Source organism: Labrus mixtus, chromosome 1 (assembly GCF_963584025.1).
Source record: "Labrus mixtus chromosome 1, fLabMix1.1, whole genome shotgun sequence".
Classification (NCBI taxonomy): Eukaryota; Metazoa; Chordata; class Actinopteri; order Labriformes; family Labridae; genus Labrus; species Labrus mixtus.
This window is the reverse complement of record NC_083612.1, coordinates 13,035,878-13,604,646: the sequence shown is the minus strand read 5'-3', so window position 1 is coordinate 13,604,646 and position 568,769 is coordinate 13,035,878. Positions and strand designations below refer to the sequence as shown.

At 39.6% G+C, this 568,769-nt stretch overlaps 15 protein-coding genes across 21 annotated transcripts; 8 read left to right on the top strand and 7 right to left on the bottom strand.

The window, feature by feature from the left end:
* Positions 1–26,657: 26,657 nt before the first annotated feature.
* LOC132959519 (mothers against decapentaplegic homolog 3) lies at positions 26,658–56,063 on the bottom strand. Its single transcript, XM_061032644.1, has 8 exons — positions 55,622–56,063; positions 35,100–35,293; positions 34,724–34,858; positions 33,801–33,926; positions 32,465–32,677; positions 32,173–32,310; positions 31,108–31,252; positions 26,658–29,281 (listed from the first exon to the last, which is right to left on the bottom strand). The coding sequence occupies exons 1-8, from the start codon at positions 55,822–55,824 to the stop codon at positions 29,158–29,160; spliced, it is 1,278 nt and encodes a 425-aa protein (XP_060888627.1). The 5' UTR covers positions 55,825–56,063; the 3' UTR covers positions 26,658–29,157.
* A 22,717-nt stretch (positions 56,064–78,780) lies between these two features.
* On the bottom strand, positions 78,781–99,570 carry LOC132959412 (mothers against decapentaplegic homolog 6-like). Of its 2 annotated transcripts, XM_061032433.1 has the most exons (4): positions 98,127–99,569; positions 96,157–96,210; positions 95,657–95,734; positions 78,781–79,772 (listed from the first exon to the last, which is right to left on the bottom strand). In XM_061032433.1, the coding sequence occupies exons 1-4, from the start codon at positions 98,866–98,868 to the stop codon at positions 79,126–79,128; spliced, it is 1,521 nt and encodes a 506-aa protein (XP_060888416.1). In that variant the 5' UTR covers positions 98,869–99,569; the 3' UTR covers positions 78,781–79,125. The 2 variants fall into 2 exon arrangements, with proteins under 2 accessions (XP_060888416.1, XP_060888495.1); XM_061032512.1 differs by lacking the exon at positions 96,157–96,210 and having other exon boundaries at positions 98,127–99,570.
* Positions 99,571–110,546: 10,976 nt separating this feature from the next.
* On the bottom strand, positions 110,547–114,770 carry tmem208 (transmembrane protein 208). The gene is made up of 6 exons (XM_061033265.1): positions 114,568–114,770; positions 113,138–113,233; positions 112,355–112,414; positions 112,115–112,251; positions 111,346–111,430; positions 110,547–111,253 (listed from the first exon to the last, which is right to left on the bottom strand). Exons 1-6 carry the CDS (start codon positions 114,571–114,573, stop codon positions 111,116–111,118), a joined length of 522 nt encoding a protein of 173 aa, XP_060889248.1. The 5' UTR covers positions 114,574–114,770; the 3' UTR covers positions 110,547–111,115.
* Positions 114,771–115,699: 929 nt separating this feature from the next.
* On the top strand, positions 115,700–120,346 carry slc39a1 (solute carrier family 39 member 1). The gene is made up of 4 exons (XM_061033252.1): positions 115,700–115,919; positions 116,997–117,127; positions 117,584–117,898; positions 119,916–120,346. The coding sequence occupies exons 1-4, from the start codon at positions 115,805–115,807 to the stop codon at positions 120,267–120,269; spliced, it is 915 nt and encodes a 304-aa protein (XP_060889235.1). The 5' UTR covers positions 115,700–115,804; the 3' UTR covers positions 120,270–120,346.
* Positions 120,347–128,362: 8,016 nt separating this feature from the next.
* rlbp1a (retinaldehyde binding protein 1a) lies at positions 128,363–134,275 on the top strand. Its single transcript, XM_061032314.1, has 8 exons — positions 128,363–128,467; positions 129,697–129,737; positions 130,275–130,403; positions 130,527–130,731; positions 131,758–131,936; positions 132,021–132,179; positions 132,278–132,388; positions 133,505–134,275. The coding sequence occupies exons 2-8, from the start codon at positions 129,729–129,731 to the stop codon at positions 133,649–133,651; spliced, it is 939 nt and encodes a 312-aa protein (XP_060888297.1). The 5' UTR covers positions 128,363–128,467; positions 129,697–129,728; the 3' UTR covers positions 133,652–134,275.
* Positions 134,276–144,497: 10,222 nt separating this feature from the next.
* On the top strand, positions 144,498–151,038 carry anp32a (acidic (leucine-rich) nuclear phosphoprotein 32 family, member A). Of its 2 annotated transcripts, none has more exons than XM_061032193.1 (7): positions 144,498–144,674; positions 146,940–147,089; positions 147,676–147,798; positions 147,886–148,084; positions 148,211–148,314; positions 148,410–148,464; positions 149,748–151,038. In XM_061032193.1, the coding sequence occupies exons 1-7, from the start codon at positions 144,621–144,623 to the stop codon at positions 149,810–149,812; spliced, it is 750 nt and encodes a 249-aa protein (XP_060888176.1). In that variant the 5' UTR covers positions 144,498–144,620; the 3' UTR covers positions 149,813–151,038. The 2 variants fall into 2 exon arrangements, with proteins under 2 accessions (XP_060888176.1, XP_060888114.1); XM_061032131.1 differs by having other exon boundaries at positions 144,499–144,674; positions 149,745–151,038.
* Positions 150,843–199,729, bottom strand: coro2ba (coronin, actin binding protein, 2Ba). Of its 2 annotated transcripts, none has more exons than XM_061032082.1 (12): positions 199,452–199,729; positions 169,387–169,587; positions 161,178–161,294; positions 160,189–160,338; positions 159,292–159,456; positions 157,763–157,879; positions 157,555–157,659; positions 156,414–156,510; positions 156,010–156,122; positions 155,761–155,851; positions 153,807–153,946; positions 150,843–153,330 (listed from the first exon to the last, which is right to left on the bottom strand). In XM_061032082.1, exons 1-12 carry the CDS (start codon positions 199,464–199,466, stop codon positions 153,196–153,198), a joined length of 1,446 nt encoding a protein of 481 aa, XP_060888065.1. In that variant the 5' UTR covers positions 199,467–199,729; the 3' UTR covers positions 150,843–153,195. The 2 variants fall into 2 exon arrangements, with proteins under 2 accessions (XP_060888065.1, XP_060888104.1); XM_061032121.1 differs by lacking the exon at positions 199,452–199,729 and adding an exon at positions 172,894–173,184.
* Positions 199,730–219,315: 19,586 nt separating this feature from the next.
* Positions 219,316–270,893, top strand: itga11a (integrin, alpha 11a). Its single transcript, XM_061031979.1, has 30 exons — positions 219,316–219,522; positions 228,005–228,119; positions 239,216–239,328; positions 239,828–239,919; positions 240,175–240,289; positions 240,413–240,540; positions 240,798–240,946; positions 241,043–241,187; positions 241,706–241,871; positions 242,527–242,597; positions 246,717–246,861; positions 247,780–247,928; positions 249,351–249,494; positions 254,089–254,292; positions 255,328–255,458; positions 255,659–255,825; positions 257,549–257,688; positions 258,189–258,299; positions 258,426–258,511; positions 259,209–259,419; positions 259,562–259,660; positions 265,391–265,467; positions 265,644–265,727; positions 265,994–266,084; positions 266,171–266,284; positions 267,288–267,371; positions 267,472–267,582; positions 267,779–267,874; positions 269,044–269,157; positions 270,422–270,893. Exons 1-30 carry the CDS (start codon positions 219,450–219,452, stop codon positions 270,497–270,499), a joined length of 3,603 nt encoding a protein of 1,200 aa, XP_060887962.1. The 5' UTR covers positions 219,316–219,449; the 3' UTR covers positions 270,500–270,893.
* Positions 270,894–275,288: 4,395 nt separating this feature from the next.
* On the bottom strand, positions 275,289–278,709 carry LOC132958788 (relaxin-3 receptor 1-like). The gene has a single exon (XM_061031867.1). It carries the CDS (start codon positions 277,936–277,938, stop codon positions 276,796–276,798), a length of 1,143 nt encoding a protein of 380 aa, XP_060887850.1. The 5' UTR covers positions 277,939–278,709; the 3' UTR covers positions 275,289–276,795.
* Positions 278,710–279,005: 296 nt separating this feature from the next.
* On the top strand, positions 279,006–350,072 carry LOC132958709 (A disintegrin and metalloproteinase with thrombospondin motifs 7). Its single transcript, XM_061031759.1, has 24 exons — positions 279,006–279,687; positions 283,225–283,592; positions 291,987–292,170; positions 294,239–294,441; positions 298,073–298,156; positions 298,522–298,646; positions 299,564–299,713; positions 304,326–304,469; positions 311,594–311,738; positions 315,934–316,026; positions 316,569–316,714; positions 316,981–317,150; positions 317,274–317,407; positions 319,254–319,374; positions 320,039–320,283; positions 321,366–321,507; positions 325,224–325,350; positions 327,330–327,543; positions 330,039–331,856; positions 332,179–332,331; positions 334,042–334,215; positions 334,912–335,058; positions 336,914–337,076; positions 348,046–350,072. Exons 1-24 carry the CDS (start codon positions 279,573–279,575, stop codon positions 348,189–348,191), a joined length of 5,511 nt encoding a protein of 1,836 aa, XP_060887742.1. The 5' UTR covers positions 279,006–279,572; the 3' UTR covers positions 348,192–350,072.
* A 2,211-nt stretch (positions 350,073–352,283) lies between these two features.
* LOC132958636 (calmodulin-like protein 4) lies at positions 352,284–356,464 on the bottom strand. The gene is made up of 5 exons (XM_061031630.1): positions 356,358–356,464; positions 356,215–356,245; positions 355,782–355,922; positions 354,579–354,767; positions 352,284–353,196 (listed from the first exon to the last, which is right to left on the bottom strand). Exons 1-5 carry the CDS (start codon positions 356,358–356,360, stop codon positions 353,099–353,101), a joined length of 462 nt encoding a protein of 153 aa, XP_060887613.1. The 5' UTR covers positions 356,361–356,464; the 3' UTR covers positions 352,284–353,098.
* Positions 356,465–357,938: 1,474 nt separating this feature from the next.
* Positions 357,939–366,651, bottom strand: LOC132958552 (ceroid-lipofuscinosis neuronal protein 6 homolog). The gene is made up of 8 exons (XM_061031511.1): positions 366,462–366,651; positions 364,567–364,687; positions 364,363–364,461; positions 363,149–363,337; positions 362,083–362,138; positions 360,132–360,254; positions 358,914–359,199; positions 357,939–358,632 (listed from the first exon to the last, which is right to left on the bottom strand). The coding sequence occupies exons 1-7, from the start codon at positions 366,509–366,511 to the stop codon at positions 358,929–358,931; spliced, it is 909 nt and encodes a 302-aa protein (XP_060887494.1). The 5' UTR covers positions 366,512–366,651; the 3' UTR covers positions 357,939–358,632; positions 358,914–358,928.
* A 2,359-nt stretch (positions 366,652–369,010) lies between these two features.
* Positions 369,011–390,658, top strand: LOC132958485 (neuronal acetylcholine receptor subunit alpha-7-like). The gene is made up of 10 exons (XM_061031388.1): positions 369,011–369,169; positions 373,350–373,489; positions 373,884–373,928; positions 377,559–377,668; positions 380,204–380,283; positions 382,911–383,078; positions 384,519–384,713; positions 388,806–388,892; positions 389,170–389,279; positions 390,116–390,658. Exons 1-10 carry the CDS (start codon positions 369,115–369,117, stop codon positions 390,656–390,658), a joined length of 1,533 nt encoding a protein of 510 aa, XP_060887371.1. The 5' UTR covers positions 369,011–369,114.
* Positions 390,659–392,246: 1,588 nt separating this feature from the next.
* trip4 (thyroid hormone receptor interactor 4) lies at positions 392,247–466,006 on the top strand. The gene is made up of 13 exons (XM_061031274.1): positions 392,247–392,407; positions 393,850–394,031; positions 394,297–394,427; positions 394,625–394,843; positions 394,959–395,037; positions 395,128–395,233; positions 395,318–395,533; positions 395,646–395,775; positions 396,388–396,581; positions 396,730–396,854; positions 396,988–397,079; positions 422,124–422,226; positions 465,778–466,006. Exons 1-13 carry the CDS (start codon positions 392,328–392,330, stop codon positions 465,840–465,842), a joined length of 1,722 nt encoding a protein of 573 aa, XP_060887257.1. The 5' UTR covers positions 392,247–392,327; the 3' UTR covers positions 465,843–466,006.
* A 16,740-nt stretch (positions 466,007–482,746) lies between these two features.
* LOC132955964 (zinc finger protein 609-like) lies at positions 482,747–566,236 on the top strand. Of its 4 annotated transcripts, none has more exons than XM_061029266.1 (9): positions 482,747–483,170; positions 508,982–509,868; positions 540,262–540,487; positions 555,280–555,367; positions 557,219–559,580; positions 559,700–560,066; positions 560,846–561,226; positions 561,827–561,905; positions 563,003–566,236. In XM_061029266.1, exons 2-8 carry the CDS (start codon positions 509,110–509,112, stop codon positions 561,898–561,900), a joined length of 4,257 nt encoding a protein of 1,418 aa, XP_060885249.1. In that variant the 5' UTR covers positions 482,747–483,170; positions 508,982–509,109; the 3' UTR covers positions 561,901–561,905; positions 563,003–566,236. The 4 variants fall into 4 exon arrangements, with proteins under 4 accessions (XP_060885249.1, XP_060885098.1, XP_060885338.1 ...); XM_061029115.1 differs by having other exon boundaries at positions 559,697–560,066; XM_061029198.1 differs by lacking the exon at positions 482,747–483,170 and adding an exon at positions 494,655–495,814 and having other exon boundaries at positions 559,697–560,066.
* Positions 566,237–568,769: the final 2,533 nt, after the last annotated feature.

Sequence of the window (568,769 nt, the reverse complement as noted above, 5' to 3'; positions counted from 1 at the left end):
AAATTTAAAACATCATTAACAAAATCACAGAGAACATTCAATATGAATATGTGTTTCAAAATAAATAAAGAAAATCCAAAAGAAATACAGAAAATGACATCAAGTGAATTTAAGACATTCAAATACAAAATATGTACATCAGTTTGTTATCAAGAATTGTGTTGGGTCTGTCATTAACAGTGAACGATTACAATAAGTAATCAACTCGGACTCACAAGAATCTGGAGCTCTGAAGTCGCTGACCACAGAGTCTTACACATTCACCAGCTGGTCTTGCCAAATGGAATTGAATTCTGTTTAAAAATCCACCTCTGAACGTCTTCCTGATCATTTAGGCTCAGAGTTTGTTCTGTCTGTGTAGAGTCACAGCTCGCAAACTGGCTCCAGATACCCCCTCCCCCAGAATGCCTAAAATGTGTTATATTGATTCATATAAATTAAAATTAATAGAAATAAAATAAGAACAAAATGAAATTAAATCAGAAACCAAAATAAAATAGTTATATGAAAAAACAAGTATAAAAATGTACGGTTCATAGTTTATCAGAAGGTCACTAATGTTTTTTGGCCCTAAACCATTCAGTGCTTTATAAACCAGCAGCAGTATTTCTAAGTAGATTCTCTGACAGACTGGGAGCCAGTGTAAAGACCTCAGAACTGGACTGATGTGATTCACTTTCTTGGTCTTGGTGAGGACTCTAGCAGCAGCATTCCGAAACAGCTGCATTTGTCGGGCTGATGTTTTAGGCAGACCTGAAAGACATTGTTACAACAATCAAGTCGACTGAAGATAGAAGTCCTCTAATGATATTCATACTGTATTGTGAAAAGTCCCAGTGATATTGTTCTCATTCATCGTCACTCATGGGATGCCTCTGGTCAGAAATAGATATTGCAGCACATAAACAACTTCATAGGACCTAATTTATAGAGGCTGACATGTCAATTTCTGCTGTCAGCATTGAGCAGCCTGATAACAGAAGGACTAAGAGAGAAAGAGCTTGAATATCTGTTTGTGTTTCTAACTCTACAGAAAAAAAGTTTTAATGTGCAGTCAATTCAGACTGTTGCCACACAAGAACTGTATTCAAATCTAACGATAAAAAATCCCATTGGCATTTAGCAAGGATTTCTATCAAAACTAAACTTCCAAGGTACAGTACTTTGTGTTGCATGACATTGACAAACAACCTATAAGCCCAAAAATGTAATAACCAACTTGATTTCAGAACTTTCAAAAGTCAGCTAAATGTGAATATATCAGAATATTGCATTGTGAACAATCTGATGTAACCCAGATGTCATTCTAGTTTTGAATGTGCTTTGAATAAGAGTCTGACTGAAAAGCTTTGTAAAGCGTATTGCATGAAGGCAACACTGGGTGACACAATTACAGTGAGTGTATAACTGAGTCTTTTATAATGAATTGGAATAATTGAATTCAACATCAAAAGATATTGTTGCCATTGTTGCCTCAGACTGCTTGGCATGGCATTGATGTGAAATCAAGTTTTATAGGAGAGTACACTTTTGAGCACACAATGGTTTTTTGGAGGATAAATATGTGGGAATCTTAGGGGTGCATTTTTGTTTCCTAGAATTGACCTTAAACCATTATTATTAATTTTCTATCTATATTTTCATTTTGTGTGACTGGTCTTCATGTTCACATAAACTCACACCAAGTAAAAAAAAAAAAAACCAAGGCTCTATATTCATATTTACAATTGTGACAATTTTTGCAATTCCACTCAGACAATGAGTCTGAGACACTTTTCACTCCCTTTGTGCGTTCAAACTCTTTACTGTGGTCAAGGCAGCTTCTCTCAGCAACATCAGCTATTTTGCAATATCAATTTCTAACAGTCAAAAGTTAGCTAAACTTCTTTTTTATCATGAACTCAAGCTCAGACCCATCCTGAAACATCCTGAAAAGATTAGCTAACTTCTATAGAAACACTGCAACTTTGTTCTTTCTGTTCAGTGTGTCATACTGTATGTTCATGCAGTAAGTCTCCTCTCAGTGTAAAGCCCCAGTGATACCCCAGATACCTTTCTTACACATGTACAGTACAGTACAAAATCAGCAAAGAGATCAGAGGTACCACTTTGTCCACAGGGGGCGCCACATTTGACACAGACTAAAAAGCTTCAGGGACATTCAACATAATAGAAATTAAGCATTTTATGCCATTTAAATGTAAATGTACTTACAACATTCTCACATAATTATACCTGTAATATATCTATTTTTCCTCAAATAATCCACTTACTCTTTTCTTGTTTTAAAAAAGGTGTAAAGAGGAGCCCCAAGACCTTTTTTCATGTTTTCAAAGAGTTTTTGCTTCCTCACTCCATAATTACACAGCATTAGTATTTAAAGTGTTTCACTCGGCATGAGTCATTAGCAAATAATTGAATGTAAAACAAAGGGGCACTTAAAGCTGTTGTTGATTACGGCCTTATGATCGAGGAGCCGCATCAGCCTCTCTGATTGCAGTTCCAAGAACAAGACATTGATCTCTGGGCAAAATGAAGTCTCCTGCTCTGTTAATTTACAGCACTCTGCTCACACAGCTGATCCCCAAGTCTGTTGACAGGAGTTCAGTGTAATGACAAGAACTAGTTAGAGCTCGCTCTGTCTGGACATGTGCTACTTGAAAACAATATCAATGAGACTTGCGCTGTGCCAGCCCCTGCCGTAGGTTGGGTTTCACTGGCTGCAAAAACAAAGTCTCTACTTCTGGTGGCCTGGGGCTGAACTTCTTTATCAGTTGTTACCATCTTGTTCGAGAGGTTAGGGAATCATTTTGAGGGAACGCTTGTATCTCTGCAGCCGGAAGTAGTGTAGCTACAGTCTGTTCATTTATTACATATCATATTGTTACACCACATTTTGATGTAACCTGTAAAGTTACAAAAAGGGCAATTTAAAAATTTGGAGTAAAACGAAACACTTCCCTCCCCATCGGAGTTGCGATGTAAAAAAGGTATTTAAGCTCACCTATAACTCCCCAACCTTCCCTCTTTATTTATTACAAAAGGTTTAAAGGTAAGAGGAGAAAACAAATAATACACTATGAATACAAATAAGGATATAAGTGCAGTATTAATATATTTTACATCAAAGACTTTATATTAAGGTAGAAAGAGTTTTTTTTTAGTACCAGTAGCCAATTCAAGAGTATACTTCACAGTAGTATTTCATATATTAATGGTTTCCACATATTTTCATACAAATTCAATTTCCAGTGTGTCCAGAGTGTGGAAGGAAGGTTTCCCATAGACACACACTGAGCCATATAAACCACGCCTTCGTATTCTTTTTTTCTGTATTCTTCCAGTCTTCAATAAACATTTTGCATCAAATCCATCCACCCATCCATCTCAATTTTCCACTGTCTAACCCACTCACACATCCTGTAAAACACATGGAGGTTACAAGTTCATTGTATTGACCTGCATCTACATGAATCCAATCTCTTACACCTGTACAAACAGCTGGGTTAAAGACCCATTGATTTCCATGTAATGCCTGAAATTATGACTCTGTCTAATTGTTACAAGAGGGTAAAGAAGAAAACAAAGCGGGGCTATCAGGCGCTCTGATTAATGCCTCCACCAGCACTGCCCTCTGATGAAAAGCAGAGGATCTATATGGCACTTTGTCAAACTTACTCTCCTAGGATTTGACGTTAGGTCCTTCTGCTAGAGGGGCAACTAGGATGAAGCCCAGTCAGCAATCCTCATTATCAGAAATCAAAGTCCTGACTTGGCTGGGAGGAGAAAGTGGAAAAGGAAGGCCAGCATTCACTGTCTGGTAATTAAAAGCCATTTTATCAGACAGCCTCTCTTACCTTGTACCTCCTCTCTCGCTATTGACAAGCTGCTTAGCGCCAAGTGAGCTCAGTTTGACTCTAAATATATGAGGCACACTTATTTAACTTTCTCAGCAAAGAGGGAAAAGCAAGTAAACAAGACAGCAACAAAATTGTCCAGCAAGATTGCATACTTCTTCTTTGTCGTGGTTTTATTTTCATTTTGACTGCTGTTTTGTGTGTGCAATTAAGTGTCTGAATGCAGCGTGTGTTTTCTTTTTTTTCCCAGTCCTCCTCATCATCCTCTGATGATTATTATTTCATTAGTCTCTGTCAAATGTATTGGTTGGCTTGTTGTGTTTATTGATTAATGAACCTGACACTGTCTTCCTTCACTGTAATGCTGATATAGAAGATCTTGAAATACTATTTGTCTTGTGGTTAAGCATTGATCGTCCTCTCAGATATTGACTGTTACTTGGTAGCTTTCCATTTACAATGCCCTTTAACATTAATGGTAATTATTCAAAGTTAAAATGTGTGAGCCTGTGCTTTAAGGCCTTATTTATCTGGAAAGAAGCAACAGTAGGGATGTTATCACTGACTTTGGTCTTACAGAGGATCTGAACCTGCTGTTAGTTCAGCAAGAAAACATGTCCCACCATCTGTCCAGGGCCACGTCCCAACTCGGGTATCCAGATGCGAAACCCTCCGGCTGAAATAGAGATGCGTCTCCTCAGCCTTGAAGCCCGTTGTTTATTGATGCTGCCAGCGTCCCCTGCTCAGATCGATACCATCTCCCTCAGATGGGCCTTCAACACACAGACTCCAAATTGAGGTCAGGATATGTAGAGGGTTATGGCACTTCAGTGGATATGAATTGCTGGAGAGGCTGAGATCATTTGTTACATCTTCCTTTAAAGTTCATCTCCAAGTTGACCTGTGATGAAGCATGTTGAATTTCAGAGTCACTGCACTGAGAGTTATGAGGAAAATGCACGACTACATGGACGAGCAGGTAGGTCAGGAAATGGATTGTGTGACTACCTCTCAGGTCTCGGGGCAGCATGCTTTTCCTGCTGTTCCCTGTGTTTCCGATTCCCCTCCGAGGTCCCCTTTATGGCTGCATGTTGTTTCTGTTGTTTCTAATAAAGAGGAAATATTGGTGCCTTCCTGACCTGCTCATAGGGGCCATAGAAAAATTTATGAGGTGTGTCTCTTTCATAGAGGCTGCTTTTGAACTGAACCTGACATAAATAACACATCACCAGTTCACGAGGGCTCTATTGGCTCCTCTTTTGTGCTGTGGTCAAGTGGCTTTATAGAGTGCAAAATGTAACTATAAGATGGGGGTTTTCACACGATAACAGTGAAAACTAAATTCTTAGAGCCATTGGATATTTCACTTAGTGTACTTTTCTTTACCATAATCAGAACACAAATGCAGAACACAAAGCGTTTCAGCCCTGAAATCTGTGAAAATAGTATCGATTCATTCCACAATGTATGCTTTTTTTTTTTTCAAGCAGGCTTTCTACGTCAATACTTCCACAGGCTGAGATGTTCCACTGTACCCAGCTTCTTTTCTGACATGTTCGTTTGGCAGCTGAAGTAGCTAAAAAGGCTGGAAGTATTTGATTAAAATTGGCTTTTGCTTCATGCAATGACTATTTTGTTCTGGACAGACAGATCCATTATTGGATATTTAAAATACATGAAAGTTTTTTGTGTAGGAAATGCAAACGCAGAATGATGAATGATGAAGATCATAAATCGGGCTAGCTGGGACTAAAGAACTTGTAAAGCAACGTTCATGTTGGTCGACACATAAAGTCAAAGATAAAGTCAATGTTTAAAAAACTGTAATTAAAACATTTAGAACAACTACAACACTGTAACTTTATATACATGTGCATGCATATGTGCATACCTGTGACCAAGATGAGCGACCTCTCCCTAACCACACTTTGCTTTGGTGCAGAGTGTCAGGTGGCCTGTTTGTCACCTGAAATATTCATCAAACAGATCAACGGAAAGTCTGGCCGGCTTTTCAACTGACAACTACATGTCAATAATTGATCAGGTATGAGCTGAATGACTTACTGAGTGTTTGGGGGGGTCCTTCTCTTTCTGTAAGCGATGCCTCCGACCTTTGGTGTGTGAAAGAACTCATCATGGTCAGTGCTTGCAGGTCATATAGCCCGACACAATGACGGGAACAGTGAAAGTCATAAAGAAAGGAAAACCGAATACCGAAAGATCTTTTCCTTTTTGTGCTTTCATTTATTTTCCTCAGTGTGTTTAAACGGTGCTTTCCATTGAACATTTTTTAATTCAAAGAGATATATTTAAATAAATTGTATATTCTTACAGAGTAAAATATGACGGCAGGATGCTCTATATTACTGTACCATTTAAAACATTTAAATATATTTAAAAGATAGGTTTCTAATATACATATTCATAATAAAACATGCTTAATTATAATAAAATAATCCTTGTCTTACCGAGAACTTCTTGTTTCTGGTTCACACAACATTTCATATAAGTATGTTATTCTGATGTGTCATGGATAACAAATGATGTTAATGTTGTGGTTAATCAGGTAGGCCTTTAACACCTCTGTATGTTTGCTAATTAATGGCAGACATGTACCTGATACTGGGCTGAGTCAGTGGAAAGTTGTAGTGGAGTTGGTGTGTAGGTCGTTTCTGCCAACATTTAAATCTTTCTCCGTCTGTCTGCTGTCTGACCTTCTGTCTGACAAAACAGAATGTTTCTAGGGTTAGGGTTAGGGCTACACTATCAGCAGAAAAGATGGACTTTTCTACACAGACTTGAAAAAACAGATCCTTATGTAAAATTTACGTGTTATCAAAGGATCAAACGTGTAAACAGCGGATTACATCTACAGATTATAGCCAACAAGCAACAGGTATCTGTTACTTAATATGATACAGTGCATCTGATAATACAGTTATAAGCGAATCATTTTCAGCAGACTAAATATAAATAATAAAATATATTACAAAACATATGATCAAAAGATCAGATGGGGACACTGGGTGCTGGTTAAGCTTCATTGTTTGAGCAGAAGCCTCATGCACAGAGGCTAAAGTCCTTGTCTCACTGGTCGAAGCAGCGTGTTTAAAGTAAAATTTCAAGGACATCTGCTTGATTCTGCTGATAATTTACAAAAAGTTAAATTCCCTACCAGCCGCCTCTCACATCTCCAGATCTTTTATCCCTCTCTTAACAATTACAGCATTGCAGACTTAAAAGTTTAAAAAGCCATTTCCGAGCAGATTTTAGATGACCATGTTACACCCTTGTGTCCAACCTTATACTCGAACAAATGTCACAGTAAATTGCAGAAAACAAATATTGAATTTGGGTTTATTTTAAACTGAACACTCTACATTAATTCTACATTTTAGAAATAACACCCAGAGACTTTTGTTTGAATCTAATGTGAGTCAACTCTGGTACCACCATGTAATTCTATGAAAGAGCAACGTTTGAAGGCAGCTGACATAAAACAAGTTACAAATTGATAAAAAAAATAATTTGGCAGAAAATGTTGAAGAATCTGACCTGAAAGTAATACAACTAAGCAAGTCTGGCCGTTAAAGATGATATTCAAAATTTAAAAATGTTGTGGAATTTGCTCGGATTTCATAATCCTTCTTCATACACTTAATGGGTTTCTTGAGACATATGATAACTAACGGTTGTCCCAGATTCTCTTAAATTATCAAAGATCATGCAACACTTTCCTCTGTGTATAATGAGCCACTTCTGTAGCTATCAGCGTCTGGTAAAACCTCTCTCTGTGCGTGGACACTGGTGTATGCATGAGGGTGTGTGTGTGTGTGTGTGTGTGTGTGTGTGTGTGTCTGTGTGTCTGTTTGTGTGTGTGTGTGCGTCCGCACCGCCTCATTGTGGAACATAACAAAGCCCTGGAAATACAACCTCCAGGGGTCTTACCTGGACGTGGCTGCCCCCACTTTTTCATTAAAAACTGCAATCCTGCAGCTGAGGCTCTGTTACACCACAATGTGACAATGCTACACAAGGGCAAATATATGCGACCCAGACCCAACCTTCAAATGCGCCCCATAGATAGATCTTTTGCTCCTCTCTATTTTATAACAAGTTTGAATGCAAATTGATGCAGACCATTTCAAAGAATAAGAGTCAGGCATTGTTGCTGGCCTTGCTGTGCTGTTTCCTCAAGCTTTCTTTATTTAAGTATTAAAATGTTTGCATATTAATATGTTTGTGAACATTGACGAGCCTGTCTGTGGGGATGCCTGATGTTTTGGGTGTTATTTTCCATTTTTGTATTCAAGTATTCAAATCACTTGTTATAGTGATAACTCGTTTCTTGGTGCCATGTTGTATTCTCTTGGTGATTTATTTGCAATGTTAGCTGTGACCCATGTAGTAAAATTTCAGCAAATCCATTCCCTGGACCATCATAATGATTTTGTTGGGCATGTGAGAGCAACAGAGGGACTGGAAGGCTGTAATTGAAGTGTGTAAGACCAACCTGGTCCGGTGAGATGTGAGAGCAAAGTAATAATGTAATTACAGGTCATAAGTTGACCACCTCAGAACCACAGCAGGTGCAGGGAGAGTTGGAGCTTGTCAAACGATCTGACATGCACATTCACATTCACACACGCGCACACACAGACACACACTCACACGCACGCACATAAACACACAAACAAACACACACACAAATGTTTTCCCCCAAACAGCCCCATAATAATAACATTTGACCTTATCTTACCATCTCGTTGATAACCATGTTCATTTGTTTACTATAATATTACCCCCTTGTGGTTACATAAGAAATTGCAAAGACTGGGAATGTAATAACACTAAATAAAGAAGGAGCTGCTGTTTGCTAACATGTTAGTATAGAGAAGTAAAAATACGAACAAAATCCCCAGAAAAGTTTGCATTTTATGAGTGAATCTATGTTGTAGTGAAACTTGGGTACTGGTACAAAGGTAAACAATCGGGTCTGAAAGTGTGGGATATTTTGTAATTGATTTGGACATGTCCTTTACCTGGTGAAGTGGTGTAGCTGCTTCAGCGTGAGTCCAGCGTGGCTCCCTCCCCCCCTCGGCTGACTCATTTGTTATCACCTCCTGGCTGCTCCAATGCTCTCTGCAATTGGCCGAGCTCCTGCGGGGTGAAGGGTCAAGCCTTTAAAAGGGAATTACTTCATTGACACAATAAGAGATGACAGTTTATTTGACGTCTTACCACCACCTCACTCCCCTCCTACATCTAGCCCTGCCCTGCATCCTAACTGCTCCCCAGGGAGAACTAGATTTGTGTGTGTGTGTGTGTGTGTGTGTGTTGGTGTGGGTGCATCCATGTACTTATCTGTGTGTGTGTGTGTGTGTGTGTGTGTATGCTTGCTTTTTGTGTTATCATGGTTGTATAAAAGTGAATTGAAGTGGAGTAGAAGTGTAATTGGGTTTTAATGTTAAAGTATCCTTTGGTTCAAATGTTGCCTGTATTATAACTGCAGCTTTGTCAGGTGTATTTAAGATTTATAGACTGCAGAGACTGAAGGGCCTCCATTTTAATGTGTGTGTGTGTGTGTGTGTGTGTGTGTGTGTGTGTGTGTGTGTGTGTGTGTGTGTGTGTGTGTGTGTGCAAAAAAGAGGCACTGAGTGAGTGAGTGAATGAGTGACATCAGACATGTGTGTCACACTTCAGATGTACTGGGAGAGGCCATGCATGGCAGGTCATTATCAGTGTGTCACATGAATGCATGACGGCTACTTCCTCTGAGACAAAACACAACCAACAGAAACGCACATGTACCCCCCCCCCCCCCCCCCCCCCCCCCCAAACACATACACAACAACTCTTCCCTGAGTCATTGAGGAATGCCTATCCAAGCCAATCAATTGGGCGATCAATTGGAGACCAACTGGCAATCCCCTGCAATCAATACAGCCCTTGTTGCATGGCTCCAGAAGAGCCACAATGGCTGTGGCACTTAATTAAGTTGTTAATTGCTGCGTTAAGCTTTCTCAGGTACCCTCCCTAGACGGTAATTGAGAGTGGCTGGACAATTCGGCTATCGGCAGCACTTTGCTAAATTTAATCACAAATCCAAGTAATGGCAAAGGCTGTAGTACAACGAGCCAAACAACAGCTACAGTGTCAGTTTAGGGAAGGAGAGACTGATGACTGTTGTAGTCTGACTTCTGACTTATCTTTTAAATGTCCCTTATGTGACCCACACAAGCACCAGGTGAGAGCTTTTTGTTTGTATGCTCCTAAACTGGGGAGCTCATTGCCCCTGGACATGGACGTAGAGAGCTCTATGGGTGTTTAAAAAATAGTTATCTGAAGACCCATCGTTTTAATCTGGCTTTAATTAGGAGTAACCTTACAGTGTTTGTTTCTAAGCATTGTGTTTACATTTGTTATATTTGTTTTGGTCTTGGACACATTAATATTCATTTTATATTGCCTTTTTACATGTTTAATTTTAATGATTAATAAAAAAAATGTTTTAATCTTAAAAAATATATATTTTATTACCTTCCTCCTTTTTTAATCTCTTTCTTGTTTTAATGTCTCGGTAATTTTAGTATTGCTATCATTTTCTCTTCTTTCCTGTCTGTTCTTTTTTAAGCACTTTAGGCCGCATTTTTTAATTTATGAAAGGTGCTATATAAATAAAGCTGATCTGAGCAGAATTGAGAGTAGCTGTAATGCAGAATATTGTTTCTGTTTATGGCATCATGGTTATGTTTACATCTGGATGACATCATGCAGCTGTGCCAGCCATTCACAGAGTAAAAGTAACTTCAAACAGCATTTTTAAGAGATGATGGGGTTTGAATTGAGCACAATTTCTAATCGTTATTTTTACCTGTGAAGTTTATTGAGCTTCAAAACACGAGCAGTGCACAGGGAGGAAGATATGGGTTCTTGTGACAGTTCTAGTGATGGTTCTTGTTATCTGTTCTTGTGATGGTTCTTGTGATGGATCTTGTGAAGGTTCTTGTGATGGCTCTTGTGATGGTTCTTGTGATGGTTCTTGTGATGGTCCTTGTTATCTGTTCTTGTGATGGCTCTTGTGATGGTTCTTGTGATGGTTCTTGTGATGGTTCTTGTTATCTGTTCTTGTGATGGATCTTGTGATGGTTCTTGTTATCTGTTATTGTGATGGTTCTTGTGAAGGTTCTTGTTATCTGTTCTTGTGATGGATCTTGTGATGGTTCTTGTGATTGTTCCTGTGATGGTTCTTGTGATGGTTCTTGTTATCTGTTCCTGTGATGGTTCTAGTGATGGTCCTTGTGGTGGTTCTTGTGATGGCTTTTGTGATGGATCTTGTGGTGGATCTTGTGCTGGTTCTTGTTATCTGTTCTTGTGATGGAACTTCTGATGGTTCTTGTTATCTGTTCTTGTGATAGATCTTGTGATGGATCTTGTGATGGATCTTGTGATGGTTCTTGTTATCTGTTCTTGTGATGGTTCTTGTGATGGTTCTTGTGATGGATCTTGTGATGGTTCTTGTTATCTGTTCTTGTGATGGATCTTGTGATGGTTCTTGTTATCTGTTCTTGTGATGGTTCTTGTTATCTGTTCTTGTGATGGTTCTTGTGAAGGTTCTTGTTATCTGTTCTTGTGATGGATCTTGTGATGGTTCTTGTGATTGTTCCTGTGATGGTTCTTGTGATGGTTCTTGTTATCTGTTCCTGTGATGGTTCTAGTGATGGTCCTTGTGGTGGTTCTTGTGATGGCTTTTGTGATGGATCTTGTTATCTGTTCTTGAGATGGTTCTTGTGATGGTTCTTGTAATCTGTTGTTGTGATGGATCTTGTGATGGTTCTTGTGATGGTTCTTGTGATGGTTCTTGTTATCTGTTCTTGTGATGGATCTTGTGATGGTTCTTGTTATCTGTTCTTGTGATGGTTCTTGTGAAGGTTCTTGTTATCTGTTCTTGTGATGGATCTTGTGATGGTTCTTGTGATTGTTCCTGTGATGGTTCTTGTGATGGTTCTTGTTATCTGTTCCTGTGATGGTTCTAGTGATGGTCCTTGTGGTGGTTCTTGTGATGGCTTTTGTGATGGATCTTGTGGTGGATCTTGTGCTGGTTCTTGTTATCTGTTCTTGTGATGGAACTTCTGATGGTTCTTGTTATCTGTTCTTGTGATGGAACTTCTGATGGTTCTTGTTATCTGTTCTTGTGATAGATCTTGTGATGGATCTTGTGATGGATCTTGTGATGGTTCTTGTTATCTGTTCTTGTGATGGTTCTTGTGATGGTTCTTGTGATGGATCTTGTGATGGTTCTTGTTATCTGTTCTTGTGATGGATCTTGTGATGGTTCTTGTTATCTGTTCTTGTGATGGTTCTTGTTATCTGTTCTTGTGATGGTTCTTGTGAAGGTTCTTGTTATCTGTTCTTGTGATGGATCTTGTGATGGTTCTTGTGATTGTTCCTGTGATGGTTCTTGTGATGGTTCTTGTTATCTGTTCCTGTGATGGTTCTAGTGATGGTCCTTGTGGTGGTTCTTGTGATGGCTTTTGTGATGGATCTTGTTATCTGTTCTTGAGATGGTTCTTGTGATGGTTCTTGTAATCTGTTGTTGTGATGGATCTTGTGATAGTTTTTGTGATGGGTCTTGTGATGGTTCTTGTGATGGTTCTTGTTATCTGTTCTTGTGATGGTTCTTGTAATGGTTCTTGTTCTTGAGATGGATCTTGTAATGGTTATTGTGATGGATCTTGTAATGGTTCTTGTGATGGTCCTTGTGATGGGTCTTGTGATGGATCTTGTAATGGTTCTTGTAATCTGTTCTTGTGATGGATCTTGTGATGGTTCTTGTGATGGGTCTTGTGATGGATCTTGTAATGGTTCTTATGATGGTTCTTGTGATGGTTCTTGTGATGGTTGAGTGTTCAGTTAAGTGTTCAGTATTTTGCTGTATGGGTATAGTTCAGGTCAAAGCCTTTTGTAAAAGGTGCTATACAAATGAAGTTATTATCAGTAGTACTATTAGACACTGTTACAATGTGTCATTGTTTATCTTATGACAGTTGTTACTGACCTGAAACGTTTGTGTAATCCACATTAAGACACGTGTTCTTCTGTGATAAACTCTTTCTGTTTTTGTGATGACATCCCTTCAGTTTCTTAACTTTAATCACTATAAGGTCTCGGGGCTGTGTCATATTTTGTGTCTGGAAAAAAAAAGAAAAGTGTAGTAAAGGACTAATTAAAATGAACAGTGCAATGCCAACAGCTTGGAGGTTTTCCATGTTCTCAATAAACAGAAACATCGTCGTCTGTATGATGCACCCAGACTCATGAGTACACACTCTCTCAGCATGTCTCAGTAAAATCACTGAGGAGTTTTATTTTTCTGGATATTTGTATTCTGCGACCTTACACAGTATATTCTGATTTATAGGGTTGCACTAAATCATAACAAGCAACATGATTCAGTATTTTAATGGATTTGCGCTTAAAGTCTCATTATGTACTATCAGTTGAATGTACTATAGCGCCTCACGGTCTCATTGCTGTTCGTTTCTGCATGTCGGAGATGTTGCCTATGCCATGGAATTAAAACAGCAGGTCAGCCATTAAAAACAGGTAGCTTCACCCGTTCTTAACAAAATGGGTCTAATTTAATGAAATATTGATGTTTCTGTAAGAGTTCTTTGATAAAATCAAACACTCAACCTCCCACAAAGCCAAGGCCTCCTCAACACGGTACTTGTTCTGAGGGGGGTGATTACCACAACTGCCTCAAACCAGGGTGGGGTTACAAGGGAGTTCGACCCCAGCTGGCTGGCACTTTTATGGTGTTATTAGCACACATCTATGCTTCTCGGTGTTAACATGCTTTTTGTCGCCTAATCGCATTATTTTCAACACTGGAAATGGAATTCAGATGTAATGGTGTCCCCCATTTTAAGAAACGACTCCAAACTCAGCAGGAGGCTACGTTCTTATTCCCGCTTTGCAGGGAAATTAGAAGAGCGCAGGCAGGAGCCAAAAGCGTATCAAATCATCATTACAAAACAGGAGCTGTTACCTCGCACAAAGCACACACACAGTCACACACACAAACGTTTTCATCACAGCACTTGTACTTCTCCGGCTCCTAGAGAAGCCTAAAAGTGCTGCACAGCTCTTCAGAGATTTGGTAAGAGGTGTTGGGGTGTAGTGGAGCAGGAAAAGTGGAAGTAGCAGTGAGACAATGAGAAACAACCACTGCTGCTCTAGGCTCTGTGAACAGGCTTGCCATTGATTAAAACAGCAAGGTGTGCAATAAAGCGCAAGGCAAAGTGTTGCCTTCCATATGGACCCCCGAACCCTAAGGCTCTGGCCACCAATTGGGCTTTTCAGTCTGCCGCTGTTCCCCCTTTCCCCTCTGTGTGTCCCCTTCTCACTCCCCCGGTCCCCAGATGGTAAAAACAATTTTCCAGCCCTCTGTCTCTCCCAGCCGCTGCCCGCCACTCTGCAGCCACAGAAGGGCCCTGGCCGTGATTCAACCGTTTACTCCAGTAATTAACAGCACCCATACCACAACAATTACAGTTAGGCTACTACTCTCCAAAATATACACCCAGACACACACACTCAAACAAACACACACACACACACACACACACACACACACACACATTGCGTTAGCAGTGTCACAGTGTGAATTAGAAAAGAAGGTAATAGCCAGAAGCTGTAAAATAAAACAATAATAGTATTAACAAAAAGGTGAAAACAACATGTAGGCACTCTAGCAATGATTACCTCATAATTAGACGAGACAAAGCTCTCTCCCTATCTAGTGGCAAAACACTGTAATTACTGCCGTGACAGAAAATCAAAGGCTACTTTGTAAGCAGCAGGAAAAATTAACATTTCAGGCCCTGAAGCTGTATGTCCTGATTAGAAACGTATTAAATCAATGCATTGCTAACTGCTGGGCATAAATACGTCCCCTCCTGAAGGGGCCTATAATTGCAAGCACAGAAAAAAAGGGGTTTCAATTTCACAAGGAAGTGGCATTAGTCGTAATGGCAGTATTATGTGGCAAACGAACACTCCTTTTGTTATAAGATGATGCTCTTAAAGCAGCACTTTTTAAAAAATGTGTTTTTGCTTGGAGTGGAGATCAAAGTGTAATTTACATAAATTGTTATAAATGTGCCTCTAAGAACGTAGCAATGCACCAAAGCAACAGCATTTTGTATAAACTCCATTAAAACAGGACCTTAAGCATTATACGCATTTCTTGTAAAGGACGGAAAAGGGGGGGGGGGGGGGGGGGGGGCATGCATTTAATGAGCTATTTGATATTAAAGTACAGAGAGAAGCAGAAGGCACAGTCAATACACAAGTTAGTTTTTCAGATTTTTTCTGCTTTGCTACCTTTTATCATGCTTTTTTTTTCTCCTTTTCAACAGTTCCACTAATTAAGATTCAATTTGGAGGACGTCATTGTAAATACGAATTTGCACGTTGGTTGGAGCAGGGTTAAATGAAAAGCAAATTAATAACGACAGACATCCCCTGCAAAAAAACAAATCCAGAAATACAAAAAGATGCTGTTGAACCATCAAAGAGTCATGGCTAAGTATAATATAAAACCATGGTGGCAACCAGAGGTGCATGAACTTTACAAATAGTTATTTAATTTAACACAAATTAGTCAGTGTCTCTGAAAGAAGAAGCCAGTTTATTGTTGATCACAAAAGTCTGCCTCTAATTAAATTTTCAAGCACTGCAGACATTTCACCTTGTCTAATTTTCAGGCCTGTATGTTTAACAACATGACTCATGAAAAGCCACATGGGTTATGACCTACCTAGTTTCTGTTTCTGTTTAAATTGATAAAAGCTGCTAGTGGGAGAGCCAGCTGATCCCTGGCATCTTTAACATGCCCAAAATAGGCTCCTTGGGAATACGACTAATTACTTCACATCTGTATTTATTTGATCCGCGTGGAATTCTCCCTTCTGTCACCAGTGCAGAGCTATGCCAGCTTGGACTAACAGTGATTTATCTAAGTGACACTTCTGGCACCGATTCACATCCAAGCAGCGCCAAAATCAATAGGGGAAACATGGGGAAGATGGGGCGGAGGAACTTTTTTTTCCCCTCAGCAAAACTGTCATGCATAAAACCCACCAGCATAAATAAAGCACGCCTGTGCTCGCAGGTTTGCTGAATCAGAAAGGGTGGAAATAAGATACAAGCTGTTTGTTAATAATAGCTCAAAGAAAGACTTTCACAGCTACAGCGGTTTTGTGGGAACTTCAGTCCACAGCACTCAGTACAGAGCAGCTCTGATGGAGACGATGTGCCAACTTCATGCTAGAGCAGCTTCTAGTGACCTCTGTTGTACACTGAGTAAACTGCAAACAGATCGCCTGGACTGATGGGGCCTTGTAAGGCCTTTCAAGACAACCAAGAACATTAAATACCTGAAGGAAATATTCTCACAAAACCCTGCTCGTGTCACCCCCTGATCAGAAATACTAATAAAGGTTGAAGTTTATAAAATGATCTTGGCAGCCTGTATTTAATTGGTTTGCTAATTCTTCTCATTATCAGCTTGAGCACTTAAGCAATATTTACTGCTAGCCCCTTGGACCTAGGGATGCACTTATCTGACTTTTTTAGTCCAGATACTGGTACTTATACTTGGCAGTGGGACCAGGTAACAGTCTGATACATGTTTTGTATAACTATAAATGAGTGGAGGAGACTGGGATTATCCTTTTATGTGTGAGGCAATTTTGGGTTAGAACAAAAAATTGGTTACCGAACAGTGTATTTAAAAATATATATATGTGCATAGGTGCTTTTTTACTGAATGGATCATTCAATATCCAAATAATGATCTTAAAATGACAGGAATGTTATATTTTGTAGCATCACCGACGCGCCCCCCCCACCCCGTAAAACTTGGTGTAGTAAGATTGAAATAGTTCAAAACAGCTGACACCTCAGCTCCTGTCAAGTGGACATGGTGGATCCTTCCTTCTTCTTCAGGTTAAATGGTCATCTGGTGACACATGGATGTGGAACAGAATTGATTAGATCGACCCCGTTTGTCACAATACCTAATCAAACTTTTTGAGTCCATTATCAGACTGACCTATTCTCTGTACCCGTTTGGTTCATCCATACTTGGAGCTGATAGTAGACCTGAGGATGGCAAAGGACTGGAAAGCAATTTAATATTAGATAAAACTCTTGAATGTGGCTGGTAAATTTCATGTTATCCTATTTATATGATTTTGCAGGACGTTGTCCGAGTGTGAGCCAGAAAAGTTATCATCATTGAAAGTTTTATACTGGGGCACAAATACAGAAGGTAACCTTCTTTAAATGATGAAAACAAGTAAATGTATTGTTTTTAAAAGTTATGTATATACCTTTTGAATTTTCCGACATCTTTTGACCCCTCACATTTGTCTTGAGACCCCTTTGGGAGTCTCAACTAACCCAAATTTGGAAATGACTACTTGCACAACATGTTTCTTCTCACCTTTTAAGGAACAAAAGAAACGGTATCCATGGTATAGTGTGTACCAGGGGAAATGTGGTACTAATGCAGATAGCATTGTTCGACTCACATGACGAGTTACAGTCTCTCCAATGAGCCCTCGGGTATTGTGAAACATCTCAGCATGAGGCACTGCAGACTTAACACGCTGCTTCCCTCCAGAGAAGAAACAAACGGAAGTCTCAATAAATAAATTAAAAAGTATCTGCCTCCTCACAACCTCAAGGCTCGAAGGTGATGGCTGCCCCTGGCAAAGCATTCCTATAACTATATAGCTAATTTAAAACAAATTTACATCATAGTGTTGATTATTTAAACACAAGTTGGAAAAAAAACAGGACTTTAACTTCTTAATTATTCTTGTTCACACTGCATTTCCCATGCACACAGTCGCCTTAAGTGCAAATAAAGCCTCCCATCTGTTTGTAATTACTACTACATAATTTCCGTCATTGTGGCTAATCATTTTGACTGCACATTCGATTAAAACTAGTGCAGCAATGGTGCAGTTCTGAATTTGTGTGTTGAACCTTTTGTGTTGCATAGTGATGATAGCAGAAAATATAACTGTTCTGTTTAAGGTCTCTCCGCAAAAGTATAAAAGCTTGTGTCGGCCAAATGGCTTAATACCACATTTCCAAAGTCAATTTTCTATGATCACTTGAAATTATACGACTTCAGAAAGGTTTTCCTGCGAGCTTCTGTAATGTTTTTTATTTGCCTAATCCCCAAATTAAATGATGTTTGACGTAGGAAATTCTCGTATCATCAAGCCTCTGCTCCTATCATGTTTATTTCCCTGTGGTGCCCATAGAATAGGGCAGACATGCTGCATGGCAGGCTACTCCAATAAAAGGAGTTGAGAAACGTCATGTAACAACACTTTACTGCGTCTCTATGTAGGCTAACGACAATATGAACCCCGGGGCAATGGTGAAAGCTAATGACGGGAGGATGATGGCAACGCAATGTTGCCATAGAAGCCAATTTCCAGTGGCTTGCCAGATGTTAAACTTCTAACTGTGCATTGATCAGTGACTGGATAGCCCATAGAGATTTCTTCATTTGCCCTCCAAAAAAACAAGATTGACTATATGTCCCTCTTCAATTTACACAAACTGAGTGAAGCTTAGATAAAATTATTTGAATTAATTACATATGTTTCAATTAAATAAGTTACTCTGCAACATGAGTTCACTGGAGAGGGGTTAAAGTAGTATTTAACAGAAAATTCATCACAACATGACACACACGCACACACAGTGTAAATGCAAGTGACTATCATATCCTACCTAGCTAGTTTAGCCTACTGGTATTTTGCCTAATATTTGAAATAGATATACATATGAATATGAACACATAGTGAATCTATTTTAAAACAACAACACATACATAATATTGCTTAAAGCTATTTCTAGGTAGAACAACCTTTAAATCTATAATTTAAGACATTTCCTGATCCTAGTTAGCTAAGTTAGGTGTTGGGGGTCAGCCCTATGTTCCCACAGCCCTATGTTCCCACATTTCTAGGACATTTTCAAAATTAGATCTTGTGTTCCTATATTTCCATTCAATTTAAGCCGTATCCTCCCACAAGATTTTTTGGAAGCACTTTATAGTAAATGAATGAATGAATGATTAATTTTATTTCGATCAGCGGCAGCAGAAAAAAATCTTTTTTTTTCAAATATGTTATTTGTAAAAAAGAAAAAAAAAATTTAAAACACTTTTACTCTCTTTAATATCCAGATTTAGCTAAAAGCTACATTCCATCTGTAGTCCATTGCTACTAGATAATAGGTTGGGTGTAATTGGCTGATACAAATTTATGAAAAAGGAAATGTGGGAACATAGAACTGGTGGAACATAGAACTGGTGGAACATTGTGCTGTGGGAACATAGGGCTGTGGGAACATAGGGCTGTGCTGTGGGAACATAGGGCTGTGGGAACATAGGGCTGTGCTGTGGGAACATTGTGCTGTGGGAACATAGGGCTGTGCTGTGGGAACATAGGGCTGTGGGAACATTGTGCTGTGGGAACATAGGGCTGTGCTGTGGGAACATAGGGCTGTGGGAACATAGGGCTGTGCTGTGGGAACATAGGGCTGTGCTGTGGGAACATAGGGCTGTGCTGTGGGAACATAGGGCTGTGGGAACATAGGGCTGTGCTGTGGGAACATAGGGCTGTGCTGTGGGAACATAGGGCTGTGCTGTGGGAACATAGGGCTGTGCTGTGGGAACATAGGGCTGTGGGAACATAGGGCTGTGCTGTGGGAACATAGGGCTGTGGGAACATAGGCACGCTCCGGCAATACTATTATATATTTTCTGATAATGTGTAACTAGCTAACGTTAGCTGTTGTAAGAGCTTGGAAACTTAAAGTTAGCATAACTGACATTGGAAGAGGTGGAGGGGGGGAGACAAACCCTTAAAAGGGTCATTTTATACTGGTCACTTACCACAGATCGAAAGACTCGGTCAATATTCTTCTTACATCATTTTGGTAAGTTTGCCATCAGGTTTACTCAAAGCTTTCAATTTCACAAGAGACAGTTAGTTGTTAGCATGTTACAGATCCCTGCACAGATGTTTTCAATTATGCTGATTTAACATCCTCTCAGGTTGAAGATTGAGTTTTTTTCATTATGTGAGCTCATCAAACTAGTTTAAACAAAAACACAGGTGATACAAGGGAGCTAGATCAAGTGACCATATTCACTGATTCGCTCACTGTTAGCAGGATTAGCAGGATCTGCAGGATTTGAGTGTAAAGCAGTAGTAGGCTATTACCCAAGTTGCCTGCTGTTTTATTATTACTTTGTTCATTTTTATCTCTGCTTTGTAAAGTGACCTTGAGTGTTTTTAAGGTGCCTTTAAATAAGATGTATTATTATTAGGCTACTGTAGGTTGCTTGAGTGTAAATTTAGGGTTGTCTTTTTTTACTAGACAATTTCCAAAAGCTAATTATACACTTACATAGACTACTTATTATAATTATAGCCTACATATAATTACAATCCAAGTTTAGTAGCCTACCCTTACTCCATAGCATACATTTTAAGGATGTAGCCTAGTCAGCATTTACTTTGCAGATTTTAATTATTTATTTAAAATATTTAAAAATCATATCATATATTAATTATCATATACTGTATGTAAAAAGATTAAACTACCAGGCTGCATACAAAGTAATTAGACCCACTTTTACCAGCTGTAACATTAAAGTGCTGCAGCAGTTCATCGATGGTTAAAGTAGCCTTTTATTAGTTCACATTCACCTTTTGTCCCTTTTTTGATGCAGGGCCTTCACTTCTTATAGCATTATTCCAAACTGTGGTATCAGTACTTTCACTTGCTTAAAGGTGTATTTTTCAACACTGGTGTTCAGTTAGTTTACATCAAAAATGTAAATACTGTCTTATGCAATTCATGCAATTTAATAAAATACAGACTTGTTCCAGGATAGGCTTTATTTTAAATGTTATTTGAGTCTACCTGTGTGTAAACAGACATAGACACGACACTTTGTGACTAATCTAGCATTCTTCATCATCATTTGACATGTAGCTGAGTTTAACCAAGGCCTGCTGTACATCTGTAGCTCTGATTCAGCAGAACTGATTCATAGCACCAGTTGCGCTGATGAGGAGATATTGCTGAATCCTCAAACTGTGTGAAGTTGGCTGGTTCAGCAGCTTGTGATCAGTGCTGAGTCACACACATAATGCTGCATCCTCTAACATCTTGTGTTAATCTGGTTTGGTGGAGGGTTAACTGTGCCAGCTGACATCTTGCTTGGAGGACAAATTACGACACGCTTTCATGTCAACTATTCTACCGTCAAACGTTACAGCTATTTAGAACGACAGCTCCTCTGATTTTTGATAATTATCAATAACATCATGTTTATTTACTCCCAACTGACTGCAGACCAACAAAGACTCAGATAACAGCAGCTCTAGTTACTGTCAAACTAATTTTCTCAGCTACACAATGGATGACAAACAAGTGACAAGGCCTCGCCAATAAACACGAAACAAGCAATTAACCCAACTATCACCCTATAATCATGAATCAACTGTGGAGCTAGCTGGTTCCTGCCATGCTAGCCACCGTCCCCATGTTGGCAGCAAAGCGTTTTGGAGAGAAAAGATGGAACATCTGGTGGAAGCAGACAGGGGCTGGCACTACACGATGGGAGAACAAGTTGCCTGAAAGCTTCATTATGTCCCAGCTGTTGGGCTTGCTGTTGCCCTCAGCAAAAACAACCTTGACAGGATGATGTTCCTGGCAAAAACGCAGCGGATTACTTGACGCTAGGCCGTTTTTTTTGTGGGTTTCTGCTGGGGAAACGTGAGCAGGGGCTATTGGCGATTATGTTGTTGTTGTTTTTTTTGTTGTTTTGTAGTTTGAATTGAGCCGTGTGCATGAATGGACTGAGTTTACGAGGCAAACCAACATGTAGCTTTACATGATCTCACTTATTGATTTCTTTCATCCCAAGTTTTTGTTTCTATCAGGTTTTCTCAAAAAGTTTGAAATAGGTAGGCCTTCGTTACCAATGGTGTGGCCACATATTACCCATTGGGACATTTTATCATATCATATATTATTTTCAAATTAAGAATATGATTTGCAAACTTCTGAACTGACAGGGTAACCTGGTTGATTCATAAGTGTCTGAACCAAACTGCTCAGTACTTAAACAAACTAATACAGGTATATTATGAAATGACAGTGAGGACAAAACGTCATTTTAAACACAGTGCGGCTTCAGGCCAAAGTTTGAAGGTTGTAATGTGTAAACCTTACCATCTTTTTTTCATTTCTAACTTTCTGATTTCTTCTCTTCTCCAGCTGTACCGGCAGCAGCATGTGAACACTCTCTCAGGTTGGACAGCTTGTTCAAGTCGAATGCTATTAGTTCTAGGTCAGCGCCTGGGCTTTCTCTACACCCCAACAACACCTTTTCACCAGGCAGGGAATCCAACCTCCATTAATCAGAGCGGTGACAGCCCATGGATGTCAGTAAATATGTTTCCCTCACTGCCTCTTTTCCCAACACTTTCCTTACCCACTCTCTCTTTTGGTCCTGTTACTGTTGTTTCCTCCTTCTCTGTGGGTTTAATGTTGACCTGTTCTCTGTTTAGTCTTTATTATTAATATCAGGACAGTGGAAGCCTTCCGCCACGCAGTTAAGTTTGAGGCGTAATGCTTTGGTTTGGTAGAACGAGAAACAGAGAACATATTGACAGAAAAGAATGCATCAAGGAGAAGAAAATTGCTTCAAGCTGCAAAGTGAAACTCTCTTGCTTGTTCCTTGCCACACAAAACATTCCTTTACAACCAGCTTGGACTAGAATATTTGATACGCACATTTTTCATACTGAACAGAAGTGTTGGCCAGGTGTTTATGAATGTTGTTGGAACAAAGAAGGAGACAGTGTGACAGTTCCCTCCCCTGCACGGATGGTAAAGTTGACAAGGGAGGATGAGTGTTGGCTGGTGAAGTGGCTCTTGTTTGTGTGTACGTGTTTGTGCACGTGTGACTGCGTGTGAGAGGGTGACACATAGGCAGAGGGCCAACAGCGGACAGTTGGAGAAGTGGGTGCACATCTCTGCTGGCATTCTGTGCCGCGTACCTGCTGCTGTCCAGAGACAGCTGTACCATAGCCACCCGTGGACATGCAATCAGGTTTGCGGCAACTGAACGCATGACAATGCTTCAGTTTGTGCTTTTCTACCAACTACCAACCAACGACAGGCACCCCTGTGGAAAATAACTAAACTTAGAGCAAGAAAGAGCGGGAAGAAAGTGTAGATGTGACAGCGAGATTAGGAGTGACAAACAGATAAGGAGAACGTAAAGAGAAGCACAGTGTGAGGACTTTGAAACAAATGGTGACCTTTGCAAAGATGGATTTGTGTACCAACAAATGTCCTCGCTGTCACACCTGCTGCAGCGTGACCTTCACGTGGAGACCAAACTGACAGTTCTCATCTGTTCATCTCTGAGCCAACTCGTCAGCACAAAGTCATTTCACTGAACAGATGAGACGCGTTTCTGTCTCTGTCAATGCAAGGAGTCCTTTATTCCACAGCATACAGTCATGTTCATTTAATCACTGTTATCTTTAATCCTATGGGACGACACAGCACATTGACAGGCACAAGTCATAATGGTCTCTGTTGTAATGAACCCATTCTGTTTGATAATATTTGTGTCATTAAATATGTTTGTATAGGTGATGGCAGCAGCAATTAGTTAAAATAAGTGTAAAAGTTTGGGCACATGGGATTCAGCTCATATCCCATGTGTACTAAAAAAAACTAAAACACTAATATGTCTTGATGGCCCAGTTGCTGACCAGCAGTAACATCATCTTTGGTCAGAGTCAGAAACCTTTGTTTGCTGATATCCCCCTTAAATGGTAAAAGGCCTTGAGCTTGTTTTGCGCTTTTCCAGTCTTCTGACTACTTGCTAAGATGCTTTTTACACGGCATGCCACATTCCAATGATTCACACACTGATGTCACAGCCTGCTATGTAAAGTGTCCATCAGTATTAACTTGTCATTCATACACCATCATTCATACACCTCCCAATTTGTGGTCCAGTGTCTTGCCCGAAGACACATCGACATGTGACTGCAGGAGCTGGGGATCGAACCATCAACCTGAATTCACCACTGAGCCTCAGGTGCCCCTTTTCTCTCCCTCTGTTTCCTGTCACCTCTGTAGTGCCAAACATTACCATAGGAGAGAATATGTCAAAAACACGTAAAAGGCTCACTTAGATAAAGGTTTGTAACAAACGCAACATTTAACTGTTGACTGTATGTTTAAAGAATGAATATTTTACATAAAAACTATTTTGCTTTTGGCTACAGTGTCTTTTTACATGCAACCTATCCATATACACACCTATCTTTATGTATAGACGCTTCATGTATGTTTATGTACAGATGTGTTATCTTTGTTTTACTGTACACCCTCTCTTGTCTTCCTCTGTTAGCAATAAATTAACTGGGAGCAATTTAAATCACTGAATTGACTGAATCTTTGTACGGGGACCATCATTACTCCCTGCAACCAGCAGGTGTCAGTGTTGAGCTAAAAGAGGATTGACATCAGTTTCTTTCAAAAGCCTTCTGTGTGACTTCATTGTTAAGACTGAAAGTAGAGGACTCATCAGTCGTAAAAAAACGTTTTATACATTATTAGATGATGAATCAATAAATGTCGGTATCATCAGGTTGGGGCATTTATATTTATTCAGACTAAGAAGAGAGGTTTAATGTAAGGATGAACTAATACAAGCAGGTTTCTCTACACTGGTATGGTTCTATTTTATAGGATGATTAAGAAGTTAAAGGGATGACATTTATAGTTCAGACATACAATAAAATTATTAAATAGCATCACATACTGAACCTGACCATGTACCCCACTCCTCTGCTCTTGACCCATTTTAAAAGGTTTCTGTCTGGAGCTTGTCTGTGTGGAGTAAATCATACAAGACCATGATGATTTATAAATGATTTTCAGCGCAGGGCACTCAGGCAGGACCGTTCCCCAGTTTCTCCAAAACCATCTGATATAACCTCCGGACCACGCTCAAGATCCATCCAAATCTTTATGTAGTTTAGAGCATTAACATAAACTCTTTTAAATATACTTTATCTATTCTTCTGAGAAGCACGACTATAAAATACACAACACTATACCACAGGATAGCGTTTACAGTTTTCATCAAACAAAAAAAATGTTCTGTGTGATTTTTTTAGAGTGTATATTTTCTACAGTCTTAATTCAAAGGAGATGGTCTCTGTCGATTTCAAACCAACCTAAAGTCATTCTGATTAAAGTAATACTTGTAACAGTTTACAAATGGTCAATATCTCTAATTTGCTGGCAAGAAAACACTTACCTTAAAAAGTTACCTCGGGTTATAAAAACAAATCTGTGTTCTAACATTTTTAACATTTCTCACAAGATGACTCCACAGTTAATGCATGAGCATGCAAACGCAGTTGAAACCAATTCAGGGATAATCAATGATTCATATTTGACTCTCCTGAAAACCACAAAGTTAATTATTAAATGTATGTGTTGTCTGGAGTGAAGCTCAGACAGAAGAGACTGCAGACTGCAGAGATGTAATGTAGAGCTGGCAGTGGATGAGCCTCTGCTTCAGGCTTTGATGCCATCACACAAAAGAGGCACACACATCTGCTAACTCACTCACACTGTACAAAAATGTAAAACATTTTTTAAAAGGAACAATAAAACTACAATGTTAAATGTGTTTTAATGAACCCTGATTCCAGATAGTTCAAAGAGAGATCCATCAAAATGAAACACTTTCTTGCTTCAGTCCTGCCCCCCTCTTCACTTTTTTTTTTCTTCTCATAGTGCCACATTTTTTTGTCACTACAATGAAGTGGTGTTGAAAGCCCAGCAGGTTGTCTAGCATCTCTTTCCCTTGAGGGCATCAGAACAAAAGCATGCATTCATTTTTTGTGTGATCTGTGACAGCACAAATGGTTTTGGTTTGCATTAGCTTGTAACGTAGCATTAAGTGGAGAAACAGGAGTGTCTGCTGGGCCTGTAATTAAAGGTTTCTGTCTGCTTCTGAGGACAGCAGCAAATTATCCAGCACAGACAAGGAAACCCCCAAACAGGAGACTAAAACCTGAAATGTCTCATGAGAGAGCCAAAAACTTCCTTCAAGGTCCTGTGTGTTACTTTTTTTTTTAGCTGTGTTCTTGACACCCTGTAGACAAAGCTAAGAGCCTTGTCTTAAACGTGGAAGTAGTTTTCTTGCAACGACAAAAGAATCCCATCCTGCTGTAGTTTTGGACATTTCAGTGTATCACTCACTGTAAATATTTGCTGTGGACAAATTGAATAAAGGCTGTTTCTATAGCATGCAGTTATACACTTTTCCTGACCTACCCCATGGCAGCTGTTTAAGCCATTTCAAATAACTTTATAGAAATGACCAATGTTGGTGCTCATGGTCCTGTTTTCTTTTGTCAAAAAGAGGCATTTAAGTTTGTTTCATGAACTGATCAAAACAACTCACAGGAGCTTTTAAGTACAGTACACGCTGAGAAAACTTTTTAAACTAAAGCGTTAAGCGATTTATTTTGTGATTGAATTGTTTGTGAATCAGACTGAACATAACAAAAGCCTTTTCACTGAACACCAGATTGGGTTTTGAAATGTATGTTTTGCGCTATTTTCCTCCAAGTACCCAACGTGTCACCACAAGATAGATTTCTTTTATTAATAGATCAACAATAATAAACAAAAATATAAAGCATCACATCAACTTTTTTATAGGCAGAGAAAAATAAAGAGTATACTTTTATACAAGACATCTAAAATGACCAATACAGAGCACGAAAACATAACCATATATCACAACTAATAACGGTTACAGTGAGCAAATTTAATAAAGATAAGGGGGGGAAAAGCACAAGCACTAAAAGTTGAAGAGTGTATAAAAATGACAAATCTGCTTGCAAAATATTCCCTACTGGGTAATTACATCGGCCATGGGTTTTAAAGAGCCCATTAGGAGCAGGACTGCTGCATTCAAGAACACTAGAAGCTCTTCAAAGGGCTCACGTGTCTCAGATTAGTAGATGCTACCGTTTCTGAAACAATCTCACACTATTGTTTGAAGGTTTAAAAGTTTGACATTTTAAAGAGATCAAAATCTACCAGCTTCAAGAGTCAAATCTTATGGCTTTGTATCGCTCTTGAGTCTCTAAAATGTTACAGATTAGCACCACTGGGCTGGCATTAACATCAAAAGCTGGTTATTGTAAGCAAGTTCTGAAAAGAAAAAAAAAAAAGAGTCCAACGGTTGTCCATGTCCACCCACTGTGTCTTTGTGTAGTGTTGTAAAGGAAATCCGTCGACTTCCAGCACAGTGGGTGGGTTGAAGAAAAAGTGACCAAAGCTAAGACTAAACGTTTCTATTCCAGCATTGGCTTCCCCAAAAGTGACTCAACTTTTTTGTTCTTTTTGAGCCTTTTTTTTTTTGTTCTCATATTTAAAAAATATCCATCAACATTATAAAGGCTGATGGTCGTACTATATCACATGTATTTTATGTACTACATGTACATAGACCAAAAAACAGGGACATTAGATGAAGCAACTGGTATTTAGAAGCCTCTATTCATCCAAACACTTCCCTTTGTAAAATGCTGTGCTTTATTCTGACGCTGCCTTGTCTTCACAGCACAGGCAGAAAAATACAAGGTTCATAACCTACGCCTGCCCGCAGCATCTCCTGTCATGTCATGCAAAAACACTGAGAGCAGACAAAGTCGACAACACATCATCACCTTTTTGTACTACAAAAACAATTGGTATCAAAATAAACTGAAGTCTTGAGAGTCATGCATCCGTTGTTTTCACTGATTTCTGTACAGAATTCATCTGTTTGTGTTGACGGTCCTGAGTGTGCAAAAAGTCAATATCACTGATGGCTAAAAGTAAGAGCAATGTTACGGACTGCTGAGAGAGAAAATTAAAAAAAGCAAAGGCATCTTCCTGCTCTCTTTACACAGCTTTCTGCAGCGTTCTCCTATCACACACAAGTACTATATCTACATGTTGTGTGTTCAGCATTCTTACTAAATGTTAGCAAAATGTAACGTAATGTTGTCCAGTTCTGTGTACGGGTCTGTTAAACACAATACCTACATCATAATACGCTGCTGCAAAAATGGTATTGCATATTGGCAAAGCTTCCTGAAATGAACGTAGAGTATATTTCACATTACACTCTGACAAGAACTACATACAGAAGTACTGTACATCCCTTGAGTGTACTTTGCCAACGCCACTTTACAGGAATAAGAACATTTTGAAAAAGTGCATCATCATCGTCATGACCTTTGATGAATGCAAATATCTTCATGTCATCACAAAGGGGGCTGAAAAAGTTGTATCTACTATCTGCTTTACTGGGTCCTGAAGCATCTGACTGCTTATCAATCTGGTACATAATTTAAACTAGTAAGTGTGGTTTCAGCTATGATAGGTGGGAAAGGTTTGATCAATAGCTTGACTTGTAGTTAAACATCATGTTATTAGCCCTGTCAGAGTAACAAAGGCTGCATGAAACGACATTATAAGAGCATTGACAAATACTCATGTAGACTTGCTGTATTTCCTTCAAGCAGTGTTTACAATCGGTGGCTGAATTGTCCTGGTTACTCATTTTCAATCTGTCTTCATAAACGATCAAATGCCCAAATACAGAAACAAAGTCATTTGAAATGCATGTAACACTAAAGTATGGTTTATATGCTTAAAAAAATGCAATTCTTTTTTGAAATCCACTGTTCACCTTAACATCTGTACAAAAGTTATTATAATAATGAAAAATAATATAAAGAATCTCTTAATTGGAAAAATCTCCTCTCTTCATTACGGCCTTTCTTGCACTTTGAAGCCAATGATTAAAACGTTTCCATCAAACTGCCAATTAACCAATCAACATCATCATGGTGCTGCTTTACTGCACTCGTCCCCTTTTACCACAAACAACATGAATATAAAAAGTGCTACTGACAGCCAGTGGGGAGGAGGGAGTAGAAGATACAGATTGAGGATTGGCTGAAGGAGGGAGGGGCTGGGTGTTACCATCTTTCTGAACATTTGAAGCTGTTTTTGTCTGCATGCAGTCTTGTGTTGTTTTAAGTCACTGACAGGAATTGGGTAGATGGAGAGTTTTTTTCCCCTAAGAGACACTGGAGCAGCGGATGCTAGGGGAGCCCATTTGTGTGAGCACCTTGTCGAGCCACTGCAGGGGGCCGTTCAGGTGCAGCTCGATCCAGCAGGGGGTGCTGGTCACCGTCTGTCGCCTTGGAGACACACAGAGAGCAGACAGAAGTGTTAATAAACAAAGAAAACTGTCAAGAGCTTTGTGAGCAAACTTACTGAGTCGAGTTTCACTAAAGTCAAACATGTCTACTTTGATTACAGGCCCCATTTAAGGCTGAGGCAAGAGGCTGACTTTAGAAAACGAAACAACAAAGAACAAGAAAGTGGTTAAATGTAGGTTTGAGTTTCACTTGAACACATTTAACTGCATGTTAAGAACAATTGAACCTTTCTTTTCTATTCTTGCTGTCAAATTTTGACTTCGGCTTAGACCCTACAATCTTATTTCATGTCTCAAATGTTTTGTCTTTATTGGTCTAAGTAAGTAAGTATTTTAACAAAGCCTCTCTTTACACAATACAAATGTTTAGCTGACTTTAAATAAATGGGATGAATTAAGCCAAAGCCTGCTGGCCTCTGTGTCTTCCTAAAGTTCAAACAATGCTTCAGAGAAGACCTTTCAAAAGTTTCACACTGACTATTAAAGAAGGAAGTTGTTTCATAAACATGTGAAACTGTTGGAGAATATGCATTTGAAACAACTTGGGGGTGATTTAGCTTCTGAAATTCTTCAGAAGACAAAATATGGAGAAATGTTTCAGACATTCAACCCCTTGATCTCCATACCCTGTGGCTCCTTTTCTAAATCCCCTGACTGCTTCACAGAAAGAGGAGAGCAGAGGAGAGGCCGGAAAGAAGAAAAACACAGACACAGGATACAATATTGAGTTTGTATGCTTTAAGAAAGAGGGGGTAGATTTCCAAAAAGATTCTGGCTCCAGTGTGCTGTGCTTTACCCTGATAACCCTGGGTGATAACCCCACCATTTCCCACAGTTTTTTTCCCCCTGACAAATCATGTTTGAAACCAGAGAGTTGTGTGGACACATCAATAAGTACAAGAGGAAATTAAGTCTGTTTTTAGAGAACTGATCATTTGGTTAAAAAGAAAACGTTCTATTCATCTTTCTTTAAGTGTATGTCGTCATACATGTCATTGGCATAGCTGCAGGATTTCCTGGTATAGCTGATCTGTTTCATGACTACTAAAAGGAGACTGGCTGAATCATTAACAATCAGTTTTAGTTAAGTTCATAAATAAATAAAAAAATAACAGGTGAAGGGGGGAAAGGGTTAAAACTACAAACGGCTGGGAAAAGACTGGGGACTAAGGTGTGGGTGGAGGTAGACACGGAGGAGGGCCTGGCTGGTCCAGTAACCTGAATCCTGTTTTTAAGTGTCTCCACATGTCAGAGTTTGGTCTGGGCAGGACTGTGAAGCACTCGCTCTCGGCACAAAGGTTTCCCCCCTTGGGGAAGCCTCCTATGCTGAGCAAACTTTTAAGCCAATCATCTACTCCCCTTTTCCTTGGTCTCCTCCTCCCTCACTATCAGTGAGTCAGACTGAGTGGAAAACAGGGAGGCGATGGAAGAGGGAAAGTCTGACATCTCTTTTTTTTGACAAAACACATGTGTCTTTTTAAAAATAGTCTGGGGCCTGTTTGTGTTGATGAGGCCTCAGTGATGTCATACAGAGGATCCACCAGAGTGTGAGCAGATGCCTGGCTGCGGGGGCGGCTGGATTGCGGGATGTGATTCACACACTTCTTTGTTTCTATTGTCTGCGTTTACATAAAGGCCTGCCGAGGACTTTATCTTTGCACAAAGACTCTTATCATGTCACGGAGAAGATAGGTGTAGGTTGTATTATTTTTTAGGCAGTGAAGCTCTCTTGAAGTTGGCGTTAGACATTTAGGACACAACTTTGTGGTATTCAATAACCCAAAGCTGCCTGTGACCACAGCCTACCTGTACTCTGCTCCCCAGCCCTTTACAAAGCTCATTCTGATGGTGCACATCCTAGTGAGCTGGTAAACAGCTTCAAACCCCTGGTTGACCGACTGTGCCAGCAGGGCAGCAAACTCCTGGTTGTTGAAGATCTTCAGGTTACATCCTGTAGGAGACAACATAGACACACGTCAGGCCACAACTTTCATATGAGAGTGACTCAAAGAGCTTATTCAGAAATGACTCCAATACATGAAACTGTCATCTCAGTGACACTGAGGGAAGAGTGTGAGAAAAGGGGGCTGATGAAAAAGATAGGACAATACTCCTTGTGTAAAATACATCTTTCTGACAACAAACCTCCAGAGACTTAAGATCTAGGTTTTGGTTTGGCTTTTACAAATCATGTGGACAAACTACTGTGGAGAGGACAAATGTGTATATTTAGCCAGACAGTGAAAGAGCATGTCCACATGGCCACACGGACCTTTCCAGCAGACGCTCTTCTACAGTGCGTCTGCTCGAAATGTCTGTGTGGCAATTAAAATAAAATTTTGGAGCGCTGTCCTAATTGTTTTTCTTGTTTGAACATTCAGCACCCAGTTGTTTTATGCTGAAAGGTAATTGAGCGTGTTTTTTCTATCGTTATCTCTGCTGTTAAAAGTCTAGGTGATGCAGCCAAAATAAATTTAATCTGAGTCACTATTTAAAATAATTAACTTAAATTAGATTAGATAACTAACAGGCAGGGCCTTCCAGTTGTGGTCGGCTTTGCCACAGACTACGCCCTCAAACTGTGGAGTTCTGGCAGCAGACAGTCATAGGTTACACTCAGTTACTTTAAATTTCAATCCCTGCCCAAAAGCCTGCAGTCCAAAGTGAAAGTTAGGGACAAAATCATTTGATACTGGACTTCTTTTAAGACAAAATAAACATATAAAGGGGCCTTAGAAAAATGACTTTTTTGGGTTCAGAGGCTTACTTGAGGAGAGTTTGACATGTGGACAAACTGAGTCGGGGTTTAAATTGCCAACCCTGTGAAAAGTTTGATCTTCAGTTTTACCCATCCATTTTTCTGACACACACCTGGAGGGATCTTGCAGACGGTGGCAGGGTGCCAGCCGTAGCGCTGGTTACAGTTGGGGCTCTGAACAAAGATGGCGCTATCGCTGAGACACTCTGCGAACACTTCTCCTCCGATGTAATAAAGCCGCACACCACGTCCTTGAAGAAAAACACAGAGAGAACAACAAACTCCTCAGGTCAGGCAGTGAATGTATGAAGTCATGAAGTATCTATCTATCGAAATGTAGAGTAATGTCTGAGTTGGAACTGGAAGAGACATTAACTGAAATATCTTATCCAAATTAAATCTCACCAATATGTCTGCGCGTCAACTCCACAGCTGCGTTGCGGTTGACATTGGACAACAGGCCCAGGCAGAAACGCTCTGAGTTGGAGGGGTCCGTGAAGCCGTCCACTGTCAGCGAGGGCTGTGAGGCGTGGAAGGTCTCTCCTACTCGCTGGTTTAACTCGTAGTAGGAAATCGAGCACCAGAAGGCCGGCTCGCAGTATGTCACAGGTTGAAGGTCTGACACAGAGAGAAGGAAGACGATACAGTTTTCTTTTATGGAAATCAGAATGCAGATTTGGTCAAGAGAAAAGAGAATTAACTGAAGCTTTCAGGGTGGCTGTGAATAGACTGAATTGTGCTGATCTGTTTATCATTTAGTGTTTGAAATAAAATAAAAGCAAAGAAACAAATTAAGAGACATGCATCAAGATTATCAGGCTAAGAGTGGGAGCTAATCAAAGAAATATTTTAACATATCGATGGAAATGAAGAAAGAAGTAATTGATGAAAAAAACAAAAAGGGGCAAAATGGGGTACTGAAGAGGCCTTGGGGGACGCAGGGGGAAAACTCACCACCAAAGAAAACACTCGACTGAGCTTGCGTCACCAAATGTCAAACCCATACGCTATTTCCCAGAAGTTTTCAGCAGACAAATGTGGAAACTCAACCCTCACTGGTGGGACGCTTGAGCCAAAACGGTCAAATTACATGCTTATCCTTGATAATTTTCTGAAACTTCAACTGGTTCTGGTAATTTGCTCTTTTCCCTTGTCCTTGGCTTTGAAGTCCGGAGGAAGCTGCCAAATGAAACTGGTGTGATTTTTGTTATTCACCAGTAACTCTCTGTCCAAGCCCCCCAGCGTTTTTCCATCCTCATAGAATAAACTTAAGATATTGTCATTGATGTTAGTGTGGGCTGAATGCTGGGCTGGCCTGTTAGGCAGCTCACATGCAGCAGAGAAGACAAAGACGTCTTTCATCACCTGGTTTCCTCTTACAGAACTGGAGTGAAATCAAACAGAGAATTCCCACTGGGGAGATACACTATACAAACATTTGTCTGTAAGTGAAGGAAGACAGACTGATAAGCACACACACACACACACACACACACACACACACACACACACACACACACACACACACACACACACACACACACACACACACACACACACACACACACACACACACACACACACACACACACACACACACACACACACACACACACACACACACACACACACACACACACACACACACACACACACACACACACACACACACACACACACACACACACACACACACACACACACACACACACACACACACACACACACACACACACCTTACCTAAGTTGCTGTGTGTGGGTGAAACAGGGTTCGGTGACAGGTTTGGGGAGCTTGTGTCCATGCTGTGGGTCATCTGGTGATCGCTGGTCTCTCCATCCTCACTGAGGTAGCCTGGTGGAGGCGTTTCTAAGACGGAGACGCACACCAAGAAAACAACTCAATATGTTTGTTGCCAAGTATGCTATGATAAATATGCATGTGTGTTGAAACTGTGAATATCTACAAAGAATAACATTACAAACACGTTAACATCAATAACAGAAAAACTCTCGATTACTTGACATTTGTAGATGATTCTGACAATAAATGGAAATCTGATTCTTTATAGAAACATGTTTCAACAAAAAAACACCTGATCAGCGTTTTACCCTGGTTGGTTAGAAGAATAATTAAGCCATGTGAGATAACAATTTATCTGCTTAAATATCTCAATATCTATACTCAATTTATCATTATAGGACAGTAAAGAAACTCAAATAACTTTAATTACAGAATTTGATTTTGTCTTAAAAAAATGTATCATCCAAAATCAAAAAAAGCTAGAAACAAATGTTTCAGTTGACAAACGATTGTTGAAGTCCTAGAAAGGTGTACAAGAACCTAACGATGATTTGGGAAGTGAATCATTTTCTAACAATGCACAGAAAGTCGTTATTTGAAGTCACTCAGAATCTCAATTTTTTGGGGATAATGTCAAAATCAAGAAGCACAAAAAGAGGCTCGCCAGTGTTCAATTAGCAACTAGCTTGATGTTGGTCAAGACTCCGAAAAATATGAACATCTCCTGGTCCACAAGATGCTTTTTTTTTTTTTTAGAAAAGAAGATTCAGTGACGTATAATGTTGATGGATACCATTTCGATATCGCTGATAATCAGATTTGGTGTATCTGAGTGTGAGTGGTGTTCGGGAGAATACTGGTACCTGGTATGTAGTTAATCTGGGGCTCGATGCCAGCAGGGAAGTTTGTGTTTTCGGGGATTGAATGGCTGTAGTCATCCAGAGGAGGGAACTCACTGGGGATTTCTGTGTGTCTGGGCACCAGCACAGGTGGGAGTACTGCATGATGGATGGAAAATTACACACATACCACAAGAAGCTCTTTAGAACATTGATGTCAGGTCAGGAAAATATAAATAATTATGTTATACAACACTATTTAAAAACAGAACGATGCGATACAATCAAACAGAGTTAAGTGCAGTGAATCAAAGATTAACAGGTTAATCCCTTGAGATCAAACTGTCAAACTTTTTCCCATCATCCAACAAAAGAGTAAACACACTTCAAGCTGCCGTACCTGGGGTTTCCACTCTCTGGTAGTGGTACGGGTTGACACACACTTCATCCTTCTTGGTGTGGAAGGCGTACTCACACAGCTCCACCGCACGCAGCTCATGGTGGGACTGCAGGTCGGGCCAGCGCCACAGACGGCAGTAAATGACATGTGGGAGACCTTTCCTGTGGGAAACCTGCAGACGGCCATCAAGAGACCTGCAGACAAGTGGAGAGGAGGAACAGCAGAGAGGCTTGTTGAGAAGTGTGAACCACAAATGTGTGCGTTTTTAAGAATATGGCTACTTAACTCGATTTTATGCAAATAATTCAACAATCACTTCATTCTTCACGACAGGTTATTCAATTCTTTGATCCTCTCTTCATATATAGATGTGTGTGTTTTTTATAATGAGCGTTATAATGATACCAGTTTGGACTGAAGTCTTTGCTTATGTCTGAACTCTCTTCTAGCCACTTTCTGAACTTAAATCAATCATTTTTAAGCATTGCCATCTTGAAATTTATAGACATGAAAATATATTTGAGGACTATCACATATAATTCTTTTTTCAAGGTTATTGATCATGAGATTATTTCCCAAGGTGTTTAATACTTGGCAGCCCTTACTGATCAGTTGTGACAGCCTGTCGCTTTAGTATGAACCCGTTGTTTTATGTTGTAAACTGAACCACGAACCAAGTCCATGATCGGAAAGTTTCTTTTCAACCTAGCGCTGTCGCTGACATTGTCCAGGATTCAAATTTTTTAAGTATGACTTCTTATTTAAAGAAACTCAGTCCTGCACACCATATCAGCTTTTAGGTGCCGTGTTTAAATCTGGGCTTTGACACTTCCTCCTGCTGACGAGGGTCCCAGCTGTGTGTGGACCGGCTATGAGCTGATGTTTAATAATAAACAACCCAGAATGAGATTACAATATGTACAGCAGGGATTTCATTGTGTTGTATAACATCTGCACTCATCTGGTAAACAACACTGCTGGCAGGATGATGACACAGGCTGCCGGATAGAAATGAGCGCTAGTTTTATGCTGCAGATCATCATAACGGGGACGTACCCTGTAATCTCTGAGCACAATGACCCATGAAAGAGGGGGAAAAAAAAAAAACCACTAATCATCTTATGCAAGAGGAAACATCCCCATATGCCCCTTCTATCTCAACACTGGCTCACCCTCAAACACAAACACAGAGTCAGGGTCAAAGTCATGAGCTAAAGCCCCCTTAACAGGACAAATGTCTGTCCACAAATAAAAGCAGGGCTCTGTGCAGTCTTACTACTGAGAGCCTCATCTGGGTCAACTATTGTACACCCAGCAAGCTGAGAGGTGCTTTAATTTTTTATGGCAAAAGCTTTCATTTACTGGCTTTAAAAAAGGGGCTGGAATGGGTGTGTGTTGGAGGGGGGGGGGTTCTTGAATTTGAGAATGTCTGAGTACTTTATGTTCACACAAGCATACAGTAGAAGACAGTTTAAGGAAGAAAATGGGGTAAACTGGAGAAGCTTCAGATCTAAAAAAAAACATCCTAAAAGTCTGCGAGTAAAAGCAGGCATGCTAATGTCAAGTTAATTCACACCATGTATCTGAATGCGAAAGTGCAATTATAAGGAACCAAATGCAATAAGAAGTCTTTTACAGGGTTTTGGGGACTTGTATCTTGGTGGACCGGTAGCCACCATGAAGGTGTGTTCAGACCGTAGACTATAGGGACAGTGTCCCCTTCCTGATGAACAAGATGAAGCCAGAATATCCCTGAGATGGGTGCTGCTGACATATTGCTAATTTGCAACCAGAGTCTGAGCAGTAGGGAAGAAGCATGGTATTGAGCTCATGCTGCTTCGGCTAACAAAAACACACATCTAACGTAAAAAATCCCCAAGGTGTGTACAGTCCTCAGCGGATCAGATTCCTGTGTTGGTTTCAAGCAGACGCTCACGGTAATAGAAATTCAGTGACTCACTTGCACACAACTCTGAGGGGGCCACAGGAGCCACACAGAGCTGTCAATCACGGCATTTTATAAAAATGTATAGCATCAACTAACCAATTCAAAAGAAACTTCTGATGTGAACATAAATAAATAATAAATAAAAAAATAATAAATAAACAATAACTATCACGACAATATAATCTGTTAATATAGAGGAGGCGGGGTTTATGACCTTCACTGCAGCCAGTCAGCAGGGGGAGCACTTTGGTTGGGCTGTATCCAAATTTTGATATAGTTAAATCTCCCCATACATTTTTCCGGTGTATATACCCTGACTAACTCAATTTATTTTCTTTTGTGGTAATGAAACAGATACCTTGGCTTTATAAAAAATACCATGGGATACCTTATTACCGTTTTACCGCCCAAACCTAGGGAGCACTAAATCTTTTGGCTTCACTCCCAGACAGATGTTGCTAAGTCCACCTTAGTATACACTCTATGGTTCAGACCATAAGCAGGGGCATGTTGCATCTTCAGATACTTGTTTGAGTTTGAAAATAGGGTAATTTATGTTTATCTGTTTGTTAAGCATGACATGAATATTCATATATGTTGGTAAACAAAACCCTGTTGTGTCTGGGTTCACTACATCAACCTTAGGAGCTTGGTTATTTTTTTTACAACCTCCTATAAGAACAGTCTGATTTAACTTTAATGCTGCTTCCAGCTACTTGAGGCAAGACAGACCGCAGTTTTTTATCTCGTTAGGTTGGTTGGGCTTGGCTCAGCTGGACTTCTCAGAAGCAATTAAACTACCAGCATAATGTTTTAGTCACAAATTGTGGACCAATCTGTTGAGGGTGAATGCAGCTGGTGTGACTTGGTGTACATATCTCTGCAGTAGGCTATTGCAAAAAAAGAGATGGGCAAAATATCTACATCATGATGCAGATTTTAAGAGGGTACAACTTCATGCTATGAGGGTTTGTCAGCAGCAGGACTAGCAAACACATTTTGTACTTTTTTATCCAGTGTACAATCAGTATGAGCATCAGCAACATCAAGCAGTGTATTATCCCTAGTACTGACACACCAAAAAGGAAGTAAGATTATACACAAATAAAAACCTTTTGGATCTTGTGTAAACGGTAATATTGTGAGGGATTCCACATGAAACACAGCAACAAAAGCTGGATCAAAGAACTCCCGGACTAAATGCCTTTAAATCAAACAGAAACAACAGCTCTACTCGGCTTCTCATCTTCGCTTTGGGAGAAAACATTCAGCAAAACTGAAAGATTTGGATCATTCAACACAGTAAACAAAGGAACAGGGACACCTTGTGCTGTTATGCAATCAAGTGGAGAGGATTTTAAGGCTCATTTAGGCTCATCTTTAATGTTTCTGTGTAAGGGTTCATGAAAGATTGAGTACTTGTGACCGCAGTTCCTCTTTTCTATTGCAGGTTTCCGGAGCTTGAAATATATTCTTCTGATTTATTGGGGCTGTTTCCTTTTATTACATTGAGCAATTTTGCACAGTTTGACAGGAGCTAGAGAAGCTCAGGCATTTCAGTGAGTCTCTCAGATGCCTAGATTGTCACTTCTAACTAATAAAATGACTGGCTTTTCACTGTTGGACTCACTTTAAAACTTTGTTTTATAACTGATGGACAAATAAAAAATATAAAGACATAGTAGCTTTGAAGTTTCTCAAAAGAAATCACAACGGGAGCTACACACGAGTGATAGGAAATGGAGATGAAGACACGAGGGACACACATCAAAATTGCATTTGCAAAGAGGAACCGCAATCACATGTAGACACTGAAAAAATTAGAAAAGATATTTACAACATCATAAACAACCTCAATGCTGGAAATACCTTCAAAGTATCCACTAAAGTGCATTCTCATCCTGGAACAGATAGTATTCACTACTGGGTTAATGTGGTTATACTTTAAGGGGTTCCCTCACCTTTTTTTTTTTTTACACAAGAAGTAAAAATGAGGATGTGTCCGACAGAGGTGATCTGATGTCAGAGGAATGTGTGTTAGGTCCTGCAGCTGAGTGGGTGTTCTGTGGGGTGAGACTCTGCGTGGGCAGAGACAGACATGCACAAACGGCAGTGGCATTACTGTCCTGTATAATGTCCCTCTTTTCATAAGGCCCTTTCCTGTCAGTGATTTTTTTCCCCCTCATTTTTAAACGTTTACAGTAAAAGTTCAGCATGAGTCACACTACTAAGCTGAACTACACACTGTATGAGCGGAACATCACAAAAGAGGATCTTCACTCTACCGGGAACAACCAATATGACTTTTTATACCATTATATTATTATTATAATCCACAGCCAATCAGTCATGTTGGAACACAGAATGGGATGTAATGCTTTATATCATCCACTTGATTTACTTGAAGTGGAAAAATGAAACCGTTCAAAACAAGCCTGACTTCCCCAAGAAAATATGGAAAAAGAAAAGACAAGTTTAAATGCAGACATTAATATAAATGTAGCATTGTTCGGAGCAACAAAGGTCAAATCCAGAGGGGCAATCAGCAGAAGATGCATGATATTATAAGATTATGTATTGAATGTTACTAAATTTGAAGTTTGAATGAATAGCCACATGTAACCAATACCAGTTAAATGTAAATAAATGGCTCCAGAATGGCCGGACATACAGGATCAGTATCAGCACAAGCGGGTCTTTGCACTGACATGTTACTGTTTTTTGATCAGCACAAGATAAAATGGCAGCGTTTCACCAGAACTCACTCCTTTGTTTGAGTTTCCAAACCAACTGTTAACACGGCAAGCTGCACCATTGGCTGCTAACTCGGATTCATCATTGGCTACCAACTAAAACTACTGTTTCATAGCATAGAAGAAGAGCTGAATGCAGGACATGTATTAACTGATGATGTGAAACAAACAGTGTGATGATCGCTGAGAGAAAATGCAAATTACAGCAATTTAAAGATATTTTGAAAAATACTACAATGAAAGAAAGATGAGTAAGCAAGGCCTCAGTTTTCAGTTTGAATGGAGTAATACAATTGTTGCAAGACTAGTGTAGGTCATCAGCAGTGTTTTTTTAATTATTATTAATGTTTTATGACCCTGGAATCAGACTGAAACTATTAATATAGAGAAAGGAAACTGGTGATAGAAAATCTCTACAAGAGGGATAAGCAAACTTGAAGATTTTGCAGACTTCTTCTTCAATCCTTGTCAAATTATCTTTTTTAAAGCTTTATTTTTGGGCTTTGTATGCGCCTATTATTCATAATGTGAAAGATACGATACGATATGAGCCGCTTTATTGTCCCGTTGGGGACTGCTGCCAAACACTCAGCTGCTTCCACTCGAATCAATAAATAACAACAACAGAAAAACCACATCCACCCATTAACAAACAGGCACATACCAATACAGAGCAACACAACATTACCCATATTGCACAAGATCTGCAAAAACACAGCATGATAGAACTCACACAGCCTTACGAAACATTATTCAAAAATTCAGAAATTTTATTGACGTGGGAACAAAAGAGTTTTTAAAGCGGTTAAATTTACATCAGGAGACTCTGTATTATCTGCCAGAAGGTAGAAGCTCGTACCAGAGTGGAGGATTTGAAACGGGACAGACAACACTCTCTGTGCCTGTATGAGAACAGACTGCTCGTATATTGGAGAGAGAGGGAGAGAGAGAGAGAGAGAGAGAGTGAGAGTGGGGAAAGACATATGGGACAGGAGCCACAGGTGGGATTCAAACCCAGGCCGCCCGCCTTGAGGACCTCAGCTTTCACACATGGGGTACGGACACCAACCACTCAGAATTACGGATTACTCTAGGAAATTTGGAATGATATTCTGTAACTTAAAACAAAAATATTTTGCATGTTACCCAACATCTGTTCAAACAGAAGAAAAGAAAAACAAACAGCAACAGTCAAAACACAGAACATATCACACACATAGACAGGTCAGGACACACACACACTACATCCTACTGAATCTGAATCACTCGTTTTATGAAAGAGATCTATGCCGGCACGATGAGGAGACTTTAATGAGGATCAACCCCCTGACAGTAAAAACCACTCCTGCAGCAGCATCAAGCCTCAGCCTGCTGTTCAGGGGAAGAGTCAGAGGCTCCGTCTAAACGAACTTCTGTTCCTTCAAAACACTTTGAAATGATTCCGAGATCAGAGTACTTCAGCTCTGTGGTAGGTGAAAGGCAAACGGGGTGAGACATATGACCCCAAATTCCCTGCTGGGCTACTGTGATTGTGTGTTTTTGTGTGTGTCTGTGTGTTTCCAGACTGAAGATATGGGAGGGATATGAAGGCTTCCAAGAATTTAGGCCATCAGTTTTCAACTTTCAGCTCCTCTTCAAGGCCCAAGAGATGAGACTGAGTTTTTGTTTACCAAGTCACAAGTCACACTGGAAAATAAAATGGATTACATGAACTAATACTCTCGTTCCAGCACATCATACAAAAGCGTACAAACTTTACTTTAAATGTTCGCTGTGTTTTAAACTACTATGTGGTCGGTTCAAAATGTTCAAAAATTCTTAAAGTGGAAATTAATGTTTAATGTTTCTTTTATTTTTTTTAATTTTAGCAGTTACTGGTACATCGAGCTATAGGAGGCCATAGTCCTCATCCCAGCGGTCATGGGTTCAAGTCCAAACTTGGCACTTTACTGCATTTCACCCCGCACTCAAGCGATACAAACAACGCTTTGCAACGTAACATCCTGTTTTGTCTTTCTGTCCTGTATCATTTGTATTCCCGGGTTGGTCTTCACAGAAAACAAGCAGTTAGAACATGATGCTCTTGATCTTTAGCTGGTCCGGATTCCTTTTCAAAACTGGCAACAACAGTCGAAAAAAGTGACGATTTCAGTCCAAGAGACGGTCGGATTAAAACTGGTGTCTGAAAATGAAAGGGACAAACTGGTATAGATTTTTAGGTCAGGATTATTGTGCTTCATGACCTGGAGCGAAGTCTAAACCTCACCTTTACGCCTAACCACATCTGTTTTTATGAATGGAAAGGAGTGCACACACACACACACACACACACACACACACAGGTATGAATCTGTGTGAATGAATTGGAAAACAAGGATGAAATGTGGCTATATCGTGATTGTGAAGAAGTGATTGTGAAGAGGAGTCGATGGACGAATCTTTGGTGTTTGAGTTGCTGTGTGTGGGTGTGTGTGTTTGGCTGACTCATAAAACAGACACAGACAGAGCAGATTGAGCTTCACTGAGCTGGGGAGGAGGGGAGGGAGCAAAACAAACACTCTGTGGCATGGCCAGTTACGCTTAGAAAGACACAAACATATACACTGTGTGTTTTCAGACTGGATATGGTCTGTGCAGTGGTGAACACACACAAACACACACACAGACTAAAACACATACTCTTCCCTGTGGGCTCAGGACTTGATACAACTCTGCCAAGACTCAATCTCAAAAGAATCCGAGTCTAAGCTTAAAATGATGCCAGCAAACACTAAATGTCTTTTTATTTGTCCCCCAGTTTTGTTCAATAAGTTGAAATACACAAGTAGCCAAACTTTTACTTAAATTAAACCATTGATACAAATGGTTCCAAGTATTTTAAGTGTCTGCAATTGCATGTAAACATCAGGACCTCCTGTCGCAATCTGTCCTACAAGAGAACAGAGGGGGGAGGACAAAGCGGGTGATGGATAAAGAAAGGAGGGTGCTGCTGGACAATAGGGCTGCCAGACTGTCTCAACAGCTCAGGGCAGCTCAGAGTGTCTGTGACCGTGCCCCTGAACCCCCCCCCCCCCCCTCTCTCCTCCGTCTGTCCCACTGCCCTGACCACCCTGCCTCCATCCCAGAAGTGAGAGAGGGGTGAGGGCGATGGGGGTGGGAGTGAAATGGCCTTTGTGCCTTCCATAAAGTCTGCGGCCAGTCTGTGGAGACACGACCAACAGGGCTGCAGTCCAGTGACGGCTCCTGTCCTCCAACAACAACATGTAAAGAGACTAATCATTCACTAGATCTGGAGAAAGAGCTGCTGTGAGGTAGTTTTGGATTAGAAACCTTACACCTGTCATCTTTACCTCTCTGTAAAGGTTATTTTGAACTCATGTGTTCTACTTGATGGTGGATTTGTTTTCTGTGAAACTGTATCTGCTTTTACAGCTGAAAACATGACACCTGCGTCACATAATAACAGAGCATTTTCAGCCCACACTAGTTCTGTTCCTGTACGACTGCTGTCACATGTTAATCCCTTGTTGTGCCACTGTCCAAAGAATCTGCAACCGTAGAATTAGAAAGAATAACTGATTTTAACACACCATAATACGAATTGTTAGTTCATAACATTCGGTCAAACGTTCAAAAGACTAAACAATAAAATAATTTTACTCTTGTGAATACATTTAATTCCTACAAAAATGTACTCTATTTAAAAAAAAAAAAAATACTATCAAGACATTTTTGTTTATAAAATGATTATATCCCAGTGGGCCAACGGTGATCCATTTTATCAAAGAAACAATAAGGCTGAAAAGTTCAAATCTCAGCTGGAAAGTAGATTCCAGCAGTGGATCAACTCACACATCAGCAGCATATATTCCACACACACACACCTCCTACTCTCTCTGGAAAAGCCATCAGACTTCTCCTTTTCTTTCAAAAGAAGTGTGTACGCGGGGGGGGGGGGGGGGGGGGGGGGGAGGGGGGGGTGAAGGAAGAGAACCAAGAATAGAGTGTGAGAGAGAAAAAAGTCTCCTTCATAACTTCAGCCTGCAGGTGATATCATAGGACTGGAGTGTACTGGGACCAGTGGATGTGAAATAAGAAACCAGCAGACAGGGGACCGGCAAGACTAGACGACAAATAACATAGTCTGCACTCAGAGAACTGGGGGATGATAGAGGACTGGGAACCATTAGTTTTTACTGCAAACAGTCAATGAGTTGAGCAGCCTGCATGTCTCTTTCTGAATCAAAATGATGAATGACTGAAAATATTCCAGATGGAAGTCATCAATATTTTTTTTCCTTCCCACAAACTAGTTCCATTTTCTTTCTCACATTAGGGCACAGTGTTCGCAGGTGTACTAGTGGCTACAATAAACTGAGCTTCCTTAATTTCACTGATTGAAAGTTTTGGTGGAAAAAAAAAAAAAAGACTTTTGTCAAAGAAAGTGTCGGGAGTGTTTGCTTGAATGTCTAGACAAGCTCAAAAGATTTTCTCATTTTGTCCTTGACATAAAATACTTTCAGTAAATGTTCAGTATGTGCATTATAAAGGGCCTATCCGATCAGACAGTAAGGGCGCCGATGAGCACCGCTGTCAAGCCCATTCCTTGTCTATGTGATGCTCCACACGAGAGCGTATCCGCGCCCTGACGAGTCTCGCTTGCCGTTCTTGGGAGCTGCGCTGACCTTAAAAAACCTCCACCCGTCCAGTAGAAGGGAAGATCAGATCACAACAAACAGTCTCCCACTTTCCCTGAGCTCTTTGGTTTACAGACCTACCAGGACATCAGAGAGAAAGCTCTATTTCGATAGGCGTACCATGTGTGTTTAAAACAGCGGCATACATTTGTGTCGTGCTTGTGAAGCAGTCGTTATAGAACTGCAGCTCCCCGACGAGCCTAAACTCTCCCAAATCCTGTCATGCCCTGAAGATTTAATGAACACACACTCCTCCTCCTCAGTAGTAGAAAGGTCAGGGCTTTTTACTGAACATCAGACAGATACAAACAAACTGTGCATCCAAAAAGTAGCTATTTTCCTGAATATTGTTTTGGTCACCTAGCAATTTGTGCCGCTGCTTTTTGCTCGTGTGCGCTCCACTTCTGCTCTGCACTCCACTCCGTGGCGAGCGCAGCGTACACTGAGTCCTCTCTAAAAGACCCTTAAAGCAGTTAAGCTGTCTTAAGAAAGGGCTTTGATAAGAAAAGCTTCATGAGGCTACAGAGGTTTTCGGGGATATTAAACAACATCAGAGCAACCATTGGACAAGTCAGGTGGTGGTAAAGTCATATTACTGTGGTGAAGTTCTAATTTGGCTAATGTAAGTTTTTCACTTCTGGCAATAGTACCACTATGCTATAGTGCTATCAGAGATTTGAGTTTGTTTGTTTGTGGTGAAGATCAGTACCATTACCTTTTGTGGAACAAAATTCTTTTTTTTTTTTCATTTTCAACCAAATCAAAAGGTAAAGACTGATTCATTAAAGTCAGACAGTAAAACACTCGATCCTTGCAACACTTGATCACGCTATGTTTGAGTGTGGTCTGATTCACAGCTCGTATCAGTGGTTGGTTTCTGTTGATATCTGATATCTGAAACATATAGGCCAAGTTAAAGTTAACCTCACATCATCAATTGTGGCAAGAGTTACAGTTGCTCTGTACTTAATGTGTTAAACCAAAAGTGAATAAAAAGAAAATGTCCTCACATCGAGGATACTGAGTGAAATTGTTGTTGCTTTGATGAAATACCTTTTTTAATTCATTTAAGAATGATAGATGTCTTCAATGTAAAGATGTCAATACATTGGCAGCACCTGTCTAAAAACACTTTGGGTATGAATCAGACACTGTGTACCAAACCCAGCTTCCGACAGCTCCACAGGGTCCATGAGAGGGTTAACACATTTGTACAAACACGCTCCCTCTCATGTTTACATCATACAAACAATGCTGCTTCTCAAATCCACCTGACCTGCATGTTTTTGCACTTGGGAAGGAAACCAGAGCACCCTATGGTTCCCATGAGTCCAGGCTGAGTGAGCCATAGCTAAATCTCACTATTTCTTCACACATTATTCAGGTTTAATATTTTGATCACAGGGGACATTACAACACTGAAATGCTACGCTAAATCAATACAAACTCAAAAGAGGTTGCTGAGGTCATTATGTGTTGTCTCTTGTGTTGCTATATTGGGCGGCCCTGAGGGTAAACTGTCTGAGAGTTATCAGCTAGACTCAAGCTTCTGGTTCTTCTACTTGAGCAAAAGTTATGCTCAAATCTCTCATCTCCCGGGTTTATTTTTGTCCTGTAAGACATTGTCGGCTCATCTTCATCATCATCCACTTTCTTTCTTTTACCCTCCTCCTCAGCCATATATCGCTCTCTTATTGTATTTTGTACATGTGTCTTTGAAGTCACCTTTTAAGCCTCTCCTCTTTATGTCAGCTTCTTTTCCCACACACATCTACCAGCAGCAGCAGCAGCAGCAGCAGCAGCGGTGGTTGTCGTAGTGTCCGGTGGAGCACAAAGGCAGGCTTGTTGTCTGGTTAACGTGTCAGTGTGCGTAAGTCTGTCCGTCTGTCTGTAAGTGTGTGTGTGTGTGTGTGTGTGTGTGTGTGTGTGTGTGTGTGTGTGTGTGTGTGTGTGTGTGTGTGTGTGTGTGTGTGTCTAACCCTGCATGGTGCACGCTCACTCCCCCGCAGATAGTGAGAAGGCCAGGGCAGAGAGCTGTCTCTTTAACCCGCTCCACAACTAACAAGAGCAGAAAACCAAACAGCAGCCCACGCCCTCCTCAAGGCCCGGCAGGCAAAGAGAGCATTCCTCTGAGCTGACTAACCACACATACACACTAGCACACGCACATAATGAATCAAAATCATTTGATATTAGAACCACTATTCCTCTGTTAAGCAGCAGCCAGAATAAGGTAGTCACACTTAATCTATAGTACATCAACTTTATTCATTAAAACATGTTACTGTACCTTGATTGAATTATGCTACTTCCAGTGTGTCCTGTCAATCAACCCATGCTTTTCATTGCAACAGAACAATAATGGTCTTTATTTAAGCAAATACTAATTTACACGTCAGATTTCACTTTCTACTCAGAGATGATGATGAGAAGACAACCTCAGGATGCGGCCTCACTTCAAATACTGTATACTAACATATTTCACTACTCTAAACACTACATTGCAACGAACAACACAATATGAAAAGCTCTAAGGTGTATCACTACTTCCACTTTGATAAGGTTATTCCTGTTGGTGGAATACAACCTCAGTTACTTTGAAGAAGGCAAAAGCACAGGCTTAAAGTCTGAAATCACCTGACCAAGGTATAGTAAACATCAGGAGTTAAATTGGCTTGGTGCTTATGAGTTTTGCAGGAGAAGGGAGACTTGTAAAAATGTAATGTGAAAAAAATGGACAGGGTCTTGACTCACAGCAGTAACGTCGTCCTGTCAAGCAAATCAAACAATGACAGGAATCCTAAACTGAACTGCTGACGGCAACTTAGAGTAGCAAACCACACGCAGACAGACAGCACACATAAACTCTCTGTGACCTGTCTAACATCTCGTCCCCGTCGAACAATGCTGTCTCGGATGACTCAGGTGTGATACTTGACATGAAAGCTACCAAAGAGAGTGAGAGAGAGTGTGTTTACAAGCATAAAGGAGGTGGTGGACTTTTGAAGCAACTAATGATTTTGTTTTGGTGGTGCAGATGTGCATTTCCAAATCACTAAACCTTGACTCCATCGCGTCAAATAAAAACTACATATATAACTCGTATCTCTATCATTGGGAGACAGAGGAGAAGAGAAATACCTTATCACGTTGATCAGCAGACAGCAGCAAAGATAGATTGTGGTTAGCGCTGATTTACATTATAGTCACTACAGAATCGAGTAGCTGGTAAATGACTGTCTATAACGGAAGGAGAGAGATTGAATGCTTGATCAGATCTACTGAACATTTAACTAAGCACCAAAAAAAAGAGCCCCTGTTTTGAAAATGTTGTTTTTTAACAGTGTGGGGAAATATTACTCAAGACATTTATTTGAGGAAAAAAGTGGTAATATCAGCATCCAAATACGACAAGCTATTTGTCACCATCACTTGATGCTGCTTCTAAATGGAGAGCTAATCTAACTACTATACTGCTGGGGAATCAAGGCGTATTAGTTCAATATGTTTTATAACCATAATCCTACACTGCAAAGCTGCTAACCAAAGCCATTTAATCCATTCACAAAGAAGTACAATCCGTGGTAATGTAGTCGATCAAGTGTCAAGAAATATACACCCTTTTTATAAAACCAGAATAAAAATAAACCTTGTCGTGTTATACTTTATAGTTAAAACAATAATGTTGTGACTTAAAGCACCAGAATTGTAATAATGTTTGGCCAGACCCCGTAGTTATAGAAGACTCTGAAGAGTGCTTCTTTTGAGTAAATCATGAGACTGTGGTGTGTATAGTAAGTGTTTAGTATGATGCTGAATAGGAAAAAATGGGAAATGAATAGTGGAAGTTTTGTATTTTGACCAGCCAAATCTGAGGGGACTGATGGATTTCTGAGTCAGGTTAAGCCCTAATCTGAAGGAAGGTTGCATGTACTTTATGTACAGTACATATGTGGTGGGGTATAAGGCAGTGTGGGTAAGGTGACACAGTAGCAGCACTGTGTGTGTCTGCGGGTATTTAATCCAGACAGACACACGTTTTTGATGCTGAACTGCTGTCTGGCTGGAAACAAACCAGCTCTATCTCAGTGATTACCTTGTTTTTTTTTTCCCTCCATGCAAACCACAGTCTCCTTCTGATAAACTTGAGATAAACACTCTGCCTCTTGCCAAATATGCAGCCTCGGTCTCTTCCTCAAGCTAAACCCTTTTGGCTTTCTGGTTTACCTGTCTCTTCCACATTCTAATCCATTCAAATTGCAAGCGCTTTTCTCACCTCTGCTGCTTTCACTCTTTTTTTTCTGCATTCCTCTGTCTATCATGTTTTTGTCATTCTCGCTTATTAAAGTCTACTCTCCCACTAAGATGACACCCCCCCCCCCTTCTAGCACTAGACACAACACTGAGAATCCCCAACTCTGGGGGTCTCCTTCTGTTTTCACTCTTTATCTTAGGGCGCACTCACCCGATTGTCCCCCTCCCCAGTCCCTGTTGGGCATGAGCTACCTATATGTTATGACGTCGTAAGTTTCGGATTTTCCAAAAGACCTCCGATGTCTTGAGGGTTTTATCCAGCTGACTCAGAATATTCACGTCTGCCCAAAATTTAGGTAAACATTTGACCTCTGCATCAAATCAAAGTGAACTCTTTGCCACTTTTGTTACAGGCATTGCCTCGACGTATAAAACAAGTTACAGAGGGTCTCCCCTGTAATTTTACATTTTAAATGGTGTTTCTACCAAATAAATAAAATGTTTTTCCTTTTTTAAAGCTTGTAAAGTGCATTTGACTTTCAGTCATTAAACAAAGGAAACATTTTGTTCGTTTGAACAGGGTTGTGACGTACTTTTTTGTATGAGCTCTTTGAAACAAGAAAAATCAACTTATCTTTAAATAGTCTGAAACCTCATTTGTGAATCTCAAAAACACATGTGGTATGAAAACACAGGTGTGGATTCAGGTTTAGTCCTGTGAATGACAATGATTGTTACTCTCAGAATCCTACTCTGCTTCCTTCCTTCCTTTTTATCTTTCTTTTCCATGTCTGTTTTTTTATCCCGTCTTTTATTGCTCCTTCCATCCCTTCCACCTGCCCTGACATGCAGCAGTGTGAATCAGACTGTAGTCTTTCTGCCAGCAGGGATGTGTGCTGACAAGACAAATGCACTCCCCAGCTCTGGCTCAAACTCAGGGAAAGTTGAGGTAGGTAGGTAGGAGTGAGGAATCCACTGCCCCAGGCTCTCTGAAAACACACAACACACTCACACACCTTGGAATTTCAATAATCTGATTTTTTTCCTGAACTAAACTGTTAAAGTTATCTGATGTAATTTTAGAGCTTGACAAGCTCTGAAGCAACCCTATTAATACTGTAGACCAGAAACCTTTAACATTAATAATTGTAGTTCCTGTTACACATAATTTGACTTCAAACACACTGTACACACGCACACACTGTCTCTGTTCAGAAATGACAAAACCACCATAAGTAGCTAAACAATATGAGGGACATAGTTAAAACAAGAATTACCACTTCCTAGTTGCATGTGATGAGTTTGCAAAATATAAATGCCGAAACTATCTAAAAGTTTATTGCAAAGACTTGGAGATCTTGGAGATCTGTTTGGTTCTTTTTGGTGTGCTTCACACAGAAGTCAGAGTGTGTCACTAGCCCTTTTCAGACCGCAGTTTAAAGGCGAGATATTTACGTCCCCTGTGACATATCGCCTTCAATCTAAATATTGCAGAGGCATAATGAGTGGACACAGTGATGCCCCCTCTGTATCTTCTTCAGAGGTACTAACAGAGGCGTTACAGAGGCGAGACGAGAGAACAGCTGAGTCAGTGGGGGAGCGCAGTGCTATGTCTGTGTGTGTGCATTTCTGACTGTGTGTGTGTGTGTATGTGAAGCTTCCGCTGTACTCTTCTTCCGCAACGCCGAAATGTAATGTGAATCCACAGACTAGGACCCCAATATTACGCCGTCACAAAATCAATATGAATGTACAACTAAGTAATGATGGCTGAGCTTTGTTACGGCACTTTTGCAAAAACCCGGGCTATTAACTGTGCCTCTTGTGACTTTTCCTTGAATCTGTTTCCACTGTCCACTTCATAATGCTGAAAATGCGTCAGTCACCACTGTGACTCATCATTTAGTGATCTGCTTTCTTGTTGTCATTGTAAATAGAAAGTCATTGTGTTAAGACTAAGGATGCACGATCCAACTTTTTAAGAAACAATACTGACCTTATACCTGGGCTTTGGGTATCTATCAAGACCAAGTACTGATCTAATACTGATATTAAATACTAAAAACCTGTATCCCTCACAATATTACATATTACTATACATTATAAAACTAAATGTAGTAAACAAATAGATACTGTATAAACTCTAAATTATGATCAGAATCTGCCCACTATCTGTCTATCACTTGTAATAGTGTCACTCACGCTCTGCTGTGACAGTGAATGCTTGTTGAACTGCGTTGTATGTGCAAAGCAGCCTAAGCTGTGCACTCCCTTATTGTCAGGGCTTTTTCATGTAGTTATCATTGTCTCTCAAAATACCATGCACTCTAGGCTGATGACAAACTGCACAGTGGTTTCTAAGTATTTTGTCTTTCAAAACATCCCTAGAATGTTTTTCTCTGCAATGCAGCCGACAAAGTTAACGGTTTGGTTTCGTTTGCCTTCTTCAGTCGAACTCGTCGTCGACGACCACGTTCGCATTAACTTTGCAGACGTTGCAAGTAGCTGTAGAAGTTGTTGGTGTAACAAGCTTGAAATACATCCAAACTGCTCAGGCTTTGTTTTTAGCTCCCTCCATACCTACCAGAGCACTGATGAGACATCCAGATCCAGCTATTTGAGTCTGTACCTGACCAAAGCTGATGCCAGGATGAGAATATCTCAATTTAGGACTATTGGTGGAACACAAATTTGTCAGCTAATTACAACAAAAATAAATCTTAAAGGGCGTCAGAGTTAATATATGAATAAACCACACTTAATCAAATAGGTATTAATCGTGTTTACTAAGACAGTTCTCGACTTGTTTTTAGTAAGAAATAGACATAAATTGTGTTTTTCTTTAACCCGACAGTCTGATCACAAGGACTTAAAATAAAAGCACTGCTTTAGTTTGGGTGTGGGCAGGTTTAGGCACACAAACCACTTGTAAAGGCTTCGTGAAAGGTCATGTCTTGTGTTTAAATAACTCACTGGTAACTGTTAGGGAAACACTGTGGTTTGGTTAAAACAACTTCCTTATGGTTAGAGAATCGTCACTAAAAGAAACAAACACTGACTCTTGGTAAGAAATGTCTGATGTTTTGTCAACCCATCCAAACAACCTGACATCTTTCCTTCTCTGACTTAGTGGATATTTCCTACAATTTTAGCTCAATTTTAGTTATTGGGCAGCTGCCTTATAACAACCTGAAGTATTTACCCAACCACAGGCATGACGGAAACAGAGTCTGCATCTGTTTACAAATGCAAGAAGTTCCTCAAACAACAAATGTAAAGTCATCCTTTCACGTCAAATGGTGCAAGCTACCACACTTCACATCCACCCTTCAACCATCAGAAACTGGTACGCTTTCATGGCATGACGCAATTTACACACCAATGTTTGTGACTAAACCAAGTTTAAAGCCGAGAAGAGATGAACAGAAATAACAGGGACGGAAGAAGGAGGGTTTGTAGGTCAACACCACAATGCCACAATCACTCTTTCAATGACTAATGCTTAAACGTAAAACTTCAATTTTGTTTATTGCTCCTCAAAAAAGCAAAAACAAAACCACAGTTACCTACAAGGCTAGTAAAGCCTTATCCGTGCCCAAGTTATAGGCAACCAAAATTACTAAGAGCCCTGCGTTTCTGACTTGAAATGGAAATCTTAGTGACTAATTTCTTTTTTGGGGAGATTTATCTCAAGTGTATATGAGGACATGGACACACTCACTTAACAAACCACACAAAATCCAAAACTTTGACTTTTTAACTTTGACATAACCAAACCAATTGTGATGACATGGCCTCTAACCAGTGAGTGTGACATTGTTCTAAATGTCACCTAGAAGAAAACACCCTATTTTAATCAGACTGCTGGCTACAAAACTGAAGCTTCTCGTGGCTCCTTTGAATACTGTTAATGTACAGCTGTTTGCTGCTGATGCTGAACTCCTGTAAATAACGGAATATCGAGTGGAACTTTTCAAAACAGGAGACATACTCCTGGTGTTTGTGTCTGTGCGCGTGCGTGGATAACATGAGCAGATTAAATTTGTTGCAAAAACCACAAAAAATTCCTCTTTCCCCCATGAGGCTAGTAACTGGGCCTGCACATACTGAGAAAAATATGTGATGTGCAATAAATATGTTCAATATTGAAAGAACAATATAGTGTGACAACAAAAGTTAGAGAAACCAACATATCCCTCCAGAATAAAAAAAATAACTAAAAAAACTTGTTTCTTTCTTTCTTTCTTTCACTACTAAACTGCCACTAATTATTCTAAGGGTAACTGATAGAGCTTCATCTGAAGTCATCAAAATGATCTGAGAGCATGGCCATGGTGGCCAGGCCTTCATTCATTGGGTCATACACATGCTAAGTGAGGAAGCATTGATTGTATACATACTTTTATCATTTATTGCAACATATGTATACATATCTATGCTTATATCGCAAAAGCTTATATCACGATAATGATGAAATCACGATAAATTGTGCAATTTCACAAATAACTTGAAAGCCATAGACACAAAAATCCCATCCAAGTGAATTAATTCACTGCAACAGACCCAGGCTTCAAATGAATAGCCATATTGCAAGAGATAGTGACATGTCTCAAATTAATTTAAACTGTCCTAACAGACATCGGACCTGCTATAACACAACTCAAAGCAACTTTTAATGAAATCAATGCACACCTCCAGCTTCCTTTAGCACTCAGTATTATGGCAGACTGTCATGACGATGGGCTGCGAGGAGCCCTGTCAGGGAGTTCATGTGTCAGAGAGATAGGAGTGGACCTCCCCATGGACAGGCCTGAACATGCAGGCAGCTGCTGTCAGCGAGCCAGAACATTGAGGGAATTAATAGAAACAGCAGCTCTCCAGGGACACTGTTAGCCCACTCTGACAGCCAACTCTGATCCGGGGTCATCTTAATGCACCCTGCCTCTTCCCTTCTGCATTAGTGGTAGGAAACACGAAACCTGGATCATGGCAAACATCATTCAACTTTCCGGGTAGGCTTAACTGTGAACACTGGTCCGGGCCTGTGCAAGCTGTGATATGCACACTTGTGGCAATCAAGAATGTGGGAGCGCCCTACGCCGGGTTAAATTTTCACCTGACACAGAGGATGCTTTGCAACAAAAATTGCCCAAAAATACAACACAGATTTCATGGACAAAGACAAACGTTTTATTTATTGGTTATGGCGGTGTTGTAAGCTTATTCATTACAGCTGACGGAAACCGATGTAGTCTTATATGACAACTCAGCCACTAGTCCTCACTATTTTAAAGTTATCATCAGTTCTTATTGTAACTGTTAAAGGGAGGTGATGAGTCAAAACTATACTCATTCAAGGAATTACACTGTTGGCCAGTTGAGCTCATTTGCAATATCATGAGTGGTATTTTTAGATATTAAGATGTCCTTCCTTTGGGACTGCAAGTACTGTTTGTTTTAAATAAAAATGAATTTCAATTGACAAATTGATATTACAAGATACGATGTATTCAAAATAGGGATATATGATGTGTTTTCCCCAGCACAATAAGAATAATTACATGCTTGTTCTGGTCAATACTAATAAGACAAGGATTTCATATTCCTGTGCTCTAAAATGTATGCACACCTGTGGAAATGAGGCTTAGATGAAGAGAGCCCAGATAGATGATTTTAAATTGAATGACTCTCTCCAACATTGCAGAACTTGTGTTGCAATTTGAAACATGTTGTCTCCCCCTGCATCTGTTAAAAATGTCCTCACTGGCTACAACAAGTTGTCTCAGCCACAATTACCAAATAATTCAGAGCATGCTCTGCAGGGAAGTTATCTAATCGCTTCATTTTTATTTACTCCTGCTTTTTTTTTTTCTTCAACACCAGGGTGCATAAAAAACAAATGACACAGTGTGTGTACAGGACAACATGAGCGACGATACAAGTATGTACTTTAACAATGATATATGTTCATTTCTATGTGTAATTGATATTGTTCTATCTACAAATGAGATCCATTTATGATGGTTTAAAAACCTTTCATTTTGTCATTTTGAAGGCACTGTGATAACTCAGACATGGTTTGTTTACCAACATCCCCTCACAAGCTTTTACCTCTTACAACCTTTAATCCGGGGGGAAGAGAGGGGGGGGGGGGGCTACTGATTATAATGCATGAGACCTAACACTACCAGCAGTAATTTCATGTGGTATTCAAGTGCAATTATGTGGTTTTAGATCAAGTATTGACGGACAAATGGCTATGTGAAGGCATTGAACAGAGAGGCAGCTGCACAGACTCGCCTACGCACTAACACACAGCGCTAGAAAGCGTCCCAGATTAAGGCCAAGTTACATAACTTGGGCTGAATTTGTGCTTTTGCATTGCAATGTGCGCCGACGGCTAGTCAATACACACGCTGTTATGCCACCGCTTCAGCGAAACACCTTCACGTTAATGGTCGGATGTGATCACAAGGGGACTGCTGGAACAGATGGTTTCGCTTCACTTGGAAGTAAAGTACACCTTTTGATGGCATTGGCAGCCAGCAGACGAGATGTTTGACCGAGGGTTTTGCTAGCTTCTCTTAAAACCAGTGGTAGCTTGTTATGCATTTACATGAACCACCGAGTTACACTTGTGTATAGAAAACACAAGAGGAGGCAGTGTGAAATATTTACGATGTGCAGGAAGTGGAAATGTCAACTTCTCTGTTAAGTAGGGGATGTCATAATAAACGTAAGGTGTCACATTTAGCAAACGCCGACATGTGTTTATTTGTTATATAAAAAATGTGATAAATAAAAGTCATCACACCGTGGCTAGCTATCTGGTGATGCTGCCTTCACGGTCACCGTCAAAGCAGTGCTTACCTCGGTATAGTAATGCATTTTGTGTTGATATTCTGGGTGGTGATGGCTTTCTCCAGTTCGTCCAGCTGCCCCGTCTTCTTCAGCTTCTTCACCAGACTTTTCACTGCCTTTTCAGACCACTTCTCCTCCTGTCCGTTCTGCTCTCCCTTCTTCCAGCCCAAAAGTCTTTTGACAATGGGGGGAGTGAAAGGCAAAATTGACATCTTGAGTTCAGTAAAGTCCGTCCAGTGTCAAAAGAAGTCCGTCGGTTAGGACAAAAAAACACGAGGACAACTTGCTCTTTATGCGGTCCAAACAGCGGAGATGAACGCGTTATTCAACATCAGATTAAAAAAAAAAAAAAAGTTGTTTAGTGTAAATCGCCACACACAGACGCATCACAGAGTTAAACCCTCCGGTTCTAGCTCATTCGCTCTGTCTAGCTCTAGCTCCGCGGTAAACTGTGCACCGGTAGTCTGTTGCGCTGTGGAGTTAGTGCTACTCCGCCACGCAAGCTAGTTCCGTCTGCACTTCTTCAAGCAGGCGCTCTTTTTAAACATACTTTACCGAAGTCACAACCAAAATACATTTCACACGCGTTAGCATCAGGCACCAATATCAGATAACTTTGTTAGTGGGTTTTTTTTTAAATTGGATTTTCGAACCTTCCTTAAGCAAAGTTTTGTGGAGTTCATAGTCATCCGCGCTGCTACCGCCTGCTGAAGTCTGCAAGAAGTCTGCATCAAATGCAAATGTAGGAGCTGCTGCTGAGAGTTTCTATTCAGACCTCAGACTGCACAGCAGACCTGTGAAAGGCCAGTCCGAGCAGCTGGACAAATGTGCTTTGCTGATATTGCGCAACCCTCTGCCTTTTCCCTGCTGTTGTTTTGCTGATAAAACTGCATGTGGTGGACACACTTATGCAAATACATTACTGCCACTTAAGTGTTAACTGTTACTTTTTTTGAAAAACTTGGCAAAACAGTTGATTATAAGTGAGCGCATGACATAGGGATGCTAATGTATGCGTGCCTAAATTAGGAAAAACTGCATTAGTACAGGCAAAGATGTGTTATTTATTCCTTTGGATTTGTCTTATAAAATTGCTTCAATGGAACCCATCTGTTTCAGTTAATCAACGTAACATAATTATAGAGGTCCACGAGGTTCTTGCCTCCTTATTTTCCTCCACATGGTAAAAAAGTTAAGGGTTTCAATTTTAAAAGGAAAGAATTCAAATTTTTGCTTTTCTGTTTTATTTTTGGAAACACACACTTTCTTAAACATACAATAGAGAGTGGTGTTATAGTCCTATTTCTGCTGTTGTTTACTACACAGAGACGTATCGCGGGTTTGACATTAAGCCTATTCAATATATAACTTTCTCCTAATTGCTACAGGGGTTGTTTGTTTCCACACAGGGGTAAATAACTCAGGAGCCATACTGTAAGATGGAGGGTGATAAAGTCATGCACACACGTACAGGATGAGCCACAAACTTGCCTCAGCTTGTTAGTGGTGCGAACACTCATGGATGCCTACTCAACAAGGCGGTAGTTTGGTTTACAGCGTGGCCCAGTCTCTGAAACCACAACTTATGCACACACACATATGCATACATACATACCCCTCCCTCTCAGCCAACACACTCCATGGTCCACACACACCCACGCTGTGTCAGGGAGTCAAAGTGCCAGATGTACAATAGAGTGTATAAGCACAGCTGAGCTCACCACAGAGAGAGAGTGATAGTTTAGGGTGTGAGGCAGTCTTTGTTCTTTAGGCTTCAAAAGGAAAAAAGACTTTATTGCGCTCAAAAGCCGTTTAGAGAACTTGAGAGTCTAATTTGCAAACGCTTGAAAGACTTGTAAAAGTCATGAATGTTCTGCACAAAGAGGCTATAGTGTACAATTATTAAAGTAGCTTGATACACAAAAATGTATCAGCTGGCATGACAAAAAAAAAAAAAACTGCAAACTTTGGGCTAAAAGGCAGTTGCATTGTTTTAAAGTCCTTTTTTAGAGAAATGGTCTAACCAGAAACCTAAAAAGCTACCGTCTGTCTCCCATGCAAACCTTTAATCAGTGCCTGCACTGACAGTTCACACTCATGCACAAATAGTGGCATCAACCTGTGGTTACCATTTTGGTATGTGTGTACAGCCGCGTTGACCTGCGTCCAGCAGTCCCCCTCTCTGAACACAGTGTGTAGTTTTTGCTAAAAATATCGCTGGCTTTGGCCTCAGCAGGACAGAGCCCTGTCTTTGATCTATTTTGGTGACAGAGCGATGTATATTTTCATATCTGCTAAAGGAATGTCAAGGTTCTTCCTTCATGCCTACATCAAAACGATGTTTAGTCAGAAGATTCATATGGTATTAGGAAGAACAAGAAAGAGTTTAAACGACAACTTTATTATACTACAGAGACATTATTTTGTTTTCAAAAGGGAATGGCTCCAGAAAGCATTTTTGGCAAAAGTTGGAGAAATTCCTTCTTGTGCTTCAATGTGCTTCAATAATTATTTAATCCAACAGAAAAAGAGTTTTACCACCTTTCACCTACCACTAACATAACTGTGTGAAGGTCTTGCAGCCTCTATTAGTACCAAATTACATAAACGTTAGAGAAACAGTGAAAAGTTCTATATGCAGTGAGTTGTTTGTGTGTTATTATCCATCAGCAGCTCTTCATCTGTGGTAACAATTAAGTGTCCAGCTGTAAAACACACCACTCTGCCTCCCCTCTGTGTGTTGGCAGGTCTGAGGAGAGGTCTGGAGGAGCGTGCTGCCATGAGTCACATGCTGAGGCCCTGCGGCTCGCTCTCTCGGCACCTGTTTACGCCCCCGGGGACACGACCGGCCAAGACAGCTGGTTTGTTTTGGAGAAGTGCGGGGTGAGACGGGGGGCGGATATGGGGGTTCAGAGTGGGGGATGGGATTACAGATGGGCCGCAGAGAAGGGGTGATAGAACAGGGTGTACGTGGGGGGAGACTGAGGAGGAGGGGGTGTCTTCTGTGAGAAGAATTACTGAGCACAAAAGGCACTCCAGCCGGACAGAATGGGCAGTGACCACGTGCAATCCGATGGATGATAATGACATTGTGTTGGCTGCAACCTCAGGGGACTTGGGCCAGAGTGTGTGTGTGTGCGTGTGCGTGTGTGTGAGTGTGTGATGTCAGCTGGTGTCCCAGTGGAGCTTAAGGGTAAATCAAATAAATCAAAGATCTACTATATTAATTTAGTATTTGACCTAGTTACTTTCAATAAAATATCCAGTGTCCAAAGTTTCTGCAACACCACATTTTACTAGTATCTGAATGCATCTTGTGAATGTAAACACTGTAGAATCATATCTCACTCTTGATGTCTCTCGTGGGATATCATATCTCCTTTATAAACATCAACACAAAGTCTTGATTTTATGTGCATTATTTTACACGCATTTACAAGTAAACATATTTTTGGTCACTACTATTTGGAATCCTTGGATAGTTCATATAATCCAAACATCATTTAATGATTTAAGAAGAGTTAAGATCCTTTACTCAGGGAAAAGTAGACGGACCACCACAATCAAAATACTTAATCAATGGTTAAAGTTAAAGCCCCTGCTTCAAAAATGTACAAAAAAAACTAGGTTGTGGGTGTCAGAGAGCCTAGTGGTTACAGGCTATTGTTCTTGTTGCAGCGGCCATTGCAGTGGGTTCGAAACCAACCTTGGTCCATTGCTGCACGTCATCCCCTTCTATCGCCTCCCAATATTTTTTTCAGACTCTCTTCAGCTGTCCTATCCAATAAGACAAAAAGACCCCAAAAAATAACTGTGTGAAGTGAAAGAACTCGTTATACAGCAGAACTCACACTGGATTATCATAACTAATGCAGCAATATCTACAAAGGGATTTATTGTTTTGTAGCTTCTGAAGGAGGAGTTCAAATGTTTGATACTGATATAAATATCTATATTTTAAAACCCTGTATCATGTTTTATATGAGCATTTGTTCTGCTTTGGAAAAAATATCCAAATCAACAAGGAAAGAGACAATAAAATCATCAAATCAACTAGTTCTTCATATCATTTAAAATTGAACTAAAAAGTATATATTACGGATCTTAACTACGATCTTAACTACAATACTTACAGACTTTCCACCATTATTTCCTGAAGAAAATCAAAAACAATGTATAAACCACTGTTTATTATAAGATCCTTTCATAAAGTATGTAAGGCATGTAACTAAAGATCAATTCATGTGGCTGTTGGAGAGCCACAACGTCCTGTCCTGTATCTGTGCAACAGATTTAAAAACCTCACCTTAATAAAACTGAAACTAGTTTGGCTGTAATTGTCTGCATGTGTCTATTTGTGCATGTTTGCCCTGTACCGGTGAAATACAAGTGAGAACGTTTCTGAGTGAACTGTAGAGAGTGTAAAGTGTCTTTAACTGATCTTCTTGGCAATAACACGACAATTTGTTTTCTCTCTGAGAGAACCATCAATCACTCAACAGCTCCCGACAGCTCCTCCGACTGCTGCAGCACATGGTGTACCAGAGACATGCATCATAACCCTCCTGCACACACACACAAAGACACACACACACTGAACAGAAAAAACACACAAAACACACCCTTCACATGCATCAGGCCCTTCTTTTATCACTTCACTTCTCTACAGATGACACTTTGTCTATTCTTCTCTCTTCCACATCTTCACAAACACCTCTTTTTGCTCATCAATGTGCACATTCTTTTCTGCAAATGTGTGTTTACGTGTGTCACCATAGTTAAAGTCAGTTGATTCCACTTCATCAGAGGAAACATTTCTCAGTTCATAAGTGCTAAGTGACAATTCTTTTGAAACTTCGGGCGGTTGCACAACTCACACTCCTGTGAACAACAGGAAGAAAGATAGTTTTCCTTTCAGTTGTAAATGCCTATCAGTCAGTACAGTCCTCAGCCTGTGTGAATGCAAAACATGAATAAAGGTTTTCTATATAAAAATAAAAAAATATATATATGCTGTTGTCTCTGTCCTTGCTTCAGAGCCACATGTATAATGATGTGCTCAGGACTGCAGCGTTTCTATACACCAATATTCGCCACAACTGTAAGATGTTGTTTTTGCTGCATAACCAACAAAAAGACACAGATAAGCGTCTTGTGTTACAATATCTTACTAAGTAATGGAAAATTAACACCTTTGTCAAGAGATCTTTACTGAAATATAGGGCTGATTTCTTGATATGCACCAACAATGCTGAAACAAACAGTTTTTTTAACAGCATCAAAAAACTGTTATAGGTTGGATAAGGTTTTAGACCTTATGCCAAAGGTACAAATATAGAAGATATCATTTTTTAATCCTGTGAGGGGAAATGACATTTTAGACTCTGTTGCTGAACATGCACATGAAATACAAACACATGCACAAACAGGATCCTATGGATGTCAGAATGACGGGGCTGCCCATAGCAAGCACTCCTGAGCTGGTTGGGGGGGGGGGGGGGGGGGGGGGGGGGGGGGGGGTTGCCTTGCTCACAGGCACCTCGTCAGCGCTCAAGAACTGGCACCTCTCCAGCTACCAGACCAATTTCCAGATTTGGTCCACACCGGCACCTGATACAGCAACCCTCTGATTTTTGAGCTACCATCGCCCCCATAGAACGTTTCAATACAGGAAAAGTTATAAAAATGACAAGGCCTATGTAAGAGATGTTTAGGGATTTGTGTCTTCAAATTAAGGTTCTATTAAGGTTACAATACTTTTCATTTGCCTGATTTATGAAGAAACATTGTGTTTCCTGGGTTTTTAAATGCAAATTTTCTGTTTGTTTATATAGTCACTTAAATGTTGCTGAATGATTTGTTTTTATCTTTTATCATTTTCATTGGCCTAGAAGTAATTTTTTCTTCTTTTTTAAATTTTAAATACTTTATTAATCCCTGAAGGAAATTTTAGTTTTCCGCTCAGTTATTGAGAGACATCCTTCTCACACACATTCACAAACAGGACCCGTGGAGATGTGTTAGTGGAGAGATTGAGTTGGGGGTTCAGTGCCTTGCTCAAAAGCACCTCAGCAGTACTCAGGAAGTGGCGTCTCCAGCTACTAGAACAATTTTCTTAATTTGGTCTGCACCGGGACTTGAACCCGCAGCCCTTCGGTTACCAACCCGAGTCACTACAGACTGAGCTTCTGCCTCCCTAATCATAATTAAATACTATTGTAGATTTTCTGTATCATAGACTCTAAATGACAGAATGCTTTTACTTCAGTATTCTTGGTTGGAGCTACATTGCCGACTCTTCCACAGTAGCAAGATTATATTTCCATTTAGTTTTACAAGAGGGGTTAAGAAAACAACCTCCTGTGAGAGCTGTGCGAGTGTCCTTCAGTAACAGCCTGGTACAGCAGAAGAGTCATAAGTGTGTTGCTCATCAGCACTGTGTGACTCCGCTGATGTGACTTCTCCCTGATACAACAAGAACACACATGAGCGATCAAACACAAACACTGACTCACAGCATAGGTAGGTCTATTCTCGTCCCTTATATAGCCATGAAGACCATAATCTTAGTCCCTGCAGTGAAAACTGAACCAACAGTTTATCTCACGTCGAGCCCTGACTCATAGAGTAAAATGACAATCCCACAGATAACCCGGTGCTCTCTGTGACTGATTATAACTACAAGCTTGTCTTACAGTGCGGTCTGCTGTCATGACTTACCTCTGAGTCATGAGTCTCTATAAACGGCTGTTGGTCAATCCCTGTGAGAGCAAATTTCCTGTTGTTAGCGTGCCTGCATAATCTCATTGATAGCAGACAGGATATTGAGTTGAGGTCATTCAGTTTGAGCTGGTGTGCAGAAAGAACACGGTGCCACATATCAAGACTGTCATTTGGTATCATTTAACAACACATGCTCTCGATGGGAGCACTTGGACTGAATCACACAGGGGATGTTGATTCAGCTGAAGTTATAAAAGTGATGAGGCAGGAGAGCAACAGAACAAATAAGAATCAGCTGCTGAAACAACTGCCGACAAAATCCTCCAAAAAAAAAAAAAATGACTCAACAGCATGTTCACTGATCAGTCTGAATCCATGAGCACAGATTTCATTATGCTGAGACAGTCAATGAAAGCTTCCTCTCAGTAATTTCATCATCTCAACAGGAGGAGTGCACTCAAGCCTCTCTAAGAGCAGAGTAACTAAAGTACACTGTTGGTGCTTGGTATGTAACTTGATACATTTACTCAAGGACCCTATATATTCATTTGAGATACTTTTATGATCTTTATTTACATGCCAATTCATACTTTCCTAATTATTAGTAAATTAATTGTTTTCTTATTTCAAATTTTGCAGGTCTAGGTAAGGTACTGGCCTGGGACTTTATAATGATCATAAAGGTTTCACTAGCTCTACCATTGGAATTAACAACATTTCTCCAAAATATATTCTCTTTTTTTTTCATACCGTTCTCTCTTTCGATATTGGAGAGCACAGTCATAATAATCCAAAATTTAAATAACTGATATACTCATCAAACCATACAGTGACCCCCTGTCCCCTATAGATAGATAGGGCATTGCTTTTCTGGATGAACATCATTCATTGAAGGGTACAGGTGGTCTCTAAAAAACACTTCTTTTTTAAGATTTATTTTTGGGCTTTTTGCCTTTTTTTAAATAGGACAGTGGATAGAGTGGGAAACCGGGGAGAGTGAGCGGGGAATGACATGTGGGAAAGGAGCCACAGGCTGGATTTGAACCTTGGATGCCCGCTATGAGGATTATAGGCCCTGTTCATGGAGCGCCACCCAGTAGGCCATCTGTGCCCCTAATGCCAACTCTGTTTTGATTTAGGGTGGCCTCTACCTCTGAGGGGACGACAAATTCACCCAAACCCTGCAGAAAAAAATTGCATAATTCGCTTTGATTTTTACACAATTGAACTGTCAAATGTGTCTTTGTAAAACGGGGTTCATATATTTACAGTAGTGCAAAACTGAGACCTTGCATTAATATTTCTTTGTAGGTTACGGTTGACAGTTTGTCTTGCTGACACAGACAGATCACATCCTGCAGTTACATTATCAGTCACCTTCGAAAGATTTCTTGTCCTGTTTTTCTCAAACATCGCACTTTGCTAAAGCATTGCAGTCTCATGTGCGCGCTGTTGACCACAATTTCCTCCATATATATATACTTGAGATTTTTCTCAATACTTCTCAACGCAGATGTCAATCTCAGAACTTTTTTTTCTCTTGCAACCTTGATACATTTCTTGATCAGCTGAGCCTGTTTGGCATTTTTTTTTTTTAAACATGCTACAGAGTTCCTCTAGTGAGGAAGAACCTCAAATCGTTATATTTGTAATGCCATTTTTTAAGGTTTATCATTTCATCTGTAGCTGTCTCTTCCTAGTCTGCTGACAAGTGAACATGTGAAATGTTTTGCTATTTAAAAACACTGTTAAATTGCGCCCTCTAGTGTTGAAATCGTTCTATCACAAGTGTTTGCAGCTGTAAAATGTTCATTTCCCCTAACCATGGACTGAACAGCAGTGTGATTGTACTGAACAGATTTAAATCAATCTTTTCATTTATATTAACTTCCAAATAATAAGATTTAATCAATTATGACAATCAGAATATTTAATTTTCCATCTTTTTCTGAGGGAAACACTTTGATGAACTGGCTGTTACTGATTACATGCCACGTGAAATGAATGATATCTTAAATCTCGCCTATGTGAGGGATTTATGTATGATTCTGTCCACTGAACAGCATACTTAACAGAACACTAAAGTGGATTAGATTTGGTGAAAATCAGATTTGAACCATAATTGCACATTATTTCCCTGCACACCAGTCTTCCATTTGCATTTATATGACAACAAAAGCCCTCAATCTCAGATAACATATGCATAGAAGATCGAGCATTTGGTCACAGACCATTGCTTTTCTTTGTGCCTGATATAATTTCTCATTCTCCTAAGCCCTATTCACACACCCCTTGACAATATGCAAATAATGTCCCTGGGCTACCATTGTATTGCTGCACTTGAACAGTACGAGAGAGATGAACACTTTTGTTGCTGCAGTTGTTTTCGAATTCCATGAGCCTTTAAAAATGGCTGCTGATCACATTGTAGGAGCATAAACAAAGAAATCTATGTGATCTGCTAATGTTGTTTGGAAATGAAAGCCTGTGTTGTGAAACGAATGGAAATGAGGTATTCACATTTATACAGCTCAACTTAAAATATGCCACCTTTAAACTCCATTCTGTATTCTGTGCATTTGGACATTTTAAGATGACATTTAACATGATCACTAGTGAAAACTGAAGTCATAAAGACAACAAGGATATAACATTTTAAGAATATTTTACACTTACTACAAACTTCAAAGTTATTTCATAGTGCTACCTTCTTTCACTACAAAACGACTGCCGCTCATTTTGTTTCAGGATGCAGTACCAGAGATTTTCTTCTTTTCTTTTTGTCTCGTGACTCCTTTAAGGTCTACAGAGTGATGGCTTTGTAGTTTATAGTTTAATCAGTCAGATTTCTACCTCTCAGATTGTTTATTATTTTATCTATATCTAGTAAGTATGCAGTTTTATTTTACATAAATCACTAAAACGTCATTGCTATCATTTTGCGACCAATAAGAATGACCTTTGAACCCCTGGTGCTCCTGACCCTCGAGTTGGCTGAAACGAGGACTTCCTACGTTCCTGTTAAGGCTGTGTGAATCTAATTAAACATTTTCCACTGTGTGTTTCTGCTCGTGCCATTGAGGAGTCTCAGGTAGTCACGAGACATAAGGCCTGCCTGTCGGCAGCGGTGTGGACGAGGAGCCGGCTCGAGCCGGGGCGGACTGGTAGTGTCGGTGCTCTCACTGTTTGCCTATGGACACAGACATAGTGTCTGTTTTCTGCCAGGAATTTCCAAGATCAATTCTGGAAGAAATCTCGGAATCACTTGAGGAAATGGCCTTATGTGTTGAAGTAAATATGTCTGTAAATGTTTTTATTACTATATTTCTACTGCTATACTGTTTATTTTGGAGAAACTGTAACGATCGAATTTCCCTCTGGGATTAATAAAGTATTTCTGATTCTGAACTAGAGGACCTTAGTGGGAGTGGCCTGCGGTGCTGTGCATTCTGGGATTTGGTGTCTTTCATCAACATGAGCCTACATATATTTCTACTACATATATGACCCAATGTCAATACAGATTCATGTTTCAATGGGTGAAGTATCCCTTTAATTGTTTAATTAGTACAATCATACATATATAAATATATTTGTGGTCTCAGAGGCATTGACACATCTAAATGCAGTAAAAAGCTTTTTAAATTTCGGCACCAGAGATCATATACTTGATTTATTTATAGTATAGTTTGTTTTTTAAGGAAGTAAGGAAAATACTTATCTCAGCATGTGCTGCTTTCATTCCTTCTCCAGTGAACCTGGAAAAAAATAAACATTACATGACTTGTTTCTACTTTTCCAGAAGATGGCAGCAAAGTCCCGCAGTGTTCACAGTGATGTGTTTAAAACCCCACAGCGCTCTGAGAGGATGATTGTGTTCCTGAAGAGAAAGTAAGGACATGGATCAAAGTCTGACTGTGTGAGTGTGTTGAGTCATCCTTTGGAGCCAGTCAGTCTAACTGCCTGTCTGCCTGTCCATCTATCTGCTCATCTGAGTCTCTATCTGCCTCTCTGTGTGGCCAACAGTGCATTATATCTGCGTCACAGCTGGAAGAGTCAGAGGCTTTATCTCCTCCACAGTGTCATTTCCCATGTCAGGCATGTTGTTGTTGTTGTTTAGTTCTAATTGAACAGGTTTACATTTCAGCGACCCAATGATTCTGTTCACATATACTGTAAACAAAATCAAATCATCTAAATGTTCTGCAAGAGGCTAAAAATCAGAAGAGAAGAGACTTGTTAATAGAAGTACATTTTGGATTATTTACTACAGTTTTAAACCAACTAAATGATAAGTCCTTTGGCAGAGGAAGTACTCGGATCCTTCAGATTAAGTACGCAGAAATAAAACAATGTACAATTGCGGCGCTACTGGCCTAGCGGTTGGTTTGTGTGCCCCTTGTGCGCTGGAGGCTATGATCCTCGGGGTGCGACCTGTGGCTCCTTTTCCATGTCCATCCCAACTCTCTCTCTCCCCACGATTTCAGAGCCTGTATTCTGTCCTATCTCTAAAATAAAGGAATAAAAAGCTTTTTTTAAAATACCTTCACTCGACTCGAATTCAGGTAAAAGTCCTGCATTCAAAATGTGTCTTTTGTGGAGTCACCTGTGCGTTATTTCTGTGATGTTACATTTAATCAGAAACATAACAGATCTATTTCTACGCAATAACTGGCTCCGTGTTGTTGGAATCACCACAGCCGAAGAAGCCGCCCACTGATCTGTTTCCATGTTACCTGTTTCAGTTGCTCCTCCTGCAAATGATGTACAAAAGACTTGCATCAGTTATGTACCACTGTTGTGTTTTAGATGTCTTTCTTTCCCCTGATCAACATATTCAAAATGGGATTCTTTATTATAATGAACTAAGGGGAAATAATGGCTGCCACAAAAGTGTGATAAAGTGTTCACTTATTGTTCTTAAAACACATGGTCAGTTTTGTCGGAGGCAAGAGCAATGTTGTCTCTATGGGATATTGTGATGAACATACATCATTTCTCAGCGTGTGTGAATAAATCTTCTGTTCATGCTTTAATCTGAAATGAGTCAGGTATTATTTGGAGATTGTATCATAAGGTGCAACACCGGTGCAATATTTTATAACATTTCTGTGGTTCTTATTTCTGCAAGAACATTGTTTTTCTTTATGTTTCCAGGAAGTCTTGATTTTCATGATTTCTAAATCTTCAGAACTACACAGAAATAAACAGAATAATCTGATTTCAAAGCGGCAGCAAAGGCAAACAGTATCACTGCAGGGCATGTGTTGACAACTCCTCCAACAATCTTCAGAACATCAGTAGTCGTCTTGGCAATGTTGCCTTCAGGGCCCAGGCTAGTATCTGCAACACTAGAGAGCTGACAGGCTGACATAGCTTTCGCACCTCCACCTCCGTTTGATTGACAGCTTCATTCAAAAACCTGAGAGAATCCCCATTAATACACTTCAACAGAGCAGAGCTGAACACTTTGACTTAATGAGAAGCTTCACTCGCTGTGTCTCTTGTCCTACGCCCAAACTCTCCTTTTGAAAGAGTATCCTGTTACTGCTGCAGGAAAAGGGGCAGTTTTATCTTCTCTTGTCAATATGATGAGCTGAAAGTGAGTTCCCCTGAAAGTGAGACCTCTCAGTTCCACCCTTTTATTTCTGTTTTTAACACCTAGTTTGAGACAAAAGGTGAGGGATGAAAAATGGCTGTATACCTATGACTGCTTCAAGAGGAGGTCACACAATAAGGCTTTGTGGCCTTTGCGAGCCGCCACGGTTCAATCAAACGCTTTGATATGAGGAATAATGTCTGTGTGTGCCGAAGAGAGAAAGAGAAGAAGAAAGGAGAAGAGATGAAAGAGTCATGTTTTATGTCTACAACAGTTTGGGGTTGACTCTAAAGGTAGGCCTGTACTTTTATTATGTTAGAGTACAGTGAAGTTCAGGTCTGAAATAATGCTGATACCACAGTTTGAAGATGGCATGCATTCAGATGGTAGGAGTAGTAATTATAGTTACAAAGATGAAAGGCTTCAGAGCTGGCCCATTACGTTTCTGATGTATAATTAATGATTTCAATGGTTTTATGAATAGCTAGGTCTATTACAGTGAAGAAGATTTAAAGGTACAGATACCAAATGTAATTACTCAGAATAGACTTTAATTTTGTTCTATTAGAAATTTAACAGACAACTGTGATAAGCTGTGTTGTTTGATGAAGCTCTGGAACAACGGAAAACATTTATATTAAGAAATTAAGTATTTTCCACAAGTGGAAAGGCAAACACAAATGTTTCATGATCATATATTTTTACATCCATTGCTTTTTAACGAAGTCAAATATTTATTTTGATGTCTCTGCAGCTCTGCTTGGGTTATAAGTAGACGACTTAAATATTGCTGATGTTTAGTGACAATTAGCAAATGTCAGCATTCTAACATGCTAAACAAGGATGGTAACCATGTTTAAGTTATCCATGCTAAACATCAGCTGGTTAGCCTTGACACTGTGTGCATGTTAGCATGCTGATGTTTGCACTCAGCTCAAAGAGCCGCTGTGTTGAAGCTAAAGAATCACAGAGCTACTTATGTTGCCTTGGACTCACCAGGCCTGTTGAAAAATAAACTCCACTGTTGTCAGTAGATATAAAACTATCTGAAGCATAGACAGTTTGTCTTGACTGACAGGTCGCCATGGTAATGACTTGTCAATCAGAAGGTACCAATAACCTAAGAGTCCAGTTTGAGGGAACAGAGATATTAGCTGTTTCATTGTGAAATGAGATGAGTTTAAAACCGTTTGTTATCTGATTCATGCGTGTAGCCAAAGGCTCATTCTTTACAATCATTCCTGTCAGTTTTAAATGTTGTTAATAAGATTTCCAATAAGGACTCTGACAGGCCCATCCACAGGCTGTGGAGCAGGCTGAAAAAAACTGTATCTAAACAATTTCATTTTTAGATTTTCATTTAATCTCTTGTGTCTCTTTGCTGTTTTACTTGCTTTAATACAACATCAACACATTTGCATGTCTTTGTGCTTTTGAGTCGTGCATTCTTTTCAGCTACTTCAGTTCATTCAATTTCAGCTAAAACTGTGTTAACTGTTTTGATTTTGAGCATGTTTGTGAAGAGAAAACAAACCGTCTGTTTTGCATTGGTTAAAACAGGGTTGGACGATCACAATCAAAGTTATCAATTGGGTCAGAAAAGTAGGATGCCGTGTCCAGAAGCTAATTACAAGCCAGTTCTCACGTTAAGCAAATAAATGTCCACAAGATCTGAAATGAGCAGCATGAAGAAAATACTGTGTTTTCATCTGAGGTTGTAGAATTAAGAGAGGGCGGGGACTCCTGCAGGCTCTCTCCCAGCGAGAGGAAACCTGAGCAGGGTCGGTACCGCGCTGGAATCTACCGCACTGGCATCTGCCGGAGCCAAAACCTCATTCTGGAAGTTTGGAAAGCAGAGGAGTGACAGCATTTCCTGCATCCATTTAGAGTCCCACAATATGGAAAACATTTAGACCTCTTTAGGAAGAAAAGTAATACATTTTGGTTTGCGTTGGGATTTTTTTTCTGGTGGTATTTAGTGTAAAAGCAAGTTTTGTAAAGGAAACCTTTTATCTGAGAACAATAACAAATTGGAAACAGAAGGGGAGTTGGTTTTCTTACTTGATTGTGTGGTCTCTGGTCAGAATTGTTCTTTGTTATGGATTTGTAAAAGGAATTATATCAAAATTTCTATGAAAATAGTCAAACATCCTCTGTGTCTGTGGAAATATGCTGCAGCCATTGTCTCGGTGGTGTGGCTCTGTGCCAGGATAACAAGGCATGAGATTTACACTAACCACTGTTGGACCACTATTTGACCACCATATATTGTATACATTCTAACTGTAACTTCATCCTCTTCAAAATATATAGGAAACACAAATATGACAAGTTGGCCCCTTTTTATCCTCTTGTACCATCTCAGATAAAAGCTTTCCGTTTTATTTCTAATTCATGTGTACATGTGGGAGTGTGCTTTGCAAAAGACAAACCATTCAGCATACATCAAAAAACATTTCAGATGAGGCTCTGGGTAGGGCTGAATATCTAATAATCTATTATGACTTTTCTATCATTTTCTAAAAGTGTGATTATTAAAGACCTGAAACCAGGACTAGATACCTTTCCGATAAAGCTTTGAAGCATTTTCTAAACATTCCTCTTCAAAACTAAGAAAAATGAAAACGAATGCAGTCTCTATACCTAATCATTCTACTTTTTGTAACTAGATTGATGAGGGGGGGGGGGGGGGGGGGATAAACGAGGAAACCTCATATATGGAATTACTCTATCTTTACTATTCTTTAGTATTTTTCGGACATATACCAGCCATGTCTGTCAAATATTTGACAAACGTTCTTGGTCAGCTTTGTTATCACCAGGCAAAATACTGTAAGTCTTTTTCAGCAGTCAGCATGTTGGAGAAGTTGTGTTGTCAGATTAATCTTGAATAGGGCAGACATTGTCTCTGAATAATTACACATTTCCCAGCATGAGTCTCTCTATTCTACCTTCTTCCTTTCTGTAAATTGAGTTATGTTGGCATTTTACTGAACAGCTGTTTGACAGGCTTTGTTAAATTTAATCTGTGTGCTATCCAGGCACGGACATATACTGTAAACCAGGGGTTCTCAACTGGTGGGCCGGGACCCAAAAGTTGGTCGCGATAGCTGTTTTCAGTGGGTTCGTGAAGGTGTGCATGGAAGAAAAGTTGTGTCAAAAAGTGTACAAAGTTTGTTTTGTTTCGTTTCTCTGTTCTATTACACTTTGTACCATCTGAGGTCAAAACTGCAAAATGTTTTACTGAATACAATCTGAAAAATATCAGAAATGTGGGTTGTGATTTTTCATGAAGGTGTTGGTGGTGGGTTCTGAGGCTGGTCTGTGATACCCACCTATCTCAAAGTCCAGTTGTCATGAGCTCAGAAGAGCAGCCCTTTATTCATCAAGTGACAACACACCAGTTCATTAAAGGGGGTCTATAAATCGTTTTTTTAGTTTAACAAGTACAACGAGAACAAGTCTAACACGAGGAACATTTGAATTATTCAGTGTTCACAAAAATATCCAATTAGAATTATATCTGGAAAAGCTCGGAAAATCAGCCAACATTTTTTATCCATGGAAGCGCTGGTATTACATCACGTGGAGGAAAAAATTGTTGTACTTGTTCCGCTGATATTCACTGACAAAGACCCTTTCTGCTCGTCCCCAGAGATAATTCTATGCAATATCATAACAAAACTTAACATTAATGTCATATTTAGGCAAATACTCAACTTAAATGCGGAACAACATTTGGGGATCTGATGGGACAATGTGTGTTGTATGAAAAGGAAAGCTTTAAAACTGGAGCAATGGTTATGTGAACAGATACCCCCACAGGTAAATCTGATTTATTATAAGATAGAGGTTTAAGGTGATAAGATTGTTTTCATTTTAATATGTGAGGAAAATAAATTAAATACTCTCAGTGATACTCTTAATTAGAATAAAGTGTTTTACAATAGGAACATTTTAATTTAACTGCTAAATGCTACATAGAGATGAGTGATGTTATAGACTGTGTGAAAATGTTTTAGAGCTGAATCAAAAGGTCAGGAGCCGATATTTCTCAGGAAATCGTCAAGAAATTACAGCTACTTAGTTCATTAAATCTATTCCCTCAATTGCACAGCAGTCACTTTCCACAGCCTCTTTTAGTTCTTTTCTGCCTCTGGATCAGAACTCTTCTGAGGAAACCGTCAGGTGGTACGGCAGAAAGAGCTCTTTGGGTGATCTAAGGGGTTAAACGGGAGTCGAAGAGTCTCTTGGCTGCTATTCAAGAGGCGAGCAGCTTCAGGCAGTACTGGTCGCGGCTCACAGCAGCTGAAAGAGAAGGCTGTCTCCAACGCCTCCCCCCCTCCTGTGTCTCTGTCTCCATATAATTACACTATGGCTGACAGACATGGTGCTTAAAGTAACAAAACAAAGACGGACTGGAAAATAAACAGCACCTCAGTCAGTCATTGAAAGGGCGAGCCTGAGATGTGTACGTTGCCCACTTTTATACTAATAGTTTAGACCAGACGGGAAACTGTTTGCTGTGTAAGCAAAGCAACTTCTTTAGAAAACGTAAAAGTAACACTCACTCGTCTTATTACTCATTTCCATGTTTTTGGGAGGTAACAAGAAGCTCAACCACAACTGCTGTTATTGTTTGATGCCCAGTGACAGAAGTTAGTCAGGCTTTCTCAGATGGGGATTACTTTAAACTGATTTAATTCTTTGAATGTTACAAATACGGCTTCAAAAAAACGCGTGACTGTGTGTGTAAATGCATGCGTGGTGCAAACAGATGTATACAAGGGTGTTTGAGTGGGAGTGGGAGTGTAAGGTTTGCTGAAGAGCAGCAACACAAGAGAGAGCGGTCATAACAGAGATCTTGTAAGATGGAGTGCAGCTCAGAAAAAAGATTGCCAGTTACCAAACACAATATGGACAGGCAATTAATTAATCAACAGGAAATGTTTTACGATAACTGTTTTAGACTGTACATAATCAAACACAATGCAGGGTATCTTTTCTACTGATTTGATTAAGTGGACATTGAAAGATGAGAGGTTATGGTCTGGAAACTTTGATTGTCGTTTACACAATTATTTCTTCACATTTAAGACAGATCTATCCCGGAAACAAACAGATGACTCATAAGACGACCAAAGTTTTAAAAGCCAGTAATAAATGGGCTATGGGAATGTGATTGGAGGAGCTAGGGGAGGGCTGGGTTGTTTGTAGCAGGTGTAGCAGGACGGAAGACAAACCAAAAATAAGAAATAACTAATGGATTCGGTTTTGGTATAGGATACAAATGCATGTTATTAAATGTGCAATGAAAGATTCTGTACATCACTATTGCATACAACAAATGCATAAAAAAAGTATACATTACTACATGCACACTACATCACTACGCATATCGTAGACACCACAAAAATGATCTGTGGATTTACAGGACTTCTGCAAGAAGAGAAAAACATGGTAGCCTACGGCACATTCATTTTAAGGAATCAGCAACATACAACTCCAGCTAGCTGTTGGCTGCCTGTAAGTTGTAGCCAGTGTCAGTAGAGTGTCCTCGCTGTCCTCTCTACCATCATGGTTATCCTCCACCCTGAGCAAAGTCTCCACCGTGTTAGCATTTAGCATCCTCACTGCTGGTAGTAGCTGTCAGCGACCATCGCCTCAGGTGTCTCCCTTGTTTTTTTTTTGTTTTTTTAAATAACATGTACGAACGAATTGTATTTGGCTAAATCGACTGGACACTAACTTCTTGACAAAAAAAAACTGCTAATAAAATCTGGTTAACCAGTGCCACACAATCGATCGGCAACAAAACTAGAAATTAATAAAAGTGAGCAAGCAGCAAAGTTCAACGGCCAGCGTCAAATACGTCACTAGAACGTCATTACGTAAACAAACATATGATTATATTTTATTTTATAAATATGTACGTCTAAGCCAAACTGATGCTTTTACATTGATATAGCACAGTTTAACATCAAAATATTCTTTTGAAAAATAAAACTGTTCAAGGAAGTGACTCGATCTTTTTAGGGGCGTGGCTAACAACCTGCTAGCTAAATGCTATCGTGTCAACTGATTGGTTAAAGCAACTGAAAACAACAATCTTTAAATAGCTTAACGGAGCGTGTGCATAGTTTTATGTATAACAATTAAATCTATTTTTCTACAATTCTACAATTCTACAATTCACTTAGCAGACTCTTTTATCCAAAGCGACGTACATCAGAGAGTAAGAACAACACAAGCAAGGATCTAGAAAAAAGGGAACAATGTCAGTAAGAGCAAACGATCAGCTTTGAGTCCGATTGGACACACAGGTGCTGACAGGAAGTGACCAGAGGCAGAGCACAACATTGACGGCAGTACTAGAGAGCTCTAATCAGTATAGAAACCATCTTATAGGTCATCGTTATCAAACAAAAACCATTGTCACAACCATCATCATCATCAATAATAATATCGGGACCATCATCATTAAGTTAGTAGGTATCCATGAAAGAGCTGGGTCTTTAGCTTTTTCTTAAAGGTGCAGAGGGACTCTGCAGATCGAATGGAGTTTGGAAGTTCATTCCACCACCGGGGGGCGACAGATGTCTTCTTGCATTACTGAAAATTAAAAACAAAATCAAACTGAGCTGATGTTATCGTTAGTGCTGTGTTAGCTGTGATGAGTCTCCTTAATGTTTTATGAAAAAAAAACCATCACACTTTGAGCTTGTGATTGCCAGAATTACATGCTGATGATATCTGAATGCATTAAATTGATCGACATCATTTTTCCTGGGTTACACGCAGCAAACAAAATGTAAAAAATCTTTTTACATAATGCCAACTGTTTATTAACTGGTTCAGTGAGAAACGGTTTAAGCCGTGTCTGTCATCATCCTTTTGTTGTGTGGATGACATTAATAAACAGTGATGTGCAATCAGCAACAAGACAGCGAGGAGACGTCTGAGCTGTCTGTGGTTTCACACAGAGGGCTCACTAACAGCCGAGGTATCGATCCACAAGCACTCTGAGCAGCAGAGTGACAAAACAGTGTCAGCATGATGATGATGGTGCGAGGAAGGAAGAAGAGTGTGGAATCTGAGGTTGGAGTGTTTTTCTCTGGTGATCACTTGTTATGCCTCAGATATTTGCTCTCTTGGGATAAATCAGAGCTGGATTATAATCTGGAAAACTGGTGATGTCACTGTTTTGTAAGGTGTCAGTTAAGGCTCTTTATTGTGTATCTTAATGTCATGATTGTCTTACAAAGACAACTCAAAATCCAGTTTTTATTCTAACTTGCTAAAATGTTATCAAATTTAGCAAAACATTTATATATAATCATTTAATCAATCAATCTTTATTTTTTCTTTAACAAACTTTATCTTAAGACAATTTACAAAAACAGCAGGTCGAGAACTTACTCTTGAACATATATTATTTGCAAAGTCCCAACAAAGTCCCAACATTAATCCAGCATGAGCAAAGCACTAAGCAGCATTTAGCAAAGTAACAGTGTCACTGAAAAACTCCCTTTTAACAGGCAGAAACCTCGAGCAGAGCCAGACTCATGTTGAACAGCCATCTGCCAATACTGTGTTATTTACATATATAGATTTATGGCTACTATGCCAGTAATAATGGTGAAAGGTATGTGTTAATACTGACTTACCTTTTTTCAAGATTATTGGGTTTCCTAACATTTTTAAGGAAATTCTTAACGTGACCTCTGCTGACCTAAAGTGCCTTTAATTATGTACCTGTGCACTTCAGGATGTCTTCACATCACAGTTCAATGTGGCAACAGGTGAAGCTTAAAACCCGTCAGGGAGAAAATCACTTCCTGGTTATGCATTAAGTTAAGTCATTAGGTATATTTAGCACTCCAATATGTATTTATTTTTATTGGCCATTTACAAATAAAAGATAAACTAAAGGAAATTCAGTTTTTTACCCTGTTAGTGAACACACACAGAGGTATCCTAGTATATCTGATTTGTCAGATTATTCTGTAATGAACATGCTGCCCATCACATAATCATAATACATCTGTAATAAAAAAAAAACCAATTGAAACTTTAAATGCACTCAGATTGTGACGGGTAAACATATCTAGCAGGTTTTTCAACTGTACAGATATAAATGAAACGATTGCCCAAAGAGTGCTTAAGTATAACTGGAACTTGGAAACTTTTCCAATGGGGTATGCCAAAAAGAGAAAAATGTATAATTCTCAGAGCAGAACATTTTTTTCGCAGCCCACAAGTTGGGAACCCCTGCCCTAAATCATCATCTGAAAATGGCCAATAAAAGTATAAAATATATGTGACTTTTGAAAACTTCTAGACAAACAGGTGTGGTCCTTCAAGTCTTCCCTCTTCTTGTTGTTTGCAAAAACAGAGAATCTGATCCATTAATTACCCGTCCCTGATGTATTCATTAACATAATTATAACATCATAATCTGGACAGGGATAATTATATGGTGAAGGGGTGGAGCTCAGGAGCCGGCGGCAGAATTAGCCCATTTTCCTTCAGTTCACAGTGAGGTCAGCACACACCGCAGCCATGAAGACGAGGCCAGAAAACCTCCTCCGCTGCTCTCTGCCTGGGATCCATTTCATCGTCTCCATGACTCTGAGTCCTGACAAAGGAAAACAATTAAGACTGGAGACTGGGCCGGGGTGTTTCAGATGAGAAAACCAAAAAAAGAGATGGAAGAGAAACATTGTAAGTTTTTTAGACTGAGCCTGCCAGAAGCAACTCTCCCACCCAAATCCCTCCTCTGAATCCTTCCATTGTATCCTGACCACAAATCCCACACTTTGCCTGGAAAAGCAGAGCACAGACTCGACTGAAATATACATTGGAATTTTTTAAGGGGTATATGGGAATGCCCAGAGCTTTTAATAAAGGGTTTTATTCAGATCTGTTTGTTGTTATGTACACAATGAAAGTTTAGACCTTAGTTTATGTACTTCCAGTGCACAAATGTGACTGTTTTTTGCAACCACAATATAAAATAATCCAACAATTGATCTTTTTTAGGTTTAGACTGCCGCGTACTGTGACACTGGAGACATTTTTGAACACACTAGTGCTTCATTTTCCTTCAGCAGTGCTGCAACTTTGTAATCAGGCCCCCTTTACTTTTACAGCTAAAGTTAATTACAGGTTTCAGCAAGCAGCCTGCAGAGGTTCAGGGTCAAAACAAAAATGCCTGACTGCCTGTGCTGAGCCAGTTCTGCTGCTGCTGCTTTGTCTTTCAAACACACGTCTGAAGAAATGTTTTCTAACTGCTTACTTCGCTGTTTTTGTCTCATTGTGTTTACTCTTCAACCTATTGCCCAAATATGAGTTTCCATAAATAATTGTGCTGTTGAAAGAGTCCAACAGGATGCCATTACGCTGTAAACGCAGAACTTTCTCCTTCCAGAGCCGGTTTGGGCCTGAGTACCCTGCTGTGGCTTGTTGTGTAATCTCTCAGTTATGCACTTTATTTTCTTACCACTGGCACTGTGACGCCTTTCGCTGTTTTCCATCGCCACTGGTCCCTTTTTAATAAGGCCAAACAGATAGTTAAAACTTCACTATGATTTATAAAGTTGGAGCATATTTATAAAAAAAATGAGTAGTAATGAAACTTTGCTTATAGACACACACACACACACAAACTAGAAAACAGTTGGAGATGAAAGTTCCTTTTTGACCTGTTGGGAAAGCTTATAATTTCCTCTCATTGTCTCCCTCAGAAGAACAGAGCTTTCTGCGAATGTGATCACATGGCCTTGCACTGACTAACACTAGATGAACACGATCTGACTGTTTTGTTTGAAATATGCATTCATTAACTATAATCGTTGTGAGACACAACAAGCTTTGCATAAACTTTAAGAACTGAAAATGCACTCGATCACTTTTATGTGGCCTTTACTCCCCACATAGATCAAGACAAAGCCATTTAATGACCAATTAAATTATTTATTCTCAAAGACAGAGATGTAGATCAGTTTGTTGCACCGAGTAAGTCTTTTTAAAGGAGTGTTACTGTAAAGAAGATAATTAAATTCTTATTCAGTTGCCCTATTATCTCCTCCTTTCTTTGGGTTTCAGACGTATCTGCAGTGGAATTCAAAAGTTGTAGAAAAGATGTCAAATCCAAAATCTGATGTTGCATTTTTTTTCAAAGCTAAAGGTCAGCTTCAGACTAGCGACGTTTAACTTGGTTAACTTTGCTCACAAGGTGAAAGAAATGATCACAGTGACTAACCGAACTAAAAACGTAGTCAGCTGACACCAGGAGAAAGATCAAGGAGGCGATCCACATCAAAAAGGAGAGGCCATGCTTGATGATCTTGTCTCTATATTCCAGCACCTGTTATGACTTGAGCTGAGTTTCACACACCATTAGCAGAGAGACCCTGAGATGCAGTTAAAAACTCCTGAGAGCATCAAAAGTCAGACATTTGACCTTCGATTATTTTGTCACACAGCCAAAATTTTAACTGACAAGAACTAATTTCAATGAGTTTCAACGGATTTGAGTGGAAATGTTGTTTTAAACTGCTTCTAAATCTGAACCCCCGAGCAACTAACATGAGCAAGAATACATGTACCACTAAAAAAGTAAACTTTTGAAACACACAATAGTTTAGCCTTTGGCAAAATATTATCAAATTTGCAAAATAATTTTAAATGATCTCGTGTCCATGAAATCTGAAGCCACAGCCAGAAATGGGTAAGCCTATCATTAAACTGAGATCAGGGTCAAACAGCTAGCTTGGATCTGTCTCAAGAGTTAAAACAAATACTATTATAACTTCAGGAAGCACTGGAGACCACCACAGGAACCTTCATTTAATACAAATACTTTATTGACAATGTGTGTATGGCATACTCTTTGATGAATCGCAAAATCATGAGAATGTAAACCGGGTTACGTCTTGTGTTTACAGTTTGTGTTTGTAAAATGACACAGAGAAACTGTAATGCATATACAGAATGAAAAGTGCATACTCTTGTTCCTTTTTTTATTTCGTCCATATACACATTACACTATACATAAATAATTGCATTGTAAAAATGACTCAAGTATTTACATGTATAATATATTTTATATAATATATAAATCTTATATTAAATCTAGGTAGATTACAATAAGGATACTGGGTAAGGAGTCTGTGAGTGTGGCTGTGTGCTATCTGTGGTTGTTGAGCAGCACCTCCAGCCAGCACGGACAGGAGGTGATGAACTGTCTGGAGTAGCATGGGCCCCATCCTTTAGCAAAACTGATGCGAACACTGTGGGGGTCCCAGGGCCCCTCCTGGCTCTCAGGCTTTACGCCGTGCGAGGCCATCCAGCTGGAGCGCTCATAGTCAAACACCTTGAGGGAAAAGCCCGGCATCACCCTCCTCACGCTCAGCCCTCGAGCGCTGGGTGGATCCAGAGTGGGCGAGTGGACGAACACGGGGTGCAGGCTGCGATTGTACAGCCACGCTCCATCCGGCTCCTGGCTCAGCACGATGCCGTGGCCGATTTTACTGCGTATCTGTTGTACACTGCTGCTGCTGTTGCTGTTATTCCCTCCACTTCCATGGCTTGGATGTCCATAAAGACTCGATGTGCCGTGGCTGCCAGGGTCGTCACGGCGACTGTGGTAAGCGTTGGCGTGGAGCTGGCCCAGGCAGAGGCCTGTGCCCTGAGGTAGGTCATAGAAGATGTTGAGCGAGGGCTCGTAGGCGGGATAAAGGCGGCCCACGCGTGTGCGCTGCTCCCAGTAGGCAACGCTGCACCAGTGAGAGCGATGTCCGCCGGAGGTGGAGGAGCCGAGGGAGGTACCAGTGTCTGAGGAGAAGGAGAGAGGTGGAGGTATTAGTGTTTGCTTTGGTAAGTGCACTAATTTTTTACGACAGTAATTCCCCTTGAAAGGAGGAGAATGATGTTGTGTTAAGGGGGGAGGAGGAAGGGAGGATGGGAGAGGAAGTCTTTATGAGAGCGGGAGCCAAATGTTTGGATGCTCATTCTTTCTCTGTTTGCACAAGAGGTGTAAAGTCCACCCATAGAGAGAATTTTGTGGAATCCAAAAACAATACAGGGACCTGAAATACTGATAACTCCATAACGGTGCTGTTTTTTATATAGAAGCTAATGTGCTGTCATGTAATGGAGAGACATGTGCCACGATTGATTGTATGATCAGAAGGCTCCTTTACTAATCATTACCATACAATGCATTTAAAAAAAGAAAATTACATTACACTGTAAGTTACTGCTTCAATGCACATTCAAACCAAAGATTATTTTATGCAACAAATAATGTTACTGTACAAGGTGATTGCTGAACACATGGACACGACTGCACCAGAGAAAGAAAGGATGACAGATGAGCATAATAGTAAATGAAACACACACACACACACACACACACACACACACACACACACACACACACACACACACACACACACACACACACACACACACACACACACACAGTGTTAGTGGAGATATCTAAGCACAGCACAAAGCTGCAAAAGGCTACAGTTTAAGATGTAAAAAAAAAAAAAAAAACTACCAATGATCCAAATTCTTGTTTATATTATTTAGGAGATGCAAACTGAATCTACACCATAATAAACCATATCAGTAGTGATTTTGCATGTCTGTAGTAAATAATGAAGGAACATTTGGAAAAGGCATCTGCATGTATTTGCTGCTTGGTGATTGCTCTACTGTATTGGTAAATTCTAAGCGTGGTCCAAAGGTACTGTATTGGATTCTCTCTCTCTCTCTCTCTCCAGTTGTTCCAAATGTGTCTCACAAAGCACGTCTTCTGTTTTTATTCTGCAAAACTTTGAAACTCACTCCCTCACAAGATAAAACTCCTCTTAAAAGGAATTGAAAAACATTTTATAAACTGGCTTGTCATGGAGTTTCAGAAAGCCTTAGTCAAAGTTTGTATCATTGTTTTCAACAGACTCATCTCTGGTATTTTACTTTTTACAGATTTGTTGTTTATTCTTAAATGTTATTATTTTTTTAATGTTGCAATCTTTTTAAGTCTTTGTTTCTATGTGAATCACTTTGGGCTGCATGTTTGGATGAAAGGTGCTTAATAAACAAAGTCGAGTTGAGTTGATCGCGACCCTTTTGGCTGGATGGAAGCGTCTGCATTCGCCATGTTTCTTCTCATTGCCCATTTCCCCCCTTAACTTGTCACTCATGAGAATATTTTGAGAAGTGGCCTAAAGCCGCCAACACTAAACAGGCCACTTCCTCCTCTGACATCCCTCATCATCTCCCTCCACAACACCCCTTCAGGTCCGGAGGTAAAGAGGAGGTAGAGAGCAGCAGAGAGGGGGAGTCAGGAGGGGGTGAGGAGGGAGAGGAAAGCATTCAGCTCTCTGTCAACCTAGCGCAAGCCCATGAACCCTTGACCCCTCAGCCCTCATGCTATCAGCTCACATTAACTCCCACACAGAGTGATGCCATTATTTTGCTCCAGAGACTCTATTGACACAGAGGATTTAAAGACCCATGTGCCTGTGGCCCCATTCCTTTCATTTTCCAGCGCGCAGCACCCCCTCTTCATCCGACAGGGGCAGGGATGGCCACAGTCCTGCTCCCATTAACAAGCTGCTTTTGGGTGAAACCAGCTCCAAGATTAGGCTAGGTGTGTTATGTTTGCACAGCGGCCATTTTTGTTTCAGGGAGTTGGGGTAGGGGCGGAGGTGGGAGGAGATTTGTGCGAGTGATTGTACATGAATACAAGCACATACACACAAGATGATGAGATAGGGCCTCACACAAGTGCATGTACACACACAAATTGGGCTTTCTGATCCAAACAGTATGACTATAACACACTCGCACAAACACACACAAAATTGCACTTCTCATCTGAGGCCCACGTGTGTCATTAGTGAATTCCAGGCTGGCAACTCCTGCGGTCTGGAGTTTTTACAGCTCTCCAATAAGAGAGCAGGCTGCTCAGCTAGCAGGATCTCTCTCTCTCTCTTTTTCTCTCACTCTATCTCTTTCTGACTCCCTCACACTCACATAAACAGAATCACACACACACACACACACACACACACACACACCGAACACTTTTTACAAGCCCTGTTCTTCCCTGTAATAAGGCAACACAAACATGTCTGGGGAAACACAGGCAGGCTTTATGAGCTCATGATCAAATTAATTCCCAAGACATAAAACAAACTGGGACTTTTTAGGGGTTTTTAGACAGAGTACACTTTACATTTTTATCACATAATGAGTGATGCTGCACAGAGTATGAACTTTGTGTTTACAAGACATATATGCTGTGTTATGCAAACAGAGAGTTACACAGAGAAAGAACATCTAGAGAAACTTTAGATCAAGAATAAGATGTGTTTCTGTTCGCGCACAAAAACTTTGTGAAGAAACACCCAGAAAGTCTGAGACCTTCTCAAACTCAAACATCTTTTGCACTGCACTCTACTCTATTTCTACGTCTCTGAACTTCCCCCCACGTGCTGCAAAAATTATCTAGCATTGCCAAAAATTCTAATCATTTTAGTTATTACTTTTACTTTAAAAAGTCACTATATTCACTGTAAACTCTTGACTTTATTCCTACAGATTTAAGTAACTTATCATTTCTTAGTTGATGTATAGCATCAGTTAAATTATATTTAATGGGTTTTAAGCATCCGTGTTAACTTGCTTTATTTCTACTTTCTACACGGGGCTGCAAACAGTAAAATCTTAGCGAGTATATTTGTCTAACTTCTAGTCAAAAATGTCTCACTTTCACCTGACCCGTCCAGGTAAACATCATATTTCAAGATATTACAAGCAACAAATTGGGCCTGAATATCTTGAACATAACAGCTTCAGGCCTGATTTTAAATGTCCTATAAAAAGATGTTTAACTGGACTTGTCAGGTTTTAACAAGAAATTGGACAAAAACATCAGACATTTCTAAATGTGAACACATTCCTGATATGCCATGACGATAAAGAAATAGTCAATCATGATTTCCAGCAGTGTTTGACAGTGCGAGTGGTACAGCACGCCATGTGTAATGTTTCTGGCACAGTCTTCAGTGTCATCACGCTCAGTCTGGCTAGCATCCAGCTGAAGGTATCATGAGCTCGTGTGAGAATGACGAGGGAGAACCGGGAGGGAGGGAGAGAGGGAGGAAGGAGCTGGTGGGCGCCCGACTTCTTCAATGGAATTTGTAAAGACGGGTTCAGACTGGAGGTTATCAGCGTGTTTATGTTCAAGCGGAGGAAGTCGGAAAAAAAACGTGTGTGTGTGCGCTCGCCTGCATCTGTACGTGAGGGCTGGCAGCAATTACAGCGTCCTGCGAGCTATTAAGCAAACCACCATTTAACAGCTCTGTTTACCAATTAGATAAGTAGCCTTTGTTGTTTCATTTCAAAATCACTGTCCTTTAGTGCCAATCTCTTCGAAACGACCCCTTCACTTCACTGCTGTTTTTATTCAAGGTCTGAGCAAAGGTGGGAAGGCAAGTAAAGTATAAAACAAAAAAAGCTGCTGAAAAACAATCAGAATCGTCTTTACCTTTAATGTATGGAAACTTTCTGTATTTAGGTCAACACAAAACAGTGGCAATCAAAGTTAAGAGGTCAGACGGTCCGTTTCCTGGCCGCTCCCAACAGACCGACAAACCTGGACTTCAAACAATAACAACTCTACTCATCTTTCCTTTCTTTTTTTCTTCTCATCTTATTTCACAACTTTTCACAACTTCTTTTGAACTATGAAAGACACATTTGGACATTTGAGGAAACATCCTTACCGGCTTTTTTTCTTAGAGCTGGACTGTTAGCATAGCTTAGCTTAAAGACTGGTAAAAGGGGGGAAAAGCACACCTGGCTCTGTCTAAACAAATAGACTACATCAAATTTGGACACAGTCTCAGTGATGTCACCCATTGGTTACTGAAGCGCACTTTTGACGCCCAAGAACGGCGGTCGCCGTGTTGAAAATGCCGTCCTAACCTTTCAGTCAACCTTTAACAACAAGTAAAGAGGTTAAGTTGAGGCGAGCCTGCTGCGACAAGACTACAGAATGTAACTAACACATACCTTTCAGAAATCTACTTTTTACAGTTTTTCTCATATTAAACACACAAGGCAGAGTATGCTTCTAGTCGTGATGCTACACTGGGTTAACTAGTTGCTGGTTTAAGCTTCACAAGCAACAGAAAAACATAAAGTGTCATTTATCTTCTCATTTACTTTTCGGCTAAAAACCTAAATATGGGTGGGTCAAAAAAGGCAACGTTTGACTCTTAATTACATGCTTTCCTGCTGACCAGCTTCCTCCTGCTAACCTGCACAGAGAGGAAGAAAGTTGGGGCAAAAAAAGGGAAGTAAAGGAGTAAAAAAAAAAGGGGAGACTGGGTGAAAGAGGGAGCGGGAAAATAAGAGGGAGAGAACCTGCCAAGCATAACCAGCATCCACGGAAAAAATGAAGAGAAAAAGAGACTGTGAGAAAGAGAGAGGAGGGAGGGAGACCCTCGTCTTTCATCCAGTGCCAAGGATTAGATTCCCCACCAGTTATTAGACTCTTCCACTGTGCTGAAAGAAGAGGGTGGGTTGGGGAGAGCGAGAAGAGGGGGAGGGAGTATAGGGGGGGGGGGACAGAGGGACGACAGGGTGAGGATAGAATTCAGTTACTGACCATTGTTGAGATGCTTTGTTTTGATTTCTCAAATTTCAACCAAACGTTTTAAAAAGTAGAAATAAAATAAAATAAAAAGGGGAATACAGAAAACATCCCTCGCTAGCTGCAAATGGTATGCTCCGTGTTGTTTGAGACAACTATCATTACAGGGCAACTTCAATCCAGCAAGCCACATTTAAGCTGGCGTCTCGACTATCTCTGCCATCAGAGAGCTGCGTTATCACCAGACATGGGCTTTAAAGACCAACACAACGGGGCTCTTGCTCACAAACACACACATTCCTGCACACACACACACACTTTCCTTCTCCATTTTTTTCCATTGTAAAGTAGACCTTGTGATGTAGCCTGCTGCAGAGTGCAACAACAAATCTTTCTCTGCAATTGCCTACCACAAATCCATTATTTCATACAAATCCACATTCCTGAGACTTTCAGGCCAATCGAGCCACAGGAAAGTTACTGTGTGTCCCGGTAAAATTCCTGGGAGGACGTGCTCGGTGGAAGGCAGTTCAGAAAGCTCCTCCAAGAGGAAGAGCGAAAGTAACCAGCTTCCTGCGTTTCTGCTGCTACTTCAAAGTGCCAGACGACGTCAGGCCAAGAATGTCTCAGGTTTGCATACATCATTGTTACATCCTGGACAAACTCTGCTGTCATGTCTTGAAACATCCATCAGCATACCGAGTTCATGTTGTCATTGTGGAGAAAAACCCCTTCAGGTTCATCATAACTGTGAAGAAATGTAATGTTAGCAAAGTTCAGTTACGCTTGAACGTTACAATGAAGGCTGTTGTTCTTAGTTTACTGAATGGTTACATTTTGACTAATTGAGAATTAGTTTCAGATGATATAAAGTGCATGTACTAAATTGATTATGTAGGTGTTTTGACATCTTGTCTGCTGCACAGTATTTTTTCTCCTCATTTGTTCTGTATTTATATATTGCGGACATATAATAAAAGAAAAATCATTCCACACAGAAGAAAGAAAAGAAGTAAAAAGGTGCTTACATTCAAATGAAAGGTGTTTCTGTCCATATTTAACCGTACATCAATTAAAAATGCTACTATGAATCATATTTTGTATGATTAAGACAAGCTCATTCAAATATCTAAAAACATGCTCTTCAATAAAACGGTAGTGCTATTGTGCAAAGTCTGATTTCAATAAACTCTGATTGATAATAATGTACTTAATACTGAACAAGTTTTTTTTTTTTTGCAGATTGTGAACATTTATAAGTCAACCGTGTCTAGTTGGAAGGACAAAGCGCATTGACATCACTGGTGTTTTGTTGGTGTTCAGGTTTTGGTTCCCAACTCCATGAAACCTTGGAAACAAGCTTGTAATGGAACATTGTGAATTTTGTAGTGAGTAAAGAAATTCAAGGTTAACTGGAGGTAAATGATAGAATAAAAAAACGTAGCTCTGTCTAATGTTAAAAATGTGCCTGTTGCAGAGTAAATTTGCTGTAGAACAACACTTTGTCTGTAGGCTGCTTTAGCTTGATGAGCAGCAAAATGGTACTGAGACGATTCAGTATCCGGGCCTGCTTCTTTGCTTTTTTGAGATTGACATAAACAATTAAGCTAAATAAATCTGAGTAAAAGGGACAGACTGATTTTGTTAAATTTTTAGGGCTCTCAATCTTTGAGTTCCAGTGCCTTTTCTGCATCTGTTTTAGTTCTTCTTCAACAACAGAGCAGAGGGAGGGTGGGACTGAAGCCTGAATTATACGTCTACTGTACATTAAGGTGTCAAAGCAGCTACAGCATGAGGTGATTTATTGTTCGGCAAGTAGGCTTTGTGTCTTTACTGTTGTTGAACCTGTGTTGAAGCAGATTGTTTGATCATTTGCCGTGCATTCCTGCAATACTTAATCATGTTCATTTGTGAAAGAGAGGAGAAAACAATCACACCAAAGTCCAAGTTTGCGCTGGAAATACCTTTTCTAGATAAGGATGAGCTAATCGGCTGAGTGTTTTTGATAATTATATTGTCCTCACTATCAACAATCACAATTCACTGTCAATATTGTGTGGTTACATTTCTCAAGAGGTGCAGAAATGATCTGTTTGTAGCCCCAGAGAGACATCAATCAACTGCACTGCTTCAGGGATAAAGGTGGGACATTGTAGCTGCAGGAGTAACTGGCTTTTAGTTTTGCACACTTTAAATGAAGTTTTGATTTAAATGTTAATAGAGAGACACAAGCAGACACAGAGGAGCAGGGCTCTGCAGTTGACAGGCCTCCCCTCCCAACACATTCCTGGACAGGCCCTCTTCCTCGACACTTCCTCCCCCCCGCTCAGCCAGTTACAGGGGTCAAGTTGACAAGTCTCTCATTGAGTCCTCACGTGGTCCCACTATATGGCCTTCACTCCTCACAACATAATTACACACTCAGCGGTGGAATAGATCCAATTGTTCCGCTATGAATTATGAAATTCCTTTTCCAAACTTAATTTGGGAGAATTATCTGAATGTGAAACTGCACTAATACAATGCACAATCACCAAACATAACTCACAATGACACAAAGAATTTGAGACATGCAATCATTTAGTGGCTCCATGTTAGATATGCACGTGATAAGAAGTGCAAACACATCTGCACATTTTCTCATGTGTAAAATATATGTGAGATGACAAAATTAAGGTGATGATAAAAGTCCAATATGTACATTCTTTGGGTTACTCTGTTGTTTTAGTCTCAGGCAGCTCAGAAGGTAAACCTCTTTCTCTGAGCTTCTATTTATCTTTCTATGTTTAGCAAGTGGCTAACGTAAATTAGTCATTGCCTGCAGTAAGTGTAAACAAGCTTTTTGTGCAGGTTGGAACAGGTTAGAAATAACAGCATTAGAGAGGTGAAATGATCACACGAAGTAAAATCCCAAGCAATTAAACTTGAGCCTGAGATGCTGCAGAGAGAGCTGAGGGGAACCCCAGAGTCTGATGATCCGCTGGTCACTACAAGCAACCCCTTCCACATGACACATATTGATAAGTGCAGCTTCACCCATGCAATTCTGCATTTGTCTTTAAGACCAAGTGAATGCAGGTCAGTTCATAGTCATGGAGAACTAAGCCTATGTGTTTGGCTATGCTAGCATGGGACTTGACATAACATTTCTGTCTTAAACACATTTCTATTTAGAGGGAAATATTAACTCTTCAAGAGATTTAAAAATATGATAACTCAACTGAGAGGTATCAAACATGTCTATAATCCAAGATGCATTCATGAGTTGGCAGCTTTGAGATTGCTTACTGAAAGTTGAAAGAACAAAAGAGCATGTTAAGCGCATTAAAAACATGGCAGTAAATCCCTCCTCAGAGTCCAATAGTAAGAATTCGCTTCACAAAATTGTTCTCTCTCATCAAAACAGGCAGCTACATCACTTAAACTACTCCTAAAAAATGTTTAATCTTTCATTCTTAACTCAGTGTTGCATTCAGAGCTCGCAGCACAGGCGACAGTTTCCTACATCTCACAGAGTCAGAGTCTGTCGACATCTGCAAAGAATCTTTAGGTTCAGCAGCATGGCAGGATTCCATTAAAAGCCAAATTGCGGGTTGGCAAAAACTCTGAGGGAACAACGGAAAGCCAAAGCCAGTCCTGTAATTTAAACCTTATTTTAAATTGTGATGGCCTGACTACATGGACTGAAAAGAGAGGGGGCGAGAGTAAGAGAGAAGAGACAGAAAAAATGTGTGTACAACAAACAGTAGAGGCTACAAGGGGAGAAGTTAGGTTAACACTGAGACACAGAACAATTAAGACTACAAGAAGGGAAGGAAAAGACGAGAGGATGACAGAAGAGCGCGCAAAGTTCAGGAAAGCATAACTATGTTTTGCAGAATACAAGCGAATGTCTCCATGATGATTGCTGCTGAGTTGTAAAACTTCCTGAATCCATGAAGATCCCTCAGAGGTCGAAGGCTCTCCATTCAATGTCACTTCTTATTAAATGTCTGATACTGTAAATCTCTGGATAATACTGAAGCATACTAAGGGTAATCTCTGACATATAAAGTGTTGTATCTACCAAGATGAAATGTATGCAGAAACTTAAAACACTGAATATATAAAACATTAAAAAAACGCAACCTACACAAATATCTATTTTTTCTTTAAATATATTTTGGTCCATCATCTGTTCTGCGCAACTTTAAGTTCTTCCAGCACAAGAAATTAGGGGGGTTTTTATTGGAGAGTTAGGACAGTGGATAGAGTCAGAAATCCGGGAGAGAGAGAGAGTGGAGAAAGAAGCATGCGGGAAAGAAGCAACAGGTCGGATTCGAACCCGGGCTGCCTGCTTGGAGGACTATAGCCTCCATACATGGGGCGTGCGCACTAACCACTGCTCAACCAGCGCCCAAGAATTCACATTTTGACGGATTGGGAGGCGGCTTCAAGCTACAATTACAAGCTTTGGACAAGCTTTCTGTGTATCCATGTAACAACATTGATAACGAGCATTTTAGTCTCATCAGTCACGTCTTATCAGCTCACTTTACAGCTGTTTGTTTTTCATGTTAGGATTTATTACAAGAGGATGACTCCACAGCAAAATATTTATTCTCATTCTTTCTTGATTTGTTGATGACGCTGTGTTTTTTTTGTGACCAGAAATATAACCGTCGTATTCCAACAACACAACCTTCATAAGGGTTCACCAAAATATGTATCCCAGAAATGCAGAAGGTCCTCACATACTTGAGATGAACACGATGCATTTCTTATAGACACACTGATTGAAAAGATAGAAACATTTCTCATCTCAGCTGCACCAAAGAAAATGACTCTTAAAACATCCAACCTCTTCTTTTATTTGTTAATGACGTGATTGATTTCCGGTAAATAGATGAATGTTTATGACACAAAGAGTTTAATTTGTTTGTGAATTATGAAAATCAGGATTCTAATCTTGCTCTGTTATCTCTTTTGGTTTTAGCGAATACATCTTGTGTCTGAGAATTTCTGATTTATACAACAGAATCATTGTCCTGATTATGCTTTAGAGACAAACATTATATCTCTCTATTATATAGCGAGGGTCAACATCTTTTGGGACTGAAGGGCGTGCTAACTGGATTGAATCACCACCTGAGTCACAGCTAAGTGTCGATGATGGACATTGAAATGTTTGAAAAGGTTGTTGTTTTGGTTAAATACAGATTCCTTTCTCAGACTTCTCTGTATTTGTTTTTTTTGTTCTGAATTTATCCAAAAATAATTGTCTTGAATCTTTACCAAGTTTTTCCTTTAAAGTGAACACCTAAAAGTTTAATAATGTGGTAGTCACTATCAGAATATATAGTATCGCTATAGCCAGTCTTTCTCTGTAATACAAACTAGTATTATTAGTTTAGTGACTGGTAAGATACAACAAGTGAGTGGGTTTTCTTATTATGTTGATCGAAAAAGCAGCTTAGGAGGATCTACTTTTCTTTTGAAACACATTTGTTGTTGTATCTCAGCTGGAATAAAAAATACTTTCTTGGAGAGATAGCTTCAAAAACAGTGTTCACATTCTGACTTTTAGCCCCAAAAAAAATAAATAATCCAAACCAGCTAACAGACTTCATGAATAAGTGACCACACTGGCAATTAAAGAGTTTATGGTGAGTTTTGTTATGCATCTCATGCCGCATTCCCTCCTAGAAGTGAAAAAGAGCCATGATGGAAAATATGTAAGGAAATGGCAAATGGTTAATGGGCCAGCACTTGATGTTGAATTCCATAGTCTAATGTGTCTCAGTCAGGCATAAGAGCAAGTGTTGTACGCGTGCCAGCAAACAGGCTGAAAGTTCAGGTCACTGAAAGGACCCTGCCAGACTAAGACGGATAGATTCTCCCCGAACGCAGCAAAGTGCGGCTGTTTACTTTCTGTCTTGAATGATTTTCACATCTCAGGACTTTGACAGTATTTAAATGTTGGGTTCTTTCTAAAATATTAATGCTTAAGTCAAATCCTTACTAGAGACATGGTAGAGCAGGTATTTTCCAAAACCTTGGCCAGTTGTGTGAACCAGGACTGACCAGGAAAGCTTCACGCTCCCAGAACTAAACTCACTAAAACAGCACGCTGCTCTCAAACTCTTAAAACTGTCGACCACTCTGCCAAGAATGTCGGCTCCGCTACGTGTTTCTTAAGTATTAACGGCGATATGTTCAAACATGTATCAGATGTCACTCTCCAGAGTCAGACCCCCTTATCCCCCCCTCCCACCTCTTTCACTCCGAGACCCCTCTCCCCTTCACCTACCCAATTTCCCAACATTCCTGGGCTGTGCCCCATCAGTCAAAGGGCCGATTCATGGGGTTAATGCTGCAGCGAGTGCAGACAGGGCTTTGAGACAGGATGTTTGGCTGATACCTCGCTCTGCTTAAGCAAACAAGCCACCAAAATATGATTACTGAGGGCAGAGAGGGAGCAGTCTTCTTGTCTTACTTCAATGCGTCCAAGCCACGCTAATGTCCATTAAGTGTCATTGCTTTACTTGTTTCCACATGCTTGGAAGCCCCAGACTAATGACAACAAGGTGGACAAATGTTTGACGAGCACCATGATGCCTGACTGCAAAATCAATGATGCTGTACGACTTTTCAATTCAGTGAACGAAAAAACCCAAAGCTAAAGGTATTCTTTAGCCACGCGAGCTAAACCAGGAGGTTTGAATGATCATTGCACACCAGAAACAAAAGTGAAGCAAAAACAAAATCACATTTTATGTAAATATCAAAAATGAAGAAAATGAAGCGTTAAGGGTGAATGTCCAAAATGCTATGTGATTAAAGTTTTTTTTTTTTTTTTAAATCAAACTTTACTGTAGGTTTATAACAGTCTCACACTGACTGCAAATATGAGCAGAAATGTTTCTTTTGCTTTAATTACAATAGGGAGTAGGCAGGGCATTTAGCATTTATTATCCAGAACAGTGGATAGAGTAGGAAGTGGAGAGAGAGAGAGAGAGAGTGGGGAATGACATGCGGGACAGGAGCTACAGATCGGACTTGAACCTGGCGCACCCGCCTGGAGGACCACAGCCTCCGAACAAGGCGCGCAACCCAACCGACAGGCCTTCAGCGCCCCTAATGGGCAATTTATTTCTGACATGTTATACCTTCAGGCGAAAAAAAGCAGAGAGTGTAAACAATAAGGTTCGGTGTACACATAATTCAACATTTGAAGCTGCTTCATTGTACGTAGAGCACTGCTGGAGAAAAGCATGTCAGGTTGTACACTTTACAAAGTAAAGGTCAGAATTCCCCTTCAATGATCATCCTAAATATGTTTTTCCCCCAGTAAAAAAAATCCCCCTCTCCAAAACAATTAAAGCGGTTTCCCATTAAATATGTTTTTTTTCTCTGACCCTCCTCTTAAGCTGATACAGGATTTCAGGGCGGACAGCAAGATGAACTACTGCAAGCTTGTTTCGAGGAGCTAAGCTTGTGTTTAGGTTTGGACTCTTCCAGTATTATTTGAACCAGATTATCCACAAAGATCTCTTTCTCTCCACAACAGAGGTACTTGATAACCTAATTCTTTAAAAATGCTGAATGAAGCAGTTTTTCGTTAAACATCAGTATTCTCCAATGGCCTTCTGAGAAGCTTCAAGGCTGGGAGCTGAGCTGCCATTCACTTTCAATCATTAGCAAACTAATACCCTTTACCCAGCTGTGTCAGAACTTCAATAGTAGTCGGCTAGTAGCTTTGAATGCTTTAATGAATGATTGACAGTCGGCACTAAAGTGGAAAAAACAGAAACAGAAAGTGTTTCTTAAAGGTGAAATAATTAATAATGGCGGGATGGCTGATGCAGGAGTTTGGTGTGGCCATAAATGAAAAAACAGGAGTATGGGCTAAGTTTTGTATGTACTATGTATTTTATAAGTATATATGCAGCTGACATCTCATTTCAGTTATGCATCAATTATAAGGTAAAAGAAAATAACAGAACTTTTCTTTCCTTAGAACAAATCGCGTTATTGGTGAACTGTGTGTGTGTGTGTGTGTGTGTGTGTGTGTGTGTGTGTGAGTGTGTGTGTGTGTGTGTGTGTGTGAGTGTGTGTGTTTTTGTCCTGATAGAACCCCTATGTGAGTGCTCTGAGACGATCTTATCACCGAGTCAGACAGAAATTCCTCCCTCTCTGCCTCCCTGTCACACACACAGGAACAAACGCACACAGACACACACACACACACACACACACACACAACACAACACACACACACACACCAACTGACAATAAGCAGCTGAATGACACGTTTTGTTGGAGTCACCGAGGGACGGACCGAATAGATTTTAGTCTCCTAAACTTCCAGTAGACATTTCCCTTTTCAAAGCGAGACTGTAAGCTGCGGTTTAAAGGGAACGTTAACTGATCGAATGATAAAAGAGGCCAGGGCAAAGGTATGTATGGACCACACCCTGCTGCAGCCCTTTTTTCCTCCCCTTAAAGCTAGAATACATAGCTGGTTTAAAAGGAATAAAAAAAGATGCTGAAGTGGCGGGGAACATGTTCAATGCTTATATTTGTTCCAAAGAAAACATCACAGGCTTTAGATGATCTGCCAAAGGATCACCTGCACAAAAAAGGGGCTCATTTACACTCTTTAAAGAGCTAACAAACATCAAGGGCTTTTATAAGCTGCAAACAATTCTTTGATACACGCTCCATGTTCAGCTTATTTCCTGTTATCAAAGCTGTTGTAGCTCAAAAAGGAGAGCTGTATAACCTGTAAAAATGTACCACAAAAGCTACATGCAGATTTTTTTTTTCACACAGCTTCTGTTTTGCCAAGTCTCTGTGCTGCTCGTGCTCCTGGCTTGAGCTCCACTTCTCGGCTCCAGCATTCTGGTGTTGGGGGCAGGGGATCAGAGACCACACACGCGCACACACAAACACAAGCTGCTTACAGACTTCGGGTCCGCAACATCACCATTACGACGTTCCGCCATCATTACACTCTTGTACAGTGCATCGGTTAAAGGAGTAGTTTTGGTGTCCAAGTGTGTGAATTCACATTGCATTACGATATTGCGGAATGCCAAGAGGGGGCAGGAGAGGCACGGCGTGTGATCAGACAGCGGGAGCTTCAAATACACATGCGCACACACAGCGGTGTTGTAGCATCGCCAGCTCCGATGCTACATATTGCCAGCTAGTTCCCCCCACCACGCCTCCGTCAGTATTGCAGATCAGGGGTGGAACGACTTTGCCCCACCATTCCACAACTGTGCGGTACATTTTGCACGCGAGGCGTAGCAGGGACGTAAATGGCAGTTCGTAAGTGCCAACACTCTCAACACAACACATCAAGTAAGAAAACGATCTGTTTCCACTTATTTCTCGTTATACTCAGAATCACATCAGAGTCTCAAAATCACAAGCTACTACTCTTGATCGACTTGTGGCCTTGATTGGGCAGACTTTGGATGAATTTTGGACTGAGTAAAAAAATACTCAGACCTTGTTTACACGTGCAAGGAATGCAAGGAAAGAAATACTGTGAACTTTTGTTTTATAAATAAAAGCAGATTATTTTTCTCAAGCGCTTAGATGACACATAAATCCAACTGATATGTTATATCATCAGGGGAGTTCACATTTACTTCTAAAAAAACATGTTTTTTTAAAATAAATTTATTGAACTATAGTAATTTACGGGTGTTGTGAAAAAAAAAAAGGAAAATAACTTGAAATTCCAATTTTATCCCTTTTTATCCCTGATACTGTTCAGAAGGGTTTGAAAAGGCATTTAAAAAGACAAAAAGGCAATAAAAATGCCCAGAACATAAAATCTATCTATCATAAAAGTATATCCATTTTTAAATAATCAACCCTGATCAAAATAAACTCAAGGTGTTGGGGAGTGTGTTGGGAGGGCTTGAGACCTCTGTACTGTTAAAATGTCAGCTACAGCCCTGCACCTCAGCATGGAAAACATAAAAAAAACAACTCAAAACTACTTCAAGCATCAACTTTTATAAAAAAAAAACTTCCAGTTCATATTTCAACACAATAAAACAAAAAAAGCAGTTTTAACTGGAGTTGTGGCGCCTCTTCAGAAAGATCTGTGACGCTGCATCTACACTACACATACTTTATAGGTGCCCATTCACCTTTCATCACCGTCCACAAGTGAGCCCAGGGAGGCTTGATCGAGTGGGTTTGTGGGTTTCTTCTAACGCTACGAGGACCTCTCCACCCGACCCCAGCACGTAAACAAATAAAGCTCCAGTTTCATCATCTAGAGGGGGCTGTTTCCTGTCCAAACGCAGCCCTAAGCCCCCCTCCTTTCCACATACACACACACACACACACACACACACACACACACACACACAAAACTCTACACCTCCGCCTCATCAGAGCCGCTCGGCTCCCCCGCCCCCAAAATGCCAGCCTCTTTCCACTGCTCAATTGCCGAGAGGAATGGAGGGATTTGAGGGAAGAAAGAGGGAAAGAGGGGGATGGGTGGCTGCAGAGGGGATTGGGAGTATGCACAGGGATCTTATTGCAGCTTCATCCCAGTGAAATATTTTGCTGTGTAGAACGCACAGGGAGAGAGAGACAGTGGAAAGAGAGCGAGAGAGGCTACACTGCTGTGGCATCTAGATGGTGAGAGACCCCAGACCCCCACCAAGCCCTCCATGCCTCTTTGACAAAAGAAGCTTTATGCAGAGGAGTTTTTGGTTGTCTTAACAGCCTTTGAAAATAGGAAGGAAAGCTGAACATAATAACACAAGTAAATGTTGTTTACCCTTTTATGAAAACAATTAGAGAGGATGCACGCTATGTGTGTTTGCATGGCTGTGTGTGTGTGTGTGTGTGTGTGCGCGTGTGTGTGTTTGGTCTCTTAGCGCAAACACACTCATGCAACTCAAAAAACTTTTTCCATTAGTGCTTCCAAACGTATTTGTTCATCTTTCAGGGAAACAAATGCACTTTCAGCATCTGAACTCTGCAGGAACACAGTCTTCATACTCCTGAAGTCATGATAAAAGCAACTCACCTGTGTATTCTCTTGGCGTAATGTGAGGCGGACTGGAGGAGAGGGGGGGCACAGTTTCAGTGTAAGACAGAGACGAGTCTGGGAAAATAAGAAGAAGCAAAAACAAAGTAGAAGAGTGAGTTACAAATCCAATACTAATGCAAAAATAAATAGTTTGATATTAGCACTTCAACAAGTTTAATAGAATCACAAATATTTATTAATTTGGGGTTGTTGGCAGGAAAAGGGAAAGCTGTTTTCCGTTTTAACACAGCCCCCAAAACTGCACAGCAGACTGCCTTTTTGCATGAATTCCTATTCCTATTTGCATTCCTATTATAAGGTCTAGATGCCATGCTCATGAAAACGTAAGATGAGCTCAGGCAAAGCTTGTTGGTTTATTTCAACACCAGCAGCTTTCCAAACATTATCTCTGTTTCCAGTCTCAAAATATAAGGGTGACAACACCCTCTGTGTCATTTACTGGTTTTATGTGTGGAGGCCTTTTCCCCAAAACTCACCCAGTGGCTTGTGTTCTTCTGAACGGGACAGAGAGTACGGGGGAGGAGGCGATTCTGGGAATACAACAAAAATCAAGGTTAAATTAGAGGCTGTACGTTGTTAATCCCAAATTACAAACTGAGCCATAAAACTGCTGCATGAAACAATCAAAAACCGGGTGTCCCTATACAAGCTGTGGGTTTGCATGTGAAATGCTTATTTGCAGATTTAACACCATTTTGTTATCGTGTTGTCATGAACTAAGTGCCAAGCCCTGTCCCAATCTCACATCATCATAAACTGAAACGGAAAATGTTCAGTTGACTTCAGTCTCACCTTAATCAAATAACAAACAACGTCTTCTCTTTTCAGGTAATGATAATCATGGATTGGATTTAATAAAATGCAGTTCTACTGGCTTTAATGAAATAAATAAGTTAAAAACATTTGGACTCTCAGGCAATTCTCCTTCTCGTCTGAAAAGTGACTCTATAGGCAATCATGAAAAATGAAGGTTACAGAACTCCTAACAGCAATCAATCTTTTTATAGCGTCATGCTTGAGTGATTTTGTAAATGAGATATCTTATTTTGAGAAAAAAACAAAACCTTTTGTATATTCATTCAAGCATATCTGTATCTTTGTAAACAGTTGTACAGTTAAATTGAGTATTTTTTTTTTTACAAACTTTTGTTCATAGTTAGGTTTGTACCAAGCTTCAAAAGACAGTCTGTTGGTGAAACGCTTGAAGAATGTGCACCTCATTGCATGAACACATCTATGTTTTTTTTCTGAAGTCCAAAGCTAACCTGCAAGTCATTAATCCCAGACAGTGTATATCCTATTTCAGATGAGACATTGTCATTCACGCAGACTCTGAAAATGACTTCAGTGTAAAAGCAGGCCAGTGAACACAGTAAAACTGCTGCTGCTGGGATAGTCCCTTTCAGTCCACAGTGGACCTGCTTTGTGGCTGCGGCCCCTTTAAGAGCAGAGCCAGTAATTGCCGGAGTCCTCAGTCAGTCAGATACCCAGCGAGTCAGTCTGGCGCCAGCACTATGCAAACTGTATATTATCGGCACTCCTTCGCCTAAATAACAAGAGGAGGACCTCCTTGTCAGAGAAAAAAGAGCCTAAGTGCAACTTGAGAGCGGCCTACAATTGGATGATGTGGGAAGAAGCAAAGTTTTGCGCAAATTTAAGTCAAGTGTGTAATGTGTTTGGAATGTGGAGAGAAATCAAAGTAATGTTTCACCAAAGTCCAAGCTCGGTTTGAAAATATAAAAGTGTAGGAGAGGCAGAGGAAACATGAGAAGAGAGTCCATGTCATGTATTCTCCAGAGGTTTAGGTGTTTAACTTTTTTGCTTTTACATGATTGTATTCAGTTTACAGCAGATGTAAGATGACATTATTTGGGATAACTGACGTAAAAACAAATCATTTATTGGCTGTTTTCTAAGTTAATATGATGTGTGAAACAGCACAAGGGGCCTCTCTTTTCTTCAGCTACAGGCCTCAGGCAAACAATCATCTTGTTTAAAGGACATTCTAATGATTTTAACATGACTTGTTTTGTAAATGGCAGATCATTTAAAGAAGTCTAATTAAGTTCACGTATAGCTTAACTTTTATTTGATTTATAGTCTCTGCAAGGCCCTAACCTGCATGTGCGATCCAATGGGGTTCCTGAGGTAGTCTCAGGGGGTTGTCTGATGAAGGGCGAGGGCCCAAAACGTTACATGTGATTTTTCCCATTAAATTCAATTTCATTGGAGCAGCTTGTGGTGTGCGGACTCAGGACTTTTTCAGTCTCAGGGGCCCCCATTAAGATCGTTTAAGTGATGCGAAGTTTCAGGGAAGACTCGCATTAGTTCATTTGCTTCCACCTCCAGCTGTTACTCTAACATCTGATCAATTAAAGGAACTTTTCTTAAGGGTAAGGGTCTCTTCTATACCCCACCCCCTCCCCAACAATGTCTTGGTCCTCACCTGGCCCACACAGGCGGCTGTAGTGGTAGGGGTTGCAGCAAACCTTTGCGCTGTCCTCTGCTCCAAAGCTCTGGCAGTGGCTGAGTGTTTTGAGCCGTGCTGAGAGCGGCATGTCGCTCCAGCGGTACACCTTACACAGGAGAGACTGTGGAGAGACGTGATGAGCCCCGAGCCGCAGCTCAGAGCTCGGCACCATGACGCACTCGCTGTTTATCCCCCCTCTGGCCTCCACAGCCTTCAGCAGCGCGTCCAGACATCCCTCCTTTAGTCTTTTTAAAAACGCATGAGCAGTGCTCGCCAGTTCTTCCTCCAGTCCCGCTTGCCTCGGTGCGCACTGGCAAGGGCCCCCTCCGTCTTTTCTCGGGGCCCAATAAGGGCTCCGCGGTCTGAGATCCCATTCCCCAAACAAACAACACGTCACCGTCCTACTGTCGCCTTCCTGTCCTCGCCGGGAGCCTCTGTGCTCCGGGACGCACATGGCACCCCGGTCATCGTCAGGCTGCTCCTCTTCTTCCCTCTCCACGCTCTCTATCAGCTCCCCAGCTTCCCACGTCAGTCCCGGAGCGGGGTCAGTCTGTGTCACCGACCGCTGCTCGTGTCTGTGGAGCTTTCCTGAGTGTCTGCCACACGGTCCGGTCCGTCCTCCCTCACCTCTTCTGCCTCCATCCCGCCCGTCGCTCTCGGTGACCAGACGGCTTCTCCAGAGTCGCCGTACAAGACCTGAGCGTCTCGACTTGAACATACGACAACCTAGACAGTTTTGAATGCGTCCTGTCGGTCCCGTCCGGGTCCCGGGTGATGCCACATCGATTTACTCTCTTCCCCGCGCAGGACTAGAGGTCTGTGCACGGTGCGCACAACATGGGCACCGCTTCGTGGATCTCCCGCTGCATTAGAAAGAAACATTCAACCATGCGCTGCGTTAAACATCATTCAAAGTCTGCAGAAGGAGCAGGCTCCGCTCAGTCACCGCTCAGGGACCTGCTGTCGCCAACTCAATTAAGCCACAACTTTTGCAAGACTTGTCGCACAGCCTTCAACTCCCCTACACTCTGGAGATCCCGCACACAATCCACAAACCATAGTTAGACCCTCGGGGAGCAGTTTCAGTTTACATTCACAAAAACCACCATCAGAAACATCAATCCAAAACTTTTTCCACAGTTCCTCCTCCAGCCTTCTGCACCCCTCGATCCGTAAAATCCTCCCTTCACCCCGAAATAAATCCTCATAACACTGGAATTCCGGTGATTTCTGTCGCGGCGCTGGAAGAAATAATCCTGCAGCAGAGTCCCGGGATGAAGCAGAGATGTACTGGGACTTCAGTGCCAAACTCCGGGACGGATTCCGTGCTGTGAAGTTGTTTTAAAGAGAGCTGGAATTACTCCACTCTCCACTCCCCTCAAAGTCCTCTTCTGACACACACACAAACACGTACACACACACAAACTCACACAGCAACACGCACACATGCTCCTGCACACACACAACAGTCAAGCCACACATACTAAAACCAGACTAATTCGCGAAGGCCCTTCAAAATAAAAGTTTTAAAATAAACACGATCTAGGGCCATTTGTCACGAAAGAAAATAAGGAAAGACGTTTAAAGTGGAATTAAATCATAAGGGGATTTTACATTTATCAAAAGTATCTTAATATTTAATATTTGAATATAGATGTTCAAGGCTCGATACAGATAAGGCTGCCAAAAAAAGCAGGGTAGGGTCATCTTTGAAATGGCAACACAATTATTCCACAAATCCATATTTCAGTGTCATTTCTGGGTAATGTTTGAAAAAGGATAGGCCTATATGTATAGCAGGAATATGCTGAAACACTTCTGGATTGCCACTGATGGGCACATTTTTTACAACATTGCAGTTTAGAGAGTGTGGCCTGCATTTTTTTGTGCCCATGGGACTTCTATTTTTGTTGCCTTGGTATCGAAACAGGTACCGATATTGTTTGATTCTAACTAGAATCTTATCAAAGTTTAAAATCTGGTATGGTGATAACCCTATACAAGTTGCAATAGTTTAAATAAATTAGTATTAGTATTTCAATTATAGAAGTCCAAGATTCAAAGTTCTAACAGGAACAAAGGTAGTTGTATCTAAAACATTGGATGGCATCAAGACCACTGAAAAACGTCAACATTTAATGTTGTACTTTTATTTAGAAATTCACACCACTAGTGTAATTTCCGTGTAATTCTGTGTGCCTTGACTCTCGCTCTCACTGCCTCTCTCTCTCTCGCTCGCTCTCTCGCGGGGCCCCAGAGGAAAGCTCTGGAGCCATTGGTTGATTCCCGCCATCATGTGCCAGTCTAGACACTTTGGCGGCTGCTGGGAGCCGCACTGATTGTTGCGCAAACACGGTTTGGTTTCAAGTTTCTTAACTCTTAAAGACGCAACATCCTGCACTGCTCTACTTTGCTCTCGAACTGGAAATGTCCTGCAGCGTGGTGATCACTGCCGAAAAGATGGTAATAGATACATAAACACAAAACTATAAATGCCCCTGTGTGTGCGTTTACAGGCTACAAAAATGTTCACAGGAAAAAATAAAAAAGTCCCCCTACAACCAACAACACACAGGATACATAGTGTGTATAAGACTGACTCATAAACATGAACTTCTATCTATTGTTTTGTCAACATATTATAAAATTACAGTCAAAATATGTTCATATAGTAGGCTATATTTTGAAGTGCAGTTTTAGATCCAAGTACATTATAACTTACAACTTAACGTACATAACTTTAATAAAATGACACATAAATGCTCCTGTATGCTCCCTTCAAAGAGATATGACAACACAACCTTAAAGCATCACCTTTTATATAATCGAATTATATTCTTCAGATGAAAAACAAAGAGTTTCAAACCACTTGGTATGTTTTTTTTCAAGTTAATGTCAAAAATGCAACATTTCCCTCTGAGATGTAATGGGGTAGAATACGTATTAAGTAGCAATAAAAAGAAACATTGAAACTGTTTAAAAACTTAACAAATGAATAAAAAATATTCATCATCTGTACTGCTTGACCTGAGCTGTAAAGTAACTTAACCCTACACATTCACTCATGCATTAACACGTGTATTGTATTGTATTGTATTGTAAACAGTTTAACTTTTATACCATTGAAGAAGAACTACGGATGAGGTGTTTTGTAATCATTGCATGATTAGTTGAGCTTGACCTGCTTCTGTGCAAAAGAAGGTTGGATTATTTAGATCTTGGATTAAAAGGTTTTAAAGATCCTTTTTAAGTGTAACATAAATAAAGGTAATGTTCATGTCTATGCTGTGCACTGCATTGATAATGTTTCCTTGCAAAGGGTGCAGGTCAGGCAGATTGAAGTTTCAGAGTTGGGGGATCAGTCTCTGGATTCTGTGTTCTGTCCTTGTGCAAGGCACTAAATCCCAAATCAGGTCAGCTGAGCACTGTATAAATGCAACCTTAATTATTTCAGAAAAAGGTTTAGTTTCCAAGATGAACTACAAAAATAGTGAGCATGAAAGAGGGTCCTGTTGAGCATCAGAAGCCAAGAGCATGGGAGGCAGATGGAGGGTAAACGGGGGGGTAAGGGTATCCCCCAGTTTCATCACGCCAGTCTTTCCACTGACCGTCTCTGTGTCAACATGACTGCCTCCACCGCGGCCTGTGACTGGCATTTTACAAGAGGATGTTACTGCTGTAAGATAGAGCACAGTCTTCCTGGTGAGGAAGACAACATTACCCAAACTCTACTTGAGTATAAGAGGAGTTGTGGGGCTGTATGAAGCAGTGGGAGTCAGGTTACAATGACATAAAGAGAGAGAGAGAGAGAGAAAGGGAGAGAGAGAGGTTCACTGGGCACCTGTTCAAAATGTGTCCCCTGTGTTACTCAATCAGAAGCAGAGAGTGAAGTGTTTTCAAGGAGCTTTACCCAAGTTGAATGTTTCAGTGGCCACATAAACACCACTGGGACACATGATTGATTAGTCTATTGAATAATATTTTTGTTATAAAGTCAATCACAGATTTATAAAAGATCCAGGAGCATTGAACAATCAACATTTAGCGGATGTCATCCCCAGCTACAACTTAGTCGTCCTTTTTCCGTTTTCTGCGAGTCATTATTGGAGCCAATTGAAAAGAAAAGTTCAAATGAAGTCACACAAGAGAACACACAAACACATAAATCAACGTGTGTGTAATGCATTCCTGGGAGTCAACACTCAGTTACAGATCATGTCGTCAGAGTTAAATCACAGCAGGTTTATTACCAGGTCAGGTGTGGCTGGAAAGCTGGATGCATTTTTTTGTAATTCTGATTTTAGCGCTGTATGTATGTAGTACTTAAAATCATCAGTCTGCACAACAAATGTCATGATAGATAGACACTTTCACATAGCAGGCCTTATCATGAGAATTGAGACAACTGAATTGGAAAACGTTGTAATAACTGAAACTGTCCAACCCACAGTCCAACCAAGTGCCAATTGATGTGAGTCGGGAAAACATGGCAATAACTTGAGCAATATTTCCATGCTATCACATCCTACTCCTCTCAAACATCCGGTATGAACTCATAAACAACTATAAATACAGTTGACATATGCATGCATTCAAAGGCTATAGCATCCAGACTGAACATTATCCATACTTTTAGCACTTCTTTATTAGCACTATCTACTACTTTAATCCAGTCCTTGGTTGTTTAATCTGATCACTGAGCACTTATCCTTTCATTAGGGCACAAGTATCTGGTGTTTATTTTAAAAAAAAGAATGGATCATGCCATTTGAATACATAGTTTGTACTGTATATTTTGGTATTTTTTTTTACCAGACCTGTGAAAGTTAACGTGTTTAAAGACCTCACAGTTAACAGTTTTCATTCAAACTAACTTTCTACCAAAGAGATCCTTCTACAGCATGTCTGTGTGTGGATTTCTGGAGAGATGTTGATTGTAATACATAATATCCAAATGCAAAGAGCACAATTAGCAAAATTCCTTTCACCCTACTTGTGTTTAAATGGAAGCTAAATGATATTACTGCAACTTAAACTTAGCCTATGATTGAAAAAACAGTTAATTGTTTTGTGTGTGGGTAATGTGGGTGCACAGACTCTTTTATAATTTTTGTGTTGTTTCAGCATTTACTTCTGACGCCGTGTAAAAGCCTCCCGGTTCCTTGTGTGTTGGTGATAAGGTGTGGGTGTGTATTGTGAGTGTGGGAAGAGGGGGGAGTTGTTGAATAAAGGTTGGTGGGAGAGTAGACAGGGTGTCCGGCACCAAACCACCTCCTAAAATAAACTCAGTCCCTGCGTCTCTGTGTCTGTGCAGTGGCAGGCTCCCACGGCTCCAGCAGCAGCGGCAGGAGCAGCAGTAGCACTAGCAGAGAGGAGTCTGGGGCCAGGCGGCCTGTCACAGGAACAACATGTCATCAGCTTCATCGCTCCCCTAATGGCACTCTTCTTGACCAGAGACATGGCAGACAGTGTGTTGCCCCACCAAGGCGGCAGTTTACTCTGCACTCACACACACACACACACACACACACACACACACACATGCGTACATAAACATTCATGCACGCACAAACACTATCGCTGTCCACTCCCAGCCACTTACAGGCCAGCACTAGAGAGACTAGGAGGCCCCCTTATGAAAACATGCAGGGGTGCTAGAGATAATGTCTAGCCAGACCTCTGGACTCGCGCCAGACTGCCCTCTTAATCTGAGTTCTAGAGGAGTCTCTGCTCAGGAACACTGCCAAGGGTCAGTAACATAAGCCAGCCAAAATATTGATCTGTTCGAAGCTGATCCTGACTTAAAGAGTAGTTCAACATTTTGGGAATTACTCATTCCCTGATTGGAAGATACTTCTATGAAAGATTGGTACCTTTCTCATATGATGTCATACAGCCAGTTAGCTTAGCGCAAATAGTGGAACTGAGGAGACAGCTGGTCTAGCTCCGTTCTATAGTAAAAAAAAAAAAAAAAGACAAATATTACAAGCCCCCAAAAACTCAATTTCAATAAATAAAATAATTAGAAATGCTTTTGTATTAATGTTGATGCTAAACTAAGCTAATTGGCTGCTGCCACATACAAAAGTGGTTGCAATCTTCTTAAATTATTAGAAAAAAAAGCAGATGATTATACTTTCGGCATGAACTTTTCAAACCAAAGTCGTATTTTCAAGCAGGCTGTAAACATCTTTATTTCTGCTCTTATAACCGGCATATTTTACTTTGGGTTTGGATAGGACTTTTTGGCCTTTCGGAGTCAGCCTCAAGTGGACACCCAGGGATGCAACAGTTTCCCTAAATTAAATATAAAATAAATAAATAAAGCTGTCAACAACTAGCTTCTCCCCTTCTTTAAAACAAGAATCATAATACTAGTACCACTTCAGTTAACATATGGAAGTGGTATTGATCCTCTCATCTCGGCAGGAACCTCACACCTTAAGAGAGCAAAAGAAGTCAAGAAGCCGCCTGTACTGCCTGCCTTGTTAACAGATCTCAGTCCAGCACACACCCATCCCTGGCCGTCTGCTGGCCGTCTGGCTCCAGAGAGGGCGTAATCAGGCCTTGCTCTCTGCCCTCTCACTCACAGTTCAGCCCTAATGCCACACCATCTCTTTGAAATGGCACTCAGCTACTCTTTAAATGAATTTCCATGCACTTTTTTTTCAGGGGCCACATATTTATTTTCTTTCTCTGTCTCTGTGGGTCTGGCTCTCACGCTTAGCTCTGAAGCTAGGCGAGCCGCTGGCTGCACAAGTTAGCTCATTAATCACTCTTCTCGTCTTCCCCTCCACCCCTTGTCTTGTCTCCCCCTCCCCCTCCGAGGAACAGAGTCGCTAATTAATGGAAAGCACTTTATGACAGAACACAGGGGTTTCCTGGAAATTAACCATAAATCTAGACTTCCATTATAGGTCTAATAGCGTGAGGTGGGCGGGGATGGATAGGTTTGAAATAGTTGAAATGGGTGATGGCCGTAACACGACCCGAGAAACAAGGACTGCATAAAAGTGTTTTAAACCTCATCAATATATCAACGCAGGCATTAGGTATGTTAACATTTGTGTAGGTAGACTCATTACATGCAGTTGCAGGAGTTTGTCTGAACTCATACACATACAATTTTAACTAATTCCTCAGACTTTGTAACCATCTTACAAAACCACTGCATGCCTTATTTTGTCCCCATGACTAACAGAGCTGCTGGAGAGCAGCAGAAATTCATCTCATCTTGACATCCGGTTCCATCTATCAAACAGTTCATTGGAAACATTGTCAAAACACTCTTGCCTTTAGGGCTAAATATTGACTTACAATTGAATTAAAACTTGACAAACATCTATTTCTGCAGAATTGGGACAGAGGACAAGCACAGGATTGAAATGCAATGTGAATAAACTCTGCTGCTAGTGCTCTCAAGAACAACACCCAACTTATAGTGCTTTCACATTTACACAAAACTCCTGATATTTATTTGCAGGAGGAGCTGCATGTGTGGACACCAGTCGATCTCCGTGCTCTTATTTACCTGCTGCATTATGTTTTCTGTTCTCCAGTTTGTTCTTCTCCACTCTTTAGTTGATATTGTGATTCTGACTGACTACAAATAGCATTGATATAATGGAAAATATTCTCATTATAACATCGTATAGCTGACTCTGTTGCTTCGTCTGCCACTTCTGCGGAATTCTTTTAATGTCCCTTCTTGCCTCAGGAGAACCCCCGCCCCTCTCCTCGCCGACAGTGATAGTCTCCCACTGTGAGGTGCCTATGTGAACAGCCAGATCAGGAGGAAGACATTTTCAAGAGTACGTATATGAAAACAGCTTTAGCTTCAGTAGAGCCTGGGGAGACTTAATGAAGTAGCCTGGGTCTGGGATCATGAAAGTTAGGGTTGGGACAAAATTCAATGTGACGATCAATCGAGACCCTGACTTATGTGATCCATTTACAGAATCCCTGGTGCGATAAATAAATATTTTAATGTTTTAAAATATGGAGCTCTGAACAGATGTCCTGGCAATTGTACTCACTGTGTCACCACTTCATGACTCCTCATGGTGGCGCTAATGACACGAATGAGGGTAACGCGAAGAGAAGATAATCGGCCATGAAGAAGTTGCAGGATGTCAGACAGAGGTGAAGAGGATTTAAGAGATTATGGTTGTAAGAGGTCAAACTGACACCAAATGCAGAGCAGTAATGCATTAAACCAGTAGTTTACCCCTTAAGGGGCATTAAATAATTATCACTTGATCAGCTATTGTGGTATCTTTCACTGATTGTATATTTTTGGTATTGTGATATTGTCGTTATTGTGAGCCTGGAGCATCTCTGCTGGGCTTCATGTTTCATGTTGTATGTACTTATGCACTTGATGTTTGGATTATTTATTAGTGTTGTTTATGTATTTGTATGTCTCCAGCTGCAAACAAATTTCCCTGTGGGGACAATAAAGATACCTTTGAGCTTTGACATGTATGCTATACTAATCTAATCTAATGTATATCTGATTCAGCTCATTCAATACATTTTGAAAACATTTGCTAATTCAAACACTAATTTCGCTACACCAGAGCCATAAACTACAAACATATTATTACAATCCATACAGCATAATCTAGGTCAGTTACCAAATGTATACACCAGAACCATGTCCTGGATTGTTCATAAAACTGGGTCTGGTTTTGGTGAAGGTTGTAGACATGATATTTGTGCGTTTGTTTACTTTCACAGTATTGTATTTTGTTTAGACTTCCATTGGGGGGAACAGTATCTAAGAAAACGAGGAAGGAAATGGGATGGAAACAAAGGAAGAGGAAGGGAACCCAGTGTGATGGAGCCGTCCCTCACTTGTCCTGGTTCAGCTGGAGTCATGTGGACAGTGGCGCCACCACTGCGACTAATGGCTGTGGTCATTCACAGAAGACCTTTTATTTATTTATTTTAAATGAGAGCACAAACAAATCAGGAAATTACAGGGAGGGGATTGATGTAGCCTTTCTAAGTTGTAATTCAAATACCAAATTAGACACTGACACTCACTGAGGTGGAAGAATTTGGATCTAAAAGGTTTCAGCTCAGTGTGTGCAAAGCATCGCTGGATCATACAGTTCATATAAGCTGCAAGAATTTCAAAGCAAAGTTGTGTGCTTCTTTTCTTAAGCATTTTGGCAGTTTGTGTATTTATTTGAGAATTTGCAGATGGGAAAAATGAGAGCGAGAGAGAGAGAGAGAGAGCGAGAGAGAGGGGGTGACAGGTATTTAAAGCCCACTGACATTTTTTAATTGGGATGTTATTGGTGGGTGGCTTTAACCCAGGTGCCGCTATTGTATGCTGAAAAAATGGTTGTAAAAGCTCCTGAAGGTGAAAAGTACAAAAAAAAAGAGGGATTGGCAGCTCACAATGTGGATAATTTAGTCAGTGAGATGGAAGTTGCATGGGGTTGCATGCTCTAGTCGCCAATCTGAACTGCACAAAACAGGACTTTAAAAGCCTCCAAGTTTATGAGCTTCTCGTTAAGGATTTGGCAGACACACCATTGAGTAACCTTTGGATGATGTTCCCATTGAGTCGAGGTTAAATTGATGAGGTTATCTTCACCGATGACAAAATTCAAAGGAATTTCTGTTTAACTTAAGCTCTGCCTGCTGATTTTGTTTTTCAACGTTGGGCACTTTGCCCTCACTCCAAAAAGAAATGTTAAAGATCACATATTATGCAAAACACACTTGTTTTTCGATTAATAATATATGTCCCCAGTCTGTCTACAAATCCAAATGTTGTTATCACAATATTCACCAATATACTAGAATATTGCATATTTTTCTCATGCAGTGCAGGCCTAATTACAGGGAAAGGGACACTTTGAACTGCAATAGAAAAGTGAACAGTATTAAATTGAATCTATGTAACAGGAAGTCGCCAAGGATAATTTAAAGGGAGTTGTTGTGTGCAGAGTCAGACAGATCATCTTTAATGTTAGGACTGATTTTTCAAGAGCAGTTCCATGCGACAATCAAGAGTGACATCCAACTCTATAAAAAAGTCTTAACCCTCAAATCAATCTGGTAGTTGCGACACATTAACAAATGTGTCTATTGTTCCTCATCACGTTCATGGTTTTACTCATTTGTGTGTGTAGTTTGCAGTGTGTGACAAACAGGAACAGATGACAGGCTGGCAGTGGACATAGCAAGATGTTAAACAGAGGTGACAATCTCTGAGGAGGGTGGAGTATTTGCCACCAAGTCTGGCGCACAAGATGCTTTCAGACACCCACACACACACACACACACACACACACACACACACAGCAAATGCTGCAGGAATTCTTGACAGCTTCCTTTTAAGGCTACAGCCGGATCCGTGAGCGCAGCTGCCTGCTGGTGTCATCTTTAACCTTAAGGAAAACTTGAAAAAAAAAAAATGAAATAAACTGCAACCTCAAACTGTGAGAAGTTTTTGGGTCAGTCGTAGTTTGAGTCAAACACGGTCAACACAGAGCACAGATTATAAACTTGAGGCAGACTACACCCACAGCTCAGCCAAACACACTCAGAGAGCGCTGATTCTGTTTACACAAGGGAGGCTAAATGTTCAAGGGAACACACTCTGCATCGTATGTAATTACTTGTGATTCTCTCTCTCGACTTCAAAGTAAGGGGAGCGCTGCAGTTCAAGGGTCAAAGGCTCGCCTGTTGCCCAAATGCCCCCCAATTTCCTGTTTTGTCTGGCCCTGGGAGTGTAAAGGGATCTAAAATGTGAAGGCCAAGATCTGCTGGAGCCAATGAGACAAAAGGCTCTACTTCGGCGGATCTCTCTATTTCAATCTATCTAATTTTGTTTACTTAAAAGCTATTTTACTCTAAAAAAAAACATTTTAGGCGGATGGAGGTGGGGGTTATAACAAGCAAAGCTGCACATAGAGCCTGGAAAATGACCTCAACTTCCTTATTTCATCTTGTCAGGATGAACCCTTTTTTACTGCCATGGTAAACAAGAACCTCTCTCTCCCACTTTTCTCTCCATCTTAAATCAGAAGCCATGACAGGGGTTATTCCAGGAGATACTACTCTATTTTATGTTGCACCTTAAAGTAAGAGCAGGGATAATTTGGGGTTATTAAGAAAAGGGGAAAGGCAAGATTGTCTACGCAAAACCTTAAAAGCAAGCACAATCATGCGTCCTCTTTCCTGCCTTGAGGGACATGTTTTATATGTGTACAGGGGAGTTTCCAAGCAGACTTGAGATAAACATAAATCAAAATGCCCATTTCTGCACTTTTTCCTGCAGAAAACACAGACTACATATGTAAGTTTTGAGGGAGTGGGGTTACGTGCAAGTGAGAGGCCCCAGTGGTAAATTACATTGCAACATGGTCCCTCTCAAAGCCCACATCTGGGATCGGCCCTGACAACTGGATGCTGTGCTGCTCTAATTTTGGTTACTTTGTTTATAACCCTATAATAGAGACAGTATAGGACCACAGGGCTGGAATGAAGGAGGGCAGGACACAGGCAAAGTAAAAGCAGTCATTTCATAAAAGCTTGCAGGGATATTGACATTAAGGAAAAGCTTAAACTTGGGTAAAAAAAAAAAAAAGAGCATGTTTTGGATTAAAAGCAGTGTGGTAGTTGCTTTGCTTTTTCCTTTTATTCTAATAGGATTCACACCATCACACTTGAAGTTTGCATGCTGCAGCTTGTTGGATGCAACAATAATACTAAATCTGTAATTATATTTGGAGCAGATCAGAGCTTTGGCAGCCCACTCATTCTCTTTGGAGTCTGAGCAGGAACATAATCACTGAATACACTTTGTCAACACGTGATAGACAGAGTAAAGACACTTAGTAAACTTGATAATAAACAATGCTTCCCCCTCCAGGGCAATGAGGCTCAGCTTACCGGATGGAAATAGAAATGTTGAAAATATCTGTGTGCCAAGTGGCTGGCATTTCTTCAGTATTCAAGGATTTAAACTGTCATCTCTTTGCGCTGATATGTCAGCTCTTATCCAAATATGTGATGTATATGAAGATCTTTGAAGTGCTGAAAACAATGACTTTAATCTGATGTTCCACCGTGTTCCTTTCCATCTATTTATTCATAATCCCTCAAGTATCTTCTGTTAATCATTCTGTCATTTTAGCTACAAAAAAACTCTTAATTTGTCTTTGATTGTTTGCTCTGTTTGTCTTACTATTTTGTATGTTTTTGTTCTTTGTCTAAACTGTTATCTTTTCTTATTAGTCATTATCTCTCTCTATTTCCCTGTCACATTTGTGTTCATGTTCCTGTAGCTACAGCACAAATGAAAAGACAATTTGCTGACAACAAAAATCAATCTTGAAAATCATATCATGATTAACCCTAAACAGTCTGGAAGAATTATGTTATTGCAAAAATGTTCCTTTTATTCTTAAAACTTGTATTTATAAGACTTAACAGCTTACAAACAATCTTGTGGCTCTGTTGTGAGGGCTCACTGAAGAATCTGTTGGATCAAACAATAATTGAAAAATTAAATTAAATACAAATAAAAAAGACATGCCACGATGAAAGCTGCACTGACAGACTTTTCCAGCTGGCGACGGTTTGACTCTCTGTCAACACTGCGGCACTGGATCGTTGGGGGTTATATTTGATGGAAATCTTCGGGGGGGGATGACAAGTTTGTTCAACAAAAAAAACTCTTAAAACTCTGCATGAGCATAAATGATATTTGGGCCGTGACATTAACTTAATAGGGAACGGTTCATTTTATAATTTTGGAAGAAAATTAAATTTTAGGAGAAAAGCGGAAAAGAAAACAAACATGGAAAACAATATTCCACAGTATCAGGTTTAAATTGACTTTAACCTAATAACGGAATTTCTTCCTGAATAACTTATGAGATACTCGCTATCTGTATATCAGATTCCATGTATAAAAATACTGCTCTGTCTGCTCTGCAGCATCAGAATCTCTTCATCTGTCTGCGCTCTTGTCTTCTCTGCTTCTTCTCATTCACTTCCTCAGGTGCCGACGGGCTTTCTGCCATAAACCAGGGGCCCAGGAAGTTCACCCACAGCAGGTGCATGGCACGCGCCGGAGCCTGACACACACACAGAAGATCAAATTATGAGACATAATATGAGACATATATCACCAAATGGGGCATACAATATCTTCTACAAAAGCTCTTACCAGCAGCCAAAGATACCAAAAATAAGACGAGATTACGCTGAGAACTTGAACTATGGCTGTGAGCAGGATGACGTCCTTCAGGTGCCTAAAACAAGAACACAAGGACAATTATTTATCACTGACAAATCTTGTTCTCAAATAAACAAACTATGTGCTGTTTAGCAATAAATTAAACCAGATAAACAAAATGACAGGACTGCTTGTTTATTTGTATTCTACTATATTAAGTCAAATATTTACATTTTATCCTCTTCAGAAAGTCCAAAAGAAAAATATGTTGCCAAAACGTCTTAATATAAATACACAATTCCTTTGGAAAATAACCTTTTCTGCTGTAATCATCTTTTAGTAAACAATATGTATTCATACAGAAATAAACAACAACAAATATTTAGATTTAATCCCCGACAACTCTATGCATGTCTCAGGATCATTGTTCTTCGTTATCTTAGCACAGACTGATGTTTGATTGCAGAGCACTGTTGCCTCCAGGTAAAAATATCAATGAAGTAATTTATATAGTGGAGGAGGGCGGGTTGTATTCCTGGCCAGGAGTTAGGTCTGCAAAGCTTCCTGACCTCAAAACACCCAACCAATCAGCTGGTTAGGAGAGACTGAATGTAGACAGATGAGAGGTATCAAAACCAGGAGAGCAGAGTAACATCTGAAAGCAGCCCTAAAATGACATTAACTGTATGCACACTGACCAGTTTAAATAAAGGCTGATACATTGTTTTAATAGTGTAAATAGACCTTCAAGCTCACTTACTCTGCCATTCCCTGCTCCATGTTCAAGTCTATTCCTCCGTCCAGGAGACTTCCATCCTCAGCAAACACGGGCTTGGCCATGGCTGACATGGAGCGGTAACTCCCGACATACACCGCTAGTGCGAACATGAGCCACAGCTGCAGGAATACAAGGGTTAGGAGCAGTCAGGTTAGTGGTGTAACAACATATTACTACGTAGATAAACATGTAAAGATTTGAGAAAATGAAACAAACACTCACCCATGTCCAAAATGTAGATGAACTGTAGAAAACCAAAAGATTTACAGCAGCATAAATAGCCTGTGGAATAGCGTTTTATTACTAATGTGGAATGCTGTGACAGTACAACAGAGCTGCAATGAGAAGTCCAGTGATTCATTAATTGGCAAGAGAAAACTCATCTGCAGCCACTTTGCTAAGTGAGCAGTTCAGTAACTTGATGAATAAAAATCAACAAGGCTCCAGCTTCTCAAATATGCAATTTGCTGTTTTACATATTTGACAGGGTTAGGATGTGTATATGGAAACGATCTATAAGGAAAAGGGATTAAACTGTGACCTCTGAGAATTTAATTTATTTTAATTATTTTTAATGAAACAATTATTTGAATTTGTGAAATCTCTCAGAAAGCTAAAAAAAAAAACCTTGGTATACTTTGTGTGTCGCAGTCAGTTTACACCTCGCTATCCTCGGATAAAAGATATACTCTATATTTCTCACCAAACTCACAAATGACTGAATCGACAGTAACAACAGTTACCATGACGAGTAAAGTTTTATCGACACCTAGAACATCATATCAATACTGTCGTCGGGTTTGGTGTTAGCAGTGAAACATACATCTGGCTGCATGGATGATCGACAGCTTGCTGAAAGGAAGTTTGAAAAAGTGTACAAAACCATGATCCAAGTGGAAGAAAGTTCACACAGGAAATAAATCATTGATCTGATGTTTATATCACATATCATTCAAGGACTGCAAGGTCAGCCTTATCAGTTAAACAACACGATAATGTCCTTACGTTAGCTCCGAGGATGACTCGTGTGTAAAACTTCAGCGTTGCCTCATTCTCCTCGTAGATCTGCTTCTTTCCCTTCGTGCCGACCTTACCTTTGGGCTGCAGGGCAAAACAAATAAAAGAACAGTTTCAGCAATATCAACCAATCAAAGCTTTCAGTAAAGTGTAAAATAACTCTGCCGAAATGCCTTTTTGTGTCATAGTTGGTCAGACGTCTTACTTATTAAAAATCTAACTGTAACTTAATGTGTAAAATTAATCTCAGGTAATAACAAAGACAACTTCCTTAATCTGTAAACCTGAAGATTTATGGATTTTAACCGGCCTCGCATCCCAGGATTTACAAATATAAATTCTCCATGTAAACAGGAAATCAGACAAAATAACGTCACATCACAAAATAAATCAAAACTTCAGGATTACTTGATCTACTTCCAGACATAAGGTTCCAATAAATACTACACCAGCTTGATCACAATTCAAACTCTCTCGTTAAAACGCTGGAAAGTTTGATAAGAGCGACTGTTTGAGTCACAGATACATCCTCTAAAAGATGTTTCCTGAAAAAGAAAAAGTACAATGTGTATTTCAAAACACGTAAGTCTTCCAAAGCAAATTAATTAACTCAACATCTCTAATTTTTATCAACTTTTTACTGTAGATTTTAGTCACATTTATACTATGCTGATTTTACAGGGCTGTGTTTTTTGTTGGTATCCACTTAAACTACATACATGTGTTCTGATGTGTGCTTTTAATCTATTTCTTCATTTATTTACAAGTTTTATTGTGTTTGGTTATTTGTGTCTTCTGTAAAGCACATTTACTTTTTTAACAAAAAGACTTCTGCTTTTAGCTTCGTTAGTTGATTACATTTGTTTTATTTCTATTTTCTTTTCTTTCCTGGAGCACTTTGAGATTTTTTTTTGCAAAAATGTAAAGTGCGTTACAAATTAAATGTATTATTATTATTATTATTATTATTATTATTATAACATGTGTATGAAATATGATAGACAACGAAAATTGCATTGAATTTAAAAACTGTATTTAGTGATAATGAAGGGTTAATGTTGAATGAACCAAACCTTAGAAGTAATGATTTTCTAACACCTGCATGAACACATATCTGAATAGATGCACACCTTATATCCAGAAAGCAATAAGTCAGTTTTAGATTATTGTTTGTCACTTTCTTTTAAACGATCAAAACTGAGATTTAACTTCATGTGGAGGATAAACACAGGATAATTACATTTAGTCGTCTTTATTATTTACAAAACAGACCCTAGTTTGCTTCTTCTACAACTACTTTTCACTGCAATGTAGTCGCTTTGCTCTGCAGCATCACTTAGAATGAAGTTTTATGAATAAATAGACCGATGTGAATAAGTAAACATGTATGTGTTTCTGCAGGTGTTTCAGTGTCTCACCGCCATCGGCTCTCTGTTGATCTCTTTCTCTGCGTCGTCTTTGACATCGACCTGTAAACCCGACGCTGTCTTTCTCCGTTTTATTAAGTTACTGCATTCAAAAAAACAAACTCAAAAAGTCTCTCTGCGCTGTAATTTCTTGTAACACATCAGCATTTGGCATTTCTTGGGGTCAACATTTCCGGCGCTTAAAGTCGACGTCATCAACTCGTCGTCTTCTTGTGGTAGCTGAAGCGGCGATCACTGGTGACAAGGGGCCACCTTCTGGCCATTTCCAAAATATATAATGAATACAGTCACAGCAGGAAAAATGTGATGTCTTTACAATAAGACTTTTCTATCATAGAATAATTGTTTCTCACCAAAACTCAGCTAAAATAGAACATGTGATAAATAAACCTGGAGTGGGGTTTAAAGGTTTAAAAGAACTAGTTTAAAATCACAGCTGACAGTTCATTTTCCTCAAGTACACTTTAAATAACACTTAAAATAAAAAAAAACATTTAAAGCACACATAGCCTGGTGTTGCTGCAAGTTTTGAGAAATAAAGGCAGGTCTTAATTAGAGGTTCATTTATTGTTGAAATAGTTTGCAGATCACAAATAAGTAAAAAAAAAAAAAAGTGCAGCAGGTTGGCATGAGTAGGCCGTCTTACAAAAGCAAGAATTTTCTCATTTGTTTGTATTTTTTTTAATGCCCATCCCAATTTTGTACACTGTGAAATATTCTTTCTGGTGTAAAATTTAAATGTACAATTCTATCATAGTCTTTCCCATCTTTGCTAGGCACCCGCTTGGTTTGAAAATATTTAAAGGCCCATCTCTAATTGAAGTTTGTCACTTAAGTAAATACATTTTTGCCTTATGCATCATATTTAATCATCATTATTTAGATTTTATGCTATTTTTCCTACTACCAAGTTGTATTATGTGTATTACGTGTATTTAACAAGGTCAGCAAGCCCCATTAAGGGCACTTGTTTAGGATTTATCAAGCGCTTAGGCGAGAGAACTACAATTCATTACTTTCGCGATTCGTTTTTTTTTTTTTTTAGCCTTGTAGGCCACCGTAGTCCAAACAGCGCAGCGTATGCTTTCCATATATAATACTAAGGTTGTTGTTTTCTCCAGTGAAACTCTTATCGTCTTGGGCTCCGGTTTGCCTCATAGCGTATCAAATGAGAATACAGTTAGTTAGTTTACCTTATTCTTCTGACAATTAATGCTAAAAAAAAAAAATGGATTACTTGCTCGGGGTGAAAGTAGGCTCTCTGTTTGGTTTGTTGTTTTTGACTCTCCTTTTTGGATTTATCCCAGCTCGAGTCCTGTGGTTCAGAGACACAAACGCGACAGGTAGGTATTATTTGTGTAATATAAGAGTCTAACATCAATATTATATAAAACACTGAAAACATAAAACACTAATATGGATGTTACAGCCTCCTCATAGGGGACAGTAGTCGTCTACATCAGGAGGTAAACAATGAGGGTTATAGACAATAAATGTGACTTTTTACTTTGATTAGAGTTATGTTTTCTTTTGGAAACAGCTGCCGATCTAAGACAGGAAATGCACTGATGATAATGTACTTTTAATTTCTGTTCTTCTATGTATTTACATCCGCATATAATAAGCCTAACCTCAAATTGCCGGAGTTTTGAATGAAGTTTGGTACAGGGGAACCCTCCTCACATTACATGATGCGTCTGACTCTCTGATCACATGTTTTAATTCTAGATAGTCTTATCAACGCTATTAGCTGTTGCTGATAGACTACTAGTGATAACTGATGGAGTGGTTTACTATATGCTTGGTCCCAATCATTCACAGTCAGTAACCATGATGATGCACAATTATAAGCACGTTTTATTTTCTTGTTTCCTGTCTCTGTTTATTCATCCCTGCACCAATACATTGCTTCTCTAATTTAAGGGAACTTAATTGGGCTAAAAAAATAAAAAAATAGAAGTATTGCTAACCCCCTCTTTCAAGCCTTAGCTGAAGTCACCTGAAAGGGATGAAGCCTGAGCCTCTCAGCAATATGGTCACATTTTCTTTCATGCGTGATAAAAAATGAGTCTGTTTAGTGAAATTTGTCCTTCTTAAATGGAAGTGAAACAAGTATAATTTCTCCTCCGCTACATTCTTGTGTTTCAGTGCTCTGCTGACTTTTGACTTCTGTTTCTTCTTTCGTAACCGAGATGTGTCACATGCCCTCGAAAGAAAAATATGCCACCTTTTGGAGGGAGTGGCAGTGATACATTAAGTCATTTTATTCAACCAGTTGATGAGAAGTTAAAAGTCTTTATTAATGATCAGAAAATATGCATTCTTTACTTTGCAGTTCGGGGAGTTATTTTGTGTCACAATGGTACCATTGTGTAAAACATAATGGATGCTTTTTAAAACAACATTCTTTTCATTTGCAGAAATCCAGCGGACAGTTCTGAGTCTGATTAGCTGTTTTGCTGGTGGTGTTTTCCTGGCAGCATGTCTGCTGGACATCATTCCCACTTATCTGTCCGACATCAGCGTCGAGCTGGAGGCTCGGAGTGTGGAGGTACGTCCAGGAACGGACCTCACATATATCACACATTTACACTGAAATGAATCAGTCTATCAGTCCTTTGGAATAAAGTGTCAGCAGTAGTGAAAAATGCCCAGTCCAAAGTGAGAATTGTCAAAAAAAAACATGTTCAGCAGTTTAAGATAAAAAAGTAGAAAATTAAACCGTTTTCAGCCGTATTTATTATGTAAGATAGTGAAGGACAATACGTGTCTAAATGCTTTGAATAATGTGAGAACAAGTGATAGACGTTTGTTATAAGATCTTTGTAATGACTTTATCCTTCTTGAGTAAATCTGCTCTTCCAGTTACTTTCGTTTTAGAATAAACAGTCTGACCTTGATGTAGAGGGGTCCTCATAGACATCGTTTACTGTTGTCTGTCTAAAGTTTAATTTTATTAGACCAAGCCTGAAAACATATTCATCTTTTCTGTGGTGGTCACAAACAGACCAACTTCCCCCTTCCAGAGTTTATCATGGCATCTGGCTTCTTCGCTGTCCTCATCATTGAGAGGATGGTCCTAAACTGTGGGGGGATGAGAGGAGCTCAGGAGGAGAGGGCGCCTCTGATACAGGACCACAGGAACGGTCATGGACACGGGCACAACCCTGTCGCGGACCCTGATGTGGAGGGCAGCAGCCAACACGTCCACGTTGACTTCAACGCTCACTCCCCTTTTCGTTCCTTCATGCTCTTCTTCTCCCTCTCGATCCACTCGATATTTGAGGGCCTCGCTATTGGTCTGCAGAGCACAGACTCAAAGGTAAGAAGACAGAGAGTACAGTAGTTTTATTTCCACTCAGTGTAATTCACCAGAACACACACACATAATGTGTATCCTTGAGGTCTAACAAACACTTTGTCATTAAAACACTTCCTTTTTTTTGGAACTTGCTCTTTCACACATTGTGTGCAGAGAGCCTGTCCGTGTGAGACGGCAATAAATACAATAAATGGAAATACTCAATTTTGTTAATTTGAGGCATAAAGCATGCAGCAATAGCTGGATGGTGTAATGGTGACTGTTTTTGTGTTGATACCAAGAAAACGTGTCCAAGGATGTTTCTGTAATACAAATGCAAGAATAGAAAATGAATACAGGCAACTGAGGCTAGCAGGAAATGGTATAAAACAGCACATTTCCATGCTATGTGAACAGTCATCAACAAGCCCAACAACTTACAGTAAACAGCTTGAATAACTACTTTCTGCACTCACACATAAGCCCATTCATAAGCCCACTGTACGGCTTTCCAACCAGGGGAGGTTAAAGTTTGTTTAAAGTTCATGTAAATGGACTTTCTCATGTGCAGCTAGAACTAACACAATGCATGGTTTTATCCTCTTCCTTTTCTCCCACACAGAATTGAATAATTATATCACCCTCCTGTCACAGGTTCATCACACTTAATAACATGTGATACACTTTGTTTAAAATTCTCAGATGGAGGATAATCAACTTGAGAGCACAGTACTCCTATTCTAGCCTTTGAGTGTAAAGCCATTCAGTTATAAACTTTATCATGTGACTGGTTAATTCCCTGCACTTGGTCTTTCCTTCAATCCTTTTTGTCAATATCCTTTGTTGCAACGGTGTGCATGATCAATGACAATATAAGTTGTAATGAAAATTACCTGGTGTTGTGCTGTATGGTGCTATGGTTGTAGTTCACAAAACTGAAGTGTAGGAAGCTTATGAGGTTAAAAGCCAGATATTAGCTTAATCCACAAGCCTCTCGAATAATCAGTGAGAAGATATTCAAGCTAATGGGGAAATGAATTATTCCAGCACAGCCAGACTATAGTCTCCCAGGCTGTTGTAGTAAACGTTTGCGTGGAAAAGTGCTATAAAAAATAAAGTTAAAATGATATTTAACTGCACTCTTTTAGACACAGAGGGAAGCAGGCTTTGTGTTTACAGCTTCGTGACACAGGTCAGAACCTCTCAACGTCATGCTGTTCAGATCTGAGTCTGTCTGGTCATAAGACATCCTCACAAGCATCAGCATCCTGTCAGTGTGCCTTCAGGACTCTTCAGCTATACAAAACCATTTGTTGTGTTTTATTTTACTTTGCTGGAAATGTACTCCACTACTTAAAGAAATAGATTTCAGAGAGTGATGATACAATGATTGACCTATTAAGAAAAAAAACTCATTTGAGATCTCACTTTCAAAGGAGACATAAATTCTGAAGTATATACTTCTCAAAAGGGACACATATTTACACTGAACACCTATGTGTGCAATAAAAGACAGGTTTTGTGAAGCAAATGGATTTCTTCTGTATGGATAGTGATTTCTAATTTAGATAGTGATTTCTAATTGTCTCCTGTTTTACATTAAAAAAAACGACAACAATGCAATACATTATTTCAGCCCAACATTTAAGGCGATAAAAAACATTTAATTAAAACAGTCGCTTTATCTATTTTTTTAGAAATATTGCAATGCTACACGAAGCCAAAAAATAACAATATCTGATAATATGATACATACATACATATTGATACATAATACAATTTATACTTCAAGTAATGAAACAGACACCAGGTACAACAGCACCAAGGGTTGAGTACTTACTCATAAAAAGTATTACCAAGTGATGCCGACTGTGAAACACAAAGCTACCACTGTATAAATAGCCGAGTAAAAAATTCTGTTAATAAATGAATCTTTCTTGCGCTACATTTGCATAAACTCTTCAATTACTTGTGCAGATGTTTTTCTAATTGTCCATTATATCAAGAAGTAACCATTAAATGTCTGTGTTTTCTCCAGGTTTTAGAACTCTGTGTCGCTATACTTATCCACAAGAGCATCATCGTGTTCAGCCTATCTGTGAAGCTGGTCCAGAGCGCCGTCAGTCCGTTATGGGTGGCTGCTTACATCGGAGTGTTCGCCATGATGTCACCCATAGGCATCGCCATCGGCATCTCCGTAATGGAGGCGGGGCTAGCAGCTGGAGCACTCATCCAGGCTATCCTCGAGGGGCTCGCTGCAGGGACATTTGTTTACATCACGTTTATGGAGATCCTCCCACATGAGCTCAACTCCCCTGGGAGACAGATTATCAAGGTGCTCTTCATCCTGCTGGGCTTCAGCGTCATGGCAACTTTGACGTTTTTGGGCTGAGACTGAGACCAGGTGGCAAATCAGCTGGCGCCCGTGTCAGGATGTGACCCTGGGCGCTTTGTGCAATCTACTGCAGCTCCCACCGGCATGTGGTTACATTTTGTACAGAGAACAAAAAAAGAAGTAGAGTTACTCTTGCACTGTTACATCCAGCTCTGGAGTCTTTAATCGTAAAGGCAGCATGACAACAGATGGTGGTTTTATCACTTTTAAGATACTTTAAAAACATTTCATAAAAGAGGATTCCCTAATATCATGTATTGGGTTGAAAGGAAAGAGGAAACACATAAAGCTAAGGCAAGTTTGTTGAACCACTTGGAGAAGCACAGGGAAAAGATCACTGTGTCTACTCATTTACCACTATCCGTGTTTTCAAACATGCCTCTGACCTGCAAACAAAAGCACAATCTAACCTTTATCCAGGAAACCTCTGGATACAAAGGGCAGAGTTGTACGCATATGATACCTTATAATTAATTCAATCACACTAGTATACAGGCACCACCAGATGTTTAAGGTTTACATTTAATTGTAATGAATCCAAACAAGAAGCTTCCGCACTTTGGTTTTAGTGTTTTACTTGGTACGCCCTTCACTACAGACCCAGCTTGACGGTTGGCCTTAGTGAATTGTTATTTTTAATGGCGTTTCTACTGACACAAGTTGATTTGCTTAATACTGACAGTTTAGCTCAATTCTTTTAGCTGTAGGTTTCACTATTGTAACGCTTTTACGCCTCATCTTTACTAACTGAATGATTGATCAACATTTTAGGCAGTCCAGATCACTAGTTTGTACATGGAAACTGATTCCCTGGTGCCTTAAAAAGTTGAATGCCAAAATAAGAGAGAAAATGTTTGATTAGTTTTTATTCTGTTTGCACTTTTATAATAAAGCTTCAGTGGTTATTACCACAGATGAGAAAGAATGACATGTATTTGGCTGTATTTAAAACCGCTCATCCCTGTTATTTACATTCTATTGACCTTTGCCTGTGTTCAACCTTTTCTGTTTGCCACAATGTTCACTCCAACGCACTACCAGCATCAAGATATCAAAGCAAGCAGAACAACACATTGGGTGCTTTACAGCAAATGTTCTTGGTTTGAGGGCAAATACGGTACTTTTAATGGCCCATACTTATAATTTAATAATAATAATAATATATGCTTTCCCTAAGTATTAAAGCAGTGTGAAAATACATTTCAAAAGTATGCACAGAGATAAAAAAAAAAGTTTATCTGTGCTTTCAGCCTGCTTACACTCAATTCAACTATTATGGTAATTCCATCACATGCAGATTATTAACTGTGCTCAGTCACATTTCCTGTTTTAGTCCCTCATGTGAGGGTCTGATGGTTTCATCAGCAGAATAAATTGCAGAAGTTGGAGGTTATCACAAAAAACATGCATATGTCAGCAAAAACTTTTTTTTTTGTAATACCAGTTTAAATGGGCACGCACATACCAACAAATGTCTTATGCAATGTTAGCTAGCTAACTGCCATGTTAGATAGGCTATTAAATGGTGTAATGACATTACTTGATGTGTTACTGAATAAGTTATCAGATGTGTTTTGTAACATAAAATTTGGTTTCGATCCCCAGCTCCTGCAGCTACATGTCTGATGAGTCCCCTGCTTCTTTGTGTGGCATGTGAATGTGTACAAATGGGATTAGTTATTTCTGATGGTCACTTTACATAGAAACCTCTGCCATCAGTGTGTGAATGGGTGCGAATAAGTAGTTGTGACCTGCGGTTTAAAAGCACTTTGAGTAGTCAGAAGACTAGCTATACAAGCTCAAATCAATTTACCATTTACCATACGACAAAACAATGAATTAGGCCCCCTGGATCCCAGATCTAATCGCATACTTTCCCTCAGGCATTGTTTTATGGTCGATGTCTCTGCTTATAGAATAATTTAACCATTTCCACCCACCACAAATCATAAAACAGTGAAGAGTCAATTTTATGCATTTTAAAGATCAACTTTCGAGAAATCTGCACTACAAATAAAACAGCTTTTGTCAATAAGTCTAGAAAAATGGCTAAGGCGCTTGTTGCTCCAAGTATGGCTATGATTTGATTGAACAAAAGGAATGTGTTATTGATGGTAACCTTTAATTGGTAACAGAAATCTGTGTAATGTATCAAGGTTTTAAATGTTGGCAACATCCTTCAGACTGGTTGAAATTTGTAAATAGGCTATTTGAAAAAAGTTCATGCAGGCTTATTGTACATGGCTCTTATCCATGCAAACAAGGCTAATATTTAGGTCACCAATTTGAGCAATATCCCTGTTTTACTAAATAAGGAAAAACATTTTCTTTAATTCAGGCAAAATACAAAGGAGTACTTATCGCCAGAGTGTCAACATAGATTTATCTGATTCCAGATTTTATAGAACTGCCAAGCACCAGACTGACGACATGTGATTTATTAAATGTAGTAGGTCTATTATGGACAATGGATGGTAAGATAGCCTGATTATTCATCAGAATCAGCTCATAATATGAACTTATTATAGTTTTTTTAACAGAATAGGGGGAATTATGCTTTGATCTTGGAGATGTACAAGAGAATGTCGTCGGCATGAAGAGAAAAGTGATATTTATACAAACGCATGTAAAAAAAAAAAGATATTCAAGGTCATTGAGGCTAATGGCTAATAATTTAACATTAACTTAAAATAGAAGCCTTAACTGGTCACAAAATTATTTGGAAAGGGTGAGAAATATTCAGACGAATGACAGTTTACAAAGATTTTACAGCTCTAATCCATTTGATCAAATGTGTGACGTATACGTCTGACCAGATAACAGTCTCCTGGTACACTTTGTGAACAAAGTATTGAAAAGAAGGAAGAGATTAAATCTGCGTGTCTACCTCCAATTAAAGTTTGGTAAGAATGAATAGTGAAATCCGAAAATTTTGTTTATAACTTTCCAAAGAGTTTTTGCGTCTATTGGCAAAATAAGAAATTGGGCAAGACATTGAAACTACCTCGGGTCCCAGTCCACTCTGAAATCAGCGAGATGTTAACTTTGTAATGAGTGGATGGCAGCTCTGAGCTAAGGCTATACTGGTTTAACATGTTTAAAATGTTAGAAGATTAATTTTTGTACCCAATACTTTGAGGAATTCTGTGCTAAAGCCAGTCGGTGCTGCTGCGCTGTTATTGAGGAATCTCAATCTCATTAAGATTACTACTTACGGCATTAACTCTATCCTTTGATATGGGGTAAATTTAGGTTAACGTATTTATTTTGTGGTTTACATTTGAGATGTAAGTTGCATTTGCAGCATAAGCATCAAGCATATTTATTCCCTGGGGTCACTTTTGAATGGATTAAATCCCTCCAGGCTATTGCTGTTTGCATCTCTATTGAGGTCTAAAGACACGTGAAGATTAGGCCACATTTTCTGCTGACGTGAGTCTTTTGAATGCTTAAATAATTGACCAATCGGAAATGTTCTTTGCTACAGGTCCCACCTTAAAGAACTTGTGCTTTCAGAAAGCACTACTTGTCCAGCAGGAACCTTAAAAGGGTAAATAAGGTCCTTGGGGTGTGTTCCTATGGTGTAAACGCAGCTTTAGAGAGACAGGGGCATGGTATCCTACCAGTGTATTCTTAACTGAATAATGAGGCTAACAGCTTTAATTCAAGCAGGAAATAATACATGCCTGACTATAAGATTCATGCAATGGAACATATTCATAAAAATCTGCTGTTGTGGTGTAGAGAAGTCTCCATATATCTACAAAACAATTGGATTGCATTAGGTGACTGAATGTTTCACTATGATTAAAAATACATCGTTTGGGGTTGCTGTCTATTGAGGACTTAATCAAAGCACAGTTTAAATCTACAACCATGACTATGTACAAATCTGACAAATCAAGTATGAATCTGAAAAGAGAATCTGAAAAAGAAAAGTGGAAAAAGATTGAAGTACCAAAGTTGTGCCTGTAAGCAGTCACCAGTATAGCTGGTGTAGAGTTTACTGTCCCAATTTACTGTATTCAATATCTCCCTCTCTGGTGTGAGAATAAATAGAACAATTTTGCAAATCCGAATTGCAACCCCTTATGATTTTTGCACTAAAGTTGAACTGGGGAACCTGAGGAACTTACAGAGATTTCAGAAATAATGTTACATTTCTTAAGCAGATGTTATAGTCAAAAGAACTAAGCTAACAAAAAAATACATTAACTGTTATATTCGACAGCTATCTTAGTTATATATGAATGAATCAACAATGGACATAAATTGAGTACGTCTGTCTTTAGTATTTGTTGGTGCTTGTCAGCCTTTTTGTCTAAAAACATATATTTTTTATTTTTAATCCATAGAAAGTTGAAATAGTTTGAATGAATGGTTCCTAATTCTCCAGGTTTCTGCTGCGGTGTGAGCTGATCACTGGAGGTGCCACTAGGTGGAGATGTTGATCCTATACGATTGATGACCGCCTTCAACAAGGAGAGTCTTTCACAGAGACAGGATTAGAGGAGTTTAATATAACTTGAAGAATAAACTTTTAGGTACGCATGTTATTGATTGCTTCTTAGTTAATTGAAGAAGGTATTTTCATTTTTTAAATTCTCTTGACACATCACTTTATCTGCAAAGTCATCATAGGAAAATGACATCAGGAATACACACTTGATGAATACAGGCCAAATTACATGCCAGCTTAGTTAACAATTTGTATTGCCAACACACATGTTTGCTTTCCCAACTAAGACGAGCTGAAATGTTCTATCAAAAATTAAGCAAGGCCTTTTAATATAGCAACAAATTACAACAAGATATATCTAATGATAATTTACATTTAGAGCTTTTCTAGATTGCACTTTTAGTTATGTTATTTACAGAGAAACACTTGACCTGCCAATGATCAAGCACTTAACAATCATATCCTTTTAGGTGGCAGAAACCTCAACAGAACCAGATTAATTGGTGGACAGCCATGTGCTGTGCCGTCTGGGATGAAGAGGCGATGTGAAAACTTTTTCGTCCTTTATAACACTCGTGACTTTAATTTCTTGTTGACTTGAAACATTCTGCTCCTACTGAAAAAAGTCACCTGCACCTTTGTTATAATTAACTTACACAGAAAGAGGTTTTGATTTGAACATTTTCTGCTTCAACTCTGATTCCTCTATCCATTTATCTATTAGTGGATAAATATCTTATCGATTCAAACAGCAGAAAAGTTTGATGCATAATCTGAAAGACAGAACTCTGTATGTATTTGTGTTCATGCATGCCTATTTGACGGCTTGCAGAGTGACATAGCACACAGCAAATTCCTTTACATCAAAGAACTTAACCGTATAGTGGAGACAAAAACACTTCGACAGCCATGAAGGCATCGTTAACCCTTGTTTGTCTCTGCGAGGGAATAAGAGGTCATTCATGAGCTTCCACTAATGAGAGAGTTGCCGATAGAGAAACAATGACAGGGTACAATAAGTCTGCCAGTTCTGGATGACAGAGGCTTCAGTGTGTGGAGGAGGAAGACCCATCGGGGCATCAAGCTTCAGTGTAGGGTGGACGCTTCCTGTGTTCACCCACAGCTCATTAACCTTTTCTCTCATCTCAGCAAGGAAACTAAACTGAATTCTCCTCTTTTTGCTCTCTGAAACATGAGGCCGTTTTTGTCCAAAAGCCAAAAAGTTCCACTTTTTTCCAGATTGTGATTTCATGTTTTAATCACAGCATCAAGAGTGAAGAGAAAAGTGTTTAAAAATATTTTTTTATTTCATAATACAAGGAGTTTTATGTTAAGGCAGATTAAGGCATTCAGGTGTTTTGCACTAAATGCTAACGTCAGCAAGCCTACATTCTTAAAAGGACAATCAATGCTTACTTACCATTTATCAGCTTTACTGTTTACCATGTTTGATTTATTGGTTAAGCATATCAACATGACACCACTTGCTGTACTCACAGCTAAAGCCAACCTCATAACCCATCGGCTTACGTCTGACGATGATATAGCCTCTGCGAGTCATGGCAAACTTTTCAGGGCTTCCGATGTAGCCTCCTGTTAACAATAATAGACTTTCAGCTAAAACGCCTCTTTCTGTGCGTTGCTATTGTTTACAGTCTGACTAGTGAGCATGGCGTCTGGAGTAGTTTATCGCAAGCTGCACTTGCATACAGATATCTTTCTAAAGAGATTAATGAAAGTTAAATTGTCGTTCGACAGACGATGTGTTCAGGGATTGTATTTTTTCTGATTGCATTCCAACCACCTTTGCTCTCCACACAGACTGTTTTCCTGCTTACGGCCAAAGCCCACTGACACAACTACAGTTCCTGCATTTTCGTGCAGGTTTTGTGCAGGTGACTGGTCAACTTAAAGTACACAATCATTTGATGACAATCCATCCACTAATTGTTTGGATATTTTAGTCAGTACAACAAATGCTGACTCTCAGGTGGCACGGAGAGTCATTAGATTTCATCCTCTAGGAACAATGACTGTCAAATGGCAGTCCACGTAGTTGATTGGGCGACCAAACTGACTGAAATTGGCATCAGAAGATGTTGTTTCTTCAGTTTCAGATGCAAACTTCTGCAAGTCAATGAAAATTAATTACCGCTAAAGCTTGAATTTAATAAGATGGAAAAAAAAGAAGACGGATAAAAGGATGATGGAAGCAGATATGTGACAAAATATCAACAATAAAAGCAAACATGATTTGATTGTCGATATCTGTAATAAATGACTCGCACCAAAAGAGAGGCGGATTGTCAGATGTTGTGCAATCATGGATAACTAATCCATGATCTGGGTACCAAAACAGGCGGTCCCCTCTGATGAGGATTTCAAAGAATGTGCAGAAAAGAATGTGTAATGTGAAGCTGAAAACACGAGTCCCTCACAGGTGGTCGACTCTCATGACATTTCCACAGGAACAGGAGTCTCAAGGTCACCTATAAATCCCACCTTTCATGTCACATGTGTTGTTCTAGCGTGCAGTAAGACTGGGTGACAGCAGGCTCACTAGGCGACACACAGGATAACTCCGGTCAGAGTAATACTGAGGGCTGAGAGCTGAATGAGTGCATGAAGTAGCAGGACAACAGAGGAGAGCAACATCCTGGGAAAAGGGAAATGTAAGAGACACAAGTGAACAAGAATGGAACTCCCAGATAACTTGCTGTGATATTGAAGAGATAAAAACATTCTGTGCTACAGCTGGTTGATTCTTTATTACATGACATATGTTAAATCTCATAAAAAACGTTGTGGTGTATCCATTCATTCCTCTAGTCTGATTGCTTGAATTTTAAAAATATTACTTTGTGCAATGAATATTACAATATATTCAGACAAATATTTATAGGCCAAACCTAAAAATGTATGTAACAAATTGTATCATTATTTTCAAAAGGTTTGCTGTTTTTCTGATTCGCTTTTATATTTCCGCAAGTTTTATTATTGATTTGATGTTTTAATTTTGTATTTAAGAAGTGGTCATCGTTTCCATGACATGACCCATTGGTTACTTGGAGCGGTGTTTTTGAAGTTTTGCATTTTGGCCGTTATCATCGTATTTTTTGGAACAAGAAGTCACCATATTTGGTAGCAGGATGGATACGCACAACTACGCTTCAATCCCAATTGAGAACTCCCTTGTGCATCATCCTTTATAGTTTAGTTCATTCTAAATGGGATCATTATTTAAAAAAAACAAAAAAACATGATGCTGTACTGAAGAAGACTTTGAAAAGATAGAGACCATACTGCACAGCCAATGGTTAAATGTTTACTGAGGTATAAATAAAATGGAAAGGAAGGTCACATTTGTTTTCCATACAATTGGACATTATCAACCGGTGGACTTGCCCCCTACCGGCCTTTAGAAAAAGAGCAGGTTAAAGACATTGGGCTCAATTTTGGTCCACTTCCTATATATACATATAGTCTTAATGTGGTCAATTTTTCCAACCAGCTCATGTGTTTTTCTCTTCAGGGACACAGCAGCAGAGTGACAGTCCAGATCTCCCTCCAACCCCGCCCCCCCTTGTGTAGATTAGCCAATCATTGTAATCCACTATGTCATTTTAATCCTGCTCTGAGTGATGTTTTTTTCCTGTAGCTCCTCCCCTCCTGGTCCTCTCTCCTCCTGTTGTCTCCCCCGCCAGTCTGTCTACTCTGCTCATCACGTCTGCTGAAGGTAAGTCTGCCCAGCTCTTTCGTTTAATAACTTAAAGGCATCATGAAGATGGAAATAGAGATAATTGATGAGCACCAGAAGGATATTTGTATTGTTTATTGTGATGTATTATTTGATGATAATCACTAAATCACTAAAACTTGGATTTTAAAAGTTATTACATCCATGAACCATTGTTGCTGTAAAGTTTGAAATTTCAGTGTTTCAGTTTTCTAGTATTTTACTTTTAAATGTTCTCTATTTGACCCAATTTAGTCAAACTGGGGAACATTATTATTTGAAATTGTTAGCTAGTATTACAACCACAGTGGTGGATAGACTCATTCAAACATTTTTGCTGCAGATGATCATTTAGTCAGTGCATCTATGTATTGTGTCTTGGTTAAAGAACTTCAAGTTAACTTTATACCTTAAAAAAATGGCAGAGCATCATAACATATTTTAAAAATGATAAATGATCTTGAAGAAATGCATTGAGGTAGATTGCTGGATTAGTAACACTGTGTCAAGTCACAGAGGGGAGTATGTGATTTAAAGAAGGCTTATCTTTGAAAAACTCAGAACAGCTGTGTAAAAACACTTTCTCAGCCTTACTGAAGGAATCTCAATTATGCTGCTAACCATATACATGTACAACTTTTCTGATTCTTTCTCTTTACTCGATTGGTACGATAGCCAATTAACGATGTAAATTTAATATTGTCACATATTGATGTATCTGCATGACTTCATAAAAGAATAACATGAGACTTTATTTTAGTTAAAGGGCAGACGCATATGTCGTTTCCCGCCTCCGAGGATCCTAGAAAAAAACATCAGAATAATAGAAATAAATGTTATTGATCATCTTGATTTATCAAATATGTACAGAAGTTGTGTTATAAGAGGGACAAACTGTGGTAGTGCTTGGTTTCATGGGGGAGCAGTGGTCTGTTATCTGAAGATTTGTGACTGTATTGTGTCCGGCTCTTATGTAAGAAGATGTCTGCTCCACTGATGAGCATGGAACCAATTTTCAATTCTCAACATCTTTTAGCCCGCTTTTGTGTTTACGCAGATTTTGTAATCTAATAACTGAAAGAATGCATTTCTGATGCCATGACCTCTCCTAAACAAGCTCTGGCATGAACAAACTAAATGTCTGGACGGCTCTAAAAGAAAAGGTTCACACTCAGACGTTTCATGAATGAGTTCAAGTTCTGTTTGTGCCAATTCTTCTTTGTTCACAGAGTTAGTGGAGCTGCTGTGAGACGCTGCAACCATGGCTGCTGTAAGTTTAATCACTTTGCAACAATGCATCACTTGAGTGTCTCTGTTGGAGCCAGAGATTTAGTCAGTGACTGGCCTCACTTCATATGGTGGGGGTCTATAGGTTAAAAGCCTTAACACTCTTGGGAGTTTTTTTTTTTTTTATCAGCTCATGGATTTCCCTATAGCTAAAGCTATTATTGTAATATAGGATGGAACCTGAAGCTGTTTTTAAGAAGAAGGCTTTAGAAGTCGGTTCTGTAATCATGTGAAGCAGATTAAGCAGGCGTCCACTGGTGTGCATCATTTGGGGTGTGCTCCAGCTCAGATGGGCCCTGTGTTTTTACACTTAAAGGTCATTGAAATGAGCTGCCCTTGAAGTATTCAAGCGGTAAAGTGAGTCAAATAGTTGCAGTTCTTAATTTGTTTCCAAAGACTGCAGCCACTGAGGCTTAAAAACAAGATCTTTGTTTGTTAGTTTTAGGCAACATACTCCAAATTATAATGAATTAAACCTGCATACTTTAGGAAAAGCTTGAACCTGTATGTCTGTTTGCAGACTGGAACTTTCCGTATGGTGTCAGAGGAGGAGCAGGCCATGAGGGCAAAGCTTGAGCATTTGACAGTGAAGGATCATGGGCCGGTGTTTGGGCCTTGCCACAAACTTCCTGGACACACTGTGCAGAAGGTAACAAACATCACCAAATGGATGGCAGACAATAAAGATGACTTCACGCGACGGAAGAATCAAAGTAGCAAAGACTTTTCATACCACCGGCCTCAAAGTCTTCCTTTTTTTTTTTTCCTCCAGGCAAAGGATGAGCTTTACGAGACGGACGACAGGCGGATGTCCTCCCTGAAGGAACTGCGTGCGATGATGAAGGACAGGGCAGCAGAGGGAGACGACCTGGCCAAACTGGTGCTGGAGCGCTTTGGGGACAAACCGGACTCTCTGCTGCTGCGCTTCCTCAGAGCTCGCAAGTTTGACGTGGTCAGAGCCCATGAGCTCATGAAGGGTTAGAAGACTCCATCTATTGCTATTATGTCTACCAAATGTTTCCCATTCAAACATAATATAAGAGGGATTTTCTTTTTTCGCCTGTGTCTTGCGCTCCACATTCTTTGATTCAGTTTTTGCAGTCATTTTGCAAAAGCTTGAGTAATTGAGGGTGAGTACTCTTTTGTGCTTCTGGTTTGCATGAATCCTGTTCATCACAGAGACAGCAAGGCATGTGTTCATTAATTAGGGGATTTTAGATACTGCCTGAGTTTCTCCTGACAAAGCCCTCCTTTGTGTCCAAATGGGGCAGGCAGAGTTTACTTTACTTGTGAACCCACAATGTTCTCCTGGGAACTTCTGAGCGCATGTGCTGAGTGTGCTGGTTTGTAAGAGGAAGTGAGATCAACAAGTGCAGAGGTTTAATGCTCTTATGTTAAGATAAGATACTAACAACTTGCTTATTGTTTGTGTGGCTCTCTCGCCACTCATCCACAGATCATTAAACAATTACCAAAACTGCACCGCAAATAATCCGAGCAAAATCTCAACCAAAAAAACCCGAACATAAAGCCGAACATAAACCATAGATACTGTCTCATCTTTCTGTCGCTGTGAGAATATTTGGACCTTACAAAGACACAAACACAAGAAAACACTCACACATATTTATGAATATAGAGGCTGAACCTGTCAGTATGAGAGGGGAATTTGATGTGAAAGTGAACTTGTTTGTGGGGTTAATTGCCGCTTGCCAGTGAAACACTGAACATGTATGTGCTAAAGTACTCACACAAGTACATGCACACGTCCCCACTGTCACTCTGGGTTAATTGGTGCCTTTCTATGAAGAGGCTCAGAGCAGCTCTGCAAATGCACTGAGACACTGGTGTCATTGTGTTTGGTACTGAACACACATTTTTTACACAAAGGCATTGTGAACTATTAGTGCTTGAAAAGAGAATGCAGCTGATCTTCTGTTTCTGTTTCTGTGTGTGTGTGTGTGTTTGTGTGTGTGTGTGTGTGTGTGTGTGTTTGATTGTAGGTTATGTGCGCTTCAGGAGGGAATATCCTGAGCTTTTTGAGAACATGACCCCTGAGGCGGTCCGCAGTACCATCGAAGCGGGTTACCCTGTGGTCCTGCCCAGCAGGGACAAGTACGGCCGTGTAGTCATGCTCTTCAACATCGAGAACTGGGACCTGGAGGAGATCACATTCGATGAGGTAGCTGTAAAACACACCTCTTTGACATAAATGCACTAAAGAGCTAGTTGTTGTAATAGATATGTATTTATGCTTGTGTCACAGATCTTAAGAGCATACTGCGTCATCCTGGAGAAGTTGCTGGAGAATGAAGAAACCCAGATTAACGGCTTCGTCCTGATTGAGAATTTCAAAGGCTTCACTATGCAGCACGCCTCAGGAATCAAACCAGCTGAGCTCAAGAAGATGGTGGACATGCTGCAGGTCAGAAGAGACTCTAGAGAGAAAGCAGAAAGCTTCTTGATGTGAAATCACAGAGCTTGTTTTTCAAGTCTTTTGCTGCTTTGTGTGTTTTTGTGCAGGACTCTTTCCCTGCCCGTTTCAAAGCGGTCCATGTCACCCACCAGCCGTGGTACTTCACCACTACATACAACGTGGTCAAACCCTTCATGAAGAGCAAACTGCTGGAGAGGGTATGGACGGGTTATTTAAATTCAACATCAAGTTTGTTTGAAATGGAAAACTATAAACATTTATTTTTAAAACAACTGAAATGCCTTTAATGTCATGGTGTGGGTACATTAGATCAATACGAAGAAGTGAAAGAAGCCACAAAGCTCTTTGAGCTGCCGTTTGGAAGCCTCTTGTTCTGCATTGTGGCTTATCTAGACTACGCTAGAGGCTCATTCATAGGCTTGCTGATTAGACAGCCAATCCCATTTTCCCACAGAGTGAGATTATATTAACAGTGATAGCTGACTGTAGTTGTTTCTTGTGGAATGTAACAGACTTGTTACTCGCTCATACGTATCTGAAAGTAAATGACAGACGATGGCTCACCATCTTTTCTGTGCGGGAAGACTTACAACAATTCCAGCTTCTGGGGCGCTGGTGGCGCAGTGGTTAGTGCGCGCGCCCCATGTATGGAGGCTGCAGTCCTCAACGCGGGCGGCCCAGGCTCAAATCCAGCCTGTGGCTCCTTTCCTGCATGTCAATCCCCACTCTCTCTCTCTCCCTGATTTCCAGCTCTATCCACCGTCCTATCTCTACAATAAAGGAACAAAAAAAACAATTCCGGCTTCTTTGCACTGGCTGCCATAAATATTTCAAAGAAAAAGAATCAGGCCCAGATACATAATAAATTGTGCTAACGGGGGGCGCCGGTATCTTAGTGGTTAGTGCATGCTACCCGTTAATGGAGGCCTTAGTCTTCCAAGCGGCGGCCTGGGTTGGAGTAGATGGGATTGACTAGCTTTCAGATTTAGCCTCAAGTGGACAATAGAGAAACAGCAGGTTGTTTTTTTGGGGCAATTCTGCATTGACCTCATTTTTAGACTTTTAGGCCCTGAAGTTTGCTGCTTGGGTGGTAAGCTGGTCCCTCTAACTCATGTGTTTGGCCATGAAGCCATAATTCCCTATTGAAGATGTTTTCTTTGGATTTTTATGTCTCGGTATCTCTATCTATCTGAATCTCACCTTTAAACAAACTTCACTTGAGTTCAGGAAAGGCTCTGAATCTTTTTTTCTGTCTTTTCTACATCCTGTTTGCATCCCCATCTCCTCTGAATTCTTTATTTTAATGTCCTCAGGTGTTTGTTCATGGCGACGAGCTGGACAACTACATTAAAGAATTTGATGCCGAAATCCTACCTTCGGATTTTGATGGAAAAGCGCCGGTCGCTGACTGCCAGGCCATCGCCAACAAGCTTTTCGGCTCTGAAGACACTGCTCTCTGAGAGACGGTCCTGTCGTTTCAAACCCAAGCGTTATAGTGCCGTCCACCCTAGATGCTTCTCACTGATCAGAACAGATGTGTGTTCTCCTCTGAAGCTTAGGTTGACATTTGTATTATTATTCAGGAAGTTCCTATGAGCAAATAAGGAGTATCGAATGTTAGGAGCAGGGGCTGGTTTGCAAATGAGTAATATATGTGACATAAATGGGGAAAAAGAGGATGTTTAGACATAACAGAGAGAATAAGTGATGGTTCTATTTTACAGTGTTGACATTACTTGTAACTTTAGGAGCAGAGGGAAAATGAGGGAGTCGATGATTTAATGATGTAGCCGACATACGGTATGAGACAGACTATAGCTGGAGATCTTCTCCTTAAAAAATAATTTCACAGTATACAGAACAGCCTTGTGCCTACATTCCTCGTAAGATGAAAGAGCACGAGGGAACTTTAGAAGATCAGAAGAAGGAAAACTGATGGATATGTCTGCATTTGATAATTGTAATAGGAGCTGGAGCCACCTGGTGCAGTGCCATGGAAACACTTCTTTGTCTCAGTACCACAAAGATCCACATCGCAGTTTGCTTTGGATTGAAAATGTTCAATTAAATATTTTTTTTGTCTGTGTCTGCAGTATAATTATTTGTCTACAGGTTATTTCTCCTTACACAATGAATGTTGCCTAAAGTTGAGCTACAAGTTAATATCAATTAGAATATGTTTGCTATCAGGAGGTTTCAAGAAATGTATCAAGAAACTAGAAAAGAAAAGACAGAAATAAAGCTCTAAATGTATAAAGCAATAAAGAATATTAGTAGCCATCTTGCTTCAAGAAATGAAGTTTTACATTCAGCTACCCTTGTTGGAGGTCAGCCTTACGTTACTATGGAAACCTATTCCAGTTATCAGATCATAAGCTACAAGAAGTGTAGCTAATAGCCTTTATGTTTGATATTTTGTTTTCATTGATAATCTGTAAAGTTACTAGAAGCTACATTTAATTAAAACTGTGCTCGGGAAAGTGTTAGGTGGAGATATCAAGGTCTGCATCTTTTATAGTGCTAATGATTTATGACAAAACATTTAACAGCAAATAATACAAACAGAAAAAAATAATATCTCAGGTATAGAAATGGAACATGTACACACCTCAGCTGTGAGGAAGAAGACTATTACTGATTAGACTTTAATGTTTTAGGGGAGAACACATTCATCTCATTCTATGAAAACAGCGACACAAAACTTCTTCTAGCGACCAGCCGCTTGCTAGCAGTAGCTAACGTTAACCACACTGTAAAAACAAAAAGTCAAAATAACATGACATTCTAAGTTAGTTTTACTTCAAGTCTATGAAAATGTTCTGTTAACTCAATATTATACGCTTATGTCACCTCAACTAATTGAAAGTTTTCAGACTTTGAAGTGATTCACATTAACGTAAAAATGGCGAGCTCTGTCGAACCCTCCTATATATATATTTCTGTCTCTCTCATTTGTCTCTAGTGTTGTTTTGTAAGTGTATTGTCCTTTGTCTTGCATTCATTTAAAAAAATAAAGGCGAGACCTCTCGAAGCCCCCTCACCCACAGGGGGGAGTAGAGGTCTCTCACTCTCTCTCCACTGTGGCGGCGATCAGCTCTGGAGCCGGCTCTTTGTCCAGCATGAAGAACGCCACACTCCGTACACTTCCCTGTCAAAATCAGTTCAATTAGATTGATCACAGCCAAAACCAGCTTAAAGTGCAGTCAGAAAAACATCAGTGATAAACGTATAAGACGGACGAGGCAGCAAGGATATCTTCCAATATCTTGCATGTTTGTGAAATTGTGCTTAAAAATGTTTGGGGAAGAGGTTGACTTACATGATCTGATAACATGCGCCATCGTTTTAGTGGTTACACTTTTTCTTTTCTTTTTTTCAGCCTTTTCTTGCTCTATAGTTGTTTGAATTCATGGTTTAAAACATTAATAGATACTTTATCATCTACCTCATTATTTATAAGAGATGCCCGAAATAACCCGTTGTGTCTTTTCTTCTTTGCAAATATTGCCCTCTTGTGGTCCGTGGACTATCTCACAAGACTTCATTCTATGTTTTCTGTGTTCATAAGTCTCTCAACATGTCAGCTCTAAATTTGTCTCCTGGAACATCCGTGAATGGGTTCTAAGGTAAAAAAATAATAATTCTGGCTATACTCCAAGCAGATATATGTCTACTAAGAAACACACCTTTCAGAAATACTCTGTGTACCCAGCCCAATGACATTTTTTTCGGCAAGATTTCTCCTGAAGCCCCCTGTCTGTCACACACCCCTGAGACCGGGGGCGAGTCACTCTTTCACAAGCAGAAAAAACAGCAAAATACAAAAGCAAACATTGACATTTTATTGCAGATTTTGTGTGTACATTTTGGCCACAAAGGTGTCCAGAGGGTACATCGAAGAATGCAATCAAATCAACTTTGTTATTAGTCTTTAACATATTCAAGACTCTAATCGCCATCCAACTAATAACCTAGCATTGAAAGGGTTACAATCCTGGAAATAATTGAATATTTGGTAGTTTTGAACAAGTCGGAAGTTGTTTAACTTCACAACAGAAAAATATAAATACATTTGAGGAGGACACAAGGGTTAATGTTCCAGCAGTGGTGTTTTACCTTGATATACTGTAGAAGAAGCTCGTCACCAGGCAGGATACTGCTCTCTGCTGTGGTGGAGCCGGCTCTTTGTCCAGCATGAGGAACTCCACACTCCGTACACTTCCCTGTCAAAGTCAGTTCAATTAGAATGATTACAGCCAAAACCAGCTTAAAATGCAGTCAGAAAAACATCAGTGATAAACGTATAAGACGGACGAGGTAGCAAAGATATATTCCAATACAGTTGAATTAATGAATACACCACAAAGCATTATCTCTGTCTTCAATCTTATAAACTTGTACGACGGAAGATTAGGGCAACGTCAAAAAAAGGTTTAATCTCAAAATGTTTAGATTTTTTAACGTGGCCCTAATCCTCCGTCGTACATTTGTATTTAGCATAATGGGTTTTTCATAAAAGACACACCTTCTCAAAGATTGAAAGTGAAATACTGCAGTCTTATTTCTTGTGCAGGTCCAGAAGCTGGCAGAGGTGGGACACACCAGGGACTTGAGATTCTCCAGCTCTTGGGAATCATAATTATCCTCCTTTAAAGAGCCCATATTCTGCCCTTTTTGGGGTTCGTATATTTAATCTATGTTCCTACTTTTGTACGTTCACAATAGCTAAAGTCCGAAAAAAGTGTCTGTTTTCATGTACTGCTCCTCCTTGCTCCCTCTCCGCTCTGAGTCCGTCAGCTACGCTCTGTTGAGCCCCCACTGTTAGACCCCCACGTGGGCCAAGTCTGCTCTGATTGGTCTGCCGATCCGCTCTGTCATTATTGGTCAGTTGCTCAGCACGCGTCTCGGAAATGTCCCGCCTCTTTTACCACATTGGGAATGCAGCCACTGGCTCCGTCCGAGGGGAGCATAAACATTATCACCTTAGCCCTACTGTGCTACCGCAGGCTACGGCATATCGTGGGCGTGCTACAGAAGTTAACGGGCGTGCCACAACGAGCCAATGGACTTAGATCAGTGAACCGGAGGGTCGCTGGTTCGAGTCCCGGTGCGGACCAAATATTGAAGTTGGTCTGGTAGCTGGAGAGGTGCCAGATCACCTCCTGAGCACTGCCGAGGCGCCCTTGAGCAAGGCACCAAACCCCCTCCCCACCATCAGCTCAGGAGCCCACTTAGTGCATGTCCATAGGATCCTGTTTGTGTGCATGTGTGTATATACTTCAGCCTATGTGTGTGTTGCATGACTCCCCTTGCGGGGATCAATAAAGGTTAATCTTTAGGGTTGCGCAAGTAAGTGCAGTTACATCGTTATCCCAATGAATGGATTTGCAACAATCACATCGCTATAGTCAGAATTTATCGCAATAAGATTTTATTTATGCAGACAAGCAATGCTTTCTCACTCAGCATGGGTACATTTCACTGTGATTGGTTTGGATCAACCTGTTTGCACTATCATCCAGAGCTCGACGGATAATTCAGCCAGCCGATAATATCTGCGGATATTATCATATCCAGTGACCATCTGCTCAGAACAGACTGTTTCTGTGTCTGTAGCTGAAATTTAATTCTCAATGTTTGTAAAGTAATTAGCACACAAGTGTCTAGGAAGGTGGTAGAAAGGCAACTCAGCAGTTTTTATTTACAGAGATTAAACCAACACGTGTTAACTTAACAAAACAACAAAAGTTCAATGTCAATAAGGCAACTTCATTCATAATGAAATCAGACTAAGAAACATGTTAAAGGCAGCACGTGCTCACCTCTCCTCATGCGAGAACAAATGTCTCCTGGCTTTATAGACGGCCCCATTAACAAAATGGCCGCCGCTGGGAGCAGCACAACTCAAATAGTGGGTTTACACTTTTCTCTTAAAGAAAAGAAATCTAAATAAACCCTTAAATTCACCTCAGATCATTAACTCAACTAAATGAACATTAAATAATTAAATTACATTCTACCAGTAACTTAAACATAAAAAATAAATGATTAGAGAGAAAAGATTAATTTAAATATTTGGGCATTTGTCTAGATTCCCAGTTATCTTTCAAACCTCATATCAACTCAATCTCTAAGAAAATATATGGTCGTCTAAAATCACTCTATCGTTCTATTGTATGTTTTTCCCTACAAGTCCGGAGAATAATCGTGACACAATTGGTGCTGCCAATCCTTGATTATGCTGATGTTATCTATGGGAACGCCTCAGAGACAAATCTTCGTCCTCTCACTATTTTATATAACAGTCCCTGTAGATTTGTTCTGAGGTGTCCATATAGGACCCATCATTGCCTAATGTGCGAGTCCTTGAATTGTCTGGTTCCCAAGTCCAGAAGGAAATTTCATTGGTCACTATTTACTTTTAAATGTATCTATTTTAATTTCCCTCCGTACTTCAGTTCACAGTATAGCCTAAGGCATACTGATCATCTGTTTTTCTTTACACCAAGAATCAGGAAATAAATTGGTCGCCGTGCGTTTAAATTTAAAGCTCCATCAGATTGGAATAACCTACCTCGCTCACTTTGATCTCTCACCTCTTTTCATATCTTTAAATCATCTCTACGTACTCATTGTCAAACATCCTGCTCTTGCTTTTGATTTTCTTTATTGGACTCTTTCTGGACCTGCTCTCCTCTTGCTCGCGCTCGTGTACCTCATATCTACATGTATGTACTGTGCTGTACCTTGTGCCTTGATATTGCGTACACTATGTGTGTATTCACTGTATAGTGTGTATGTATATATATGTACATGTTTATGCATTTATATGGTGCACATGTGTGCATGGGTGTACACAGCTCTACCTTTATATGTTATTGCAGAGGTTTTCTTTTCTTTTTTCTCTTCAGATTTTTTCCAATTGTGTAATATTGGCTGGTTGGTGGGTGGCTAGGCTTAGGGGAGCATTAAGTGCGAGTGATTGTGAGTGTGTGTGTGTGTGTGTGTGTGTGTGTGTGTGTGTGTGTGTGTGTGTGTGTGTGTTTAAATGTTTTGGTATTATGTTTTGGGTTTACCTTTGATTTTGATTTTGTATTACTGATGATTATATTTATGTTTTGTAAGGACCCCCTCGAAAATGAGATGATGCATCTCAAGGGGCAAATTACAAATTACAAAACATTTCTCAGAAATGAAATCCCTTTCAGATGAACTGCCACAGTGATGTCAGTGATGACTACATGGAACCACATGGGAAACTGAACAAACAGAGTTAAGCATGGATAAGAGACAAACAATAATATTTTGCAATTCCAGAAACTAAATAAAAATGACTGAACTAAATCAAGACTGTGTATTTTCTTTGGGTTAATTTATACTTTGATGTGAACTGTAACTTAATGGCTTCTGACTGGATCCAGGAAGAGGGAGCATATCAGTCCTGTCCAAGCGTCCCTTCATTGGCTCCCAATACGATTCAGAATCGATTTGAAGATTGCGTTGTTTGTTCCCCGCTCACTGCAAATACATCTGTTGCACCTTCAATCAGAGATGTCCTAATTTGTTTAATATTATACAAGTTACATTTTATGGTGTTTGACATTTTTAATGTGGCTCTGGAAAGAAAGTGAAGAATCCAGGTTGACCCCATAAACAAGTTGTAGTTCTTCCCCTCCCAAGAACACATGTGAGTGTGAAGTATTTTCTGGACATAGTGAGAACATCATGCACACTGTTTTTTTGTTTGGAGGGTGAGCCAGTCCTGGACGTGGGTCAACTCTGATGTGAGAATATCTTCTTTTTTGGCTTTTGGTACCTTTATTCAAGAGATAGGATGGTGGATAAGGTCGGAAATGAGGGAGGGAGAGAGAGTGGGGAACGACATGCTGGAAAGGAGCCACAGGCCGGACCCAAACCCGGGTTGCCCGCTTGGAGGACTACAGCCTCCATTAATGGGGCACGCGCACTAACCACTGCGTCACCAGCGCCCCGATGTGAGAATATCTTAATATAGTTTTTTTTGTAAGAATTCCTGTATGATCAGCGTACATCTGAACTTTTACATGTATTGCATTAAACATTAACTGTGGTTATTTTGTATACTTGTGTCCCAGCAAGACATACAACCTCTCATAAATCTTTAATTTAATTTGGATCAAACCCTTTTTTTTTTTAAATAGGCCTTTGTATAACAGATAAAGACAATGCATACAATAATAGCCTGATAACCATCTTAAGACAAAAAGAAAACTAACTAAATTAGTGACATTCTGATAACACGACGGCGTAAACACATTAACAGGATACTAAAAACTACCTTAATTTTGCCATCCTTTATGACATCAACACCTGTGTTATTCTCATTGTGACATTTAAAATGTCCGTCTGTAGAAAAGGCTCATAAGAGAAATGTATAGCTGTCATGTTTCACTCTACACCACTGTGATCGATGGCCCTCTGGCGGACATTAAAGGTATTGCAGGTGAGCCACTTTTGTTAATTTACAATAAATTGATCAAATAAATAGATAAAGATTAAACTTTCTGATTAACACGTTGTGTTGTGTAACTTGACAAGTTGTTAGATGTATTTCTTTAAACTTCTTTGCAACATGTCCTTTGTCGGATATTTCTTTTTTGAAATGTTTAGAAATATTCAATTTTCAGATTATTAAAAGGGTCTCTTTATAGAATAAAATGACTTTGGTGTATTCTTAATCTTGGTCTCAAGTGTTGGTCAGAGCTGAATGATACAGGTTTCCGTAGGCACAGGAACAGTTTAAAATTCATATTGGGCCGAGCCGTTGTAAAGTTTGGGAAGACTGACAAAATGAGGAAAGATGAATGAAGCTCTGTTCAGAATAAAAGCGATAATACTTGTTAAAAGGTAATGTTAGGGTTCAAATAAAAACTAACATAACACCGAGTCTGACTGTAATGTGCTCAGTCGGGCAGCTTGCATTCACAGCGGAGTAATCAGCTGCAGCAGCAAAGACTGTTTAAAAACATAATTAGTCAAAGCAGTGTCAGCACATGCTTCACATTCACGTGAAAGAAAAGTTATTTGCTTTCCTGCATCTGTTCATATTTAAAGACAAAGTCCAACAATTCCGACTCTTTGACAGGAAATGTATTCACAGAAGATCCAAAGATATTTCTAAATCAGAATACTGCAAACCTCTCCACATATAAAGTGTATGTGTAGTACGCTCAGTGTATATGCTCTCGAAGAAGATTTGGATTTGAAAAAAAAAAAAAACAACGCACATGCCGCTAACAACTTGAGTTGTCAAGAGTTGAGTTGATTTATAATACAAACAAAGCATTAGATAACAGTGGACTGATGTGTGTCTTAGATTATAAATCAAAAGTTATATTTCTATAGATCCATTATGTAACACAAGTGAATTGGTTTAGGTGAGACCACTGTACTGCCCTTTCTGCATGTTCCAATGTACAGGGTTAGACAGCCATATAACATTCAAACATAAGTCCTCCAATAAAAACACAAGGCTTGTCTTGTCTTGGTTTTACTTGAGTTCCTTTTGGTTTCGTAAAAAGACAACTGGTCTCCAAGGCAGAAGCGTAGCAGAAAACCATTCAGCAGCAACATGAATCCTCTGTCTCTCTCTGTCCTTCTGACTGCTTCACTGCAGCATGTGACTTAATTAACAACTACCCCCAATGACCACTAGATGGCAGTATAAACCATGAACTAATCTTTTAACTCTAACTTATGACCACTTATTTTAACATTCTTAACTTAGTTCAAATTACTGACTGCAAATTAAAGGCAGCACAACCACTATGTATTTTGTTGTATAATGCATTCTGTAAAGTAATTTGTAACCTTGTTTAGATAAGTGCTTTATTTGTATTATTCCAAGGAGAATTATGAGGCTAGCAGTCTAGTAAATAAAGGATATCTCATATAATATTTATCATAACTTTAACATTCAACAGTATTTAAGAGCTGCAGTATTTAGTGTTATTTACATATCTTAGTATGTCTTTTCCTCACTGCTGATTGAACCTCCACATTGAGCTGTCAGTGCTCCTGGTGGTTGTTTAAGATATACAGGTACTGTCAAATGTAAATTCTCAGTCAGCATCCGTTTCCGAAAATCTTTTCTGGCTCAAAATACATCACGCCGCTGCACTGTATGGCTCAACACCTATAGTTTGAATTATGATTCATGAGGCTCATGAATTTTCAAGAGCTACATAGGCATGCTGAGCTTGATTGATTCTCCATGGCTGTTCTTTTCTCTTTTTTTACAGTGATATCTCATGATGGAAATGGAAAAGATCGCCCTCTGGTGGTCATCCTTGTAAACTCATGCCATGCAGCAAAACGGTTCGAAAGAAATGCATGCGAACTTGTTATGCAGATTGGAGACACTTAATAAGTTGGACATCAGTCTGAGTGTAGGCCTAGAGCTTATTTTAAACTTTGGAGTACTGCAGACGTGACATAGTGTGATGTCCGGGATTTCAGTACTTCATTAGTTGTCAACAAAATGTAGCTTTAATAACAAGCTGGTCCAAAGTAAAATGTGATACTGTCACACTGGCTGAAAAACAGAGCTGCTCTGCTCATGATAACTGCATCAACACTGTTTTATTCCAGATTAATATTATATGTTAATGTTTAATAGCGGCTGTGCCCCTTAGTTAAGATCAGCCTCATTGCCCATGATGCATGGGTGCTGCTCCTACACTGCGGCCTGTTTGACACTAATGGAGTAAAGCCGGGTCTTAATGTGTGATGTTATAGGCCATTGTGTGTCACAGATTGCCTTATAGGCTGCGCTGCAAAACAGAAATAATGCCATTATTGACACTTACTCACATATCTCGTTATCATGAGTGTGCAGATTATTTATCACACTAATTAAGTTACATGGACGAGCAGTGAGGCAGGCAGTCCTCTTGATAACCACTGGTGTTTGTTTCTATTTGGCAGACCAATCCACTTAGGCTGATATAGATTTCATTTCACTTCACAGACAGCTTACATTGACTTTGAGAATTCTTGAAAACTCTGGTAGATCACATTTTGTGTGTTTATATAAGGTGAGGTGTGCAAGGAGTCAACATTTTATTTATTTATTCATTCTCTACATTTTTAACCACTAGTCCAAATGACAATGGGGATGAAACCCCCCCTCTTCATGCTCACCTGATCCAGGCTAGTGCTTCTGCTGCCCCCTTGTGGAGAAACTCTGTATAACCTCAGACTGAGCCTCCCGCCCACCTCGTGAGAAACTACCCAGCTGAGGTCCGATTTTTCAAATGACTGATCACAGCATCTATTGTGTCCTGAGTCGCCAACGAAAATTAATTCCCTACACTTTTGATTTTATATTCCAAAAAAAAACCTAACAGGCCTATTTCTTCAATTCAGTTCAAATACAAATGTAATTGTTTTATATGATTTAGACAAAAAATAATTTAAATAATTTAATTCATGTATTGTATAGTTCAGCTTCATTCTGTACACATAAAAACTAATAACATGGGTTGAAAACTACCCATGGATTTCACGTTTCTGTTCGTTTTCTAGTCTTCATTCTGTTTATTTTTGTAAATTTACATGAGACGCTTTTCATTAAAATCTTTTAAAAAGCACAGGAGAATTGGTTTAAAATGATACATCAATGATGAGGTAGAATTAGAAAACATACTAATTTTATTTATTTATTTGATAAATAATATCACTTGGTTTGGTCCCATTCCATTCTGCTTAGTTTTAAGAGTCATAAGCTATTGATTTTTTTTTGTCCTCTTTTGTGTTAAGGTTTAAGGCAAGATAGACACCCTGGTTGTGTCAGAAAACAAGTAACATTGTATCACATAAAGAACGATTTTCATTTTCTTTGCATCTCCCCCCCCCCCCCCCCCCCCCCATGTGGGATTAAATCTGTACTATTCTTTTTATTATTTTGGATTTTAGGGGGCGGTGTTTTCATGGTTTTGTGTTGTGAATACTGGGGCAATATTGAGGCTTTAAAAAAATGAATATCATACTACCAAAATTAAACCATGCCAGAAGTCCCGTGGTGGTTTCATTGGGACTATTATGCACCGACAAACATGTGGCATCACCGCCTCGTGCCATGTATTCATTGTAAAACACTGAAGTACTACATATGCCATGTAAACTTCAGTTAACAAACAACCAAACTTCGACAACAAAACCCCACCCAGTTTTAAAAGGGAGGCTCCATTGGCCTGCGTGTGTGTAAATCCGTTCCCTCTTTATCCTGCTAACGCCATTGGTCGGCGGTGACGACAATCCCGCAACGTAGTCCCGCCCACCGAGCGGATCAAGTTTGAATGAACAACAGCAGTCTGTTCTGGAGGTGCTAGTTGCATTTGCAGTAATTATTAAAAAGTGTGTATCATAGCAGTGGTGCGTCGATCCAGGATGGATATGAAGAAAAGAATTCATCTAGAGTTGCGGAACCGCACTCCGTCAGACGTAAGTGAGCCTCACGTTTCTCTGGTGATGTTTTCACACTCAGCTAATGGAGAATCTTTTCGTGTGATGTCTTGGCGTGGGGATACAAAGTTTCTTGCAAGTTAAAAGATGATGGCGAGGTCGGGTCACATTGTTGCGGACTTGTTTACAGCCGTGCAGGTGCTGCAGGCACGCTGCTTGAACTTTTGTGCTTCTTGAGGCTCACGTTTTTGATGTACAGTTGTGAGAATGCAGCACAGCTTTTTTTTATACCAGCGGTAGGATAAACAAGGCAAGCAGTATGAGAAGCCATATTTGTAACTTTTGATCTACGAACGCAGCCCTTTCCTCCTTTAAACCCATTGTTATTGTTACTCACTCGTTTTTTCGATGCACTGCCTGCACGCATGGAACAAAAATATATTTGAACCATAAACATTTAAGCCGTGCACTTGGCGCGTGAAGGATGCGGAGACTCAAAGTCATGACATTATCAATGATGCATAAAGAGCACAGCCTTCATATCGTCGACTTGCGGATACATCATGCACCTAGAGTCCCTCGAACTGTCCTGATAAAAGTGGGTTATTTTCTGCAGGAAGTGCATTCAGAGTTTCAGCTTGTGAGCACAGGGAGAGAGGGGGGAGGCTGCAGCCCATGCAGCCGATAAGCAGAGCCACAGTGCGCACAGATGGCCGAAAGAAAGCAGCGATAGCACGGTCCTTTACCTGCCTGCAGGCTGGGTTGCAAACACGGACACGGTCAACTTTAAACACGCCCGTCTCGACATTTACTGACCGGCGTACATTTGTTGTTTTTTTTTTTTTTTGTTTTTTTGGAGGAATAATCAGAATCATGAAAACAAAAGTGTTGAGCCGCGTTGTTGCTCTAGTTTTCCAGATCTAGGACAAGCCGCCATTTTACCGAGAAACAAAGGCGATCAAAATACACCGAATACTCCGTTTATTCGACACAAAGGACGAACGATACATCATACCTTCATATTTAACAGAAGTCTACACACGCCGTCAATCCAATCGGCAACAGTTTAGCACAAGCAACAATGAAACGTTTTGCCTGGCAGCTATCTAATCTGCCTCAGCTGCCCCTCCTACTCACAAATGACCCTGTGCACGACTCGTAGCGCTGTTTGTTTTCACTGATGTGTTTCTGCGCTGCACAGAACCATTCACATTCAAAGCTTTCTGCGTCTTAACCCGTCGACTGATGGCAATAAAAAGTAAACGCATTTTGCAAGTGTTTGTTTCATCTTAAAACGTAAGATTAATTTCATACTTGCCCAATGAAAGGACATTCAATTAATTCATCGCGATACCTGGAGTGTAGAAACGTGTCTATGAATTATTAATATACTGTTTTTTTTTTTTTTTTATAGTTCCGGTTCTCACTGCTGATTGGTTGAGTTACGTACAGGACCGCGGTAGAATATTAATATGCACACCTGTCACCACATATTAGACTAATTACGTAAATATTACTGCGCAGTCGATATAAGCTTACACTGTAGTGGGCCCTATATGACGATACTAAGGGTCGTAATAATATAGCAGAAAATAAACTTGTTATAGGGTTTTATATTGTATAAACATTTGAGTATTAAAACTATTTATTAATATAAACGTTTTTTCTTTATTTGGTTCAAGTGGAACTGTTTTAATTAAGTATGATGAATATATTAATTCATTTTTTTTAATTGATTCTGTAATGACTCGATGTCATTGTAAATGAGGGCTGCACCTCAATGATCTTTCAAGTATTAATAAAGGTTGAATTAAAGAAAGATAATGTTCTGAATATGTGGTTTATAAAAAAAAAAAATCTGAATGTCAAACTATTTATTTTATTTGCGTTTAATGTGTTGAGTAACATGTAACTAATCTGGAGTGTGGACACTAAAAATTCACACAAAGTACTTAGGTAAACACCTAGTTACTTTCACAAAGTTACTTTATCTAATAAGTTTATAAAACAAATAGTGGACATATAAATGAAGATGAGAAGTGCAGAGGAGAGTATCTTTCTTTCAGAGGAATAGAAGTTTAAAGGGGAGAAAAGTATAATTAAGCCTACTTGAATCAAGCTGTAGATATCCCATGCACAGAGAAAGAAAGGATTTTATATGCAAAACACTACATTACCTTTGACAGAATATTAAACTGGCAAGACTGCATGAAACCTTCCTTGCACTTTTATGATTTGTCCTGTTTTAAAATAGAATTCTTTAATTTGACATACGGTGATTACATGTGTTTGTTTTCTCTGCAGGTCAAAGAACTCGTGCTAGACAACTGTCGCTCGAATGAAGGAAAGATTGAGGGACTAACAGACGAATTTGAGGAGCTGGAATTTCTTAGCACAATCAACGTTGGACTGACGACAGTCGCCCACTTGCCCAAGTTAAATAAACTCAAAAAGGTGGGTGTTTTCTACAACAAATGAGTCTCTCCAGTTGTTTTCACATATGCACTCCTGAAAAAAAAAAAAAGAAATTCAGGCAGACTGACCCTAAAATATTCCTGAGTTGCTTGTTCACACAGGCAGTTTTCATTTCCTGTCTGACCGGGGTGGTGGTGGTGGTGGGGTTAGAAAAGAACAACATGGATGTGGCTAATGCTATAAAGATACAGCGGCCTGTATATCAATGTGTTGTTTAAAACATTCACCGTAATATCAACAAAAAGTGGAGAGGAACAGAGAACTGAATGAAGCAGTTTGATTACGTGCATAAGAGATCGCACAGACGGTAGCGCACATAAAGTCTAAAGTTGTGGGGCCAGTCGCTGAATTTAAACGTCATCACACTTTCCCACTAGCTCGCTCTGAATTCTCCTGAATATTTCCTGCTGCGTTCATACGTCACCTCACCCTGACTTCACGCTAATCATTTACCGGACGGAAGAATTTCAGGAAGTTTTCAGGAGTTTTGTGCAAGTGTGAAATGTCTTTTTAAGGTTTTAAGTTTTATTTTTTCCAGAAATTGATTGTTTGAATTGATCCACAGCTTGAACTCAGCGATAACAGGATCTCAGGAGGGTTGGAAGTTCTGGCAGCCAAATGCCCCAACCTCACAAATCTCAACCTCAGCGGAAACAAAATCAAAGACCTCAGCACAATAGAACCATTGGTAAGTGTCGCCTGAATAAATATAAGCACAGTGTAAAACCAGCGGGCTGTATTATTCATTTAACTTTTTTCCTGTTTCTTCTGACAGAAAGAATTGGCCACCCTGAAAAGCTTAGATCTGTTTAACTGTGAAGTGACAAACCTGAACGAATACAGAGACAACGTGTTCAAGCTACTACCGCAGCTCACGTACCTGGACGGATACGACAAAGACGACAAAGAGGCTCCAGATTCTGACACTGAGGTTTACCCTGAGGGCCTGGATGACGATGAGGATGATGATGATGGTATGTTCAAGGCTAGAGCGAGTGATTCAAACACACCAGCATGGACAGCTTTGTCCGTTCAAGAACCTTTTAAACATGCTAATGTGGGCATTTTAACAACTGTTCACTGGTTTCCTCCTGATGTAGATGAGGAGGAGTATGATGAAGACACAGCACCAGGAGATGAGGAGGAGGAGGAAGGAGAGGAAGATGAAGAGGAGAATGAAGAAGAGGAGGACCTCAGTGGAGAGGTGGGATGACATCAAATACCTTCTGCAGTTGTTTCAGGAGAATTTTTTATCTGTGTGGATGATATTAACAGCATTGTCTTTGGTTTTCCAAAAAGGAGGAAGAGGAGGAAGATTTGAATGACAAAGAGGTTGATGATGAAGATGATGAAGGTGAGTAGAGTGGTTGCTGACTTTAACACAGAAGCTCTTTCCTAAGCCGTACTACGTGCTAATATAGACCGTAGAAACTCGACACTTCTTTACACTTTATACTCACACAAAACACAATGTGTGTTCTTAACGTGTCAGAAACATGTTGAAAGAATTTCTCTCCAAATTAAACCTTTTAAAAGGTTCTATATACAAATCTAAAATTGTAGCTGTACATCCAATTTTGCTCGAAGTTAACACCTTTCTTTGTGTATTACAAAACGTCTTTGCGAAGAAGCAGAAGGTATGTAGGTATTTGTATCGAGTTGTAAAAACAATCAAGATTTCCTTCTTCCTCAATGGCCACCTACATGATTGATTGTAACATACTTATATACTCGAGGCATACACACGTACATATACTCATCAGCTACACACTAGCTAGAGCTCTCAGGTCAACAAGCAGAGGTCTTTTGACCGTCTCAGGAACAAACTCCAAAGATGGGGAGGCTGCTTTCAGTTTTTTATGCATCAAGTAGTAGAACACACTGACTATACATTTTTAAAGGAGATTAAAAACCTTATTTTTCTTCTTCGGTTATGGTTAAGCTTTTCATTTGTGTGCACACGTGTCACGCGTGTTGCACGTATTTTGACACTATATTAATAAGCATGTACATGTATATGGGTATGAGGTCTCTTATCTTTTATAACTGTTTTTCTACTTGCTCATTTTCATGAATACAGTTTGACTTGTATGCTTGTGCACTTGCATGCCAGTCCTGCTCAAAAGTTGGTCAAAAAAAAAAAACCCTCAATTGTTTTTATACAGATGACGATGATATACTGTACCTGCATCGTGCAAATGCAATCAAACAGCAAGCTGAGAATGAGATTAGTGAAATCATTTTTAGAGATAGTAAAATGTTTTTGGGAAAAATCTGTAGTTTTTCTTTCACGTTTGTGAAGTTGTTTCAGCCCCATCCGTACGTCATGACTCCACCCAGACTCCTCTATTCCATTTACACTTTCTATTGTGTTAAAATCAAACCCTTCATACAGTCTCTTTTCAACACACTACATAACACCTGTTAAAACACAGTACATGTTTGGCACTTGGTTCATTCAGAAAATCTTTATTGTCCATCAACCAAGCGCTGTAAATTTGTCCTCTTATGTGAAAACTGTTTACAGTTTGAGACATCAGTGTTGTCAGGAAACCTGAAGGAGAAGTTTATCAGGAAACCTCTACGTGCCAGATTGTTGATGTTGTGTTATTAACCATGACTCCTGTTTTCTAGAAGAAGAGCGGGGTCAGAAGAGAAAAAGGGAGCTCGACGAAGAAGGGGAGGAAGATGAAGACGATTGAGAGTCCTCTTGAAGCTAAGTTGTGAACTGTTTAAATAATTGTATCTCCCAGTCACTTCCCAACAGCCCTATGTATTATTCCCCCAGTTTCATATTGCAGTAGGAGTGGTTTTTTGTTAATGGCCAGTCAGGTAGACGGGGTTGTTTGGAGAAACAAGCTAAATTTATGTATCTTTGATGCTCCCATGTTCCAGTCTTTACGGTCCACTTTTAACTGCTTTGTGGACACCAATTTTTGTAATCACAAAAAACAGCAACGATGAACCTTTTTAAGAAATGTTGTTTTCTCACCGTTTGTGTAAGACCTGTTTCTGATGACTTGTGTATTTTGAGACCCCCTTCAAAAGAAAACGACAAAATGAAACAAAAACAAAAAAAGAGTGCATGTCTTAATACATTTTAAAGTCAACTACTGGATTTCATGTATGGCTGTTCTCTCCTCGTCTTAAATTAATTTTTTTTTTTAATTTTTTTTTTTTTTAAATGTAATTTATGTATTTGTAGTGTCACCAGTAAGCCAATACTCTCTGCTGTCCTGGTGTGAAACTTGTGTCTGAACATGCACAGTGTGACCCTCACAGGGCATATTTTTAACTCATAGCAAAAAAAAAAAAAAAAAAAAAAAAAATGTCTGCCCTTGTCGAAGCTGCTCCTCCTCCTTTAAACCCTCAGCTTTGATAGTTCGGAAATTACGTGTTCTTGTAAATAATGACCAAATCTATTTTTTTGTATTCTCTTTGATGACGGCAGACATCTAACAGACAACTGAGGTGAAACTATGAATTGTAATAAGATATTAAATATGTATGCTGCTTTATCTTAACATACGCAGTGACATTTCTTGAGAATTTGAACATAACTTTGTATGCATAATCTTTCCATAAAGAAAACTGTTCAGTGTCAGAGCTCATTACCGCTTTCTCCATGTTCATTTCTGTGACACACACAGGTGGTGGCATTGGCAACGCTTGACTTTGTGATGGTAGAGTAGAGAAGTGCGTGATATAAATGGAGGTTACAACAGAAACGTATGTGCATTGAAAATTTATTGTTTCAAAGTGTAAACTCTGGTAAAAGTCAGTTATTTGGACTTTGCTTTCATGATTATACCCAACGGTCAAATTGGCCTACCTCAGTGATTTTTCACTCCATGTTAAATCCACTGTCATCAGCCAAATTGTTTCTTTTTGTCCTCCCATTCACTTCAATAAATCCCTTTTATATATGTTTTGAAGTCTGTGGTCCTTGTGTAACCGAGCAACATGGTCAAATGTATCCAGTTCCAGTCTTCACTTGTTCTCCTGATCCAGGACGCACTTTCCAGCAGAGAAAGATGTCATATGTTCAAGTACTACAGCAGACCCAACTAAGCAACACACTGCTGTGATTGGCTCGTCTCCCAACAAGGTAATCAGGTTTAATCTACTGAGAGAGATCCAGTAGCTTTAAAGGCATAAAGAGCCGCTCATGTTTTCCTACCTTTCAATAAATCGTGTAGTTAACGAAAGCACCTGACAAAGCTCAATTCCTGCTGCAACTTCAACTGTCTCTCTTCTGCAGATGATCCATTGCTGCTGGATCCTGCTCTCCCTGTCTACTTTCACTGTAGCCTTTTTTTCCCTGCAAGAAACGTACACGTTAGCCACACACGAGTCAGAGGTTCTACGTCTAGTTTTCAGATTGTGAGGAACACCTGTTCCACAACAAACAAGTTGTGACCTTCATTCCTTAACTTACTTTTGACTTTCTCTATCCATAAACTCCACCATTTGCCCAGCATAGAGTCTGTTTATCTTATTCCTTTCTTGTTCCATAATGAGACATGTCTGACTGTGATGGGCACTGGATTGAAAAACACAATGAATGTCAGGCAGGATCTTTTTCTGGAACTGCTTGAGCCTGGTTAACACAATAGAATCAAATGCTAAGCCAGTCCCCACTTCTCTTAAATGTCAGACTGCAGCAACAAAAAGAAAAAAAAAGTAGTAGAAGAAGTAGAACAAAGGCATAAACTGAAATTCAGCCTAAGTCTTGTGGTGGTACATGTGGAGAAGGAGAGGAAGATGACCTGGAGTCTCTAGAGAAAAATGACACATTTACAGGTTAGCACATCTTAGTAATGGTGATATATGTAGTTTAAATGTAAAAGGATGGCTATTATGACAGTCTTTAGTACTGTTAGGAATAGGCAAGAGAATATTTTTATACCCTATCTGAAGGTATGATGTTGAGGGTCAAAGACCGAACACTGTTTAGGGTACAGTTTCACACAACTCTTGCACCATTTCAACCAGAAACATTCAGCAAAATCTATCAAGCGTCACAATCATTACTTGCGCAGCCACATCTTACAAAAACAATGGGATTAACAAATATACATGTTATTTGCTAGAAAGGTCAAGTATGACAAATAAATAGAAGCAAATGTACACTACCCCCCATCCTCAAAAATTAGCCCTAAAAACCAAAAGCCTGCAAAGCTCCCTTGAGACTATCATGGAGTAGTTATAAAAGTCCACCGTCTCTGGATCGCCGTCTTCTCTGCTGCTTTCCCACCTTTTAAATAAAGAATAGAAATACTTTGAGTGAGCGTACTATCCGCTCTCCTTGGGAAGAAAGACTGCATGTGAGTAGCTGTTGAGCAGCATTGTGAAGTCCATTTATAACCAGCAATAGTTGTGGGTGAAAGTAGCAATAAAGGATAAGCAGCTCTGAGGAAAAACAGGATCCATGACTGCAAAAGCCCATCTCATCTTGCAAAACGACTTCACATCAGCCATTTTGAGAGGATGCAGCAGCAGCTTGCTGCAATCTGTGTCTGCAGCAGGGTCTAAGGCCTTGGGGAAGAAAAGTAAGTGCCAGACACTGCAAGTCTTTTATCCTCCAGTTTTTGCCCCAGCAAATAATGAGAACTAGATGATGGTTTGGTCATGATAGGAGGATGAGTGTTGAGGCTCCTTTGCCTGTGTGTAACCACATGAATCATAGGCTAGGCATAGAGAGGCAAACACACAGGAGGTCTGGCAGAAAATATGCAGCAACTGATCATAACACAAAAGAGTGTGTTTGATCAAGAATATTAAGTTATCAAAAAACAGATAAAACCTCACCTATATCTAAGATTGATCATTGATTTCATCTTGGGCTGGCAATCCATGAACACTGCCTTGCTTACATTATTTATCTTATTAATTATAATATTCCAGTATTTGCATCAGTTAAGACATAATCGAACATGTTTCGTATTACTGTATGCACTACGCAGGGCAGCATGAATGAACTTATGACATATCAAAAGGGAGAGATGGGGGGGCTCAGAAGCTTGTCGGAGGTCAGATTTGGGGGCAAAAGGAAGCAGCTTCGTCAGTTCAGGAGGCTGAGAGGTCACACGTTGTTGGGGCTAACGTTATTCAGGTTGTTTAGCTCCAGCTCCAGTTGACGTATTCGCACATCCTTGGTGGTCAACTCCTCTTTCAGCCGCCGCAACTCATCCTGCTGCCTGTAGAACATCCGCAGGAGCTACGTATGTAAAAAGACAAAGGGAAACTCATGTCAGTCACAACAACAACACAAAAATGAAAAGATGCAGTCCAGAGAGGACAGATATTCAAGGATGGAAAACCTTTTCAAGTGAAGTTGTAAACCAATTAGTCCAGCCTACGTACTTCTCATTTTTCGTATTGCTTTTGATTTCTGGATCCACATTAGCTATAAGGGCTCCTCTTTGTGGGTCCATGACATAATGGATATAATATGCAGTACAATTACCCGAGTCCTTCTCAGAAACATCACATATAACCAAGACAAATACAAGTCCTTTTTCTATATATACTCCAACATCCGTATTCATATTGCTGCCGGTAATTTGTTTACTAGTTGTAATGGTCTGATTCCTTAAAGCTTAAACTTGTTCAAGTAGGGTTTTTTTCTTTGGAGGAACAGCAGAGTAAAGTTATAGTCACTGTGTAGACAAATTCACAATAGTTCTTATGTACCTCATTCTCGGTCCGGGGCGGTACGTTCTCCAGCAGGTCAATCCCATTCACCACCACACTCTTCTTTTCCTTCACTGGAGCCTTGAACACTAGTTGGTTTGGACGCTGGTAACCTTCCTTTAGGGATATCAAGACTGGGTCTGTTTGGACAAAGAAGGGCACACCCTGAACCAAGGCCGAAAAAACCAACAAAAGGTACAAAGAGATCCTAGTATTTCTGCATATTGGTCTTCTACGAACTCTACAAACTAGAATGTTCCAGATGGCGACTAAAGTTTGGTAAGTAGGATTCAATTATTTTCACCTAGAAAACGATGGAGTCTTTCAGCTGTTTATTGTAGAAGCAGAACATCGTGTTTGGAGTCAAGGCTCGGTCCAAAAACCCCTCAGTCCTTTAAGCAGTTCTGGATCTTTCACTACTTCCTGTACGACCTCTCCCCAAGCATCTATCCGCCTCAGAGATTTTCCCGTTGATGTGTTCTCTACAGCCTACCTATGCTGGACAGACCTTTCTTTTCTACCATTTAAATCTCTTTAAACGTTCTTTGCTACATCCTCCCAGGATATAAGCTTCATTATCTAAATGAGATAGAGTCAAACCAATTAATGCACTAGGTCTCATCAGATGTTGCTTGCACTGCCCAGCTGCTGGGTATCTGGACTGTCTGGCAAGTGTGGCTTGACTCTCACCTTCCCTAAACAAAAGCTTTTGCAGGACAGCAGGATGGTGGAGGATGAAGGGTATTAACGCATGTCCACTGACTTACCAGCAAAGCTTCAAGACATAGTAGCACCTGGTTTTCTCTCTTGTATTAGACTTGTGAGAGGCTGGTTTTCAAGCCCACCAGGATTGGTGTTAGGGTTGCTGGTATGACACTCCCTTGCTGCACCCAATAGTTAAAGTGGGGAAGCTTGGCTTCTTCAACATTGCAGTTAGGAATTGGCCTGGGTTCAGGTTGCACTACTGTGCCCTGCTCTCTCAGCATGTGGACAGGGTAGATGTTGTCTAGTAGATATTGTCCTTTGTACTGCTACTGAATTTCAGTCAACTAACTATCTAAAGGTCCCTGTTGTCCTTTCTTCAGTCACCCTTTTTTTGCCCTTATGTTCTTAAGAAAAGTAGTTAATCTTTTCCCAGCAGCATTCACATCTCTCGACCTTGTGTCCTGCTGTAGCTTTGCAACCCTCAGGTATGCTGATCATCAAACTTGTGGTCTGTTCCGTCCCTGTGTGAGCTGCTGGGTTGTTTGCAAATGAGTCATCCCCAGCCCCCGCTCTCTCTGATTCAGGAGGTATCCTCTACTAAGTATTTTCTGCAGCCAAGTGTGGGTTGGAGTGGATTTTACTTCCTCTACACATTCTCAGCCTCTAGGTTTATGTTTAACTGGCTGGTGATGTAGTCTAAATACACCATAAAATGCATTATAGAACCTGGTTCAAGTTGTGTAATCTAGATGAGAGAAAAATATATTTGGGAGTGTGTACAATGTTGTGACACTGACCCTTTACGAAAGTAAAAAAACAGTTTTAATGTAAATACATTTTTTTTCAACCCTTTTGCATGACTGACTTGTTTTTAAATGACATCAACAAACACAGGAGGATATGATCATAACCTGAATGAATGAATGAAGCCTTTATAGCCCTAAGGGCAATTTGCCTTGCAAAGACATTGTCAACCATACAGTCAACATACTGTATTATCTGTGCTGAAGGCTGCAGGGGACAAAGGATGGGATGCTGCTTTTAGTCCACATTCAGGGCATCCTGTACCTGCCCCCTGAAGTTTAAAGGTACAGAACGCTCAGAATGCAGACAAACGGAGGCATCAAATCATTTGTCCCCCTGCAGCATTCAGCTGCAATGTGAACTTGCATCTACTGTATATTTGGCTTGTGTTAAACTGTGTTACTAGTATAAGGTAAAAGCTGTGTGTGTCTGAAGTGTTGTTTACCTCTATTAATGCCGCTCAGCCATTCACTGGCAGACAGGGCTGGTTCTGTTCCTGGTGTCATGGGGTAGATGTCCTCCTGGTATGTGTCTGACTGTAAACCAGGACACAACAAATACATGCCATGTGTTATACTGCAGTCAATTGGAAAACATCTAATTGTCTTAAAGCATAACCTAATCTCTCTGTGAGGGTCTAAATGAATCTCAGTGTACCATAGTCAGTTCATTCGTTTGTTTAACTGCTACTCACCCTTCGCGGGACAATCATGGAAACTGGTTCAATCCAACCCTTCAGGGTTACTAATTTGTAGAAGCGGAAAACCTCGCAAGATCCCACATCCAGCCCGTGCTTTGGCATCACTCCTGCAGACAAAACCAAAGAGTATGGTGCAAAAATGCAGAGGAAAATGTAAAAACATGAGACTTCACTGGTCAATGTATTGCAATATTTGGAATACTTCAATTCATCCACCCTTTTTATCCTTTCAGCCATAAAAAATCAATGTAAGAGCAGGCGTATACTGAGACCAAGAACATTGCCAATGTTATCCTGCCCCACTTCATCCCATCAACACAGATAATGAAGTGGTTAGATCTCTGTTTTCCTGCTTTCAACAGGAAGGATCGCATATCACCAATCAACAAATGACTTACCTAAACCTTTCTGAGGGGCCGGGGACCTATACTCCATTAGGTATTGTAAGTATGGCTTCTCTGTGGTGATCTCGAAGTAGCGGATGTTGCCGTCCCCCTGTGTGGCAGCAGAATGTGGTTTATTACAAGGTTTCATTCAAGTCACATTTTTATGCTTTAATTTCAGCCTCATATCATTTGCCGCTCTACTTCAGTGTTGTCTTGTTTTACCAAGGGAGTTTATTTCAACTAAGAATTAAATAAAGGAAGAATACTGAAGATTTTGTAGAGCAAAAATCAAACCAGCTCATAACACATATGAACAACCTAACAGCTTGTAGCGGTGCTTGTCACAGTGGTTACTGCAAAAAGAGGGACATGTGGCAAGTTTTTACAGCGTAGGCATCTCAAATAGGTGACGGATTATTTTGCAGGTTAATGTGAATAAACTCTGAAAGCTGTTCTCATATACAGAAAACATTAATTCTGATAAACGGGAACATTTCAATCAACAAAAGTCAGGCATATGACCTAAATGAATTATAAGACCATTTTGGACGCCCCTCAGTTTGCCAGGCAAACGGCAAACCAACAGGTGCAGCGATGGAAGCAGACAGGTGAACTGGTTCAGATAGAACCGATTCTAGCCGACCTAAAATGATTTGGAATTTTTCAAATACGCTCCACAACCAGAATCATGGCAAAACCAGGATAAATATTGGAGTTGCTTTTGAAAAATGGTGAGAGGTGAAAGCGCCAATTTTAAACGCTACATGTCAGAGTTACATATTGCTCCTTTTATTGGATGTAGTGGCTGCACTTTTAGAAACCTGTTCAACCATTGTTCAGCTCTCTTGATGATTTATTACAGCACATTATGAATGTATGCTCAGGTAATATGAAAAAGGGCATCCTTAACTATAGTGGATTATTATGTCTAGGAGTGTTTGCCAAACTAATAAATGTCTGATATACTTTCTTTGCTTGGTGATCAGATGACAATAACTACACACATGACAATGTGTTGGATTTCTGCCACTACTGTTTAGTTTCATTCCTCGAACAGACTTACTGGTAGAAAGATTTGTCAAAATATCTGAGCTTTATTACAGTCATGAAAATCATTTTCTTGCTGTGACCCTTGCTGAGATTCAGCACTGACCTTGCCTGCCAGGTACAACATGTGTGTGTCGGCATCATAGAAGGGAAACAACAGTCCTGAGAGGCCGTCTATGTCCTCCTCCACAATAGGCATGGACAAATCCTCCTAAAGAAACACACACAAGCAATTACAAAAAAACACACCCACACACACTCGCTCCACCCACTCTGGCACAACAGGCATGAGCCATATGGAGGTGTTGTCTGACCTGATCCCACAGAGCGATCTGCCGGGTGTTCCAGCGAGAAACCCCTGTGGTGAGCAGTCGCTTCATGTTTCCCAAGAACACCACTCTGTTCACTCGGTGGTTCTTACAATTGGCATGCTGGTGGAGCAGAACACAAAGAAAGAGCAATGCTTTAATGTGCGACACTCCCACAGTGACAGTCCATTCTATAATATGAGGGCTGCAGAATGAATCATTATGTTATTTAATTAGCAGTATGGACTAGTGCAACATTAAAATCACAGAAGAAGAAAAGGTGTGCAAAGATTATCAATCCCTCTTAATGTGAATCATAATACATAATACATAATACGTTATTTTGATTATGACACTAACATTACGTTACATTTATGTAAACTAAGGGGTAAAGACTGGTCCATTTCTTAAGGCAAGATGTGGGATTCAATATTCCATATAGTTTTCACCAGCTGAGCATTACTATATCTCATTAATTCATTAAATAAATTACTGAAATGTAGACTATGTTGGAATTATTTGTAGATAAATCGGTATTTCAGGTACAGAAAAGTTTCATGATTTGTCCCCATCCCCCCATCTCCTGCTGCCTGGCCGTGATCAGCTCCACTTGGAGCAGCGGGGGTGCAGCAAATGGGTCTAATCAGAAATTATTTCATGGTCATCAAGCGGTGAGAGTGCCAAGGTCAAACATGAAGTGATTGAGAAGTGGTCTGGACCAGCTTCAGATTTTTTGGTTTTATTTAGGAGTAGCAAAAATTTTGGAAATGTTGAAGTGAAGTCTGTCTTTGAACACTACATGATGAAAGGGTTGACATTAATGAAATCTCTTCGATTAATATTTTCCCAAACCACCAGAAGGTCTTCACCGCCTGCTGAAGATATGAGCGACGATCGGTCCAGTATGATACACAATATCTTAGTGTCGAGCATCTAATTCCAAAACCATGAGCTCTCATATGCTCTGATTACAGCATCCACTCTTCTGGTTTCAAGCTTTCCACCAGATTTTGGAAGCTGACTGGTGGATTTTCTCCCATTTAGTCACAAAAGCATTAGTGGGGTCTGCTTCTGATGTTGGCCGATAAAGTCTGGCTTAATGTCGAGATCCTATTTTGAGATCTTCGAGGTTGTTGCTCTGTGCAGACCAGTCTTTTTCCCTTACTTAGTGTGTGTGAGTGTAGAATCATTCTGCCAGAGGAAAGCACATTCTCTAAAAGTTTGTGTCAAAGATGGACGAACACACTTTTCACTCAGTACAGGCATAAGAACTTTGCTAATTTGAACAACAGCTCTGGCCCTAATTCAAGCAAATTAAATGTTCAAATACTTTTGCCATATGGGGGTGTAATCAGGCTCTAGTTTAGGCACACTATGATTGTCAATTATTAAGGTACTTAAGAGGTTCACTCCAGGTGAAAATATTATGATTATTATTTGTTTGATTACCTCATTAGCATCAGTCATACAGAATTATACATATATTTTGTGTGTGCACAGTCTCAATACAAAAATGACCCCCTCCTCCCTCTCACCTGCAGGACTGTCCCGGAGCGCGGCTCGATGACACGCAGCTTCTTGTCTTTGCAGCTGGTGGCCAGCAGGCTGCCGTCTGTGTTGAAGGACATGCTGAGGATGACGTCGGTGTGGCAGTCGATCATTTTCACCGGCTCTCCGATCTCCAGGTTCCAGATCAGGACCTGACACATTGTTTGTGTTGAGTTATTAATCGGCTGAAGTGCTCATCAATCAATCATTATTTGTATAGCGTCAATTCATAAAAAGAGTTATATTTCATGAGCTTATAAAAGTGAAATGAACAGTAACAAGTTCTTCATGTCCCAGATGTGTTCTTTGGAAAATCACTATTTCAAGTATACTGGCCTATGAACATGGAATCACAGCTCAGGTCTACAACAAACTGTTGTTTTTATAATCAATAAATTAGTCTTTTAGTGTTTTTGTAAATCTTTTGATTGCTTGTGAAGTGTAACAAAAAATTAAGTCAACCACCACATGGTGTCATATTTATGGTATTTATGTTTTCTTCTGATAAAACACAGAAATATTTCTTTTTACAGTGATAACAAAGATAAAATCTTTTTTTCATATAGCTAGAATCAGTAAAAACGTGTCATTTTGCAAGATTAATTTTACAATTTATCGGAAAACAGAACTGTTTGATGAGATTTTCTATACTTTTTCAATCAGAAAATGTGACATCTCTTAAAAAAACAGCTTTGAACATCACAGCCTAGCTCCTTAAGTCAGACAAATAACTTAACGTGGTCTAACAGTATTTGAGTATCCAAAAGGTCGTCTTTCTTATCACATTGATGTAATATTATTTAAGTCAGTAATGCTCGTAGTTCTGACATTATATATATCGTGTTGATTCAGCTCATTGGTGCTTGGAGTAACTGATGTTGTACCTTGTAGTCGTAGCCAGCACTGAACAGGATGCCGCTGCTGGTGGGGTGCCACTCGATCAGACCCACCCGTCTGCTGTGACCGTACAGCTCCAGCACCGCCTCTGTCATGTTTCGCCTCAGACCACCTTCTGGGATCTCCCATACTCTCACCTGCCACAGTCATACATACACACAAACATACACAATACATACAAATAAATAAACAGTGCAGCATCATAACGAATTAAAACACCTTCAGGCATTTTCTTAAAGAACATGTCATCAGTGTCGTACTTTTTTATGTCATATTCTTCATAACTCCTTAATATGAACTCTTAACTATAATCAACATGATACAGCTAGACATCCCTCTGATCAAAAGCAGCACAGGGTATCAATGCAGCCCATTGCATTAGGATTAATCTGGATTACAGCCATGGCTCGAGGCTCTGTGTATGACCGGAGGAGATTATCCTGCAACAAGTGAAAGTACTCTACGGGATACAGAGCTGCAGCCATGGCTTCACTATGATCAGTACAGAAATGTGACAGGTGCATGAACTGGGAAAAAAGGCCAACTGGGTCTTAGACTAGACTAATGTCATGTAACATCTGAGATTAAGAGTGATGGTGGTGAATGAGATTCTATACTGGATTCAATATCATTTATGTAGTCAGTGACTGAACACTCGACTTGCTCAAAGGCTTTTTCACATCTGTCTTTTTCAGACCACTGGCTCACAACAACAACAACAACAACAACAACTACAACAACGAGAGCAGCTGCAAGATGACGTCCAATCACAAGCTTGTGTCTGATGCAAACTGTGTGATTAAGTGAACCTCTCGATAAATTGCTTTTTGTCTTCAGTAATGACAGCTGTCAATCTCAGTATTTTACAAACTCAAATAATTACACAGATACAATATGTCTTCACTTCTTCAACGCCTCCAAGTCATAATCCTGGCCTCTATACACTTGTATGTGTGATCACATTTGTTTCTCTTACCGAGGTGTCCTCCGAGCAGGATGCTATGATGTTTTCAAAGAAGGGGTTCCACTTGATATCCAGCACATTGCCTTGGTGGCCGCAGACTTTGGGGTAATGAGAGTCCAGGCGGCCCGACTGAAACAGAGTGACAGAAGAACGCTAATTAATATTTACTTCTGTTTGAGGATTTCACTTCCAAAGAAAATCAGCATATATCAAGATTATTTCTACTGTATGCTTTTCCAAAGGGTAAGACAACCGGTAAACAGCAGCTGTGTTAAAACACAAGTGACATTAACCACACAAAACAACAGCCTAAAGGAGGAGAATCTGTCTGTTTACAGACCTCATAATAAAGGATAAAAAAGATGAAAGAAAGTCATTGAATGGATGATATTTTCTGCTGGAGGTTTTGAATCCCGCTAACCGCTTACCTAACCCCTTACAAAACTACCCTGTGTTTTTATTGCTGCACATGTAACAGTAATACAACACAATAAAATTCAAATTGCATCAGTGAGATGATTTGAGAAAACAGAGCTTGTTATTGAGCAGGGACGTCTGAGGCTACATTATTGTTATTGCAATAACCCACCGAGTCCACAGAGGGGCAGTGACTCATAACAACAGAGGACAGAAACCTCCTCCAAATGTCGGTCATGATGTCATCACTGTTTGATGTCACTTCAATCCACACTGACCTCTTTTTTTTTCATTTCCAATGAGATTTGTTTCAGAGCGACAGGTCATACTGAAATCCTGTGTGTGTGTTTTTATTTTTTTACATACTGTCCTCACTGGACCACGGGAATTTATCAAGCCTCCTTTTGATGTTTATTTCTGTTTTAAGTAAGGTATTAAAATGGTATAAACAACCTCTCTGCATCTTTCTCTTCAAAAAGACAATTCAATGATGTGTTCTCACTGCACTCCTCCTCCAAACTGAAAACTTTTAATTTCATAAAAAACGTGAGCAGTAAAAAGTGAAATACTACAGTGATATATTCTCAGAATAAACTTTGAGTTAAAAGAATTATGCATCAGTCAGTCATTCCCATCACCAACAACGTCTCTCTGCCTCTGCCTGTCATTGGCTCTTTGCCCCAGAGTTACAAGTATTGAAAAACCGTCCACAAACTAGTTCTTGGTAGTTCAAACCACATACTGTACATGAAAACAGGAGTTTACTGGGCTTGACAGGACATCTCTAACACAATCCATTCAGATTGACCATTAAGACTGGAGACTGAAACCCTGGCGTATTCCTATTTACAAGTCTATTTAAGTTCTACTTCCTTCATACCTTCTGACCTACATCAAAGAGAAGAGCACAGGAACTTACGATCTTCAGTCCCAGGAACTTCTCTTACTCTCTGTTCCAAAGGTCAGGACTCAGGACTGAAGTGGGGAAAAAGGAGTTCAGTCTGCTCCCTTTATGTGGAAGCAGTTACAAAAAGGACCCGAATGTTCACGAACTGCACTCATTGGATGCTTTCAAGGTGATTTTAAAAGACTGTTTGTGGGCAATCGTGGCAAATATTTGCTGTTTTAGGATGTTATTTCTTGTCTTTTTATGTATTACAGTAATGAATCGTGTATTATATTGTATGTATGGCTGCTCAATGAGATGGCCACTCGCAGGAAACATGGTGGGTTTGAAAATATGAGCCACAATTCATATCAATGTATTCTCAGTCTGCCCACAGAAAAATGTTTAATAAGCTTGAGTTAACACTTTTCCAGAAACGCTGAAGGCTTCGCTAACAAGTTAAGAGACATCTGCCAGAACCAATAAAACCACTGCTTGCCAAATCCTGACACCAGTGAAGTGTGACATCAATTCAGTCAATATAAGAGGAAAGGAGAAGAGCAGACGGTGACTAAGATACTAATATGAGATACAAAGGAGGACCTTGAAGTAGAAGTGAGTGCGGGAAACGATGAAGGCTCTTTGACATCAGGCCAAAATGAACTGTTGCTACAGTTACGCCTACATGATATGAGTGTGATTGCATTGCTGAATATTACAATAATGATAAGTGCGATAACCTAACAAAAAGTCAAAGAATGTAAATCAGCTATAACATACAGTTTTATTGCCAATCTGCTATGCTTCATGTTTGACCTGTTCTTCCTGAATTCAAAATACCACTAAATCGGCACCCATTAATCTGAGGGTAGCATAAAGCTAGCTTGAACTTCATCTGACTGCATCAAACTGGTGTTAGCATAATACATTCCTAATTCAGTATGGGCATAATATACAGACCTCCACCCAACATTTAAAATGTGCATATCCTGACTGAGAAAGCATTGCTTGGTTTCCAATTTATGGAGATAAAATCAGAATTTTGCGACGTGTTTATTGCAAATGCTCATATCATGATAACAGTGAAATTTTACTTAATTGCGCAGCCATGGCTACAATCAATTGGAAACTCAACTTGTCTAGCATAAGGGTATATTTAACATGTTATAGAATACCCTCTGTCTGCAATGGGAACGTAAAAGGAAAATGAGCAGAAAGGAAAGATTGAATGACGCATAGCTTTTTCTATGAATGTTGGAGTGACTGTGAGATTTTCGCATGGCCTCAAAACCTTAATAACTTGGGATCCGAGGGACTTCGTTTATAGATGGAACTAATTACCTGCAGAGAAATAATGTCTGTTGGGAACCATGAGGTTAAAATGGTTTGTGAGGGATTAAGAGAAAATCAGACGATGTAATGGAACATAAAAGATTAGTCCTGAGATGTAATGTACTTTGGTTTTACTGCGTTAAGAAAAGGGTGGATGAATGACTGAGAACAGTGTTGCTGACGTTTATATGAATAACACGCAGGAGGCACAGACCTTCGTTAGGCCTCATGAGCTTTCTTCAGTTCATTTCCTGATGCTGGGTCATTGATAAGCACGCCTGGTGATGCAAAGACTTGCAGACAAGGTACACATTTTTCTCCAGCACTACACAGGAAACACACTAAGACTGCTACCAACTCTCATTGGTATGTGATTCTTAATGATTCCTCATTAACCAGGCCTACCACAGCTGTTCTGTGGCTACTGTATTATTAAAGTTCATCATCATCTAACAGAAGTATTTCTTAAGGAGATTAATGTTTCAACAATAAGAAGTGACTCCTCTGAGTTTAATATGCAACAATGTAAAAGAATGAATTTCAGAACAGGAGGAAATGAACAATGTGGTACAAGTACAATATTTGCAATTATGTTTTTTCTTTTCCTGATTCCATTTCAGCAGTTTTTTTCAGAAACACGTCACAGATACATCTTGTTGATTCAAAACACAATAAACCCTAGTAGTTAAAAATACTCTGAGGCATATTCTCCCATACTGCTAACCATTTGTTAACCTACACTGAACAGGCTGAGTCATACTTTTCCATTCATTCACTCACCCTTTATTTTAATTTCGAAGAATCATTGAGCGCATGCCCTCATTCTCAATGATGTCGAGATTACAACAAGAGAATAAATGGCAACAACACAATTAAAACAGTTACATTCAAAGGAAGAGAAGTTTAAGATCATAGTTTCAAAGTGACCGACAGGAACAAGTGTGTGAATTTGTCTGGTCCAAAGTGTTCCATGTGAAAGCAGCAGAGAAGCTAAAAGCAGTGTTCGCATGTGGGACTTCGAGCATCAGCCAGTTACAAGAAAGTGTTGACTATGATACCGGTTTAATAAAGAAGAGATATATGGCAGCATTTTGCAAATGAAGCTTTTATGAATACTGAGCTGATTGATATATTGATGCTGTAGTTTATCGCACGTTTCAGTACATGCTGCTGGTGCTTTCCAATCAGCTGCCTCATCAAGTGGTGGAACGATCAAGTGATGAATAAACAAGTACTTTTCTGTTTGACTAATGCATTATATTTTTGCTTTAATGCCTGATAACTCATTGACATGATTAATTCATATCATGACACATCACGTCGGGAATCTGAATGCACAAAAACAGATTTTAATGTCCTTTTTTTCAAGTTTTAAAGGATGCAGGAAAGACTGTTTTTATTTCTGGTCCAGTCCCCACCCTTGGCCGTGGAGCTGAGCGATTCAGTCGCATTCTTAGTCTTCACACCTGGCTAAAATGCGCATGCACTTCTCACTTCTCAGCCAAGATCCTTGAAAAAAAATGGTCTTCAATCAACTTCAAGCTCATTTAACAAACAATGATTTATTTGAAAAACTCCAGTCTGGCTTCCGATCTCTCCATAGCACTGAGAGAGCTCTTCTTAAAGTTTGTAATGACCTTCTTTTGGCTGAAGATGTTGGTAACTGCTCCATACTGGTACTTCTGCATCTGAGCGCTGCGTTTGATACAGTGGATCACAACATACTTATCAACAGACTCGAAAAATGGGCAGGTATCAGTGATATGGCCATAAACTGGTTCAGGTCTTACCTCCAGAACAGAAGTTTTGCGGTGTCAATGGCTGGGTCAGTGTCGTCAACAGCAGAGTTAGTACATGGGGTCCCCCAGGGCTCAGTTCTAGGTCCAACACTATTTTCAATTTACATGCTCCCTCTTGGTAACATCATCCGTAAATATAATGTCAACTTTCACTGTTATGCCGATGACACACAGCTTTACCTCCCGATTACACCTGGTGACCATTCAAATACAACTACTCTCCTCAAGTGCCTTTCAGAAATATAATCATGGATGTCAGACAACTTTCTACAACTCAACGACGCAAAATCAGAAGTCATAGTCATCGGTCCCCCATCAAAAATAAATCAAATTACTGCACACCTAGGAGAACTAGCCCATTATGTGAAGCCCTCAGCAGGAAACCTTGGGGTTGTTTTTGACCAGGACTTGTGTTTTGAGCCGCAAGTGAAGAAAGTTGTACAGTCCTGTTTCTACCAGCTCAGAAATATAGCAAAGGTCAAATCCCTCATGTCACAAAAAGATCTGGAGAAACTCATACACGCCTTCATTTCCTCCAGGCTTGATTACTGTAATTCATTATACACCTGTCTAAGTTAAAAATCAATCCACCGTCTTCAAACCATCCAAAACGCAGCAGCCCGGCTTTTAACAAGAACAAATATCACGCCAATTTTAGAATCCCTTCACTGGCTCCCTGTTGATTTTAGAATTATTTTAATTACTTTTAAGGCACAACATGGGCTGGCCCCTTCTTGAGATCCTCTGGCAGAGCCCTACTGGCTGTTCCAAAGTCCAGGCTAAAAACTAAAGGGGACAGGGCCTTTGCTGTTAGAGCCCCCAGACTTTGGAACAGCCTGCCAGAGGAGATCAGACTTGCAGATTCAGTCCCTTGTTTTACATCCCTACTCAAGACATTCTTTTATAAAAATGCTTTTACTCTGTGATTTCGGTAATTGTTCTTATTTTTATTTTATTAGTCTGATTTTGTTTTGCTTGTTTACTCTCTGCCTGTTGCTTTAATTGTCTCTCTGCTTTTATTTTCTGTTGTAAAGCACTTTGTTACTTTATAGAAAAGTGCTATACAAATAAAGTATTATTATTATTATTATTGTTATTATTATTATTATTATATCAATATGTTGCATAAATCATCATATAAAATATAAATAAGGTAGCAGTGAACATGAAGGATAGTACTAGTAGTAGCTTTGCAGTAATTAAATATGGACCACACCCACTGCACCCTTTGTCTTTGTCCGAGGTGATGAAGAGGTGTTTGTGACCTTATCTGTCACTTTGGGGGGCCGGTCTGTGTACCAGGTGGTGCCAGCGGTAGTCCCTCTGCTTGGAAGCAGAGTTGCCTTGGAGCAACCATATGGCCGTCTCGCCGGCTGTCATCTTAACATATCTGCCAGGCTCACACCTCGCCATTAACCCAACACCCCACTGATTTGTTTGTATCTGTGATGAGGCACTACAAGCTCATTTGACAAGATAACAAGTGGAAAGATGTGGAAACTAAAAGGAGATGTCTTTCTTTACTGATTTTTAAAACACTCAAGTCCAAACCTTGTTTGTCTTTTTGTCATTTTTCTACCTTGTCTGAGTGATCTTAATAACCATTGCACTCCACAGTCTACTCATGATTATGACATCTACTTAACAGCTATTGATTTTGTGTGACTGATGACTTCACTCTGCAACCATATCTCCTTTAGATCAGTTTGGCCTCCGTCATTGATTACACAGTTTGGGTTACATTGGGAAAAACCTAAATGTCTGACATTTTGCATGTAGCCAATTGTTCACTAAACCTTCACTAATGCAATAAGAGTCTAAAGCCATGAGATACCTGTTTGTTCAAAGCTGGTTGAATAAATACGCACATCATAAATAACTAATTACTGCCCTCCTGTTCTGTAGAAATAACCAATAACAAATAGTTTTCAGCAATACTTAATTTTTCCAACATTTTCCTTTCAGCAGAAAACTTATTTGGTCCTCTTTGCTGAAGTAAAGAATGCAATATTTGGATGTAGTTTAGGGTCACCACAAGATTCATGGGAAAAATAACCGATCAGTTAATAAGTAAGAGTTTTATACAAACTTGGCTCACTTCAGTTTGCTGATTTGGTGTTTTGATATCAGGATTCTGCATAAAACAGCAGCCCTCGTCCAACAGACGCTGTCATATGCTGCTGCTGAATTTTACAAACTCCATTTATGAACTTGTCACCTCAGCAGAAACCAGAGGAAATGCCTGAGAGCAATACTCTGACGAGGAGGAAATCGATCAAGTGGGACGGGGTCATGCATCGAGATGACTCATGGAAAATACCACAGTTTAATATTTAGTTATATAATAAAATAAGTGTTGAAAGATTGAAATAGTAGATTCGAAAGAGCTATTGCTAAGTCAGTGCAGGTTTACCCAATAATCAGAATAGTTTGTCAATCACAAGGATAAAATGCAAAAGCTTTTTTTTTCAATTGATCTAACAGCTAAATAAAACCATAAATATCAGCTTTTTCTTTATATGAATGATTTGTCCATTTTGGGATTCACAAGAGTTGTTAACCTAGTTGTTAGCTTACGACACCTGTCATTGACACATCAATGCATCCTTTAATTTATTTTTGAGTGAATCCTTTTGATTCAGTATCACCTGCAGCCCATCTGCACATCTGAGTTAACAAAGTTTTATTTTGGAAAATGAATTTCAGATAGTTTACAACAAGTGATAATGTCTCTATTTGATGTATAGAGAATTGTATCAAATAGTTTTTTGAATAAATGTAAAATTATACATCTGACAACAGTGCACCATGATAAAGAAACCATCAGTCATGATGATCTTGGTTCAAATGTAGCTGAGGTGTTCCTTCTCTCTTCACACAGCAGAGCAGTTCAGCTTGCTGAAACGTTTTCTGCCTGATAGCAGCCTGACTCAAGCTTGCTTGGCAGCAAGGAACTTTTCAAGTACCAAGAGGCGAGAGTGTCTCGTAATGAGGCAAAGCACTTTATGGTTTCTCAGGACCACACTGTAGTACACACAATGAAGTAAGAAGCACACTAAACACCTTCATGTTCTGTACTGTTCATCTACCAGTTCAATAAAAACAACCCAGCGACAACTAGCTTCACCAGAGAAATGTCAATTAATAGTAAAACTGGTTCTACACCCCCTATATCAAAGTCAATATCACAACACACTTAGAGTTTCAGTTACATGCTGATCTTGGCTTACATTTCTTATGAGTCTTCATCACTTTTCTACTCATATAAGACCTTAAGTATGAATCTGCAATTCTGTTGTATAGTAAATACTCCTGTAAAAGCCCTGTGCATGCCCTGCATGTGCTCAATGTAAACATACTCAAGTTTCACATTTCCATTACAACACTGCCCTTTTGTCTTGTTTATGGCTAATAACAGCAGGTCCTGTATGTGATCCTTTCGGCAGTTCTACCCTTTTACAAGTCTGGCTTCAAATCCTGGCACTAAGATTCAAGGCTGGCATTCTCTGCGATAGAAGGGGGGGAATTTCTGAGAAAACTTCCTTCAAACTTCAGATTTTATTGTGTTGTTAAATACCAGAAAGCAAGAAAAAAAACTCTAAATACAACCTCTGAACAAATATGTAGCAAAACATGCCTGAACAACCCTAAAACTTTGACTCCCAATGAGTCACTCAACATTTTGTACAGTGTACCAATTAGTATTAAAACCAACAGCGATAAAGAGTACTATAAAGTATACTGGTCATGAGAGAAACAGCAAATAGACTGAGACAGAAGCAGTTACCTGGGATACAGGTATAACGATGAAAGCCCCCCCGCCGGCGCTCTCTGTGACAACTGCCACAAACTTAGAGTTGACGGCACAGAAGTGGTTGTCGTGGACGTTCTTGGTGATGGGGATGCCATCGTAGCAGTTCTCCCTGTTGGCCACTTTCCCGTAGACATTTCGAAACTTGGAGCTTCGGTAGGTCGGACGCCATGACATCTGAGGACAATAAACAAAGATATGAATGAATTTAAGTCAGACAGAACATCATGTTTTATTTTTGTATTACTTGAGATTTAGTCTCTTACGATGTGTAATGCATGGACTGTTAAAAAGAAGTTAATGAAGCCTCTGCTTCATTTTTGTACTACCAGCTTGGTTTTTGGAAACAAGCAGGGACCATATTTGGACAAAAGGGTGGATGATCATTGCTTTGTCTTTCTCCTGGTTGACAGGCTGCTGTGGTAGTAACTTGTCAATCACAAGACAAATTCCTTTTGTTAATTGGCAACATTGAACCCTGTTTGGGGCTTAAACTATTTTCTTTCACATTGTGTTATCGGTCTTATTGTTTTAAATTTGACATCATCCTTCAAATAAACAATAGAAAATGGTGATAAAGATTACCCATTACAATTACCCAAAGCCCAAGCTGCTAATCTTAAATAGCTTTTTTTGTTCAATCAATGGAGGATAATGGCTTCAGCTGGATTTACCGTCCAGAGAAAGAAACATGCAGGTTTATTGTGGTTAGAGTATTGGCATGCTATAAATTTGATTCTGTACCATCTGGTGTGTCCAGTGTGGTAAATCAAGCAGCGTTTTCACAAAAGGAGAACAATTACCAATGATCAAATATATATTCAGAAAAATTCACGACAGTTATCTCAATCCTTTCAGTGCTGTCAAAAATGTGACATGATTCTGATAATACAGAAAGAGCTAATGAAGCCGAATGTCAAATTGTCATCTCCCAAACATACAGTTGCAGGGTGGGCAGTCCCATCTGTGCAGCCATGATAACAGTCACACATACAGTTGTGGGAAATGGTCCAAATTGGTCATGGTGTGAGACTTTTGAAGGGTAGAAAATAGATGAAAACTGTTTCATGTTGCCTTATAGAGACAGTGATGAATGTATCAAGATGGAAATGTCAAAATAAAAACATTTCTTCGAAATAACTTCATCTCAAAACAGACAGCTGTATATACTAAAATGATTAATTTCTGTTGCACACAGCAGACGTGCTGTTCGTCACTCTGTTTGGGTTCTTGTACAACAGAAAAGCTGCCTTTGTTTGCAGCCACTGCACACAACAAAAGAGGAGTGGTTATGTTTGACTCAAGATGCTTCTTTTGTTTGTTTCTCCACTACAAGATTGCATTGACAGAGCTCTTCTTTTGTTGGCATGAGTAGACTGTGCCAAAAGACCCCAAAACTAGACCATGGCACAGGAAGTGGACACCAAATCCCCTTTGACCCCCAAAGGACGAAATAAGTGATTTTTTTTGCAAATAAATGAAGCTACATTTCCAAAATGTTACGACCAAATCTGTCTAAAGTTTGAATTCCAGTGTTTAGGACAATTTTAGTTCAGAACCGGAACTGGAGGGAGAGGACTCATGACTCTTGTCAGCAGCGTTGCCGGATGACATCAGGCAATCCTCTATTCAGTATTGTTCTTGGGACGTGGAAGGGAACTGGTGGGAGTGGTGTACTATTCAAATAGAAACATCCTTTGACCATGCTGCTGCCATTGTCTCTCCTGGTTCCTCTCCGTCTTAAACCAGTCTGGAGAAATGGCATCCAGTTGGCTGCATCAGTTTGGACTTGCTCTCATTTCAACACTTGCATGTAAAAGATGTAGTGATCCTGATTTGTTGTGTAATTGTTAGTGCACTTTCTGTCACTTACAGCAGATTATCAGTTACAACACCCTCTGAGAACAGGACTGCACCTCCACAACATGTAATGGGTTTATAAAATACTATCTATTGTAATGACTTTGTATGCCTCTTGTGACCAACATCAAACAGACTTGGAACCAAACACAAATGAAGAACCATAAGAGTGAAATGTACACAGAGCTAAAACAAAAAAAAAGGTCCATTGGAGTAACATATGTTTCTGTGATTTCTTGTGGTTTATTTATCCAAAGCCAGCAAACAAAGAACAAACAAATCATGGCCCCCTCATGTCTCATCTGTTCCATAGATGCCTACGGATAAATGTTGGTCCCATACCTGCAGACCTATATGAACCAGATGCATGCTGGTCACATCTCTGCCAACAACCTATATATGAAACATTTTTTTTTTTTTTTTAACAAAGAACAAGCCTGAGAAAATAGTCTCTAAATAAAGAAAATATGTTATCAGGAAGAGGATAAACAGCAGCTCTTATAGAAACAAACAGTATACAGAGTAGTTGAAATAAACTCCAAGTCAACCAGATAAAACCTTAAAATACTGCCAGTAAACCAGCACATCAGCAAAGATAACTATTTCATATATAGCACTCTGAAATGAGCTATTCTAGCATAAAAAGTTAGTTCAACTGAAGTGGTTTTGAATATCATATTAAGAAAAATTGCAGTTATTTGACTTGGTCTTGGTTTGATGGTGAGACTTTAAAGGAGTGTTTAACACAGATTTATTGAGACCTTTTCCTTTCTATATGATCTGAGGACTTCTTCCAGCACTTTTCAAATGGGACAACGTGCTGCTTCTGTCTTACAGAATTGAATTCTGAACATCTTTCTTGGACAAAAAAGGCAACATGTAAACCTCACTCAAGGCTCCTGAGCTGGCATCATCAATGAGCATAACCACTATCTGCTGCCCTACATATGTGGAGCTACTGTTACCACATAAACATCTCATCCTCATCCCATTCTAATCCAGACTGACTGCTGTGAAGCCATGTCTGTATGAGCAGCATAATGGCAGCTTGTTAAAGAATTAATGTAGAACAGAAGAGCGGCAGAGAGCGGCCTGAGGGACGATTTGAAGGGAAGGGAAGAGTGGACTCGTCTGTTTTGGAGTTCTGTTTTACAAGGATGCTCATTCTTTGGTCACCAGGGTTTGGCACAGAGAGGATGTGTGTGTGTGTGTGTGTGTGTGTGTGTGTGTGTGTGTGTGTGTGTGTGTGTGTGTGTGTGTGTGTGTGTGTGTGTGTGTGTGTGTGTGTGTGTGTGTGTGTCGTTCTTATCTCATGAGGCAGTAAAACACACACTTAATCACAGAGACACCATGAGTACCAGCATTCAAATACACAGAAACTCATAGAAGTGGCTTTGTATACATCAGATCACAAGTCTGGTGTCTTATGAGGATTTTCCCCCCAAAAGGTTGAACAGCATGACGTCTTTGTAACTTAGTGTATCAGACACATTTCTTGCATATTTTACCCACAAAACTGCTGCAGCTAAGTTTGATACCAATACACACACCCCTGCATTCACTAAGAAAACATATACCACTCTTAACTTTCCTATAAACTCCTTATTGAAAATGCCCCCTTACCTTACAAGTGTCACTACAGTCACTGTGTCTCTGCGGCCTTCTCAGATTCAAAACATCCACCTTCCTGTCTAAGCGAGGCAGCCAGGGTCTCCTCTCTTCCTTCCTTCCCCTTCAAGCCCTATGCAATCAGTCTGCATCTGCTCTACCTCCTTCTCTCTCATGTTTTTCTCTCTCCTCCCCTTCAAACCCTCTCTTCTCCTCCTACTGGTACTGATAGCTGGAGGGCTAGCGCTCCCCCCTGTTCCTCCTCTTACCCTTTTCCCTCTCTAGTCCTACCACTCAGTCTCTCCCACAGTCCATCCAGGCCGGGCAGAGAGACAGCAGCAGTGTGAGAGTAGTAGCCATTCATCCTCCTTCCTCTCCCACCCTCTGCTAGTTTGGAATCACAAGGCCTTTCTGGCTGAGTCCCAGCACCAGCAGCAGGTTTTCACTACCTCCATCATCCCTTCATTTAATCTTCTTTCTCTTACTATTTAACTCTAGCGCTTCACTCCACAGGAATGAAACCAGTCTACTGTTTGTGAAGATACGCGGGTGCACCCCAGAAGGAGAGTCTGCAACTCTTAACCTTGAAGAAAAAGTACAATCCAATAAAGACGGTCAGACCGCCTTTCTTCAAACACAATACTGTACATTTTTATACAGGAAATGTAGAAAAGCCTGTTTCCAATAAGGACTCAAACAATCCACAGTTGTCTCAAAGCTCAGAATAATCTCCTGCAGCCCTTCTGTGTTTGTATTTGAAACACACACAGTAGCTAGAATCAGAAATATCTTGTACTGTCTTTGATCAAGTCTTAATTTGTGGATGTCATTTAAGTACAAAATTAAGATTTTAAAGGGAATTTACCAATCTTTAAACCATGAAGGCAGGCAAATAACACTTTTTCATTTCCTAGCATTTTAATGGTTAGTGTGAAACAGAAAAGTCAGCACATTGATGTCATTTAATGTTTCATAATCTAAGAACAGCGTAGATCATGTTTGTAGCTGTACAAACAATGGAAACCATCGTCCAAACTAAAGTCATATAGGGATAATGGTTGTTTCCACATTTTGGCAAATGGAATAGAATAACCTTTGCCTCATAACATATGACCATTATCATGCCACATTGTTATATTGTATAAGCTTTAAACCTAATCCTGCTCATCAGTAAAGCATTGGCACCAATGAGTTAACATGTGGAATTCATTTTTACAAGTATGTCAAAGTCCTCATAAACCAGCATAATCCAGATCAGTGTCAAATGCTATTCATCTAATTCGATTTATTTAATTTGTTTGTAGTTATAACACTTCAGTGGTGTGTTGGATTCTGTGTTATCATGCTTCATATTCTCTTGGAGGAAAAAATACTAATCATTGTGTTTACCATGTGTTGAATTATATCAACAAGCTGCGAGCAATATTTGAAATAGCTGAAGTTAATTTGAGCATCAGTGTCTGTTCTTATTTCATGAGATGACTGTGTGGAACTATCACACATTTGTTAATAGAAACTGACTGACTGAAGTCCCCTTGTGAGATGTGTGCCTTTTTCCACGTTTGAAATATTATCAGGAGACCTGAAAATAATGAAAAATGTATTTTTCATTCTATTTAATGCATATTGAAAGATTTAAGGTCACTAAGTTACTCTTTGGTACGAGGAGCTCCTAAATCTTGTGTCTTTCACTACAAACAGTTTTGAAACGACCTCTGCTCAGGTCGATACACAGAGGCAGGTGTTATAGTGAAAATTGCATCCCCTGACGGTTGTCTGAGTGTTTCTGAAATGTGGGTGGAGCCCTGCAGGTTTATGTGGAGGAGGTTTTCATTGGCCTTTGTGTGTGTGTGTGTGTGTGTGTGTGTGTGTGTGTGTGTGTGTGTGTGTGTGTAGTATACTTTGTCTACAGCATTTATTATGTGTTGTGCATGTTCGTTTGCTTCCGTGCCTGCGTCCATGTCTGACCATATGTTGCCTGTTTGCACTAGTATACATTTACTGTAGTGTTCATGGCTAGAGGGCATAAGACCACTCCAGAGAGCAGAGGAGTGTGTTTATTGACTTTTTTAAAAACATCTTGCTTCAAGGCACTTCTGCTGCTGCTCTATGCACACTCAATCTTTCCCTTTCCTCATCTCTCTTTGAGTTTATAACCCTTTTTCTGATACCCTTAAAGCTGTACGTTTCTATTTCTTTTCTTTTTTTAAACAACAGAAATAAACTATACCGATAAATGTCATACTTCTACAATCCACAAAAACCCACCTAGAAAATGATATTTTCACAAGGAAAGCACCTTTACTACTAAGGGCGGCTGTGGCTCAGTTGGTAGGGTTCGATCCCCAGCTGGGCAACATGTCTGATGTGTCCTTGGGCAAGACACTTAACCCTGAATTGCTCCCGCTGCTTTGGTGGTGGTGTATGAATGGGATTAGTTACTTTTGATGGATGATACTACACAGCGATCACTACTATCAGGGTGTGAATGGGGTGGGTGTAAAAGCGCTTTGAGTAGTCGGAAGACTAGAAAAGCGCTTTATAAGCTCAAGTCCATTTACCATTTACCATTTACTTAGTTCCACTCATCCATCCTCCCAGCTGAAGTCAAACGTCCACTCTCTTTTCAAACGCAACAAAATCGACGTGAGACAGACTCATTATGAAGCATGAAAGGCCATTTATACACACTTTCAATCAAATCAATGGGTTCAACTATTCCTATCAAGATGTTGGGGCCAAATACGGAAGTGGGGCCATCTGAGCTCATATTCAATGGATACAAAAAGAAATCCACAGGACGACAGCATGTCCGGTCATTCAGACACATTGAAGCTCTGTAAAGCCACCATGCCATGTTCTGTCTCTTCCTCTCCTCTCCTGGCAATAATACTGTACACCCATTTATGACGACTTCCTGTCTCTGCAAGGAGTAAATATCACCATAAAGAGAGAAACCCTATTGGCTCCTTGGGCCACATTTCTTTCTCAGCATGAAGTGGAATCTCTAGTTCTCACTTACACAGGAAGTGTCACAGCTTGGCTGAAGTGCTGGAACACTTTCTGCACTGCTACAGCAAAGCCTGATGGGACGACTGTGGCTTATAAAAGACTTTTGTGTGCTGTGAAGATGCAGATTGTCAGAGTAAAGCATTTGCATTTTTCTAGCTACAGCTGACAGTCAGCGTCTTTGGTTGGCATAAATCCCTTTCAGTGCAGCAATGCTGATGCTCACCCTTCTCCCTTTAAGACACATTTTCTTGCATAGTTAAAGTCATGGACAAAAAAAAAATAGCGCAGAAATAGTGCCAAAATACCACACACTGCATATATATATTCTGATAATTTATCAGGATTATTCTGTCACTATTTAATCAGTCCATTACCAACAGTAAAATTCTCCCTTATGAAAGTGACCACTGAAAACAGTTTAATATTTAATATAAAATATTACAAGATACATCTTCTGAGCTTGTTCACAACCCTACAAATGAAATGCAAATAGAAATGCAAGTCTGCATATTTCAGAATGATCAACCGGTTTCCCTCCACCAAGCTGAGACAATTTCAAACAGAATGCATTAGACCCTTATAACATTGCTAATGACTAACATTTCAGCCTTAGATATAACTCAGAGTGTTGGGGTTAGGAAAATATTTCTGGTTTAAAATGTTTTCCACTTTCCATAAACCCGAGACCTTCAGGGCCTTATCGCTGACAGACGCAAAGTTCAGACAAGTTCGTATCTACAGGTGGACACAAAGGACTTAATGCTGCTAACATCTTTAAAATAGAAAGTTTAAAGGCTAAAACTTTTTTTTAAATTATATCCAAGGAGAGCATTTCTTAACATTACATATAAACTTATCAAGACTTCTGCCAATGGAAAGTTTTATTAGGGTTGTATTGTTTATATGATGAAGGTTTTAATTCTTAAAAGCACGTGCTTAACAGTGGATGCTAATCTGTCCTAGAATACGGAAGTAAGCCTCAAAGGCTGTGTTCAGAGACAGAGAGAGATGCTGAGTGAGAGATTACAATGAGTCACAGAAGCTAGATGAACAGAGCCTTCAGTTGTCAACAGTGAGTGACAGGTGTGGTAAGTCATAACAAAAATATGAGCAGGAAATAAAAGAGAATGTTTGCACTTATTTGAAAGGTACACTCACAAGTTTCAATGAGACATCAGACTGTAGACACTTGAAGAAAAATAACTTGCTTTAAAAAAGTGATGCACAATGCCAGAGGCAGAGAAAACACTCAGGCCAGAGAAACAATTATTATGCATTCAAAGTTTGCTTTAAAAAGAGAGAGGTACAGCCAGAGACGGCAGCTGTGAGAAAGTGGAATAAAATAAAAGAGAACAGAATAGATTTAACACACCTGCTCCGACAGCCCAAAGTGAATCAGTCCATCTGGTTTTTTTGTCAGATTTTTCCAGATGGCCAGTTAAGGAATGTTGGACTACTATTGGAGCCCACGTTTATTTAAATCAGCTGAAAAGAGTGGTCGCAGGAGCTGCTGGCACTCACTCAGTGTCAATGATCCAACCCATTAATGTCTATTACATCATTTCTGCAGTTTCTTAAACAATTAAGGTCACACAAACACACTGTAAAAGCTCAACTGTAATACATCTCATTAAACAGTAGGGTTACAGGAAAGGCCATGGCTTTTGATAATGTCAACCTGTAAAGCAACGATAGCTAATGCACCCCACTGGCAGGCGGGGGTGGTGCTGTGTGCTACATCTGTAAAGCTACAATATTTCTATGCATTACAAAGCATTCCCTAATACCCACACAATGTGTGTTAAAAAGCGCCAGTGGAGCCCTGCAGCTGCAATTGTTTAACTGTAAGCTGTGTAAGACAATTGTGCTGGTTAAGACTATTAGGGAACTGAACGCTTACTGCTGGTTGTCGTGCAGTAAGTGACGGTATACAGAGATTTTACATGGTTAGTTATTTGCTTCTTTTTGAGAAGCGGGACAGAGATGAAGAGATGCTTCTTTTGGAGATTCAAAAAATGAAAATGACTTCATAAATCTTGTTAGTGTTATGAATCATATTGTGTTGAATTATATACCTACTGTACTATATAGTACCCTGATGATGAATGTGACTGTCTGTCTTCCTTGTTTATTTAAATTTTTATTTTTATTTTTTTACTTTTGACTTTATTTAAATAGGTCAATGGATAGAGTAGGAAATTGGAAGCTGTAGGACCATGGAGGACCACTGCCTCCATGAGGTGTGACCTAAACACAACTAAACACCTCTAGTTACCTCTTGATGGTGAGGGTTCATTCTTTCATTCTTCATTATAAAACTTAAACATCAAAAGAATATTTTAAAGCACAACTTGTGTTTAAAAACTCTGCAGAGTGAGACATCTCTGTAAAACCATCTTTACTTAAATATTGGTTAAAAAAAAGTAAATAAAGTTCAACCAAATATTAGTCTTAATACGAGCCTGCTGAAACAGCTGCCAGTGCTGTATGCGTATTGGAGAGTCTGTTCGTCATAATAGGGCATTACTCTGATAATGACAGGAGATGCAGAAGCTGCAGCTAATGGCAGCTCTCAGGCCTGGAGCCAGCCCCCATTAAGCAGCGGTAATGATGCAAAGAGCTCACTACCCAAGGACAGGAAACCCAGAAACCAAGCTGAAGGGCACTTAACAATCACAAGTACACGGAGGAGTGGGGGTACAGGAATCCATCCATCTCAAGAGGAGTTTGTTGACAGCAGCGTTATCCTCCAGATGATGATGTTGCTATGCATACATTATGGTGTTTTCTCATAAATCTGACATAAAACTAAACCTGTCCTCTAAACTCGAAAACAACTCAATTTTATAGATTCAAACATAAGAGTGACTCAATCTCTCCTCCTCCATTTATAAGGGCGGTCACTAAAAAACAGAAAAAGGTCTAAATAAATAATCTCCCCTGTGCTAGATTTCCCTTTTCCCCCAGGAGTTGCTGCCACATGCTTTTTGGAGCATAATGATGAGTGAGCTGGGTCCTGCACCCCGAATGGCAGAGGGGGTGGGGGGGGTTGTAGACTGATGGTTAAGGAGAGGTCTATAGGAAAGATGGAGGAACAAAAGAGGACACATGAGGCACAGTGACAAAAGAGGAACAGAGATAAAGGTCCTGCTTTAAAGAGAGGAAAGAGGGGACTCAAGGTGAAAGGGAAGACAAGATAAGAAACAAGTGATGAAGGAAGAGCTAAGAGCAGACCAACAAAGAACGATGAAATATTTAGACACAAAGAAAACGGCAGACAGAGAGGAGGAGCAGAGGAGGCTCCTACCAGACAGAGATTAACTCCCCTCTGTCCGACCACCTGCCTGCAGCACAAACACACATACACACACACACACACACACACACACACACACACACACACACACACACACACACACACACTGAGCCAACTACAGCCGTCTGAAGATAAATATTGACATTTTCAATAACTAAAAGAGGTTAAAGTGTAGCATCAGAATGATGAAATATGACAATCCAGGAAGCCTTTAAACTATATCTCTTTATGAACAATATCCGGATAGAAATACCCCTCTGACTGCTTCACAACCACCTAGCCCACAGACATATATACTACCAGTTGCTAATAATTAAACTGTAAGAAAGCAAACACCAGACGATTCAGATAAGAAGCCACAAACTTGTTCTTTTATCCTGTGAGGAGCTATGCCATTTATACTCTCACGAAAATCATTTGATCAAAGATGACCACAGAAAAATGAATAAAAAAAACACATGGAGGCGGACTCTAATTGTCAGATCATTGCACTTTTGCACTAAAGAAATAAAGAAAACTGTGAATGCAATCATGGCAGAGAGGAAGGAATCAATTGTTTTGGCCTTTTTTTGAGCAGTTGGGGATGAGTCAGGAATCAAGGATGCTATGACCTGTTGAAGACACATCCACTTTATCTTGCTCTCTTGGCTTTTGTGGGATTATATTTGCGGGTTTTTATCTCTGTTCCATCCACACTACAGGATGTCACAATCTGGGGAAGACTCAGATCCAGTCAGGATTGTGAAGATTGTTTCTGTAAACCCCTCAAAACACACGAAAACATTTGCCAGATAATCTGTTTCAGAAAGGTTGAGAGGGACTAATGGGACCCAAAATCAAAAGATTATCTTCTAGTTTGAGATGACCAGTTTCCTTTAATGCCACTCAACCGCCTTGTATTCATTTTTACACTAAATGATCATCAAGTAGAAACGGGGAAAACTTTTGTTAAGAGCTGTAATTCTTGCAAAACAGTCAATTATCATCTGTAATGATGCAGTTTAGCAGAGACAACTTGAATGTACAGTTTCCATTCTTTATGTGGTGGATGTCTGTTTGAGTGAAGATAATGAGTATAGATAATTACAACTGCGTTTTAAGAGAAAGCTTACACAGATTTTCTGACGCAACAATAAAGAAGGTTTATGATTTATGTAATGGTACACAAATGCCATCAGCACTGAAAGGAAATCCCTCTGGCAACAGTTCAAATTGAGAAAGCTAAATGGCACTGAGCCCAAGTCCAAGGAAGGGGACATGAAGGAGCACTTTCATCAGATTATTGGAATCCATCATTCAAGTGGAGACCACAGAAGCTGCTCTGTGGAATGATTAATAAGTCTGTGAGTTATGATATCAGACCTGTTACCATATTGCGTTTCCAAACTTCAAGGTGATTGCCAGAGGAGCAGGTTGACTTGCAGAAGGTTTGATCATGAAGCTGACATTCAAATCAGCTCTGGTGAGTCATTACAGAGGAATACTTCTGGTACTACAGCGTGCATACAGATCTACAGAATCATCTGAACTCTTTTCAAGTGTAAGGCGAGCATATACTTCCAACACAAGGGTCCTATAGGAAAGTCCATCGGTGCAAAATCTCTGCAGTACACAACATTGGGTTTGACTTTCTCATGAACGGTATTTAGATGTGAATGAGGGGGAAAAAAACATGATTATAAAAAAGAGGTGGCTTGATTCTATTTAGCTGCTTCCGTTTCTGGGTCCTGCTATTGTGCGTAATAGCTCGCTGTTATACTGTCATAATTTCTCAAAACAAATTAAATCAACTTTATTTATACAGCACTTAACACAAAACACAGATGATCCCAAGTGCTTTACAACGCACACACAGAAGAAAACAAGAACAAAAGAAGGAAACAAACAGAACTAGACGAGAAGAGAAAATCAGGAGTGATGAGAGGATATTAAACATGATTTAATAATTGATTTATAATTGTTAATATTAGAAACACTTGTGGTTTATTACTATGACAAGTCTTGATTTCTGCTGTGAAAACGCCCTAACAGAGCAGATAATTACATATCCTTACACTGTAAGAGTGAGAGTTCATAAAAAGAAAGCTTTACCAAGAGGAAGTCTTCAAGTAACCAAGTTTCTCTTTCCAATTACAACCATCAAGCAAATCATTTTATTGAACTTTGAGTAACAACGATCATTTGAAATTGTCTGATTTTCCTGAACAAAGCACATCATATATTCATTTGTCAGTTTTTACACACTAGAAGAAGCTACTTCTTGATCGTGGTTTGGATGAGACACAAAGCTTTGAAGTTCAGAGCAGCAGGGACTCAATAATATGACGGGCATGTTGAGTTTTGTCAGAGACTAGAGAACCAGTGTTTTGGTTTCTCGACCTCCTTCCATGTATCAGGGGTCTACCTTGCCCTCTCTTTTATCTCTCTTCTCTGTACTCTCACTATCTCTTTTACCTCCCTCTGTCTCTCTCCGCAGGATTAGAAGGACGGAAAGCATGAAATAGCAAACCTAGACAGGGAACGTGGCCAAACCAAATGCCAGACCATCTGCCCGCCTGTTCCAGACAGTGACCATCTGAACCTTGGCAAAAAAGGACCCGTTCTGCTAGGAAATATAAATCTTCTATCAGTGATGTGATGCTGCTTGGAAGACAAATACAAAGATAGGATAATCATTTCAAGAAGGAACAGAAGCAGAAAGTCTGAATACTCATCAGCCAGTCGTGATCCTGTTGCCAGGAACAACCTCATAAGACAAACCATTTCAGTTCTGAAACACTGCTTTGATTATAAAGGTTGAGTTCAAGATAATGTCATGTAGTTGGTCAGTTATGGTTTTCTGTTTTTTGCTTCCACATGTCTCTCTTGTTGCTAATCTTTTTGCCTTTGAATGTTTTCCTGCCTGTGTGATTGCGTGCCTCGCCCTTAATGTTTTCACCTACCTCCTAATTGTCTTACCCGTCCTTAATTAAGCCCAGTGTATTTTGTCTTTGCCATCCCTGTTTTCCCTGTGCCAGTTCTTTTCTTCAACCCTGCTCCTTGTGTGGGTGTTTCTTCGAGAATCTGCTTGTGTCTTCACCTTTTGTTGGTGTCTGTTTTTTTTTGGGATAATTATTCCTCTTTCACTCAAAGTAAGCCTTTTTGATTTTCCCCTTGTTTGCAATACATCCTTCCTCTTAGTCTGCATCTAGGTCCTCCCTCTTTGTTTATAACCTCACGTGGAAGTGTTAATAAATTAAGAAAATGATTTACGGATAAAAGTCTGTACGATGCAATCAATTGGAAAGAGTGTGACTTGCACCATTGATAGCAGTAGCACAAAAAATAATGTAGAATTTGAAAATGCAACTGATGAGAACCTAACAAAACAAATCAAAATCAAACAATAGGAAAGTGTCAGAAAGACCATTTATACACTTTCAATTTTCTCACCTCTTGGACAGACGCCACTTTTGCTCTTCGGGTTACCCTCCAGATTGCTGCATATGAAGGGGCAAAATGTTTGTTGTGGGAAGCTTCACGGTTTCTGGTTAAAGTCTATGTTGTACCAACCAATCACCTTTTTACTGACTTTGGTTGTATGCAGACAAACAGTCCATGTGGGCAGTAAAAGAAGCACACTGCATATCTTAACTCCATCAAAGCTACCTACATATGACGGCAGATAACATCCTGATCCAAGACTTCTCCATACTGACTTGTCCATGTCTCAGGTTGCTGGTTGAACTGCAAACAGTGAGAGAGGACCAAGTCTTGGTCTGGATATCTAATATCAGTTTTCCTGATATCTGCTCCCTACATGTACACTGGAAGCCTTGAACATGAGCCATCACTCCCCTATGGCTATAGGCGATGGAAGCTGAGACTGATGCATTGGCAGGCACTTGTTAAATATAAGAAACAGAATAGTGTGTGGTGACTGTGGAGTGTGAATACATTAATTGTGAAATTTTAAAAGTGAAATCCAGGTTCTTTTTCCTTTCTATCTATATTTGGTGTTATATAAAACATTGTGACACAAGAAACTTCAAGAATTATAAATGTTTTTAACCCTGAGTTTGAACCACCAGTATCTCTTTTCATCTCTCCTTGTTGAGCAATTTTTCTCAGAACTCGAGTATTGGAGAGATTAACACAGAAGCAAAGGATCCCTGATATCAGCAGTGCAAAGCTATTTGTCTGATAGAGTTACCTAGGGCAAAGAGATAACTGATGTCCTTGTACAGAAACCTCATACACGTTGTCTATATCACATTAGTGCAGAAGGTCAGCTCCCTGTAATCTCTTTATGGTTACTCACAATTTAATGGACTAGTGGGTTCACATTGAAGTTGGGTATAAGGAATACGTACATGTTCTGTGAAATTAAATAAAGAAACTGTTAGTCTTAGAATAAAACGACCTACTATATGTGCCCTCTATATTATAAATCAATTAATGACTTGGACAGGGTGTGTTATGATTCTGGAGCCATGTAGCAAAAAGAAAGATAAAGCCACTTTATGACGCCAATTTTTCAAAGGATGAATGGGCCAAACATGTTCCCCTTTTCTTGGGTTTTCAAAACAAATGAAAGATCTTCTTGTCACAGTGTATTAATATAGGCAGGATAGAAATGAGGTGTGACCAGTGAGAGACAAACAGATTGCAGCAATTCTGGCACCTTTGCCAGCGTTAAGGTGGGGGCAGGGAAAGTCCAGATGTTCCTGTTTATTCAGAGCAGGGATCAGGAGGAAACTACTTCTAATGGGTTTTTCTACTGCAGTAAGCAGGTTTAACTGCAACTATGGTGATGGCAGGTTGCTTATTCAGGCAAAAAAAAGGACAATGTGATCAAACTAGTGTTAATGTGTTCTTCACCACCCTGTCCTATGCTTTCTATCTCTATCTCACATATGGACTCCCAGACATGTACAGCATTTAATACCACTACAAGCACTCCTGGACAACTGTGATAATTTCTCTAGTATCATTTCAACATTTTCTTTTACAGCTTTCCGTATTAATTATGAAATAAGACACGTCTGCTATTCACAAATACAGACCGCCTGATAGACAGACAGAAAGAGGGAACAGTACTTGAATTTCCACCCATGTGTGAGCGAGTTGAGCCACATTTGAAATGACAGTATTCCCATATGTGTGTGTGAAGGTTAATGTGTTGTGAATTTGACCTATATTTCAGAGGATCTCTCTGTTGATGACATCACGGGGTCGACACACTAATGGTACTTTCGTTCTATATACGTGTGTCTTCATATGTCTGTTGTAATTTTCCATTGTTGAAGCGGTTAAAGACATAAGGGCAGTCTTACTCACAGGGCAGGACAGCAATTGGAAGGCTAGCAATATGCTGTAAAACTGTTTTATGGTCACTCATGCACATCTTTCCAGTCTGTTTCATTGATCTATTGCCAGCCGGTCGAAAGGACTTCTACGGTACAGTTCACCAATGTGTGCCAGTTTTAAAGCCAGCTGTAAAATACAGACCTCATTTCGTCATCCTCGTTTGGGACAAATATTTAATTTAGGCTTTTATTCCATCGGGGATTCTTTATTGGCACCATCTACTCTCGCTGGGTCTGCTCACTTCCAGATTCATAGTTTAGCTTCGTGTATAATCTACGCCAGCCTTGTTTCTGTGTATCCCACTTTTTAGAGTATTAGAGTGTTTCGGATTAACTGTGTTGACAAACATATATATATTTTTTTTTAAATGAAGCTATTAGTAATCAGTGGGGATACAACTTCAGAGCTGATCTGTATGAAACAGCATTGTTGACCCCCTCTGAAAAATGTGTCTGTGTTACTCTTGATGGCAATTTGATCTAAAGTAAAAAATAAGTTGTAATCACTTATTTTAAACCAGTCAGCTGATAAGTGCTGACACTGCAAAAAAGAGTCCCAGTGAGCCAAACAGCCAAATATCTAAAGCACAATGATCTTTGACTTACCAAGATCAATCAACATAGCTACATCTTCATGACAAACACACGTTTTCTATCTTCAAAAAAATATTTAGATATTGTACAATGCAAAACCTCCTCACCCATTTAATTTACATTTGATTCATTACCATAATATCAGACCACATGTACATGCATGTATTACGTATATCACACATATCTATCTATTGGTAACCAAATGGCCTCCGTGAAGAAGTTGAGTTGGTTGGTGACGTTAATTTGCTAATTTACAGCATATCAAAAAGCATTACCAGGACTTCCCACTTCACAGCAACAAACAAACAAACAAATCTAACAGAACCAAGTAGGTGGCTTGACAACCAATAAATGTGATGTTTGAAAGATTCTTTCACCCCAAACAAGCCTCACCCACGCAGTCATTAGGTCTTCTCATTGATTTTATTACAGATATTTAAGGTAAGGTAACTTTATTTGTACTGGTGGGTAGATTTGGTTTACAGTGAGTGAGTCGGCCTCCTTTTACATGTAAATGACAGCACAGGACAAAACATGATGAAGTGACAACAGTGCTCAATACTAAAGTGAAAAGCCTGTCATTTAGCACCAACTATTTAGAAAAGCATGATAGCAATATCATTGTCAATACCGTAAATATTACAGTATATTATACTTGTACTGTTCTTTTTCTTCAGCAACCTTTTTTGTCTTATCTTAGTTTGAACTGTGTGAGGACACACTTTCACAAACTTTTCCAGCCAACACCATTAACGGTTCCACAGCACAGAATATACAGTAACCTATAAAGGGATACTTTTAAAGATTAACATTGAAGCTCCTTGCCCTATCTTTCATTGACACAAGGACCTGCTTTATTTATTCTTGCCTTTCTTTGCTGCTGTTCTCAGCACCTTTCCTCTCAAAACCACAACACTTTTTTCCCCTGACGATGTGGAATAAAGTCTTTTAGCCTTTATTACCCTCAGCTCAGGAATTCCCAGCTCCCATTTTTCAATGTCAGGTGTATTCCCAGGCTACAGTCCTCACCTTGTGTGGCCAACACTGTTGACTTAAAGGACAATTACAGCAATATTGTCTCGTTAAATGTTGCATAATTCAGCCTTTCTTCTCGTCTACTAAACTACACTATACTGATAATGTTGAAGGTTAACAGAACCAAAATGATGTTGGAGAGTCTCCTAGTTTAGTTTCATCGTCTTGTCCATCAACATAATTTTTGCCACTGATGTGTGAAAAGAGATGTAGTGAGCCTATCTCTAGAGATATATGAAGTTTATGAAGTTCTAACAGCTGATGTGATGTTAAACAGTTCTCTGATACATCTGACAGATACAGACAACATGGACAGAACATCTCTGAAGGGTCGGTTTCATCTTCCCCATGTAAGTCCGTATCCTTCCAACCCAGTATTGGAACAAAACTCATTAAAAAGACAAAAACAATCTATGTATCTTTGGTTAAAGGGATACTTCACCCATTTGCATTAAGCTTTGTATCATTAGAAACCTGGTAGTATTTTTGAATGGTCGTGCATCCCACCCTCATTTTCCCCTGAGATGGGAAATATTTGTAATTTTAAGTCTGAAAAGGAGCTTCCAATGATGCAAAAATTGCGTCACTGGAAGCTGCCTGTCGGCAGCAACCGTCTCGCGGCTATATTGCTATATTGCTATATTGCTATATTGCTGGCCACAGCCGGTACACTGCCAGCTCAGCAGCCGAGACATAAGGCCTGCCCGTCGGCGGCGGTGTGGACGAGGAGCCCGGGCCGGCTCGAGCTGGGGTGGACTGGTAGTGTCGGTGCTCTCACCGTTTGCCTATGGACACAGACATAGAGTCTGTTTTCTGCCAGGAATTTCCAAGATCAATTCTGGGAGAAATCTCAGAATCAGTTGAGGAAATGGCCTCATGTGTTGAAGTAAATATGTCTGTAAATGTTTTTATTACTATATTTCTACTGCTATACTGTTTATTTTGGAGAAACTGTAACGATCGAATTTCCCTCTGGGATTAATAAAGTATTTCTGATTCTGAACTAGAGGACCTTAGTGGGAGTGGCCTGCGGTGCTGTGCATTCTGGGATTTGGGGTCTTTCATCAACATGAGCCAAAAATACACTTTCTGCCTTTTCACGGCCAAGAAGGCACCAACTTCAAAATTTATTTCACATTTCTACTACATATATGACCCAATGTCAATACAGATTCATGTTTCAATGGGTGAAGTATCCCTTTAAGTATTTTCTCCACCAGCACCCATATCCAACCAAAACAAGCTCAGAGCTACAACGAGCTCAGGACGGGGTGGTGATTCTCAGTGGGATCAGCATGGCAACAGTCTTCAGTTGAACTTAATTTTAGTTGCATAGCTTTAGTTTTTGAATTTTGATAACAGTTATATAAACTGTAATCTAAAATTAATTTTAAAAAGATTTTGTTCGGGGCACTAGTGGCTAGAGGCGGGCAGCCTGGGTTTGAGTCCGGCTTCTGGCTCCTATCCCGCATGTCATTCCCCACTCTCTCTCTCCCAGTTTCTGACTCTATCCACTGTCTTATCTCTAAATAAAGACATAAAAAGTCCTTAAAAAAGATGCTGTTGATGTTCATAAGAGAAGTTTTTATGTGTGAATTAAAAAAAAGGAGCATCCAAATCTCATTTTTGGCTCATTATTCATTTTGTTGCGGAGGAAGGTAAGCAGGCTAAAAAGACCTTTCACGTTCATGTTTGTTTCATTACTAATGTTTTGACCTGAGCTGAGTCTTTCTGTCATTGTATCTTTTCCTTGCACTTTCTTCCCTCTGTGACTTTGACATGTGTTTCTGTGTCCACCTCATCTCTTTCCATGCACCAGCTACTTAAAGAAATGACCCAGCTCATCAGCATAGACCCAGAAAAACTGGGGTGAGGAAGCAACGGGTTGGAATGCAGACACTGCCGCCTCTCAACTGGTGAATACGTGGCATAAACAAAAACACACAGAGAAGATGCATACACTAATTGTCTAACTTTGTGGTATTAACACAATTTCCCTAAGAAAGGGTTTGTTGTCCTCTAATCTGCTCAAAAAGCCAACACAGATTTATAAAAAAAAAAACCTTGAAAGTTTAGTTTTTCCAAAACTTTTTCAAAAAGAAGGCAGCTTCAGAAGGAAACTGAAGGAGGAGGATGTGCAGATGCAGAACAATGTCTTTATAAACTTATCCTAAGCAGTGTTATTGAGCTCTTATAGACATCTATATGAATGGGTGATACATCAATATGTTTTAAAGAAATATTCTTTTAAAGAAGGGTGGTTAAGATTGTCGAAAATGTGAATAATTTCACAGAAATCACAGAATAATTCATGGCTGACATGACTGGAGTGGTATGAATTTTAATGACCATTATTTCTAAAGGCTCTTTGTTTTATCTCTGATAGACTGTTGCTGTTTAGGCAGACAGGCATACCCACTGTGTTACCATAGTGACTGCAATGGAAATCCACACAGCGAGACTTAAGAAAAGAGTCTACAATAAAATAAATGTATGACATTTGTACATGAATTTGACAGTTTCTACAGTAATGAACAGTTTCTAACAAAAACTCATCAAAGTTCTGTGAAATAAACCTCAGAATAGCTAAGTTAGCATCCGTTGCACATCTAGAAGTTTTCTGTTTTGTGTGCATATCCTACGCTCTTTGATTTAAGATTACTAAAACTACTTTTTATTTTGCTGCTTCTTTACATTTTCATCCTCCTTTTTCAAAGTCGGGGGGGGGGGGCTAAAGAGGGTGCATAGATCGTGAGTAACACTGTTACTTTGTCAGCGATTTGGAAGCATGTGCGTTCCGTAAAGTTGTCTGACCATTAAATGGCGTTATAATCTACAGTCTGTTTCACGATTTCTTCATTTGATTTATACAGCAGAAACAACCCCCACCTGACACTCATCCAGAAAACTGCTGACATAACAGGATTCATCTGTGGCTCAGACCTGACACTTTCACCATATAATGTGGCCTTTACAGTAAGAGGCTTATGTCTTTATGTTTCATGTGATCTCTTCATGGGCTCATCAGTTTGTTCAGAACACTGAACCACCATGACCACTCACATATTTGCTGCAGCATTGAGCAGATCAGAGCACTGATAGTAGCACAAAGTGATGGAGGTAAATTAAAGTGAAGGAGAGAGAATAGCAGAGACACTGAGTGCGATGGAAAGCACATGAGGAAAGGAAATGAAGAGAGTATTTTGTGCTGCAAAGAAACTGATATCTATATTTACTCTGCTATCAGTGCCCATAGGCGAAATACAGAGCTGGATCTGACCCTAATGAACTCCAGTGTGGATGTCTGTGAGTGTGTGTGTGTGTGTGAGAGAGAGAGAGAGAGAGAGAGAGAGAGAGAGAGGGAGCGAGTGTGGGTGGTAGCATCATCCACCGTGGATGTGCTTTCAATCTTTGCCCCACTCCCCACTCAATGCTCTCTTCTGTTTGTCCACCTCTTCAGCCCCGTCTCAATCAGTGTAGAGAACAGCTTCACCGACATTATAATGAAAACAAAGATAAATTCATATTCTGTTTGTTCAAAGGTGGCAAGAATCGTGTTTGTCACCATCATAAGGACATCCCGGCTCTTCCTACCTGACCACGTTTCTGACCATGTTCATTTAATACGAGTTGACATTGCATTAGCACCCAGGAAATGAAAACGCCGCACAGCTATTGTCAGCCTCATGCAAGGGAGTGTGATGTGGGATAAAATTACGTAAGTAGATTCCATGACACTTCGTCAAGCCTCCCGTCCAGGCAGCTACTGTTCCAGAGAGGAAACGGACCACCCTGACTCTCACCGCAGTGACACTGCATCGGCCTGCATAGCTGACATCTTTTGTCCACCAGCGCAACTGTAATGATACTAAAAAAAGGAATCAAGAATGTTTTCCCTCCTCAGTGCTTGTGCTCACTGTGAAATACAGTTTTCACGATCAGTGCCTTGAATATAATGTCCTTGAACTTGCTCTGTGTCTTTTTAACATACAGATTGGTTACTTGAAGATTATACAAAAATGTACAATAAAGTTAAAGTTTGCAAAATGTTTGAGCGTAATTTCAATGTCTGCCTTCGTTCTCTATTCAAATAAGATCAGATTACTTGTGGGTTTGTTTTAAGATATGGGAAGTAACATTACTATAAAGACAATGACTCCAGTTATCATAATAAGCCAAACTATAAGGTTCATCAGGCTGAAACTAATGCGGTCTTATACATCAGTCCTGCAATGATGCATACCATCACAAAAGTTGTAATGTTCAGCATTTCTTGAAACGGTTTGGATATGACAGTAAGTGTGTTATCATTATTTATTTCCCACAACCTCCGAGCAGACAGACCCTCACTCCTGAGATCTCTGCTGTACCCCAGGCTGGGAACCAGACTATGTCATAGTCCAGGCTAGCGGACTATGACATCTTTTTGGATACAATTAAGTTTCTAAGAAGCTTCTGTTGAATAAAGTGTTATCTCATTTTAACAACACTGAAGTGTTAAATACCAGACTGTGGACAATTTACATTAAACAGCATCTTCTTCACCAGTCATATATTTATATCACATCCAAGTAAGCAAAACAACATGCGTTTGTCTCCAAGCACTTATACTGTAGCCTTGTCCCCAGGCCCATCAACAGGAAGCACATCCTATATCGTGATTGTGCAGACTGCAGACTGCAGACAACACACACACACACACACACACACACACACACACACTTGATGTGCACTTACTGTAATCTCAGTGTCATGGATGTTTAATAATGTTTAATAATGATGTTTCACGGATAATTTCACATGATTCCTTCCTTTATTAACACAGAGTAGAGAGTAAACTACAATGGAATTAAAAAAAGATGAACGCCAAAAGAAGCCACAACAAAGCTTCCCCCTTTGCACTATCTCACAATGAATCAATGAGTTCTGCTCATACTTTGGTGAGAAAGTCACCTACTATGAGAGAGTCTGGATTGTGAGAATGAATTTGCAGCAGAGGAATGATTCATGCAGTGACAAAAGGAAAGAAGAGTTTCCCAACTCTTTTTGGAAACACAGTGCAGGCTTTCACACAGATTTGGAAAGTACAGATTTTATAGACAGGCACACACACACAGACACACATTGAGAAGCGTAAAGGAGCTTTCTGACAGGCGATGAGCTCATGAGATCTGAATGTCTTGACTGTGATGAATGTGTTTCTGTGGCTTTCTCACAACCATTTCTTCTTATTTCTACACTTTTTTCTCCTTTCACACGCACACGGCTTACGCTGCTTGTGTGTTCATTCTTTTATCTGCTTCATTTGGAGTGCATACAAGACACAAAAAAAGCTTAATTCTGGATTTAGTATTCTTAATCTGCTAAACTGTATTTTTCCTTCTCCAGGAAAAGCAGGTTTGGGGTTGCTAGGTAAGCGATTCAGCCTTCAGTTTAATGTGTGTGTGTGTGGCAGTGTGTGTGTGAGAGCGTGCGGGTAAACACTAAGCTTGACAAATGGCCAGTGGTCTAAATCAGACTCAATTAAGATTTATGGTGGGCGAGGTGCCCCGAGAAAGGAATTCAGACACTTTGAGTGTGGATGTGCTCAGATTTTTTGTGTGTAAATGAGCAGACTCTATCTGAGGCAAATATTTTCCTTTAAGGATTGAATAAATAAAATCTCACATGAAAAATAAATGGCATAATCATTGACACTTGTCAAAGCTCTCGTATCTAAAAACACATCTTGAATCTTTTTAATGCTCTGGGAGTTTTAACAGCCATACAGTTAACAGCAGAATCTGTACCATAAACACTCTGAAAATGGCTTTCAGACGTCTTTCCGACCACATGTGTGTGCCTGACATCAGAGCATCGAGGGCCTCCTTCATAATTGCCGTGTTTGCAGATATGTAATTGCAAACACACTTAACACAGCTGGAACGCTACCTTGCATTACATGTTGTTCACGTCAGTACGGTTAAATATGAAGCATTTAAAGAAACAAGCATGTCAGGACCTTCAAGACAAGAAGTGAGAACGATCACTATTCTGAGCATGTCTTTGTCAGGGTTCAACTTACAGAAATAATTATATTATTTAAGCAACAACTGAGCAAGACTGTTTTATGCAGTTCACCATTGGTGTCCTTAACTGGATGAAAACATCTGCAAAAAGTGAGCAGGAATCTAAGATTAGAGGTGTAAGTTAAAATAAGGGAAGGGTGGGGTTAGGGGTGCAGAGCAGATGGTTAAGGTCAGAGTTGTGAGCCCTAAAATTGCGTTAAGGTTCCTCTCAAGTAAAGCTATACATACTTAAGTGTGCGTGTGTGTGTGTATGTGTGTGTGTCTGCCCTTAACAATCAGTTATCACCACAGGGACTCACTTTGGTGTTATCTGGGGAGCATTTCTGCTGGTGTCTCAAGGAACACAAAGGGGTTCTCCGTAGGCCAGTCCTCCCCCTCCTCATCTTTGTCACCCTTCTCCTCCCTCGGCGTCCCTCTCTCCCTCTCCCCTCCCCCCCCTTCCATAGCCCTGGCGCACTGCTATTTCTGTGGTATCCAACCAAAAACAACTGGACCATTTCAGGGGCTGCCGTTGCTGCTTTCTAATCAAAGGGGAATTCAAAAAGAACAGTCTGAGTAAACTTCTTTCTATAGTAGCAGCATGCTGTTAACAAATGACACAGTTGAATTGCTTCTAAATGCTCAGAAATGGATTTGAATATGAAATAGAATTGAGTCCTTTCAAACGGCTGAGGCTGGAGGTGGGTTGGCAGACTAAGGACTAGTTGACCTCTGCCTTCTGGAGAGGTCAGTCCGTTGAACAGAGAAATCCCACTGCGGCTATTATGCCTCTCCCTTGAGCCCAGTGGACTGAAAGCTAAACTCAAAGTGACAGGAAGGTAACTCAGGGCAACAATCGATGCTAAGAGCCAGCCGCTGATGCCCCCTGTGTCTGTGGAGGACAGTGAAGTAGTTGTTTAGTGAACAACTAAAAGCTGAGTACTGTTGCTCTGTTTGCTCTGCATATTTAAATATTATGTAAGGCAGCAGCTGTGAGCTGCATAATTTCATTTAGCCATTTCAAGATGAAGTCATTCAGATTGAGACACACTCACACTCATACCGTTTAAGATATACAATTAAAGAGGCATGTTCTTTTTTTTCTTTTTGTTCTTTTTCTGATACCTCATGAAATCTAACACCACATACTGGTTTAGTAGTAGTAATAGAAGTTATCCACCCACCTACACATAATGTGTCTGCCAACTCACATTCATGCCCTCCCACCCACGTCCACACACTCATGCACACAGACATACAAGCAATCACAGAGCAAATGAGAACAGGCTGTCCAGATAGAGTTATAATAATCCCATGCTGAGCCCTGATGTGCTAGCTTTATTGGCAGGTTTTTTGTGCCAAACCACTAATGCTGTATGTGGCAAAAAGCATCTCACTCAAGAGAAATATACTAATTTTCTTCTTAATATTTGACTCATTTTAACATCACAGTCAAAGGATATGCATCATGAATTATCAGCAGATGAGCGACAACAGGTGAACGGCCATTTTATCAGTATATGAAACTAGACAAACTTACTTTTAATGGATGAACCAAACAAGTCTCAAATACTGTACTTCACGGTTATTAATCAGCGGAAATGAATGGAAGTAAATCAAAACATCCTAAATAGAAATGTATTCAAAATGTATGAATTACTGCAAAAAGCAGTGTAGTAGTACATGTCACTTTTGAAACATGCAATAATACGTTTGACCCTTTTTAGAAAAACTGGTCAAAAAGGGTTTTTTGTCTGCAAAATAAGCTTTGAAATATAAATACTGTACAAGCTTAGAAAGAATAAAAATCCCTGGATTGTCATAGAGAGAGAAGAAAAGTCCGGTTAGGTCAAGTATATTTGGCAGTACTTTTGTTTTGATTAATGAAATGTCTGTGTAGTGCATCATTCATCTACTTAATCAGGTTGTCTACATTTTTAATACCACATGTTTTAAAACAACACAATCTCTGTAATTTGAATGATGGATCGAATATAAACTAAGCTTTAAAAAAAAACTTTAGTCACATCTTCAATCAAAGGTTGCCACGAGAAAAAGAGAGCGCTGTCTATAATGCACAACCTGGTTGGTCAAAATTCCAAACGCTGTCAATTTATTACTGCATTTAAGTTTGAAAAAGTTTGTTTGCAATCTGTCTTGATTCAAAATAAGAAATCACCCAAAATGTGGTACCTACACCCTCTTTTTTTGATTAGAATAGTATCGAACACCTTGGCCTTACAGTACGCGAGCGTTAGATATTGCGTCCTATAGTGCATGATAGAACGCTGGCTGTCCACACTGCATCAGTTCAATATTTAATTCTGTGAATTTCAGTTTCCCCTTGCAAACAGTTTTGTATTGAGTTGAGCTGTTGACTCAATTCACAACACTTAAAGGGTCTTTAATAAACGACTTTGAGCTGAAAAAACGCTTATGTCGTTGCGAGCGACAGAGAGAAAATTAGAAACTGGCCGTTGGGGTCAAAACGGCGCGTAAGGACACTCCAATAGGAAACGATAGAATGAAGCGTATTTTATCGCTGTTGCTCGCTCACGCCGCGTGCTGTTGGGACAAGCTGTAAATTCTAAATTCTGGTATCACAGACAACTCTACTCTAGCAGTATGAAACGCCCTTTCCCGGCAGCACTTGGCATTTACTAACACAGAGAGTTGATTCTCCTCATAAACCTGCAGTTTAATAACATCATCTAGCAGAGCAGATTTCCCTCAGGTAATTTACCAATCATATTCACATGTCTATTTGAGGTATGAAGATATTTGGAAGCCGTATATGGGATGAACCTCCAGCCCAAAGAAATGATTGCCAGTGGACTAAAGTGTTGGCCTTAAAAAGCTAAAGAGCTTAAGGTCCAGTAGTGTCACAGCCAAGAGGGGCCATGTTTGAAAGCAAAGGCCACAGATTTAAACATGCAATGACCCATTTTCAATGTCAGCATTCTGTCAGAAGAGTGACGGGTAGTTTCTGCCTCTGTTTGGTGATCTGTCTGTCGCAGTGAAAAACAAACATGTTTCACAGTTCCTACCAAAATAAGTAATAGCTAGTTGTGTGTAAATCATTGTTTGCTGTAGATACATAATCCTGTGGGTATTTGAGAAAGGATAAAAGATAACCAGTAAGTTAGCTCAGCTCAGCTTCAATGTTCCTATACATAAACAGACAGAGAAAACGTGTCTCCCAGGAACAGATAAATTATTGGATGTATCTAGATACTTTGTTTTTGGAAAAACTTTCACAATAAAAATGTTGCAATCTGGTTGGAAGAGTTATGGGAAACAATGAGCACAGTCATAAGAATATGTTTGACTAAAAGTCCAAGTCTTGGCTTGAATTCCAAGGCCAATTTCCCACTGGGACAATAGAATTAATCTTATCTCATCTTAATATTTTTGTAAAATAAATTTCACTTTATGGTGTTAATCTAGTATTGAATCTTATAATAATTTAAGTGAGTTCCGCCTGTTTTTGGATAAAAGTAAATGTCTGTTTTGTTTTAATTTGGTCTGATGAAACAATGCTAGCTTTCATGATTTGTTCCCATGTGAATGTTTTACCCCTGGACATTAATCAACACTTAAGTTCCTCTCTTCTTCTGTCTCTTAATTGGTTGTTGATACAAAACGTTCGACGAAAAAAACAACCCTTTTCACTTCATAAATCAGAGCTCAGAATCTTCTCTTGGAGCCTAATTTGCCAATTATTACAGTTGTAATTGAGTTGAATAAGGCATGGATACTTGCTAATGAGATAATCCAAATGTTTACACCTCCTTTGAAAACACTAATGAGTGTAATGTGTTGTTGTTTAATGCTGGAGCTAATAACCAACTCAACACATCATCATGCACATCATGTCAAACACTGAGAGGACAATACTAGCATGCTTATGCTAATCTTTGAAAAAGCCACTGTCCCCATTTAACATCATTTTGAATCTATTCTGCCATGTTCAGGTGTTTATCCCAGAGCATACACATCTTGGTGTGGTGCTAAGTGGGACTTGCAGGAGATCTCTCTTAAGAATATTGTCAATGTGTATCTGTGTGCTGAGGGGTAGCAGACTGTTTAGCCCCGTCAGCAGAGAAGCTCTTGTCCTGCCTCCCTCCCAAGGTGACTTCTCTGCTGTTGGCAGGCAAAGCCATGAAAACAGCTCCCTCGACTCTCTCGCTTTCTGCTTCTCCCACACACTCATCATCTTTTAGATACTGCTGGGTAATGGGCTTTTATACCCTTTTCACAGAGATGTCAAAGCACATTCTGTCTTTCTTTCTTATCCCCCTCCCTCTTTCCCTCATTTACGTAATTGCACGTAGGAGTCAAAATTCATGCAAAAAATAAATAAAATGTTCATTTAAAATCCTCTTCATTGCCTTTGGCCTTGTCTACAGTCAGATTTAGACTTTGGCTCAGAGCCGACGCGGACACACCTGACTGTGACGGAGCGGCTCCGTCATTGACTGCAGTCAGCACACACACCAACACACACGCTGACACACACCTACACACACACATACGCCAAACTTTTCCATCTGCCAGTGCGCCTATAATCACTCAGTAAATCCCATCATCCTCCTTTCCCTCTCCGTTTCATAGCACGACCAAGGGTGCACACTTGAGAGCTCTATTTTTGTTTTTCGGCCCATTTCCACATTCTAAACAGGCGGATGCGGCGGCCAATAGTAATCACGTGATTGATTGTTTCATTAAATGTTTGTTTACAATGTATCGCCACAGATACATTGCTGTGGTGTTAATAAAATATGGATTAAAATTTTTAATTTAGTGCTGAGTAGACCATATGAATGTAACAGGTTAAAAATCGCTCATTCATGAGAAAGTGTGTTTTGTTTAAAGGCTTAATATGTGATTTTTCACACTTAAATATAATAGAAATCAAGTATATCCTCTGAAAATAACTCTGTGAGTCATGACTGTCTACAATGGGTGTAACACCCGAGTCCCACTGTCTGTGATGCTCTCTGAGTTTTCCGAGTCATATTTTCAGTTTGTTGACATCGCCGGGACGGCCGGCTGGCTCCTCCCCTCGCGAATAAAAGTTGTTTAATTGAGGGACTAGAGAAAAGAAGAATAACATACTGTACTCACTGTTTAACTGCGTTTCTATATCACGCTCATTTCGGGTAAATTTACATGCAGTGTGAAGATATGAGCATAATAAAGATCGCTAGCATTAGCATGCTAACACAACAATGCACCGCAAGTTGTTTTGGTTTCATGCTGGTGCTCAAGGGCGACATCTGCTGGATCAAAAAATCGCATATAAAGCCTTTAAAATGTCCTAATGTCATTCATAACGCCCAGTGGGAGGGGCTTCTTGCTTTAAAAGATGGCTGCTGCTTTCAGGCAGTCTAGTCCTGGTTACAGAGGAGGTAACGTGTTGGAGACTTTATTTTTGAAGTGCAGTTTTGTTTGCTCGCTAATGTGGAATTTTGTTTTTGGAAGACTTTTGTTTTGTATATAGTTTAAGTACAATTTTACCTGTTTTTGCATTTATTTTGTAAATATCTGTCACTGCACCTTGGGAGGCTGGCTAAAAATAAAACACATCAATTGCAGTCTTCGACGACGCCTGTGTTTTTAAGATTTTTGGGTGTTTTGAAAGAGGACCCCGTCACACTGACCTTTTCCTCTTTCAGTTCTCGTAGTGGAGAACGCCCACCTACGCAGCGGCACACACACCTCCCACACAATCGCTCTCACTCGCAGGCAGGAAAATTGTTCTTGGAGAGCAATCGTCTGTGATTTTTGTGTGGTTGTGCTGTGGAGATTGCAGCCTGGAAATACAACCTACGCTAATTCTATGTTAACAGAAACTTACATGTGGAAGTTGTAGGTGTGAAGCCATAAGTGTGAGTAAATAGGACATTGTCCTGTGACTACAGTAGGTCATCTATTTTAGTCCGGGTTAATTCTCTACATGGGAGTAGGTGTGTTAATTTCCTCTGTGTGTGTGTCCTCCTGTTTCTCTTTGCCTCTCATTCTTTGTGTCTCTCTTTGCTCTCTCTCTCTCTCTCTTGCTCTCTCTCTCTCTCTCTCTCTCTCTCCCTCTCCCTCTCTGCTAATTGATTAAGAGGATTCAACCGGCTGCAGCAGGGTTAAGCACTGACTCTGACCACCCTGCCACACTAAACAGTCACCCAACCAGGCCTGCACAGCTTCTTCAAGATCAGTTTGAGACAGCTTGTAAAAATACACAAGTTACTTTCACCTGCCAGGACACTGCACTGATTTGGATGTTTTCTGAGAACAATTCTTAGACATGCTGCTGCATGCTTAACCAAGACATTTACCCATACATTAACTTAGGCCAAACACTGAACAAGATCAAGTGTAGCCCTTCAAAAACTGGCGGTTTGCTTTTGTCAAACTGTGAGTCCCCACATTGTGACTATTTTAACTTTTCTTTAAATTTCAGGCCATAATAAGACTAACCCTGGGGAAATCCCAAATAATCGAGTAAAGTTTTCATGTAAAGAACTTAGAAATCAACTGAAAGCCAGAATATGCAAATTGCAATGGTCAGCTTTCAGTTAATTAGGATTGTAAATCACGTTTGTCAGAAACACAGCGGGGCTTTATGAGATATCATCACTCTCTCAAGCTGGAAGTCCACCAAACAGATCTCATATTCTTATTAATGGCAATGAATGAAACACCTCAAACAACAACATGTGAAACAGGTTTCATCAATGTGAGATCTCTTAACGATCCTGCACTTTTTAATATGATGATTGAGTTTAAAAGACAGAAAATAATAATTTAAAGCATCAAGTGAACGGCCTGGTACTGAATTCTCTCTCCGCTTACCAAGTCTCATTTAATAAAAAGTTTATAGAATTTAATTTCCTCTAAAAAAGAGAGCATTTTTTCTGGTCTGATGATATGCTGCAGAGTAGAGAATATAATCACTGAATTTTGATGTTGGTCTCATCTCGATTGCTTCCATAAAGGAAACAGTCACACAAACATAAATTAACACACATAGGCAAGCAGCAGCATCCTGGTCACCTTGTCCTACCCGGCAACTCAGACACTCTTTAAAAAACTCATCTTTACCCCCAACAAAACACAAACACACACACATAAGTAAAAACACCTGAAATAACCTGTACAGTACAATTCCACCTTCAACCACTGGTGACATGCTGAAAAGTTGTCCCCCATACGGAGCGGTCTTACCTTTGTGACAGTCATGCAGAATCAGTGGGTGAGGAGCAGGCCAGTGTCCCCTTCAAGCAGAGAGTAACGCCGCAGGAGTGGCGGAGTGATGAGGAGGAGAGGAGGGCAGCTCTGCTGAATATGCAGAGAGAGAGAAAAGAGGAGGGGACAGACAGGTTAGTGTGTCTGGCTCACTAAGTACGGAGGGGCTGATTGTTGCTGCAGTGAAGTAATGGCTGGCAGTCGGCGTGTGCGGTTGGTTACTACAACAGGGAAAAGCTCCTCGCTAGGATACACCCCTCCCTCCTCCCTCCCTCCCTCCCTCCCTCCCTGGCTGCACACACGCAAAGACACACACACACACACACACACACACACACACACACACACACAGTGATAATGATGCACACAGAGTCTAGCTGCCTACTCTCTCACTCTCCGTCTCTTGCAATATGATTAGTGAAGGGCTAATACAGCTTATTGATGATCAGGCAGGCAGGACTGCAGGAGGAAGCCGGAGCAGCACTGCCTGGGACAGCAGAGGAGAGGAGAGGAGAGGACTGCAGAAACACAGAGAGGGAGGGAGGGAGGGAGGGAGTTGGACACTGTGTCGCAGTCTGCTACTCAGGCACAGAGCTAGCTGCACGTCATCCGGTGTGCATTGATGTGTGTGTGTCTGCAGGTGTGAGTGACACAGACATTGATAGGATAAGACAGTAAAATGTTTTATTTAAGCATCATTTAAACTACACTGACACTAATTATCCCCTTATTTAAAAAAAAAGAAAAGAAAACACACACTGTATGAATACACGAGGAAAAAGTTATACTCATGTGAACACACTCTTACAATGTTTCTCTTCTTACAATGTAAAGACTACGGTAGTGGTAACAATTTCTTGATGATGTTAATTTGTTATCATTTGACCAAATCCATTGTTTAAATCTATGCTTTTATTAAATAAAAGGAAAAAGAAAACATTCATAATTTATAATTTTTCTCGTATACCTATGGTACGTTTTTCTCTCTAACTTCTTTTTTTTTTTCTTGCTACAAAAGTCGTATATGACGGAACAAAGAGAAGGAACAACACCAACACGTTTGAAGAGCGCTTCATGTACTTTTTACACTCTTTTCCAGTCACATGTTTGCGACCCACTGAAAATGGCTCTGCGACCCACTTTTGGGTCCCGACCAACCAGTTGAGAATCACTGATATAAGAGACAGGCCAAGATTCCACCTCAGTTACCATGGATTGCTTAGCTTCAAACAGCTCGGTGAGACTCTTCTCGCGTGGCTGCAAACAACAATACTGGCTTTGTTTGGTGCATTAATGTGTGTGAACTGTAAGTGTCTGCACATGCTGGAGTAAATGTCACCAAGACTGGGCCAAGGACAGATTGTGCCTGTTCTGGATCATATGAGAAAAATTGCTCATTGCAAATAGGTCATTATGGTTTTCAGTCTTACTGGTTTTCCTCACACTCACTCATATTGTCATTCAGTGGTCGCTTCCCCACTCAATCTCAGTCTTTAGGAGTAACATGTGAGGCCCAACTCTCAGCATTTCCTGCCTGGAACAATAGTATTTCCTGTGTCTAGATGCATGTTGTGGTTTGATGGGTTGGTGGGGTTGTTTGTAAAAACTAAAATAATAATATAGAAGGTTTTACCTCATGATTTATTTTTTTCACGAGGTTTTGTATTTCAGCTCAATTAAACATAAAGAACATAAGAGAGTTTGCCATATTTATAATGTGAATGGCTGTGATCTGATGTGAAACTTACATGTTGCGCCACCGCTTTGTGACACTGAAGTGAAATTCCTCCTGATGTTAGACATACATAATAATCCCCATTAACATCATGAAGAAGGTGTGGGAGAAGCAGACCTCATCCACTGGGTGGAGGTGGTAAACACACGAACCTGCAGACCTAGAAGAGCCAGCATGTCTCACATGTTCCAGCAGATGTTTACATGCTAAAAGAAAATGGGTTAAGGAGGGAAGAGAGTTTTCTGTTTTTACTTTTCATAATGAAAGCTAACATGCATGGATGTCGACAATATTTGTTTTTATAAATAGCATGTAAAACAACGGTGGTAACTGACTGGCTTGGCTATAAGCTTTAAATCCGTGATTTCTCTCTGTTCTAGTGAATTATGGGGAGTCTGTTTTACATTTCATTTCCTTGTTGTTTACTGTTCTGACCCTCTGACAGCTCTTTAAACTGGGGTAAGCCACAATGTTTAACAGTTTGCTGCCATCTTGTGGCGACAACACTTTACTACCACCCAAGATTTTCTTATATATATGTATATATATATATATATATATATATATATATCCCCTCCCCCCGAAGCCCCCCACCGTCCCTTCCTCCTCCACCTTCTGACTCTGCGCCACACTGAAGCTCCCACTACCTGGACTCAGAGCCCCCCACCCCCCCGACTTTTAAAATACCCACTGGAGTCCTGTATAACTATGTGCAATATATTTATTCTATACCTGTCACCTGCAAATGAATTGTATGTTGTATACTATATCGCATTATTTAATTGTATTTCTCATTTGAATTTTTTGTTTATTTGTATATTTCTAAAAGTTGTTTAATCGAGGGACTAGAGAAAATAAGAATAACATACTGTACTCACTGTTTAACTGCGTTTCTATATCACGCTCATTTCGGGTGAATTTAGACGCAGTGTGAAGATACGAGCATAATAAAGATCGCTAGCATTAGCTTGTTAACACAACAATGCACCGCGAGTTGTTTTGGTTTCATGCTGGTGCTCAAGGGCGACATCTGCTGGATGAAAAAAAATCGCATATAAAGCGTTTAAGGTCTCTAGTTATTTATTTTCAAACTAATAATGTATCAAATGATCTATATATTGTTTCTATTTAACAGGATAAAGAGAGGTTCGCAAATTTGGTTGTGCTATCTATCAGGTGTGCTAACCACATATTCAACTACACGCGACGCTCGGCTTCGCTCGGCTTCTCTCGTCTTCTCTCGTCTTGTTGTAACCAAGATGGCGAACGGAAGTCATGGCAACACTGGACGATATTTTCGTTGAACAGCTGTGAAGTTTTGTGATATATTTTTTTGTCTAACTGGATAGAAGAGACTGGAAATAAGTGTAAAACACAGGTAAGAGTTAACTCACAGTTTCAGGTTTGTCAGAGTCTTGTTTGCCTTGCCTTTTAGTGGCAATGCAGAAGTTGGTATCAGCTTGCCTGTCTATTTAAAACATGTAGAAATTTGGTCTAAATGGGGATTTCCTTTTTAATCCTGTACTCTCTTTTTAATGTAGCTTTTCACCTTTTAAACCAAGCTAGGCTTTAACATCTTAGCTGGTAGGTTAAACTATCAGGCCCTGGCATATAGCCTAATTCTACAACCATTTGACAATGTCTTTTCATGTTACGACTTGATTATTCGCCATTTAGGATTAAATTAACATATGACAGGCTTTTCTAAAATTATGTTACAGGTTATTCTTCTGTTAAGGTAATGAACCAATAAGGAAGAATTATCTTTTATATTGTTCATGTGTTATTTTTGAAGTAAAATCTCTAGACCTAAGTGTTTAACAAGAACACTTCTCTCACTTCTCATTATATTGTGCTGCTTTACAGAAAAGTGGTCTATTTTGAAAAAAGTTAACCATAAATGTATTCATATTGCTCACTCGCCTTATTCTTTGAATTTTACACAAAGTACAAACACTTTTATACACCAGCTTGTTCTCCACAGCTAAAATTATGTAATTGCAGCTCTACAGACAACAATAACAGCTACGTGTGCAGTAAGAGAGCTACTGGAACCTTTGCCAGTACGCCACACTTTTTCTAATATATTTGAACGTGATTCACTCCATTTTTAAATTAAACCTGTTGATTCGCAACAGTTCTCAGAAGAATCCCTAAGAGTTAATTGTTGCTCTAAGTAAAGTGCGAGGCAGCATTTTTCTGTCAGACATTACTTAAGTCAATCTGCTCAGCAGATGACTGCGAAAAAGACCAAACAGATGAATCTGATTTAACAAACCACTGTGTCACTGACTCAAGCTGACTCAAGCTGACTCAACCTGACTCCAACAGAAATCTGACAGATTGTGAAAACCACTACAATGGTCGGAAAGTTCCCCGCTTGTCTTCTAGCTCTTTAGCTGACTCACAGTTGGGAAACCAGATTATACAAAGAGCAAATTGGATAACTAATATTGCAGACTAAAATCTGCTTTCACTGGCTATTTTTTTTAAAATGACAAATAAAGCAAATCAATGCTTGAGTTGAGGCTGACATACAGGGTTAGAAAATTACACTAAGCATAATTTTTGATCCTATCAGTTGCATTGGTTGACCCGGATGGTTACATTATTCCCATCTAACATAAACAAAGTTAAAGTTATTATAGCTTTAGTTTTAATCATAGCCACCCTTTTTATTCTCAATATTTCAATCAGGAGCTTTTTTCAAATTAAACTTTTGGGCTCAGCAGTTCTGGCAGCTGCACTATTTAGATTAAGATGAGCCTTAACTACAAATCTTTATATCATTTGATAAATTAGTAATGATCAACATAAAAAATTCTCAGCACTCAATTTCTTCAAAGATCCCTTTACTAATAGTTTAAAATTAAGCTGTTTAATGAATTTAATTATAGACAACTTAGTATGCGCTGAATTAAAGCATATCCACAGGAGGCACAGTGATTCTGTTTTACTACTCTTTGGCTCTGAAACAAATTTCTGTAATTCTTTCTTTTTTCTGCCTTGTATGTGTGCTGACAGCAGAGGGAGATAGAGAGACAAGAATGACTGAGATGATGTGCAACAAAGGTATGTGCTAAGGTTTTAATCCAGCTCTGCAGTATGTGGTGTGCAACAACTAACTCAACCGCCTGAATGGCCAAGTTCTTATTTAGAGTCATGAGCAATTCCCCCCATTACACCCCCCAGCTTTCTCTTCTTCCTACTCTGACTGAGCCCTCCTCCCCTTCGATCCTCTAACACTGGCCCACCGCACGATTTCCCCTCACAGAAATTGTTGCTCTAGTGGAACATTTAATGTACAGGGGCTCAAATTTCGGCTTCCCCAGTGCACAGCACAGTGTTCCAGCCAGCCGCAGTCTGCTCACAAACCACTTCCTCCATCTAAAGCAAAGAGAAGCAGAAGTAGCAGGCAAGCAAAGCTGCTGATAGAGGTTGATAGAAATAGGAAGCAAGAGAGAAAGTGGGAGTGCGGTATTGATGTTCTACATTCAGTCTTTCAGATTCAGACATTCTGTATTTCAAGAGCAAACACTACTCAAAGGCTCAAAGGCCTCAAGACTGAGCATCTTTGTCTAGGTGACAATTAAGTCAACCATGAGTAGACAATTTCAGAGTTTAGTCATCCAACATAATCTTCTGTCTTGCTTGCTCTTCAAGTCATTTTATGCTGGTTTTTAATTCATCCAAGCCTCCTCTCTGCTTACGTTTGCCTTCCCGCAGCCTCTCATTTGCTCTATTTTTTCACCTGCCGGTCATTGGGGCATATATGGAGTCCTCTGATTGGAAAAAAATAAGCCCTCAGTCCTCACTAGACTATGATTCATGTCAGTGACAAGAAAAGACGCTTCTGAAGTAAATGTTGTTATAATCCATTACATTCTATGACCTTTATTCTTGCTTTTTAGAAGCTCTTGGTTACCCTCTTGTTGAGATATAAATAGGTAGATTCATAAAAGGTAATAGATAATGCAGTTAAGCTGTTTCTAGGAGGTAGGAATGCTGTAACTGTGATCTAGGGTTTCGTGTTGCTCCCATTTTGGAATAATGAAGAAAGCAGACACACATTTACATTCCCTCTTTATATCTTCGTCTTTGTCACTGTGTATCTGCCTCTTCTCCTCCCTCAATACATTCACCACACACAGAGTCTGGAAAACAACAGTCTCGCATTAAGGCAGTGACAGCAGTACAAAGGCGTAACATGTGGTAGTAGTTAGGCAGACCTATTCAATCCAAAAGTACTGGATGATAGCAAACAACTTCTTGTCAAATATACTGTATTCAACAGTAGAGAGAGATTACATTTACCCCATTCACTTCATCAGGGTCTGATACCCGTTTTCTTCTTTAATATGGCATTAGGAGAAATGGAAATTTAAAAACTGCTACCTAACTAGTTCACAAAATTTCTCTTTACACAAGCCAAAGACTATATACTGTATTTCACTCCCATTAAAGTCAATAAGTAATGTGAAAACTCATTCAAAATGTAAAATTCCCAGAGCATCATTTACTGAGCTGATTGAAAGAGTCAGCTTGGCAGAAACTTTACATTTAAATATTTCATTGCTTTGCTTTGTTCCCAATTATTTGGTTTCCATTTAGGGCGAAGTTGGAGGGTACCATATTGGCACTTTTTTTCTTGATAAATGGTTCTTCTAGGTGCTGAGGCATCAATCAATTTAATTATCCAGACATGGATTCAGATAATAAACCATTTATTTTGTAAAGACAAAACAACGGGGTGCTTGTGGCGCAGTGGTTTGTGCCCCATGTATGGAGGCTGTAGTCCTCCAAGCGGGCGGCCCAGGTTCAAATCTGACTTGTGGCTCCTTTCCCACATGTCATTCCCCACCCTCTCTCCCTGATTTCCAACTCCATCCACTGTCCTATCTCTTGGATAAAGGCAAAAAAAGCCCAAAAATAGATCTTTAAAAAGACAAAACAACAACAAACATTTTGCAGTTTTGACTTATGAGTCAATGACAAATTACTGTAGTTGTAAGAAGAATGGGGCTTCTGTGAAAGTACCCAAACAGATTCAAATATTCAACATTTTTCTATGGAGGGAAATCATAGCTTATATATTGTAAAAACATATAAAATAAACATAATAAAACAAAAATCCTTACTGTCCCATTATCAACACCATATCTGTCCTCCGTTAATACAAACCAACAAAACAATGAAACGCACGTTATCTGTTTCAATCTTCTTTCTAAAGTCATTTGTGCAAACTTGTGACTTTGATCCTCTGTTGACATGGTGCAACAAAACAGAACTAAAAGGGATGTGGTTGTGTGGTCTTCTTATCTCAAAAGCAGCAAGGACAGTGTCTAGTCCAGTACAAAGACTAACGCTCTTTTTTTTTAGTGCAGCTCCCGTCAATGCTTACACAGCTTTATGGCCAGCCTGAAGTTCTGACTCCCAGGCTTAGGACTTACAGGCCATGGCTTATCATAAAAGCAGTGGAATGCGATTGAACCAGATGACTGCCTCACTTCCAGTGTACAGCCAAAAGAGAAAACAAAGACGCTTGAGTCATGTTTGTCTGTGTTTGAAAGTTGAAAGGTTGGGTCACTTACTTGAAAGCCAATGAAAAAGTCCAAGGAAAGTGCATCATAACCATATTTCACAGAGAATTTGAACTGGACAGTTCAGGAATAAAAAATCTCTGACTGTAATCCTTAAGAAACAAGATTTTTATTATATTTTTGTATAATCTGTGTCTTGATGAATTCTATGTTCAGCCTGTTGTTGACAGAAGCCTTGAATCCTAACTGTGAGGATTGATTGCATTCCAAGTTTCCTGCCTTAATTGTGTTTGATTGAGCTGGTAATCAAGCTTGGAGTGCATGCTAGTCTGATTAGTGCCAGCAGCCCAAAACCAGTGGCATATTTCTACCACATGGAACAAGTGACACAGTGTTGTTCAGTGAAGGGCACTTTGTCAAGATGCGTTTTGACATAAAGCAATTTAGATGCAATTTTCCATGACAGAGGTATTGGGTCATAAAGTCCTCAGAGAAGAGTCAAGGATACGCAACAATATTACACACATCAGAATTTTACTTCAGATTTTGAATTACTTGAATATGTACGGATTTATAATTTAGGAAATGCGCTAGGCTTGATGGATTTATGAGGAATTGATTTTCCAGAATCAGGACAATTATTACAATTGCTAACACACTAAAATGACATGGATAGCACAATTATTTAAACTGACACACAGAGAGCAAAACCTCTTCTCAAGTCTCCAAAAGTCTAAACACATTTTCTGCTTTACACACATTTTGCAATTCAAAATGGCACTTTTTAAATGCACTGAACACGGTTCTCTGCATAAGACACAACAATCTGACATAAAGTCACATGTTTGCCATTTCAAAACACTGCCATTCAAAATGACACTACATAAGCTAATTGGCCAATGTATGTGCCAGCTGGTCAAACACCTCAATGGTTAATTGTTATCACTTCAATCAGGAAGTAAGCACTATGAAAAGACCACAAGTGAGCACCTTTTTTCTACAACAACAATGGAAGACATTGCAGAGAGAGGAAGAGGAAGAGTGAGAGGTAGGGGTAGAGCTGGTAGAGGAGTTCATGGCCAAAGAAGACAACAACTTTCAAATGAAATCAGAGCAACCTAAGTTGATCATGTCATCAACCACTGGGCTGACAATGCGAGAGGCTGGACAGAGAGTGCAGCCCAACTTGAGCCGTTTTACTGTACTGGGATATGTTGCACTGACTTGTTTGGTGAAAAATAAAAAAAATAAATGTTTCAACAGCATGTGTGTGTATCTGCAAATATTTCTGTGCATGTGAACAATCTGAAGAATTTTCTACAATTCGAACTATTTTAGTATTACGGCAAAGCATACTAAAGATGAGAGTGCTTTTCATTATGCCCAACAGTGTGTAGTTGGTTAGACAAAAATCTGGTGTGTGTGCCATTTGGTGCAGAAGTTTGATTTTGATAATGCTATATGTAGTTTTGGTTGCAGTGCTTCATTTTGCAGGATATATGAGGTATTTTGCAGTTTGGGTGTGTGGTTTTATGAATTGTGTTAAGTATTTTTGATAAAACCAGCCTCGTTTGCAAAATTGTGTTTTAGCAATTGGAAAAAACTGTAATAGCAGTTAAATCAGTGTCTGGACAGTTTGACTAAAACAGTTCTTCTCCAACCTGCTTTGTCTAGTGAATACCATGATTACTCTAATTAATGCTTCAGTATGTAAAAGATAATATCTCATAGGCATATGTAGTGGGCTGTTGTTGTGTTGTGTAAAGGTAAGAGCAAAGTGTTAGGAATAGTTTTTTAGTGTTTTTTCTCCAGCCAGCAGAAACAGCAAATATGAGTGTAAAAGAAACAATCTTAGGGTTTCTCAATCAAGTACAAGAATGATCAAAGTGACTAAATCCCACATGCTAACAAACATACTCTACACAGTACACTGCAGCAAAGGATGCTAGACACTAGCCCCACAACACACTTCCCTTAACAAACTTCTTCCATATGTATGCATGAAAATAAATAGACATAATAGTTTTAACAAACATTTTCAGTTTTATAGTGCTACTGTAGATTCAAGATTAACTATGTTGGGGCGCTGGTGGCGCAGTGGTTACTGCACGCGCCCCATGTATGGAAGCTGTAGTCTTCCAAGCGGATGACCTGGGTTCAAATCCAGCCTGTGGCTCCTTTCCCACATGTCACTCCCCACTCTCTCTCCCTGGTTTCCAACTCTATCCACTGTCCTATGTCTCAATTAAAGGCCCAAAAAGCCCAAAAATAATTAAAAGACAACATTCCACATCAAACAACACATATGAATTAATAATGTTAAAATATTTCTAAAAATATAAATTGCATCAGGTTGTCTTTTCTGCCTTATGTCCCAGTTATTAAAGATTTACAGGATAAATACATTTTTTAATCTGTTCAGTCTACAACAGAGAGACTTCTACAGCGTCCTTAACTGCCTTGGGCTAAACTCAACCTGCAACACAAGATTGTTAAACAATCACACATACCAAACAGAAAAACCCCAATGTCGTCACAATTGTAAAAAAAACAAAATTTTGGTGTTCCAGTTGCTCTCAAACAAATTATTAGCAGAAAATTATAAGAAAATAGCAGTAAGAAATAAATGAAATATGTGATTTAATTATGAAGGAGATAGCCCAAAATAAAAAAAGTCTGTTTTCGCTGAAGACTCTTTTCCAACGTAAAATGCCCTGTTAATAAAATAGCACAACAGCATCACACTACTGCGCACATCTGTGTTGAAACAGCTGGTGTTAGAAGCAAGTATTCGAAGCTGTGAGAAAGCATACAACCACAATGATTAGGTGAGAGGCGAGCATTTCTTTCTGATTTTAAGATGAAGAAACTATATTTAAATTGTGTAAATCTGAGCGCTGCTGGTCTGAAGGGGTTAAAACAGGTTCACTCATTTTGTTTCCAAGTTCTGCAGGCAGTCATAAAGATAATAACTGTAAATGATGAGAAAAGGGCCATTCTGCAGACAATCTAAAGGCACATTATATAAAAGCAGAGTAAGCACTAACAGAAACTGCAGTCATATTTGTAACCTGAAGTCTTCAGGGACAATATGGACTCAGTGCTCATAAACTGTGTAATTGAAGGGGGGCTCCAGCTGTCAGCATCCACAGGGGGTATATTTACCTGAACCCTGACAGAGAGAAGACACTCAGCATGCAGGGACCCTGTTCAGCTCAGGACCCTGCTCCTGGAGTCGTGCCATCCTCTTTCTGTAAATCACAGCACAGTATGGAACTCTGAAAAAGTTTAAATGTCTGAGTTGGTATTTCCAGCTAAACATCTCATTCCTGGACACCAGCTGTTTGGCAGGAATGAAAAAGGGGCATCGAACGCCTATTAATCTCTGGGATTTTTGGTAAAGGTAACTGTAGTTTTTTCCATTACTTACTTTGAGACCCTGTTGTGGCAGGTATGTGACGTTCATTATATGGTTGATTTAGCGTGTCTTCTATAATTGGCAAGGCTGCGTGTGTGTGTCACCAATGTTAAATAGTCCAGGTTTTCCACAGGACTTTACATCTTACAATACTAATTTGCCTTAGATACAGTATGACACAGAATCAACAAATCTCTCTCAGAGCTTTTTATCATTGCCCAAAGAGGGTCAATTCTTTAGTTAAGTCAGAAAATACTACAGCATAATGATGAAAGTAATGCAGTCCAAATGTTTGATGGCAGGTCTTTTTGCAGTGACAGCAGCTACTTCAACTTGATCCAACTCAGCTTTTAAGTGGTATTAAAGGAACAAGAGAGTGGATAAATTTGGTTATGCAATCGCATTAATGAACAAAAACTCCTTTTGTCGGTGCAATGACTGGTTGCAAGAAAGCCTATCTTCTCTATTATCCCCCCATACTTATAAATGTTAGATTAGTAGGTCATACACAAAGCCTTTTGCAAAGTCCCTGCTGTTCTGTAGGATTGGTTGGTTATCCATCCCGATTGGTATGCTAGAAATGAAAACCTAACACTGTTATTTTCAGTATTTTTTAGCCTTTTCAAAATTTTCTAAGTAGTAATGAAGCTACACCAAAGCTTTTGTGAAAGAAGATTGATACTGTTCAAAAACTGAAATGATTTTAGATGTACAAAAAATATAATTCAGTGGATACCTTCTTTAAGAACATTCTGGTGCACCATATTTTTTGTACGTCTCAAGTCCTTCTCTGAGATCCATTTGTGGAGTCGCTGAAGCGCAAAAGTTTCCTTTGACACCGAGTGATTTTAGATTTTTTAAACAAGATCATTTATCATCAAAATTATAACCTTGTTTTACAAACGTCTTCAACTTCTGTTTCTACCTTTGCATGAGGAATACACAGATTTATGCTGAAGTATTCATATTTTCATTTTATTTAAAACTTCTCAACCTAAGTAATGAAAGAGGGTTGTACTCCCCAAGAGGCTCCTACTCTAACCTTGGCAGATGATTTTAAACACAATGTACAGCACACGCTATTACTGGATCAGAACCCATTCAGGGCAGACACCTTCTGCTTGCCAAATGAAATACTTCTTTGAAAAATACAAACATCGTTAGGGAAACTAAATCCATCTTCTCCTGAGCAAACCAACTGCCAAGCCTGGTACGAAAATAAACAGAAGCTTTAAACTCTGGTTGGAACAGTAGCTGCCAGGGTGTAAAACATAAAGAACCGTCACACATAGACTTTCCCTTTGGAAACAGTGCACCACAAGATGTGTTGCATTAACCAATGGTGTGTTGTCATAAGGGTTGCATTTTAAAAGTCTGTGAGAGAATCTTAACTGGGTTTTTGAGTGGTCAACCTGCAACAGACAATTGCGTATAAGCGTGGTGAAACCTAATAATTACAAGCACAAAATTGTAGACTGTTTGGTTTTCCATTAAGATCCTAGAGTAGAGCCTTGTACGATTTTTCCATCTGTCTCACAGTGAATATAAATGCAAAAGCAATGAAACAGGAGTGTGTTCTCCTGCGATGTAGACATGACGAAGGCAAAAGTTTGTTTGACCACAAGAGGTATTATCTAAAAGTCTCTGCATAAAGACCTTTCAGTTGTGATATGCTTGATTGGATATAGGAATGTGGTGAGTGATCGTAATTCATTTTTGTGATTTTCTATTTTCTATCCATTATAAGGGAACAGACTGGGGGGGGGTCTTTACTGACATGTCGCACATTACTAAGTTCATGGTAAGTAATTCCATACGGGCAGCGAGGCTTTGTGTTTAAGCTGGGTGCAGAGAGACATGGCTTTGCAACAAAACTGAATGTGTGAGTTTTGCAGCGTTCCATTGTCGTCCATCTTGTGGCGTGTGGCTTTAGTTTCCACATTAGTCTTATTTCCCACTATTGCTACTGGCACGACTCAACCTGCATAATGCTCAGCCAGAGATCTGGAAAAGTTAGAATGACTCACTGGAGCTGAGACAGAAACATCTCCTTCTCTCCTTCTCTGTATGGGGCTCTTTAATATGTTTGTCCTCCTCAATATACAATATTGTAAAAAAAAATTCCATTGGCATTGTTCTAGAAATTATATTGTGTCAGTTTCTGAGCAATTGTTTTATTCTTTAGGAAATGAATGCATGGTAACAAACAAACCAGAGCTGGTTAGTGTGCTGCTGAGGAAAATTAAGTCAACTATTGGCATCATTTCCTTGAGCCACTGGAGGATTCATGGTTTATGTGATGATTGTTTCCCTTTCATAATTCTCAAGTCGTTTTAGACCTCCATGGTGGATCCAGTAGCAGTAGATGACTGAAGCGCAGTAACATGTCAAGTCTCAGAAAATTGCTGCGCAAGGTCCTCTGAGAGGATGAATTTACATCCCCAGACAAGCTATTAAGAGGCTAATAACACAGAGCTGGACGTACTTCAACCAAAGTTTTTTGTTCTTCAGTTGTAAAGTCAACACAAGAAGTATTGTGGTGATGCCTGGGTTTTGGAAACCAATAGACTCTTAATAAAATTAAGAAATATATGTAATCTAATTATTGAAGACGTCTGTGTAGTTAGTTATCTATCAACAGAAGTGAAATTCTAGCTGCAGTAATGGATTTTTTCTAATTACTGGGCAAACAAACAAAGCAATCTAACAAAACCAAACCACAGTCCTTACATATTATTATTACCATGTAAAGATATTATGTAGTTATGTGATATAGTGATTAATAAAGCTTCCAGTTGCTTTAATTGATTTCCACATCTTTTAAGTTGCATTGCCTTCTGGTAAAATGAGTACATCATTAAAGTACCCAAGTTAAAGTTAGTCATTTGTTTTACAGTAAGCATTAACATTCTCCTGGCTAAAGTCCTTTTATAACCAATGATCAATAATATATATATAATGATTGTTATAGCTCTGAATCTCCTCCATTCTACTTCACCTGGTATTTCTTTCTCCATGAATTTTGATCTTAAAATAACCTACTATTTCTGCACTATATAAGTCAGTCAACATGTTATGATAACACGCAAAATGACTAAAGACCACACATTATTATTCATACACCATATGAGACCAGGCTGGGAAACTCTTATGTACAATTAGCTATAATCGTATGTTGTTCTGAATGCTTCTAATGCAGTATCTTTGTACAGGTGTTCAGCTCATAAAGATCCTGAAGGGATTAATAATAAAGCAAATAAAACACAGAACAGTGTGTTTCTTCCAGCTTTACTTACTCAAAACAAATGAACAGACCCAGCATATCTGATGCAGTTCCCAAAGATACCACGATGACTTGCACGATGATATGTGGGATGTATAACGTTTTCCACTTCAGCTTAGCTGTGGTTACAGTCTTTGAAGCCCGAAACCAGAGATCTCAGGTTGAGTTTACATCTCTGTAAATCTGTTTATTCTAAATGTCATCTTTAGAACACATTTGCAGAGAAAACAAAGAGCAAGCAAAGCAAAGAATGCTTCACAGCATCATTTTGCATATAGGTGGAGTACACACTTTTCCTACAGAAGCGGACCCTTCTTAAGCCACATGTATACTCACATAGTACAGTAACAAACAAAAAAGCATCTTGATACACTTTAACCTCCAAAAAAATCATTTAAATTACAGTCGGTTCTGTTGAGCACGGCACGTCAGCCTGAAAACCACCAAATTCCTCCTGGCCTGCATTCTGTCACTCATGTTCTCTTCATCCAAATCCGCTCACATTGCTTTGATTTCTCTTGCTTCAACATTGGTTGACCACCTCCTAAGATTCCTGAAGAATGATATCATACATTTGGCGAGACAAAAGACCAGGCTCTAAATCTTTACTCTTATCAAGGAAACAAATTGACGCTGTTTATTTTTTAGCTATAAAAGTGCATGTTTGATTATAACAACTTTGGAATTGAACATGGTTGATAACTTATGATAACTTAACGTCAAATCTGAGTACCTTAAGTATTTTCATTCTGTTAAAACTATGTCTTCAACTTTTTATCCTACTTTTAGAGGAAAAAGTCTGTGGCTACAGTAAGCATTATTGACGCTGTATAATTATGGACAACCCATCTCCATATCAAGCCAAAACCCCCGGTGTCAATTGGCTGGAAATTATTTATACAATTATTACAGTTGTACATGGACATTGGAATACAGACATTTCCTGTGATATGGAGCAGACTCACAATTCAATTAGTTCAATACATTTTTCTGTTCTATGTGGTTATAGATGGACTCTTGTTTGGTTCATGTGTTCCACACCTCATTATATTTGACAGAGAGCCCTAAACAAACTTCCTGTTCATAACCTCCCAACACGTTCTCCAGGTTAATGCCTTATGCAGGGCTACCCACTAACTGTGCTGTAATATCTCCCTGCCTGCCTCACAGAAGCTGATACAGGGCCAAAAGCGAGCTGCCTGAGCAGCAATGTGTTTCGAAAAGCTCCTCAGAGAACTTTGAGTGTGTGCTCTATTGCTTTAAAAACCAGTCATTGTTTCATTCTGCCCCTGCAGTACTTGGCTGTGATTGTGGAAAGTAACATCTCCACGGGCAATAAGCTTCAACATCTACAGTTGAATGTTTAAAGAACAAAATCCAAGAAATATCTCAGGCAGGAATGGGAACTGTAGATGACCCCTGACAACAGGATATGGGACTATGGACATAGAGACTGCATATGGAACTCGAGATATCTGGAGATGGGCGAGCCTTCACACTCAGATCTGAGATTCTGAATCTTCTCTCCATATTGGTTCATCTTTTTATTCAAAGCATGAACACTCCCTCTTATTGTTTTGTTACTTTTGATCTTATGCACATCTGGGAAATTCCATTATCGAGACAAAGAGATATTCTAAAAGAAGGCAAATAAAGAGATGCTTTTCCCATTTCTAAACAGAAAAGAAAAGCCTTTGGGTCTTCTTGGCTTTAAAATCAAAGGTTTGCTGTAGAAGATTAAATTTGGCAGATTTGGGGTCTCTCATAGTTTTTATCCCTTGGTTAGCAGTAAAGAATTGTGTATTTTTCAGTTTGATGTTTTTCCTCCCTTCAACTGGCTGCATATCATCTAATGCCTCTTAGCGAGCGTACTTTCAATGGCTATGTGAAGGGCTTGTGTTCCAGTGAAGATGTTGTGTCCTGAATCATCCAAATTTAAAGAAACTATAGAAACACTCAACTAAATTGAAAATGATGTATGTGAAAACAGTCAGGTTTCTTTATAACTGTAATAATTGCCAGAAACTCATGATTTCAGATAATAGTTAAAAAACATTTGACTGGAAGCCCCAAAGACAACGGTTGAGGCTTGTGGTTCTTACATTAAGATGCCTGATAGATTCTGGGTTCAAACATTAGGTAAGCGCTTGTCTGAACTTCGATGGAGATCGGCTATTTGCTTTATGTCTGATCCCAGATGACTGGTCCTGTGTCTGGCCTGAGCTCCCGTTTTAGCCTGGGGAGACGGCCGTATATCGCACACAAACAGATAATCCAGGGGTGATTGAGGTAATTGCTTGCAGTTGTGCTATGGTGTTAGTGAGGGCCCTGAAAAGGTGAGGTAAGTGCTGCTCCTGTTCAGTATTGATTTCAGGCTGCTTCGCAGTGGGACTGTATGTGGCTTATGTGCTTTTATGGAGTGAAAAAGAGTGGGATTTCAAAACCCAATTTTTCACACTCTTTAAAATCTACTCTCCTTAAACCTAGTCTGTACTTACTGACAGTGCGCTGAAAGTCTACATGGCCATTTGGGTTAAGCAGAAGGCATTGGGGGAAATTGCCCACCACCCCCCCTGGTCTTGAAACACTTACAAAAAGAGCCCGACTCCCTCACTGCACTGGCACACTGCCTCCATTCAGCAGCAGACCCTAATCTTAATTGTAGGTTCCTCTCCGATCTATCATTTGTCTTGCAAGCTGACAGTGGGAGATTCTTTTGCTATGAGCTTGTCCCCACAATACTGAATGAAACAATTCTTGTCATGAAACGTTTATGTTTATGGAGAACTTTATAATATTATAGTGACTGCCAAACCCCTAGGACTTCTCCATTTCCCTCCAATTTGGGAATGTTTTATTCCAAACAAGTTTGATGGGCAAATAATGCTGCTATTTAAAGTTCTCCTTGTATTGTCTTGTTAGTTGGCCCATGAATATGCTCATTAGATATTGTGGTAAACCTTGTAGTCTTGCTACAAACTATAAAATGTCAGCAGGAAGCAAAACTTCCAATGGTACATTCTTGTTTTTTCTTGATACTGTATAGAAGAAAAACCCCGCTTTCTAACCCAGAAATGTTATTTCAACAGTCCATGGAGTATCACTTACTTTCACTCACCAATTGCAGTAACTCTTTAGAGCCCTGCCCATTGATATTTACGTCTGCAGTGCTACAGTAGGTGAACATTTTAGGCTACAGTAGTACTCAGGTTTAATTTCCTGCCATTAAAAAAACAAGGGGCCCAGCAGTCTACCAAGATGAGGTGATGAGGGAGAAATAAACCCAATGAGCTTTTAAGCACATAAACAATTTGACTTGATTCTTGTTTTTAAAAGCTTGGTTATCCTCGTTAAAGCACAAACACAGTCTTGATTTGTGTAATCTGTGGTTGTTTTGTGTTGAATAGAAAAAGGGACAGTGGTTGCCGACAGTGAGGGAGTGTCTGCTTGAGCTAAAGATCCATATTTGTCAGATTTTTCAACAGATTTTTCGACAGACAGCTGCTCACAGGATGGTTATCAGATCAGGATATGTGATAAACTCATTATGGATATCCTGATGAGTTTCACAGGTGCCTCACAGTCTCACATGGGTTGTAAGGATATTGTATTTTTTGGAAGGATCTACAGGACACCTTTTTTTAAGGCTACTTATTCCTACTCCCTAACTCCTTAGTTCCTCACTCCTCACAAGCCTTATCCCTTTGCTTTTAAAATATACTTTTCGCTCAACCTGTAGTATTATGTCATTTTAAAATGTCAAACACACCACCTTACTTGTTGATTTTGTCCATGAAGTAAGCTTATCTATTGACATACCCACAAAGTCACCAGTTCACCACCAGATATACCCAGAATGAACTAAATAAGCACACTATGAAGTTCCTTAAATTGGTGCCAACAAATGGCACAATCTTCAACTCTACCCCAAAGGAGATCTATGCCCAAATATCTTCATGCCCAAATTTGAGTAAAATATCATTGTATCAATGGCACTTAACACTATTTTCACATGATTTTGAATTTCAGTTTAGTTGCATTTCATATACAGCAACATAAACCAACAATTTCTGTTTTGGACACTTGGAGATGCACAAAAAACGTTGTTAAGACTATATTATATCTCTGAAGTTGATATAAGGAAATAGTTTTTATTTAAACATCCATCAGCTATTGTGCATCATTTATGATAAATGTATGTGCATATGATGATAAGATTAAATCCAACTGGAATATTTGAAATGACTAAAACAATTTCACAGAGCCAAGTTGGTCCGTCACTATGAGGGACACATTTTAACAATCCTGTGATCCTTTGTTGTTTAAAGAGTTAGATTTTTGCACACAAAAAAAGTCACATACAGAAAAAAAGATAAATCAATATGCCAGTAACATAGATAAAAACAAATATCAACCCAGGGAAGGACTCACTATACTAAATGTAAGATTTAAATAATTAGATTTTTAAATTTGGTGAGCATTAATTATGGCTTTTTATTGAACATGTACATTTCACATATTAGAAAACTGCTTTATATGTAGAAGTATCATCGAAACCTTTTTGTGCACAGCTAATGCATAAGTTCATTTATGTTGCAGGTGTTGATGCATTGACTTGGGAATTGCCAATGTTCAAATCATTTTTCAAACCAAAGTGAAAAAAAACCTTTGTAAAGTAGGATTTGCATTGATGTGACATGCAGGGATTAAGTATTGAATTGGAGATCTACCAGGTAACCACAAATGGATTTCAGGAGAGCTAATGTACATAAACTATGTCTTGTTACGTAAGTGGGATCATTATCCATTTCGTAGTTAAGACTGGATGGTTGAACTGCGAGGGTATGAGGTAACATGCAAACCCTACATTTACGTTCCACTGTTAATACTCTGGTTAGTTTGTGGTTGTGCCATGATGATAGCGCTTGTGGTGCATAGCTTGAGTCTGACAAGAGAGGTTTGGGGTGTGTGATGAGAAAAAGTTTGGCTGTGTAACGAAGCTTCAGTATATTTCTTTAGATTTACTTTTTTGAAATATCCTTGGAATTGTACGTCATTAACGCTTCATCTTGCATCTGGTTGTGAATGCATTTTTCCTTCCATGCCTATCAGTTGTTGGCTCAGTATTTAATTTCATTCTAGAGAGCCTTTGTTGACTGCCAAGCTATAATCAAAGGAAAATGTATCAGATTTTCAACATCAATTCTATTCAGTATATGATATGTGAAAACACCTGCAGTTTCTTACAAATGTGTTGCTTCTTCAGAACCAGTTTTGCCATTTGGAGAAGTTGATGGTGTATGTTTATTTCTTTGTATTGCAAACTAGCTACAATACTACACTACATGTTTTTGCAGAAATGTTATTGAGCTCTACTTATTAATAGCATATAGAGTATATGGACCAAGACATGCGACAGAGCAATGCATCCTGGTACATGTAGGCCCAGCTGGCACAGCTCAGTAAAAACTCAGCTGTCTTGGTCCATAAAGAATAAACTGTAGAATGAATTGCTTCAGTTGAGAAAATGTTCCAACGAAATCGGCTGGAAAATTGTAAACATTTTTGCAATATTCCCTTTTGAGCAAAAGTTTTCAATCGAAAGATATCAGTGAACATTTATTTTTGATTTGATAAAATACCAATTTCCTGAAAATGCACTTTTTTATAATAAATACACAGTTCAAATCTCAGTGAGTTGAGCCATCTGAGAGTATTTGCCCGGCAAAACTGAGTTAAATGAGTGTGTGAGAAAGAGTCTGAGTATTCCAGCCTGCTGTGTCAGATTGGACCTCCTCCTCCTCCTCCTTCTTCTTCTTCTTCTTCTACAGTCTCCTCCTACGTCTCTCAGATATAGGCAGCGCTTTAACTTTGACTTGGAGTCAATCAGAGTGGGATCTTTAACTGTGCCTGCCACTGGGTCTCTTTGCCTCAGCCCACCACATACACACTCACGGCAGTCATCACACACACACAAACACACACAAACACAAATACACACATGCACGCTTGCACCGGCCAACATATGGAGTACTACTGCTTCCTCCTACTCTGGATCTGCAGCCAGCAGTTAGGTGAGTAAAAGGTGTTTATGCATGCGTTATACTTTTTAAAGTGTCTGTAGTGTAAACAATCCCGCTTGTGATTTGCTGCTGTTTGGATCAGACCTTCTTTCTTTTGCCATGTAGCTCTCCAGTATAATAATGACTCTATAATTGTTAGTTATACTTTGAATCGTTCCAACAGCAACTGGAAACTTTGACACTGCTGCTTTTAAAGGATTTAAAAACGCTACAGTAGGAACTTTAGAAAGTTTTTTTTTAAAGATGTTATTTCCAAGTTGATAATCTGGATGTACACATACATTCTTTATCTGAAAGGACAATATTTTCTGACTATCTTTAGTAAATGAATGGTTGCCTTTTTAAATTCCATCATAACTTGACATCTTGACCTTGTATCACGGTCAGAGGCAGGAAGAGAGCGCTCAGTGGCTTTACTGAAGGAGTTGTTGTCCCCCGCAGGTCTACAGAGGTGCCCTGTGTCTCAATGTATGCGGGCTCACTCTCCTTTAAATGTTGATTTTATCTTTTCACTGTAAAGTCTGCTGGTGCTCGGCCAAAACCATGGTCAATTACCGGTGAAATGACATAAGCAGCAACACATCCACACAGGACTAAAAGAAGAGAAACATGGAGGGAATTAAAGGAACCAAAAGCATACCATTATTTCTTTCCAAAGCTAATCATAGTATTTGAGTCACATAAATGAATATGTATTTGCCCAAAGAAAAAGTAAAGCTAAATCGACAAATTTCAATGCTTCTATACACTTTAGAAGTAACTGATGCAGTGTCATCATGGGAATTTGTGGGTTTGAACTCCATATACTGTGAACTATGACGACATTGTTTGAATGAATGTGCTTGCAGACATTTCTATACAATAGGGGGCGTAAGTGCTGTAGAAAATACAAGTAATTAGACAGTTGGTAAATAATAATAAAAAAAAAAACAGGAGAGTTGGGGAGAGGAAATGCTGTTTGTAAATATTTGGTTTGATTTTGGAATTTGTTGTAACCAAGTTTGGGACTGAAGCCAAAGTGAGAGTGATACTGACCCTGAAGTCTTGGAGTCTGCGGAGAAAGACTCTGTGCTGGCTGTGGTGAGAGTTGTTTTGGCAGACAGGAGCGACTGAATTTTTATTCTGCTGTGTGTAAAATCATGGGATGTTTGTACTAATGACCCCATCCAGATAACACTGAGAAGGGTTTGTCATATAGAAATAGTAGGACAGTTGCCATTTGGCTCGAAGACTCAACAATTTCACATAAAACACCCCCACATTTAACCTACATTTCCTACATATGGCAATGTCCCTTTAGCTTTCATTTATCAGTGCGTTTGTCCTCAAAGCAGGATTAATGCAGGATATGTAAACCCAAGCTTATTTCTCACAGGAACTTTTGATGAATTTCCTCCTTTGAAAGGAAGTTAAATGTGTCGCTTCATGCAGAGATGAACAAGCTGTTGAGATTAGTTCCCACGATGAAATGGAAGATAAAATTAAAATTGCATATAAATCTTTGACATACAATATCAAGGCTAATGGGGGGGAGGTCTCAGGAAGCAGGACATGACATAAAAGGACTTTAAGTTGTATTGTTTACACTACACAAAGCTGGCAGGTGAAGTTATAATAGTATAGTCGGATGTTATAAGTTTTTGCCTTTAAATCGATGCTATTGGACATTTTCAGAGTATCAACAAAAAAGTTGAAAAGAACATACTGGTGAGCTGAAGGGGAAGCTGCTTTATTACATTATGTACTTGACGTTTGCACCAGTTCTGTGATATAAACATCACCACTCCACGTCGCTCATGGTGAATTTTCCTAAATTTTACCTCCTGCGTTCACACATCATCACATACCCGACGTCACACAGAAATTGTATTTTGTTCAGAGCTTGTTTGCTGACATGTCCTCCAAAATTTAGTGACTCAATTCTTTAAAAAAAAAAGAAAAGTTTTCCCTGCCCTTCAGAATGACACGTATGAGTGTTTTCTGATTTGACGTGTGTTGGACTCACTTCTGTTAAGGTTTAGTTAGGCTGCTTACAGAAGCCATTTGTTAGGGTTAGGGAAAGATCATAGTTTGGGTTTCAGAAATTGCTTGGTTAAAGCTACACAAACATCTTTGTTTAGGTTCCACAGATGTTCATGGCTAAAGAAACCAAAGTTCACTTTCACAAGGATACAGGAAATTGGAAAAAAAATCATTTTTTATCTTGTCTTGAACACCCTACAACAATCCCATGATCTTCTTCCCATTACAGACTTTCTGGTTCTTTGATAATGTCTCTCAATGTATCCTTTGATATCAATAAACTAGACACTACTCTGACACACAGGGGGCGTACAGAGTCCCTTAACACATTGGTTGGCAGTTCAATCCCAGCTCCTGTAGTCCACATCTCCATGCGTCCTTGGGCAAAACACTGAGCCCCAAATTGCCTCTGAATATCTTAGCCAGCGGGTATGAATGAGTGATTTGTTAATACTGATGGGGACTTTACTTAGCAGCCTCACACTCGTACAATCAATGTGTGAATGTTTGTGTGAATAGGTGAATGGGTCATGTAGTGTAAAAGTGCTTTGAGTGTGCAGAAGACTAGAAAAGTACCATGTAAAATCTATTTACCATTTACTCTAAATGAAACCACTTGTCATTTAACAACTGATTATTTTGTTTGAAACAATCACTTCCTTATAGTTAAAGAGTAAAGCAATGTATTACATTTAAAAGAACCACTTCAACTAGTTTATAACCCCCTTTAGGAAAGCGAGCAATCCCAGCTATTTTACTGGACCTCTACCAAAAGTCCAGTTGAGGGAGGTTACTTTTCACACATCTCTGTTGTTTTTTTTGTTGATTGATTAAAATTGGTTCCATAATCAGATGATAATTGTTTGGTTGGGGTCCTAATCAGGAATTCCTTCTTGCTGTGTGTTCACTACCTTTCAGAGCTTTCTGTGTCCAGACGCTATAATGAAAAGTGTGTCCTGCCTGTTGTCATTTAGAAGTTTAAAACGTTTCATCAACCAAATTAATGAAAGCAACTTTATTAGGGTCAGATCTCATTACAAGACCTACTTATTAATCAAGAGTTTTATTGTTTTATCCGGTTTATTGGCTGGTGAGGTTTTATTGTTGGAGGCAGTTAATGTTACGCTGGCACATTTAGGGCTCTGATTAAATCCACATCTCGTTATTTCTCTAATAACTAACCAACCAATCAGTTACTCTGTATAAATGTCTCAACGTTATGCTGTCCAAGAAACTGTTTGAGTCTCTGTAGGGCCTGATGTCGACTCAGGGGGTTCACTGCTTGTTAACTAGTGCCCAGTTGGCTGTTGTGTGTTGGGAACATCTGGTTTTAGAGACCCCATGCCTCCCAGAGTATTTTTGTTGGCGTGGGGTAATCGGGTTATAAAGTGCCAAAATGTTTCATAGTATATAACTGTGAAGTGTCCTTCCAGAGAAAACCATTATAACGGAAACAAAGAATGGATCAATGGAAAAACAGTAGAATCTGTTGCTTTAGATTGATTTGCTCTTTTCATATTTGTTAAAATCCTCTGTGTTATACATCACCTGTGAGGTGCATCACAAGGTGTCTGTTCACAATTCACACCGGAACTGATTCCAAACTTCTAAAAAGTACACAAGACCTAGGATGTACTGTTCGTTTTTTTTTTTTATGAATCCCGAATAATATTACCCTGTATCCATTTATAAAAGGACTCATGTCATGAGGGTGTGTTTGAGCCAGCAGTTTGCACATCTCACCGGCACGGCTGCTCTGTGTCAGTGGGTCTGCGGTGAAGCTCCTGCAGCTTGGTATGGAGCCAAAGGCAGCAGCGGACTGATGTGGGTCGCACCGGCAGCCACCGGCCTGAGGTTTATTTATCTGGGCACGATCGCCGGTACACAGGAAGCCCAGCAAGACTCTAACTTTGCGTTAGAAGCTGCTGATATTACTGGGAATATTAAATGGCTGTGCCACATTAGTTGCACGAAATGGAAATTGGATCACCTTCTTTCTCATGCTTTCACACTAAAACTTTTTCCTGTCCCCGTCTTAGCTTTCGCTCACATCTTGGTCACACTCCAGCCAATGTGAGATTGCATCAAGGGAAATTTATTTTCAATCCCAGCATTAAGTTAGCTACCAGACATTTAGCGTTTATGTGCCTCATTTGAACAATGGTGGTGAGAGTTTGAAGAGAAACAGCTCTCTGTCCTGCATGTGTTAAATTATGTATGATGTCAAATAGTTACCTGCTGATTTGATTTATTTTTCATACACCTTTCAGTTCCAAACAATCTATTTCCAGTCACCCTTTTTATGTTCCTAGATAAACACAATCTGAAGGAGGATGTTTGGAGTTCAGCATCAAACACCAGCTGAACATGTGAACCATTCATACAACAGGAAATGAGCAACACTGAGAATTTGTCAATATTTACATAGAGGGTCTGCATGGCAGAAATGTCCATTTATTTTAAAGGAGGTTTTCATGAACCAGAACAAGTGATCTATGGTTGTGGCAATCGAGGTGTGATTACTTGGGTCACAGGCAGCAAAGAAAAATGAATTGAATGGCTGATTCACTCTGTGGCTGTCACTCCACTCATATAATATCCTGTGGTTAAAATTGTGGCTGTGATCCTTATCACAGTGCCTGCAGTCCAGCAGCCTCACAGATTTACAGATACTTGCTGAAGAGCACCAAGAGAAGATATTTAGTTTGCAATTTGTTTAGACAGCCCATTAATACTACTAAATATTCAGTATCTAGGAATGCAGACAACTTCACATATCTGTGGAGGGACCGTTTTTCGTCAAAGGAACAGCTGCTTGAATTGTAACCGCTCCTCTGCATTTCCCAGCTTAAACAACTGCAAACCCAAACAAATACATGTCTCGTGTGTGTAAGAAACTTAAAGCATAGTGGAGTTGCAGCTGCACTCTAGTTAATCACTACTGTGCTTTAAAAGATGGACACTTTTAAACTATGGTTTTGGTAAAGAATTGTGTTTTTTTTAACACAAACATGCAGTAAAACATGACTTCACCACTTTTGTACAGTAATTATCTTTTATCAATTATTGCGCAACGGCAGTAAGGACTCCTTCTCACACTCACTAAAAGTGTGGTATTGGATTACTTGTGTTGTCTGTACACTGCTGTCCTTAAGCTGGAGAGAGCCAAAGTTGGAGAACCAGATGCTTGATTGAAGGACAGGTGTGTTTAACTTATCAGAGTGTGACTTACTATTTTAGTGATGATGATCCAACAGTTCAGGGATTTTAGTGGCAGCCCAATTACATTGGAGAGACTGGATCCAAAGACCCTCCTGCACCAATAGAAATAAGGTGGCACTGCCACGAGGAAGATTTTGTATTCAGTACACAGAGAAGGGGAAGCCAGTGTAGTGAATAGAGGATGGATGTGATGTGTTTAACATTTTTGCACACTCATCAGAATTCTAGCAGGACTCTTTTGTTCATATTAGAGCTTCTGGAGTTCATCCACAAATGTATCTAATCCTGGCAGGTGATACATGTAGGTGATGATGGTATGGCTGCAGACAGGGTAGGGTCAGTGTTGAGGTATAGTTGAATGTCATCAACATAGCAATTGAATGACATTCCCGACAGGCTGATGACACAGAGGAGAAGTGTGACAAGGGTCGGACTGATCCTTGAGGGACCCTACAGGTGACAGTGTGTATCCGGGTCTTTGAATCTGCCGGTGCAAAATACTCTGATCTTCAAGAGAGATAGGATTTGAACCCGCTTAGTGCAGAGTTGGAGATTTCCAGATGGTGAAGAGAGAGATTCCAATAGTTAAGTGTCTCTGTGGTCGACAGAGAGCCATCAGTCAGCATCAACAGGTTGTTAGTGACCCTGACTGGGCTGTTTCCTTGCTGTGGGTGGAGTGCAAACTAGACTGAAATAATAAAGGCAAATATAAGAATCAATAACTTCAGAAAATCTATGACCTCAAGTCAATATTGAGTAAGTATTAATTTGCTTATTTTTGCTTTGTCTCAAAAACTAGTTGCAAAAAGTTGTCTCTAAATAGCTGACAGTGTGAAACTTTGATTACTATTAAAAAGAAAAAGAAAAGCAAGCAGCTCCTGTGAGATGTGTTGAAAAGACTCAACTCCACTCAAATTTTCCTAATTCCTCATTTTCCTGCTGCTTCTGGTTTGCTTTGGGATATATAAAGTCCTTGACAACAAGTAGACAGTTATGTAATGTGGGCAACTTTGATTTATCTTGGCAATAAAGACGAGTGTCATTGGGATAGAAGTGGAACCAGATGCTCTACTAACACTACGATCATTGGGTAACATAGTAACAATATCAGGTCGACAACAGTCACATTAAAAGATACTTTACAGGAAGTAATGGAACAATTTTAAATCCCAAGACACTTTTTATTTCATATTTATTTTATATAATATTACACCTGCACAATCATATGATTTCATTTTAGAGAGAGTTTTCAGTGAACCCTGAGTACCTCTGTCTTGAATTTGACCTCAGCTGTCATTTGTTATGGCTTAATTTGTATTTAACAATTTAACCTGTTTTCCAACATTTGAGCATTCCTTTACCTTGTTGTTTACATTTAACCGAATTCCCCCTTTGCAGGGTAAAGAGGCTCTCTTAACTTGACCTGACCTGAGAGCCTCACAGACATGGAGGGTGCTGTGAGAGGTCATTTAGTCATTTAGTGTGAGGGCCAGGGATTGAATAAGTGTGTGTGGACATGAGCCACAGTTATGTTAGGAGTATGAGGTAGTTTGTCGTGTTGGAGAGTTCTTTTTCCCTCAACTCAGCTGTGCAGCTCAAATTGTGAGAAAACACATTATGTTGTTGCAACAATCTTGAAATCACTGTGTCTTGTTCAGCACAAAGTCTGATTAATGTTCCTGCAACTGCAACGTCTTTTTTTGTCTTCAGTTTAATTGCTTCCTATCTTTCTTGCTATGTTTTCAGATTTATAATATCAATGATGATCAACATTATCCATGACCTTATGGTAAAAAAATGAAGCAACACTTCTCTGCGTCAACAGACAAACTATATGGTAATATGTTTTGCTTCTGGAGAAACAGACATCAGAAGGAGATTAAGCAGACGACAGATGAACGGAGAGATGGATAGGGAGAGGAAGTAAAAGTGGTAGTTACGTTCTTTCCCCTTTCGCGTCTGCCAAACTGAAACCTCATCACCTCTATGTCCTCACACAGATTTGCATGTTTTGATGGAAATGCAAACGCCAAATGATGCTGTCACCATCAATTAGGCACAAGGGGTAACTTGGTGACGTGCAAAATCTGGAAAATACCTCCTGAGATGGTATTTTAATTAAAAACAGACGTTCACTGCTGCTTTCAGCCACATAGGAAGCTGTCTAAAGATGTGAGAGAAGTTTGAGTACACAATTGGGAAAACAGATTCCCTTTGATCAGGTCCCATGGCGGCTTTATTTCTTACCCTCATATTACATGTCAGCTTACACATCAGCATCTTTTAAGTGCAATACCCATAACAACACCCCATACTGAGTGTCTTTACTGGTTTATTGTTGCAGTTTTGTCTTTTCTGTGGTGATTTGCACTTGGCATATGTCTCAATATTTTGTTTCCCAACATATTAAACCGAATTAGGATTTGATGCATGATACGATTACGATACTGTATGTTACTGTAATATGCAGATTAACGGAAAGGAGTTGGGAGAAAACATGTAGTAGAACGTTTGTTGCATCAAGTGTTGAAAGTAAGTCTGAGGAAGTTTTTCCTAAGTCATGGCATCATAAAGATGAAGTGTAAAGGGTTCAAGGCTCAATCAGGGGTTAATCAGAAATGACCTATGGGGTCTGAAGCCTCACACAAACAAATGTGCCACTGGTGAGTTGACCTAAAACGGTGTTTCTAGTATTTTGAGCGTTAGAAATTGACCTGCATATTTGACATCTTTGATTTCCGTCTCTTACGCTCTATGCTGTCGTGAAGTTTGCCAGAATAGTGGAGTGACTTCTTGTGGGAAGATTTGTCGTGATGGTGGTCATGTTGACACTATTCTGAGTAACCAAAACTCCTCTGGGTTTTCAAATGTCTGACCGTCAGTCAAATGTGACAGACAGCTCGGCAGCGCTTTACTAGTAAGACGATTAGTTGTTTCACTATGAGGGAAGTCTGTGTTTAGGCTGCTGCAGGATGATAAACAGACAGGAGACAAGATAATTGTTATTTCAAGAATGAGTAAGGATGAGTAGTGTGCAACTGTTTATTGCTCTTAAACCAGATGCTGAGGTCTAATCAGTGTAAATGTAAATGCTTCCTCCAGTGAAGACACCAATAAATATGGGACACTACGATGTAGCTCCAAATTTTCTGTGTTAAATATATACCCATGTTGTAGAGTGAGGCTGTTCTTCTTTCACTGCTAATGAAAATTGTTTTTTCTTTTCAAGGATTCCTCGACTGTTTCAATATCGACACAAAGAGACACAGAATCATCAAAGGCCCCAAACAAGCCCAGTTTGGATACACTGTTCAGCAACACGTGGCTGCTGGAGGAGAGAAGTGGTAAGGAGCTTCTGTTATTTAAACGCTACTGCTATGCCAAAATATAATACCCTGTTGATGTTTTTCAGCTATTTTGATTTTAAATTTTGCAGATGATTGCCTGTCTAATCTCGAGCTTGGCAAACATTGTCTTCTTCCAAGATCATGTGTCACTCGTTATAGATCAAACCAGAAGAGTAAAGGAATTGTATCTTTGGACTTTCTAGAGTTATAGATAGTTAGAAAATGCTCTGTTGACATTTTAAAGAATCTCCAAAGACTGGGTTATATATCAGTTTCAAACATTTACCGTTTATATTTTGTACCGTAAGTATCACTTATTATGACGTGTATATTTTAAGTATCTGTAAAACTTCCCTGAAATCACCTCTGTGATGCATGGCTTAGATAAAGAGGTCAAGCACATTACAGCTGTAAAACATGCTGACAAGGTCTACCGCTGTCTGACTGTCTGGCACTGAGACATTTCTCCGCAGAAAGATAATGATCTACTGTGCCTCTCCTGCACTGTGCCAAGTTCTGCTTTATTTTTTGCTTACAAAACAAACTGTAGTTCTGCTCTGGATACGTCACATTCATCATATTACCTCACTGCACTAACTCCCTCCTGATGCACGCTGTTGTTAGGCCAACTGGCACCGTGTGGTGGCCAGAATTAGATTCTGGCATCCCCAAAACATCTTATTGCAAGCACTGTGCAAGAACCATGCTGAGTTCCAGTTGTGCTTCTGTGTGTCTGTGAATCATTATTTTGTTTATATATATTTAGATTTTATCCCCACTTTTGTTCTTTTCAGTGGTTTCCAGACTGGCCTCACCAGGAAATCAATAGCATTTGTCTTTGGTTTTAAATACTTAGAAATGACTTTGTTTCCTGACGAGACCTTTTTGAATTTGTCGCTGTGTGGCTTCCTTCTATTGGGTGGAGACGTAATGTTTAGACAGCGACACCCGAAAAGGGACAACATACCTTCTCTTTCCAACAACAAACCAACCTTATTTTAATCATAAAAGTTAGCTTTCTTAGAAAAAAAAGGAGAATATCCTAGATGTTAACAACACAACTTACAGTAAGTAGTAAGTTAGGTTTATTTGGTAATGCACCTCTCGAAGGAAAGGTCGCTGTGCTTCACTAATTGATACAAAACAAAATAATCAGTGACAAAAAGGAGCATGAAATCATTAACACTTACCAAATTTTGAATTAATAAGTCAACTATTGAAGGGTTGTTTAGGAAGGAAAGTGACCTTCATCATTTTTCAGATAAAGTCTCAAGTTGATGTTTTCCATGATTTATTTTTCACCTAATTACATGTAAAAAAAAAAAAACATGTAGTAATAAAACACATTCCAGAGTGAACTTACTGACCCATTGCAACGGTGCCTTGTCATAATTTAATACATGGAGCATGTAATATGTGTAACAAAAGTGTAATTAGTTTCCCTTATCTAATTGTTAAAATAACTTAGTGGTAGAGCTGGGATACAGCTCATTAGAAGGTTTTTATTTCATGTATTACTTTAAGAACGGACAAATTGTATTATTCATTAGTGTACACATAGTGCTGCCCTGCAACATAATGGGACCAGTGTTTGTGCTGGAAATACCTAACTGGGCTATCTGTCCCATGCTGATTCTTTTTATTGTTCCTCCAGGCAAGTTATCCATCCTTCAACACTCGCATGCAGCCTGTGACATGAGGGCCTGTAGTGTTTGTGTGTGGGGGGGTATGTGTGAAGAGAGAGAGACAGTATGGTATTCATATAGAATATCGCGCTTGGCAATGAATTCCCTATACTCTGCTGGCTGAACACAGTGTCTGTAAATAACCTCTAAGTCAAAAAAGTTGAAAGCTAGCGTCCTCACCCGACTGTCTGTACACGTGTGGTCTAATACGTTTCTGTACTGGCCTATATCTCAGCTTTGAAACATCAGAGTGGGGAAAGTGAGATGACCTTTGGCTGTTTATTTTAGGGTTAAGACCTCGTTTAACACCAAAGGTTAGGATCGGGTGTGAGCCCTGGTCAGGCTAAATGCTGGTTGGAGATGTTTGTTGATTTTCTTTTTGTCAACAAGTCCCATAAATGATCCAAAGCGACAAGTATTTAATCCATTGCAATATCTTTACAGCCAGGCCTGATACTGTGTATTCCTCTGTGCCAGAGACATCCAGAGTTGTCCAAATACAATAAAAAAACACATAAATAATCCAGATACTTCTTACTCAATGACATATTACCTCATTATAATGAACTAGGTAATGAGAGAGTTGAGTCAAGAAACACATTTCTGCTGCCATTAATGCTCATTTATAAACCAAATGTGTAATAAACTGAAGCAAAAAATATCACCCAATAAATGTTTATTGAAGATCAAGATGTGTTTGGCAGAAGCTGTTTGCAGCTGTTTCATCAAATATTAATGCCATAAATAAACCATTTAATCACCCATTTAACAATCTATATCTTTCATAACTTTTACATTCTTATTTTAAATAGGAGCCATACTTAGGGTCAGGGGAGACTAAAACATTGTTTGTGTTGAAGTTGTCATGATATATAGCGACAGTAATACAGATCTTGTGCCTTCTGCCCTCAGGTTAAGGTCAGGCGCTGCAAACACATGTGTTCTTAATGTACAGTAGAGTAGAGGGACTGCTTGGAGAGTAACAGGGCAATGAGGCCATGTATGTTTGGAATAAAGGTGGCCAGAGATGCTGCTTCGACTGAAGTAAATGTCTGAGCATGAATGGAAAACAGTGGCAGAGGAAGGACAGTGCAGTAACAACTTTGCATGCTGCTTCTGGTATCTTTATGTGGCTTAAATAGTATTAAGGAGCACTAGTGTTGATAAAAACCTTCAAATGGATGCAAGAAAAGATAACGTTTCAGTCAGTGTTTTTTTTTTTTTAAATATATATTATCAAGCATTGTTTGAGTTATTAATGTTTAATATACAATGATCTTCTGTCACATTATAGTCTGACACTTGTATTACACCTTGATTTTGACTCGGAGGACACTCAGTCATCGAGCGAAGTTCAGTTTTAAAAGGACTGTTTGGTCAGTGCAGCAGTGTGCGTAGGTGTGGGTATGTGAACTCACAGCTGCAAGCAACAAACTCATGCTAGACTGTCTGTATATTTGTGTGTGTGTCTGTGGGAGTGTGTGTGGAGGGGGTGTGATGCCGAATCTGACAGTTCTCAGCTGGACTAAGGAATGTGGCTGATCTGATGAAAAAACACTAAAAAGTTAGTTTAAAGGATCGTTATGATTTTTTTTTAAACACACAATGTTTGAAATGATTCTCAAAGAGGAAATAAATTAAAAAGAATGAACTTAAACTCACAATAGAAGAGTTTTTGTCAAAAAATACATTTTAGCAATTTTTAAATACATTTCAAAAACCAAAATATTGAATAAGATAATGCTTATGCTGAAGGAATATGACAGACTGTTCTCTCTAAGATAAATGATCACTTCCGCAGTATGTTATGGAAAGTGCTATTCCAGCTGCTGTTTTAAGGCAGGAAATTTGCGTCCCTGTGACGACTCGCTTTCAATCTGAATGTCTCTGAAGGATATTATAGGGTGATGAATTGATCCCCCTTTTATACTGCCCTGGAGGTAGAAGCATTAGGCATTACAAGCGTTAGACAGGATCAGCTAAACCAGCGGGGGAGCGCAGCACTGTGTGTGTGTGTGTGTGTGTGCATGTCTGGCTGTGTGTATGTGAAGCTCCTGCTGTGCCATGCTTCTGCAATGCCGAAACGCAATGTGAATTCATAGGCTGAGACACTGATATTACGATGGAAACGCATTCTGAAAAGGCTAATGACTTTGTAAGACACGTATTACACCATAAAGTGTGGCGTTACAATATATAGTCAATTAAATGTGCTAAAGACAACTAACAGTAAAAAAAACAGAACAAATTGAGCGGTGATAAACACCAGTAAGCTACGTAATGTCGACATAACGTATATATAAAATAAACTCATATAAACCTGTAAAATTCATGTGTTCATGCAACAAGGACTTATAAATACAACTAGTTGTTGTGGAAAGTTGAATCTATAAGCAGTGCTAACTGGGCTAAATGTTTTGGGCAACTTTAGTAAAAGTAAGAACTGTTTAACCAAATACTCAATTACTGTGCAGAACTAACTTGCATTACAAAATCCTGTTTCAGTATAAGGAAACAAGAAAGAGACCTTTACAGACCTATATATTTGTTATTCATTTATTTGTGTTTAAATGTATTTTATTGGGAGTTAACTCTGAAATAAATTAAAATATTACTTATAAGTACTTGGTAATGATGTTTTTCGTGAATGGTAGCCCATCCAGATCAGTCTAGCCTTTTCATAGAGTCTTTACAATGATAGAAACAGTAATGAATTTAACTTGTCTCTGATGTCCACATGTGTCAACTTAGAGGCTTGGTGGGGATTTGAGTTTGTTTTTCCCCAAGAGGAAATTGTTGATGAGGCAATGATTTTCTGCACGTAAAGACAGAATTTGTTCTTTTGATGAAAATGAATGTTTGAAGTTTCAGACAGCAACTCTAGCAGAACATGTGCTCACCAAGTGTCAGCCATTTCTGCTGATTTTGTGGGTGTCTTTGTTTAGCTGACTGTGTGTGAGATGTGTTCGCTGTGTGTACAGATGTGACTTAACTATGTAACTCAATTGAGACAATATTGAAAACTTAAATTTTACACGCATGCTAATAATTGGACTGTCTTTGCTTTGCCTGGCCATTTGTGCCCTGTAACTCTCTGACTTCCTGCTTCCCCTTGAGTGGTTTCACCTCATCTGAAAATTTAAATTGATGCAATTATGAATGTTGCCTGTGAGCATCTGTGCGAGCCTCCAGTGCTCAACTTTTCCAAACTTATCTGATTTCTGAAAAGCCTCGGCTCTATGTTTGGATAGGAACAGGATCACAGCTGGAAAGTGACTCTGTAAAATAAAGTTTTTATGACCCGATCCTGAAGTAAGACAGGCATGCAGCTAGAGTCAAAAGTCTTTCTTTGAGGACGAAAATTAAGAACACAGAGTTTTTGATGTCGGTGTGCTTGGACATTATTTAAAAGAGCTTTAATGTATCTTAGATCAAAACAATATGATTTATTTTTCTCCTTAGCCAAAAATTGTAGCATGAAAAACAAAAATGAGAAATAAAACTTTAAATGACCAAAAACAAACATTTTTTAATACGTTTTGACAGAGACATCAGGAAGATCAGACATATTAGTGAATTCTGTTGACAGTTTCTGTCCATGCCTGCTGATGGAGCTACCCAGTTGAAAGGTCATTGTGTCAAGAATGTGTCATTTCCGAGTAAGCATAATGGGGCTCTAAACACTCTGCCAGAGCTGATGCTCTTTGGGGAGTTGAGAAGAGGCCACATCACCTCCAATTGGCAAAGCACTCTGGTCTTTAAACCTGATGGGATACACGGAGCTGCATACTTGAGTCATACAGCACAGAAGCCTCCCACCTTCCATACCCACTGTTTATTTTTCTACAGCTGTACCAGGTCTCCTCAATGGAGACCTGACCTTTGCTCCTGAGCTCAGTTACGAGTTGCACACCACAAAGAGCTACAGGGAGTCTGTGAAGTCTTTCACCACTAGCCTTAAATAGTGTTCCTTTATTCAGGTTGTTTGAAATCTGCAACAACAAAAAAAGTGCTTTTACGCCTGCTGAGCTGGTGGGAAAGCAGAATTTGATCTATTTACTTTAGACACAGTCATGTGATTGTAATGTCTGTAATCTGGGCTTTAAGTATTTCCCACAGTTTTAGTAAGGAGACAGAGACCTGTTTTAATGTTCAGAATAACCCAAATAACAGTGAAATCAAGATCTATGAGTTCATGTCGGGCACAATGGTGCTTTGAGCTACATGCCAATGTGAGCAGGCTCTGACAACGATAGTGGTGACATGCTGATTGGATTGCTAGATTATGATGTGTAACACGTTGTATTCTATAGCTATAGTCTGGTATGTTAGAGTGTTAACATGCTCAGATTGACAACGTTAACGAGCTAATTGGGAGAATGTAGTGTAAACCAAGTGTACCACTGAGTGTAATAGTTGAAACTTTAGCATATCAACATTGGCTAATTAGCATAAAATAGAGTATAACATGAGCATGCCATTAGTTTTGTAAGTATTTGACTAATTGAATGTGTGAACCGATGGTGTTCTTATAGAATAAAAGTAAGGGATTTTGTAGAAAGATTTTGAAGTGCATTTAATAGTTGCTGAGTCAAAGTCACAGGTGACTTGACTAAGATATTGTTAAGGTATTATTAATTTCTGCCCAGAAATGTGAGCCAAATGTTTAGCTATACAAACAGTACTATTTGGGCGTTTGATTGCCTTATAGGCTAAATGGCGTCGCAGTTGCTCAGTCTGCGTGGACTTGTCTTAGAAAATGGAGAATGCCAGTTTAAGTCCCAACACAGACCAAATTTGGAAAATTGGGACTGGTTGCTGGGGAGTTGCCAGTTCACTGCCTGATAACTGCAGAGGTACCCTTGAGCAAAGCAGCGAACTCCCAGCTGCTCTGGGCTCTTCTCTGTGTGCAGCCCCCTCTGACATCTCTCTATTAGTGCATGTCACCATTGATGCCTGTCTATAGGATCCTGTTTGTTCATGTGTAAACTCAAATTGGGAATGGGTTCGAAGTTCACAATGGAATCTTTAAGCTCTTGGGTCATCTTGTAGATGTTGACAGAGTCTACCAGATAAGTAAACAATGTGACCTGCTGTTGTTCCTATCATATGCAGTATAGTAAATCGGTTCCATTTCAGTTTGGGGTCAAGGGGTTTAACAATTAAAAGACAATGCCTCTCTCAGAGCCACACTGCTAGCGTGACTAAAAATATATTGTTGAAAAAGACCAACATTCTTTGTGGGACAATGAATGAGAGCAACTAGGATGGCTTGAATACTTCTCATTAGTCATCTACTTATCCTGCCACTTGAGAGAAGTGAAAAAGATGCTCAAAATGAGTTTTTTTAGGAAATGATTATATGCTTGTTACAGTCCCTCTTATTCAAGAGACTGCTTTAACAAAAGACATATCCTGTTAATAGAGACAACTGGAATGTGATGACCGAGCGTGACATCAGAGTAACTTGCTCGTGTTAGAGCAGGGATGTGGTTTCACAGCGTATACATCTCTTCCTTCCAAATATGAAAAACATTACCACATTAATAACAGCCTAGGCTTGGGGATGGCGATTCCTCAAACCCCAAAATCTTGTATTCACTGGTAACCATGGTAGAAAATAGCCATGAATCCATTTTTGGTCAAGTTATTTTTTCAGTGGCATTACCATTCCTGCATGCAGGATACACCAAGACCAGCATTCACCCATAATGAGCTCTGGAACATGATTGTTTGAACAGCTTCTGGTGAAATTCAGGAGGTCTCAAAGGCAGGCGTCCAAGTCAAAAGGCAACAATGGTCCCTTTTCATCCAGGTAGCTTTATCCTGATCTGAACTTGTGCTGCTGTGTCTCCTCTTTCCAAGGGATAGCAATAACTGGAGTAATAACCCAGATATTAATAGCTATGAAAATATGAGCACTGTAGGAGTCACCATAGTGAAATTACTACCAGAGTGAGACTTTGAAAGTTGGCTGCCGGAGTAAAAACACTGAAACTCACATCTCACCAGATGAGTCACTCTTTGATGTGCAGTGATGTACTGTCTGAAAAACATTTTCTCTGGTCATCATTTACTGCTGTAAAATGTCAAATCATAACTTGTGCTAATTCTTTGTATTTGTTCCTCAAATACACCAAACACCCCAAAAGAGCTTTTGTAGATTAATAAAAATGACACGCTACATGAAACAAATAAAAATCTTAAGACTGAAAGTTTATTCTTGATCTTGAAAGCAAACAGACAATTATCACTGGATCACTCTTTCTGTGCTGAAGCTTAATTATATCACTCTGTAGGAGTTAATTAGTTGCTATTGAACTTTCTAATGAATTAAACTTCATAAATCCTTGCAGGATCATAGTCAGAATGGTGTTGAATTGCATCCAACAAGCTGCTGTCTTGATTAATCCAGTAGTGTACTTTTTATTATGTATAAAATTATGTATAATTTGTTACATGATTTAACTCCTAGGATATATTGTAATCTTGTTGAGGTGAAAACAGTAATAAAAGGGACACTATAACGCTTATTTTGATCTGCTGTTGTTCCCTGTTGAATCCACTTGACATTTGAGTCTTATCAGTCAAATAACAAAGTCTAAATGTCTTTTCGGTCTGTCCTCAGGAGACTCAGAAAAAAAACCTTTTTTGGATTGGTTTGGTGAAACACATGAGCCCTCTCTTTTGATTAACTGTCAGCTGCTGCTTTGTAATTCTTCTGTAAATTGGAGGACAATAAGTCTTGTGACAAGATTTGAAGAATTGTTTACTGTTGCAACTATTAGTTTGCTGTATAAACAGCTACTGTACAACAGTATTACTAGTAAAGTGCTACTCAATATAGGCTCACCCTGTTTTTTTGCAAATCATGCGAATCAGGCATATCAAGTTATGTCATGTTAACCATAGACACTTATGAGGTCTGCTCTAAGGTCTCCTCTAAGTACAAGCCTTTCCCAAGAATATTCCCAGAGTTCTCTCTTTGGAAGTTTGGAGCAGTTTTGAATCATGGGTCTGACCTAGAAGTCTTTAACTTTAAGATCTTTCCCTCTGTGATTGTGAGACTTTGACCCAGAAGTCCATGCTGGAGGTTGGCCTTGGTCTGCTTTTGCTATAAAGTGGTGTCAAGTGTCTTTCCTTTGGGGAATTTCTCTTTTGCCCGCTGCTCTCCCTGTGGTTTTCCACTTGGAATTGCATAGTTGTTTAAATTCTTTGTTGACCCATTGTATTTTTTGAGGCTTTTCCAGGAATGTGATTAGTTTAGGATACAAAAAAATGGCAATGACTGCCTGAAATAGGCGAACTTAGGTGAATATAGGAAAGTCAAAACAAAGTAGGACAGTTGATCCAAGCAAACAACTACAGTATATAAAATGCATGCTGAGAAGACTGTGACTTTAGAGTGGCGAGGCCTGACCTTAAATCTCATTTGAACATTGCTAGTGAACAATAAAGTATCAATTCCAGACTGCCCAAACAAAAATAAAGCATTTAATGGCTTGTTAGCAATACACTTTTTTGAAGTGAATGTTTAGACAATGATATCAACATTAATCTTTTTGTAGTTGTTTTCTTTTCCATTACCTACTCCAGTTCCTCATGCCATCTGATCAAACTGTAAGGCCGCATGATTCTTGAGCAGATCTTTTGTGGGCTTTTAACTAGATTCTTGAGCCACTGAATGTGTCACTCATCATGTCAGCACTGTTTCAAGTTTTGCTGGAAACGTGGAGAGACAACTGACAGCACTCTGTAAATCATAAATGACTGCACTAACAATACGCTATCATCAGATGTTCATTGACACTATAGCTCACATATTGTGGAAACTTACTTTAGTCCTTTTCTTCTGCTCAGGATGTGACATCTCTGATGTAAGTGCCAGATCACCTCCTGAGCACTGCCGAGGTGGGCCCACTGTGGGCAGCTCCGTCACTCTGACATCTCTCCCTTAGTGCATGTCCATAGGATCCTGTTTGTGTGCATGTGTGTGTATACTTCAGCCTATGTGTGTGTTCCATGACTACAGAGTGTAAAAACTGAAATTTCCCCTTGCGGGGATCAATAAAAAAATAAAAATAACATGACTGGTGGTGTCATGATCTCTTTTATGGTATGTTAAAACCTGAGGCAATTTAACATTGAACCTTGTGACTCCAGTACAGTGTTTAATTGTAAGATTAGTGGGACACTTATTCTAAACATATAACATGATAAACATATCACAAGATAAACGGGAAACCCTAAAGGACTTTAAGGAGATGGTCGTGAATGAAAAAATATGGCTTTAACCTCCTTTTTGTTTCCAACAAAGAGTTCTTATCTCTGACATGCATGTGAGTTATACCCCCCTAAAGGCCTTTATACCCTCCATCTGTCCTGAAGTAAACACGCTGGACAACATAATATTCTCCATCACAGCAAGTCATCTAAAACGTTTCAGTGACATTTATGAGACCATGTTGACCCGGTGCAGGAAACCTACTGTGAAGTAAAGTGCAGGAGTGACTTTTCTCTAACACTACATCATGTGAAAAGAATGTCCAGCACTTAACGGATCTTAAAGGAAATCTAAATCCTATGGTGGTCTTTGATGACAAAATGATGATTTGATTTTATAAATCAGACTGCATTTATGAAATGTTTTTGTTTTTTACCCTAGAGGTTCCATCAAAGGATTGTCGTTCAGCAGTGACTGTCTGTGTCCACCTTCTACAGTACTAGTGTGACAAATGCTAGTGATATCCATGATGTAATCTACAGACTGTCATAGTTCTCAGATAACAAAACCTACTGACCTTGATTATCTAACTTTATTTTGGCACTACCATGACGCAAATGATCCAACTGTGATCCTAAAAAAACATCTGACCAATCATCCCTATATAGAATACCTACATTCATTTTACGTCAGTATAAGTGAATTTGTTTGTCCCTGACTTAATATCTAGTGCAACCGAAAATAAACTAAAAATCAATACTAGAGGCCTTTATACAGTGAGTGTACATCTGCTAATTCTGTATTGTGTAACAACTGGAAACAACCACAAAGTTTGTATCTTTTTTATGTGACGGTTAGAATTGCTACCAGGTGTGACTGTGAGGAACTGATAATGAATGTGAAGTCTGGTGCTGCTTCACATAATTTTACATGCTTACAATAGTAAACTTTCCTGTATAAATGCATGTTTAAAATCTTCCAGGTCTACTCATGTGTTCTAATAGGGTCACTGATGTTAACAGTCACCGTCCTATTCCCTGCCAGAGTAATATACCAAGCAAAGACTAATCCTTAAAGTTGTTCATCCCTAGTTAATTGAGTATATTATAGCCTTCTGTACAGCATATGTTCATATCAGTAATCATTTTAGGCGTATCTAACTTTGTGAATTTCATCTTTTGCAGGTTATTAGTTGGTGCTCCGTATGAAATGAACGGCCCTTACCAGACGGGGGATGTTTATAAATGTTCACTGAGCAGAAGAACCAATGGCAATGGCTGCTCCAAGCTCAACTTAGGTACAGTAACACAAGATTTTTACCATACAATTACAAGATATACTATATAAAGCCACAGTGACATCTTAAATATGTAACATCTGGATGGTTGTGTATGCATGTATTGTATCAGTGTTTATCTGTAAACATGCTTTTCTGCATCTTTCTCAGTAAGCATCATGTTGGCATGTGCTAGACAGAAGTGTGGGTACCATACCAATCATTCCAGATTTTACTATTTTCTTGAATCGTTTATGTACATTTCCACACGTGTTACCACACGTCCCACCGCATGCTTCTTCATACTGGTCGCACATGTGTTGTGCTGGTTAAAAGTCTTGTCAAGTGAACGGTTAGATCCGAGGATGTAGACAGCCATTAGTGCTGCCCAGACAGTAATAACAAACCATAGTCCCAGATGGTAGAACTTCTGCTTGGTGTCTGAAGGGTAGCGCATGTTTTTAGGTAAATTTGAGTCTGCACATCCAAGACCCTCTCAGTGAGTTTTTTTTCCCTTAAGGAAGGATATCTCTGACCAACGTATCGGAGAGAAAGGACAAGATGAGGCTGGGAATGACGCTGACAACTAACCCTAAAGACAACAGCTTTGTGGTGAGAATGAAGAAAAAACTCAGTGGATTCTTTTTCTTGAAATAAAACATACCATCATGGTCTGTTGCTGCAACACATTTAATAAAAAAAGCAATGGTCATAATGGAAATAAAGAAGACAAACCCACAAGATTGGCTTTTGATTACACGGTTGTCATGCCGCAGCGCTCCCCGTGCAAGTTATTTGAGAGCATGAACCAAACTTTTTCAGCAGTCGATTATGTTGCTTGTATAAATGCTTTCTTTTGTGTTTCAGGCCTGTGGGCCTCTCTGGTCTTATGAGTGTGGCAGCTCTTACTACAGCACGGGTATATGCTCCAGAGTCAACGCCAGTTTCAAGTTCTCCAGAACAATTGCGCCTGCCTTTCAGAGTAAGCCAGAAAGTATCTTTCCTGTTTTGCCATCATCCATGGACTGTTCTTGTTCACCTCAGGACAACTGTTTTCTCTATATGTGCTATGAGGACTAAGTCTTACCTTTATATGTTTTTGCAGGATGTGAGACCTATATGGACATAGTGATCGTGCTGGATGGCTCAAATTCCATCTACCCCTGGTATGAAGTGCAGGCTTTTCTCATCAACATTCTGCAGAAGTTCTATATTGGACCAGGTCAAATACAGGTGTGTAAGAAAGGAAGGAATAAAAAAAAGGATGGATTGGTAAATCAGTAATCTGATACATTTTTAATACCAGACCTCATTTACACAAAAGTCTTCCGTTTTCCTTTTTTCTGTTTCATGGTTATTTTGCCTCTGTTATGTCCATGTACACTTTTTGTGAGCTAATGTGCAGGAAAGTTTTATATTCAGTAATAGTAAGTAGTAATTTACAAGAACATAGAGCTTGTGATGATTATTGTCATTGCGCCTTTGGACAGGTTGGAGTTGTTCAGTACGGTGAGAAGGTTGTCCATGAATTCAAACTCAGCGACTACAAATCTGTTGAGGAAGTGGTGAAAAGAGCTCACAATATCAACCAACGAGGGGGAGAGGAGACCAACACAGCTCTTGGCATCAACACAGCACGGTACTGTATCTCTATCATTTTGTGTACACAACACTACTTTACTCTCTCTCAATTCTCAAGTTTATCTTACTGAATAAAGCAAACTCTATCCCACAGCTCACAAGCTTTCAAACAAGGCGGTCGGCGGGGTGCCAAGAAGGTCATGATAGTGATAACGGACGGAGAGTCACACGATAGTGCCGATCTCCAGCAGGCTATCGAGGACAGTGAGAAGGATGGCATCACCCGTTATGCCATTGCTGTGAGTCTGCTAGAACTATAATTCACCTGGTTTGGATTGCTTTCTCTTTAGGAGTTTTAACTCAGTTTTCTGATGGCTAATAAATGTCCAGTGCAGCATTAAAACACCATAAACAGTAATAAGGTGACTTCATGGAGTTCAGTTAAAGCAGATCCCTCAAGAGCTGAGTAAAGCTTGGTGCCAAAAACTCCTCAGAGCATTTGGAAAGCTCTAAACATAAGCTCAGTGGAAGTGCAGTTAAAGGTGTAAATGATATCCTCCAAACCACAGGGTTGCCACCGCCAATACAGCCAATGGCAAACTTAATTCCATCAAATGGCTTACCGTGGCATGGACATCTATGTCTGAAGTCATTTGGTACACAACCAACTGGAATTGGGGACAGCAATGGCATTTGCATAGAAAACCTTAATCTTCTGAAACCCTCTCAAAGGACTTTTAATTTAAACCTGTTATTGGTCCATTAAAATGGGACATATTTATAGCATTGGCATTGGTTTCTGATCTTATCTCGACAGGTCCTTGGCTACTACAACCGCAGAGGAATCAACCCTGAAGCCTTTCTCAATGAAATAAAATACATCGCCAGCGACCCTGATGACAAACACTTCTTTAATGTGACCGATGAGTCAGCGCTGAAAGATATTGTGGACGCACTTGGGGAACGCATCTTCAGTTTGGAAGGTTTTGCAAGATTTTTATTTGAACATTACATTGCATTCAATTGGCAGTGCTTTTAGAAAACTATGCTTGTAAAAGTTGGAATTGCATCACTCTTAGCAGACTAAAATGGCTTAATGCTGAATCAGTTTTGTACAGTATATAGAGTGTACTGTAGGTCCATAGACTTAGCACCACAGACTCACTAAGCAATGTACTACCGCAAAAAAACATAGAAACTCTACATTAAGGGATTGTTTAAATATTTTAACTTGACACAATGGTTATGTGAACTGATACAGCCTTAGAAAAACACATTTAAAAAAAGTCACAAATCCATTGTGGACACTTCCTAAAGATCATTATCAAATTATTAATTGCATAGAGATAGTTGGATAGGCTAAGCAATTTGAATATTTCCATGAAGACTATAGAAAGAAGGTATTGTGATAAAAGCAATAACTTTCTAATGCTTCAAGACTTAACTATAGATCAGATTTAAACATTTACCAATTCAGTATACATGTAACTACTTATTGCAGCAAAAATAAAATTGGACATCTGCTTAAAGATATCAATGCTATGCAATTCAACACAAGTTTAATTTGGTTTGGTTGGTAGCTTTAATTTATTGGTGTTACAGTGGTTCAGGCTATAAAAGACTAACTTGTTTACACAGGAACCAGTAAGAATGGGACAGCGTTTGGCCTCCAGATGTCTCAGGCTGGATTTTCTGCACATAACGTTGAGGTGAGTCTGACGTCTGCTACCTCGTAGCCTTTACCATCTGTCACATTATCGAATAACACATATTGTCTCAATTTCTGGTGCATCATAACTCCTTCACACAACCTGCCATTTATCACTTTCCAATCCCCCATGAGGGGCCTGCTGTGTGGCCCCAAAGGCTTAGGTCATCCTGTTTTAGGGGCCCCTGACAGAGGAGACAGGTCGTTTTCCACTTCAGCCATGCAGTGATGAGTAATAAGACACCGTTTTTTCCCACGGGAAACATATCAGTGGGAAGCTGAGATGAGATTGAGACAGTTCTGCTGCAGAATGGGTTGTTTTTCCTCTGAGCTTTATAAATTTTACCTGAGAGTAGAAAATTGCAGATGTGCTGGCTAAGGATGACACTGCTGGAGAAGGAAGACAAGACACACGTCCTCTACTGTACCTGCTTTTTATACCTCAGAAGTGATTTTCATTTGTCTTTTACTGGCTCTGTCCAGAAGTATGCTAATGCAACTGCTTTGATTTTCCAATTCCACCTCACAGTTTGATTTGTCAAGGGAGGAATAAATACATCCCATTGAGAGAGAAAAAAAATCAGGATATGCAGCTGGGTGGCTGCAATGGTTGGAAATTCTGTCCACAGGGCCAGATTTCAGAGATGCTCGACGACATCAACTTGGGTGTTAAGAGGAGGATATCTTATTGGAAAGAATGCCGACTTTTTAGGGAGGAAAAAGTTCCTGAAGCCTAGATGGCTTTGGCGAAGGTGATGTGTGCCAACTGTGAAGGCTGCTTATTTCATATACTGTATCATAGATTTGCATACATAGCAGTCCCTCTGTCTGCTGTTTGCATCTTTCAGTACAACTGGAAAAGTAGAAAAACCGGCTGTCAAATTTTCAAGCTCTGTTTGTTGGATTCAGCACTTTAAACCTTTTTTCAAAATTATTATACCTTATGAACCATTATGCAGGAAATACAGTCAATACTTCTGTGTTTATGTGAGTTAGAAACTTCATCTATATACTCTTGTATATAATTGTCAAAAAGTTGAACTACTCTAAATGTAAAGAGTTGCCATCCCATCCAATGTCACGAACATATCCATACATGTAACTGCAGCAGAAATGGGTCATTGGATTGTAACGCTGAACTGTTTTGGGGTTTCGTTCATTTGCCATGGAGACCATTTGGACCATAACAGAGTTGACCACACTGGCATTATGCTGCTGTCAGAGAGTGACGTTGTGCAAGTGGGGGTGAGCACGCAATTCCATCCTTCATGGAGGAATAGGAAGCCTTCCAGCATATGCTTAAACACTGGAAAATGTGTTGTCTGCATATTGTGTTTAGCAGGAAAAAAATTGCACTCATTAAGTAAAGGAACCCTATAATTATAGTGTCACTGATACACGGTACGGTGAACCATGGAACATAGAAAGCCCCCCCCCCCCCCCCTCTCTTCCTCTGTGTCTACAGCTAATAACACTGGCTGGATTTGTTTCTTTGTTGGAGGACAATTTAAAAATACAAACCACTCAAGATAAAGAAGTGACTTAATAATGGGGTTAAGAGACTTAATTGTTTTCCTTGCACACTGTGATTCGTGATTGTGTGAAAATTAACAGCGTTTGTGCCTAAAGATGAAGTAGCTGGTAATTTGTCAAGAATTCTGTTACAGTTGTAGTTTTTAAGTTTCTGGAGAGAAGTATTAAAGCAGACTTTGTTCTGTGTCTCTTATTGCATTGTTTCAAAATAGTTCATATACAGTATATGGCTGAACATTAGCAGTAACAGTATATTACAGTATATTGTGGCTATGGATTATGTTCATCAGTATTCACAATAAATGACAAGCCGAATGCATAAACAACTAAATGAACCCTGGATCAGGAACATGCCTCATATATTCTATAAATAAATGTTTGAATATATTTCTCCTAAGCTGGGGGAAGGTTGACTGTTATGTTTAACAACAAGTAAACAAAAGAAGGGGCACTTGTCATTAAACTAAACAAGAACATTTAAATTTCAACATCATGTTAATGCCAAGGTCTGTTCCACTTTCTCTTACTAACTTCCTTTAATTCTCAAGTTTGAGCATCCTGTCTGTGTGCTATTTAGAGTCAAATTGCTTTAGCTCAGTGGAGAACCTGGGAGACAAACAAATGAGTATAATTTTGTTTTCACACCCATTTTTACTGGTGATGCCGTGAACATTTACTGACAAAAGGATATACTGTACAGTGATTGCATGGAGATTGAGGACCTTGAAAATCTGAAAAGGTTGCTTAGAACAGTGACACAACCCCAACGCTATTCCTCTGCTTTACCCCAACTTGTTGAGCTCTGTTGATTTGGATAAAAGTGTCTGCTAAGTGAATTGTAGAATTGATTGGTTGTGTATTTTCAGAACAGAGCTACATATGTTAGGGACAAAATCTTTACTTGGAACATGGGAAACAAATTACTACATCATGTTTTCAAGCTTTAAACAATTTTAAAAAACAACTACACTGTCTCTTAAACATTTAGACAAGGGGTTCAATTGGTTTTTGGAAAGGTATGTATTTCCAAAATGCTTAAGTTGTTTACATATTCCTTTGAACCTACATTAACTAGTATATTCTAACAAATTTGAATTGTTTGCATGATCATTTGTGAAGATATTGGTTTCTTCCTTGCAGCTGTAACCATTTTTCTATGTAACCGCCCTTTGTTCTCAAGAATGATGGGAAATGTTTGAAACCACTCTGTTTGGACTCTATATCCGAAAAGTGCTCGTTTTGAGACCATTTTCCAGTTTTAGTATCAGTAAGGGGTTAATGCATTACTGAAGATGATCTGGAATGATATGAGCCGAAAGTTGATGTCTTTCAAAGTGTCCGAAAACTGTGTCAAAAATCTGATGAGCTCAGTCATCTATCCTCCTCAACATAAACTACCTGTTTCCATTTGTCTGCTACATGATCTTTCTTAGTGTTACATACACACAAACATACATCTGATGTTCTGTTTGATTAAGAGAAAAAGGGGTACATTTAATTAAATTAAATAAAGTTCATATCCTTTACAAGTAATTCACCAATGTAGTTGAAACATCCTTTGTGTTTTTTGTTTATCACTGTTACCAAGATTTATTTTTATTTATTTTTATTGAAGGTTTTTTTTAAATTTAAAACAGAAACAGGCAATGGGAAAAAAAATACAAGGAAAAACTCTAAACATAAATTATTCAGAAGCTATATGTTCCCAAGCCTGCCCCCCCAAATAATTATAAATCAAATAAAAAACAACAACAACAAAAATGAAGAATACAATTTATCTATGGACTGACAAGCCCCTTATTGGTGCCATAGATAACATAGGACCACATGCAAAATATTCACAAATATTTAAAAGGGTTGGTCTGGTGTAAACCTCCTTGTGACATGATATGTTGTCAATGTTCCACATTTAAAGAGCGATTGTTTTAGACAATACAGTATTTTATAAATTCTTGCCTGTTTATATATTTATCTAAATACATACATATTCACATATTCTGTATATACATGCACTTACTCCCATACATATACCCAAACTCACACATACATGCATACACATACTCAAAGTGCACATATATATACATACATACATACACATGTGCCGTCCATATACATACATTATTAGTATCATATTCCCCTTTTCTTTTTTCTTCTTCTATTTTTCTTTTTTTTCCCATTTATGACCCAAGAACAGTTGTTCAATCACAGTTCAGAGTCAGTAACGAGTCATATCATGAAAGAGCGAAAAGGGACCCAGATTGCGTCATATTTGTGCACAGCGTCTATGTTGCTGTATATGACTCTTACAGCTATTTTTCCAAGTGCATTATACCACTGTTACCAAGATTACGTTTCACCACAAGCAGAGTTACATCATAAAGTGAAAGTAAGGTGATCCAAACACACAGGCTTTGCTCCAAAATGGTGGTTACAGCTTTATTACATTCCATCAGTGCATCTCTATCATATAAAGGGTTGTGTGAATGTGGTTTTGTGGATCAGTGCATGTGCTGCACAGGCAGTAGGACCAGACCATTGTCTAGTACAGTGCTTTTTAAAGATTCACTATACTGCATCTCCTTTACAGGATGGGATTGTGGTGGGTGCTGTTGGGGCCTACGACTGGAACGGAGCGGTGCTGAAGGAAACAAGACAGGGGAAGGTGGTCCCTCCAAAGTCTTCATATGCACAGGAGTTTCCTGAAGAGCTGAAAAACCACGGTGCCTACCTGGGTGAGTAAAGATTGGTAGTTTTTGTAACGCAAAAAGAAATGCAGAGAAGTTGTTGTGATATAGGTAAACATAGGTAAAGGCTTTAACACATTTAAAGGAATCATCCCTTTAGCCACCAGTTCTTCATCTCTGTTCACCTCCTTCTGTCGTGTCTTGTTAAAAGAACTGCGGTTTAACACCTTCTATCCTAGCAGTAACCCGTCACTACAGAGTGTACCCACTGCTCCAGCGCTTCCCATCACATCCATCCCCTTCTCACTCCCACACCACAGACCTCTGCTTTTACCATCAGTGGTTTGTCTCCAGGCTTATCCAGCGGGCGGCCAATGAATGTCATTCTAGACTCAATAGTAATATGAGGTGGAAGCATAATTTTGGACGGGCAAGGAGAAAGTATAAGCTGGGGAAAAAAGGGCATGAAGACATAGATGAAAGTGGAAAAGTATGAGGGGAGCAAGTGGAATTTTTAATGGAAGAAGATGAAATTGAAGACATAGAAGAAGAAATGTGAGAAACCTGAGAAACCAGAACGTCCAGTACTGTGTAACTGAAAGCTGGTCTCAGAGCTTCAACTCCTCAAATTGTAATGTTTTACAATTTTCCTTGAGTCATAGATCACTGCTCTGAAATTCAAATAGTCAGGCCAATCACTCTTCAATCAGTAGAACAAGGCATACTGCCTGGTTTTATGAGGACACATTTGTCCATTAAGCCAGCAGTTCACATCATTTGCAGAACTATAATATATAAAATAAATAGGGTGAATATGAAATAGATAATTACCAAAATATTTTAATAAAATATTGTAATAATAAACAACATTGTACCTGTTTTTCCGTAATAAAGGTGGGAAAGACAAACATCTTAATCTGTTTTTTTTCAGTAGTATGTTGCCTCTTATTTGTTATACATATCCAGGTTACACTGTGACATCTGTGGTGTCAGCCAGAAATGGTCGTCTACTGGTTTCGGGCGCTCCCCGATTCAACCACACCGGCAAAGTCATCATCTTCACTCTAACGAACTCGGGTAACCTCGCCATCCTGCACTCCCTTAAAGGACAGCAGGTACTACTACACAGCATTCATCCTTAAAACCTATAGCACTTAACAAACATTTGCTATCTGCTGTAAAAGACTGTCTCAATGTCATTGTATGTGTCTTAAGGATTTTTTTTAAAACTGCTTGCGAACTTGAAAAGAGCTAACATTGTTTATTAAAACGCTGCAAGGCAAGACAGCTTTATTTTACAGCAAGTTTCAAACAGGCGCAGGCAATGTGCTTTACGTAGGCCTATTGAAAGATAATTTGAAAAGCTCACTTGGATAGATCTTTTTCTTTTTTGTTTAAAGGTTTTTTGTTTTTCATGCCTTCATTTAGAGACAGGACAGTGGATAGTCAATAATCAGGGAGAGAGAGAGTGGGGAATGACATGTGCCTGGCACTATCCACTAGGCTACTGGTGCCCCTAATAGATCTTTTTCTTACTTATGTTTTTATTTTTAGTCATAAAGATAAGAAAAGCTGGAAAACTACCATTATTATGCAATATTTGTCATTGGATGAAATTTGACACATTTTAAGGAGGGCTGCACCGTGGTGTAGTGGTTAGCGCTGTCCCCTAACAGCAAGAAGATTCCCATTTTGAACTTCAGGACCTTTCTGTGTGTGTTTCTCCCATTGCAATGCGTGGACTTTCTTCCACAGTGCAAAGACATGCTCGTTAGGTTAATTGGTGAAAAACAAATGTGCTGCACTGCTACAGTCCAAATGTCTTATATACTGTATAACATACTGCATTGATGTGCAAGTGGCACAAAGAAAAAGTCAGTGCATGTTTCACAAGTACCATAAATTGTTACGGTGTTATAAAACAAAAGCACTTTTGCACTTTAAGTGTACATCGAATAATCTGTTTGGATTGAATCCTTACAATCTGAGTCGCGTTAGGTTAAAAATGATCCATCACTTCAAAGGGATGTGTCTCTGTGTGTTAATGACCACTATACTCCTAACTGGCAGCTCTTCACAGGCTGCAGGTCTGAAGTGATCCTGCAGCAGCTTACATTGTACCAGTTGTCAGCAGCAGTTCATCCAGAACAGCAGATGTTTTTTTGCAAAAAAAAAAAGCTTTTTTATTGGCAGATGTTTTAAATCTGAAAACCAATAGATGATGTTCCATTCACTCCACTGACTGATCCAGACTCGCTCTCTGTGAAGCTCACACAGTCTCAGCATTCAAAAAGGCATTAGGCGTCTGACCACTGACTTTGAAATAACACATGCCTTCACTTGCTTACAGTACAATATTTATGTTCAAACTCCATCCCCTCTGGATAATCAGTAAATCAGTGAACCCAAAAAACATCTGCCTCAACCAACAGTGGAGGAGCCAAGAATTTCAGCTTCAACAATAATTATTTTCCAAAGGATTAAAGCTGATAAATAACAACGTTTTTTTAAATGATTTGCATATATGTCTTCTTCAGATCGGCTCCTACTATGGCAGTGAGATTGCACCTGTGGATATTGATGGAGACGGGATTACAGACAACCTTTTGGTGGCAGCACCCATGTTCTTTAGTGGAGGCTTGGAGAAGGGGAAAGTCTACATCTACAGAGTCACAGAGCTGGTGAGTAAAAATCTGGAAAAATCTTAAACAAATACATAGAAGCTGGACACATACAGGGATTAATCAATTCTCCACCAAGCAGCCGGCCGCACAGAACTGGGTCAACACCTGTTCAAACTCCAGTAATACCCAGTAATTTTGAACACACCTCAGCAGAAGTGTCTGGTAACAGACACACCAAACCAAACCAGACCTTGTTGCATTCCTGCTCCCCAGTTAACACACTGGCGTCCCGCAGACAGACATTTGACACGTGACCTTGTCCAGATTAAATGTGGAGATCAATAAAAGGACTTTGCCATGCCAGTGTGCAGACTTTGTCAGAAGTGAAAAATTAACTCATCAGGAAAGTATTCTGCCCCTTCAAAACCCATTTCCAGCAAACCATTTGGAGGCGAGAAGTTTCTTTAATAGAAGGAAATTTCCTGGTGTTCCAGGTCTGTCTTGCTCATTGGAATAATAAATGCCTTCAGCTGTTTTGAATCCATTCAACAGACGTAGAGGAGGTATTTAAATATCTGGTGTTGCTCAAACCTCATCACAGGTGGAAGGCCAAGCGTAACAGTCAAAAGCAAAACACAAACAGAAAGAAACCCTCTTTTAAAAGTGTCTGTCATCGACAAAGCACTGCCATATGTTCAGGGACATATATTATAATGGTGTGGTTGATTCAGGTGTTACTGTAGATGCTGCACAGGGTTCTGGAAAATGTGCAAGGTTGGATTCCCTGACTCAAAAATGTGTCACTGTGTCCACAGGGAATATCATTCATCTGTGATGTGAAAATATACACTTGACTTTATGAGAGAATGCACAAAGGCATTTCATTGGGTAAGGTTAGATAAGAGTAAGGTTTAACAATGAGTAAGGTATTTTACCTGCTTTTTGTAAAGTGTCTTGAGATAATATATTTTATGAATTGGCGCTATACAAATAAAGATTGATTTATTGATGGTTGGCACTGTGCACATAGACTTTTATCAATTGTTTGCTAAGCTAACAGCATGGATTAATGTTAATCCATTCCATTGCTGACCAGCTTGGCTGGACTAAAATAAACCTGTTTAAAATTAAGTTTGCATTTTTTTTTTTTATATCTCTACAGTCATTTGATTAATTGTCATGAAATGTCCTACATCTTCTATGCTAATCATGAAAAGAGAGAGATTAATTAATAAGATTTTCTTTAATATCAACAATGAATTGTATGTATTCTGACAGTTTCACAGATTATTATGAGTCAAGTCTACAGGACTCTCAAATGTCTTTTATCTTATTGTTTTGGTCTTCTGGCCCATCACTTTGTTCTGTTTCATCCTCACACATTTAATAACTTATTCTTTAGCGACAGTAGCATCTGTTTTCATTGAAGAGGATGAAAGATCCAACTACCTGCCCAGCATACAGTCACAGTTACATCCAGCTGGAGACACATTTAGCAGCTAAACAGCTAAAAAGTAAAACTGTTCTTCCACATCAGTTAAATGTGGTTGCACTATAACATAACTGTATGTCAATTTTGTGTTGACAACTTGTTTTCATTGCCATGAATAACAATCCTGATTGCAGGTTGAGTGATGTCATTGTGAGCGGATAAATATGCAAACATTAGCAGTTTTTCAAAGTGCTGCTGAGCATACTGCCTCACAGAGCCATCAGCATCTGACTCACTTCTTGTCTGTCTGCCACATACTTTCAGTCTGTGTCTCGCTCATTTTAACACTGTATGAGAAGATTGTCTTATCTTATCAGAGATGTTTGAGTGGTTTAGCTATGATGCAGTCAGAAATATGATAAAAAATCACTAACAAATCAGATATCCAGTGACACACTGATAAGGATAAGGTCTTAGCAACCGAACCTCCGGGATAAAAACTACAAGTCAAAATGCAAAATAAAGTTTCCCAAAGTCTGTCAGCTGGTGAAAAATAAAATTCCATTCAACGAAGGAAGTTCCAATTGAAACGTACTCCTGAGCCCCTGCAGACCGGTTGTGACCCTTCATGGCCTCCTCACAAACCATATGTTTCAAATTTAAACAGCACTGGATATATTTTTCCCCATTTCTCTATCAATCTCCCACTTTGTCACACGTGCACACATCAGGTAGCCGAGGAGTCAAAGCTACCTAAATCAACTCCCTTCCCAATTATTCAACTGAAAAAACATGTGATCTCATGTTTCCTCTGTCAACTCTGAATTATATTATGACCCTGGATGCCTAGTGGAGCAATGATATGCATGACTACTGATGGACTAAAGTATTTGGCTCCATTCTGTCCAATTGCCTTCTTTGAAATATGTTCCAGCCGGGTTGTTGCTTTCAAAGACATGGATATTTTCCATCTGACTTTACATTAGCTAAGAATAGAACTTCAAATAAATTCACTAAAGCTATACGGTGTTCTTCAGTTCTTTTACGACCCAGAGGTAAAATTCCTCACTTGTTTGGTCCCAGATGTTCCAGATATTTGAGTTCAAAGGGCAGAGTTAAACGATTATGCTGAAAACACAGACGCTGATCCAAACTTTATCTTTTAGGTTCATTCATGGAAAGATATGAAAAAAAAACCAGATTGTTACTTTTTCCTGAAAGATAAAGGAAAGCATGATTATTTGACTAAAGATGGTTTGAGGTCATTGGAAAAATAAACCCAGCTGGTTCGAGGGCAACAATCTCTGCCTTGGTCTTGTTATAAGACATCTAAATAAATGGATGACGGATCAGTAGAAGAACCAGATCAGACCACTGACTGTAAATCTGAACTCTGCCAGAAAGGATCTGTCCTGTACTAAGGAAAGATGTCCTATTGAATGGATCTTTCCATTCAATAGGACATAGAGTATGACTTGATTTGACCAGCTATTTGCTATTTTTTTCCAACACAGCTTTTGTCCTGCACAGGTTCTATTTGTTTGTGTTAGTACTGTAAAAGCTCTTTGTATGTATGAGCATGCCACGATTTGTTTCAAAAACAGGTCGTCTGTGTGCTGTATGAGGTGTTGTTGATAATCTAAAATGTAGTTTTCTATGGTATTACCCTCTTTACACATGATGCTGTCAATAATACTCGTTGGGAGTAAATGTAAACTTGTTACGACCAGTGAATTTAGGACCCAGATGCAGGACACATACACAGAGGGATTGATTGGTAATGAGGTTTATTGTGGCAAATGGAGATGAAGATGGGTGGAAGGTTATTCTGGAGGTTAGCAGAGTGAAGGGGGTGAAGGCTGACCCGACCAGAGTTGGGGTGTGAGTGTGGCTGAGCAGTCTTGAGTCCAGAGAGCAGGTTGAGGCAGATGGCTGAGCAGGAAGGCAGGTGGGTGAATGGTGATCCTGAAGCAAAGGAAAAAACAGGATGAAACTCAAAAACCAAAACAAGCACAAAAGATTCATTTCTAAGATTTTTCAAAGTCTTAATTTAGCCTGAGCCGTAGTCTACCGCAGTAGTTGATACAACAATCTGGCGATGAGTGGATGGAGAGCCGGGGTATATATACTGCTGAGTTGATGAGGAGATGGAGAGCTGCATTGCAGGTGAGAGCAGGTGAAAGGAATGAACCTCAATCAGGAGGGAGCCAGAGTGAGAGAGCCATGACAAAACACAGATGGTCCAGTTTTTATAAATAATACTTTATTGATCCCCAGTGGCGAAATTCAAGTGTTGCAGCAGTAAAAGACAAGAAGAAGAGCATGCATATGAGTACAAATGAAATAAGAATATATAGGAATTGGCATTTGCCAAAATAGTTATTTTTCAAACTAGTCAGCAATGCCTCTTCTTCTTGAGGAAACTCTGTTAAATGCAGGTCCACAAATGAATTTCTAACTGATAAATAAAGTTATTTATGTTGACTAGAAACATATAAGTAAAGAATATATGTTGAAAAAAATAGACTACAATTTGGGTTAAGTGCTTTTCTGGAAACAGCACTGCAGCAGTGACCAATGAAACCAAGGAAATACACACTTCAGCAGAATCTAACCAAAACATAAATCCACTTTAAAATTACAACCCTGATGCATCAATCCAAAATGCACATGGCTGTTGTCCTTACAAGTAACTTGGATGGTGGAACTGATAAACTGCTAAGAATATCACATTTTATAGACAAGGACAATTTGGTTTCTGATGTTAAATAAGGTTTTAATCTGTTGATGTTTTAATGTTTTAATAATCCTTACACTCTTACAACCTCACAGTATTTAAAGGATGCCCTTTCCCATTAGTGGTGCTATATGAAAGTCCTTTAGGTCCACTGATTAATACCCAGAGATAAAACAAGCACACACAAACATCTGGTCAACTCAACTCAAGTGCACCTTTATATTCTTATTTTAAAATGGCCAGAATGAATTGGTAAAATTCATCTCTGTCCTGAAGATCTATGTGTGTGCTACTTTTAACCTGTGGGTGAATTAACCTTGCACATAATGGAATTACAATTACAGCATTTTTAGCTCGGCTCATTAAGTCTTTTATGATGTAGTGATAGGATATACCGTCATAATGTAACAAACTTAAAGTTCATACAAAGTGATGATACAGTCTTTATCATCATTATGTTTCCCTTCCTCCCTCTCTTACAGAATCGTTTCGTCTTTGAAGGGTCTTTGGAAATCCATAATGGTGGCCAGAATGCTCGATTTGGCTCCTCACTTGCGCCGGTCCCTGATCTGAACGGTGACGGCTTCAATGACTTGGTGGTGGGGGCCCCGCTTGAAGATGACCACAAAGGAGCCATTTATGTTTTCTTCAGCCAGCACAACAGAATTCTACGCAAATACAAACAGGTAAGAGAAGTGTAAATCCTGAGGGATTGTATGTTTTTTTCCTACCAATTATAATCACATTCTACCTTTACTGCTGATTTTTAGTGGACCATGTGTTTTTCATTTGAGTAACCAACTACCAGATGCCCATTGATTTATATACAGTTAAAAAAAAACATCTTCTGGCAGACACTTGTGTTTTGCTGCAAGAAACCATCATGGTATGCTTAAAAAATCAGTTTAGTGAAGGAAAACAAAAGCAGACAGGAAGCAAGAGGGGAGGCAAAATTAGGGAAGAGGCATTCACAGCCACAAGAGACAGTATTGTATATGGGCTCACATACTGAGTGATAAACAAGGAATGAAGGGCAAGTGGGTTTCAGGATCAGATCAATTACAGAAACAAAGGAAAGCTGTATGAACAAGAAGGCGTTGACAGAGGGATTATGAGCAGTTGTGAAAAAACAACCTCACAGTAAAATGTTTTTACTTAGGCTGCCAAATGATGATTTAAAAAAAAAAGTTTTATTTCTAATTTATCTTCATGTTTGAAATAAAAAGAAAATCATTTGAAAATTAGAATTGTAATGCTTTTATCTAGAATTTTTTTAACTGTCTTTAGCTGAGAGTAATTAACTTACTGTTTGAATTCAACCCTGCTTTTATTTTGAAATAAAGCCAGTACCTTCTGGTAGATCAAAAGGTTACGACATTAACTTAACCACGGAAAAAGGAACTTGTTAAGGATCGAAAACTAAATGAAAACAGCTAAAAGGAACGGTAAAAAAAGAGAAATGTTTGATGTATGAGGTGGTTATTATGTTTGTCTCGTCAACTGAGCTGTCTGAGAGTTTTGCACAGTGGATGAGACATTCAAAGATGCAGCAGTGTCTTCTTTTCCATCATTGTGACACAAAGGAGACACAGCTGGCCAAACTTGAACACAAACTTGAACACTTAAATAAATATGCAGCTGCTCTTATAATTCATTTCCCTGTTACTCTGTTAACTTTATCAGTATCTATATTTAATCAGGTATCTTCCTCTGTTTCTCAGAGAATAGCCGCAGCAGATCTGGCTCCTGGCCTGCAGTACTTTGGCCGCAGCATCCATGGCACAATGGACATGAACAACGACGGTTTAGTGGATCTGGCAGTGGGTTCTCTTGGTGCTGCTGTTCTCCTCTGGTTTGTTTTTCATTCAGAAAATAATACTCTTCTCAGAAATGTTAAAGATAGTTCTTGCAGTTATTTCTGTAAAACTACTTAAATACATCCCCACATATAGTTTTATACGTGCATTGAGAGATAATTATATTCCCAGAAATTCTTTTGAGTCTTCAACTTATTAGTGTGGCTTTATTTGTATGACTTTTGTGCCCTCACAGGTCGCAGAGTGTTGTACGGATATATACAAGTGTCAGATTTGAGCCCAGTAAAGTCAACATCTTTGTGAAGGACTGTCAGCGAGGTGGCAAAGACGTGACCTGCATGTCAGCCATTGTGTGTTTCAACATTACTGCCCGGACGGCCATCCCTCCCACACAGGAAATTGGTAAGCCAGAAAAATAATCCACTGCTGTGGAAGCATGTCAGTAAAGTTTCCTAGAGTCTCCCCTTTCCTTGCCAGATATTTGGTTTCTTCCAAAAGATTATAAAACTGAATTTCATCTGAAGGTAAAGCAGAAACCCTTTAAGTTGTTGCAAAATACCATAACTATCATTTCCACAAGTCACACATTTGTCTTAATTAGAATTTTTTATTTCAAATATGGCTTTTTATATTTTGATTCTCAACAAACAAATTGTTATTCTGCCAACTGTACTGTTCATGCTTGAGCGGTTAAATTGATATGTTGGTCTGCAGTTCGATATAGGTCAGTGGTTCTTTAAAGTGTGTTACATGAAAGAATCAAATTTGGCCGGTGTCAAGTGACAAAAAGAATTCAGTCCTCTGGATGTATATCCTTCATTTCATGGCTCCAACAGACTTTTCAGCGCGTGGGTTCTCGTAAAAACTGCCATGGCTACTTCTATTTAGAATGGCGCCAAGGCAAAATGCTTCTTTACAAGCAGTAAGAGATTCTGATCTCACTGCTGTTTCTCTGCCAAAGTGAATGCTACTGCCTCAACAACTGACATATTTTAGTCACAGAGCTGCTATCAAATGTTCCTTTCATTGTTTGAATGCCGTTTGAAGTAGATCAGCAATTTATATCTGCTTTGTTGGGCTTAAAAAAGAGATTGGTTTCTTATTGTTTGATGGTGTTGAAAGCTCACACAAAGCTCAATCCTGCAGATATGCTTCATGTGCTGCTGATAGAAGCCCACCTGCATATAACCCCAGGGTCTCTGCTCACAATTTGTTTCAACAAACTGGATGGCGGGGCTCAGTTTCACTGTGTATTAGGGTGGAGGAAGCAGAGGTGCATTGGAGCGTGTTCTGCGTTAACCTCTTGACCCTCGGACATCTTTATCAAATCTATCAGATGTGTCAAAACAGAGTGGAGGAAGAGCACAGGGAGGTATCTTGTCTGCCATATCTTCATACAGTGGAACACGTTTATTTGATTTTCCTCTCATCGTTGTGTCTGGGTCGGTAATGCATGGCAGATGTGCTGGTGTTTGTGAGCTCGATGTGGTCTGTTGCATAAAAATTTAAATTTTGTCCATACCAGTTAAGTTAATCTTGTTTATGCAAATGTCTATTTACAGTATTTGAGAGTGGTGTCACAATAAAGAGCGAAACACAAGTCATTTTTAAATGCCAGAGTATGGATTTGAGGTAATAAAATATTAAGGGTTGTCATATGGTGAAAAGGGGAGAACACTTCCAGTTTTATATCAGTTATTAGCACAGATCTTTGTACACAAGGCTCTAGGATTTTTTTGAACTCTCTAATTCTCTCGTTGACCCCAGATACAAAGCAGGCACAGTCCAGCTTTTGAAGATTTTTCCTCATGCCATGAAAACATGAGGCAGTGAATGGAAAGCCTCCTAGACAATGTGGCTTGGAAAGAACCCAGAAGTGAACCCAGAGGGGTTTGGACTCTTGTATATGTTGGTCACACATTCATCATATGTTCACAGTCAAGCTAATATTGTATTGCACTGCCACAGTGATGTCATTCACCATAGCCAGTTTACTGCCATTTGTCAATTAGTTTGCACTAATGTTAGTCCAATGATCAAAGTAAAACAAATAGGAAATGATCTTTTATAATTCCACCAAGATGTGTTATTTCTTTCCTCTTCTTTTTCTTCTATAACCCACCAGGGATCAAATACAATGTCTCCATTGCTGAAAGGCGTTTTAATCCTCGAGCAGTACTGGACAACCCGAACAAGCTGCAGATGCAAAATCTGACCCTCCTTCCTGGACAGGAGACCTGCGAGCACATTTACTTCCATGTCACGGTGAGGCCCATTTTATATAAGTTACATTTAAAGGGGAAATCAACATTCTCAAAGCAGCAATAACTTTCAAACAAACAGCTTTTTTAAATTGTATCTGTTCATTCGTGTAAAGGCTTTTCTATAGTTAAGAAGGTGAGATGGTTGAAAGATTAGATTGGAAGACACTAAATAGAGGCTTCTTTATGTTGAATTCTGTGAGAACTTTGAGCATTATTTTAAAGTTAAAATGCTGTTTTGGATGCTTTACTACTACAATAATAATTCAAAATAATTACTTTTGTTGAATTAAAGGAGTCTATTTTAACATGTTGAATTTCAGCAAAACATCATTCAATCTGATACCTCAGTCTTAAATTTTTATAATTGGTAACAACACATGCGGCATACAGACGAGATTCTAATAATATGTTTTGGCATTTCTGCATCCCCTTTGAAAGTAAAAATACTTTAGTGCCATGATAGAGTCCAGACTAATCCTCAAGTTGAATGTTATACAACAGGAGACTACAGACTATGCGAGGCCCATAGTGTTTACCGCACAAGTGGGACTACAAGATCCAGATAAAGAACCAATCCTGGACGACACCTGGCCGACTGTTGTGAGGACTGAGGTGAGACACGATCTGACTTTATTAAAATGCACTTCCAGAAATTACAGTCTGATTCTACCAAAATGAGAATGAAATGAAAATGATCTGTAGTTTATTCGACTTAAAGAAGCTTATTTCTTTGGACAGCTGCCCTTCTGGAACGGCTGTGACGAGGACGATCGCTGCATACCCGACCTAGCTCTGCAGAGTATGACCGACCTGATGACGCCAAAGTAGGTATCCACATATTCAACACAATAATCACACTGCAGCACACACGAGAATACACAGACATTCTGCATTCACACCCTTAATTAAAAAAAAAAATGGAGGTTGGGTTGGAGGGGCAATGCAACATGGTACTAATGTGATGTTTGGCACACATATTGTTATACATGGACACCAAGTAGTGATCTTTGTTACACAGATAAAAATGGTAATTGTGCAAATAAAATTAAAATTGTTGCATTACAATAATACAGCCAATTGACTCTCAGTCCAATAGATGGTGCAGATTTGTTTCTGGTGAGGTCTGCAGAGGTGATCAATATGATATTATTTGTTTGCTTCAAAAACAACCATCTGCTGAAGGGGCTTTGTAAAAAACTGTATTCAAAAATGTTGCTTTGTTTCAAATTCATGTAGCTGTGCAATAGTCCACACAACTTTTTAAGAAGTGTAGTTGGCCTGTGTAAACTGTAATACAACTTCAGTCTGTGGGATGCATGTATCATTTATGCATGTTTAGGTTTAGTGGAAACAGATGTTGCCAAAGTTTCTTTAAAGAAATAATTTGGACGAAAAGCTAATAAGCTAATAAATTGCAAAACATATGCTATCATAAGGTTCTGTATTTTCATTTGGTAATTCTCTACTCTATAAAAAATATTGCAACTTATTTGTTCCTACATCTCCTTCTGTCCCTCTCAGTAATTTCTGCACACAGCCTGTGCAGTCCCGTGGAGCTTTCTGCCACCATGTAAGTGAAGCAGGGACTGAAGGATCTCTGCGTGTTGTGGAAGCCCACAGGAGGAGGATGGTGGTTGATATACGATTGGAAAACAAAGGAGAGAACGCCTACAATTCTCTTCTAAATATCTCCTACACGCCCAATCTACGCTTCTCTAGCCTCATAGTCAAGGTGAATTTCCATCTCCCATCTCCTGTGGTTTATGATGAGATCAAACTTCTATTAACTTGGTTTTACCAGCAGGTGCCATTAAATAAATGGTGTATTTAGGCCAGTGGCACTGTATTAAAAACTGCTGTTTTATTTGACCTAGGACACCTCTGACATCAAAATCGATTGTTATGTGGAGGACAAACTGAGGAATGAGAAGATCTGCAATGTCAGCGCTCCATTCATGAGGGGCAAAAGTCAGGTCAGTGAAAAGAGTTCAACTTGAAATCTGCTTGAATTTTGGGCAATTCCTGTGGATTTGTAACTTTCCTAAATATTTGCCCATCCATGATCCACTAAGGCGTTTTTTGCTGTTTTTCTGCATGGTGCACTGGCAGATTTACAGTTTTTGCGCTGATTTCGGAACATTTTCCTGTATTATTTCTGCCATTTCGTTCCGGGAGGTTTTTCCAAGTCAAAGAAGGCCATATGTTTGAGGTGAGATTAATAATTCCCGAATAAATCTGACTGAATGGAAAGCAGATGTAAAAGTTCAACTTTCCAACCATAAAAAAATAATTTTTCACACAGACTCCCAAATAGGATCAAAATCAGTTAAGACAGTTGCACAGAAATAAAAATCTGGGACAGTGTCACAGCCTGCATTGTGCTGCTACTCCACGGCTGAGAAAACACTGACATTGGTCACATTGGACCACTGAGACCCAAAACACATACTGCAGGCTTTAGATGACCATGACAGACCACAATGGCTAAAGTACAAGCCACAATCAAACCAGAGGAGCTCTTTTTAGTTCTGGTTTGTGATTTCCCTCCTTTCTATTGTCTGACATCCAAGTTTACAATGTCAACACTGAAACATGTCCTTCTGCATTTTACTTAATAACTTTAACAAATGTGTTTAGGAAGCAACTGTAATAAAAAATAAGCACATTTTATGAAACATTTTCTTATCACAACACATTCATAAAGACAAAACTGAACATTACAGATCAAGTTCAACATCCTTACCTTAACTTACCGTAAAATCCGGAGTATAAGACACACTTTTAATACCTATTTGTTCATCTTAAAAGTTGGCTGCGTCTTATTCACCGGTGCGACCAATATACCAGTATAATATACTGAACCCAATAACCCATCCCCATTCATTGTGTATTGAAAGCTGATTGAACGCTGTGCTGGAAGAGACGGCGACACAGACCAGCCTGGCTGCGCGACTTTTTCACATATTTTCTCCCTCACGAGGTCATAATCATGCATTTACAGAAAACAGTGGTATATTGTTCCGTAAATAAACATTGTGGAGTGCTCTTTTACATTTAAAGAGTCCTATATTACAGTTAAAGAGTGACCAGAGGAGTCGGGCAGCGCAGCTCGCAAGCTAGGAGTCTGTGCCTCACAACTTTCACCGCAGACTGAGAGCTCAACTACCGTACTGTAGCTAGTAGGAGGACAAACTCCCGAAAGTGAAAACAGACGGAACTAAAAGAGCGACACAGCTGCACAGAAAATGCACGTTGTAGACATCGCTGAACACAATATAAATCTCACTTTATTTACAGTTCTATGAACAGAGGACGGCTAATACTTCCAGACCAATCAAATGTGTTTAAACCTAAAAATCTCAAAGTTCAAGTCACTATATGATCAGAACAGGAGAGGTTATAAAGAGAGGGAAAGGCTTCATTAGCCACAGAAATCTAGAAAGCTGCACATTAACTTTTTGCTCAACACTCTATGCACCTTGTCTGCTAAATAAGAGATATTTAAAAAGGTTTTAACACATATTTACATACAGTATATTGCACACATTTAATTTCTCAACTGTGTTAAATAATGTATTCTCAGTGGCCAATCAAGCGACTGTCTGCTATTCCATGATAGTAGACAGTTTTTATGAACAACAGACTGTTGCTATGAAGACGAGACTGTTGCTATGAAAATCAGGTGGTTGCTATCCCAATAATCCCCAGCCCCTCCATTCACATGCCAAATTTTAATTGCGCAAGACAATGAACCCAAATTGCTCCCTCTCCTAGTCAGTTGTGTATCGATGTGTATGAATACACACCACTTAGCAGCCTCTGCCATCAGCGTCTCACCCAATCCGGAACACCTCTGCTTCTCGTCTGGTTCCTGCCCGCCATGTCCGGGGTTCAGGGTTCTACTATGTCAACCCCATCACTTTAAATGTTCCCCCTATAATAAGCAACATACAGTAGAACTTTATCAAACTGCACCTACCAATTTGACCAGCCGCTTCAACCTCATGGGTATGTAAGTGTACAACAGAGCAATAGTTATACTAAACAATACAATGCATAGATAAATAATATCAATTCATCATTCAAGAAAATCTTCAGAGAGGGGGGTATGTGGGGCAGTAAGCCAAACTCAGCATTAAGCATCAGTGTCAATGATTGTATGTGGTCCAGAAAGCGCTTCCAGGTTGTGTAACATGTTTAAGACAGCCGTATTAAATTATCTTATTTTCTTCTTCTTCACTTGGTCCAAAATCTTTCAACATTTAGAGGGTGAAACAAGAATCTACTGATCTAGCCTCAGGACCCACAACCAACTCCTTAATGAGAAATTTCTGATATTTTTCTCAACCAACAAGATTTATTGAATGAACAATAGTGCAGTTTGGACTTCAAACCGGACAAAACATGTGACAGAACAACGAGATGGAACAAAACAAACATGTTTTAAAAGCGCTTCATGGGCTTTTTGACACAATGTATTTCCATGCACCTATCTGATTCTGATTTGTAACCCACTGAAAACAGCACCGCAACTCACTTTGCGGCCCTGACCCACCAGTTGGGAACCACTGCATTACAAGTAAAACAAGCCTCTAATTGGTTGCATTCAAGTTTTGCAGAAAAAAAAAAAAACGTTAGCAAAGACCAATGGAGTGATTTAGAGTTGTTGTTTTTTTAAGATTTATTTTGGGGCTTATTGCCTGTATTTGATAGGGCGGTGGATAGAGTAGGAAACTGGGGAGAGAGATTAGGGAATGACAATGCGGTAAAGGAGCCATCAGTCATATTTGAACTTGGTGCCCGCTTAGAGGACTGTAGCCTCCGTATATGGGGCGCAATCCAACCACAAGTGCCCCAAATGAGAGGTTTTTAAAACGCTGGTACAGCACTGGTATTTTAATTCTGATCAGCTGTTTCACTCACATTCTTCAGAACAAGGAAATTGACTGTTTCCTACCTATATATTCATCGTGATTCAATTAATGGGTCAACACAGGCTCTTATGGAGCTCTCTTATATTCCCCACAGCAACGGGGCTTCCTCAGGTGCAGTCTTATGAGTTCACTTTTGTCACACGATCCTTGACTGTAACATTCATGTGATAGGTTGTTACGATGTGACTCATGTTGCTAAGTAATCAATGTGTCTTTTGTGACATGAAAACAGCACACAACACTGAGTTCATATTTTATGTGACTGAGTGTGAAGAATGGACCTCCGCAGAGTTGATTTTCCTTTGTTTCACATTCTTCATTAAAGAGGACACACTGTCGCTGGCTCAAAAACACATGAGTGAAACTAAAACCTGCAGTATGGAGTCTTGGAAGATTTCTGGGATAGCTGCCATAACGTATGTGAGAGCTGCTGGATCACTAACACAGCTCTGAAGGTGACTTTGCACATTCTCAACTCATTTTCTTAGATTTGGAATAATCATCCGTTATTTCAACATTAAAGCTCTTTGCAGTACATTTTTCTGCTGTAGACTTTTAAAATATAAATCAGCATCCATTGAGATGTCATTTTCAAAAAAGCCTCTTGGCAACAGGGTAAACAAAACTGTCTTGCAGCCATTAAGAACATTTTGTCCTGCGAGGGCTTTGTGCATCAGGTGAGACTGAGTGAAAGATAGTGGGAGGTTTTTCTTTCTCTCATCTGTTACTGATTCTCACTTTCAATTCTGCTGTTTGCAAGCTTTTCCACAGGCTTGTAATGTCAACGATATTTATGAGACTCTTGCACTTTCCAGTGAGCTTTACAGCAAAGAATCAAGTTTTATTTTTAAGAAGGTGATGTTTGAATAAACTTTAAAAGGGATGACACTGATTGCATCTAAATAAAAGCTATTAAAGAGCGAGCAGATTATCCATAAACCGTCTTTTTCATTGATGTCTGAACAATAGTCTGTCTTTCTTACTTTCCTAATACGGAAGGCTGATAACAAATACGGAAGGAATAAACTAATAAAGGTGATTCAAAGCGGTCTTGAGACATCCTAACCCCGTTATTATTACAAACAATCGTGATCTCCTTGGTAACCAAAATATCACCACATTTCTCTATAATGCTCCCCGACATCTGAACCAAGAGGACTCAGGTCACCCATTTAAGGCTTACCAAGTGATTCATGCCCACTCATTCTGCCTGAACCAAATCCAGAGCCACAAGCCTGATCTGCTCTGGTCGAGGGCCTTTTAAAAATGTGGCAAACTGAGTTTAACAAGGCTGATTGGTACGCAGCTACTTCTGCCAAGACTGCCCAAACCGCTGTTTAGCTGAGAGAAAGTAGAACATCAGGGCAAGCTGTTTAAAGTGGCCAGTGAAAGCTCTTATTTGGACTTATTTGGAGTCTTTTCGACCTGTGTAAAACTAGTACGCACTTCAAACTTTGCTGATGCCTGCTCTAAATGAGCCCTAAAATGAGCCTGTTTTCACTGAGCAATGACAAATTACTTTTTCCTTGTCGTGGGTGTACAGAGAGACAAGCTGAACTAGTTGTTGCCATTAATTGCTTGATTATGGACTGTGAATGTGGCTGAATACGTCAGCCCCAGAGGAGGAAGTAGATCTTTAAGCCTGGTTTCAACTTCCTTTTCCAACTAAGCTTGCACATGATTATCCTCCAAACACACACATGCAAGTGAGGAGCCAAATCGAGCACTCTTGCCACCATTATGGATTTATAAAGACCCCTCAAGGATGAAACGCTTCTGTAAGAGAGGGAAGAAGGGAAACATAATGATGATTAAGACTGTATCACCCATATGAATTTAGAGTTTGTTATCTTCTGGAGTATATCCTAAAAGATGCTCAGAACAATATTTGACGCAGGCTTTATACAGTGTGCTACACAAGGCAGCCCTGTCTTGCTCCAAGCATAATATATATTCTTCCCTTTGGTTTCAACTTCATAAATATCAGAAGAGAATGGCCGCTTAAGGGACATTATAGCGTCTTTATAACACAAGAATTTGTGACTGTATGCTTAGGTCTGTTAATGATGAGTCAGTCTATATGGGGAGGGGGTACAATTTACTTTGTTATGCATTCCTCTCTCTGGCAGAATCAGTCAGGATTTCATTACAGCACTGAGAGCTGTAAACAATGCAACATGCAACGCTCGGCCTTTCCTCTCCTCTCCTGTGTGTGTGTGTGTGTGTGTGTGTGTGTGTGTGTGTGTGTGTGTGTGTGTGTGTGTGTGTGTGTGTGTGTGTGTGTGTGTGTGTGTGTGTGTGTGTGTGTGTGTGTGTGTGTGTGTGTGTGTGTGTGTGTGTGTGTGTGTGTGTGTGTGTGTGTGTGTGTGTGTGTGTGTGTGTGTGTGTGTGTGTGTGTGTGTGTGTGTGTGTGTGTGTGTGTGAGTGCGTGCGTGGTCATGATGATTTGTATTTATGGGGTTGCCATCAGCTAAAGGGAAATTTCCTGGCTCTTATACAATACCAACTATGCCGTTGTCTGCCTGGGGTCAAAGCTGGAGACTTATTCCTAGTTATTGCGGGCTTTAGTCTGTAATCCTGAATGCAGGATATTTACTGTTGGAGGCATATATACAGTAATGTGAAGCCTCTTACCTCTGATGTAAATGTTTTGGTACGCTGTAATAATACTAAACTGATAACACATAAAAGGGAAACTGACGGAATAGATACAATGTGGAATTATTTGAGTGATTTGTTCTTCTATACTTCATTTTCCCCATTGTGTAGGTAACGTTTCGTCTGGAGCTTGAGTTTAGTCGGACTGTCTTCCTGGACCATGTCAGGATTATCCTGGAGGCTGAAAGGTGTGATCATTCATTGAAAATCTATATTTTAAATGATTTCCATCTCCATAAAGATGCTTGAAACAAGTTAAAAAAAACTTGCAATTAAAGCTTTGAGGATTAGTTAAAAGAGCATTGAGGCCAATAAATAATCATAGTTGACCGTTTTGATTTTTTTTATCTTGTTGTCTTGACAGTGATGGCGAGGAAGAGAGCACAGCTGATAATCTCAACGACATCTATTACTCACTGAGATACGAGGCAGACCTTCTCTTCACTAGGTTCGTCAATTTCTTCATCTCTAAAAAGATAATGCATGTCGCTGAAGTTCTCGAGCTATTAATTCTCAAATGCATCTGGAACAAAGTGATTTGATGGCATCTGGAAAATGTTGTGCAATGGGCTCTCATTGTTGGGAAATAAGATGCAGATACTGTAGCTGGATGTGGAACTTCATATCACGCACATATGCTTTAAATCTCACATAAATGGAAGATAATTGCTCCTCACATTCCTCTTGTTTGTGTTTAATTGTTTACTTCAAAAGGGATTCAAATCCGTCCCGCTATGAGATCAAATCAGAGCTGTCGCTGGAGGAGCCTGGAGTTATCGGACCTCCTTTCAACTTCACGTTCCAGGTGAGAGCCATGAGCATCTTCACAATAACTTTAATTGACTTCACATGAAAACACTTGGAAATGATTTACATCTTGTTTTGCTTTAGATCCAGAACCTTGGCTACTTCCCAGTAAAGGATCTGCAGCTGAACATTGAGATCCCTGAAATGACTAAAAATGGGAACCAACTCCTGCAGATATCTGACTTTCATATCGACCAGGTGAGTGTGGAGCGTTAAGGTCAGTCTCAGCAAAGTTACTTAAAGTGAACTTTAGAGAGACTAATTACTGCTTTAGAAGGAAAAGCTGAATTTGTAAACAACAAAAAGAAGCCTCAGCTAAGTACAGCATGATCATGGGTTTTGTGCCTCGCCTTTCCTGGTCTAACAGTAGATTATCATGAGTTATGTTACCAGACTTCCAGTTTGAAAGATGTTGAATTTCCTTTTTTCTGAGGTTGTTTTGACAACCACCCTGTGGCAAAATACATTTCAAACCTAAATATAGACAAACCAGCCCGTTTTACTCTTCTTTAAGACCTTTCATTCTTTGCAAGCAGTAATGAAGTGTAATTGTTGAAATAATGGTTCCTTATTTCAGCCAAAGGTAGACACAAGCTTTCAACATCTAGAAGGAAACTTCAGGTTCAAGTCAAAACCTTTGCTAGCTGATTTAACCAGTTAAGCTGACTTTAGCTAAGTGAATTGGAATAAGTTGTTTATTCAACTAGAGCGGATGTTGTAACCATCCTACTATGCATGGATTAGTTGGGAAAGTCAAATGTTTAGACTCATGAATTAAAGCTAGCATCGTCTATAATGTGAAACCGGTTTTCATCTCTAGCCTTTAACAGTTTCACTGTGACCATGATTATTTACTAAACGCATCCAGTATGTCGGTTACGTGGGTAATTAGGGACCAACACTGTTTGGTAAAATACGTTTTCTGTTCAAACAATGAGTCCATTCCTTGCTTCAAGCACTACTTATGTTTTAGCATTTACCATTTCTCCCCTCGCCTGCCTGCAGTCTTAATGTTAAGCTAGGCTAACCACATCCTGATTAAGGTCTGCCCTTTACACACAGACATGAGTTCTCTTCTTAAGATATAAGTCTATTCCATTATCTGCAGATTAAGTTTTGTAATTAATAATCAAATTGTTTTTTTTTGCAGGTTAAGATTGTAATATACTGACAGATGTTTTTTTTACCACATGCCACCCAGAGAGATGATTCACACTGTTTACCACCTCAGCATGTGGCACAGAGCAGGGCGTCACCTGAGGACCTCTCCCGCTTCTCCCGCTTGGTAAAGTAGAAAATATATATAAAAAACATGTTTATACTCCTGACTCAGTCTTTGGTCAGGTTTTTTTCTGAAGGCTGAAATCATCTTTTTATTCACACAGAACCAATCCAACACCCTGACTCTGCCCGTCCAGTGCACCGTCAATGTGGCCGCCTACAGAGAAATTGCAGTGAGAATCACAGGAGCACTAAGAATAGATACCTTACATGCAGTGAGTGTAAAACCCTCTATCATGCATACATAACACTGGAAATCCTCAGCTTTCTTATAGCACATTTGCATGCAAGTGTCCCATTCATCTTCCTGTTGTTCTGCTTTGACTCAGTTGAAAAACACCCAGCTTTGTAGTCTCTCAGCTGTGTGATGTGTTTGTAAAAACTGGCAGCTTGTTTTCATTTCCTCTCCAGCTGAAGTTTAAAATCTTGGAGCTAGCAACCAGTGCATCAGTGGAGCTTCCCTCTTCCAGCCCCATGTTTCTACATGAAGAGAGGCCTGTCAGACATGTGAGTCAACAACAACTGAAGCTGTAAACTGTCTCTGTCCCCGAGTCTGTCCTGATCCGATCTGAGCTCATAATGGCATCATAAATTAGAGCAGATTTGGCCAGACTTTGAGTTTTATCCTCTCCATGTGTTACTATAGAAGATCAAACCAGTCACTAGCACTTGTTAAAATTGAATTAAAGTAATGAAACAGTCCAATATCAGTAAAGTTCTTATTTATAGAACACGAACATACTTCACTGCATTAACCCTTGACAGATCATCATATATAAGACACATCAGTGGGCTGAGCTGCTGTGTTACTGTAGCGGTGTAGACTCAAACAGCTAATGTTGGTGTGAGAGCACACGTGCTGTGTGTGGTGCTCAGGGACCGAAAGGACCAGCGGCTCAACATGTAAAAGCTAATAAAGGAATCTCTGCTGCCATCTATGGGCAAGTTAAAGAATGCATTTTGTTCTGCCACCTAGAGCAAATCAATTGTACGATTTCAGCTGAGGAAAGCTTTAAATGTATTGTTGTTGGTATTTTTCTTCATATATACAATTCTGATTCGTCTGTCAACCAATAAGGTTACCTTTACATTTATTAAGGAGTTTTCAATTCTGTTTCAGTCTAGTTTTTTTAATAATAGACAATGTTTCAATTCTTCAAATGTTTCTCAGAGTTGCAGTTAAAGCTATAATCTTTGTAAATATTCCATGTTTAGTGTGTGAGGGTCCATGTGCTAAATATAACTAATGATTGGATTTAAAGTCCAGACTAATTATCATCAGAATGGGATTAGTTAATAATACATGTATGGCCACTTTACATATGGCCATCAGTGTGTAAATGGGTGTGAATGTGTAGGTGCGACATGCGGTGTAAAAAGCGCTTTGAGTAGTCAGAAGACTAGAAAAGCGTTATACAAGCTCATGTCCATTTATCATTTAAGAATGATGTAGTTAGAGCAGCAGCCTAGCTGACATTTACCCATGTTTATAGGCTTTATAATCATATATATTACTGATTACAGTTTGATGTTGCCCAAGATTAATCTAATAAACTCTACATTACAACATTATGAAACAGCAGTCTAATATAAAAAAATATAAATAAATAAATAAAATAATAAAAAAATATATTTTCTAAACGAACCATGTAAATATTTTCTCGTCTTGTCCTCAGATCGTTTTGGAGATCAGGAAGGAGGGAGATTACAGAATCTCTATCTGGATCATCATTGGTAGCACGCTGGGAGGACTCCTGTTGTTAGCCCTGCTCATTCTCGCTCTGTGGAAGGTAAGTCAGAGTCATGTGGAAGTTATTTAGAAAACAGATATTAAAACAACAGAGGTCATTAAAGAAGAGAGAGACCTGTAATATATCTTTACTGAGACTCAGAGAGCTCAGGTGAACCACAGTACAGCTTTTTAATCTATCGAAGGCTATAGCATGTTTTTCTTTCCTTAAGGTATTCAGCTCGACTAAAGTTAGTTGAGGTCTCCCAAGACTTTATTTGTACCAAAATTACAAAGCAATACTTCAGCGCTGGGTTATGCTGCCACCTTCTGGTAGAAAATAAAACAACATCAGTAGATAGTACAGTAGCAGAAGACCAATTACAGACATTTCAAAATGTTAATAATGATATGAGCATCTGGCAGAGCTTTACAAAAGTCAAGATACAAACAATATATTTTTTAGCTCCTGTCAGGACACTTATAGTATTAAATAGAGTATTTTTCTGAGCTTTTGCTCAAACAAAAGAAACTACATGGCATCTCCCCATGTGCATGTTTTGAGAAATAAAAGCTATGCTGAATGTAGAACTTTATTTTTAAATGTATTTTAATTTAATTTAATTTTTGTCCTTTTGCCTTTGACTTAAAGGACAGTAAAGAAAGGAAATATTAAGCAAGACGACATGCAACAGAGAAACAAAGGGTGGGATTTGAACTTTGGGCAGCTTATTTTAAAGTTAAAGCTCAGTAGTCAGTAAAGGCCTCCTTACATTAATGCTGTACACAGGAGCCATTTACAGAAAGATAAAATCTACCTTTAAATGAGTGAATGACCCTACATGGTCAGACTGGACACAGATTAGCTTCAGTGTATGTTGTGTGTGTGCAAAAATGTGTTTCAGTGACAACTCCCTCACTCTCCTGTGAGCACCTCTGAAGGTTTGAATATGCTCTCCTTCAGTGCTCCCATTGGAGCGGCAGGCTCATTTTCTTGTAGATCTCAACACAATGACGCCCTCTGCGGGCTGATGAGAAGAGTGCAGTTTATTAAAGGCACTTCGGCTTTCTCTTAACTTGACAGATCTGTAGGCTACAGTACGTCCACTTCTCTATACTGTCACTGGATTACACTGGAGCTGGGCATATCAGCTGATAGATGACAGTGACATGTATTTTAAAACTCAGGCAAAGCTAGTAAGTCATAAGAGGATTTTGTTCCTCATACTGATACAGAAACTGGAAACCAAACTACCATGGAAAGTCATAAATTGTTAGTTTTTATCAGATTTTTATTTGCTTTGTTTCACTCCTCTTCCTTGCAGCTTGGATTCTTCCGGAGGCAGAAACGGAGAGAAGAGGACGAGCGGGAGGCAAACGGGAAAGTGGCCGAAGAACGGTAACGCAGGCTGTGGGCCCCCCAGCAGACACCTTTTCAATAAGGGGACCCAACACTCAGGGACCAACCCACCTCCCCGCTGCTCCCCAACAACACAGTGGCACCGAAAAGACAGCCTCGCATGATCGCTGAAGAAAGGCTCGTTCAGTGCACTGGATCTGTCCCACGCCACCACCCCTGACCCCAGAGAGTCAGCACTGTCACACTCACTTAGCATTCCTGCACTGTTGCGACATTAGGGCCTTCTTTGTCCATGTATTCCACTGCCCTCCATGTCGTAAAATGTATAGATCTTTGAGCTCTCGCTTCAGGCTGGAGCTCTGACTCCTGGGCATCAGAAAAGAAGAATAGAGCGAGCTTTTTTTCCTTCTATTCTAAGTATTTCAGGCAACAATTTGCCTTCATCTTTTCCTGATGTATATTTATTTAAGTCTTATGATCAATTTTGAAATACATGAAAAACCTCAAGGGTGACATTCCACCCAAAAGCTACCGCAAATGTAAAGTTAATATTTTGTATATGGACTTCAATTTTTAAAAGATATTATCTGCAACATATTCAGCTCATTAGCATCATAATTTATTAAGAAACAGAACTAAAGTCGCCAGAGTAAAGAGAAGATTCATGATGCTTCACTTACAGAGACTTTTCTGGATTACAAAAAAAGAAAAAGAGATTCTTCTCAACCTGAATTCACTCCTTCTCTTTAAATATTTTCATCCTGAAAAACATCCAGGATGAGCTTTAAACATTTGATGCACTTTCACTTTGTACAAAATTAACTTGAATTTTGTAAATAGTCAAGTATCTTTTTATACACTTTCAAGTATTATTAAGTTTTCAGTATTTTCCACATCATTTGTGGCGTTACTTTGTAACTTAAGGAGACGAATGAAACCAAACAGCTTTGTGTCACTGAACCTGTTACGAGACGTTGCATGCCTTTTAACATGCACTGCATCAGAGCAAAAGAATGTGCAAAAGATACTGCAGGAAAGAGATTTCATAACATGGATTTTCTAAAGAGCTGAAGGTAAGAGATGATCAGATTTCATAGTAAATGCACACGGCTATGTGATCACCCTCCTGGTGTTACAGACAAAAGTCTGTTTGTTGTATTGGATGAGGTGTGAAGAGCTGTTATACGCCTAACAAATAAAACATTGTATATGTCTGAGCGTCTCCTTAATGAACACCTGAGGCCTGGAGAAGCTGTGTGTTTAAGTCTGAATCTAAAACAGAGTAAGAGGAGCAGCTAAGGATCGAGAGGGAGCGAGCAAGATTTTTGTTTCTCTAAAAGCTTATTAACAAGCAATGTTTGTTTACCCAAGAGCATTTTTAGTGTACTATAAAGACTAATCATTGTAATGGTTGATTTGCTGCTAAAGAAGCAGATTTTTCATCTGTCTCCAGGTTGCTGCTTTGTTTATCGTCCAGGAAGAAGGGGGCAGCCACTGTCAATCTGAACATTTCCCTCCTCCTCCTCAGGAGTCAACAGTACATCTCAGAGACTAATCATTACTGCAGTGTTAAACGTGACGAGATGCTCACTGGCCTTCTTACTTTGAGATTAGACGTTCAATAAGATCTCAAGTGCTATTGATCTTCTGACAGGGGGCGGCAGTAGCTTGGGTTGGGAACCGGAGGGTCGCCGGTTCAAGTCCCGGTGCGGACCAAATATGGAAGTTGGTCTGGTAGCTGGAGAGGTGCCAGATCACCTCCTCAGCACTGCCGAGGTGCCCTTGAGCAAGGCACCAAACCCCCTCCCCACCATCAGCTCAGGAGTGCCCACCGTGGGCCGCCCCGTCACTCTGACATCTCTCCATTAGTGCATGTCCACAGGATCCTTAATCGTAATCTCTGCCTTTTTTTTTTGGTATAGTGGAGGAGTCATTACAGAGATATTACAATAATTATCCAAATCAAAAGGGATCATCATCTAAGACTGAGATATAATTCATTTTCTTCTTTTGTGTGATCTTTTTCATATTCATAACCTAGCGACATCTTACCTTTCCCATGATGAGACCAAGTGTTACCATCCCGTTTCCCGTATATCCTCTGGTCTTTAAGGCTTCATGTCCAAAGATGGTAACACAAGTTTTCTCAGATTTTATAAAGTTTCAGCGGAGCCACTAGAACATATTATCTTCAGAACATGACTAAAGTGACCTTTAAATGAAACGTGTGTTTAGTGTCCCTTTAATCAGAAAGTTTCTGATTTCTAGAATGCTCTCCGTCCAGCATTTATCTTATATTTCTCAAACTGCAGCTCAGCCGTAGATAATTAGACTTCCTATATATAGACTTAATCCACTTTGTGATATCTATAATATCTGTAAACAGCTTTAGCTTTAAAGGTATCTTTAAAGAGGAGTACAACTACAGAAACAATGTTTTAAAGAATGTTTTGAAAAAAGCTTATTTATTTCACTGACTGGCTTTTGCTGGTTCTAAATTGTCAGACACAGAAAATCATGCATATCAAATGCAAAGCTTAAGTCCATGATGTAAATAAATAAAGAGCAGCTCAAAGCAACAATTTTGGAAAATAATTAAACTGACGGGTTGGCCACAGGGGTCCTGTTCTCATTTCATCCTTCATGCATTGTTTCCTGCTTCACATAGATCAATTTACTTTCAACACACAGGTGGCCATGTAGCCTGGGGGTTTGTTTGGCCTGCAGTGTTTTCAATGACGTCTGAGAAAATCTAATTTAAAGGCAAATGACAATCAGTGTTAGCGGTTGGGTTTTTTTTCTCTCTGGGTTAAAAGAAAAGGGTAAATGAACAAAGCTAGTACAAGTTGCATTGGTTTAGTGAAGCTGTCATTTGGGTAGAGGGATGCAGGTTTCATTCAGTCAGCTGATGCTAATCATCTTGTCTCCACAGAGCTACGGTGAAAACGTGTCGATCCCTTAAACAGGGGCAATAATAACCTCGCTGCTGCTGCAAACTCATTAATATTGAGCAACAGCTGCAAGAAAAATGTCTGACTATAAAGTTATATCAATCAAACACAAGCACTGCTGTGAGCTGAATTCAAACACGCAAATCACAGAAAATGAATCTGCTGTACGATAAGTTAGAGCACAAACTGCTGTTTTGACTCAAATTCTTTTCTATTTTGCATATTAACCTGTTAGAGTAAATGTGGGTTTGAAGATATTTAACAAAGGCGTTTTAAAAAACACTTTTTTAATTTAAACTAACATTCAAAATGAATACGAGTGCACTTGTTGAATTTAATCAAACCCAAATACTTTGATTAAAAGCATACACTCAGAAAGCAATCAAGAATAAAAAGCTGCAGTGCACTGATTGGTGAGAATTGTGAGAATGATTACTTAATAGTCTGAATAATTTGTTGATTGAATAAGGAGAATTAATAGCACTTCAGTTCACCCTTTCAGTTTATTTTGATGAAGGTTACACGATGTGACGTATGTGACTCATGGTCATACACTCTTAGAGCTCTTTCAACTGAGAAACTGGAATCACACATTTTCTCTTAAGGATAGTCAGGATAATCGTCCTGCTGTACATGCAATGAAATAATCCACTGAAGTATTTACACCTTATAAATGAATAGATTGCGCTGCCACTGATTCAGTACATACATTACCCATCAAAACAACAAAAAGTATCATGTTAACGTTCTTTAGTATGACCTTCATCAGCTTTCCAATTATCCCGACAGGATTTTATTTTAAAAAATGTCTTTCTGTTTGATTCTAACTCCTGGCTAGTCTTAAAGGATTATTGTAGCTGAGATAGAACCAGAAGAAGGGGGTTACACTTAGGTACGTTTCTGCATAATTTCTGCCTACATTCATGTTGAAATAGTTCTCCTGATTTAAAGTAAATCACATAAAGTAGTACTGTATTATATTTTTATCAGTCCAACCTGGAAAAGGGACACCTCGTGTGTCTCTTTTCTCAATGTTCCTTCCTTTTGTTATTCATTACAGTCCTTCGCTGCAGGGTTGTTTTCTGTTCAGGTCGTGGACGTGACAAATTGAAGAGCTGTGAATGAAATTGGTTTGACAGAGATCGCATTGAACAACACCGTGGATGTATGATTGCATACTGATTGCATACACACTTGTTGCATAAAGGAAAAGGCTGCTTGTAGGACCATTTTTAAATCATCGTGATGCACTATTCCTGCAGCGGTGGGGACAGTCCAAACAACATAAAAGCGTCCTCAGGGCAAAATCAGGTGAATGAATGGAACGGGATGAACACTCATTGTCACACAAACCTGGCAGCAAACTGGGACACCTGGAGCCAGAGGACCACTCAGCTCCATGGCTCTTATGTGTTTTGTTTTATCAGTCATCTGAAGATAACTCACCAAGATCCGAGAGATAGCTGGAACCTCTGCAGCCAGCCATTAATAATAACCTGAGACAGCACATGTCACACAGCAAACTGGACCTTCATTCAGCGTTAGTAACACAGGCAGCATATGATGAAAGGGAGCTTTGAGATGCAGAGCTGACCAACACTGCATGAATTCATCTGAAGCTTTATTGTCTGAATTGAATTTTGTCTCAAACCAGCCCCTCACAGCAGGTCGCACAGAACACACCTGTGGCCACCCTTTTAATACACATTCTTATTATTCTCCCTCCCCCCAAAGCCATATCGAAGCTGAGATGAAAGTGCCATAGAAATATATACCAGTGCATTCACTCTCTCTTGACTGACTTCATTGTGATCAGGGGGGAGAATGGAACACACAATCACTACTCAAGTATAATAGAAAGAAGTAAGCAATAATCCAAAATAATCTCTGCTAGAATTTATTGTAATTTATACATTTAATATACATGTATAGACTCTTAAATTCACTGTGCAATGGCGTGTTATTTGTGATTTTAAAGCAATGTGTGTAAAGAAAATGTCTTATACTTAAAAAATACTTAACTTTAGTATTTACATTGTCTGTACTTCATGTTTCTATTCTGCTACCTCCCAGAGGAAACTACTGTACTTTTAAGGATTTGCTGTTTTCCCGAAATGTCATAAGGAGACATACTTTTATTTCACATAATATTGAATGCAGGACTTTTCCTTGTAGCGGAGTTCTCAGTGTAGTATGAGCACTTTTACAACCATCCCTGGCATACAATTAGCAGAGAAGAGCAACAACGTCCCTCCCCTTGTGCTCACGATCTACCTCTGACTACCCCTGATACATCCCATTGCTCTCTGCCTGGCAGTGTCACACACCTCTCCTGCCTCCACCTGTTCCTGCATGACAGTTGCAGTACTGCTTCTAAAATTGCAGTCTTGCACCTTTTGCAACTTCTTAATTGAAATCTTTTGACTTTGCACACAAACCTTCTCCACACTTATTATTTATATTTTGCATTCCAAACTGATCTCTTTGATGCTGGCATATTACTTTAACCAGACACTTTCATAATCTGAGCAGGATCAGGGCGGAGAAAAGGATGAAGCTGGCCCTATAGGAGGAAAGATTGGCTCATCCACATGTCATTTAAAAATTGGGCCCCTGCTCTCTGGGTCATAAGCTATTTTTTTTCATTTTTTTTTTTTTCATGTTTTGACTTATTTCCCCTGAAGAGTGTGCAATATTGTTCCATTTATTTCTGTACTGTTCAAGTGACGATCTCATCAGTGTTTGTTTTGATGACCTTTTTCAAAAACGAAAAAGCAGGGAATCAAAATAAAATATTCCATATTTACATTACATAAACTTAAATGGAAAACATTGCAGGCATTTGATTATTCTTAATGTACATATAAAATGTCCCTTAAGAAAAACAGAAATCCATCATTTTGCAGGAAATGTCCCCGTCATGTGTCATTTATATTTATTTATACGTCATTCATCCTGTCAATTTTTTTCATTCATCCCCCCTGTTCTCATCGCTCATATTTCGTGTATGCATATCTCCGCGAAAATTCAAAAGAAAAATACCACTCACATGGGGCGAAAAGGAAGAGAAAGACGCAGTTGCATTTCAAAGCAGAGAAAGGACAGACAATGACGGACTTCAGCGTTTATATAACCTGTGGAATCAACAAGTATCTTATACAAAGTTGACAGAAGTTTCGCACTGCACTTGTCATTGTACATAGTCCATGCCATGGTGGCAAAAACGTGAGTGGTATTTATGTGCTGTAAGTCCTTAAAGTGTTCAGACACTTTTGTGCAATGAGTCCTTCACAGTTTTCAGTCAGGTACGATATTTACGCACGAATGATGACAGCAACAGATGATTATTAAAAGCAAACAAAAGCATCACTACACCAGTCTGAAGTTATCAAGTGTAGGGGATCATGTTGGAGCTCGATAAGCCATTAAGTTCCAAATTGCACAGCTTGTACTCGCCATTGTCGGAAATGTGGAGAGGCAGCGCACCCTGAGTGTCACCCTGCGTAAAAGAGCGCGTGGCGCAGCCCTTATTGTGAGGAGGAGTGGAGACTCTGAACACCAACCCACTGAGCATCTTCCTGATCTCTGGCCTCATCAGGCAGTAGAGTACCGGGTTCAAGCAGCTGTTGGCGTGCGCCAGGCACACAGTGACAGGAAATACGTACGTGTGCACCATGTAATATGATTTATCCCAGTTTACCGCGTTAAATTTGACCAAAACACCCCAAAATGTGATCGCATGATTTGGCATCCAGCAGAAGAAGAAAGACAAAACCACTATAGCAACAGATTTGGTGATTCTTGTTCTCCGTCTAGGGTTGCTGCTGTCCATGCTCCTCCGCCTCACGAAGCGCAGGAGCATCAAGTAGTTAACAGAGACTATGAGCATGGGGATGATGAAGGCTATCAGTATTTTCTGGATGTGATAGAGCGCAAGCCAATCGTGCCCTTCAGGAAACCTGAGCAGGCAGAGTTTCTCCCCGGCCACCACAGTCACTGTGGAGAAGATCGTTGTTGGAGCTGTGGCTGCTGTCGCCGCCACCCACAGCACCACGCACACCCACTTCACACATCGTGAGCTCCTGTAAGTTTTCTTCTTCAGGGACGAGGACACCGACCAGTAGCGGGTCACACTCATGGCTGTGAGGAAGAACACACTCGCGTACATGTTCATCACAGTGACAGAGAGGATGATTTTGCACATGGCGTCTCCAAACGGCCAGCTGAAGTCCAGCACGGTGTCCACGGCCCAGAAGGGCAGCGTGAGCACGAACTGAAAGTCCGTCACTGCCAAGTTTATGATAAAGTAGTTGAGGCTGGACTTTTTTCGACCTTGTCGTAACCTCATGAGGAAAAACACGAGCAGATTCCCCACCAAGCCCACCGCGCAAACCACTGAGTAAACCACGGAGATGAGGATCCTCAGGATGAAGGCGCCGTCTGCGCTCACATCGATGTCTTCAAAACTAAATTTGTCATAACCAGGCCTACTTCTGTTCATCGCTCCGCTGTAGTTCAGTAATTCTTCCATCTTTAAAAATGAGGAACCTGTGCGCACAGCAGGGGTTCAACTGCGCGCACAGCAGGCTAGACGGAAACAGAACAGGGATGCTCCATGCCAAAGTGTCTCGGTCAGCCGTGTGTCCACACTCAGTGAGCTGGAGTCTGTTTTTATGCAGGTGTGTCATTTATGTGCTGAGCCACGATTGGTCGATCGAGACGCGGCAGAGAACCAGGCGGTCATATAAACGAGACTAACGCATTCCAAATACAACGTGACTGGTTCACTGTTGGATCTCCATACATGTATCAAAATATATCTGTCAGCTCATAGGGTCCGTGATGAGCGTGCGTAAAATGCTCCCAACAGGAGATATCTAAGAAGAAAACAACTTTTATGATGGGGATTCAAGTAGTTTTCAAGAATTTGGACCTGACAAATGTTCTGTTAAATGTGAGCGATGGATATTTACCAATAGAGGAAGAAAGAAATATTGATAAACAAACCGTAAAAGTAAAAATTAAATCATGTTTCAGAGATCTCTACAGGCCAAATATTCGAAAGAACATTTCCTACTTCTACTTAGGCTTCGTTTTATTTACCATTTTGTTTTAAATCAGATAAAAATAAATTAAACGCAGATGTGTGTAGAAAGTTGCTGAAACTTTTAAAGTAGCCTATCATTACACCTGCATCATTGCTCTTTTATTGTCTGATACATCCAATAGAGGGCGCGCTAAGCTCAGTCTAATCAAGACTAATAATGTAAAACAATGAAGTTTAGTGACCGTGTGGACTTCATTGTAGACTTGATCAATTGATTTCACTACCCCCCCCCTCCCCCCTCCTCACACACACACAATTTCCTTATTGGAGAAAAAGGGTCATATTTTTCATCAAATGTTTTTACTTGACTGTGTGTTGGTACAAACTTTTTAACTGATTATTTTTCAGACAGGAACCTCAGTGAACTCAATGATTAGGCCTGTGGCATTTCCAAATTCCCGCCACCACTTCTTCGAGGTTTTGTCCCAGACTTTCTCCTGCAGAGGACTTCTTTGTTTATTTTATTTTTTTTACGCACATTGGAATTTAAAAAAAACCCTCAGACTGAAACCACATATCTGCACTCGTTTCTCTGACTACACGCGAATGCACCCATATGTTCACAGGTCCTCATCTGACCCAGTGAAAACTCGAAGGACCTCACTTTTGGGAGCTGCAGCCAGTTTGGACAGAAGCTCCGTATCCAGTTTCTTGGAGTAGCATTCCCCTTTAAGCCTGCAGCCCAGCTGAAAGATAGCCCATTGTCTTAAGTCCACCCATCTGTGGGGGTGGCTTTGCGAAAGTTTGCAGAAGAAATGTAGAAGCTGTCACTGACTGTGGGAAGGAGACTGATGGAGGACAGAGGCAGCACAGACGCTAAAATCGACACGCGAAGAAGTCAAAAAGCAGAGTTAAAATGCAACGAAAACGCCCCGTGGAAACTGACCATGTTCAGGCCTAACTGAGAAGTTTGCTGGGAGTTGTCACAGTTTGAGTACATGGCCGCAACAAAAGCCAAATGTTCCTCCTGCCCAGATGGAAATAATTTGAATTGACAATCGCCGCTGTGTTAGAAAGTCATTAAATGCTTCTCAAATCCAGGCCACCGTCCTGACAAGATGACCCGTTTGGACTGCGGGCTTCACGCCTCCGGACAAGGACTCTCCTTCATTCACTTCTTCATCGCACTTCTGCTGGGAAACTGCAAAGCGTTGGGATTATCACATGAACCAGGTTAGTCAAATGCAAAAACTCCACGATAAAGCCTCGTCCTCTGGTATTGTTTTCTTGTGCACACCAGTTTCAGAGTGCATCTAATGGAGCAGAATGAGGCCAGCCGTCCCCAGAGTGCAGGATATAGGACAGCTGTGACTTGTGTTTACAAAGGTATGGGCTGACCAATAGCAATTAAACCCATGTTTGCAGTTTAGTCTGCTAGCTGTGGAGAGAGCACTGCTTTGCATTTAATCATCAAAGGCAAACATCTGCTTAGCCTGGCCTCGGGCCAAAATGAAGAATCTGAGCTGACACTGACCTCTGATCCCAACCGTGAAGGTCATGAAACAGAATCTCTGACATGAGGCATCATCAAAATGAAGCTATTTCTACTCTACTGCAGACTGCATACATTTTCATCCCATCAGAGAATTTCTTGTCTTGCAGGATGCACCTCCCTTCCCTCCTCTCCCTGCACCTCATGCTTTGGGTGTTAAAAGTCAGACCTCTCTTGAGGTAACAGATAGGAGCAGAAAAGGAGTCAGGACCCACTGTGTCTCCTCCTGTCAGCCGTGGTCCCCTCTGAGAAAAAGCATAGTGCTGCCTGTTGGCCTTTATAAACAAGTTTGTGCCGAAGAGGGGAGGCTGTTGCCAAACAGAAATGATTTCAGGTGATAAATGTTGACACAAGAAACTCTAACATTTATTGTCCGGTGTCTGAGAACCCCAGATAGAAAAGATCTGAGCTGTGTCTCTTGTAAATGGACTTGAGCGTGTATTGCACTTTTCTAGTCTTCTGACGACAATAAGCATCACACCTACCCATTCAAACCCATTCACTCACTGACGGCAGAGGCTGCTATGTAAAGTGTCCGTCAGTATCAACTAGTCCATACACATTCATTCACTGTCGCCAAAGCAACGGGAGCCAAGTGTCTTGCCCAAGGACTCATGGGACGACCGACTGCCAACTGAGCTGTAGCTGTTATATATATATATATATATATATATATATATATACATTTTAATTTAAAAGAATGTATATAAGGGTTTTAAGTTGCTCAATTGTTCTGTCATATTTGGTCCCAAAATACTACAATATGTTCATTATTGTTACTGAACTAACAGTATGTAGGAAGAAGGGAAATCAACATTTGAATTCACAATCATTTAGATATGACTTAGAGTGCATAACATGACCGTGATCAGTCGAGCTCATTCGTCTGAGCAGCCACTGCATCGACCATGGTGGACCCTGACACCACATGTAAACCCCCCCTTTAAGCCTTTCAAGTTAGATTTTAAATGAAATTTCACTTCCTTTGTATTCTCATGGAAAAAAAAAATAGTTTGCAGGCTGTAAACTGTTTATGGAACAGTTGCTTGATGAAACGCTGGACGCAGATCTCTTGGATTTAGAACCATCATCTTTATGTAATTTATTAGTTAAGATGCTGCATGCAATTATTGCGGGTGGAGAAAATTCCTCATGATTTTCAAAGTCACAGAATCCTCACACATGAAACTACAAATCACTCAGAGGAGAGAGCTAAACTCCATCAAGGAGGTGTGGGCCTATCCATATTTAATGAGTAAATATTTTGAATTCAGATCAACATCGAAAACATTAAATGAAAGACAGCCGTCCTGATTGACTGGTGGCAGCCATGTTAATGAAATAGCTCCTCGTATTTTGCATAGCTATAAGTTGATTTGAATTTAAAGTGATTCCTGAGATGTAGCTGAAATATTGAAGGCATTCAGGGATACAGCAGTGTGCATGTTATCTACTGGTAAAATCATCGAGTTGCCTTTCATTCAAGGAGACATTCCAAGCAAACCTCCATCTCATATCTCACTGCACTGATGTGTTACTGAAAGTATGTGAGACAATCATTTTAGAATGCAGCAAGACCTTATATTGTTATGTCTCAACGCTGTTTGAAGTCATTGTTTGAAATCTGTTCCTTTCTCTTTTTTTAAGATTTTTTTTTAGGGGCTCTTTGCCTTTATTCAATAGGACAGTGGATAGAGACAGAAACCAGAGAGAGAGAGTGGGAAAGGAGCCACAGGCCGGACTCGAACCCTGGTTGCCCGCTTTAAGGCCTACAGCCTCTGTACATGGTGCACAACCTACCTGCTAGGCCATCTGCGCCCCAAAATCTTAACCTGTGTGAACCTTTCTCCTAATGAGAATCAACTGATGATGTCATATTTAGGGTTTGAAAGGTCACTGAAATCTACATTTAAAATGCAACTAGGGATTTCTTTTTTTACCATGAACTAATTAATGTGACAATAGTGTTGTGACACCAGTTTTTATTTTGATGGATTGTTATGCTCTTGCAGATTGGCTACAAATAGCCATCATATTGTAAGTAGTAGTGATGGGTGATATTTAATAAGTAATATTCCGGATCTTCAAGGTAATTTTCAAATATGTTTTTTTTTTTATATCAGGAAATACAGAATGAATTGCAGCTAAGGACAAGTCTAGTCATTGGTGGAGAGTTCTTGTAGCTCCTCTGTACTCGCCTGAATGATTTCAGTGTGTTGCGTCTTTCTGCTCTATGTCCAAAACTATACTTCAACACTTTCTCCTTCCATGAAGACTAAGCTGATCCACAGAGGAGGTGGCAGCAGTGTGACATTTCAGCCTTGAGCTGTGCTATGCTGATGTTTCTAGTTATAAATACACCAAGGTGTCACAGTATTACTGATATGACCTGACAAATGATCACAATTAAAAAAACGACGCAATGTGAGACATTTCAGGCAGTAAGATTTAAACACAGAGAGAAATGTAAAATAAGTTGAACACGCTTGACAAAGGTTCAGAGGGACCGAAACATTGGGATTTTTTTTCTAATAAATTGGTGATGCTTAGCAAGAGTAGTGTGCAGGATTTTTTTCTTTTCCGGTGACATTTGGTCATCCTACGCACCTCCTTTAAAAACTGTATTTGTGTTGTAAAAATGCACACTTTACATGAATATGACTAATTCAGTGAGATGGACTAAATTTAAAAGATGCAATGATGCAACTCATTCATGTTCTGGGACAAATGTGCTCCACAGTCATTAGCAATGCTGTGTCAATAAGTCAGCCACATCGAGGCTTCACTATGTATAGAATTAAAGAGCAGACTGTGGGGAATCCCCCCTCTGGAGGAACATTTTCTTCACCCCTGCTCACAAACAGAGTTCTCTGTCACACTTCCTTTCATGCTGCTGAGTCAGCTCTTCCATTTCATTGGATATTAAGGAGTATTATTTTAATCTGAGGGATGATTTCACAGACTTTATCAGAGCTGCTGAGAGTTAAACATGACATAAGAATATTGGACAGGAACCAGTTTGAGGTGATCCATACTGTACATTTACAGTCAATCATTAAAAATGACAGATATGTGACACACACATGGGTTTGTTTAGAGCGTCCTCAGTTTGTTTATGACTTTATAGCCACATAATTATTTAATCACCCTCTGCTATCCCATGATTTACTAACCCTTCTTGTCATTCATCTTCTCGTCCCCCCCCTTGGCGTTGACAGAGAGATATCTGCAGGATGCTCCTCAGTACGAAGTCGTTCACCCCACTCGAGTGGATGCAAGAGGCCACTTCCTGTCCAACTTCCTGTCTCACCACGTTCGCCGCGTTCAGCGCCGGGAAGCCTCCGAGGGACCGGCGGACTTGGATCGAGTCTTCTACCAGCTGCGGCATGGCGGCAGCAGTTTACACTTTAACCTCACCCTCAACCCAAACCTGCTGGCTCCTGGCTTCCTGACGGAGAGGAGGTACGGTGGCCTGGAGGGCGCAAAGATCAGTCCTCCTGGATCCTCGCAGTGCCATTACTTAGGTGAAGTGTCGGATGAGGGATCTGTTAGAGGGAGGGCTGCAATAAGCACCTGTGATGGACTGGTGAGTACCTTTTTTTTAAAGCTTGATTTCATTGGAAAATGTTCTAAAATAAATGTAGTTGTAAAAGCGGATGTGTCAAATGCTGAAGATTAAAATAATACTCCTTAATTTCCTATGATCCGGAAAAGCAGTAGCATGGTATTCGGAGCTGAGGAAGATGGATGTAGTTATCAGTCAGGTGTAAAAAGACGTTCAGTTTTATCTGAAAACCTACTGGTGCTGTAGAGCTGCACAACCTGAGCGGATTTTCTATAAAACAAACACGTGTCTGAAGATGTCTCCTTTTTAGAGATATGTGCTTTATTCCAGCCTGAAGATCTTTACAGTGTGACCTTTTGTTGAAAGCACAAACTTTCCCTTTTTGTACATATATTTATGCTAATAATAACCTTTATTTATCAAGCTTTTTTCCTAACCTTATGTTACAAAAGTGCGTCACTCAAATGAAATGTAGCACATAGAGCAAAGACCAGAAGACAGGCAATCATAAAAACAAGCCAACTAAAACAGGTGAAATCAGTAAATCCTTTTTAATCAGAGCTTCACTAACAATAGGGAGGTCAACAAACTCAAGTCAAATCAAGGAAAAAGTATGTTTCAAGAAAAGACTTCATCGTCATACGTCCAAGAAATGAATCACATATGGACTGTACTGGTATAGCACTGCTCTAGTCTTTTGACCCCTTCATTCACAATCAGTACTAATTATCCCATTCTTACACATTCACACACTGCTGGCTATTCCGCCAAGGAGCAATTTTGGGGGTTCAGTGTCTTGCCTGAGGACCCTCAACATGTGGAGTCAGGCAGCAAAACGCCAACCTGTTGTTTGAAGCTCGATACAAAGGCAACTGGACTTGTTTGAAGATCTTGGAGGACGTTTCACCTCTCCTGAGAGCATCAAATTTATCATGACCTGGATGACTGAGAATCTACGCAGGCATCGCGCCAACCTTTTGATTCACAGACAACAACTATACCGCTGAGCCACAGCTGCCTTCACTAGACTCACACACATTCAATACCATCTTTAGCCTTTGCAGTAAACATTTGTTCCACTTTCTTTGAATTCTGTACCTGTTAAGTTGAAGACCAAAGTGGTATTCCTCTCAGTGCACTGGCATGCTCACAGCAGGTGTCCAACTTCAGGCCAGGATCTACTTATTCATTATTTAAACACTGTTGGTTTCAAAATGCAGCCCGGAGTCCATTCTCTGCTTACTCTTTCAGATGGTTGGTTTTAGCTTTCAAACTTTAGAATGCTAAAGGATATGTTAGGAGATTCAGAGATATTCCACCTGAAACCTTTTTAGTTTGTCACAGACTCATCGCAATACTGCAATACTGCAATACTGCCCCATATTGGGTCCCATAACTATCTAGAATTGTCCTGTGCACTTCAAATGTATTAAGCAGAAGCAATCCTGATAAATAGGTCAGATGTGTAAGATGTTCTTGACTGTTCCTCATATCCTCTAACCCAACACCTTATTTAGGTGTTTTGTTATAATTAAAAGAACTTGCCTGTGATTGTTAGAAGCCATTTCTGATATCGATATCAAAGCGTTGTGAAACTCAGTGACCGTTTTGAAATGAATAATTTTTTGATGACAGATATTGTGCTTCATCTTCTGATTCTGGATCAACTCAGACGTATAAAAACGTAGAAATGCTGATAGTTTCTATCCACTTTTCTGTTTGTGGAGCCTGAGCTGTAATCAAAATGATGGCGATGTCAGTCAAAAGTTGTCACACACACACACACACACACACACACACACTTACAGTCCTCATAAATGGTTTACACATCATCAACATCAGATTTTTAGAACTGTGTTTTCTATTAGTCATGAAGCTCTTTTCATCCAGATTTTGTTAATACATTTAACCTTTTCAAGTCAGATTTCTACAAGCTTTAATTGGGAGCTTTAATTTTAGCATTACCCTCATTTCACATAGACTGTTGAGGACAGAGAACACTTTCTGTCTCCTGTGGACAGTTGAGTTAGAGGAAACATCCATTTGCAAAGCAAGAGACATTTGGAAGAAACTTTAAAAGTTCAGATTATTTAGAATATGAGTTTTTGTAGTTGAAAGGGCCAGTTCTCTCTTTTCCATTCCAAAGTATTTTGAAAACTAAATAACTAAATAACCCACAATGCAACCTGAATACTGACGGTTATTTTTGAGATTCTGGTGTTTTGCAGCCGTTAGCCTTAAGCTTCTTTCCTTCCCTCCACTTTAAAAAAAAATGTTTTAAACTTGTAGCTGTTAGCCATGACTATCCCCCCCCCTCGTTTTCAGGTTTCATCAAATAGTGAGTGAGAGAAACGTACAACTTCACCCCCCCCCCCCGAGACAAGGAGCCAACACCTGTAAACACACTTTCAAATGTTTCCCTCAGAGGTCCCTCCAAGGTTGAAATCACATTCAGAATACTTACAGTGTTTCCCCTACCATTATATATATTTTCTAAGATTTATTTTTGGTCTTTTTGACACCAAGATTCCTTCAAGTGTCGTCGTGTCGCCGTGTTGGCATGTCAGCTTGTCCCCACCCCCCCAACGCTGTAAACCTAGGGGAAACACTGACTTACAGTCTCCACTAGGATAAAATGCAATATCAATGCATGAATCTGTTTGATGTTTATAACGTTCAGTTATTTTGAAAATGAAATGTTTTGTTAGGCAAACTATTTAAACTTTTAAGTGGATCAAAATTCCCAGAGAGAAAATCCCCCTTTAATGTTTTAGCTCAAAATCAGGTTGCATGCTTAACTCACCTGCATAGTTGAGTCCTGTGGGTAATTTATCAAATGGCTTAATGGCCCACTGCACTTGAAGTAAACAAACATTGCCTGAGGCACATAAGAAAGAATTGTACAATTAAGGTCTGCTCTGCAATTCCGTGCACAAACAACCTGCATAGTTTGAGTTTTGACTCCAGCAATATGCTGGAAAACACATTTGAGATTTTGGATCATGCATTCTTTAAAGCATCATGAACTTCTTTCAAATTTAACCACCGAATACATCCTGAAAACTGTGCTGAGAGAGAAAGATCACTGGTCTGTAATAAGATGATCGAAGTAGAGTTACTTTATACAGCTTAACAATAATTTGTAAACTCAAACAGAAAGATGTGCATGCAACCATCATTGCATTTCCCCATAACTACGTTAATGCAGTCCTTGGATTCATGTTGTATAAGAGCTATCCTTCCCACACTCGCTACACTTCATTAAAGGCTCGTAGAAAAAACGGGGACAGAGTCCGTTGTCACCCTTTCTCAAGGCACAATCTCCTGCTGCTTAATCCTCTCTGCTCCAAGGTTATTCAGTGCGTGTGCAAATATTCCATTTGTGCTTTTGTAACACACTTATGCTCCTCCGGTAAAATACGGTGGCCTTGTTATCTAGCAACAGACGTAAAAAATGATCTTTGTACAGCATCCTTCTTTAACAAAAAAATGCTTATCTCACTAAAAACAAAGGCTGATTTTTAGAAATAAATACAGTTTGCACTAATTTGTACCTTGTTGACGTGCAGCGAGAGTCTGAGAGATTACCGACCTTGCCAGTTTGCTGTCTGCATACATTAATGTGCAGCTGCGTGATTCATCGGGATAATTGGCTTTTGTACAACGCAGGTTTGCCTAAAAGTGCTTAGTGGAGTCTTCTTGTAAACAAACAAAAGCTGTGTTTACATTCAATTTGTTACTCTGCAAATCGTGTTGTGTATCGTTGGACTCAAACAGAAATGTTGAGTACATTTTCTTTATGAAATATCTTCCTGATTGCATTTGGAACACCAATACACTGTAGACTGTATAAAACATGGATGTTGTCTCAGTGATGTCACCCATTGGCTTCTGAAGTGAACCTTTGAAGCCCACCAATGGTGGTTGCCTCAGTGAAAATGCTCTCCAGCTAACTTTCAGCCCGCAGCTGAAGAGCTGGAGCTGAGGTTGGCTTTTGAGCCTCATCAAAAACTGCTACTATGCACCTACTTGTAGTCATATTAGCCCCGCCCCTAATTATGCAAAACTATTATCCTTCATAAACTAAAATAGATTCAAGTCATTTTTCGTACCAGGTTGTAAAAATGTTTATTTCTGCTGTCAAATAGTATTTATGTGACTTTAGCTTTTAGGCTTTTAGACGCAACCTCAAGTGGACAATGGATGAACTGCACTTTTTTGCACTTCTGCATTGGCTTCATTTTTCAACACCAGGGATTGCCACTTGGGGCCACCTGTGCATCAGACTAATTTTGGCAGAGCCTCGCACTAATGCATGTACACGTGTGCAGGAGATGTACATACATTAAACCAACTCGTAAAAAGTGCTCTAAAGTCAACTAGAGATCAAAAATTGTTAAGGAAACCTTTGGGACAATTGAACTCCAAAGCATAAACATTTTAATCATGTCTCAAATTTGAAGGAGAACAAAAGTAACTTGACCTGAAAGTAAAGTTGAAAAAGCATTTTATTTAATAATGAATAGTTAATGCCTTACAGACAATCACTCTCTGAAGTCTTGAATCCTCACATACTCACAGACACATGGTATCCACATTGACGGTTCTCTGCCAGGCCTCTGCAGCAGCCAGCTCTGCTCCTGGCTGCGTTGACATTGTTTTGCCATAAGTCTGGTTTATTATAAATTAAACACAAGATCGTCTGGATTGATGTCAGGTGAGGTGACTGACATGGCCAGTTAAGGCCAGTTATTCTCTAGGACGTTGAATCAAAAGTTTGCCAAGTCCTACATTGCTCACTGAGAATAATTGTCGAACAAATTGACTGTTCACTTCTATGAAGTTTACAATGAAGAAAACCTTTTTGTTTTTTAATTATGATGCTGCTTCCTGTAATTGCTCAGAAGAGTGTTGGTTGTCATCGTATTATGGAGAAGTTGTTTCAATACAGTCAATGAAGTTGCTTCACTGCTTTGCATTCCTACTAGGACGTAGTCTCAGTGATGTCAGCCATTGGTTTCTGAAAAGGCATTTTGAAGCCTAACGATGGCCGCCATCGAAATGCTGACTCCACCTAACTTTTAATCTTTAAAGAAATATGTATAGAGGTGGACCTTTAGCCTCCTGGAAAACTGCAACAACTGGCACATCTGTCTGTTATCTCAGCTACATATGTATGCACATTTATGCATAACTTTGTTCATTTTTGCTCTAAAAATTGACATTTTAACATAACCTAATGGGAATTCCTTGTTTTTGCAGCCGGCCTCAAGTGTAAACCCAAGAACTGCCCTTTTCCGCACGTCCGTATTGCTTTTTTTAAAATATGTTTTTCATTATGTAGGTTGCTGCTTGGCTCTGAGTCCTCTTACACACTGCTGATGCAGATGATGCCTTGCTTGTTGGAAAATGCTCAGGTTTTCTTGACCATTTAAAGCATAAAAATGAGTTTGCAGAACAATACAACTTTAACTTTACAATCCCTCATTTTGAGTCTACATTCAGATTTAATCAGCATTTCAAATCTTGACAGTTAGATTTGAGTTGTCAAAGCCGTATGTGTTGAGCTGGGCTTGTTTTTCTCTAAAGTTTGTATCCTGCTGGATGTTGCAAATTGACAAGTAGAGTTGACAGAACATTCTGTTAACTGTCTTTGGCACATCCATCGTGCACCGCGCGGCTGGGTCCCCTGCTCTCCCGAACAAAGGACAAGGATGTTGACTTGACGCACAAGATTTCATCCAGTCTGTCTGCACTTTCACTATAGCTCTGCTTTCAAAACACTGTCATAGCCATTCTTTCATTTCAAATCCAATGTCCTGGAGAATACAGCAAGCAGTATGAAGAATCCGTCACTGTGAAAATACTAAGAGATTGTAGAAGAATTCTCCAATATTCCTGAAGATCATACAAAGCTTCTTAGAAAACGTATGATGACCATGTTTTTTTATTCTGCAGTTAATGACATTAAAAAGATGTGTGGAAATAAATACTTACAGATGAGAAGACAAGATGCTTTTTTCATAGATTGAAGTCTCTCTGTGCTTTTGTGGATGATTCTTCTTTCCTGCAGGAGTTTTTGAAAGAATGACAAGTTCCAGACTCTCCATTTGAATATCAGAGTTTCTGCCTTGAACATGCAGTTTTACATTTGGAGTGAGAGGCTGTTTAATGAGCAGGTGGATTTGATGAAGGAGGCTGTGAATTATTGTTCTGAAGGATTAGTGCTAATCTCAGTCTGCCTTATCTTTAAAGGCATAATGGGTTTAAAAAATTATAATTAAACTTAAAACAGAATGTCTTATCGGGGGGGGGGGGATTTATTTTTAGAAACATGAATGTTTTTGTTGAAGAGGTGCCACCAGGTCTGCATCAGGAGAAAAAAACAAACAAAACTTGAATGATTGTGGAGTCGCTGGTTATGTAAATGCTGCAGAGATTTGCAGGTTGGTGAGAGTGATGCAGAGAAAACTTGACATTTACAAAGATTTACAACTTTAACATTTCAGAGCACAAGACTGACAGCTATTTACACAGTCGAGTGGAACATAATGGAAGGCTCTATTAGCATCTCAGTAGTGAAGAAAAAAGACAGCAGTTCCCACCAGTGTTGTGTGTATCAGAAATGAATGTGTTACTTGCACCCTCCTTGTGTATTAATGCTCAAACATGTGTCATCTGTTGTGAATTAGTAAAAACACACACATGATATCGCACTACAGTACACTTACGTAGATGTTGTGAAATCATGGAAATACAAAGGTATGATTTCACGTGATGGAGAATCTCCTTTGTGATATAACCTGGATGTCCTTACATTAATTCAGTCAGTCAGTGGTGATAATTAAAATGAGAAAAATCCAAAACTTATCAAAGCACATCATATGAGATGGCAGACTGAACATCTAACTATCCATCTGTCATTTTCAAGTTCACTTCACATCAACGTCTGAAAAAAATGAAATTGATGCTTTTTGTTCCAGTTGAATCATTTCATGACATTCAGTGACAGCTCCTCTCTGAAGCGGCTCTCGCTTTGTTTCTGTTTGTGAAGATGGAAGATAGAAGCGTAAGAATTCCTGTTCTCCTGCTTGACTTTTCCCATGTGGTGCTGCACTGTATGTGCAGCAGCCCTCATGTCTAACCTGCAGGGAGATCCTGTGACTGTGTGGCAGCTGAAGGGAGAGTTAGTGGGAGCAGAAGGTGGACAGGAATCAAATATAGGACGAGGATGGTCAACAGAAAAAGATGAGGGAGGGGGCTGCTGGAATTTGGTTTTGGCTCAGAGCCAGCGTGGTATATGATGCAGTAATTTACGTGACATGTGATCTTTCCCCTTTCTCAGTTGTACCCTTAAAGTCGGCAGCAAGTGAAATATATCAGGCTGTTTAAACTGTAAACACTGGTTTTATATCTGCATGTTTTGCTGATCATTTTACTGCTCTTCACCTGAATGTCCTTTAAAAATGTGTAGAAAGTATAAAAAGGCACAAAAGACCAAACTGAACTCCTTACCTGTATAAAAACATCACTTCTTAAATGATCAGAGAAACCCAACAAAACCTGCAGCAGCTTCAAAATGCTCGATTTTGCACTATAAGGCTTTATTGTGAAATGATTGGAGGTAGGATGATTTTCTATAACAGCATAATCTCATTAGAAATGTATCAGAATGAAACCCTGCTGGATGATAGTACATACATTTACAACCTCCCCAGCACAAATAGTGGACAGATCTTTCAATCTGGGGATGCTTCTGTGGTTTTCTTTGAGTGGAACAAGGCAGAGATATTAGAAAATACAGAAAATGATTGCACTTGTTTTTTGAGCACAGTGATGATATCATGTCACTCCGCCTGATTGGGTATATATTGGTAATGAATGGATGTACCTTAAGATTATTTGTATTTAAAATGAATATTAACACATAAGGTAAGATAAAATAAACCTTTATTTATCACACAACAGAATCATTTAATGTGGCACAGCATCAAAGAGCAAGGAGAGCCAAAAAGAGCACAATCAAATAAAAAAAATAAAATTATAGATCAAAATAGTTGACGAGCCAAAAACAAAGCTGCATTGTAACAAATGTAGTCTGTACATTTAGTTATGAGGAAATAACACTGACTGAGAAGAGATGCTAATTCTCACACATAAGAAGATAAACCATCACATGTTGGTGCATTATTGATGATTTAATTTAAATTGTAAATGTTCCTTTGATCTCCTATTTGTTTAAATGGAATATGGTTGCAGCTCTTCTTTAAAAACACAAAATCACTTTTTACAGATCAGTAAATAGTTTTACTTTAAGGTAAAGTCTTTAGAAATATGTTTAAGAGTCTTCTGTGTTAATCTTTATTAAAAGTTCAAAGACAGAAACCTGACTGTAAGCCCTTGTTTCTTTATCAGACAGGATTGTTCAAGTTGTCCGATGACGAGTTTTTTATTCAGCCTCTGGAGAAGACGAACACGAAGACCTCAGCACCTCAGGCTCACGCCATCTACAAACGCCACGCGTCCCCTCCCTCCTTGAGTCCAGGCCCACCACCCAGCTCAGGGAAACAAGCTGTTAATGGTACCTGTGGAGTCCAAAGTAAGTCTTTCTTTTCTCACAATATTCACTGAAGAAATTTGGCAAAACTTGACACTGAGCTTTTTGTTATTTATTTCTTGACACTGGGTAATAACATTCAGTTAGATAGTTTATCTGAGAATAAATAAGAAGGCTGCATTAATATGCTGAGACTGATTAAACTAAAGTCGCTGCAAAATAAAATGACTTCAGTGCAGTGTTGGTTTTCTCAACATGTCTGTACATTAAAGGTGCACTATGTAGTTTTGGTAGAGAAATTTGAAAGTTGGAGAAATGTACAGATTATTTGGTATATATTCATAACTCTATACATAAACTGTCCTCAGAGGAAAATTTGGTCCCTGGAACACTGTTTGAAATAAAATGCTACACGAGAATTTATGGTGGTGAGCCCGGACACCGTAACTCTCCTGGTAGCTTTAAAGATCCAAACAGTGCTCCAGAGACCCATTTTTTCTTTGAGCAAAGTTTGTGTATTCAGTTCAGAAAATATAGCATAGAATTGTTTCATTTCTCCAACTTTCAAATCTACACAGCGCACCTTTAAACACATTTGAGAGAATCCTTCACACTCCGGTACAAAACATTTCTTTGTACTCCTTTAAGGTGCATGCTGGTTTTGTGATTGTCTATATTGTACAGAAACATCTACCAATCAATGTACACAGTTCTTAGTGACTCATACTACAGTAGCTGAGCTGATACTTTGTACTCTGCATCAGCAAAGTGTCCACAAGAAAACAAAGATCGTGTGAACACTGATGCAGATGCACTCTTAAACACTCTAAATAGGGTCCTTGAATGAAAATAATGTGACTCAGTTGGAGGGCCTCTGTGTGATTAGAGTGCTCTTCAGAGGCTAGGAGGTTTATGTTTTGTTTTTTCTTTACCATCATCTGCGTGTGATCTGATGATGTAAAAACACTTGAAAAAGACAGGAAAAAAACAAAGCACTCATCTTTAGAAAAAAGGTAGAACATGTTGACAAAACTGTTTTTCTTTAAACCGTGCTACTTATACAGTAGAAAGAAGGCATTTTACCTTTCTAATAAAGGCAGGTGCCTTTGGGCTTTTTACAAGTTTGGCCCTTTCCACTCTTACTTTTCAGAATCTAGTATACGCTCTAACAAATAGGATCGGGAAAAACTAGATTACAAATGCTCAGATTTCGGTTGTAATACATTTTTCAACCAATGTAATGAAAAATCAAGACTACTGATAATGTCGCCACACTTGGACAAGAACCAGCGAATCTTTTTATTCAGCATGTTCAGCTGGCTGAGCATACAAGTTGGCAATATTGATTAACAAAAAACATGTAATGCATTTATACTTTAATATTGCAACATCAGTTTTTGTGAACAACTGTAGCTCAATTTCTGTAAAATCAAATGTATATGTCAGAATCACCTGATGGGTATGTGTGTTCAAATGTTATTTAAGGAAAAAATACCAGACAAACAATTACCCCCGTCTAATTAAGGGAAATGTCACATTTTAAGTCCACATTTGTCTGCAATATTTGCATATGTCCTATTCCTATCTTAGCACACATCTTTAACGGCAAATATATTTTTTTTAATTATCATTATATTTAATAATGACAGTCATTGGATGAGGAACAGTATCATCACATGCACTCAAAGACAGGTAGAGAACATGTATTATGTTATATATGTAAATCTGTATTTAGATAGGGGTTATTGATAATGGCTGTAAGCAAAAATAAAGTAAGTTAATTGGAGTGTTACTGCTTCATAGAAAGACAAAAAATGAAAAAACTCAGGTCTGCGTTGTGATAGAGAGTGGGTTAAAATCCCTAGCACAGATTTTAGATACATTATGAGGTAAGTTAAATCATAGTTTTATTCTATCATTTAAACAAAAAACACTGTTGCAACTATTTAGTTAAGAACAGTTAGAATACTAAAAGGATTGAGGGCATGATGAGGTAAAGGCCTTGGTGCAAGAAAAAAGGACCAAACACAAATGTGTGTGTTTGGCAAATTGAAAGTCAGACCTTGAGTTCGTCTCATGCATCTTAATATCCTTTTCTGTCCCCAATCAGCTTATTCCCATCAAAGTGTTGAAGACATTGAGAGAGAGCGGGAGCGATGGGAGCATCGTCAGCAGAGGAGAAGAAAGAGAATTCGTCAACGGTCCGTCAGCAAAGAGAAGTGGGTGGAAACTCTGGTGGTGGCTGACCCGAAAATGGTGGAGCATCATGGGAGCAAAGCTGTGGAGAGTTACATCCTCGCTGTCATGAACATTGTAAGTGTTCAACGTCTACAAGCATCAAAATCAATGTTGGTGTTGTTGAACTTTTATCAACTAATCCAACAATTTTGATCCAGAACCAGCATTCAGATTTAGTTTTTAATGTTTCTTTTTTGGCTGAGGATCAGGTGAGTCTTACTTAACAAAAAACACCTGAAAGTAGGATGAGGGTTAGGGCTTTCTACAGTGGCCACATAGGTCAGTGTCTCCATCGCTTTGACAAAACATATGTTGCCCTATCAATAGAGCTGTATGTTAACAAAATACAAGCCAACTGAGAAACACATTCACACATTTGACAAAAACACCAGAGTTACAAAAATACACTAATGAAAATGAAAATCTAAGAAACTGAGACAAAATGTGACATAGGGTTTGGGTGAACACCTGAAACACCTGAACAAATCTGAGTGTGTGATTTCTGTGAAAGTGTAGAGTATCATGTTACATATGTCTGTTTAGCTCTGTAGATTTTCTTTAGTTTTGACATTGTTCTAATTAGAAAATAAACATGCATCCTAATTTAAAGTGTTAACTGTTAAATAAAATAATAGTTTCATAGATCCCTCTTTATACTTTTTTTTTAATGTAATATTATCAAAACAAAGTTTCACTGTGTTTGAACCTCTCCCAAGATGTTTTGAATGATGCAGCTTTTCCCATCCTCGTGTCAAGTAACACTGATTGAATGGATTAAGCTCTTTTCATCTACTTTTTTTTTTTTTAAACATGACTCTTCAGATTCCCGTGTTTTTACTACCTCCCAGTTAGAGGTTAAGTACACTGACTCCTTGTCTGTTATTAATTAACACATAACCATTTGTTCCCCCAAAATATACTAATGTGTGCTCAAAGGCCAGCTTCTGAGAGCTCCATCAGAGGACCGACTATCAGGACATGGAATTCACTGACAGAGAAGCTCTCAGATTAACGGATTTATCCAACAATAATACACAGGGGAAGCAGCCATTCTTCCACACATCCTCTCGTGCTCCTTTTTGGGAGTCCTTTACACTCTGGGCTTTGAACTTGAAAGCCCAAAATGTTTAAGTTTTGTAAAAACAATCTTGCAAAGCATCAAGGGAAACAACCTCTAAACCCTTGTCCAAACAATAAGTAATTGAATCATCTTCCTCAGCCAGCAGCTGTTCCATTGTCTCAATTCAAGCGCTGTCTTTAAGACGTCAACTTCACACGAGGTCATATTTTTATATTCTGAGATACTGTTTTCGGGCCAGTAGTATGATTTACACACACCCACACACACTCAGCTCTGACAGCCAATCTCAGAAGCCTATGCATAAAAATAGCTTGCAACTTCCTTTCACATGGTGATCTTATGGTTAGTTGTCCAGTTTTTCTTCGGGGGTATTTATAATAACTACATGCTTAAAAACAAACAGGACAAACAAGAAAAGGAAAAACTGATCTAAAGAAAATACTTTTTTACCCTCGAACACTTTGTGTACTGTAGATGTGCAGCACGGAGCTGGAGAGGAAACAGTAAATCAGAAGTACTGTGTTATAGAAAATTAGCTCTAAATAGTTTGAGCTCTATTTTTACTCACAAAAACAAACGTTTCAAAAAGAGACCGGAACCATATTTATTGTTCCTGATAGACTTTAAAACGAAATGTTACTGAGTTCATTCAGCCCGACGATGTTCCCCACAAATATCTGTGAATGAGCACATTAGTGAGAGAACGGACGTAGTTTTGATAAATGAAGTCTTGGGTGTTTTTTTTTGTCTGAAGTTCAGTCAGACAGCTTGCACAAAAGGATGAATGTGTAGATGTTTTGCCAAGTAGTGAAGAAATATGAGCAGAAGCTTAAGGGTACTGGGTACTAGTGATTTGTAGGCGAGGAGGAGGATTTATATATGACACAAGACTTGACCGGGAGCCAGTGAAGGAGGATGTGTGTAGTGTGTGTATATTGTGTTTCTGATTTATGTTGGGAGTCTGGAGATGCTTTTAAGACGGTAGAAAACAGATTTGTTGATGGATTGGATGTGTGACTTTGAGTGAGAGGGGTGGAGTCCTGAATGACACCCAGGTTTCTGACTTCAAAGAGAAGATCTCCAACCTTCCAGAGCAGCGCCTTAACAGCCTCAAGCATGAGCTCTGCTTTGTTACTGTTCAGTTTGAGAGGGTTAATGGTTGTCACTTCTGTTTTGTCAATCTTTTCACCTCCTGTCCTCCTTCATGAATCGGTTCTCTGATTTCTCACGTGGCATCTCTGCTCAAGACTACGAGTCAGTGTCAAAGCCATGCACGTATTTAAAATGTTCACAGTCATTTACGCAGTTTGTTTTTATGTGTCATACTTTGTGTATTAATTCACCAATGGAAGAACATATCAAAGCAATAATCACATTTTAGAAAGAGGACTAATTGTGTTTTTTAAATCATTGACATTAATTGAGCACCTACAGTACGAGGAGCTCAGAGCTGCAGATGACTAAGAGAAGACCTTTTTAATTTGGTTTATGCTTAGTTTCAAATAGAATGAGTGCTGCACAGGTTAAAAAAAAAATAGAAAAATTACATGAAGGAATCAGGCACTCTTCAAGGATACGGGAAAGAAGTGAAATTGCAAATACATAAATTACTTTCCAGTTTATTTGCAAACAAAGTTTATGGTGACAAATTGGCAGTCTGAATTGAAAATCTGAGGTAACCTGTTGGATTGTCTTCATGTTATGTGGTCATATCATTTCACATTACACCCAAATTGTATTAAAACACCTGGGTCTTATTGTCTATCATGTCCTGATGATGACTCAGTGTAGTCGAAACACGTATTTCTATACATCCCTGATGAGTAAAACATTTGTATACTGCCTCAGATTGCCAGTTTTTCCACCATGAACATACAAGGACTTAAGGTGATGTTGTCGTCTACAACAAGCTGTAAGAGATCGTCAACCCTTTTGTTTTCTTGGCACATAGACCTGTAAAACTCTGGGAATGTGTTGAATGAAATGCTCTTAAAGCTTTGACAATAAAATGTCGAGGTTGTTGATAAATTACTGAATGCGTCAGCTGCTATTCGTGTGTTTGTTTACCTCTTGAATGACTGGAGTCATCTCGATTGATGCTTAAAAGAAATAATGAAAAAGAAATAAAATGTCCAAACAGAATAGAGGAGTGAAATTTAAAAAGGTTTCTTCATTGTTTTGTTTTGAACACAATCATAAGTGTTTTTAAGTTTATGCATTTGCCTTGAAGTGGAAATCAAAGAGTCGGATTAAGAAGTCAGATGTCAGGGAATGACTGACATCGCTTTAATACAAAAGTCTTTCTTTTTGAAATAGAAAGGCAAAGATACCAAGTCTGAATGTAAAGATTTGGAAGTTGTCGAGTACATTTCTTTTCTTGTTAACTCGTATTCTTTTGTGGAAACTTTTTCTGATATATCCGAATGGATGATGAATGACAGCCTCGTGCTATTTCTGGGTCCTTCATCAGTGACTAAAGAACTGTAAAGAAAACAAATTATATGGAGAAATTGTACATCAGCACATATAAACTGTATTAGAATTACTTTATCTACTCTATATCGTTTCACAGTAGGTGGTGACCATATTACCTGTGACTATTTAATGGATTCTTTTTTTTTACAGGTGGCGAGTTTGTTCAGTGATGCCAGTATTGGAAACGCAATCAACATTGTGGTTGTTCGACTCATCCTGCTGGAGAAGGACGAGGTAAAAACGTCTGGTGTAAACCTGAAGTCAGAAATCAGGGAGAGAGAGAGTGTGGGGAATGACATGCAGGAAAGGAGCCACAGGTTGGATTCGAACCTGGGCTGCCCGCTTGGAGGACTATAGCCTCCTTACATGGGGCGCGTGCACTAACCAATGCGCCACCAGCGTCCCAAAATAACTATTCTCGAATATGTAATCAGCGATGACTTAAAGGCCATTCCTGAGTAAAAAAAAAAACATCTGAACATAGAGTGGTTCTTTTATTACATTTTCCATCACATATCATCTGTGTTTTGACTTTGATGTATGGATTTGTCAACTTTTGGTGAACAGTTTTCTTCCCACCATCTGAATGTGGTTGATAGGATGACTTAAAGATCACACACCACGCTGACAACAGCTTGAACAGCTTCTGTAAGTGGCAGAAGAAACTCAACATGAAAGGAGACGAACACTCGCTGCACCATGACGTGGCTGTTCTCCTCACAAGGTAAATAAAAAACCTCATTCTTCTGACTCCTTTTTCATAAACCTGCTCAAAGTCACCCCCCCCCCCCCCCCCCCCATCGCTTCGGTTGAGAAAAGACGAGAACTGAGGAGTTTGAAAATAAGTGAAAAAATATGACTTCTTCCAGAGGTATGTTACAGTATAATACTTTTTCATGTCTGGTCCTCAGTATGTGAAAAAAATCGACTGCAGGTATTTGTGTTAACAACATATTCTGATAGATTACTATAAAAAATGTATTGTTTAAAGTCAATCTTCAATCCCAGAGCACGTTCTGTTATGTGTTTACTTCATGTGCCATCTTCAGTTCTGTAGATTTCTACGTCATAGCCTTTAGATGTGATGTCTTTTATCCTCTTTCCTCTTCTGTTTTTGTCTCCCTTTCTCTTCTCCCTTCAGTAAAAAGACCCCATAGAATTAACTGGACTTCCCTAGCAACCATCTGCTTCTCTTAGTAACGGTTTATTCTTCTTAACAACAGTGTTGTGTTGAGGGATAGCAGATGCCTAATTGACCAATCAGATTCAAGTATTATTATTATAAATTATATTTAAACATGAGAATACATGTATCAAATCTTTCCTCCAGTTGTTTCCCTTTTCAAATGTGAAAAAATGTAGAAATTCAGATATTTATAAATCACTTAACATTAACTGTTACATTTAGAAATATAAATGCAGGCTAGAATTTACATCAGTAAGATGAACTCTTTTCTTCAGCTACTCAAGGATGAATGATGAACCAATATAACATATTATGTGAGTGTTTCTGTGTTTATGCTGTTGCTTACCACCCCCACACCCCTTCCCCCCCAGACACTACCGCTACATTTAATCGATCACTTTTTTTCTTCAGCTAGTCAATTGTTGATTATGTTGCCCTACATTCTCTTTTCACAGGAAGGACATCTGTGCATCCATCAACATGCCCTGTGAGACTCTGGGTCTGTCACATATAGCGGGCATGTGTCAGTCACACCGCAGCTGCAGCATTAGTGAGGACACCGGCCTCCCTTTGGCCTACACTGTAGCCCACGAGCTCGGACACAAGTAAGCTTTCACTGCACACTCCACATGTTCAGACAGTCAGGAGGAGACATTCAGGGTTAAACACTTGAGATTTAGTAAAGCAGCAGCCTTTAACTTAGACTGGTGCTTACTCACTCATGCCTCCTCCTCTTGAAAAGTTTTCTGTTTCTGCAAGGCACAAATGCAGTTCACATCTCAAAGACTGACTGTGCTAAGTTGTCAAACTTTACCTTGATATAGGACAAAACAAAACAAAATGAAACCTTTTTCTTAAGAGGAAAGTGGTTTTTTTTCTGACTGAATTGAGAGTTGTTTTGTTCAGCTCTTAGTTTTATTAGAGCACAGGTCCACTTTTCTATTGACACAGCATTCTTCAGTTCAGAGAGATAATACTACACAGTGTTTGTGCTGGGCTTTAACAGACCCTTAAATTACCTATAATCTGGCAAATGATGTCGTATGAAAGGCTTCATGGCTAGGTTACTCCAAAACCAGTCTGATTGTTAAGCAAATAACCGTATCTGACGTTAGAGCAGGAGAGCTAATCGATCTGTTCAACGTAAATTGTTCAGAGCCGTTTAAATACAGATAGACTTTACAGGTTAAGATTCGAGGATGATTGTTCTCGATTATAGTGTCGGATTGGATTTTAAATAACTTCACAGTAAACAATGGACAGTTTTGTTTCTTCTTCTTTTTGTGTATTGTCACTTTTTTTCAATTTGCTGGGTCTACTTGTTCAAAGACTTCTCCTCTTATCTTCTCTGTGGGTGTGAAACTCCATCACAGCGGGGAGAGGGAATGTGGTTATGACTGTAAACAGAGGAAAATAGAATTTTGAGAGTTACATTTATCACGCTGTTCTTCTGATTTCCCCGTCTGTCCATCAAGATTTCAACATTGACATCAACATTTTTTAATTTGCAGTAACGTATTCATTGAACTTCTTTATCAAAGAACTCCCTTCAAAAGGTGTTGGCACAGTCTTCTTATAATTAGCAGGCCACCCTCTTTAACAATCATTCTTTCAGCCTTAAAAGAATGTAGAGTAATTCAACAATTAGTGCATGAGTGTTTTTTTTGTGAAAGATAAGACTTGGTAATCAAAAGGAGGTGGAAAAAACTAGGAGGTGGACCCAATTGCAGATATAAAGAAAAATTATTTATTTAAATCAAAAAGGCAAAAGGCCAAAACAAAAACTCAATATAGAAACAAAGTCCAAAACTTGAAATACAGAGCCACAAGGGAAACACTGGAAAGACAACAAACGACCACAAGGATACTCTGACAAACACACCGACATAACTTCAATGAGCTGACAACGAGAGGGAAGGAACACTGAGACTAAATAGACAGGGGGAATCAAACACAGGTGAGGACAATCAAGGCTGGAGGGAAACCCACACAGGCAGGGAGAAAACACAAGAGAAGAAACACTGAGGACAACACAGAATAAATCATGAAACACTGAAGACACTGAGAACTCAATGTAAACAATACACTAGAACATTGAACACTGGGAGAAGAAATGACCAAAAACAACAGGAAACACTAAAGACTAAACTATGAAACATTAAGACAAAAACACACAAGGGAAACAAGCAACACTAGGATAAATAACCACAAGGAAACCTAAAGTCTGAAATAGACAAAATACAAACTAAATAAGACCGAATCATGACAATTTGAATGAACAGAAACAGAAATGCTTTCTCAGAAAGGAACAGATATAATATTCCAAAGATAATTGAATTCTTGCAAGTATAAAAGCATGGAGGTGAAGTTGGAAAGTGGAAAAAAAAAAAATCAGCAATTGTCATGCTTGTTATCGTCGTCAGTGGGGTAATAAGGGTTAATACAGAGAGCAATCATTCTGTCACATTGATCTCTCGCCTCATTTTCGATGTACTGTATCTACCACGATGTGATAGCAGAAGTTATCTCGAGCATTTTACCAGCAGACTGTGTAAAATATGAAGCACTTCTACACTCCCGTGTGTTTCGTCACAGCTTGAATGTTCTCAGATTAAAATGTCATGTTGAAATATTCCTTTGAGTATTATTATTTTGACTGTCAAAGCAAGTTGCTCTTCTCTGGGAGTCTTCAATATTTTAACTTTTATTTCAAACCATAAATCTCTTTCATAATGTCGAAGAAAATGCACTACAACTTTTTCACACTGCCTGTTTTGTTTTTCATTGTAGCTGACTCAACATTTTTATTTGAATTCTCAACACACCCACAGGAGGCTTTTGAGAGAAACACTTAAAGGCAGGGTTGGTCATTTAAAAAAACTAGCATGATTTTGAAAGTAGCATTCTCTCAGTGCTCCGTCTACACCCACCCCCTCCCCTCTGTGCTCCCTCAAAAGCCACGCCCCTCACTTACATGCACAAGCGCCATTGGTTCAGAAGCGGACCTAGGCTCATGTTTTGAGTGTGGGCTCGTGCACGCATGGGGTGGAGAACGAGCGGGGAGCCCTGATTGGTTCATCAGATTGGTACCTCATGGCAGACATTGGTGGACTTTTTTACAGGCTTACAACTGCTACAGATGACAGATTTTCTTTCAGAGCACATGAGTTATAAATTTCTCTCAGGACCTAAAGACAGTTGAAACCAAAATCTTAAAAAATGTATCCAGAGAAAATTACCAACCCTGCCTTTAAAGTAAAAATAAAGATAATTAAAATGATAATAGAAAGATAAATAATGAGAGAATACAATAAGAATACAATGACAAAAGAGGAGCAATGTATTCATGAATGACATACATGTATGAGCTATGAAACAATACAGTAATAAAACAAAGGCAACATGATCCGACAATAAGCCAGTCGTAAGCTATCACATGAACACTGTTGTTCTGATTCGAGCCATTGTTTGCGTCCTCTGTTAAAAGCGTTACTGTTGCTCTCCAGTTTTAAGCTGGTTGGTAGAAGTTTTACCCACTTTGCGGAGAAGGCAGACTGACCAGAAGAGGTCTTGTACATGGGGACAGGCCTTGAACATGCGAACGGTCGACCGAGGGAATTATGTAGCTTTGTCAGTGATGTCTGAGGCTCCTATACGCCATCGACCCGTTTATATCAACATGCCTTTTGCATTTATAATAACATCCGCCTCAGAATTACTCAACTGGACATCAATCAATTAATTATAGCTTGTTTATTAATAGCTTAATCGCTGTTGTGGCCCTTCAAAAGTTCCTTTCAATCCTCCTTTTACTTTATTCTACAGCACCTCTGTTTGTGTGGATAGCAGCTCGCCCTTTCTGACACTTTATGTTCAGGGTTCTTTCAACTATAGCTGAATGCATAAACATGAGCTGGATTGACAGGAGTCTCTTGTGTATATAGGCTTCCAAGCAGTCCTCCCTTAAAAGAAAAACGTATTTTATTGTAGCTGCAACGGTGGATTGAAGTCATTAGAATTCAAGTGTAAGAGTTCAGGGTGGGGTTGTGTGACGTTTTGTTACCTTGTTTTTATCCTTTCAATAGTTGCTGCATGGATCATACAGAATGTCTCCTCTTGATTTACTACTAAACATAAACATTGAAAATATGTTTTTAAGATGTGATTTTAATTTTTGTCTTGACATTATCATTATTTCTGTCTGTCTATATGTGCTGCCACTGACATGAGCTGCTCAAACCGTTTTTTTTTTGTTTTGTTCTTATAGCAATGACATTAAAGATCTATTCTATGACAAATGTAATACCTTGCAGCTTGTATTGTTGATGAACTCATTGATTTACTAAAACTGGTGATTCTGGGCTTAGGAGAGCAAGTGTGTTTTTTTTTTACACTGTGAAACAAACTTTGACTGAGCATAGAGTTTCAATTTCAAGTTATTTGATCAGACGTAACCTTTTTCTAGTTTGAAAAAAAAAGCACAGTAAATAGTGGACATGTTGACCCTCAACTCTTTAGATAATACAGAGGTCACATGAATGAAATTTACTTAGGCTTCAATCATGAATTTGACCTTCTGCCCCCTTGAGTTTTAAGTGTCAGATTAGTTTGCTCAACTCTCTTCTCATCCCCAAATCCATCAGGTTTGTTTTTGAAATAGCCAAATCAAATTCAGGCATGATATGCAAACTCTTATTTTGTTAATGCAATCATTATTTTTTAAATAGGGGACTGATGTTTTTTAATTTCTTTCTTCTTTTTTGTTAAATCCATGATTAAAGCACTATTCACTGTGCCGGGGGATTGGCTTATTTGTAATTAGCATTTAGCTGCCATTTGTAGAAATGTTCTGAAGGTGACTGCTTTCCCCTGCAGCTGTTATCCTTGCTGAGCTCTCAGCGTTTGAAGTGCATCATGTGTTCCATGATTTGAGGACATAAGCAGTGTGTAATTAGCAGGGAATTGCTCATGTTCATAGGTGATTGACAGCGTTGACTTTGTTTACCTTTATCGCTGCTGTGCACAGGTTGCCTTCACATCAGATCAACACTGCTGCACACACATCAGAATATATTCATTTAAATGCTTTCTAAGAATGTACAGTACATGCTGTGCAGACAAATGTATTAGTTTTGTTCCATGATAACCATGTTGTGCCCACTCACTTTCATCTCTCTCTCTCTCTCTCTCTGTGTGGGATGTGCTTTTATGTCACAGCTTTGGGATTCAGCATGATGGCAACGGTAATGACTGTGAACCCATTGGGAAACGCCCTTTCGTCATGTCTCCACAGCTCCTGTACGGCACCTCACTGCCCAGGTGGTCACGCTGCAGCCGCCAGTACATCACCCGCTTTCTGGAGTGAGTGCCACACATGATGCACAAATACACAGCTTTCTGTTTTCTGTGACTCAGTTTGTGTTTTTTAGATTCTAGGTTACTGCTCCTACAACTTTTTGAAATGCAACGGTTCAAAGATCTCCAGAGCTTTGGGTCAACATCACTCTGTTTTAAACACTTTCTTCACATGTATACTGTATAAAGGAGCAGACAATGTTGGGAGGTTTTCAATTGATGAATTCTATTCAGTAAGAAGACCTTTGTAGGAATGTGTCCTTGACTCAAAAAACATTTTAGTTCGGGGCGTTCTATTGGATCAGGATACACATGGTCATGAATCACAAGAAAATCTCCAAGGCACTCTTTTCTTACATGATCAAAATGCCTCCATTCTCACAGTTGGTCATGTAGACCTAATACAAAACATGTTTTATCAGAAGCACGATAGTTCCCAAGTAAGTTTTCTCAAACAAGGAATTTGCCCTGAGAAATTGTTATTGATTGTTGATTGCATAACCCTTAACAAAGAAACGGGCCAAAAAGTGATCAAATTCATTTTAAAAAATCACTGTAAGGAAAGAATACTGAATAAAACAAGTAAAGACAAGAAAACAAAATAGCTTTATAAAATACAACAGATGGCCAGTTTAGTGCAATAATGTGCAAAAGCTCACAGTACTTTATTCAAAACATATATTTAGTTTGCAAGAAAAAAACCCTGAGGTGTGTGTTAGTGTGACACTCTGAGTCAGATGTGTTGCGGAGACGGGGAAGGGCCTTAAGGCTTGATATCAATGTGGTCTGATCGCCTTATTGATCAAGCAGTGATTAAAGCTTTTCATACTGAGGCTTACAAAATATCAGCTCAGGTCACAATTAAGTGTTTGTATAATTGACATAGGATGTGCATCGTGCAAGACAAATTTGATGTCTCATGATTTATATCTAGGGATGCATCAGGCAAATACTTTTCTCCTGATATAGACCAGGCTCTCCGCCGACATCAGGCAAAAACTCAAAACCGCCGCTCTCTGTGCAAGACGGTCACCAAGCTGAACCAAGTCAGAGGCCAAAGCCCCTTTTCGACCGCATGAACTTTCCCCCGGAACTAGAGACCTTTTTGAGGAACTATGTGCATTTCAACCACAGGAACCAGGGTCTACATATAATTTAGTTCTGGGGTAAAAAGACCTACCCCTTAAAAAAAGACCCTGCTAGGAGGGTAGTACTTTCTAAAGGTCCAGGGACTTTGGGGGCCAGGGCATGCAGCGCTGAATGTGTCTGATTGGTCAGGCACAGAGGTTGTCCAAACAAAATCATGATAACACCCTTACTAGATGTTTAGACGAAGGTCGTTTGTTAACAGCAACAACTGTGAGAAGGTTTATTCTGTTGTGATACGATCCATAAAAACAATTTAAACAGCTATGAACCTTATTTACAGCAATGTTTCTTTTTTGTGTGGGTGCTGGGTGGGTGGGGGTTTTAGCTTTTCTTACATGCAAGAAGGGGGGCTCCAAGGTGAAAAGGATGGGAACCACTGCTTTCAACAAATGGTTAAGCAGTTAAAAGTACTCCATCAGGATATCATCCAGACTTCAGAGAGAAGCAGCCCCATGCGATCAAACTCTTTTGAATTGATGTAATGGAAGCAATACAAAAAGCAAATACGATAATTCATTTTTCATTAAAGTGTCATTCATTTTAAACAGCTTAAGTAGTCTGCATGTCTTTCTCACTTACTGTACTGATGTCTCAGTTAGATAAAAATACTACATGTCTGAATATTTGTCTATATCTATCTGCAGCAAAGCGTGTGAGTGTCTGTCATCTATACAGTCAGCTGCTGCTGTCAAAGGCGTGCACTGTGTTTCTGGCTTCAACATGACGTGTGTTGAATGTCTGAAATAGTTCACTGTAGTTGCCCCGGTTTCTCAGCGCCAAGCATCTGGAATTCATTTAGTGGGTGTTCAGCTCCTCGACAGCATTGTAGCTTCCTGACTTCACTGTCAGAAAAACAAGGGCCGAAGGGCGGTATTTACAGTGGTGGGAGTACGCTTCACAAAGGCTACTGGTGTGTGTGTGTGTGTGTGTGTGTGTGTGTGTGTGTGTGTGTGTGTGTGTGTGTGTGTGTGTGTGTGTGTGTGTGTGTGTGTGTGTGTGTGTGTGTGTGTGTGTGTGTGTGTGTGTGTGTGTGTGTGTGTGTGTGTGTGTGTGTGTGTGTGTGTGTGTGTGTGTGTGTGTGTGTGTGTGTGTGTGTGTGTGTGTGTGTGTGTGTGTGTGTGTGTGTGTGTGTGTGTGTGTGTGTGTGTGTGTGTGTGTGTGTGTGTGTGTGTGTGTGTGTGTGTGTGTGTGTGTGTGTGTGTGTGTGTGTGTGTGTGTGTGTGTGTGTGTGTCACATACATACACTGTGTACGCATTTCTAAGTAAGGTTGTATCAAAAGGACTCTGCCCGATTGCACTAACGAGGACTTATTGTTCGATTTTTTTGCTTGCCGTGGCTTTAAAAGTATTCATTGATAACTGCCAGCTAGGCATGTGATGATTTTACTATATTAACTATCTACAATAGTGTGAAATATTCCCATAAGCATATTTGTCACTTGTCAAAATCAAGTAAAAGAAATGCAGTTAGCTTTAAGATTCTTTGTGTTATTTGATAAATGTATGGATTATAATTAGGGCCTGATCGATTTGGGATCTTTGGGGCCGATATGTGATAAAGATACATACAGATACACAGGGTATACACACATTTATTGAGTTGTTCCCTCAAATGATGTTACAGACACTTAGGGAAAAGATATATAATTCTAAAAAAGACAGGATTTTTTTTTTTTTTTTTTTTTACAGTTGAACAAAATTCTTTATTGGCCAGAATAAAAACGGTGCTTTGAAAGACTAGTTTCACTTAGAAATGAAAAGTTATAACAAAAAAATACGTATATGTACTGTAAATAAACAATAACCTTCAGTTGACTAAACCTAGTTATATTGTATCGGAGATAAAATTAACCGATACCAATAGTCAAGTCATACGCTAACATCAGCCTGTCGGTCAGGCTCTTATTATATTGTCTCTTGACGACTCTTTAATCTCTTAACAGTTGTGAGTCCAAGTAGAACCTTTTGGACAGTATTTGACTGATTGCCATTAAATGTAGTTCAGAAAGCTCAGTCGCTGATTTTCCCAAGAGTTGGTCCCCCTCACTGTTCTCTGTGTATGGGATAATGCAATACGCAGTTGAATACATGTTGATTTGCAAAAGAAAGATGTGAAACATGCTAAACGTGGCATTCAACAGAAGTAAGTCCTCAACAAGGCTGGTGACTGCTAGTCTTGTGTCCTGGTGCATTTATGAATATTATACAGCTCATTTGTCTCCTGGAGTCCCACATTAAACAAAAAGCTTGACTCAATTTAAATGTCTAAGTCTGCCTTCATAAACTCGAGTTTATCAGATTGTGGTCATAAATAATTCTTCATGTATTAAGGTTGAAATAAATCATATTTCATGTAGAAGAGATGATTTTTTAAGGAAGACATATCAAGTTAATATGTGTTCTGCCCACCAGCGTCCTCCACTTACAGCCAGTCAATCCAAAACCACTGAATCTGCTCTGATCATTTTTTTCACAAGACTGCAGATATGTATCTATATCTGTCTTCTAAATGCCAGCGCTGTAATCCACTTCCTCTGTTTTACCTCGTTCTCTGGCCGCAGGACAAGGCGTCTATTGTGTACGCTGTCCCGCCGGCCTCTGCGGCTCACGCTGCTTCAGAAGGTTTTCTCTGTAGGTGTTATTTTATGTGGAATGTAGAAGGTCATCCAGCTAAGTGGTGAAGATATTATCACATAGATGAAACACTCAGAAAACACAATCACTTTTTCATCTTCAAAGGCAAATTCTGGTGAGGCTAAAGAGGCCGAGTTGGAGAAAAATAAAATAATTTTCCTTTAATTTGTGCAAAAAGCTAGAGCCTGATGATATCTCACACATAACATGGGATGATCCCAATTCATACATCGATGGTATGTTTGCTTTGATGTTAAAGGATTCTGGAAACAGTCAATTGATATGCATACACATTTCCAGGAAAGCTGGCTTCAACAAAGGCTGTAGGAACTCAGAGCTGCTTTTCAGTGCAGAGTCACTCATGGAGAACATTTTAATTGCTGCTGTTCTGTAGTCGGCGTGAGGTGACCTCAGATCAGTGATTGTGTTGTTGAGTCTGAAACAATCATCTTGTGAATCATTTGAACTGATGTGTCTGTATTAACAATCGTAAAGGTCGAACATGGGGGTTAAACATTTGAACATGACGAAATGTACTGGAGAGTGTAAGGTTCAAATAGTTAAAAATAAAACGGATTTTGTAGCAGCTTGCATTGGAAAGACTTTGTTCAACATTTAATAACGTGTGATTTAAACATCACAAAGAAATTGAAGCTACTTCCGTCATTTCATAGCTACAATGGATGAATTTACTTACTACTAAGCAAACCCTATCTCACTGAACAAAAGATCATCACCTGACTGCAGTTTGCATCACTTCTGCAGATTTTTCTTCCTGTTTGAGCATCTTTCAGATTGTTGTTTTGGTTTGCAAACCTCTTGACTGTTTGGCTCACTCTTACTGTTGTTTTTAATAAAACTACTCTTATAAACTCACAGTACAGTACCCATCCATAACCAAGCAGCAAACAGACAGGTAAATAACTAACTACCAAAACAAGGCGTAAGGAGGACTGAAACGTACCTTCAACATATGCATTTATCCAAATCTGCTTTGTATGATGACATAACATTATTTCTACAGCTTGTTGTTCTGCCTCTAAAAGGCAAAGACCAGGCAATATAAAATCCAATGCAGGCTGTACTGTAGTGGATTTACAATGTTTTGCATACCTCTAGATGGAGAAGTTATGAGATCGCACATTTTGTATGCAATGTTTTTTTTAATCCGATGCTATCTTTTTTTACCACAGCAAACACATAAGGTAAACATCCTGAGCAAAATATTTACATCTTGTGAACAGCTGCAAAGCCCACATGATTTCTTGTGTGTGTGTGTGTGTGTGTGTGTGTGTGTGTGTGTGTGTGTGTGTGTGTGTGTGTGTGTGTGTGTGTGTGTGTGTTGCAGTTTCTTGCAGTTTATTGTGTGACTGTAGCAGAGTTATTCAATCGTAGCCGCATCACTGACAGACCTCATTGATGGTGCTATCTCTATGTTAATGTAGTGCAAAAGCCATCTGCACATTGAGGTTTTTCTCCATTATATCTGTGCCCATTTTTCCTCTCAGGGCAGAATGTAAATTGGCGGCTCTTTGCACATGTCCGCTTCACTCAGACTCATTAAACCTCAATTTTTCCTGATAATATAAGACTAACATGGTAACCATGTCTGCTCATTTTTCTTCATCGTCACTGAGGACTGTCAATTTCATCTCCAATATATTGTATTTTTGACTTTAAAAAAATGAACAACTTTCCACATTTCAACTCTGAGCATGCCACTCTGTGACAACTTTGACGGATACAGTAGGGTTACATATGCATTTGAAATTCATATCATAAAGAATACATTTATTACATTTTGCAAGGCTCATCATGATCTCATCAAAACTCTCTTTATTGAGATTTAGACGCCAGCATGAAACAATCAAATGATTAATCTCTAGGTCAAAGATTTGATTCCTGTTTATGACAAATTCAATATTTCACATTTTGAGACATTTGATAACAGGAGATGAAGGCATCTTTCTAAGTGTATTCTCTTTCTTTGTTGATTTCACTGCTGCCTTGCCGTTTTGTCATCTGTATAAACTGATACATCAGCGACTTTCCAGAGGACATTTTTTCTCATCTGCTTTCATAAAACATGCACTTTGCGAGTCTGTGTTGATTAAACTGAGTTCTTTCCCTTGACTTCTCCGGTCTCTTTGAGGTAATACAGTGGTGATAAACCTGTAAGGAGCACATCATTTTTGTGCTGCATTCAGAACCACCGTGACTGATGGAGTTAAGTGTAAATGGCCATGCAAATGGAAGGACGTAATGAGACACTTACTAAAGAATGAAATTATGCTCTTTGCTGTACTCCATGAACTGGAGGTGGAAGCGGTAATTCTTCACATTTTTCCTGAAGCTAATGTCAAAACCAATTTCAGACCGTGTCAGTCCAACTACCCATGCTTCCACTGTCTGTTAAACTATTTTCACTTTAACACTCCTGCAGAACTAATGACTGTGTCACCTATGAATATCTATTATAAATATCTATTTATTTGGCAGGGACAGATGCAGTACACATGGAGAACTGAACAACAATTTTACAATGCACTGCACCACAGCATTTATAGATAATACTGATGTCCAATATCTGTCCCTCAAAAAGGCTTTCAATACAAAATAAATAACATATGTGATGAAAAAAATATGGACAACATACTTGCAGAAAAAAGCTGACCTACCCACCCACATACATATAGGCTACAGTAAATAAATCAGGTTCCAGATTAGGCAGCATATTAAAAAAAAAAAGGGGGATTACTTCAATGTAGACAGAATTGCAAGCCTTTCAGGCATCACAGTATAATTAAAGATCTTTTATTGCTCATCCCCTCGTGTATTAAAGTTGTTTAATTGAGGGACTAGAGAAAAGAAGAATAACATACTGTACTCACTGCTTAACTGTGTTGCTAGATCACGGTCATTTCGGGTAAATTTACATGCAGTGTGAAGATACGAGCATGATAAAGATCGCTAGCATTAGCATGTTAACACAACAATGCACCGTGAGTTGTTTTGGTTTCATGCTGGTGCTCAAGGGCGACATCTGCTGGATGAAAAAAATCACATATAAAGCCTTTAAGGTAGTGACCTGAAGATGATCTGTTTGAAAACGAGTGCTTCAGCTGAGCGTGTTTAATTCACAAATGTAACATCACTGCACTTGATGTAAAGGGTAATTACTTATTCTGTGCAGGTGTAGCTATTAACACGCTCTGTCAATTTAGACAGAATCTTGTTACCCTTAATTCTCATAGCTCCTTCAGTTTCTGCTTGTAGAATAGCATCTCTGATGTTGATTTCACCTATGTGTATAACAAGAGACTTAACCAGATTCTCCCCCCTGACAGTCGCGGCTGGGGCTGGTGCCTTGATGATGCCCCAGTGAAGGATAAGCTGTCTCTGAACTCGGTGCTTCCCGGGGTTCTGTACAGCGCCGCTCATCAGTGCCGGCTGCAGTATGGATCTGGGTCAGTGCTCTGCGATGACATGGACGTAAGTCTCTATTTAACAAGTACTTCATGATACAGCAAATCCACACAAAGACATGGACAACTGATTGAACAGAATGTGCCACTTGTCCTTCACACCACCTCTCTCTATTCTGAATTGGACTTACATTGTTTCTCTTATATCATAACATGTTTCTTTTTATCACCACAACCTCCTCCAATGTTCCCAGATCTTATCATGATGTCAGCACTGTAAAGGTTCAAACTTCCCCTGAGCTTCTATTGTTAATGAACTGAACTTACTTTAAATCATTTGTCCACAGCTTCAATAATCTTTAACAACAAAGTAGGGCTGCAGAAATGTCACCTCAAATAGCAAATCATAACAGGCTGTTTCTGTGTCTGTAGCTTTAAATGTAAATGCGCTGTGTTTGGCCACGCCCCTTTCTGAAAGGGTATGGGGCTCGGGCTTTTTTGCACCATGTCCTATTGTTTACAGTGAGAAGGTGGACTCAGAGGGCAGAACAAACTCCTAGCTGTGGGAGTGTCACCCACCTGGGGGAGGGGTTACTGCCCTTTGTGATGTCATGAAGGGAAAATAGCCCAACAGCCTGTTTGAGCACACATTTTCTGAAAAGTGGAGCAGGCAAAATACGGAGAGGATGGACTTTTCTCATAAATTGGGGGGTTTGTAGACAGGCTAAGGAAACATATTAGTGTTAGAAAACATGTGTATTTTGCATAATATGTGACCTTTAAAACTCCATTTTAAAAATGTGTTTTTGGCATGAATAAATAAAGATTATAGATAACAGTACTTGTGTTTTTATAATTCTGAAAATGTTAGTAAAGCACAACATTGCCTTTGAAAAAAAAAAAGTGTTACAATTAGTAAGAACTAGTTTTAACGATATGACATGTTCTCTGATCTCGATGAAGGCATGTTGTTGACAGCTGTCCCAAACAGCCACTCTCAGAGGCAGAGTGAAGAGCCAGCTGTCTTGCAGAGGGAGAAGAAATTATACAGTTTGAAGTCGAGGTTAAAACGGCACACTTTAAGAGAGGCTCTCTTTGAAAGCATACAAAGAGTTTCTCTTGTTGTTCACATGAAAAGTGACAGAAAAAGTTGTGTCAAGAATGAAAAAAGAGCTAGAGAGCATGTTGACAGTGTTTCCCTTCTTAACTTTTTGACAGCTTTTTAAAAGATTGAGGCTTTTACAGGAAGGAAGTTTTGCGCTGTGATTTTTGTGCTTCAGCAAATGCATTTCGCATTTTATTAATTCATCTAAAGCTGTTCATTTAACGTTTTAAAATGTCTCTTTATCATGGACAGGAGAAACTATAAATAATTTCGCAACAAGAGCTGCCAGACAGAGACCACACACATCCATTTTTTCACAAGCAATGCATTTCCTGAAATTAGCAGCATGATGTGCCAATAAACACACATTTTCACAGTGTGTGTATGTTTCAAAAGCACACACAGGATGGGAAACGGCTGTGGGATACTTACACCTCTTCCTTTTGTTTTAACTAAGACATGAATGCTCGTGTCTGCTTTTTTAGCATGTTCAACAACTGTTCAGAGTTGAAGGTACACTATTTATTTAACAAACATTGTCAAACTAAAACGTAAACAAAGGTTTTGTGTGTATCTTTGGCAGCTGACAAAGGCCTCTTCTTTCACCTTTGCGTTCCCTACAGTCAACAGCAACATGGGTCTGATTATCCTCATTCTAGCTGAAAAACAATAATTATGAGTCGTTATTTGCTCGTTATTTTAGGCACAACATGCAACAAAGGGACTTGCTCATGAAGCTCCATGATGCCATGAACAAAAACTCGAAAGGATTTAATAATCACAGCATCGTGAAGTCGTTACATGTCCTCCACACGCTGTAAAAATAACCTTTCTGCTTTGTAACATTAAAGAAAACGCCTCAACCCCCAAACACATGAGCATAGACACATTATATACAGTATAAGATATAAAATATACATAGTAGTCACAGCAAACACAACCCAGGGATTATCGTAGGAGGAGGAGGAGGAGGAGGAGGAGGAGGGCTTCAGTTTTATGAAAAGGAGTCAGAGATGTATCTGATTATTTTTGTTCTTGGCTGTGGTGAAGTTGGGTGATACTCTTTCAGATTGGGGATCTGAGAGGGTCCTCTATTTATTTGTAATTTGTTCTGAAATGAGCCACATCCAGAGGAAGCTGAAAGGGACAATTCCCAATAAATCTCCTAACAGGGGTTGAACAGCAGGTGGTCAGGGAGATCAGAGTCAGGTTGTCAGCTCTACAGATGTGTTTGAATGTCACACTCCACATATAACAGACCAATGCTTCTGGGACCAGTGCGTCATTGTGACCTTTCCCATTCTTCTTTGGAAGTAAATCTCTACTCTGAGAATCAATACTGTATTTCTTTTGAGCCCTTCTCTTTGTGTCGTCAGTGACAGAAGTTGCAGGTTAATGTTAAGAAAAGGAAGAGGTATGCTGAACCTGCTCAGTGTTCAGAGTAAATGGTACAATTCTTAAAAATGCATAAAGTCAATCCTCACAACTCAAAAATGATCTAAATGTACAGTTCATGATAAAATATTATATATTTTTCGCATATGCATTACAAATGTCAAGCAAGAGTTAAAATAATGGAAATAGACCATTTCAAAAATCCAGAAGGTTAATGATCAATCAAGGATACATCCGACCTTTTGGTGGTGTCAGACTTTACACACACACACACACACACACACGCACACGCACACATGCATGCACACACACTGTCACACACTAAAAACACACAGATTTGACTACTGTATAATCAAAGTAAACATGGTTTCATAATCAATAAGGCTGTTGTCTGTTAAAGCCCTCACATTCTCAATGGGTTCTGAATCTGAAGGCAGATTTTTATTTTCTCTCTACCTTCAGACAGAGCCAGTGTGTCCCTTGGTTTCTAAATAAACTGAAGCTAATGGGCTTCTAGTTTTATCCTCATATTTAGTTGAGATATATATGAGTTGTAGTTACCCTCCAACCAAATACAGTTTGAAGGATTTACCTGCACATTTCATTTATAAGAAATGCTTTTGAAAATGACCAAAGTCCAACATTATGTAGGAATGAATGTCCACTGGATAGCAGGATTAGCTTTTCAGTACATACTGTTAGAGCATATTATTTTATATATAACAGTCATACAGTGAAGATTTCTAGATGGGGATGTACACAGCAGTCCTTGGTGGATCGCTCCATCCTGTAAACCTTATCTGATGGGCTGTAACTAAAGAGACGACATGTTTTTCATGCAGAGCCTGAAAAACCAAACCTGACCTCCTTCTGTCCCTGCACGACTGTTGAATTCAATTTAATTAGACAATTATTGCAAATAAACCTTGGGAAATGGCTTGTATAGAAACAGGAGAATAATATTCAAATGCAAGCTGTATGGTGCCGGTCCTTGAAGAACATTTACTGCATGAAATACCAGTCCCCATATTAAAGGGGTCATATTATGCTTTTTCTGGTTTTATATGCTTTTTAGTGTGTTGTGTACATGTTTAGGCACATCTATTTGCAAAAATTCCATGTCCGCGGAAACACAGCTTCTCCTACGTCCTCCTGTTAGCTGTAGCATTAGCCGCTCGGTTCTAGCCCCCCTCCATAAAAATGTGTCAGTCCGACGTCATTGTCAGTGTGAGATCACTGATCTAAGCCCATTGGCTCGTTGTGGCAAGCCCAGCAGCTCATGTTGCCCGCCCATTAACTTCTGTAGCACGCCCACGATATGCCGTAGTTAGAGAGAGAGAGTCAGAAGCGAGCCGGTGCATGGAGCGGCAGTTCATGAAAACAGACACTTTTTTCGAACTTTAGCTATTGTGAACATACTTTAGTAGGTACATAGATTAAATATACGAACCCCAAAAAGGGCATAATATGACCTCTTTAACTCACTGTAGGGCACTTAACATTGCTTTAGATAAATATAATGTATTAATATATGAAGCATTCTTTGTCCTTCCATTTTTCACTTCACATCCAATGTAGTGGTTAACCCTCCTTGATAAAATACTGTAAATTTTGTTTTATTTACAAAACAATTCATTATTTTCATGCTATATCTCTGTTTGTTTACATTGAAGAACTTTAGAAATTTAAATCCTAGAAAAATCATGTTTGAAAGGTAAACAGCTTGTTGAGGTAAGACGCTGGTCTCCCTCTGTTTTCCTAGAACGTGTGTGGCACACTCTGGTGCACTGTGGGAACGACCTGCCACTCAAAGCTGGATGGAGCTGTAGACGGGACCAGCTGTGGAGAGGACAAGGTGAGTCTTCATCTCATGAGAACCGAAATATGAGAATGGAGAGCTTGATGAAAATGCTGATTTTGTTGTGTTTGATTTCTTAACACAGCATGTTTTATAGTCTTTTAACTATTGTGGTCAATTTAAAAGTGTGAAGAGAGGACTCCAAATATCTTAAAAAACTAAAAAAGTGAATGTATTGGTAATAATCATATTGAATTTTGACAGTCATGTGGCAGAATGAAGGACTTTCGTACCTTCATTAAATAGTTAAATACCTGGTTTGAATAATTAACAAGCCAGCTCTCAGGAGAAAGCTCAACAACTATTAAAAGAAACTAAATTGTTTGACAACTCAAAGGGCCATTTAAGTCTAAAAGGACAGTGCAAAGAAAAACATTACTAAGTCTAATAGAGAGATTAAGTGGGGCCTCTATTTGTAACGGTTATATCTGTATTTCTGACAAAAATGAAAATGCAAGAAATAATATGATGAGGTTAGGATGAAACTTAAAGTATTTGTTTGTATGATTGTTCATGAAAACTTTGCTGGTTTTTTACAGTGGTGTATCAGAGGGGAGTGTGTAGCAGTTGGATATGAACCAGAAAGTGTGAATGGAGGCTGGGCATCGTGGAGCGACTGGTCGGCATGCTCCAGGACGTGTGGAGCCGGAGTCCAGAGTGCCCATAGAGACTGTGATAACCCAGTGTGAGTATGTGTGTGTTTAACCAGTATGTGTGTGTTTAACCAGTATCGCTGTGGGCAGTCCCCTCACTAGTTCCATTAGTGCATGTCCATAGGATCTGTGTGTAGGGTGTCTCAATAACAGAGTGTAAAACTGAATTTCCCCTCGCTGAATTAAGTATATCTTCTTCATGGCTAAAGAGTTTCATCTTTACAACAGTTTTCCACCAAATCAGGTGTCAGGGATAAAAGTCAATAACTCCACACTAACCTCTTTGAATGTCCGACAGACCTGCACACAGAGGGAAATACTGCCTGGGAGAGCGACGGCGGTACAAGACCTGTAACACCCCACCATGTCCTCCTGATCTGACGAGCTTCAGAAGCGTCCAGTGCTCTCACTTCAACAGCATACCCTACAAGGGAAGATTTCACAAGTGGGAAGCAGTCATTAATAGAAGTGAGCATGTCAAACCTGATTCAAGCTGGGATGGCATCTTTTTAAAAAAGAAAACACATTTGGCTGTTATTGCATAATGTTGACCCCCTTTATTCTGTACGATTTTCCTCTAAACTCCTCCAGTGAACCCCTGTGAGCTGAACTGCCGTCCTCTCAATGAAGACTTTTCTGAAAAGTTGCGGGACGCTGTCATAGACGGGACGCCGTGCTACGAGGGCAACAAAAGTAGAGATATGTGCATCAATGGCATCTGTAAGGTATCCACATTGTACATTCTTATTCACATATTATCTGATTGACAATATCAATTATTCATCAATAACTTCCTACACCGAGGAGTTTTTTTTTTTTCTGTATATCATCATTATTATAGAAATGCTACTGGCCTGATTTTCACTAAACTTGATGAGAGGGTGTGTTTTGGTCCAGTGGAGAATTAAGTTACCAACCCCAGTCCCTACAGACTGAACTACTGCCGCCCCTATTTAAGTACAATTTACTAGTACTTGTACAAACCTATGTACATGATGAAATGTTTTCTGGTGTTTCTATGTCTAATGTAGAAGTTCTTCATAAATGCACAGCTGGTATTGTAACTCCTCAGCTGGTTATTTTTGATATTCTTACAAAATCAAAAAAACATCCAGTCATGAGTTGTTGCATTTGCAGATTTGCATTTCACAGAAGATATGACTCAGGTCTGGATTTATTCAAATGCTCTTTGATTTGTTCTGTTTCTGTGTCGTGTCACTGCCGTGGTGCCAATTGTGCAGTATCTTGAGTTGACCCTCACCCTGTTTTCTCTGCAGACGGGTGTTATGTAGCCTAGTTGACATTCTGCATGAAAATGACTTAATAATAGAAAAACGCTGTGGTTCTTATCTCTCTGCTTTTCGCCTATCACCCTGGGCAAAAGAATGTCAGTCACTGATACAGACACTGTTTGTGTATGGAGTGGACATCAATCACAGACTTAGGGCTCTGGCTTCATGACATTTTGTGACATTTTGGTCAGGAAACCAGCTTTTTTTTTTCCATTGTTTAGAAAATCTGCTCTAATATTTTAGACCAATAGTCAATGTAGTACTCTCTATATTGAATCAAGGAGTTTGACTTTTGATTAGGGCTGTGCAATTAATTGTGATATTGACTTGAGGTCATATCGCCCAGCCCTTCTTTTGATTGTCTCTGCTTCCAATTTATCATCCTTAGAGTTAACTCGACCTTCTATATTTTCTTTCAACCATAAACACAGTTGGAGGAAATGTTTTTCCTCCAGGACCAAGATGCCAAAAAGTGAAGAGTCTGGTTCTGCTTAGTTTTTCCTTGCCACTGTAACTTTGCTAAAAGCTGCTTAGTGCTGTGATGAATTGAGGTTGGCTCTTTGTAGATAATAAAACAAAGAGTAAGGTCTTTTACCGGCTCTGTGTCTTGAGATAACATTTGTTATAAATTGGCGCTATATAAATAAAGATTGATTGATTGATTAATGGTTCAAAATAAAAGAGGGAGAAACATTAAAGTACATACTGTAGAAAGAAAAACAGTAGTATAAAACAGTAGCAGTACTGGTATACCCAGTACATTTATCATGTAGCTAACACATATTATACACTGTACACATAGTGTATATATATTGCAGTGAAAAGACCTTATGTAGAAGATAAATGGATGTATAGAAAATGTAATTATTATTAATTCTACTATTATGTGCGTGCTTGCGTTCGCGGCAGTGTGTGTGTTTGATGGAGGATTCTGATGGCTTGGGGGATTAAGTTATCGTGAGCCTTTTTGAAAGTTTATCACGGTCTAGTTACAAAAAGGGTCGGACTTAAATCTATGTGTAATCTTGAGCTACTAGTACTTGTGTATTTCCTGCATCTTAATACTTCAATTTTCATCTCTAAGTAGATGATCTGAGCACATCTTGAACTTCCCCTGCCTTCAGTGTATTTATAATAATTGTGCTCCTTTACCTGCACTAGATGTGAGCAGCAGCAGCACAAAAGAGAACGTGATCATAATGCCTTCTACATCACTGTAATGTAGCCAGGTTTAGTTCGGATAATGTATTATTTATATGTCTTTGCATGCCTTTGACAGAATGTCGGCTGTGACTACGTGATCGAGTCCAGTGCTGTGGAGGATCGCTGTGGGGTTTGTCATGGCAACGGCTCCACGTGTACCACTGTGAGGAGGACGTTTGAGGAGAGTGAAGGACTTGGTATGTTTTTTTTCTTAAACTCTGGTCCAGCAGTAGGCACAGCACAGGAAAAAAATAACATAATGAACGATGGATAAATTCTCTCAAGGTTTCCGTGTTTTAACAAGATTCCCTTCTTTACTTTGGGTCTAAACTCTTCACAGCAGGGAGGTGTGGGAAAGATGCATAGAAGAAAGAACATTTGGAGGGAATGGGAGGGGGGTTTGTTGCAGTAGCTCTCAAAAACTATATGAAGTAGGAAATGTAGAAATATGATAAATAATATATAATAAAATGATCATATTGGAACTTATGGCAGACAAAACATTTCCAGGTATACACTGTGTGTTTTAAAAAATATATATTAAGGCCACAAATATGACTTGTTATTAACTTGTTTTTCATTATTAGCTGTTGTATAATAGTCCATGAGAACAGTCCATTCAGTTAGTCATCCTCAGCATAGGTGAAAATAAATTATTATTTTAAATTCTAAATTTCAAGATAGCTCACTGTCAAACGTATCATCTTGTTAGAGTGATAACAAACAAATGAAGACTTGTGCATTTAATCCAAATGTCGTTCTCCAGGTGGAATTGTTCAGATCTGTCCTCTGTATTTATTGAATGCGTATCAGGAGAGTTTGTGGTTCGAATTCATCGACAATCACAACGATGCGTTACAGGCTATGTAGACATCGGGCTGATCCCAGAGGGAGCCAGGGACATCCGCATCGAGGAAGTGGCTGAAGCCGGGAATTTCTTGGCACTAAGAAGTGACATCCCAAACAAATACTTCCTGAACGGTGGCTGGACAATCCAGTGGAACGGAGATTACAAAGCAGCTGGGACAGTCTTCACTTACGAGAGGACGGGACAGCTGGAGAACCTGACGTCACCTGGGCCGACCATGGAGCCGCTGTGGATTCAGGTAGGATTAGCAGATGAATGCTATGTTGTCATATCTTTGTCTCGCTTTGTGGTCTCAATCAATACTCCAGCCACCTGCAGAAAGAGGGGAAGTTCTTTCAACTTAACAGCATGAAAACAAAACGAGGAACAGTGCGGGAAACCAATCGATCAATGAAACTTTTAAGCACCTTTCTTACTTTTTCACTACGTACTCTTCACGGTCCACAGATCACAGGATTCATAGGCTGACTCATATAAAAATGAAAAATATGGAAGAAACAAATGCAGTGAAATTGAGTTACAGAAATGAGCAAGAAAAAATAAATGATAAGATAAACTTTTAGATGAATGCTGGAGCTGGTGACTCGCATATTGGTCTAGTTTTTCTTTATGGACTTCATTCACTTCAGGGATTATCAGCCTTTAATATCAGCCTTTTATCATTAATACAGATATTAAAGTGAATCTTAGAGCTGAACATAATCAGTCCTCCCTGTTCCTCATCATTAAAGTTGCTGATGTTAATACAAGACTGATCAGTCTATTATCACACATAGCTGTTACTGCTAATGCTACACATACTTTTACCATTATTACCGGCATTGTAGCTATAAACCTATCTTATTCATTGTTGCTGCTCTGTTTGTCTCTATCCCACTTCTCAAGCCCGGCACAGTTTCTGCAGATGTCTGTTCATCACGAGTCTGCTTCTGCTCGAGGTTCCTGCCTCTTAAAGGCCGTTTTTACTTACCACTGTAACTTTGCTAAATGTTGCTGAGTGCTCATGATGGATTCACGTTGGGTCTTTGTAGATAATATAACGATGAGTAAGGTGTTTTACCTGCTCTTTTGTAAAGTTAAGATCATTTATGTTGTGAATTGATGCTATACAAATAAGAATTGATTGATTGATTGCTTGATTGATTGAACAGTGATACCCAAGGTGCTAATGGTGGTATGTGTGTGGGAGGGGGGATTACCTTTAGAAACAGAGCCTGACAGATATTTCTGATACTGGACTGTTTTTGTTTTTTTAAGAGGTTTATTTACGTGTCTCTGCACTTGGCCAGTATTTTTGACATACTGTCTTTTGTGTTACAGCTTCTCTTTCAAGAGACAAATCCAGGGGTGCGTTACGAGTTCACAATCAATCGAAATGTCTCAGAGGACAATGAAATCCCTTCGTCCGTTTTCTTCTGGAAATATGGTTCATGGACTGAATGCAGCGTTACCTGTGGAACAGGTAAGAGCAAAAGACTGCAAGCTTTGAAACACGTAGCTCCTTCCAATCCAGAAAGGAAGAGAGAACGACCGAGAAAGTGCCAGTGAGTGTAGTAAATCTTTTCTCCTGTAGCTTTAGGTGCTGTAGGAGTCTGCAGAAAAACCCTTGAATAAAAACCTCTAAATGTCTCAAACAATGAGTTGGTTGGATTCATCAGCTATTAAAACATGTTCAACCCTTTAGAGGCAGCTGAAATAAAAACACAAGCAGGAACATTGGGCTATGTTGGTACTATGTTTATGTAGGCCCTGAGTCTTGTATTGAAATCTTTGGTCTCATTATTTCTCAGTCTTTCGGTACTTCATGTCAGGAAGCAGTTTGAGATGTGTCAAAAGCTTAACCTTCATCATTTTGTACAGAATACTGTCTTCAACTACCATTCAGAGACATGTCAATAAGTGGCCTCTAGCTTTCTGTTACATTTATATAGAATAAAACCTAGCAGGTTAAAAACAGGTGTATAAATAAAGAGGAATCAACAAAACTTGAATCCTCAGAGCACATGCAACAGATAAACATCAGTGTGTCTTATATGTCTTTTTTATTTACACAGACTTGCATTGTTTGTTGTTTTTTGTTAGAGGACAAAAAGTCTCCCTCTACATTTGCTCATGCAGTGCATACGTCTGTAGTACAAACAGTACTGTGCACAAAAAAGTCAACGCCGTACATTTTTCTTTGTGGTGTCTACAACGGTGTTTATCAGGGCAATATCCTCCAGGAGTCCCTCAGTGTGTCGTCTCTGACCGACCAGAGGGGTCAGTGCTTCTGACCTGTTTGATGTACATTCAAGATCAATATGTGGCTTTGTGGTGTTAATGAAAGAGAAACACGCAGAGCCTTAGCTCGGTCAGCTTGAGAATATGTGATGTGAAAGCCTCTTCTGTCTTGTGGGACTCAAGGATAAACCTCTCTTGATACTGACATAGCTTAAAAAGACAAAACAAGATGGTGGACGTGATCATGTCATCGCTTGCTGAAGTATTTCAAACATTTGACAGGATTCTTTGGTGTTTCTTTACCTGTATTTTGCTTGTTAGCTGCTGATGACATGCTTAAATACTTATTCTGCAGTGTAATAAAAAAAAGCTTTAAGTAAGTTATTAAGTGGGCAATAAATGATTTATAAAGTGCTTTTCACAGACATATGTATTTATTGAGAAGGTGTGAAGAATATTTCTATCAGATGTGGCAACATTTTTTCAAACCTTTTCAATAATAGGAAGTCAGACTGCTCCACAAAATGGCCTCGCTTGAACACAAAACTCTTGACAAGAACATTTTCACCTCTAGTTCAATCATGCCCCCTCCACTTATTTTAATTATAATTCACAAAGTGCCTAGAAAGAGTGTTTGACATCCCTTGAGTGACCATCGAGCAGCCAAAAAAGTGCTACAAAATCCACAAAGGTCTAACTTAAGTAAGAATGCGCAGAACATCTGCAAACATTTGCTCTGTCGCCTTTTTGAGCTGAATAAACAGATCAGAATGTCGTTTATTTCCATCTCTTAAACCAACACCAGTGTCAGAGTTGTCCCTGTCACTCCCTTCACTCACTACTGAGGTTAAAATGTCTTTAGTCTTTATCCAGATCACCGTGCAAAGGACTGATGAGAGGCAGCGCTCACATTCTGTGGATGCACACAAACACACATATGAATCTGCAGCTGACCTTTAACCTTCCTTCTCTGCCTGGTACAAGTACTAACATTATTCCATCTCTCTTGGACAGATGTTGAAGTTCATCTTTATTTTTTGTGTCTTCCTGCCATTTCTCCTCATGTTTTCAATCCGCAGACTATTTCAACACTAAATAGGTAAGGGTCTCTAATTGAGACTTGCCTTTATCTGTCAGAGCCCGCAGTAACACCAGGCTTGTAAAAGGGACTCTGACTTAAATTGAGATGGGCTTTCATTTGAAGCTTTATGGTAGATCTGCCTGTTGACCTTATTGCAGTGTAAAGATGTGCAAGTAGAGCCAGATATATCTTTTTACCCTAAATATCTACTTATCTGTTGCTGTAGTAGAAATTAAAGGCAGACCGATTAATCGGCCAGCTGATGATATCGACCGAGATTAACATATCTAGTGACTATCAGTATTGGCTAATTTTCTATCTATCTATTTCTATATCTATCTATCTCTACAGATCAGAGAGAGATCTAGGAAAGATAGGCCGATATATCGGTAACAGAATGTTTCTCTCCCCAATATCGATATCGGCCCCAAAATCCTGTATCGGTCGGTCCTAGTAGAAACAGCTTGTCCCACCTTCTCCTTATGAGAAAGTGTTTTGCAAACAGCCTTTCAGAGATTTCAAATCAACCTGTAAGTAAACAAAGATGTGGATGTGTGTCCAAAAGAAAATCCACTTTCCCACATATTCACATCACAAGACAATGCTTATTTTGTTCCCAGGTGCCAGGAAGAGGGTTTTATCCTCATATAAAGTAAATTAAACAGAAAAGATCTCCCACAGTGCTAGATCAAAGAATAGCGTTTGTTCAAGTTGTATTTGAATAATAGCTGATGTAAGGCCATGTAATCAACTTGGCTTAGAGTGTTTACATTCACTTTTCAACCTTTTCCCTTTTTGTCTCTATCTGGCTTTCAATCAAACATAACTGTCTTCTCCTTCAAGTGATGTCTTTGAGGTGTAAATTGGATATCTGGCACTTGCTGTGGCTCTCAGTTGGACCTGAGCAAAGTGCACGGAGAGGGGAGAGGGGAGAGGTGTCACCGGCTCTGATGGAGGTTAAATCCCCTCAGCGAGAGTAATGAAGGAGGAGGAATAACAGGAGGAGATGAATCTAGCACATCTTTATGAAACACATCCCTCTGTGCACTGCTTAGTTCAATGCTTTTGTAAACTGGACACCTAAAGATACGTATTGCTGTCCAACCCTTTCTATTTTACATAGAAGTTTGAAGACTTTTTTTGTCTGTGCTGTAGCTGAAAATGATAATACGTTGACAGCAATGAAAGTTAAATCGACCTTTTTCCTTACAGTTGACAGTGTTGCTTTGAATCAGATCTAACAGTCGCCAAACATATGGTGAGAATGAATAGTTTGCTCATTAAAAATAATCCATCAAGTTTCATATTAATTAAGGTGTGCTCTTTTGCATCCTTCGTCCATTAATGACTAAGAAATTCACTTTTTATTTCTGGTTAGGTCTTAGTTTTGAATCACATACTGGTGGCCTACCAAGTGCCCTCTATGTGCTGAATGCTACTATCATTATCATGATCATTATCATTAGAGCTCCTGTAAGGATTCGGGAACATTTTGTTTTTTTATGATTTGGTTCACCATGGCAACAAAGTGGTACCTCTTCTGCTTTGCTAGTTTAGTTCTGTACATGTAAAAGTTTTTTTTTTTTTTGACCAAACATCTCAGACTGCTTTTCTTTTAACAGTCATAGGTACAAGTCATCTAGATTATTTTCTGTGGAAAATGTAAAAAAAAAAAAAAAAAAAAAAAATATGCTTTTTTTAAGTGGTGTTAAGCACTTCTTCTGACACCTGTCTGTAGCAATCTTTACAGACATGGAAAATTGGAAAATTACTTTACAGAGTGAAGTAATCAACTTTCTCCCCGGGGGTCTTGTTTGCTCCGTCGTCTGGGAGCTATTCTTGACAAAAGCTTTTCTCTCCTCTGGCTCGTGTTCCAGGTGTTCAGAGGCAGATTGTTCACTGTGTGGAGAAGACTACGGGGATCGTGGAGGAGCACTTCTGTGACCCTTTAACCCGACCTCACAACAACCAAACCAGCTGTAACAAAGATCCATGTCCAGCCATGTGAGTTCACCTGCCACACATCATTTACAAGACGACACCAGCAGCAATCATCGACACACAGGGAGGGGCTTTTTTTCTAACCCTTGAAGGGGAAAACAATTACTCTTGTTGTGTGCATGGAAGCAAAGAAACCATGACCACCAACTGAAAGTAAATTAACTGATACAGTCACAGGTTTAGCAGCAGGAAAGAGATGTTATATTTGTAAATGGATAACAGAGTAACGTCAAATGATACATTTATGAAACTAGTGTTATAGCAGCTTTTCTAGAAAAGACAACATGTTTGGCCATTCTTTTTTTTTCTCTTGTTCTTCACATGAAGAGGTTGTTGTTGAAACCCTCCTGTATGCACCCTGATTGCTGATATTCACACTTCTACAATTCACTTGGCAGACGTGCGTGCGTGCGTGCGTGCGTGCGTGCGTGCGTGCTCTGACTGATCCATACTTACGCCTCCATACTTACACCTCCGCTTCTTGATATATTTCTTTCTCGCCTCCCAGAATTGAACGTGCTAAGTATTTTTTATTTTTTTTGAAAGCATTTGTTCTGCATTTAAACCCTTTGATTGTGAGTGAAGACAGGTGAAAATAGGCGTCTGGACACAGCTGGCTCTACTGAGATGGAAGAATCACTTCTTGTCGGGCAGTTTCCCTCCCACACATGTCATTACAGGTCGAATCAGCAGTGAAACAGCCGAGACACCTTTCAGATGAAACATGTTTTACACTGATCAGTAACACTTCTATTGCTACAAAGAATCTAGCTGCATAACAATGGAACACAATTGAGCTATTATCCAAAACTTTTTGGGATTTTACAATTATTGGCAAAAGGACAATACTTGTATTGTTCAAAGTCATTTGCATGATGTATGTTAACAATTTCATTCAGTGGTAGTTGTTTGGAAAAATTATCAATCTTTTAGTTATTCTTAATGTTGTAGAAATGTGAACTAACTCAAATACAGCCAACAACACTGTTTGCCTGATGAAGGTCTAACATCGAAACATTGCCAATACATGTTTGCTTGCATGTTAGACGTTGTGCTGGAGTATACCTTTAAGTTTTTGATGGACACATTACTCTCTTAAATTACACACCTGTCCTGTGTAATAGATGTGAAAAGGATTTTTCTGTTTTGAAAAGCCATCAGTGTACTTTCCCACAAAGTTTTGACGAAAAACCAAACCACAAACAGGAACTCGCCAGGAAACAATGTGTGCATAAGTCTTAGTGCACGGCTTAAAAAAGCAGCAAGATAATACTCATTAGAACTTCTAGAAATCAGTAATTTCACACGCAAGTTCTTAGTGTAAATTTGTTTTTTTTAAACTATTTTGGGTGTGCCTAAATATCTGTTTTGTGTGTAATGAGGAGACAGTTTGTTTGGGATTAAACAAAGAGTTATATTCTGCTGTGTAATTTTTACTGCTACACGTGGACTTTTATGCTTTTGTGTTTGAATGCTATTAAATGAGATATATATTTATAGTGTAAGATCTAAGATGCTCTGTAGAAGTCGATCAACTCAAATAGGAAATGTAGAACAACAAATCACTTCATCAACTCTCACAAACCAGCAAGCAGAAAGCCTCACTTCATGACATGAAAATTCAAACTTGTAGCAACTCAGTAAAAATGTGATTGTGACATAACAAACTTTCATAAATGAGAGAAACAAAATCTACAACAACAAAAACAGCATCCTAAAAATACAAACACAAACTTTAAGAAAAAGTCAAGCTTTGTCTGGAACACTCTCATGCCAAGTAAACAAAACATGTTTTGACGGACAAAAAGTGAAGCACCTAGCTCTGCTTACAACCTGAAAACACAATAAGGACAGTGTGTCCTTCTTCTTCATTGCATGACATAACCTAACAGTGCTCCTTTGCACAGCAGTGAAATATTTTCCGACAAAAGTCTTCTTACTATTACTTTTGACCATGTCATCTTTTGTGTCTTTGTGTGTAGATGGTGGTCCGGGGAGTGGCAGAAGTGTTCAGCAAGCTGTGGCAGTTCAGGTCTGACTAAAAGAACTGTGCTGTGCATTCAGTCAGTGAGTGCTGAGGAGCAGGAAGCTCTGCAGCCCTCTGAATGTGAACACATCCCCAAACCGGCAGCACTGTCCTCCTGCAACACACACATCCCCTGTCCCGCAGACTGGACCACAGGCAGCTGGTCGAAGGTGAGTCTGGGTTTGCTTTTTTCTGAGGGAAATGAAAATGAAAAATGTTCCTGTGCTTCATTTTGGCATAATGCATCACATATGATGCATTTAAAATAAAATAAAAAAGCAGACATTTAATTGGTGCTCATTCAGGACAAACATTGCTGTTTGCTTAGAGCAGGGGTGGGCAAACTTTTTGACTCGCGGGCCACAATGGGTTCTAAAATTTGACAGAGGGGCCGGGCCAGGAACAGATGGTTCCTTTGTGTGAACTAATATAAATGACATGTAAAAGCCATTACATGAAAGGATTTGGCCTTTAACAAGTAGCAAAGCATGAATATGCAAGGCTCATTGTACAAATTGATTTCCAAATGCATTCATTTAATTAATTTAAATTTTAATAAACACAGTAGAGAAACTCACGTTCAGTTTCAGTGGGAACAGTGTTGTTGATCTCCCTTTTTTGCCAGTGCATTAAAGTCTGGAGAAAGCCAGTTCTTGTCGCTTTGCTCAGGAAATTTGTCAGATTTCCCCATTAACTCCAAAAATGCGCTGATCTCCTCTTTCAGCTCCCACACTCGTTGAAACACTTTGCCCAAACTTAACCAGCGGACACGAGAGTGGTACAGTAAGTCCTGATGATCCGCATCAGTTTCCTCCAGGAACATAATAAACTGACGATGCTGAAGTCCCCTTGCTCGTATAAAGTTAACAAGTTTTACAACTGGATTCACGACATGATTAAGCTGCAATACAGACTTACACAGAGATTCCTGATGGATGATGCAGTGAAGGAAAATAACATCCTGGTCAGGGTTTTCCTCTTTCACTTTATCCTGGATTCTTTTCAGCAGCCCAACATGTTTTCCAGTTAAATTTGGCGAGCCATCCGTTGTGACATTGGCAAGTGAAAAAGTGAAGAGGGGAATAATACACCACACTCTGAAGTGCGCCATCTATTGGGGAAACGTGGGCATTACAGGGGAAAACGAACGAGGTTTAATTATAATGAAATTAAATTTAATAATAATATAATTTGGACAAGTTCGGCGGGCCGGATGAAAAAGCCCAACGGGCCGTAGTTTGCCCATGCCTGGCTTAGAGCCATCAGATTGCCTCAGATCTTCACGTCTTCTGTTATGATATGTTTTTTCCATATCCAATTATTTTCTCACACATCGATACAACTCGTCCAACATAAATGAATGGCCCTTTAAGATGTCTCCTATAAAAAGTGTGATGAACAGGTGGTATAAGGACATTTGTGCCGGCGTTTAAAAGAAGAAATTCATTCATTAGGATTTCTTTCAGCCATGCACAAATCATCAACTTGGGACTTGCTAACCTCTTGGTTACTGAGTCAGACTATCACTTTGGTTTAGAGTAGACTGACACTGTTCGATGATCTGCAGAGAACTTTTTCTGACATTGATGTTTCAAAGAGGACAAATCCCCATAACTTTAGTGATGGCCCCTAAAAGTTTCACCTTTGTTTTAAATGATATGTGTCGGCAACTACTAAAGGGATTGTCTTGTAAACTAAGATATTAAACATGATACACATTATTACCTGACTAACTCCAGCATGTCATCATTGTCTGTGTTTCCATGTTAAAATGGATACTAAAGCATCCAGCTCATAGCACAGCTGTACAGCCTCACAGAGGTCCTTGTTTGCCGTTGACCTTTTTTTTCTTTTCAGTTTTGGTCACATGATTGACCCTGACCTCTGAGAGGGGGAGGTGTCGGGCTTTTCCCAGGTAGCTGTTTTTCTGTCCACAGTTACAGTAGCACTCAGAGCTGAGGCTTCCAGAGTCTGGATTACATTTTGATAACTTGATAAAATGATTTGCTTGCCGGTTGTACTTAAAAGGACCAATTTGTACTTCTGACACCTAGCGTTTAAAATGGGTACTGCAGTCCAAATTCAAAACATTGGAGAGAGCTGTCTGCGCCCCACCCCCTCCTCCCGAGAGTCAATGTGCACACAGGTTTCCATGTCACGGACACAGTAGCTTCAGTGTTTAATCAGCCCTGCATTGGTTCTTGAAACCTTTCTGAGTTCTTACCTCTCTCCATTTTTCAAAAGCATCTCCAATATTTATCTAGTTTTACCTGATTCTGGTTCTGAAGCTTATTACAGAAATGCAAAGGCTTTTCTATCTGATCCAGTTAGCGTACCTGCTTTCATCGCTGCAAAACCTGTTGGTTTGCCGTTTGCCAGGCAAGCCGAGGGGCAAAATGGCCATTTGAGTGTGTGGCCTACTTCCCTGACCAAAGAAACAACAACAATCCGCAGCAGAATCAAAACTTAGGAGGAGGAAACCACCACTTCTACATAGCATGTTTCCTTAATGTCTGATGATATAGTAATGTCATGTTGTAATTTAATTCAGTAAATATCTTACGTATTGCTCCTTTAATGTAATTTTGGTTATACGCCTGATTTTTAAGAAAAAGTCTAAATTTGGCCTGATCATTATCTGTTTATTTCATTTTTCTTCTTGCAGTGTTCCCTAACTTGTGGAAGTGGGGTGCGTCGCCGTAATGTGACCTGCTCCAGAAACACGGGCGTTGACTGTGACCCCCAGAGGAAGCCCCTTGCTGTCACTACCTGCGACATCCAGTACTGTCCACAAGCGCCAGACAATTTTGAAGGCGTCGACTGGTCTGGCAGCGGCTGGTCGAGCAAAGAAGTGCTCAATGAAATCAACTCCATACCTGAAGTCAAACCTCCTCCCAAATACAGCACCACCAGAGCCCAGCCCAGAACGCACAATAACGACCTTAATAACGATATCGAGGGAGATTTTCACTACCACAATAATATTGAAAATATTGATCCGGCTGCAGAGAAGAGTGTCCAAGTTGATGATTTTTACTATGATTATAACTTTATCAACTTCCACGAGGACTTGGCCGATGACTTTGAAAGCGATGGAAAGGATTCAGAGGACAGTGAAAGAAGTGATGCTCCACATAGTGTGAAAGACGACGCTCACATGGAAACCACGTATGCTCCCACAGCCTCTTCAGACTTTTCCACAATTTCAAAAGCCAACTTTTTGAAGACTGAAGAGCCACAGAACACAAAACCAGACGGTATGAAGGCTAATGAAAATGCAGCAACAGAAGAGTCTGTACACACGGGTTCTGAAAACTGGGATGACCTTCTCTCTGAAGATTTTCTTCTGCCCGTGTCTACCACTCACTCTCCACCTCTATCTCCCACGCAGCATTCACCAACACAAAAACAGGGACATGACATTCTGTTGTGGCCTGAAAACACGAGCACAATGCCGATTCCGGTTTTCCCTCCGAATGAGCCCACACAGGATGTGAAATGGGGGCAGTACGGTGAGGAGGCTGAAAATAACTATGACAATTTCTCTGAGGAGGAAGACTCCATGAAGGAGGTCACTGTGACTTCAAAACATGCTCCTCCAACTCCAGGCCATCAAACCACTATTGATATTGTTGTCATGACAACATGGGGTGTACATGATAATTATGAGCACAGTGAAAAAAGCACACTAGGTCTGCCTATTTCTGCAAAGAAAGAAGATGTAGAGAGTGCAGAAAGTTTAGGCTCACCAATGCCGGAAACCAGATTGCAGGTTGATACTGAAGCTCAGCGGGAGGAAAATGCTTCCAAAATACCTCAAACAACCAGTCAGCCATCAATATATCAAACTTTCTCTGCTTTGGAGAACTTGGGCTTGGATCAGACTAATCTTAAAACAGATTATACCACTAGTCAATATTCATGGGATACTGATGTTGATCTCGGTACAACGTCACTTTCTGCCTCTGAAGAATCCACTCCTCTCTACATTCAAGGCTCTCTGCTAACCTCAGGTAACCAAGAGGCCTCGGATGACTCCACATCAATAACTGGAACAGAACTCATACCTCCTACAAACCTGGAAGAAGGAGCTCATCCTCCTCCAGCTGATTTCCTGCCAGCTATGAAACACATACCGACAGAACCTGCCTCCGCTGAAAGAACTGGAACAGAATCCACATCCCGAGCGCGGCCCGTCGACTCTGCTGATTTTGACTTCAATGAAATAGTTATTCCAACTCTAGTGATGAGCAGCAGCAGTGATCCTGACCCTTCGTACCAGCCTACAACATACACAGCAGCTGATAACCAACAGAGTGTAACACACCTAAAACCTCACATGGAATTGCTATCACCGGCTGATCCCGTTTTGCCAACAAATCCACCGGCTCTGTGGACTCTTCCAGCGCTGACATCGGTCCAAACTTCAGCCTCCACACAAGTCACTATCCCTGCTTACTGGGTCACCGGCAACTGGAGTGCTGTGAGTCTGCATTATATTACACACAATCTGCTTCTTCACTTACTCTGCCGTGTCTAGTTTTAGTCCCTTTGAGGATACCATATGTCCCGGATCAAACTCGGCCAAAGACAAAGCATTAACATAGCAGTGGAAAGAGACCATTGCCTGTGCTGTGTTATAACTTTTAAAAGTTTAGCATTTTACACATTGAAAAAAAAAAAAGGTGGAAAAGGAGCTCAGGCTTGTACTGTTTGCATTATTATCAGTGACAGATTTTGTGAAGAATGGAAAAACCATACAAATGTGAGTCATGTACTCGTGTGTTGCTACATTTCTGAGGCAGTGCTCCACCACTTGTGGTCTGGGTGCCATCTGGAGGACTTTGGCCTGCAGTACTGGATCAGACTCTGACTGTGACCCGGCAAAGAGGCCAGCACCAGCCCAGAGATGTTACCTCCGCCCCTGCTCCATGTGGAAAGTGGAGGAATGGACTAAGGTAAGACTTGATGTGATATTTTATTAACAAAGATGATAATAGTTAATGTTTCATTGTAAATGATTTACCCTGAACAACAGATAGTTTATATGACAATGGTTAAATGTATTTATAGGGAGCTTTAAAAACAAGCAGGTTTTGATTTTTGATGTCAGATATTTCCGAGTTTCCGTGTGGCTGTGGTGAAAGCACAATCCCTGAGAAGTTTTTTGACTATATCGAGGTGTGGTTAATAGTTCTTCATCAGACAATGTAAGGGTTCTGTACTTGTTTCTGTCATGTAACTTGAAGCGAAGATTTGAAGAGCTGTACACACAAACAGAAGCATTTTGTAAGGGAATTCTAAAGTGGTGGGGGGGGGGGGGGGGGGGGGGGTGGGGGGGGCAGTGCAGTGCAGGGATGCTAGATGCTAGATGCTGGTTTAGTCTCAAAAAGTGTTTATTGATCTTTTCTGAACATGGATTCTGCAGGCTAGCAGCTTTGCTATAGGGATTGCAAACAGATTTCCACAGCTTTGGTCCAGAAATAAATATATTTGTACAATAATCAGATGGATTGCAGTGAAGTCATGGTGCACAGAGGAGAAGTTTCCCAACATTAGTTATCCCCTGACTTACCCCCTGACTTACCCAGCAGCACCATGAGGTTGATATTTGGGGTTTTATTGTTTTAAGTGGAATATTTTGTCAACTTTTGGAGACATTTATGGTGGTCTGGGTGCCATCTAAAGGACGAATTAGGAAGAATTCTAATAACTTTGATGATCCTGTAGTAGGGCTGCTCGATTATGTTCATAAATATCAATCACTATTATATTAACTCGATATTGAGATCAATATTATTACACTTGGTTACTTATTGATTTTATAACATCTGCATCACATTTATTTATCAAACTACAACACTCTTAACGCTACAACGTGCAGAACACAAAACAAGCAATAACTGAAAATACATAAGTAAAGAAAATATATAAATAATAAGAATTAATACATACAAGATGTTTTTGAGGTAGTGGTGATTTGAAACATTGAGCACACATGACAAAACCTGTGGACGAATCGAGTTTTATCTTGACTATCTTGTTTTCATGATGCTGGGAAGACAAAATCATAATTGAAATGAAACTGGATTAATTGCCTCGTACTATCATGTAGCCTGTCCTCAAGCGCCACCGTCAGGTCAAATAACAATTTGTCTAAGAATGTGCAAAAAAGAACATGATAACCATTATTTTTTATTGACATTGAAACATGTTCATGTGATGTTCATCACCTCAAAGTATCAAAGTATCTCTGTGTCTTCATACAGCCTCACAGATGTGCTGCAATAACTAACTGCAGGCTCTGGTAGCTAATAAAAATAAACATTGTCTTGTTTATTTGTATCAAACTTACAATGAAGAGATTAACTTCCTTTCACAATTGAGCTAGTCAAATAGAGAGAAGTGTTTTTGTACAAAAGTTGTCCTTGTGGATTTTTTTCATGATATAAATATTTACTGTTATGACTCTTTCAGATGAAAGATTCTACAGATTGAGTAAGAAAAGAGCATCTGAGGCTGCTGCTAAGTTTGTTACTCATGCATAACTTCAGCTTATTTCAATGAGGCTTCTTAGAGGACTGTCAAACAACAGACCCACTCTCCTTAAATTCGCTGTGAAAGTCAAAGGCGGTGTTAGGTAACTATCATGTCACGTCCATTCCCAGTGCTCCAAGAACTGTGAAGGCGGCTTTAAATCCCGAGAGGTTCAGTGCTTTGACATGCGGGATCAAAGACCTCTACGACCCTTCCACTGCAGGGCCATGTCCTCCAGGCCACAGAGCCACATGCCCTGCAACACCCAGCCATGCCTCGACTGGTACGCCTCCTCCTGGGGTGAGGTGAGTCATACGCAAGGGTCAATTACTAAGTTCTCTTGACCTTACTTGTCTGTGCTGCTGCAACGCCCGAATTTCCCCTCTGGGCATCAATAAAGTACTATCCTATCCTGTCCAATTACAGACACTGTCAAAACATGCACAGGTAGTGTTGTGTTCTTCGAGTAGGATAGAAATGCATATTTATACGTGTATGTAACAACATGCTGAGGACGTTTTCACAGGGATGTTTTAATGTATGATAATTTATAAGCCTGTTTCATCAGAACTTCTCCTCAACGGCATTTTTATAGAGAACATCCTTCTTCTGCTTTCAAATGAAAATGTAGTGAAGCTGATTCTTTAGAACATACAACATCATAACACACACATTTTCTGTCCATCATGGTTCATTGTTGCATGCATGCAGTCATATCATTTCTATATACAACACAATTTGCACTGCAACAGGGTTGTTTAAAACTACTTTTATGATCCTTTAATTGTGAATAGACTTGAGTAAATAACATGCATTAGAACCATGTATGGACTGTGTGTGTGTGTGAGTGTGTGAGTGTGTGTGTGTGTGTGTGTGTGTGTGTGTGTGTGTGTGTGTGAGTGTGTGAGTGTGTGAGTGTGTGAGTGTGTGTGTGTGTGTGTGTGTGTGTGTGTGTTCATATATTCATATATTTTTTTACTGTGGTTGTGTGCACTGTTCAGTGCTCTGAGGTCTGTGTAGGAGGAGAGCAGCAGAGAATCGTTGCCTGTCCAGAGGAGGATCGATGCGACCCCGAGCTTCAGCCCAGCAATTTCCAGTCATGTAACACCCAGCCCTGTGCTCAGTGGCTGACTGGATCATGGGGACAGGTACATCACACACACACACACACACACACACACACACACACACACACACACACACACACTTTACTTGATTTCAGAATAGTTTAAATAATTCAGCATGATTGATGATTCATAAACTGATGAATGCAGGTCAGAGATTCAAACTGGCTGTGGTTTTATAACCATGGAGGTAAAGGATCTGTGAATTATTCACTTCTTATTAAAACCCCTGAAATTTAATTAATTGTCCAAACAAAAGAGGAGCAGCATCACAGGAGTTTGGTGATCATAGTACTGTTGGTCTCAGGCTTTGCACATTCAATGACAGGGAGGATGAAGAACTAACCCTAACCCGTGGAGATATACTGAGATAATGCAAAGGATTCTGGGTTCACCAATTTGATTTAGAGAACTTAATTGAATCTGTTAGGAACTTAATTAGTATTAAAGCATCAGTGCAAACACAAAACGAAGCCTTTAGACAGTCTAAGAACAAAGAGTATGACCAGTGCAGCTTCAAAAAACCCTTTCACATTTCATCAGCTCAGGCGTGATTAGGTCCAATGGAAGTGAGCACTAAGCTTGACATGGAATGATTGGCCTTGAGGGGGAGGGACCAGTAACTCGTTGAAGATAAGTGGCTTTATTGTTTGTGGAGTGTGTGTAGGGTAAGGGAAGAGGGGCTACTTGTTGACTTATGGAACCAGGTCATTGTGTGGAAAGGGAGGATGGAGACTGCAAAGCACCTGTAAAAAGCTTTTTGCACTGATCAATGGATTTCACAGATTTCCTCAAGATGTCAAGGCTTTTCAGACATGTGGGGATGTTTTCACTGTTAGCTTTGAATGTGAGTTTGTCATGGATTGTGGTGCCAAGGTGTTTGTTTACCGGTGAGACGAAGAGGAAACATGTTTGTCGGATCTGGAAATGCAACATAATTAATTTGTGATACAATATTTGATAAAAGACAAAGAGTAAAACCATGATGTAAACAAAGATAAATACATCTGGTACGTCTGGTCGCCACTTTTGTTGAGACGTGATTTGCATTTCAAATTAGTATCAACTACTTGGATTAATCGTTACTAGAACCTCTAGTGATATTTTTATCTTCTTCTTACTGATTAAGCAGAAGCACTGCTGTAAAAACACACCAATGACATCATGTATCTTATCCATATGAAGCATTTCTACCTCCTGAAGAACACATTTTGGATAATGATCCACATGGTGTATACAGGGGGGAAAAGCTGCAGGCATAAATCACGTAATGATCCGACCCACAGAGGGATTTAGGGCTGCTATTCGAATGTCACTACCTCCTGTTGAGTCATGCACATTACTCCTGTCCACAAAGAAGGGACAGAATAAATCTTTTTCAAATCCCTGAACCACATCGGCTTTGTCAAAACCCCCCCTTGATAGGCTTTCATCAGACCACAACCCAACCCATCCTTAGATCCTCCCTGTGTGTTCAATGACTGATAAAAGTGCAAGATGAAAAATAAATGGCTTCTGTCCAAAAGACGCCTGATAGACACTTCAAATCAAATTTGGACAAGACATCAGTCACTGAATGTTGAGCCTTTTGTGCTCAGTGGTTAGTCAGTGTCCACTAAAATACTTTATTTTTATTTATCCTTTAGTTTAGCAGGGCAGACCCACTGAGACTGAGGTCTCTTTTCCAGGGTCCCCTGCAACAAGTGTGAAAAAAAGAGATGAGAAAACACTCATATTTATGCAAATATCATGAAAACCAGCCAAAGAACGACCTGACACTATGGAACTACTGTAGACTGTAATGGAAGTCATGACATTAAATTCATTTAACAGCAAGTTTCCATTCAAATGAGATATGTTTAAAACATTTATCGAACAGTGTTCGGCCTCCTGCGGCGGTGGAGTTCAACGTCGACTCATCGAATGTGTCAACACGAAGGGTGAGACAAACGAGGAAGTGGATCAAGCTGAATGTGACCACGAGCCGCAGCCCGAGACCACCCGCAAGTGCAACTCACAGGAGTGTGTGAGCGCCCCCTCAGGTGAGTCGCTCCAAAACATCATTCCTGTTTAAACACATTACATTTTTATGCACTGATAAACACTGTGTCTTTAATAGGTCCTTTTATTTTACTGGAGTGTTTCTATTATGCTTTATCCTAAAACTCCACCGTGTTTCATATAGTACATTTCAGTCAACTTCATGAATTTGCCAACTCAAGTTATACGTTACTTAAATTCAGATTAATCAGTTTAAAATGTAACTCAGTGAAGACATGAAGGTGTATTACTATTTTATTTTTATTTTTCTAAACTGTTAAAGTCTGAGTAGCAGAAATTCAATGAGATCCATAAACTGCGAGCTGCTACATTATTGATATACATGAATACATTACTGATAATATTGTTGTAAAGATTAGATTAAAATAAATTCAGATTAGATTAGATTAGTGCTGCACGGTGGTACAGTAGTTAGCGCTGTTGCCTCAAAGCAAGGAGGTTCCTGGTTAGAATCCCCGTCGGACCTCTCTGTGTGTAGTAAGCATGTTTTCCTTGTGCATGTGTGGGTTCTCTCCGGGTACTCCAACTCCCTCCCACAGTCCAAAGACATGCTTGTTTGTTTAATTGGGGACTCTACATTGCCCGTAGGTGTGAACGTGAGTGTGGCTGGTTGTCTGTCTCTATATGTCAGCCCTGTGATTGACTGGCGAAAAGTCCAGGGTGTACCCCGCCTCTCACTCAATGACGGCTGGGATCGGCTCCAGCGGTATAGATAATGGATGGAAGTAAAAATACTGATCAACTAAACGCAGTTTAGCATCTCACCTGGTATATGCAGTATGTGCAGGAGCACTTACAGATATTGAAAATGAAAGTCACTGCAAAGTAAGAACATTTGAATCTTTAAGAAAAAATGTTTGTCTGACCTTGAAAACAACAAACTGTGGAGTCCTGTTTTAATCAGTGGATGCTTCAGAGGCTCAGTCTCTCCTCTCACTTCAGTTTGAATTCCTCGGTCAGTGGCTCACACAGTTACTGGAGCATGGACCTAACTTAACTTTCAACCTGACCTTTAAATAAACCCAGAATATTCCTACACCGGTTTATTTTATTTTTTTTAAAAGTTACATACCCTGGAGAATTATAAAATCTGAGGGAGGATATGGAGAATATTACACACTATTATATTCTAATGATATTACTGTGCTTAAAAATACTCTGAATACAGGGTTGGTTGAGATGAGACGATGACGATGATGATGGTGCTAATACATATGACACGTCATGTGTATGTGTTAAAAAGGGGCTCACTGTTGTTCATGGGTGGTTCACATCAAGAGCCCTGCCCTGCACAAAACATATGCTTCACTTTCGTATGCAGGTCTCTATATTCATTATTTCTCTTCACTAAACATCCAAACTATCCCTCTAGTACACTGAAATGTGTTGTTGGTTTGACAGCAGTATAACGGCTGGCCCACGCCATGTTGTAAGAGCCGGACTCTGAATATAGGTCACCTGAAAATCCAATTAAAACAGGAGAAACTGTTTGACCTTAAAGCAATAAACCATGATTACCATTTCTACTTCCACTGATAACGGTCTTGGTGTGAGACGTTCATACTGGTGGTGATTGGACAGCGGTTGTTTACCCAGTCGATGGAGATATTGAGGTAAATGTCAAACGAGATAAATTAAGCCTTTAACATTACGATAAAGATTTTTGAGCATTCAGTAAAAAAGTCCCCAAACAGTTTATTGATTGATTGGTAGGGCTTTATTTTCAGACAGTCTGTACTGTCTCAGGATGTACAAAATACACAGCAACTAAAAGACAGCCTTATTTTCACACTGATTTCTGTAATCCTACAGTACATACCCACACCAGGGCAAGTTGGTACAAATGAAGCAATAAGATGTTATAGAAGAAGATATAGAAGTGTCTATTTCTATCATGCAGGTGTCCTTGATAAAAAAAATAGATTATGTATACTGTATATATAGTCAGGGATATTCAATATTTAACTGTCTGATGCTTCATCTTTATGAACATTGTCCTATTCAACATTTTTCACATACTTGGCCGTTGACAGCAGCGTTTCTATCTCTGGGATTTCGCCGCTTCTTCCTCTAATGAAGCCGCTTCACAAGACCAGTGGAAAAAGCTCAGTACAGCAGCCTCAAAGATCTCCTTTGTTAAACAGGCATGCAGAAGAAGAATTGCTACTTTTTTTTTTTCAAATTTCTGATAGAATAGTAACATACTTACTCAAAGAAGTCTTCTTGCAGTCAAAGAATCTTTTCAACCCCTCTCCTGCTTGAGAGGCTTCATTTTCATGGCTCAACATTTCCATCTTCGACAGCTGATCTCACCTTCTGTCATTTTAATGACATTATTTGAACAGTGGTATTTAATTTCCTGATACAGGTCGCAGCGGTTCAGTGGCATTTCTGTTTTCTATCGCACAAGTAATCACAGTAGAGGGCAGCCTATTAAGAGTCTGAACAGCAGCCTCGCTGACATTTTCAATGCATAGAGGCATACACAGTGTTTTGTTGATGTGTTTTTTTTATTCAATGAGGCAGTCTGATGATTGCAAATGTTCAAGCTCAGAAGCTTCTTTAAATTGCAAGCACAAGCTGTAGCATGTACGATCAGCCTTAAACATTTTAACATGTGAAATATGATATACCACATGTAAGATGTCCGCAGGGACATGTGTGTACATGTTATGAATTAATTCTGGTGCAAGTTTAACATGAATCCCACTGATTAAGAGGACAAAGGAACCAGCAGTTTGAATGTAATGAGCTTAATGAACATTGCCGTCCATCAGGACTGTTGAATTAAATATTCCTGAAATGATTATGAACATGGAATGAATTTCAGAGAATGTATGGCTGACTAACGCTTCATCGGGTTCATGTGAGGAGCATACAAACTCAGTTCATAAAAGAACATCGTGTGTTACAGTACTGAAGGCTGGATACTGACACATAATAACATCCACAGGAATAATTCAATGATTGTAGTCAGTGGTGATTTTGGCTTCTGTTTGGGCCCTAGTTAAAACCTATTTTGTGGCCCCTCCAGAAAATAATTATTATGTCTACCAGTGTCCCAGCGCAAACCCCTCTTCCTTTTTTCCCCCTCACAGACTGATAATTCTTATTAATTTCCCCTCTTTGACTCTCGTTGACGAACTTTGGTTTTCACAGAAATATAGCATTTGACACTTGGCAGGGCAACCAGGGTGAGTGCTGTCAGATGGGGCCCCATTAGGGAGGTTTCCTACTGTCTTTGCAATTTGCACATTTCAAGCCACTTCTATGGTTTAAAGTCTGTCAGCCCTCGGGGGCCCCCTACTGGCCTGGGGTCCCAAGCAGTCTCCTGCTTTGCCTGCTGACAAGCAGCACCTCTGATTGTAGTTTTATTGACAACATAAAATATTATCTGTACATCACAACACCAGAATGTATCAGGGACTAGGTTCAACCACGTTGATCCCTAATGCAATAAGGTCAGGTAGTTAGGTCAAAAGGCAGTACAATAATTGCATTTGTCTTGTGAGTTGTCATTTTTCAAGATTAATTTTGGGGCTTTTTTGGTCTTTTTCTGGGTAGTACAGATATATCTTATTCATTGTTGTTGTTGCTGCTGCTCTGTTTGTCTCTATCCATCTTCCTGCATCTCCCTCTATCCTATTCTTCAAGCCCAGTGCAGGTTCAGCAGATGGCTGTTCATCATAAGTCTGGTTTTGCCCAAGATTTTTTCACCTCTTAAAAGGACGTTTTTTCTTCCCACTGTAACGTTGCTAAATGTTGCTTAGTGCTCAGGGTGGATTCATGTTGGGTCTTAAAAACAAAGAGTAAGGTCCTTTACCCGCTTTTTGTCAATTGTCTTGAGATAACATTTGTTATGAATTGGTGCTATACAAATAAGAATTGATTGATAGATTGATACAGCGTGACAGGTAATGTGTGGAGAGAGTGGGGAATGACCCATGTATGGAGGCTATGGTCCTCCAAGCGGACGGCCTGGGTTTGAATCCGACCTGTGGCCTCTTTCAGATAAAATAAGACTAGACCCTGGTAAAAATGAAAGCACCTTAGCCCTGGAGAGAGCTCTCAAGGTGATTTCTAAGAGGCTGAAGAGTGCCGTATGCAGAGATAACAACTGAAAAATGTAGAAATGTTTTCCAAACACTGAGTGACCGGAGTTTATTCAAATGTTTTAATGCTCATCAACCAATTCAGCTAAAGTATGAACACTGTTCTTCTGTCCACTTGTGTTTTCTGGTTCTTATTGTTGTAACTGCTGTTCACTCATTTATTGTGGATTTAAATGCCAAACGATGCCGCTTCTTAATGGCTTTGTAGGAATAGGCTGGTCAGCAATCACAGAAATTGATTAAAACTGTGCCATTTTCCCTCCTAGTATCAATGTGATTAAATACTAAAAATGACCAGCATGGTGAATAAAAGGGAGCACAAATATGTAACTACAGTAAGTGCATGTGAAGAGGCACAGCGTTTTCTAACATTTAGTGCACTCTATACTTTTAAAAAATGGCTTAGAAATTGATTAAATAGAGATGATCATCTCAACGTCTAGCAAGATTTTAATGAATAAGCAGTTAGATTTCACTGTCGGTCTGCTCCCATCATCACTAGGAGAGATTTTTATTTAAATCCTTTTTTACTGATCAACCAATCATAGCTTTTGAAAGAATGTGTCACACCTATCAATGGGGTCAACCAGGCTGATGCCAGTGGTGTAGTGGTGCCTAAAGAAGTGGGTATACTCTCTTTTTTTTATGTGGCCCTCCCGGCAGAGGATAATGATAATGAGCCAATTAGAGACCAAGTAGGGATGAGGGAGGGTCATCACTTCACCATCCTAGGAAAAAAAAAATGCAGCATACCACAGATATTGTCATTCAATCATTGGTGTGAATGAGAGGGGATTTAGAAGTGGGTAGACTGAAAAATAAGTAGGTATACGTATACCTGCGTGTACCCTGCACTACACCCCTGGCTGAAGAGTAAAATACCACTGTTACACAAAAACATCTACTGTAAGGCCACCATTTAACTGTTGAAATAAGTAAACAAGGATAAAACACGACTCTACCTGCAACCCTCGTGTTATATCTGTCAGGTGGTACGAAGTGTGGAGGATCTGATTTGAGGCAGCTTGGATTAAACCTGATTTGTAAGTCAGGTCTGCAAAATGAATCAAAATATATATTGAATGTAAACAGACGAATGAATGCATTTAAATGAGAGCCTGATTCTCCTGATCTAAAGCAGCCTTTGGGTCAAGTGACTCTCGGTCCAGGTTTTATTGGCAGATATTTATTCAGAGCCACTTACACGTGATGCATTTAAACAGAGCTCAAGCCTGTAATGGGATCCAGTTCAGAATCAACTCAGGAGATGAGATGATATGCATGTAAAGTGATGGATCAGACAATCATTTTATACATTTCATAAAATATATAAAAGGGAGGTTTGTTAGATCTGAGTCGGTAACATATCATCTGACATTAATAAAAAGCTGGTCTGGTGTCAGTGTACTTCCCTCCCACTGTGACACAATATTATATACAGGACTTATCAATGGCTATATTAGAAGTTTTCTCAGCCTGTCAGGCACAACCTGGTCCGACTATGAGCACACGAAGTCATGCAGTGACACGAGACGTGTTAGAAACACGTGTGTCGCTGTGTGAGACAGGCTTCAAGAGTATGTGAGCTGCAGGTACTCCACATCACACCAGGATCACATTGTTGTTCGTCAGCAGGAGGATAATGTGATGTTAGTGTGAGTTCATCTTTAACATGGACAGTACATGATCTTTTAAAGAATAGAATATATGAATGGGGGACAAGAAACCAATCTGCTGTACTGTCTTCATTCAGATGAGTCATTATTGAAGCTCTTCACACTGCAATACAAACCGCTATTACCTCAACTGAGACACTGGATCTCAAAGGCTGGCTCCTGAGTTAATATACACACGTTTCCATTAGTATCAGTTGTAGGTTAAATATAGTGGAATATCTGAGTAAGACACAAAGCTGTTTTTTATGTATAGGCTTAAAATGTTTCAAGATAAATCTTATTAAAATTAACAAGTCATTAAAAACAAATATAAAGCCTGGATATATGATCCATCTTCAGACTGATAGTAACTCAAGATCCTAACTTAAGCTAGTTGGTTTCCATATTAATCCAAAATTTAGTTCTGACTTGAGCGGGTGTTCAAATTGACTTTCCCAATTAATTAATGTTTTTCAATGAATCCAATATAGCCTCACTGTTGTTTCAAAGTCATTTCAGCATCTTGGTGATAAATGGTTTCAATCTTTACAAGGTTATGGTAGACAACATTTAAGTGTATTTGGGGATAAATTCAGGAGGATCACCTCGCTCCAAAACAAGTTCATAGAGTGAAGTCTCCTAATGGTAAATAAATTTATCAATCAATCAATCAATCATTTTAATTTATTATATCAGATGTTATCTCAAGACCCCTTCACAAAAAGAGAAGGTCTACCCTTACTCACTTTTTTTTTTTTTTATTATTTACAAAGACCCAACATGAATCCATCATGAGCACAGCACTCAGCAACATTTAGCAAAGTTACAGCAAAAAAAATGAAAACTTGTTTTAACAGGCAAAACCAGACTCATGATGAACAGACAAACAAGCATCAACAACGAAGAACGGTATGAAAGTATGATAACAGATGGGTCAGTGTAATATTAACATTAGCAACTTTAATGATAAGAAAAAGGGGAGGACTGGTTTTCTCTAAGATTCACTTTAACATTTATCATAATGATAATAAAAATGACAGGTATGATAGCATACAACACAGGAAACCGTTTTTGGAGAAAATTTCAATTTTCAATGTGAACTCAAAAAGTGGAAAATTGTACTGGAGATACTTGAGACACATTAATGTCTTCAAAATACCTGACTGGTTGTTTTGTACATAGAGCTTTATTCCTGCTGTCATGTCATCAAACTTAACCCTTTATTATAAAGATATCATTTTACTTATACCACTCTGACTCTGCCTTTAGAACTTATCCTTATTTCATGGTCACTTCAGACTGTACAGGTGGCCATTGTGAAGTGTCTTACAGAGTATACATATCGTAGTCTGCTGTCAGAGGTCATGTTGTGTGGGAAAAGTAGATTTCTACAAGGTATGTCAAGTGGACGAATTCCTTGAATTCAGTCTGCAGGTCTCTCTGCTCACTAAGATTCCTGGAGCATATAGCCGCTGTCTGGAGCTACAGAGCTGCAGTGTGGGTTTCATATGACCTTCTTTTAAAAAGAGGTGAAGCTATTAATGGGCTTAGTTTGGTTTAGGAATACATTTGAAAAGATGACTTCTCCCAAACATATTAAGTTTTTTTATTAAATGTTTTCAAAATGTAAAACCAGATGCTTTAAAGTATTTTATCATCAAAACAGAAATATAATAAATTGAAGGACTTCAACACCAGTGCATTTAAATGAACCGTAATGACAGGATAGCACTTTCAATGTATTCACTAATTATGTTGTCATTCATGATTATTAATTTTAAAAAAAAACTCAAAAGTTCTTGACATAATAATGAAATTAATTTCATGTTTTTCCAGAAATGTAATGTGTTCTGTTGTCTGTTGTGTTTTCAGTGTAAAGCACTTATCAATAATCCTCACATCAAATTTCAGATAATAACTGAAATGTAGTTATTATTCGTTAAAAGTGGTATGTTACTGAATGTCTTAATTAGATGTAATTATCTGTCTTTTCCAAAACATTAAGTTTTATTGTCATTAGAATTTAAAATCTACATCACTCTAATAATGCATCAAAATCACAGACAGGATAGAGAAGTCAGAAAAGTGAGTTTAGTTGGACTCAGCCCCCTTTTCCATTGCAGACCACCAGCCCACATTCCCCCCTGGGGGGCAAAATATTTAACTGTATCTGTTACACTTTTCATCCGTTGAGGGTTTCAGGGGCGAGGCTAAGCTCTTCTCCAGGAGCTGTTACATGAAATAAACCAAAAAACTAAACTCAACAGATGGTGATGCGATTTCACCTCCTTCACTTCCGGCAGAAGAGCTCCAAGTCTCACACCTTACAGTGGCTGAAATCCATATATATGAAGAGCAATGTGAGAAGACTTGCTTGTGGTGTTAAACCAAATAGACTTACTACCCGTATCTGCAGCTTGCTTCAGTTTAAATCAAGTTGAGGCTAATTTTTGTAGCTGTCTGACCAAAAACAATAACGTCTGATTCTCTGTCTTTGATACTTTTGCTTTATTTACTTTTGTCATTTTTGGCTTCAACATGCAGCTGCATTTGGCAGAGGGGATTAAGAAAATAGTGATGTGTTTGTTGACCAAAACCATGACTAAAGATGTTTTTTCAACGACCTTTTATAACAGCTTGAATTAAAAAATGTACTTTAAAACTAGAATTGAATGACTCGGTGTCATATTTGCAACTTTTCACACTGCCCTCTAGTGGCAAAACACTTCTACTCCATGTTTAAATTACAAAAACAGATGCTGTTAATTTATAGTCATCCATTTTTAGGGCACTATTACCTAATAATTTACATTTAAGTGGGCCGCGGTGGACTAGTGGGTAGTTTGCGCGCCCCATGTACAGAGGCTTCAGTCCTCAAAGCGGCAGCCCAGGTTCGATTCCGACCTGGGGCTCCTTTGCCGCACGTTATTCTCCTCTCTCACTAAAGGCAGAAAAGGCCCCAAAAAATAAATCTTAAAATAAAATGTTTTTAATGACATTCAAACAGATGTCTACCTTTAAATGCATTTGTGGTCATCCTGCATATATTAGTCATATACACAGGTCAAGGTTGATTTGGGTCAAGATGGTCATTTACATTTGTTTCATGTAGGTCATTCAACAGCCTCTCAACATTTGCCACCATCAGCTTGTTTGTTCGTTGATCCTTACTTTTATGAAGCTGTATTTAAACATCATTGACCCTAAAGAACAAACACGTGCAAAGACTCATCCACTGATGATGATTACACATGGGGGGTTTCAATAGGACCCAATCAAAGGTTGTGTTATCTCAAATGGTGAAAAACAAACATGTTGGGAAAACCCTACTGCCCCACTTCTGTTGTCTACAATCATATATGGGGCACGCTGCTGACTGGTTAAATAAAGGAGATGGCTGAGTTGTAAAAGAGATCAGGAGAACACGTGTATTGAGTCGCTGCTGTGACACTTGAACACTTCTGACGTCATGGAGTTTCTCTATGGTGGGTGACATCAGAAATGTCTCACATTGGAGTTTTCTGAATGGTTAAAGAGCAGTGGGTTCAGTTGTAGAGGCTATAATGAGTGGTGAGTTCAGGGCGGGAGGACAAACTGATTGAATGCTCAGTATGTCACATAATCTGTCACCTTGTAGTGGTTTATTTATATTTAACTAAATCTCTCTGTCCAACGCCAGGGGGCTCTCAATCAATACCACAAAAACAAAAGATCACGTAGAGGCCAGTGGGGAATCATGGGAGTTCTCTCTGCTTTTTTTTTTTTTTTTTTTTTTTTTTTATTTCATCACCTTTTAAAGTCTCCCCTCTCTTTTTAAAACCATCAACATTTTGCCTTCAACAGAGACCATCTGCAGTCCGTACTAACCTCCTGTTCTACATACAAAAGCATTTAAACCTAATCTAAACCGATGATCATAATGTCACACTTCAGTTGCAGACTTTGAAGACCCACGATTGGAAAACATTCAACTTGATGAGAAGGACTAGGAGATGAGTCTCTGCAGGATTGTTCAGAAAGATTTAGGAAATATAATGTTCATGTCCCTGAGTGGCTTTGAGGCATGACATAGCACATAATAGTACTTTTTTTTTTTTTTAGATTCTCAAGTTGTCTGTTAAAGCCATCAGCAGTTTCACTTCGCCTCACAGAAATACATCACCTGAATTGAGAATCCAGCAGGAAAGTGTGGGTTGTATTTTTCTTTCTCTTCTCCAGACTAGTCTGTGTGGAATCTTTGGACAGATTGTAAAACAAACTTGAGGAAGGACAGTTGAAGGACAGGTGAAATAGAAGAACAATACAAGACCATGAATGAGTGAGTGTCTGATGAAGTGTTATGATTTAATACGTGGCCCATGCTCTGATTGCTGTCTGGCCTGGATTTTCAATTTCATGTATTTACTCTGTAACAGCTGTGAGAGCAGACAGCAGAGGGTCATCATGTTTGCTCTGGTTGACAGATTCAAACTGTGCCCACAAACATGTGTTTATGTTTTGTTCGGCTGTCAGATGGTGAGATTAAATGTCTAATTTTCTTGTCATCGCATTGCACATAACATGAAGCCATTTTATCCATCATGTATGAGAGAACAAGTCAGGAACTTCATGCTCTGAGGACACTGAGATAGCAGGTCTGAATTGCAGTTTAAATGTCAGCCTCAGATTTTTTTCAAGCTGATTTTAAAACAACACTTACTGCCGACTTGTGCATGGAAGTTTTTGGTCCGTACTAGCCACACACAATAAAAAAAAAAATCATAATTAGTATCAATGTTACGGATGGGAGAAAAAATATTATATTCTCTGTGACAAAATAATTTCACAAAGTCAAGCTAAGTAGCAGCTTCAACTCTAAGATTGACAAACCAAAAATTTGTATCCAAACTTTAATTATTTTTAGCAAGGCAATTCCCTAAAGTGGAATTTCTTTTTTTTTACAGTACATAAACAAAAAAAAAAGAAGTACATATTGACATAAAAGTAGGCATGATGCATCAACAAAATGTTATGGGTAAAACTTTGCAAGAAAAAGCAACACATTTTGGTTACATTTTTCTGTGCAGCACTTCTTAAAATCTGCTCATCTTACGACATTACGTATTTGTTCAAAGTAAAGTAAAGTAAAAGTGTTATCCAACCTCTGTGTGTGACCCCCATCTCTTTCTCTGTCCCCCTTACAGGAGCAGTGTGTCTTCGTGATCGGCTAACGTCTCGGTTCTGTCAGACTCTCCGCTGGCTTGGCCGTTGTCACTTGCCCAATGTAAGAGCACAGTGCTGCAAATCCTGCAGCCAGCGTTCCCGCTCCGTCAGTGCGTCTCGCCGCTGAGGTGCAACAAAGTAACCATTCACAGGTCTCACCAACAGAAACACGGATTCCAAATGAGCAATGCGAGGCTGTTTTCCTCACCGCTACAGTTTAATAAAAAGGGATTATTCCCAATACAAAACTTTGCATGTTTGTCCTGGTGAAACTGTAATATAAGGCTGACATGAGTTGTAAATGTTAAAAAAGCATAACCTCTTTCAAAACCATGAAGATGTTTATAATTTTGCTCTTTTTATGTTATACAGTTTGACCAGGAGGACTTTTATATTTCAAGATGTCCTTGTAATAGAAACAATGCTACGTTCGGGGTCCCTTGTCAATGTATAGCTTGATAAGGTATTATTACACGTGTAGATAAACCACTTATAAACCTCATGGTTGGTACAATGCTTTCATTTTTATGTCAGCAGCAGAATAAGACATTTTAAAAATACAGGAAAAACAATCTGATTGCGGTTTTACAGATGATGTGGTACAAGTAAAATGTGACATTTATGAGTATTTGACTCTTTGCTAAGCCCCTCTTAGCCACTTTAGCTAAGCCTGTCCCTTTTTGATCTGGACACAGTTCAGTTTACACTGTGTTTTAAGATCAATACTTATTCATATTTTTTTAAATAGTGGCTGTTTTTAAACAAAATTAGTTCAGAGCAGCAGGCTGCAATTACCTTTATCCGATGTAGCTAACTAGCTAAGCTAGCATTAGCTCCATGAGCTGATACAAGTATCCCAGGTTCGCCTTTAATATTTCTGGCTTTTGCCTGTGAAGGAGGTCTTTAAAAAGTACTTCGCTAAATATTGTGCATATCATATTAACACTGAGGCTAGAGCTTGCAGCTAAAACTAACGCAAACAGGTCATCCTTTTATGTTAATTATTCTGTTGATATGGAAAACAAATGTTGTGATATTACAGTGGAAAGCTAGGAAGACCCAGTTTAAAAGACACAATAAGAAACCTGTGAGATCTGACTGTGTTTACTTTAAAAGTGATAGTTTGAAAGTTGAGCTTAAATAATAGCTAAACCAATTTGTTTCGCCAAATACAAAAAACATGTATATCATGGGGTTACTAGATCATCCGGAATCGTAATAGACAATAGTGTTATAACTTCAATGATGGGCTTACTTCTATGTGATGCTGGGTTACTGTAGGTTGCTGCAGTTAGATAGACATGCTAAAGTTACATTACAGCAGATTTTGGTTTCATAAAGGTGGGAAAAAATAAAACCATACACACTTTTGACATGCTGAGAAATGCTGTTGCAACACATTAAATGTGGAGAAATCCACGGCTAGACCAGCCTGAGTTGCCTGCTAAGGAAAGCCAAGCTGTGATTGGACTGAAACACCTCAGGGGCCGGGTTATGCAAGTGGTCTGTTGCAAAGTTTAACGTCTGCAGCTTGTCAAAAGCTTTTGGAAGTAGTTGTATCAGTATTGCTCTGTCATGATGTGTCACTCTTTGACTTTACTACACATGTTTTTTTTAAGCCACAGAGTAATGTGTGTGTATATGCTCAACATGGAGCTGCAGGAAAGTACTTGGTGCTACAAGCCTCACAGGCTCCAAACTTTTCAGGTCAGGGATTGGCAGGCCCAGTGCCTTATCTACTTGAATATTGGGTAATTTGATGTCTTTGTTTTATTTTAACCACTTTATTGGGAGTGTTGAGTTAAATTCAGCATAGAATATTTTTTGTGAAATTATTCAAAAAGAGGGACATTTTGAAAAATATGCAAAAACCACATTAGGCTTTGTATGGTGTATTAAGGAATGAAGTATTTGTTGTATTTTATACTTTTGCAACTGGAGTTTTTAGTTGCTGTAATCTTGCTTTGTGATAAACTGAACTCTTACTGACGCGTCATGCTTTATTTTGTGCTCCTTAATACATTCAGAACCATTTTGACCCTGTGACACAAATGTAAGATGCTTTTCAGTCTTTTCAGCTGAAATTGAATGATATTTCACCAATTTTATAAATGCATCAATTCTTTGAGAAGGAAACAAGAAAAAAATCAATGTCTGTCAATGTCAATTTACTATTACTGTAATAAGTGCTGTGATAAGACTTGCAGTACAGTCAAAAGAAGCTCCCATGAAAAGACATTTTGAATCCTCTCTGCAGATTTCAAAAGGCTTTTCTTGGTTCCAGGAATGGATCGTTATCACTTGGCATATAACCAACCTTTTTTTTTGCTTACTTTATTGCAGGTATTGACATTACACATCATCTGATTTCATCACTCATGTTCATCCTGCCTTGTTAATAGATTTTTATGAAATAAATTAATAAAATATAATGAAAAAGAGCAAAAGGGAAAAAGAGAAAACAAACCTTTAAAAAACAAGAGATCCTACTGTACTTTCTTCATTTAAATTAATTTACATTTTGCTTTTTCACTACTTCTATTTTCTTGACCCATTTACTCTAATTTCTTCTGAATTCCTTTTCTCTGTCGCTCAACCTATAAGTGTTTATCTCCATTTCTGTGGAGTGCTTCAACTGTGAACTTCCACGCATTAATAGATGATGATGTAGCGTCCATGCTGTTCTGTGTGATTTGCTTTAATGCAGCTATACATCATATGTATCCTCTTCCTTCTCTATTTTTGATTGACGGATACATAATATAATAATATGACTAACTTCTTTTAAGTTTCCTTAGCTACACACAAGCTGTATATGTGACCTTTGCACTCTGCACTCACATTGATGATTTGAACACATTGAACACAAACCACCTACTACATACTACTATCTAAATCAGTATACAGTAGGTAAACTGCATACTGAGTTCAACAGTAGTATGTAGTATGACTGCCAGTCGTCGGTTATTTTGCAGTATGCTTGGCGCGGTTATACTGGTATAAGTCAGGAAAAGGCCCGCTTCACCTGTTATCCAGCAACAGGTACTACCTGCAGATGTCCTTCTGCTCACAGAAGAAGAAAATAAGTGTCCTTCCACATGAGAGATTGAGAGAGGCCATGATTAAAATTGGCATTGTTAAATACATTATCTCAAGGTAACAAGGTAATTATTTTGTTATCCTACAACCATAATTTATTTTCTCATAATAGTGGGCTAATTTATGTTCTTTCAAGGAAACAAAAATCCAATTATTCAGAAATAGGTTCGTTATTGTGATATGTTTTGTATTGTGGGGTCTCCAGTGAATTTGTAGCTGGACTGAACTTCTCCTACAGCTGGAACGAGTACACAACAGATTTAATTTTTGATCCAGCAGAGAGAGTGGTTGCACAGCTTGGGATTTCAGATGTTGCTTTCAGGCAAATATTTGATCATTTTAGGGGGGGAAAAAACACCAGTTACACCATGCCAGTGTATTTAAAGAACTGCTGCGGGATGACAGATATAAAAGCACTAATTGATTTTGCTCCGAGGTTAGAGGACAAGGAAATATGATGTGACTGAATCATGAGGTCACAGATTGAGCTGAGCTGTCATGCTAACTCTTCTCCATTAACAAGCAAGAAAGACTGAGGCTAAAGCTTTAAGGTGCCAGACAAAGAGTCTGCATACAAGCTGCATGGGCAACAGCAGCATTACATGGGTGACTTTGGAAAATATCTCACTAATGAACTCCCGGGGGAAAGGGGGACCTTTTGAAGGAGAATCTGAGACCAGCTTACACACAATCAGTGTGCCAGTCCTAGCTGGCAGGGCTATAATTGATTGCTATTGCACGGTAATTGGATGATGCATTCACTTTCAATTAATGAACTTATTCCCACACAGAAAGTCTGTCTGGCGGTCTGAGAGTATGGGTGGGAGTGTGCTGGTGGATGAGGAGCCAGGTTATGGAGGGCTTTGTAGCAGAATTATGGAAACTGATTCAATCATTCAATCAATCTTCTTTTTTTTTTGCATCAACTCATAACAAGTGTTATCTCGAGACACTTTACAAAAAGCAAAAGGTAAAAGACCTTACTCTTTGTTTTTTAACATTACAAAAGAGCAGGTAAAAAGACCATACTCATTGTTATGTTACAAAAACCCGACTTGATCCATCATGAGCACCTTAGCAAAGCAGCAAAAGTTACATTTTTTTCATTTAAAGATTCAAGCACAATATCAAGACTCTTTTTATTAGCCGATTCTATTATAATAATACTGAAATAGACTGGTTTGCTGAAATAGATTAAGGTTGTTGCTGATATCTTCACAGGGATGCATTATTTCAATCTCTACACAAACAAACCCCCATTAAAAATGTTATCTAAATGAACTGTTCATAAACCACAAAACAATGACATATTGATAAAGTGTTGCTCATTTATTTATCAGTGATGATATATGTTGTGTGTTATACATTTCTTTCTCATTTATGTGTCATCACATATTGATATTTATATACTGTGCTTTTTACTTTGGAACTAAACTTGTAAATCTTGCAAAATGTAAGTCGCCTATGTAGTTCAATTTGAACAGATGTGAAAATACATGAAAATTGTGAGTACTTAGTCTCTCAATATACTAAAAAGATATGGTTGAGGAATTTGAAAAGGGTGTTAAAAAATGGGATTTCTAGTCGGGGAATAAAATGAATAAAACTCCATGCTCACAGTTTAGGACAGATTCAACTAAATACTGATGAGTGGAAAGTTGAGAGTGCCATACGAAGAAGCAGCATGAAGGTTTTTTTTTTTTATAGTTCAACAGATGAGAAGTCCATGGATAAAAGATCAAACAGGATATTCTATCTAAATAATGCATTATGGTGGATGTTCAGGCTTTCACATAAGGTGCTCAACCATACCATATAGTGTTTGTTTTATTATAGTTTAATAGCAGTGCGTCACAGTTTTTCTATCATACGTGTGTGCTCAGTGTATTTCAGGTCAGTTCTCCATCATTGCAGCTGTTTTTATATCCATGAGTTTCAGTAATCAACAGGTGGCAGCGTCACCATCTGCGTGAACTCCTCGTACTTGATAACCCCGTTTGACTTGACGTTTGCCTCTTTGAAGAGCTCATCCACTAGACAACAAAAAAAGGAGAGAAAATGCATTTTAAAGTGAACTTGACGAGGAAGTGTGCTGCCTGGAAAAGCATTCATCTCCTTTGACTATTTGGAAATGCAGTCTGGCACAGTTTGGGGTTAGCTGGTCCCTGCCTGTGGGAGGCTTGACTGTCAAAACCTTCACAATGGAGTGTGAGCGCAGCAAATGTGAGAGTTTCTAAAGTTAAGAGCTGAGTGGCTTCAGAGCACTTTTGTCAACTCTTTTAGTACAGCAATGTCAAAATCAGCTTCAGTAATTCTTAATCCAACCTCTTCATGGAAGTCTCCCTACTGGGAAAAACCCAAGCTCCTTTCATATATGAATATGTCACATTTAAATGGAATAGATTGACGGTTGAATTATATCTTTATGTTTATGTGACACCATTTACTGTATTCATGGCTAAGCTCAGCTTTAGTAAAAAAAAAAATATATATATATATAAAAAAACAACCCCAGAAATCTTAGTGGATATCAGTCACCCAGCAGGACGTCTTCAATGAAATTGTCTTTTGTCGTTAGTGTCATCCAAAACTATTTTGATGTTTTGGCATTACTTTAATCCCTGCACATTAAATCTTTGTGAATGATGATGTCAGACAAGTACAGAATCAACTGCATCTTAAATATTGCTGTAAATCTAGAAAAATGACTCCTGCTCTTAAAATGCCCTATATGACCAAATTATAATAAAAGTATTTGCTTTAAAGGCTAGATAGCTACTTTATACATTCATTTAATATTGCTTCTAGTTCAAGATAAAACAACAATTCATCATACAATAGTGCAATAGCAGATTAATATGGATCCGCATCAGTGGAAGGGGGGGCATACTGTTTGTTTACCACATGCCTCAGGAAGACAACATTTAATACCAGTCTCATATTAGATAAATGGTTGTGTTTGTCCCGAGCTAAATACGGCTGGAACAGAAATCTGTCCAACCAGGAGGGAGAACAGACGCATCCAACGGAGCAACTTAAACATTAGCTTGCAGTTTGTTAGCATTCTTATTTTTAAGATATTCAGATGTGTTTGAGTTGACCAAAGCCTTGCAGCACTTTGATTCTGTATCCAGGGAGCGCCATCTGAAGATAGACTCATTCACTGATCAGAAAAGAAGACTGCCACAGAGCCAGGAGGAAAGCTGTATTGTGTAGGCATAGGGCAGCTCTGAATGGGTCAAGGCTGCAAAAATGTCGAGAATTAAGGGAAGCAGCTGGTCATTCCAAACGTGATTCTGTGCTGAATTATAAAGTCAGACTCTCAGCAGTATTGAGCTACAGAGGATTGCTGTGGGGGCTCACAGAGTCATGAGAGTTTCTCAGGTTGAGGTTGTGTGGTGGTTTTTTATTTTACCTTCTTTGTTTGTGAGTTTCTCTCCTAGCATGGTGAGCTTGGCCCGCAGCTCGGACGCCTGGATGTATCCTTTCTTCTGCTTATCTGTCATCCTCAAGGCCTCCAGGATTTCTGCTTTGGGGTCTTCCTGTTGCATCTGTCTGTGCATCATTGTCAGGAAGGTAGAGAAGTCCAGCTCTCCTTTCTTTTCTAAAAGGGAAAGTGGCACAATCAGTCATAAATACACCAATTGACATAACTGGATTGAACAAGTATAAAAAATATATAATAGAACTTCTTGTTGCTTTTCCCTTTTTGATTTAAATATTTTTTTGTGTAATTTGTCAGTATACATTTTGAGGGTGTTGATCGTATGTTGTTAACATTATAAAGCTATCTGAGACACGTTTGACTACAACCTATATGAAGAACACCTCAGAATGTATTGTTTTTTAACATGCAAAACTACAGCTCTCCTTATTGTTATTATAGCACTTGATATTTCCCTTATCTTTTTTTTCAAGTGCCTTCAATTTGATATCATTGATCTTTTTCTATGTAAGTCCTTTGACAGTAGAAATACTGCCGATATGTGATTTTTGGGGTCGATATAGATGTTGGGGAGAGAAAAAAAATGTGATACCGATATGTAGGCCGATATCTTTCTAAGATCTATATTCGATCTGTAGAGATACATTGATAAAGATATGAACAATTATTGCGTTGCTCCCTCAAATGCAGTTATCAAACACTTACTGGAAAAGATATATCATGAAAACATCGCATGCATCACCGCTTGAAACTTTGGAGGGTTGATATAGGACACTCAGCTGGTGACAGCCAGGAAGACAAGCTAGTGTAATACATTGATGCTCAAATGAAATTCTATTTGATTGGTGAATAGATCTAGTAATATTTGCGTATATCCGAGATAAAATCATCAGATATCCATAGTCACTGGATATGCTTATATCGGCTGGCTGATTAATCGGTCGGGCTCTACTTTATTCTTCAGATGTGTTCATTGTTTTTGCACCAATAAAGAAGACTGATTCCTTGTTTTTTTTTAAAAACCTACATGGCAAAATTATTTATTCTAAAGATTTGACCCAATCCTAATGTTCTTAGTCCTTATCTTATGACTTCTTTAACTACCGTCGTCCTGAACATGTTTTACTTAATCTTAAAATGCTCAAATGAGATCGACTTTAAGTTGTATATTACCAATTTTGTGAACTTGCAGATGTCTTTCGATTTCACCAAACGTGGGGCTTGTACCCAGACAGCGCATAACTGTGATCAGATCTTTGGCATCAATCTTTGCCTTTTGCTTCTTGTCGTAAAGGGAGAAGCACTCCTTGAACTCTAAAAGCAAAAAATGACAATTATTGTTTATAATCAGCAAAGATCATTCAGGTATATAACTCAGGAAACAAAGAATTGTAAATAAAGTTTATAATTTACACACAAAAAATGTACTGGCATTACTCCAGAGGAATAAATGAGATTAAACAAAATCGGACTTTAACAACCTTGTATTTATTACTGAAACATGCACTTACAGCTCGTGGAAATATAAGAAATATGTTTCATACACAGAGGCCTAAGTCATTTGTTTGAAAGGGAATCAACATGCAGTGCTGTGGCGTACTCTTACCGTTGATTTGAGCTGGTGTGAAGAATTTTGCCTGCAGGGTGGTAACAGAAAGGCGTCACATGGAAGATAAGTACATAAGAAAGTTGCAATTATCAAAGAAAATACATGAAAATGCCTCAACACAGAGGCTTTCTTGCTCTTACCATTTTCGTAGTTGCTTTGTTTCGTTCCAGGAAGGAGACTATTTTCTCTCAGCAACGTCACCTGTTCCTCCACCCCTGTTTAAAGTCCACCACCTGTAATCCTCAGCGTAATTTAATATGTGTTGCTATGGTTACACAGATACCAGATCCTCAGTGCTGCATTGTCCTTTTCCTTTTCCGCTCCTCAAGTAAAAGGACGGGGCCGATTATCTCCAGTCTATCACAATATGATACACTATTATACAGTGACTTGTAATAAAAAATAAATAGTTTGTTACCAAGCAGAAAGTTAAATTAAGAAAGTTAGGAGACTAATCTGTGTAATAACCAGGAAGTAGAAAGTTATTTCAACGTTTTTATTCAGTTTAAATGGAACGCATAAAAAATCATCCAGTGAGAAACCAGTTTGTTAACAGTATTTCATCAGCAACAATGTCATTTTAAACAAAGAAAAATGCAATCATTGGATGCACAAATTATCATCCGATCAAGTTTGTCTTGCTGTAACCGTGACAACTTCACATTAAGAACAATAACTTTAAAAGGTCCCATATTATAACATGAAAAATAGTCTTCCCCATGTTTTTCGAACATTCAAATGTGTCCATAGTCTCTCTACAGACCCCCCAATTATGAGAAAACTAAATCCTCTCCGTCTTTAGCCTGCTCCACTTTTCAGAAAATGTGTGCTCAGACAGGCCGTTTGGAGATTTTCCCTTTGTGACATCACAAAGGGCAGTAACCCCTTCCCCAGGTGGGTGACACTCCCATAGCTAGGTGTTTGTTCTTCCCTCTGAGTCTGCTTTCGCACTGTAAACAATAGGGCATGGAGCAAAAGAGCCCAAGCCACCCAAACCCTTCCAGAGGGGCGTGGTCAAACGTAGTTAATTTACATTTAAAGCTATAGACACAGAAACAGTCTGTTATGAGCAGGGCTGAAATAGAGGGGTTTAAAGACATGATCAAATACAGGATCAGAGAGGATTTTTAAAGATTTATTTTGGGGCTTTTTGTGCCTTTAATTGAGAGATAGGTTAGTGGATAGATTCACAAATCAGGGAGCGAGAGTGGGGAATGACATGCGGGAAAGGAGCCGGATTTGAACCAGGACCGCCTGCTTGGAAGACCATAGCCTCCATACAAGGAGGATTTTAACAAGATACTTCACAGACATGTTTTCGGGATCGGCACTTATTCAAACTTGAAAAGGAGGCTAATATGTGACCTTTTATCAAACATACAATGTATTAGTTCAGTTCTGCTTTCATTCAAAATGTGTTTCTCAAAAGTCTCTGCATGTTTCCTCGACATTCTGCATTAAGTAAAAGCATCAGTGAAGTAGACTTCATTTTGAACACTGTAAAGGTTTACAATACATAAACACGTCACGTCAGACGTACAGCACTGAAGGAACTTCTTTATCTAACAGAACCATGAACACATCAGGAAATGTAATTGTTCACAGTGCTCATGTCTTGGTAATAACTACATTTATTTCCCCAATAACTGTTAAAGCGTACACGTTTAGTGCTTTAAAGACGTCCTCTTTTTAAGTATTCTGTGTTGAAGTCCTGCTTTGAATCATGTTTTATAGACTTTATTTGAAATAACTGTTGTTTATGTATAACTGCTCAGTCTGTTATCCATCAGACTTCTGACTTTGGATGATCATATCTTCTTTTTGTCTTAATTGAATGTTTTTAATTTTATTTTTATTAATTACTTTTAAAGGTACCCTATAACGTCAATCTTTATTGATGTAATTTAAATTTCTGAATCTCCAGGTTCAACAGGTTCAAAATCAACATGTTACTCTTCTGAGGTTTGAAGGCTCGACTTTGTGGCGGTCAGTTACTTTTGGCTGGATTCTGAAGTGAGGTAAGATCACTTTCTTATTTTCAGTGAATATACGCACATATCTTCACTTCGAGTTTGGTTATAAAAGATCAACTCTGATTCAGACGACAGCAGAATTTTAAGCAAGTGATATGAACAGTGAGAAGGCTGATTGGTTCACACATATAATGCAATCCTGACAATGTCTCCACATTGTCCAGGAAGGATGCAGGTGTGAATGTGAATGTCTGAGTCCATTCGGCCCTACTTTATCAGACTGACATTTACAATCTCCTACAGTGATGTGCATGTCTGAAAGGCAATTCCTGGAAATGTCTCACGCTGGATGTCCTGAAGTTAGAAAATGTGAGGAGTTCATTGCTGAAAGGTGCAAGAGTTTCAGGTCTCATGTCCTAAGATCCAGGTTGCTGCATCAGTTCTGCAAAGTCAGACAAACAGGGCAACATTTCAACAAGCATCACAAAACAAAACTGGTCATGTCTATGTGTATCAATATAGATGAAGACCCTCCCCTTCACTAAATAATGCAGCAGAACCTTTGATCAAGAAGTGGTGCACATCGATTTCCATTGAATGTAAGTTATTCCAGGTGTAGCCTCTATGTCAGTCAGGAGGATTGTTCAAGTCATACAAAAGAGGTTCTGTGTCAGGGCTTTTTTTTTTTTTTTAAATCTTCCTATAAATGAAATGTATCCAGACCTGTACAGATGTAATTCAGTGGTTCTTCTTGATATGTAAGGTGTAGTAGGACCAGGGTTCTGGCACATAAATCAGTCCAGGGTACTTGTTTCGTAGCACTGGGTCTTCCCACAGATAGACCACCCACAGGCCCACCAGGAGCACAGTGAAGCTGAAGCTGTAGAACAGGAACAGGCCGTTGCTGTCCAGGCCGAGGCCTTTGCGCTTTTGGTGAATCGCCATGACAACCATGGCGAGAAAGGTGAGGAGGAAAAGTTCAGTGATTTGTCCCTCAGTGACCAGGTACCTGAAAGACATGAAAGAAAGTAAGAGATGAACGGAGAGAATCACGAACTGAAGAAAACTTTTTGCAGATACCACACAATACTGCTGCATGATTTAGTGAGAAAACTTCAGACATCGTTAACGTAATACATTAAAAGTTAAACTTCAAATAGAACGTCCTTGCTTTTCAATAAATGCACCTTTGCTATTTTTCTGTCAGCACTTCTATCCTTAATTTAAAAGTCTGCACGAAGTGAATGTGAAAATAAGAGTATTTTTATCGATATTTTCAGGTTGGATTCACAAAGTACAACATTCCAGACAATAATTGGATCCTGCGAGAAAACAAGGTTATTTCATTTTTTTTTGGTCAAAGTTTGATTTTGGTTGTCAAACTTTGACGTTGTTTACTGTCCATCATTTTACAAAAGAGGGAAATGCTCGGTCTAAAATGTTCTCCTCCACAGTCATACAGAATTACCAAGAACTAGTTCATTTAATGATGGATGTCAGAATGATTTGAGGGAATGTCAAATAGCTTGACAAATTTCATGTAAGTGTGTTTATCCTGCCATTATTTTATCTAAAGCTTTATCTTTAGTTAAATTTATTTTTTTGTCTTTTTTATGAATTAATTGTTTTTCTCTTCTCTTTATATCAGTTATTGTTGCTCGTGATGCTTTGCACACAGAAATTAATTAGCTGTCTTTAGCTTACGAAACTAATCAAAACTCAGTAAACATACTTCTTAAACATGTTGTGTATTGGACAGGGGGAGACATCTCAAAAATAATACCAAAGACCACTTTTCAATGTTCCTGTTCTGTGTTTCATATCGTTCATGCTACCTCAGAGATTGATGCATTCACTTTTAAGACTTTGTGCCCTTAAAAACATTTTTGTACATACAGGGAAACCACACAGAAGGCTTTTAGATGTAAAAAAGCGACTGACCAATAGTAGAGTGAGCTGGGTCCCAGCAACAGCCAACCAGAGATGGGAATCTTCTTGTGTTTTTCAGCCTTGGTGAAGCAGCCGGTGAAGTAGATGAACAGAATGATGAAGAAAGGGATATACCTAGAACAAAAATAGATCAGTGTTTTCCACAATTAGACGATACCTAGACGGCCAAGGTATATTTTTGGCTTCCAAACTATATTTCTGACAGTTTTTTATTTATTCATAAAATTGCTGTGCACACGAGAGAGTGAGAGAGAGAGCACTGATACACTGCATGATACTGATAATGTCCGGACCTCACGAGCGCACGGATTTGTAAACTGTATGCACAGAAACCCAAAGCAAATCGGTGCACAGTTTACAAAACCATGTCCACACAGTTTGGCGCACGGATTTGCAAACTATGGGTACAGATTTGCAAAAGAGGCTTTTTTCCTATGACTCTGTGCAACACAACAACATTTCCATTTAACAAAGCTTCACTTGCAACTCACACAAGCGGGCTTCTAGTGGGGAGGCATGTTAATAAGACGCAGCAAAACCAAGAGAGAGCAGAGAGAGAAAAAGAGAGCAACAGGTCCACTGTCCGTTCGTCTCTCTTGTAAATGCACCGATTGAGGTGCAATGCTCACGTCAAAACTTAAGCTTCTCTTGGCTTTGTCTGAATATTTTTCTGCAGCTGCTTCCTGCCGATGCTATCCTGCACTTCTAATTTAAGATGTTGTTGTGATAGGAGCTGCATCATCAATACGCCTCCTCATGTGCAGGATTAAGATATGTTACAATAGTAAACTTTTAGCGTGAAGTTGGGGTGAGCTGATGAGGAAATGCAGGAGGACATATTCAGGAAAGTGTGAAAGTGGGGATGATGAGGTTTACAGTATATCATCCGATCGCTTCATGACTGGTATGATTCCTGTGCACGTAATGATGCCGCTTCATTCGTCTTTTCTTCTTGCCAGTAGGTTCTTTTCCAATTGTTTGTTGATGCTGTGATTTATTCAATAGCACCGATACAAAGGCAAAAAACATAGTGTCGTAGATTCAGACTCTGATGCTTCGTCTCCCATTTTTCATCTCTCGCCTCCTGGGAATAAGCCCCCCCCCAACTCCACGCTGTGAGTGACGTGTGAATAAGCAGCTGGGAAAGATTTCAGGGACAGGCCGTCGGAAACGTTCTTGAAATTTTCAGGAGTCAATGCATGAAAAAAGCTAATGAAAGAAACACAGTGGTGTAAAAGGCCATTAATGGACATGTATTTTCTATGAGTTTTTTTTTCTTATTCCTTGACTTGATTGCAGATATGTGAAGAGAGTTGAGGTGCAATAGTCAAACCAAATCCACTCCAGGATCACCACAAATCCAACATCACAGAAGTATTATCCAATTAAAAGTCAAATGTGTTCAATGCCTGAGAAAAAACAGACGTTTGGGGCGTTATCTGTCAATCGTGCCACCTGAGTGCTATAAAACAAAAAGCCAGATGTAGTAAAAGGAAGAGGGGAGACAGATTCCCCCTCCAAGTACACCGCTTTAAAAAAAAAAAAAAAAAAAATCTGCTCTGGTGTGCTTTCACCACATGTTGTAGTCTCATTTCTCAGTCAGCCCTCTGAATTTCACACAGCTGACGTGCAGACCTGCTCAGACTTCTTATCGTTAAATTAGTTATTTAGAAAAGGAAGATTGCCACAGATTTCAGCACACTGATAACTGGCTGCAGTTTTTATGGTCTTTACTCTTTTAATTGGTTTCTTGCATCGTGTTCTCTAAAGACACACCGTTGATTATGATCAGATTTTCCATCCAAATTTGAACAGAGCGGGGGTTAAACAAGCTGTGGCTCTTAGCGAAGCGGCCCCTCCTGTGTGCTGCTACGTTACAGTAATTACCATGCAACATTTGTGATCTATAGGCCCTTCACTCGTAAGGATCACAAACACATACCACATCAAGTGTCCCAGATGTTCGTCGTAATAATACAGCAGCTCAAAGGAATCAATCTGTGAAGGAAGGATAAAAAAGCTGTAACATAAACAGATTATAATTGTCATGCATTATCATAAACATGTCACTAACAGATATGTTTATAAGGCACAGTGTAATGTATGTTTTTGAGCATTGGTAGGGAAGAGCTGTGGTCCTCTGCTCTGCCTTATGCAACAGTGCCACCTACTGTTCAAGGACCACTTACACTCAGTTATGACAATGGAAGGGAATCGCATCTCCAGACAGGAGTAAAGTCAGAGAACAAAACACTCAAGATATGACCATGTTGGTCCTGAGGTGACGTGAGGACAGGAGGAAATATCAAATAATTTAACAATTATATGGAGATGTTTTAAGAGGAATCATCTTATTTCAGTACTTGGAAACATGTTCATTCATTTCTGTTCTTAACCATAATTCTCAGAGGAATTTGTTTGCTTCTGTGCATGTGACAGTTAATTACAGGAAGCAGCAGGGAAATGCAACAAAAGACCTTCCGATCATTCGGGCTAAATCAAACAAGAGCTTTCAATCCTCACAAGAACACAACATGTTTGTGCATTCATTTACTGTGGTAGAGCTGCCTCCATCTATCCCTTGACATTATTTGTATCCTTTTGATCATATTCTGACGCCTGACTTTGACACAGGAGTTCAGGGTGGCAAAAGAAATAAATGACTGTCTGCGCTGTTGCAGAGAGAAAAACAAGCTGCGCTCCCCAACAGCAGGATGGATTATTCTGGATCAAACACATGAAAACAATGACACGTTCTGTGTGCATGGTAGACAAGTAAACATCGCTGAGCTGTCTCTTAAGAGTCAGGGAGGGAAACACTAACAGAGTTTTGTTATTTGACTTTACGACACGTTTACAGTAAACACAAACTATAAAATAACGATTCTGTAAAATTGGCAAAGGTAAAAGTAGTTATACCACCGACTAGCCAAACACTGCTAATTGGAAATGGTTTAATAATAATAATAAAAATGAACAGGGAACATCTACACAGAGTGGATATTTACCAGTGTGGCAGGTTTGAGGTCTTTAATGATGGGGTTCTCTCTGACCGACAGGTGGAGCTGGTAGCCGCTCAGGATGAGCCGGTGGTTGATGGAGTCTCCCACGAGGTGGATGCTGGCTCCCATGACAAAAGTGATGATGCACAGGTAGATGGCTGAGCGAGGCAGCGGCCTGGGACTGCGCTCTATCAGCTGAAGGAAGGAGAAAGACCATTCTTTTGTAGGTATGATAGATATTATTATCATTATTACTTTGTAGATATTATAGTTACAGTTTTGGGAATCTGGGTCAATAGCAAATACATCTAAAGTATCTTTTTGTTTGTGATTATTAGCACAGTCCCATGCTTGATTTCCATCTTCCTTTCTTCTTTTTTATGTTTTGTCAGTGTCAACTTGTATTGTAGCCAACATTCAAGAAACAGCAGGTCTTTGTGGATGTGTGAAGGAGTATTTCCTTGAGAAGCAGGGAAGCAGGGCTGGGCAATACTGTATATCAATTTTAACAATAAATCAGGTTTATGGCGTCTCCCCAAAAGAGTTCAAGATGTGCAAAGTGCACACGAATTACTGACGAACGCCTTCACAAGCCATTTTGTTAAAAAAAAATGTTTTTTTTTTTGTGTACAGATTTCCTTTTTTAAGGTACTAAAAAGTAAAGACACTGAGTAATACATATGGATGGCCATTAAAGGAAGAATATGCAACTTTTTGATCCAGCAGATGTCGCCCTTGAGCACCAGCATGAAACCAAAACAACTTGCGCTGCATTGTTGTGTTAGCATGCTAATTTGCTAATTTGCTTGTAAATTTACCCGAAATGACCTCTAAACGCTTACGTGACATTCAATTAGTTTAGTTCTTCTTTTCTCTAGTCCCTCAATTAAACAACTTTTATACGCAAGGGGATGAGCTGGCCCGTCGTCCCGGCGATGTAAACAGAGTTTAGATACGGCTCGGAAAGCTCGGAAAACATCACAGACAGCGGGACTCGGGTGTTACTCCCATTGTAGACAGTCATGACTCACAGAGTTATTTTCAGAGGATATACTTGTTTACATTTAAGTGTGGAAAATCACATATTCTTCCTTTAAAACTTTGTGAAACCAACAAAGCTAGTGGTTGCCTAAGACGTTTGCACAGTACCAAGTAGTGTGTACCAGTAGTACAGTAGTAGTGTGATTTTTTTGCACCGACTTTTCGTTGTAAGGACTTACCTTCAGCATTAAAAATGGTGTTATAACATTGTAGGCCATGTGGAAATAGTCTCCAGCACTGGGCTTGTTCAGAGGAAACCACTCCAGAGGAAGGATGATCTAAAACATAAAAAACAAAGACACTACTGGTGTTTTATTTATTGTTAAATGGACTGGGGTTTAATCATTCATTCATTATGAGGAACATACACTGGGTCTCCTTACCATGACTATAGGTCTTCCAAAGTCCAGTATCCAGTTCTGCAGCGTGAGAAGGAACCACAGGTCAAAGTGGAAGCGCTGATTTTCCTGCTGCGTGGAATTCTCCTTTAAACCAGCAGGAGTGCTGTCAACATACATTAACAGTGACTGTGATTCATTGTAATGAAGAAACATTACAAAAGCAAAGGGCGCCACAGAGGCTGAGGTTAATGGGCATGTTGGGAATAATAGGAAAGGTTTACTATGCTTTTTACTACCGTAGGAAATTGGTGGGTTTCTATTTATTTTATTACTACTTCGTGTGTAAGGCCTCCTTCACATTACAGGCAACAAAGTGCTGTGCTAGGCAGATTAGTGTGCGACAGTAGAGGGACACACAAAGTCTAGCACAGTGGTTCCCAAAGAGGGGTTTGGGACCCCCTGGTACCAATTAATGTGAAAATATATACAAACCAGTAGTTCAACCTAAAATAAACCCAAAGTCATTAAGTGAGATTTAGACACAGACATCACTTGTGTACCTGTTTATTAAATATTGTAAGTCCACCGAGTGCTGTGATGTTTTAACGCCAGTGTTTGGATCATCAGTGTGTGTGCTGGGCTGTGCACGCCATTAAATGCTTTAACCACCTCCAGGGACATTGGGAGTCACCAGTCTCTAGCGCTATTACTTTGGGGGGGGGGGGGGGGGGGGGGGGGGGTTGCAGGCGACAAAGTTTGGGAACCCCTCGTATATGAATACCATGAAAGACTTTCAAGATACCGAGTAAATCCCGTTATCTCTCCGATTTGTTGTCTGTTCTGATTTTCTTTTCTTCTTGCACTTTATTAAATCACAGTCAGATTGTATTTACACCAGCAGCTGTGGATATGCTGACATATTCATCTTATGGTGCTTTGTGTGCAGCTGTGCAATTTCCTGTTGCTTGTGGACACACGGACAACAGAGGGACAAGTGAGGCTGAATACACTTCAGCCCTGCCTGGCTGTCAGCGCAAATACAGTAGGACATAGAGTGCTCTTCAACAACAGGAAGCATGGACTAGTAATAGAGTCGTCAACCTCCACCACGCTTGCATGAAAACCCAATCTTTTTCATTCACATAACAAGGCTCCCAGATGAATGATAAATAGTGTGGTCACAGGGGTCAAGCAACATGTATGATTTGTTTACCATGGAGTGACTCTTTAGTGCTCCTTTCCAGCCGGTAGCAGCTAGTTTTACCTTGTAGTATTGTTTTATGTGTTGTAGTCTTTTTTTTATTACCATGTTTCCCTGTTACTCTTATACGTTTGACATGACAATTTTAGCAGGAGCATTTCACTTGATATTAGATTAATAGCAGCAGCTGTTTAAATGTCATTGGTAGGTCTATAAGGTCTGTGTGACAACTTCTATTATCTGCACCCCAAAACCATTTGATCATCTCCCACAGACTTACAGCTAAGCCCTTATAAAGTCTCCTCGGGGTTTGACTTCTTCTTCTTTTTTTACAGTCTATGGTTTTAACAGGCACAATAATATAATTCATTAAGTGAACATCCTTTTTAACAGCAGCTCCCAGAGACGCCTATTTGGCCCCAAGTCATCCAACACTGGCACTTGTTACTCATGTGACTGAAGGACCGAGGACGGAAATGCCAAAGACTGACCGCAGGCGAGAAGGTGTTATAACCACGCAGGCTGCAGGCTGCACACAGTGATCTATTTAAGTCACAGGAAAAGGTTTGAGTGTTTCAGCACTGAATTCCTCTCTAATAAAGTTGATTCCGCTGACTGTTTTGCGCGCCTATTCGCTTTCATTAGTCCGACCACTTTCCTCACTTTCACTGCTTTCCTTCAGCGGCGAGAAGGTAACGACAGCTAAACCACAGACTGTAAATAACACGGTACAAACCTAGTTTCGGTATGTAAACCACTGCCTCTTCGTTTCCGCACAGTCTCCATTTTCGTTGATTTCGCTAACAGTTCTCCCTGTCACTCCTATGGTCCAAAAAAAAAAAAAAAAAAAACAATTAACGGGACAGAACTGAAGTAAACATCTTTCTGTGATACTCTCTGTCATTCAACTTCACTTCCTGGTTGCTGCCCATGTTCCCGCCCATCCTCGCCTCGTCCACCAATCACGCTGCAGCGCAGGGGTTGGACGCTTCAGGGCTGAGTTGTTCTTGCAAATAAGTTATGATTTTATTTTTTTTATTATTATTTGCAATTTTGTAGTAAAGGAGTGCAGAAAGACTTTGCCTCCTGTTGTGGAGCGCTCTCAATGATAACTTGACCATAGTTTTTTATGTCTAGTTGAAAGAAACCATATACAGCTGTCCTCTGAAGAGCAAGTACTAATAGAATAGAATTACTTTATTGATCCCAAACTGGGACATTGTGGCGTTACAGCAGCAGGTTATCCAACACACAATATGAGTAAAAAACACAATGTTAGCAAATCTAAACACAATATAATATTAAATACAAAGTAAATAAGTACTAAAAGATATCAAAACTAAGAATGTGAATATATACAACCAGGATTTAACTAAGCATTACTAGTCTTAAATAGGAAGATTAAATATGGAAGATTGAATGTAAATGTGCAAAAACAGAGTCGTAAATGGTTGTAAATTAAATATGAAAGATTAAATGTAAATGTGCAAAAACAGAGTTGTAAATGGACAGTATTGACATAAGTTAAAGTGCATGAGTGTAGACATATAATAAGCAGAAACTATACAATATAACGGCGAGTAGACAGCCAAATGAAGTGAACATGAGTGCAGTAAAGCAAAAACTTAATTTTTTATAACTCTACAGTGTCAGCATGCATACTGATTTTACTCCCAACACGTGCATGCATGCAGTAAGTTCTTGATAGTAAAACTTTAAATTCCTGAAAAGATGAGTCACAGTCAGTCAGATTTACATTGTTAGATAATAACATTATGTCATCATGAATTAAGATCGCAATGCTATAGCCACAGTTTGACTTGTGTGCACATTTAATTAGAATAAGCTCTCTGTCAGACTGATAAAAGCATTATGAAGTGTGCTCAACAGGGACATTTCTTATAGGCTGATTTAACACCAATTGTCATGCGAGTCCAATCTCTTAGTCAGAGACAGAATCCTTTCCTCTGCTCATTTTTAGTGTCAGCTTCATCTGAAAGCAAACACATTGGAAGTCAAAAAAATATTTGTTGTTTTATTTTACATTAATTTCTAAAGCTGTACAAAAACTAAAATAGTGTAAATACAAATGTTTGTTTTATCCTAAAGTTGATAATGAAACACAGTAGATGATATAATGGGCTGATCAACATAATAATAAACCAAAGGAGAAAGAGTGGCTACAAGTAAAAGTGTGTTATTCTATACTGCTGTTTATCCTACTGGTTATCTCTCTCTTTGGAAGGGAATTAAATCACAACAACTACAACAACAACAACAACAACAACAACAACAATAAACTAAGATATATTCAGGAATAATTGTTAATGCTTTTTGAAATCTATCTAATCTAGGATTGGTTGCATATATTTGTCTTATTAAGCGAGATTGTAGCAGTTACAAAAAGTCCTGAAAGAATATGGTGTGTGCACCACCAAGGTTTCCAGGGATAATGTTCCCTGCATCGTGTTGTTTATTGTTGATAGGAAAAAAGAAGAAAGAACTTGGGTTATTTTTTTTTTTTTACCTGAGAGGAGTAACCACAAAATGTGTAAACTGCTGGGTGTCCTGAGTTTAACACATCTTTACTCAGACAAGCTTCTTACATTAGAAATATGAGCAGCTTTCAAAATTATAAGAACAAACGTCAGAAAAAGAAGACGTGACTTAACTACGTTTAAAAATGTGTTCGTAACTCTGTTCAGTGGCCAGCAGATGTCGCCATGTTTTGCAGAAGTGAGCTTGTTGCTCAGATTGCTGAACAACTTTTAAAGCATCCTTGTGCATTCCGTTAAAACTCTTAGAATAATAATAAAAAACAAGCATACAAATAAAACAGTAGCCTACTTAAAAATGATAATAATACAAAAAATAAGATATAAAATAATACAGTTTCAGAGCAGATATATGGACTTCATGGCTATTGGTTCTTTTCTCCCTGGGGATGCTGCTGGATCTTTATGTCAAATTCAGTGATTCGTTCTTCAGATGAATTAAAAGATGCAGATTGAGCACGGAGATTGAATGGATATTTTCCCTCGTAAAATGTACACAACAGGTCTGAGTGTTATCCTGTGCGTTCATGCTCGATTAGTGAGACACACTGCTGCTTCAGGCAGAGACTGAATGCTGCAACAAATCTCATCTCTGACCTGTCCAACAGCAGCTATTCATTAAGAGGAGGGGTTATTTAATAGGTCTAGCCCACCACCCTCCGGACAACCACACACGCGCGCGCACACACACACACACACACACACACACACACGCACGCACGCACGCACGCACGCACACTCTTATCATTCCCGCATCCCGTCAGGTTCAGAGATGATCTGAGGAGTCCCTCTGCTCTCTGCTCTCACTCCTCGCTCGGAAGACAAACCTGAAACATGGAGTTGCCCAAATTTCTGCTGTTTCTCGCAGTGAGCGCCTTAACAATAAAAGGTAGGCTATGCAACGAGCATCCATACTTATCCCACAAGTCCCACTACTATATCGTCTTCTTCTTTTTTTATTCATAGCATTGCAATTTGTGTTTGTTTTTTTGCGTGTCGTCTGTATATTGCTCTGCTCTCCTCTCGGTTGTTAAACAGCTGGAAATAAATAGGCTACCTGTTGTACCAAACACCGAAACAAGCATATCGATTGAATGTTATTTTTCTGTAAGTGGTGCATGTTTAAAGTTAATAGACCAGCTTGCTTTTTTTTTACTATGAACCCTTAGAAAGTTTAGCACCTGAGACGAGTAATTTGAGAGTGAGTCACTAACTCTCCTTTTCACTCTCCCTGGCACCGTCCAGTTGGACTAAGGTTCAAAAACAGACCCCACCCAACCCCAATGTTTTCTCAGAGGGCACAAAAGGCTGACTGATGTTGGCTAACACAGGGTAATAGTGAATAACAAGATTTGCATTTCAATAAGAGGTCACTGCTGCAGCTGTCAGAGCATCTTGGCTTTGTGCTTAATCTTTTATCTAACTTGAAAGCTGTTTTAGGTTTGCAGGTAATAAAATAAAAAAATGTCCACCTAGAAGGATTATTATTTATATAGTTTTATCATGTGGACTATATGCAATGTGTGATGTTTGAGCTAGGTCTGTATTTGTGTTTGTGCATGTGTGTGTTCGGTGTGTGTGTGTGTGTGTGTGAGGTTTGAACTGTACTGGATTTCTTTTTAAGACAGAGTAACACTGATCTTGTTGTGTCTTTCACACATGTGCTGCAACACCAGTGTTTCCCCTAGGTTTAGGGGGGAGGGGGGGCAACATGCCGACACAAACACTTGAAGGAATCGTGGTGCTCATGGGTTACTTTTAATGACAGCTGTCCTTTTCTATCGGAAAGGTATCTTTAAATGACTTCTTTCCCTGATTTCCGACGCTGTCCATCCTGTCCCTACAATAAAGGCATAAAAAGCCCAAAAATAAATCTTAAAAAAAAAAAAGGGGGGGGGGGGGGGTGTTGGGGATGGGGGGCGCCCCCCTAGTATAATGGTAGGGGAAACACTGAACACTATGTTTCAGTTGCAATGTATGGACTCCAAACATTCAGCATATATACTCTTTTCTATTGAGAATTTATGCGTCACAAGTTATGTCACAGTTGAGAACAATTGGTAAAACAACTTAGGGAACGCCGTTCTTGAGAGTGAAGATGAGCTTTGTCTCATCTATTTTACTCAGACTGCTCTGAATATTTTAATTCAATGGTTATCTGTGACTATTATAAGATGATATCATTCAACAAGGTGTTCAAGAAACAACGTTTTTTTTTTTTTACTGTTAAAGTAGTTCTGCACGTACTGTATGCATTGAAGTTAGCTATCTTCTATCTTCTAACTGTGCTGTTGTCCTTTTAACATTCAGCCCCCAACCCCCCCTCCCCTCAAAAGGCTTCTGTCTTTTGCCAGGCCGCCGTTGTAAACAAGAATCTGTTCTTAATGACCTGCCTGGTTAAATAAAGGTAAAATAAAATAAAAATAAAAGCTATCCATCAACTTGGTGTGCAAACATGTGCGTTTAAGTATGCCCCTAGATTAAGTTTTGCAGACATGTGTATTTCGTTGTCTGCATGCAAGCTCTGTTTTGCAAGCTCAGACACAAGCACTTCCTTGATCCAGTGGTAACAGAGTTCAAAAATAAATTCTACAGCTGTCGGGCACTCAAGCATCAGCACAACATTGGAAAGGAACTAGATCATGTTTGCGTTATATTAAATATAAAGACACTTCAAAATCAATGGAGAAGTAAATTTGTGAACTTGACATCAGTAACCATCAGTGTGACCCGGTCACCGGAGACACACTCCAGAAGAGTATGTAGAGTAAATTCATTTGGTTACCATGGGAACACAGATGAGAGGTGAGAGCCTTTGTCTGAATGCATGGACTCGCAAAACTTTCAAGACATGCAAAACAGACTCACAGGCAGAGGATAAAATGTTCATGACAATTAGATTCAATCTTACAGATACCAATATCAATACAAAAGTGCTGTATTAGAATGACTGATTGCTGTACTATTGATTCAGAAATGTATTTTCAAATTTGCACAAATACAATAACACATTATAAAACTGTTTTCAATTGCAGCTTTTTGAATGATGTAGAAATACTGATGCTGGCTCTTCAGTCCACACCCTACAGGCATAATTCCTTGAGTAATGAAAATAATATCAGATGGAGAGAAATCATGTTAGTGTGTGTGTGTGTGTTCACACATGTACAATTAAATGTCCTAGCACATGTCTTGGGCACTTAGAGCAGTTGTCCATCACTCTGACATCACAGTAATAAGGCTGTTCACTCCTCATGTGGTCTGATGGCCTGTAATGCACTGGGATGTATTACAGAAACATCTCTGGAGAATATCACTTATTGATGTAACATTGCTGCTGGGCTGCTCGTAGTGAAATTTGATTATGGTGGGATTGGGAGGGGGATTCAGCAACGGACAAAGACGAGCTTTGAACCGATCTTTTAGTCGTGCTTATGAAAGAACCGGATGTGGCGGAAAGTGGAAGAATGTAGAGATGTCTAGAGACAACGAGCCCTGTGCCAAATCATTGGGATAATGTGCTTCTCATAGGTGGTTTAGTATAGTTGGGCTACGGCCATCAGTAAAGTGAACAAGTGCTGCCAAAAGCTCTTTATAACTCACAGGGGGAGACAAGAGCGTGTTAAAATGAGAGGCAGGTCTGATTTGAGATTGCACAGTGAGATGAATGAAGTCCAGCTTTTGTTTTTGGATGATTGCAATGTACGAGCAGCAAGTGGTTCACTTCCACACACTGTGTCAGAAGAGTCTGCTTTGGCTGAAGGACTCTAATGCTTTAAACAAGAAAAAAAGACACTGCCAAACATTAATTGAAATGCAAATGTTAAAAGTAAAAAGGTGTTAGTACAGGCAAATTTAGAAGCCCACATGGTTTAGTTTAGAGATGCATCTGCAGCTCTCCGTGTCTGACAGGGCCTCAGACAGGAGAGTTGAGTTACACATTAGAGGGTGTAAGGTCTAATTGAAGGGGTTCTGGATACCTTCGAACTGAGCAACACAGCAGAGTAGGAAAAACACAAGATTGTGAACTTGTTAGAAAGTGTAATAATGATCCAAATGGTCAGGAAGAGATTGGATGATGTTAGACATAAGAGAATGAGTAATGTAGCTTCTTTGACCTTAAGTTAATGTCCAGTTCCAAGCAATGTGATAATTTCCCCCATTTAGAGCCACATAGGTTTAATGGCTCTAGAAAGTGCTTAGCCTGTCAGTTGGTCCACCACCTTTTCCAAATGGGAATATCTCAGCAACTATTGGAACAATTGCTGCAGAATTTCTACAGACATTTTTGTGTTCACTCGGTTGCAAAATTGGGGCTATCTCCCTGTGGCATTGAGTTTTCTCTAATGCCACAAGGAAAGCAACATTGCTCGTATTTGCTGAAAAGATGGGATATATCCAAGATCCTTCAAGGATGAATTCTTTATATAATACCACCATGCGCTCAGTAACCGTCCCTCAGATGAATTTTACCAGTTGGAACCATATTTTTTCCAATTACTGTATTACAAGACCACTCCAAAAGTGGAGGGTAAGATGGTGACACTGGCACGTTAACATTTAGCTAAAGCACCACTGTGTCCATGGTTAATACAGCCTCAAAGAGTTGGTGGCAGAGCTGCAGATTCTAAGTTTATTTATGATAGAAACAGCTTTGGCTTTAACTACTCATTACTGAGGTGTTTCTGAACCAAGCCGTACTCTACCAGAGGTTACTTAAATTAATTCAATTCAATTAGTTCAATCATCATTACTGTGTGTCAGTTGTGTAGTATCACTGCTCACACATTGTTCTTAACTTTGTGTAATCTTAACAACTCTTAATGGACAAACAAACACAATCAGATATATAAGACATTCACTGAGCTGAGGGCAGTCTCAGACAGAAAGTCATTATATTCAGTCTATGTTTAAAAAGGTTTAATTGTGCAGAAAGATAACTGTGCAGATGGGACTTTGGTAATGACGTTGAAAATGAATTGGCAAAAGATGTAACCAACACTGTGTTCTCATTTTTCTCTGGAGTTCGTATCAAAGGGTATTTACTGTCCAAGTTTTCTCTTCTGCAGACTCTTTTCAAGGACCAAACCAGCAAAGACTGTACAATAACCTGATGCAGCAGTACAACCCGCTCGTGAGACCAGTTCAAAATGATTCTCAGACGCTCACTGTGAACTTCGGCCTCACTCTGTTGCAGATCATGGACGTGGTACGTCAATACTGACTTTTTATTAATAACTAGCATAAATTTAAAGTGCACAAGATGGTTGAATGAAAGGTCACTCTTTGTCAGGTGTCATTACGTTTTAATCAATGAATGTAAAGATTGGTTTCTTTTCTCGCTTCACAGCTAAAATCCTTTCAAATCAAATATTCGCTATTTACATTTGGTGTGCGTCTCTGCCTATAATCATAACTAATCTAGTGTTTGCAATATCTGCTCTGCACATTAACATCTGGGTTTGGATGTCTTTTCATCATTTAAAAGGAAAGTAAATGTGATGTGTTTGAGAACCACTGCTGAAGAAAAATAGGTTCTGCTTATTGAAGATCACCGATCTTGCTAACCAATAATATTGACAAATATCACAATTGTCTTACAGGATGAGAAGAACCAAGTTTTGACCACCAACATTTGGCTACAAATGGTAAGAGTCTTTCTCGCACACAGGTATGTGAAAAGATAGAAAGATTTAAGCTGCTCACACTTAAAGACCCCATGAAAGGAACGAGTATGTAAGCGCGTAGGGATGTATTTCCAACTGCATGGGAAGAACCAATCAATCTGAAGGGACCTCAAACAGTAGTCTCCTAAATGTTCATAGATATATATTAGAAATTGTTGAAATGCATCTTGTCTCAAAACACTCTTTGTCTGGATTGAAATATGTCTGTCCAACGGTCTTGTTTTTAATATCTTCTGGTACCCAGTCTTCTTTCTTATTTTCCACAGCAGCCTATATGTCCAGTTTCCCTCCTATCAAATGTTTGAACGTCATGTTTTATCACAGCTGTCCAGTGTGTTACCCTGATTCCCTGCTGCTGCACCGTCAGCAAGCTGTATCAAGGCCGTGTGGTCTGTTTTAAATCACCTTATAGATACTCAGCAGCATCCACATTAAATCTCTCCCACCCCATATCAAGTGAAATCGACTCAACTGAAAATAGAGCAGAGAGCTTCAGAAGTATCTACTGTCTCTTGTGTGTGAAACAGGTTTAAATGTCCAAAAATGTGATCATCTCCCAAAGCTACTTTTAGACATTAAAGATTGTTCTATAAGATTACACTTGGACTCATGAGTGGTTGTTTAAAGATGTTGAAGTTATGAAGTTATAAATGCACTGACTGCCACAGGTCCGGTTCTTGAACAAAACGACTTGGGGTGAATCTGAGAATTAAGGGGTTTCAGCTACAGGGACAGGCAGCAGCAATGAAAGATAGCGTAGGTGTTATGGATCCTGCATGTGGTCTTCAGTGAACAGACAGGTCTTGGCTCCTGCCATGACTATCAGATTATGGATGTAATTAACAGAACCTGTGTCACTGTTGTCATTCGAAAGCCTTGATTACTTATTGTCAAAAAATAAAATAAAATAAAAACTATTGTTATTTTTGCTTCCTTTCAATTGAGGGTGCAGACATTTAAACTGAGTGTGCAATCAACCTTCTGCACCCTCGTAGAACCGGGCATGGACCACCATATCCTTTTGGGTTTTAACCAATACGCGCCTGTAGCTGTGTTCCACTGCATTATAAAAAGCTTTGAGTAACATGAAATCATCATCATCATTTTTTCATTTGGTTTTCTATTGTTGGACTCCATCTGATTTGCATACAAGTAAAGGAGAGACCCAGATGATGCAGTGGCCTTTCTCCTGCATTTTCTGCTGCAGCATCTGGAGACCCCCGAGAAACCATGACAGGGGTCTTTGTATTAATCTTAGCTTTGACTTTGACTTTACACAAACAAGTGTTAAAGGTTTAAGGTAATCAAAAAAAAAACAAAGCACCGCCAAACATTCATCACCACTTATCCATGGGATCCATAGCTTCTTTACAGTTCACTCCACAGAGGAGCTAACTCAGTCCATTTAATTTTTGCATCCTCTAAACAACAGGCAAAGTCATCCACCACAACCTTCTTCAGGTACACAGGTAGGTAGCAGGGCATCATCAATAAAAACGCAGACTCTATCTCTCTGCCAACACCCCATTCCTCTTTTAAGCATGTTGTGTTAGGATCATTTCATAACACAACTCCTGTGGAACTAATCAAGCATAGCTCTCAACTCATAATTTTCAGTATGTTTCATGGCTACAGGAGTTGGGCTTTGATAGCTGGTTCTACTGGACGACAATGTCACTTCGTTATTCCATCAAATATTTCTAGACTGAAGAAACTCAACATCTGAAGATCGATTGTAATTAAACTTTATTCAACTATTTATGGTTAGGAGGAAGGAATTTTAATATTGCTGAAGTCCTCTGACTTTCTTGTTGAGCCACAACCAGGCTTTTTTTTTTCCAAAGCAAAATGTCACACTCATGGTGTGATAACCATGACATTTCCTAAAAACATGTTTTTTTCCCTTCACTGTGATTTCTAATACCTTTGATGAGCGTGTGACTTTTATTTTTCGATTTCCAAGTGCCTGCAGAATTATTAGCATTCCCAACATGCCTCAGCTGTATTGCCTTTCTTCTGCACTAATTAGCAAATGTTAGAATGCTATCTTTATCTAAAATGTTGAACATAGTGAACGTAGCTGCTTCATATTATCATAGAGCTGCTAATGTGGCTGTAGACTCTTAGTCCTTCACTGGTGACACACTGCATAATATCTTCAGATAAACAGTGATGTTACCTTTTGGGTTTGAGAACAAGAACAAACAAGGGTCCTGAAATGTGCAGCCTGGTATGATTGACTTTATAGTTGTCAATGTGGGAATTTGAAGGTATTTAAATATATTTTATTTATGGGGCGGTTTAACATGGTTCCAGTAAAGAGCATAAAAAGGGTGTGCTGCACTGAAAGTTTATAGTTTGGCTTTTTTTCCATAATTTTCATTTCTACTTATTTTCAATAATTTGGGTTAGGGTTATTTATTGTATTTATATATACAGTGATGTTAAATATACAGTGTCCATTAGCATCTAGTATCCACATCAGACCCCAGATATGAAGATACAATAATTTATACTTGGCAAATAATACACACAAAACCGTTATTGATTCCACATGGAGGGAATATATTATAGCAACAGTGATTTTAAAACACAATAAGCTAAAAAATATTACAGCTCTGGTTTGCTTTTAGCCTGCACCTAACCTTGGCTGTGTTTTCTTTTTTAATATCTGGGATTCATTTTGTTTCAGTTGGTTGTGTTTCGAGTTTACCGTCATTTATAGAGAGCAGATTTTTCTAAAACTCGGAGCTGCAAATGCATCCTTTTTCGAAGCTGTATTCTTTATCCTGTCTGAATTGGAAAGCAAGGATGTTCCTTGGATACATATTTATTTTCCCTCCCCAGATGCCTCTGAATCCTGGCACACAGTTTGAACTCTGTTCTTGTTGCGTGGCATTGCATGATGTTACCTACAGCTGTTGTCACATACTTTTATTTGATCCATTATAGAAACCATAACTGACACTACAAACATAGAGCAGTGTTAAATCCCAGTTTGAGCTTTCAAATGAAGGTTTCAGAGTACAAACCCAGAGCCCCATAAGGTTTAAAGGATACATTCAAGGTAATCTGTGAAACATAACTCGTACATTATGTTCAAAAATAAAAAAAAGATTTACTGTATGTATCCAAGGAACATCCTACTTGACAATTCAGACATACCAAAGAAGACAGCCCTGTTTTGACCACAGATGTAAATTAGCTTTATACCTTACTTTGGCCCAACAGTTAATAATTTATCCTTTATTAATCCTGCGAGGGGAAATTCAGTTTTTACACTCTGTTTAATGAACATGTTACACAAACATAGGCTGAAATACACACACATGCACAAACAGGATCCTATGGACATGCATTAATGGAGAGGTCTCAGAGTGAGGGGGCTGCCCACAGCGAACGCTCCAGAGCAGTTTTGGGGTTCAGTGCCTTGCTCAGCGGCACCTCGGCAGTGCTCAGGAAGTGGACTGGCACCTCTCCAGCTACCAGACCAATTTCCGGACTTGGTCCGTGCCGTCCCTCCCTACAGACTGAGCTACTGCATGGCCCCTGTCAAATAAACCAATAAACTAAACTGTCTGTATTCCACAGGAATGGAACGATAATTACCTGCAGTGGGATCCAGCAGACTATCCAGGTGTGAACAATGTGAGGTTTCCCGACGATCGCATTTGGAAGCCAGACATTCTGCTGTACAACAGGTAGGTATTGTGAGGACATATCTGCTGCACTGGAATTGGATATGCATGGTGCCACACTCAGCATTTGTACAGTGTCAACATTAGGGGGGATGTTGGGGGGGATGAGGCATTGTTGGATTTTTGTGTTGCAGAGAGAGAGAAAAAAACTAATATTGTTGCAAAGGACACTTACATAGTGGTGATATGTCTTGTGAAGACTTGAATTGATTGAGGTGTGATTAAGAAAACATTGAGCTTCTTGATAGAATCACACCAACACAAAGAGATTCAATGTGAAGTTGCATGTTCAATTACATTAAGGGTACCAGTAAGATTAGATAAATAATTTCACCTTTGGTACAGAAGATGTTTACAAGTAAGACAGTGTACAGAAAGCTTTTAAAAAATACTGTTTGTATTTAGTAAATAAATGAGGTGTGAATTAATAGATGACTAGCTGAATTAAACAATAATATTAGGACATTGGATATTTAAATTAAACATTCCCATGTAGCACCTTTGATTTTAAAAGACTGCTTCACTTGAAAGACAACTTACCCGTATTATTAATTTTTTGTAGACCCCTCATTTCAGTAACATCTGACACTGAAATATTATGATGTTTTCATCTTATTTCTGACAGCAGTGCTTCAAGCTCTGCAGGTGAAGGTCTTTTAGCACTAGGGTGACGTTTTGATGGGAGACACCCACCACAAATTACAGATAAACACATAACCTTGGATAATTCAATTTTATTCAATTTGTGTAGCACATTTCATACAAATGTAACCCCGATGTGCTTTACAGAACATTAAAAACAAGCCCTTTTTTTTTTTTTTTTTTTTTTACAAATCTGCTTATGATATCTCACAGAAGCACAGCTACTCATAAGCATGTAAGCATGTGCCAGGTTGAAACAAGTAACTTTGACTGAAAACTGAAAACTTTGCTGAATCTGATCAAACCTGAAGCTGCAAAGGAAAAGAAGCTAAAGATGAGAAAATGTTATTGCCATGAGGAATAATGTATCAAGTTTACATTAATGTCATTCTTGGTTTGTTGGGAAAACTTAAGAGTTTTTGTGTTTACACCACAAAATGCTGAAACGGAGACAAAGACAGGTTTCAGGGTGTTCAATGTAAACTTTAGTTCATTAAAAAAGGCTGAAGGCAGGCTGGCATTGAAAGAGAAGTTTTAGACCAGCTTTATCAGAAGATACTCTCAGGCTGGGATGTCACACTGAAGCACCGGTGGGTAGTGAGGCACTCAGTTAGTCTGCACACAAAAACACTCAAGTCAGTCCACAATTCAAAAGACTCGAACAAAATCACTGCAAAACTTGCAGTCAAAAATGTACTCGAAACGAGAAATGAGCCACTGAGTACTGACTGCAACGGGATAATCTGGCACAGGAGTGGCGTCTTGACCAGGCTTTTACGGCAGGAGTGATTACATGTAGAGCGCCAGGTGCTCCTTAGAGAAACCCAGCTCAGCCAGCCACGCTCTCCCTCCGCTGCAAAACAAACACACCAAGCAACAGAGAAACAGAAAGAGAAGCGCAAAGGGCACCAAATGCAAAACTAAGCACCAAAACAAATATCACCATGACATTAAAGCTGCCTTATTTCTTTCCCCCAAACAAAATGAATAGAATCGAGAATACATTTATTTTAGAGTGAATCCTACAGAATAAAAAACATATATTCAGGTGGCTGCATGTCAGAGTATTCTGGTAAATGCAGGGTTCTACTTCTATACGGTCTGCAAAGCATCATCCCACATGTCGTCACAAGATGTGTCAGGCTATCCTGAAGGGAGGTAAAGACTCGCAATCAGAATATGAAAGAAAAGCAAACTCCCTATTCTGCAAAACAAACAGAAACCTCGTTCATTTTAGAACAACCAAATAGTTTACATATCTCATTTTATTTTCTATCCAAACTGTTTGTCTTTTATGTATTTGTTAAATTACAAAAAAAAAAAAAAAAATCAGAAATGCTTCTATGAATTATAAGATACTGCACTGATGGGACTAGAATAAGTGACCTGGTTTTCAGACAGGGACATTAGCATTCAGAGTTAGCTGTGCAGTTTAAGTATATGCAGGGGGAAAGCATTGTACTCCATTTGTCTTTGTCCCTCTGAGTAAAGCCTACATTTGAGACTCTTTGAAATAAACGCTGCTGCAATATGAGGTTTCTTTTTCTTCACTTTTTCAAGGCAACTCTTAAACTTAAACTCAACCATGCTTTAGTCTCTGTGGAGTTCATTTAGAGAGAGTGCATTGTGGGTAACGGGGGAGATTCAGGGTAACCACTGAATAACCATCTCTGGGGACTTGTTGCATCAGTTGTGGCTCCTCTTTTGAGTGTACCTGCTGCTGCTGCTGGTGCAATAATGAGATGGAAACATATTTGTGTTTCCCCAACACATCTATTCCACTTGTTTATGTTGCGTCCCAAAAAATTGACCGGGGTTTCAGCAAAGGTTGTTTCGATATCAATGTGTAAAATGGTTTTGCATGTAAATACTGATGCAGCTGAATTTTGTCCACAGTGCAGACGAAAGATTCGATGCTACTGTGAGCACAAACATTTTGGTGAACAATTCAGGCGGCTGTTCCTACATCCCACCAGGTAAGAGTCGTTTATCTCAGTGAGATCTCACACATCAGGATCAGACTAAACCATATTTACTTCTCAGAAATGTAAGATGCTGGAACAATGCTCCCTTCTTCTGCTTTTGTTTTACACAGTCAGATCTAAATAGTCTCATATGCTGCTTTAGTTTGGAAGCTCTGACGTGAACAGTGATGCAAAGCCTTTCCTCTATGAAATCATATAAACGAGTTGTTCTTTAACAATCCATACAACAAGATCTAACAACACTCCAACACTCTCTTATCTCATTGTCCTCTGTGTAGTTGTACCAGTCATTAGTTTGAGCACCAGCCCCAAAATAATGTTTTACATTTACAGTTTACAGCCAAACATTCACTAATGCTACATAAATTAAAAATAAACAAGAGTTTATATGAAAATAACTGGGATGAGGAATCATCATCTTTTTAATTTTTGGAAAAGTATACCCCGTAAGGTTCCATTATAGTACTGCGTAAACATGATAAGCTGTATAAACATTACGCTGATTGTCTTCTAAGGGTTGGTGAGAATACAAACTGCTGCTGCTTAACTATGTTTCATGGGTACTTTGGATTTATTTTGAAAAGCAATTTGCAAACTCTTAAAGGGTTTGAAGTTTTTAAAGTTAACATGGGTGGATTTTCTGTAGCTTAAAATTTGTACTATAATGTGTTTTATTATGGTATTGTTCATTTTACATCTTCACACCTTTACACACATGCGCAAAACTCCTGAAATGTTCCCTGAATGATTTTTTTTAGAGATTTTCTTTTTGGGGCTGTTGGGGCCTTTTTTATTTGAGAGATAGGACAGTGGATAGAGCCGGAAATCAGTGAGAGAGAGAGAGCGAAAGTGGAGAATGACATGTGGGAAAGGACCCACAGGTCGGACTCGAAGCCGGGCCGCACACCTGAAGGACTAAGGCCTCTGTACATGGCGCACACTCTAACCGCCAGTCTATTGGCGCCCCTTCCCTGAAGTTTTCAAACTGCATTTGTGAATACAAATGGCCAAACTCCTCCCAGACCTTTTCCTGTCCGACCCCTAGTCACATTTCCAGACAAAGTTGGGTTGATCCCAGGTGTGAACGCAGCAAGTTATATTTAGGAATATGCACTAGAAGCGAGCCAGCAGGGGTTGTGAAGTTTACATCACACAGTAGTGAGGAAGCGACAGAGTCCAGCGCTGACACTTTTTTAACCTTTACATCAATGATACGTGTAACTGGACGCCCTCACAGTATGAACATTTTGGTATGAATTCTTTTGGGAATTTTTTTGGTTGTGTGAACAGGCTAAAGAAATAGCTTAGCTTAGCTTAGCTTACCTTAGTTTAGCTAAGAAGCTTTACATTTTAATACATGCAGGTTATGCTACACATTCAGGTCAACTGGGGCTAGCTTACCCCCTTGTTTTGAGTCTTGAAGCTAAGCTAGGCTAACCTACTGATTGCTGCCATTTCATTTTTATCCAACATACTTTTCACTAATACAGTAATATTTATCTTCTCATTTAACTCTTGAAAAAAGAGTCAATGAGTGTATTTCCCGCTAATGTTAAACTGTTGCATCAATCTCTTTGTTTTTTAAAACGGTTCATTCCCATTAACAATAATAAACACATGGATCCATCACTGTCACACTCTGTTAACTTCACAAAGTGATGCACTTTTCCTGATCAAACCCCTACTGACCCGCTGCTGCTGCTGCCGGACTGGGTGGTCTGAAAAGTCTTTGACACTTAGTGTAAAACCTTCAACCCATTTGTACCCACACACACACACACGCACTCACACATGCACAAAGGGAGGGTTAGGGCTTCCTGCTCCAGCTGGTGATTACTGCTCTCTCTGGCAGGCTCTTCTCCCCCCACACCATGCTGAAGTGCTGGCCCCAGCTTCTTAATCAATACTGGTGTAAATAGCTGCATCATTGAATTTCTTCTGGATTGATTGCCTCTGTCACAAAGAAATTGCCTCTCAACTTTGTTCTAAATGATCCCTCATTAAATGCCATATTGTCGCCAACTCGTCCTTCTTTGCTGGAATTCAACATAATTCCATGAAATGAGACAAACTTTGTGCATGTATGACCTATAGATGGCTGTTTCTAATCCTCTACATTTTCCAGAGAGCTTGTCAGGGAGCAACTCAGGGTCATTGCAGTAAATAAGATTCACTCTGTTTGTCTGCTTCCATCTCTCTTCATCCCCCGCTGAGGTTTATCATCTTCATGGCTCCGAGAGAGAGGACAGACCTTGTTTACTGCCGACGTCTCATATCTTTCTTAAATATGTATGGAAATTAGCTCAGTCCTTGCCTCTGAAGGATTACTGACCACTTTCATCTCATTGTCATATTGGATTTTTTACGCTCCTTACGATGGATGGCACCATCACTGGCACATATCTCTTCAGAGAAAAACCTCTCCTTTTGGCCTTTCAGGCTGTCAGGTGCTGTCATTTCTCTATCTCAGCCTCCCGCTGCCTCTTTTATTCCACAATAATTGCATATGCTCTCTATCCGAGCTCAAAATATCAACCCATCTGTCTCTTCTATGTTCTTCTACAGGTGAGGTACAGCAGGTCTCTTAGTATTCTGTCTTCATATTTTCATGTTTCAAGGGATCTTCAAGAGCACCTGCTACATCGACGTGCGCTGGTTTCCCTTTGATGAGCAGAGATGCGACCTGAAGTTTGGCTCCTGGACGTACGGGGGCTACTCTCTGGACTTAAAGATGATAGAGGCTGATATTAGCAACTACGTCTCTAACGGAGAGTGGGATCTTGTCGGTAAGAGGGAAAGGTTTTTTTTAAACATGCAACAGTTAGTTCTAAGTAATCTGATTGGACAAGAGGCTTTAGATACGTGCTGAGATAGAGGTGATTGGTTGATTTGGTATTGTATTATTTGTTATTGTATGCTTTGGCAATATATTTACACATTCATGCCAATAAAGCTAATTGAATTGACTGATAGAGGACAACTGCACTGAGACATTAAACAAAATGTTTCACTCTGCATCTCTCATTATAGCAGTTTGTCTTCATTAATCCATCTGATTCTTCAGTCATTCAACATTATTTTTTCACTGGTTACATGATAAATTAAACAATGAGAAATAATGCAGGCGGTACAAAACAAAAGGCGTTTTCGGACCGAAATAAACTTTTTCAGAGCTCTTGGAATTTATGGAACCATCCCCCTTTTTTAGTGATTCTGCACCGCAGGTACTCAGAACTATTTTAGTGCCTAGAACCTTAGAGGTACCTTTTTAGTTCCTGCTTCAGAGTAGGTACTCTCCCATCACCATGGCAGTGCGAATCTGAATGGTGTGTAGTTCTCAGGGAAGTCCCGAGTGGATAGTTCCTCTTCAAAAAGTCCCCAGAACTATTTGGTTTGAAAACACCTAAAGCAGTTTGTCTGTGGTAACCATGGACACAAACAAAGTAGTAGAAGTGCCGGAGTATGTTTGGGTTGCTTGGCAACAGCTCCATTTCAGTTAAGTTATGGAACTAGTGAAACAAGAAATATCACACTCCAGTTTGAGATTTGTACTAATCAGCCCTGCTGTGATTATCTGTGACAGTAGGCCGATTCACTCCGTCTTGTGTGATATTACTAAAGTACAAGACGATTGGACTTTTCACTGTGTGGATCACTCCGCCTCAGGTGTTCTGAACAACGATTAATGTCACAGCAAAACTAATGTTACACCAGAATCAGAGATGCCATCGAAGTGACTAATTTACTGTGTGCGTGTAACAAATGTACTTATAGATAAATGTTAATGATGATAAAAAGAGGCTGGTCTGCTAAAACATGCCAACACACACAAAGCATACAGCAATAGTCAGTGGTCCAGTCCCAGCTGATTTATAGAACTAGTGGTGTTGGTGGAGCAAATAAATGTACAAATGAACAAACAAAAAAAATATAAATCTTTGGCCAATAATTTCTGATCACCTTTCTGATATATGCTGCTTGTGTTACTGTGTAAAGTAATATCACACTCTGGGCTTTATTACAGCTGTGATATGTTCAGAGCTCTGCCTGCAGCGTCATGACTGAATCACAGCTGTGCTGATATTCAAAATACAGCCTGACCTCGAGTGTGACACTGGTTTAAAGAATCACTAATGTGTTTGTTGCTCTTTTCCAGCAGTATGACCGTTCACAATAAGTTTCCCTTTAATTTACTCAACCAGGCTCCATTTTTTTCTGCCCAACAGGAGTTCCAGGAAAGAAGAACGAGCGTACGTACGAGTGCTGCGAGGAGCCGTACCCTGACGTCACCTTCACCGTGGTCATGAGGAGGCGAACTCTCTACTACGGCCTCAACCTGCTGATCCCCTGCGTCCTGATCTCCACTCTGGCCCTGCTCGTCTTCCTCCTGCCCGCTGACTCTGGAGAGAAGATCTCATTGGGTTAAGATCAAACACACATACCACACACATGTACAAGAATATACCAACCCTCCGTATAAAAGCTGCACTGGGATCTTACAGCCGGTTTTAAGCATTTGTCTTACAAATACAGATTAATTTAATGAAATTCAAAAACTGTCTACTAACTTCTACTTAAGCTTATTATGAGAAACCTCACTCTGCACTGTGACAAAACATTACAAATAGCACATAATAGTCATTTTAGGTGGCAAGTAGGATCCTGTTTTTTTTAATATCATTACTGGACAACATCAAACAGCTTTGACCTTTCAAAGAAAAGGATTTAGCACAAAGCCAATAGCTGCTACGGCTGCACCAGTTACCTCATATTCAAATGCAAATCCTGTTATTTACTATAGCTACTTTTACACAGTCAGCCAGCATCATTCAGCCTTTTGTATCTGAAAACATTGGGGATGGCGAGGGTCTGTTAAGTTCTGAACCCGAGTCCAACTGGACAGTGTTGAAAAGGCTCTTAAATAACCTGCCTTTAATTGAACTTGCCATTAGTTTATATTTACAAGTAGTTGTAACTATGGTGATATTGCCTACTAGTGAAGAATTAAATCATTTTAAAGATGGATTAAACGTTACCAAAAGTCAATGTTTGGAACGACAGGTAATTAAATCGATCAGGTAACTCAGTCCAGAGTGGAGCAGGGAACTAACACATGAAGCTCAACAGATAAGATGCTGAGGTAAAACATGTTGTAAAGAGTAGACGTCACGTGCACGGAGATTGTAACGGTCGCATGCATACACTCTATGCACCGAGCAGCAGTAACAGTATATCAACGTCTCTCCCCGCTGCTGTTGGCTCGAGGTGAATTCTCCGGGTAATTTCAGGAGTTTTTCAGGAGTTCTCTGCAAGTTTGAAAGCCCTAATAGATTCAGGATGCCCGTTTAGCTGTTTGTAGCGTAGGTTTGTGAAACCACGGACTGGAAATAAAGAACTCACTTTACTTTCCCCCTCGTATGTCTGCACTGGGGCTAGAAAAACAAAAGATGTTTGCAGCTGCATTGAGCTGTGCCCCAGAGGCAAACACAACTTAAGCAACAACTGCAGCTGTTTTTCACATGATATTCTTAACTCTGAGAGTTGGAGATCAGCTTGAATAAAATAACCCTTTTCCCACCAAAGTATCTGGGTAGTGTAATGCATTGCTGATTGATTTTTGGAAGCATTTGATCACAGAACATGTCATTGGTAGGAGTTCTATTTTCTACCAAATTGTCTAGTGATGCTTCTGAAGTTCTTCAGCCTTGACATTTTTTCTTTTAACACTTAATAACTAGAAAAACAGATTTATGTAATACTCTCTTTGCAGTAGATATTCACATTTTCTGTCAAAGGGTTTGATTCAAAGGGTTAACTGTCCCCTGACAGTCAGGGGACCTTTGAGACTTACTTCCTCTCTTAGGCTCTTTTATTTTTTCATTCTGTTGGATCTGGATCTAGATCAAAATAAACATTCTGATGGACATCCCAAAATAAAACATACCTATTTTTTCATTCAAGCACACGCACTAGTTCATGAGAATATACCAAAAAGTTCCAAAACACCTCATCTCTCTGAGCTCTGCACTGTAAAGGTCTATTGTTAGATATGTTTACAAGGTTTCTGAGATATTGAACTTAGTAACAGACAGACAAACCGAAGTTATAAAACAGACCTTCATGGTGAAGATACAGTCCAGTACAACACAACCACAATGCACAGCCTCAAAACAGTCCCCTTGATGTTGGGTCAACAAGCAAGAGACTAACAGATTGTTACACACATTGTTTTGCATTTTTTCACAGGTTTTAAAAAAACGTTTTTTTTAATCAAATGTATTTAGGAAAAAGTTTTAAAGGAGCGATATGTAAGTCTGACATGTTGCATTTAAAAGGGGGTAGGCTACTGTAGTCCAAATTCAAAACATTGGAGAGAGCTGTCTCCCCCCCCCCCCTCCTCTCTGGAGTTGATGCCCATGCAAGTTGCCATGACGTGGACACAGTAGCTTCAGTGTTTAGCCAGCTCTGCATCGATCTTGAAACGTTTCTGCGTTTTAACCTCTCTCCATTTTTCAAAGCATCTCCAATATTTATCATAATTTTTAAAACGTTTCTGGTCGTGAAGCTTATTAGAAAAATGCAGAGGCTTTCTAGATCAGTAATCAGTTATGTCTGAACCAGATGCTTACCCACCTCCATCAAGGGGTGTCCAAAACGGCTGTATGGGGGTGCCCAAAGACAGTATTACGAAGTGAATTTGGGTTCAGAAACATCTCTCTTTTTATATTGAATCGCCCTGTAAGAGGATTTAAACTTTACATCGTGCTGTGTGGACTGACATCCTGCACATTAGTGACCTGGGGTGCGTCTCTTACTTAACTTTTCCTCTAAACAGCCTGACACATAAATCACACACGCTTTACTTCCTGGTTGCTGTCATTGCATTGGAATGAGAGCTCATGTTAAGGTTATATCATCTGGAAGTCTTCATCTTACTTGATATGTTTTCCAGCTTTGCTTAAAACACAGAGGAGTTACACAATAACATGCTTTAACTCATTAGTTTAAAACCTGACATGAAGACTTTTACAAAAATGACCCGTTCAATCGTTTCCAGATGTGGACACTTGGTTTTTTTTAAGTGACAGATGTTCTTTAAAAACATTTACTTGGTTTTGCTCTTTGACACATTTTTTTTATCACCATAATAACCCTGCATGCAGATATATGTGACAATGGACTATATTTTTTAACAGGCTTACTTTAGTGGCCTTCTGCTACTTTAACTTTGTGATCTATAGACGACGTCCATATATCTTTTATATCTATTTATAGTACCGTTGAAAGAGTAAAGCAGATAACTAACATGATCATAATCAAAAGAAATCTTTTATCACCCCAGTGGTTTTTCCACCACTCCATCCTCTACTGTTCTTCAGTTTTTCATCATGATTTTATATCCTGGCCCATTAGCCTCGTGGGTAATGAGTCAGTCTTTGATTAACAATGCATTCTTATTAATCCACTTCCTCCGTGGCCCTGTGAAGTAATCTGATAACCAGCTCTGAGTGTCTGACTTTGTCTGACGGAGAAAATGGTTTTATCTTATCACAGTTGTCACAACTGACTCTAATGTTTTAGCCTATTTCATGCATTAATTAAGACAGACTTGGTGTATTTGCGGGCGAGTTATGTAGGTGTGTGTGTGTGTATGTTTGTGTGTGTGTGTGTGTGTGTGTGTGTGTGTGTGTGTGTGTGTGTGTGTGTGTGTGTGTGTGTGTGTGTGTGTTCCCAGATGTGTGCATTCCTCCTCTATTTTTGAGAGTTCATACACAAAGAGCTGTAATAAGAAATACTAAGAAGTTCTGATTTGAATTAGTAGGAGGTTAAGTTGATCTTAATGCTGCCTCTCATAAATGTTTTTGAAGAGTTTTATAGCTCGACTGTTGGTTTAAATTAAATCCCCCGACACAAACCGTGTGTGTACATGTGTGTTCCTGTTTGGCTGTATGCTGGTGCATTTCTTGTTAGAAATTCTGCATATGCAGTCAGCATATCAACCCAGCAGACATTGTTTTATCAGAATGGTGAGCGCTTATTGAGAAATGTGTTTTCATAGCAGCATTTATTCTCAGATTTTATTATAATGAAAATGGTGCTGTCATAAGAATAATTATTAGAAATATTTCATGACATAGCTCACATTAAATGTTGATCTTTACAGTCATATCATCTTCATTTAATCTTCTTTTTTTAATCATTGGTGTATGAAAGAGTTGATTTCATCATTACGATTGTCCGTGGTTCATCTTTTTTATGCACTTGTTTGAACTGTCAGCATGTGGAAATCACAAAGCAAAAACACATTGTCCAATGTGTTATCGACAAGAAATAGCCCAATCCATCTTTTGTATGATTTTACTCTATATTTTAAGGATGGAGAGAGTATTTGACAGCCTCTTTTTTGTCATATGACATCTAGTTTATGAAGACTTGTAGAAAAATGTCCACATCAAAGAACCACGGGGACCATTCATAATGTGTCATTTGCTTTCTTTCTCTCTCGTTCCCAGGCATCACCGTCCTGCTCTCCCTCACCGTCTTCATGCTGCTCGTTGCAGAGATTATGCCTCCCACATCAGACTCGGTGCCTTTGATAGGTCTGTGTTGTCATTTTTCATCAGACGTTTTCCTATATTAGGGTGAAAGGAAGTTTAAGCAGCCTAGCAATATTACAACTTTTTAACTTGGATATTAGAGTCACAATATTTGAAGTTAAAAGGGCTGTGGGTTGGATGTGAGGAGTTTGACTCTCGTTGGCCATGAATTTCCCCTTTTCCTTTTTATTTTATCCTCTGTTTATTCTTCTTGTGCTGTAACATGAATTTGTTTCTTTTATCCTTTCTTGATAAGTTTTTCTATTTTTCCTTCCCCTAGCTGAGTACTTTGCCATCACCATGGTCATTGTTGGCCTCTCAGTGATTGCTACAGTTATAGTTTTACAATATCACCACCATGACCCCAATGGAGGCAAGATGCCAAAGTGGGTGAGTATCATTTTTACATATTCTCTCTGACTTATGTCTTGACTCTATAATAACTTTCCTTTGGCAATACACTGAGACGGTGTATTATATTGTGGTAACATGAGGACATTTACTTGCTGTTTTAGTTGGTTAAAGTCAATGCTGACTCACTCAAGACTGTTTACCAAGATTAATTTGTATTGCTTCTTTAATGCCATGTGTCTTAACAAGCGTCAACCTCTGGTGTTGAAAAATACACCAATGTGGAAGTACAAGTAACTGCAGTTCTTCTAGTTCTTCTTTTTTACAGCAAACACAAAAACATGTTTACAGCATGTTGCAAAAAAACAGTTTTGGTCTCTATAGCTAATTTCTTTGTTGGTTAAAACTGTATGGGTTGAGTGTTTTTACAACTCATCTGTTCTAACTATATTAAGGTTTAAGAATTATGCATAATAAGGCTGAGTTGACTTATAGGCGAGCATGTTGTAGCTGTTTGCCAGGAAGCTATGGGCCCGCTTTGGGGGCGGACTAGTTTAATAATTAACCTTCTGCAGGGCATTTATTACACTTTTGGCACGTACATGTGTTGACCAAGTGTTTTGCAATTGAAACCTATCAACTAATCAGTTCCTGCTATTACCTCAGAAAATGGTTGAATCAGCTGTTTTTAAAATTGTCACTTTTTGAAAAGACCTGGGGTCAACTTTTAAAAACACTTGTGGCAATCCAAACAAATGACAGTAGACAGATAATGCAGACCTGCCTCTCTTTGAGTGATGTATTCTACATTTGGGTTAGATTGTTTTATGTTTTAGAGTATTATTCAATACTTACTTTGTTCACTTTTCTCATAGACCCGTGTTTTCCTACTGAATTGGTGCGCCTGGTTCCTGCGTATGAAGCGTCCAGGTGAAGGGCGGGTGCGTCCAGCCTGTCACAACAAGGGTCCACGGAGCAGCCTGACCAGCATGGAGCTCAACGCCAGCGCCTCAGCCTCCCAATCCACCAACGGCAACATGCTCTATGTCGGTGTCCGAGGCCTGGAGAGCATTCCCTACTCCACAGCCGCCACCTCGCCTGACTCCGGGGTCCTCTGTGGACGGCTGGTTGCTCGGGCAGGTGAAGAGGAGTTGCTCCTCCCCACAGCTCACGTCTCCTCGTTGGGCAGCCTGGAACCAGAGTTGGCCAAGATCCTGGACGAGGTGCGCTTCATTGCCAAACGCTTCCGTGCCCAGGATGAGGACGAGTCCACGTGCAACGAGTGGAAATTTGCTGCAGCTGTTATCGACAGGCTTTGTCTCATGGCTTTCTCGCTCTTCACTATCCTCTGCACCATCTCAATCCTTATGTCAGCACCCAACTTTGTCGAGGCCATTTCCAAAGATTTTTTCAATTGAAAGAAGTTTAAAAAAAATCTCTCTTAACAAAGTTACATTTGTAAACACATGGGCCAGTAATTTGGAAGGTTTTCAGTCTTCAAGTACGAGACTCATATATTGACACATTTTTTAATCAGGTCAAATTGTATGTGACATCCAATTAAGGTTTGCCTTTTAAAGTTGATGAAATGACCAGCTTTAGTCTGTCATATTGAACAATGTAACTGAACACAAGAGTAAAACGTCTAAATCAATCTGAAGTTTAAAACGACTAATAACTAAAACCTCTTAGTATTCTTTAAGTAGCTTCATTTCCTAATCCATGAAGAATACATATTTGGTTTATTATGTGATATTATGAGTGTATGATCGTTCTTTTTTTCTATATATATTACATATACAAGCATAACATCTGTACTACCTTGTATTGAAATGTATGTGTTGTATCACATGAAAACCCATGTATGGGTTATGTATCCAAACAGTGCAAATCGCTGTCTGTAAATAGACATTATGTTGATTATAGTTATAAGCATAACTGAACACATCAATTTAACAAAAATCTTACTTGGTCTTCCTTATTGTTTCTTACTAACTTTTACTCTGACATAATGTGATAATGTGACTCAAAGAATCACTGTGAAGCCATCATAGTTTTTAAGTGTACTAACTTAAATGTATGATGTTTTGTTCCTGTCTGATAAAATTTTTCTGACAAATAAATGTTTTTTTTTCTGTTTTAAAAGCTGGCAGCATGTAAAGAGAGTGTTCTTGCAGACCTCTTGTATGTGTAGTGTATCAGACTACTGCCTCATCCACATATTCCTACTTTGACTGCAAATGACAACCTTGAGCCCTTTGTGCATGTCTTGAGTGCATACAGAAACTGACAACAATAGACTTCCTGACATCCTTAATAAACGTGGGGATAACACACATGTACTCCATTAAAACATCCTGTAGAATTGTGTGCACCAGCATGCCTCCATCCTTGTTGGATTTAAAGACAAAGAATGAAAGAAAATTGACACTACAACCTCACTATTGCTTGAATTTAAAGTCTCTTATTTGACAGTAAGAAAATGTAGCCCTTGGTGAATAATGCATGTGACTTTTTCAAATAATCTTTAAACAGAAGAGGGATCATCACCTTTTTATTTCCCCCCAAAAATCAGACATTATTTGTATAGCCAACTCAAAAATATAATCTCATAAGGGACATCGGATACATAGGACAGGTATGAAGCTTTAATTTGCTAGTTTGAAATTAGTACCTAAATCAAGGTTGAGGCCTATGATATCTCTACCTACCGACCTCTGCAGGCATTTAGATTTCCTCGCATTACAAGACTGCCACCTAGTGACCGACCTTTACAGACGCACCCAGTTACACCTAGAAATCTGTACATGTTTACAAACAGTTGCGTCTACCTGAAGAGAGCGAGAAGATTATGACCGATTATGTTAAGTGGGGGTTTTTCTACTTTGAAGTGGTCTGAAGAAGTCGTCCAAATTTTCAGTCGGACACTTTAATTTCATAAGACGTGTTTATTCAGGATGGTATTCTCCTCCGCACCTTCTGTGTGCGCCATTATTATTCCGCCGATTGGAAACACATCCACACAGTTGACACGACACAGGCAGCTCTGGTTTAATCTTTTGGTTTAAAAGACTTAAATTCGTGACAATGTCGGAGGCTTTGCTGCAGTGGTGTGTGGACCAGCTACACCACAAGTTCGGGTTGGAGGCATGCGAAGACATCGTCCAGTAAGAAATGAAAAGTTTGTTTAATATGATGTTTGAAGTGCCGACAAACCGGAAGCTGCGAGTCTACGACATAAAAAACATATCATGTGTGTTACTGTGTGTTTTTTTAGGTACCACGTTTAGGCTTCACAGTTGAATTTGTGTACACGGATGAGTGTTGACGTCTCTTGTGTGTGTTTATTTGACTGTTTCCTCTGAAACAGATCGCGTCACTGTCGCAGGTAGATAGTTTGACAGGTGAATCAGCTGTTTATTAGCAAACGGAAGGCAGACTCTTCATTTTTATATCTTTGCTCTTGCTTTTAGCTGGATCATTTTACGCCGTGTTAATACATGTTTGTAATTGGTTCAAAACTCTGCTGCCCGTATTGTCACCAAAAACCCCCTCAGACCATCACGTCACGCCCATCCTACAGCAACTCCACTGGCTCCCGGTGAAGCAAAGAATCATCTTCAAACTCCTCCTGTACACCTTTCAAGGCCATCCACAACCTCACCCCTCCATATCTGTCTGACCTCCTTCACATCGCCACTTCAGCCCGCTCCCTAAGATCCTCCTCCTCCTCCATCCACCTCACCGTGCCCTCTGCCCGCCTCAGCACCATAGGGGGGGGGGGGGGGACTCTCTGCCACCTGACATATGCATTGACTCTCTCCCCATCTTCAAATCCAGACTCAAAACCCATCTGTTCAAGTTCTCTAACATTTTAAACTGCAATTACACTGTCCTACATTTCATTTCTTTATTGTATGCTGTTTTTGTTTTTTTTATCCATCGCTGTTTTTAAAATGTTGATTGTTGTACAGTGTCCTTGTGTGTCTTGAAAGGCGCTTCTAAATAAAATGTATTATTATTATTATTATTATTAATAATTATGCAGCTTATAAACTTCTCAGTGTGAAGTAAACATGTAAAGATATCAGACAAACAAAGTGATATTTGTTATAACACATAACATAGTTTCATCTGTTGATTAATTAAGACCCAACACATAGACTTGAAGCCTGTTTTCAACACAGATACTTTACAAGGAAAGCTATTAAAGTGGCATAGATATATTTTTTTAATTAATAAATATAACAATTTCCAGATCAGAAATTATGTTCATGTTTGGTTTAGAAAAGTAATAAATATCAAAGACAACATACCCTCTCTTCAGGTGTTTTCTGTTGCACCTCAAAAGCAAATGTGAAAAACCTTTAAGTAACAGCTTTATCCAAACAAAAAGAAATCTAAGGATGGGAGATTAACTTCTCACATGTTATAATCAGCAGCCACTGACAGATGCATGTTGAAATGCTTTGACCAGTTTCTGTAATTCATAGAATAGCAATAATAGCAAGTCATCTCTTGTATGTGTGTAAAGTAAAGATTAGTCACAGTAATAGCACAGCAGAGTGTTTGATTGTTCTATTTCTCTTTGATCATTTCCAACTTCTAGATACATTCTGTCCATCGAAAAAGCCGAGGAGATAGAGGAATACGTTGGAGACCTCCTGCAGGGCACAGATGGGAGAAAAGGGATCTTTATAGACGAGCTCCTCCACAGATGGGAAAAGACTCAAAATCGGGTGTCTGATGCACCGGGGTCTTTCCTTCTCAAGGACTCAGTTGCATCAGCAGGTATGCAAAAAAAAATGTCTAATGTGTTGAATTGTTTTGTAGAATCAATTCCTTCTAGGCAATAAAAGCCTGCTATGAAATGACTTACAAGAGCATGTACGTCGCTTTGGATAAAAGCGTCTGCTAAGTGAATTGTAGAATTGTAGCATGACTTAACATAAGAAATGATTGTCTGATTTGTATTCAATGTCGTTCAGTGTATTCAGAATTTCTTTGAGATGTGATATTCCCAGTATTTGCTGAAGAAAACACAACTGTTTCCTAGATTCACAAGACATGACCAAAGACACCCAGAAGAAGTCCAAACGCAAGGGCCGTAACAAACAGGAGGTGTTGACAGTGAGCCAAACAGAACCTGAGCCTGAGGCAGTCAAAACCCCAATAGATCAAATGAGGGTAAGCCAAAACCTCTGCTCTCTCACAACCTCCTTTTATGAAGTTAATGTGGTCTGAGAACGTCCACGACTCACCACTCCAAGTGCTTGTGTTGATAAAAAAAATGTTTTTAGAATTTAATTTTCTTTTCTTTTTTTCATCAGTATACTAATATTCCTACCTCGTTGATTTGATTTCTTCTTGCCTTGTCTCCTCAGGCCCAAGAAAACAGCAGTACGTCCTCAACGAAGAAGAAAAATAAGTACGTCAATTTGTATAATACGGAGGGACAGGACAGGCTGGCTGTCTTACTGCCTGGTCGACATGCCTGTGAGTGCCTTGCCCAGAAGCACAGACTCATCAACAACTGCATCAGCTGTGGCCGCATTGTGTGTGAGCAGGAGGGCTCGGGACCCTGCCTCTTCTGTGGAAGCCTGGTACTAAAGTCTTTTGACTCCTTAGATTCTATTCTCTTCAACTAGTTCTTGTGATGTTGACTGTCCTCATTTTTGGGTGTATTATTATTTACTCACAGTTTTTCTACTGCTTCAGGTCTGCACAAAAGAGGAGCATGAGATCCTGCAACGAGACTCCAACAAAAGCCAGAAACTAAGAAAGAAGCTTATGGGAGGTGAGAGTAAAAACTGGTCAGAGTCATGAAACACTAAGAATAAGAATGAAGAGGATTGATGCTATGAGTTGTTTTTAATTTTGGTGACAGAGGCTGGAGAAAGAGACTATCTCCCACACCAGGAGGCCATGATGAAGGCTGGCTTAGAGAAGGCCGTTCAACACAAAGAAAAGCTGCTGGAATATGACAGGAACAGGTATCACAAAACACAGTTTAACTGCACATTTCAGAAGGAAATCATGAATGTTTTTTTTTAATTTACCGTCCCTTTTAATTCCAGTGTGAGGAGAACTCAGGTTCTGGATGATGAGTCCGACTACTTTGCCACTGAATCTAATCAGTGGTTGTCTCCTGGTGAGCGAGAAAAGCTGAAGAAAAAGGAAGAGGAGCTGAGAGAACTCCGCCATGCATCTCGCAAGGACAGGAAGATCACTTTGGACTTTGCTGGTAGACAAGTGATAGATGAAGGGAACGGCCTCAACGAGTACTACAACAAGTACGATCATTTTACACCTTTTTAATCAAGGCTGCAAAGTCAGATTTATGTCTCATGTGTGAGATGTATTTGTAGTTGTGCTGAATAGCTTCTCCTTTTGCATTACTTGCAGGTTGGATGAGACGCTAAAAGCTATGAACAACGACCCCAAGTCAAAGTCACCAACATATTCTGAAAGAAAAGATGGAAGGCAGACCCTCGGAGATCTGGTCAACCCCAACATCATGCAGTCTGCACCAGAGGTTGGTTATTTTTAACATTGTATTATATTTTTCTTTCTTTTTAAATGTATTTTTGGGCTTTTTATGCGGGAAAGGAGCCTCAGGCTGGATTCGAACCAGGGCCGCCCACTTCGAGGACAACAGCCTCTGTACATGGGGCGCACAAACTAAACACTAGACCACCGTTGCCCCTATATAATATTTTTTCCATAATGACATTACAGATTGTATTCGTTTTCATGGAAAGTCTTACATTTAATTTTTTATGTATTTAGGATCGACATACTGTTATAACCACAGTAAAAACTATTCTTATTCATTTTCTTGTAAATTTAAACATCATGAACCGTGGAAAATAAATGGTTCTCTGTTAATGGTTAAAACTATTTATTTATTTATTTACCATGAACATACAGTAAACTTTGGTGCTATAACATTTAACCATGCACAGGTCCCACTTGTCTTAATGTTTATAGCAAAATTCTCATTTGTAACACCTGTCCACAGGAGGCTTTTCGAAGTAACAGAGAAATAAAGAAAAAGAAAACGATACAATGAAAAAACAGTTTAGTTATAAATGTAAGAGGAAAGTGTAATTATGATCTTAATCAGTAAAATGAATGCACTTTCTAGTGGGTGGATGTTGGAGGAAGTGAAAACAAGAAGAGAAACGTGGAGCAGGTAAAGAGTTCAGCTAAGGACAAAGGAGGAGAAGAACGTTCCAAGTTGCGGCTCCAGGATAAAGAGCTGCAGGAGATGTCTGACGGAGGCTGGTGCCTCAGCATGCACCAACCGTGGGCATCGCTGCTGGTGAAAGGAATCAAGAGGTAAAGAGTAAACAAACTCCCGAGTGAGCTTTGAAGATAGATAAAATGTCACTATAACCACAAAAATCACAAAAATGTATAAACTTTTCACTGTCAGGCAAATGAAAGCAGAGCTAACTTTGCTTTTTATGTGTTGTGGGGTGTGTAGGGTAGAAGGCCGAACTTGGTACACATCTCATCGAGGTCGTCTTTGGATTGCTGCTGCAGCCAAGAAGCCCACCCCTCAGGAGGTTACTGAGGTGGAATCGATGTACCGCCACATCTTCAAGAAAGGTAAATGTAATGCATACAATACGGCTGTGAATCCAAGAGATGACCTACCTCTATTCTACAACATGCAGCGTTTCATTTGAAGTGACAACAACCTGGGAACTATTCCTACAAAGTCTTTACTCTTTTTCTGCAGAGCCCAGATTTCCTAAAGATTACCCCACTGGTTGCCTGTTGGGCTGCGTCAATGTGACCGACTGCCTGTCTCAGGAACAGTTCAGAGAGCAGGTCAGTGAAAGTTTCCACATATCAGAATTATGAGTTAAGGCCGAGCTGCAACCTCAGGTGTTGAAAAATGAAGCTGATTCAGAAGTGCAAAATCCTGCAGTTTGTCAAGTGTCTGCTTGAGGCTGACTGCAGAAGCACCAACAGCCACACACACATCCATTTAAAGGTCCCATATTTTGCTTCTTCTGGTTTTATATGCCCTTTAGTGTGTTTTCTAAGTGTCCTGTGCATGTTTAGGCACATCTGTGTGCAAAAATTCGCTTGTAACGCTCGGTTCTAGCCCCCCTCGATAAAAATGTTTCAGTCCGACGTCATTGTCAGTGTGAGATCACTGATCTAAGCCCATTGGCTCGTTGTGGCAAGCCCTGCAGCTCATGTTGAAATTTCCGAGAAGCGTGCTGAGCAACTGACCAATAACGACAAAGCGGATCGGCAGACCAATCAGAGCAGACTTGGCCCACGTGGGGTCTAACAGTGGGGGCTCAGCAGAGCGTAGCTGACGGACTCAGAGCGGAGAGGGAGCAATGAGGAGCAGTACATGAAAACAAACACTTTTTTCGAACTTTAGCTATTGTGAACGTACAAAAGTAGGTACATAGATTAAATATACGAACCCCAAAAAGGGCATAATATGGGCTCTTTAATAAAAGCCTTTTTATAGCAGAACAACAAAAAATAGGTCTGATTAGCGCATTATGTGATAACTCAATCCGTTTTGATTTTTTGAAGGATAAGCGTCATTAACGATCAGGCAAGCTGACCTAATGCTTCCATTAATGTTTACAGTAACTTATGGAGGCCGACTACCTTGAAAAAAAGTGTAAAATGATAATACGCTTCAACAGTTTTGTAACCACAAATGACTAAGGATTTTATTTTCTTGGGTTGATCATCAGTGTTCTGTGATGCAGGACCTACTGCAGCTACAAAACATTAAAAAAAAGTGTAGTTTGCATGTGATTGACTATTTGGACTGTTTGATGCTTTAGGTTTTTGTTGTTGATTTGTGGAGCTGTAAAAATTCTCATCCACCTCTTCTTTGTTTTTTTTTCTCTTTCTGTCACTTGAGGTTAAATTAATGTTTGCTGTACCTAATAATACCTCAAATTAAATTGACAACAAAGTAATAGATTTTGCAGTAGGATATAATGGGCATCATTTTCTGTTCACCTTTTCTCTTTTGTGCTGTATTGCATATTCATCCATGGGTATATTTCCTGCAATATCATCTTTTACCAGCAGAGGTCAGACAGCACCTTTAAATTAGTAACTCTTTGTCAGTTTACAGTATTTTCCACTAGAGACAGTATGCACCACTGGACAAACCTCTGAAAGCTAAATCCAAGCTCTCATAATACCAGTTACCTCCCACCAAAATGGTTTTAGTCACATATTACATCGGCCTCCGCCTATTGTGTTTATCCAGCATCATTATTTTGTCTTTACAGCTACAGATGACACGAATAGCAAGGAGCACTCTCTCTTCACTAATCAAACAATAGAGTGTGTTTTTCTTTTTTGGCTTAATTTTTACAATTAAAGGGAGATCCAGCCCTGAACAGAGTGTTATGAGTGCTCTGTTTTCACCGTTTGTGTCATGTGGCAAAACAGGCAGTGCTACCTTTCTGGACTCATAAACTGTTTACTTGAGCTTTTACACCCAGCTCACTTCAATTCATTTGCAGTTTTACTCAGTATTAACTGGAAAATACTCCCCACTTCCCATTAAGTCATCATGTATATCCAGAGTCGCTCTCCCATTCTCCGTCAATGGAACACATTTAGACTTAATGACATTGCCATCCTCTACTTGACTGTTTTGCCTCTGGCTTTGAAAGAGACTGCTTCATCTGAGGTTCACAAGTATGGTGTCCCCTTTTACATTTTTGGGATTTTCATGTTCCTATTTGAAACAATTAACTCATCAATTCATCAGAAAATGTGTTACTTTTTGAATAATTTATGCACTAAGGCTTACAATATCATTCACTGTTTCCAGCTTTTGAAGTATGAACATTTGATGGTTAGTCTTCTCTGATTGGACTGAAATAAGAAACTTAAAGAAGTGCCTTTTTTATTCAACAGAAGGGTTTTTTTTTTTTCTTAAATGTATTACTTCAAAGAAAATGAATAGACATGTTTCCCTCATTAATCAGAGTATATATATATATATATACATACTCAAATACACATCTTCATTGATTGATTCGGTATTTGTTCCGTTTTGGTTTTAGGTTTTGAATAAGAATCCACATGGCTTTTTCAATAGTTATTCCATTTAAATCTACATCTACATGTATTGAGCATAGCCTACAGTGACACATTATAAGCAGGAAAATGTGTAAACTGCTACCCATTGGACAAACATGCTTTAAACCTGCACAGCTACAAACCCTCACGTACACATGTGGTCTCCCAATTAAAAAACAGGCATGAAAAAAAGAGGTCCCCTTTTAGGATGTTGAACGTGTCTTTCCATGCATCTGTGCACACATGTTTTAACATACGTCTCGTCTGTCATAAAGACAGTTGTCCTTTTTCTGAGGATCCCCGTGTTCGGGGAGGATGATCGACTCAGTAATGTGTGCTGCTACATAGTTTGCATTCTGACTGCTGGGACCTGTAAATCTAAGGGCTCTCCCCTTTTTGTACTCTGTCCTCATTCTCTACTCCACCACTCATTCCACCCAGGGCTGTAAAATCATGTTTGCAGGCAGTGTGACTGCCCTTTCATCCTGTGAAAGGGTGTGTGTGTGTGTGTGTGTGTGAATGTCTGTGTGTCCACTTGCACCGAGCAGCCATAAATAACACCCCCACCCCACACAAGGCCCCTCAGAAAAAAGGAAAGGCAGATGTAGGAAATAGTGAAGCAACCAGAGAAGAACAACAGCACCAAAGGCCTGATGATGGGGCTGAACAGTTGCTTATTCTAGTCACCATTTTGGAGAAGGCAGAGACTATTAGCTGTGTAGCCCTTAGCAGTGCAAGCCTGCTTCTTTTCATCTAAGCAGAAGAGTTCATGTTGTGCTTGTGAAAAGCAGCACACAGCTGAGCTCCTGGGCTGGGAGAGTGGGTGAGGTGTAGGATTTACTGTCCTATGTGCTGGCAGTTGTGGGTGGCTAACAGAGGGGGGTGGTGAGGGACAAACAGCCATTATACTTTAGGCTTTTCTAAATCTGCCCCTAGTGATGTGTTGGATATTTTGAGAAAGTGGAATGTGGGTAGATCAGGAGTGCACAACAGAAGAAAAACTATTTTTGAAAAAACATAAAAAAACACTGTAAATGCTATAAGCATTTGAAAATAACAGATCTAGTGTGATAACAATCATTCCCCCTGTTGGGGCGCTGTTGTCCAAAGAAGCATTGAAACACTGATTCCCTGCTGACATACAGTGCAGAGAGACCACCCCAGGCAGAACAGGATTTCCATCTGCTTGAGTTGGACCAATTCTTTCCCTCATTAGAAATTGACTGGTGTATTGATCCATCCCCCCCTCCTCCCCCATAATCTCTCACTCCTCCCAACACCCTGGCCCCCCCTTACTACCTATAATTGGCCAGCCATTATGATCCGTGCTGTGTCTCTCCACCGCAACCCCCCAGTGCTCACTCAGCAATGGGTGGATATGTACGCCTGACCTTCCTACTGCAGAGAAACGGAGGGGGGGAGGGGAAAAAGATAGGTATGAACAGAGTGAAAATGGGAATGCTTTTCGCTGGAAGAGGCAGGGAGAGATAATTAAAATGAATGAGCAGACAGCTTCAGCCAAACTAAGCAGGTTAGTGCATGGTGGATGTGCTGCAGATGGTTTACTTCACACATACAAATGACACTCCACTGCGCAGTATTTTCAAATTCCACTTAAAATGAAGTCAAACAACATAACTATATTTTGAGTGCCATGTTTATCTACACATGCACAGACTGATACTCAGCCTTGAAATGGTTCACAGCTCAGGCATAGGCACATGACACCCCATACAGAGCTCGAATCGCACCATCAACGTACTCCTGTGGTGGCAAAATTGATTGGATCAATCCACACTCTTAATAGGGTTTAATTTATTTCCCTTCCCCAAACACAATGTCACCAAGCCTGCAAAGCTTGTGAATACAAGTCACACAAATAATACAAACTCAATGCAGAGAGCAAAACCTTTGAATGTTCTGTGTTGTATTGATTCATGTGAAATAACAATGGAGGAACGAAGGCAGGGTGGGCTCGGTCAGATTAAGCGTTTTTGTAACTTGTCCATGCATTTTCTAATCAATAGACCCTTTGGAAATCCTGCTGATGCAATGTTGACATAGTAATATAGTCAGGGAGTTTCAATATTCACAAAGGTTTTTTGAATAGTATTGCAGACAGTATTTGGTGCCATTTTGTTTCCCAGATAAGCATATTTGATAACATTCAGGTCTGCTCAAGGCAGAGAACACGTATAAGACGGTTTGTAGCAGTGGTCCCCAGGTGGTCTACACTCAGGTTTTACATTTCATCGATCATTAAGTAACCATCACATAGTAGGCTTTATTAAAACCACTTCTGTTTTTATTTCAAATGGAAACAGAACTAAGACCCCTCTTTACTGAGGGCATTCTGAGGTGTCATTGAAGCGAAGCGCAGGTGTAAATAATGAAATGAGTGATGGCTTTCATTTAGCTTTATCACCTCTGGGGTCATCGTATTATGTATGCTGGATCACTGTCACACTGTCATGGCTTTCTGAGACGCGTTAGTAAAGCAGTTTATGTTATTAGCAACACCTGTACTTTTCTGCTATTACAGATCATATGTCTCCTATTGAAAAAGTCATACAAAGGTTTAGAAACCAATGACATTAAAAGCACTGCAAAAGCAGTTTGAATTAATTAAAGCAAAACCTTTGGAAAAAAAATAGGACTCCTGAAAGCAGTGAACTTAACAAATGCCTTACTGAAAATAGGAAAGAAAAGAAAATCCTTCAGAAAAAAATCTCATGTGGAATGTCCATAAACTAATTTTAAATATAACCAGTCTGATATGCAGTTATCTCTATATGACTTGTATGGGTTAGGGTTAGTGTTTTCATCCTAATGTTGTGTTGGTTCCTTCTGCTTTGATTTAGCGTGCATCCATTGCATAACAGCTTTGTCCTTACATAGGAGATAATATCATCTGCCTCCAGTATAGGTTTGCAACAATATTATCTTCGTATAGTATATCTATATAAAGTATCATCTGCATACATTTAATGGGTATAGCAGTACTGTCTTCATACAGTGTATGAATTTAACAGTATTGTCGGCATAAAATACATGTATGACAGTATCATCTGCCTAGAGTGTATGTTAATGATATTATTACCATCAAATGTTTGTAACAGCCTTGTCTCCAAACAGTGTATTTATGTAAAGGTATGATTGTCGTGGAGTATTCAAGTAAGAGTGTTGTCTGCATACAGTTTGTGAATGTTAGCTTTTTCTGCAGGTGTACCCCACAGCATCATCTGCATACAGTTTATATATGCACAAGTTTCATATTAGTACTTCATTGATGAGTAAGTATGCAACAGTAATGTCTGCAGTCAGTGCTTTCTCTCAACAGTGTTGTCTCTGAACAGTTTATAGATCCAACAATATCGTATGCTTACACATTGTCAGGTACAATGTGATTACCAGACATAAAAGTGTGTTTTAGGGATTGTCCCAGAAATGATCTGAGGGTATTACTTTCTTAACAGCTTAAATAAATAAATAGTGTTTTTTTTGTGAATAGCTCATTAAAATTACAAAACATATACTGAATATATAATGTTTATTCTTGAACTATCCTGCAGTCATCTCAGAAGCTTTACATCGATCTTAGCCCTGATAAACAATCATTGTCTAGTCTGGTTTGAAAACTCTTTAATTTAGAACTGGCCGAGTCAGATTGACTCATTCAAATCCTTAGTGATTCTCTACTTCTATGATCTCAACCTATGTCTTTGCATCAGTGCTCCCATACCTACAGTACAGTATATGCTACTTTTATCTTTTCAACATCCTGCTTCTTAAGAAAGTCCTTTATGGTGCTCCTTATTGATGCTTTCAGCCTTACTACAGAGAATATTTAACCCTATTGAAGCTGAGTCTAATGTATATAGACTCCAACTCAGTAAATGTATGCACATCAGCTCATGTCGGATTGCTGAAACTATTGGCTTACCACATCACATATCTACAAGCCGAGCCACTTATCTGTTAAAAGTTGTGCCGGTTTCTGTGGAATTCCATTTCAGCAAGCTCTCCCTTTGACCTCCAGAGTGGTGCTCCTGTGCTTGTTAGGCCGGCTGGAAGCTCGGACTGATGCCTGCGTTTCCTTGTGTGGTAATGTGATATTTATATGCTGAAAGCCTTCCTGCCAGCATGCCACACACATACACACACACAACTCACACACAAACTCGCTCTAAAGGACATATTGGACACATTCCAAAGGAAGGTTAGTCAGGCAAAGCTTTTTTTTTTTTTTTTTCTTCCACCTCTTTCTCAGTAGCATTGCGTGAATCCTCAGCAGTGGCTGCTCCCCTCACTTCCTGCTCCCTTCCCCCTTCATCATTCCATCTTCACATTTCCCCCCACTTTCTCTCTGACAGTATGTTTTACAGGTCAGGGCTGTGAAGCTGTACGGGGCTGTGGAGAATTCAGATCATGCTCAGTGAACAGACGTGCACACTTACACGCCACTTTGCATTTTTCTTTTATACTTTCTCTCTCTCTCTCTCTCTCTCTCTCTCTCTCTCTCTGTCTGTCTGTCTCTCTGCTAAACCTCAGTCACACACCAACACACTCACATTCCTCCCCTTCCTCCCTTTTTCCTTGCTGGGCAGTTTGCCATGGCAAAGAGAGGTCAGACATCATGTGATTCTGCAGTGGTGTGTAGAATGCATTCAGCCCAAGGTCCCCAGGCACTGGATGACAACCAACCAAACCTCAGTCACAGGTTTTCAACTGCATGAAAAATACATAAAACCATCTGCACGGCTTGAAATGGCCTGCTACACTGTTTCTAATTCCACTGCTGTGCTAAGCCCTCTTCATTGATTGTCACACTGTTTCTGCTGTTAAGCCCTCTTTGTCATCTCTACTTCTCTTCCCATTTTTTTATGCTCACTGTTATAGTGCTTGTTCCTCACGCTGTATTGCTGATCACAGAAACTCAGAGTGAAGATAAAAGCGACGTGAGTCATTGCAGAGAGCTTCTTTTTGGTGGTTTGAAAAGCAGCGGTGTTGATGAAAATGAGTCAGATTCAAAGAGAGGTAAATGGAGAGCAAGCGTTATGAAGTGTAAGACTGAATGCTGAACAGGTTTTTATTTATTTCTGCGATGCTGCGTTGCTCTTTTAAATCAAACCTCATCAACTCTTGATTTATATCTAAGCTGTTTTTCGCCTCTTTACTGAACTGGAAGTAATATTGTTAGTGTCAAAGTCATTATGTAGTCATTACTCCGCTTACAGTCATTTAGATAATAAACAAGAAAGGCTGCGGGCTACTCATAATATAACAGAGTTGAATCCTATTTTTTAATGCTGCAGAATAGGTTCGGAAAATTAACACGTACCTGCTCTGTAGTTGGCAGATAAGACGATTTGATGTAGATTGAGAATGTTGTGAAGATTTTGGATAATGAGCTTAAAATATTATTCTGTTATGATCTACTTTGCGATACTCATTTTAGCATTAAGATGGATGGACTTTGAATGGTCCAATGGAATATAAATCAGAGCTGCGCCCTCAAAATGTTCTCTGTAGCATTCGGCATTATGTAAAACAACTAGTACTGATACTGAAGAGATTTAAGAGCCTTTACAGCAGTTATTGCTTTTTGACTTTTTGTGGCATATAGATTCTAGCTTTAGATCTTTGCTTGTTATGTTGGGCTTTATTCAAATATTGATACCTAGCTGTTTAGTTAGCTTTTCTGCTTACACATTTAATGCAAGTCATAATAGTTTCTTGAGACTGCTCGCTAATTTCAGACCACAGATCTGTGTGGTTGGTTGTCAAAGTACTTTGATAGTTTTTAATACCACATGTTTGGGGTTTGGAAACAAGACAAGAAAGAGCGCAAGTCTCAAGGTTTTTTGGAGCCTCCTAAAGAAGCACATAGCTACATTTATGTCTCTTATAAACAGACAGAGAGCAGAGGAGGTGACAGCAAACTGCGCTAATACAGCTGCTAGGTTTTCGGTACTGAAACATTTCCAACTTATTTGGGAAATGAAGTTTGCTATTGGCAATTCAAAATGATAAATTACCAAATATTCAGTGCCATGGACTTCTATTTTTGTTGCCATGGTATCAAAACAGGTATCAATGTTTTTTGTATTTCTACTAGTATCCTATCAAAGATCATAATTTTAGTATCTAACGACCCTACTTTATGGCTTGTACGTATACTGTATGGAAAAAGCACTGGAAGTTAAAATTGTTACGTATGTAACGTGCGATGTCAAATGTGGTAAAACACTGGATCTGGGATTTTCTGTTTCTTCATTGTGACTTTTAGCCTCAATATCATGCAGCCCTAGAATCAAATGAAGAAAATCAAAGACATTAAATGAAGTCAATGGACTGGAAAGCATACAGCCCACACAAAAAAGCCTGTGATTTTGTGGTTAAAGTATGTTTAGCTGTTGCTGTTTTTGAAGAGGTATGTGTGTAATTCTGTCTGAAAAGCTCTGCAGACAAGTGTCTGATCCAAGCTCATGTAACTGTGTAAGCTTTTCTGTCGGTAGTTTATTTGCACAGTCTTCTGGTCCTCGGCTGGTGCGCTCTTAAAATAATAATGACCTCGACTGTGTTAAACAGTGTTTGCACAAAACAGGAAAAATAAGACCTCTGTAGATTTGTTGTGATGTATTTAGCGCCTTGCCAGAGGCAAACTTGAACCCCTCACAATAAGCTTTAATGAAGCGTAGAATCAATATGTGTGACAGTTATCTCCCATCTCAACATCTGGTGTTTGTTTTTGATGCCCCAAAATGTCTCCTCATGAGGCCAGTGTCTATGCCAGTTTTCTGTTTTGTAATGAGGAAATGAATGAAGGCTGTGCAGCGTAGTCAGTAAGTACTTTGCAGAGAGTCAGTGGGTGACTGTGTTTTCCTGCTGCTGTGTTGTCAGGAAATGGAAGCACTCTCAATTTAATCATTATTCTTTATGCTTGTTTCCTTCCAAACTTGAGCACAGGCATTACTGCACTCATTACATTTGGCTGATTTCTGAATGTTTCTGCTGAACATTCCCCAGGCATGCCTATGCAATTTCTTACTTTCACACATGCCTGCGTGTGTTCATTTGAGAAAAGATCTTTATCCAGTCAAGCCCGGACCCAGCAGCAGTTCAACCACAAGTATCTTTCTTAGAGAGGGAGAAACCGGAGAGACAGAGAGGGAGAGACTCTCTGCCACTGCAGGGTCAAAGATTACAAACTCAATTGTACTCGGCTGGGTGACATGTCTGCTCAGCAACTTCCTGCTAGCGACATCAGAGGGGAGGAAAGTATGGAGAAAGAGGAGGGCGGCGAGGGAAACTGTCTATGCTACCAGTGCCATTAATCTTTCACGCTTGGTGTGAAGCAAACTAAAAATTATGTGTGACTCCAATATCCTATGAAGCCAGTAGGTCTGACCTTTCCCCAGGATAATGTCACTGTTAGATAGGACTATTAAAAAATAGTTTAAAATGAATTGCATAATCCTTGTATTGAGGGTTGGGTTAAGAAGGTTGAGAATCTTCTGGCACAGTCCCCTCTCTTATATCTACAGTCATTTGAGTGGGTTGAGAGAAGGTTTAGTGGGCTGGATATTGATCAGTAATATTTCTTTGCAGTTAGCCAATCATCCACCTTTCATGTATTGGATTCTTTCTTACCAGTTATTTTCAAGTCCTTCATGCGCTTTAAAATCCCAACAACTACATCTGAATAAACTAAAAAGGTTCTTATGAACACATAACCACTTAAAGAAGATTTGAGACAACAGAAAATATATTTATCCAAAAGTCAGAATTAATTTATAGGGAAATACTTTTCTCACCAGAGGAGCAGAATGTATTTTAGTTAATCACCTCTTTAGGCTCATTTGAGTGTTTTCTCAGCTAAACTAACTTCTCTTCATTCTGCATGCTTTCTTTTATTTAGTTAAAGCTCTCCACAGAAGAGTCTTTTGTAAAAGTATGTGTTTAAAACAGACATGTATCCAAATTCAGAGCAGCATGTGTTCATTTGGACAACATGCCATTGAGTAATTAAAGAGACCAGCCTTAATAAACAATAATGAATTTGCAGTCTCACTCCACTGCCAGCTTCTACTCTTTATTTCTTGTGCCTTTGCCGTATTCAGTCAAAGTCCTTGAAGCACATTGCACACACTCTTTTGCTACGCTCCACTTGGCAAATATGCCATTAAATGCTTTTGCAGGCTCAGTCTGTGAAGTAGAATATTGATTCACAAGCAACATCATTTTCTTCCCTCTCGAATTTCTGGTGGTCAGTGTGTAGAAAGAACAACCATTCAGCGATCACATGAATATTGCTGGCTCTTCACATATCTTCAAACTGTACATTGACTGCTGAGTGTTTAAAGCACATAGGTATGTTATCCCCAGATGAACTGTGTGCGTGGAAAACTTTATTCAGTTTATATCGAAAGTCTTTCTCTGAAGCTATTTCACCAGTAATATTGAGTTAGCATGAAATAATAGTGGAACAGAAGTAACTGAGTCATCCTTTCTTCTTTAAGTTCAAATTCGCTGTTTAAGAAGCAATTTAGTGTTCACAGAGATTTGGAAGAAAAGTACAAAAGGCAGATAAAATGCTAAATATTCTGGCACATATGAATCTCTCTTATCATCTTTTGCAGTCGTTAACTGAAAATGTGTGGGGAAAAAACGTCATCTCATGTAAAATACAAAGTTTGTTTTTTTCAGAATAGTATGATAATAATTTGGTATTTTGAGAGAAAACCTTTTGAGAGCAACCACCACCAAAAGAAAGGACATAAAGTATTACCACCATGATTGTCTGGTCTTACTTAAGAATGAATGCTTGTGGATATTTCATGTTGAAAGGGGAAGCAGTTTGGCTTGCAAGTGGGTAATGGTATTATCAATCATACGTGGACACAGTGACCTGTAAAAGTTACTTTCTCTCCACATGAAGAGGCGATGTGAAAAGAACTGCAGGGGGAGACGTTTGGCATTTGTTCAGAGTTCAGAGGATGGTGTCCTTTGGAAAACCAAATGTTCAGCATTATATGAAACTTACTGAGTGGCTTTGATGTTAGATACAGGCTAACTACCTCCATACCTCTTGTGATCAAGCATTACTTCCAATGCCAAGATGTCATTATTTATCTATTTTAGAGTCAATAAGAATACTTAACAATAGGGACAAATAAAACCATGACTACATGAAAGGATAATGTAAGTAGATAATGACCAGTGACCAAATGTAACAGCAACATGACAAAAGACAAACTATGAGATAAGATGCAATTATTAAAGGGACACTGCGATTTTTTTATCCAGTAGACGTCGCCCTTGAGCACCAGCATGAAACCAAAACAAACTGATGTTTGGCCACACCTATGCAACATACTGAAGCCTCCACTCTACTTCCAACTACATACCTCACACCACAAAATGGTCCTTGGCTCAGGCTGCAACTGTTGTGTTAGCAGGCTAATGTTAGCCCACTTTAGTTTGCTCGTAGCTTCATATTGCATGTACATTCATGATCTAAAAGACGAGTGATCTAAAGACACTCACATGGCATCTAAATAAGAAATGAATATGATATTCTTCTTTTCTCTTGTCCTTTATTAAATCTGCTTTCATACGCAAGGGGAGGAGCCGGCCGTTCCTTGTAAACATGATGTAAACACGGCTCCCACAACAACACAGCCAGGGCTTCTCACTCATTGTAGACAGTCATGACTCAGAGAAACATTTACAGAGGAAATACATGTACTTGATTTCTGCTATATTTATGTGTCAAATTTGGCACATTCTTCCTTTAACTGGCAACTTAGAATTTGCAGATCTTTGGGTAGTTACGTAGCTTTGATTTTCTTTTTTCCTTTGGAGAACCCGAGATAATTGTTATTTATTATTTACATATTTATTTGAATATGAGCAACTTCATCCTCTATTCAAGAGAACTTCATATTTGCCAAACACATCAGTGTGCATTTATTTCAAAAGCCTATTTCTTCTTAGTAATTAAATGATGAAAAAATTAAGACACTTTAAAAACAAAACTGTATACAATATTCCTTATCTGACAACTGATGATAGCAGGACTATTTTTTTCCATATCATCTACAATGTGTCATCAGCTTGTAAACAATCTGTTTTTTTATTTTTTTATTTTTTACTTTAGCCTCAGGCATTAAATAATTTATCACGTAGCCATCAAGTGAATATTTATCATCCTTCCACAGGATTCTTAAGTCAGCTGGAAGCATTAACAGCTTTGTCAAACTACTCGCAGAGCGGACGCTTGTATAATTAGCTACCTGGCTACAGCTGTAATGATTTGCCATGAGCAGTTGTCATTCCAGCTGCCAAAATTGACAGTTGTTGGCTAGCAACCAGAGGGCTGCATTTTTTTTCTTCTTCTTTTGTCTTAAATCAGGGAACCATTGTTTATGAAATTACTAAAAACAATGACTGCTTATTCTGCATCATGTCATTGTGACATGCATATGAGCTGTGCTAGGATGAAAGCTTGACTGATACAGCAGACACTTTAGTTTCTCAATGAAGGTCACTCACAGCTCTGTGAGTAGTTATGACCCTGAATTGTATCAATGCGATGAAAATGTCAGTATCTATATAACCCCAAAGTCTGTCCGACCTACCCAAAAAACAACAACAACATTTAAGCCCCTTTTTGCAAAACTATATAAATAAACATTTTACAAATAACGACTTGTAAAGGGCTCTTATTCAAGACCTTTTGTTCAGCATTTCTGTCCTTTGTTTCTGTTTCAGTGGGATCATCTTATCTATTGTAAGCCCTTGTGCTTACCCATGGGCTTAGAGAAACCTAAAACTCGCCTTTGATAAGAATCAAGGGACAGCCTTCCTTCTGTGCTCCTTTTTTTTCAAACTGTGCTTGTAGGCAGCCTCCAGAGAAGGAGGGTAGAGGCAGTTATTTCCCACAGAGGCTGAGTGAACACAGATGGGAGGGCTGTACCCCAGTGTCAGATTATCAAAGCAAATATTCACCTTAAGAGACAGACATGTTCATAAACTCCCCCGGTCCCTCTCAATTTCCACATTATGAAATCAAATGCCCACAGCAAAGTGGTTTGTTGCCTCGCTTAAAATACGAACCTTTTCGCTGACAGCACCTGTGTTAAGGAGGGCTGGATTTGTGGCACTGATAAAACAAGATTGTGGTGGAAAATAAGACTTTTTAATGCCTTAGATTCCCTGGAATTTTACTTTGAAGTGAAGGTTTTAAAGCAGACAAGGTAATTGTCTGCAGGGGTCCCTGCTGTGTGTTTCAGTGTGGGTGTGTTTGTTGTAGAATAAAACTACTACATTGCAGGGTTTGGCTGTAAATGTAGTGCTGTGGTCTGATACTTCAACTCATTCATAATAGCATCTATTTATTTTCAATTCCTGGGATTTGAAGCTTCAGCTTTTTATTAAATGCATTGCATTATATTTTTCCCACTACCTTAGTGTCAAAGAAATGCTCACTTTTTCAGAATGCTATTTCTGCTGCACAATTGGAAATGTGTTTTTTTGTGCCACTGCACTTGTGCAAACAGAAGCTTAACTGTGAGTACAAGAGAAAACCATTTTCCTTGGAAAGTTCCAGCAGTTAGCGTGTTGAGTCTAAAAAGCTTCGACTTTTGAGAGGCAGTCTTGTTTTCTTCTCGCCCGAGGGCCACTGCAGGAGGTGAAGTCATAAACATGGCTGGGAAATGGGAACTGGGCTAAGCGAGGAAGTCTGTGTGAATCTCACTGCAAAAACACATGACTTCAGTACACCTGTCAGCACTTCTGCTAGCTAAGAGGCTAATGTATGGCTTGCTCTTTACCTGCATGTTTTCTTGAATTGCTGAATTGTTTTTCCTTTGAGAAATAGGAGCGGAAACTAAGTTTAATGTATGTTTTGCTACTCAGGCTTCGAGGGGATTTTTATTGGGGGATGGTGGACTGGTGACAGACAGCTTCAAGTCTTTTACATCAAGAGAATACTAAAGCCACAGTTGGCTCTTAAAGATTAAAACCAAACAACACCTCCATATAAAACCATAAAGGTATCTTATTTTAATAGTTATTCTGCAAAATGCGCGTGTAGACAAAAGGCAAACACATTTTTTCACCCAATGCGAAGCATAAATGCTCAATGCATCATTGAACCTGAGCAAATACATTTTCATGACACTGTGCTACAAAATCCAATCAGATGTTAGGTTTTCCCAACATTATGTCATTGCTACAGAAAAGCAGAAAAGCTGGATCTGTCCTAAATTTGAAAAAATATATATTTGCATACATACAAAATACAGCAGGAATTTTTATTTATAGAAACACATGCTGGCATAATTGCAGCTGACATTTGACTCGCGGGACACAAAGGAACTGTCACTAACAGCAGACAGTCAAACATGCCCTCTGCAGCTGAAATAGATCGCCTGTAGGTCGTTTTCCATGTGAAAGCCTGACCTACCTAACAGGTCATCCAACTGAGCACTGGTCAGCCTAAAGGTGCTGGAGGCTACAGTAGAGATGATCCAGATTCAGTCACTAGTAAAGACGGTAAGTCAACCAAGCTGTGTGCTCTTCGGGGTAACTCAGGAACCCAAACACCACTGAGTTTGGTTTTCAGACATTTCTGGAAGAGTGAATTAAAGGTCATGTTTTGTAGTCAATTAAAAACAATCCTCTTGCTAAACTCTCGTATTACATAAATGCATATCTTGATGTTGTAATGTAACACTGCAGGAATGATTTGATCATAAAGCGCACAGTAAAATATGTAGTTTCTTTTTTTTTTTCCAGCACAAAATGAGTCATTTGACCTTTTAGTCATACTGAAAACGGGAGCATTTTTTAGGGTGACAGAAACACTTCTTTTTTCTTTTGCTGTCGAGCAGACTGACAAGGTGGCAGTAATTGGAAAATCCTGGCCCCAGTGCTGAGCGTCTAATAATGAGACATGTGTCTGGTTGTGTTCAGCATATTAATAATGTAAAAATCAGGAGCCAGTGTCGGACACTCCTCGATAATTAATGTTCACTCTCCAACTTGACACCAGTTGATTGTGGAGGTGAAGGAGTGCATTAAATTTTTAATCATCACTGTGCAGCTCAGTTTGCCTGAGCTCCAATGAAAGGGACAAAGAGAGCTGAAATAGCACCATGTTTGGACCTTAAGTGTTTTAAACGCTTTGAGTTTAAACTTTGTGATCCAAAGCTTTAGTACAAACTTGCCGTGGGTACACATTTGCACCGCGTGTTCAGACATGTGATGGCAGACAAAGTTTCAATTTGTGGTGTGGGAAACATATCATTGCAGTTAAAGTGCTTAAAAAAAGGGATTTAATTATTCAATAGTTCAACCAAGGGTTAATATTGTAGCTACGATAGGAAGATAGAATATGATATGATACAAGTCGATACTATATATTATACCAGATACTATACTATACCATTCCAAACCATACAGTACCATATCCTAACATACCCTACTATACCATTCCATTCCAAACATACTATATCATTCAAAATCATGCTATACCATTGCAAACCATACTATACCATTCCATACCATGCAATACCATTCCAAACCATGCTATGGCCCTGATCACATGCGTCACTAGAAGGGCATCGCCAGCAAACCATTATTTTCATATGGTATAGACTGGCGCGCACTCTTTTCTTGTACTGTGCGTCGCCTTTTTCTAGTGGTTTTTAGACACGCTTTAAAGTTAAAATATTCTCAACTTTTCAATCTTACAGGTGGCACAGGCAGCCAATCAAATCAGTCAAGAGGCGGGCCTTACTACTTTACCTCTTTCTCTCCCACGAAGATGAAGAATGACTAGCGTGTACACGCTCGTCATCCAGACACAACTCGCTAAAGAGATGGTGGTATTCACCATACTGTTTCCTTTTGTTCAGTATGTCATGAACCCAAAATCTCTGGTTATTTTTTGTTTCCCCCCCTCCTCATCCAATAGAACAGCAACGGCAAGAGCTCAGAGTCTGCTTGAATCCACTTTTCTGTTACCAAATAACATTTAATCACCCCGTTGTGCACGCAGCTTGGCTCCAGGCGCACCAGCCCGATGCGCTTTTACGAGCAGCCGCGCCTGTAGCTGCGCGTCTTGGTGTGATCGCGGCCTATACCATTACAAACCATGCTATAACATTCCATACCGTACCATGCTATAACATTCCAAACCATGCTATAACATTCCATACCGTACCATGCTATACCATTACAAACCATGCTATAACATTCCATACCGTACCATGCTATACCATTACAAACCATGCTATAACATTCCATACCGTACCATGCTATAACATTCCATACCGTACCATGCTATAACATTCCAAACCATGCTATAACATTCCAAACCATGCTATAACATTCCATACCGTACCATGCTATAACATTCCAAACCATACTATAACATTCCATACCGTACCATGCTATAACATTCCATACCGTACCATGCTATAACATTCCAAACCATGCTATAACATTCCATACCGTACCATGCTATAACATTCCAAACCATGCTATACCGTTCAATACCATTCCAAACCATACTGTGCCATTCCAAACCATGCTATACCATTCCAAACCATGCTATAGCATTCCATACCATACCATGCTATACCATTCCAACCCATGCTATACCATTCAATACCATGCTATCCCATTCCAAACCATACTATTCCATTCCAAACCATGCTATACCATTCCAAACCATACCATACAATACCATACTATACTATTCCAAACCATACCATTCTATGATATTATATTTAACAATAAGTAAAAGACCCTACTCGTTGTGATATTATCTACAAGGACCCAACATTAATCCATCATGAGCAAGATTACAGTGGCAAGAACTTCCTTTAAGAGGTAGTAATCTTGGGCAAAACTATACTTCTCAAAAATGATCGAGTGGTGTGGAAACAAAACAAACAAGGTTCAACTGAAGTCTAGAAAACAACTAGGTAACTGTCTGCTTGGACACACATGGTGTAATTTGGGTGTTGGCCACAGTGACTCCAGTATCCTGTTCAAGTTGAGCCGTTTTAAATATCTGATGCTTTAAAGTCAGTTACACAAAGTTCCTAATTACCTGTGCTTCTGATGCAACCATATTATTGTAACAAAAGCGGGTCATCCCTTATTCATGGAAAAGAATAATAAAAATTAAAAATTGTACATATACATTGATCCAATTCTAAAGTTGGGAATGTCTAATATAAAAAAGGCTTTTAGTTTTGAGATTTATTATTTCATTTAAGTGATGTTATATAAGACACGGTACTAAAACAATAATGACACATGGCAAATTCTGTTCTGTTAACATCTTTGCACCATGACTGCCATCTGAAGCATGACTTCCTGTGGTTTATTTTTTTCCATTTTAAACACTGTTCTCGCTCATTGATGGAGTCTGCTTTGCCGCCTTTCATGATGTTAAGTTTCTCTTAATGAAACTCAACACTTCCTGCAGATGTTCCACAGTAAAGTGACATTAAAGGATTATTTCTCCTGAACCCGCTGGAAGGCTTTTTTAACGTGAAACAGACGGAGGAATGAGTTTGCATTTTTGGAGTTCATCAGAAAACAGAGTGGATTCTCATACAAGTACAATCAAACCAAAAATATAGGCCTGTCTGCAATGATAACTCCCACTGTCCTCTCTTATTTGGCCCTTTAAAAAATTGCATCTAAATGACAAAAGACATATTAACTCTTTATCACAGGACAACGGGGTGAATGAAATGTATGGATGTATGACCTCCTCCGTAGAAACCAGACGACTGAAAGGGACAGCTAAAAATGTATGTTTTGTTTTTAAAGACATTAGTATTGAAGCACTCCTAACATAACATGATAGGTTGTCACAGTAGCTTGGAGCATAACGGCTAAAAGCACAAAAAAACTGGTATTCATTTACATTGTACATTTAAATTGCATTACATTGGTTTTGGATTCTGCATTTGATTTAGATACATTATTTAGAATTGTGTTATATGATCCATGTATGACCAGTGTGTTTGTTTGCATGTCTGTGCTCTAGTTCCTGTTTTGTGCAGCGATGGAAAAACAAATAATGCACAAAGTGCGTGCAAAAAATGTGAGAGGCAGTTACAGTGCAGTTTCCTGAGGGCAGCTGCGTCTGTGCGAGGGTTAATGAATGCCAGAAACAGGCTTGCGTTGTTTTGCTGAACACGATAGATTAAAGAACCATTGTGGAACCATTGCTGCTGCATACATTTCCCCAACAACACCCTTTCACCTCCCACATGTAGCCCATAGCTCAGAGAAAACCCATCTGTTTCTTCATTCCCAGGGTGAAACCAGCCTTGACAGAACTGGCTAAGCAGTATTTCAAAAGTGACGGGGAAGACACAGTCGGCTTTGTGTAGTTCCCTATCTATCAAAATCTCGGCCTCTGTGTTTCTCGCTCACCTTACCCTCTTATTATCTGTCTTTCTTACCGAATCATAATCCTCATTTCTACTCCCTGCTTCTCCCCCGTCTCTCCTTTTTCCCTTCTCTCCCTCCCCCCTCATTCCACCCTCCTCATTTTTAAAAGCCACATGCTCCCAGCCCGTCTGGCTCAGTTGCACCCTGCCAATGAAGGGCTTTTTATTGGGCTGAGATTGAGTGCAGCCAAGCAGGGCCTGGCTGGGGCCAGCCTCGCAGTCCCCTACCCCCCCCACCACACACCCACCCCTCCCACTTCACAGACCACTCCACATGCCTGTTCTGGTCTGGCCCTGTCGCCCAGAAGGAGATTACTTGTCTCTGCTGCCCTTAATTGCCGACAGCAGCTGAAAGGAGCCAGAGAGAGAGAGAGAGACATTGTAGAGCGAGGAGAGGGAACAGTGTTGGCTTGTTGAGTCGTTACTTGACAAGCTTGGACTCAACGGTTTGTGTTCCTGCTGTCAAATCCTGGTTCTGTATTAGTGCATTTTATTGAGATGGATGTTGTTTTCAGCAAATGTTGGTTGGAACTCAAGGTATTTTGGACTGCACTTGAAATGAATAATGTAGAGAAAATACATTATGTGCTGATGAAAGACTCAGATGGTGTAGAGGTGGGACCGAACATCGACACAGCTATCAATCGGCATCCTAACTCGTCTGTTGCCGTCTCTACATTACAGAATCACCGATGTCAATTCTCCATATTTTGATTAAAAACATACGGCCATCTCAACAGATTTCCCTGCCAATTCGACTCACTGTGTCACTGCTGCGTGACTCCTCACATCACGACATGAATGAGGGTTATATGAATGGAAGTTAATAGGCCACAGAAAGAGTTGACTGCAGGATGAATGTTTGAGCCTCGTAAAAAAAAGCTCATCAGTGTGAACACAGAGCTCAGAACAACAAACCCAGAAGGAGTTTGGCTTCTCTTTTAAGGAAGTCATTACTTGAAGTTATATTTAGTGTGGTTATATGATGCTATCTCAGAATCAGAATTGTTTTTTATTGCCAAGTACATTTACACATACAAGGAATTTGTCTTGGTGTATTGGTGCAAAAAACAGTTAACAAAGGAAATAAAGCAAAAATAGACATCTTCTATATTAATGTTTAAAAAGATACATATTGTAACCACTGTGCCCTCTCTCTGCCATGTAACTAAGACAGTATTACATTTATAATAGCCTAAGACTTTCCAGTTTCCCTCAATCCTTTTTAACTTCTCCCAATGAACTTGTGAATTTCATATTATTACAGTTTGTTATTGTTGAATCCCCTCAGGCTTGATCCCATCAAATTAAACAGCGGGCAGTTTATTGAATTGGCAGTCTCTGAAGAAGCTAAGGAGCTGTAAGCACTTTTCAACTCTTCCTCACCCTGTTTAGTGTTTTGTATGTAGATTTTAGTTCAGCGTGGCTCAGCTTGTTCAAATGTTTTGAATCCATTTTTACAGCATGTTGCCTTCTGAACTCCCACTGCACCATGTATTAACATAGCACGTAGGTGTGATTAGCCTGCCAATAAAGAGATCGTTTAGTTTAAACTGTTTGGGTACATAGTGTCACATTGTCTAGCTAAAAGAGCGGATGGTAAACACAGAGGAAAAAAACGTTTAAAGATGTATTTTTTGACTTTTTATGCCTTTAGGATAGAGTCAGAAATCAAGAAGAGAGAAAGTGGGTAATGACACGCGGCAACAGAGCCACAGCCCTGGGCTCTATAAGGAAAATTAAGTGATCAATAATGTTTTGTGGTCGTGTTACGTTGGGGGATTCACACTTTTTTGCCAATGGTTAGAAAAGAAGATAACACCAATCACCAATCTGAAGTCTGTATTGTAAATTTGAGCCTACTGTGAGCGGTCTGTTAGCCCTCTTTTGAAAGGTAAGGGTGACTTGACTCTGGAAAGGGAAGTGACCTGGCAAAAAAAACAACTGTCTTTTTTGACATTTTAGTCATGGTCATGATTAAACAGATGAATAGAAACGGTTACTGAGGAAGCTTTAGAGGCTGCTTGAGCTAGCCGAAACATCCTGCTCTTTCAAGTATTGTGCTAAGCTAAGCTATCTTTCTGCTGTGTAAGCTTTGGAAAGGGCTTACAGTCCGCAGTTCTCGTTTTATACTTGTGTCTTGAGTATTTGTATCAAAGCATGTTTAATTGTAATGATGCTTTATTGGCACCTGCCTTGGATTACAGATGTTATTTAGCCTTCATGCTAATTCCCGTATGTAAAGATCTTGTATTTTTTTTCTCTCTTCTATCAACAAAAACATTTATGAACAAATACATTTGAGCTAACGCTTCAATTTTACCAGACAGACATTTGAGTGGTGCCACATTTCTATTCCAGCTCTTCAGCACATTTCTTCATTTTGCTGAATGACATACTACTTGCATGACTGGATTATAGAAGCTTTCACTGTTAAAACTAAAGCAAAACTGTATTTTTTAAAATTTATTTAATGATCATGGGTTGCCACACTTGCAAGGTGAATGTTTGTTTGTCTGTATTTTGCAGAAGAATTAACATTTTGCAAGACAGCCAGAGGGTTTGAGAGCGATAGAGAGATGCATTTCTCTCTGATTATTAGCCAACTGTCAGTGATATTCATAAGTAAAAGTTCTGAGATATTTATGAGTAAGTGAAAGCTGCATGCAGAGTCCTTGCCCCCCAAATGTCTGACTTCTAACTCCCTGGTTATTTGCCTGAAGCAACCAACTAGTGATATTCAATTTCCACCGGGGCTTTTTTTATGCACCTGTCACAAGACCTATACATACATCCTCAGATCTTTCCCATGTCAAACACAACACTACCTCTACCCAGAATGCCCTAGGGCTGTAACACACACCTTTCATCGTAGGAAACCAGCACTGCCGAGTTGAGTGTGATGGTAATTGTCACCTGCAGTGTTTTTTATGCAATTCCACTTAACTGTTGCTTAATTCAATACCTGTGTTTGTCAGCCTGCTCCCTTTTAATTGCATTTGTAAGCAGGTCCACTTCGACTACATTAGATCCTTCCTGATGAATATGGAGGGCTTTAGCAAACCTCCTTGTCACACAACCACAATGTTTCATGCCCTTTTGATTAACATGGGATGGAAACAATTAGGTGTGGGGGAGGCGGAGAGGCAGAGCAGCAGCACATTCAACAGCTTTAAATGCTAATTAGCTAATGGAGGATGAAAGAGCAGGCAACTGGCGGGGTTTCACATGAACGCACTCAAAGTCTGGCTGCAGCTATACGCTCATTTCATCTGAGTTTAGCAAGACCACCACCATTTTGTTTCCTTAGGCACCTCAAACAATACAGCCATCTTGTGCAACATGAGATCTTTTGTAATTATATGAAAAAGGACTTCACTATTATACGCCTGATTGTATTTTTTTTTACCTTTGACATCATCATATTAAAACAGATTATCTACTTAGTAATAATCAATTCTCTTTCTTAGTAACTCTTATATGAAAATTCTTGCATGATTAGAGGCGACTGGTCCCAGTTTGGGTCCTGCATTTTATTCCCCATCCTCTTGCTCCCCTGCTGCTTATCAACAGGCGAGGCAGGCAACTGCTTGGGGCCCCTGACCAGTGAGGGCCCCCCAAGACTGACAAACTTAAAACTGCAGCAGTAGCTCAAAATGTGCAAATTTTGCAATGCCCGTCGGAAACCCCCCTAATGGGGCCCCATTTGACAGCACTCTCTCTCTCTCTCTTTGCCCTGCTTAGCCTCTCATGTCTTATTCCTTCATTACAATTAAACTACTAAGGGAAAATGAAAAGAGGAGTTATCTGTCTGGGAGTGAAAAAAGAAAGAAGAGTTTTGGAACACTGGCATGATGGTGGTTGTCGTGGTCGTCTTTGACTAGGACCCCAACAGACTCTAGAATCGCCACTGGCTCCCCGGTTTCCTGCTCTATCAGCTGTCCTATCTGAACAAGAGGATATAAAAGCCCAAAAGTTAAATATTTTAAAGAAAGAAAGAACAGTTTACCGTGAAGTCGAAGGGGAGAAATAATGTAAAATTAGTAACCAATGCCCTTTACAGGCTCACTCATGCCTCCAAATTGCTTGTTTCATTTTAACTAGTTGTCCAAACTCAAAAAAACATAATTAATGGTAGTAAGCAAGGGAATCAAAACCTCATATGCTTAGAAGCATAGCAGAATAATTAGCTTTTTTTTCTTATTCTAAGATTCAAAATGAGAAGTTACTTGGTAATCAAGTAAGCAGTTTTCTGTTGAATGGTTATTGGAATATTTCTTCTCCAGTAAGCTCTTAAGCTTCGTTAGACGTTGGTCAAAGGAAAATCACTCTTCTTCTACTTCTTTTTTTTTTTAAAGTGGGCCCTGTTTGGGTTGCTCATGTGACGTGCAAAAGGACCCAATGCGTTTGCACTTAAGCGCGAGATGGAATCACTGGATCATTCTGCCGCGGGTTTAAAACTTGAGTGTACAAGAATTTGATGTTTATATAGAAAATATAGAATTCTGATCCTTATCCCATTACACCTCTTCTCTGGACTGAACTATCATCATGTTAACCCCTTCTAAATCACAGCTGAAGGACTGTCAGGAGATTAGTTTTATCATGTGGGCAGCACACTTGAAGGAGTGATCTAATTTAATTGGCGCTGCTGTGTTATTTGGAAGAAGGAACCAAGGGGCTCTTTAAGGGTCCCCACCAACATATAACGACTCTGACTGTTTACATATTTTATCACTTACCGCCGTATTACACTCCAGCCGACATGGACTGTAATCTGAAATAAACATCTCTATCATCTCTCCCTAGTTTGTCAGGGACCGTACACAGATGGGTTGCCGACTCTGTTGATTTCCCTTAAAAGCCCCAAATTTGTCACAACCTTCAGTGCTCCTTTGAGGGAGATAGAGAGGCTGTGAATAAGAGAGACGGAGGGGGGAGGGAGGGGGGAGAGGAAAAAGCATGCTGTCATGAAAAGAGCCGCTTCCTGGCTGGCTAGATGCAATCATGGGCACTATCTGATAGCGCCGGAGGAAATTGGATGAGCTGAGAGCCGTTGGCTGCCAGTGATGGGAAAGATGACTCCTTTGTCACTGTGTCAGTCAATTCCCGACTCTCACCTGAGAGACCAATCAATAACACAGGGAGAGCGAGCTTTTCTCTTGTCTCTAGACCTCTGTGTGCTGCCGGCTGCTGTCAATTATGAGCTGTAAAACAACCTCACCTTTGTAGGAATGTGGTATGATGTGTTATGTGTGTGGGAGGTATTAGTATGTTATGGATCTGGTTTCATGTGATGTAGAAGAAGCATGCTTGAGATGAATAACGATGTGTTGATAGTCAACCATTCTATGTATATTTACTGGACGCATGAACAGCATGCATTTCAACTGTCTAATGTGCCTTTGAGTTACGTCTTCTCTTTTCTATACAATGTTAGATTTCAGGAGATTATATCGGTAACAGCCCAAGTGTTATCACGTGCTATCTACATGATCGTTTCTAAAGAATTACTTTGGCTTTACCCATTTTTCAAAGCTTTATCTAATTTACCTCACAAGCTACGACAGACAGCATCAGTGTTTCACCACTAAAATAAATTATTCCCTTTTCTGTGTCATCAACAGAAACATGTGCCGTGAAGATTTCAAGACATATCTGGCTAAAATGTTGATATTTACTCAGTAAGCTGAAAATGGATTCTAAAAGGAGGTCTTGTTTGTTTCCAGGATATTACCATATTACTTGTAATAGATTACTCCCTTTTTCTGAACTCAACCCATTGGTAATTGTTAATAATATTAATACCGTTGGTAACCTTGTTTTTATTTCTCTTTTCCTTGCCATTATTGAGCTGTTGTAGCAAATTACTTTCCCCCATGGGGTATCAATAAAGCAAATCTTAACTTTCTGTCTGTTTGACTCAGTGTGCATGCACAACATCTGAAAAAGGCCCTGAATGTCTTGGATTTCTCTGAACATTGTAACAGATTTCCTCTCATCTTTTCGGCGTGCTGGTGCTGCAGTTGCCATCATTAGCAGTTGCATCATTAGTGGTACAATTAAAGCGCATAAAACCCAGAGAGACTCTTAACGATCAGTTGCTCTCAGACGTGTAGTATTACATCAGGCATGGAGGACATCTTGCACGATGTGGGTGTATAAACAGACACTCACTGAATGATTCATAGCCGTGATACCCGCCATCATGAGCTCTAACATATTCTGTGCACAATATGGCCATGCTGGTTTCTGTGTAAGACGCTAAGCTGTTCTTCTCTTTACCCCCCTTCTCCTACCTCTGCAGTTCCCTGATACCTGTGAGGAGTCTGCCTCCCCATTCGTCTTCATCTGCACCAACCCCCAGGAGATGCTGGTGAAATTCCCCATGAAAGGGAGGCACAAGATCTGTAAGTCCTTCTTCTTTCATGTAAGGGGAAGTGGAGTGGATGAAATTAGCCTGAGCCGACCAGTTTCTCTTCTCTTTTATTCATTTCTTTTTTACCTGCTTACTCCGTTGCACTCGCACGCATACATGCATATACAAATTGACGTGTAAAAGAGTGATTATGCTCGGCACACATTCTGATTACTACATTTTCATAAATAAAACAAAATTACACGCGCATACACATGTACAGATCTTCCCTGAGAGCCATCTGTAAAAGATGGGATTGCGCTGTCAGGTTGCCTGAGGGACAAACCGGGCCTGGATGTGCAATGTTGTTGCAGTATTGTGTGATTTATAATAGGACATTTTCCCTGTGCTGCCATAGCTGCTGCTGCAAAATGATGTACCTGCAAGCTCTTTTGTTAATATTTCAAAACCCTCTAAAGACTTGAGAGGATTGTTTATGCAGCTGTGCCTCTTTCAGATCCTCCCAGATCAATAAAGGAGGCTTTTTGGGAGGCTCAGAGAAAAATAAAGCAGGGGGTTATGCACCCTTTTTCCATTTTTAGTGTTTTGCTTAAATGGATTTGATAACCTTGTCTCTATTTTGAAGAAAATGAGGGAAATTGTAAAATATTTAAAAGGTTTGCAAATGACCTGAACAATGACACATGGTATGTAAGCAGGTATTGGAGAGAGATTCAATTATTTATTTTTGAAGGTTCAAGAGGTCTTCAAATCTTTAAATTATAATTTAAAAAATGTATGCAGAGCCACAATTCTTTAGTTAGGTTTCAAACAAAAAAAAAAAAAACACGCTAGTTACACCTGCCATTTTTGTTTTCATTTTCACTCTACCTCAGTGCTACATTGTCTCTACAGTTCATTCTAACTGGCTCTAAAATAGTGTTGAATAAAAGACAGAACTCAGTGAAACATGCTGACACATTGTTCCAGGCTTCATGTTGTGGGTTAAGACCGCTGTAGGGAAAACTGTACCTCCATTATTTAAACCTACAGTAGCTTGTAGTTTTAGGAATCTGCAACTTTCTTTCTCTTGTCGAATGAACACAAAGGTCTAAGTTGGATTCTATTTTTCAATGAGCAGTCCCTGCAGACACCTTCTTCTTCTTCAGTTTTTATAACTCAAAGTTTTCTACAAACTGGACGAATTGGAGAGGTTGTCAAACACAGAAAGAAGATTAAAAACTCAAGTAAGCCTTAACTCTTTGGCTTTGTTCTCTTTAAGTTGCATTTATACAGTTTATTTGGAAATCACTACATCTGTTTTTCCATTTAGACACCTTTTATTCTGAACAAGTGGCAGTTTGATCAAGTCGTTGCCTGTAGAGAAATATGTCAATGCAGCACATTTCTTTTTATTTCCTTTATTGTCTAGCTGCCCTGCAGCTTTATGTCAGCTGTGGCTGAGGATTGTGTAATATGATGCTTACTCTGTACTCAGCCAGACATGCTCACATATACCATCCCCTCCTCCAACACCACCAATATTCTGAAAACCTTTACAGCCTGGAGACCGCTCGTCTTATTCTCATTAAACTAACAGTTAGCGTCATACGTTTCCTACAGAATGTAACAAATTCACACACATGACCAATGGGTCATTTTAGACCAAGCTGTTTTGGGAACTGTCTTTTGGAGAGCTCCCCAAGAACTTCATAAAGTAATGTTCAAATGGCAAAAGCTGTCCTGCAGTTGGCTCAACACAACCAGAGGTAGAAGAACAACTTGGTCAGAGATGTGTGCTCTTTGTGTGTTGCAGCTTGCAGAAGCTTGCAGAAAGGATACATGCAGACTTTATTGATATAATTTTCTTTGTTTCGTTCCATTTTTAAGCTACTTCTATAAGCTGTCATATTGTGTTTTAACAATAGCAGTTGCCAGTACTACATATTCCCATCTTAGACCATCAACAAACACTTTCCTGTGGACTAATAACTGTGCAAAACTTTTCTCATGGTTCCTCTTGTGCGCCAACTTAAAAAAAAGGATCTTAAAAAATCCCTTTGATTTTAGTTCTTAGAACTAACTGAAAACCTCTAGGCTGAAAACGTCTATCTGTATACTGCTGTGATCATTTCTGTTCACAGTAGACTGATGTTGAGATGTTGGATTCATTGATATGTCCCATTGCATTTGGTCTTCACCCCATGCATGTGTGCAGCAGCTCTGCCTACTTCTGTCATGTAGTGCACATTGATCCCAACATGCTCCCTGTTGTACATATTAGCCTGGTACTTGGACTGGATGTCCTGACCCACTGGATCTACACAGTCCGGCGTGTCTTATTCTTATCCTGTCACCAGATGCCTTTGCACTATCTCACTCTCTTGCTCCCTCGGCCCCTCTTCCACCTCAATTCCCACAGCATCACACGGGTCAAGGCATTGGCGCTCATCTTACTCAAGGGGGCTTAGCACAAGATTTTTCTTTTTTTCGCTCCCGCAGCAGCTTACATCGACAAGATCAGCTTGTCACTGACATCGCAGACCATCTCATGCCTCATCAGAATGAGCAGAGAGGTACAGTCGTCTGATTTTTCAATAAGCAGACTCGGTGCTTTATTACATAACATAGACAACTGCTGCTCTTTCATTAGCGTGTTAGACATAAATGTAGTTGATAGAGTCTTTGGTAATGTGTAAAATTAGCACTGTGAGGCTGCTGAGATTGATTCTTTCATTAAGCAAATTCTATAATCATGTAGGGGAAAGAGGAGGTGGGAGGCTTAATGAATATATCAGCTTGTAACCAACCAAAAGCACAAAGCATTGATTTTTAGAAAATACCAGGATGTATTGTAAACACTCATGTTTAGAAAAATGGCCAGCTTTTGTCACCAGCTGTCACATGTCATCTGGAATTTCAGTCACAATCTTTACGTTTTATTAGTTATTTAAATTTTGCCATTAGCTGTTACCTGGCAACAACTGATTCTCCTGGGTTCCTGTTGAAAATCTAACAGATAACTGCTACAAACCCCCTTTATTATATCAGTGTCACACAAACATCAGATATAATACAACTACATTTCAGTCGAACATTTAACATCTGTTTAACAGCTGTTTGACAACTTTATGAAGCATCATGTGTTTTTGTATGAATGGGAATTGTTTGATTACTTTACTGGCAAGCAAAACAAATAAGAAGAAGCTGAACTGATGCCACAATCTTGATATTTTGTTATGTTTGTGAGCACTTTATTTTACTGACCGTGCAGTTTAAAGGCTGTGTATTGACTATAATCTGGTGATATGTATAGGGAGACTTTAGTACTTGATTACTAACTGAATTGATTGACATGTGTTCAGATTTAATATATTGCCATAAGTTTATAAAAATGCCTGGGAATAAATTTGTTTTTATCTCATTTTAAGAAAGCTGTCATAATTAAAGTAACATGTCACAAGCTGCACAAAATCTGATAAAAACAAAGTTTCCTTTAATGCAATCAGCACATAAGAATCTGAATTGTTATAAGAAGCAGTGCCGACATCCAACATCATAGCAATTACATTTTGTGCAATAATAGCAAAAGAATCAGTGTATTTTGATTTAAGACATAAAGAAATCGTGGTTATGTCGTACGTCCCATGTACGGGGCCTATAGCTCTCGTCGCAGCCGCCATGTGTTCCAGTCCAACCTCAGCCCTTTGCTGCATGTCACTCCCCACTCTCTACTCCCAACATTTCCTGTCTCTCATCAACTGTACTATCTAATACAGGCAAAAATTGCCAAAAAAAAATACAACTTTGAGAATTGAAAAATTTTTCAATACAAACTCTAAAGAAAAAAATATTTTTTTTGTGGAGTCAATAAAGGATCACAAAACATAAAATTGTGACACTTACATTTATTTATTTTTCATTAGCTCCCATAGAATTTTACACATCGCAGCCGGCAGCTTTACAAAGCAGAGGAGAGCTAGCACATCAACATGTAGTTTAACATAATCAGCTGCATTTCACAATAATCAAACAATGTGTCACTAGCCTTCTCCAGCCAGTTATACAGCGTGTAGGTAATATGCTCAGCTTCTCTGGATGCAAACTCTGGTTGATCATTCATTACCCTGTGGAGGAGTCTGTGACATTTAAAATGGCACACGGCCAAGGCTCACCCGCTGTAATAAGGGAGGTCCATTATGGTTTATGGTCACATCCTGTGAGCGTTTGTATCAGTGTGTGTGTGTGTGTGTGTGTGTATGTGTGTGTGTGTGAGAGCTCCTGTGTAAGCTGAAGGTCAGTCTGCATGTTGAAAGCTATTTGGCTTTCTGACATGAACCCACAGTTCCTTTTTCTCTTCATTATAGTTATCCTTTACCTCCCTGATGTTTCGAATAGCCTGACATCCTCTGTATGGAGATGCTCTGTGTCCATATCTACAGAAGTGAACAACAAATCATTCATCACTATGTCTAAGACATTGTCTTGCATGTGGTCTTTGTTACCTCTTTTCTAAAATGCCAAACCTGCTCTTAACCCTAAACTTCCTGTTTTTTATTTAAAGCTCCTGTGAGTAGTTTTTATCTGGCCATATGAAACAGACTGATATTAATACCGAACTCCCTGTATGACTTACAACAGCAAACAAGACCTACAGCAACCAGATTGCAAATCTCTAAATTGTCATGTTTAATGCTTGCAATCGTGCCAGGTAGGTGTCAGAAAAAGCTGGAGAAAAAGCCTGAATTGTTTTATGTATTGCACAGAAAATGGTCACAGTGAGTGATGCGTTTGACTTTTTACACGAAGCAAGATGATATTTTCATGTCAGAAAACACAACTCCCACATGTACAGGACAGGATCAGCTAAGAGATAAGAAGTACCTTTGTGTCCACAGGGGGCGCCAAAACCAACGCAAAACTAAAAGTTCTTCTCATGAGCTTTAATACATAGTTTACCTTTCAAGCTCTATTCCTATACGTGAGTACATGATTGGATAATGTTGATAACAGTTTCTCGATATCAGCTTGTCATTTTTTTTATCCAAGTCAGACCATGACAACTGCTTTTCAATATAACGGAGAGGTTGTTCTTACTTTGTCTGAGAGAAAAAAAGAGGACCGCATACAGTGGACACTTTTTTTGAATTTCGAGACATGAAGGGATCCATCCGTGGAATTTCTTTGCTGCAAATTGAACCTTGTTTCTTTTTCGGGAAACAAAGCCTGTATTGTAATTTAAATCTAAGGACTGACTACTTCAGGAAGTTTTAATGTGTTGTTGGGAGTCTTTTCACTGTCCTGCAGATCGATTGTTCCTTTCATCATCATCTTTCCTTTTTACATTTCAAAAAAATGTTTTTATACAGACTTTGTCTTCCTCTTTTTCCCCTGCTTCTTCTTCGTCCTAGCTTCTTCTTCATCCTTGCTTCTTCTTCTTCTTCTTCTTCTTCTTCTTCCTCACTCCTTCATCCTTTCTTCTTCTTCTTGGTATTCATATCCTCAGAACTTTGAATCAATACTCACAACTCTTTAGATAAACATGACACTTGGACTGTTTAACCTCAAAGAGCCTGAAGTTGCTTGTCGCTGTTCTGCAGAACAGCATTGAGTAACTTGAGGATAATGGGTGACCTTCCAATGCCTCTAAAGAATTAAAATCATATTCCTTCCAAGCATGAAAGGTGCAAACCCTGAGTAATGTGGCATGAGTGAATCAAATTGCTTAAAGCTTTGTTTTAAGAGTGCTTATCCAGCAAGACGTAAACATACAAAATAGCTTGTACTAGCACTACAACAAAAGCACTTAGTCTAAGAAGAGCCATAGTTCTGAATCTGTTCACACTTTAAAAGGTGATTAACTCAAGTAATTTCATATATTTTGATCCATTGTTGAATAATTTGTCAGGCTTCAGGATAATGCTAGATAATTATGACAATAATTTGTTTTTCATCTATAAAATCTCTTGAGGTTTTTCAAATCCAAAATATTCACTCTCGAGCGAAAACGTGTAAATTAATCTTTTGTATCACACCCAGTGTTTCCCACATAAAGTGAGGAAAGAAAAGCCGTAATTGTCACCCTTTTATAGAAACATAACAGAGGGTCCTTTAACGGCTTTCAGAGAGAGAGAAAAGGTCATTCACAGCTCGTCTTCCAGCCTGCTGCTGAGCGTATCACTCTTGTGATATTATATGAATCCAGCCAGGGCTTTGGAGTATTGGCTTATCTTTTTTGTACAAAGATTAGTCACTCCGATGGTTCTCCAGCAGATACAAAAGAGTTCTTTTTTTTCTGAGGTTTGATCCAAGTACAGGGAAGGAAGGCATGGATATAATTGCTGAGATGAAAAATACAGCTCCAGCAGCAGGTCATAATGGAATCTTTTTTTTTTTTTTATCTCTGGTAGCATAAGCCATTGACATATATTATCTCAAAATCACTGGAGAGTGGAGTCATTTCAAAGGACCTCAAGGTCGAGGGAGTACTTCTCCTGACGCCTCAGGCCCCGATGTCATTTTCTTCCATTTCTTCACGCAATCTTTTCTTGATTTAAGGCATTTTTCAGCCCCCTTTTAAACACCATCTTAACATTTATTAATACCAACCCCTTTCCTGGATTTTCCCCCTTTTTCACACTTTTAAAATGTTTTATTACCCAAACACCTCTGCTCCTCAGGCATCACATTTTTAACTGATGTTCAATGTGTAGATGTCAAGTATAACATACCATTAGAATTGTAATTTCTCTGACCATTACTGATTGAGGCTGTATTTAATAATGTTTATAAAAGTCCTCCAATTTTCAAAAACTACTGTACATCCTTAATGCACGTACATGTACTTTCAGTTATATATTGAAAAGCTCTGATAGGACAGTGGCTGTTAATTCTGTCAAACTAAAGGACATTCTTCATGTCTTTTGTCTTGTCGGTTCTGGGAGAAAATCACAACAAAATAAATCATTCATTTCCTTTTATCTTGTGACCTCAGTCAGATGAATATCCGGTCGGATTTATGAGTCATTACATGTTTTTCACCCGCTTGAACTGTCTTTGATCCCTAAAGCTTAATAAACACATCAGTCCAGTTTGTGTAGTAGACGGCCATGGATACAGTTGGGGATAAACTCAACACTTAATTTATGAACTTCAGCTCACACTCACTGCCACAATGATTTTGGTCATTGTGTTTCATGTGCAATATGAGTCATGTACAATGTTTGTTTGCGTTTATTGTTATTTTAATGTGGAGGCAGCAAAAGGTGTGCAAATTGAAATACATTTAATGGCTATATTTTTGCCATTAAACCTTTGAGGGTTTTTTTACTGTTCAAATCCAGTTTAGTAGAAAGATGCCATTACTTGTTTTTTCTAATAGTTAGTTTATGACACCTCGTTTACAGTATTTGTAACTTATACCCACACAGACCCAGCAGCAACACATTGTAGTTTATTTATAAGTAGCCTGCTTGTCTTATGCTTTGTCTCCATGTGCTCTGTTGATAAATACTGCCCACTGATATCCAGAACAATACATTCTAAGGACCCTTATGGGAATGGCTTTAAGCAAAAAATAATCTATATTTACTTATTCCTGTGAAAGAGCCTCGTGCCAGGGGACTAGTGAGTGTGTATCACAAATAAATGATTCTCTTTATTTGTTATGCTTATACATCATACCGTTGTACACATTGCACTCCCAGCTCTGTGTTAAGTGTCATTTGCATTTTCCACGCATACATTATCAAGCTGTTGCAATATGTATGGCTTTTATCCTTTAGCTTGCTCCACATATGGAAATAACACATCATATTCCCAGTGAAAATATTGCATTCCAGGTCCGCTCAACTAAACATCGGCTGCACTGTTACCTTGTGATTACCTCTTTGTTTTACGTGTGAAATCGCAGCCCTGTGGGATTGCAAATAGAGAAAGCCAATTACCAAACAAATGTCCACCTTCTCTCCTGAGGTGTCCATGATGTTTTTTTTCTCCTCTATTTCTCCCCTGCACTCTTCCCCTGTCATCTACTGCTGGGAGACAGAAAGAGGTTAGAGCCACGGAAGTCCTTTTTTTTTTTTTGGTTATTTATTCATGGATTTCCCATTTAATATTCATGCCTTTCTCACGACTATCTGGGTGCAGAGGAGAATTTGCTGCCTTGAAGGCGGCCACGGCCAAAAATCAGGTTTCAGCTCCAATGAGCCCGGCGGATGAAGGGAAAAGAGAGAGAGATAGAGAGGGAAGGAGCTAGCGGGGTTTCATGTGTTCTCTAGTAAATGAGAGGCAGGCCTTGAAGGTGACAGGCTGTGTTTATTACTGATCTGTCAGCCGGTTAATGGGCAGAGGAGAAGAGACGAGAGAGGGGAGAGCTGAGCTGTTGAGCAGAGACCAGAGCACACAGGCAGGGGAGCGAAAGGAGCCCCAAGCAATAAACTTTGCCTACTAGATGTGCTCATCCTTACAGATTCAGTAACAACACATGCTTGCTGAATTAAATAGCGTTTACTGGCAATCATTAATACTGAGAGTATTTTTGCTTTATTGTTGTAAAAGTTGTCTATTCAAATGAACAAGCAGCAGTCAGGACACATTGTAAAATGAAAGTCAATCTAACAATTTGGTTTTTAACATGCAGGTAGAAGAAACTTTTAACGTTAAGCTCTATAAAGAGACCCCGCATTCGATAACAGAATCTATCAATAAGGGACCAGATTTTTGATTCTGTACGTTTACTTGTTTCTGTTTGTCCTCTGGTGTGTTCGAGGGATTTGATTGTGTGCTAAAAAATGGTCTGTGAAAATGAAAGAGATGCATTGGATGTGAAACAGTCAGGGAATTTATGGGATTAAATATGATGCAGATTTAACTTTAATTAATCTGGATTAAAAAAAAAAAACATCTGCATGAAAGCGCAGCTAACATTGTAGTTAAAGACGTTCTGTCTTCACATCAAATCCATTCTCCTTTCTCAAGTCTTTCGCCAGACTGTTAGTAGTTGATTGTAATTATAGTTATTGGTACTGCACATAATGTATACCAAGCGGCTAACCTCTGGTGTTGAACAATAAACACAAATCAGAAGTGCAAAAACCTGCAGTTCCTTGATTGTCCACTTGAGGCTGGCTGCGAAAGCTCTGGAAGTCAAATACACACCCATGCATATACCAATACATTCTTTTAAGTAACATGTCATGGATTATGGTATCAAATGCTTTCTTTAAATCTATAAAAACTCCTATTTCATACTTCTTATTATCAATACAACCAGTGATTTCTTCTTATAACTCCATTAATGGCTGAATATGCGATTTTTTCACACTTAAATGTAGCAGAAATCAAGTATATCCTCTGAAAATAACTCTGTGAGTCATGACTGTCTACAATGGGTGTAACACCCGAGTCCCGCTGTCTGTGATGTTTTCCGAGCTTTCCGAGCCGTAACTTCACTTTGTTTACATCGCCGGGATGGCCGGCCGGCTCATCCCCTCGCGTATAAAAGTTGTTTAATTGAGGGACTAGAGAAAAGAAGAATAACATACTGTACTCACTGTTTAACTGCGTTTTTAGATCACAGTGATTTCGTGTAAATTTACATGGAGTGTGAAGATACGGGCATGATAAAGATCGCTAGCATTAGCATGCTAACACAACAATGCAGCGCAAGTTGTTTTGGTTTCATGCTGGTGCTCAAGGGCGACATCTGCTGGATCAAAGAATTGCATAGTCTGCCTTTAATGCCATTGATGTCGTTCTATTTGCTCTGAAACATCGGCTGGCAATTATCTGACAGTAAATGATGCTTTTCACTGAAATCATCCAACCTTCTAATAAAGAGCTTTTCCAATATGTCAGAGAACTGATAGAGCAATGAGACAGGCCTGTAGGTGGTGTAAGGTCGTTTGTCATCAGCTTTAAAGAAAGTGTTGAAGATAAGATAAAAGATCAACAATGTCTCAGCATGACGCACTAACTTGAACATGCCCGTAGTACTGCACTGACTTGAATATTTAAAAAATCATGACTGTATCCCATGATTATCATTTCCTTTTAACGTAGATCTATGGATAGATCACAGGCTGTTTTTTTTTTTAGATATTAAATGTCATAGTATTGAATTGATATTATTTTGTAGCTTTAATGGAGACTTGCTTTGCCTGAGAGCTTTGACGTATTTGATTGCACTTGAGCCCAATGGTTTTATCAGCTGCCCTTGGTAATGAAACCTCTTGGTTCTCCATCTCTGTGAAGGGGTGAACTGAACGTCCTGTGTAAAGAAATTGCCCTCTGTTGCAGCAATAGATTTGTCCTTCCTTATCTTAACTAAGCATTGTTGCTGCTATCAGTCACCATTACACAAGTCAAAGCAATCAGCCTTTGACGTGTTATGGTCTTTGTTATATGTCACATTCAAGCACCAATGGCATGTTCTCCTTACTTAACAGAAGATTTAGTTATTCTTTAAACAGCAATCGTCTGTGTCGAGGAGTTTATGAATATACTATAGATGTGTCAGAGCGGCGTACTCCTCTGGTGAGGTATGGATGTTTTTCTGTATTGTTGCACAACCCAGTTTTCTTGAGGATGCCTGCGGGGGTTTTACCCTCGAGGTTCAAATTGATTTAGTCTCCAGGAATATATCGTGGATGAAAGTGTAGAACGGCAAGTAATGCCTTTTTCATGCACTCAGCACAGCAGATTTAAAAAACAACAGCTTTGGAAACACATTATATCCGGACCATACAAGTGATATTCATTTTTCTTTTTCCTTTAGAGAAACAACAAAAGTTACAACTCTCTTTTCACATGCAGGCATTGGCCATAAAAAGTAGTTTTCTTACCACAGGTTATAAAGAAGACGGCTGATCCTTCCTTTGCATTTTGAATGTTCAGCTGCTCATGTTTGGTTCTTTTTCTGTGGTCTTATTCTTTATTTACAGTATATGGGTCAGAGTACATGAATGAAAACACACGGTTCATAAACTGCCCGTGCTGGTTTTCCTCTATCACCCTGTTCTTGCAGCTAGAATGTCAGTGTGGCTCATATTTGTGGTTTCCTTTGAGCTTTTTAGTTGGGTTTTTTTTGTATGTCACTCACTGCATACACAATGTGCAAATAGAAAAGTGTGATACAAAAAAACACATCTGGTTCATCTCTTTATTTGACTGGTTCCTTATGTTGCATGCCATCCGTTTTTCTGTTTTCATTCCCACAAATCCTTTTGTTTTCTCCACTTTGTCCATCTTTTCTCTCCCTCGTCTTTGTCTCTGTCCTGAGCCTGTCTCAGTAATCAATCTGGGTCAGCCCTGAGGGGTGGGGGGAGGGGGGGGGGTGCAGACAGATGTGCTTTGCAGTGTGATCGATGTCTTTGATTGGGGAGAGATTACTCCTGCCTGTGTGTGTGTGTCTGCGTTTGTGTGTGTTCGGCTGATTGGGAGAGGTGTGCTAGTTAACGTGAGCACAGTCAGCCCGCTGCCCTGACTTTGTTAATTTGTTGTGTTAGGAATTGAAGCTCAATAGGTGGATTATTAACAAAGTTCAAGTGGCTGACTGAGGTGAGGATGTTAAACTAGACACGGTCAATGAGTCACTTAAGATGGTTAAAAAGTGTCAGGGGATGTTTTTTCCATCTAACTGCAAAGCACATTTTAACCATAGTATGAAATGTGTCAGTTTTTTGCATGGGTGAAGTCATTCTTGAACAATTGTTTGCATTGGCACATTCATATGATTATGACTTTAACTAATAATGTAAGGAGTGGCCTGTGGAACGCACAGTTGTGTTAAGTATAACATTGACACAGTGCTACCATAAGGCCGTCAACATTTCTTTCAAAACACATCTTAACCAATGTTACCATCTCATTGTGCAACAGCAGTAATTTCCCTCCGAGGAGGCTGTCAGCTTTCCATCAGCTGTCAGCGTTTTGCCTTCAAAAGAGCATTTGATTCCTGTAGTTTTCCTCTCCCCCTGAAAAGAAGCAGACAGATGTAAAAGCCATTAGCCTCGGGGAGAGAGAGCACAGATGTGTCAACAGGGCTTGACTTTTACAGTCCAAGTGAAGTCTGAGAAAACAGCGGCTGTGTGGAGGCCTGTGTGGCTGAGCAGTGATCCTGGGACACGGTCGCACAGCGTTGCCCCGGGACTCCAAACAGACCGTGACTCTAGTTCTCATTACAAGAGCGGGTCAGACCACCCCAATACGGAAAATAAATAATGCAGGGGAAAACCTGAGTGCTGCCACCTCACTGACAACATCCACACAGCCGTGTCCTTCATGAATAAGTGGTTCAACCTTTTATATACTCCTACTGTAGGCTGGGTTTTTACACTCCAAGTATAATGGAGGTTTTCAGCTGAGTGTTAGCACTGCAATTTCACTATGGTAGTTACTGACTATTTTCTTGGTCAGTGGCTTGTTGGAAGGTCTTTTAGATGTCAAAAAAATGAAGAATATTCTTTGCTTTATCCTTGAGCCCTGGTTTACATTCTCAGATGGCTTGTTACTTTTTATTGGTAAAAATAAAAGCACATAACCTGGGTTCTGTATTTACATTTTGCATCAATCTTAGTGGGAATGAAAAATAATAAAAATAATACACACAACAAAATAAAAAGAAATTACATCATATAACAGCAATGCACTAAATAAATGTAAAATGTGCAATTAGGTGTTTTGTAAGGATTTCATAATTAAACGAAAAATATAGACTTTACTTTTAAATAATAAAATAAAAATATCTGGAAAATCTCACAATTAAAAAAAAAAATGTTTTCAGGGTTGTCACATGTCCAAAAGATACTGATACCAGTTTGGAGACCCTGGCAAGAACATTAGCAGTCCTAGAAACTTAGAATGTTTTTAATTACCAAACACTGCTGGCCACTGCACACTGTCTAAATTTTCACAAATATGTTGCCAACAAATTTGTGCAATTTAGACAGTGGTCTCTCCCTTTCGCTTCGGGCAGCTTTTGGTTAAAAGTATGACTGAAGATGTCAAGTCTTTATGGTACTATTGCTCATTTAATTCAGAGATTGTATCGTGTGGTATTGAAAAGTATCGACAACTTTGACAACCTTAATTGCTAGTAATCCTTTTGCAATTTTTGCATAACAAAAATGACTTCCGGTTGTTGCCTACTAATGTTCTATAATGGATTAACTGTTGAAAGCTCTCTGTACGACTATATACACAATCTAAATCCACTTATTTCTCTCCTTCTCACTTTCTCATGGGCCCCCTAAAAAACCCTTGAAAAATCCAATTCTTTATCTTAATTTGATCTCAATTTCCTGTAGCAGTCGCAATGGAGAGCCCAAGATGAAAGACTTGAAACTCTAATTAAGCAGTAATGGCAGAAGCAAGTTGATATTTTTCCTGCCTGCCCGCGCGTTTCTCCCGAGTCAGCCCTCTCCCTCTTTCTATGTTTAGCTTGATCTCTTCAAATTTATTTCCTACTTTGTAACCAGAGGCAAGAGCCCTTGACTCGCTGCCCCCACAGCCGCAGCCAAGGCAGCCATTTAAGTTGTGATTAAAAATTAATGGTTGAGTGAGAGAGAGGCAGGAGAGAGGGGAACAGGGGAGGGCAGAGGAAAGAAAGAGACAATGCTCGAGCATGAGGGGAAGGCTTTGGAGAGGGGAGCAAAGCCCAGGCAGCAGCTGCTCCCTGATAGAGGGTTGGAAGGTCTTCTCACAACTCTGCTGTGTTTAACTGCTCCGCTCACGCCCCACCATGAATATTGCATTACCACACTATAGGGTTCCTTGTGTTACCCCCACAGAGTGTCGAGCCGAGTTGCTGCCACTGTGCCGAAGCGTCCGAGTCAAGTCCTGGCCCCCACTGTGAGGAAAGGGGTTGTTAAAATATAGGCAGACATACCACAAAAACCAGAGCAGCATTCACACATCACAATTGCCTGACTGGTTCAAAGAGGACGCTCATTTCATTCAACGTCAAAACAATTATTAACACAAAAAAATAAAAACAATATTTTCCTCGCTTAGGAAACTATTCTTGCCACATGTTTGTCTTTGGATCTGTGTTTAAGTCGTTTGAGAGGAAACTTTGTTCAGCTCCAGACGAGATGAGATGGTTTTCATTATCAAACAAATGTAGCACAAATGATGTCCGTGGGGGTTTTTTGGTCTGAGAAAACGAGACAATGGAAGACATCACACTGAACTTTGAATAATGGAACACAAATTCTTGACGTTAACTGATCCATGACTTATTTATGTTTAGCCAATATCAGCCTGTTTTCAAAGTTCAGGCTCCAGTTGTCACGTTATTGTATGTTAAGTAAAAATCAATCAATCAATCTGTATGTCAAAAAGTCAAAGACGAATTGATTGATTGATTTTTAACCAAATATACAGTATAGAAGAAATGCAGGTGTTGTAAATGTTTCATAATATATTCATACATTTTATTTCACAGGTAAGTCAAAGCTTTCTGATGAAGGTCAACGAAAAAAAGGGCAATCAATTCTAGCCTCGCCCGACCAGTCCAGTGCCTCACTCTGACTCTTAGGCCATGTCTCTAAAAGTCTCTAAAACAGAAATACCATGGGAGCACACAAGGTCCTGCCTTTGGCTTTACCGGATGATGAGTTGTGGCACTTACATCACAACCTGACCCTTTTCTTCTTCCTTCTGGCCTCTTTCTCCATGCCGTTTCATTACAGCATTTCAGAGCCCATTACCCACTAATACATGCGCTCATGTCAGCACTGCCAACAGTATTCCCTGTAGTGAAGCTCATTCAGGTTTGCTCATATCCCTTTTTTGATTGGAAAAATCTACCTATTTGAAAACCTTAAACAACAGTAAAGCAGTTTGGGAGCAATAAGTTTTTGTCTTATCATCATTCTGAGTAGTTATGGTAATAATAGAATCAACTATTTCTTTGATTAGGCCTTAGGAATATGAATACAGTCAAGAGATGATTACCAGGAGGCTCTTGTAAAAGAGATTTTTAATCTCAATGAGACTTTTTCCTGGTTAAATAAAAGGTAAATAAAAAAATAAAAATTACACATTTTTTTTTTAAACTGACAATTTAAGACAATAATTGTAATGGAAACATTTACGATTTCGGAAAACACTGGTATGTTTTTTGTAGGGAATTGGATTAAAAGGTCAGTACCACTCAAATATGTATACGCTAACTATTAAGCTAACATAGGGAATCTGTTAGCCTAGTTTAGTAAACAGACTAGATGCTGGGTGAAACAGTTAACTCTTTCTAAAATCAAATTAGCGTTTTTTGAACATGTATCTATATAAGTTTCATGCCTTGTCCTAATATAATCCTATTTCTGCAAACTTCTCAAAAATGTGCCATTTAAGCATTAAATACTTGAAATAAACAAGTCAGAAGAAAGAAGTTCACTGTTAAATCTCATTTCTGATTTCTCACCAAGCAGATGTATTTAAACTGTTAGATTATGTCACAATAATTTATAAAATGTCTCTATATCTCAGATAGATTAAATCATCCAACAATGTCTGTCTTGGACTCTTGGTTCTTCAAATCATACGTAGAAAACGGTAAAGAACAAAGACAAATATCGTCAGGGTGGTCTGTGTAATTTCACTGCAAAGACTGGAGTGTTCTTTGCAGTGAAATTATAGCAGTAATCTTGAAAGAGAGCTTCAATACCAGGAATGGATGTCATCTAAGGATGTCAACATGAAGGTATTATCAGATTTGTAATTTGCTTTTGCCACCTCCTCTTCATCACCCACCTCCTTGTTGCTACACTCTGTTCCCTCCGCTCTTTCCACGCTTCTTACATAATTTGTTAATTCTGTCCTATTTCCTCTGCTGCTGCCATCACTGCTCTTGCTTTAGGTCTTATTTGCAATGCTAATGAGGCGAGGCAGCAAGTAATGGTTTGTAGGGAAAAGAGGCTGCCTGGAACGATGGTGATATGGAAATATGGTCCACTGTTGCATACGGACAATTCTCTTTGAGAGCAGCTACATCATTGCACAAGCAGTGTCATCGTGTACGTTTTACTCGATATCATAAGCACCAAGAAATCACCAAATGTAGCAGCTTATGGATCCATTCATCAAAAATCATAGATGCATTATTGACAACTTCTCAATATAAATCTTACATGGCTTACATTTATGATGGACAGATAAAGTATCTGCCCTTTCTGATAAAATAAATCTGTACTGTCATCTTTCATGTCAAATTTAGTGGTGTGATCATTCAATAATCCAATAAGGAGCTTTGCATTTGTGTCTGTTCATTTCCAGAAAGAAATGTAAAATATGAGCCATAGCCTTAAGATCTTCCTTTTCCCATCACTGTAGTGAACCAGATGATTCTTGATTAAAGCAACAAGCAAGAAACCATTATTCGATTTCAACCCATGTTACCATCAGGCAGCTTTCAGTGGGCAGCTCCCCACTTATCTCCCTACTGTCCATGTGATTGAAATTACAGTCACGCCAATAGCAAAGGCAAGTAAATGGATTATTGAGCAACTGTAAGTGGCTCGCTCTACAGAGCCAGCTGTGCTGGCCACACTCAACAAAAAAAATCTAGCAATGGCAGCATAGTGCATGGTCCTGTTCTCAGCAAATACAAAGGGTATTTCTTGTATTGTGTTACAGATATTTCATTCTCATGCCAGCCTTTGTTTATTTGAAAGGTAAAAATTCTTCTACGTTTTTACATTCACATTTAAAGGCTTAGCTCTTTAAACCATCGTTACTTAGAATTGTTGTTTGTTTTAAAGGCTGAAACACATTGTTTAATGACTGCTGATGAGTGCTGACAGAATACCAGTCGCATTGTATGCATTATACATTGTTTAGTTTGTCGAGGTAGACTTTATTCTCTAGATGTTTGGGGGCGGCGCCCCTCATTAACAAACTGCCACTGGATACACACCCCCTAAAAATATTTAGTTCTGCACCCCCTCAAATAAGTAGATTCGCCACTAAAAGTAGGTATATATCATAACATGAGAAGAGCTAGCAGCTTTGAGTGCTGCTTTTCAGATATTTGAAATACTTGGTACAAATAAATATGATAACATCATTAGCATAGAGTTGTATGTGTTATACTCTTTATTCTCTTCATTTCTTGATATATTTCCAAAGATTTGATATGTGAATAGCAAAACATTTGGTGGGAAAGATCATCCCTGAAACATTGATCTCTACAAAATCCTAACTTCTTTATTATTATAACAAGAGACCGCGCATATTTCTTCATGATTTTCACAGGTTGGTTTTTTGGGAAATTTAAATTATTCTCATACGAAAGTCAGATATCCGTCAACATTTTAGTGTCTACACAGGCAAGAATACTATAATTGTATTATATGAAGAGAGAAAGTATTTTCTTTTTTTGCATCCATTACAAATGTGGTTTTCTGTAACTTTATTAAAGAAGAGCAGGGTGATGAAATCAGCTCTAAGACAAAATTGATTCAAACATTTGTCCTAGTTTAGCTCCTACTTTTGTCTTAATGAGAAACATATCATGTAATGTTTCCCCTTTAATATTAAAGCAGTTATTAACACTTCTCTTCATGAAAGAAGAAGAGACGTTCTCTCAAGTGTCCAATTAAAGGAACTGAAGAGGACTAGCATTAGATCATCTCTGAAGACCTTATTGCACCCAGCTGGTCGTCCATCCCTGGTGCTTTATTATTTTTTAATTTATTCAAAGCAATGTCTAGTTTTTTTCTTAGTACTTTTTAATCTCTATTTTAGATTTTCAACAATCAGGAGTTCATCAAGAAGTGGGGAAACGGTTGTAGACACTGCGGGGGGTTCCCTTTTGGCAGAATAAAAAGTCTTCCTCTCTCTGTTGATCAGACCAAACATTTTATCTCATCCCACTTAGTTTCTCTCCACTCTGTTTGTAGTCCAGGGATTAAAGGGAAAGATAACTTGGAGTGGATGGGTTTATTTGAGTTGAACAAACTACACTATCTATGGATAAGGGAGGGGGATCTAAAGGAGCTACAAGAGTGTTTGTGTCTCTATGGCATGAGTTGTGTTGATACAAGCAGATAAAGCTTACTCTGTTGTTCAAGTGGCATATGGTTATAAGCCTCTTTTGGACTTGCTCAGCCTGATGTACATCGGTTTTCTTCAAATTTGCACCATGTTGTTTTCGTCTCCTGCGGTGTGTCCGAAGGCTATCCTTGAAGTTCATCCGTGAAGAAAAGCTGAGTCTGTTTGAGTTTATCTCTACCTGCCAGCCACATATATTTTTAAACAATAATGGTATAAAACTATACAGTATGTTCAAGTGATTTGAAGGTGCACAAATACATAAAGACAGTGCAGTTACATTCATCTTCAAGAAGAGCTGGTGGCTGTGGCTGTCACTATTGTGCACCAGGGATGTTGTATTCATGAAGGCTACAGGCTGAGAGTGCTGAGGTTCCCCCTGAGTGCCATATGCACTGCTCTGAGTAAACAACACACAAAGCTGTCGGATGTGAAATGTAGATTATGAGAGAGTGCTTTACTACTAGCTGCAAGATAAACGATGAAGAATTCACAACACTGCTTTCAGACAATATTTATTTTCATTGCGTTGTTACTATAATTCTTCTTGAATGATGCTCGACAATATTAAGAGGGAGGAAGAGGCTGGAAGAATTGAAGAAGATAATAAATTGCAAAGGGACCAGAAGAGTCTCAAAAGAAAAATAACTTGATTTTCTGTGAAATGTTTCACATCCGCAAATTTTGATAGGAGTTCAAATTACAATTTAGACCAACACAGGGAATTTACGAATTTATTGGGGAATTACTACAATTCTACAATTCATTTAGCAGATGCTTTTATCCAAACAAAGTACATAAGATTGTAAATAAGATTGTAAGTATAACACAAGTAAGAATTTGGAAAGGAGGAAACAATGTCAGGAAGTGCAAAAAACAGTTTTAAGATGCTTACAGGCAGAGCACAGAGCCATCAAAGCCATACTAAAATCATCATTATCAAACAAAACCATCGTCATCATAGTCATCAATAATATCATCAAGTGCATAGGAGATCATGAAAGAGCTGGGTCTTTAGATTTTTCTTAAAGGTGCAGAGGGATTCTGCGGACCGAATGGAGTTTGCAAGTTCCTTCCACCACTGGGGGGGGCGACAGTTGAGAATAGTCTAGGTTAAAGCTTAAGGCCTTGCTTGTTGTGAACGACATTAATGTTTTTTTATTTGGCCAATGTATGTAATTAAGGACATTGAGCTTCGTAGTTACTTAACCATTGTTGCTATTATTATCTTCATCTGGATGATGAAGAAATCGCAAACGATTGTAATAATTGATTAATTACTCAAAAGTACTTTCCACGCCTGAATACCACACACATGATTGATCCAGATCTCAGATGTAACATTCAGTCACTTTTCATTGTCTAACATAATAGCGTCATGTTTTGCACTATTGGTTGGACAAAATAAGACATTTCATAATGTTAGACTATTTTCAAAAGTTTTATTTACCCAGTTTATAGATATAACCTAAGGAAAGCCTATGAACCAGTTCATTATTATTTATTATTTTATATTCTAGCTTCTTTTTTCCAAGACTTGTTAAGAATATGGACAAAAACATTACGCACAAGTCTCCCACTGAATTATTATTTTGTCAGTATTCTGTTTACAGCAGGTACAATATGATATGACACACTTTATTGAACCCCCTGGGTAAATTTGTCTAGAACAAGATTATATTCATTTCATGTTGTGTTCATGTTTGCTTTGCCTGTCGTGTTTTCCAGTAGCCTGACAACACAGTTACACTCACAACACTGCCAAGAGCACAGTACACAATTGGTGCAAAGGTCAAAGGCAGTTTGGCTAGGCATGATTCAAAACATAACGAGTCCAAAACAGACTCCGAAAATCTGTCTGACCCTCAGGTCAGGTTCATTAAGAAGACTTACAGAGTTAGCCAGCTGCCAGGCATATTCTTTTTTCGTAAAATGTCAAGCAACAGGAAATGTATGAAACCTGTATTGGTAATCCAAACATTACAGACTGTATCCTTTTTAACTGCATTCATAGAGCTTCTGATAGCAGCCATTGGCCTCTTAGTTTTAGTCTTTTCTCTTTGTTGTTTTTGTTTCAGCCTGGATTTAATTGTGAAATCTGTTTGAGTAGCAGACACTTGAAAAGGCTTTTCACTTGAAATTGCCTGCTTCCCATGGGGCTGGGTACTAGAGCTACAGCAAACACAGGGATTCTCATTGTTAGATCATTGTGTCTAATATGAGGAAATTCACCAGCACCTCAAATAATGATTAAAAATGCTGTATTACCACTATGTGGGCATTAAAGCTCCTGTGAGGAGTTGTTACCTGCTTCTGAAACTGTTTAAAATAATAATGATGCCTCTATATGACCAACAAAAGCGAATGCGACCATCAACAACAAGATTAAGAATTTTTAAATAGCAGTTGTTCATGCTTGTAACCATTGCTGTTGAGTAGGTGTCAGACAAGTTGCTGTTGAACCAGCCTTTGTTTACATTTTCCACAGTAAAGATTCAAAGTTAGTGTAATGAATGATTGTAAAAGGACCACCGTCTGAGATTTTTCGTCAGAGAACATAACTTACACATGTATAAGACTAGATCAGCAAAGAGATAAAACTAGCCGATTTAGCCACAGGGGACGCCAAAACCAATGCAATCCAAAGAGTTCTTTACAGGAGCTTTTTAATCTGAATGATCCTTATTTTTAGTCTTTAAAAAAATGTGCTAGAAACAACAAATACTTTCTTATTGATAAATCAGCAGATTCATTTCTAATAAAAAAAATCTCATTAATTTCACAGAACATCGTTAAAGGCTTTATATGCGATTTTTCACACTTAAATGTAATAGAAATCAAGTATATCCTCTGAAAATAACTCTGTGAGTCATGACTGTCTACAATGGGTGTAACACCCGAGTCCCACTGTCTGTGATGCTTTCCGAGTTTTCAGAGAGTCTTCAGTTTGTTTACATCACCGGGACGGCCGGCTGGCTCCTCCCCTCGAGTATAAAAGTTGTTTAATTGAGGGACTAGAGAAAAGAAGAATAACATACTGTACTCACTGTTTAACTGCGTTTCTAGATCACGGTCATTTCAGGTAAATTTACATGCAGTGTGAAGATACGAGCATAATAAAGATCGCTAGAATTAGCATGCTAACACAACAATGCAGCGCAAGTTGTGTTGGTTTCATGCTGGTGCTCAGGGGTGAAATTTTGTCTCTTATTTTCTTTGATCCATTTTTGGACCAATCAACAAATCGCTCTCAAAAACACATGCATGTGTTGGATGGCTGGTTGATGCTTTTACTGCATCATCAATAGCAAACCAATAATCTGTATATAGATTGAGGATAGTAAAGACGAATAAGCCGGGCAGAAAAGGTAGGATGTGGTATGAGACACTTGAATTGACCCTGAGAGGAAGCACAGGCTGTGTCGTCTCTTAAGCCTCTCTGAGTGTGGACGGAGGCAACGTGTGACTTCTTCCTCTCGCTGCAGCTCGCTCTGCAGCTATCTTCTGTATTAGCTCTTAAGTCTTTATCTCACTCTGTCTCTCTCTGCCTCACATAAACCCTCTTCACAGTTTGCCTGCAAGCCCCTGAGCTTTCAGGATAGAACACACATAGATATACACAGACACAAAAGACACACACACACACACACACACACACACACACATATCTACTGCAGCTGAGCCCCCCTGCTTACAGTGGTGTTAGGACTGCATCTTCTTCCCTCCGTTGTGGAAATAACTCGATCAGCGATGGCTGGGAAGAGGTATAGCCCAACAACAGCATGAGATTTTTAACATTCAAACCAATTCAGTTCATTCAGGGTTTGTAAACTAGACCATAATGTTTTGTCTTCATTCCAATCAGTGACTTGAAAATGAGCGCTGTAGTGCAGGGGGGGGTGATCACTAAAGCTCCCATGACAACAGTTTTAATATCAGTGTTTGTATTTCTCTATCAAGGTTTAATTTTGCTGCTAGCATACAGCCATGATTGCATAACCTTGAAAAAAAAACTGTAATCATAATGATTTATCTTAATTAAAGCCTCAGATCTTGTATTAAACCATGGGAGTGTCCTTTACTGTTGGCAATCTTTGACTATATGCCAAATAGTAGGGGGAAACCAGCCAATTTAGATAAAGAAAGAGACCTCAGTTTAGAGAATAAAGGAAGCATTACCACAGGAAAACATGAAAAAGATTGCTTCTAACAACCACTTCTTTCTCTGACTGCTACTCACATCAAATAGAAGTGTTGCCTGAAAAGGTCGAAACCAGCGTGAAACACTTTGCTTCTGTGAAATCTTCCACCTTCATTTCATGGCCTAATTATTTCAAAACAAATGTGAAAGAAGAAACACTTTGAACAAGCGGTGCAACTACAAGGAAAGGGAAACAGTCCACGGAGACGTGTTGGAAATGAGACTGTACTGTCACAAAAGGTAGACGTGAATTTTTATTGATGCCAGAAGGCACATTATGCTTGTGCGAGGAACTAAACCAATACAGTCGTGCAGGAGGGTGTATAAAAGAATATGAACATAAGTATACAATAAAAAAAGAACAGAAATTAAATTAAATACGCTAGGGGAAACCACACAATACTGGTTGGCACAGTTGTATAGAAAGATGCATTAAATAGCTGTGGTTGAATGTTGCTCGTCCAGCCTCACTCTCTCTCTCTTCCTGCACCCCCCCCCCCCCCCCCCCCCCTCCTCCTCCTCAAACATGCCTTCCTATTCTTGCTAATTATCAAGTGTGCTGCCTTATTCCTCCAGCAGCTTGTCAAGCTCTCCAGGAGCAGAGCTGACCCACTTTACATGCAGATCTGTAGAAGAAAACCCTGCCGATGCTTTTCTTTCTCTTCTTTTCATCGAGCCCCACTACATTAAATATATATTAGGGATACTGAACCTGCAACAGAATGCCGGCCATTTATTAGCTCAAAGAACCGTAGTGATACTGCCAATATTGAAAGAAAGAAAAAAAAAAAGTGTGAAGCATCTGAGTATGAAACACTAGGGAATTAAAACATGAAGGACAAAAGAAAAGGGGATTTAACTGCTTGTAAATGATCATTTCAGAGTGAAATAGTCGATCTGAGTTCAGGATAAATTACATGATTCTTATCTGAGCCTTTTTTTAAATGTTTTTTTACTGTGCTTAATTGTTTTTGCAAAGACTATGTAAAACAGACTCTGTCTAAATATTACAAATCCTTCAACCATCAATAGTTAGTTGAAGATATTAAGATGTAATTTGTTAAAATCAAGATCATGCTGTGTCCTTTTTTAGCAGCTGGCAGACGGCCTGCTTTGGTTTGCATTTCTCTCAACTGTATTATAATTAAAAGGAGGGTCAGTTCTGCAGTTTGTCAAACACCAGGATGTATATGTAAAGCTGATGTCTTTGAGGCAACGTTTCTCTTGTAAAATAAGCCAAGGTTTCGAAAATTCCTGCAGTAGGATTTTCAGTCTTGGTAATAAAGCACAACTAGACACTGTAAGTATATCCATATTCGCAAAGCCACTAAACTCCTGAAAATGTGCCACATTTCCGGGGTAAGCTGCATGTGTGAACACAAGCAGCTAAACTTTTCACCCTAGCTTTACCCAGAAATGTTCCTGCCAGCCCCAGTAAATTTCCACTAGCAGTCAGGGGGAGCTGATGTGTGAATGCAGCTGGTTTAATTCAGGAAAGTTCACTGCTCATGAGTGGGCAGGCTGATCAAGTTTATATCCTGAAAACTGGTCTGGGAATGGTGCGAACTTCATGCGTGTAATGAGACTGCTTCATTATGTCTTCTGCTTGCCAGGATGTTCTTTTCTACTCGTTACTGATACTGTGGATTCATCCTATTGCATGTAGCATTAATGAAAAGGCATCATAGCCTCGGACTCTGTTCCTCATCCACCATCTTGACAGGACCTTTTTACGTCATGGCTTTCCTCCTGAGATGGATTAATGATGGATTAATGATGAACATGGTAGTATCAACATTAATATAGTATTTTGCGGCTTGTTGACTTTTTAAAGTGTAACAGAGGCTGGTGGGACCTGGTCAGTATTAATCAACAAATGTGGGCATAAGTCAAACGTTGACCCATTGGTGCATGAAAGAGTCTCCATAGAAGTTAGCATTCATCGTTGTAGCATTTGAATCGATCCAATTGATTTCCCAATGTTTAAACTGTGAGAGTGATGGATCAGAGCCATGTCACTGATGTGGGTAAACCCTTCATTGTTTGATATTATCAAATAATTGTCAGTGCAGTTGAGCAGAATTATCTTGTGACAGACATGAGCTTGATTTGTATGAACATGGGCATAAATTAAAATTCACCTAACTAAACCAAAAATTAGACTAACTTGAAACACATTTGTGATTGCGTTGACGTCCGTCTCTTCCTGTTAAACTGTAGAGCTTTGAGGCAGAGTGGCATGTCTAGAAACTAATAATTTATTTCCTTAATTAGCTGTCAATTATCACTTGTTTTCTGTTCTCTTCATCATCAGCAGCAGCTGTTGAAGGTGTTTTTTCTTTCAAAGAAAAAAACTTAGTATTCCACTGATTATTATCATATCATGACATTTCAAAAGAAAATAAATTACAAACATATTTGAAACCTCATCCAGCCCTCCTGCATTCAGGCTAATCTCTTGTATACCCTTCTCTTGTCACAAACTACATCAATATTTACACATGAAAGCAAACAGAGACAACAGTGCATCCTATTAGCACTGTGAAGTAAATATCAGTGTTCCTGTCACGCTCAGCTTAGACACAGACGAGACTGGAATATCCAGCACCAATTATAAACCTGCTTATACATCAGACTCTGCGTTAGCTGCCTGGAACATGGTCTCGATGCTTCCTCATCTCTGAAGGTTAAACTGCATCCAATTCTATAGACTCCAGCTACCATTCACACAGCTCCCTTTAAAAGCATGGAGTCATTCTGAAAATTTCCATCATTAGCAGCGCCTCCTCTGTCGCTCCCCACCCCCACCCCTTGGAAAAAATCAATAGCATCTGCTGCTGCCCAGCTAAGCTTGCTTCTCTGCTGAAGGAGACAAACAGCGGGTGAGCTAAATTGATTAAGCATCAAGCTATTTTAAGAGATTATGATTCTTGACTTTGTACCATTGACTGTACATTAAAATGGACAAAGCATCTCCTCGCGTTTTTGGTAATCACAACATAGCAACAGCAGAAGGGAGCTTGCATGTGGTTCCGCTAACCGAAGCGCACATTTCATTTTCAAATAAAACATCAAATATCCCTCAGGTCAGTACAGCCCGCAGCAGAACAGAGTCTTGTGTCGTTTGGGAGCAGACACTTGTATTTGTGGAAAATTTCAATGTCTTTATTGTTAGTGTTTGTTAAGTTTCCTCTGGCCTCTCATCCTTTACTCTGCTAATCCGGTTCAGAGTGCTACTAGCAGCTACATTTGTTACATCCGCTCTCCTTTTTCATCAAATAACTAATATAAACTACTCAGCAAAATCCACACTTGGATATCAGCATGATAATAACTATCATGACAGAATCTGGGTTTGATAGAAATGGATGAGGCAGGGTTTATGACCTATACTGCAGTCAGTCAACAGGGCTAGCTCTAAATATTTTTGGCTTCATTCCCAGGCAATTGTTGTTCTGTCCATCTGAATATACCGTCTATGGTTTGTACACATCAATGAAACAGTAAAGGAAGCAATGACAAAACATCTGCAACAAAAAAAAAAAAAGGCATCCTGCACAATTGCGTGCCACTTCTTGGGGGGAAAAAATGATAAAAGGCATTCAGCTCACTCAGTGTCTGTGCAGGCAGCTTTTGTCACATATCTGCAGTGGTTGTGGGTAATTAACGTGTGACACAGAACACTGCTAAGCTAACAAACGACGCACATAAGAGAGCTAATTGCATGCTGTGGCATATTTGCCGTAATTATCAACCCCACCCTCCTCCACATCCACCCATGCTCGATTGAAATGTTGGCCTCTTTAAGTATTATCATAGCACACGTGACAGCAAACTGTTAATCAGGAAAGGGCTTTACTTCCTTCACCCTGTGGCCCCCTTCCCCCCCCCAGCTGCCTCTGTTTATTTGCTCTGCATCTGTTTGATCTGTTTATTTCTTTGCTTGAGCAACAGAGTGTCACACTGGTCGAGGAAGCGTTTGTTTACGTGCGTTTATGTTTGAAGGTTTCCTTGGATTGTTGCAAGGCGCTGTGGCTGTCGAATTGATAAGTCGTATATATGCACAAATGTCTTTTTCAGGCTGCGCGCTTAATTCATGCGCAGCCATATGTGAGTAGATTTCTTTTTTTGGATGTGCAGCAAGAGTCTGCCTGCACGCATGAGAATAACATGGCTCAATTTCCATTTTTATGAACAATCCGGTTACCTCTGTCAGGGAGACTGATGGAGAGAGGTCTGCTGGATCAATGTCACTGTGCCTCTGGCATGCCAAGGAGTTTGTCCACTGTGTTACTGCTTCCTACGCCTCTCCTCCCCAACATTATACTCACACAGCAACAAGAACATACACTTACACTTTGTCACAACTCCACCACTCCTCTCAAATTCACAGTCTTCCCTCACCATTTCTCACCCTTCAGTAGACAGGATAAATTCTGACATTTGACAAGCCCATCAGCATTTTTTCCTCCTCACACTCTACAGACAGCCAGCCTGCAGAGACCCAAACGTAACCTTGAGCTAACTTAACCTTGAGCTTAATGAGCTACTTAAACAGACCCAGGAGAGCCCTCTGATATTTGCTGGTTGTAATGTTAGCCACTGGCGCTCTAGTCGCTCAGCAAGAACATAGGAATGAGAACAAAGTTAGTGCAACAGCATTTGCAGAAAAATCTTTAAAAAAAAACCATGGTTGGTCACTTTTCAAGCCCCAGCTGTTATTATTTTTGTCAGAGCTGCTACTTTCACCCACACACACACCATTTGGCAGCAGGCTTTCATCCAAAGTAGTAAGTATTATGTGCAGTGGGAGTGGAGGCACTAACCCTGGCACTGTTTGTGCTCTTCTCTCCCTATTGAGCTGTACAGCACCACATGGAGCACACAGATAGATAAATCCTCATGCAGCGTAAGATTAATCAGAAATGATGGTGGCCATTAGACAATGTCAGGCAAATAGAACGTGTTCTCCCTCCCCCCCCCCCGATTCTTGTTGATTTCAGTGCGGGAACACAACCTGCCAAATTAAATCCCCCTCTGGGCTTTTATGATAAACAGCATGAAGATAGTCTGGCAGAGTGTTAGGTCTTTGGATTTTGACTGTCAGAAAGAAGAATTCACCCCCTTCACATGTCTTTTTCTGAGACGTGTGAGGAAGAGGTTTTGTTCTACACACCCTCTGAGGATCTTAAATATTTGAAAGACGTGAAGCACACTGCAAAGACCTCATGCTAGCTTTGTGTAGCTGTCATATAATCCTACGAAAGTACCCTGCAGAAAGAGACGTATTGAAAGACACAAGAATATAAGTAAAAAAAAATCCCATTAGATGTACAGCCTGTGTGGTTGTGCATTTCCCTCAAAGCTATTTCAGTATCACTGTTGACTAAATTATTAAGCAAGGTGCGTTCCATATGTTGTTTCTCTGTGAGTGCTGCACAATCAATACTGTGCTGTTTTCTCTGTTCAATCATCTCTCTGCTTGTGGCTCCACTTGGTCAGATAAATCACAACTAGTCAGGAAAAAAAAATCAGAGATCCATAAATGAAAACATTCTTTGTTGGATGAACAGTGGTCCACCGTTATCGAACTCTACTATATCAATAGATGAACTCTCTGAATGATATTGTTGTCTCAGTTAGCATGTATTGTTTCCACAATGCACAGAGCGGCTTTTTTTGAAACAATGTCATTCTTACTCTGAGATATATGAGAACACATATCTGTCGTATCTTTGCACTATATATTAATTATCTGGACAATGATTAGCTTATCTTAGCATGACGACTAGAAGAGGGAGTAGGCCCGTCCTGAGGTTTAAAAACAAATCTGCCAAATTGAATATCTTGTCAGTTTAGTCTGACAGGTATATTTGTATTTTTTACAAATGGTGCACAAAACTCTGGAACATTTCACAAATGTTTTAGGGGGTGAGCTGCATGTGCGAACCCAGCTGGCAAAGTCGAACCACTATCCAGATTTATTTTTAATTTTTTTGCCAGCACGCTTGTAAAACTCAGGGGAGCAGATCGCAATATTCAGGGAAATTCACATGAGAGTGGGCAGTGGTGTGATATCCAAAACTGGTATGCATCAGTAGGGATCTTGGTGCGTGTACTGTAATGAAGCTGCCTCACAACCTTTTCTGCTGGCCGGTATGTTTTTTACACTCGTGCGTCCATATTACTCATAACATTGATTCAAATGCATAAAAACTGTGCAGTGTTGGTCGCTTCACCCGTCATCTTGGATTTACATGTATCAAAAGTGTGTCAAATAGTTTGTTGTTTTTTCGCTGTATATTCAGAGTTAGAGTTCATGCCAGGTTGTCTTGAGACACTTTTTGTTGGGATACTAAACAAAGAGAAGCTTGTTGCCCTTGCACTGAATTGGTTTTATTTGGTTTGCCTCCAAACAACTATAGAACAGTCTGATTTTCTAATGGTTCATTTCCAAGTGTTTGAAGTGCAAATGCTCCTGTGCTGTTGAGTCAAAAAAAAAAAAAGGTTCAGAACAGAACCTATTAATCCCTCTACTACATGCCATGAGGTACAAGCTTAGAATATGTTTGTGTTTTATTTTCTCTGTGTCTCATACTCTAGACTAGTGTATATTTACCTACATAGTCATAAACACATATAAATAGTTATGTTTCTGAGTGTCAGCACAGAGTGGACAGCATCACTGCGTCTGTTCCCCAGACAGAAATCTTGCACTAGAGCTGACTGCCAAACAACGAGCACTACTGTACATCACTGTGCAGGAACAAAGCAATGCACAAAGCTCCCCATCTCGTGACCTTAAGTCTAGTGTGTGCATGTGAATGCTTATGTGTGTGTGCTTGCGTTATTTTGTGATGTGTTCCTTCCACCGTGTATGCGAGGAGAGAGTGCCTGCAGGGGTGTCAGCGGAGGTTTAAGATATTCAGCTTGCTGTCAGCACCGACACATTTCTCCCTCTGCACCGCTGCACAGATATGCAAATCCATCCTCCTCAGAATGCAGAGCACCAGATCAGCTTCAATTTATTCCATTCTGCTCTCTCCCTCTCTCTACACTCACCCTCCCTCTCTGTTCTTCCCTGCTCTCTGTTTCTCTCTCCTCCTCCTCCTCCTCCTCCTCTCTCGGCTGTCTCCACTCTGTCTTTGGTTTTTCTGTTTAGTCTTGGCTGCTCTGTTCCTGGCATATGCCCCCACTGAGGAATTGCATAGAGGTGAGAGGATTTCTACTGAGCAGATTCAAGTCTGGGCTTAGTGCAAAGACGCGCTCCATTCTTTCAATCTAGTACAAGGTACAAGAGGTGGAAGATTGCCTGAGTGTGTGCATTTGAGCACATATTCTCCTTTGTGTGTGTGTTTTAGTCCTGTCGAGGATTGTTTGTTCCGTTTCCTTTCCCTCTGGTTAATTACTAGCGATGGAGCAGCAGCGGCCTACATTGCTAGTGGAGAAACACAATTAGTCAGTTGCCAAGCCGCTCTCAAAAAGGCTATCTCACCAACACACAGTGTCATCAGTAATCTAGTCTCAGCATAATCTAAATGCCAATGTCTATCCTGTGATCCATCCCCAGCCCACACTACATTTACATTCTAATTAGATGTGGCCCCGGCCGCTTTATAAGGACCCTCTTTAATAACACGCCTGTATTCACCTTTTCAGAGTCCCACAGCGGCTGTAAAAAAAAGCAGGCTACACTTTATATTTTGTCCCTTTGACATTGTGGCTACTGAGGATTTAAGGAGCTTTTTAAAGCCCTCGGCACCCGAGTGTGTGCAGCCTGACGAGAGGTTTTCATGTCTCTCGAGGAGGAGTTGTAAATGGTATTGTGAGAAAATGGAGATGTAGTGTCAAACAGGAATAAAACGCTTACGTTAAACAGATCACACTCAATTTGTCCGTAATAAAGCATAAAGGACATGTAATTGTAGCCCTATAGGATTGGTTTTTAAACATTTGATTACATAAAAAGTAATTTCCCGAGCATTAAAAGCAATGAGTGTAGTCCTAAACAATATTTTTAATAGCATGTTTTAACTGCAATTAGAGCTGAAACGAAGAATTATTCTGTACGGATTAATCCCCTTTGTGCTTTTCTGGGTTGCCTGAGTTTTTGGTTGTTTCATTAAATAGTGAAAGAATTATTGGAAAACTTTGAGCCCTAAATAGCATGTTGGGATGACTTTTTGGCCTGACAAACAATCCAGAAGCCCAAAATGTTATTTTTGCTTAAAATGTAAGAACATTTGAAAGTTCTGCATTTCTGCTTTACCTTTACTGATTAATCAGTCTTAAAGACAATTATTCAACTCGTATCTTTTCAATTCCTGTTGTAATGTGCTTTTTATGAAAAGAAAAAAAACATCATTGAGAAATATAGTATTATGGTATTTCTATGCATTCAGTCCTGCTGTTAGTCTGTTAGCTCATGCTGGTGTCATTAGCCACACTTTTAATAACTCTGTTGTATGAAAACTCTTTGAGTAATCTGATGTGACAGCTGTTCAAACAACATGCAGTTGCATGGCTCTCTGACTGTTTGGTGTAGCTGCATGTTTAAAAATCCTGGTGAAGACATTATTCCCACAAGAAGATTTGATGGAATTTTAACGTGAGAGTGACAAACATTTCCTTAATGACTGCCCTCATTTTCACTCAAATGTTCCCTAGATGGTGGTGATAAGTGTCATTCCAGATTTTCTCATCACCAGTGATTTTATTGCAAACATGAAAACAACAATGGTGGATTTTTACCAGCTGAGAAGATTACTGAGGAGACACAGTTGGCACGTTTTTCTCTCAAAGTGATTAGCTGTTAACAAACATCATAAGATTCAACTTGTTTGTACTTAATGTGCTCTGGAGCTAAAAGCTGGTTTTTATTCCAACAAGTCCTCCACATGCATCGACAAAAAAAACATTGTAACTGCCCTCCCAAAAGGCACAGTTATTGTTTTTTAATCTGATGCTTTTTTTTATTCTTTAGACAAGTTTCTTCATGAATTCAGGAAATCATTTTTTCAAAAGTAACTATATTCTCTGATTTGCAGCACTGTCGATAGGCTTTCTTTCGGTTAGGACAAAAAATAACTTGTTTAGGAACTAGGAAAGTCATTGACAATAATGATTGAACAACAGTAATTGTTTGTACGACACAGGAAGCAAACAATAGTTTCCTTTGTCAAAGTCTACATCAGACTAAATCTTCCTCTGCTCCCAATGGACAAAGATCGTAACGCTGACGGAGTGCTCTGAGGCTTTGTCTTGTTTTTGGGCTTTTACTTTGTTATTAGATCAGTTGCAGTCAAAATGATACAGTAGCTTTGTAGGGCTTTCACACTTAATACACACAGTATTTTTTGTGAGCTGAGTGAGCTGATTTGAGAACGCAGCAGGATATTCTCCAGAGAATTCACCTGGAGCCAATGGGAGGGGGAGTGACGTTTCTATACTGTGACTGCTACACGGTGCGTAGACTGTCTGCTACGATCTCCGTGCAACTAATTAAACGGCTGCATTACGTTTTCTGTTCGTCAGTATGTTGTTCTCCGCTCTTTTGTTGACACTGTGATTTCGCCAAACTCCACGTAGCATTGATATGAAGACAAATATTGTCATTAAAGCATCATATATGGCGGACCATGTGACGGGGATAGTCTCCTGCTGTGAGGTGCATATGTGAACAGCCAGGTCAGGAGAATATCCAGAGCAGTCCTCTTGAAATGATCTACATATTTTCAGGTGTGCAGATGTGAAAACCGCTTTATTGTTTTTTGAATCTCAGTATTTGTATGATTTGTAAAAGCTCAGTGGATATGTGGTATGACTAATGTGAGGTTGGAATGGTTTGGCAATCCTGAAAACACTCTATGAGTTCATTATTATTAAATATATGTTTGAATTTTTCTGCTACTTTTTACTCCAAATCTGCCGCACATTCAAGACTTAAGCTTTGTAAAAGATTACCAGAACACTTACTTTAAAATAAAACTAAAAACCCACTTTTATAAACTCATGCCACTGACAACCAGTCAGACTTCTAATGTTCAAGTTTGTTAAAGTTGACTTTTTGAGAGTCCAATATGACTTCTGAATTATTCTGTATGCTCTAATGAACTTTGAGTCTTCATGGATAATGCATGATGAGCTTTAGTGATATCAGGAAAATGAAAAACGGAATGGGAAATGGAAATGCAAAACAGAGTGCTCTTATCTTCAGCCAGTTTGAGACATCTCTGAGTTCATTATTACACATGGCCTCCTTTAGCCGATGGGGTATCCTTGGTTAAACTTAATTTCTCTAAGGTTGACATTTCATTACAGTTTAATGTAACCATACTCAGCAAATATACATAGGTACAAATGATCCCTTAAGAGAAATATCAAGATTTGAAATACTGCATTCTGTGTCAGATGGTTGAAGTAAGCTTCGCCCTTTTTTTATTCTAGCTGGCAGGCTGAGAGCCATTTGAACATTATGGAAAATATAAACTTGGAATGCTTCAAATAAAATCCCAACCGTGTCTATCTCTAGTAAAGTAGAAAGCCAGAATAGCGGATTATGAGAATAGTCTGAAGGTGGATCCTGTAAGTGAATTTGAAGTTTTCTATTTATTGAAGAAACATCCCACAGTCTCTCATTTTCTTTTCTCTGAGATCTCAGTGGGTTGGAAGCAAAAACATTAATGCACAGGCACAGTTCTGTGTGGAAATGCTAAATAGACCCATGAAACACTTACCATGTACTTATACATTAAACAAGAAGTGACACAGGGCACAGAATTGATTCAATTTATTATGTCGCGCTCATGTGGTCTCCAGCTGACTTCTCTGTTTCTGCTGTTAGGTTCTAAGAGAAAAATGAAAACCTGATGACTCTGAGAAAGAATCTACTTGAAAGAAAGGTTGAATAAAAACAAGTGTTTCTCTCCATAAGAAAACAAAGTGATCAAAATCTGAATTTAATCGTTCTGAAGTTTCCAAACACTTTTTTTTGGCGACTCCAGATTTTTATTTTGAAAATATTTGTCGATAATTGTAAAAATGTGTTTCAGTATGTGGAGCATTGCCCATGGTGCTTTAATAACCCTGTTAAGCAGCAGCTCAGTGTAAGAGCATCCAAGAGAAGTGATTGATAAGCTGTAAGGCTCTGGCTCTGTTTTCAGGAATCAGTCATGGCCGCAGGGGAAAGCAGCTCTCTGTTAGAGAACATCAGTTGCAGGAAACTACTGCTAACTGATAGATCCTCTTGCTCAGTCATTTCATGTATACAAGTAATTGTGGTTAAAAGGAAAAAGCCAGTGTTTCTTTTGAACTGTTTAACTAACAGCGCTCTTCAAACAAAGGGTCAGGCATCAGTGGTGCCATGGCAGAGTAGGACATGTAACACATGGCTTCCAGAAGGATCTTCCGTCTGCTCGTTCATTTGTATTCAGCAAGAACTGGCGTGTGAGCAAACTCCAAGCGAGAGTGTAAAATCTTGGAAATGGCAGAATCACCTTTTCTTTACTGGTTGGGTTTGTCCATTGTTGTCCATTGACCCCAACATTTGCATGAAAGGAAAATCAATTAAAAGGTTTTCAAAAAGAGAGTTTTATAAGTAGGTGGAACATTTAGTTCTGCAAGATTCCCTCACACTCTGCAAGCCCTTCATTCATATCATAGTTTCTGCTGCTCAATTGAAGAAAGAATGAAACAGGGGATGTCGTCCTTCAGTGGTGAAGGATGAGATCATGAGAGTTGTTGTCCTCATCGAAAATTATGTTAATGGACAGGGTGAATTTAGGGTTTATTTGAGTGATGTTAGACCATAGACACTACACAACATGGACGTAGTCTCAGCTACATCAACCTTTGGTTTCTTAAGAGTTGTAATGCAGCCTGAGATGGCGGTCACTATTTTGGAAATTGCGACTCCTCCAACTAACTTCTGGCTGGCAAAAAGGTGGAGTTGATGTGTACCCTTGTTTTTGTCTAGCGCGTTATCTAGCTAGCAAATTCCAACCGATGAAAACAACCCGAACAAAGCCGTCAGTTAAAGGAAAGACAGGTTATCGTGTGATGGATGCCATGGCCTCCTGGCAAACAGCTACAACACTCCCACCTGTCAGTCATATCAGTCACATTAGTAATAAGGCAAAACACTTGGCCTTAATTGTAAGATTTGTATTTCTCTCAGATGGAGGTGAATAAATCAAATACACCATTAACTTAAATAAAAATATGGATTTCACTGATTGTCATTTTTTTTTCTCGTATATTTGGTATCCCAACCATTGGGATACTGTAAAATACATAGCTCTTCATAATTTTTTTTTTTTAAATGGGTCCAGTAGTTCTTACAAATACTAGTACATAAATATGGCATGTCATACCTTTGAGGTTTCACTCAACTGTAACTCAAGTTTATTTATAATAGAAGCAAGTGAAGTTGTAGCATCAAACCCCTGAGTGAGCTGAATTGAACAAAAATGTGTTTTATTTCTTGTTAGTGAAACTTTTCCAAAGAATCCAAAAGGGATTTAATCTTTCAAAGTAACATCTTCTTTCCTCAACAAACACCAACATTCAGTCTGACAGCAGTGTTGTTATTACTCAAGGTTTTCTATGTTCAGTGTCTTCAAGCAGCCACAGAGCTTTAAACATTTACAGAACTTTTGTGTCTTTAGTGTTGGGTTTTGCGGAAGCTAGGAAAGGAAATGCAAGTTCATGAGCCATAACAAGAGGTATGCGGAATATGAATTTCTCAAACTGAGTGAACTTGGCTCCAAGTATTTTTTTTTAAACATTAATTCTGTTTTTCCAGGTGACTAAATTGCCAAAATTAACTTTCAGTTTGGACACTTGCCAGTGTAAGTGATTGGCTGTTGACTGTCAGACACTCTGAAATGTTCAGTCATGTCCAACATACCTTGGCTGACAGACTGTAAACTGTTCACACGCCAGCTGAGCCCTCCTGAAAGAACAGCTTTACAGGAAATGAGTGTCTTTTTAGAGGTTGTTTATTAAGTATGTTTACAGTGAAAACGTGGGTTTAAGAGGAAAGGAAAGACATTTACAAGAGCCAAGTGACTACAGATTGGAGCCAAGGAAACAGGTCTGAGTGGAGAATAATAACTGAGTTGCGGCTTTAAATTTTGTCATTACCATAATTACACACAATGCCAAAGCCAAAATTGTAAATCCATTGTCAACATTACTCCTCAAACATCCTGGAAACTGAACCATAGTCCTGTGATGTATGATGACGTATTTGTATTTACCAACTTCAAATCAATGTATCCTGTATGTGACGCCAATGTCCAATTCTCAGTTCACTCATACACAACTGAATTGATTACTGTCGACAGGCTTCACTTACCACTAAATAATCACACTGTGTTTTTAAGCTCTGAAATGTGGAGCTTACATTTTTAAGGTCTGAGATGTAGAGGTTTGGTAGCATGTCCATGTTTAAACATTTGTAATCCAAAAAAATTGGATCCATTCATTTTTGCCTTTAATTAGAATTATAGTCTGGTTCATATTTAGATTGAGGTTCATTTGAAGCAAAGCCTTCTTGATAATCAAACATCAACAAAGATCAACATTAGGAGTTGACCACTAACCAGAACAGTTGACTAAAGGTAGCCCGAACAGCTTCCATTGGATGTGACTTTGTGACAACAAGATTCTGTTGTGTTTTAAAGGTTTAATATGCAACATTTGAAACACAAGTATAGCAGATATCAAATATATGCTGAATAAATATATAGTCGAGTAATGACATTCTAATATAAGACTGAAGTCAAACTCCCTCTGGGTTTGTTGTTTGTTGTTCTGGGCGGGACAGCGCTTCTTTCATCTTGTTTGTGTCACTCACCGGCTCAGACATGTTTCATGCTTGTTATTTTTCTCAAACAAACCCCCTCATCTCCAACTGTTTGCCTTGCCACCACATGGGGGGGAAGCGAGATGGCCCCACTCATTAAGGGACGCTGTTGGGAGAGGCATAATGACAGAGTATCGTCGCAAGAGTACAATTGAAGGAGAGCCATTGGACTTTCTGAAGAAAACAATAGAAAATGCTTTGCTTTGCTTGCTAAAGAAAAAGGAACTGAATCATATTTTGACTGTATATCAGAATGGAGATCAGTCCTACATATGGCTGTACTCAGTCGAAATACTAAGGGAGGGGTGGGGGAGGAGGGGAAGCAGTGCGTTTAGGGAGTCTGTTTTGGTCTGAGAGACAAACAAAGATATAAACACAACTATCACTTCACTACCTCGGGAACTAGTTTTTGTTAAGGGTCTTACAATATAGAAATGCCAATGGATATTCAATGAAAACAATTTAACAATATGCACCTCATCTAAAGGCCGTTGATTGAACTGGGAAGTTGTAGAGGATCACTCTACTCAGAGATTTTACCAGCTTGTCAGGATGTTTCAACTGCTAACCATCCTTGTACAGGCTTCACTCTCTAACCTGCAATGCCAATATTAACATCAACACACTCTAAGGGGGTGAAAAGCGGCTTTTTCAATTTGTCAGCCGGAGGTGGTCTTCATCACTCAACGTATAGCTTTCTGTAACTGACAGTCTGACAGTCACGCTCGCTTTCTGCTGCAGCTACCCAGGTGTGCGTCGGAAAGAAACAGTCAGAGCTTCAAACATTTTTGATTCATCCAAATTCTTCTTATTTCTACTTGTCTCGACTCTGTACGTTCTTGGATGAACTGAAACAGTCTCCTCTGTGCTGGCAGTTATCGAGTCATTGTGCTTTCAGAGGAGAAGCGGGAGGAGTGAGACTGTAATGCAATAGACATTTCAATCAAAAGCCAGAAAGAGAGTTTCAGAAAATATTCAAGTTTAACCTTCACTTAAACCTTACCCTGTTAAATCAGAATGTTTCAGACACTACTCACCACACACCAGGGAATACAGCGACCTTTGTGCTACGTTTGAGTGCCAGAAACGTTATTTTTTTCTGTATCCTTGTTATTGAAGTCTTGTACCAACTACTCTACACACAGTGACAACACGCTTCTCACTCCGTCTACAAATTTAGCAGCTTAAAATAATCATGTGCAACTTTAGTTTCCTGACATCGGGGGTGTTTGTTTGGTCAACTGTTGTGATGATTTAGCAACCTTTATATGTAGCTTCAGGCTGCTGTCGCCACGGTTTAATGACCATTTGTTTTGACAAAGCAAAATATGCTAAAGGTTTTATTTGACAGTAGATTGCTATAAAGGCAGAGGACATGAAATACACGGGTAACACTTTAAGTACCTTTATGTTGCATTTAGAAGCAGTATAGAAACATTGAATCAACACTCTATAACAATTTTTGGTGCAAGCCGGTATAAGGACAAGTACTCGTGTACTGATTACATTTAATATCAGTACAACCATTTAGAGATAGATTGATGGATGGATAGATAGATGCATTTACATCCTTAAATTAATTTGTAGTTTAGACAGTAACTAACCAATTTAAGTGTGAGGTATGGATATAATTGAAAAGATTTTCAGACTGTTGCAGCAGATAGGGTGAGGAACATGTCATCTTATTATTATTATTATTATTCTTTAAATCTTTTTTCGGGTTAATATATATGTATGGGAGGGGGGCGTCGGTTTTGCGGTTTCATTTGTAACACATGTTTCATGTCATGTACGTCTTTGTAACCTGCTACCTACTGGATGCTTTGAATTTCCCTCGGGATCAATAAAGTATCTATCTGTCTTTCTATCTAGGGCGGCTGTGGCTCAGTTGGTAGAGTCATCGCCTTTCAACCGAAAGGTCGAGGGTTCGATCTCCAGCTGGGCAACATGTCCGTTGTGTCCTTGGGCAAGACAAGGATTGTCTGAATTGCTTGGTGGTGTATGAATGGATTAGTGTTGTACTTACTCTCTGATGTACGTCGCTTTGGATAAAAGCGTCTGCTAAGTGAATTGTAACTTTGTAACATCTATCTGTAATGTTGATTGGTCACCTCATCCCTTAATCAGTTCACAATCATAGCCAACACTTCTTTTTGTGAACATGAAAAATGGCTGTTACTTATCAAAAATGTATGTGGTTATTCTCAATAACCACATACATAAGAGTAATATACTTACCCTTGCATAATGAGCTGTTAGCAGATCAAATCTATGTTCTAGTTTGCATGTTATTTCAGGAGCACTGACATAAACTACTTATCACCATGTCCTCTCTACTCCACATCCGCCCACAGACCAGCATTACCTCTGCTGTCTCCCACTTGTCAGACACTGGTTCTCTAGCGAGTTGTGATGAACTGTCATGTGCGTGACTAAACCGGTTCAACAGTGCACCGTTGGTTGGAGAAATCACTCAGCCATTACAGCCCCTCAGTGTCTGTGAAAACAGCTCCAGGCAGGGTGGTTTGGACCAAGAGATGGGGAGAGACTGTTTTCTCTGCAGCGGGGAAGCATGGTTCATGCTTCTCCCTAACCCCTTGCAAACAGCATGCCAACACAAGTCGCAAACAGCACCTTCTCTATCCACTTGTAAATTCAGCCGCTCGGCAGCACAGGAAGGGAATGTAAATTAGGTGTGACTAACAGCAAGATGGGAATCCTGGCAGTTTTTCCCCTCCTCTCTTGCTGTTCTCCCCTGGCTGCCGAAGCTTTTGTACACAACCACTTTCCCGCAATGCTCAAGGCTGTCAGCTTGGTTTCACATGCAGAATGACTTCAGCTGGAGGTGAACTAAGCCGAGGATAGATAAGGAAAATGTGATAGAAGGGCAGAACTGCTGAGCTACAGTTTGAATGAAGACATTTTAAGAAATCTTTTGGATTCATCATAAACTAGGAGTTCTTTCACTTCATTCTCAAAAACACAAGACTAGCTTTACTTCGTGAAATGTACCAAATACAACAGCAATGTGTGATGTCTTAGAAACATTTGGTTGTAATGAATGCTGCGAGCTTTGTAGCATTGGTACACTGCATTTTTGGTAGGCTACATGTAGAAGGTTAAGGTTGGAAATACCTTTATTTCTAACAAACCAATGAAAAGTGCAAAATGAGAAATGCATTGAAATTATTTGTATTAGTTATTTTTAAATCCATCTACCCATCCATCCAAATGATACCTAAGATTTATTGGAAAATTTAGAGTAACCTCACTTAAATGAACTGTTGGAATATACAGTATGCCTTCCAATCTATTCCTTGGCATCGTGCTCAATGCAAACCATTAAATCCTGCCTACTCGTTTTGGATTGTTAAAGCATTTTCACTCTGCACTGCTTCTTTCTCTGCAGGCAGTGTACTTGTGATAGACTCAGAATTGGTTATTGTGAGAGCCCAGTGGGAATCAATGTAACAGATACTGTTGGAGGTGTTACATTCAATCACGGGGCTGGTGTTGCTCCACTTTTAACTTTTTCCTTTTCCGTGTCATCATTTGCAGGCAAGGAGTAATTTCCTCCTGCCAAAATGTGTCATCTGAAGGTGTACCAACACGTGGTTGGAGTGTATGCAAAGCTATCCTGGGTTTATTATCCAAGTGAATTGGGACTAGTGTGTAATAAAAAGATAGAATACAAATCCAGGCTTTTTTATTCTCCAGTGTGTAGGAAGTTACGCTCACAGAAAGGGAAACAGCAACCAGACAATTATTCTTGTGATTATTATTGCAAGGAAGTGGATGGGCCTGCATGTTATTGATGTCAGGAAGAATGTCAATGAACCTCTATTTCAGTCTAATAAATACTCTTTGCGCTGCTGCCCCTGGATTTCCAAGGGATTATCTCTGTGCGCTTTCCATCAGCAATGAACTACACTCTCCCATTATGTGTAATGGGAATAGTATGCATGTACTCTTATTGAATGTGTAAGGAAGGTATCTAAGTGTGGTGTATGCATGCATGTGTGTGGCTAAGTGTGTGTTCAGGGTTTTCTTTACAGTCTCTATGATGGAGAGCTAGCCCTGTGCAGACAACCTGTGCTTATTTTATGGCCTCCTCCCCAGCTGCAGCATGAGGGCAATAAACCTTTCTCCAGCAATCTCCAAACAGTGCAGCAATCAATGGGAAATTATCTCAGCCAATCGATGGGCCAGCCTTTCTATTTCTCGGGCTCCCTACCTCTCCTGCTGTCCTATCTGTATCCCTTTCTCGTAGCCACCCCCTCCCTCTCTCCTTCCATCCCTTCTGTCTCATTTTTTGCTGTCTCCCTGTTTTTTCCACCCACTCCTTCACTGCCCCTCCCCCACTTTCACTTGCATTCCCTCCAGCTCTCTGGGCTCCGCAGCACCTACTCTGAAATGCGACAGCTCAGCAGCTCCAGAGCCATTAACAAAAGTCGCCTTCTCCCAAGGAATATGTAACAGTGCTGGATTGTCTTTCCTGGGCAATATAATGAGTCTGACTTGTTCATTCAGCCACAGGGTACTTCCCCTGACAGTCGTGACAACAAGGCCCACTTTACTGTACAGTATGCACATTGCTGTTTCTGTTGCCCTTGGTCGTTGGTGGCAAGTTGCACAGGACCTTGTTATTTCTCCATGTTGGGTACATTTTGTCTTGGACATTGCCAGAAAGGTCAATTCTTCAAAAATCTAAAGCTATTAAATGATATCCATTCTAACATTAAGCACTGTAAACACTCAAAAATTGCAATGGTAACAGAAGTGTTATGAAAGTTAACTCATGTTTAGTTATTAAAATGGCACACAGTTCAGACGAGACGGCAAAGATGTTGATGTGGATACTGAGGTGGAATCACAGCTGCTTAAAAACCACCTCATCAAATACGGATAGAAAGAGATCATTATGTCTGCAGTTTTGTCTTATCGTTGAAATTCTCTCTTCATTGTTTGGGTACTTCTTATGTAGTTAAGTTAAAGCTCCAAAAATAATGTAATACATATTTTTCTATTAACAATGCAATGCTTGACCACTTCTATATAAAATAGGTTGTTGGAAAAAATCATAACCTCACTCTGCAGATCCTCTAAACTCTACAGAGCTCTATTACATTTCAGCCTGTCTGGTTTCCCAAACCCGGCTTTTTTGGTTCACTCTCAGCACTCTTGTAGCACTATTTCAGCCACAGCAGGCGCTTGTTATCGGTGAAAAGGCTCAAGAACCAACTGAAAGCCACCTGCCTAGCAATAAATGGAAGACAGTCCCTGTTAGCAACTAGCTAGGGAACTTAATGGAGCATTAAGCAACTAAAGACCCAAATACATATTTCCCACAAAAGAAAATGCAATGAAATTGGATACATAAATATGTTGACTTATGTCAACTAGAAGTGTAAATGGAAACAGTGTAAACAGTTTTATAAGGTCAAGTTATGTCAGCATTGTGTTTGCTAGGTGCGCTAACTACTGATATCAATGGATGATATTGTGTCTTTTGCAGTTAGTGGATTTAGTGAAGCCATAGGAGACAATCGAGCATTGTATTTATAAAATAGTCCACCTTTCAATTGATTCAAACATGTATTATTATATAAGAAATATGTATTGTTTTTGTACTACATTGTGGTGTAAATGAAATGGTATAGCACCAAAGAACAATCAGTTAGAAGCCATTGGCTGGTTTGAAGATCCAATACTTAAAGAACTTTTTATGCCAAGACATTTCATCTGTCAACCAATACATTTCTATTTTAATAAGTAGTAACCTGGATGCAATTCTGGCCGTGTTGCCAAAAATTCCAGAGTTGTTTCCATTCCTGAGCAGCTCTTGCTCCTGGCAGAACAGACAGACACTGACAGCCATTCAGACATGCTAGGAAATGTTGAGCAAACAGCACTTCTCCTAAACACCTTGTTTATGCTGCTACTTCCCACAGAGTTCAGCCATAACGTGACAACATGAAAAGAAAGCACAAGTGACAACCACCACCCCTGCCTGTCACACTTGTATCATTCTTTCCCCTGCCTCAGCCAAGGGGAAAACAGCCAGCTAATGTAGTGGTTTGACAAGCAGGAGGCCAGTGTTGGGCAGATACACCCAGGGTTGTTATTTGCCTTGCAGTTAAAGAGGGTCAACATAGGTTATCAAAACCCAGCAGAGGTTGTTTTGCACTGAAAAGGATAAAACAACAAAACACAGTGAGTGAGAACAAGCTCCATTGGAGACTTTTAATTTGCAATTGATACTGTTAAGGTGTTACTGAGAGAGAGAAAAAAAAGTGTTAGAGTAGATGAGGAGGTCAGCTCCGATCAGTAGCTACAGGGGTTTTGTTTATGCACCATAGCTACAAGCATTTATATAAATAGCAACCTGACAAAATCCCGCTTTGAGATTCTCAGCTGTTTTCCTCTTTGTAAACGCCTCATCGGAGGTTCACATGAGTTAGCAAGCAACAAATTATAACCATGGAAATTCTCACAACAATGGAGGCTACTGTTGGCAAAGTTAGTCGGCTAATCAGCAAGTTCATGCAGGTGCTGCCTGCTGGCTCAGCATCAAATCCACATGTATTAATGAAAGAATACTTGACTGTTGTATTCTTGGCAGCCTTAGGAACACACCGCGATATGAAAATGTTGTGGGTACAAGGGGAACAACATTGCGAAACTCTTATTAATTGTAAAATTGTGGTTACTAATAAGAGCACTTAACATTTTAATCTAAAATCAAATATTTTTGACAGGGATGACACTTTCATGCAACAGAGTTTCAAAACATCTTTATTAATAAAGAACCAATTTATAACAAATGTTATCTCAAGACACTTGACAAAAGGAGCAAATCTAGACCTTAGACCTCAGTTCTGTTGTTCTAATGGAAGCAACAAAAGAACAAATGAGACCCCTGAATACGCACTTTACACATAGTCTGGCCTATTTTCCATTTCAGTGTTTGTTATTATGCTGATGATACCATCTTGTATGTTATCTTCAGTCCAAAAAAAGGTGTTCCAAGATCATGCCCTCTTTATTGAACAGTAGCTTGCTTCCAACTATAAAAAAAATACAAAATGTTCACAAAAGGAGAAAGCTCTATATTCCAGCTCCTACTATCTGCCTTTATTGCCATATTTTTGTGGGTATGGTAATTGTTAATATTGGATTATCTTTACAGTACATCTACATGACTGGATTAAAGTCCATCTTATTTTGCTACTTACAAAGGCTGAGGTCTAATCGCTCTTTGTCATGGAATAAAAGGTCTCATTGGCCTTTTGCCTCATCATCTCTCTCTCTCTCGCCCCAGCCTCTCTCTCTCTTTCCCTCCACTGTCTCTGCAAGGCCGTCTCTAATCAGCAGGCCTTGAGCTCTCAGAAAGGTCACTCTGTCCCTTTGATGGTGTTTTGATTCATCCCTTCCTCTTTTCTCCCCTCCCACCCTTCCCTTTCACCCCCTTTCTCTCGCAGGGAAGCTGGAGAGTCACTACCACCAGGGTGCCAAGAAGGGGCTGGTCCCATCAGCTGCAGAGTGATGTCAGAGGAGATAAAGATCCGGAAAAATCTGTTCAAACCCAAGAGAACATGCAAAATTATTTTTATCGCCACATGTTTCACTGGGCCATTGGAACATATGATGAGAAGTTGTAAATGATGAGTTATCTTTCAGCTTTTATTATTTGGAGTTGCATTTACCAGGGAAAAATGGTATAGTGATATAATGGTTAATGGAGACGTTAGATATTAATTAATTTGTAAACATCTTAATTCTGATTCTCTATTTGATTGTTTGCATAAATAAAGACAATTTCCAAATATAACTTGTGCATCTCTTCTTCTATTCTGGTGAAAATGTGATGTGTCAGAATAAAAAAAGAATGAATGCTCCTTCTGAAAACACCATAGATGAACTAGAAATGCTAGGTTATGATTAATACACCCATCACCTCAGATAAAGAAACATTTAGCTAAATCTTCAATCTAAAGCCAAAGAACCAGAAGAGAAGTACGCCCTCGCTCTCTTTGTCATCATCAGCTCTTACCCTCATACCCAAGTCCTAATTTAGACCAACAATGGCTCTGTGTTAAAACACACAGCTACCTCATTCATTTCAATGAGACCATTACATCTGCACAGCAGGAGGGATGATGCAGAGTGTTCCAGCCAAGAAATGCAGTGTCGTCAAGCGAATCATCACGCTCATTATGCACATCAGTTTAAACCTACGTCACCCAGCAACACACTGTTTAGCTTAATCAAATACATGAATGTGCAATTGAATACCTTGTAGCATTTAGCTAATTCTGCTCACAAGCATTCAGTTGAAACAGAACCTTTCCGAGGCCATGAAAACTTTGAGTTGTGAGACTATACCACAAGTGACATAAACATACATGTGATAAGCTCTGAGACACAGGTTTATGAGTCTTGGATGTCTCTAGTCTTTACTAACTGTAAGGTCTCACCAACACAGAGGAAGAAACCCCAGGCATTTTTTGGGTGCAAGGATATTTTTGGCCTAAACAGCATTGGTTAACTGACTTGAACCGTGCTTCCTCGTCCCCACCACAAGAGTTTCAAACCAGTCTAACCGCACGATTGTGGCATATGTTTGAACACTGGTTTCTTTAGAGGATAATTCTACAGATTTCAGTCATGAACCTTCAGCGACACCTGTAGCTATTTGTTCTAACATTTACATTGTCCTATTAATTCAAGTTTCTTGGGGCAGAAAACACCACTTGAAGTTTAAGTTATGTTTGGGCCATGCTGAAAATCGTCTTTATAAATTGTTAAAGCTTTATACGCACTGACACAAAATCTATTTATTCTTAAAAATCCTCAAGGCCAGCTGATAAGCATTGCTAAATTGTGTCATTGAATGCAGTTTGCATATATTTTAATTTAGCACACAGTCAAGCGGGTGACACCGCAGCGGGAGCAATTTGGGGTTCAGTGTCTTACCCAAGGACACTTTGACATGCGACTGCAGGAGCTGGGTTTGAACCACCGACCTTCTGAGAGATGACAAACTCTAACTCTGAGCATCCTCTACATGCATCAACAAGTCACCACTTTGGATAGAATCAATTAAAAGACTGTGCTGAAATACCCTTAAAATGTTGTTCAATAGATCTCAATGCACATAACTGTGCCTTGAGTGTAGTGACACCTATATTTAAAGCTTACAATCAGGTATGCCAAGATGCATTATAATGCCAGGTGTTAAAAAGGCCTTCACTCTTCTCAGGAGCAATAACATACCCATAATATGCACTTCCTGCATTCAGACTTAAGAATCTTTTGTGCTGACATTGAAAAGCACACAAGGTTTTTAATACCTTTTATTATTAAGTCTTTCCCCTGATTCAAGTGCTGTTGTGACAGGCTTCTATTGATACTCTGCCACTGCGATGTTATTTTACGTTACCTTTTACCTGTTCTCACATAACTCTGTTTATTCCCTTCCAAATGTGTAGAGTGGCTTTTCCACTAAGCTGTTTCTAGCCTGAGGGCGTATTTCACCACAGTTTGAAAAGCATAGCATGAATCACTAGCACACACACACACACACACACACACACACACACACACACACACACACACACACACACACACACACACACACACACACACACACACACACACACACACACCCATCCTGAGTTGCTATGTTTTTGACTGTGCCTGGCATTGTAATTCGCTGTTGATTAGCTTAGATTTAGTCTTGTTTGAGTTGCAGATTAGCTACACTGCTACTCTGCGCTCCACTCCATTCAGCATGAGAACGCATAATTGCACCAGCCCTCCCGGTAATCTCCCACCCAGAGAATGTAAGAGGTCTCTTTTGTAAAGTTCCTCCATAGAAGGTGGGTTTTCTCAGAGAGGCTGTTTAAGAATGGACTGAATTCAGCCCCCAGTGAATCAACAGAGACAGCTACTTGCCCTGTGGGTGGCTTTTTCTTCTGTCTTCCAGATCAGGAGCGTTTCTCACGATGAAAACAGACATCCAAGTTCACATAAACAAGGGTTCTGAGATGTAATGCTGAACAATTAAGCACAGGCAGTTTTTACTAAGCCTCTTTAGATAAAACCATACGATCATGTGCTGTTTTTGAAGCACAAAAGATGTTATGTACTGGAGTAGAAGCAATGCTCTTCATGAGCCACTTAAATATTAAAAACTATCCTGTCGGAGCTGCAAAAGAGGTGATGTTGTAAACCAATGTGGTTTTAAGAGAATAGTTTGATAAAAATGCTTATTCACTTATTTGGAAAGACTTGGATGAGAAGTCTAATACCATTAGAAGCTACAGCCAGAAGCAGGTTAGCTTGGCACAAAAAACTGGAAATGGGGGCAAAACAGCTATTTTACCTCTTTCTAAATGTAACATAATCTGCCCGCCAACATCTCTAAACCTCACAAATTACAGCTCTTTTGTTTTCTCCTGAAAAAAAAAACACAAGTGCAAAAACAACAATTTTCCATTATACAGGGGATTAAGTGCTGGGCTGGGCACAGGAATTTCCTGATGCCTCTGCTTTTTGCTTTGTAATTTCTCAAAGGAAAGAAATAGTCTGGCAGAGAAGTCCCATAAAACCACAGATGTCGATGGGCCACTGACCTTAGAGGTGCTGGTATGCAGATTTGGTTACCTTTTGTCCAGGCCTAGCTCGGTTAGAGGCTAACGTTACCTTCATTTCCAGTCTTAATGCTAAGCTAATAGGTTTGCCGACTGTATTCTTCTCTGAGAAATGAGAACGTGAGCTTTTTCTTTGGAACATGGCGATGCTCTATCAGTGGTGTTTCCATGTTTGGTCAGTGTGCCTGAGGCGTCTTCTGCTTCATCACAAACCAACCACCCTTCTGTTAATGATGCCAGTGGATATGGGGGAGGGGGAGGGGGCTAATCGGAGTGTATGAAGCAATGTAAAAAAAATCAGGTTGTGTCCAATTTCGAGAACCAGTAAGAATTCTAGCAAAAATCTTGTCACCATCCAACTGTCATCCAATTAACAAGGGTTTCAAATGAGGTTAGACATTTAAACAGGATAATTAACTTATTCATTTGGGCTGAAAAAAAGATGCCTGGCTGAATTTCCTGATTGAAATTAAATGCAATTGACTCCAGTCCAGAAGTATGCCCTCCTCACCATCAAGCCAAGTTTCCAGTTGTAGAAGCAGCAGGACCTTTGTGTGCTTGCTGAGAGACTGATTGGACTGAGGGCGCAAGGTCCCATCCCCCCCGTCCCCACAGGCCTGGAAGAGAAATTAGGCTATAGAGTACTTTAGAGGAGGTGGCAGCAGGCTGGGGAACAATACAACCTGGGAACGGCTTGTGGCTCATCCATCTCCTAATGTGTGACAGACTGCTGCCTGTCAAGGCTGGGAGGAAGAACAGAGGAAATATTTAGAGATGGATACTGTCAGTAGTTTCTCAATTAAGATGAACTGACAGTAGAATTGGTTTCCTGGAAATTATCACAGTGGTCCATTATTAGATCAACACCATCTTAGTCCTCCACATCTACACTACCACAACATGTTAACAAGCAAACAGGGAGTAATGCTTATTACATGCTTATTCTCTGACTCAATGAGAAAAACACGAGAAGAGGGTTACCACCATCTGTAATGGTGTTTTCACACTTGCCCAAAACTCGTCATGAGCTGATTGTGTGAACTCAAACAGCCATGTTTTCACCCCCCACTTTACCTGGACATTTTCCCGGCCAGCCCTTTGCCAAAATTCCTATGTGAAGTAGGGGTTTGCCAATGTGTGAACGCAACAGATAATATTCAAGAAGAGCCAACTGGGCGATCTATCACACGACCAGTGAGCGACTGGTGCGATCATCATTTCCACAGTGAAGTTGCTTCAGGCTTTTCTGCTCAGCAGTCTGTTATTTCCGACGTCTTCTTGATATGGCTTCAAATTGCATGTGGTTATTTATTTTTAAGTTTTTATTTTAAGCAGGTTTTTTTCTTTGCATCAAAACCAAGCCGGCTTGCTGCCAGCTTGTGTTCATGTTTAGAATAAAGACATTTAAGTGGTATCAATCTTCTCATCTGAGTCTCACAATAAAGGAAGACTATTTCCTTGAGTAAAAAAGATACACTTCATAGCTCACACTCAGTCTTTGCAAGTCTGTAACATATAAAACACAAGATAAGATAATCCTTTATTTATCCCACAATGGGGAAATTTACAATGTTACATGTCCTGATCATATACCTGACTACCTGATGGGACACCTTGATTTAAGATTGAGAGTTGAAAGAGTTACCGAGTTGAGCAGAATACCCTCCCTGCCTGCCTTTGTTGTGTCTCCGATGTGTCATGCCTCGACGGCTTTGGTTAGTCCGGAGGTACAAGGGGGGCCCCATCTGAGCAGGGGAAACACAGTAACATTTGAAGTCTTTCATCCCTCAAGGCAAGTGAGTAAAACGCAGCAAGAGAACCCAGCAAGGATGTTTGTCCTTGGTGGGTGGGCAACAGTAAATGTTCTGTAAAGGGTCATTTTCCAACAAATACATTGATCAAAGGCATCTCTAGTGTGCAAATATCAATAAATCTGCACACTAAAAGACCAAACTGACTTGACTTAAGGTTTCTGGCTCGACAACAAAAGGTTTTGGAGTCCTCGAAAGGAGAACAGATGCATAAATTCAATTAAAAATGGATTTCCTATCACAAATGGCTTTCACCCGCTGCCATTTCTAAAGATCTACTGATAAGGGATCAATTTAGTCCCTGACCTTTCAGCCTTAATGAATGGGGCAGTTGCTGTAACAACACACATGTATTAGAGGGTGTTTAAGTTATTATCATGTCAAATTTCCCCAAAAGAAAACCCTAGAATCACCCAGTGAAGTGAAGGCAAAAGAGCCTCCTGTGAGTTCTGGTATAATGACTGTCCACAGAAAGCCCCCCAACCAGTTTGTTTTCACAGCCTCTCTGAGCTTTTTAACACACATGACAACACACACAAGACATCAGACGAGAGTCTGTCTTCAAGGCGACTCCTGTCACGAGGGCTAAATCTGTGAACACAGTGATTTGTCAAGCTTTAGTCTCTTGAATATGTAAAATAGTCCCTTCTGGGCTTCTGTTTTCTTAGGAAGCAGGCACTGTAACAGATCCATAACATGATTACTCTGGATTAATCATTAGCATATTGCATATTGCCATATGATAGCCGATAGATGCAAACCCATTTTTTGCCACAGGCTTACAAAACCTGTTCTTATTCTTGAGACTGTTGAAATGTAATAATGTGACAGATGGTTAGATATTTCATAAACTGTTGAAATACGGAGGAAAGCAAAGGAAAGGGTGCAAGATTAAATCGTCATAAAGATAATGCATCTTTCTTTCCTGATAAGCTACATTCAAGATATGTTTTGCAAATGTCTCATGACTGGAATTATTTCTGTTTGACTAACTGGGTCAAAAACCCAGTTAGTCCCAAATTGGATGTCTCAGAAAAATTTAGAACATGGAGTCAAAAAAATGCCTTCACTTTCATTCTTGATCCAGTTTTTGTCTGACATGGGAAATAAATCATGTTGAAGGGAGAAATTATGACATTAACAATTTGTAAATCCCCTGTTTTTTTTAACTCTTCCTTTGATTTTGCCTTGTTGTGAAGTATTCATGTCACGTGTTTGCCCTGAGTGGTGGTCTAGGAACCACAGCTGTTTTAGGACTTGGCTTTAGGATAATCTCCTCAGCTAAATATGTACAGTTGTATTGACTTTACTGTTCATTATTGATCCATTTCTTGGCTCTTATCCAGTTTCATGTTCAAGAAAAAGCATTTCTCTGAAGCTTAATGTGTGTTGCATGACTCCCATCCATTAAGCACTAATGGTGGATAGCTCAGATGGTGGTTGCATTGCTTTCACCAGACAAACAAACTACAGGGTAAAGACACAAAAATAAAACACCTCTCACTGTCCATCTGAATATCCCCTAACTGGAGTATAGATATTCAGAATAACTCCCTCATTCACCAGGTCATTACTCAGTATATGATGCTCACTCAATGCTTAAATCAATAATGAGTCATAGGTTTTGATTTCAGACATTTACTAAACATCATCATTCTGAGGGGTTATCGAAAGTTATTTATGAAGTTTACATGGAACAGAATACTTTTCTTCTCTTGCAAATTTAAAAACTCAGAGTTGGGACACTTAAATTAAATGGTGGAGGGTGAATACAGACATGTAGACGCAGGTTTGTTTCGTTTTTCCATTACTTTCCAATAAGGATGTTCTGTGAAGAAGAAGAAAAAGAAGAAGAAGACATATTTTATTGATTGAATTCAGTTTTTTTACTCTGTTATTGAACATGCTACACACCCATAGGCCAGGAAAACACAATGACATTTGCACAAACACAATCCTATGGATATGCACTTATGTAGAGATGTAAGAGTGAGGGGCTGCACAGTTGGGGGTTTGGTCCTTGCTTAAGGGCACCTCAACAGTGCTCAGGAAGTGAACTGGCACCTTTCCAGTAACCAGACCAATTTCCATACCGGGACATGAACTGGCGACACCCAGTTCCACATATACAGACTGAGCTTCTGCCGCCCTAAGAGGAAACTGAGTTTTACTGCTAGATTACATAAAACAGCTTGGGACAGTAAACAACTCATTTACTACTAAACCCATGTTTAACTAAACACTCCTATCTCCCCCCACTTAGAACCAAACACCGAACCTGGGGGGGACAGAGCCTTATCCATAGCAGCCCCCTCCCTCTGGAACTCACTCCCTACATACATTCAACACTGCACCAACCCTCCTACTTTCAAATCACTGATCAAAATCACCTCTTCAAACAAGCTTTTAATATATGATTGTGATATATGTTCTGTTTTCTGTAGCTCTACCTTCATGTTGTTGTCGTTACGACTTGTGTGTAATGTTGCAATGTCTGTAAGTCGGTCCTTACTGTGCTGTACTTTCTGTTTTTTAACGCATGTACCGTGTCTTTAAGTTCTGAAAAGCACTTGTATTATTATGTGCCCGAAAAACTCAGCTAAGATGACTTACGAATGTGCTTTGTACCACATACTCACATTGAAAATGAGCTTAAAAATGACTGTTCTATTAAAATGAAAAACATTGAAGTTATTGGAACCACTCTTAGGGCCTTGCTCGACTCTGGGAGTGATTAGACACTGGTACACAGGAAGTTTGTACACCCAACATTTTCAGCAACAGTGACACCAACCCTATCTGTTGTGTTTATGGAGACAAGAAGCCTTATCCAACAACTGACATGTACGATAGAAGGTCAAACTTACCTTTTGAACACTGGGGTTGCTAATAATCTGCCTTTTGATGCTGTTCTAGAAACAGACCTACCAGTTCTTTATGATTTGTTGGAGCCAAAACAAAGCAGAAAGTGTAACGCTGCAGTAACCAGAATGCAGGCCAAGGGATCCAATGAGCCCTCCGCAATTCTCAGTGCCCTGCATTTTTTCAATGAGGAGTTGGAGACAACACCTGGGAAGTCTCGGAAACCCTCCAGACAGAGAAGGCAGGAGAAATTCCAAAAGACAGTGGTGACACCATCAACCAGCACTCAGCCAGAGTTACCACTAGGGTTTCAAGTTCCAGGTATATTATATTGTATATATATAGGTATAATATATATAAGTGATATGCAGAAAACTGATCCATCTTTAGTCTCTTTTCCAGGAGTCAAAGGAGAAAGAGCCAGAGGCTGAGTTGGACATCACAAGTGATGAGTATATCCTGCAAATGGCATCCTCTATCATCTCCCTCTAAGAGTCAGTGTTGCAGCTAGTGGTTTCCCAAGAAGCTAGAAACACCATACTTGCCTTGAGGCACTCCGTTCCCTGGGCTGGCCACCTGGGCAAACACAAAACCACAGCTCTCATTAAAAACCATTTCCACTGGCCTGGCCTGTGCAGAGATGTTGCTCAGTTTGCCACTACCCATTATTGGCACCCCATTTGAGCGCCTTGGGATGGACATTGTTGGTCCTGTGGAGAAATGCAAAGCAGGAAACTGTTATATGCTGGTTATAACAGACTATGCTACCAAGTATCCAGAAGTCTTTCCACTAAAATCCAATTTAAAAAGGCAGAAGCAGTTGCTTTCTGTTTGGTACAGTTCTTTTCAAGGGTGGGCTTCCCTTGTGAAATATGAACTGATCAGGGAACTAACTTTATGTCTACTCTGCTGAAACAGGTGTACCAGTTACAGTGTATCAGGAGCCTCAGGACATCACCATATCATCCTCAAACGGATGGGCTAACAGGGCGCTTTGACCAGACCCTGAAACAGATGCTCCGGAAGTTTGTAAATGACACTGGGATCAATGGCTGCCCTACGTCATCTTTGCATACAGAGACTTTTGTATGGACATTAAGTTCAGGGGCTGTTGGCACTGTTGAGAGAGATCAGGGATCCAGATGAGAGAGCGGCACGCAAAAATGGAAACGGGTGGCCCAATTGCACATGGCGGACGCCCAGCAACCCAAGTCCTGGTACGACATGTCAGCCAGACAGCGATCATTCGACCCTGGACAGAAAGTGCTGGTGCTGCTACCTAGTGATGACAACAAACTGTTGGCTAAATGGCAAGGACCGTTATAAATCCTAAAGAAACTTGGGCCAACTACATACTAGGTATCAACACCAAGGCCGTCACGCTCCTGTAGTGTACTACACATAAATCTCTTAAAAGAGTGGGTGCAGCGACCTGAAAGAAAAACAGAAGTGATGATAATAAGAAGTGTGCTGGATGAAGAAGAAGTGGATGAGCAATATTTACCTCTCTCTAGTGACCTGGGCACTATTCCTCGTGCGTGATTCAAATAATCAGAGCGAATGTCCTTTTAGCCTGATTCAATTAACATGATGGTTGAAGGCTGGCTAAGTCCGTTCCTCCACCGCTGAATCGCGCTAAAAAGGAAAGTTGTTTTTCCACAACTTGAACAGCAAACCATCATGGAAGAATATGAAAACTTCAAGACCATGTTAACAGCCAAATCAAAAACCTCTGCATGAGATGAGTTTCTATCACGAATGAACGTTATTATTTTCTATAGATAGGCGTACTAATTTGCCTACGCTGTAAATATATATTTATATATTGTGTGGGTTTTTTTCTTATCACTTTCAATATAACAAACCCTTATGTCAAGCGAACTTGGTAACTAGTAAAAGTAAAACATAAGAACATCATTCAATGTGGTAAGTGAATATCATTTGTGCCATGGTGTTGAATTGACAAAGTTTCCAGTGTCACTGTCATACCAACAGTGTAGAAATGGAGCAGTGAGTAATATTCAATACTCGCATAGTGAGAAGACATTTAACTTAGTATCTGACCACCACACAACTAACTCATGACTTACGTATTTCAGACAGAGACCGAGGAAAGTGATACCTGCAGACCGACATTGCAAGATATGTCTTTTAGCTCTCACATCAGTCAAGTTTCAAGAACAGCCTACTTTCACCTTCGTAATATATCCAAGATCAGGAATATCCTGTCGCAAAGTGATGCAGAAAAACTAGTTCATGCATTTGTTACCTCCAGACTGGATTATTGTAACTCTCTTTTGTCAGGGTGCTCTGGCAAATCTCTAAAGACTCTTCAACGGGTCCAGAATGCTGCAGCTCGTGTACTGACCAGAACCAGGAAATGGGACCACATTACTCCTGTCCTGGCTTCTCTGCACTGGCTCCCTATACAGTCTAGAATAGAATTCAAGATCCTTCTTCTCACCTACAAAGCTCTAAATGGCCAGGCACCATCTTATCTTAAGGAGCTACTAGTGCCGTACTGTCCCTCGAGAGCGTTGCGGTCCCGGAGTGCAGGCCTGCTGGTGGTACCTACAGTCTCCAAGTGTACTATGGGGGGTAAAGCCTTCAGTTATCGGGCTCCTCTCCTCTGGAACCGCCTTCCAGCCGGGGTCCGGGAGGCAGACACAGTCTGTATTTTTAAGATTAGACTTAAAACTTTCCTTTTTGATAAATCTTATAGTTAGGGCTGGTGCTGGTGTAGACCAGCTCTTAGTTATGCTGCTATAGGCTTAGACTACCGGGGGAACTGGCACCCTGAGCTCCTCTCTCTCTCTCTCGCTCTCTCTCTCTCTCTCTCTGCATATACAGTACATCATATTACTGCATGTATCTATCTATAAATCTCAGTCACTAACCACCTACTTTCCTGGGAGCTCTTGAGCTCACCTAGGCTCCTCAAGATCGTCGGTTGACGGCTTGCCAGAACAACCCCCACCCCACCACTACCCCCTCCCCACCGGATCATGGGTTGGCGGCCTGCCAGAACAACCCCCCACACCCCCTCCCCTCCCCACCGGATTGCTGATGGACGGTCTACCTCCCCCCACCCCCTTGCTCTCTATCCCTCTTCCTGCATCTTATCCCATCTCTCCCCCTATCCCTTTCCAAGCCCGGCGCAGTCTAGGCCTGTGAAGACTGTTTCGTCATGAGCCGGGGATCCGGCCGAAGATTTCTGCCTTTTAATAAGGCAGTTTTTTCTTACCACTGTAACTTTTGCTGCTTTGCTAAAGTGCTCATGATGGATAGGCCGGATCTTTGTAACATAGCAATAAGTAAGGTCTTTTACCTGCTTTTTGTAACATAACAATGAGTAAGGTCTTTTTACCTGCTCTTTTGTAATGTTAACAGACAATGAGTAAGGTATTTTACCTGCTTCTTGTAAAGTGTCTCGAGATAACACTTGTTATGAGTTGACGCTATACAAATAAAAGTTGATTGATTGATTGATTGATTGATACCGGCTGCTGAAGATAAGGAAGCTGCATGAAGAGCTCAAATTGCTTGACCAACAGCTGGCTGTAAGTATGTAGGCCTAAAGCAAAGTCTGATTAATTCCTCAAGCTATGTCATGAATTATAACTAAACTGAAAATCTGTCTCCCCCCCCCCCCCCCCCCCCTCCACTTACAGCCTGACAAATAATTTAAAAAATTTAAAAAAATCAAACTTTCTCCAGTCTGTTGCTTCCCTCATTATTATAAATTGTAGGTGGCCAAATACATTTTAATTTTTGAACATGTTTTTTGGTTCTATTTCTATCATCACTTGGTAAAATGAGAGCAAGGCACAATAGATCTAGATATATGAACATAACGGTGCTACCCTTTCATATAGGTCATTTTAGACATGGCACACAATGTTCTTATTTTTTTGGGCAGAGTGTGTCTAGGTTAGATCTGGTTAACTGAAATAAACCTGCCCTGGAGCAGGTTTAAGTTTATTGATTTGTTGCTATAGTGATTTAGCTTAACCTGCTTCGAGGCACGGAACAAGCCTGACTGACGTCAGGTTATCCTGAAATTATCCAGCTAACTGAGTTAGCCAGGTACGAGGAACGGGGCCCTGGTAGACCATGATCTCAGTAACTTCAGACGGCCAAAGGCTTTAGGTGAGATCTATCTATAATTCAGAAGTTTTCCAGGAGAATCCTTTGAGAAAAAATATTGTTGAACATGACATTATTGTTAGAGAAGTTGCTTCTGTGAGAAGATTAAGTTACAGGATCCCTGAGGGCTTTTGAGAACCTGCAGGGGGAAACTATCTTCTCCAAACTGGACCTCCGCAATGCTTATCACCTGAAAGAATAACTAATAGAAACACAACGTGAAACAGTTGCACAAAGTTAAAAGGCCTGTTGGAAAAGATTGTGTGACGATTGTTTAATATTTTCTCTTTCTATGTTTGCTTTAAAGGAGTGAGGAAGATGGTGGTGGTGGAAAATCTCCCGTAGGTTCCTGACAGTGAGGTGAGTTCTCTGCTCTCACTTCAAGCTGCGATACACATCTGGACAAGTATTTGAGCCTTTCTTTTGTTGTCTTTTCCTCGATGTAATTGCACTAACTTGCACAGCCGATAGCCTACCCTGACCTATGTTTTAATTTTGTTCTTTTTAAGGGAGGTTAATTATGATTCCAAAGAGCTGGAGAATCTCAAGTTCCTGGTGTCCCACCTCCATCAGCTCCTGGACCTGCACAAGAAATACAACTGCAGACTTTCACTTTCAGTCTTTGAGGGTGTGTCTAAGATTCAAACAAATAAATAAAAACTTGTGTGATGTTACAGGTGAACTCATTATGAGATACTAATGTTATGTTTAACCTTATAAAGCAACTTTGTTTTACGTTACTTTCACTATGCCAAGTTATATTGGCACGAATTAGAACGGTGATACATTTCTCTATCCATATTTAGTACCACTTTTAGTTTACAAGTTATATTTAAGACAGAGAGATTAAACTGTATTGGAATATATCCTTGCTACCTCGTCTGTCTTATACGTTTATCACTGATGTTTTTCCGACTGCACTTTAAGTTGGTTTTGTCTGTAATCATTCTAATTGAACTGACTTTGACAGGGAAGTGTACAGAATGTGGCGTTCTTCATACTGGACAAAGAGCCGGCTCTGCCACAGTGGAGAGCAGTATCCTTCCTCATGACCAGCTTCTTCGGTTTATCAAGGTAAAACAACTTCTGACTTCCTCAAAGCTACCAAACATTCACAAACACACAAATAGTTAAATGGTTATTCGAGTCTTGGATATGTCAAAGAATAGCAACAAAGTTGATTTGATTGCATTAGTCTCTTTGTGGCCAAAATGTACACACAAAATCTGCAATAAATTGTCAATGTTTGCTTTTGTATTTTGCTGTTTTTTCTGCTCTTTTTACTGATTTGACGAGAGTGAAAGAGTGGGAGGAGAGCAAGGCGGGTTCGGTCGATCTTGCTGCGAGATCTCACCTCCCCACCGGTCTCCGGGAGGCGGAGGAGAACAAGGCGGGTTCGGTCGATCTCGCACGCGAGAAAAGATGGAGAGATTGGCCGGAAAAGTCTTTTCAGAGCATCATGTTTCTTGTGTCAGCACCAGTCATTGGATAATTACTACCACACGATTTAGGATGGGGGTGTATTTCTCTATCCATATTTAGTACCACTTTTAGTTTTGAAGTTCTATTTAAGAAAGGGAGATAATGATTTGTGGTGGTGTATCCATGAATTCAACTGTACTGGAAGATATCCTTGCTGCCTCATCAATCTTATACGTTCATCACTGCGGGTGAGGTGGAGGTTTCGTCTTTTTTTTTCATTAATGCAAGACAAAGGACAATAGAGAGACAGAGAGAGAAAAAGATGTATATATATGTATATATATATATATATACATATATATAGGAGGGTTCGAAGGAGACTACCATTTTTACGTTAATATGAATCACTTTTCAAAGTCTGAAAACTTTCAATTAGTTGAGGTGACATAAACGTATAATATTGAGTTAACAGAACATTTTCATAGACTTGAAGTAAAACTAACTTTGAATTTTATGTTATTTTGACTTTTTGTTCTAACAAAAAGTCATAGTCTACCACTAAGCAAGTGAGGCTTAGCTACATGCTAACATCAGCATGCATCTAGTTAAATGCTTACACTGATGGTAATCAGGTGTATTCTAAACAAGTTAACTCTAAATTTAACTAAATCAAAAAAAAATCTATTTGGCATTGAACACAAAGTACAACTGAGTCTGATGAGAATGCATTTGTATTGAAGATTTGGTATTATTTGGCATTTGATTAAAGTTTTAGAGTTGAGGAGGACTAAATCAAAAGAAGCCTGAAAGATTTTTGAGTAAAAGCTCAGTGGATCACCAACGTTACAATGACGGGGCATGAACGTTTGCACCGTAAAGGTCATGGGAATCCATCTAATACTAAACCAAGCTTTAATCCAATAAGGGTCCAAATATGTTAAGATTGTAAGTGGATCTCTAGCGACTCTGACTTATTTGGACCATTAGTGACTTTATTAAATCTACTAACTTAATTACTTTACTTATTTTGTTGCAATCCAGTCAAAAAGTGAGACATTGTTTGGTTTACACTAGCAGATGGATCAACAGAAGGACCAGCGTGTCTGCCTTCTAATGGAACACACATTTAAAAAAGACAAGTTGAACTGCAGTCTTTAACATGGAGAATGGAAATGAATGGGGGTAATGGTTAAAACTATTTGATGAATCATTGGAATCTATTATTAAAGTTACTCACTTAAACCTATTACGTAGCTTAACCTTTGATTTTTACATGACTTCTTCTTCTCTATGTTACTGCCTTTTTAAAATATGCTACAATGCTATCAGTTGACAGAAACCTTTAATTTGAACATGTGCTAAACAACATGTCTATTAATATGGGTTTCAAGGTTTTACAGTTTTTTTTTTATAGAGTAATGGAAAGATGATCACACAAATGGAGCCAGCCTCTCCGTGATTCCACATGGCTGGCTGATTAGCCCTTTTCGCTGATGGAAAACACATGGAGTCCACACAGCTTGTTCATTTCAGCTTTGGGTTGGTGCGACACTCAGCAGCTATGGAGCACTTGGTTTGGAGCCTCGAAGGATAGTCGTCAACAGAAATGTGTCCCCTGCAGTCCCCCACTCGCCACTGACTGTTATTTAGCTTCTCAATGGAGGCTGGCTGCTCCCATGGGAGGGCATGAGTTTGCCTGCCAGCAGGAATGCATTGGAGGCAATAGAGGAAGATGGAGTATGGGATGGAGGATGGTGAGTAGCTGCTGCTCCTGCTGCTGCTGCTGCTTTTCCCTCTGTGTGAAAATGAGTCCATTAATTCAGCCCCCTCCCCTTGCTTCTCCCCCGGCCCTCCCTGTGCCTGTTGTCTCTGTTTGTTAGCGAGATGATTCCTTCTGTCATGTCAAAGGCAACATTATCATATTCTTGTTGCCTGGGAAACCAGCGCTGAGAGACAACGACTTAAAGCCTTCGTGGTGTTTGAAGCTGGTAAACATGAAAGGTTATCCATGGAGCTCTGAGGGTCGGAACCCAAACGTATCAGAGAGGGTTTTATTGTTGGAATCATTTTATTTTCTGTCTCAGTGAGAAGTTCCCTCTTGGTTGTTTGTTCATACCCAGCTCAGTTCAATTAAAACATGGATTTGAAAGTCACAAGGGTAACAATTTCAATTCACACTGAATGATAACGATCAAGATTTTACCTTTTTATTTTGTCTTGTGCCTAACAAAAGGACTTACAGTCTTATATTGTGTTCAAGTATGTTTAAAGAGATGTTTTGCACTGGCAAAAACACGTTATATGCAGACGATATGATTTTCTATTTGAAATGCACTTTGTTGTGTACATACAATCCACTCTCTAAATAAAAAACAATCACAGTGTGTAACAGATTATGCTTAATTTATTGTATACATTAGTCAACTGTAATGACACTCATTTCTTATTGCACACTTTGTGTATCTGAGCTGCATAACAGCTTTATTAGTAATATATAGCCATGGACAATGTTTGAGTTGCTAGGTTTGAATATATTCATTTGGCCTGTGTTTTTCTTCCTCTTGCTTACACTTGCTCTGTTTAAAAAAAAAAAATACTACTCTGATTAATTAAGAAGACCACTTCAACACACTGATCAACCACAGGATCAACATTCACTCATTAAAATGTTATTTACAACAGCAGACTTGGATTGCTGTTTTTAAAAAAAATCATTAAATTTATGACTCATTCAAGTTTATATCTGCAGACCAGATGGCTAATTAAAAACGGAGAAACCATTAGCATTTATTAATGGATAACCAAAATGTATTTTTAACAAATAAAAACGTCAACCCAAAAATGGTCTTAAACCGGTCATTTTAATGATCTGTACCAATAACCATTTGTTCCTCCTTTAAAAAACAAGGTTCATCGTTACACTTTAATTGTAACTAACCTCTTTTAAAGTTCAAGGCATAATAAAAACAGACCCAGTGATTTATTAATGTAGCCTGATTATATTCAATACTATAGCAGTAAATACTAATTTTGACCTACTTGCCCCATTACAGAAACAGTGTACTTTCACATTTGAGAATCGTATTCCTACTTTTACTTTGTGTCCAACTTCTTAAATTGTTGCATAAACAGCAGGAGAATTGGACGCTAAAGTCTTACTCTCATTTTCTGCACCTCAAACAGAAATGCACAATGTAATTGTTTCCCTTATAGGCTATATACATACAATTGTGCAGAAGTTAAACACCTTGTAAACTCTGTGTGTGTAGACATATGTGTAATATATTAGCTATATAATTTAGGCTACATAGCCTTTAGAGGGATTCGCTTTGCAGAATAACGGGTGGTTAATAGCCACAAAGACAAGCTGGTTGATTCTCCTCGTCCTCGATGACAAAAAAAACAAAAAACACACTAAATCACGGTCCGTGTAGTGCGGTTAATCCAGTTCCGTGTCTTTAGCCCGGGCTCCGTGGACTGTGACAGTTCAATCCGACTGGAACGCCTCATCCTGGATTTCCTTCCCGCTCCCCACTGCTGCTGGTTGGCTACATTGTATCAGTTCCCACACGAAGAACCCACCGCGGTGCTCATCCAAAGAAACGGTGAATTACGGGGGAATTAACCTGGATGGTACGCTACTCGCAGTGGGATTAATTGTCGGAAGACCACGGGAAGGGAATGGACTTGTGTCGGGCTTGACACGGCACCGATAAAATGCCCTGCGGACTGGGTTGTTTTCGATGTGGACGGTTATCTCCAAGTGTGATGGCAGAAGTCCAGTGAATCGCTGGCCTCCCCTCCTCTCTTGTGTTGGATGTCTTTGGGGGAGTGCGCTGCCACTGGTTTCTGGTGCTTCACATTTTCATAGAGGTTTTATTGTAAATCAAGCCCATTGCTCTGATTAGTTCTGTTTTTATGGAGTGCACACCACCATGGACGGAGCGGTGTTTGGAATAGGAGTGGCTAGTTAAGTCGGTAAGTTACTATGTGTTTTTTTTTTCTCTTTTTTTTTCCTCTCACTCTCTCATTGTTGATGGTGCTACCGACTCCTTAGCCTTGCGTGCGAGTAGAGCTGGCTAGCTTCACACCATATAGCCAACACAGCATGCAGCAGCAAGCTAGCCAAGGCTGACTGCACTCTGAGCTCATTGTTTCACTCTGCCAGCTAGCGTACTAGTCACATTAGCTCATTACACCAGCACTGTTAGCTGCTTGAAGTTCAACCAAGGTGCAATGTAAAAGTGGAAACTTACTCTGAGCTTTGTTGAAGCACCAACACCAACAACGTTAATCTTCAGTATTAGTTATGGTCCACTCGAGGAGGGTAAATGAAGTGTCTTCAGTATTACACATCAGGCAATAACCCTCACCTGCCTGCATTTATCATTTTGACCCTTCAAAGTTGAATGTCAGTTCATGAATTTCATTGTAAAATTAGTTTATCATAAATTTCATTGAGAAACATTAGTTTAAAGGAGTTGAGATTCCACCGGTGAGGCGTAGTGTTTCCCAAGCTGTGTCCCGGGGACCCCCAGGGGTCACCTGTGAAGGTGTTTTTGAGTATCTGTAGGAAGACAGAAAAAAAAAAAAGTTTCTCAATAACGTGTCACTTTGTTGGTTTCAACGGAAAGTGAGAATCTATGTGGTGCGAGGAACCTCCTTTTCACTTCCCCCTTTTTTTTGGTGCCACTGTAAGAATAACTAGACCTTTGCATTTAACAAGTTATGTGTGGCAGAGCAAAGTCATCTCCTGTGAAACCTTAGGGGAGAATGTATTACAAAAATGAGGGATAGTGGTCTAATAAAACGTGTAGTTTGGGCTTTCTAACAAAAAAAAAAAAAATGAAGGAACCTTCTCTCCAATTTGTTTTCGTTGGCTCATTGTGTTGGGGCTGTCTCAGCTCAGTAAAGTGAGTCATTCAATTAAAGAGGAATTGTTTTTTACAAGACCACTATGGGCTAACCCTGTGGTCTGTGCTACTCCGGAGAGTATGACAACACCACACTAAAGACTTTCCAAGTAGTCTGCAAACCAATACTGTGCTCCGATTAAAAAAAGCCCCAATTACAGAATTTTATAATTTCTCAACATGTTTAAGTACAGCGTAGAGAAAAGAACTATCCAATCTGTACATGTTGCCCTTCAATGAAGCAGTATGTGTGCAATGTTTAGTTTGAATATCGGCAAGGTCCAAATGACGTTTTTATTTTTTGGGCTTTTGCCTTTATACGGTTAGGACGTTGGAAAGAGTAGGAACTCAGGGACGTAGAATGGGGAATGACATGTGGGAAAGGAGCCGCAGTTCAGACTTGAACCCTGCTTGGATGACCATAAGCCTTTGTATATGGGGCTAACCTAACTGCTAGGCAAATCAGCTTCTTTTATAATGGCGTTTTTTGGGTAAAAATAATTATCGTCGATAATAATACTATCGAAGATATGTGATGTAGCCCCTAGCAATATTTTCTAGGCTTACGGTGTAACCTGCTGTAATTGGGATACGCATTTAAGGCTATCGGGACCAAGACTTCCTTCTCCGTTCAGTGGTTATTGCTTGCAGTTGGTGTGGCAACATAAGACATTGGAGAGAAATTGTCTTCAACATAAATGTTACGTGCACTCAAATGCAAAGTATGTTTATAGAGATTAAGGAGAATCATAGAGATTAGTAAAAAAAAAAAAAAAAAGCTTAATTGTTATCAGAAAACAGCAGACGAGTTCTAGAGTTGTATTACAGCAGATGAAGTCCGCCTCTTGCGCTCTTAGTGACTGGTAACCTTGCGTACAGCAAAAGCCCCCTATATGCTAGTGGTTAATACAACTGGACAGGAGACCAGGAAGCCTCTGATGCCCAAAAAAACAATCACCATTAAGATAAAATTGGGCTTTTTAAACATCAAAAATAGTGATCATCAGTATAGAAAATTGGTAATAATCAGCCTTTCGAGCACAATCATCTCTCAAGGATGGCTAATTTGGTACATTAGAAACAAGTGTTTTTGTTTAATGTCCTTCTTTCCGATGCTATTTGTTCAGATAAGTGCACCAATCCACAAAAATAAACCTTGAATATTTGGCAGTGAATCATTTGACTTGTTCCTGAAGAGCCCCAGGCGTCCCTGACTAATGCTGCAGTTAAGTTTTAAATATCAGTTTGGCAGATCCATTGTCCGGGTGTGGCAGTAACTCTGGGCTGGAGCTTCTTAATGCAGGCATTAGATATTACTTGGAATCACACAATAAAAAAAGACTTCACTGTACTGTTAATCCACTTTGTGTTGGTGTGTTATACTGTAATCATGTCTGATTTGCACTGAACACTTATCCCGTTATTTGGATGTTGGAAGTTTCTAAGAGCACAACCCACTTACCCTGCAGCGGACCTGTGGATTTGTAACACTTAAGCCGTTTGCACAATTGCACTCCTGAAAATATCTAGATAATTTCAGGATGACTGCCCGCTGAATTCCTCCAAATCTGGTTGTTCACACGTGCACCTCACAGCTGGAGACTTTGCCTGTCGGACTCGAGGGGGGCGTGGGGTCTCCTGAGGCAGGACGTGGCGTAAAAAGAACGCCTCAGAAGCGGAGGATGAAGCAACGGAGTCGACACTATAATGAAAATATTTGCCTTTACATCAAAGAAAACACTGGCAAACAGAAACAATAATGCTGCAGTTAAATTATGTACACGGAGATCGTAACGGTCGTGTGCATACAGTCTATGCATCATGCAGGGAATAAACGTCATCATCCCCTTCCCCTCGCTTGATTTGAATTCTCCTGATTATATCCGTCTGCGCTCTTGCATCAGCTGATTTTCTGCTGAGAAAATACAAGGGTGCTGGCAGAAGAAGGCAGAGTGAAAATCTGGCTGTTTGCATTTACACATGCAGCTCACACTGAAAAGTTCAGGAGTTTTTTTCAGGAGTTCAGTGCAAATGAACAAGGCTTAAGCACTTTGTTGTGAAGGTCAGCTGGCAAAGCAGTTGGTTGGTTGAAGTGTAGCTTTAGTGTAACCTTGTCAGCCATTGAGGATGGCCTTTGTTATTGTTAATGATTCCAGGTCTTGCATGGCAAGCAATGTCAACAGAGTTCACACATTCAGCACTCAAGAACACAAAAATAAATGTTGAGCGTAGGTGTTATGCATATTCCCAGTATATTGGACATTTTATCATTCTACTCAGCCAGCCACAAAAGGCTATTTTGGTCAATGGAGCAACAAGAACATCAACTTTACTAGAGCAAATATCATTTATCTTTGAGAGTCTAGCCTTTCACTTAGGCTGCTGTAGTGTTTAGCCATTATTGATTCATTTATGCCTTTTTGGCATTGATTTCATACAGAATGTTTTCTTCTCATGCACTTGTCATTCTTAAATCAATACAAGATTTAGTAATAAAATACTGTCAACCTCAGAGGATTTCTCATTGCCAATAATTTCCACCGAGTTGAAATAATTAAGCACGCATAATTATAGTTGGAGCACTGGTGTCCTTGTTAACAATTTCTCTACTTCTTCAGAGCAAATGTGTTATATCTTCTGTTCCATCTCTTTCTAACAATTCAAACTCAGTTCACTGTGAAGCACAGAGCTGCTACTTCTTCCTATCCAGCTGAGTACTTCTTTTTTTTAAAGCCAGATCCTCTCCATCTGATTACCTCTAATCATTGTAAGGGTTTTAGGAGCCTTGTTGTAGCTTGCCAGACACATTTTCTACAATCTGACAGAGCCATCAATCGTAGAGTAGGAGTGAAATTTAAGACCCTAAGCTCCACAAATTTACATGACATTTTATAGATGTCTGGGATGTGTGCATTTGACAAGTGCTTGGATGATGTAAACAGGAGAACAACAGCATTTTGTGAATTTCCCTATTCACCAATTTGATTTTGTTATAATTAAACAGCTGAGATGTGACCTTTTGTAAACTAGGATAACATGGGAACAACTGATTGTGCCATTGACTGATGTCTCTGTATGTGACTGACATTAAAAATGTGTTTCAGAATCAGCTTTATTGGCCTGGCATGTGTAGCTGCTTCTGTTGCACAATAAGAAATGTCAACCCCTTAAGATGTGCAATAATCATTGAGGTTTTTATTTATTAGTTCAGCCTTTAACCTTATTAGAATCTGTTCCAACTAAAGCTGCATATCAGAGTAACCGGGTTGAAGACGAGAATTTAACAGTGTTTGTTTTGAGGGTCCGGGGCATCAGATTAGTCCAGGACAAGGGGATTATGTTGGCTTTGTAAGGCTCCTGTCATCTCATGGCTGCACACCATCTGATGGCAAAGTAAGAAAGGATTTAGCCAATATACTTTAAGGTAATTCTAATTAATTTAGTTACTTCTAAAATCACTTTGATGAAGCCATTTACCTTTGGTTGAATGTGTAGACCCTCATGCACTTACAGTCTGGGTTTTTACTTGGGTGAAGATAAGAAATGCCTGCCAAATGGGAAGTGTATGCGTTTCTTAATTCCCTTTGTGCAGAGGGGAGTCCATATTAAGCCTCATAATACAGTTAGTGTCATTAGACGTGTTGCGATGAGATGGAGCACCTTTGTAGTATAAAACATCGTGCTTCGTTTCCCCAAGGTTGAGATTTATTTGAAGTGGTCCACCCTAAGTGGTGGGGGATGGGCTTGTTTAAGCGCTGGCTGGAAGCTCCAACATCCTGCACAGCTTTACAAGACCAGACTGCCAGTTAGTAGTCAGTAAATGTAATTTCAAATCAATGCAACGTCTTTTCACCCACTATTCGGCACTGCATTTAGCTGGAAGCCATTTAAGAAGAGGAATTAATCCATAAGACAAAAAAAAAAAAAAGATCCTTAAAGGCATTTGAGTCCAATAATCTTTTTCCTAGCTCTAAATAGCTCAGTATGCTGAAGTCATTATAACGTTATCATTGTTACATTCATGCCAATAAAGCTCATAGAATTTAATTGTAGCTTCAATAGTGAATGAATCTAACTTTAATGCAACATCTTTATTTTCTACTATTTGTCACAAGATATAGCACACTGGTCAGGAAGTAACTGGCTTACTGTAAAATGTGTGACCCCAGGTAGATCCATGTTTTGACTGTCAAATAGGGTTATATTAGTGTAATATCTGCTGAGAGAGAAGTGTTGTCTGGAGCTGTTGTGGGAGGAAGGTCTGGACTGTATTCGGATCATCTCTTCGTCTTACACAGGAACACAACCCTCTGGTTTAAATACAGCTTTTAGCCTCACAGCAGTGTGTGAAAGGCATTGCTGTTTTCAGATTCAGATGCACCCAAGAAATATCTTAACGCTGCAGAAATAGTAGAGTTGGGAACATCACCGAGTGCACAGCTAATTTCACTCGCACCCATAGGAATTCATAATAAAACCGCCTTTAGCAGTTTAGCAAGATTTCAAGAGTAATCTGTTTCAACATACCTGAAAACGCATATCTCATAACCTTTCACACGCACTTAGCATGAATGTGCCTGTGTGTACTGAGAGACTATCTACTTTGCGGTTGGTTGCTTGGTTTTCAAAAATAACAAACAGCACCAATGGCTAACCGTAAAACCAGATTATTCTGTTTTCAACAATGAAGTGGAACAACGCCTTGCATGACCTATACGACCAAATTTGGAAGCAAACCTAGGGTTCTGATTCAACGTTTTCAGAAGCTATTTGCCGACTTATGCAGTGAGAAACAGATTAGAAATATTTATTAGCCCCCAGCGGGGAAACTCATTTGCTACCTGGCTAGTTCACACATCAAAAAACATTGACAGTACAATCACAATACACATCAAGTAAATAAATAACAAACACCATTGAAACCATTTGAGACATCATTTACAGCCATGAATCAGAGCCACAACTATAAATGTTAATTAAAATATCTGGCTGCTGCTGGAACAAAGGACCTTCAGAGCCGTTCACTAGAACACTCGTCGCTCACTTAAGGAGCTTCGGAGTCCATTAAAAACACTGCAAAGGATTGCCTTCAAGGATCTGAATTGTTTTTGGTTTGGTCCTCATTCTCTCCTCAAAGGTTACCTCTTGTGAGTCTGGGGTTGTGCCGATCACAGAGCCGGCCTTTTTGATCAGCTTATTGATACTTAGTATTTTCAGGCAGTGGATATCTCAATAAAAGAGGGGTCAGCAGTATTTTCCAAGGTTTGGGTTTCTGTGGGTTCAAAACAGCAGGATTACTTGTTGGGGCAGGGTCTAACAGCAGCATAAATGATCTGTTCGAATGGGGATCAATGTGTCTTGGCTTGCCACAGATATCATTTAAACATGTAGATTGCTATTTTTTAATGTTATTTTTTGGGTGCATTTATGGCTGTATTAGATAGGATGGCAGAAGTGAGACAGAAAATGTTGGGAGGAGTGAGTGGGGGATGACATGCAGCAAAGGGCCAATGTCAGATTCCAACCCAATGCCTCTGTGACAAGGACTATAGCCACTGTATATGGGGTACACAACATAACCACTAGATTGCTGTTTTATGAAACATTCCCTTATTTATTCTATATGGTCTGTATTTTGTTGAAAGGCGGACTAGATGTGTTTGTTGTCATGTAAACGTATACAGTTGTGTTATGAGTCAAAGAATCTCCTTTATTTTTTATGGAATTGATTCGATTCCTCACTAGTGAAATTCCAATTACAGCAGAAAGGGGCCCGCTCTGAATGCTTGTTGCACAGTTGCTTCTTTGCCAGAGTGGTGATCCATCTTTTCCTGGGATGTGAGCCCATGTTACACTCAACTCTCCCCCACACAAGCCATAAAGATATTGTCAGCTTTTGTGGCTCTGTGCACTCTTGAGTGCTGCAAAATGCTTTCTCATTTGACTCTGGTTGTGCTCCTCTGTGTTCTTAGAATGAAAGCACACAGGAAAAAATAAATCAAACCATCCTGAATTGACTTTTTATTTCTGTGTTTTAATAATGAACCTCTGTCAACCAGCATCAGTGTGTTTAACACACTATTGCCTTCAGTACTGTCTTCATTCATTCGTTCATAAGCTACATGACCTCGTTTATCACACTCGTTTCACTTGTTCCCGACACTGGTGATCTTTTCAGTTGAGCATGACAATTATCCATCTACAAATGGTTGATGGATGTTGTGTCCAGAATCTGGTATCTCATTGTTGAGATGTTTAACAGCTGTTCTGCAGTTTGATAACAAAATGTGTTGACAGAAAGCAGATAAATCTAGCGTCCTCTCTCCAAGTTGTGAGCTCTAATCAAGCACTGCATCATTTTTTGTATGCCAAAAAAATGGCTGCCTTTTTTTTTTTTTTTTACCTCACCTTATATCGACAGTTATCAACATACTGTCAAACGTAATGAAAACAAAGCCCCAAGTTTTAGCTTTAGGCTGCCAAAAGAATGACTGCTCTAGGTAGTATATTGGTTATTTCAAATCAATTCAGACAGGATAAAGTGAAAATGACCTCCTGTGCTGCCTGAAACCTCACTGAATTAAAACCTATATAGTGTTAGCAGTGAATGTGTCCATCCTTAATTACTGCTCTACAAAATAGCTGTTATACAGTTATGTTTAAGTCCCCAAAAATTGAACAAATCACTTATTGTTTGTCAATCAACATCTATCTCCAACCACAGCCCATCAAATTAAATGGCAACCTAAGGGCTTACTTTTGTTGGCAATGTCTCAAAAATGGTCTCCAAAGGCAACCTGGCAACTGTAATTGTCAAGCCATGTGTTATATAAAGATACATCTGACTCAAGCTTACTGTCAAGCTACAAAGGTCTGTGAAGATGTGACGTGTAGGAATTCTTCAGAGAACATCAATACTTGAGCGTGGTGACAGTGAGTGGGTGGTTCTGAGGCTCTCTCCCGGTTGCCCTTATCAAACTACAGAATCACACTGTCGTCTGAACAATCAAAGAAGAAACAGGTTTCTTTCTCTATCCAATGACACATGCCCTGTTTGTGTGATTTTGAAGGGTAAAGTGAAGAACATCCAGAAATGAAAAAATTGCTACAATTGAAAGTGAAAACAGATGAACTTATGTATTCAAACTTCAATATCCTTTTAAAAAAAACAGTGTGAATTATTTTATTTTGCACTACAGCTGCGTTAATGTTAACAGAGCTCTACTGGCCTGTTTCATCTCACAGCCTGAGCACACATGGCAGCAGATGAAAGGAAGAAGAAAGACATTTTACATCCATTTTAGTTTAAGACATACTCCCACCAGAGCAGCCGCAGTTTATAGACCACTGAAGTGTTGTCATTCCTGCCTGCACTGATCATGTCCAGTTCCTTTTACTGAGCATGGATAAAGACTTAACCACGATCACAGGCTTTAGAAGTTTTATTCTCCATGACATATTCATATCATGGGGGTGGTTTATTAGGCAGTTAAAAGAGAAATAAAAGGAAAAATAAATCTCTATCTATTAAAATACATGAACCTAGTACTGGTTGGATGTTTTTGCCTTAATACATTTTGCTTTAACTCCTCTTGGATGGTTCCCATCTTGAATATTAGTTAAAGGAAATCCCCTTTTAAATGAACAATTTTTTAATAAACTAGTCAGATTTGGATTGGAGAACAGGTAATCATATTCCGGCCCCTCGAGATTGGACATCAATGACTGGCCACTTGCTGTCATTCTCCACTACATGTGGACAACTGTTAAACATCTTTAAGTTAATGTTAAATTAATCAATCCATTAATATCCCGTTTGGGGTCACAGGAGGCTGGAGCAAATCCCAGCCGTCATCAAATTGGAGATAGGGTACAGCCTGGATAGGTCCCAAGTCATTCCCAGGGCTGACACATAGCAACTAACGAACAATCACGCTTACACTTAATGTCCAATTAAAAAGCCAACTAATGACCCACATTACCATCAAACTGTGAACCAGCGAGTCCAGTTGTTTGTGACTACGCTGAAGAGGAACGCTCCACTCCGGACATGGATCCTGTCGAACCCGCTAGTTAGAGAGTTAAACACAAGCGAGAGAGAAGTTATAACAAGTGAATCTTCAGACAGATAATCTTCAACTTTTTTTTCAACCAATGACCAAACGTTTGTTGGTTCTGCATGTCGTTTTACCAAATGCCATATAAAACAAGCAAATGGTCTCACTAGTTTGGACTGTTGGAGTACCTTTTTTTTTTTATTTCTTTGACAAAATGATTATTGGATAGAGTAAACGATACTGAGTAGAATCATTACTTAAAATGAGAAAAATCTTAACAAAGAAGAGATATAGCTAAACATAATGTTCAATATGAGATGCAGTTTGAAATATTAATGAACCAAATAAGGCTACCAAACCAGGTAAATACATTATAAAGAAAAATCCCCTGTAATCACCCTGGACTAATCACACTGTGTAGCTGCAGGCGGTGAACACTGTTTCCGCTTCTGGCTTTGACATGATGCTTACTGCACATACAAACGTCTCTGCTGTGGACATTCGTCTAAACAGTCACAGAAGCAATCTTGTGGCTTTAACATAATTGGATTGGACTGTCCCGACTGGTTTGGAAAAATATGGGCATGTAACGTTTCACTCAACAGCTCAAGGCTGATTTATGCCTCAGTGTTGAGATGCTGTGGTGTTTCTATGCGGGGCTACGGACGCAATATGGCCCACAAGGAGACCACAAGTGTTGTAATTGGACATCTTGTCCTACATTTTCCATTGCTGTTGCATATTTGTTGATAGAGAAGACAACTTGGAACTGGCTGAAGTAATGCCAGATAATCCTCCTTTTCAGTAATGTTAGACAAATGTGTATTTGTATAATCTTGAGGAAAAAAGCCACCTCGACCGAGAGACAGTTTTTAACCACAGTCAGCTCTGTGTTTAACAGACAGAATAAATAAAGGTAAAGCCAATCAGCTGACTTCTAGCTCTATAATAAAGGCCCAACATGGCTGGATAATGTACTACACATCCATCTAGTGAGGAAGGGGTGCCTCGCAAACAACTAGTTTGATCCTACGCTGAACAATAAATCAGATTCTACGCTGTAGGCATCAGCAGGAGCAGAGGGACAACTCGACATAGAAACATAAATTCAGCTTTAGTGTTACAAGTTGTAAAGTAAAATATAGACATCCTCCAAGCTGTGAATATATCAGACTATATTTAAATATGTTACATGTAGGCAGAAGAAGAGCACATGTATATTCGTCTCAGTGTTAGCGGAATGAATGTCTTAGGTTTTTACTAGTACTATTAAGATACTGCCATAAAAGGAAGAACATGATGTCTGTCAGTCTACCTGTTTGCTTTGCATTTTAATATGACAGGAACTATAAAGGAAGATTGACAATTGTGAAGCAAAAGAAAGAAGAAAGGCACAACGAAACGGGTAGATGGTTGGCCAAAGGATAAGAGATTACACAAGCACAGCACAGCCTGAGAAAAAAGCAAGCAAACCTGTGCTCTTTTAATTTTCAGGGTGACGGAGCATTTGAGCTCTGACCTGGCTGATGTGCGATTTTGCAGGTGGATGCACATGTAGCCTTTTCATTTTCTGTGATGGATGGCCAAACATTTGTTTTGCCAGCAAATATGTAAACAAGCCTGTCTGATGTCTGGATCAGGCATGTCATATTCAAATTTTAATCTTCTATGTTGATATTTTTGCAACTCAAAAAAAAAGGATGTTTTCTCCAGCAGAGTGTAGGACCATGTGAAATAGAGAACTCTGTTCTGTCTAAAACTGTGGGTGAGAGATAATGTGAGCTGAGAAGTGGGAGTGAACTGTAGTGAAAAGGTTACACAAACATCCAGCAAGCAATTACTCAGTATTAGAACGGGAAAAATATGAATGCCTCATAATACTGAAGTGTGGTTTTATCGCTATGGTGGGTGTAACTAAAAGGGAAAGGTTTTTCTATCAGTGGCATGCTCACTCCTCCCCTGTCTTACATGCCTTTTCCAGCAAGGTGACAGTGATTGAGAGTGTAACTAAGTGTCAGCAGTCACTGTCAGATGTAAGAGCCTCTATTATTTCAGGAGCTAGATTAAAAGGACTAGTGGTTAGGGTTAAGTGGCGTCTCGCAGTGAGGCTGCAAATTGTGTTAGAAAACTCAAAAAGGTTCTCTCTAGAGCATGTGTATGGTTTGACCGTGCTGGGTTTCTGTAGAAAAAGAATGGCATTGTAACATGGCAGATTCCTTGGACAACTATACTCCTTCACAGTAGTGCTTATTCTGACGAAAGCAAAAAAACCCACAATAATCTATTTCTGAAAATATAAACTATGTTTTTTTTTTATACTTATGATCATTGGAAAAACAGAGTTTGTATCGACAGTGTTGATAACATAACTAGGTAAGGTTATACTCCATGATGATTGGTTCCAACAAATGTAAAAAATAAATTGCGGTAGTGCTGCAGAAAAAATACAGTATTGGGATGTTTGTTTAAATCCATTTTAAAATACTTATCCATTTTCCCAGCTGCCCATATCAATTCATTTTTTGAATGAATAAGGTGAATTACTAAATTTAACAGCTGGCTCCTAGACCCACGCTGATGTGAGCAAGAGAGCAGCGGCCATCCTTTTTTTTTTGTACCAGCATTGTGTGCATAATGGTAATTAAAAATTAGAAAGTTCAGAACTTTGGGTGCCAAGGACTTATATACTTTTTGTTAGTGTGGTATTCTAAGAATTGGAGTTTGTTGAAGTTTAAAATGTGTGTGTTGTGAAAACCCGTGTATACTATTAAATTGGAAAGGAAAATCTGTCGTAAATAGTTTTGAGTTAGTAACACAGCAAACTGTATTCTCTGCTCCAGTTTTCTTTTTCAGGAAATAATGTTGAGTGTTGTAAAGTATCTTGATACATATCGAATCGTAACCCCTGTATCGTGATACACATCGTATCGGGAGGTCGCAACAAATGCAGCCAAAATGGGAGAAAAACCCAACAACATGGGGCATCCTGCTCTAAGTTTGTTTTTTTCCAACTCAAGGCATTTAAAGCACTACCGCACAAACCAGGCAATCGGGATGACCAAAAAGCAAGTTGCCCAGGGCACATAAGCAGTTATCAAAAACCCATTACCCCCCATATAAATCAACTGATTTGTCTGATTGGGGTGTAACGCTACTTAGGGTTGAAGAGTTTGAATGTTATGTAATCTGCCTAAAATGAGTCATCGAATAATTGATTCTGCATTGTCAAAAACGAGCAGCACATTGATAAATTGTGGTCTTTACTCCTGATACCCATCAATCTTTGAATGTGACACTCTGCCTCTCAGGAACAGATCAGTGCTGCATTGATTCTGGACTGCTACCATGTGAGAGTGACAAGCTAGTTTGAAGGCAAGCTTGTTGACTCGGTCTTTGTGAAGCAGCTGCTGGAGGAGAGGCAGGCAGTAATTCAGGGTTAATGGTTGTCCATGCCCTCTCTCTAGTTAGACATTCACATGGCAACACCTCAACTGTCCATGGTTCAAACAGTAGTGCAGTGTATTAGTCACTCAGCAGTGGCCTGTTGTCCTCCCAGAGTGAAGACTCCTGACTCTCTGTAGGAGCAGTTAGACCAGTGTTTACGTTAGTCGACTTTTTGACAGATTTTATTCAAAATTCAGCACTTGCGTGGGTGAGTAGAACTTTCAGTATTGATTACAACAGCTTAAAATCTTGAATTGTCTTGAGAAAGTACAAGTCGATACTATTAGCTTGAGTGAATGCATTGTGTTTGAAGTGGGGTATTTCGGTTTTCTGTGAGAAACCGGCCTGGCAAGCTGCATGAGCAGGAATGCATTTAACAAACAATACACAAAAGACTGAAGCGAAGAAATGGTGTCTTTCCTATTCTATTACACACACACACACACACACACACACACACACACACACACACACACACACACACACACACACACACACACACACACACACACACACACACACACACACACACACACACACACACACACACACACAGCAGGGTTGGACAAGGGACTTTCTGCTCTTCAGCCTCAGGCCCTGTCCTTTCACAACTCTTCTCTCTCCCAATTTGTCAGTGAGCTTTTTAGTCTAAAAACAGACTCACTCCACCCAACATATTTATTCAGCTCCTTATCTGTTTACATTCTGGGTAGAGGACAAAAGCCTTAATGTAACAGCGTTTCACCTTTTAACCTGAATGTCGCAGGGCCATAATGTGGGGACCAAGTGATCCCCCTCTATTTCGTCTTCTAAGGTGTTGACAAAGGTGTTACAGCTGGGTGAGACTAGATCAGCTGAGCCATCGTTTTGTGTGTGCGCTCTAACTGCGTGCTCATGTGGAGCTGCTGCTTTGCCGTGCTTCAGCAACTCCGAAATGCAATGTGAATTTACAGACACGGACACCAATATTACGCGGTTGCAGGATCACTATGAATGTTCCAAGACGCCATGACGGCTGAGCTTGGTTTTGGCGCTTTTGCGGAAATGCAGTCTGAAAAGAGCTTTTGATTGATGCAGAAGTTTCAGGGAAGTAACCATTTGCCCTCTTTTAGTAATTCTTTCCACCTGTTTGCCTGTTCCCTACCTGAATTCATGTGCTGCAATAAGAATTTTAGTGGCATCAATACATTGGATATAACCCCCACGGTTTGGGATGCATATTTGATCAACATGGTGTGAAATAACTGTACCACTGCTAAATCCCTGTGAAGAGTCTCAGTGAAAAGAAAGCAGCGTTAAGCACTGTGTGCAGGCACCATGGAGTTCTGCAAAACACCTTTGGTAAAATGGTTTTTTTTTAAAGAATAAATTGTCATCCTCTTTTACAGCAGATCTTCACGGTGCCTGCACACACTACTTAACACTTTCTCTTTTCACTTAGACTCTTCACAGGGATTTTGAAGAAGTACAGTTATTTTACACTGATACTAAAAATGTAGTCCCTAAACCTGACTCGCACACCATGATCTGTATGTGCATCCAGTACTTAGATACACATACATCCCCTTTATGAACTTTGTATGTTACATGTTCAACATTGTCAAAGCTCTACAAGATTGAAAAGAAACAGTGTTTTTGTTTATTACAGATCGCTTGTTATTCACAGAAAGATTCATATTTTTTGTTTGTAAAGTTGAAGTTCCCGATAGAGGGTAACAAATACTGTGTTTGAAACGATTCAGCTTTTGTATTACAGTCTGTTGTACTCAGATTTTTTTAAAATAAAAAGGGAGTTCAGCTTTATCTCACTGCTTGTTATATTATAATAGGAATTGGAGCAATGAGTGACGAGAATTGAGGATTTGATACATGATTAAGATACATGGAGATGCTTTTGATCTGTAGTGCTGTTCAAATTCACAGTTTGAGTAATGGCTAGCTGAAGACTAGAATGATATATTATAAATACATATATTTTAGCCAATCTGATCCATTATTTAAATCTGTGATCCGATCTGAACGGTGAGATTTGAAAGCACAATATTTCCACCTTAACTTCTCTCTCTTACGTTAAACAAAGTTCCATCCTTTAGTGTAAATATGTGTGAGGTGGGGGCAGAAATTATGAGACTTTTAATCGCTGCCATTTTTAATAATGGGACAAATCGATAAATCTTCATCAAAGTGTTTGTGGTGTCTGTTGCATTTTCTGACAGAATGACAAAGGAGACATGCATCATTGGTTTATCCTAATCTTGTCTTCACATTAGTTAATAATCTTGATTCGAAGCCTGACTTTAGTCGTGTTAACTGGAGTCAGTCAGGCGCGACGGTCACGCTGATTATCCTCTAAAGAGCTTGAGCTGGCCGTGTTTACTGATCTGCCCAACCCCCCAGCACTGCCACTAATTCCTGAGTCTGATATAATCAAATCAAGTCCTTACTTAGCACTGTATGCTCACCCCAAGTCTGGCATGCTTATTTTAAAAGATACAGTGACTAACGCTTAAGGACTTTCCAAGAAAAAGCCAATGAGGCGTTGAGGACATGAACATTTAACAAAAGCTTTCTGAGAACTTAAACAGCAAAGGCTGACTGCCTGTAGGCACACCAGGAAATATCATTAAATTACTAGGACTAGATACATTGATAGATAGGAGTGAAGTAATAAAATTCTACGGTTTCTGTTTTGCAGTAGTTGGTCCTACTCCTGCCCAGTTGACAAATCCATGTAATATATGAGGGTTTTTTTCCGGACTGAGTTCCCGAGGTAAGGTATGAAGTTTACTGAAAATCTCTCTGGTATACTTATCACTACTGTAGTCTTTGACAACACTCAGTATTAGTTTCACACTATAAACAGAAGATGTAACACTTTTCACACATATCAACATCACCTGCTGTATGCCATCTTCAGAAAGTATCTTGTTGTCACTTTTGTTTCTAATGAATGAAGTTAATGACAATATGTGTTTTTCATCATACAATGGATTGCTTTTTTACACCTGTAACTAGCACAAACAAACTAACATGAGAAATGAACTGGATTGTATATGACACATGTTCTATCAAAAATAAATAAATAAATGGGAAAATCGGTAGAAGCTGTTCTTGGAAATAGCTCATCTCAGCAATTTAAGCTGCTGTTCAAATGTGTATCAGGTCAAAATGACTGTTCATGATGGTGCACATGGCATTATTCTTTTATCTACTTAAACTTTTCAACCCTCTTGTTAGGCTGCTGCCAAAAGCATCAGCTTTTGTGCCTAGCTCTCACCACTATAATTTGACAGCAAAGTAAGAAAGATCGTCAAGCTCAGTCATTAAGTTAGAATTTTTTTTTCAGCTTTCCCTAATTTATTAACAGAAACTCAGAGCATCTGGCTGTGGAAGGGTTTGTAAATGTCAACACAAAACACTTTGAGTTCCCTCATCTCCACTGACACTTCTGCTGCTTCTGAATTATTCAGTGTTTTAATTAATGTTGAAGTTCTTTCTATGTTTTGTAGTGTTGTACTAGATTAGCAATCCTTTCTCATTCAAGTCAGGATGAATCTTTTTTTTTTTCTTGTGGACTTTTCTTTAAACAAAGATTGTGCTTATTGTCTGATTGTAAAGCTGCTATATTGGAATGATCGGTCTTGTTCCCAAACTAGAATATTCACAGTCACTATAGATACCACTTTCAGTTTAAATATCTCACCATATCACAGAAGTTATTATTTGATATCTTACTAAATCAATCTAATCGAATCAGATAATAAATCTGTGAATGTATTTTTATGCAGATGATACCAGTTTATACCTTTGCAAGTTCATCAACAGCCTGCTCTCCACTTCCCATGGCTAATGAAAAGCAAAAGAGGTTAAATGACTGATCAATAAGTCGGCCAAACATTGTCAGAATTGGCAGTTGTAATGTAGAATTGACAGCTTAATATGATGCCGTTCACATGATTGAGTTTGATAAGGTTGAATGGCATTGAAAGGCAGCACACAGATGAGCATTTCTCAGGAATATTTCTTTTTTGATGCACTTCACCATTGGGTGCTGGTGGCCTAGTGGTTAGTTTACGCGCCCCAAGCAAAGAGGCTACAGTCCTCAAGCGGGCAACCCAGGTTCAAATCCGACCTGTGGCTCCTGTCTATCTAATAAAGGCATTTAAAAAGTGCATGTGACCAGAAAGATGGATAAACAGTGAAATGTTAATTGTTTTTTATTTTATTTTATTTTTTACAAAATCCAAACATAATTGTCTCAATGAAGGCTTTCATTATGCACTAAGAGAATACTCTACAATTGACCACAAATACGAACAGGAATGCTGCAGCAGATGCCCCTGCAGTTACTATATCGACTTGCTTTGAGACAGAGTGTCTCAATTATAGAATGAAGTGAGCAGAGATAATGAGAAGTGTTTGAGAATCACAGAGACTTGCTTTTGTAATCCAGAAATCATGGTGAAGTGGAATGGCCGAGTATGTTAATGGAGCTCCTCTGGTTTCTGCTGGAGTCCTCCTTTGAGCAACAGAAAAATCAATCTGGCACCTTGTCAAGGTTTAAGATTGAGGTTTCCTTACACTCTGGTTAATGTTGGAGTGTTCTTGTCTTCCTCTGTGTCTCACTGCTGCCACACACAAGCCACAATTTGATTATTTATTAGTACTCGTGTATGGCTTGAATTCACAATTCAGACTGATATCCACTTTGAGGGCTTGCCTAAATTATGCTAGTTTTCTGTCCTTTTGTTTGTCTGCGATTTCCCTCTGAGCTTTTACAAGACATTTATTCATTGATGGGGGGGGGGGGTAATTTGAAAACATAATTATTTCAACTATTCTTTAGGAAATATTTGTAGGTTGGAGTTTCTAAGATGTAAGGATTAGTTGCTTTTCTTTGTCATTAAGTCGAGTACACAAAGAGCCATTGGGTTTTACAGTGTTGGTTGGAAAAAGATAAGCTATATGAAATTTGGTAAAATTCTGACAAGTTGTTGACATTTAATGAAGTGATTTATTGGGGAAATAATGAGCAGATTAATTGTTAATGAAAATAATTGTTAGTTTGCAGCCCTCATTTCCACGATCATTTGTTAGAGTTGATGAGAATGCTAAGGCTAAAGTTGGATTGAGTCCTTTGTGACAGGGACTTGTGTTTCTGTTCTGCATCAGTGAATTGAAGGTCATTACTTTTGCAAGCATAAATCAAACAGTAATTGATGTAGCTTTGATTTATTGAACAATATGCGTCTTCACTTCTAATAATTCAACTGATATTTTGCTCATTTCCATTACAATTCACACAGAGCTGATTTTTATCCGTCAGCCACTTAAACCCTGACAGCAAATCTTTGTTCTGACTTAAATCTTTCTTTTTTTTTTTTTTTACAACCATCAAAGGAACGCTGCCTTGCTGGAAATACTGCGTATTGCTAGTGTGCTAAAAGATACATGTTGGGTTAAAAATAGTTTACCCCTAAAAATGATGTAGTGAATTGTAATGGCTATTCTTGAACTTCGCAAATATGCTGGCAGTTATCTCCATTTCTCCACGATTAGAAATGTCACTTCATGATGTTCACTAGCGCCACCCCCCACACTTTGCTCACTTCTGTAATTATGTGTATTTCTTATTAAGAATACATAGCACTTCAATCTCCAGTCTCTTAAAATGATGTCAGTGCTTTTGGTCACCAATACACAGCAGCATTTTCTGTTTTGAAAATGGTTACTGCGTTTCCCACAGAATGGCGCCTGGGTGGTGGAAGAGGTTTGTATATAAATGAATCATGCTTTATTCTCTTACTTATTTTATGTAACAAACTACTTTAATCTGCTCATCTTACTTCTGTTCCCTTTCTATTCTCTTATCCAAACAAACACACTGGCAGTATGCTAAAGACGCTGAAATAAGATTACCTGCATTTTGAAAAGATTCACTCAATGTTCTGAGGCTTATTGATGATGACGCCTTTCAAAAGTACTGAAACAAAGACATGAGAAGTTTCAGATTTCACGTGAGCATTGCACCTCAGTCGGTGAATTTATGGGCGGGACATTACGGACAGTGGATCGCTCTGCAGCATGTTTCATTCGCAATGCTTTCCACTTCATCTGCACCAAATAATAGTTTCTTCTGGCTGTTTGAGTTCTAGGCAACATGAATAGCATCAGTTATATTAGATGTTTGCACTTCTGATGTTGATAATAATAATAAGAAGGAAGTAGTTTCAGTGTTAAAACTGAACAAGCGCTGAACTAGCAGATTGATTTTATATCATATTCCTAACGTCTTTTCTGTTTTTCTCTGCCTTTTTATAGGCTTGGATATGTTGTATGTAAAGCACCGTCAATTACCTATTTGATGTTTAAAGGGGTCATATTATGCCTTTTCTGGTTTTATATGCTCTTTAGTGTGTTTTCCAAGTGTTCTGTGCATGTTTAGGCACATCTATGTGCAAAAATTAAAAGTCTGCAGCTTCTCCTACGTCCTCTTGTTAGCTGTAGCATTAACTGCATGTAACGCTCGGTTCTAGCCCCCCTCAAAAATTTTTTGGCAGTGTGACGTCTTGTCAGTGTGAGATCACTGATCTAAGCCCATTTTGCTCGTTGTGGCAAGCCCTGCAGCTCATGTTGCACGGCCATTAACTTCTGTAGCACGCCCACGATATGCCGTAGCCTGCGGTAGCACAGTAGTGCTAAGGTGCTAATGTTTTTGCTCCCCTCAGAGCCAAAGTGGCTGCATTCCCAAAATAGTAAAAGGGGCGTGACATTTCTGAGAACCGTGCTGAGCGGCTGACCAATTACGGCAGAGCCGACAGGCCGACCAATCAGATCAGACTTGGCACACGTGGGGACTCTGAACGCGGGCACTTCAGAGCCTTAGAGAGAGAGTCAGAAGCGAGCCGGTGCATGAAGAGGCAGTACATGAAAACAGACACTTTTTTCGAACTTTAGCTATTGTGAACATACTTTAGTAGGTACATAGATTAAATATACGAACCCCAAAAAGGGCATAATATGACCTCTTTAAAAAAGGTACATTGCCTCTCCGACCTTGGACAACTTCAGCTAAATGAGAGAAGCCCTCAGTATCCACCTGAAGCACACAGCCTCAGAGCAGCAGTTTCTTTTTTTTTTTTTGTCCTTTATAAAGTCATTTTCAGTCAAAACAACCAAATATTATCCAAGCAGAAAGTGCTTTGATAAGGAAATGTGTTGGTCTACTATGCATGTGCACTCCATTGCAGAATCGAATATAACTAGCTTCAATGAAGACATTGGTTGTATTGTATGAAGAGTATCAGTGTTCGCTATAGAAGCATGATAATATCAGCTCACCATTTGTAGACTTAGTGCTTTTCATTTAACATCTAAACAGCATATACATAAAATGCACATGCATGATAACTGACTGAATGGAAACACCAATAAAATCCAAAATGGTCTTCTTTAGGTTCTTGTCTAATCCACAAATAGCAAATGTGAATGACATTTTGTAGTCCCAGATTTTAATCATGTTAAAATTACTGTGCTTAATTCATATATCTGTTTATCGTCTTTTTGGTCATTTCTAAACTAAATATCTATTTGTTATCATATCTTTTTTTTTTTTAGTTTTTGTTCTAACTTCTTTGCTGCTGTAACACTATAAATTTCCCAACTCTTGAACTTACAAAGGATCATCTCTTATCGATCGCCCTTTAGCCCGCAGTGAGTTGCTGTTTTTCAAACCAAACATTGAGCTTTTTAACCTCACTCTACAATTTGGAAACACCTGAATATGCTTGACTTGGATTTGTAAATGATGTAACGTTCATGCTCGGACAAGTTGACGAGCTGTTGTAGCAGTAATGTCAAGAAGACAGTTTTATGATTCCTCTTAATGAATCTGTCATCACTCACTTTCAATGTCAGTCCAGCTGACCACATGGTGCAGTTGTAGTAATAAACCGGCTTTGCAATCATAAAAAATGTTGCTCGTTTCACATGCTGTGAATCTTTATAGGATTTCAAGTCTTTGCTGTATTTCTGTTTCTCCACAACACCTCCTTTGCTGGAAAACCACAGATTGGTGCAGTTTGAGGCAGTGTGGAGTGAGAGATTTTCTTTTTTTTTGCTGCATCACACTAGAGTGTGGGTATTAAGGCCTAATCAGCCAGAAAGCAATCTGCATATTTCACACTTCTTTAGTTACTGTCGATTTGAGTCATACAGCTGCCAGTACAAGAAATCCAGAAAGCTTCTGCAGTCGTGGATAAAAGAAAATACCCTTTGGCAGTGGGATTATTACGCATTAACCATTCTATGTGATAATTAAAAGTGACACAATGTCGTTTTTAAATTAGGTTAAAAATGTATTAATTTGTTCCAAAGATTATACATACATGTTTTCATAAGGTGTAGAGACCACCAATGACACCGTTTTGAATCCATACACAGTGATGTTGAATTTTACTGGAGATCTGTGTGCTCTTGTTGTTGACATATTTACTGATGCTGACCGGCCCACAGACTCCTGATTCCCATCACCTGGATTGGCTGGGCGTGTTTCTATTTTGGTGTTCAGCTCAAGAACACAATCCTATTAGACGGAGGTTACTGTGGGGCTTTCTGTGTGGAGAGCAGCCCTGTGAATGACCTGCAGAGAAAAAGGATGCACAATTCCAGATTCTGCACGTTCAGCTCATGTTTGTTTTCCACTGTTTATGTTAGTTTTGCAGTTGCTTTTTAATCTGCTAAAGAAATCACAATCTCTGCATACTTGTCTACAGGAGGTTTCTCTTTGTGTCTTGGCAAACCATGAGCACTCCAGCTTGAAGAAGAACTGGTGGTTGAGTCTGAAGGGAGACTTTGTGCTGCGAAGAAAAAACAACCCTATCATGTCATCACAAAAATGTTCATCTTGATTGTAAAATGCTAATCCTCAGAAAGTCGACATGGTTTCGTTCTTATTTTGTCTGACCGGAGTCAGCAAACCCAAACACACTAAATTTACAAGGTTATAAAGCTAACAGAAAACAAATAACCCTTGTCTTTGCTTTTGCCATTGGGTTTATTGTTTTAGTTGTGTGCAGTGCTGGCCTAACCCCAATGCTCCTGGATAACCCTGGCCTTGTGCAACCAGTCTGTGCTTGTTTGCTACACAGAGCCTGAGCTATGCAGGGTATGTAGTTGGAGAATTTAGAGGTGTTAAAACCTCCTTTTGTGAAATAAAACAAGCCACATTATATTCTGAATCTGCAAGAAAATTTAGAGTCCCTTCAGAGAGGCATTTTTCTGCTCTTACTGAGATTTAGAGAACTGGGAGCAGAAATGAGACAATAATCATTATGACTGCAAACAGCAAGAACGACAATGAACAAAGGCCTGCACACAGTGGCATTAAAATACATAAACACTTAACTCAGGAAAGCAATGCATGCATAGTTATAAAAGAAGGGTGTTCTCTTACAGCTGTGTTTGAAATGTGGAATAGCACGGTGTTCCTGCCATTGAAGTGGCTACATTTTAATAATATTTGAAGATTATCATCTCACCAGAGTAATTATTGAGATAATATCATGCAGGGAGATTGTGCTAGCCCAGGTAATCATACTGTGAAATTTCCATGTTGACACATGCCTAATTTGAGGGCAGATCTCATTTATGCCTGAGCCGTTATTTTTTATCTGTGCAATTGAAACCCTAATTACCTGTTCTGCTCTCTGACATAAAGGACTTAAAACAAGTTATCCATCACATGCTGCTATAATTGAAGTGTATTTGGTGAAAGCAGAGTTTTTTGTGGCACAGTGATGTTAAGGTATTTGTAGAAGTAAAATGATCCTGTAGATTATCTTTCACCTTTTTGCCTTCCGTATACAAAAACATCTTTGTCAAATAAATGGTCAGAAAGATGGCTATATAAACCTTTATTTCCACTGCAAGGTGCTGCATGAATCTGCTTGGCAAGGTACTCTTCTCAGTTTCCATTGAAGATGATACACCATCGGTGTCGGCAGGATTTACATTTTTTAGCCATTCGTCATAGTTATGCCTTTTACACTGTGGTGACTTCTGCTGGACACTTCCATTGGAAACCAACTCGAGGAATATCTGCACTTTATGGTTTGCTTTTGTGGGTTGCAATAGTTTTAAACCTGTTGGGTCCAATTACTGCAGTAGAGATGGGTGTTACCATGCAGTGAAAATGAGGCTTTAAGCCCCATGTCAGGAAGAAAACCATTTTCCAGTTTTAGTGTAACACTTCATTTATTTTCTTCACAAATAGTGTTACAAGAAACTATACAACTGACAACTAAAGGAATGTATTTTCATAATTACTGAAGTACTTTACCATTAAAGCTTGTTTTCTGTTTGGATTGTCAGTGAGTTAAGTCTCCTGTCTTGCACTGAAATAAAACAACCAGTCACTGTGTCACTTTGACTATGTTTTCGTAATAAGAAAGAAAAATTATATTTGTTCTTTTAGTTTTATTGAGAAGTGAACCTTGCGCCAGCTCTGATTTAGTTTTGTTCCCTTGCAATTCGACCTGAAATTGCCTCCCCTTGTCTGCTCCTGCACTTTCATTCCTGCTTATGTGGCCCCTGTGATAGATTGCTGAATGAAACTGGATCTGTGAAAAAAGGACAAGCACTCTGGGAGTTGCGCAGCCTGCATGCCTTTCGCTCAACGGGGCACTCGCTGGGACATTTCCTCAGCGGGGCTTTTTCAAAAGGGCTTGCACTGCAAGTTCCAGCTAAGGGCAGTACAGTAGGTCAACCGGCGATAGAGTTACAACCCATTCTTTTGTGGAGGTGTTGGACAAATTAGACCTCACAACTGTTTACCTAGTCAAACAGGGACAGCTGCATCTCTCCACCCTCCAAACCTGCCACTGACTGTTGTTCCTTTGGGGAGCCATCTGTGTGGAATAAGCAGGCTCGGTGATCAAATGATTGTTCAACAGCTTTACCGCCGTCACTGCTGGGGGTGATATGAATGGCCCCTTAACTGAATCAAACAGGAGCTCTGTGCACGATGTGATCCAGCTGCCATTTTGGACTGTTGTCCTAATGAGCGCTGAGTAATGATACGAGGTGCACACGGTGACTGCTTCTCTGTATTCTAGATAAGGCCTTATTGTGATGCAGCATTATAACTCGAGTTGTAGAAGCATTCTTTAGATATTTATACAGCACATTCAGAACTTGCACCCAACAGGTTTTTACTACAGGGACTAGCACATGGCCTCTTGCCCGTTGACGTCAGCTCTGTGTGTTGTAAACAAACCAACTAGTCAACTGTTTGCAAGGCTGACGTAAAGTCTCATGCTCAACAGAAACACCCACAATTTGTAAGGAAAACACCCTCTGTTAAACATTCTAAAAGACATGGGGAGCAACTTAAATGCAGTTTGTGTTGAGTTGCTTTTGGATTCTAGTCATTTTAGCATATTGATTTAAACCTTTTTTTTTTTTTTTTTTTTTTTTTTTTTTACAGTTTAATTAAACAAATACATCAAATAGGAAATTATGATCAGTTGAAAATGCGCTTGCCTTAAATTTCCTAAATTCATTAAGAAAAAATGCTGGCGAGGAGCCAATAGCCTAGCGGTTATGTTGCCAATGGGCGCACCATGTATGGAGTCTTTAGTCCTCTTTGCAGCGGCTTTGGGTATCGAATCCGACCTCGGCCCTTTGCTGCATGTCATCCCCCGTTCTCTCCTCCCATCATTTCTTGTCTCTCTTCAGCTGTCCTATGTCATAAAAGTAAAAAAAAATAAATGCTATCCTCACCAGAAAAGACTTCAGATAGCATCTTGAAAGTTATCTCACTTCTAAGGCAGCATAAAAGAAAACACACAATGGCGACTGATCAGAATAATGAAGCTATGCTCGCAATTTAAAAAATCTCTCTCTGGCCCCACGGTGTTTTGTTTGTTGTTTGTGAGTCAGGTCTCTGCAGCACAAAGACAATCATCTGAATTCTTGTGTGTTTGAGGCGGTATTGATCTCATCACCCTAACCACCACGACAGATTCATTGTGCTCAGGCTTCCTCCTCCTTCACATTGTACATCACAAGAGGACAACACGGGTGTTAATTATTTACCAACATGGAGAGAGCTCTCAGGGGACTATAAGCCAAGATTCTAGGATATACTTGTGCATCCTCATATTAGTAGTGTTCGTACCAAGCACATTATTTAGTGGATTGATTTATTGCCTTTGTAACCATGTCAGTCCTTGATTCTTCTAGTAAAGTGGAATACAATTAAATGAAATCTTTATATGAATCATTTCAGTACACAAAGATATTTAAAATATACAATTGTATCTCTTACAAATATGGCGTGTTCTTGATCTTCATCCTTGCAAGACTCTACAAAAAAGATTTGACCTTAACAACATCAAAACACTGCTAGCTGGGTTGTTTAAAATAGACAACGTAATTTGCCGTTGCTCAAGGCGAGGACTAAAGAGAAGAAATGATACTGATGCAGCTGCCAAGGCGAACTGTGTTTATGAAGTATGAGTTATTCTCAAGGGAATCTCTGTGCTTTACATTTCAACTCCTCCATAATAATTTCAGAGCAGGCTTGAACTCAAAACATTTACATGATGTTTAAGAGACACTATCTCTTGAAAAACAAATGATAAACAAGCCGATGTTCATGTTTTTCTGTTGCTCTCTGCAACCAATTCTGACAATAAGATTTATATTAATTTATAAAAAGAAGAGATGCTAATCTGAGAGCATAACTCGGGTCTAAAGTGTGACATTAATTGAGTGACCCTGATTTAATTTTAAGTTTTATTTTGAAGAAACTCTCCTGGATTTAATTTGCTCAAAGATATGAAACATGGTGACCTTCTAAGCTGTACTGTGTAAGCAAATACAACCAAGTGGTGTTCTCCTGAGGCAAACACTGGTTCATTCATGTTTTAAAGCTGCCCTGTTAATGCAAGATTACCATTGTGTGCTTGAGTTGAAAAAGGCACGGCTCTGTTAACCGTGTGGGGGTGTATGAGGCCAGCTACTCCTTATTTATCAGCACTGACACTATCAGCAGTTGCCTCGTGAAAAGGGAGCCAGTCATTCAGAACAGTGGGGCCACCTTGGCTGTCAAAGCAGGATTTAAGCTACATTTCCCATGGTTGCCATGGCTACTGTGGGAAGTGATTATGAAAGGAGTGTTTCGGAGCAGTGCTGTCACACCAGTGGGTATTACCATAGTGGTTTGCGCAGTGATCATCAGAGAATTACTGGCTCATGATCAAACGGTTTTCTTGTTTGGTCCCCAGTGAAATGCTGTGTTCTTTGATGGCAGAGCAGTAGTATTTATATGTTAAAACTATTAGACTAACACAACTTGTTTTTGTCTTTCTAGGACACTATGTGGTTCAATGGGACAGGAACGAGTACACCGTGAGGATTCTCTAACCCCTGCCCCTGAGTCCCAACCGTCGGAGAGGGTGTCGGACCTCACTGAGGCAATCCTGGGCCGTTGGCACTAAAATGTCCCTAAGTGGTGGCACTGCAGGCGGGAAAGGTGTGGACTCGAATGCGGTGGACACTTACGACAGCGGGGATGAGTGGGATATCGGTGTTGGAAATCTGATTATCGACCTTGACGCTGACTTAGAGAAGGACAAACTTGAGATGTCTGGCACCAAGGACGGCATGGCGGCACCACCCAGTGCAGTGGCAGCGTTGCCTGACAACATTCGGTTTGTTAGTCCCGTGTCTGGCTCTCAAGGCAAGGAGAGCAAATCCAAATACAAGCGCAGTAAGAACTCTAAAGACAATAGTAGCAAAGCTTCAGCAGGAGATGGGGGCAAAAAAGAAAATACAGGACGGACTCAAGGGGAGCCAACAGGCACAGCAGCGGGTGCAGGAGCCGCTGGCAACAACACCACCTCTGGAAAGAACATGGAAAAAGGAGGCAAAGCCTCCAGAGGTGTTTTGGGTGGGAAAAAAGAGAAAGAAGGGGGAACTGGGAAAAGTAAGAAGGACAAAACAGAAAGCGCCCCGGTTGTGGCGATAGCTGCTGCAGAAAAGGATGTCGTGTCTCAAGCCCAAGTTGCTTTGGGAAATAGTCGTAACGCGTCCTTTGAGAACACACAATCAACAGACTTGGCAGATGCCAATCAAATGGGGAATATTGCACTTGAACCTGTTGGGATAGTACCAGCATTGACCACAAAAACTGAACCAGAGGAGGTGGAGAATGGAAATACTGAATGCAAGACATTGAAGAAGGTGAAAAACGAAAAAGTAAGTTCTTTCTTTTCTTGATGCTCCGTGAATTTGTTGGACGTTTATTTATTCCATGTTATTATGGAGTCATGCCGTTGTTGGTCGGTAGGCTTAAGTTACTACAATATCTCGATGTTTAAGTAAACGTGGACAAGGTACAGTGTATTTCAAGTTGCTGAATGTATCTTTAACTACATTGTATCAAAAAGGTATGTTTTCTTGGTGTAGTGTTTTATGTGTGCGCTTACAAACCTTCATTCTGTTTAAAAAGATAAACTCTTTGCAAAGCTATCAACCCCTTTTGAGATCAAGTTGTTGAAATGCCTCCACAACTTCTCAGTTATCACTTTCTTCTCCAGAAAACTGCCACAATTATTCACTGTGGAGTTGCATTTGTCTAAAATATGAATCTTTTGAATCAAATCTGGGTTTGGTGGATGTAATTATCATTGTTTGAAGTCGTACAAAAGGAACAGGCACAGTGGGGTTCTTGAAGTGGTGCTTTGTTACAGCCTGTCGCTTACAGCAGGCTCACAGATTCACTCTAGTCCCCTGAAGCTGCCTGACTCGTGATGCATAAAAAGACCTACTGCTGCTTTCTCTTTTATTACCACACGGTGAATAAGAGCACCCTCGGCGAATATGATGCTGAGATCAGCTACAGGAAAAAGCCCACACAGTAGTGTTTCCGGACAGAAGAGGGTAGATTAATTGCAAGAGGATGGCCCATATGTTGACTTCAACACTTAAAAAAATGCTATGGCCATGTTGGAAATTGAAACCAGTCAACATTAGATGCAAATAATCATGAAGTGCTATGTACCATACATAAGCCAGTAATCCAAGTATCACAGTCAGACAGGAATATAATGGAGGTCGTCAGCCATAAACATCACGATACGCCAGTGAAGTTAAGTAAATGTCACATTGTGTTCCACTTTTTTTTTAATGCACACAATTTCAACGCTGACATTATCTCTCAAGAACAATATAAAGATTTGTGTAGCTGTTCACCCACACTTATCTTGTTCTCACATAGAGTTGAACTATCACTGCGTCTATTGTACGCCTCGTAGCAGCCTTTTCATGCTCTGGCAGAATAAAAGACAGCAGAGCAGGGAGGTGCTGAGGACTGTTTTTGTCTGTCATCGTGTTCCATTCTTAATCCCACAAGCCCCAGCGATGCCTGCTGGAGCAGCGTGTGGGGGAGGGAGCTGGTGCAAAGCACGCCTTCGTCGTTTTTCCTGCTGCTCTGAAAGTGGTGTGGGGGATGGGCTGTGAGGAAGCCTGTTTGATTCCTTAAATCCAGGACAACCAGTCAAGAACACGAGCAGCACAATCTCCTTTGGCTGATTACTATGAAAGGCAATTTCAGGGAAGTCTTTGTCATCATAAAGTATTTACAGCAAAAAGGTTTTGACAGAGAACCACATGAATCTGTTTACACCTCTCAATAAAGGAGAGAGGTCACTACTGCTTTGAAAAAGCTGCTGGGCAAAACTAATCCTTGAAAGCACACTTACAGAAAGGATGTGGTTATATGGCATCAACATTTTTTAAAAGAACAGTTTGAAGATTAAACACTCAAGATATTGAATGTGCGATGTGCTGAAAATACATTAAAAAGGATTCTTCTCTGACATAACACTGCTCATACAAAGTCGCTCTTTGAAAGGGTTAAAAGAAAATGTCAAGAAAAAAACAGACTGTTCAACAAAATCATTTGTAATGAATGAATATGGTCTTAATCAGGAAGAGAACTAAATACTATGTTTAAAAAATAAAATGTATACGATCAAAAGTTATCTATTGGGTTTTCACATAACGGCAAGAAATTTTCCATGATGTCCATGTGCAATATATACAACATTTGAAAGAAGAGAAAAGAGTGTGAAAAACAAATTAAATCACAAGGTGCATACCCAAAAAATGTACCAAGATAATATAATAATAACACTCATATGAGTCTTTTTATTTAGTTTTTGACCCAGCGGCTAAATAATGACACCACAGGGGGACATTCTAGGGTCTCTGTAAAGTCAGAATATTTATTTTACCATGTTTGGATCAATTATATATTTTGATGTGTTTGCATGTAAAAGTCTTTTTAGACCAGATACCGGACAACCTGCAGTGCCGTCTTTGACCACAACTCAGGAATTACCATCCATCTAGTTTTCCCGGGCTTTGGAGTAGTGATGGGTAGTAGCACTCAAGTACTAGTTGTTGACATCATTATTCAAGTAACGTTCCCGCGCACGTGTTGTTTAAGGCTACTATAGTTCAACTTAGTGATACAGGTGTTACGCAGTAAAACAAGACGACGATAACATGCGTCACAAAACATGTGGCTTTAACCTTGAATACGTTGGAATTACTGGCTCCGTGCTTGAACACATGAGCTTAAAGCACAAGGAGAAACCAGCGGAGACTGACAAACAGGCAGTCTCACTTCCTATCATTTGCTATCACGTTAGCACACATTGTTCTGATGGTACCAGAGTGGAGAAGATTAGCCTGCTAATAAAGACAACGGTGACTGGAGATATGCTACCAATAAGTTATGAAGAAGAAGAAGAAGAAGGATTCCACGAGCTGATGGTGCTTGCTGACCCAGTGTACATCCACCATCACGCAGAACGACAGCTTCTAGTGGAAAAGATGTACCATGAAAGAACAGCAGAGTGGGCGCTGATTTGCAGCTTGTCGACAGATTGGCTGTTACTACAGACTTGTGTGCAGCTTTCACCACCAATTCATGTTAATCATCCCACTTCACTCAGAACTGGGATTTGTAGTCCGCTCTTAGAGACACAAAGTATTCACTATACACTATAGATGAGCTTATACAAGTATTTGAAATTACTGTGAATTCTGACCCGTACTTTGGAGAACCTGTTACAGAGGTAGATGACGATTGTTAAAATCAAAGCTAAGTAGCATGAATAGCATGTTCCACATGGATTAAAGCTGTGTTCAGTCCAGCCCAATTGACAAACAGAATCACACCACTTTAATACCATCTTCATCTGCCAGGAACATCCCGTCCTGAACCGCTGAATCTTCATGCCTTGAATAAGCTCTTCATATGACTGTTACTCATCACAGATGTGGAAGTAGAATCCCATTTCCTCATTGCACACTATCCACAGTATCCAGCGTTTTTTTTTTTTTTTTGGCAGCCTGCACAAACTGTGAAATAGATACTAAGGCTGATGGGTGGGGAAATGGCGAAAAACGATAAGTGGCTTGACTCAATAGTTCCTATCAGTGCCCTGTGGGAGGATTTGGGAATCCTTCTTATGGGACTCAAAGTTTGGAAATCTATCTGTTAGTTCCTTTTGGCAGGTAAAAGATCTGCTCCCATTCAAATATCACATGAAACATTTTGAGCCACTGTAGAGATAGAATTATTGTCATCAAAAACGATGAAAGACAGTTTAGCAGCGCTAGTCAGTGGCAGCACAGATAAAAAAAACACAGAAAATGAAGAGAGCATTAATAACACAACATAAAAACAACAATTGTGTACAGGTGAGATGTGTACATTAAAAATAGTTGCATTAAATGATTCAAAAATGTCTTATTAAAGATGTTGCAGAGTAGATTTTAAACATTTGCATGCTTCGATACAACCTTCCTCTTGATTTAAAAAGACTAGCCTCTCCCTGTCCAGTTCAATTTAAGCATTAATCAGTATGCGCCTCAGTAGCAATCTTGTTCTCAGAGGTATAAGTGTAATAGCATGGCTACATTGTCCTTGTCCTGAGTTAAAGTCCCCTAAAGCATTAGCTCTGAGATGCTGAATAAATCATCTCTACTTCCTCCGTACAAGTGCTAACCACCTCAGAGTGTGTCTCGCTCTCCCACCTCTCATTATACAAATCTAGAGGAGTAAGGCATTCGTCAGCTGCCTCAATGTGCCACTGGCCTTGATAAATGGAGCGGCTCTCATGGAAAATTACATTGGCAATGTAACTATGAAAAGGAGGGGGGGGTGAAAAGGAAAGGCTGCACTTGAATGAAAGAGCTGAGGTTCTGCTCTGCATCGTTGCTGATGTCCAGCTCGGGGTGTGTAGGGATCTCAGCAGAGCTTCAGTTCTTTCTCTTCGTCTCTGCCTGACTCACTGTTTCTATTGTGCTGCAGCTCATTCCTGTTAAGTAGTGCCAGGGCTTTTAAAGCAAAGGAACAGAAGAGAGACTGTGACTTATTTCAAGGAGTGGAGTAAATTACACTAAGGAGCTCAATACAAAGTGAGCTGTTAGCTCACCTGTCCATGTTCTAGTGGGGATAGCGCTGAACAGATGAGAAGAGCTTTTGCTTTATTTACAGAATCCACAACAGGATTCAGAACAACCTAAATGAGTTCTGATGTGTCTGTATGACTGTTCAAATGTAAGAAATCTAAGTGTGATGCAAACATGTGTCTTAAGCAGTCAGACTAATTCCCCAAATTTGGACTCTTTGGTGGATAGTGATTTAATTTATGGTTGAAAGGTTATCTCTTGGAAGTGGGTTCTATTTTTTTATAAATTGTGGTCTGACTATCTTGAAGGTGCAATTACTTTTTTTTAATGTTTTGAGTGTTTTGAATAAGGCTGGTAGATAACCTCTGTCTGCCATCTGGTTGAAAAGGCTGCAACATAATCCTTTGTGCACCCGATCAAACTACTTCCTGTAAAAGTGTTTGTTTATGCCAATGGAAGGCTGAAATTGTTAGTCCAAGGGACTGTTCAGACTGCCAGCCTAAATCAGTCGTTTGGCATATTCAGAGAGAAAAGTTAAATGCAGATGGTAACATAAAACATCTATACCCCAAAGTAAGAGTAGGGCTCAGGTTAAAATGTACCAGGAGACTAGTCAGAACTGCTTTGCTAGAGAAAATTTATATGGATTTCACAAAAGTGGCTAGCTAGATGGCAAGTGTATGCAAAGTCACATAACATAATAAAATGTGTTTGTTCAATGAAATGATCAATGAAAACCTCTAGAAATAATTCATGATGAAATCAGAGTTTAAATAATAAGTCAGTGGAAAGTTGATTGTTGGATTATCTCCCAGCTCTTGTTCATTGCTGTTTGTGATTTCAGTGTTGTTTCTTTGTTTGTTTGAAGCGTTCACCCTCAGGGAGTCCCTCACTACTACAGGAAGAAAACATTTGACACTAATTGTTTTCCACGGCTGCCGTTAGCAGCTGCCTTCAAACAGATATGAGCTGATTTGAGCTCATAGACAAAACAAAATACTACTTAAAGATTAAATAAACCAAGAAAATGAATAATGGACCATTGTTGCCTCTTTTTGAAAACTTGACAGCTGTAAGAATTGATTTACAAATAGTAGTAGTAGTAGTAGTAATATTAATGTTTGTTGGCTCGTACAGACGTTAACTAAATGTGACCGTTCATGTCCTGAGAAACTCCTTTTTTTCCAGCAGACTGCACACATACCATGCATACCGCTCCATTTCAAGGTTTATTGCGTCCTATCCTTCACTGACATGCAACCACAAGTCACAACAGAAGGAAAATCAGATGAGTGTAAATCAAAACTGCTTTTGTGTCACATCATTATAAAATAATAAACAACAGCCAAAATGCTGCCATTTTTGAATGCCATAATTAAGTGGCTGCTGTGCACAGTGATTAAATGCTAATGGATCTTTGACAGGGCCAAAGCTCTCCTTTCTTAAGTATAAAAGGATCAAAGTGTTGTCTTACATAGAAACCTAATGCTAAGGTACATTTCATCCAGTCAAACATGGTAACTAATGATTTTGTAGATGGGTTAAATGAACAGCGGCTTGTTGATACAGGTTTGATTCTGAGACTAAAATAGAAAAACTTCTTCTTCAAAATTACCACAACTGCCAAGATTGGTGGGCACTGGGCACAATATGGAATAAATACCACTGAATGAGCTGTGTTTGTAATCAGTACAAACTGTTCTCAATAGTAAATCACATGTTGTGAATGGGGCCAGGAACCATGTAATACACAATAGTAGCTTATTATGATCCTCTACAAAAATAGTCTATGACAAATGCTTTACAGGAAGTCTTAATCAACAAAAGACTGGTTTTAAATCGTACCTTACAATTTTCCCAAAGCTAATCAAGGTGCAAATAATCCTCCAGGCTGCATGCTGGGAGTGTGAAAGACATATTGTTGCTTTTTTATTAGAACAGCTCGGTTATTATAATGAGCAAAAGCCCTCTTCGACTCCCTCTTTCAAGTCTTTTTCTTTCATAGTCATGATTGGAAAACCAGCCCTTTTGTATTTTGTTGCATAAAAGATTGAATTTCTTCAATCCGTATGATTTTATTAATGTGTGTTGTGTGTCTTTAATGGATTTCTGATCATTGAAAAGTGATGTTTGATGGTTTCGTTTTATCATTTCAGACAATATTGTTACAAAGTAGTGTGTACACTTTGTGCAGCAGGGATTAGAGTCGTTTATCTTGAAGCAATAATATAACCAAGGATGTCAAATTTCCAATACTTCGAAACCTATTGTTTAACACATCATTTTAAAATGTTACAATCTTTGTGATGTTATCATTGTCATTTAGAAAAAAGTACTCTTACTGAAATGCTGTCAACATATTTGTGCCTTTTAGACAGGGTGCAGAAAAGTGCTTGTCATTTTTGGTGATTAAAAACAAGAAATAACCCAATGTGGGGGCCCAAAACAGCTATCGATATAATTAGATTTTTCCTTTTATCTTATACTGTATCCAAGTTTGAAATTATGTCATTGTCCCAATCTTAACAATATAAATACACAAACAAGATATCCATATTAAGATATTTCAAATGATAGAGTTTCTGATTACAGTGTAGGATTGTTGCTGCAGTTCTTAAAAGCCTTTGTCATTCAGCCCCTTGGTACTTGGTTCGACTTCATTTTTAAATCAGCACCTTATTGGAACCTTTCTTTTACCTTCTGTTGTGAACAAAAGTGGTGTAGTACAACACATTAAGAATTGATGTGATGGAATCTACTGTGACACACAACATGTTGGGCTACTTTTTTTTTTTTTTTTTTTGCCAAAAAAGCAATCACAGATCTGTCAAACAAAGCCCCCGTAACGCTTTGTCTCTCCCTCCCTGTCGTTCTCCCTCTCCTAAGCTTTCCACGAGGTGTGTTGCTGTGTCTGGATCAGCTCCCTGTGAGGGGCGGCATGTGTGGGGGGAAGGGAGCAAAGGCTTGTACAACTAATTCAGCTCATAAAAGACTTATGCAGCAAGAGCAGCTGTCTTCCATTGTCAGGCTGCAAATTTCCAGTGTGCCTCGTTTCGCCGCTCAATGTGTGAGTAGTAAGGGAGGCAGGGAGGGGAGAACAGAGAGGAAATAAGAGGGGAGAAAACAAGCGAGAAAGAGACAAATATCAAGACTTGCATTGCGCTAACTCGATGTACACTCAGTTCTGTTTCTTTCCATTTAAAACCATGATGGGTGTGTGGTTGGACCATAGTCTAATAATAAACCCTCAGCCTATTCAGACCTAATGTGCAGAATGTAGATAGATAAAAAGAGCTCTGCTGTGGTTAGAGGGGAGAGAGAGGGCATATGAGGGGTAAGAGGGGGTGGGTGGGTAAAGAAGTGCCTGAGATTAGCAGAGGAGGGAGGGAGTGTTGAGCAGTGTTATGAATGGATAGAGTCTTTAACCCCCCCGAACACACTGAATAGTTTGTCACAGGCTGCTGCGGCTCTATGAGGAATGAGAGGAGCTGGCTGAGAGCTCTCAGATTCCTGAATCCTTGAGGCATGTGGTCTGATTAGCAGAACAAAACCCACACAGTGGGGAGGAGCAGACGTGGCTCCCCCCCCCCCCCCCCCCCCCCCCTTTCAACTGGAATTTTCTACCAGCGAGGGGGAATAGGTGGCTCAAAGTTTGCACCGACTTGCTACACTTGTGAAAGAGTTTGCAGACCATGTTTGGGGATTTCTCAGTCGCTGCCGAAGGCTTTGTTTCTGCATGATCACTATTGTTTTGGCTCTCAGTTCTTTCCCCATGCATGTTCGACCCTTTGACCTGAAATTGGATGTTTTACTGCAGCACATGTTTTAAAATAAGTATCAATATCCACACAGTTTGACCATGAAACACTCAATCAGAAAACATTTGCAGTCCAGGAGCTTAACTGCTTGTGAAAGGTTTTTAGTCCAACAAAGAGGAAGTTAACAGCGAGGCAGTGTTTGAGCAAGAGTGATTATAGAGAGGATTACGTGCCTCGCCCTCCCCTCTTAATGCATGGCTAAGAAGATTGTTTGCGGCCAGTTTGCTGTTAAATGGAAGAAGTGCTTGCTTGTTGTTGCTTCATATCGAAGAGATTTGACTTCCTCTGAAGTTGAATGTTCCTTAAATGCTTTTAATTCGCTGCCTAGTTCTGTTCTTTGCGTCTACATTGAGCTGAAAGACTGATTGCTTCTCATCTTTTATTCATCCTACATCTGGTAACATTGCAAATGTGTTTTCTAAATCACATCTTATTGGATCTTATTGCCAACCTGCCGTCAAGAAGTCATTATCTTGTTGTTTCGCAATCTTGACATCTTTCGGAAAGAGTACTGTGTTTTCCTACCTATGTTTTACAGCCATAACGGATCAGTGTGTCTGGTCAAAAACAGGTCATCAATGCACACCAGCTACCAGTGCTGCGCTTTGGTGCTTTCACACAACTCAACTCACAACTCAACATCAAAATGTTTCACTCTGAACTTTACCCTGCCAGCCCCCTACTAAATGTTCTGTTTGAAACTGGGGTTAGCCGGTGTGAGAACACAGCAGTAAATATTTAGGAAAATTCACCACAAGTGAGTGGGAGGAGGTGATGAAGTTTATATCCTGGGACCCGCACATGCAGTGTATTCCCTGTGCACGTAATGAAACAGCATCATGACTGTTCGTCTGATACCGTTACTAAGTTGAACTACATGTAGCACTGATATACTTGGATTACTTCGCAACATTTTTCATCATAGCGTTGCTTTGTCAGCCACTTCCCTGTCGTCCTTTTTACATCAAGTCTAGCCTCCTGAGAGCCCACTCCCTCCTGTCCGGCAGGGATAGCCTCCCGCTGTGAGGTGCTTATGAGAACAAGCAAGTCAGGAAGACCTCAGGGACTGACATTTGCAGGATTGCACATGTGAAAACGACTCTAGTGTCTATCAGCTACATTTTTAATCAAAGTGTAACAGCAGTGACGACTAGTTCAACATATATGTTCTTTGTTTGTTTCAGAGTTTTATTCCCCAATTATTGCTTGATTTGATGTATGCAACAAATAAACGGCTACATCATTGAATAATATGCCATCTCACTTTTCTCAGAGCCCCAAACATCATTTAGTTTTTCTTTTGTCTTACCAAACCATATTGAAACTAAAAGATAAATCCTCTTGTTTTAAAGTACCATTTTTCCAGTGTTTTTCTTAGTAGCAGTTGTATAAAAATGCCTTTTTTAGGGTCACAATCTTAATCAGCTATCAACTATCAACTATGTTTACACTAAGAAAGAGTTTGACTCTGGTTCACATTTCTTTTGACACACAGACAAGAACAGACAATAAGATCGCACTCCTCTTTTCTTATGTTTGTGTGGAAAATATGAATGTGATCATATTTGACCCATTTAAACAGAGTTTATGTGTTTCCACAAACAAACTACATCTTTTAGTATGCCAGTGTGCACACATGTAATTAGAAATTTTCTTTGCATTCGCTTTGATGCCCTGAGACAGTTTGATAGGGGAATATTTTGTGACAAAACCTCTTAAACTGGGCCATCGCCTCAGGCTAGCAGCCTGCCGCTGCAACACATCGAGTCTAGACGGGAGTATACACTCCGTACAGAAAGTCATTTTTTTCCATACCAAAAGACATTTGGAAAGACACTTTAAACATCACAGCGTGCTCGAGCTTGCTGTATAGACTCATGAGATTCTTAACTCATTTCTGTGCTCCAACTCCCACTGTGTGATTATCTATAATTGGCCTAAAAATACCACTTGACTGGTTGTATAGCCTTTTGGGAAAACAAGTATACACAGTTGTGTGTGGCTTGTTTGGCTGTTCCAGTTTGGGTTGTTTGCAGTGTGGTTTCATTGGAGTGTTTGTCTAAGGTGAAGGTGAAGTTTCCTACGTGTTTTTTGAATAAACATGAGGGGGGCATTTGTTATTTCTTAATGGATTTTGTTACAAAGCAACTTAGTGGTGAATAAACATAACACTGAAGACAATAGGCCAGTAGTTCCTGACGTATTGTTGAAATGAGCAGAAATTTCATTACTTTGGTGTTTAAAAAAGTGCCATTAGAAGGTTTATTGGCGAGGTATGTGACATATTTATAGTATGTTATTACAGTCACAGTCGGCTTGTCAGCTTCTGTTCCACACAGCGAGCCGCCTTGTCATTTCACTCTCAGTTAAACCCTCACTGAGGGAGACAACTGAGCAAACAGACATAATGGCTAATCCATTTTCTTATCTGTCAGATGGTGTTGTTCGTCTGTGTTTGTTTGTTGTTTTTCTGGCTGAAGAAGTTCTCTGGGCTTAAACCTCTCGTTACATTTTGCTGGATGTCAGAAGGCTGTCTGCCAGAAATAGAGCTGCAGTCCACATTTTTCAGCGTGAGACATTGGAGAAGCAGGTTAGATCATGCGCTCTGTCTTGCTTAAGAGACAAACCGAGAGGTCAGCCTCAAGAGCGGAGCTTTTATACAAGCTTTTCTCTAAACCGGTGACTAATGTGCCGATTTGGTGCATAATTTAATATCATTTGTTTGGATAGGAATTACTGCTTATCAAAATAATTTAACCACTTAAATGTATTTGTCTGTATTTGGTGTCAAGTGTGCATTTGAGGTTTGGTGCATTGCATCTCTGCCTGAGAGTGTGCATGCATGCTTCCAAGCCTGGAAGTACAGATCTGAGATGAAAGGCTTCTCTTTCCCATTCTAATCCACGCAGACAGCCAGGCCCTTGTGATTATTCCCGCCCCCTTCTCTCCACTCGTCTCTTTGAATGCAGGGCCTTTCTAATTCACCCTAAAAAGGGTTTCAAAAGGGGATTATACCGCTGATAGAAATTAAAGGGAGAACACGTCCGTCCTTTGGGACCAACCTTAAAAAAATAATCAATTCATGACTTTTTTGTTTTGTTTTGGAGTTTATTGAATGTTTGCTAGTTTTTGTAGCTGTATAATTTCTCAAAGATTTGTTCATCCATCTATGGCATTCAAAAAGCAGCACCAGAGCAAACGCCTATGCAGTTTGTTGGCCAAGCCTCCTATGAAAAATCTAAATCAATCATGATGTCCCTCTTAGCCTTTTTCCCCTCAACAACAACTTAATATTATGCAAATTGCAATTACAAAAAATGCCATTGTTTTCATTCCTACAGTGATTATTTTAATAGGATTATGAGGAGAAATGATTTGCCAGTCTACATAAAAATATACTCAAAAAGTCCACCAATACCTACAGTCCAGTCTTACGTGTTATTAGCATAATATCAAACACCCTGACTCAAAATAATATCTCAAATACTGGAACCATGTTTTTTTTAATGCTATTCTTATGAAAATAAAAACTTTATCTATGAGAAAACATTTTTTTTGCTTGTGTGAGATCAAGTTCCACATCTGGTCCAGATGTAATGAGTTCTCTGTTGGTGCTTGCTACACTTTCAACCAATTCCCCTCAAACATTTGGGCCAGTTATTCCATTATCCTGCTTACAAACCCATCAAAGACTGGTACTGACATCCAATGATGAGCTAAATATGGAGAGAAAATAGGTTTTAGTCAATTAAAAATTATGTAGAATAACCATGAATTTGATTGTCAGTACAGCATAAAAGCAAGTCATTACCAATATGTCATTAGTGTGAGAGGAAAAATATGTGATTTATTGAAGGTTTCTTTCTTTTGTCCAGAAGTATCTGCCTTAAATGTACTAACTTGGCAAAGCCTCACTCTCATAAGAACATTTCAGTGAAGCCCTTTCATGTTAAACATGTTGGAAGAGAGAGAGCGCTGGAGAGTGAGGTAGAGCATCGTGTGACTCACTGACCCAGGCCTCAGGCCAACAACTTAACGCTTCATCAACACTGAATCCCTTAAATCCTCGCCCCCAATCAAATGCTCCTCAGGAGAAATAAATAGATAAATAAACAATAAATGCATTACGTGTACAAACACTGTTGGATTGTTCTGTTCTGCTGCTCTGACTAAAGTGTTGCTTCGCTGCCAAATCCTTTCAAACTCGATGACACGGAACTATTTGACTTTGGCATCGAGGCGTCGGCCACTGTTTACATGACTTTTTAAATGTATGCAGCTGGCAGAGGTTCTCGGACCAAGGCCACACTTGGCAGATGAAGGGCGGAGAGCATTAAAATATCAATATAAATAAGAGTTATGATGAAGTTATTATCTGCAGAAAGGCTCCATAAAACAGTCCTACAAAGATGACTCAGTCAAACCTGAACTTCAAAATGAGTGTGAAATTTTGGAAATAAATGTCAAAGTAACTGGAGCCTAACTCGTCCACCAATCAGTGTTCATGCGTGTGAAATGTTGTAAATGCAATTCATAGACTGAACGGTTAAACAAAAGAAGTGAATTGACTCCTTGTGCCTGACACATTTTCTGCAAATGTACCCTTTTTATATATCTCCTCCTTGTTCTGCATGAAACTGCAGCCTCTCTCTCTCCAGACGTTTGACCCTTGTGTCCTATGGATTTTATATATTTGCATGATTTATAACATTAAAAACCTTAAAAGCCATACGTGATAAATGTAGGGTTGTCCTCTGCTTAAACCTCTCCTCAGAACCTGGTTGCGTGCCAATGTTTTTATAGTCTCCAGTGCATTGAGGTTTGATTTTCTCATGCTGTTTGGTTTCCTTAAACAAGAGTACCACATGCATCAAAGTCACCTCTGCCACAGCCGTCCTCTTGTGAATGCTGATCTGCTCAGAGCAGACTGCTTCAGTGTCCTTGAATACAGAAGTGTTGCATTAGCTGTTGTAGGCATGAGAAGGAGTCCCTGTCAAAACAGTGTTTTCTCCTGTTTTCTGTTTTAGCTCAGGACCCTTTCGGTCAGCGGTTTTCCTGGTTTTGTGTTTTTTTTTCTTCTTCACTTCAGTTATGAGAGAGGCTATGGTGTGGGAAATACTGCTGGAAATAATTAAATAACCATAATTGTGCAAAGAAAAACAGAAGTTTAAGAATCCAGGTGGATATTACTCTTTAGCGGAATCCCCATTGACCAACGCCTTAGTAACTATTATTCTTCCTCGGGTCATTTCATACCGAAAGGCATTTTCATTTTCCCCAGTACACCCAAAATGAATGTCTTTTGGACTGGGAGAAAACCAGAACCACCTGGAAGTAGCCCATGCATTGCACACACACACACACAGAACAGGCAAAGTCCAAAAAACTTTAGAGTAATCTGCAAAAAAAGAAAAACTTGAACCTGGCTTAGATTTACCCTAATGCAATGTGACTTCATTTGACAACATACTGAGTTTCACATATAATATGTGTACGTGCACTTTCTGAGTGGATTACATCATTCAACTGTTAAACTGTCAATCATAAAGTTGAATAATAAAGTGATTGTCATGTGATACCTTTCCGTAAAGAGTTGTAAAATCCTCCTTCTCTGTATAATTAACCTTGGTGTAGAGTTGGCGTCTGATGAACTTTCACACTTTTGCATGACTCACTAAAACTACTATTGCAGTTTGTTGATTTGTCCAATTAAACCAACTTCACCTATGATCTACTCCAGCTCTGTGGTTGTCATGATACCAGATTGTTAAACCTTTAAATGACTCTAGTAAAAAGTATACAATACTGATACCTCTCTCGATACCATAGCAGTAAAAATACACATCCTGGGCACCCAAAATGGGCTAATTTCTTGTTTTAAATGACCAAAAAATGAAAAGAAACTTCGGCCCTCTGTCTGGCTTTGGAACTTTTCGATTCTATAAATCAAATAAAAATTGACATTGTATCGTTTTCAAACAGGTGGTATCAAAAAGTATCAAGGTATTGAACATTTTAACAACCTTATTCAGTACAATTTGTTTTTTGTTTAAAAGGTGTTCACTGTGCATCTACTATCTATCTTTAATCAAATACAAAGACAATTCTAAAAGATATATCTTCATATACTAATGTTGGTATTTTGCTTATTTAGGTTTTTTAAACCAGGTCTCCTAACTAGCTTTACCAGATATGCGATAACTGACAATTTAAAGGGATTATTCTGCAATTTAAAGACTTTTCTCTTCCTCTCTGAGTAAGAAACATTACATTCAAACTACTTCAGCTGTTTTGGATGTTTCTGTTTCTCTTGGGTGTATTACTACCCAGTTGCACAATCTGCTGTTCTTTCAGCACCAAAACAATCATCTGACAAAGTTGGCAGGAAAATTACCAGATTATTCTAGCTTGGATTTATAGTCTCTGCATTTGCTTGCCTAAGCAGCAAGAATAAGAACTCTGCTTTCTCAGACCAATAAAGCTCAATCTAAGAAATGTATTACCTCAACTGACAACATGTTGTATCAACACTAATTAGAAAATCACAATCCCTTCAAAAACGTCTTCACTTTGACCGTCGATTTATGCTTTCTGTGATTCCCTGGCCTCTGGATGTCTGTGTGATGTAAATGTTGTCATCTGCTGCAGTGCGTGTCCAGCCAAAGCAAAGTGTACAAGCAGAGGACACGCACTGACAAACATGTTTGAGCACATCTGATTATGCAAACACCCGATGTAGTGTAAGCAGAACTGTGTGGCAGACATGGACCTTTATTTGAACTCGATGTGCTGTGAGATTAGTTTGAAGTCTAAATAAATCAAGTTGACGTGGCTCGTGTTTAGCTGGGTTACTGTTTTTGACTCAAATTACTTCACTGGTGCACAGATGAGCTGAGGAGTTTGATAGCTTGGCATTCTTTAAATGGGATATTACTCACTTTCAACCTTGATATGCAGCGCTGAGAGCAAGCTTCCTGAATTAGTTGTTGTTCTGCTGCGATGACTTTTCATCCTCCACCCAAAGAATGCTCAATTACCCAAATATGCTCTTTATTTCCTATGATAGTTAACCCCCCCCCCCCCCCCCCCCCGAGTGCATTTCTTCCATCCCTTCTCTAAATATCCCAATAAGACTTTGGGGTGTTATTGTAGCGAGGAGATGGGACGATGTGTGAGTGGATCAATAAAGGTGAAGTTAATATGGAAATGAGCTCCTCCTTGCAGTGGAGGCTGGGGAGTTGTTTAGTCCTTGGCAATGAGCTGAGCTCGCACATTCAATTATGTTTGGTAAGTGGGGCCTCTCCGTCCATCTGGAAAACAAAATTATGTTTAATCATATCCATTAGGTTTATGCATCCCTGGAAGAGTGAGACATTTTGCTGTTAAATCCAGTCACTTAAGTCATACTTATAATGGCATTTTTTATTGTTAATAACCGAGCAGAGGATATTGCTCTAAAGGTTGAGGCTCTCTGCTTATTGCTGATTAATGGGACCTTTAATATACCCTAAAGGAAATGTTGCAAGAATCCACAAGCTTTATGCTTCATGACCTTCACACTGCACTTTCCATTTAGTAATGTCTGTGGTTTTGTCCTGACGTGGCTAAAACGAACGTCAAACGTTGATGTATCCCTTGATATCTGCAGACCATATCATCATGTAAATGTAATGTTGTATAAGCTGTGCGTTTGTGAGCGTCAGCCTCATCGTTCCAAGAGAAAGACAAGAGTAAGCATGTTTAAATTAAAAAAAAAAAAAAAAACAGCAGTGAAATGTCAACGACTCATTTTCTTAGAATTTCCTAATACATACTGCGGGTTAAATTATTCATCTACAACCTCATCTCAAACCTAGTATGAATTATTCAACTCCAAAGAGGCAAAGTGTTGGGAATAGATGTACTTGGAAAACCTTAGAACAGAAGCCAAATACAGTCATAAAAATATCCTTTCACATGCTGCTCTGTGATGAAACTCTTATTGAAGAATAAGACACACATGTTTGGTGATGAAATTTAAACTCTTAATTGCAGCTCCACAAACACAAAATGCCTCCAACTATCTTTAAGATGCATCTATCTTTTACTTACAATAAATACTGCCGACCCCCCCTGGCTACTGAGACTGTCAGGGTCTTGCTAAGTCCCCTGGATAAATAAAGATGGAGGGTATCATCTGTGTGTGTGGATAGCAGCTGCAGACAGAGACAAGGAGGAGGAGGGAGGGTTACAATGACTGCACTGACTGTTTATTTTTATCAGGGCATTAGCAGATTAGGCACTCAAACTAACAAGGTCATCAAACTCTGATGGGCTGAGAGCAGCAGACCTCTGCTGAGCGGCTGGCAGAGCGAGGGGAGATTTGGTGTGTTACAGCAGGTTTCACTTTACTCTCTGCTCCCTCGACATCATCCACAGCCTGACTTATTAGTGCTTTTAATGATCTGAAGGGCACAGAGATGTAATTTGTTTAGAGATTTCTTACCTCTACTTTGATTTAGCAGGAGTCTTAGGCACATTTCAAGGCTTAGCCTGCTTTTGTTTGCCAAAGTGCACCTAGTGAGCAGTTTGAAATGGCTTTTGGATTGATTTGATACATCCTGAAGTGGATTTATTTCCAGGTTGGCCTGTTCGAGCGTGTTTTTCACTCCAGAAAAGGCTTCTCGGATAACTCCCTGGATTATATTCAAGACAGTTCAAGTCTATAATTATCAAAACAAGTCATGGACGTGCTGTAAGGATCAGAAAATAAGCTGTGGTGTAACTTACCCTGCCTTGCTCTTCTTCTGACCTGCCTTGTCAAGTATTTTTTCCCTCTCAGCGGCCAGAGTGTTGGAATGTCATGTGGTGCGAGCTCCAGTTTTCATTGCCCAGAGGTGTATTAAGGTGTAAAAGTCTATAGGGGCTCTGAGGGTGCAGTGCAAAAGCTACTGGCACTCAGTAATAGTGCACATCAGCGTCCATTAAGATGGACACGGTTCAATAGGAGCTCTGTGAGGCAGCCAGCAGCGGAGGTCAGTCAGAGTAGCAAGTCCTAGTTAAAGGAGCAGCATGAGGGACAGCTCAGTGAGTGCAAATCAAGAACTGTCTGCAGAACAGAGCAGTGTACTCCTCAGCATGTAGTACACATATTTCTACCCCTACAGACGAAGCCTCAACCTCAGCAGCTTCATCCTCTGCTCCCCTGTTGACATGGCTAAAACCTCTCCTGCATTCTGTCAGAGGACAAGCCGAAAATACATTTTGAAAGCTTGTAGGAGGATTCTTGTGCTTCCTTTTGTTTTCTGCTGATTGATATGTAACGATGTTAAGCTTTTAATTGTTTGAACATTTGCAGATCGCCAAATTGAAGCTCAAATTGAATTTAAGTGATCAGTTGCTATGGTATCTTAACTCGTTAGAAGATATATATTATTTAGTTTGGGCCAGGATAGCTGAGTTCTCGTGCTCAGGAATATGTGTCAGCACATATACTACATCAACCAGGATGCATTGCGCGCCAGCAACTTTGCTTAACTGCATTTGTTTTGCCTGTATTTATATAGATTAATATTCCAGTCATGCTATACTCGTGCTCATTTTTAGACTTGTTCCTATACTGATCATTGTGATATTGGTACTGTCCTTGTTACCTTAATCGGGTATTGATGAGTTTGCTATTCAATGTCCTTCGAAAGAAATGGTTTTAGATAAATAAGTATGTCAAGATCACAAAATCAGTGTCGTGATAGTAAAGAGTGTAATGTTAGTCAGAGTTTGCTAAATGATAGCATGCAAATAATAAGTACTATTTTAAATCTCAAAGCCATAGAACTCAACTATGATCTCAGACGTGAATTTCCCCTTTCAAATCCTCCACTGACATTTGATAAATTCTTAATATGATTTTTAAAAGACTCCTGGAACCAAGTCAACCATCTACCTGAATACTCATGACTATAAAACATTTGATTCAGCAACAATGGAAAATAAAGAAAAAGGAAACAAAACTGCATACATGTTTTTTTTCTGTAGGTGAGCTACTATGCGTCCCACAATCCATTGCGATTCGAATCAGGGACCGTCATTCTCAATTTATTTTTATTGTTGTGTTAATATTGTTAATAATAATGTTGTAATATTTTGAACTTTGTGTCTATAAAGTGTGTTGAGTGGTAGTAGGGGCGGTAAACATTTCCATGGCAACAGAGGGCTCCAAGAATCAGAACCGTTGCTGTGACTCTCTAGGATTGTGGGTAGTGTAGTTCATGTCCCTGAGATCCCGAATAATCCATGTTTTTCTTCAAACAAGGTTACAAACTTGTGTCTTCTACAGGAGCATATACCATAATTTCTCACTCAGCTAGCTCGTGGTTAGTCTACCTGGGATGGTTGTGACATTATGGCCAATAACCAATGGAGATTATGAATGGGATTTTTATTTCTGGAACCACAATATTGAGGGATTATTTATTTAAACAAACACTGATTATGGATATCTGGATGGGTATCTGCAAGAAAAACACAAACATGTCTAGCCATTTTCCCTTCTACTAACAGTTTGCAACTTTTGCAATCGAACAGACTGAGGAGCTGGAAAAGCCTGTTACTACTAAGTCAAATGAGTTTTCTGGGTCTGCAAGACAACAGATTTCACAGCTCCATACAGCTGTACCCCAGAGACAAGAGGCTGTTGTAACATCTGTTTACATTTTTCCTCCTAACTGAGATAGCGTGAGATATTGGGTAAAAATCTGCAAACAATCCCTTGAATATATATCATCCACTGCTGTAATATTGATTTTGACAAGTTCCCACGTTCTGGCATCCAAACTGAGTGTCACAGGTTTATATTAAGATATGTATTGCTTTCTGTTTGTTTGTGTCAGTCCAAATGGTGTCTAATATTAGTAAGTAATTTGGCATGATTCAGATTTTTTTTTCTTGAAAAGCAGTGTGTGTTTTTTGATGCGCAGCTAAGGATTGTCTTTGGAACGTTTGAAAAAGGCACCACCCACGGAGGAGCGTCAACACAAGGGAAACAGACTGACGGAGAACATCTATGAATAGTTTGAGGTTAGGGGCTCTGGGGAAATCTCACAGCCTCAATAACAACTTGTTTTCCTTCTGTAATATGTGGCACTAGTAAGAAGTCTTTTGTTGCCGAGCTGATAAGGTTCCTGGGTAGTATTTCTTTGAGTATTTTTTTCCTCGACTCAGTTTCTCAGCTTTTGAATTCAGATACCTGAAACTGGAGTCCTGGTCACAGCTGTCAGTATTCTGGTGAGCTGTTAACACTCAGTACTCGACACAGGGAGCTCTACTTCTCTCCAGCCTGAGCTCAAAGCATCGGGTCCAAGCCTCAGACTTGTAAGCCGTCACACAGTGAATCATTGGTATTTGGGTGGGAATCTAGGTGGCTGAGCTGCTGATGACAGCCTCTCAGTTTGTTGTCAGGCTTCCCTTTGCTGTGAGATAAGATTTATGACGATGGAGAGGGGCTGCGGGGAGAGAAATCCTCATAGGCTCAGCTCAGTTTATCTGGATTTCTGCTCCCAGCACAGCTCTCTCTCTCTCTCTCTCTCTCTGTTCAACACAAGTTGGTGACCTTGGCAAGGATACAGCTTATTGTTTTTAATAGATTATGTTGTTGTCTGTTGAGCTTTGGTCTAAGTGCGACAATGAGAAATGGAAGAAAGGTGAGAGATTCACTCTAAGACCCTGGCAGGATCACCATTGTGGTTTTCTGGGATTTAGTTAAAATATGTCATAGCTGAAAATGTTTTCAGCCTCGAACATAATCTCATGTTTTAAAATTCTTCCAGTATTTAATGTTGCACAGTATTTTTCTGCTGTGTTTCTGGTTTTGTGTGTTGTGCTGTGTAAATGTCACCATGTCAGGATTTTATTAGTTTAACATGACAGTGAACCCAATGTCCTTTGTTTGGTCTGATATAAAGTTAATGATGTCACCCAGGTCTGTAGGAATTTTGTGGGTATTCTATTTAAAAAATATATATTTCACAGACAGCAAAGCAATCGTTACAAAGACTACAAACAACAAACACTTAATTGCTTTCGTTAGTTTCATTGATTGGTATTAGAAAGTATTTGTGTCTGCTTTAGTGATGGGAAGCTCAGCCCTTTTTAGTGATCCGGATCATTTGGTTCTGCTCAGTAATAAGAGCCAGCTCTTTCGGCTCCCAAACGGCTCTTCATTTGGTACCATTATGACTTTATTAAATCAGCGAAATCTATAGATGTTTGACGTATGATTGGTATGTGTGCGTTAGGGCTGGGGATCTTTGGGTGTCTCATGTTTCAATTTCAATTCATGGGGTCACAATTTGATTGAGAATCTATTTTAGATTCAAAATGATGGATTCATGATACAAAGACTATTTTTGAATTAGTACATACTTCATGATCTACTCAGACATCTGTGAGACTGGCTGGATTTCTTGCTGCTCCGTTTGGCATTCAACTGAGTTAAAGAGCGAGCCTTAGCATTTAGCAGGCAGTGACTGTTTTTTTTTTTTAGTTAGGAATTTATTTAGAATCTCAGAAGAAAAGAATCTAGATTTTTACATAAATTGATTATTTTTCCCACCTTTAGTGTGCGTGCATGTTATTGAAATTATTCATTGTAACTACTAAACTGTATAATTCCCAGAATAACACTATTTTACATGATGTTTGAGATAAAACATGAATGTTATAACAAACAGCACTCTGGGTGCTATGAGTGAGTTACTGAGTTTAGCAGATACCGTTTTTGTTTGCTACTCCTTCTGTTGGCATACATTTTTAACAGCAGTCACCATAATCAGATTCTCAGGTTACCCTGCTTCTACACGGAGAGCTTTCAGTCCTCATGATACCCAACAGCCAACCCCAGTGCACTTCGAACCCAACCCCCACCCTGTCATCTAACAAACAATAGCAGGCGGAGGCTCAAGGGAGCTGGCTGAGCAAGCGAGAGGAAAGGAAGGAATTAGGTTGACAAGGTCAGGCTGAACCCAGACAAGAGAGAAGTGTACCAAACCACCTGCTGTGTGTAAGCCAGTCAGCCAACCAAAGCCTGTCAGATCTCTGAGCTAAGAAGTACGAAATGATGTCAACTTTTCTTGGTAAGAAACTTAAGTCATCTGTCCAGTTCTCGTTTGTTTTCAGGATCGTTTCATGGCATGGTAGATAAACTTGTGACTCCCTGCAGGGCATGAAGACAGGAAAGACTTACTTAAAACTTGCGCTGCGGAGTTGACTTCCTTTTACATGTTTAGCTTTGCACCTGCTTTTCTAGTAAAGTCAATTTGATCGTTTCCACAAGCTAATGACCGAACATAACAGCAATGGGAAACAAAAGACTGTTTTGTCTTTTCTACTGGGAGTTGTGTCTGGCGGTGTTATTCAATTTTAGCAGCATCAGGATTTTTTTCTCCCTGTTGGGTGAGCGTAAGGCAATCCTTGGAGCTATTATGAGGACTGTTTTGAAGTTCAGTGCAGTTGTTCATAGTCCTCAGAGGATAATTCCTTGCCTTTGTTGGTCCCTTGACTTTTCTTTCAATGTAACAACGAGGTTGAAGTTTGCAGTGTTGAGTAAAAATCTCTCTCAGCAACTATTGAAGGAATTTCCTTGAAATAAGTTTGCAATCTTTATACCTGTAGTCCTTTTGGTTCATGACAGAACACCCGCAAAATGTAAGCATTTTCTATCAGTCTTGGCAGTTCTTTAATTTGAACAAGTTTACTTGCTTAATTGCTGATGTCGGATTGTGCAGACCTTTTTGTTTTGCCGTGCTGAAGACCTGCACAGCAACGCTATCATATCACAATCAGCGTCAGACTCTGATTCAACAAGCCAATCAGAAAGTCTAGCTGCACTTTAATTCCAAAAGATGGGAGACTTTGCCAGGAGATTTAGGATTACGAGCATCAAACAGTCCGAGTGGTTGTAAACACACCTAACATAAGTGTACATTCAGTACTTCTGCAGTTTAGTTTCAGTCGAAAGGAGATACATGTTTTCTCTCAGTATAACTCTGCTTTACCGAGCAAATTAGGCCACTGCTTCATAAGTGAGCAAATTGGTAAGCTCCACTTATCTTGGCTCAGTCCTCTCCCCTGCGGTCCCCTGTGCCGTCTGTCTTTTTATATCACTTTTACTTCCCATCATTTTGCTGGGAGCGGGAGGAGCAGTCTCTTGACTAATGTATGTTGTCCTTTCATCAGTGGGTGCATATGTCTCCACAGGTAAAGCCTCTGCTGCTCTCTGAAGAGGTTTCTCTTTGAAAAACGGCTCTGTGTACTCTCTGCTGTCAGAATAATCAAAGGCCTTTGTAAAGTAGAGGCTCTTCAAGCGATGTCACACTAAAAGATATTCAATTTGATAACTCCTGAAATTCACACACTCTGAAAAAGAGGTACCGGTAATTTAAAAAGTAAATTAAGAGCAAACGTGAGAGCAGTTCTTGTCTCTTTGACAGCTGTAGATGTAATTCACAGCTGTTAGATGACTTTTAGCAGCGTTGCATGCAAAGCTTTCACACACGTCTTTTCGTCTTCATGTCTTCAGCTTTCACTTTCTGTTTCGGATGTTGGAGGTTGTGTTAGATCATTAAATGAGCCGTAGCATGGAGTGTCAAAATGTGGGCTGACACTAATCAGAATTACCAGGAGATTTTTTGAAATATTACACAATCTGAAAAGGTGGAATTCTTAAAGCTGTATGGTAAAATGTGATTTACGTTGATCAGAATTTACTCTGAAGCAATGTTCAGACTGCAAGAAAAAGCTTCCCAAATCCTTTTGTTTCTCAGATGTTAATCAAATCAGCGTGAACAGAAGGAATCACTTGGGATGAGATGTTTTTACTTATTGTCAGTGCCTTCAAATGTGGTCCCCACATCTGATACAGGACTGAGATCCAATTTTAGAATTCATTCAGTCTACATCAATCAAAATGTGTCAGCCCTGATGTCAACAGACGTAGATCAAAAGTAGCTGTTGGCATCTAAATATTGTAGGAAAATGATTTGTGTGAATACATTGAAGGAACGATTTCACCACCAGTGTCGCAGACTCTGCCTCCAAACACACCTCTTTTACAGAAGTGGCGGCCATTCCTCCAGTAAAAAGCCATGATGAAATTCTGTCATCTTACACTTATACGTATCCTCCGCATCATCTGCTCACCAAGTCAGCTGGCTTCCTCGACATTACCTTATAAATAAAAGCATAAGAACTAGTTTCAGGTGAACCGTGTGCGGCATGCAACATCTTTGTAATAGTCCGTTTAGGTCTAAGGTTGTCAAATGTTTGATTCTCGCATACTTTTCGATACCATGTGTTTTAAAAAGATACATTCTCCATTAGTTTGATGATCGATAGTATCAAAAAGTGACCAGGCTGAAAAACCTTCATGTTTTAAACTCAAAGTTGCTGCAAGCAAAAGAGAGGGAGCAGCAATTCTCCATTTGAATTCACGAGTCGTTCTATACGGACCTTTCTGGTCTATTTGGGGGTCTCCTACACCATGATCCTACAACGTTGACAAGTCACATGGCAAACAGCTTCTCTGTAAAACGACATCGGTTTCCAGTAAGATCCTGGATTACTGGCTAGGGTTTCCCAGAGATTGGAGGTCATGGGTGAGCGACTTCATCACAGATTAGTTTTTCTTCCTGTAATATTTATGTGCGCTTATGCATTCCTGGAAGCACAACTAGCAGCTCAAACGGAGCAGAGTTGCCTACAAACTGTGTGCCTTTCCCAGCCGGTGGTCTACAATAGATGTCAGGTGTTCCTCTTTGTGTTTTCTCTCTTTCTCAGTTTCTGTGATTACTCTGAGCTTCAAAGAGAAACAAGAGTGTGGCTTTACTGAAGGAATTAGGCCAGTGTTTGGAAACAAGCTGATAGGATTTTACGACTTTAAAGGCAATCCAGTCATTTTGTGTCCCCGTTTCTCCGACTCCTGGCTGATTGTAATATTTGAAGAAATCTATTCAGATAAATCGTCTTTGCGTTTCTTCTCAGTTGCAGCTAAATGCTAATAGTGGTGAAACTTGAGTTGAGACAAACTTGAGATGGGATTGCAATCTTATAGTAAGAAGACGGGGGAGTTGCATTTGTCTGGAATGAAAAGGTTGTGCAGGTTACAAGTCCCCTTGTTGTTTGTGTGACAGATAAAAAGAGCCGGGGCCCTTTTCTTCCCGACGTGTCTTAACTGGGTGTCAGTGGTGCTGAAAGAGGCACCGACTGGAGCGAGCGAGAAGTGTAATCTCCACTGGCCTCCGACCCTTTAACTCACCAAAGATGTTCACAGTGTTCGCCCCCGGTGTCAGAAAGAATTACATAATTGAAGCAGGAACACTGAACTCAGCCATCTAATAGCACTTCAGCTAGAATTGCTTTTTACTTAATAATAATGGGCCCCATGTGTCATGAGGAATTTCATTTTCTCTTTTCAAGACTGATACTTTCTTTCTTTTGATGTTAAAAATGCTTTATCAGGATGGAACATCTATATTGTTCAATGATTCACTTTGAACAGGGGCCAGGTTCGATCTATTATAGACTTTGTGCAATCGATTTTTTAATTCAGGTTAAAAATCGATTGCACAATCATTTTCAACTCCGTTTGTTGCATCACAACTTGTGATTTACTTCTGTTTTACAACACTCTCAATACATTTCAACACTTAACAGTGATTAGCCTTACATGAATGTATCCGTCGACAAATCCAAGTTCCCCTGTTAGGACATTTCTTCACATAAACTGAGCCTGCAGATTAAACAGATGATGAATGTCTTTCTAGTAAAACACGGCTGTAATATTATAAACCACCGGTTCAAAAATGCTGCTTGTTCATGCTGTATGTAGGGAGGCTAACAATGAAGCTTTCCAGACCTGTTTTCTTCCATTATCACCATAAAAAGAGAGTTAACAAGAGTTATGCTAACAGACTGGGTTAATCTTAGAAATAGAAATAGAAAGCCACACATGCATTATTGTTATACATTTCTTTATAAGGGTTTTTTTTTTACAGTGCACGCTCTGCAATTGAACAAAATGGACTGGTAATGGAATTTGACTGCTTAAAGAATCCGTTTCCCATCTCTTGTTTTAAACAGAGAGTGAGGAGATAAAACCACGTCTGCGGTCAATCCACATGACCCTCTGTGTTATCTGACCTGATGTCAGGTGCCCTCCTTTCAGCTCGGGTTAAATGCAGGTCTTGACTTTGGTGTCAAAAGATAATCACAATCCTTTGAGGCATGGGTATCATTCTTCATGCTATTGGGTTTTAAACAGCTTCATAACAGACTACCAGACTATAGATACGGAAAGCAAGCATGCACATTCTGAACCAGAGATACTGCTGGTTCAGCACCTGAACAAATGTATTAGTGGTTATTATGATGAAGTGTATTGAACTGAACATCATTCTCTGTGTTGAATGAAAGAGTAAATCAACCATGACCAGAACATGCACTCTTTACACTGTGTAACATGAGCATGGTGTATGGAAGCAGAGCAGTAGAGAAGATGCTCTGTTGATAACGGATGTTGTTTTTATTCTCATCAACATTTTACAAACTAATAGTATGTATAGCGCTGAATTGAAAAAAAAGGAGATACACTGGCAGCTGCATTGTTCTCAGAGACGCCAGCACTTCAACATGGCGTGTTTTCATCATCTCTGAAATATATAGTAAGTTCATTTTGTGATTTTATTCAGTAGGTATCTTACACATTGCTCCTTTAAAATATTAAACCAGCATAATTTCCTCTGGCAGGCAGTTTCACAGTCCAGGGGCTTTAACAGAGATTAATGCTGAATATGCCCTTTTCTAAATTCATAGAGAATTCAGTGAACAAACTCTAGTCAGAAAACAAATCATACAGGTGTTTGAGAAATGGTAATTTCTTCCCACATGTCTCCCCTTTAGCAGGATTCATTGCGAGTCAAGTAGAATCTGTTCAGTCCGAGACTACTTAAGGCACATGAACTGCTGTCTTCAGTATATTTACATTCAAAGATTCGAGGTGAAATTTGGTCGGTGATGTTCTCGCCTCACACCAGCCGCTTGAGTACAGCCAAGACAGGTGTCTGAAGGCGACACTGCAGTGTAATCCTGTCATAATCCTCGCCCAAGCTCAGTGCTCGGTTTCTTAATCCCAACTGTAATAAACAAGTTAAAGCTGAAGTTAATGTGTCCAGTAAAAAGTGCAGCATGTGTCTGTCTTCCCGGGGCGAGGTTATTTTATGATCGCTGAAAATCCAGATGGAGTTTCCCCTCTATCAGCACACAGAGGCATGCTCAACACCAGACCAAGATTCATGGGATTTTTGTCAGTCAGTTAAACATTTTTCTTCCCAGTGTGGTTTTTTTTTATTTTTATTTTTTAAAAGGAGCTGGCATGGGGTTTCAGTTAAAAGAAGGCTTGCGTGACACTCGAGCATTGTGGTTTAAGGGGGAGATTTGAAAATCTGTTTGTAAAGTCTTGCAAGGAGGGAATAAATCATGGAACCTGGCATCGGCTGAGCGTCTAGTAGAGCCTTGTGTGATGTGACAAAGTGTGTAGTTCAGTGGTTTAGTGGAAACCCCGGACAAGACTTCAGGCTTTTTCCTGTGTGGGTTTACATTCTGCAGCCCCACAGTGAAAGTCCTTTTGTTCGCTCATCCATTGATAGAAGCTGGAAGTAAAGCAACACTGCTCATTCATGTCTTGTGATTCTGTTGGCTCATTACAGAAGAGTTCTCTTCTTGAGTTTAGACTGGCCGTTCATATTCAGATTTAAAAGTAAATCAACATAGAACGAAAATATATCTAAACTGGAAGAATGATCTTTAAGTGGGGAGGGTAAACATAGAAATGATCTAGGTCAGATGAACTTGTTGTCTGAACATGTTGTGTAAGGCTGTTAAAGTGATCAATAGGACCTGATTCACACAAATGATTCATCCCAGGTTTAGAAGTTCTAGGATTTACCTGCTTTCAAAACAAATATCTGGAGTGCTGGATTAACAAAAGGTAATACTTTCGGCGCGGGGGGTGGGGTGGGGTGGGGTCCTTGAACTTCACTTGACGTTGACTTTTTACAAATATTTTGATTAATGAGTAATGTCAACATTTCATTTCTAAAGTAGCTACTTCAATTTGACTTGAGTTTGGTTTTTTTCACAGACTCCTGGCTGCTATTGGTCGGTCTGTTGGCCGAAACAAGACGTGAGATGACATTAAAAAGAATTCTAGAAAAGATGTTTAACTATAAGTTTACATTTCATAGGTCAACACACTACAGGGATGCTCAATATATTACATGCCCATCATCATGGCAATATGAAAAATAAGCACATTGCATAAGACTGCGTGAAACTCAATGTATGTGCACCATGCATTCCCTTTCAGCATGCATTTGACCAACATTTGACCTGTGTGATGGGACATTTAAAGCTAATATTCACCATTTCTTATTAGTCAATGTATCACAGGTCATATCTTCATTTCAAGATTAAATAATGTGATCACACATTGTGGATTTCTCTCATATTAGATGGGTCTTACAAGCTTACATCTGGATCCATTGGTATATGAGTAAAGCATCGCCCACTACCAGCGAGCCAAATGAATGAGGGAAATGTGAAAATGTGATTATTATAAGCCTTCCCCTGTCATTACAATTCCCTCTGGGAAAAGAGATAATTTCCTTATTTCCATTCATTATTATGTCATCGGAAATTTGACAAAGATAACCCTCAGATCTTTTCATGGACAGTTTCTAGTTTGAAGGTTCGAGTCAATTTAGAGGAGACTCTGGATGAACCTGTTTGCACCTCTCACCGTGTGCTGTCACTCTGATGGAGGGCTGGTTGTGTGGTCTTGTCTGCGGCTCTCTGCGTCTCCATAAGGCCTGGAAACAGTGTGTGGTGACAGCTCGGGTGATTACCTGTCCTGTCTCATTCACTCAGCCGGCCTGCAGCTTGGTCACGTCATGCGTCAGTGACTGACACACAGTGATTACGATGTCGTTAGGCCAGACTCTCGGCCGCTCTCTGCACACATTCATTTGCTCTTCCTCTGAGCAGAAACGGGGCTATCCATGCTCATTTCTGTAAACTAAGAAATGTGAAGCTTCTGCTAGTCTTGAGCTAATATTACATTTCATCAGGGACTAATGTTTGGTTTTCAAAGCACTCAGTTCATCACAGATTCCGATTTCTTATTCGGTCCTCTGAAATGTCTGACAGATGGTTTTTTGCTTTCCAATAACAAGTTTTATGAGTCATGATTCATCACAGCATCTTTATTCATTCCAAGAAACTAGATTAATTAAAAATCCATCAAAAGTATTATTCACCTTGAGTTAAGTGAAATCTAATAATAAGGTGGAATCAGATGTTGTAAAAAGGAGTGACAGAAAAGCAAATCTTTTATTTAGTAGTTTATTGTTGATGTAAGCCTCAGCTATGTTTTCATACTTGCAGGAAAATGTGACAAAATCTTGCAAGATCATGAAATCTCAAAGCCCTGGGTGGATTAAAAAAAAGCAAAATACTTAAAAGAAAGAGTCATGGTCACGCTAATAACTGACCCTGTGAAGCTGTTTAAGACAGTCAGCTTAATGCTAATAAAAGCATGGAAACATTGCTAACATATGATATTTCGGTTATCATTTTTGCCATAGTCACCATCACAGTGTTATATGATAGCATTTCTGCTCTGGCTTGTGTTATTTGGCATTAAATAAACCTGTATACTAAGTGCAGCTGAGGCTGATGGGAGTTGTATTAGTTTTGTTCTGAACAACTGAAAGGTTGGATTCATAGTCTGGAAAGCCTTTGTGAAATATGTTTTGCTGTCCTGTTCTAGTTACACGCTAAGATACTTCTCAGGATTATAAATTTGACTGCTGTTGAGAAACAAAAAAGTGTCACGAGGATTCATCCACTGGAGACCATGAAGCTAATTTTTAAAAACAGCTGTGAGACATTATTTTCTGTGTAATTCTGTTCAAATCAATCTTATGATGGATACACCCTTCATTCTTCTGGCAGCTGAATCCTCAGACTTTGTCTTTTGCATGTGCATGTTGATGGTGTCAATTTGTCAAGTCGTGTGGTTAAAAAACTGACAGAACAAGAAGACAGTGCATGGGGTGGCTGCAGGAGATGGTTTTGATATGATCTATTTATTCAATCTTAAATCCAAACTAGCTTCTATGCATCACTTAGTGCATTAAATGACGATGCTTGTGGTGTAGAACGTGATGAATTACGAATGATTGGCCGGGGACTTCAGGGACCCTGATGTGAATAATCATGGTTTGCTAAATCATCTTTCAATTAATGTTAAAAACAAACAACAACAATCCAACATCCTTATCCCTTAAGCATTCAAAGTGAGAAGTACATTGACATATACGGCAACGAAGGACTTTTATTTTGGATATCATACTCAGTTTTTAAGCATCAGCTAGGTTCGTAAACATTTGTACAGGTTGAACAGGTTTATAATCCAAAGTGTCAATTGTTATTGTCTTCAAAGGCTAATTGGAACCAGCATTGGCAGCATATTCCCGGCGAGCACTGAGCGCTTTATTCCCAATTAATGACTGTGTGCTCCTGGCTGCAGCGCGGCATTCCTCCTGCAGTTCGCCACTAATGATTGGAGAGCTTTAATGTCGACTGCCTTGAATGAAGAGCACTAAGCCTGGTGTCTGCGGCCCTTAAATCACCATCAGTCTTCTTCTCTCTGTCTCTTTTTCCGCCTACATACTTTTCTACCTCCAGTTCTCTCTCTCCTGTTTGCTTTCCCTCCTCTTCGCCCTCCTCTTCTCGCTCCTTTCATTTTTCCATGTAGGCCAGCTGTCTCTTCATTGCTGTCACAGTGTATCAGAACAGGTGGAATCAATTACTGACCCTCAGCAGCCCGCTCCCATACCACAACTAGCTCTTTTAATTGAGGGAATTAATGAGCGATCAGCCTCTGAGATGATTTGGTGTCACGGATCTTGCTCTGGAGGAAAGCTGGGGGAGGGACTGTTTGACCAATCCTGCATAACTAATTCTGTCCTTCCACGCGGGCAGTTCACATGTCCCTCCCTGCAGTTCCCTCCTGCTAATCACCTCTAAGGTTGAGGAAAGACACAGTTTATTATAACATTAAGTGCCGCATCACTACTTTACTGATTAGGTTTGTTATAAAAGGCCGTCGCTGCACCACAATGACTTCCATGTGCTCAGCACTTTGTTTACGTCCTCTTTTTGTGGCGATCCCTTGGCTGTTTCCGCTCTCTACATGTTTCAACAGTGTTTCTGAAGTGTCTCATGTGTTCCTCTCTTTCCTGTCTGTTCACAGATGGAGTCTCCTGTCTCCACGCCAGCCCCTCCCCCTCTCCACCTCCTGGCCCCGGTAGGCAACAGTGAGATCTCCTCGCCGTGTGAGCAGATAATGGTGCGCACACGCTCCGTGGCGGTGAACACGTCCGATGTGGCCCTGGCCACCGAGCCTGAATGCTTGGGACCCTGCGAGCCCGGCACCAGTGTCAATCTGGAAGGAATAGTGTGGCAGGAAACGGAAGACGGTAAGCGAATGGCTTTCCGACCTGTGTTGTACAGGCGAGAGTTTTGGGATAGTTTTGATAGTGTCTCCTGGTTATGTCCAAAAAAAAAAAAAAAAAATCCAAGTGAACAATCCATCACCTGGCCGTCAGGCTCTTCAGCATTAATAAACATCGCTGTGATTGTCCTTTCTAAAGCAATTTTGATCCATTAAATGTAAGATAGACTCTCTGCTCAGGTTCTATGTCCTTCAACTTTTATGTAAACCATTCTCCTGTGTTTTTACTCCACTCAGTACATGAAACATCAAACATGAGGCTGTCTGGTCCTTCTGATCACTGCATAACCACACAGAAAAGGGAGAAAAGAGTGTATTGATTGTGTAATCATGTTCACTAAGATAAGCTACTTGACTTTATTGTTAAATCTACCAGATGTTTGAGACTTACAGTGGATTAAATGTTGCCTTCCCAAACCTGTGTTACAGAAAAACTGACAACAACAACAAACAGCATTGAGACTAATGTCACAAGTGAATTACATTTAGTTGCCCAAATGCAGTGATTACCATTTCAAATAATATAATATGTTGAACGTAACTTCTAATGTGGAAGTTGAACTCTATGTCTTTGTCAGTCAAATGGAAAAAGGAAAACTGGGGGCAGCTTCTTTGTACTTTTTTGTAATGCAAATAGTTGAAATATATTTCAAGACCATGATGAAGGTCTAGACCCGAAACGTTGCTAATAAATGTTTGTTTGCAAGTTAGACGCTGTGTGGGAGTTTACATTGCTCTCCTACGCGTCATTCTTGTGAAATGGATGTGAGAAGGTTTTTTCGATCATAAATGAGATCAAACTAAAAAATCAGCAGTGTGGCCATTCTCGACATGACTTTTCCCCAAATGTAAATCCAGAGTGTGGTGCTGCATTGTTATCATGTCCTGAGCAGAGAGGAGTACACTCATTGTATCAAGACTGTAAACATATGGAGAAAGTTTATTTTGTGCTTGTATTGGCGTAGCCAGTGTGGATGCATTAAAACATCCCAGAGGTATTTGTTTGTCAAGGAGCTTTTAGTTAAAGCTCCCATTATTTGAAAAATACCCTTTAGCTTTCATGACCATACATGTTATGGTTGTTACGATGTAATTGGATAAGGCCTGACTGCCTCGGGAGCTGGTCTTGGTATTATAACATGCTTTAACAGTCCACATGCAGCATAATATTGCCAACAAGAATAGTAGTTGGCAGACAGTTCCTAGGTGGCCTTGATTTAGTTCTCTGCTCAGGAGAGTGCAGACGGGAGTTTGTTGCACAGAGATATCTGCTAACAAACAACATGCCTCAGAACACAAAGCACTTTTTTGCGAGAGTGCCAGTTGGGAATAGAGTTGGCTTCCCTCCTGCAGTGCAGTCCGAGTGAAATCTCAGACGCTCACAGTTTTCGTCTCTTTGATGGAAACCGCATTCAGCTCATTTAATTTGAAGATGTATCACTGGCACTATCGGGTTGTGCTGGCTCTGAAAAAACTGCCCTCTTTTTCTGTCGTGCATGTGAAATACTGCAAATACCTAATCTTCAAAGCAGCTCGCAGCTCGCTTGCTCTGCGGGCATGCTGAGTACAAATCGCCCACACAGCCACAGTGCTGCTTGTTGGTTTCACTCAGAGGAGCCGAACAGAAAAGGTCCCTGCCTCATCAACATTCCCAAAGCAACGTCCCCGCTATTGAGTGCTCCCCCCCCCCCCCCCTCCTCCTCCTTTTTTTTGATTTTTGCTCCAGCCGTGGGCTTCGTCTGATTCACCCCTGTCCTCGGCTCTATCAGGACTCTTTTCTGTTTCCAAGCATCCAGCCGCTCGCCCCTTGACTCTGTTTCCAAGCAAACTGGGAGAGAGCGAGTGCAAGGCAGGGGGCTTTTGGGCAGGAGGGGGGGGGGGGCAGGGGGGCAGGCAAAGACAAGGCTACTTCTGTTAGTGACACAAACATGGCTCTGAGCCAATACCAGTTCTATGTTTGTGCTCCCTCATTCTCTGCCTCCCACAGAGCGATTGACCCTCCCCCCTCGCCTTGCCCCCTTTCCCTTTCTCCGTCCAAGTCCATCCTCTCTCTCTCTCTCTCTCTCTCTCTCTCTCTCTCTCTCTCTCTCTCTCTCTCTCTCTCTCTCTCTCTCTCAAAGCTGCTATTTTGGCTGAAAAGGTGGTGGTTTGGCCTGATGGAGCCATGTTTTCTTCTGATTCTACTCAATATCTTACGCAGTAGGTACAGGGCTTCTGGGAGCTTTTGAGTGGTTTTAAAATGGGTATGTTGAGGGAGGGGGGGGCACTATGCAGGTGTAGCACACAGGTTGTTATGGCCATCCGAGCTGTGAGGACAGACAACATTTCCCAACGCTCTCTTTGAAGCCTGTTTTTCTTCTCTCATACAAAACCTCTATCAGGCAGACGATAGGGGTAGAAATATGTGATAAAGGATGAAGAGATGTATTTGATAAGTACAACCATGAAGTCTTCAGGCACCACAGCTTGTTCTGTACTGACAAAATCATCTTTTGTTTGTTTAGGGATGAAATGTGACTGCTGCTGAGTCCTTTCCAGATATCTCTATAATTGTCAGTTTAAGCTGAGATTGAATCCTTACTGAGTTTCTAAGGAGGCGTCTCTCAATAACCTCCATTGTATTACACTTTGCACACAACATTAAGCAATGCAAAGAGTTGTGTTTCTCTCTCATCATTTTAATGGTACGAGCCCATAACAACCTACTGGCTAGTTTTAAAATGAAGGAGACCCAGATGCTGCTTATTCTGAACTGCACTGCTGTTTTTTCCCTGAGAGACCCATGAAAGCCAGTTTCTCTCATTGTGGGGGCAACCGAGCAAATGAGAACCAAATGAGGAAATCAAGCAAAACCGGGCAGAGCACCAGAGAAGAGCAACAAACAGAGGCCCCCAAGACATTGCAGAGGCATCCTGATTAGCAGTGAAGTTGAGCAGCCCCCCCACTTCTCTGCATGACAAGTCTCATACAGAGCTGTTTAGGCATGCACCGTGTGTGCGCTCGTTTCGTTTAGCATGCCAACCAACAGCTGCTTCATCACCTCCGCCTTTCGGCCTTGTGGGAGTAAATGAACAACAGGCTCTCAGTAATTGTCTCAGCTTCAGACGACTCACCGAATGCCACAGAAAGAAACAGATGAGGAGGAAGCAGGCGACACCAAACAAAGCGTGATCAAAGACGCTGCACCTTTGGTCAGCTCTGACAAGAATCTTATCTGATGAGGCTGAGTACATTTTGTATCTTTGTAATTTAATTCAGCAGAGCAGCTTGTGCCGCTGAATCTGGATAGTTGCAAGATTTAACTTGCTCTTTCAAGCAATCTATATTTAAAAGGAATATTTAAAACTACAACATCTGTCTTTGTATGCCAGTGTACATGTTTAATACCCTCAGTATTTTTTTCATCTAAAAAGTGAACTGCATCTTATGTACCACAGCGACTAAAATAGCAGAATAAAATGCTCAGACATGGGCGTTCATGACGGCAAGAGCCTCACCCACTGCACCCGACCTGACATGATTAAAAATGTGCCCTCATTCATTGTGTATTGCAAGTGGCTACTTAGGTGCGCAAAGATTGCTGGGATACATAGCAACAGGGACCCAGCTGGTGGCATCATTTTTTTTTCTCCCTCATTAGTTCATAATCGTGCATTTACAGAAAACGGTTGTATACTGTTAAGCTAATTATCCTTGTGGAGAGCTGGTTTGTTTGAAATGACACAGCAAGTGACCGGTGGAGATTGGAAACACGGCGCTAGGCTAACTGGTCCCCGGCTGTTGGTCCCTATTTAACCGGCTACTGTTAACGTAGGCTGAGAGCTCTACTACTGCACCGGTAGCTAGCAGGAATGCAAACTACACATGACGAAAAAACAGATGGTAGCCTACTGGAAAAACCTACACAGTGGACTTTACTGAATGCAATGGAAATGATTACGCAGGCCAAAAACAGACTGGGTCTTTTTATACCAGTGCAGCTTTTATTCTAGATTTTACTGCACACCTCAGTAACTGAACAAGAAAATGTCCAGAGTTCAAAAATCATTTGGAATGTTCGGAAACATTTTTTGGTCAATGGTAAATGGACAAGCGCTTTTTACACCGCAGGTCACACCTACACATTCGCACACTGATGGCAGAGGCTGCTGTGTAAAGTGTCCATCAGTTTATTAACTAGTCCATTCATACACATTCACACTGGGTTAGGTGTATTGCCCAAGGACACATCGACATGTAGCTGCAGGAGCTGGGGAACCAAACCCCTGAGCTTCTGGTTGAGAGACGAGTGTATCTTAAAAAGTCTGTTTGAATAACATGTCAGTTCTTTGCATCTTTCTTTTTTGATGTCACAATTTCAATACATTAAGTATCAATTATTATAGATTTTTGTTGTAGATAAGCTTTTAGCTTAGGATAAACAGATTATAGAGATAGTATTTTTTTACAATCCAATTACATCACAATAAGGAAAATGCTAAATAGCTACTGGCAGACTCATTTCTATTGTAGAATTGACAGTTTAAATGAAACCATGAATGCATACCTGGATTACTGAATGTTAAAAAATAACCCCTAATACATGGCTTAATAAAATGTCACACAGTTTGATGCATCAAGTCCTTTGTTGGAGAAGAAAAAGGCCAGGGAAAGTGCGTCTGCGTCATTGAGTCAGTTTGGGGGAGTCTGAAGCATCGGCAGGAGAAAGGGTAAGGGGTGCTGTGCGTTGGTATTTTAAGGCCCAGCATTGACACAAATCCCCTCAGTGCAGTACGAGGCAGTGGCAGCTCCCAGGGTCGTGTCGGCAGAGCAATGGGCCAACCCCTCCCAGGCTTAGCATGCTGATACCTCCAAATGTCATCTCTAAAATGCTGGAGAAGTTTATTGCTCTTGAATCGCAGCCCAGAACGCCTTGGCTTCTGCTCCGGGGTAGAGAGGGAACACAGAGGGGGCCCCTTTGGCCAAACACTGCAGCTCCATGCCAGTGCACGCACACATCCCTCCGGCCAAATACACACACACACACACACACCGACCCTCCAGTACACAGCAGGCTATTCCCCAAGCTAGACCACAGCTTCTTAAGCTCCCTAATAGATAAATAATACAGGCTGTTTTTGATAAAAATGTTTGTCTTATAGATTATTTATGCAACAAACATTACATCATTGCAGAGCTGCAATCATTGGCTATACAACAGGAGTTAAAAGCTGTTTGAATAGAGGTCAGTGTGAAACGGATATTCCTGTATAAACATATGAGACCACATGTCTTCTGTCACCTTTTTTTTTTTGCTCTCTTTCTCAAACCCTGTCAGCGAGTTGGGAAGGAGAATTTTGTATGAAAGGAGCACTCGGCTCTGTAGCTCACTTGCCAGCTATGCTTCCTTGCTCTTTTGAAGACCACCTGTCAGTGGCCTCATTGAAATGTTTTTACAAAGGCGAGCGATGGCTGCTCTCTGTGAACTCGCTATAGAAACTGTCCTTGAAATAAGAGTGAGCATTCTCAGGAGGCCTGTAGCCCTCTGCCAGGCCAATGAGCAGGAAGGAGATGGAGTGAGAAATCAATCACAGAAGACCATCCTCTGTTAACAGTAGAGGACGTATACTGAAAAGAACAGAACAAAAGAGGTGATGAGCCTTTTTCTTTCTCTAGCCCGCACATTGTTCATATTTAATTGACAGTTCCTAGCTGTGTTTACTTCCCAATAGGACTGCCCTCTACTAAAGATTGACAGTCAACTGGTAGTAATGTAGTTAAGATAATAGTTAACATCGACATGTTAACGGATGAATTAAAAAATCTTAATATGTTCTTTAATAACATTGTTTGATTTCAAAGTTGACATGTTTTAAGTTACATTTCTTATAGTGGGCTACATTATTGATAAATGCAACACATTAGATAATTAACCTTTTAAATACAAATGTACATGAGCATTACCCAGCAAGCTCCCTGTAACCAATGATAAAGCAATGCTAACAGCAAACACAGTCATGGTTCTTAATGTGTTGGAAGAACCTGCCGAGAGACTGAAAATGTCTTTAAAACTAATATTCTATTATCTCTCCCAAGTTTCAGTCCTCTAAACTCTAGTTCAGAGACTGCTGGGATCTTTAGACTGGTTTAGTTTGCCAGTACTTCTTACTAGCTAACTGACAAGTGAAAAAGTAAAGGGAATATTGCATTGAACATTTTCTCATTATAGAGGAAAACTAACACTTTTACAATCCCTACGATTGAACCTCTGCTCATCTGAAGACTCACTCTTACTTATCTTGTCTAGTGTAATGTAACAACAACCCATGGAATACACTGGGCTGTGGTACATCCTGGTAGTTTTCTTAACTTGTATATGTGACTGTTACCTACCATTGTTTGCAGTCAGACTACCAACTTGAGAACCTACAGTATGTGCAAATATCTTCCTAAGAACACTTACAAAAACTAAACTGTCCTTCAGTGTCTGCTGAAAGGGACTGGGATTGGATTTCACTAAACAGAAACCAGAACACTTTGGATACAAGTATCTGGTGCTGCATCTACAGAGACTGCGTTTTTATGGAAAATGTGGATATACAGATAAAATCAACAAGGGAACCCTCCTTAATGGGTGAGTCTTGATTGTTAACTTTATGGGTAGGTCGAACACTGACAACAAACAAGATGCACCCGCTGGATGGTTATTTGATTATTCTGTGTGTAACCAGGCGTTTTAAACTTAGCCCCCTAAAGCTCTTTTCATCAACTAACTTTTGGTGGACTTTTAGAGGGAAGCTCGACTTCCCAAAGATCCAAGCCAATCTTAACTCTCATCAGTGTTTGCTATGCAAGAGTGGATATGAGCAATTTCCAGGCACAAAGATGAACACTCCCATGTAAGGAATTCAACTAAATCCTCCAGATGAAGTTAAAATGATACTCTGCAGGGAACTTAAGATATAGATCACTCTTCATTCTTTGAGGGAGGATGCTTCTCTTGTTAGTTACAAATTAAGTCCAAGGGTGGTGTAACCAAGATGGCGCCTGACTTAACCCAAATCTCTCAGGAGAGATTGCTTTCTTTTCCTATTGGCAGACGAGCGCAATTTTTTCAAGCTCTTAAATGGTCATAAAACGTAAATCTCATGCCCAGAGGAATTGAAGGCTTTGCCAGTGGTTGTCATAAGATATCATGTTCGCTATATTTACGTCAAGGAGAGTTTGAGTAATGTGCCTTTGGCAGATCTGTCTCATAATCTCATCTCCATCTCCTTTAAGGAAAAACACCAGAGGAGTTGTTTTTACAAAGAGATTGTAGATTTACCCAGATGACACTTTAGTACACGGCTCCTTGTCTGCATACAAATTGTTTCCAGTAATAAATGCATGCAACGTCGCTAGAGGTGTCCAATATTTTTTTTCTGGCTGTTACATTTGTTACATGAGTTTTCTGATCTGCTCTCAATGTAGGAGTAAACATGAACAGATATTTTCTTTTTAATATTTGTTGTAGGGGGAGAAACTGCTGCATACGGCTGATAATGTTGTGACTGTGTGGAAAGCATACTAATGCTCTCTTCCTCTGGCTCTCAGTGCTATGAGAGAATTGACCTTCTCACAGGCTGTTATTCTTGTCAGAGAGAGTGACTTTGCACTTTTACCTCCTCTGAACCGGAATGCAGCCTGAACTTTTCCGATAGAGCTCTTTCAAAGGCTCTGGAGTTTAAAATAAAAACCATCAGCCATAACCATTCGATGAACTTTAGTACTAAGACTTGGATTTTTTTTATGTTATGTTTATCAATGTTTTATTTATTTTAACATAATAAACAACTGTGCTTAAAAAGGGGCTTCATAGTGAAGATGTCCTGCAGCTTATATTGATTCATCATTTGTCTGAAAATAGTGAAAAGCAGAATTTGCATTTCTTTTGCATTTTCTGCCCTCATAATGTGTGTTGTTGCACTGTTTTCTAGCAAGCCGAACACACTCCAAGTATAGATTAGATAGTTCTCCACTGAAGTCCTTGGAAAATATATTGAAACCAAAAACAGAACATCTATAATGTGGATCACAAAGCATCAAAAAATGGATTAAAATCTTTTTTGTTTTCTTTTTCAAAATGTTTTTGGAAGTTCTTTTTACAACATTTTTATTGTGCCACAAGATTTTTGATGACAGCCAATCAATCTATTTTTGTCTTCAGCACAAAATCCCAACAGATATTATCCCATAAACATTTACAAAAAGAGCAGGTTGACAACTTTAATCCCACATGAGCAGTTGCAAGGAAAAACTGCCTTTTACTAGGCAGAAACCTCGAGCAGAAGCAGATTGATTGGTGAACAGCCATCTTCTGCGACAATGAAAACACAATTTATCATGTCGCCCTGGTATAAGGAGGGTGAATCTGGATTATCCTTGAAAAATGACTTTTAAACACAACAGGTCTTTTATGTTGTGTTAAGAGTAATCGACCCATCGTTTCAGCCCGTCAACGTGTCTTTTACTTTCACTGTAAAATGGATACAATTCTTAAGATACTACAAAGTCTGCATTCCAGTTTATAACCTGCACCTCCAGAGCTTCAAGTGACTCATCCAGTCCCGTCCTAAATTCCTGTTTGCTCAGGATTTAAAGATAAGGTCGATCTCAGGACTTCATATTCTGACACTGACAGACCCGGACAAGCTCGGCTTCATTTTATGCACCACGAGTGCAGAAACGCTCTTAAAATGGACTGCTGGAAACATGCTCAGACACTTGAATGCTCAACCGCTTCATTTATCAACGTTACAGTTATTGCTCCTGGCAGCACCCGGCTATCTTTTATCTTCTCAGCGTAATGAATACTGACACTATTTTTCTCATTGTTCTCTCTTTCTCGTCTACATGCAACCTTGATTAGTGGTGCTTTTAGTGCACAGAAAAGAGCTTTCATGCTTGCAGGGTGGAAAGAAGGTTGTTAAATCTGTCAATAATTGCCTTCGTTTCTCACTGTGTGCAATGTAAGATTGTGTTAACGCTTTGCACATGGTCATTTCTGTAAATCGGGAAATGTCTTTGACACATTTAGGCAAATAGAAACCTTTAATATGATATTTGTGAGAACAGTTCACTAATGTCATGCACAATCCTTCCACACAAGTGATCTCCTATTTTCAAACACAACAAAAGCGTTTTGACAAGGTCAGTCAGTGAAATAGCCATTAACCCCGCTGAATTCCTGTTGAGTCGAAGCGGAGCAGAGGTCAACCTGTGAACCCGAGGCCCTCACCAGCAGCAGCACCAGAGGATCTGATATATTTTGGCCCCGTTGCAACCTAATGAAATATGTTAAGGAGGGAGGAGGAGGAGTGGAGTTTAAGGGGCCAGAAGGGGCAGTCATCCATGCAGCGGACCACCTCCTCCTGACTTAATTTGTCCCCTTGCATTACCTTCTTGTTCAAGTAATCCTATACAAGTACGCGGCGGAGTTTGGTGCATAAGGAGGCCTGCCATTTGTTGTTTCGACAGCATTGAAAAGGAAATGAGTGGTAAAATTACAGGCCAACTCCTCTCAGTAATGTGGGCTTCACTCAGCTGTCATGAGTGACCCTAATAGGGCCGACACAAAGGGGAAGGAAAAGAGGGGGTTGGAAACTGAGGTTTTCTCCAAATCATCGTGTTTCTTCCCCAGAAACAAATCTAGGGAGTAAAGAGTGAGATCATGGCTCGTGCAAACACTGGGATGTGACTCCCAATGTGTAAACAAATGATCATGCATGGAAAGTCAGCTCAATTTGTTTTCTCCTACTGGGGCATTTGTTTGGGTTGTTTTGTCATGGCCTTCCCATGTTTACACAGAGAGGATGTTGACATCTTCTTGACTTGATGACTTGGACATTATTCTTTGGATGAAAGTGTTGAGATAAAGTCAAACTATTTTTAGCTTCGAACTTTGAACTTTTGCATGCACTAGTTGCATTATATTTCCAAGATATTTTATGAAGTCAGGACCCCCCCTAGATCCTGCATAAACATTCAAGATGCAGGTTGTCAGTCAACTCTTGATAATAGTTATTTTAAAATCATTCAAATGTATTGCATCACCTCCAAATTGCTGTGCATTCAACATGTCAAATGACTGTTCAATGCAGTAATGGTTAAGTTGTGTAATGAAGTGATTTACGAAAAGAAGCTACATTTTGAAAAGAAAATGTGTGAGCTTTGTGTGCGATAGGGTGGAACTGATTGTTGTACTCCACTTCCCCTTGCTCAGAAATCGTTGTTATCTACAGAAAAGAATCCGAAGGATGTAATGAGTGAATGAAGTAGAAGTGACAGCATTGCAACAAAGATGTCAAATGATTCCCATATAGCTGTCATTATTCCTTCTAGTTAAGAAAATATTGGTTCATACCAGTTAAACGTTTTGGCTTGGCATCTGAATTCCAGAGATGTGATGCAGTGAAAAACCCTTCTCACTTGTGCCTGAGATAACTTGTTCTGTCATTTTCTCTTTCTGTGCGGCGTACACACACTGAAAGCCTTTTAACAGCATGAATTTTTCTTGCCTTTTTCTAACAAAATTAATTAAACATGAAGTGCTCCAACAGCCTGAGTTAGTATCCACATCGTGTGTGTGTGTGTTTTTAGCACCATTCCCTTTTGAGATAAGATGCATCCAAATTCCTCTGCATGTCCTTGAATTGCCCCACATAGCATCCAAAGAACTACTCCATTAGTATTCACAGAAAGTATTGCAGAGGCAGAGATCTGAGGTGACCCAGAAGCCAAGGACCACTCTGACAGGATTACAGAGTTCCTTTGGCTCCGACATGGGAGGGGGGGCCAGAAGGAGTCCACTCTTAAGGGGAACAAACTCGACTGCTAGCATAGAGTCTGCAAAAAGGCATGTCACAGTCTGTGAGCTTCAGGCAAAGAAACTGATGAAGTGGTAATTGAGCTATTGGCCTACAAAAACTTGCACGTTGGTTTCTGTAGCATATTTGTACGTTAATGTCTACTAGCGGTGGTTATGTTTAACATGATTCATATGGCTGCCCTTTCAATGTGTAAGTAAATTCCCAGTATGTTTCAGCACTATATAGTAATTAAATGTTATAGAGTGCTTAATGATTGAGGTTTTATTCCAGTTTTGCAACTGGTAGCACTTTAAGTACTGCTGGCCATTCAATCAATTGTGTACTCAGAGTGTAACTGCTGTGTGAAATTGATTCCCATTTCATCACTGCATATATTTTCAAAAGCCGTCCTCTTCTTTTGCATTTATGAGGCAATTTTATGTGCCACACACTGTGTGCTGCTTTTTCATAGGCAGAAAACCGAGACTTGTATTCAAGGAAAAGGCAGGGAAATTAAGCTTGTGGCAAAGATTGATGTTCTAACAGGCCAGTGATTTGTATCACTCAGCCAAACTCCCCGTGGAATTTCTTCAGAACAAGATTGTGAAAGTCCTTGATAACTGAGCCAAAGGTCTGACCTGAACCTTGTTAAAACAAGAAAAACAACCTCTGCAGCTGCTCGAAGATGATTTTTTTAGATACTTCATATTCAGCTTGACTGAGTTATAGCAAACGTGTGGGAAGAATGGCTGCCTGGAAATCCAGAAATCTTGATGTGCTTACTTCAGAGCTTTATATGCATGATGCCACAAATAGTAGAAGTGCCAACTTGGTGAAAATACCAACATATCTGTATGTCTAGTACGTTTATAAAATGTTACACTTGCACCTTTCAAGGGTTATTGCACTGTCAAAAACTGGAATGGATAACGCTGTTATTTTGAATAATTGAGTTCAGTTGATTGCTCTTGTCGGTCTAATGTGAATTGACTCCATGCTGCTGCTAATGTTAGTTAATACAAATAAGTTCTGGAATATGGAGTGGGAAAGGTAAAAATGTAATCAATTCAAAGAATGTTACAGATATTTTCTCATAACTCTAACTTAAATTAACTCCTCGCAAATGAAAATCAGGAACAAGGGTCATAAAATGGATTTGAATAGATTATCCTAAGACTAAAAAAATATAATGCTAATGAAGGTAGTCAACATTTCCATTTCTTTTTGATACCACATGTTTTAAAATGAAACAAAAGCATCAAAGTTTTAAGAATACTACAGGTCTTTCGTCATATTTTAAAACAAAAGCTGCTGCGAGAGAAAAGAGCGAGCTGTCTACATTGCACAAATACGTTGGCAAAGTTTGCTTACTGAAACATTGCCAACGTATTTGTGCAATGTAGACAGTGTGAGGGAGTTTGCCTGCAGATTTTGGTAATTGAAAACCCGAAATCACCCAATAGTGTCTAGGAATTTTTATTTTGTTGCCATGGTATCAAAACAGGTAATGATATTGGGTTTTTTTCCAGTATCGTATTAAAAGTCTCATGACAAACCTAATGCAAATTGATCATATATAATTCTAAATGTCTAGCTTTTTCTTTAAGGCTAACTTTGCTTAGTGACTCTCTCCAAACACATCCATTGTCAATATGACTTAAGAGAGGAGACACTCTGACATAAAGACCCAACGCTTATTTGAAATAATGAAAGACTTCTAACATCTCATGGTATAATTTTAATTAAAGCCCATCACAAGAGAAAGCAGGGAAGACTATATCCTGCACATCATGAAAGGCTGCTCATTCATTTGCCCTGCCTTGATTTACATCCTGCCACAACCAGCTGCCAGAGCCATTTTGTGTTGGAGTGTTTGGAGAGCCGAGGGGGGTGGGCTGTTGAAGGCGTTTTAGAAAAGGTCTGTGTTCTTTTAATGTGACAGAAATGTGAACACCCCCACCCCGCTACCCGGCGCACACACAAACCATCGCTGCAGTTGGATCTAGCCTTGACCCAAGCGCTCGTGTTTTCAGGCCATAGGCTGGAGGAAGAGACTTGTGGCCAAGTGTCAGCAGGTTCCTGTAAACGTATATAAATGCCTCATACACTTGCTACTTTATGCCAGAGGCAGCAGGAGAAAAATGAGGTCTGAACTGTGACTTGTGTGTGGGAGGGTAAAAGATTGTAAGCCAGGGATGGTTATACCATTGAAAAGAGGAAATGAGGGTGAAGGAGAGAGGGGAGAATGGGGTGAGCAAGAGAGGTTTCCTAAGCTAATAAAATGCTCTGAGGGACGGAAGCTGCCAGCCAGCATTCCTGTGCCATTAGATAAGTCAGCTCGCTGCAGCCTCCAGTTTCTCTGCAGTGCTGAAGTGGCAAGCTGAGGTCACCACCAGGGAGCTCGTGGGGGATGGTGGGGGCAATAAATTGTGAATGCTTTTGTGCACGGTCGTTGCTCTTAATCCTCTGAAGCTATTTGGTTGATGATTTACTTTTGATTTTACGAGCAAAAGCTGCAAATTATCATTCATCCGCTTTTTGAACACTGTCTATTTAAAATGGCCTTCAACAGCAGCAGCTCTGTGCTATTTGTGTGGACTGAATGAATGAAATGTATTCACTGCAGTTAAATGCCCAAAGTGCAAGGTTTTAGATAAGGGATTTTCTATAAATCTGAACACTTGATCTTGACATTTTCTTATTTAAAAAAAAAAAAAGCCTGGCTCTTTCCAGATGAACAGTTGTGAGTTTCAAAAGGAGAATTCACATAGAGCGAGATGTGATCTTCTGGAACTAATTTAAGATTTTAAATGCAAGGTCAGGTATCACACTCGGGACAAGTCGGATTGTGTAGCTCACACCGAGTGCTTCCAAATTCACACACCAGCCAAATGGCATCACAGAAGCTTCTAAGTGTGACAGACTGCAGCGATACCAGTGAAGTCAAGGAGCTTCTCATGCACACTCAGTTGAAGCCTATCAAACTGAGTCGTTCACATTGAAATGGCTTTAATGCTGCTAGATGTTTGTTTTTAAGGCTGTAGATTCATATTCCCCCCCGAGGTAGTATATTTCTAGGCTGCAAAGTAAGATTAAGGATTTACAGGAGAATATCTGCCTGCTTGCTTATAATCCTCATTCTGGGAGATTGGCTGTGCTGTGAGATGTCTTATTTAACGGTGAAGGGTTTTCAGTGAGAACACCACAGTAACCTCATTGTGATTATTCTTAGGAAGATCGTCTGCTTGTTTTCTTATTTCGGTTCTCCATTACTGACTACAGTTGACTCTGTTCCAAGTCATTTAGATAGATATCAGTCAGTCAGGCTCTTTCGGCTTTACAGTGTGAAGAAGGTTAAAAAAAAAGGTTTTTATCGTCTTGTGTATATTGTGTTTTGCAAAGATCAGTGCATCAATGTAGAGGCAGCAAATTATCCTGACTGTAACATATGAACCTCACTGTAGATTATTATCTGTTGTATTGGATTGTGCTAGCATATGCATTCATCCTGGAATTGAAATACCCTTATTTTGTCTTTTCACCATTTGATTGCGACAGATTAAGATTAGTCCAAAATACAGACATCTGTTGGATGCACAAGTCAACATCGAAGTAATTAGTTGCACCTGATATAATTGAGGGGTTTCACAGCTAAGCGTTCAAGGCTTATTTTGGTGTTCACATTCTTTGCAACATATTAAATACCAGGTAATATCTCCCATCCTTCACCTAAAGATTATCGAGTATTGAGTTGGACCGTCTCGTAAAACTCAAATAGAATTAATTTTACTTGCAGTTATAAACTTTAACCATGTGTAATATTCAAGGGGGTGCATATCTGATCAAGTAACTGTTGTTTTTTCTTTGGATTTAGCATTATGATCATAGTAAACACAATTTAAGTTACCTTTGTTTTCTCATCTCACAGGCATGCTGGTGGTCAATGTTACCTGGAGAAACAAGACATATGTTGGCACCTTGTTGGACTGTACACGACACGACTGGGCTCCCCCTAGGTAAGAAGCAAAGTGCTGTTCATTTTTCAAATATATAACATACACTAGAGAAAGCAGGGGTGAAAAATTAAGCATGCAACGTTAAATCTGCACCCGCGCTCTTCAAATGCTACTAAAGCTACATGCACTGGTTTTGCAAAGTATCTGCACTTTACTGTCACAGATGGTCGCTGTAAATGTCAAGGTAGAAAAGGATTCTTGACTGCCATGAATCATTGATGTATTCTCTTTATCCAAGCTGCACTTGGTCCCTTAACCTTTTCATATTGTATGTGATATGAATCTACTGTTGTAGCATCAGTTTTACAATATATACGGCCGGATGCACCTACTCGCCTGTGTGCTGAAGGACGTTCCACATCCACATCAGTTTTCATCTTTATTCTTGGGAGAGGATTCATTGGCAAAAATGCTTATGTTACAGAAGCTAGCTGTGAAAATGGAAAGCTACTCTTATAACCCAGATTGCTGAATCCAATTATTGGGTCAATAGCTTTTCCTCAACACTTAATAATATTCTCTATCACTCAGGCTGCAATTTCTTAGAACAGAGTTATGTGGGCGTTAGCTTTAGGTGTTTGTTATTCAGAATATTTGCCTTTGTTATGCAGAATAAGCTGGTAGGGTGAAATACACCTCTAAGCACTTGCTTTGATTTAATTCAGCAGCACTGTGTCTACATGTAAATCTAAATCTATACTTGAAATGCGAAAATCAAGATTAAAGCAGTGCTAATGGAAAACAAGGAGACGCTGTATCAAACTAATGTATCACAGTGTGGCATAATAATGTTCAGTAAGTGAGGTTTGCTGGGCAGTATATGCACCGAGATAGTCTTACAGTTTGCAGCAAGACTACATTAGGGACACACCATGAATAATTCAGAAAGCTTTCAACAAACTGAAAATAAACTTGGGCTTGTAATGAGTCTAAATTCCTCTACCACTGTCTGACTACGGATGTATTCACATCCCCTGCTGCGGCTGAAATTGTTTGGAGAGACTCGTAGAGGAAGCTGTGAGTCATACTAGCCTGCTGTCTCTCATTGTCACAGATTGCTAACCTTCACTGCTGTGGAGAAAGATAATTACATTACTGTTATGGAGAGATAAGGCCAAACTGCTATTTTAAGTATTTGAATGACTGCATGTTTTGATTATAAAGCAGCCAGACATTTCACTGCTGTCTTTTCAAATGTTTATGTGGACTGTATTTGGAAAGTCATTCTTTCTTTGTTTAAACTCCTTACTCAATTATGCCGTACAAAATATCCGATTGATATGTTATGAGGGGACAGGAAAACAACAGTGATGCACATATTTTGATTTCATCGTTTATTATGGGTTTGTAATTAAACCTGCCGATATTGCTATCTTCATTATAAAATGAAGGATGCATCAATTCATCGGTATAACATCAGTTTCGGCCGAAATTGGCTCTGTTGACAGACATTGGCACACTGGCTAGTAATGGAGCATGAACAGATGTCAAGTTGATGTTTGTCTGTTTTGTCGTATCCATTTAATTGATGGCATCTAGTACACCCGACTGTTGATTCCGAGAAGAGTTTTTTTTTTCATTGGGCAGAAAAAATAACTTGCTGGACAAATTCTTATCTTTTTTTTATGGTCAAACATAAGCGAAAATGTTGGCAAGAAAAAAAACACCTTGGTTTTGAAATTAGCAATCGGTGTTTATTTTAAACACCAGTATCAGTATACTTGGTTTTATTTTCCCCAGAAATGTTAATTTAAAGGTCAATGAGTAGCCGACTTTTTAAAAATTTGTATTGAAATCAACCAAACCATGATATTACTAATTTCCAAAATGTGATTTTTACCACTTCTGCAGGTTTTGTGAATCCCCTACAAGCGATCTTGAAATGAGGAATGGCCGTGGTCGAGGCAAGCGAATGAGACCCAACAGCAACACACCTATCAACGAGAACAGCAACTCATCGGACAACAAGGGCACCACCAACAACAAGACACGGGCTGCCTCTAACAGTAAGGGCCGGAGGGGAAGCCAGACACCATCAGAGCGTCGCACCCCTCCTAACAGCAACACAGAGGACATTAAAGCCAGTCCCTCCTCAGCTGGAAAACGCAAGACCAAACCAGCCTCAGACATGGAACCTAATTCTAGCTCAGAGGACACCAAAGGCAACAAACGTATGAGGACAAACTCGAACAGTGGAGGGGTGGGACCAACAGGTCTCCCCATCCCTTCAATAAAAACGGAGCCCCTCCCACCTCCTCTTGATCGCAGCTGCCCCTCTCCTGTTCTTATTGACTGCCCACACCCCAACTGCAACAAGAAATACAAGCACATCAATGGTCTTAAGTACCACCAAGCACGTGCCCACAATGATGATGACGTAAAGTTAGAGTTGGATGGAGATAGTGAATATGGAGAGGATTCAACTCTCCACCCTGAACCAGGAAACTGTAATGGAGCATCCATCTCCCAGAAAGGATGCTTATCCCCAGCACGTTCAGTAACTCCAAAAGGAAGAAACTTTGATGCTCAAAGTCCTTCACCTTCACCTGGAAAGTTTGGTTCAAAGCAGAGTAAAAAGAAAATGGCTGAGATAGATCCAGAAACTGGTGGTACACCAATGGATGGGTGTGATGATGGGCTATGCCTCACTGATGAGGCCAGCAATGATGGTATAGATGATAAGAGGGGATCAGACAAGTCCAAGAAGGTTACTAAAGCTGATAAAATTGCCCAGAAAAACATGAAGTCCCCAAGGCCCATTGGCCCTGGTCCTACTGCATCACAGCAAATGTACCCTTTTCCTCCGGGAAACCCAAATTCTTCCCCTGGGCTTACCCCAATGATACAAGGAATCCCCAAGAGTCCCACAATGAAAGGCACACAGCCTAAAGCCCCAGCCATTGGAGATCCTGCCCCAAGTGGCTCCAAAGACAAGAAGAAGAAAGACAAGAAGAAAAAAGATAGTGTGAAGGAGGCTGACAGCCCCAAGCCTCCAGGGAAAGGAGGAAAACTGGAGGAAGGAAAGCTTCCCTACCCTGAACCTCCTGATCAAGGAAATAAAGGAGAAGGACTCCTGAATGGTTCATCAGATCCTCATCAGAGTCGCTTGGCCAGTATGAAGGCTGAAGCTGACAAGATTTACAGCTTTTCTGACAATGCCCCTAGCCCATCCATTGGTGTAGCCAGTCGGATAGATGGTAGTGGAATGCCGCAGCCTCTCACACCACTTCATGGGGTGAACCAGAATGGTGCTGACAACTCATCGGTCAAAACCAATAGTCCAGCATACTCAGATATTTCAGATGCTGGAGAGGATGGTGAAGGGAAGCTAGAAGGTGTCAAAGTCAGGACAGAGGACCAAGCCATTAGGGAAAGTGTCAAAAAAGCGCTCTTTCCAAACCAGCCACCCAGCAAGGATTCCCCTTACTATCCTGGCTATGAGACTTATTACTCACCCAATTACGTCAACCCCAGCCCCGGTGGGCCAAATCCAGGCACGCCAGTGGCCGAGGGTCAGGTAAAGATTAAAAAGGAAGATGACCTGGATCAAGTTGAAGAAAAAGTCAAGGTTGAGGTTCATGAAGACCGCAAACCTGATGTCAGTGCTCCTGTGCTGCAGCAGCAGCAGCAGCAGCAGCAGCAGCAACAGCAACCGCAGCAGCAGCAGCAACCGCAGCAGCAACCGCAACAACCCTCAGTCATCCAACAGCGATCCAACATGTACATGCAACCTCTTTACTACAACCAGTATGCCTATGTCCCTCCATATGCTTACCATCCAGATCAAGCCTACCATAACCACTTGATGAACACCAACCCAGCCTACCGGCAACAGTACGAGGAGCGGCAGCGACAGATGGCTGAACAGCATCGGGCTGCTGAGAAAAAGTCAGACGTAGCCATAAAAGAACGAGAAGCCTCCATGAAGGAGGAGTGGAAACAGAAGAGTCCAATGCCACCAAGCCTCTCAAAAACCACGAGTCAGTCAGACCTTGGAAAGGCACCTCAGCCGCCAGGCAAATCAAGGGACTCCTCCTCTGAGCCCTCCCCGAAATCCATGGGAAGCGTAAAGGGGGAGGACCCAAAGTCCCAGCAAGCTGAGGGGCTAAAGATGAAGCTGACTGAAGGTGGGCACCATGGAAAAGAGGACTCCAAGCAAGCACTGGAGTCCAGAGGTCAGGCAGGAATAGAGCAGGCCATGTGGTACAGACAGGTAGGTACCAAAGTAATTTAGCAGTGCTAGAACATATGCTGTTAAGAATGTTGTACAGTTATTTTAAGATGTAGATGCTGATATGTGCTGACTTGGACCTTCTTTCCCACCTTTAGCAGTACCCTGAGAGCCAGAAGTCCCAATCAGAGGATGAACACCAGCAACAACAACCTCGATGGAAAGATGAAAGGGACAGAGAACGGGAACGCGATCGTAAATTAAAGGAAGACAGGCCCAGGCCCAAGGACAGTCAAAGTGGGCCAAAGGAGGATGGCAAAGAGGGTAGTGATCCCAGGATCACTTCTGAGGACCACCGGGTCATGAGCAAAGACTCTCGTTCTAACCCTCATATGCAGTTCTCATCGCCACTAGCACAGCATCAGGGCTACATGCCCTACATGCATGGTTACCCCTATGGACAAGGCTATGACCCCAACCACCCTGGATACAGGGGCATGCCTTCGGTAATGATGCAGAATTATCCAGGTATGGCATTAGATGAACTACGAATACGTGAAAATGTTAGTAAAAATATACATTAGGACAAATAGCTTACATCCTCATCAAATTAGATTTTTTTCTTGGATGTTTTTGTTTCATTTAGTTATCCATTTCTCTTTTGGCTTATAAGTTACATTTTAATTTAGAGCAAGTGAATGGTTCCAAATGTTTTTTTTGGGGTATAATGCAATTCTAGACTGAAGTGAGCTGTGATTTATAATATTTATTAGGCTGCCTTCAAATAAGGCCAGTATAGTGGCTGTTAAATAGGACAGGGAGGCAACAGAGCAGTTGTAGATTGTCTATCAAAACTGCGTTTACCAGACTCAGCAGGATATCACAGTGCTTTTGGGCCAGATTTATTTAAGGGAACTGTTGATGGCTTAAATCCAATATTCATGTTGGCACATTGGAGAAAAATGCTGGTCTGACTTTCCTGGAAACACCACATTTTACAGCTGGGGCTCAATGTGTGTGATCTCAATGCAGTTTCACAGTTTGTGTTTTCATTTTTCTACTTAATATGATCATGTAGAGAAAATATACTTGGATTGGACAATCGACTCTAAGTAACTTGGTATAGCCCTTCGATGATGAGACATTTTGTCCACATTTCATAACAGACTAGTTGTTGACCTCTAAAATCAATTATGTTTATGATTAAGCTTGTTAGCATGAATGGCAACTAACTTATCATAAGCTGTCACATTAGTATCCATTATAAACCTTCATTTAAAACAATACATTTTCTTCCTTACTTTTAGGCTCATACCTACCTGGAGGCTATCCATTTTCTCCATATGGTGGTAAAATAGCCGGAGGCGAAGAGGGCAGTGACAAATCTCGCGTTAGCCCTACTGTCTCCAAAACAGCAACGGACTCCAAAGCTCTGGACATCCTGCATCAGCACGCCAGCCAATACAAGAGCAAATCCCCCACAGTAGGTGACAAGCCACCACACGAAAGGGAGAGGGAGCAGGACAGAGGAGCTGGTGGGGACAGAGATCGTGAAAGGGAGCGCGAGAGGGAAAGAGAAAGAGATGTGGACCGGCCACGATCCTCACCCTCTCAACGCATCATGCCCTCGCACCATCACCTGGGATACCCGCTGCTCTCAGGGCAATACGACATGTCCTACGCCACGGGTAAGTTAGTCCTGACTCCTCCTATATCTGATGGTTGACAGTGGATTTACTAAATGAAATTTAAGACTAGAGGAACTACCCACCTTTTTTTTTTTTTTGCCCAATTCGGATACATAGACTTTAGTTTATTGGCTCATACAGAATACTCCTCTGACACCATCGCAAAACACAAGTGAATGTGTAATCGAGAAAAAAACACTTGTCACTGGTATTTTCCTAGTTTTGACTAACATTATTGGCTTTTTTAACACTTTTTTGTTCCCACATGATAATTTAACTGAAACCATTATTTTTAGAGATATTTAATACCAAATAATATACCTATACTGTTATCTCTATTGGCTGATATCAGTATTGGTACTGATGCTGGTGTTGGTAAAGGGACAACTCTATTTAATACTGGTCAAACAGACATAAGAATTAGGTTCTAAACATGTGAAGTAGATTAAAGCAAACTACTTCAATAAAAAAAATCACATAATGCAGACTACTCACAGTAAGTAGATTCAGAGTGTTAAATTGTGGCTGATCAGAAATCTAAAGACTAGGCCTTAAATAGGCAATATCACTGATAGACGTACATTTTCCGACTCGTCATAGGTCTCTCCTCATCAGCTATTGTTGCCAGCCAACATGCAGCAACCCCCTCCCTCTACCCACCACCACGGAGGTGAGAACGGTAAGACCCCCTTAGTCGGAGAGAAAGACAGACAGTGGAACAAAACACAAGCCAACTGAGACAAACCAGTAACCTGAGAGCAGTGTTAATGCAGGTGGCAGACATTGTGCTTCATATAAACAAGCCAGTAAAAGATATGTAGGTGAAGAGTTATGTGTACTGGCACAGATGTCCTGTGAATATAAAAAAGCCTTTTGTTTCTTTGTCCTTGGTTTATGTGATTCGAAGTGAAAAGAACACCCTGCTCTGCTCTGTCCGTACAATTATTTATGTTGTAGTCTTTGAGACAGAAACCTGTTAAGACTGCAAATCCTAGCCAAAGGTAGCCTCTTTTTTTCTGCTGCAATCTAGTACAATATGCAGTTCAGCATTTAGCCCCCCCAGCTCATCCATCCTAAGTAGGTCCTGTGAGGACAAGTGGATCATGGTGTTGATAATAGAGATGTGGAGAGAGACACTGAGAGAGAGAAGACTGCACTGACATCTAGTGGAGCCCTTTTGAATTACACAGTCATTTGAAAAATACATGTACACTCAGTTGACAGCACAGGTGGTACACCAAATCAAGTGTAACGAGTCTAAAGCAGTCACATCGACAAACCAGAAGCTTATTGTGTATCAATGGCAAAAGTGTTCATTCAACCAAGATCTGAGGTTAGGTCGGACTGTAAAGTAGACTGCATCCCTTTCTTACAACTAGGTTGACCTAAAAATCTGGCAACATACTAATGATAAGATAATAATGTCAATGTGCCACCAGATGTGGAAGGAGTATATTTTATATGAAGGTACTACAAATGTGTATAAAATAAGGTGTAAATGTTTTTTTACTTTTATTTGTCAAATCTCAATCTCCAAAGTAAAAAGTATCAATTACAATAAAGACAAAGGACTGAAAATAATACCAAGTCTCTCTAATATGTTATGATGTAAAAGAACTAAGTACAGCAGGTATTTCATTAAACCACAGCCCACCTTACAGAGAGTTACTGATTTGTGTAAAGTGTTTATTAACGGGCACCTTTTTCTTTTTGTTTCTGCACATTGTGTAAAAGAATAATTTCTAACGTGAGTCTGTTGTTTTGTGTCTCTTCTAGGGAAACCTGACCGTCACACCTCAACCCTGCAAAGATTCATGTGACTGGCTCACATGTGAAGAGAATCTCCCGGGTGTTACCTTTTTAGACATCAGTTGAATGGTGTTTCTATCTATATTTTTAGTTCTTCTGCCCTGAAGCGAGGCAGATTGTCTTTTTTTTTTTTTTTTTCCTCCTCCCTTCGTAAGTGACCCCGGATTTTCCCAAACCTCGGACTTTAACAGGACTGGTTCAGGTTCAAAGCCATCACTCTGCCTCATCACGCAGAGGAAACACCCGACCCGCTGGTTATCTAGTCTTTGCACTGTCAACAAACACAATGCAAAAAGAGACTATTGGACTGCCAGAACAGCTTCTTTTCTTGTTTGTTTTTTGACTGCATTGTTGTTTATTTTGTCACAAGCAGAAAGAAATTGGCAGGGCACGTTGGGGGAATTGGGCGGCTGATGGGAAAGGGGAGTCAAAGTGAATGAAAGACTGAAAAGAAAAGTGAATCATATTGATATGATTTCAACTCTACGTCTTTGGCTTATCGTATGCCGTGAAACAACAATATATCCTTAACTTGACAAACATTGGGGCTATATTTCATGGGGAGAGGGAATATGGCAACAGCTGCTTTCTTCAGAGACTTAAAGAGCCTGAGACTGAAGTCTTTTTCTTTCTTTTTTTTTACATCTTCCATCTTCATTGCTGATCCTCTCCATCTTCTTTGAACCCTCACTTCTCGTTTCAGGGATGATGTCGTCATGTTTTATTGCGAAGGGACCGCGCACACCTCAATGGAGAATAAACACTATTCACATTTCCTTTCCTCGGTAATACTTCATATCATTGTGTTCATCCTTGAATGTGTCTGATGCTGGTGTTAGCTCTGTTTGTCCTCACTATGAAAGGCTCACGTCTGTCTCTACACTCACTCAAATGGTGAAGCCACAAAAGCAAACATGAATTCACGGGGCGTTGTCGTCACTGCATCAGGCCACTTTGTTGTTTTTTTTTTTGTTTTTTTTTTGGTGTTTCACTGTAAGCCGTGTGCTTTGCTCACCATGGACAGCATGTTTTATTGTAAACAATGTGAAAATTCAAACCATGCATTCTCTTGCTCTAAACATACTTTTAACCCACTTTTAGGTGCGTTAATGTTTGCAATTTGTCCGACAACAGAAAAAATCGACCAGTGTTAAATAATTTTGGGCCTTCACAGCATTCAACATGAGGCTCTCAGATCATTAAAGCTGCACAGTTCATCAATGTCTTACTGTGCTGCTTATTTGGAATTGCTTTGTTTGTCTTGCTGCAAATTTTCCCCTCATTATATTTGCTTTACCTGTGCATCGCCATCATATCACACGCCCTTCATCACAGCATGCAGTGTGCAATTAGACCTCTGAATCGCTGTCAACATCCCAGATGTTTTTCAGCGATTCAACGTCCACTCAAACAGTCAGATCTTTTTTTATTTTCTTTTTTTCATCAGTGAACTGTGAAGTTGGTGCTTCGCTTGCTTGTGTGGCTTCACTATGACACACATTCACCTAAGACAGCTGTTAACATTTTTTTTTTTTTAGTTTTCGTTTGTTTTAGCAGCTAGCTTTAGATCAGCCTTTCAAAAGCCATCAGCTGTGTGTAGTCGCTGCCTGTGCTGTAAGATGAACCACTGGCACATTGAACTTAAAGTGCATGAAATGACCCCAAAAACCTTTCAGCTGTTACAAACATGAACCGATCAGCTGCAGAAAATTATCTCAAGAAGAAAAGAAAAAAAAAAAGGATAGCATGAACCAGCGAACAGCTTGGAGCTAAAACATGTGAAATAGGACCTTGATCATGTACACATGACTCAAACAGGAAGTCGCCCAATCAGCAGAAAAAAAAAGCAAATTGCTTTAGAATTTAAAGATGAAACTGGTGGTGAGGCTGTAAATGTAGTCTTTAAATCTACACAGAAGGTGGACTGGACTACAAGAAGACCCTCTTGGCTTTAAATTAAACTTCTGTTATACCTCAGGGGTAAGCGAAATTCTCTCCATATGCTGTTTGGATTGATTTTTTTCGAGGGCTGGATGTGAAAAAAGTACATTTTCTGCCGTGAGCTGGATGTGCTGAAGTGGTTCATTCACTAAAGACAAATTGGCTCAGTCAGGGTAGAAGTCACTAAAGGTTTGAAGCCACAGAACGCTCTCTATGTTCCCATAAAGCATCTTAATGAGTGTAGACTATTGACCATGGTGTCATTAAATTAAATATCATTGATTTGGTTTTGCAATCACTGTTCCCATTTATTGTAGTTTTTTAATTTTATACTGTATGTGTTCAACTCCATGAGCCACCAGTAAATCTAACAGCCTGTGAAGTTGGATTGTAGCGGTTGGTTTCGACACTACGACTCTTCACTCTTCATTTCGAGGTTTTGGACATTCCCCGTTAATAAGTTGTCGTCCCACAGAAGATTGCAAGATGGAATATATTTTGATTTTCTTTACGCATTTTTAATAAGAATGGCTAAAATGAATAAGCTGAATGTGGTGGTGTTTGACTTGTACTTAATCTGTAAGGGTAATCTAGGCAGCTGTGATGTTGTCATTAAAAGTCAGTGGGTTTTTTTAGTACCAGCAGACTGCATACAGTACATATAGTTTTATCAGACAATGGTTGTGACAAGTGCATTTGTTCTCTCTCTCTGAGAGTAGTAATGTTATCTCAGTAGTAAGCGAAGCCCAGTGAAAATCCTATATACTAAAGTGTATGAAAAGCCAGAAAAGTAATGTTTGCTATCAACATATTGGAAAGTGCTTGGCTCTTGTATTTTGCAGGACTGTATTTGTTTCATGGTGAAGAGTATATTTATTGGCCAGCAGTTGTCTCAATTGGTGCCTAGTTGAACATTCTTCTGTGAAAACACAGAGACACTTGCTCGTTCGTCTTTTCCTGACCCACCTACTGTCAAACAAACACCTCCCCACCCACCCACCCACCCAACCTGCACCCCTCCCCCCCCCCCATCCCTCCCAAAAAGAGTACCAGTCCCTGGTGCTTGCAAGGATGTTTACAATGTCTTCATTTTCTTTCTGTATGAGAAGATTCAGAACTCGTCACCATCTCCTCCTCCTCTCTCCCGCCCTTCAGGAGTTTGTGTAAAGTGTACATTACCATGGTTCTTTTTTATACAATACTCTGTAACTTGCCTTTGTAAATTTGGGCTGGAAAAAAATAAATCTTTTTATGAGACAATCTGTCCTGAAAACTGCTCAATGGCCTCTGCTCCATCCAGGTAAGAATGTGACATTATTTCAGCGACCACTCTGCGTTCCAGCTCGTCTTTGCAGGTTTCATCTTCAGAGTACAAGCGGTATAACGAGTTCACTTTACAGGACTTCTGTATACATATATTAATATAGAGTCATAACTACCTTATTAATCCCAGAGGGGAGGTTGTGGTGTTCACTCTGTTACACACAGACCTGTAATACACACATGAACAAACGACCTGGGGACACGCATCAATGGAGAGATGTCAGAGTGGGGCTGCTACATATGGAGTGCTTCTGAGCCTTTGGGGGTTCAGTGCCTTGCTCACTTGGGAAGTGACCCGGCACCTCTCCAGCAACCAGACCACATACTTCGATCCGTACCAGGACTTGAACCGGTGGTTCCCAACACACTGAGCTACTGCCGCCCCATTATTTTCATTATTCAGTCAGGGTCCCGAAGGAATTGAAAATGCTTGATTTAAACAATCTTATTTCCAACAAAAACTTTCTTAAATTCAAATTTATTATTGAAAAAAATGCTTGATTTAAAACACGATCTGCTATTTAATCTTTACAGTCACTCATGAAAACCATACATCTCTTAATGTTGCAATGAAACTCCAAGAGTCTGGAGAATTTAACTGAATGGTGTTGGATTGAAGATTAAATAAACTGCACTGTGACATCTGACCACAGGAGAGCAGTGTCTCTGAAGAGGCCACTATCTCTCTCCGCTGGATCAAATGTCATTTTTCATCTTGTACTGCTGCACCTGTCCACAACCACTTGTACTATTAATTTTATTGAAAATGTTTTTAAGGCAGTATGGAGTCCTGATATAATGTACTTATCTCTTAAAGTGTCCCTCCTCTGAAAGGAGTGTAATGCTTAGTATGAGTTCACCCTAGTGTTGTAGTCAGGACCACACTAATCAAGACCAAGACATACCTGAGACCGGAGTGCTCCGAGGCAAGACCAAGACCAAGACCATAAATATCAATGAAAAATCATCATCTTGTGTGCACTAATTTAGAATGTAGCACCAGGAAGGTTGTGGCCGTAACTTGGGAATAAAAATCAAACAACATATGAATAGAAACTATTCCTTCTTTTAGAAAGGGGCGTCTCGCCCTTCAAATCAAAGAAATGACGTGGAAAAATAGCCCATCAGTGGTGGTCTTGACTGGTCTTGATTTAAAATCCGGAGTCTGCCCGAGACAGAGACAAGCCCGGGTAAAAATGTATTTGATTCCAACACAAGACCAAGACCTTCAAAAAGGGGTCTTGAGACCAAGACCAATTTGGAGTACAACAATAGTTCACCCTGCAGGGTGATATATCTGCACCTTAAAGGGGCACTGTGGAGTCATCTTGTAAACAAACAACACTTACTATATGTATATCTGTGAGTCCTTGAGGTATAAGGGGCACTGGTGGAACAGTGGTTAGTGCGCGTGCCCCATGTATGGAGGCTATAGTCCTCAAAGTGGGCGGCCTGGGTTCAAATCCAGCCTGTGGCTCCTTTCCCGCATGTCATTCCCCACTCACTCTCTCGCCCCGATTTCCAACTCTATCCACTGTCCTATCTCTCCATAAGGCCAAAAATAAATCATTAAGAAGTCCTTGAGGTATAACACATTTCTCACTTACAGTTTCCTGGATCATTGCAGTAACATCTTTCTATGTTAAGGCCTCCTGTTTACATCACTGGAATAACAAGACGGCAGGACTGTGTAACTGTGTCTGCGTGCATCTGTAGAAGTTAAACAAAACTGCTTTATAGCTTTATAGTTTCCCCATTAGGGAGAAGCAACATGTGTGGAATTAACAAATATACAAGCTGTTCATTTATGACTTCAATGTGTGTGCACGTGGACAAAGCTCAGCCAGACAAATCATTATTAGGAGCAGAGTGTTTTTAAGTGTTGGTGGAACTTTAAGTCTACAACCTCAGAAGAGGATTAGGGCCAGGCATGAGAAGTCAATAATGAGAGGAGGAAGATCTTTTTCATTATGCACTTCAAGGACAAGTCTAAATGTCGACAATAAAATGAAAATACAATTTTGAGGAATAAAGTCAAAAATGACACACAATAGTAGTTCATCTTTTTTCTCAAAGTACATTGTGAAGAAAACAATTCTTCCTGCTATCATTATTCATTTCTCACGTCTGGCCTGAATCCTCTTCCCTACTATAACCATATAGTCATGTCAATCATTTTCTGGCACAAGCTTCTGAATGTGAAGCTTTGCTGCTTTTGTCAGCTCTTTAAACTTCAGTGGATAACTTCATGAACAATTGAAGGGACAGCGTTTTCATTGGCTGTGAAAGATTGTAGTGAAGATTTTGTTTCATCATAATTGACTGAACGAACGCAGTAAAGGATTACATTAAAATGATTCCTTAGCTGTTGCCTTGGCAGTATGTTCACCCAGCTGTCAACTGTTCACTCTCTTTAGCTCATCCCTTAATGTACATCACGATCAAACTTTATCTCTGCTGCTCGTATCAG

Bases quoted from the DNA above. Each gene is read 5' to 3' on its own strand.
- LOC132959519 (XM_061032644.1), bottom strand. From the start codon at position 55,824: ATGTCAATTTTGCCTTTCACTCCCCCCATTGTCAAAAGACTTTTGGGC. The intron at 34,859-35,099 runs GTACGGCAGCTT...TCCATCATGCAG, and splicing joins CCAGAGAGTGGAAACCCCAG to TACTCCCACCTGTGCTGGTG. The intron at 33,927-34,723 runs GTACCAGTATTC...TCTCCGTCTTAG, and splicing joins CCAGATTAACTACATACCAG to AAACGCCTCCACCAGGCTAC.
- LOC132959412 (XM_061032433.1), bottom strand. From the start codon at position 98,868: ATGTTCAAGTCGAGACGCTCAGGTCTTGTACGGCGACTCTGGAGAAGC. The intron at 96,211-98,126 runs GTGAGGACCAAG...TTGTATTCCCAG, and splicing joins CAGCCGCCTGTGTGGGCCAG to AATCGCCTCCTCCCCCGTAC. The intron at 95,735-96,156 runs GTGAGTTTTGGG...TTATTTTCCCAG, and splicing joins AGAAGAACACAAGCCACTGG to ACTCGTCTCTGTCTTACACT.
- tmem208 (XM_061033265.1), bottom strand. The intron at 111,431-112,114 runs GTAAGTGAGCTT...TTCTTGTTTTAG, and splicing joins ATGGAGCAGGGAATGGCAGA to GCACCTGAAGGACGTCATCC. The intron at 111,254-111,345 runs GTAAGAGCTTTT...TGTGTGTGTCAG, and splicing joins TTTGGTATCTTTGGCTGCTG to GCTCCGGCGCGTGCCATGCA.
- slc39a1 (XM_061033252.1), top strand. From the start codon at position 115,805: ATGGATTACTTGCTCGGGGTGAAAGTAGGCTCTCTGTTTGGTTTGTTG. The intron at 115,920-116,996 runs GTAGGTATTATT...TTTCATTTGCAG, and splicing joins CAGAGACACAAACGCGACAG to AAATCCAGCGGACAGTTCTG. The intron at 117,128-117,583 runs GTACGTCCAGGA...GGTCACAAACAG, and splicing joins TGGAGGCTCGGAGTGTGGAG to ACCAACTTCCCCCTTCCAGA.
- rlbp1a (XM_061032314.1), top strand. The intron at 131,937-132,020 runs GTAGCTGTAAAA...CTTGTGTCACAG, and splicing joins AGGAGATCACATTCGATGAG to ATCTTAAGAGCATACTGCGT. The intron at 132,180-132,277 runs GTCAGAAGAGAC...GTTTTTGTGCAG, and splicing joins AGATGGTGGACATGCTGCAG to GACTCTTTCCCTGCCCGTTT.
- anp32a (XM_061032131.1), top strand. From the start codon at position 144,621: ATGGATATGAAGAAAAGAATTCATCTAGAGTTGCGGAACCGCACTCCG. The intron at 148,315-148,409 runs GTGGGATGACAT...TTTTCCAAAAAG, and splicing joins AGGAGGACCTCAGTGGAGAG to GAGGAAGAGGAGGAAGATTT. The intron at 148,465-149,744 runs GTGAGTAGAGTG...CCTGTTTTCTAG, and splicing joins TGATGATGAAGATGATGAAG to AAGAAGAGCGGGGTCAGAAG.
- coro2ba (XM_061032082.1), bottom strand. The intron at 155,852-156,009 runs GTGAGTAGCAGT...CCTGGTTTACAG, and splicing joins CCATGATTGTCCCGCGAAGG to TCAGACACATACCAGGAGGA. The intron at 153,331-153,806 runs GTACATAAGAAC...TTACATACGTAG, and splicing joins CGCCCCGGACCGAGAATGAG to CTCCTGCGGATGTTCTACAG.
- itga11a (XM_061031979.1), top strand. From the start codon at position 219,450: ATGCACGCTTGCACCGGCCAACATATGGAGTACTACTGCTTCCTCCTA. The intron at 266,085-266,170 runs GTGAGAGCCATG...GTTTTGCTTTAG, and splicing joins CTTTCAACTTCACGTTCCAG to ATCCAGAACCTTGGCTACTT. The intron at 267,583-267,778 runs GTGAGTGTAAAA...TTTCCTCTCCAG, and splicing joins GAATAGATACCTTACATGCA to CTGAAGTTTAAAATCTTGGA.
- LOC132958788 (XM_061031867.1), bottom strand. From the start codon at position 277,938: ATGGAAGAATTACTGAACTACAGCGGAGCGATGAACAGAAGTAGGCCT.
- LOC132958709 (XM_061031759.1), top strand. From the start codon at position 279,573: ATGACCCGTTTGGACTGCGGGCTTCACGCCTCCGGACAAGGACTCTCC. The intron at 316,715-316,980 runs GTGAGTATGTGT...AATGTCCGACAG, and splicing joins AGAGACTGTGATAACCCAGT to ACCTGCACACAGAGGGAAAT. The intron at 327,544-330,038 runs GTGAGTCTGGGT...TTCTTCTTGCAG, and splicing joins CCACAGGCAGCTGGTCGAAG to TGTTCCCTAACTTGTGGAAG.
- LOC132958636 (XM_061031630.1), bottom strand. The intron at 354,768-355,781 runs GTAATATACAAC...TTTCCCTTTTAG, and splicing joins TCTGCAAGTTCACAAAATTG to AAAAGAAAGGAGAGCTGGAC. The intron at 353,197-354,578 runs GTAAAATAAAAA...TTTGTTGTCTAG, and splicing joins GAAACTCACAAACAAAGAAG to TGGATGAGCTCTTCAAAGAG.
- LOC132958552 (XM_061031511.1), bottom strand. From the start codon at position 366,511: ATGGAGACTGTGCGGAAACGAAGAGGCAGTGGTTTACATACCGAAACT. The intron at 363,338-364,362 runs GTAAGTCCTTAC...TCCTTCCTTCAG, and splicing joins CACCATTTTTAATGCTGAAG to CTGATAGAGCGCAGTCCCAG. The intron at 360,255-362,082 runs GTATGTGTTTGT...TTTTTGTTCTAG, and splicing joins CATCTGGGACACTTGATGTG to GTATATCCCTTTCTTCATCA.
- LOC132958485 (XM_061031388.1), top strand. From the start codon at position 369,115: ATGGAGTTGCCCAAATTTCTGCTGTTTCTCGCAGTGAGCGCCTTAACA. The intron at 377,669-380,203 runs GTAGGTATTGTG...TTTTGTCCACAG, and splicing joins GACATTCTGCTGTACAACAG to TGCAGACGAAAGATTCGATG. The intron at 388,893-389,169 runs GTCTGTGTTGTC...TCCTTCCCCTAG, and splicing joins AGACTCGGTGCCTTTGATAG to CTGAGTACTTTGCCATCACC.
- trip4 (XM_061031274.1), top strand. From the start codon at position 392,328: ATGTCGGAGGCTTTGCTGCAGTGGTGTGTGGACCAGCTACACCACAAG. The intron at 395,038-395,127 runs GTGAGAGTAAAA...TTTTGGTGACAG, and splicing joins AAGAAAGAAGCTTATGGGAG to AGGCTGGAGAAAGAGACTAT. The intron at 397,080-422,123 runs GTCAGTGAAAGT...CTACCTCTGCAG, and splicing joins AGGAACAGTTCAGAGAGCAG to TTCCCTGATACCTGTGAGGA.
- LOC132955964 (XM_061029115.1), top strand. From the start codon at position 509,110: ATGTCCCTAAGTGGTGGCACTGCAGGCGGGAAAGGTGTGGACTCGAAT. The intron at 509,869-540,261 runs GTAAGTTCTTTC...GTCTGTTCACAG, and splicing joins AGAAGGTGAAAAACGAAAAA to ATGGAGTCTCCTGTCTCCAC. The intron at 555,368-557,218 runs GTAAGAAGCAAA...CCACTTCTGCAG, and splicing joins CACGACTGGGCTCCCCCTAG to GTTTTGTGAATCCCCTACAA.